The sequence below is a fragment of the Python bivittatus genome, unplaced genomic scaffold (assembly GCF_059951505.1).
Source record: "Python bivittatus isolate LINGU-HERP-01145 unplaced genomic scaffold, Pbiv_v1 ctg000080_np1212, whole genome shotgun sequence".
NCBI classification, from domain to species: domain Eukaryota; kingdom Metazoa; phylum Chordata; class Lepidosauria; order Squamata; family Pythonidae; genus Python; species Python bivittatus.
In genome coordinates, this window is record NW_028277035.1 from 13,632,665 (window position 1) to 14,179,413 (window position 546,749).

A 546,749-nucleotide genomic window follows, 5' to 3' on the forward strand; every position below is an offset into this window, starting at 1 on the left:
ACAGAACAGCATAATGCACAGGTTGAGTCATATTTGGACCTGTCTAGACATGAGTCGAGTCTCCACCTGGAGAGCAGTTTTTTGTCAGTCTGGTGCCAAAATTTAAATGTTAAATGAATATTCTCTGTATTCAAGTTAAATATTAGGTTGATGTTAATAGTGTTATGCTTATCTGCATACTGTTATCATGCCATGAAACTGTAAATCATCCTGCTATGTGTGTGGTAAGTTAATATTTACATTTCAGAAATGAAACCTCACCTCGCTTGTCAAAAAATGATATGAACTTTATTTTGGTTGTAAAGTGGGTAACCAAGATAAGAATTGGACCCCTTGCATTTGCTCTGTGACATTAACACATGTCACATTATGTGACTTCTAAAAGGATGGTTAAAGGGTTCACCCTGTATGCTGTTTGCCATTCCTATGGTTTAGAGGGAGCCAAATTACTATTCATCAGATTGTTATTGTTGTTTCTGCCTAAATTGCACAATAATGATGAATTTAATCAATTTCTTCTTCTAAGAAGATGGGCTCATGTTTTGTAAAGAAGTTTGTTTGGTTATGGAGACTGTTGGCCATGAACACAATTTAAATGAATGGTGCTTAGTTGTTGACTCTTTGAAAGTTAGCTTGAAAGCTGTCCTTTTTCATAATGGAAATAAATTACCGTCTGTACCATTATCCCATGCTGCTAACATGAAAAAATTATATGAGAATACGAAAAGATCCAGTATGAAAAATATAAATGGAAAATCTGTGGAGATCTGAAGGTCACTGCACTTCTGCTCGGCCTATAGCTCGAATACCCAGAGTAGTGTTGTTTTTTATGTGAGTGGGACAGTAGGTACAGGAAAAACCATTATGTTCGGAAAGAATGGCCAAAACGTACCTCACTTGTTCCAGGAAAAACAATTGGGGTAAACAGTCCCCTTGTATTCTCTGAAAAGGTTTTCCTTCTTCCTTTGCACATCAAACCTGGACTTATAAAAACTTAATTAAAGTGATAGATAAAACAGAAACTGGATTCATGTACTTGAGAAATAAATTTCCCAGGATTAATGATGCAAAGATTAAGGAAGGTATTTTTGTAGGTCCTCAGAAAAGAGAAATGATAAAAGATGACAAATTTGATGAAGAGTTACAGTAAATGAAGTTGAAAAAGCATGACAATCATTCAAAAGCATCTGCAAAAACCTTTTGGGAAATCATAAAACAGGAAACTATCACAAAATAGTGAGTGATCTCCTGAAGTTTACCAAGCTATGGGATGTAACATGTCACTGAAAGTAATTTTTTGGACTCTCACTTGGACTTTTTCCCTGACAACCTAGGCACAGTCAGTGTGAGCATGGTGAACCATTTCATCAGAATATTTCAAACATGGAAAAGTGATACCAAGGCAAGTAAAGTCCAGTATACTGACTGGCTACTGCTGGGCCCTTAGGAGAGATGTTCCTGAAGTGGCATTCTGCAGAAAATCAAACACTGCTTTTTTTTAGGTAACACTTTTGTGCTTTTAATTAATTTGTAAATATAGGCTCTTATCAAAGTAGTGTGTCATTCAAAAACCCTGCCTGATAGAGAAATTCTGAAAACATATTCAAATTTAGCATTAAAAATATAACCAGTTTTTGTTTGTATAACAAAAATTATAACATAATTTTTTTGTTCCCCACTGTAATTGAAAAGATAAGAGTAATTTTTGTAGATGTGGCAATACCCAGGGGCTATAGAATTGAGGAAAAAGAATAGGAAAACATTACAAAATATAGCGATCTAACACTTGAAATGATTAGATTATAGAAAATATCTTCATTATTTTAATTTTGAACGAGCATTTGCAGATTCAGGAGGTGCTACTAAGTTATGGTACAGCTGAAGATTCAGATTTTCGTTGGATGAGCAATTTAAAATGCATAAGCTAATACGGCAGACTGTAAATAATTTTGAAAAGCTCTAGATAGTCCTTTGGGGGGTTGGCCCCTTTCCCCAAATTACAGATATCACTTTTTTCTGGCCCCAGATCTTGTGCCAATTATAAATAAAATGCACCCACATGATTCAATTTCTGGATACTTTTCTAAATTGTTATGTTAATGGAAAAACTGAATCTATGTAAGTTAATACAAAATTAAATCCCACCAGGTTATGTGGAAGTAAATTTCACTGAATAGAGTGAGACACTTTCAATAACTTGCATAGGATTGAAATATAAAAGCAGCTTTGGTTGCTGCTCTCATGCTGGGCATATACTTGAGAAGAATGAGAAATCTTGACTAATGGTGAGTTCCCATTCTCTTTAGCATATGATTTGTTTAGCGGCTATTCAGGAACATGATAAGAGAAGAATGTGGGACTCCATTACTAAGGTGAGGGAGACAATGGAGAGGAACCATCTAGCATCAAACAGAAGGAAGACAATGAAAATAGGATGATTCTGATATCTTTGGGGTCTGTCTCTAGACTGACCACAAGGAAGGCTGTTCGCATATTTCTGGGAGCTCTCTCCCCTATTTTCCTATGTTCAGCAAAATCTTCTTTCTTGTGTAGATTTCATCTAGCTTTTCTCCAAATATATTATAGCGAACTAGTTTTGTGTCTCATGTGGTCAGTGTGAGATCTCTATGTTAGGTTTACTTTTATATCATCTGGCTTTTTATATCATTCTTCCAGTTCTCAGGAACATAGCTTTTCCAAAAAAAAAAAAGTGTCCTTGTTCTTGATCAGCTGTTCCTGAGCTCCTTTTTTGGGGAATCTCAGCTATTTAAACAACTTTCTCTCTTAGAATTTTATCTGCTCTTACTCCAAATGGATTGCCACTTTCTCAATAACTACAGAAACTGTATTATGTCCCAAAGCATCTAGAACAATATGTAAGTAATTCGTTCCCATTTTACATATCAATATATGCTGGTTTTATGTTCTTTTTAAGAGGACTGAGTTTTGTCTGAATATTTTGACTACATACTGTACATGCTGCTGCTATCCATCTTGATTTTTCTTGATTGTGCATCACGTTGTGGTAAAATTATCCACCCATCTTTAAAGAACTAAAGCAATTGGAGATTTGCAACCAAGTTTCTTTATTGGCATGCAAAGGATATGGTGATCACTGGGCCTCCAGCTGAGAAAGGTATCAAGAGCCCTGAATATTCCACACGGAGATGGGAAGATGACCCAGAGAAGTCATGAATAATTAAGTCATGGTCATTAGATGAAGGGACATTCTTTGAATAAGATGGATAGATGATCCTCAACCTGTGAGTTGACTTGGAATGATTCTGCCCACCCACATTAATATATCAGTAACACAACAGCATTTGTGAATTTGGCTATGTTTTATAATGGCAATGGGACAATCTTCCAGGAAATACCATGTTTAGAGTTTGTTATCTGACTCCTAGAGCAATAACCCAGGACCATAGATTCATTAGAAAAGCAACACTTTGTATCCACATGGGAAATACAATAAGGTTTACCCATATTAAGGTCACATGATCTCAAAAGACAGGGCACAGACGGTGAAATGGGAAGAGTCCTAATCTTAGTAGTATATAAGAAAAAGCATCCCAAAGTATTAACTGAATCTCTCTGAGCACGTTATTTTACTATCCCCACGACAGGAATAGCTAGCATTAAGCCAAATAGGAGCTTTTCAGTATTCTATTGTTCTAAACTCCTCCTGTGTTTGGTGTTTTCGGGCAGACTACCAATGTGGCTTCAAATAATTGGCCATTGAGAGGAACGGTCCCAAATAGCAGATTAAAACTGGAGGTTCTTATTATGTTTGGAGCATATTTAGTGTTATTAACAGATAATATCACCATAGAATGTATTTTGAAGAAGTCATGTTTAAAATCACAGTAATTATGAAATCTCTGTGTACTCTTCCTCAGAAAGAAGTTTTAATGGGATTAGCAGAAAAGTAACAAGCAATCACTATCTGCAGTGAAATGTTTACTTTTTCTGATGTTGAAAAAACATGTACAAAGAAGTTACAAATGTAATGCTGACTGCAAGACAAACTCTAAACAGCTCCCCTAAAAGAAATGTTTTGTTTTTAAATTACCTATATGCAACCTTGAATGCAAAAAACAGTGTGGTAAAAATGTTTCTAACAAATGAAATGATCTATGGAGGTAATCAACTTATTTCTATTAGTGGGCAACATCAGGTATTTTAAAATATATATTGCAAACACCTATCCCATTTATGAATTATTTCTCTGGTCATATATCTCAAGCACAACTATTAATAGAATAAACTGCTATGAAGAAACACTTGCATGTTAATTTTTGCAACTGGGTCAGAGCATATAAAATTAATTGTAGGCATGGAATCTGTCAGGTTATATTTGGTCAAAAATCTGGAAGAAGACTGATACACTTAATATACTTATTTAGAAGAAAATTCCCATTTAAAGCAGGCCCGCCAATAAATATAATGACAGTATAAATCCTGGGTCCTCTAATATCTGGCATTTAAAGGGTCTTTGGGAAATACTATGGTATTGAGAGTGCCCCCCTTTAAAATTAGAGCAGTTGTGCAAAGCCACCCCTGGCCACAGCTGCCACCTCCTCCTCAAGCATGAGCTGTGAGTCCAGGAGGACACCAAAATTGCACACTGAGTCTGAGTGGATCAATGCAATTCAGTCAGAGTCAAGGATGGAAACTCCAGTTCCAGGACCAGAGGGGCCCATAATCCACAGCCACTCAGTTTTGATAGGCTTGAGCTGAAGCCTGTTCTTCCCCATCCAGGCCACCACAGTCTCCAGGCACCAGGACAGAATTACTGGACAATCTGCCTGGAATGGATCTGTTTAATATGCCACTAGAATCATTTATGCATATTTGACAAAACAACACTGAAACCTACACAAATATTCTGAAAACTGCATGCACTGCGAGTCTTGTTTGAAAGTAAATGGCTGACTATTATAGCTAAAGAGGTTTTCAAGTTGTATGTGTAAATTGCCACATGGCTACAGGAAAATATGTTATGCTGAATCAGATATATTGGTCCACCTAATTGTTAACTATGCTGACTGAAAGTGGCTCTCCAAAATTTCTAGCAGAAACTTTTCCAGCTGTGAGAATTTCTGCATACAAAAATGTACAGTACTCCATGACTATGCAATGCCCCATTCCTAAATTCTAAGTTCCAAGTCTTGATAATAGCACTGTATGTCCTTTCCCAACCAGTTAAGCCACCACAGATTTTTTTCCCTAGGTATGTGTCAACACACTGCATATACCTCCTAGGTGGTAGGTTGTTGACAACAGTATATTGGCTTGTAAGGAAATCTCTAGATTAGAGATCCTAGCTTGCACACACTAGCATGATCATCCTTGTGGTAAAATTAGGGTTTGGCTGTGTTTGTGATATATTGGCCAAAATGTCCCAAAACTGGCTGGTTTTGCATCCTTGTTATTAGCTGTGAATGCTACATGTAACATGGATATATCTAAAACTGTCAACTTAGTCTACTATTATCTTATCCAAAAAGCATTTTATGAAGCCCAATTGACCAAAGCCGTGATGGTAAATATTCATGGGCTGAACTGTTGACAACCATGGCAACTTGGAATGTAAGAGCGGTATATGTTAAAGAGTATGAAATAATGAATAAAAGAGGTAATTTAGTTGAATAAAAGTAGTCTGATTTCATGGAGTAGAGTTAATAAATACATTCAGGGAACTTAAAGTGTAGGTACTGGACAATTTTTATCCAATTTCCAACCTTGAGAAGGTGGTAGGCTTGCAACTCCAAAATGCTCTGGGGGAAATTGATTATTTAGACCCATTTCAGTCAGGCTTCAGGCTGGGATATAGCACAGATATGCCCTTGATCACGTTTGGGTATGACCTTTGGTAGGCTCAGGACAGGATAGTATATTGGTTCTGGCACTCCTTGATCCCTCAGGAGCTTTTGATACCATCAATCATGGTATCTTTCTGGACTGATTGAAGGGGTTGGGAGTGGTGGCATGGTTCTTCAATGGTTACCCTCCTTCCTCTGAGGCTTGTTCCAGTCATTATTGGTAGCAGGGGACAAGTCTAGCCCTAGGCCTCTGCTTTGTGGAGTGCCACAGGCTTCAACCCTCTCCCCATTCCTATTTAACATTTACATGAAACTGCTGGGGTGAGGTCATCCATTGACATGGGGTTAAATATCAGTATGCATATCTGCCCTGGGATGTCCAAGTGATGCTGTCGAAGTTCTTTCCCAGGGTCTGGAGGCTGTGTGGATCTGGATGAGGATGAACAGGTTTCAAGTCAACCCTGACAAGACTGAGTGGCTGTCTGTTTTAAGGCCCCCCAGATCTGGAGGTCTTCCATAATTAACTTTGGATCAGATAACCCAGAGTTGGTGCACAATCTGGCAATCCTCCTGGTCTCACAGCTCCTGCTCAATGAGCAGGTGACTGTGATAGCCAGGAGGGCCTTTGTACAAATTCATCTTGTGTGCCAGTTGTGTCCATTCTTAGATTGGGAGGCATTACTCATGGTCACTTCTGCCTTACTGACTTCCCATCTGAACGATTGCAATGTACTCTATATAGGGCTGTCCTTGAAGAGCATTTGGAAACTTTAGCTGGTGCAATTTTGGATGTATCATGGTAAGCCCACGTAACACCATTTCTACGTCAGCTGCACTGGCTTCCAGTTTTCCAGATGCAATTCAAGGTGCTGCCTGTCACCTACGTGGCCTGGGGCCAGGTTACTTGTCTCCAGTGTTTTCTGCCTAGCCCACCAGTTCTAGCAGGTTGGACATGCTCTGGGTCCCTTCTGTGAAACAATGTCATCTGGCAGGACCCAGGCAGCCTGCCTTCTCTGTTGTAGCATCTGCTTTATGGAACAACCTGTTCCCAAAGATTTGGATACCCACCTTGCTGCTCTTCCAGAAAGCCTCGAAGCCTGGTTTCCCCCAGGCCAGGATGTTAGTGGAGACTGGCATGTGTGTGGTTTGGTTTATACTGTTGGAGACTTCTGGTTTCAGACTGTTGGGAAAAAAAATTAGAGTGTCTCATCTAGAGATTTTAACTGGTGGTGGTTATTGTATTTTCATTTTTCTGTTTGCTGCCCAGAGTTACATTGGTTCAGATGGGTAACCATATAAATGTGTTTAATAAATAAATAAATGTAACTGAACAGGTGTAAAATGTATGTCAGTAAGTCTGAAATGGTATCATCTATAATATGACAGTAGGAACCCTTAGGTTGATGGTAGTTACATGTTAAGATCCAATGAATTGTGAAAATGGAAAAATCAGATGTACGTTTGGGGAGAATTGCACAACGTTCTGAATAAATGCAGTCCAAAGATAAAATTATTCTGCTAGATAAGATGAATGGGTGAGAAGGGACGAGGTGAGAGAATGCAGAAAAAGTACCTGGGCCATTCAGAGATCCAATAATGAATGAAAATGGTGACTGATGAATATCTGCTTAGAAAAAATTCTGATTGCTTTGAGTACTTGGTTTTAGTATAAGTCTAATTACTGTATACATTTATATGTTGAAGAAATGTATATAAATCTAAAAACATGACTGATTCTATTTTGTATGATGAATATTCAGTTAGTTGAGGGCAAAAGGTGATGAGAAATTTTGAATGTGGGACAATCCATTTCTTTTTTGGTAGTGACAAGAATGGCAGAAAAAGAAAGAAGTGAAGAAACACGTGATAGTAGAATGACTGCAGAAATAGAAAGCATAAATCCTGTATGAAAAAGAATTAAAAGACAGATGAATCTCCCAACAGAAAGAATGAAAAGCAGACAGAAGGAAAGGATGTGACAGCTGTGTGGAACAGATTTAAAAAAAAAAAGTTACTGAATGTAATGGGAATACGAGTAGTTATGCTAATGACAATTATGAAAAACAATGATTGGTGGAATAACAATGTAAAAGAAGCTTTAGATGAGGAAAATGTATACAAGAGAATATGTGCTGCAATAAAGGGGGACAAGAGAAAGAAATTTCACATAATGTGCATAGAAAAATATTGCAAAAATGTATAAGAGTACAAGGAACAAAAAAGCAGAGCAGTGTTGATTAAAAAATTGGAAATGGGCTAAACAAGGAATCTTCAGCAGAATGAATAGAATTAAAAAGGAGGTTAAATTGTTTGGGATGAAACTGAAGTGAAATGATGCTGGAAGTAATATATTAGATTTTTGTATGGGAATTATAGTCCTTGGTGAAGACCCTGAACATTGAAAAATCAAAGGCAGTTGAAAGGGAGTCTGACAGAAGACCAAGTGGTCCTATACTCTCACTGACAACACAATCATGTCCTTTCAAGAACTCCGACAGTTACTAACAGACAGTCATGGCAAACTGATGTCCATCAAGTTATGAAGAGTCTGAAGCAACTGAACTTTTGAGCAGCAGGGGAATAATAGTAATATTTTAAAGAGTGCAGTTGAAATGAATGCTGTAAATAATAGTGTCCAAGGAAAACTGATGAAAAGGAACTTGCAGGTCCTGTGAGAATGTTAAAAAATGTAGATGTAGGCGTTGATGGTGTAACTGGAGAAATTGTAAAATATAGATGTGGATTGCTTACAGAGTGGCTTTGCTGCTTGTTTGATTTGTGTGTGAAGATAGCATCTGTGCCTGCTGATTTGAAGAATACCACTGTTGTCACCCTATACAAAGGGAAATGCAGCAAAAGTGAATGCAGAAAGTCTAGGGGGATTAGTTTATTAAATGTGTTTGACAAATCTTTGAGAAATAGATGAATGTGAGAAAGAAACCATGTTGTACTCTGCAGAAAACCTTTTGTAAATGGGCTTGAATTATAGAACATTTGATGCAAATATGGAGTTAAAGGTTGCTTGCTGAATGAGGCACTGTGGAAGTAAAGTATGCTTGAGAATAAATGGAATGTTGACCAAATGTTTCAACATTGAGCATGGAGTAAGGCAAAATTATGTGATGTCCTCTTGGTTGTTCAATGTAGTTATATGGTTAAATGCTAAAGCTGATGATGGAGGGATATTGAGGACATGAATATATGTGTACTTTTGTATGTAGATGATGCTGTATAGTTGGCTGAGAACCGAAATAATTTACAGCATGTTAGATTGTATGATGCAATGAGGAGTATTTATCTTCAAATGACTATCTCAAAGATAGTTGTTAGGGAAAATGGAATGAATGATTGCCAGTTACACATAAATGCTGAAAAATGAGAGGAAGGGAGTTTACTAAGGATAGTAATGGAGACACTTTAAGATATACAAAAGCTGTAGAAGATTAGTGGGTCATATGTATGTTGTGAGGAATAAATGTCAAAAGAAATGAGAATGGCTGAATACAGAATATTCTTCTGTCCAATTGGCTATATAGAAGTGAGAGTTGGATATGTTAGGAGAAACATAAACCATACGTACGGTTGGTAAATTAATGTAGACTAAATACATCAATTAGTGACCAATACAAAAGAAATATATTGAGATGACTTGGTCACATGGAGAGAATAAATGAGGATTAAATTGCAAAACAGTTTCTACATTCTTATGTCAAGACATTTAGATTTAAATTTTCTGTACATCCTGATGGGTATTCACTTTGTCATTTATGAAACAGATAAAATCCTGCCAATCCCAATAAAATAATGGTTCCCCACTTGGTTTTTAAGCATGTGAATTTTATCAGAGACCTTCTGAAGCCGAGCAATATACCAAATATTATTGAACCATTTTCCAAGCAAAAGAATATTTAGATACTTCCATTGGTGGGAAATGATTGACTATAAGAAGGTAGTATGTTTCTTGCTTTGTAACTTTTTATTCCTTCCATCAAATATATGTAATAAGCCAACATTTGGTGAGAATTCAATCTTTTGTTTGGTTCCTGCTATCATTTAGATAAAGACCTCCTTCCAAAATTTTGAGGCCTTCTGGTGTTCTGCCAAAGATGGAAGAAAGTGCCATTTTGATTACAATCCCTCTGGTACCTTGTAAAGTAATGATTATGTGAGATTCTTATAGGAGTTAAATGCCAGTGATGTAAGATCTTAAGGTATTATTCCTGCACTGAAGCAGAGGAGAATTTCCCAGGCCTCCACAAGGGTTGCCATATTGCATCATCCAGTTGCTAAATGTACCAAACTTGTTTCACACCTAATGTAAGGTTTCTATATCTATTTTCTATAAGTATGAGTAATTTTTTAATATTAAGCCTTTGGGTTGTGCAAAATAATCATTAGTTTCTCAAAACTGGACAGTGACTAGTTAACAAATTCCATCACCCTCTTCATTTGTTAAAATATGTTTATTTTATTTTATTGAATTTAGAGGCTGTCCAACTTCTAGATGACTCTGGGTAACATACATTATAAAAGTAGGAAACAATGAAAGGAAAAGAAAAAAAATGTATGTCCAGAGAAAATAAGCCCAACACACCAGGGGAAAAAAAACAATAGGGTTTGACATCCACCATAATCCCAGGCCTGGGAGCAAAGCCAGGTTTTCAAGGATTTTGGAACAACTGTAGGATAAGAACCATATGGATCTCCAGGGGGATGCCATTCCAGAGGGTGAGCACATTTCCTAGGTCCTGATAGATGATATTGTTTAACTGAAGAGACCTAGACCTGTGCCCACTCTGCCTGAACTTACTGGGCTGACTGAAACTATTGGAAATAGGCAGCCACCTTGAATTGTACCCAGAAGCCAACTGGCAACTAGTGTAGCTTGCAAAGTAGCAGTGACACATGGGTATATCATGGCACTCCCATCAGTACCTGAGCTGCTGCATTTTGGACCAACTGTAGATTCCAGGTGGTCTTCAAGAGCAGCTCCATGTAGAGTGCATTGCAGTAGTCCATTCTACATAGGTGACTATGATAGATATGATTGTTGGAAGGCCCTTCCATTCTAGGAATGGGTGTAACTAGATAGACCTGTGCAAAGGCCCTCCTATGCCCAGCTGCTATCTACTCTTCATTGTGCACCAGTCTGAAATGGGGAAGGGCAATTCCATCTAAGATCAAAGATGAAAAATTCCCAGATCCAGGGAGCCCAAATAACAAAAGTCACGTGGTCTTGTCAGAATTGAGCCTGAACCTATTCATCCCCATCCAGACCTGAATAGCCTCCAGATATGGTTTAGTTCCCCTATGGGCACTCTGTAGAATAATTTCATTTTGCAAAAACTGTGGCATGCTATGATTCCTGCAGTGTCGGTGGATATCTTTCAGATGGAAACAAACTTTTGGAGTGTACAACAGTGCTGATATGGAAGGTAATATATTATCTCACTATAATGAGAGTCAGATGTGTTGGCTAACATTGATTTAGGGTGATCAGAAGTAAATCTACCTATCATGCTTGTTTGCTATGTGATAATATTCCCTGGATGCTATAGAAAAAAATTGTCCCATCATTCCTCCCCTATTGGGTGCTGGAGGTGGCACAAAACAGTTTCTCTTCTAAATAAACACCTATATGGTGGATTTATGTTTTGCTTTATCTGATGATATTTAGTAACAGGAACTCCTTTGTAACCTTGTTATCACTCCATGTCCATTGCTAGGAAAGAGCCATGGGCGACTATCTCAAAAATGACTGATAGTGCTGCTTATTTCTTCCATTCCAGAGCCTTTTAGTTGTACTTTAGATGATTTCTTAAGACACTGGTGCCTTAAGGACTATATTTAGACAGCCTCAGATCTGCTAGCATGGGACAAAAGCATTACTCTCAAACAAAGAACCTGCTGACGTCAAGGCTGGTGGGAATGAAAAGAAAGAATGGAAAATAGGTTAGGGACTTAAACAAACCAAACCATTACTCCTTGTGTACAGACTGCTAGCTTTTTCAGCTGCAGCTGGCCAACTTATTTTGGATTTTATGTGGTATTCAAATGATTAAATAGGATTCTCTGTCTTTATAAATACAAGTTTTGGCTTATTTTCTCTTAAGAGTCTTGGATGGTTCTATGTAGTTACTTATCAGATCAAATGGTCTATCCAACCCTGTGCCCAGTACTAAGTGCTTCAAGTTAACAATGGAGGGCAGGATGGTGTCCGTGGAGCACTTTATACCATTTGCTTGGCAGAAAACCTGCTCCAGACATGACTTTTTAAACCTTAAGAATGTTGTTGTACCTCAAATACAGTTTGGGAGGAGTCATTCTCATTGGAAATATGTGGATATTGATATATGCAGGGAAGACATTGTTTCAAACAAGCCTTATTGCACAGATTCCAACTTTCCTTAAAAAAAATGATAAAGCAAGGCATGGGCCAAAATATATTACCACTATTTTGCTCATTTTGAAAGAAAGACCTGTTCCTGCTTTTCACCATTTTAATTAATGAATGAACACTCCACAAGATTGACACACATACCATCTGGAGAAAGAAGTTCCTGGAAGATCCCGCCCTCCCTTCCTTCCTTTTTGCAGTTGGGAAGTATTTGCTGCCCATATAAAAAAGGGTTATTTAGAAATCCATCTCTGTCCTGCAATACATAAGAACAGCAGAGAACTTCAGGAGAAATCGTCTGGGAACCATTCCCATTCTCCCATAACATCTAACTTTGATTGTTTGTTTGTTTATTACATTTCTACTCCACCACAATCTAATTAGACTCTTGTTGACTTACAAATAAGATAAAACAATACATTGAAACAAACAGCAATAAAATATAGCCAAAAAACAAATATATAAATCTGAACAACTTTGTATCATACCCCAGTATCTTCTGGAAGGTAGCTAAGGAAAGAGCTAATCTGATTTCAAGCAGATGGTCATTCCGGAGGGCTGGTGTTGCCACCAAAAATCAACCACTCCTGAACATTGCCCCCCTTAACCTCTGAGACATGGGGAGCAATGCACTCTTGTCCTAGCATAACTAGAACTGTTGGGCCAATTCCAGTGGGTCCTGTAGATAACCTGGAGCCAAAACATAAAGGGCTTTATAGACTAACACCAGCACTTCAAATTGCATCTGGAAGCTAATAGCAAGCAGCCCAGGGCCCGCAATATAGGCTTCACATGCTTCCAACAGCAAACACCAATGAGCATCTGAGGCACTGCATTTTGTACCAGCTAAACGTCTGGATGGTTTTAAAGGTAGCCCATATAGAATATGTTGCAGTAGTCTCAACAGGAGGCGATGAGGGCATGAATTAGTGTAACAGGGTCCTCTGGCCCCAAAGCTGGGCAAAGGCCTCCTAGCTATGTCCTCTACCTGCTGTTCTATCAGGAGCCCCAAGTCCAGGAAGCCACGCCCATCATGAACATGATGCTTTAGGGACAGAGCCTCCCACCTAGTCCCCACTGGAGCCAAAAGAAAACCTGATGTATAACAGCAACTCTGTCTTCTAGGGTTCAATTTCAGCCTGTTGTCTCCCATCCAGACCTTCATAGCCTCCAGGCATCAAGACAAGGCTTTGACAGCATCTCCTGCATGGCCTGGCATTGCAGTGTAAGCTGGGTGTCATCAGTATACTGATGATATTGGATTCTAAATCACTGAATGATTTCCTCTAGCAGCTTCATGTAGATATTAAATAGGGGGAGAGGATTGAGCCTTCTGCCACCCCACATGGAAGCAACCAATGATCTGATCTTTCTTCCCTATTACTGCCAACTGGTACTGTCTCCTAAGCAAGGAGCAAAACCATGGTAAACAGTGCCACCAACCCCAACTCCATAGATGGTCCAAAAGGATACCATGAAGGTTGCTGAAAGGTTGACAAGACTAGGACAGGCACACCACTCCCATCTAGGTCTTGGCAAAGGTCATCTACAAGAAGGCTGCAGATTACAGACTCACAATTCATTTCTGCATGAGCGAATATGATTCTTATCATGTGCAGTGTCAGCTACCCCAAACTCTCCCTCTGCTGGATTATGGAAAAGGTTTAATCTTGTTAAAAGACAGGGTAGAAGTTCTTGGAGAAAGGCTAGATGAAGAATGAGATTTCCATCTACCCCAGCAGGCTCTGATTAGTCTAGAACAGGGTTTCCGAAACTGTGAGATGTATCTCCCTTGGGGAAGTGCAGACAGAGTCCGGGGGAGATGTGAAGAACCTTTTAGTTGTACATTGTTACAATAAATCCACCTTTCTCAAAGTTTCATTGTATTGTTTTCATTGTTCATTTGTGTTCATTTTGGTGTTTGGATTTTTAGGGGAGGTATGTACATTAAGATTACACTAAAGAGGGGTCTGATGGCAAAAAAGTTTAGGAACCACTGATCTAGAATCTCACTGAAGCTGGAGAAGTGCAGGAAATTGAAGCAAAAGGCTAGCTGCATTGGGAAATCTATTTCCGTAAAAATTGATAAATGTGAATATCCAGGAATTTGCACTAGGTCCCCCCCCCACACACACACACTTATTTTCTTTATCTCTCTGTACAGGAAATTGAATTGTTAAATTTCAGTCTTGGTCCACATTTAGGCTATGAAGATTTTTTTTTTCATCAGAATCTTTTTGTGCTTTATAATATTTTGATCGCTTCCCTTGTGATCTATGTTTTGGGCAAAGACCTCTTTATTTGTAGTAGACCAGCAACTTTTATTTGCCTTTTTAACACATTTGCCAGTTCTTGTTTACTTATGATCTAGGCAGTTCTGTAATTTATCTTTATCAGTACTGAATATTTGTATTTTAGTATTTAAACTTTAAAAGAGACTTCCATATTTTATCTTATTTTAAAATAAAGTTTGATTTTGTTTCTCTCCTGTGAGATTGCTTTATCTCTCAAGAGATCAAGGAAGGGCTGCCATTATACTACATAGCCAAGAAGTGATACTACTGAAAATAATAACAACAACAACAACAACAACAACAACAGCCACTATTATTATTGCATTCCACTTTTTAATTGACAGAAAGGCAGCACAGGTTTGAGAGCCTTTTCTCTCTCACATACCAGGATCAGTGATTGGATGCCAGGTATCCCCAGAGGACAAGTGATGGTAGCAGGAACTACAAGCAGTTACCCCAAAGCAGAAGGTGGCACCAGAGTATGAATACTAAGAGGGTCTCCGGGAAAGAAGGTTTGCCCTCAGCCTTGCAACACTATGTAAGAAAGTTCATGTCAAATAAGAAAATCATTATTATGGACAGCAAATATCTCCTAATTGGTGAGATATCAACAGTACCCTCTAGATCATAGATGTTAGCTTGTACAGAATAGCATGAATATATTATGGTCAAAATGTGTCAAAACTGGCTATTATGTCCTTATCATTAGTTGTGAATGTTGCATGTGCCACAGAGAAGACTAAGACTGGTAACCCAGTCTACTAATTCTTTATCTTACAAAAAAGTATTACATAAAAGCCCTGATTGATCAAAGCCATGATGAGCAACGACAGTAAATATTCATGGCCCCATTTGTTGATACCTATGGTGACTTAGAATATAAGAGAAGCATATGGTAAAGAGCATGAATCAATGGATGAATGGGAAGGAAAAAATAGATATATTGTGCATTTTTGAAATAGAATGGGAAAGTATGTAATGCGTCTGAATGAAGTTGGCTTAATTTTATAGAGTGGAGTTGATGAATACATGCAGAGAAGTGCCTTTGAAAGTAGGAGCTCATAGTTTGGTGTAGTTACATGTTATGCTCCAATGAATATGATAAAGAAAGAGCCAGGAATGAGTCTTCGGAAAAAATGTGCAACATTCTGAATTAATGGAAATCTGTGGGAAAAGTTATTCTGCTAGTTTACAGGAGTAGGTGGGTGGGAACAAGATGAGAGAATGCAGAAAAAATGACTGACAATTTAGAAATCCAAATATGAATGAGAATTGTGCTGAACATATGCCTAGGAAAAGATAAGTTTGTTTTGAATGTGTGGTTTAAATGTAAGTATATTCATATGTACATATGGCAAAAGAATTTGTATAAATCTAAAAGCATGATTCATCTGATAAAAAATAAAAAGAATTGGCAAAGGATACAAGGGTTATAAGACTTTTGAATGTGAGACAGCTCATTTTTTTGGGTAGTGACAAGAATAGATCTTGGGGGAGATGGATGTGGAACAAAAAGGGAAAAGGGAAAGAAGCAAGAGCAAACAGAGAATGACCACAGGAAGGGAAAGTAGGTATCCCAGCATGAAAAGATATTGGAAGATAAATTCCCAACAGAATGAACAAAAAATGGATGAAGGAGAACAAATATGGATGCTGTGTGGACAGAGTGAAAAGAATTACGTTATAAAGTACAACAGAATGGAGAAGAATTGCACTAATGGGAAGTATGAAAAATATGCTTGATGGAATGAAGTGAAAGAAGCTATAGATGAGAGAAATGCATTTAAGAGAATGGGTGCTGCAAAAAATGAGGACAAGAGAAAGATATTATATAAGGTGCACAGAGACAAAAAATAACAGCAAGGAATCACTACATTCTTTGTAGAGAGCAAAGAATGTTAAAGGTTAAAGAGCTAAAGAAAATGCAAAACAGTTTTGATGAAATAAAATTGTTTTGGAAGTAGATGAAAAAGATGAAACCAAGAGTCATCAGAAGAATGAATGGAATTAAAAATAAAAATTATGAAATTATTTGGGATGAATCTGAAGTGAGGGAATGATGGAGTATTTTTTATTTTTATTTATTATTAAATCTGTATGCTGCCCAACGGGTGACTCTGGGCGGCTCAAATTTTAGAGAACTGTATGGAAATATTAGTGATATGTCAAAGAGTGGAACTGAAATGAATGCTACAAACATTAGTGTCCAAGAAAAATTGATGAAAAGTTAATCATAAATGTGAAAATGTGAAAGATGATAAAACTGTAGGTATAGATAGTATGAATGGAAAAATGTACATGTATGTAGTTTGATTGAAAGGGTATAAAAGGTAACAACGGGCAAAATTTCTGAAGTGCTATGTGATCTTATGCTGGGAAAGGCATGTGCAGATCAGATTTTTTATCTTTAGCAGATCATTTAAAAATGTATGTACACAAGAAAAATTGTTTTATTTTTATTTATTTAGAGAAAACATGTGAGACAAGTTTATTGATTATGATATGATTGTATAGTGTTTTGGATTAGTGCATTTTATTGTTTTTATCATGTTGTGAATTATTTTGAGTCTTTGGTAGAGGCAACATGCAAATAATTATAAAAAAATAAACACAATTAAGCGAACAGGCTTGAATTATGGAATATTTTGCAGAGATATGGAGCTGAAGATTGGTTGATGAGTGCCATAAGCATGGGAATAAAGCATGCATGACAATTAATGGAACGCTTAGCTAATGATTCAACACTGAGCAAAGAGTAAAATAAGGATGTTTAATGTCCCCATGGTTGTTTAATGTATTTATGAATAAGGAACACTTGTGACTGCATGGGGATACACAAGCATGGATTCGGGATCTGACTGGGATAGGCTAAAACTTTTTTAAACTTATGTTTGTTCCCCAAAGCATTCTAAGTAAGCCATTCTTAGCACAATTTCTCTGTGCCTAAGATATGCATGTTCCTCACATACATGCATTCCCTAGGCCCTAATTACTAGTCCTACTCCTATTTACACCTCTAGATCTAAAGAAAGAGTTTATGTAATTAATTTGCATTGTACCATCCACTCTCACATTGAAGAGATGATAGGTGACCAGATTCTCTGGCAGGCAAAACTGACATTCTCCTCATCTTCCATCCTCTTCCACCATGGCCTTAGGATCCTGTAGATGCATGTCCTCCTACTGCTGTGGCCCATCAGCACTCTTCTCTCCCCATATGGTGTCCTTGAATGCTTGGCCCAGTCTCACCCAGCAGCCACTGCTCAGGCCATTTTAGGTTTACCAACAAACCTTCCTCTGGATGCAAATCAATATGCCACAGCCTATTTTAAATGGCTACTAAAGCTGCCTTGTCCATTTTAGCCATGATAGAACGTCTAGCTGCCACCAAACAAGAATAGAGTGGTTAAGAATGAACTGCTGCTGAACAAATATGAATGGAATACAAGAGTGAGTGACTGGTACAGAGGAAATACGTTGAGGTGGTTTGGTTATAGAAAGAGAATGAATTAGGTTCAAATTGCAAAACAAATTAAGGAAGAATTAATGGATTGAGAGAAATGGGAAAACCAAAAAAGTTGTGATTGGATGCAGTTGATGAAATTTTGAAAAACAGAGATGTGAGAATTTTAAGAAACAAAAGGCAATATATGAAGGAGTACATGGATGTTGTGGAGCAAGGATAGTTTTCTAAGAATTGAAAGGTATGGAAAGATATAATAAACGGTACTAGTACAAACTAGATTTATATTTATATTTATTTTCTCTTATCGCCTGCCTTTATTTCACAGATTTTTTATCTTAATCAAGTAAGTAATAAATTATAATTATTGTCTTATTAAAAGTTTCAGATGAAGCAAAAGTGAAAGGAATAACAGAACAAATTAACAGAACAAAAACAATTTACAGTACATTTGAGTTTTCATCAAGTTGTAATAATGTCCCTTTGCAAGGAGAATGGATTATTGACAGTACACAATAACTGTCTTGTTTTAACCTTTGGGCTGCAGCTGGTGCTGAGATCCACAGGGTAGAAGGCTAGAGATCCTAAATCTTTTCTCCCAGGGGCCTTCTGGGTTTTCATACCCTTTGAGGGAGCAATTTGGTAGTTCCTGCTGGTACCATCTATACTCCAGAGGGTACCTCGCCTAGTGTTTTCCCCTGAGCTAAATGTGCAAGAGAGATGGGACTGTCATATCCTGTACTGCCTTTCTAGTGGTTAGAAAGTCAAAATGCAAGCATCTTGTTCTAGTTGCTGCTGAGCTTCCGGCAAAGTTTCAGGCTCCAGGCAGGACTCCCCCCAGGATATGCTGCTCACCATAACTTGTGGTCTCGGCAGCTGAATGATAGTTCTCTTGCCTGTTTGTAAGAGCTGCCCATCTTCAGGCGGCGCCTCCGCTTCCCCATCTGCATGCCTTTTGCTTATCACCTTTCCTCCTGCGCACACCTCCCCACTCCGCCTTGGCAGTTGCTTTTCTAAGCTAGGAGCCTGGGTGGGGTGGGGCCGCCTCTGGACGTGGAATGCCAGGCGGTGGCTCAGTTATCACAGGCAGCTGGAAAGCCAGCTTGGGTCCTGGTGAGTAACGTTGTGAGGTAATGTATGAATGCACGAGGGATATGGGGTGAGAAGCATTTCTGCCTGGCTGCAGTTACTTTTCCCAACTTCACTTCCTCACAGGGCTTCTACCCTGTATTTTAAAAATATCAAACCTTTTCTGTATCCAACAGAAGAAGGGGCTGGGGTATCTAACTCTGTGCATGTAACCAAAAGCCACCTGTATTGTACGGACACTAACCATTTCTTGGGGACAGAAATGCATAATGTCCTCCTCTACCCACACCCATCCTACCAGGAAGTCAACTGCCACTCGTGTTTTTCTGCTGTATCAAAAGTAATATTTTCTGTCCTGTGCCATCTCAAGCCGTATTGCCTGGATCACCTATTGCAGTTAATCTCACTGCAGACAAACAGTTCCATTTCAATCAGTTATACTGCCCTGCGGCAGGAACAGCCCCTCCCCTCTGGCCACTGGTTGTCCCCCTCCATGGCCATTTTTTTACACATTTACCAATAGAAGGTGAAAAACTTTTTTTTTTTAAAAGTTCAGTGACTAAACAGTGAAAAAATTGACTGTTTTCCTTCTCCTCCCTCAAACAGATAAGAGTTTTGCCACTTTCCCCTTCTAGTCAAGTGACTGGAAAATATACAACTATATTTCCTTCCTTCCTTCCTCTTTCCCTCCCTCCTCCAGGAGGTTAAAAAATGGGAATCCACCAATCAAGGGATGTGATAAACATGATCCAAACAGTACATTAGTGCATCACCATAGCTGAAATGAAGGAAGACATCTGGAAAGCAGTTTCTTAAGTTCATTTCATTTCCAGCTGGTTTATGCCTGGGAGACAAGGAGCTGAACTGTAGTGTGGTAAAGCAGTGGTCTGCGGTGTGGCAATGAAAGCTACATTTCTGAGGTTTAACTCCGTTTTAATTCCAGTAATACAGATCAGTGCAATTAGATTATTGAAACAACTAGGCATATTCTTTTATATAAACTAGCTGTGAAAGCAGAATATGGTATTGCTTTAATTTGACTTAGGGAAAAGCTTTGGTTACAAGTGTGAGATTGTGTGAAGTTCATAGGAAAAGTATGGAATCTGTATGACTGAATATTACAATGGTATGACTGAGGATGAAGCAAAATTTCAGTCTTCTGGAGTACATCCCAAAAGAGACTAGGGCAATTATAAAAGTAAAAAAAAAAAAGGAATATATAACTATTCTACTTTGACAAGGTAATCTACCCTTTTGTAAAGTGTTAAGATTTCATAGTGATATATAAGGAATAACTTTATTGCCCTTTCTTTTATTTCCCCTCTCTTTTGCTGTCTTTATCTTATTTTTCAAGTAAGAGCAAGGAGGCAATGAACTGTGCCCCAGAATCATTATGGCTCTGCTACTGTAAGATACTGTCCACAGTGCAGGTAAGGCAACCCTTTGCGCCAGTGGACACATTTGGAATTTTGAGCACGCATCACATCAGAGACTTTCTGTTCACCAAAGAACTGCCATTGGGGGCATGGCCAATTACAAAACACTCATTGACTGAAAGTAAACTGGTAAAGCTGCTCCCTCCTTTCTGTCCTACCCCTTGGGATGTTATATGCCTTCTAGCCACTCACCATTTTTAAGAATGCATGTTTGGTCTAAATAATACCCAGAGCATTCTTGTAAAGAAGCAGAGTGCTAAAATCTAGCATTTTGCTTTGCCAGCATGAAAGCTTGGAGGGTGACTCTGGCCTCAAGAAATTGATGGTAAAAGCCAGGTCTGGGTATAATAAGGCCTTGCCCATCCAAGATTTGGTAGTGGATGAGATGCAGACCTGGTGAAAATCTGGTTGGCTATCACCGTCTCTGAGATTTGCTGTTTCTGGGTTTGGGTCCTTCAACAGCTTCAAAGCATTGCTGTGGAAGTTAACTGCAATTGATCTTTAAAGACACCTTTATCTGTGATTAGGGATTCTGCTTCAGTATAAATTCTGCTTGTTAAGATGGGCTGTAGATACAGCTCGGAATCCTCCTAATATACTGGCTGCCTGTAAGGCTCCTTTAGCTAGTTTGGCTTCAAAAAACATGTCTGCAGCCAAACTAGTGCCCACAGGCACCTGCCTGCTTACTTCTGATGCATAAGATGCATTGTTTTCTTCTTTCATATTCCTTATTGGTTGTGTCTGTCTGTCTGTCTGTCTACCTATCTGTCTGTCTAGACCACACATGTACACATGTTGATATATAAATGTGTATACGCAAATAAGGATATTTTTGTCATCTTGAAAATCATTGCACTAAATTGTGAATCATGTGGCAATATCTGGAAGGTTTCCCTTTCCTTCTTTCCTTCCTTTCCCCTGTTCACATTACCTGCTTTTTCCTGTTTGTTTAAGAAAACACACCTTGACTTGTATGTTGGTTCCTCAATATGATCCATCCATGGTGCTGATGTTTTCAGGGGAAGAAGGAGGGGGGGAGGGAAAGAGAGAGAGAGAAGAAGGAGAGGTTGAGACTTACAGTTACAGCTGTAATATCTGATACCATTTATTCTGTCACAGTCCACATCACACAACAGACAGCACTTTAACACTATACGTCTAGCTTTGCTCAACATTATGCAATCAGATGGTTGCCTCATCACTATATACAATACAGCAATAAGAAAGCTTAGCATTTATTTTGATTCTACAGAAACCTTCCTTGACCATCTTTTAATTGTCTCATTGTAAATGTTGTTTCTTTTTATTGTGGGACTACTAATGGAAAAATGTCTGGGTGGTGTCTTTGCCATGCTGTGATGAATAGGAATGTGCCATGCAGCTACCAGAAAAATGTGCTATTGAAGACAAAACCATATGATGGAACCTGTTGATGTGACAGAGTAGTAAGAGAGTAGAGAAAGCAGGCATCCAGCAGACTGCTTTACAAAATAGCCACAAGATCAAGGTAACAGGAGAACTGTCTCCTGAACAGAAGCCATTAAATTACTCCCCATAACAACTAAGGCCAACCATCAAGCTATTTGAGTGTTGTGGCTCAATTCCACAGGCCTTTTCCTTATTATCACATATCTGTGAAATAAAAGTTTGTGGTGACATACAGAAGATTCCCTAACTTTCAAAGAAACCTGTTTATGAATTCTGATTTGCTACATTAATTCATTTGCTACATATGTAGTTTAATGTTGTAAGATCATTTGGGGGACATTTCAGTTCCACTAGCAGTAATGTAAAGCCTTGAAATGAGCCTAATTTTATATCAGGATGCTAAACATGGAGCCCATAATAGTGATAATGATGATTTACTCTCACAGAACTGGGCTCAGATTCTAGCAACTGGAATTAATTGGCATTTTTATATTTGTATAAAAGGTGATACTGGAACACCTATTTTAATAACTTCATTGTCACTTCTGTTGTTTGCTTAGGCATCTCAGCTTTTTGCCCACTACAGTTTATGAAATCTATTGCACGCATAATCAGTGTGCATTCCCATGCCTTTACCTTAGCAGGTGCCCATACTTTTATGCATACATTGAGTCTTGTAAGGATATTTAGGCTCCTAACAAATTATATCATCTTGCAGATTGTTACTCCAGTAGCACATCTTCTCCAATATTGTCCTGGAACTCCAGAACTCTTCACATTCTCCTCTCTCCCCTCCTGCTAACTGTAATTGCCTTACAAACGTGCACACACAACAGATACTCTCCAAAAATGTGGTATAAAGCAAGACAATCCCATTTTGACCTTTTTAAATACAAAACCAGCCTATCTTTAGGGAAAGGGGGTACATATTCAAGTTTCTGCATTCTAATAGAAAGACTGAGCTTATAGCAGAGAGCTGACATCAGTCTAATATTCTATGCTATAGACTGCTGAGAGATATCATTTGTGTGCAGGATTTTCCTACCCCATCAAGCGTGTGTGTGTGTGCGTGCATATGTGTGTGTCCTCCTCTCCCTGTATAAACTCAGCTGGGTTTGGTTGGGCTGTAGCCCCTGCTATTGGTTCCAGGCCATCATGTGCCAAGCCCGGCCGAGGCTTTGGGATGCTCTGTGCTTGCATTAAATCGATGCACTGCTGCACATTAGAGCTGAACCTGCCAGTGAATCAGACCTTTTCTCTCTTTTTTTTTTCTATCTCTCTGCCTGCCTGCCTCCCTCCGTAACACCAGTCTTATTTTAGCTTATCGAGGAGGAGGAGGAGGAGGAGGAGGAGGAGAAGGAGGAAGAATACAGGGCAGAAAAAATACTAGACATTGCAGCAACCAGGGAACCCTTATGAGTAGATGGTGGATGGAAACTACTTCTCTTGTCTCTTTCATTTTTGGATTTTACAGGATTTCTTTGCTGCATTCAGCTCCAAGATGAAGCAAAACTGACACAGAGAAAATTATACACGCAGTCACACCGGGTGAAAAAAAGAGAAAGCAGAGACCGCTGGATAGCAAGGGGGGAGGAATATCCTACAGCTTCAGCAGCTTAAAGGGAGCCCAAACCCCTTTCACCTTCAGATCTTGGACAGTGCTGAAGATAGCAGGATGGAGCTAAAGTGAAAACAAGCCTTGGGAGGGGGGGGGGGCATTTATTTTGGTTTTAGGTTTTTTGTTTTGTTTTGATTTTTGTTTTGGTGTGTGTCTTTGTAAGTTATTTTTGCCTTTCTTTTTTTGTACAATTATCATTGTTTTTTTTTTTCACCAGTGCATTGTTTTGTGAGACGGAAAGGCAAGTACAGTACTGATTTTGTAAATCTGATAGAAAGATATATTTTACATTTTTTTTCTTTTTTGTAAGTGCAGATATTTGCCAAGCTGCTCAGCATAAAGGAAGCCTGCATTTTTCTCACTAAATTGAGCTAAAGTACCTAGTCTGTGTGAGGCTAATTTTGATGGTGTCTTTTTATTTTTTATTTTTATTTCAATTTGTTTCCTCTTGGGCTTTGAAAACAGAAGTAGGAGTGAGGAATTGGTGCATTCATTTTCTTTAATTGTATTTTTCTTTCCTTGGTAGGGAGGAGGTACTGCTGTCACTACATTTAATTTGTCATCCCCCCTCTTTTCCTCCTCCCAAAAGCAATGTCTTTTTTTCATTGAAATATTTTTAACTGAGGGTGCATTGAATCTTTTTCATTGCAATTTGTTTTAGGAGCAGTTTGCTGCATTTTTCCCTGTTAACTGCAACCTACTATTTGGAGTTGTTTTTTTTTTTCTTCTTCTTGGGGTGTGTCCCCCCTCCCCAGTTGCAGTCATTTAGGGAGAGGTGGGGAGAATTTGTACATCATTTCCATCCTACGTTGGGAGGTGTGAGTGACCATGTCCAGGACCTCTGCCGCTTTCCTTGGCTGTGCTCCTGCCTGAGTGCCCCCTCCCTCTGCTGCAAGCTCCCCAGCAGCATCAACAGCAGCCGATGGGATGTGATGAGCTTCTTCTCTCCAGCAACATCCTCAGCAGCATAACCCCCGGCCCTTTGCTCTTTGCAGGATGGCTCGGTTTGGAGATGAGGTGCCAGCCCGCTATGGGGCAGGAGGTTCAGGGGGAGCTGGCTCTGGAACAGCAGGCGGCGGAGGTGGCCGGGGTGCTGGGGGCGTTCGGCAAGGTGGTCCCCCAGGGGCCCAGAGGATATATAAACAGTCGATGGCCCAGCGAGCCCGTACCATGGCACTCTACAACCCCATTCCTGTTCGGCAGAACTGTCTGACTGTCAACCGCTCCCTCTTCCTCTTCAGCGAAGACAACGTGGTGAGGAAATACGCCAAAAAGATCACCGAATGGCCATATCCTTTCTATTTGGGGGGGGGGGGAAGCTGTCCAGTACCAATACTTAGGCCGCAGTAATTACTTACACTTGAGAAAGGGCAATAGCATGCACTGTCCTGCATGCTTGATCCTGCCTCTGCATGAAGCCCCACCAGCACATCCTCCACCCTGAGCATTCCTATTCAGCCACTGCATGTCCATATCGTCCATGTATCACATCTGTATCACTTCTGTGTGCCTCCTCTTCCCCCATCTACTTGTTTCTGCCAGGGGTCTTTATTTCTTTCAACCAGGTTTATTAAACTGACACTGTTGGCTCTATTGCTGAATGCACTCCTTTTCTGATCCTGGGAGGTGTAGTGCTTTACTGGGAGATGCTTTTTTCTTTTGTCCACATGTCCTCCTGCTTGCATTATCACTCTTCAGTGTGTACATCATCTTATGTATCTGTTTCTTCCTACATGCTCCCTATGAAGAGATTCTGAGCCTCTCACTAACCTGAGCATCAGTTACTTTCTTTATTTCCTTCTCTCCTTGCTTTACCTTTGAAACCTGTTAAAAACTACTACTTCAAAACAGTTCTTTCTTTACCATGGGAAGGGTGGAGATGGTGCAATGGGGGGAAGACAGGACAGGTAGCATCGGCTTTTATTTATTTCCTGTACCTCAGAGTTTTAGAGGCTGCCCCCATTTCCCCTTCTTGAGGTAAAAGGGGCTTGTAGGCCCAGGACCTTCATGGGCAGTCAGTAGTTAGTATGACTCCCAAAGATATGTTATGGAGAATAAGAATCCCTAGCACTATTTCTAGCTAATTGCACAAGCAGTTGTGGTCTTGTCAAACAGTATGGATCAGGAATCAGCCTAACTTAATCTTTAGAAGAGACACGTGGTGAGAAATGAATAGCCAAATGGGCCCCCCTAATTGTTCTACAGGGCCGTCAACAAGTGTCCATGTTATTAATATGCATATAATCCAGAAGCAGGTGACCTGAGAACTTGAGATCCAAGAAGATAATTAATATTTTTTGTGGGTAGAGAGAGATGAGCATTGCTAATTGTGGGAGGGGGTCTTTTCAGGCTTCTTGTTTCCTCCGATATGGAAGAAAATGCCAGATTCTCTGCCTCTACATCCATCACTCCAAGTCGGTATGTAAATATTTTATTTTCTTTAATCTATATAACTATTTTGTATGTTGATAAGAAACCGTATGCGGCTGTAATATGTAATTATGTTACTTTTGGGGATCTTCAGGTTTGCATATGCTCTAAACCTATTTTATTCTGATTAAAAAAAACCCTTAGTGTCTACTAATAATTAGGTGTAAAATATTGTTTTTATTCTCTGAGAAGCAAAAGTTATTTTCGGTGTTCTTTAGTGCAGGTTGAAATATGGGGCACTAATTTTAGGGAGATACTGTATTCTGAGATAGCAGTGTTTCATGTTTATGGAGAAAATATTCTTGTGTTGGCCACAGCTTATTTTGTGGTTTTAATAAAAGGACTATGTGTAGTTTTGTTGTCAATTTGAGGGAAGACATTTAAATCTTGTTTATAGAAAGGTGACACTAGAACATATCTCTTGAAATCAAATGGCGTAAATGCAGGTATAGTAGCAATTGGGTTTTATTGCTAGTTCCTTATAATAAAAAAGGTTTTGCACGTTTAAAAAAAAATGCACATACTTGAGTTAGCTCATCACCTTAGAAAAAGAGATTACTGAGCATATCTTTGAAGTTAATAAAACAGATGCTGAGGAAACTGACTGAGATAGAAGTATAGGCAGATGGATGGAAAATCTATTATATTTCTTTCATTGTATTTATTAATGGAGCCTAAACATCTTTAGAAGACTCAAGTTATTTGTGTGTATTGTTTCTCATGGACAATTGCAAAATTATTTTTGTGTTTTGGTGAGAGTGATGCAATAAAATTTGAGAGATGGGAAGTAATCACAACCAGGTCGATCCTGTGAATGGAGTGCTGGGATTTACACAAGTTGTAATCTCAGCTCAGTCACAAGTTATATATTTAGAATTTTCTTTCTAAATGTAAAATGAAAATAATAATGAAAAAGTCATAGGAATTTGGATAGGATAATTTTTAGCATGGGATAATTTTTTCTGTTCCACATAAAGATGTCAGGAATTAAATTTCTGCTATGATTCAAGAAGAATAAATGAATCAAGGATTATAGTGCTGTTCAGACAATAAAATGCAATAGTCAGTGGCCATGTTAGATCTTGTGGGCACATGGGTTTCACTGAGTTTAAATGTATAAAATGCTCAGTTCCCAGCATTCTCTTCTTCATCCTTTTTTTCCCCCAATGTTACTTCAGTGTCTCAGTGTTCTTTTCTTACATACCTTCCCAACATTCCATCATATTTAACAGAGAGACTAAACGTGCATGCCAGGTACAGTCCACCAGAAATGTAGGCTTCTTGCCATTTCTAGTCAAAGGGTAAAAAAAAAAAAAGAAGACATAAAAAGTGCGATTGACTAATTTTTGCAACAATATCACTTGGCCTTTGAGACAGAGTAAACTGATCCTTTAGCTTGTCCCCAGATCCCTTCACAGAGTGATTCTCCATTAAAACTAGTTGCAATAGGACTCCAAAAAGGCTAGAAAAGTGACAGAAGATGGCTATGCAAATAAAGGTGTGGAATGTAGAATTGCTGTTTCATATCTGAATGATTTTCATTATATTCTTAGAACAATTTAAATAGAGTCTATCTGACACAAGTTCGAAGAGTCAGACCAACAGAGGTAAATGTAGCCCTCAGCATTAGTAACTGATACTCATTTCTATAGGAAAAATAAGATAGTAATATGGAGATAGTATCTGAGAAATATTGAACTTGCTCAAGCACTGCATGGCTCCTTCTGTAGAAGAGCATTATTCTGTCTCTTTCTGAAAGCAGGTCTGGAGGGGTGAGATGCTGACATCTTTTCTCCTTCCTGCAAAATCTGGAGTTGAGTTCAAGAATGAGAAAGAGGAGGAATGTCGAATATTTTATTATTTCACTGGAATATTGTATATTTCAGTTTTTAAAACAATTGTCAAACTCTAGAACAAAACAAAATAGTAATTAAAAACAAACTTAAATATATAGTATTTCTTATATAAAGGAACTGACATCAGATTAACCCTTGGGAAAAGAAGATTTAAACTTAAAATAAATGATAAAATGTCCTGCTAAATAAAATAATTTCCAATGTTTGTCACAAAATAGTAGGCATTTGCTATTTCTCTTGATCTCCCTTCCATTTCATGAAAGCTGCTTCCAGACTAGAGTGTTTGTATATTGGAGTATTTATGTGTGTAGTACAGTCACACAACATGGTAAACCATAGTTTGTTTAACTGTAATTTAATGAATGAATCACAATGGCTGGGTTTGTATAACACACTGAGCCAAAATAAAACAAATCATATTTAGACTTAGTGTGATGTTTGAAATACGATATGGATGTAAAGTTGGGCAGTATACAATTTAGAAGAAACAGATTGGAACTAGGAAAGGACTTTCTTTAGAAAAGAAGTCCTTGTCTATGCCTTTGGCAGCGGCATCAATAAGGATGGTAGAAGGAGGATAAAAAACTATAGGAGTTTTAATAAATGTGACTGAAGAAAGTATTGAACTCTCCCTTCTATCCCCAACTCCCAACTGATGGTCTTCTAATTACTACTAACAGAGACATGGACTCAGGTATAGCTTTTGAATTTTATATTCCAACAGGGAGCAAAAGTTGGTAATGGAGGAGATGTAGTGATTAGTACTACAAAAATAGTTGTCTGTAGCCTGCCAAGCTTGTTTATTCTGGGTTCCGCCTTGTCAACACCCTATCTGTGATTGTTGCAGTGTGTGAGCCAACATCCTATCCTGGATTTTTGCATGTTTTGTATTAGGTGTATTAGCATTCCCCAGTTTTGTGTCATCCAGATAACTTGATTCATAGCTTTCTTCATCCTCATCCAGCAGGGTCCTTGATTGATTTGGGTGATTTGAGTTGTTGTCCACCGTATTTGTCAGTTTGGGAAAGGCTTATGCACACTGGGATTCCATTTCAGAAACTCCCCAAATTTAGAAAAAAATATTATACAGTATTGCATCTGCAGATACAAATGAGATAAGAGTAGCAAGTAGGACAAAGGGTTTTTTTTCTGCCACATGCTTTGAGATCTTCCACTAATGGAGGAGAAGAAAAGTGATAGGAATTTTAGTTGCTTGTGTCACTACTACCAGGTAGAAAATGGGATTAGTCTATGGCTTCCAGTTGCTCCCATCTTATCACAAATCACATACTGAATTAGTTCGCCCATTATGGTAAATCATGGTTTGTTTAACTGTAGTTTATTGAATAAAGCATTAGTTGCATCCACCCATCAGGCCAAGTCATCAGCAAAAGTTTGCAAACCACAATGGCTAGGTTTTTGTCATAACCAAATGCTAAGTCAAGATTTCTTAACCATGGCTTGTTGAATAAGACATAATTGACTGGGTTTGTACAACATGCTGAGATTTTAGCCATGCTTTATACACTACAGTTACTAGATTTTCACAGTGAGCTAAGACCAAACTAGACAAGCCATTTTTTTGTTTCACACGATGTCTGAATTCAGTTATTGCCTCTTTCCTAAAGTCTAGATGGGTATTACATCTCCAACAACTGCCTGTGTTTTTTATGTTGTGGAAAATGAATTATCCTGCCATTTTCTGGAACCAGTGAACCATGGAATTTTAGACTCCTGAGGAGTTTCTCTAGGATCCTTCATAAACCTGGGAAGTAGTAACAATTTTTGATTTAGCTAACTTTAGAGGTAGAAGTGGGATGCAGTTTGGATATTCTTGAGGAAGAAGCTGTAAGAGGGTAAGTATGAATACATCATGCTTTTCCTTCTCAGTTTCTAAAAAGAAGAGATGCATATAAGTCTCACCCCACCCAAAAACTAATTCCCCTCTAACTTCTTCTTTCAGGAGTTGCGTTTCCTCAAGAGAATCTGTTCAGATCACTTGACAATAGCAGGCAAAACTGAAACAAGTGGTGGGCAGGCCCAGAACGAAAACTGAATCTTTCCACACTCCTTTCTCTTGTTTTTTTTTTCTTTTTTCCCCTTGATTTTTTTCTCTCCAGCACTAAGCTGCTGGGGGAAGTAATTGTTCCATCTGTTTGGAATACCATGTCCAGTTCAGGGCACCACAGTTCAAAATGGAGAGTAACAAATTAGAGCAAGTTCAGAGGTAGGCTAACAAGACGGTGAAGGGTCTGGGAAACATTCCCTTTAAGGAATGTTTAAAGTTATCTGGATATGTTTATCCTACAGAAAAGATGACCAAAGGGAAATATAATACCAGTCTTCAAATATCTGAAGGGTGTCACACAAGAGGGAGTAGACTTCTATATTGCCCCAAACAACAGGACCGGAACCAATGGATTTGAACAACAGGGAGTGAATTCTCCTTCACTAGGTGTGTTCAGACAGAGGTTGGATGCTCCTCTGTCATAGATGCTGCAGTGGATCCTGGACTGAGCAGGGGATTTCCTCTGTGGTCCCTTCCAATTGTATGATTCTAGAAGGGACAGAAGGGTCTAAGCAGAGTTCTGAATCTATTGCTTCCAAAGAGCATTTGAAATTAGATCACCAGATATATGCAATTAGGTCAAGAGCCACATATGCTCTTAGAGTCATAAGTTGCTCACCTCAGTAGAGGATAAATGTATGCCTCCCCCTTTTATAAACTTAAATAGCATTAGGAAAATTAAATGAAATTTATTCACACTTCCTCTAATCTGATCTGTAGAGGCCCAATATTTAATTCCATGGCCTTGTTTACTGCAGTTACTACATTCAGGCTCAAAACGATAAAGATTTTCTCTGCTCAAGCCTTATTGTGTTCATGTGAAGATCCTGTTTTATTCAAAAGAGCTTTTGTGAAGAACTTCCCAATAAATCCAACCCCATATTTGGCAAACGGGAAGCAGTCTTTAATATTACTATCATAAGAATGCAGCTTATACACCATTGTTAGAATTGGCTTATTAGTGTACTAATAGACATTAAATACACTAATGCGATGGATATATGTGCTGTGTGAATATTTTGTAGACAAATGTCTACAAATAAAGAACTGCTACTGTTTAATCAATATGTATATGCACTGTTTGTAGGCCATGCTTATAAAATATATGTTGTGGCATGAGGTTACTAAATGGCATTTGAGAATGTTGGTTTGCTTTCTGCACTAGTGCCCAGGCCAAATCCATAAAACCAATGCTGTTCGATGTTTCAGCTCCTCTGATGATAATCTATGTATGAACTAAAAGGAAATAAAAATTAAGTTTTTGAAATCTGTAGGTGGAAGGCTCTAACTTCTCCTTTGTTACTAGTCAAAGCATAGTGTAGATTCTGGTTAGAAGTTTGACATTCTTACAGCAACGAAGGTGAACATGGCTCTGTCTGCCTGATTATTGTTTAGAAGCTCTCACAGTGAGATTGGTTTTTTCCCCCCTTGGCTTCAGGTAATGATCATTGACCTTGCCATAGTTTGTGTCAATTACAGTAGTTGTTTCTCTATCCACATAGCACATAGAAGGTAATTGTTGCTTAGTTTTTGTTTGTTTGTTTGTTTATATGGCTCTACTTTCTTACCTGATATAGAGTTTGCCCACAGACAGTTATCTTTGTTCTTAAAGCTCTTCCTGATCTCATCTTTTAAATTTTGTAGTTAATTTCATCACACGAGTCTGTTTGCCATCTCAATCATATTTTATTGCATACGGTACATTTTTTAAAATAAAGCAGCAAGCGGGGACTCAAAATAATCTAGCATTTTTAGTGATGTGCCTGATCTCATTTTGGAAAGTTGACCCTTTCTGTGATTCAGTTCACTTCTCTTTGCAAACCAAGCAATAACTGCCTTTCCTATCAGCTTTGACTCAGAGTTCCCAGGCATGATCTGTCCCTGGCAATGAGTGCGAAATAATTCTTGACTAGACCTCTTCATCATGCTGGAGTCTGCATAATTAAAACTTTGCCTGACCACAGATCAGAATCTGAGAATGTGCACATGCAGCAGTTTGGGTCTTTTGACTTAATTGCAGAAAATGATGGAATTGCTCTATGGTGGTGTGAGTTGTTTAACACAACCTATGGACTACTTGAATTTGCCTATAGAATTTGCTTTTCGAGATTTGAATTTAGTATCTCTGGTCTGTAATTATTTTCTAAAGGTTGTTGTTGCCTAGTAGAAAGAATAGTACCTATGGTGGATGGATTGAATCTGGAGCGTCAAACCAGCTAGAAGTTTAATTCCACTGCAAAACAACATGGTTTTATTCTGGAATTGAAGATGTTACTACTGATAGGTGACTTCAAAAGGACAGTGTGAAATAAGATTGAGGTGTATTTTAGATTCACACTAGCATCATAATCAATATAACTTTTCCTTTCCTGAAACATGAGCACATGAACACTAATCTAAAAACAGTGTATTGTATGGAGTCAGCATATATTTGGTGAAAAGTCTACAAAATAACTCAAGCAGGTCAAATGAGAATTTGAGCAAGTAGACACATTTCTTTTTTCCCGCCACTCATGATTCACATTAATGCATGCTCCTGTGTGTGAAATTGCACAAACTTGCTCTTCTTGCAAAGCTGTTTTTATTTATTTATTTATTTTGCTTTTTATTGAAAGACCTACAGATTTCAGGATTGAAATTGAGCCTGTGAATGTGCCATTCAGCAGAACTTATTCTTACTCTCATGATGTCTTTAGTGCTAGATTTCCTCACTGGGAGCTACTTTGGATAGTAACAAAGAAGCATTATAGGCCAAGTGATAGTTAAGTGGTGGATCTTCATATATTAAAAACAAAACTTGAAGCACATATACTTAGAAAAAGTACTGAGAGTTCAATTCAGAAAAATTATTCATTGTCAGCTCTTAGCAATTACATAGATAGACCTTCTCCAAGATTATCTGTTTCCAACCTCACTCTTTAGATCTTCCAATGTGCACCCATTATTGATACAATTCACCTTGCTGCTAGCCATTCTGTTCTTCTATTTCTTTCCACCTTTCCCAATGGAGCTAGCTCTTTGCATTATGTATCCAAAATATGATAATTTGAGCCTGGTCATTTGTGTCTCAAGTGAGAAAAGTGGATTGATTGGTTCTGTGATACCCTCCCTCAAATACCTTAGTAATACCTTGGAGGCTTCTCCTGTTTGAACCAATGAGAGAAATAAACGAGAGTGCATTTGCAGTATTTCTGTCAAAATATCTTTCTGTAAGAGGGTGGGGAACGTAAAAAGCTTTTAATTAGCAAATACATAGTTTCACCATGTTCTAAGTTAACTTTACCTAATTATGTAACTTTTCTTATTTAGTGCTGGAGATAAAAAAATCAAGAGGAAAAAAGAAAAAAAAACCAAGAGAAAGGAGTGTGGACCATATTGTTGATTGCTCCTGTTACATACCTTTTTTTAATACATAATTTTTATTAAAGATGTTTCTAAAAGAAGGAAGATAAAAACTAACTAATATAAAGTAAGAAAAAGACAAGAAAAGGAAAGAAATCAAAGAGAAAGCTAAAAGTGCAAGAAAGGGGAAACAAGTAAAAGAAAAATAGAAAAGAAAGAAAAAGCATACAAAGAAGTAGCTTCCGATCTTCTTTACAGCATATAAGTACAATTATAAATTTACCTCTTACTCTATGATTGCAATATAACTCTCTTCTTTCTATAGTCTATCCTGTCTAGTCATCAAAACCATAAATCATAAGTTCTTTTTTTTTCTATTTCACGCAAAAAGACTATAAGGGGTTTCCAGTGAGCAATAGACGTAGACATTGTCTTTTCTCTGATCAGGGAAGTTAATTTAGCCATCTCCGCAAGTTCCATCATGTTCACCAACCATTCCTCCATTGTGGGTAATGCCAAATCTTTCCATCTTTGTGCATACAATAATCTCGCTGCAGTTCTCATGTACAAAAACAAAGTTCCATAACTTTTTTCCAACTGTTTACCCAGTCCCAAAAGAAAAACCTCTGGTCTCAATTGTATATTAATCTTTAAAATCCTCTGAGTTAGTGATGTATTTGAATTCAGAATTTTCTAGCTTTTTTACATATCCACCAAACATTATAAAATGTCCTTTCTTGTTGTTCACATTTCCAACATAAATTTGAATGCCTTTATACATTCTAGACAATTTCTCTGGTGACATATATCAATGGTACATCATTTAATAAAAATTCTCTAAGATAACATAGTGTAAATTTCAATCCTTTCAACCACATATTTTCCCATTGTTCCATCTGCATATTATAACCAAAAATTTTAGCCCACTTTATCATACATTCTTTCACTTGCTCATCTTCTGTTTCAAATTTCAATAAAAGTTTATACATTTTAGCAATTACATGTTTATCATTTGTACAGAATTCTATTTCAAACTCAGTCTTACAATGTTCAAAACCATAAATTCGTTTGTCTACTTTAAATCTTTCTAATAATTATAAATAAGAGAACCATTGACAACAATATCTCTCTGCTACCAGTTCCTCTCTTGATTTTATATTACATTCCCCTTGACAGACAGAATTCTAATATCTCGTGATAAGTTAGCCATTTGTGCTTGTCTATTATTTCTTGTCTATAAAATGCTTCTTGTGCTGACATCCAGAAAAGTGTTTTTGGACATAACCTGGGTTTGTATCTATTCCATATTCTCAATATGGCATGTCTAATGTAATGATTTTTAAAATCCGGATTAACTTTGACTTTATCGTACCACAATTATCCATGCCACCCAAATCTCAGATCATGTTCTTCTAACTCCAAAAGCCTTCTATTTCTCCACAATGCCCACTCTTTCATCCAAACCAAACAGCAAGCTGCAGAATACAATTTCAAATCAGGTAAACCCAATCCTCTTCTTTCCTTTGCATCTTGTAATACCTTATCTTTAATTCCTGGTTTTTTCCCCACCACACAAATTTAGATATACCTTTCTGCCACTGTTTAAATGGTGCACCAGTTGTCAAAACAGGTATTGCCTGAAACAAAAACATCATTCTAGGCAAGACATTCATTTTTATAACAGAAATTCTCCCCAACAATGACAATTGTAATTTCTCCCATCTTAGCATGTCTTTTTTAACTTCATTCCATGTTTTAACATAGTTATTTTGAAATAACATACAACTCATATTTGTCATAGTGATACCCAGATATTTTACCTTCTTCTCAATCTTAAAACCTGTTTTATTCATCAATTCTGTTTGATCCTCTATTTTCACATTTTTTGTTAACATCTTCATCTTCTGTTTATTGATCTTGAAACCTGCTAATGCACCGAATTCTTTTACTTTGCCCATTAATATTTCAATTCCCTTTAAAGGATCTTCCAGAACCAACACCAAAACATCTGCAAAAGCCCTTAACTTGTACATTTCTTTTTTAATCTTTACTCCCATAATCCTCTCATCTTGCCTTATATCCCTGTTCAGTATTTCAAGAATCAAAATAAACAAGAGAGGAAACAGAGACTGGCATCCCTGTCTTTGTTCCTTTTTGTATCTCACAGGGTTTTGTTAGATCTCCATTAACAATTGTTTGTGCTTTCTGTAAAGTATAAATCAATCTTACCCATTTTATAAAGTTCCCTCCAAAATTCATATCTTCCAAAACCTTGAACAAGGAAGCCCAGTTCAAATTATCAAAGGCCTTCTCTGCATCTAAGAAGATTAATGCGGCTTGTTTTTCATTGTTTCTCGAAATATTCCAAAATATCCAACACATTTCGAACACTGTCCTTTAACCATCTTTTAGGTAAAAACCTACGTTGATCTTCATGAATAAATTCTTGCAAAATTATTTTCAGTCTATCAGTTAGTAGTCATTATTCAATAATGATATTGGCCTATAGTTTCTTGTTAAAGTCAAATCTTGTCCCTCTTTGGGTATTAATGCTATATTGGCCTCTTTCCAACTCTCTGGGATTGATTGCTCCTGTTATATACCTTGATGGTTTTCCCACTTGAATAACTGATTCTTACATAGTCAGTTTAAAGGGAAAAAAAGCTATTTCAGGCTCCTCACATTTCTTTTTTTTTTAATAGTAATTTTATTAAAAATTACAATTACAAAGATAAAAACTAATACAATTTAAAAACTTCCTGGATCAGGAGTCCCTCTGGTCTGTAACTCATGCCCTGGTCATCTCTTGTTTAGACTATTGCAATGCACTCTACATGGGGCTACCCTTGAAGAGTATCTGGAAGTTACAGCTGGTTCAAAATGCAGCTGCGCGGGCAATCTTGGGTGCCCCAGGGATGGCACATGTAACACCTTTGCTGCAGGAGCTGCATTGGGTTCCAGTTTGTTTCCAGGTCCAATTCAAGGTGTTGGTTATCACCTTTAAAGCCCTACATGGCATGGGTCCAGGTTACCTGAGGGACCATCTCACCCCCATTACATCGACCTGTCCCACCCAGTGTGGCAGAGAAGGCATGTTGTGGATCCTGTCGGTGAGAGAATGTTGACTGGCAGGTCCTAGGAGGAGAACCTTCTCTGCCATTGCCCCCGCCCTATGGAATACTGAGGGCCCTGCCCTCCCAATTTTTCGGAGAGAATTGAAGACTTGGCTCTGCCAACTTGCGTGGGGCAAGGAAAGATACAACCGACCCTGGGAATGGCTGGCACCTTGATGACTGTAACAGATACCCACGGGGGTGAAGTATCCTTAGTTCTTTCTCGCCCTCTGGGTTCTTTCGTTTCTGGTTGTGTGCGATCGTGATGACAGAATAACTCAGGAAGCAAGTGGAAAATTTTCAACCAAGGCTTTACTTAATGCTCAAAAGGATTATGGTAAAGCAAGCTGCAAATTAAAAATCACTCCATAGGAGCAGACAGTCAACATATAGAAGTAAAAGCAGGGTTATGAACCCTCTTCGCCTAAGTAGCCTTACATAAATGTGCTTTGGTGGCGAGAGGAGTGGATGAGGAAACTTCCCTTCACACGGCTGAGGAAAGGCTTGAGACCGCAGCTTTCTCAGGTGACCTGTTCAAGGCAAACCAGCAACAACTCAAGGTAGACGTTCACTTCACCAACACTCTCCCTCCCTCCCCCCCCCCCCAATCCTCTCTTTCACTCCTCCAGGGCTAATCTTAAATACCTTCCCCAGATTGGCCTCTACCCCTCTCCACAGGTGTTAACAATTTAGAGCCCCGCTTAGAATTACTTAACACAGTTTGTAAAGATTACAATGCAGGATACAAACTGGGGCTCTTTCCCTCGATCTTATCTAGTTACAAAGGTTTATTACTCTCTAACACCTAAAGTTTATTTTTCCAGCCGGTCGTAAATGCCTTGTCCACATCACATTGAAGTGGGAGTCAGGAAGCTTCTTTCACCTACTACGGAGAACAGGGAAATATGCAAAAGGATGGTTATTTCTCCCAACCCTGGATCTCTGTCACAATGACACTCCCTGAGTTTCTTAACACCTAATTAATATCAGCCTCTTGGAAGTATCATATAGGAAGTTTGTCTTCTAGCATATTTTAATTAATTAATTTTTATCTATTTTAATTAATGTTTATTCTGTTTTTACTGTAAACTGCCCAGAGTCACTCTGTAGTGAGATGGGTGGTGACAAATTTGAAATATAAATAAATAAATAAAAAGAAAAAGAAAAGAGTAAAAAGAAAATATAGTGCAGAAAAGAAAAAAATAGAAAAAAATTAAAAAGAAAGAAAAATAAGAATATGGTAAAGTAAAAGAAAAGAAATATATAAGGAAATGACTTCCCCCTTCATCACAGGTATAAACAATTATAGTAACTTATCACCTTCTCTTAAAATACAACACATGATCTCATCTTCCCTTATCCCATCTCTGATCTATAAACAATTCCTTAAAGCCTTGTCATTTCAGTGTTGATCAGCAAAAGTCCATTAAGGGTTACCAGAGATAACAACATATCTATTTTAACCTTGATCAAATTAACCAATTTTATATTCCTTTCTTTTACTGTTTATTTTATTATATATATATTAAAAAAAATCCTTAAGCTTGCATTTAAAACTTCTTTTGCTAAGGATTGAAGGAATCTCACCTGGTGTTTTCAGATTTGACTTGTCAATCCAAAGGTTCCTAATAGCTAAAAAGCAGTTAACAAGCAATTTCTTAAAGTGATTAGAAAAGGAAGTACGCAAACCCAATGCCCTTAGAGGTGCCAACTTTGGTTTGAGCAAGATGGCTATTCCCTCATCTTCCAGAGCTCTAAACCCGCTGGAAGCCACTGTCCTGTTGTCTCCTCACCAGGAGCAACTGTCTGGAACACTTGTGGGCAATCTCAAGTCCTCTCCTTGTCCAGAGAGGAATTACGAACAGCTGGTCTATTCAGAGGTTCTTCATTCTGCTGCAGTTGTCCTCAATTTGCCATTTCTTCCCAGAAGTCCTAGGCTCCTCACATTTCTTCTAGCATATCTTTTTTTACAATGTTATATTAATGAAATCTCAATCCTACATCCTTAATATTGCCATATTTTTTAAAGCAACATCTTCAGTATGACAAATCCTTGTTCAAAAGTGAAAGCCATTTGCACTTCTGTGGAAGTTATTCATGAATGAGTGCTCTTGTTATATACTCGACTTACAAAGCAGATCTTTTCATGCTTCTCGCACGAAAAAATTGTGTTGTATAAATCTGCATCTTCCCAGTCATTTACTGATCATTTCCCCCCACCCCTGACTCCCCATCCCCAGGTATGATTCCACATACATTTTAATAATGTCATACCAATCATTATTTGGAAATGCCAGAAAGAGCCATACCATTATTTTGACCTCCACTGCAACCATTGCCAATCAGACCATCCTCGTGGCCAGTATGCTTTTAGTATTATTGCTCATGGACAATTTATTAAATGGCTGATATGTGCCATGATGGGTTTCAGTCATCTCATCTTCTTTAAGGTATGAGAGATTAAAAAACAAACAAACAGTAGTTTATGGGAATGCATGGTGAAATACTGAGAGCTAGTGACTAGCTGGTCTAAAAGGAACAATAACAGGCTCTGGGCAATGGCAGCGCTAGAGTCAAGGAAGAAATAAGCCCATAAGAGTTTTAAATGGGTTAAGGTGGCATTCTGCAATTTTCTCTATTTCTAGGCCTGGGGATTCTATTTTTAAAAGAAGATTGTGCCCTCTTATTAACTCTTCCATTAAAATGAAAGTGTAAACTAAAGTATTAAAAATGGTGATGAGGAAGTAAGGACTGATATGAGCACTATTCTTAATTCTTTTTTTATTCTTCCTGACATCTGCAGTGGCATGTAACCCTCTTTTATGCTATTCATTCTCAACCATCTTCCTCTATACCAGCAGGGCTGTATAGTACTTCACAGATGACAGATATGTATGGTGAGGCCAGATAACATGGAAATTGCTCCCATAATGCCATGTGAACTGAATCTAAAAGTGAAGCGAAATTTGTTCATGAGCGTATTGTCAGAATAAGATTTCAGATTGTCAGTGTGACTCACAGCATGGGAAATTATTACTCCCTCAGAAGAAGTGCACATATTTGGACTAAGTGCCATTTTATAGTTTCAAGATTAATAATAAAAAAAGTAAGGATGAACATAGATGCTTCTATGTGAGAACATAAACAAACATTTCTGTATGTAAACACTGAAGGACAATAAAGGAATAAGCTACTTATATTTCAACAGATTTTACAAAGATATGACATCCTTTTCATTTGTGTTGATAGATATTTCAATTCTTCAAAAACATACTTAGCATTCTGTATCAAATGTTACATGGTGATATTTTATTAAAATTAGCAAAAAGAAGGGGTTACCTTCAAAGCAGATATATGGCATAGAAGATGACCTCATCGTAGGTGCACAGTATTACTTCCTAATGTTGCCTATAGAATTGCCACCTTTTTTTTTCTTTTGAACTTAATTTTAAGTATGCATATATCAAATAAGTACCATTCCTTATTTCCTGGGAGACAATACAGTCCTGGGTCTATTTCTGTAATGGTATTATTGAGTTAATCATGATGAGTTTTTGTCATGGGTCCTTTGGACAAAGAATTCTATTCTTGCAGATAGATACAGATACTTAGAGATACTAACTGCCTATAAAATAAGGTGCCTTCAGAGACTTATGAATGGCTACCAGGATCGGGGCCATACTGATCTCCAGATTATGCTATAACTTTAGTTCCTGGAGCTCAGATCCCTGCTAAATGCCAATATCCTACATCTGCACAGGAGTTTAATCAGTGACAATTACCAAAAGGATTTATTTGACCCTCTGCCCCCTGGCATCTGCCACAACATTTTATTTTGTCAAGAAGAAACATGGGTTTCTGAGACAAGCCCATGACTTCAGTCTTTTTAACTCTGTAACCATTAGGGATTTAGAGTTAGTTTATTTCTGATCTGTTGGAATGACTGCAAAAGGCAAGTATTTTCACTAAACTGGACTTGAGAGAGACTTATAATAAAATTCATATGAAGGAAGGTCATGAATACTTAGCTACTTTTGACATGCATTATCGAACTGTCCTTCCGTTTTTGGACATTCTGGATCCTTATGACATGGTGTATTTCATTTTTCTCTGAAACTCCACCAGCCCATCCTGAACCTGTTGGTACTGTTCTGCAAAAACTTTGCCAACTCAAGTTGGATGCTAAGCTGGAAAAATGCCCCTTTCATTTGCCTAGCCTTGAGTATTTGGACTACAGAATTTCTCCAAGAGTCATCTAGATGAATCCAATTTTATTAAACTCAATTCTGTCCTGGCATTTTCCAAGGAATGTCAAAGGCATTCTGCATTTGGAGGTATTTTGTAACTTTTATAGGCATTTTATATCTGATTTTGCACAGCATACGAGAGTTCTGACACAGCTCACAAAGAAAGTGTACCATTTAGGAGGACTCAGAGGCACAGAAAGCCTTCCAGAATCCAAAACTATCTTTTACTGTCCCTGCTGTCATCCACACACAACTTGCTCCTTTATTGTCCAAATGGATGCTTATGATTTTGCACTGGGAATTATTCTCTTTCAAGCTACTGATCACTTTAAAAAGATCTTTTGCCTTGTGTTTTTTATTCTAGATGGCTTTTACCAGCTAAGAGAAACTATTATGATTTTTACAAAGAGCTTTTACCAGTAAAGGACACTTTTCAACATTAAAGAGTCTTTTGAAAGGTGTAACACACTTCATTTAGATCCAGACTGATTATAAGAACTTAGAACATTTACACACTTCACCAAAACTCACCCAACATAAAATCTGGTGAGTGGAATTTTACCTCATTTTAGTTTTTACATTACCAATGTCACTGGCTCACAGAACAGAACAGGTAATGCCTTTTCCTGAAAGTTGACAATTCTAGCCACAATTTTGAAACCAAAAGATTTTATTCCTCTCCCCTTCCAACTTCAAGTGCTGAGACTTTGGGTGCAGGGGGACATATTCCTGACTTGAAGGAATAGGTGTGTTTGCAATGGCAATATGACTAGTTTCCCTGGGCTTGGATAGATGATCTTCCGAGGAATCCTCCTGATGTTTACTGTCCCTTTCCTTGAGAATGGGGAAAAGTGCACCAGAACATCCACCTGTACATTCCTCCTTCCCTTATGGAAGACTTCTTGAAATTCTATCCATCACTGGGGACTTCCTGTAGATTCTCAGGATTTGATAGAAATTCAGTGCAAAACACTGTTTCAGAATTGTTTATTTTTATTAAGCAAATAGCATCTAGTTTCAATTTCTCACCCAAGATTGCAGGTATAATTTACAACCAGAACACTGCATTCTATTACTCCTCTCTGCTGCTACCCTTTTTGAGATAAGAGCAATTGCTTGAGATTCTAAAACATAGAATGAACGTTTTTATCTCTACTTAATATTATGCAGTATTAGTGATTTGTACCCTCATATGTATGCACTCTATAATATTGGTTTAATATATATCTGCATGGTTCTATTTCTACACTCTACCAACTTTTCTTATCTAGAATTAAGGAAGGACTTACAGATAGATACCTACGGCAATTTTGCCTCTGAGTTGGCCTGGTAGCTGGTTTTCCTCTGAGTAATCAAATTTTAATCTTCCATCATCTTCAACTCAGACCAGGGCCATCTGCATTGGGTAGACAGATTCCATAGGTGTTTCTTCATCTTATACTTCAGCATACATCTCCAGATTGTGCCCTGATCTACTTTGTGAACTTTGGGCCACTCTCCTTCAAAACAAGACTTCAGCAAGGTAAATTCTGTCCAGTCCAGCTCAGGTTTGACAACCCATATTGTCCTTTATTAAAAACTTGGATGTTCATCAGCCAGAGTGTTTAGGTTCAACTTAAGTTACCATTCATTAACTCCATTCTCTTAGTTTACCTTCCAGGTCTCCTTTCCAGAGTTGTTATCATAATGATCCCACCTCTAATGCCAACCCAGCATCCTTCTTTCTCCTGTAGGGATGTTTCCTCTGAGAAACTAAATTAGGCTCCAGTTTCCCCTTTTCATCAAAAGTAGTGTAAAGTGTCTGTTTGGGTTTCTGTGTGGTCACATGAACAACCAGCAGGAAGACTGTAAAACAGTAAACCACTGTATGTTTTGATGTTTTAAAAACAGCACTTCTTTGCTCCAGGATATTTAATTGTCTCATGTTAGAACAGAAGTGAAAACCTATGTCTCCTCTTGTCACATTTGCCACTGAGTTTCCATTCCCTGTTACTGAGGCCTCAACATTCCCACAAAAGCTTCATTTCTTGCTGAAGACAAGTAACTTGACAGGATGTGAGGCTTGATAGGCAGTCCCAGGAGGGTGACCCAGTGTTCCAAATACTCCATACTGATGTATTGATACTGGTATCCATTCTAACACTTTCAGCATTACTTAAAGTAGCTGGTGAGTCATGGAAGAAGCCATTCACTGTACTTTTGATCAGTGAATGCCTTGACAGATTTTATCAGATCCATGGAAAAGGCTGCAAATTTGTCACCTGCCAACTGCAACCAAATTCTGTAATTGTGAAAGTAGCCCGGGATAAATTGTCCCCAGAATATGCCTATGGTTCCTGTGCACTGTGAAAGTCATTGATTGGATGTGGTAGGCAGGAAAATATATTCTCTCAGGGCTTTATCCTTTAGAACGGCAACATGCCAGGTGTGCAGGGGACATTATCAGCCATTTCTTTGAGAAAAAATTCTCCCTTAATATAGCATGCCTATCAGAAATGGGCAAACAGGCCACACAGACTTCCCATAATGAGTCTCTCATTAGCACAATAACATTTTGATGCTATGAAGCATCATGTCAAGTCTACTTCCAAGGTATTAGTTAATGATTTTTCCCAAAGAAGGCATTTTCAGGTGAAATCTTCTGGCCTTTCTAGAGCTGCTGCAGATAGAATTGAAGGTTACTCTTCCATTTGAAAATGAAATGGATTGCATAAAGAAATTAAGGAATACTGCCCAAATCAATGAAAGAGGTTCATCTTTTACAATGCAGCTGCAATCGCCTACATCAGTCAAATCAAAAGGATGCTAAGGACTCATGCACTAGAGCCTTTTCACAATTGTTGGAATGTTATTTTTGCAGACTCATCAGCCCCCGTAATTAGTCGAGGTAGCTATGTAATAGAGTTTCTAAATATTTATTTTTTATTATTATTAAATTTATATGCTGCCCATCTCCCCCAAAGGGTGACTCTGGATGGCTCACGATTAAAAAAATATTTTACTCTGATCATTCTATTGTTACGGCTAATCCAGAGCAATTAGATGAAGTGAAATCCCTCCTTGACAAGTAGCCCAGTACCAGCCGATAACAGATTCCGCTCCCCTTACCTTACAGTACAAAAGGAAGAATAAAATATCTATCCCATTTTGGATATTCACAAGCTTAATCTGTTTCTCAGATCAGAGGCTTTTTGCATGGTAATCCTGAATACCTTTCAGGATTCTCCCATTTCTGGACCAAGAGGATTGGTTTGCTACATTGTCCATCCATCTGTTTGTCCATCCATCCGCCCATCCATCCATCCATCCATCCATCCATCCATCCATCCATCCATTCATCCATCTATCTGTAATTCTATTTAATTCTACAAGTGATTGACAATATTCAACAGGACCAGCTCAAATGCTGAACTGGTAATTCCATAGTGGCTGCCACAAAATTGGATTTTAGTGCTTCTCGTGCTGTCACAAACTCACAATTGCTTTCTACTTTCACAAAACAGCTCTGTTCACCACACAAATTGTTTATTGGAGTCTCTCTGTAGTACCCATCACTCTAAGTAAGCAACCATTTGAGCCTCTGGCAATTGTTCCATTGCATGTTTTCTTGATGACGTTAGCTTTTCTTCAGTTAGAAGAACAGCTACATTTGTAGCTTTATAGTTAGATTCATCATGTTAACATTTCTTAAGGACAAAATCCTCCTAAGACCAGACATTTCCTTACTATCTAAAGTTGTGTTTCAGCTTCATGTTAAGCAAGACATTTCTGTACTTTCTTCCCACTGCTTTCCTTAACATTGAAATTTCCTTACAGTCTGTTGATGTCTATAAAGCACTTATTTTTTAGCAGTATAGAGTTTTTTTTCTTATTGTGCCATTCTTAATGTGGTATTCAATATCATCCCATTGTATTAGTTATTATGCAGCTAAAACTATCCTATATAGCATTCAACCAGGGCTGTGGCTGCTTCTGCACAGTTGTTCATGGGATTTCTTTGCCACCTGGTCACAGCCATCAACTTTCATTTGCCATTACAAGGCTATCAGATTAAGAGCAGAGATAGTTTGCAGACAAGCAGGACTATTTTGCATCCTTCACTGATTCCCTGCCTGCTAGTCAACCATTTGTGTGATGCACAATGATTGTTTACCTGTAACTTGGTTCTTAAAGTGAGCATCTGTTCATTCATTAACCCATCCTTCCTCCCCTCTGCGAATAGAATGTATAGAGACTGTGTATAGAGACTTCCTGCATCAGCTCAAGAAATGGAGATAAGTCAAGAGATACTGTGCTGAGCACAAGGAAGGGGCATTGCACATCAAAAATAATTCAGGCAGAATGATCAAGAGGTACATTGTGCAGGTGTGTGAAATGATTTATATGACTTCACAAATAACTACTTGAAGAACCACAGTTACAGGTAAGAAATCTATTCATAGATTTCATTGCATTGATCCAGAGAGGTGAAGAGAAAAATTAATTGGTAGATTAAATTAATAACATTGTATTGGGAATTGCCTCAGAAAACTGTAGATCAGTATTACACAACCTGGTGCTTATAGGCACCTGCCAGGCTCTCTACTCTAGCTGACTGATTATTTAACTAAATAAGTAAAGGGAAGGGAAGGGAAGGGAAGGGAAGGGAAGGGAAGGGAAGGGAAGGGAAGGGAAGGGAAGGGAAGGGAAGGGAAGGGAAGGGAACGAAGGAAGGAAGGAGCCAGCGCCCAGCATAATTTCTATCTCCAGTAATGTCTCTGGCTCTATAGCCATTCTATAAAATAAAACAGTGGGTGGCTATAACCCAATGCTTTGCTTGGATGTGTGCCCAATGCCCAGAAAAAAGTAAAAAATAAGCTGGTTCTATTAAAAGGGAACTGCCCCTCCCCCTGGCATTTATGTGAGATATTCTTAAAATTTCAAATGCATTCAGCAGCACAGAGACTCCTCCACAGTATTTAAATTATGTCAGTGTGATTCAGAATTTCTCTGTACGAATACACTTAAAATATGTCAAGTCTGGTTTTGATCCTGTGCATATCAATATCAGATCATAATAACATGCAGGACAGAGAATGGCTTCTGATAGTACTGTAAGGGTTGTGTCTAGTCAATGTTACTGGAAAAGTTAAATGGCAAAGCTGCTACTGTTTTTTACTAAGCCCAGGGAGGGATAGAATTACCTGCATCTAAAGCTGCAGGCATAGATTCTTCTGAATGATGTTGTCAACAGAAGGTCACCAGGATATACATCACCTAGAATCAAATGTTACATCCTGGATGCAAAGGCTTTGCTTTTGCTACCTCAGCAGATTTAGAGCAAGGCGCCAGAAATATTCTTTTTTCTATCTAATTTGAATTTTGTATGGGTATTACTCCTTCTCTCCTATCAGTCTTTCTGAGAAGAACAGCTTTGGTTAATAATGACAAAGACTGGAAAAATCAATAGGTTCCTTGTTTGTATTCACTGTATGCATTGTTGTTCTATGTCATTATTCAAATCTCCCATATGAGCTGCACCATCTATGTATAATCCATGATCCTCAAAGCAGTTCAAGCACGGATGTGGAAGGGACAGGAGATCAATTTGTGATCTTCTTTACCAATTAGACAGAAATTTCACATGTCTCAAGTAGAAGAGATGGCAACGCACTATTTTAGATGAGGATATTGGGCTTGCATTGTATTCCTTGCAAATATGTCACTTTGAAAGTCAATTCCATTTCCTGTCTTGTGGCCAAACAAGCAGATATTGAATAAACATGCATGACATCCATACTGATCCCAAAGTTGTTATATTTTTAATAATAATGAAACATCCCACCTGTATCCATCTATTCTTTCTTTCCTGTTGAAGGTTGATTATATCATAACAGCTTAATGAGGATTTCAATGCCTCTCTGATACTTTTTTGTTGGACTGAAAGATGGGGAGAAAACCTTTTCAGGTGCAGAATACCTACATGTTTTCTGGAGAACTGCATTTACATTTAAACACTAGTAGCATCCATCTGAATCACTCTAGTCAGACAAGGAGCTGCTTTTCTGACTGCCTCCCAGCTGTGGCCAAGGTTTCTAACATGAAAGAAAAGAAAAGAAAAGTTGTGCCCCTAAACTGAATCAGTGCCACTGTGGATAGAATTGGGGGAGGATTACCCAGTTCCTCTTTCTGTACTTTTTCCACCCTCCACGCCTTGGAGGGGTGAAAATAAACAGGTGAAATTACTAGAGATGTCCCATTTTTGCTGAGGTGCTCTAGAACTTTATCTTTGCTGTGACAAGAGGAAGACAGAATTAACCCTCCTTGTCCAGTGAGGGTCCAGTGAAGCCAGCTAACATTGACTTGCAAGAGCCAGTTGTTAAATTTTCTGGAGTTTTGCAAGCCGGTTGACAGCAGAGGTGAGCCTCAATGCCTAGTGTGCCAATCAGCTGTTCCATGGCTAAAGGCTTGGCGTGACAGTGGCAATGCAGCTGGCAAAGCCAGTTCTTAAATATTTAACAGCATGCCCCTGCTCTTGTCCCTACTTGGAGGACACAGTTCATACAGGAAAGTTAGTTTCCCTTCAAAAAACCCAGAGGTTGTTTGAGGTAAAAATTAATCCCCTTAACCCCCAATACTGGCTGAGTTTTGCTCCTCAATACCCTCTCCCATTAAGTATATTGTATAAATTGGGCCAAAATGTTAAGATCAAATGAATTCTGGCAAGACTTTTGCTGTTGCGTTTTTAGCTGGTCTAGGATGCAAATAAGACAACTGCATATTATGCTGCTGATTTTCTGTCGCTCCCCTGCAGATTTGTATGAACTGTGAATGGTGGAACTTTATAGTAGTAGTTCTTTCTCCTAATCTTTTGCCTTAAGATACTTTATGACTGAAAGAAATCCAATTCCTTCCACATGCCATTGCTTCAGTTTTCCACCTATAAAAGATGTTTTTGAGAATCATCCCGTCATTCATCACTGTTTATCCATTGTCCCCTTACACCTGATGACAAATACGGATGCTGGAAAGACACCATTTTATTAATAATTCATGACTCACTCTTGGGCCTGGGTGCAATGTTTTGGTCCCAAGCCAGCGTTCCTTCACAAAAGCAAGGTCTGTGAAGTATTACTTTATATTAAGAACAGTCTCATTCCAAAAGTGGCTGCTGTGGACAGGAAATAACAAAAACCATGATTTCTTCTAAAATTGTTTCACTTTTCCTCACTATTGTACTTTAACTGTTTTCCTATGGAGAACAGACAACACAGACTCATTTTTTGCGTGTCTCAATAATATGAGTAAGGATTTGTTTCATTGCAAAATGGAACCAGCCCCCTCTGATCTTGCTACTGTGGACTGTTGTTCCATCTGCTTTAACTTCTTGACTCTTCTATTCTTCTTCCCTTATTCTGCTGGTTCAAACTCCAGGACCCATCATCCCCCTCTCTGCTAATTATTGGCCTTATTGCATTGTGTCTCCACCTGGATAATACTTAAGGATATTAATCTGAGTCTTACTTGCATTCCCCTAATCCAAACATCCAGCCATTTTGAATATTGAGGGAAGTGAGGCTCAGTGCATTCCCCCCCACCCCCCCAATCTTTTAGTGGCACTGTGGGTTTCTTGTCACAGCACGGTAGAGGTGCATATCATCTGGTAAATCCCAGCAGTAGAGATTGTGTAGGTCTCCCAGGGTCATGCTGTAAACTAGAGCTTTAATCTCAGCTGGACTCCTCTGAGCTGAATATTTCATCATGGAGGAATCTAGACTGCAGTTCATGTGATAGTGAAATTAATGAGAGGAGGAGAGATTTGTAGGTGGCATGTGTGAACAGCAGGAGCTGCATCCTCAGCTAAGCACCTCTCCTTCTCATGATTTCTTCTTTGCTGTTCTCCGATTTTTCTCCTCCTTGCTTAGTTCTTATCTCATAGAATCATAAAGTTGGAAGGCGTCATATAAGCCATTGAGTTAAACACACCTGCTAAAGGAGAGCCCACTACCTCTGGGTAATACTGCTGAAGTGTTCTCATTCTGTTAAGATGTTTTTATCCAACATTCTACTAGAATATGCCTTCCCTTAATCTGATTCCATGCCTTCTGAAAGTCTAGTACGTGATGTGATTTAAGGTATTTGAAAAGTACCATTATATACCCTCTCCGTCTTCTCTTTTCAAGGCTCTCAAGGCTGAACATCCTCAGTTCCTTCAATCTCCCCTTCCTCCTTCTACGCGATTTCTTTCGTGATCTCATTTTTTTCTTTTCTGTTTTCCCCCACTTGTCCTCCTGTGGAAAAGCGAGCCTTTTCTTCTTCTTTCACACCAGGAGGCAGCTTTCCATCCTCATAAGCTTACCTCCTCATTGCTTCTATAGGTTATGGGTTGTAGTAAAAGTTTCTCAGCATATATCAGGTATAGAAATGTTTTCTTTGCTCCAGCCTTCCATTTTATATTTAAAGGGACTCAGCATACTTTATGGGTCAGTTCAGTTTGATTTGCTAGGGGGCCTCTTTCATTGTTATGGAAGGATAATCAACATTACTCCTAGTTTGTGTATGTTTCTTTGTTATATGCAAACTGCTGGTAAGACCTGCTTGCTATTTAGAAGAGGATAAACAAAGAGATAGTAGGCTTTTAGGGAATATGGATTCCATTGTCTTCTGGATGAAAAGTCAGGCCTTAGATTTCTGGCTTACTTTTCTTCCTTCCATAGCCAAAGGTTGATGAGGTAATGACTTCACCACACATAGGACCCTTTGGCCATTTAAGAAACACAATGCTTAACTCAGACCTTGATTTTTTTTTTCTTTTGCATCTGAGCTTTATATTTCAGGGTGATGCTAGAATGTACATTTGAATGTAAAATATTTTCTTCAATATCTACTCGATATTCACAGTATTCACAGACTAAATATTCTTATTCATCACTTGTGAATATATCTTGCTTTGATTACTGGTTTTAACAGCAATATTGCATAAGAGAGTAGCAACTACCCTTGCTTATCATAAAACAAACACCAAACAATCAGTGGAGAGTCAAGGGAAATATGTTTATTCAATCCAAAGTAACTGATTAGCTTTGGATGGGTGGCTGCGAAGAACTGCCCCTCAACTTCCTTTTTATAGGGTTTTGTAGTTTAGAGATTTAGCCAGTCATTATCAATAGAATGAATGTCTTAGCTTATTACAAACAAAAGTTTCCTTATCTTAGAGTGAAAGCAGATGCCTCTTATTTATAGTTAAACAAATGTCTCTTGATCTAGAGCTAAAACAGATATATTTTTCTTAAATGGGCATTTTATCTTTCCTATACTTATGTTTTTCTATACATAAGATATATGCCTTCCTTTACATGGGTATGCTATGTGATGTCTCTTTTGTTTATAATGGAGAAGTCAGCTTTTATATAAAATGGCATTACTTAATTGAAACTTATTGTAAACATGTAAGGAAAATCTTCCAACACTCTGATATACCATATATCAAAATGCCAGCACCTCACTGGCAAGACCTTTTTACATAATATGAATCATTATAACAACATGAACTCTGAAGCTTAAAACCACTTGGATATAATTTGTAAGCAGGATACAATTGCCTTCTGATAAAGTGGGGGAGGGGAAGAGAAAGCTAGGCTTGACAGTTGAAATCTATAGCCATAGACAGAGCTATGTAGAAAAACTGAGCAAAAGCACCAAAGAGACACAGCACCCAGAAAATGTGTTTACACGTATCACTTTGTTTTATTATAGTTTACTGAATAAATCACAATTGACTGGGTTCATACAATGCACTATTGCCATCAGTCATAGTTGACAAATCACAGTAGCTGGATTTATACAACAGACCTATATTTTGAATGAACCAGGCCTAAGCAAAGTTATTAGGTGGCAAGGCAGAAATCCGTGAAGCAGCACCAGCCAACCTCAACCTGGGGTTAATAGAATTAAAAGTCCAGAGTGACTGGTTTGGCAATGCTAGGCTAAAGACTTCCTAGACCAAAAATGAGGAAATGAAGACAGAATAGATGGGAGTTTGAACCACTGTATTGTTTCTTCCTAAATCTGGGAATGAATATCTTAGAGAAAGTAGAACCCTGGAAGCTTGTTATTATAAATTCAAAGCTGTGAGGGAGACTTAGTAAGCTGCTTTAGAATCTAGAACTTCACTTTTACTTTGCAACCTGAGTTGTTTTAGTTTGGTTTGGTTTTTTAGGATTAAAATAGGAGGGATTGGAGAGATAAAGCAGATCCAGATGGGGAAAGAGGAGCAGCAGCAACTTAAGCAAATATAGGGAGGTGGAAAATGCAAAACCAAGGTATAATGTAAAGATGGTTTCGGATGAAGACCCCATAGGAAAATCCAGTCTGAATTTCAGAAAGGACTCAATATGATTGAAAGGGCTCCTTTCTGATAAGTTCTGTGCTTTTAAAGCTGTGTTGCTGCAATTGTTGCTGAGCCAACCTTCTGCCTCAAGCTGTTCAATCGCTGTAATGCTTTGGCTAGAATAGTGCATCTGCCACGTTCAGTCCTGCTTGGTTATGTGCTATATAATGCACATGCCACTCTCCCTTAGAAGGTAAAGAAAGCTCAGAAAAGAAAAGGTTAGAGTGAACAAAGAAATGGGTTTAGGATTATCCTGTTTTATATGCATATGCATATATTTCTGTTGTTGTCAGGCTTGTGATAAAAGCTCAGAGAAAACATGCAGTGCTACAGCGGTTTCAATCCTAGCTATTCCTCAGTTAAATAAATAAAGCTTCAAAATCATATTTGGAAGGGGTTCTCAAGCCCAATACAATGTGCAATGCAGAAATCAAAATTAAAGCACCCCAGACAAATGACTTTCTAGTGTCTGCTTCATTACATCTAATGAACAGAGCCCACCACCATTCTAACTAAGTAGTTCCACTATTGAATCACTCTCACTGTCAGAAAGTTTTTTTTCCTTGCATTCAGTCAGAATCTGCCTTTCTGTGTTCTGGATTCTGGAACAAAAAGGATCAGGCCTTGGATTTCTTGTATTCGACTTCTTCAGCTATTTGTGCTATCATATACCCCCTTCCACCATAGTCTGTTCTCAAGGCTAAACATATCCAGCTCCTCCAATTTATGCTCATAGGATTTATTTCTGATCTAATCATTGTCCTAAATTTATTTTTATTTAATTAAAAATTAAAATGCTTTTGAATCCTTAACATGTGGTGCTTAAAACTGGATAAAATACTCATTATACAAAAGTATCAGGTAGTGGAAAAAATGATTACTTCCTGTGATTTAAAAATTATACTATTGATCCAATCTGAAATTATATTTGCCCTTTTTACAGTGACATCAGTTTCCTGGCTCACGTTAGTTTCCAATTACTGTTCCAATATACTTTTCAATAGTACCATTACTAAGCCATGAATCCTCATCCTATATCTGTGCATTTGGGTTTTGTTCTGTAAATAAAGAACTTGGCATTTGTTTCTATTAAATTTCACTCTGTTATCTTCATCCCATTTCTCTTAAATTATCAAACATTTTTTGCATCTTATAGAATATTGGCTATCCAACCCAATTTTGTGACATCTACAAATTTGTTAAGCAAATTTGATAAACTCTTCATCCAAGTCATAAATAAAAATACTAAAGATCAGCTCCAGGACTGATCTTTATGTCACACTATTGCATATAATTTGATGAGGAACATTTGATAAACACAGAGTATACATTTTGAGCCAGCTGGGTATGATTTAGTTGTCAAGCCATCCAACCCACTCTTAATTAGCTTGCTAATCAGCATATCCTTATGTACTTTTTAAAACATTTGTTGAAGCCAGAAATATATTGTGTCTATAGTGTTCCCCCAATCTAATAAAGAACTGACCAGATGAAAACATGAGATGATGTTTTGTCTAGAGAAATCTGTTCCTGACAAATCCATGCTGACTTTTGGTAATCTTCACATTGTTTTCAAGTTACACATTTTGTAACCTAACTATAATGAGCTTTAGGATCTTCCCAAGTAACAATGTCTATGCTGGATTCCTCTCCACCTTTTAAAAGATTGGAATGTCTGCTCTTCTACAATCATCTGGCATTTTCCCAGTTCTCCAGGATTTTTCAAAGTTAATAAAGGTTTGCTCTGGGCATCAGTTAGTTTCTTCAGCACCATAAGATATAATTAATCTGGTCCTAGAGATTTAAATTCATTCAAGCTAAAGAAGTATTTCCTGACCGTACTTCTATACTCCCAAACTAATTAGACCCTTTCATCCTGCTCTTCACAATTTCCTGTTGGAACACAACTTTTTTTGTTGGAGAAGATTGAACCCCACTAGAAGTTGAATAGCTCTTTTTCTTTGCTACCTGTTAGTCTTTTGCTGCCTCCACTGAGCAATTAGTACAGTGGTACCTCGAGTTACGAACGCCCCTCCTTATGAATTTTTCAAGATATGACCAGCTCCGGGCCCAAAAATTTACCTCTACTTGCGAACTCCGCCTTGAGTTACGAACCGGATCTGCGGCCATTTTCCCTGCTGCCACGCAGTCGCGGCTTCCTGTGGGCAAGATCGCGGTAGCAAGGAGACGTTTGGTGAGGCTTGTGGTGTGTTTTGTGGCGTTTGGAAGGTTTTTGTGGTGTTTGGAAGGTTTTTGAGGTTTAAAAATAAAATGCATGTGTTTCAGAACTGTTTAGCCGTATTTACATTGAACCTTATGGAGGAAATTTACCTCGGGGTGCGACCAAATTTGGAGGGCGGATTAGCCGTATTTACATTGAACCTTATGGGGAAATTTGCCTCGTGGTGCAACCAAATTCGGAGGGCGGAATGAATTAACCATATTTACATTGAACCTTATGGGAAAATTTACCTCGAGTTGCAACCAACTCGAGTTGCAACCAGAGTCACGGAATGGATTAAGTTCGTAACTAGAGGTACCACTGTATACTGATTCTGTTCTTTTCCTTTTATTTTGACACATATTACTTCAAACATATCTGAAGAAGCCCTTTTGGTTAATTTTAGCATCCTTTGCTAACCTCAGCTTGTTCTGAGCTTTGCTTGTCCTGATGCCAGCTCTACAATTCTAAGCTACCTGTCTGTCCCCTGACATTCTTTCCATTTCTTATGATTTCTTTGGTGTTTTCAGATCCTAATTAAGCATTTTATACAGTCACATTAGCATCCTATAGAGGGATGTTAGCATCTCAAATTCAAGGGACCTTCATCCCATCAAATCTGAACTATTGCTCCAATTGCTAAGTGATGGTGCATTGAGTTGTATGCATTTATTTACATCTAATAAACACCAATTAAACCATTGTCAAATGCTTTACCATCTCTTTCCCTCTACCATTCATACTGGCTCCAATGTAAGTGGGGCTGAATTTCATTGGAAGGTTGAGATGTGTAAAGGGAGTGTCTGGGGAAGCCATAAAGGGTGCTTTCTCTTTACTCAGTATGTGTCAAGAAGCCTCTGGCAAGACCTAGTCACTTTGCGGAACTTGTGTTCTGTTTTGTAAGAACAGTCTAATAAGCCATTAAGCATTCTTCTTCTCTTGCCAGGACCACTGAGGTATTTTTTTCATGCTGAGAAGTGAAGGGAGAGAGTATATACTGAGAAGTGGAAAGCAAGAGCCCTGCATTTTTATTTTTTTTAGTTTTGAAGAAATAAAGGAATGCATTATGATGGGATTCTTAATTCTTTACTATGTTGCTACCTAAGTTTTTTTCTTGATTTTATGATTATGCCTGATAATTTGCTCCAGTGCTGCTTTTAATACATGTAATTCATTCCATTACTTCATTGCTTGAAACATTTTTATTATAAAGTACAAATGATTTAAAAGTAGGACAGGAATGCATAAAATATAAATTAATTAAAAACATGGAGTGGTGATGACTCTTTGAATGCCACTAAAATCAGGGCTGGCTTATCATTAACAGTGCTTAGCATAGTTGGTTGTATACTGACTAGCTTCTTTGTGAATGTTGAAAGGTGTGATATTTTTTCAGGTAGAATGAGATGTAAAATATGTAGGAAGCACTGAAAGAAATGGCATAAGAGGTGTGCACTGCTGTAGCTCCTAGAACGTCTCTGAAAGAAACTCCTGGGCAAGAAATTGAATCCTTGCCATATTGCTGTCATGAGGCTTGAAGTTTGATTTCAGCAGAATCTATACCAAGAGGGGATAGGGAAAGACACGGAGCTAGTAATGGACATTTCAACACTCTGCTTTCCTCACTGAGAGGATGGAAGTGGAAAGGGCACAGCCAGCAATGGAGAACTCAAGGATCTGCCAAGATTTCCTGTGGGAAAGAGGCTCGTGTTGGATGTCATCATTTGGAACTCATGGGTTTAGCCAAATGTTTAGTTTAGCAGTGTTCCAAAGCAAAATAAATATGAATCATTGGTCTCCCAGAAGCAACAATAATACTACGGTACATTATAAAGAGGAAGCCTGTTATAAAACCACAGTGATGGAACGTATCATTGTCTGTGTTTTCCCTTCCAGCAAAATTTGGTTTTAGAGACAGTCTCAATAGAATAGTACTTCCTCTGAAATTCTTGCTCAGTAACCATTAATATTCTTCATAAATGTGTTTAGTTTGCAGTCTTACTCAATCTGGTGCCAGTGAGAAGTGTTGGTCTACAGTAGCCATAATTTCCAGCCAGTTGCAGTCCAATCTATGTGGATTGGAACCATATGCATATGAATTAAGTAGAAACATAGATGCTCCTTCTGTCTTCTCCAGAGGAAGAGAAAGGGCTGATTTAATCCTTTTTAAGGGAATGTATTTTTTTATTTTCTGCCCACTTGCTCCTCTGTGTCCAGATCCCACTGTGTTAAAATATATCTGAAATGTGAACATAGGAATTCACTTGCTGAATCCAAAGGTCCATCTAGTAATTTGTTTCATTTTCACTACTTACTAATTAGATAGGCATCAAACAAGCCTTTCCTGTTACTGGTTTGTTTTCCAGCATCTGGTATATTCCCTCTGAGGGTGGAAGAACCCTCAAATACATCCAAAGAGATGTGTTTTATCAATTGTTATTAATCACCATTTGAGTTATCATGATTAACAGCAACTGATAAAACACATCTCTGTGGATTTGTCATATTTTTGGCATCCTCCTTGTGTCATTTGTTTGTGCCAATTGGGTTTCAGGGGCCGTTTGTTCATGTAACAATATGACTCTGTTATCCAGTCTTTTAAAGACATTTTCTTAGACTGAGAAGCATTTCAGAAGGGAGGGAGAAAGCTGTTTGCTGCAAGATGCTGTAGGATTCTGCTATATTGATTAAGCTCCTGGGACTGCTGCCAGTTGCCTCTAGGATTAAATCAATACAGTTTGCAAAAGTAAAAGCTTCTCTTTGCTAGAGGCATAAAATATTGGAATTTTTTTAAATGATAAAACTTACAGACAAGTGATCCTTCCTACTTACCTTGCCAGAGATGAGGGTTAATTGGGATTTGAGAATGTGGAATAGTCACATCAGCAAAACAGCTATACTGTTAAATGCCCCCCAAATTAAATAGCCAAGTGGTAGAGCAATGGCCAACATAAGAAGAGGGTCAAATTTCAATCAGAAGAGCATGCTAAGGTAGTACACGTGTTGCCTATTATACAGAAAGTATTTAGGAAGATTTCTCAGGTAGCTGTACATTTAAGACTGCTTGGAATGAAATAAACTTCTACTAAGATCTGTACAAAGCAGTTTGCTGTTAACTTCAATCTCTTCATTCCAGTGAACTGAATACTGTTGAATTAGCATTTGTTTCTGCTGTTTCAGCATATTTTTGGAAATTGTTTTGTTCAATTTGATCTTAGGGGGCTTTAACCCTTCCTCTACCAAAATAATGGTAATATATAAACATGAAATGTATTCGAACTCAAGTTCCAGCCCAGTTTACATGATACTTTCCTTACCATATCTAAATTTTTAGGCATCAGGGTGGAGACCAGTGTGAAATGTTAATAAATAGAACACAATTGCATTGTCTAATAAAAATAATGCAATCCTGGATGGAATTTCTCTGTTAATTATTTTTCTTGGTTTTTTGTTGGGTATTAAAAGGAATATTGTGAAAGAAGGAAGGAAGGAAATGTCTTGTGAAGTTGTGGTAATATTTGAATTTGTGCTCTGCATCGGAGTTGAGTCTCATAGAATCTGTGATCTGCTTTTATCTGATGTGACAATGGAGTTTTTTGCTATGTTTTGCCATTCAAGGGCTATTCCATATTTATCACTAACTACTTGAAGAATTCACTGTTACAGAGATTATGTGAATTTATTTTATTCCAATTATATTCTGAATTTAAATAATAAAGGAATGGGTGTGATGATTTCCAAAAGGTTTAGCAGCCAGTTTAAAGAACTCATGAAGTTGCCATATACTAATACATAAATCTAGTTCAATATGGTCTAACTGGGATTGGCAGACATGCTTCTTTCTCATCTCTGTCTGGAATAACTGGAATCACAATTCAGACCTGGAAGCACTACTATACTACTAAGATTCTGCCCTTCCTCATGATGTATGCCCATTTCTATAAACTGAAATATAGGGATAAAACTAGATATAACATGTTTTGAATCTCCTCACTTTAAAAATCTTATTAGCAAGCATGGGGAACAGGGAATTCAGATCAAGGCCTATAGTACTAGGACAGGATATTGATTCTTGCATCCATCTGCTATTTGTTCTAATGAAAAATCACCTTTGGCACTGCTATTTATCCTGTGAGTAAGGCATGTAAGTACCATGTAATTGTTTATATGTTTTATTAGTATTTTGTGTTTTAATTGTTTTTGGGTTGATTTAAGTTGAGAAAATAGGGGAGAAAACGGTTAAACTCTCTTTCCCAATATCATTCTAAAATCCTATCTCCTACCCCTTACTCCATTTCTAGGACTTTAAAAAATGGGATATCATATTCAGCTATCAGTGAAGTCACTTCTGTTGTGGCAATACAGTAATCTAAACATATGTCCATCTAGCTCCTTTAACGTCTACCTGAGATCCTTAACTGCAGATGCCAGAGACTTAATCCATAAGATTAATATGCAATGCATTCATGGTACTATGAGATTTCATATAGAACAGTTGCCATTAACTTGTTTGAAGTTTGCTCCTCATCCCCATGCAAAGGAATTTTTATAGGACCCATGCAAGAATAATTTAAGATGTGTTTCTTTTCTCATTCAAAAGCAGTAGCAGAAAGAAGGGGGAATACAATCAAAGGTAATTAACTTGTCTGAATAATGAGGGATAACTCATGTGTTTACCATACTGGATACATAACCAGGAAAATAGTTGGCAGTCAGTGCTATTATATTATAATTTTTTTTTTAGCAATTTTATAGAACCTAGAGTATTCTAGGTCTTTCACGTTGTCTTAGTACTTCTTTCAACTTTGTAAGATGGGTAATTTTCCGTCTATTTTGAGGGGGAAACCCTGAGATATAGTGACTTCCTTAAAGCCACCTAGTGAATTCATGGCTGAAGGGAGATTTGAACTGGGCAATTTATACTTTGCAAGCTCATGTTTTTGTCCACTCTACTCTGAGAAATAGTGTTGTTGTTGTTGATATTTTTTAATCTTGGATTTGGGAAATCTTGGTTCAGTTTAATATGGCTTGCTTTATATTGATCTCACTGCCCTTGTAAAACAGGAGTAACAACAGCCTGCCTTACAGAGTTAGGGGGAAATGAATATGACAAGGCAAAGCATGGGTTCACTAAATGTGTTATATACACAATAATAGCTTGCCAGAAATGGTAGGTGAAATCAATACATTTACCATTAATTTTGTTGCAACTTGCAGAATGTGAATGTAACAGATATCCTTGCACATTTTAAAATCTTTACTTTTATTAATCTGGCTTGTTGTATGATAGGTCTTCCTTTATCAATCAGCATGTTTGTAATATCAACTGCTAGTCAGTCCAGTTTCTCTCTCTCTCTGGTACTCCTCCCAACAGCTATGAGTGAAGGGTCATCCTTGTGGATTGGCCTACAAATACAACTTTACAAACCCAAGGAAAACCATGCAAAGTCTTTCTCACAAGCTAAGCAGGCTAAGCAAAGGTGAGTGACTTGCTGAGGTGCTGGCCAATGTGTTGAAAATAGGTTGAGCACCAAGCAGCTGCTCTTGCTACACAGGTGTTTCTCAACTTTCCCACCTGTGATGCTGTTGCTTTTGCTTCTTTTGCTTGGTTTTACAGCTCACTTTTATTAGGATGCCTTGCCCTTAGGTGGATAATACAGAAATAGCTTTTATTAAATAAATGCTGGGTCTTTTTGCCTCCTGATTTGAGGAATACGAGATACCTAAACCATAAGCCAAATAGAAAACGCTCTCTCTCCACCCCTGAGAGGTGTTATGCCAAATTTGAAACATGGAAAAACTACTAAACTTCAAATCAGCTGTACCAATAATCTTGCAACAGCATCACTTAAGCAGTCACAGAGATGGCATTTTCTGTGTCAGCCCTGCTGTGGTCAGAGAGCTGATGTGGTCTGAGCCTAGTGGTTTTAGGAACAGATGTGCTAAATGGACATATCCAGTCCTCCCCCGATGCCTCTTTGTGTACACTCATAAATCCCTCCTCCCTGCATTCATTTATAAACCAGGCCTTTCTGTCTGCTACTAACACATCACAAGATGAATGTATGGCCATTTTTCATTCCCTGAGACGTACCTGTATTATATTCGTATCAGCAAACATATATTTGCTGCATTAAAACTTTCCAGTAATTTCTCTGTGTTGTATTTCAATAAAGTTAATGGGCTTTTGTTAAGATGAATCTGTGCATTTAGTATTTGAGTATGTATATTTAAATCATTTCCTTACATGAAGATGATTGGCTACAAAGATGTGAGTGAACAAAGGGGTATTACTTTCTGGAGCTTCAGGTTTTGAAGCTTGAAAACTAAAAAAATTCCTGAGTTTCTTACCAGTCTTGGCAGGAGTGGGAGGGCAGATGATGCAGACCTATTCAATCCCATGCCCACCCCTTTGTGGAATGAACGGTACAGCCCAGTTTCCAAGACTAGACTGCTGTGTGAAAGCCTGTACGGGCAGCAAGGGCATCTCAAGAATGAGGGAATAAGGAGTGGGAATCTCTCTAGGATGTGGGTCCTAAATTATTCCATAAAAACCTAAACAGCTGTCATGCCTGCACATAAAAGGTTTCAAGAATGTATGCTTCCTTCCCTTACTCCTTTCATTTCAGCACCTGAATATATAAAATGCAACGGTGACTCACTGTCTTGTGAGAGCGAGACTCCATACCTGCGCTTATGAATCCCCACCCCCACACCATCCTCCGCCCGCCTCTTTTTATGACTTTGTGAGAGCGCAAGGTAGTTTTCCCCTGACGGCCCCCTGGAAGCCTGGGAGGGCGCGCTCGAGGGGGTGAGAGCGTTTGCCCCGGAGGCCTCCGCGCCCGCTCCTTCCCGTTGAAAGGCCTCGCGCTGGCGGCCGTTTCTGCCTGCCCCCCTCCGTTTCCCTCGCGTCCCCAGCTGCTCTCCGTCTCCCCGCCGCCAGATCCGCTGATTCAGGCTCTTTCCGCGTAAGCCAATCAATGGGCAGCAAGGGCCTGCAGCGAGCTCTGTGGCTCAGCGCTGACGGGGCTGTACTGTAGGGAGTCAGGCGACGCGCATTGCAGTCTCCGCTCCTCCAGCCCACCCCAAGAACTGGGCCGGTCCCAGCGGCACGTTTCAGCGCCTGCCTCCGCTGCTCCACTTTCGAGAGCGAGCTGGCAGGCGGCCCGCTGCTAGCTAAGAGCAATTTTCACCCCTTCCTCGCCATCGCCAAGTGGCGGCGATTGCCTCAGAAACAGGCAAGAACTGAAGAAGCAGGTAGCGCAAGAGCTGCAGGGAAGAAGAATGTGGTTTCTAGAGCCGATGTTGCGATTCAGAGCTCAAACACGGGTTTTTGTTACAAGCTAGGCAGATTATAAATCAGAAGGCAATAACGGGATCCAAACTGGTTGGTATGCCAGCCCTTGACCTATCTGGAAGTTGCCTGACCTACATGTGGCAGCTGGCCCTGGGGTTCCTTGGGAAATACTTTCTAGATTCAGATGCAAAAGTAGCCTTGCAGAGACCTGGAAAGAGAAATTAACTGTAGTTCCGGGGGAAAGGAGTTGAAGAGGCTAATGCAGCTTCCTGGAACAGATAAAATTGATGCACTTGCGGCATTCTTCAATTTCCTTCAATAATTTAAACTTTGATTCCTTTGAAATCTAGGCCATTTTCATCTCTTCATGTGGGCTAACTGCCCAGTAACATGGAAAGCTTTTCATGAATTTAAGGAATACCAGGGTAACAGACAACTGGCTGCCATAGCAAAATCTTGAACATCTATTTTTTTAAAAAAAATTCTAGAAAATTATTATATTCTAAATTATAAATCTAATAATTTAACTTGATATGTTAGGATTAATGCACACTTCTGCCATTTATTTTAATATTTCTAAACCTATCCACTCCTATTCTTTTAAAAAATACCAACCTGGATAGCTCAAATAACTCAGTTCTCCTGTGCCCAGAGCTGACATTTTAATTGTGAGAAGGAAGGGGAGGATTTCTTTCTGTAGGGCAAGATACACAGCAAACTCCCAAAGCTGCTCTTTGATATATTCAATTACAGGAAAGCTATTACTGTATTTTGAAAGCATTTGTGATTCTTATATTTGAAAATAATAGAAAAGTGCATGTTTGCCTGATCAGTGTTTGGTCTGGAACAAAAGAGAGACAATTGCTCCTCTTTTCTCTCTAATTGGTGCTCCCTGGTGCTGGTTGTCCTTAAGGTAGTGCTAATGCAGCAGCTGCCCTTCCTGTTAGTATGCTGGCACAGCATGAGGCCAGTTCTTACTATGTCAAGCTCCAGCTAAGCTGAGAACACAAGGCCTCTTGGGAGGAGGGGGCTCAGAACTTCCCAGCAACCCCTAAAACCCTATCATTTCTGCAGCGTTCAACTACCAGTGTACCAGCTGTGACAAGAAAATGCTAAGGACCAGTTATCTTGGCTCCCAGTCAGCCATAAAATACTATAGTATTCATTAAAAATTGTAATGTGGGGTGACGTGTTGAATGGACAAAGCACAGAACTTTAACCAAGAAGGAAAGCAGGCAGTTGCTTAATGCCTGAGATGTCAGACATCCTGTAGCCTCCTTGTCCTGTGTAGAAACACCTGGCAAGAATCTCAGCTCAGTAGCTGCAAAGATAAGCTAATCCTCACAGGAAAGATCCTATTATTTAAGTTTAAGGTATTATACCATTCAGATAATTTTGCTGTTTCCCAGCCAAGAGGTCCTGGCAACACACTTAGATAGTGAACACCATGGTCAGGAGTCATGTGTTGGGATGCAACAAATGTGCATTCCAAATAATATTTCTCTGCATGCTCTGGAAAAAAACAGGCAAAACAAATAGCCGTAGGATAGACTCCAAGCACTCTGTAAGTCAAATGCAAGGTTAAATGTAACTAGATAATGAAAAGGTCAGCTGAGGTTTTGAAAAAAGTCAGCAGTCAGTGAATATGTCCCCTCTTGATTTGGGTTGCTGTTACTTATGGACAAAGCAAAGTTCCATTGCTTTTAAAAGTTAGGTGATAAGCAAAAACAACAGATGCATGGTTTTTCAAGCATAAGTATGAAACCCATAAAGAAAATTTAAATTATTGAATCTCTATTTGTTGCTCATTTTTCATGGGAGCCCTGTTCTTGGCACATGTTCCTATGAGTGAACCATCCAATATGGGGGAGGCAGGGGACAGGGTAAACTAGTATATTATCAACATTTTTCTAAAAGAGATGGTATACCTTGAATCTCCTTTGATTCAGTCTCAATTTCTGTTTATTTTCTAGACTAGCCCATGCAATTTTTTTGGCAATAATACATTGTTTGCTATTTCCCTTGTCTGGCATGTTTTTCAATCCCCCATTCAGTCTACATCTCTGATATACTCTGGAAGACTCCTATCTAAGATTCCTATAGAAACCATCCCATCTTGGCTTAGCTTCCCAGTCCAGACAAGGTTGACCAGGACTGCCACCTGCTGAGTCCTGTTTAACTGCAAGTAATACAGCTTTTCTGCCCTTTTTGCTTAACGTTCCAGGGTTTATATCAGAAAAAGCCAGTGTACATTCAGATGTGCTTATATTCAGATTACACTCCAATAACTAGCTGATCTAGTTCCAAACCTATAAGCAACACTATTAAAATACATTTCAGGAAGACATCCAGCCAAGACTTCGAGAAGTTAGGTATGCCCTCTATCTAGAACCCTACAGAGATAGCAAAATTTCACCACCACAATGGCATCAGGATGTCATGTAATACCTAACAGGTTGGTGTGGTGCAGTAGCACCATTTTCACTCCTCATAGGTATTTTAAAAAATAACTTAATTGATGCAACTGCCTGTGTCTCCACATCAGTTGTGAGTACAAGAAGTCTCAATACTTCATTACTGTCTACTTAATACTCTCCAAAAGGTAGAAGAATAGTAGTGGGTAGCTATCTCAATTATCCACCAGGAAGAGGATTCAAAATGTCTCCCAATCATACTCTTCTACAAGACTTATGAATAATTTCTCTTGATTTTAAACCTATCATATCTTAATATTTTGGTTCATGTTTTCAAATTTTATTCTATTGTTGTTTTATGTCTTATTATGACCCATATTGGAAGGATTTGTGTCTTAAAAGATGAGATATAAATGGCTATATTAAATATTTAATGCCACATGTGGTAGGGAAATAGTGCTGTCTGCAACTGTCTGTTAAATAAATTAATCAGGAGAAAAAAGCTGCAGAACAGAATTCATCACGGGAAACTGCTTTTAGAGTGGTTGCATAGCTATACAAAGGTTACATTGACCTTCATTTCCAAAATGTACTTAACAGATATAATACCAGTATCTCCCAGTGTGGGCCATAGGGAATGAATGGGAGAAGCATATTTCCAGTACACTTAGTGGACACACATTTTCCAGTGCTATAATTTCACACAGTTGCTTGGTCTATGCTAATAATTACTGAACTTCTCTTATTCTATCTTTTAAATAATTAAATGAGTTTTAAAAAAAACTTTTCAGTCCTCACACATATACATATATGCCCATTTCATTACGTCTAAATCCATGAAGATTCAGGTTCCTGTTTCTGTATCTGTGAAACATGGGACAGGAATGAACTCACAGCAGGGACTTCTGGGAAGAAATGGTGGACTGAAGAGGGCTCCATGAAAAGCGGAACCACAGAAGAAAGAGCCAGCAAGTAGACCAGCTCTTTGATAATTCCTCTCTGGAAAAGGAGAGGACTTGAGATCGTCCACGAGTGCTCCAGACAGTTGCTTCTCATGAGGAGACTGCAAAACAGTGATCTCTGGTGGGTTTAGAGCTCTGGGAAATGACGGAATAGCCATCTTGTTCAAACCACGGTCAGCACCTTTGAAAAGACACTAGGTTTGCGTACTTCCTTTTCTAATCACTTTCAGAAATTGCTTGTTAACTGCTTTTCTGAGACCTTTGGATCAATACATTTGACAGCACCGGGTGAGTTTCCTTCAATCCTTAGTGAAATAAGTTTTAATTACAACTTTAAGAACTTAAAAAAAAAATTTTTTTGGAATAAACAGCAAAAGGTGATTAGAACTTTGATTCTGGAAAGTTACAAGTGGGCTAGGAGTCCAGATGGATTTGAAATAAGATTTTGGAATTAATTAAAAGAATCCTTCCCATGGGAAAATGCTTTTGTTTTGAATTCTCTTTTTAAAAAAAGCATGATAGGATGAGACTTTGAAGGTTTGACAGTAGAGGGAACCAGAAGGAACTAAAGATTACAATTAAAGGAGAAGAACACTTAAATTTGACTTACTAATACAGAATGAAGTAAAATGTTTTAACTGGACATATCGAAGGATATTTTTGAACAACGGACCCAGTGTCTGCTTCTATAGATAGACTGTGTTTAAAAGATGTTATGAAAGAGGAACAAATTTTACCTGGCAAGACTGAGACTGATTTGAAAGTAGATTTAAAAATGACAGGCTACAAGAATGATATGGGAAAAGATGTTACACTGGACATACAAAGAAAACTGGCTGATGTCTTAATAATTAATAAGGATATACAAATAGGATGAGACTATGGATAAAGAGAGTGACATGGATAATTTTCTTACACTGGATTTACAAAAGACACTTGTTAAAGCTTTGAAGAATTTTGTGAGCAGGGACAAAGAAAAAATGAGAAGAAATCAAGTCCTAGGACATTATTTGAAGGGACTAAAGATCAAGATTGTTAAAAGTAAAAGAAATATAGAGTTGGCTTATTTGATCAAAGTTAAAATAGATACAGTATATTGTTATCTCCGGTAACTCTTAAATGAACTTTTGCTGATCAGGTCTGAAACAAGAAGGCTTTTTAAAATTATTTTTTGACTACAAAAAAAAAAATCATAAAAGTGTTTTAACATAAAAGTGAAAAAAAAATACAACAAAAAGAAAAAGTGTTAATATATCATTATAACAATAAACAGGTACAATTCTATATATGCTTATCTAATACAACTATTATTCAAATACAAATATATTTCCAATAGAGTATATGACCATCATTTTTTTAACCCAGTGTTTTTGTATAAATGAGTCCCATATTTCATTATACTTGTCCATACAAAGTATAATACAAAGTAAGTCCATACATCTGTAGGCAATGCACTCATAAGTAGCAAGTTTAATCAGGTCTTCAATCCTTTGAATAAATGGGGCCACACGTTTATCTTTCCAAAGCTGCAATATCAATCTTTTGGCATGGTACAGGCATGGAGAATCCATTTACGTTGTGCAGTTGTCAAGTTTCATGTACTAGGTATATAGTTCAAAAGAATATTATCCTCTGAGAATTTTAGTTTTTGTTGCACAATCATATTTATATAGTCCGCTACTTTCTCCCAAAACGTAGTAAGTATAGGACATTGTAAAAACATATGTATGCTTTAAAGAGGCATTGTCCTTATTACATCTCCAACAAAATGCTGTTTCTGACAATCCTTTTCTGTATAAATGTAGTGGAGTCCAGTAAATTCTAAATATTATTTTTGTTGTATAAATCATAGTTTAAGGTTCATTGACGCTCTTGCTATAGAAATTAAAACACTCTCCCATTGTCTAGGCAATATAGAAACCTCTACTTCTTTATTCTTTATTCCATTCATCCCTTAACATCTGCATATCAAATTGATTTATTGATAACAAATATCTATACAAATTAATAGTAGGTTTTTTAACTTTAAAGGATTTAACAAGTTGTTTTAATATCTCAGGTGTCTCAGAAGCTGAAAATGCTGTGGGTGAGGCTTTTAAGAGAAGGTGATAAGTTACTAAAATTGTTTATACTTGTGATGGAGGAAGTCATTTCCTTATATATTTCTTTTCTTTTTCTTTATTGTATTTTTATTTTTCTTCTCTATTTTTTTCTTTCTATTTTTTCTTTCTATTTTTTTTTGTTTGCATTAGTTTTTATCTTTGTAATTGTAATTTTTAATAAAACTACTATTAAAAAAAAAGGAATGAACTCTCAGCAGGACAGGAGCCTAGGAATCCTCTTTCTAATCTTATTGTGTAGTACTGGATTTCCTGCTCTGATATTTCTTCTCTCTAAAACAATAATAGTGACAGAGATTCTCCTGAACTTTTTCTAAATGATGTCAAAAGAGGTTGAGGACAAATATGAATAATCTAGATCAGCTTCAAAATTCAGTACTGCAGTTATGAAGACAAATAATCTGCCAATCCCTGAAGCCTTCTTTCTTGATTGCTATTAATCAAGAATTTCTGATGTGAGAAATCTTCCTTTTAAAATATGTATTCATAACCAAATCGAGGGGAAGACAAGACAAGACACCACTGTTGTTGTGATTATATCCAGATATACCATTTCTGTATCTTCACATACTCTATAAATTGACTTCAGTACAAATTATAATTTGGAGTACATAATCAGAGTGAGGGCAAATCCAAGCAGGTGATAAAGCAAGCAACTTATTTCTAGTATAGGTTCATATCATATGTAAAACGTGATGGCTGATACACTGTGGCTTAGAGATCTCTCCCCCCCCTCCCTCTCTCTCTCAAAAGGGTAGTTTCACATGTTGCTTTTCAAGCTGTACATCAAAACAATGTAAAATGTGATTGTAAGGAATACATCAGGTATCATACAGTATTAGCTACAGCTCATTAACAAATATACATTGATGGCAATTTTCAGTTTGTTGCTATATAGTAATGTGCAATGACCTTAAGCTGTAATGATTCCCTAGAAATTTCTGCAGGGAAGCTAAGTGCAGCTTCTTCAAAATTTGTGGGTTGGAACAGGTAGTATTATTTCTTCTTAGTTGGATCCAGTGACTTTAGTTCACCAAGCTTAACATCCATTAGGCTGTTCTTATATAATACTTATCTCTGTACCTTGCATTTTCCATGTCAATAAATCAAGAGGAAAATGTGACATGGCCATGCTTCCCAATGGACAGCATACAGTGCTACAGATAAAAAATCAATATGCAATTTTTCCATATTACCCTTTTTAATGGATTTTATGGGTAAGGAAAAAAGATCAAAGAAGCATGGGAAAACACAGGAGGGAGATAACATCATCAGGAGCCCTAAAAGAAGTCTATAAATGAATTATGATGATAGCACAATGAAAGCCTTATCTAGAAACTTTCTAATCCAGAAATTTGATTTTGAAATGGCTCTATTCAATGCAAGACTTCCAAGCTAAATGATATTTTTAGCATCCATTGATGTTCATGGAACTCATAATAGAAAACATTGGCATAGGAAGTAGGTGATACCGAGAATGCTCCTTTTTTGGCCACATCTAAAAATCCTCTTGTCTGTGAGTCTTTCCTTAACCCTGCCTTACTCCTTTTGAATACATGATTTTAGCAACTATCATAGCAAACTGCATTGTCCTTGCTCTGGAGCAACACCTACCTGATGGAGACAAGACACCAATGTCAGAACGATTGGTGAGTAGCATTCTCATTGTCTTAAACTTTAATATAGAAAAAAAATTATAAGCCCTGTGGAGGGCCAGTTTAAGGAATCTGGGGCCCAATGCAACATCTGGTTTGGTCCCTTTTCACAGCCCTAAATTAGCACTACAGATGGATTTCTGCAAAATAAGTGATTACGATTAAAATAGAATACGCAGAGAAATTGAACTTAAGATCCAGAAACATCTAGAGGGTGACATGTATCACCCTCATGGAAATCTGCCTTCCCAGGTTTCAGGAACTTCATTAAGCTTACTGTTAAGATTGGGGATGAGGAGATGTGCTGATCTTTAGATATTTTTCCCTTGACCAGGGTTTCCTGTTCCTGAGGTAGCCAGGTATGCCATAGGGATGAGCTGGGGATCCTGCTGGTGAACTGGCTACCCTGCTGTCTGGCAGTATCCCATTCTGAATTCCTAGATCTAATCTTGGGACTGATACTGGGTGTTTTTGCTTGTTGGTGTTGGATGACTTCCATCTCCATGATTCAGGACTCATGATCTCTATGAGGCAAATTGTCAGGTTCAGCCCAAGAAACTCCATGAGACAGTACTGGAACAGCTCAGTTACTTTATTAGCTTGTACCTGCTAGACAGAATCTCCCAAAGCTTGCAACTAAACACTATGAATTCCTTAGGGTGGTGCCAGTCTCATCCTCTTCGCTTTCCCAGGCTCGGGCTATGGGTTGAGGAAATGCTTCTGTCCTTGAACCTCCTCATCCAAATCCTCCATCACAAATGGCTAATTAGAATAGTCTGCTCCAGACATCTTATGGAACCAGAAGATTCCTGCAGGGGCTTGGGAAATTTCCCAGTGATGTGGTAGGCAACCCAGGTTGTTTCCTGTAGCCACTGGCAACAGGAGGTGACCTGAACTTGACAGAATTGCTTCCAAGCAGCTTCTTTCTGCTGAACAATCCCAACTGGTTCCTTGGTTTACTGAGTAGTCCTGGGAGATAAAGTGGCAGAAATAATGCGTGGAATGCCAATAAAGGAAGATCAGAAATGAATCTGTCAAGCACAGGTAAGAGCTCAAGTTGATGCATACACTTTGGTGATGGGAGTAAAAGTGCTCTTCTCCCTTATTGCATCAGCAGATTGTTGGACACCTGCCTTGTTTGGCAAACTCTCTGTTGGGAAGGAAGATCTCCTGCCTGGCAGCTATATCCATTTTGCACTGGTTTTGCCAACAAAGTTGCTCAGATTTGACAAAGTCTTGACTTTTCATGAACAGAATCTGTGGTGGTGACTAGCATAATGTTTTTTGCCATGTTGTCATAGACTCATTTGGCCTATGGATTCCTGTGAAGTGAATAGACTACTCGCTAGTATGTCCTGTATCATTTATGGTCTAGTTCCCTGAGTCACCTGGCTCCTGCAAAGGTTACCTGGATCTGGGAGGTGACTAAGTCCTCACTAGAAGAGAGTATGTTCCCTGTCACATTGAAGAAGGCCATAACACTTCTCCTACTTAAAAGTAGGAGTAGTACTTAAGAGTAGATTTCCCTGGATCCAGTAGTGTTACACAACTGTCATCCTTTCTCCAACCTTCCCTTTTTGGGGAAAGTTGTTGAGGCCGTGAGGAGGCAGATACAGAGCACCCTAGAGAAAGCAGATTATCTGGTTCTTTTTCAATCAGGGTTCAGGCATGAGATAGAAACCACATTTGTTGTGTTGGTTGATAATCTTTGTCAGGACCTAGATGAGGGGAGTGCACCTTTTCTGTACCTATTGGTTGCCTTTGATCCCAACAAAGATGGTATCCTTCTGGACCACCTGCAGGGGTTGGGAATTGGGGCATTTTATTTTAGTAGTTTTAATCCTTCCTCAGCAAGTGGTTTCCGATGGTGGTTGAGAGATGGCCTCTTGTAGAGAGCCATAGGCTCAGTTCTCCCCTGCTTTTTACTATCTATGTGGTGTTTCCAGCTCTCCTAGTATGCCATATTTAGTTCCGAAGAGAGTAGCACTTCCCCAGATAGAACTTTTGTGCAATTTGGAGTCCTCTTAGATTGTTAGTTCCTGCTGAAAACGCAGGTGACAACTATAATTGAGAGGGCCATTGTCCAGATTCATCTGATGCACCAACTGCACAGTTTTCTGGACCAGAACTCTCTCCTCACAGTTGACCATGCCATCATTTCACAGTTGATCATGCCCTCTGCATAGGGTTGCCTTTGAAGGCCATTTTGAAGTTGCAACTGGTTCAGAATACAGCCACACAGGCAGTTATAGGCGTGTTGTGGTACACTCGTGACATGTCTGCTGAGCAAGCTACATTGGCTACCACTGAACGTCTGGGTGCAATTTAAGGTTTTGATGATACCTATAGAGTCCTTCATGGCATAGGGCCTGGTTACCTGAAGGACCATCTTTGGGCCATGTATTGCTTATCTGTAGGTTTTGGGGTGCAAATTTAAATATTAGTTTTAACCTGTAAAGCCCCACATAGCTTGGTGCTGGTATCACTAGGACCACTTAGTTCAACTAGAATTGACCTGTCTAATATAAGCATCATGGAGAATTATAACTTTTAATTGTATTTCTGATTTTAGTTTGTTGTAAGCCGCCCAGAGTCCCCCGTTGTGGGGAGATGGGCGGGGACAAGTCTATTAAAATAAATAAATAAATAACTTGTAATTCTCCACTACGGTGAAATTGGGGGGATGTGGAAGCCAGAAGGAAGTTTTTTTCTGTCATGAGTCTCATATGGCAGAATAGCTTTCCCCTGGAAATAAGACTTGGTCCATCTCTTTTGATCTTCCAGAAGCAGTTCAAGTTGAACTCTTCCCAATAATGTTATTAAATAGTTAGATAATGCAATAGAAATGCTATATGCTACTTGGCCTTTGGGGTTTTTATTTTTATTGATTTTACTCTTGTATGTTTAGTGCGTAGGTGTTATCTTTTGTATACCACCAAGAGTTGTGCAATTGTGGTGGTATATAAATATAATATAATTAATAAATGTTAGGTACAAAAGTCACCCAGCAGTAACATCCTGTTTACCAGAATGGCCCTGTTGGCCCAATCTATGGAGCTGGTTCAGCCTATGGATGGACCTGCCCAGCTGAAAACCCTATCAACCCAAGGCAGGCATGGATCACTCAGAGGGGTGGTAATGGAGGCAGGCAGCCTCCATTACCACTCTTCACTCTTGTGCTCTTGCTCATCCATAGCCTGCTTCAGTTGGCTCCTTTGCTTAGGAGTGCCTCAGTTTTCTGGGTCTGAACATATCTGCATACACAGCAGCCTCCTTTCATCAGCCCTATCCTAGGTCAAGTTCTTCCTCCTTTTCATAAGGTGCAGTAAAATCGTCCTGTCTTTTGATGAAATTATCTTTGTTCGTGAACATCATCCGTTATGTGGAACCAGAGCTGCCAACTAAACATTTCTGGTATGTGGTTAGGAGTGGAGCCAAAACTGAAATGCAGCAGTTGCTTGTTTGTCTGACATCAGAGTATAGCACTGTCTAATGAAGCCTACATAAGAACAGTCTGTATACTGAAAGTGTACCATTTTTCAAGCAAAATTTTCAAGGAGGTTTTACCCCACTTTCCAATAATGAAATATGATGATTTTTCTCCCAATGAGTCTTTTACTCCCCGGTATTGTTTAAACAATGTCAATCTACTGGAAACATAATTTGCAGTAGAATCCTACATTAATGGAATTGATTGATTTTGAAGGATTTGCAAGACTGACCTACCCATATTTGCAAAGTAGGATAAAAATATCCTAGAATATCTTCATGCCCAGCCAGGTGTAATCAGAAGGTAAGATCCTGGTGACCCATCCTTTCTGTGTAGTTTCCTTGGTAATTCTGAGCTAGTCATATTACCAGCTTGGCCCAAGGATGAATACTCTGATTCCCTTTAGATATTTTGGATTTTAATTCTCATCAGCCCCAACTACAGTAAGCAATGGCAGAGGTGTCCATAGGCTGTGGGCAAAAAAATCAAGATGCTGGCTAAATGGTGCAGTCAGAGCTCTACCTATTTTTATGTGTACCTGTCATTGGCTTAATGAGAACAACATGGGTAGGAAGAGCTCTTCGAAGAAAATATGGGGTAAAAATGTAATCACTAGGTAATAATATTTCTATATAATCTTTTTTAGGATGACACCGAACCATACTTCATTGGGATATTTTGTTTTGAGGCTGGAATTAAAATTATTGCCTTAGGGTTTGCTTTCCACAAGGGATCCTACCTAAGGAATGGCTGGAATGTGATGGACTTTGTGGTGGTTCTCACAGGGTAAGTAGCTGATTTCTTAATTGCTGTCAGTTCTTAATATTTGCATTCTCCCTGGTAGTTCTCTTTAATAGTCACTGACCAGTGACTAGATCAGGAAGAAGATCTGAAAATCTTTGACTCTGTTACAACATAAGAGGAATAACTAGCCTGAAAAGCAGAGGTAGCTTGGCTTGAATCTTCTGATTTGAATTTATGTTATACATAAAACATACAATGAAGACAGTTTTTAGTGTATCAGCGCTGATCACAAGCAGGTCATATAGTTTCAGTAAGTTGAATGTTGGCTCAGCTGCTTTAGCCAAGTTATTTATTACTACCATCCCCACACACAAATTGTATATATGCTTTACTCACATAAAATCATATTTAACTTATCTTTAACTGAGCAATTTGCAGTTTAGTTTTACTGTGCCTTACTGCTTCTGTATATGATATATAGAGTCATGTGAAAAAGAAAGTGCACCTTCTTTGAGTTCTGTGGCTTTATGTATCAAGACATAATAAAAATCATCTGTCCTTAGCAGTTCTCAAAAGTAGGTAAATACAACCTCAGATGAACAACAACGCATGACATATTACATCATGTCATCATTTATTTTACAAAAAGAAAGCCAAAATGGAGAAGCCATGTGTGAAAAACTAAGTACACCTTATGATTCAATAGCTTGTAGAACCACCTTTAGCAGCAATAATTTGAAGTAATTATTTTCTGTATGACTTTATCAGTCTCTCACATCATTGTGGAGGAATTTTAGCCCACTCTTCTTTACAACATTGCTTCAGTTCATTGAGGTTTGTGGGCATTTGTTTATGCACAGCTCTCTTGAGGTCCTGCCACAGCATTTCAGTCGGGTTGAGGTCTGGACTTTGACTGGGCCATTGCAACACCTTGATTCTTTTCTTTTTCAGCCATTCTGGTGTGCTTGGGATCATTGTCCAGTTGCATGACCCAATGTTGGCCAAGCTTTAGCTGTCAGACAGATGGCCTTACGTTTGACTCTAGAATACTTTGGTATACAGAGTTGTTCATGGTCGACTTGACTGCAAGGTGCCCAGGTCCTGTGGCTGCAAAACAAGCCCAAATCATCACCCTCCACCACCGTGCTTGTCAGTTGGTATGAGATGTTTGTGCTAATATCCTGTGTTTGTTTTTTGCCAAATGTGGCACTGTGCATTATGGCCAAACATCTCCACTTTGGTCTCGTCTGTCCAAAGGACAATGTTCCAGAAGTCTTGTGATTTGTTCAGATGCAACTTTGCAAACCTAAGCTGTGCTGCCATGTTCTTTTTAGAGAGAAGAGGCTTTCTCCTGGCAATCGTTCCAAACAAACCATACTTGTTCAGTCTTTTTCTAATCGTACTGTCATGAACTTTAACATTTAACATGCTAACTGAGGCCTGTAGAGTCTGAGATGTAAGTCTTGGATTTTTTGCAATTTCTCTGAGGATTGCACAGTCTGACCTTGCGGTGAATTTGCTGGGACATCCACTCCTGGTTAGATTGGCAACTGTCTTGAATGTTTTCCACTTGTGAATAATCTTCCTCACTGTAGAATGATGGACTTTAAATTGTTTGGAAATGGCCTTATAACCCTTCCCATATTGATGGGTAACAACAATTGCTTCTCTAAGATCATTGCTGATGTTTTTACTCTTTGGCATTGTGTTAACACACACCTCAATGCTCAAGACCAGCAAACTCCTAAAACTTTGGCTTTTAGAGGTAGTCACAGTTGCTGATGATCAGTTGATCAAGAGCATTTGATTAGCAGCACCTGGCTGCTACTTAGCCTCTTCATACCTATGGAAGCAGTAAGGGTATACTTAGTTTTTCACACATGGCTTCTCCATTTTGGCTTTCTTTTTGTAAAATAAATGATGACATGGTGTAATATGTCATGTGTTGTTGTTTGTCTGAGGTTGTATTTACCTACTTTTGAGAACTGCTAAGGACCAGATGATTTTTATTATGTCCTGATACATAAAACCATAGAACTCAAAGAGGGTGTACTTTCTTTTTCACACAACTGTTAGATGTATGTGGAATGGCAAAAACAGTTACAGAATGTGTTCTGGAAATGGGAAGTGCATATAGCTAACCAGTAAGAGCCAGTTAAGCGCCTTCTATATATTCCTTATTTTGGATATTTATATTCTGTTTTTCCATCATTTAATTGAACTTTCCCTCCACTCAAACTCAATCATTTTGAAAATTTGTAGGATAAGTACAGAAAAAGTTATATCCTCATTTTAACTATTATGAGGCTGTTTTCAAATTTCCTCTCTGCTGTTAAAATCCTGCTTTAGTCTTCACTCTTACAAAAACAGGCAGAAAATCGACAGTGGTCTCTGCTACAAGCCTATACTAATGTTGCTTTGCCTTTTTTATGTGCCAACTTTTATATATGGAGTTTTTGCACATTTTTTAACAGTATAGCTTTAAGAATGGTGCATGAACATAACATTCTGGATCTATATGTGTAACAGGTACATTGTGTCTGTAATGCAGTGTCTTCTCACTTTTCCTAGTTTGCAGCAGGGCTTGTTCTGTGCTGCTTCTCAGCCTGCTAGCAATTTCTTGAGAACAAAAAGTCCTTTTCTCTGAGACAAAGACCCAAGTTCACTGAGCATTCTTGGATGTGAGATGAGTACATACTCTGTAGAGATATAACGCACGTGCTGAACTATTTGCAATTTAGTTTCACTGTTCCTTGCTGCTTCTGCCTATTCCTTTCTGCCATGCATTGTTATAATAATCATTGTTTTGCTCCTGGAGTTTCATCTGATGGCAGGGGGGTCTGTAAGGTATGATCAAAAAAGTCAAGAGGGCAGCCATGATGGTGCAACACATATTGAAGGTGACCACCCTCTTGAATTTTTTTTTACCCCACCCTGTGGACATCCTCATCTAATAGCTTGCTATATATATTTAGTAGTTTGACTGCAGGGATATTCTAGCTTTAAAAAAAAATATCCCCAGTTGGATAGGTTGGATCATATTAGAATTAAATCTGAAAATATTTTCTTTCTTCTGAAACAAAGACTTCTCTTTTCAGGTAGTACTAACTTTGGTCAAGGTAAATCAAGCCCAAATGCCATTTCAGTTATGAAACTCATGGAGTTAGCTTTGAGAAAATTGCACATCGTCAACTAAGTCCCTAATTCTTGAGAAAAAAAATAAAAAATTAATAATGCCCTTTACCTGAAAGTTGATATAACAAAGGTACATAATAATTCTTAAATTCTAACCCTTGGAAGGGATACTCAAGCAAAGTTCCTGCTACGTGGAATTGTCTTTCTGCTCTGAGTTTGCTTTCTTTCTCCAGGTGTTCTTTCTTTTCTTCTTCACAGTGTCTGCAGATTCATAATTTATAGTGTACCTGAAAGCTCTTGGAAGCAAGGGTTTCAGAGTGTTTTTTTCCAGATTGAGGAACATGTCATTAAGGAAATTAAAGTCAGTTATTTACCCATTTTTCCAACATATTAATTTTATATCCTTTTTTAAAGGCATGTTCTTGGGCTCTAGAACTACATTTTAAATAACCTTTGGGGTGTTGTAATCTGGACCATGGTGGTTTGGGAAGGTGCAACATATGGTCTTTAATAGTTGAAATTTTCAGGCTCAGATGGTAGACTTCCATAAAAGAAGTTATGACTATGGCACTCCTGTGCAACAGTGATAAAAATAAATGTAATATTTTGAGTCTTATGTATTAAAGATTAGAATCAGACCTTCAAGGGCAAAATGTCTATATTACTGATGTATAATTGGTAGCAGTTTTTTGGCATCTTAGTTTATATGAAAGTATTTATCTTTTGGCTTTTTTGTGATGAATAATATATACTAAAGAATAAAATAGACTGAAGTAAATAAATACATACAGAAACCATCCATCTCCTTCATGCATCTCCTTGGTAACATCTGATCAGCATTTTACCACGACATCTTAAACAGGATATTAGTTGGTATAGGCATTTTAAGATTACAGCTAAACACTGCAGAGGTTGTACCCTAAGTCTTAGTGCTTTGTGTTTTGCTGGAAAATTATTCCAGATGTAAGTATATTTTTAAGGATCAAAAAGACAACAGTCCTCTAAACTTTTCCCCTAAATAGTCTTCATCCTTACTAGGATGTGCTAATGCAAATATATACTGTAAATGCTCTGTCACACATATTCTAGAACTGAGCTTTGTGACTTTTAGACTTTTAGAAATGATCTGTGTGTTCTGGCAATCTTCTTGAATTGAACCTGTTCAAAATGCAGGTTAGGATGATCATATGTTTCAATATTACTTGACCACCACTACTACCACCTACTTAAAATGCCACTGCCTGCTGCATCCCTCACAGGATGCAGCTTATTAGTATGCCAGGCCATATTTGTTTCTTGATTAGGGAGTCTTCCCTGCATTATTACTTAAAGGAGCTTTCTAGTTTCTAGATGTGTCCTGAATGCCAGGGAGCCTTTGTGCACAGCCTGAATGGTGAAAAGAGAAGGAGGTTTCCTATCATTTTTTCTGAGAAGTAGCTAGATAAGTAAACTAGCAGACCTCAAACAAAACAGACAAATTGTAGGAACAGGATCTGGGAAGAAACAGATTATTTTTCACTAGATATCATTAGTATATCAAAATACAACAGTAGGTTTAATGGAAAAGAATTAAGTCTCTTTTCCTCCCTCCCTCCCCTCCTTCCCCTCCCTCCCTCCCTCAAAATTAATAATTTTAGTCCAATCTTTGTAGGCCTAACAGTTATTCCCATATACTGCAATTTGTGTAAATTATATGGTTCTTTCACTCCACTTTGGTTTATCTCTGTTTGCCTAAAGAAACTGTCTCTTCTTGTCCATGGCACAGCTTTATTGTGGCATAAATGCTCATAGATTTGGAAAATGGATATGATTCAGGGTAAGAATCTGAGACTCCACATTTGAAAGAAATTCAGAAAATTCTAGAACCTTTTAGTAACAATTCCAACTGTATTTCCATTCATACTGCATCCATTAAACTAGCCTGCCCTCTGTACTGTTAAACACATACACAAATCTTAGCAGTCATCTGAATCCAGAGAACCTATAGTCCTTATTGAATAATTATAAAGCATCAACCACTTCTGTGGGACCCTGTTGTTCTGTGAAGAACTTTCTTCCAGATTAGGTCAAAGCTGGTCAGACATGCATCAATATTTCATGCCCTCAGTGCAATTTTTAAATTAACCTTTCAAGAGAAATCATGTCCCTGAACTCAGAAAATCTAAAGCTGAAGATACCAATTAAGAATAAACAAATCTTTCACTGTTTTGAAGCCTGCAGTGTTCTGTCATTCTATGTCAGAATTATAAGGGAGAGCAGGACAAGATAGGGTCAGACTGCCCCTGTAATACTGTGTTCAGGTTTAGTTGCCCCAATACAGCAAAGATGTTGAGGAACTGGAAGGCGTGCAGAGAGAAGAGCCACAAAGATGGTGAGAGGCGTAGAGGCTAAATCCTATGAAAAACAGTTTAAGGAATGGGGAATGTTTAGCCTAAAGAAGAGAAGGCTAAAGACAGACTTAGCTATCTTCCAATACCTGAAGAGCTGTCACAGGGTGTGAATTTATTCTCCATAGTGCCTGAGGGTAGGATAAAAACCAGTGGGTGAAAACCTTACAGAAAGAGATCCAAACTCAAAATAAGGAGAAATTTCCTGGCGATGAGAGCTATTAAGCAATAAAGCAGCCTGTCTCCAAAATTCACAGGTGCTCCATCGCTGGAGATTTTCAAGCAAATGTTGGACAGCCATTTGTCTAGGATGGTCTGAGGATTCCTGCTTTAGGCAGAAGGTTAGAATAGATGACCCCCAAGATCCCTTCCAACCTATGATTCTATAATCCTAAAAAAGAGAATGCTTTGAAAACAAGATAATTACACAAATAAGTTTCCAACATATTTTGAGTTGTTGTCTTTATCAGTAGATTTTATTTCCATTTCAAACTGGTTTAGTTTCTCTTCCATTGAATTAAGGAGACTGAACTGTTGCTTTTGCATTTGTCTTTCTAGATTTTTTTCTGCCTCTGTCTTTGATCCTCCCTATTTTATGACACATCTGAGAATAAAATGGGGGATCTTTTTTCTGGGGACAGCATTGCCATGTGGAGAAATCTACCAGCAGCCAGAGTTTGGGCAGGTCCATTATCTTTCTTCCCTCTTTCCCCCACTCCCTTCTTTTTCCTGCTTCTTTTTGTTTTTTTGTTTTTTCCCTCAGTATCAATACTGTGTAGGAAAGGAACAATAATTCTTCCAGGAGGTCTGAAGGTGGAATGTGACTCTACAGCTGTGGGTTGTCCACTATGCCTAATATTGTAGATCTTCAACCAAGATGACCCACAATTGAATCACTTGTCAAATATAAATGTTACAATGCATTTGTATTGTATTCTAGCAACCACTAATTAGAAAAAGTAGAGCAAGAAAAAGAAGAGAAAGGTAGACCCAGAGATTAAAACAGTGAGGAAAAAAGCTAATTGTTAGAGTGAGAAGTGTAGAAGTTATTGCAAACTGGGATTAAAGATGAGTCTTAAGGTCATGCCCTAGATGTTTGCCCATCTGCTGCTCAGGCTATTCATAGGTTATTGAAATAAAATATTATAAATTCTTAAACATTAAACTCAGTGGTTTTAACAACCTTTGTAATATATTTAGATGACATCCCTGCATACTGATCATGTTTCAGAATTTAAGCAAGTATGTCAGGTTTCTACTTGACAAGCTATCTGAAACTATTCTAGTTCAATGAATAAAAGGCATAAACCAATGTCAAAAGGGCTTGATAAAAAATGTTGTCCTAAAGGCCACAGAGGATTTTTCTACATTTATGGCTAGAAGGAATTATTAGGCTACAGTTTGAGTAAATTATTATTTTAGGATTTGTGATAGGGAGTGCTGTAAAGAAGTAAAATGTCAGAGAACAAAAACATTACTGATAGACATAGTGGGAGTAAGGGATCTTACTTTGTAAAACAATAAAACAAATTAATTTCATAGCTGAATTAACTGGATGATGGAGACCTTATATCTGCTTGTAGCTTTATTATAATAACCATCAGTTATTGAGATGTAGAGAATTAATACTACCAACAAATGGGGAATAGAAACAAAATGGAATTAGATTTGAACCTAGGGAATGACCACATGCAAGATGTTGGTGAATAGGTGGAATAAATGTATAGAAAAAACTTACTTTTGAAAGAATGTAAGAAAAATCTGGAAACAAAACAAGAGAAAAATTACAAAGCAATAATATAAAAATGCCAATATAAAATCCTCTTTCAAAATAGTACAACAATAATTAATAATAGAAACAGAATCTCATTAAAACTCAGTGGCCAGAAGCTGATCCAGACAGATTAACGTAAAACTACTGAAATGTAAAAGAGAAGAAAATACCTGAACCAGATCAGATAGCTTATCCCATGTCTCAGGGAAATGTTAGTAAAAGCCACGTTCCTTGTTGCACTTATCCTCACTTTTATTTGGCATATACTCTAAAATAGTGTCCAGCCTACAAAATGCAAGTAACAGTGAGGCTCAGATGAGGATACACAATTCATATGTGCAGCCATTGGTAATCACTAACTTAAGAATGAGGTTTCCATTCCTAAGGTATGTTCAGTATTTTGAATAATCATGGAGGTAAATAGATCAATCCTGAAATATTAATTAAGTCTGAGCCTTTGGGTGTAATACTTGCTTTTTTTATTCTTATTGCTTCAGTATATAGGAAGAAAAAAGAACGAAAAGGAAAAAAAGCAAGAACACACATTTGAAAGCAACTTAGTTTTTAAACACAGATTCCATTGATCACATGGAATAATATTCATCATTTCTTTGCTTATATTAATACAGAGCCAGTTCATAAGTAGAGAGTAAGTGTATATAATCAGTCCAAGACTGAAAAATTCAGGGTACCCTTATCTTTCTTTGTTAAAAGCTCATTTTTTCAGCTATACACCCTGCTCAATGAATCCTTTGTATAAGGAGAAACTTCAAGTTTTCAGTACATAATTTAAGATCACATGCTTATATTTAAGCCATATTACTCTTTCCAAAAATATATTAACAGATTTATGGACAGTAAACCAAAAAAGGACAATAGGTGGATCTGTCCATATCATATCCATTAGTGTCCCTTTCCAACATCCTGAAGTTGACAATCCTTTTAAAGTGTTCTCTGGGTGTCTGGTAAATATGAAAGAACTTTTGTTGAATTAATCTCATGATAAAATACAAATTTGCTATTCTTTAAGACCCCTACTTATTTATTTGTTTGTTAATCCAATTTTGAAGCCACCCAGTTTCCTTGCCAACTCTGGGCAACTTACAGATTAAAAAAAAGGAAAAACAATACATAAAAAAAGATATTGTGGGCACCCAGAAGGATGAAACATTCAGCTATAGACCAAACATAAGTAAAGGAGGCTCCCTCTCCGAAGGTCTGGGAGAACAATTAGCTTTTAAGTAGCTTCCTAACTAGAATATCCCATATTTGTTTATTTCAAAGTTGTTATAGATAGTTGTTATAAATATATAATATCTATACCTTAGCAATACTCTTTAACTGCCTATTTTAAAAAAGACTGTAGATTTACAGACCCCAAACACATTTCAATGCTCATTAAAAAAAAAAAAACTAAATCAGTGCTGATAATAAATTAAGAGTATTAGATACAGCTAATATGTCTGGGTTTTAATTGAATATACTGCCATTCTGCAGGTTTAGGTAATCCAGTATGCTGTTTCTACATCTATGGCATTTTTTTGTCAGATTTTTCAAGCTACCTGACCCTAGTTTCATGTGAATTAGTCACAGAGGTTTTTAATTCTGCCATTTTCTGAACTAAAGCATCACGTCTCAGCTTTGGTGCCAGAATGTTCTGTTTCATAACTATCAGACTTCAGCTGTAGGCAGGACCAGAACCAATTAGGCAAGACCACAAGAATCCAAGATCTTCTGATTAATAAGTTTTATTGAAGGAAAGTTTGAAGCCATAATAAAAGAATTTAAATGACAGTTATTTTGCAAGATCAAATCTTATTTATAGAATCAAATTTGAAACCATTTTGTGCTTCTTTTACCTGCCATGTGCAATGGACTGTCTAATTGGACTTTCTAAACTGAATGAAAGGCCCATTTCTCTCTGTTCTTTGTTTTGACAAGAGTCAGATCAAGCTGCTTATTACTTATTTATTTATACAATTTCTATAGCCACCCATCTCACCAGCAAGTGACTCCGGGTGGCATACAACAAGGCTAAAACAATCAATAAATGCATTAAAAGATATAAAAAACAACTAAAACAAAAAATAACAGATGAAGGGACGTTAAAAACAAAGTCCAACAGAACTAACTCTCACAATAACTTTAGTTTTAATTCATAAATTCAGTCATTCTGAAAGTGTGTAAAATGTAGGAAAAGAAATTTTAAAAACCACCATGAGTCAGCAGTATACAAGTCAAATAAATAGGCAACTCAATAAAACTTGCTTTTTGTTGTTGTTGTTATTTTCTTGCTTGGCTCTGGAGATTTAGTCCACTTGCAAAGGCGCTTTCCCTCCAAGGAAAGGGGAAACCCTGAATTCTCTGTCTTCTCAAATTGGGACCTATAATAAATCAACTGGAATCACAAGGAAGTACTTTGAAAAAAGAGACAAGAGTGGGGTTTTGCTTGCCAATTAAGCAGAAAAATATCATGATATAAAAAGTCCTTAACTTGGGAAAGAACTGGGTCTGACACCTGACACCATACCAACTGGAATTCCACAGTATCCTATTTTCTCCATCCTTCTCATACACTTTTTTTTCTTTAGCTTTGGGTTTGGAATAAATTCATTTATTTAAGAATTGTATAGGTCATTTTTAAAAAAATTTCCCAAAGCAATATTCTGAGTGTAATTGATTGATTGATTATGTGCCATCAAGTTGGCGTTAACACTTAGTGACCAGTTAGATGGATTTTCTCCAGGAGGATCTGTCTCCAATCTGATCCTTCAGATCTTCCAATTATGTACCCATCACCATTGTAATTGAGTGACGTGTGGGGTGCCTCAGTGCTGACACACTTGCCCTGACTGTGTAATATATACAAAAACTTCCAGGTGAGGTCATCTCCCAGTTTGGGGTCAGGTGTCATCAGCATGCTATAAATCTCGACCCTGGGCTGACCAGATTATGCTATCAAGGTCTTGCCCCAGTCCCTGAAGATTATTGGGGCCTGGATGGGAAGGAGCAGGCTCAAGCTCAACCCTGGCAAGATCAAGTGGCTATGGGTATTGAAACCCACCCATTTTCGGGATCTAGATTTTAGCAGCTGAACCAGCTTACTGTTGCATTTTTGATTCTCTAGACATATTTTGCCAAGAGAGGTTGTACATTTTCATCAGATACCTTGATTTGCTGCTATGCTGTGCCAGGAAATGTATGTGGCCTTGGATTTCTTCCTTTGTCTAGATTCCTAGGCTACGCAGTCTTGGCAGTGCATACCCTCCCCCCACTCCCCTGAGGTGGAGAAGTGGACCTGGTGAGAAGGCTGCATGTCCCACTTCCAACAGGACTTCTGGACAGCTGCTTCAGAGAACTAATAGCTGCTGAATAATCTCCTTTCTCTCCTTTGGCAGAGAGATCAGGCCTTTTTTAGCATTCAGAATAATGCCTATGAGTCATTATTAGGCGACTGATAGGTGGTTGAATGAGGTCTTCGTTGATCTGAAAACCAGTCTCAAGGTAGACCAGACTAAGAAACAAATGCCATATGGGTCTAAAACTACTTTTATTAGAACAGCTATAACAACAGAATCCTAGAAGCCTGAATGTGCTTCCCTCCTCCCTCACCTTATGTTTGTGTGAATTAGGGAGGGGCCCGAGGTATTTTCTTAAATTTGTCTCTTGAAATGGGCTTAAGCCATGCTTGTCTGATCATTGCCTTCCCACTATCCTCCAAGGCCATTCTATATGTCCTCTACACCCAGATCCTTGAGGGGCTGCATTCTGCTCTTGATGTGCTTTTTTTCTTGTTCAGTCAATGCAGATCAAATAAGTAGGTTGTCTAGGTAGGTGTACATGTGTATTCCTGTGATCTGAGTCACCATTACCTTGAATACTCTGGAAGTTGACAGACCAAACGGTAGGGCCTTTAACTGATATTGGAGACCCTGGTATTCAACCTCATGAACTTCCTATGAGATGGGTGGATTGAGGTGCATAGATAGGTCTCCTGTAAGCCAAGTGAGGCCAAGGCATCTTTTTTCTGGAACCACTTTATGGTTGATCTCAGAGTTTTCATGCAGAACTTTAGGTATTTGATATGGTAGTTCATTTGTTTCAGGTCCAGAATGGTTTGCCATTCTTTGTTTTTCTTGGTAGTAATTAACAATATGGAATATGATCCAAAGAATCTTTTGCATTATGTGACCTGTTCAACCTCTTTCATGCTCAGAAAGTGATTTATGGCCTTTTTGACTGGGTGGTATTGGATTGCCTTGTGTGACCTGGGAATGGATCAAAGTAATCTTGCCAGAGAGAGCTAGTGAGTTCTATGGAGTATATGTGAGACTGTCTTTCAGACTCATGTGTCTGATATTATCTGGGTTCCTAGATGAGTCAATTCTGTTAGCCTCCTGTCTACATGGAGTCTGTGACAGTAATTGGTGTTTGTACCACACTTCTTGCTACTGGGTGAAGATGTTACCCCTGGGTTGTTGTAAGGTTTCTGCTCATTCCCCAAAAATCTGTGTCCCTGTAGTCTAAGGATCTGCTTTGGGTGCAGTAGTGAAAAAAGGATGGGATAGCCTGGTTCCCTTGCCTTTTTATTTTGGAGTGGTTAGGGGCAGGGCTTTGCTTTTGTCTTTATTTTTAATTAGGACATAATATAGGTTCTCTCCAAATAGCTTGCCAGCCTTGAACAGACTAGATACAAAGTTCCATATTCTAGTTCTTCAGAGTTGCATCTTAATGGTCACATTAGCCACCATGCCCCTGACTCAGAACTAATGTTATCCAGGTTGGGATTTGCCATGAATGGAACAGATGTGGCTAGCTTGTTCTTGCCCTGTCTGAGCTTTCTGTGATCTGGTGGAATGAGTTGGAATAGTTGTCTGGACCATAGGATCAAAATCCTAGCAAATGGATATGGAAGGGGAAGCCTGTTTTCCAGTCCATTAAGATCCCCTGGCCTTTTCTTTGGGTGTCTGGAGTATGAAAGGTTGAGGGGATATTGACTGGCAAAGCCAGCTGAGGAAATTGAAGGCCACTCTTCTCTTGGGAAAGGGTTGATGAATAGGGTGCCCACCACCATCAGCTTCTATTCACTCCAGTGCTCAGGTCATCCAGCTCTCTGGAGGAAGGTTGATGTACCCTCCAGTAGCTGTGGTGGTTCTTCTCTAGATCGAGGGAGCCTTTGATGAAGCCAGTGCTTGTGTCCTCTCCAGACCAAGTCAGGGCCAGAACTGGGAATTACGTTACCCCTTTCACAAGAAGCAACATCAGATGTAATCTAAGCCCTACCTCCAAAGCAAGTGGGAAGGAGATATCCATGTAGGTGCCCTGGTTCTGCTGTAGGAAAATCCATTATCCTCAGTCCTGTCTGGAACTAGAAAAAAAGAGTTGTGCAAACTACTGTTTATTTAATTTGACTGTATGAGCAAACCATAATTTCAATCAGAAAGTGAAGGAAATGTTCAAGTGTGTAGCAGTAAGGAAGGAGTACAAAAGTCAAGCTTGGAGTCAGCATCCAAACAATGGTTTGGCCTTTATGTTCAAACTACGTAGCTTATTATACTAAGTGTCACAGGAAATGTAGTTAGTTGAATACATGGTTATATTAGTCATTAAACATATTTATTTCAACATTCTGAAATAATTCCCATTAATAAAATATATTGTTGCCCTCCTGTGTTGAGATATAAAATATTTGTTCCTTTTCCTCAAAGCATTGCTCACGTGTACCCTCCGATGGGTACACACTTACAATATATACACATAGATGGGAATGGTGGGCACACAGACAGGCAGTTGGCAGATTATATCAAAGAGATGAGTTCTGTTGCTAAAGCAACCAACATGAATGAGCATATGAAAGCAACTGTGGAGACAGTGAATGGGAAATGGCCAGTTGCTATGGAGACCCTGTAAATGGGAAGAGTCCTTCTGGTGTAAGCAAATTCATCAGCAGGCAGCAGTGTTTCTCACACTTCAAGTGATGGGGAAGTGACTTATAGTTGTATCACTTAGGGAGAAAGGACTGGGCTAAACAGAGGTATTTCGAAGATTAAGACCCTTGAGTATTTATAGGGACAAGACAACAACCAGAAGTGTATAGCTGAGGGAAATGACTGCAAGATTTGTCAGATATGCAGGCACACTTAGGGAATCAAGTGCATATTTTTTCTGGTCACCTCCCGGATTGAGTCAAGCTATTTAAGACATGCTGTGTCTGTTATCCATGAGTGCTGAAAGGTCCCTTCCCTTTCATCCCTTTTTGATTACTCACTGTAGATGTATTCTCATGGCCCTAATATTGCTTTTTTCAGTGCCATTTTGGCCTTATTTGCCTTTACCGATCCAGACATCCTTTGCTGTTTAGTCTTACTGGCTGTAGTGATGCCTTGCATCAATATTACCAGCAATATTAGAATGTTATGACAATATCATAAGAACTCAAACAAAAATACTCTGGTTCATTTAAGAAAATAAATATGGTATAGGTATGAAAGCAAGGACAGTGAAGAAAAATAGCACATACAATTAGAAGAGATGGAAATATTTACAAGGTGCGAGGGTTTTTTTAATTACTTGGCTCCATAAAAATTGGAGATGATTCAACTCAGCTCTAGCCCCCACTGTCTGAGTCACTGATTTGTGAGAAAGGAAAGTGGGAGTTATTACTTTATCCTATCCTCAGCAGCTTCAGCCTTTTCTTCCACATTTGTCTGCCACTACCTATGGCTATGTATTTCCCTTCTTTGTATTTATTTGTCACATCACAGAGAGTATTTGCATTACATATGTGCAATTATGGGAATTAAGAACAAGGGTTTTTTAAACTGAATTGCTGTTGCACAATATGCCATAATGTCTGCTCCTTGTAATTGTTCCCTGTAATTATTGTTTGGGCTGAATTTGGGCATTATTTCAGTTCCTATTGCAATAGGAAGGGGGAAAATGCTTCTGTTGTTTGAACTGAGAGAAAAGTTGTTTGATTCATTTAATTATAATGCAAATATCTTTCCTGTAAATAGAAAAAAAAAAGAAGCATGAAAATATTCTCCTCTTCTAAAGGTCTGTCCGTAGCAATGTAATTATGGACTACATCATGCCTACACTAATTGCTGTAGGAATTCAGTGTAGACATCTTTGAATGGATACATGAAACAGTGTAGGCACAGCATAGCACACTCAGCAGTTCATATATGCATTGCAATCCCCTGAGCTGTCAATGATCTGTAGTCAACTTAATAGTGCATATAAGCCTCAAGGTATTTGGTTCTATTTATCTTTCTCAAATCCAGGGCTTATCAGCTTCTCTGGCAAGATTTAACAATATTTTTAATAGCTGCTGCTGCATATTCCTTATTTTTTAGCCAAGGCAATTTATGTTTTATATTGTGTATTTCTGGAAAATAAGATCTAAACTTTTCATAATGCAGCCTAGTTGATGGGTCTGAGAATTCTCAGTAACATTAATTTCTTTTTTGCCTGCTTCAGCAGAGCCTCATTTTTCCAGCTTGTAGCTTCAGTCAATGGATTAGGGTGATGTTTGGGAACTACTTCTGCAATGCTTCTTACTGGATTGCACAGATGGAAACTCAGAGATTATACTAGTTCATGGCAAAAAGAAATGGGAGGTGGTAAACTAATTTCCCTTCCTTCCCCACCTCTGTTTCTCCCTTCCAAGGAGAGCTCCATGGAAGTTTCCTCATCTTATCTCACTGTGGGTTGAAAAATATTTGGCTTTACAGTCAATTTAGTGACAAAGACTAAAGTGAGTGCTGGGCACAATGGAACTAATAACAAGGACATGGCTTATTTATCTGAAAGAAATGATCGTAAATTCAAGAGAACTCCTCCCCATAGGAAGAGTAAACTGAATGAACACAGACACACATTCATAAAAACACAATCCTATGCAATGCCCAGCTTTCTCACCTTTTGGTTAGTAGTTCTAACTGAAACCAGTCCTAAGTAATTTGCCCCTCCAGTAATGTATTTATGTTTCACATGTGTGGGCATTTACAATATGCATGAATATACAATATACCTCCCAGGAACCATGTTCTGAAAACAAGAGAAGTGGCTGGACAAAAATACAAGAATTGAATAGCTACTGATTAAAATCAGTTGCTTCTAGAATAAGGTATTTATTTATAAGATTAATTGATCCCCCATTTTATCACATACACCTAAACCATTCTCACATCTAGAAACAAAACACATAATCTGTTTCCTCCTTCTTGTAAGAAGTATGGAGATGTGGGATGGAGAGAAGGGATAAATATACAAAGAAGGGGAGAACAAAACAGGATGGAGATGAAATGAGGGATAGAAAATAAAAAGAGAAGGCCTGTTTAGACAGTACAAAAAGGATTATCATTCACTAGCAGAATAGCTCCATGCAAGCAACATAATCCTCAATCTAATTTGTTCTATGTCTACACTGATTTGCGCTTCCTTCTCATTTCTTTGTTTTCAACAGATTCTTATGAACTTAATGTAAGAGGACACCCACAATTGACAGATAATTATTTTGGGTAGCCAGTGTTTCTATACAGAATGGTAATCCTGAGCAAAATTCTACCCATCTGTGATTGATCCCCATCCTGTGATTGACTGAGGAAAGACCCCTCAGCTTCTCTCTGAGAATTCTCTGTGGGATTATTGTTTCATCTCTGCTGTTTAGGTGGGTAGGCAACTCATGGCCTGTAGATGCACACAGCCCCTGGAAGCCTCTGGTGTGGTACTGCTATCAGTTTCTTCCCCATTCCCCTTAAGAGATAAAAGTGAATTGTTGGATTAATTTCAGTAGGATTTTTTTCTTCCATCTTGCAAGAATTTCATAGGGAGATGGATGAGTGGGATATAAATAACAAAATTTGTAACTTGGAATTTTTAATGCATTTTTTATATAGCTGGGTCTCTTCATGTCAGGAGTTTCTATAAAGCATTTAGTTACATATGGCTTCATCAACTGCACTGCAGCTGCTGTTTTTTCTGAGGAATACTTGCAACCCAATTATGCCCCTTTGTGGGAAGAATGTGAATAAACTGCACTGTCAGTTTATATTTCTGCTATTTGCTCTGGGGTTCTAATTCTAAAAAGCAGATTTCAACAGTAGACTTAGAGCCACATTGGCCAATACATAAGATGTGTTGAAATACATATTGTGTGACAAACTCCTGTAACGTGGTAGTCTGAGGAACAATTTAAAATGTAACATAGATGAGTAGGAAGGGAAGCAAACACTTTCTCTAACCAATAATTTGTCTATCAAATCACTTATTCAAGGATTTAGCATTCCATTTTCTCTACTTATGCTGGACTTTACATTCCACAATCCTGTCCATCCTTTACTTTCAATAAACTTGGCATGACCTGATTCTAATGCAGAAATTGTACTGCTCTAAAATCTAATGATTCAGTGGTTGAACACATTGCATTGAAAAGATTCTGGGCTCAGTCTCTGAGACATTCAGAGAAGATTGGAAATACTGCCTGAACATAAGAGGGGTCTGGCTGATGAGCATTGACAGTATTGTATTAAATAGTCCAATGATCTCAATCAGTATGACAGGTTCATCTGATGCCTTCAATTGCATACTGTCTGGGAAATTGTTCTGAGATATATCCTATGTGGATAATTATTTTCCCTTTATGGTCACCATACATTTATTCTGAGAAATCTGGTCTATTAAGCATTGTTCACTCAAGTGTTTTATGTCAGAACGCTTTAAGGTCTCTTTCCTATTTGGTTTGGCCTAGTGAAAATACTTTTTCTTAAAATTATAATACTCAACGAGAGCTGAGTAGGGATCCCAGGAAAAAAATGTTACAGGTTTGATGCTGTGTTTGTATCTCCACACATTTGAAGCACCTTTTTGGCTTTAAATCCAAAACATTATGCAGCCTTATATCCAGGAGTCCCTGAAGTAAGGATGTGATGGTAACATATTGGTTCAAATTTAGACCTGCCTTGGAAAACAGCTGTTAGAAATACAGGGTTGAGTAATGCTCAGTTGTAAGAGCAAGATAAGAAAGGGGAAGAATAACTGGGGTTGTTGATTGATTATTCTTTATATTGTATTGCAGTTATGATGTATATTATTTATTGTTACCATGGACATTTTATTGTTTACTGTAATTATGGACTTGTTACTATTCTATGGACATTTTAGTTATGTCATTACAATGGTCATTTTAATGCTTTTTAACTATGGATTGCTCTTTATTGTGGATGTTGTTTTTAATATTATTACCATGGTTATAATTCCGGATCTTGTTGTAAGGTGACGTAAGTCTATATGATTTGGTGGCATGTAAATCTAGTAAATATGTAAATAAAATAAAAAGAGGGAATAGGAAGTAATGAAAAATTCAAAAATGACTTATGGATTAGTAATCCTGAATTTATATAATGATATGTCAGAGGATTATTATTTTAATGTGGTAGAATGGCTCAATATCTCCAGTAAGACTCTGAGATGCCACTGTTGGGTATATGAACTCCTTGTAGGATCAAATGGGATGGGGAAACTAAGAAAAATCCACAATAGTGGTAATGGTAGGAATGGTTCTGTGGTTAATTAGGGAAGCTAATCCACCTACGATAAGAATGTCAAAAGTAAACCAAGAGGAAGCAGTGGAAAAATACTTCTGTATTCTTGTCAAGAAAACTGCATGGCTGTGGATGATATGCTGAGATAGATTTCAGTGCAGATGATGAGACCACTAGGTTAGAAGGTACTCTTCTAGTTGCTGGGGAAAGATATAGAATTTACACACGTGGATCTAGAGGTGATAATGTGGCCAGGCCAAAGCTTCAGTGAGATCTAGTCTTCCAAACACTTTTCAAAGCATTCTCATTTTACAAGGACAATATATACTTGGAACATACTATATAGAAAGCATAAACCAAGGAGAACCTAAAATTGTGAAAGCAGGAATGAAATGTATAAATTTGGATGTCTGAGGAATAAGTCAACTTAGATAGACTGGGAAAATAAAGTATTGCTTTTTGTGTCAGATATTGAGCTCTTTTCAGTTGGTGAATGTTCCCTATATGAGCTCCTGAAATGGCAACCTGTTTCATTTCCCAGATTCTCTGGCTTGAAACAGGGCACTTACTGGCAACATGCCCCTTAATTCCATAAGTACAGCACTTCACAGATGAGTGAGAGTGAGAAAGTTTAGTAAGGCAAGCAAGTGCAAAATAAGCAGAGGCACCACAATAAAGACATAAACTGAAAGCATATCTGCATTGTTGCTTTGTAATTGACATAGGGGGTTCTGATTGCTCCCAGTTGTATAGTTTCAGTCCCAAACATTTTTGAAGAGGCTGGGGAAAAAGTGAATGAGTGTAAATTTTTCTCTCTTTCCTCTCCATTCCTAGTGTATATCAGCTCTTCTAGCTTTTCATCTACAATCATGCAATGTTGAAATAGCTCCTTAAATTCAGCAGACCCTGACGAATTAGTTCACTCTTTCTATTCATCAGATAGCCTTCCCAAAATTAATCTATTAAAACTAAATTGTTCTGGCAATTTACAATTGTTCTGGCATCCATAGCATACAGTTAAAATTCTGCTGTATATTCTCACACTTTGTGTTCACCTTGGTACAGTCTGTGAATCTTCTGATTAACAGTAGCTCTTCTGGCAGAGTTATCAAAGGCAGCTCTAAATCTCTGTTTAACAATTATGGGATCATTGTTATCTATGACAGGAATTGCCCATTTGGCAATTGCCCATTTGGCAGGACAGGAATTGCCCATTTGGCAAGTTCATTTGGCAGGAGTCCAAGAATAAAGGCCTCATGAGTATTATCATAGGGAATTCAGCTGATCTCCCAGTAATGTGCAGCTCATACGGGATGATGAAAGACTTGAACTTGTCTTGAATTCCATTGCATTTGACTGTAATGATCCTGCAAAGTGAAGTAGCATGGGCAGAGGAGCAGGGACAGTAGAAGGTGCAGCCCAGCAGACATAGCTAGTTGTAGCATTTGACCCATTTGCTGTGCCATTTAAGTAACAACATTATTCAAACTGTTAATCTATGTATCCACCTATTGCTGGTGTTGAAATAAAGTTTTGGTGACCTGTTCTGGTTTCAGATGTACTCCCAGGAGTCAGTTACCAAGGTCTAAGACAAGAACATGAAACTAGGTAGCCTCTCTTATAAGGAAGTAGTGAGCTTCCAAGATTGTAAAATCCCTCAGAGCCACCACAACCAAGAATGCAAGACTGTTGAAGATTTAGATTGGGCAGGTTTATTGCAATGGGCAAGGAGTTAGGTTATAGAATCTTGGAAACTGGAAATGCATAGTTTGGCCAATGTTTATCAGTGAATACATTAAGGTGAGGCTTCCCTATTGACTTTGAACTTTTTTTTTTTTTTTTTTACTGAATCTTGATTTAATGGGGGGATGCCCATTAAATATGACAAAATTGTCATCTCTTCCTTTTCTGCAATATTTTGGAAACTTTTTCATTCCTAGTGTCAGAAAATTGCATCACAAGTTATTCAAAACCTCACTCTGGCTGACCATGTTAGACATCCTAGTCTGTCTCTCTGAGGTTTTTTTCTTTTCTTTACTGAGGCATTCTTGCCTTCTACCAAGAACCTTTCCCTGCAGCCCAGCTCTAGGAAGGCCCTGTCCGACTACAGAAGTATTGAACTGTTTGTGTTCCAATCCTGAAACACAAAAAATAAGTCTGCAGGTATCAAAAACTTAATGGGGAGTTCCCTTACCAAACTCAGGAAGCCAAATTTCCAGATAATGAGGAAAGGAAATACAAGAAAAACAAGAAAAAGATGTGGGAAAAAGAATGTGCAGTGAGGAGAGTGTGCAGTCTTTTCCTTCCTCCTTTTAAGTGGCTCTGCCTTTCAATGATGAAGGGTTGAAGGATGGAGAAAGGGGTGACAGTAGTGATAGTGGGACTGGAGGACTTGGAAAATGTCAGTGGCTGAAAATCTGGAAGAGTTGGTAGGAGTACTGGCGGTCCCAGTGGACTCAGAAGGTATGGGGGTGGCAGGGAAAAGAGGCTCCTAATAGGCATGGTGGCTGCAAGGAAGCGAACCCAGAAGGTTTGTTCATGGCAGTGGACAGAAAGACCAAGAAGTAGGATTGTAAGAGTACAGGCTTAGGAACAGGCATAGATAATTTTGTAAACTAGACTATACTTTTATAATGTCTTTGAAAGAAAGATTACAATAAAGCAAACCATATACAGGACTAAATGTTCTTTTTGCCCATACTTTATACCATCTATGAGCAAATCTGTGACAAAGGCATCAATCACACATTTCAATTCCAAATCAGTTCAAGATAGCCAGATTGAACTGGTTATTTACTATCGGCTAGCATAAAAGCTTGGGTTTCAGTGCATGAGTTCTTTGAAAAGAATGCTTTGAAAATTATCATCTGGGCCTCCAGCTTAGGGAGGCTCTCCTTATTTATGCTCTGTTTTTCTTTCTCGCTGTCATTTTATAGAATACAAAGGATAAAGATAAGGAAAAGCCATAGCTTTCAAGTCACTCTTAACCCCTATCTGAACAAATCCCTGTAGTTTTCTTGGCAACATTTTCAGAAGTGATTTGCCATTGCCTCCTTCCCAGGGCTGAGAAAGATTAACTGGCCCAAGGTCACTCGGCTGGCTTTGTGCTTAGGGCAGGACTAGAACTCATGGTATCCTAGTTTCTAGCCTGGTACCTCTAACCCCTGCATCAAACTAGCTGGCTGTCATATATTGCCAAGTACCAAATTTGGAACTGTGAAACTTGGAAACAGATGAGGAATATCTGAGAGTGGAATTCAGGAGTTGGCTCACATTTTGATTGAGTTCTCATGACACACTGAACTAGCTAATTACCAGCATGCAAACTCAGTCCATAAGGTTAGTTTATGGTTCAGTGATCCTGCAAACCCAGAAAATTAGGAGTTCTCAAACTGCGGGCTATGACTGCTAAAGGGCTCATGAGTAATCTGAGGAGAGTCACAAATATGTTGGGGAGAGGAGTGTTGAATGCACAAAACAGTATTGTTGTCAGAATTCACTCTAACCATGCCCAGACAAATCAACAGTTAGCTTTTTTTTTAACAAAGCTCAAGTAAATTTTGACAAGGCTCCAACTTTGTATATAAAACCTGGGTTGTACATCCAAAGCTGAATCACTGTCAGAACCCACCCCTGCTCTGTCTGAACAAGGAGTGAATTCTCACAGGACTCTGGCTTTGTGTGTACACAAAGTTGTAACATTGTTAAAATTGCTTTGTCTGGGCTTGTCCAGGCAAGCAAGCAGCAAAGCCTAAATGGAATTTTGAGAGAAGAGTAAACTCATGGGTCCAGCTACCTTGAAAATGACAGCAGTACCATGATTGCAGAATGGTTTCCTGCTGACAGTGACTTTAACGTGGTGTCTGCAGACATTTGCTTTGGAGTGTCTATGAAAGGGAAGTTGCATATTAGTGAATTTAGAGCAGTGAAAGTGAGTGTTATTGGCTGTTAAAATGAAAAATTGAAGATTATCAATTTACTAGTAGTGCTGATATTAGCCAAAGTCAAGAAGATATAATGAAAGTTATATATCTTTTGGTTTCACAAGTGTTTGTTTGTTTGTTTGTTTGTTTATATTTCTTATGTTGTCAGTGTGTTGTCAGTAAAAATCTTTATCTTCACTGAGAGATAAAAGCCAAGCAAATAATTACAAATAAATAATGCAGACTTGGCTAACAAACAAGATTTTTTTTTAGTTCGGGAAAAGATTAAAAAACAAAACATGCATCTAATGAAACATGTAACTGTCCCTTCAAAATCACTTCCCACTTCTTATCAAGTTGAACACAGAATTGTGCAATACAAAAAGCTCCATGCAACTGGGAAAAAATTCTTTTAGCAGCTACTGATGTGGTTAGCGTTCAATAAGTTGGGCAAATCTAGTGTAAACAGCTTTCAAGTATCCCTTTCTCTAATATCTTTATCTGAGAACACTATTTCCTACCAACTCACAGAAACAGCAGAGAATCTAATTAATCAACTAATGGAAAAGCTATGAAAGAAACTGCTTTCCATTCATATAGATGAGACAATGGATAGTGCTAAGGATTCTTATGTAATAAGATGTATTAAATTCATTGATGAGGGTAAAAATGTATGAGAATTTTTTCTCTCTAAAGAAATTATAGGGACACTAAAATGGAGGAATGTTTCAATATTATTGACAGTTGTATAAATGCAAATCTCTTTGACTAATCAATTTGTGTGGGGATCTACACTGATGAAATATAGAGGATTTCAAAGTTGAAAAATCTGCTGCTGCTGCTGTTTAGACATGCTGTATGATTCATAGACAAGCTCTTGCTTTCACAGATTTGAGCCCAGCACTGAAGACGTTTTTACAATCTTAAATATTGTGAACTATATAGAAACCAGGCCTATAAAGCTAAAGAGGTTTCCAAAAGCTTTTGAAGACATGGATGCTGGAAAAAAACCTTATGTTTTATTGTGCGCTGTCTCAGGAAAATGTTTGACACAAGTTTTCAAACAGAGAAATCAACTATTAAATATTTAACTCAGGAAAGGCATAGTATTGCACACATTTATTGACTGATTTCAAATATAGTTTTAGCATATTTAAGTGCTAAACTAAACTTTCTTAATACTATACTACAGGTGATAATATTCTTCAGATCAGCAACAAATTAACTTTCTTCATTAGAAAAGATGAACTGTGGAATAGTAAAATAGAAAATGCAAATTTAGACATGCTTCTACTGTAAAACAATTTGAGGGGAATAACACTAATGAAGATTTATATTTTATGTCATCTTCTCTGAAATTACACATTCAGAACTATTTCTGGGATACGGAAATAGGCAAATTTGACTGGATAAGGAACCCATTAGATGCTAAAATGATAATTGCCACACTCACAAGGAAGAGTAATTCATTGATATTTTTTCTGACATTTCTTCAAAAATAAAATTCTCAACCAAATTTCCCTCTGAATTTTGGATAAAGGTATCAAATAAGTAGAAAGAATTAAATAAGGCTATGGGCATTCTAATACTATTTTCAATATCCTATTTGTATGGGTGATGATTTTCTATAGTTGCTATTATAAAGAGCAAATATTGATCCAAAATAGACATATTGAAAAATTGGAGTGGCTGTCTCAAAAATAAAACCAGGTTTTAGAAATTATCCAAAACTAGGTAAGTCCATCTTTCCCTTATGAAATATTATTTTAAATTTGAATGTTTTATGATTTTCCACTGATTTTTTTTTATTTTATACAGTTTCAAGATTCTGTCATTGTTTCATTTGATATATAGATTAAAATTTAATTAGTAAATAAGTGGTATATTTATTTCTTCCCTAGTGCCCAATGAAATTATTAGTTTTATTCATGGGGAAAGCTCTCACAAATTCATTTATCATTTTAGTGGGGCATGGCACCACAAAGTTTGAGAATCCTTGCAATAAATCATACTCAAATTAACTATGGATATATGTGTTTTGTAAACACAGCCTTTATCTACCAAGAAGCTTAATCTTATTTTAATGAAAGAATATCTGCTCTAATGTGTGTATAATGATAAAACTTACATTCTTGCCTCAGTATATATAGAACCTACAGTGTGAATCAAAATGATAAATTGCTTTTTGGCAATTAATTGTTTGCAAAGATTTAAGATGGCTTTAATCTTGTAAAAATTACCCATTTAGATCAAGACTGAGATACATGTCCACATATCAATGGAGAATTTGTTATTTTTATTTTTTCCAACCTAACAGAATGTTAGAAGAAATTATGTAAAGAGACTCAGGGTTCTTGTCTGTATGTCAGCAGGATAATTCTCTGAAAAACGTGACCAAATTTGGTGTGACAGGAGAAGCTAGCAAAAAAAAAAAAAAAAAACCCTGAAAAATGAACCAGATTTGGCCAGAACTTGCAGAGAAAAATATCCAGAAAAACATTCCCCCAGTGCATCTCTCTGGGAGTGGTATTGGGAGAGTGGCTCAGAATACTGTACTTCCGTTCTTAACCACCACCCCCTTTCCTGGTCATGTGACCCAGGGTAGAGCTGCAATTAAGGGTTTGGAAATAATTCTAGAAGCTACACTCTTCATGATTTCCTTTCCATGTTGTTGTTTCATTTAACAACCACTGTACGTGAAATCAGTCCCCCTCCCCCCCCTTTAGCTATATAGTATTCTTCCCTAGGATTACCAGTTCTGGGTTTTCTGGAAGCCTTCTATATCTTGAAAAGATGTAGAGCATCATGTAATCTGCATTCTGAGAAAAGCTATCTTGTGTATTTCTGCTTACTATTCACCTTTCCAAGTTAAAGGAATGATGCCAGGAAAAACAAATGACAATCCTGATTTGCTTGAATCATTTTCTACATGAAGTAGTTTGCAGTGGCAGGCAAAACTGAGAACTTGTGAGGAGTGAATCAGATGACCAAGAGAGCTTGAGAGGGACTGTGAGCCTGCATCAGTTTTTTTTTAAGAAAAAAGGAAACAACACACATACACACACAAATTGTTCACCCCAATTTTTAAAAACATTAAAACTTGACCAAAAGAATAACACAGGTCCATTTTTCTGTTGCATTCATAAAGAGCCAGTTCATAAACAGTGAACACATCTGGATGATTCAAGATCAGAGTTGACCTAAATGCTAAATAGTCAAATGCTCAAGGGAGCAAAATCACCTCAGATTTATGTTAACTCTTTTATTTGCAAACACGAGCCATGCAACTCAGAAGTTACTACAATGGTACCTCAAGTTACGAATGCCCCTCCTTACGAATTTTTCGAGATACGACCAGCTCCGGCCCCAAAAATTTACCTCGACTTGCAAACTCCGCCTCGAGTTACGAACCGGATCCGCGGCCATTTTCCCTGCTGCCATGCGGTCGCGGCTTCCTGTGGGTGAGATCGGGGTAGCAAGGAGATGTTCGGTGGGGCTTGTGGTGTGTTTTGTGGCGTTTGGAAGGTGTTTGGTGTGCTTGTCAGCATGGCTCCAAAGAAAATGCAGAGCAGGCTTGGCAAGAATAAGGCTTTGAAGAAAAAAGTGACGATCGAACTTAAGAAGGACATTATAGAAAAGCACGATTGTGGTATTCGTGTGACTGATCTGGCCTTGGAGTACAAGATGGCGAAGTCGACCATCTCGATTATTTTCATATTTTTGTGGTTTAAAAATAAAATGCATATGTTTCAGAACTGTTTAACCATATGTATTTACATTGAACCTCATGGGGGAAATTTGCCTCGTGGTGCGACCAAATTCGGAGGGCGGATTAGCCGTATTTACATTGAACCTTATGGGGAAATTTGCCTCGTGGTGCGACCAAATTCAGAGGGCGGAACGGATTAACCGTATTTACATTGAACCTTATGGGAAAATTTGCCTCGAGTTGCGACCAACTCGAGTTGCAACCAGAGTCACGGAACGGATTAAGTTCGTAACTAGAGGTACCACTGTATATCTAATTCAAATGGACCAAATTTTATATATGTAGCCATAGGAGGATTGTGAGGGCAAGGGATTTTTACCTTTCACCAGGCTTGCAATCAGGAGGGAGACTCTCACAGCCAAATTCTGTTCCTGTTGATTTTAATGATACATTAATTCCAGGTAAGTATATTTAAGACTTGAGGTGATGTACTCTTATTCTGCTCTGATGATCTTTTCTGCCTGTGCTAAGTATGTTTTATTTTGACCCTGATGTATGACCACTGCAGCTCTATCAATAACAGTACTTGCAATAGACAAAAACATTAAATATACTAACATTTTGAGTTTACTTTCTGTGTATATAATTTCTTTGGGATGATAAACTATGAGCGCTATTGAGAAACATAACCATTTCTTGTGAAAAGGATCAGCCTCGCCTTTAAGTAGAATGAGATAAGTGCTTCAAGCAGCAAATAAATTGTTCTTTAGTTTGTTATTGCATTTGTACCACCAAGGCTTTGGAGATGTGCTTCTGGAATTTTCTGTCAATGTACCAGAATAATAGGACTGGCTTGGGGTGCAGTGCATACCGGAGTGTGTGTGTGACTTTGTGTGTGACTTTATTTGCTACTCTACTTCAAGATGCAGCAAGCTAGTGCTGCTTGAAATGTCTATGGATATCTAATGAAGGAACTATGCTTACCACCTTTTTATTTCTTGCTAAAGGGAAGGTGACAATAATTGCACCCAAGTTTTTTCAGGCCAGGCTGTTTAACACCACTCTTACTATAAATATTCTCTTGATGATAATATTTTAAAAGTATCTATACCTTCCATGTTGCTGATAAATGTGTCATTAAAAATAGGAAAAAAATCAGAGCTGCAGAGAATGACACAATGGCTTATAAATCAGATATATATTTCATATGGCTGACCTCAGTTTTGCTACCAATTGTATATTAGTTGGATTTAACACTACAGTATTGACTGGACAAAGTATGTATGCAGAATAATACAGAGATGCACTTCTATATGATCTTTTATATCTGTGTGTGTGTACTATATGTGCCTTCTGGTGGTGCTGGCTCCTGGTGACTGCCTGGACTAGTCCCTGCAGTTTTCTTGGCAAGATTTCCAAGTGGTTTGCCATTGCCTGCTTCCCAGGGCTGAGAGAGAATGATTGGCCCAAGGTTACCCACCTGGGGTCATCCCTAAGCCAGGATTAGAACTCATGGTCTCCTGGTTTCTAGCCTGGTGCCTTCACCACTAAACCAAACTGACTCCCTCTTTTATATATCTTTTATAGCTATTATTTTCTATTTCTTTTTCATAACCCCCTATCATGATGAAATACCCTACAACTGATATTGTGTACACTTTTTTGAAGTTTTTTTCTAGGCTGGCCACGATGTAATAGAAAATTCTCATGTATGGGTTTATAGGAAAATATATTAGAAATGATCAAAGTTGATTTATAAAAGGAAGACAAATGGCAGATATAATGAGAAGGTTATTGAACGTAAATAATATAAAAGAAAAAGAAGTAAAAGCTGGAGTACTAGCACTAGATATCTTCAAAGCTTTTGACTTGGTAGAAAGACCAGCATTAAATAATTTAGTTCAACAAATAGGATTTGGAAAAAAATTTCAACAAATTATTACAAAATTATATGTAGGGAATAAAGCTTCTATATTAGTTAACGATGGAATAACAGAACAATTTATCCTAAGCCAAGGAACAAGCCAGGGTTGCCCTTTATCCCCAATTTTATTTATATTAGTGATAGAATTATTGGCAAATGTGATAAGGAAAGATAAAGATATAGAAGGAATTAGGCAAGGAGAAAAAGTAAAGATTAGTTTGTTTGCGGATGATATCTTGTTAACTATAGTAGAACCATTAAAAGCTCTTGGTAACATTCAGAAACATTTAGAAGATTTTGAAGAAGTAACAGGTTTGAAAATAAATTGGAACAAGTCTGAGATGATGTTAATAATAGTAGAGGGGAAATAGAAGAAATTAAAAAGAAATATAAGATTAAAGTTACAGAGAGTTTTAAATATTTGGGAATAAATGTAACTAAAAATCTACAGGAATTAAAAACATTGAATTTTGATAAGTTGAAAAAAGAAATAAAAGAAGAAATACTTGGACATAAAGAATTTAAATTGTCATGGTTTGGGAGAGTAGCATTATGTAAAATGAAGATTTTACCTAAAATTAATTTTTTATCTTGGATGCTACCAGTAAAATTAACAGAAGAGGAGTTAAGACAATGGCAAAATATCATAAATAATTTTTTCAATGGAGATAAAAAATCAAGAATAAATAAAAACTTATGGTATGCACCCCAGAAAGAGGGAGGATAAGGTATCCCAAATATTAATAAATATTATATAGCTAATCAAATGAGATATGTCACTAATATGATATATGGATTAGAAAAATTGATTTGGAGAGACATGGAGTTAGGGGAGATAAGGGATAAGGATTATTTTCTTTTTACACAAAATAAGAAGTGTTTTATAGAAATAAAAAACCCAATAAGGAATGTTATCTTACAGACTTGGCATAAAAATAAAAAAAAAATTAGTCCAGGAATATCACCACTGACCCGAATTGTAGATTTAGAAAAGTTTCCAGAGAATCTTAAGGTAGTATTAATAAAAGATATGGAGTGAGCGGGCATATTAAGATTGAAAAATTGGCTAAGTAAAATTTCTTGTTGAGATGATATAAAGGAAATATTTGAACAAAGTAAAATATCCTGGTATAATGTATTGCAATTGGAGGCATGGACTAAGAATTGGGTAAAACAATATGGGAAATGCAGACAATTAACAAAATTTGAGGAATTAATAATACAAATGAAATAGAATGATACAAAGTAACAAAAGGCTTAGCAGGTAAAATATATAAAATATTGTTAGAGGGTAATCAAGCACAACAAGGAATGAAATTTAGTTGGAAGAGTGACTTCGGTATTAACATTACAGCAGAGGAATGGTCAAAGATTTGGATGCAGAGAATTATGAAAAATATGTCTGTTAGAATTAAAGAGAATTGTTATAAGACAATTTGGAAATGGTATATGACCCCAGTAACTTTAAGCTATTATAACAGAAGTAATTTAAAAAATTGTTGGAGGTGTAAAAAAAGAAATGGGGACTTATTTGCATTTATGGTGGGAATGTGAAAAGGTAAAAAAAATATGGGAAAAGGTTTTTGTTGAGATTAATGAAATACTATCTATTAATTTATAAATAAGTCCAAAAATGGCATTATTGTTAAATTTTGGAAACTTGAAATTAGAATGGCAAAAGAAAGAGATGATAATAATTTTTGTTACTGCCTTAAGATTAATAATAGTTAAAAAATGGAAAGTGGAGTTTGAGTATGAGCCTGAAGATTGGTTTAAAGAAATATGGAATTGTGATGGAATGGAATTATGAAGGCCAGACTCAGGGAGAAAAACATTTTCTTAGCTCGCCAGAGGAGCGTGGGAGATACAAGAGGGTGAGACTGGCACCTCCCTGAGGAATTCACACTGTTGTGGCTGGCTGACTTGGGAACTGGGGTTTCAGTCTGGGAAGATTCTTGCTAGAGGTTGTAGCTAATAAACATACTGAACTGAATTTGCATTGTCTCTTGGAGTTCCTTGGGCTAGGCCTGACAGGAATATTGCTATTAATGATAAATCGACATGTGAACTAAAATATAAAAAGGGTCTGGCAAAAAGGAATGATTTTGATGTTATATGGGGTGAATTTCTAGAATATGTTTTTGTTAAAGGGAGGGGAGTAAAACCAGATCAATATATATCACCCTTTTGGAGAGGAGGGCTTATTAAAAATTATTAATAATAAAAATCCATGATAGCAAAAATTAAAGAGACAAGGAGGGTTACAAGTTGCATGGGTAATGGATGCACATAGAGATTAAGTTATATGTGTTTTATTTTGGTTGTTTGATTGAATTATTTTACGTTTTTGTTATTACTGGTTTTGTGTTTTGTAGTTTGTATTTTAAAAGAAAAAAGAAAAAGAAAATTCTCATGTGTATCACACTGCAAAAGAATCCATAATGAAGCTTGAGTTTTACATCTCTCAAATATTTCAGGGATTGGACAGCCAACATATACCAATTGTAATAGTATGTTTTATAACTTGGAAGGGGTAAGCTTCATCAAGAAAAATCTGTTTCAGGATGATTCCAACTATACTGCATATTCAGGCACATAACAATAATACCCTTTTTTACCAGGAATCAGTGTTCTGATCCATACTAACAGCATTCATTTTACCTGAGTTTGTGGTCTCTGCATCTAGGTTGTAATCTTGAACCTCATTCTGAACACACCATCAAAGTTATAGAACAGCAGCAAAAATGAGCACATGTTCTATTATGATTTTCATTACTATTGTTGTTGTTGTCATTTAAATTTGTATATCGCCCAACTCCCAACAATTTGGGGTGGTTCAGTTAGTAGTGAACCCATCATGCAATAGATAAGGCATCTCCAAGCTGGTGGATCATTCATTATTGCATAAATACATAGCCACATTCTTAAGTCACTCAGGAGTAGTTCCTACTTTCCTTCTTGAAACTATAATTACTGTTGCAGTATTTACTACTTAGCTTATGCAGTTGTAGTGGAATTCTGTGCAAAGTAGCTGTTAAGCTATGATCCTGAAAGGTTATGAAATTGTGGCATTCCACAATAATGAATGGAATGGAGTACCCGGTATTTACTAATGGAGGCTTTACGGTTGGATAAATCCAGTGTTGGATTGTGGCTCCCAGTTTTCTCCACCCTCTCTTTGAATGTAACGTATGCTTACTGTTTTTCTCTCTTCAGCAGGAGCTATTGATACTAACTTATACTGTTAAGGAAGGAAAAGGTGTTTACAACTACTTTGTCCATTCAAATTTGCTCATATACCACTGAAAATATTTGGGCAGAACAGACTGAAATTTTTGCAACATTCATATTTTGAGGCATAGTATTTCCTTCATGTGCTGCTACAAGTTTGCAGGACAGTATGGGATATGTTGGCCTTCCATCTCCAGCTGAATACAAGTGCAGAAATTCCTATTAAGTGTCACAATACTGGGTATTTGTCGCTGCAGGTGCTCATCTCCATTTTTTTTCTCTCTTTTCTTTCTCTGCCTTTGACAGTGTCTAGTAGATAAACTCCTCAGGTCAGAAATATGCTGTTTTGGTTTAATCTCTGTGTGAAATACCACATTTATCACAATATAGCAATACCAACAAAAAAACTGCACTAAGATAGGATGTAGCTACTGGATTTCTACCCGTTCCTCAATCTGCCCACCTGTTGTTTGGCACCTCCTGTACATTCAGTCATCTTCAATCTGCACCCTTCAGATGTGCTTTGGCAATGGCAGGAGTTTTAGTCAAGCACATGGAAATGCTAGTTAGGGACCATTGTTCCTGGATAAAATCATTGGTCATAGCAGATAAGAGAAAAGGGTGGGAGAACTGTGCAGTAGAGATGTCAACATCCAAGATACCTGTCAGGCCCAGCCCAAGAACAACAGTGAAACAGTCCAGTCGAGTATAATTCCTTTATTTGCTTACACCTTACAGACAGAATCTTGCCAAACTAAACCTATACTACAGCAACTAGTGGATATACCCTGGGAGATTCTAGGGAGTGGCTATCTTGAACCTCTTTTGCTTCCCACACTCTCCTTGAGGACTGCATTGTCTCTTATCTCCTTCCCCCTCCTGGAATGCACCCCCTCCCTCCTGATAGCCGTGATTTCCCACATCACTCTCCTCCTCGTAGATACATTCCATCACATCACCTTAGAAAATATTCCCTACTTGCAAAAACTTCTAGTCCTAGAAGAAGATCAGCACCCTGGTCATTACCAAGTTGGAAGGCTACAGGAACTGATGCAATACCCACTGAAATATGGTAAGCAACAGAAGAAGAATCAGTAAAGGTTCTAACCAAACTATGCCAGCAAATTTGGAGAATGACACGGTGACCAACTGATTGGAAAAGATCAATCTACATTCCAATACCAAAAAAAGGAGACTTAACAGAGTGTACAAACTATCATATAATATCCTTAATTTCATAAACTAGCAAAATAATCCTTAGGATCATCCAACACAGAGCCGCACATGCAAAAAGAAATGCCAGACATTCAAGCTGTCTTTAGAAAAGGCCAAGAAACCGAAGACATTATTGCTAATGCATGCTGGATTATTAAGAAAGCCAAAGAATACCAAGAAGCTACTATGTGCTTCATTGATTATAGAAAGGCCTTTGATTGTGTTGATAACATTAAGCTATGGAATGTGCTCAGAAAAATGGGAATCCCAGAACATCTCATTGTCCTCATAAGAAACCTATATATGGGTCAGGAAGCCACAGTACAGACAGAACATGGTGAAACATACCGCTCCAGGTTGGCAAAGGAGTTACACAAGACTATACTCTCCCCTTATTTATTCAACCTATATACTGAATATATATTAAGGGAAGCTGGATTGGAAGAAGTTTAGTGTGGTTTTAAAATTGGAGGAAGAAACATCAATAACCTGCATCATGCTGATGACATTACCCTGATTGTCAAAAATGCAAAGGATCTGCAAGCTCTAGTAATAAAAGTTAAGGAGCAAAGTAAAAATGGAACTAAAATTAAATATACAGAAGACCAAACTAATGGCAACAGGTAGAACAATCAGCCTTAGAACTGGCAGTGGAGATAGCTTCTGCCTTTTAGGATCAACCATCAACAGTAAAGGAACAAGCAAGCCAGAAATATGTTGCAGACTAGCACTTGGTAGAGCAACTATGAAGTCCTTGGAAAAGATTCAAATGCCATGATGTGTCTATACCTACAAAGATCAGAATTGTGCAAGCTATGGTATTCCCTGTGACCCTCTAGGGAAGTGAAAGTTGGACTTTGAAGAAGCAGGATAAGAAGAATATTGATGCCTTTGAACTTTGGTGTTGGAGAAGACTCCTGAGAATACCATGGACGGCCAGGAAAACAAACTGATGGATCATTGAACAAATCAACCTAGAGTTCTCACTTGAGGCACAAATGACCAGATTCAAATTATCCTACTTCAGACACATTATGCAAAGACTCATCTCTCTTGAAAAGGCTCTAATGCTGGGAAAGGTAGAAGGAAAGAGAAGAGGATGACCAGCAGCAAGGTGGATGGACTCCGTTACAGTGGCAATGGGTGCAGTGTTGGAAGACCTGAAAGACCAGGTTAGGGACAGATCATCACAGAGAAAATCTACCTATGTGGTCACTAGGAGTCAAAAACATAAGATGGCACATAATCAGTCAGACTAGTGGAGGAATAAAGTAGCCTTAGGACAGAGTGGCTATAGCAATTGCATCCTGCCTTATTACTTAAAGCATCTAGAATACTTATTCTTAGGTACACAATAAACATTTTTCTTATGTATTGATCTGCCACTGATTGGAGTGCTATATTGCAATTCTCTTCCCCTATGCAATAATTCCCCTTCATGGATCACTGCCTTGTTGTGGCGGAGGGACTTGCGTAACTCATTGAAGCCGTGAGCTATACTGTGCAGGGCCACCCAAGACGGACAGGTCATGACAGAGTTCTGACAAAATGTAGTCCACTGGAGAAGGAAATGGCAACCCACTCCAGTATCCTTGCCAAGAAAACCCCATGGATAATGTCAAAAGGCTAAAAGATATGACGCCGGAAGATGAGCCCCTCAGGTTGGAAGGTGTCCAATATGCTACTGGGGAAGAGCTGAGGGCAATTCCAAGTAGCTCCAGAAAGAGTGAAGCGGCTGGGCCAAAGCCGAAAGGACGTCCAGCTGTGGATGTATCTGGAAGCGAAACGAAGGTCCAATGCTGTAAAGAACAATATTGTATAGGTACCTGGAATGTAAGATCTATGAACCAAGCCAAGCTGGATGTGGTCAAACATGAGATGACAAGATTGAACATCAACATCTTGGGAATCAGCGAACTGAAATGGACGGGAATGGGTGAATTTAATTCAGGTGACCATTATATCTACTACTGTGGGCAAGAAACCCTTAGAAGAAATGGAGTAGCACTCATAGTCAATAAGAGAGTGGGAAAGGCAGTAATGGGGTACAATCTCAAAAACGACAGAATGATCTCAGTGCGAATCCAAGGCAAACCGTTTAACATCACAGTAATCCAAGTCTATGCCCCAACCACTGATGCCGAAGAAGCTGAAGTTGACCGGTTCTATGAAGACCTACAACACCTTCTAGAACTAGCACCAAAACAAGATGTCCTTTTCATCATAGGGGATTGGAATGCTGAAGTAGGAAGTCAAGGCGTAATCGGAATAACAGGCAGGTTTGGCCTTGGAGTACAAAATGAAGCAGGGCAAAGGCTAATAGAATTCTGTCAAGAGAACAAGCTAGTCATAGCAAACACTCTTTTCCAACAACACAAGAGACGACTCTACACATGGACATCACCAGATGGTCAATATTGAAACCAGATTGGTTATATACTTTGCAGCCAAAGATGGAGAAGCTCTATACAGACAGCAAAAACAAGACCAGGAGCTTACTGTGGCTCAGATCATGAGCTTCTTACTGCAAAATTTAGGCTTAAATTGAAGAACGTAGGGAAAACCACTAGACCACTCAGGTATGACTTAGATCATATTCCTTGTGAGTACACAGTGAAGGTGATGAATAGATTTAGAGGATTAGATTTGGTAGACAGAGTGCCTGAAGAACTATGGACGGAGGTCCGTAACATTGTACAGGAGGCAGCAACTAAAACCATCCCAAAGAAAAAGAAATGCAAGAAAGCAAAATGGCTGTCTGATGAGACTTTACAAATAGCTGTGGAAAGAAGGAATGCAAAAAGCAAGGGTGAAAGGGAAAGATATAAGCAACTGAATGCAGATTTCCAGAGAACAGCAAGGAGAGATGAGAAGGCCTTCTTAAATGAACAATGCAAAGAAATCGAGGAAAACAATAGAATGGGGAAGACTAGAGATCTCTTCAAGAAAATTGGAGATATCAAAGGAATGTTTAGTGCAAAGATGGGCATGATAAAGGACAAAGAAGGCAGGGACCTAGCAGAAGAGATTAAGAAGAGGTGGCAAGAATACACAGAAGAACTCTACAAGAAAGAACTTAATGTTCCTGATGTCCATGCTGGTGTGGTCACTGACCTTGAGCCAGACATCCTAGAGAGTGAAGTCAAGTGGGCCTTAGGAAGCATTACTAACAACAAAGCTAGTGGAGATGACCGTATTCCAGCTGTGTTATTTAAAATACTAAAAGATGATGGTGTTAAAGTGCTGCACTCAATATGCCAGCAAGTTTGGAAAATGCAACAGTGGCCACGGGATTGGAAAAGGTCAGTTTATGTTCCAATTCCAAAGAAGGGCAATGCCAAAGAATGCTCAAACTATCGCACAATTGCACTCATTTCACATGCTAGCAAGGTTATGCTCAAAATCCTACAAGCTAGGCTTCAGCAGTACGTGAACCGACAACTACCAGTTGTACAAGGTGGGTTTCGAAGAGGCAGAGGAACTAGAGATCAAATTGCCAACATTCGCTGGATCATGGAGAAAGCACGAGAGTTCCAGAAAAACATCTACTTCTGCTTCATTGACTATGCAAAAGCCTTTGATTGTGTGGATCACAACAAACTGTGGCAAATTCTGAAAGAGATGGGGGTACCAGACCATCTTACCTGTCTTCTGAGAAATCTCTATGCGGGCCAAGAAGCAACAGTTAGAACCAGTCATGGAACAACCGATTGGTTCAAAATAGGGAAAGGAGTACGACAAGGCTGTATACTGTCACCCTGCTTATTTAACCTATATGCAGAGTACATCATGAGAAATGCCAGGCTGGAAGAATCACAAGCCGGAATTAGGATTGCAGGGAGAAACATCAACAACCTCAGATACGCAGATGATACCACCCTAATGGCTGAAAGTGAAGAAGAACTAAAGAGCCTCTTGATGAGTGTGAAAGAGGAGAGTGCGAAAGCTGGCTTGAAACTCAACATTAAAAAAACTAAGATCATGGCATCTGGACCCATCAATTCCTGGCAAATAGAAGGGGTAGAAATGGAAGCAGTAACAGACTTCATTTATTTGGGCTCCAAGATCACCGCAGACGGAGACTGCAGCCATGAAATTAAAAGACGCTTGCTCCTTGGGAGGAAAGCTATGGCAAATCTAGATAGCATATTAAAAAGCAGAGACGTCACCTTGCCGACAAAGATCCGCATAGTCAAAGCTATGGTTTTTCCAGTAGTAATGTATGGCTGTGAGAGCTGGACCATAAAGAAGGCTGAGTGCCAAAGAATTGATGCCTTTGAACTGTGGTGCTGGAGAAGACTCTTAAGAGTCCCCTGGACTGCTAGGAGGTCAAACCAGTCAATCTTAAAGGAAATCAACCCTGATTGCTCATTGGAAGGATTGACAATGAAGCTCAAGCTCAGATACTTTGGTCACCTAATGCGAAGAGAGGACTCTTTGGAAAAGACCTTGATGCTGGGAAAGATTGAAGGCAAAAGGAGAAGAGGACGGCAGAGGATGAGATGGTTAGATAGCATCACTGAAGCAATGAGCATGAAACTGAGCAAACTCAGGGAGGCAGTGAAGGACAGGAAGGCCTGGCGCGATATGGTTCATGGGGTCACAAAGAGTCGGACATGACTTAACGACTGAACAACAAAATGCAATAATTAAAGCCTATTTTTTAAAAAATTTAAGACTGTGCTGCTCACTGCTTGGAAAGGGATCCAGGAATGGAGGTACAAAATTCAGCCTCCCCTTTCCCCTAAATCCATGCCGAACAGCTGAACACTAAATTTCAAAGTTTTTCAAGGACTCTGCAATATTCTTTCTTTATGCTGGAGTCACAGGCAAGGACCTGGCAACTTAGTCCATACAAAAGTTGTGGAATGATGGCAGCATTAGTTTTCCCAGTGGAGCTCTGGAGTTTTAAATGTTGCCACAGACAAAAAGAAGAAACAGGATGGCAGGAATTTGCAGTTCAGAAAATGTAGAAATTGAAGGAAATATGCAGTTGTGCAGAAATAACGTGCATACCAATAGAAGAGAATATATGTAGCTCAGGATTGAACAGTAGAGTTTTCTTTGGGGTTCTCTGAGCTTGGTTGTTTCCTTGCAAATGTTTTGTTACCTGGCTAGGTAACATCCTCAGTGTTAGAATGGAGTGGGGTTTGCTCTCTGTTTATATATAGTAGCTACTGTATGCTACCTAGCTGGGTAATGAAATGTTTGTGAGGAAACAACCAAGCTTAGAGAACCCCAAGGACTCCACAATAACATGTGTCCCCAAAATGCTGATAACCTGGATACATAAGAGGAAACTCATTTACTTACAACCAAAGTTCATCTAGTCCTTTGTTTCCCATAGTGACAAATAAGATATCTTTGAAAAGGCCACAAGTAGGGCTTCAAGTAGAATCTTCTCCAGTTCTTTCTCCCCTAGTATTCAGAGGAGCATTCTGCACACAGAGTTTCCATCACAGTCAGTTACATCCTCTATTAATTTGTCTAATTCATTTAAAAACATCTAAGCCAGTAACAATGAGTCTCTATAGTTCTTGTGCACTGCATGAAAAGATATATTTTATGAATAAGCAGGGAGAGAGAGAACAATGTAGGTAATTGTTTCAGGCCACTTCCCCCTAGGGACTTACAGTGTATTTAAAGCATCATCCAGTCATCACTGCAGTTATTAAAGCCTATCTTCGTTTGTGTTATTTTGGTACCACGATGATTGGGTGATCTGAGAAAGTGCTGTAAGTCACTAGTGGGGAAATGGCCTCAAACTAGAAGAACTGCACAATTTCAGTCTGGCCCAATGTAGATAATAGCCCTTTTATCAACAACATCTATGATCTGGTATTTACAGACCGGCATATGGAATTATGTGGAAACATTTTGAAAAAAAAACTTATGAAAATAGGCATACATGATTGTTAAGCATGTTAGTAATTAGTACAGTACTGGGGTGGGCGTGGAGATTGCTCTGTACCTATTAATCATAGGAAGATAAGAATATTGTACTGTGTCATGTGAAGCAGCTTTCAGATATGTGGCTTTTAAATCTCTGAGGTATGAGTCCCAAAGGTCCCATGTAACTCATGGATCTTATAATAGGTTAGATTGGAAGTTTTATATTGCCCATTACAGAAGAGTGGGAAAAGACCACAACTGTATAAACTAGGAATTAATTCCAGTTTAGGAACTAGCAACAAATTCCCATTTTATTCCATTCTGTCTAGGATAAAAGAATGCAATGTGCATGTCAGGATAAGTGCTATCTTATACAAATACCCATCTGTTTCACAAATGAAATATATTAGTATAGAGTTAGAGAATGCTTTGCCTTCCTGTTTGTTGGGGACCTGACTTTTAGTTCTGCTGATTCACATGGCTAGAGTGAATAAATGGCTTTTAGTTGGAGTTGCTCAACGAGCCCATCTGAGTCAGGTTTTAATTGCCATAGGAGAAAGATAGGAACAATCAAGAATATCTTCTAATTCCAGAACTAAGGAATCTCATTTTAACATAAACGCTATCCTCTAATATGCAACCATTTTTAAGTTAGGAACAGGCAAAAGAAAGAGGCAGGTTTAACAAAAAAAATCAGTGAAATTATGTTTTTAAAAGGATTGCTATGTCTTCACATAATGAGCAAGTATGCATGTGATGGTTGTAATATGTTTACCCTTCGCCAGTGTTTTAATAGTTACCATCTGTGATGAGACTGTCTCCACCATAGCATCTTGCTGGTTCTTCACCTATCCATTTATCCATGCAGACACCAAACAAAACAGTGTGTACTTGTATTGTTGATAAGAAATGAAGGTAGAGATTAGTTTAGATTCTCACAGGAAAGCTGTCAGAGGAGAAAGGGGCTGCAAGTAGGTTGGTATTGATATTGTATGCCATGCTGACATTAGGGATGGAGTAAAACAGTATCAGAGAAGATTCTGAGGAGGAGGAGTTGTGCATAGCTAAAGGTGCTATAATAGTTGTTATGGACTAGAGAACTCCAGTAGTTTTGAAGATGGATTGTTAATCTGTTGGCTTCTATCCAGAGTAAAGTTGACTGGTATAACTAAAATAGACTGAGCAGTTTACACCAAGATGCAAGGTGTGAAAAACTTAATATGTCATGGGTTCAGATAAAATGAACATTTACAAAAAGGACATTAAATAGTCTTGGCCATATATGGAGAATGGGGGTGAAATAACCAATTAAAGGAAGAAATTGTTGAATGGAGAGGGCATCATACTCTAAGACATTTTGAGGTTTAAAAGACAGAGAAGATGCTGTAAGAAGAAGAAAGACATCACAAAACTATTCTTCTTTTGTTTTAATAAAGACTAGACTTAAATGTCATACTTTAAATGTATTTTATTTTAAGTACCCTTAATAAGAAAAATGAGAAATTTATCATATAAATTAGTAAATGCAGGATACATTTCTAATTACCTTCAACTGAGACTTCTTGTGATAAAATTATTGTTCAAACAGAGGAAGAGAAGTATATTCTTTAAATCATTTTATAACTGATGGAGAATGTATCATGTAATACCAGTTTTCATGTAATACCAATACCCATTTCTGAAATTCTTCTATTACTTTCCAAATTGATGGTATATAATTCAAAAGAACAGGAACATCTACAAAAAAAAGTGTCTTCTGGAATACAATCATTACATGAAATACCTTCTATCAAAAAGAGCCAGCATAACATTTAACTACTTCATATAAACAATGTTGAACTATAAGCACTGTATCTCTGGCGATTAGCTAAACCTGTCAGTTTCTTTCTAAAAGAATGCAGAATTGTCCAATTGACACGAAATAATATTTTGTTGAATTAATTCTACTGATTATTTCATTAATGAATATAGATGTTAAAATATTATGTGACATTCTTGGTAACCAAGTCCAAAAGACAGTATGGTAGATTTGATACATTCTGATCAAGCAGATCTTATTTGTATTATATAAGAGGTGAGAATTTGAGATTATTAGTAAACCTTGTCAGAATAAAAATGTTAAGATGAATTCAATTTCTCTGTGAAGAAATGTTTGAAAAATTTATTGGCAATACTTTTTTTTTATTATTTCAACATTTTCTTTCCTTTAGGAGTTAAGAACATGGATTACAGTTATATATGCTTCCCTAAAAGCCAAAGTGATTACTGATCCCTTTTTATTTAAGAGGCATATAACACAATTTCTTCTCTCTCTGATTGGGTTTAGCATGAATGATTACTGAGTACTGAGATTCAGTTCCTAATATAGACAAAAGTACAAGCTAGATGATATATTAGCAAATTATATGTTAGCATTTACTGATAAATATGAATCTTCTGTGCTAAAATCAGTAAAGTCTATTGGTGGTTATACCTTTCAAATATAATATTGATGTCTTTGAGGGCTACTGTTTGGGAACCTTTCCTCATCTTTCACTCATAAAGCTTCAGTTCTCAGAGAAGGATATTTTAATTTCCCAGAGTAAATTTTACTTTTAGGTGTGCAAACCATTGTACAATATCCTTAATTTCACATGCTAGCAAAATAATGCCTAGGTTCATCCAACACTGATGAGAGCCCCACATGGAAAAAGAAATGCCAGATTTTCAAACTGACTTTTAAAAAGGCCAAGGAACATGAGACTTTATTGCTGATGTATGCTGGATAATTGAGAAACCCAAAGAATACCAAAAAGAAGTCAGTATGTCCTTCATTGATTATAGAAAGGCCTTCAATTGTGTGAATCATGTCAAGCTGTGGGATGTGCTCAGAAAAATAGGAATCCATGAACATCTTATTGTCCTCATGCTAAACCTATATACAGGTCAGGAAGCCACTGTACAGACAGAACATGATGAAACAGACTGGCTCCAGGTCGGGAAAGGAGTGAGACAAAGCTCTATACTCTCCCCTTATTTATTCAACCTATATACTGAATATTTATTAAGGAAAGCTAGATTGGAAGAAGATGAACCTGGTTTTAAAACTGGAAGAAGAAACATCAATAATCAGTGCTATGCTGATGACACTACCCAGATAGCCAAAAATACAAAGGATCTGCAAGCTCTAGTGAAAAAAGTCAAGGAGCACAAAATAAATATAAAGAAGACCAAACTAATGACAACAGGTAGAACAACCAGCCTTAGAACTGACAATGAAAATGTTGAAGTGGTGAACAGCTTCTACCTTTTAGGATCAACCATCAACAGTAAACAATCAAGAAATACGCCACAGACTAGCACTTCGTAGAGCCGCCATGAAGCCCTTGGAAAAGATTCAAATGCCATCATGTTTCCATACCTACAGAGATTAGAATCATTTAAGCCATGGTATTCCCTGTGACACTCTATGGAAGCAAAAGTTGGACTTTGAAAAAGCAGGATAGAAAAAGTATTGATGATTCTGAACTTTGGTATTGGAGAAGACTCCTGAGAATACCATGGACAGCCAAGAAAACAGACAAATGGATTATCAAACAAATCAATACACGTGAGGCATAAATGACCAGGCTCAAGTTATCCTACTTCAGACACATTATGCAATCTTAGAATTGGCATATAGGGCAATTCTTATAAGTTGGAAGATGTGAGACTCCAGTTACCCTGGCAATATGGAATTTCTCCTCCTTCTGTATTAGCTAGTATATATAGCATGCCAGATCCAATTTAAGTCTTCTGCTAGATTAAAAATTTTGAAGGGACTAAAACTTGAAATTAGAAAAACAATCCTTTTTTTTTTTTAGAATTAGAGTGGAATGTGTATCTTAGATCAATTAAGAGAGGATATTTTGTTATTTGTGCAGTTGCAACATAAATACCATGTATCCCAAAATGCAGAATGGCAAAAGTAAAAACAGCTTCTAACATTTAAATATGGCTCAGCAGCTCTAATGTGCTTCAGAACACCATATACTATTAAAACATTTAATGCTATTTACCAGATAATAAACCAATAATAAAGATTTATAAACAGCTGTTAGAATACATAAATGATATATTCAAAAATATAGGGAGGCATATAGGAAAATGCATGAATGTCAATGAAAGATTATTCATGGATGTCAATGGAAAATCAAATTGGTTTCTCTATGTCACATTTCTAGAGTTTTAAAATTACAATTCAGTAAAAATTATTATATTGAGAGAATGTTTCTTAAGTAGAGGCCTTATCACTATCCTCTTTAAAGTGGCAAGGACCTGTGACTGTTGCAATAACCTCAAAAATCATTAACAAGAGACAGTCTTTGAGGAGCCTTATAGACCCAGCTAGGAAGTGGTCTAACAGACAAGACTTTATTCTTCCTTTTCCTTTCATACAGATGAAATGAAGACAAGTGTGCATACAAGCATTGGCCCAAGTTTGCTCTCTTAGAAAATAGTCAACAAATACAATCTACAGATGTGCAGATAGCCCTCATTTAGTGACCACAGTTGGGACCAGCAACTCATTTGCTAACTGGGAAATCACGTGACCATGACTGTGCTTATGATTTTACTTCAGCTTTCCTTTTTCCCAATTCCCCCGCACTTTGGAATGCTCACTCTGGTGCTGAGATAATTAGCAAGAAGGGAATTAATGTTTGTATTTACATTCATTGGAGGGGAGGGGATTACAAGACAGTAAGATGGTACACAATGGGGAATACACACCGAAAGGAATGTGCTAATGCTGGCATGGGAGCTGCAAGCATGCTAGGCAAATAGCCAGTGTATTCCCCATTGTATGCCTGTTTCCTCTCTTGTAATCCCTTCCTCTCCAATCTCTCTGCTTGGTGGGGTGGGGGGAGAGAAAAAAACAGATTAGGCACACATGGACATGTTCAGTAACATGCCATGGGGAAGACCCTGGTATAAAGACAGTAGTCTGGATTTATAATTAAGCAACAAAAAAACTACAGGTGTGAAAGAATATGATTGATTACAGAGAAAACCCAAAGACAAAGATAAGTGGGTCACACTTGTGCTGTGCAACAACAACAATTTCCACTAGCTCTGACAGTCGAGCCTATTTCCTATCACGTCTTGCTCTAACAGTCTTTCTAACCACTTCCTCTTGAATCTAACTCTGACAGGCTAAATACAATAAAGAAACTACTTTTTCTTGAAGCCTACTTGCTAGTTAAATATTTGTTACTACAGTTTTTACTCTTACTGTGCTCAGGAGCTCCATGCTAAAACATTTATTGATATTCAGATTGCTTAAATTCTTCCACAGAGATCTGACTGGGCCACCATTATCCACCTGCTGGTTACCCTCCAAATAGACCATGGTAATACACTCTTATCTAGAGATACCTCTGAAGAAAACTCAGAAATTGCAAGGGGCATAGAATGTGGTGACCTGGCTTCTGCCTTATGTTTTCTGACAGAAGTATGTGATAACTTCTTTGGCAAAGCTGCACTGACTTCCCATATATTTCTAGATCAAATTCAGGATACTAGTGCTGGAATATAAATTCTTCCATGTCTTGGGTCTTGCCTACCAGAAGAAATTACTTCCTCCTGTACATTGTGAACCAAGAGCTTTGATTATCCACTAAGGGTTTATTATAAGTGCCATCCTAGAGGGAACCCATTTGGAAACAATTAAGGCAAGAGCATTTCAGTAGCAGCTCCAGTTTTGTGGGACAGTATACCTAGAAATTCGGAACAAGACTTTGTTGGCTTTAAGTAGAAATTTAAACATTATTGGTATACTCAAGCTTTCTTCCCATAAGAATCTTTTTTCAATTCAGACTGCTATTTAAACATTTTAATATTGGAAGTTAAGTATTTTTATTGTCTGTATATTTCTGCTATTTATGGGTTATATTATATATTATACATTTTTTATTGATGCTGATTTTTGAATTAATTGTGATAAGTTCTTTTGTCCAAGATCAAGCAAAAAAAGAATGAATACATATTAAATGCTTTCCATTGTGATGATGCTCTGTTTTGTCTTTTTACTGAGGCAAAAGTGGTTGTGATTAGCCCCAGTGAAGCCATTGTGTCACCTCTCCCTGTTCTCTTAGCTTCCTCTAGTACCTGTAGAAGCTGTAGGGTGATGTAAAGCAGAACGACACATCACAGTTTTTGCTGTACTCTTTGAAGCAAAAACACCATGTTGCTTTGCAAAGCAGCTCCGAGAGGGTGCTTTGCTCAAACTTTATTGGAAGTGAAAGTTTGAAAATTTATACAGCCCTAATGCTTATTGTTGGGATAAAGAGGTTAATACTATTTTTTACTGTGAGTATAGAATCAAGGAACGAATTGATTTCCATAGCAAAATTAATGATTTCCAGAAGGATGAGAATGTGAAAACCTCAGCATGCTTTGTATAGTCATGGTTTCTTCCCAAGCAAATAATGGATACCATCATAGGAAAATCCAGATTTCTTCCTGTTCTGGTCTGTGGAAATAGCTCGCATTCCCCACACCAACATTTTCTCCTTTTTTTGTCTTATAGCATCTTGTCAACAGTTGGTACCGAATTTGACTTGCGGACTTTGCGGGCAGTTCGTGTACTCCGGCCACTAAAGTTAGTGTCGGGAATCCCAAGTGAGTAGCTTTTAATTAATGTCTTTCAACTAACCAGCACTATCTTGGACTACCATGCTTTGACACAACTAATTTACCATTTCCATGTAGATTAGAACTATCTCAGACAGCTTCTTATCTTTTTGCCTTTTAACAGCTTGATTACGTACTTCTGCCACCATCCACTGGAAATTTCACATTTTACTTTACTGCCTTTGCATGGAATCCATTGCCTAATCAAAGGATCTGTCATCTCTTTATAAGGTTCAGGCTATAATCCTCTATAGACACTATCTTGAGAGCAAGCCCCATTGAACAGAGTGGGATTTAAAGACACAAAATATTATACTGTCACTATAGTCATTTTCTTCTAAATGCAAAAACCAGAATTCAGACAAAAGTGGGTTCATTATATATTTCGTTCGGTATTTCCAAAATTCATATATATTTAGAGAAGTGTCTAAAATGTGTTGATTCTCCAATCTCTTTCCATGATAAAGGTAAAAGCACTCTTGTGTTGAGCTTTTTTGGCAACAGTATGGATATTCCCTTCTTCCAGAATGTTGTTTTTTTTTTTTTTAACATCCCAGTTTAGCCAACAGCCCTGGAATTTGCTGGTGGGCTCCTATCCAAATACTAACTAAGCTTGACCCTACTTATGCTTCTGAGCCCTGACAAGATTGGCGAGATGTGACCACTTAGAAATAAGGGGATTAAATTATTGCATGAATGGAAATTATCCCAGTAGAAAATAATTATCAAAATGCACTTTAATAGATCCACATAAATTCAGGAACACAGGAAAATTTGACTCTTCTGACTGACTTCCAGAATGTGCTTTCTCACATGCTACTTGTTAGGGTCTTTTCTTAAAAGTCTTAAGTTATTGATCTTATCTTAATTGGCCATTCAGTGGTAAAAGAACTGACATAAATAATAACTCCATGTTGTACATGGACAGGGTAACTTATTTTTTTCTGATGTTCTTTTTTCTACTACTTTAAAGATTCATAGGTCTGATGTGAATGCCATGTTAGAAGGATGAGGAATATAAACAAAGTAGGGAACAGTATGTCATTCCCTCTGTATCCTGTTAAAATTGCAATAATATTTGCTCATGTGCATGCTTTAGGTCTACTCTCTGATAGCTTGCTCTGTCTTTTGTTGCAGGTTTACAAGTTGTCCTTAAGTCCATAATGAAGGCCATGATACCTCTGCTACAAATTGGCCTCCTCCTATTTTTTGCAATTCTTATTTTTGCAATCATAGGGTTAGAATTTTATTTGGGGAAATTTCACACCGCCTGCAAGGATATTCATACCGGTAGGTAAAGAGCATTTATATTCCCTTCTCCTACCAGCTGCCCAATTCAAACAAGTTAACAGAGGTGGTTGTTTTGAAATTGGGAAAAAGGTAATTAGCCACAAATATTATTTCTGTTAAAATAAATGAGCTGCTAAGATAAGTTTCAAACATTGTAGTAAGCCGTAATGCAATTTGTTTGGGTTTTGCTTAGTACAGTTGATGATGCCAACTATAAACCATGGTTTACGGCTGTATAAACTAAGCCATGATGAATTGTTTATCACAGCATGGTTGAAACATGTTATATTTTTGCTGAATGATTATTTATATTTGCTTTGAAATGTAAGCTGTGTAAGAGGAACGTAAGTCAAAATGCAGGCCAGCTGGTTAATCGCTTTTTATATTTACATACAGCATTCCCTGAACAGTTAGCTTCAGAAAAGCACAATTCTGTTTCTGCAGAAACTAATCCCAGATAACTGATGGGTTCCTATAATATGCTAAGGGAAAAAAACCCAACCACATTATGAATTAATGTGGTATGTAAACTCAGTATCTCAACGGGGCATCTCAAATTTTCTTCATGTGAACAAATTTCAAGAAAGACTTGATTGTTTCCATTGCTTTGCTGATCAGAGCAACTAAAAGAAGCATGAATGTAGCCTTCTATAGTCCATTTACTCTTGGTGCATTCAGCCTAACTATGGAGGAGCATTCTTATCTACGTACATGTTGCCACAGCAACAAATAAAGAAGAGTGGAGCTCCTCCCTGTGTACAGTGCAAATCTATGAATCTATACTTTCTTCTATGAGATGAACCTAACTATCTCATGATAATTTCTATGTTAGTTTGCTTTACATTTGGTATAAATTTAATCAATTTGTGTTAATAACAGTAATTAACATTAGGGCTGCTTAGTGTCACCACAACTGCTTTAGGTTCTTCATTTACACCTCTGCACACTCTGAAGTAACTTTTTGGAATCCAATCCAAAGTGTGTGTGGTACAGACCTAATGAAGTTTGTATATACTGCTGAGTGAAGATATAGATTGATGTATATTATCAACCATGTTGTAACTAAGGATATACGTACTGATGTATGTAGAAACAGAGAGCCATTTTGCTATTGAACATGCATACGCTGGGCTGTCCTCACATTATATAACCTTTTTATACAGCTTTGTTTAGGAGGAGCATTTTTTAAAAAAGTAATATTAAATACTCAAAAAAGATCTTGTGATACAATTTTTTCCTGACATCCTGTAGACTTGCTGCCCATCAGACTAGATAGTATGGAGTAAGATGTACTGACTTGATATAAGGCAGCTTCCTATATTCTTACTACGTACCAGTGTGTCGAGCAGAATAGATTTGCAGACCACCAGTTGGCTAGCATCACAAAACACTCTTACTTTCCCACCACTACCTAAATACAGAGGATTATTTTTATTTTGCTTCAAGTCAAGCAAGCTTCTTAAATGTATCAGCCTGCAAAACAAAGGTGGGTAGCCCATCAGAAGTCAGGGACATTGTTGGGGAATATCAGTGTTGGTTGTGGAGGCAAGTAGTTTGTATCATTTGAAAAACACATCTGGGAAGTCCCCATGCTTTACTTGGAGGGACAGAAAAATTAAAACCAAAACCATGCTGGCTTCTGCTTTTTGGTATGTTTGTACGTTGTCTGGAAAAGTCACTGCATGGAGAGAAAAATGTATCTGTCTGAGTACTCCGAGCAATAATTTTGGAGGAAGCCAGTGCTTTTACAAGGCAAGTGATACCATTTTTTCTGCCTCCTGCAGTTGCTTATCTGCCTGCCACAGTCTACTAGAGGCCCTCTTTTTCCTCCCTCCCCAGATGAAATCAAGCAAGAAGCTCCATGTGGGAAGGAAGCACCGTCACGCCTCTGCCCTAATGGGACTGAGTGTAAAGAATACTGGCAAGGACCCAACTACGGGATCACACAATTTGATAACATCCTATTCGCTGTGCTGACTGTCTTCCAGTGTATCACCATGGAAGGGTGGACTAATCTCCTTTATTATGTGAGTGTTAATATTATGTTTGGTATATCTAAGAAGATTTTTGCTGTGAATTGGAAAGGTACATATTAAGGGTCAGTAAAAGAAGCTGCATAATTATGCTGTGATTAGCTGTAATTCAGAAAGTGAGCAGTTCTGGGAGAAATAATGTACATATTGACTTAAAGCTGGTGGAAGAATATCTTATATTTTGATATGGAAAGAAGGAGCGATTAATATCTTGCAACCCATGATATGAAAGTTAGGACCTTTGAATTCCATTCTTCCTCTGTGAACTTGATAATAAATTGACATACATGTATCCCTTTTCCTCAAGTTCCTTACTAACTGAATTGAAATGCTCCAAACTGTACCATTACTTGCTGTTATTCGAAACAGGCTTTCCTTATAACACGCTACCTGGATTTGTTCCAATTTGTCATTTAAACTTACAATACTTATTTACCAGTAGTAGATAGCATATACATGCATGCATACAACCAAAGATTTAAGAATATATGAACATCTATACAGTTGATAAAAGGGGTTGTTATTATTAGGAAATGAAATCACTTGAATTCTGAACATAAAATCTTTGTACATGCAAAGCACAGACTGCAGAGTCTATGAGGTCTGGTATAAGTCACAAATACATTTTATTATACAATAGCAACAAGCACCTGTATCTAATAGCAGCCAACTCCAAATAAAGCCTAAATAACCTGAATTATCTGGGTGTTAGAGATCTGGCATTAATGGGGGAATTCTAGAGCACATAAAAGGGGGCTAATCAATATTTTATGGAAGTTTTAAGAAGCAGGGCTTTGCTGGGAATGGGGACGGGAAGGCTAACTAAACCTGGATAGAGTATGAATGACACCATGAATAAAGCCATTTTAGGGTAATTTATTTTAGTAAACTGATTCTTACATGGAGATCCAGAACAGAAAGGATTTATTCCTAGATTATGTGGCCAAAAAGTGGGGAATATCTTTTGTTCTCATCTGCCTGAAGTAGGTGTAAGACAGCTAAGAGTTAATTAATTACAGTAGGAGGCAAGACAGCATCATAGAAAATTCTAAATGAGCAACTTCTTCCCCTGAGGTTAGCAACTTTCTTTTTCATTCTGTGGCACCCTCTGCTGTTGTACTGGTACAAAGTTCTTTGCTCACGTGAATTGGACTTGGTAGGAGTCATTCGTATAAGGCCTGGGGTGGGGGAGTTACAGGCCCCCGTCTCCTGTTCAATACATAGAAATCTAGAAATCCCTGCTAGGTGGCCAGCTTGGATTCTAAATTCACAAGGTCCTGGAATCATTTAAGGCGTAAAACAGGGATTACAAGGCATATAACAGAGTGGAAAAAAGGTTTTCACAGCACTGGGCAGAATGTGCTGTGAGCTGACAATGATGAAGTGCTAAATATTGGAACACAAAGTGGCACTGACTGTCTGAAGAGCCAGGATGAGTTTGTCCACATACCCCAAAATAGATTAAATGTCCCTTGTTTTGAAACCTCTAAATGAGGCTGCACTTTTGCTGAGTTCCAGTTTTGTAGTCTAAACAACAAAGAAGTTTACATTAAAAAAATTACATAAAAATATCACTGCTGATTCCCCAAATGGTGTTTTTCTTTTTGCAGTAGGAAGCTAGTGATAGCAATATCGCCAGCTTCTCCTTTGAACCATTCCATAAAAGCCTTTGTAATGCACAGTGAAATCTCCAATTCTCCCCACCCCCACACTTTTATTTTATGTCTTAGATTTTAGGTCAAAGGGCTGGGCTGTGTTCTGTGTTAGTTACTGAGGAGCCTCTTTGGCTAACACCAGGATAAAAACATTTAAAATTTAAATATAACTTAATACTGTACGTTATTAAAAATAAAAGTCTCATGGTCAAGGGATACTTTACCAGAGTGTGAAGAAGCTAAACCAGTTTATGTTTCTCAGAGAGAGAAAACAAGAAAATAAAAATGGGGTGGGAGTGGTACACACATATGGGCCAGAAAAACTTATGAATAAAATGAGGATGGGATCTGAAATGGTCCTGTTCATGACTTATACCAGGAAGGAGTTCTAGAGTACTAAGGTTTGAATGGCTTCTGGCGGCCTTCCCCAACTCAATGTCCTTCACACATGTTCAGTTCTCATAATCCTTACCTATAGAAGTTGAACAAAACAGTTATATTTTGTTTTGAATCCAAAACAAACAATTGCTTTCTGGAAATTCTGCTGAAACATTTTGGATCCAGAAAGTTTTGGTTGTTCCGTATTTTAGCCAAAACAAAATCCAGAAGGATCCCTGAATGATTTAATGGTGTGAGTAAGGCAGAGCTGGTGTGTGTCACCCTTTCTCTTCCCTCTTCCTTTGTATGTCTGGCTCCCATTTTCCCATCTACTGGCCTGTTCATTTGTTCCTTACCATGATGGTTTCAGCAGTAAGGAACAGGGCTCCCAGTATAGCATATCCCACCAACCTACCCACCCTCCAATCTTCCCAGCATCTTCATTTCTCTCCCTCCTTTCCTGCCTCCCATGAGCCATTAATAATCACGTCCACATGTGTCATCATTAAAGAAATTCCTCTTCCTTGGCTCTTTCTTATTCCTAACCCACTGAATCACTTCTGCCTGGAATAACCATGTTTCATCCTGTATCTGAAACAAAATCCTTTTTTCCTCCCATATACAGATCAAATTATCTAGAATATACATGTTTGGTTCAAGAAAACACCATCCTAAACTAGCTGTTCCATGCACAGAACAGTTTGTACATGGATCATTTTGCACATCTGTACTTACCCAGCATTAGAGAAAAGCATCTCTACACATTTCTCTTCAAGAGATTCTTATGCTATAAAGAAGACATTCTTATTGACTGATGTATCACATTCTGCTTTTTTAGCACTTGGAGGGTTGCTTATTCTAAAAAGTTCAAAATTTATGAATCATCCCCTTCACCTGCCCTCAGAACTGTGATTATATTTTTATAATCACAGAAGAGCATTTGTGTGTGTGTGTGTTATTAAACTCCCTTCACCCCTTTGTCTTTAGGTGACTAAATTACAAATCTTACCTTTTAAAGACCTGTGATTATTTACAACTGGAAGAATAGATTCAGAAAAAAACATAGTCTTTTGCTCCAAATGACCTGAATTCAGTTTGATAGCAAATACGTTGTGGAAATTATGTAGTCTACTTGGCTTCATTGGGGTAAAAGTTGAAATATCAAGGTCTATGATATTGGATCCATTGGTACACATTGCCCTTGGTTCTTTCTTTTTCAGAACATCTCTGAGTCATTCCAACTGACTGCATCAGGGAATTGTTTGAAATAACTGTTTCCTCCATGGCAGTTCTCTTTTTCTTATTAAAGTGACTAGGTAAAAAATATGTAATATTTGGCACATTTGCCATTATCTCAATTTGCTGGGGCTGCCTCATGTTTTAAAAGCATGTCCTGCAAAATCTCCCCTTGCTAAATTTCAGATCCTTCTGAATCTTGGCTGTAGATTCAATAGCAGCTAAAGACACAAATAAGAGAATTGAATCTACTTAGTGCACTGATCAACAGCATTGAATTGTTGATCACAGGTCGACAATAGCTCTGTGTCCTATTAGAAGGAACTAAGTAAAGCTAAGGGAACATTAAATACAATAATCTGTCTAACATTATTCCATTAGATGCTGAGATATGAGAAGAAGATGGGTAGAATTGCTCCTATTTCTGATTCTGAAATGTTTGCAGGATTATGTTTCTTATTTTCTGTTTCTTTCCTGATCCTTTTCTCATTTGTATGATGTATATATTAGATTGGGGATGAGTATATGGATGACCATAGGTACTGATGAATAAGGCTGGAATGTATGCACCCGTTCTTGACACTAATAATTTTGTTAATAGTGAGGAAACAGAACTCTGTTTTCAACCACTTAATTGATGACTGCTCAAGCTGACTCTGGAAAAGTCGACCCAATTCCCTGAGTCTTTGTGGGCCACAGAGTATAATTGAAAACAAGCCTATGAGCAGGACCTATGCTACTTTTATTTTTTGTGCAACACCTATTAATTTTTAATGCTTACTAAATAGTGTACAAACACATACACAAATATAATAAATATATAGATGGTTCCCATGATTAGTGCTTATGACATGGCTAGATTAAAGCCTTTGGGATATTTAGTTGCTGATGTTGCTATACAGGAAAAGAAAATCTAAAGCTGCAAAGATAGAATTACAGTACAAACATGGAACATAAGCCTGAACACAGGGAAGCTCAACACAGTGAAATATGAAATGAAACAACTACAAATTGACATCTTAGGCAACAGTGAATTGAGATGGATTGGGATTGGATACTTTCAGTTAGAAGATCACACCTTTTATTACTCAAGACATGAAAAACAAAGAAGAAACAGTGTTGCTTTTATAGTTAGGAAGGTATAGCAAGAACAGTACTTGGCTACAATGCAATCAGTGACCAAATAATATTGATTAGACTTTGTGGACAACCCTTTAATATGATGATCATTCAAGTTTATGCTCCAACCACCAATGCAGAAGAGGAAGTTGATGAGTTTTATGATCAAGTTCAAATTGAAATTGACAAAACATGCAAGCAAGATGTGCTGCTTGTGATTGGAGACTGGAATGCCAAAGTTGGAAACATGAAAGAGGAAAATGAAGTTGGATTGCATGGCTTAGCAAATCAAAATGATGCAGAGACCAACTTATCAAATTTCTGCCACTCCAATTATTTCTTCATAGCTAACACTGTCTTCAAACAACTAAAACAATGCCTGTATACATGGACATCATGGCGTATATAGAAATCAAGTTGATCATATTATTGCTAAAAGGAGGTGGAGGAGCTCAATTACAGCATCAAGGATGTAGCGAGGAACTGACTGTGGAACAGATCATGAACTGCTCAGATGTAAATTCCAAGTCAAGCTAAAATGGAAAAAGAAAGCCAACCAGTTTCTATAATATGATCTTGAACATATGTTTTTTCCCAGGATTCTATAACCTGTCCTTTTATTTTCTTTTATCCCTTTCAGTGTCTAGACACATTCACCATATCTTTACAATGTCATAACTTCTTGGATAATCTAGCTTCCTACACTGCATCCTGATTATGCTAAAAGGCAGTGAGTCTTTAAAATAGGCTTTTCTAATTATTTGTCAAACCCAAGGGAAATATTGCATTACTGTTTGTAAGTTTTTTCCTCATCTTTGTGGGAACATGAGGCTTGTAGAAGCCTGCCAATAGGAACAAGAATTTAAAGATGCCTGTATCATTATTTGTTCATTGCTATAGAAGATTATGGAGATAGCCTTGAAGAAGGCATTCAACAGTCATAAATACCAATTAGCTCTGGAAGGGAGAACTCAAGATTGCCTGCCTTGATTTTCTTTGTATGAGAGATGGGGGAGAGAATCTCTTTCAAGCTATCAAGATTCTGTTATTTCACCCTTGTTTTGCCAATTGTCAAAGCATTGACCAGGTGCAAGACAAGTGGTTCTTTTAGTTCTTTTAGATCCAGAGACAATGAACACACCAGTAGGTAAGGAGATTTTAACCTTTATAGTTAACTCTAGCAAATAGATGTAAACAGGAATACCAGAGCATAAGACAGAATTAAACAGAAATACATACGCATAGTATAAAAACATAACATACCAAGCAAGATAATCAAACTCTTCCCCTACTGTCAGGAGCTACCATAAGGCAACAGCTGAGAGACCCCAAGATGGTTTAGATAACACAGCACCTAGTCCCAAAGCCTGTGTCCATGCTCCAAATTCCAGGGACAGTGCCAGGGCTTTTTATCAAAATCTGGCACTGCAATCCCATGATTCTGTTTTGGAGTCAGGAGCTTTGAAAGTGACCTTGACCAGATGTTATACCTGCTCATCAAAAGATTCCAGAGCCCGGGGAATCTGTATAGATAAGCTAATGCTTAACCGAAACAATCCTGAGGGTTTTGTTCCCCCATCCCACTTCTAAGTAAAAGTGAAAAACAAGCCAGCTAAACATTATTATGATTCAAAGTGAACCTTCTTAATATATGCAGGAGAAATCAAACTATGTCACCTAAACTCCTTGAAATAACAATGGCTTCCACATTGCCACTACAACCCTGCAACAATAAAGTAGAGTTCCAATAGGCCTTGTAGAATTTGTTTCCTGACATGGCCTACCTTGAAGCCCCAACATCAGTCTTGAAAGCTTCAGTGCTGTCTAATCAGAGATGCTTTGAATCTTTCCTTTGATCATGGTGATGTCATCAAATCTGCAGGGCACTTCATTGCCACAGAATAGCTTGCTCAAGCATTGTTATGACATCAACAGCAAGTGGATATACAAATAACAAACCTGGCCAATACCATTGTACAATTAACACAGCAGTTGAGACAAGGCTTGCCTCAGCCAGGAGCAGCTCAGCAGTCTGCAGCCTAGCCAATATTTCTTCACTATCACTATGATGGGAGTTTGCCAGAGAGGTCTGGATGAGTCCAAGACCAATTTATGATGTTTATGACTCAATTTGAATTGTTTATGGAGGTCACCAGCAGAATTTCCTACAGATCACTCCAAGGTGACATTTGTTCTAAGTCTGCTGAAGCAGCAGCCAGATAGGCTGTGCCCCTCATTGAGGGCAATGATCCATTACTGTACAATTACCAGAACTTCATGCAAAGATTTAGAGCTGCATTTGAGGATTCAGCTAGGAGACCAATAGCAAACTGAGAGATTCACAAGCTGAAACAAGGCAACCAAAGAAGTTCATGAATACATATCAGATTTTTGGTTATTTGGCAGAAACATATCAAGGAATGATTTTGCTCCGACTGACCAATGTCAAGACCAGTTTTGCTGATGAATTGAGATATGGGTTAGTGAGAGTTAGCACACCAGACAATTTGGAAGAACTGCTCCAACATTGCATGCTACTAGATAGATGATGAGTTGACATATAGAAGAAATAGTAAGGGGCAGATGTCTTATAGCCTCTCTTCATCCCAATCCCTCCTCTGTGATCTCCTCATATGCCAGCAATGGAGAACCCGTATAAATAAAAGCAGTAAAAAGATCTCTGCCCTCCTCCTCAGAAGGAGATACCTTGGTTTATGCTTCTATTATGAAGCCCCAGGGCACCCAGCCAAGATTTGCACTGCTAAAGTATAGACCTCTGAGTCAGCAACAAAATGCCATACCTGTGGAACTGCTGACTATATAGCAGGGGTCTCAATCACTCCAAAGACTCATCTTCAGGAACTTTTACTGGCTCTTCTCCCAAGTGCTTGACAAGTTGGTCCTCAAACAATTAAGAAGAACATAGCCAATAACAGGCAAATAGACTTTGTTATCCCTAATGTTCTTTGTTCAACCTTAAGTTCTAAAATACAACCCTCAGCTCTTCTAGGCTCAGGTACCACAGCCAGTTTCTTAAATGAGATTACAGTGCAACACTTTAAATTGCCCAAATAATTATTAGGGAAACTTACGCTTGTGTAAACAATTGTCAGGCAAGCACTTCAAACTGGTCCTGTTTTGCAGTACACAGCACCTTTGCAAATGACAATAAATGATCATACAGAAATCTTGCCACTATATATCATAGCTTCCTTATATGTTTCCATTGTGCTGGGAATTGATTGGCTGCAGACCCATAATCCAGATGTTCACTGGGAGCAAGGAACATTTTCTTTTCCATCTCAAGCTTCCCATTCTCATCCTTCCCCTTCTTCTGCTCAGCTCTATGAATTCCCTTCTTTGCCAGAAAAGTATGCAGTTTGCTGATGTTTTGGAGGAGGAAGGAGCAACTACATTGCCGCCTCCTCAAGTGTGTGATTATACCATCAACTTGAAGCCAAGAACTTGAAGCCGGGAACTTAGCTTCCAGCTAAAAATGTGTCTACTTAAGAGTTAGCCACTTGGAAGGAGTTTCTGGATGACAATCTGAAGAAAGCTTTATTTGCCCTCCAGGGTCTCTACCGACATTTTTTGTCCCTAAGGGGGATAATTCTGTATATGACTATAGGCTCCTGTACAGTGTAACCATTAAGGATCATTACCTACTGCCTCTTTAGACCTACTGGACCGCCTTCAAAAAGCATACATTTTCACAAAATTGGACTTAACTGACTTTAATACCAGGTATGGTAAGTCAGGTATGGTAAGTTTGTAAACACAATGATCCTTTTGGATTGGTTAATTATGACATGGTCTTCTCCAGATTAATGAATGAAATATTTTCTGATATTTTGGATAAATATGTAGCCATGTATTTGGATGACATACTGAAAGACTCATCTTCGCATGAGACTCACCTTAAAAATGTCTTAGGCACTATAAACACAAACTATTTGATAAAATAGAAAAATGTGTGTTTGACTTCCCTCAATTGGATTATTTAGGCTATAGAATCTCTATAAAAGGAATACAATTATATCCTGCATAAATTCAATCTGTATGATCATGATAAGCATCTAGAAATATGAAGGATATCCAGGGCTTTGCAAATTTTTATAGAAAGTTCTTTCCTAATTTTGCAGAGTGCACAAGACCTCTGTCATAACTTCTAAAGAAAAGACATAAGTACAGATGTTCTACTCAACAGCAAGCTGCATTTCAGGAATTGAAAATCAGTTTTACAGCTGCTTCTCAGACATCTAGACCCTCCTTATCCCTTCAAATTGCAAACAGATGCCTCAGATATTGCATGTGGTATTATTCTCCTTCAGTCATGGAAAGGAGAGAAAGTCTTCCTGCTATGTGCGTTCTATTCCAGATTGCTTCTTCCAGCTGAAAGGAACTATGATATTTTCAATAAAAGAGTTGCTTATGATACTAGCAGCATTCTACTAACCGAGGCATTTCTTAGAAGGAGCAATCCATCCAGTACAGGTACACAAGAATTAGAAGACCTTCAAATAGCACAATCTCTCACACCTCATTAGATCAGGTGGGCACAATTTTTCTTTTGTTTCAATTTAAAAATTGAAACACCTCTATTTCTGGCTCACAAAACAAAATACCATATGTACTGCCACATATACCTGAATATAATCTTCAGTGCATATCCCTCCCTATCACAGTCTTAAAGCCAAGCAACATTCTTCTCAGCTGCTGTGTGCATTTTAATTTTTTTACTATGATGGAAATTTGTTTTTAATTTATTTTACGATTGTTCACCACTCAGACTCACTTATTGAGACGGGCAGCCATACAAATTGAATGAATGAATGAATGAATGAATGAATGAATGAATGAATGAATGAACTTTGTCCCTCCTCAGAGAATAGACCCTCCAGGAAGATTGGTGTCAGAGAGTCAGGCTCTTGATCAGCTACATTGGATTAGAGTACAGCACTATCTGGCTGCATATGTCAGGGCTTGGATGGATAATCTTCAGGGAGACCCACAAACTGATTCTTTGCTTTCTGTATGAATGATGGACAATTGTTTCACAACAGTTGTTGATATGTGGAGTCCTTGGTGCTCTCTGAGCTTGACTGCCTGCAGACATTTCATTACCCAAGTAGGTAACATCATCAGTGTGAGTGAGTATGAGTTTTCCTCCCTGTTTATAGTAGCCAGTGTTGGTGGGGTATGGTTTTCTCCTTGGTAGTTCCTTGATTAGGGTATTGTTTTCTGCTTGATTGTTTGCCTGGGATTAATCCCTGCTTAACTGGGTGTAGGCTACTGGTGAGGAGGTGTTCTGGTCTTTTTGTTTCCTTCTTAGCTTTTTTATTGTCTCTTATTTCGATATGTCTATTGATGGCTGATTTGTCTGAATGGCCAAGCTTCCAGGAATTCTCTAGTATTTTTTAATTTAGCTTGGTCTAGGATGCTCACAGTTTCCCAGTTGAAACTGTGGTTGAGTCTCTCCATGTGTTGTGAGATTAAGGAGTTTTCATCTTGTCTTCTGACTGCTAGTTGGTGTTCATGGATGTGCTCTGCTAGTCTTCTGCCTGTCTGTCCTACATAGTGGCTGTTTACACTATGTAACTTAGTGTACACTATGTTAAAGATAACTCCTATTTTTTCTTCTTGGGCTACTGGGTCTTTTAGTTAAATTAAGATGTTTTGGAGGGCTTTAGTTGGTTTGTGTGCTATGCTATGTGGTTGTAATACTGTGTTGGTTGTTTCTGAGATGTTTTCGATCTATGGTAGTGTTATCCTTTTGATAGCTTGTGTTGGTTGTGCTGTAGTGAGTTGAGTGGTCAGGCATTTTTTGATAAAGTTACATGGGTATCCATGTTGTTGGAAGATCTTGTATGGGTGATCTGTTTCCTTTTACTGGTGTTCCAGGTTGCTGCAGTGCATTTGTGTTTGAATAACGTTCTTACACAGCTCCTATTGTGGGAGGTTGGGTTGTTACTTTGGTAACGGAACACTTGATTAGTGTGGGTTGTTTTTCAATAGACTTGTGTTTCTAATTTCCTGTTGTTTCCTCTGCTCATGAGGATATCCATGAAGGATAGTGTGTTGTTTTCTTCTTCTCTTGTGAATGTTATTCCTTTGAAGATGTTGTTGATAATTGCATGTATCTTCTCTAGTTGTTCCTTTTTTATTATGATGAAGGTGTTGTCTACATACCAGATCCATACTTTTGGCTGTACGTGTGGGAGTGCTATCATTTCAAGATGCTGCATTATGGTCTCTCCTATGAGTCCTGAGAGAGGTGATCATATGGACATGGATGTTCCTCTGATTTGTTGGTATATCTGTCCCTCATACTGGAAGTAGGTATTGAGGCAGAGGTTGATGAGGTCCATGATTCTGGGAATTTCAATCTTAGTGTATTTGGCTAGGTCAGGTATGTTGTGTAGTACTGCTGCAATTGATTCTTTCACTAGTTCTGGACTACACAGTAAGATGGCGACCGCCAGCAAACACCGGGTGCAGCCGCTGCACTAAGGGGGATGATTGTGGGATTACTCCCTCCCCCAGGATTTTTTCTACCTCCTAGGGCTGAATTGGGTACGGAGGGAGACCTTGGAGGGGTCTTTCCCCTCGGATGGGAAAGGGTAGCGGAGCAACGGAGCACGGTGGACAGCAAGCGCGGCGGAGAGTGGCAACACCGGGCAAGTGATGAGCAACAGACCTGGCTAACTCCGGTGCGGTTTTGATGCGGGGCGGCAGGCCCCAACGATCCCAAGAGCAGGGTGGGGAGCTCTACCGGGCCCTGGTATGGGCGGTGATCCGCAACGAGCTTGGGGTTGATGCGGTGGGCCCTGGGAAGCGCCGGTGTGTCGTGGCAAGCCTGCTGAGTTCTGGAGTGGCGCGGAGAGTTCTGCTGGGCGACCGGTGAGGAGCTTTTAGACTATCTGACCCCCGTGGGGTGCAGTGAGCCACGAGGAGCCCAGATGATCTGCGGCGAGGCGTGGTAGGCTCCAGTGACCAGCAGGGAACGTGACGAACTTTGGCGAGGCCTGGCACATTTCCAACCCCAGGCCCAGTGGGCCCAACAACCCAATGGACCCAACAGACTCCAGGCCTAGCAGGCTCAGCAGGCCCCAGCCAGCCCCATATGGTGCGGCGAACTCCAGCAGACCCCGATGCAAGGCAGCTGTCCGACTGTGGAGGAAGACCCCTCAGTTTTGGAGGAACAGTTGGGCGGCAGGGGGGGTGCCAGATGGCATCCCAACTGACTCTTGTTTTCAAGAGGGGCGAACTGGGGCTTCAGGATCTAGCCACCCCTATTTAATCCCGCCCAGTGCCAGTGGAGAGCCGTGGGGTCCCTCCAGTGTGTATCTGGGACTCCCTCCGGGTAGTGAGAGTCTGGGGGGAGTCTAGGAGCACATGGAGATGTGAGGGTCCACCTGCTGGGTGAGAGCCAGGAGGTGTGAGTGAGTGTATGGGATGCCCACCCTGCCGACTAGTGAGAGAGGTCATGCAGGGGGTCAGAGTGTGATTGTGGTGTGAGGTTGGTGGGGGGGGTCCCAGCCAGTGCCAAGAGCGTGAGCTGGTGCATGGGCAGGATCTCCCCTCACCTGGGAATGTTTGGTTTTGAACGTGGATGTCTGACTGGATGGAGGGACCTTTGCCCCAGACCGGGGACTCCGAGGGCCTGGGATTGGAGGTACTTGGGCCTGGCACCCCCGGGGACGATGTGGTGGGCTACATTATCGAGGTGGTGATGGGTAGGGGACGATATGGTGGGAGCAGGAGGGCGGGCCATCTTCAGGGAAGACGCCCCCGGTGTGTGCTACCGGTGGCATGTTCCGGCCCTCCTTGCTCACTCCCAGGTCCTGGCCAGCAGGTTCATAGGGGCTCTGGCCTCCGGCTGCTGCTGCTTAATGCCAGGTCAGTTAAAAACAAGGCCCCCATCATATGTGACTTGATCACTGAGGAGGGGGTGGACCTGGCATGTATCACCGAGACCTGGCTGGGGCCTGAGGGGGGGTGCCTCTCTTGGAAATGTGCCCAGCTGGGTTTATGGTGTGGCACCAGCCAAGATGCCAGGCAGGGGAGGAGGTGGCTGTTGTCATTCGAGAGTCTCTAGTGGCCTTCAGGGGCATTGCTCCACAGGTTTCTGGCTGTGAGACACTGTTTCTTAGGTTGGGTGCCCGTGAACAGTTGGGAGTGCTGCTACTGTACCAGCCTCCCTGCTGTGTGGCAGCCTCCCTGCCTGAGCTGCTGGAGGCCATCTCGGGGCTGGTGGTGGAGTTCCCCAGGCTTATGGTTCTGGGGGACTTCAAGGTGCCATCCCTGGGACGGTCCTTGGAGGCGGCTCAGGAGTTCATGTCTACCATGGCAGCCATGGGCCTGTCTCAAATTGTACGGGACCCAACCCGAGACAGTGGCCACAGGCCGGATTTAGTTTTCTTGTCTGAGCAATGGCAAAGTGATCTGAGGGGAGATGTACAGCTTTCCCCACTCTCATGGTCAGATCACGCCCTGGTGACCCTGAGTTTCTCCTATGCCATCCCCCTCCGCAGGGAGGCAGGACCCATGGGATTGGTCCACCCCCGGTGCCTGATGGACCCGTCAGGGTTCCAGAGGGAGCTGGGGAGCATTCCCGTGGACGTGCTGCACAGTCCAGCGGAGGCCCTGGCTGCTGCTTGGAATAGGGAGGCAGCTGGGGCCTTGGACAGGATCGTGCCTATGCGACCTCTCTTGCCACATCGGCCCCGACACTCCCCATGGATTACGGAGGAGTTGAGGGTGCTGAAGAGGGTTAAGAGACGTCTAGAGCGCCTCTGGAGGAAGACACAGACCAAATCCAACCGAACCCATGTTAGAGCCACTATTGGGCCTACATTGTGGCGATAAGAGCGGTGAAGTGCCAATACTTCTCCTCCCTTATCACATCCGCAGAGTGCCACCCGGCAGCCCTGTTTGGGATCACTACATCCCTCCTTGGTAGGAGGGAGCTGGAGATTCATTTGCAGGGCCGCATGGAGGAATTTTCAGAGTACCTGCAGGATTAAATCATGCAGATTCGTTCCAAGTTGGACTCTGAGCGTGGTGCAGGGTCTGGGGAGATACCAGGGGATCATTCTTGCCCAGTTATCTGGGAACGGTTTGATCCTGTTGTTCCTGAGGAAGTGGACAGGATCCTCCAGACTCTGAGGGCCACCACTTGTCATCTGGACTCACGTCCCTCCTGGCTGGTGAAAGCAGCTCAGGAGGTGACATGTGGCTGGATCCAGGAGATAGTTAATACATTCGTGCAGGAGGGAGTGTTTCCAGCACCCTTTAAAGAGGCGTTGGTGCACCCCCTCCTCAAGAAGCCCTCCCTGGATCCTACTGTACTGGACAATTTTCATCCAGTCTCCCACCTCCCCTTCTTGGGGAAGGTGGTTGAGAAAGTGGGGCATCACAGCTCCAAAGGGTCCTGGAGGAAACGGATTATCTGGACCCGTATCAGTCAGGTTTCAGGCCCTGTTATGGAATGGAAATGGCACTGGTCGCACTTATGGATGATCTCTGGCGGGAGCGGGATGGTGGAAGTGCGACCATCCTTGTTCTCCTTGATTTCTCAGCGACTTTCAATACCGTCAACCATGGTATCCTATTGGGATGGCTCAGGGATTTGGGGGTGGGCAGCACAGTTCTGTGCTGGTTCACCTCCTTTCTTCGGGGCCGGTCCCAGTCCGTGGTGATAGGGAGCGAGAGGTCCCATCCTTGGCCCCTCCTCTGTGGGGTGCCGCAGGGTTTGGTTCTCTCTCTGCTCCTTTTCAACATCTACATGAAACCGCTGGGTGAGATCATCCATCATCATGGGATGAGGTATCATCAGTATGCTGATGATACTCAGTTATATATCTCCATCCCTGGTGAGGTAAGTGATGCCGTGAGTGCCCTCTCACGGTGCCTGGAGGCTGTGAGGGTCTGGATGGGGAACAACAGGCTCCAGCTGAACCCTGGCAAGACGAAGTGGCTGTGGGTTAATGGCTCCTCTGTATCCGGGACGTTGTCATCGTTGGTGCTGGATGGGGTAGCACTGCCCCAGACAGACCCAGTGCATAATTTGGGGGTCCTCCTGGACTCACGGCTCCTGCTCAAAGAGCAGGTGCCAGCCGTGGCCAGGAGGGCTTTTGCACAGCTTCGGGTTGTGCACCAGTTATGCCCTTTCCTGGATTGGGATGCCCTTCAAACGGTCACTCATGCCCTTGTTATCTCCCAGATAGACTACTGCAATGCGATCTACATGGGGCTACCCTTGAAGAGTATCCAGAAGCTTCAGCTGGTCCAGAATGCAGCCACACAAGCTATTTTTGGGGTCCGAAGAAGGAGCCATATAACACCTTTGCTCCGTGAGCTGCATTGGGTACCAGTTTGCTTCCGGGTCCAATTCAAGGTGTTGGTTATCACCTTTAAAGCCCTACATGGCATGGGGCCAGGCTACGTGAGGGACCGCCTTGCCCCCACGATTTCAACCCTCCCACCCGATCTCACAGAGAGGGCATGTTCTGGACCCCCTCGGCAAAAGAACTCCAACTAGTGGGGTCCAGAAGGCAGGCCTTCTGTGCTGTAGCCCCCGCCCTTTGGAACATCTTGTCCCCGGAGGTGAGACAGGCCCCCTCACTCCCGGCCTTTTGGAGGGATTTGAAGACCTGGCTCTGTCATCTGGCCTGGGGCGGGGAGGGAGGTTGTCAGAAATGGGGTTGGCTAGCCCCCAGAGGCCTAGTGTGGCTTCCATCAGCCTCTTGGATTTTTTTCTCTTCTTTCCATCTGTGTAGATGTGTTTGTCTTTTTATAAATTTTAACCATGGTCTTTATTGTTTTAACTTGATGTAAACCGCCCAGAGTCTCCCATTGCGGGGAGATGGGCAGGGATAAGTCTATGTATAAATAAATAAATAAAATATACAGACGTGAAGAGTGCTGTGACATTGAATGAAACCATAATTTCATCTTATTCTATTTTTAGGTCTTTGATTTTCTGGAGGCACTGTAGTGAGGGATTGATAGACTATGCACTCTTCTCTATGAGATGTCCAAGCTTTTTTAAAAGTTCTTTGGCTATGTTGTATGTTGGGGTCCATGGTAACAATACAATTGGACAAAGAGGTATGTTGGGCTTATGTATTTTGGGGCATCTATAGAAGTGTGGGAGGACAGGTCCACTGCTTTTCATCTACCACTGTTCTTCTTTTGTGATTTGAGCTTTCTTGGTTAGGTCATTGAGGGTTCTCTTGATCTGATTATCCGGTTTCTGTATTGGGTTGGTTTTTACTTGGATGTAGGTTTCTTTGTCCTCCAGAAATTCTTTGGCTTTCTGTATCATAACCTGTTCATAATAACCATGGTTTGACCTTTGTCTGCTGGGAAGGCAGTGATGGTTTGATCCTTCTTTAGATTTTTGAGGGCTGCTCTGTCCTGCTTTCAGTTGGTTCTCTTCTGTGTCCTTCTGGTCTGTTGGGAGTTGTTGCTTTAAAGGAAGAGATATTGCAATTCTACCATGACAGTTGTACTGTTGAGCGTGGGAGGAGGGGTGTTTAAAACTTTACATTGATTGCTGTGGTAGCTGAGAGTAAGAGCAGATGTTAAAGACTATGTTTCAGCTTGTCATTTTTATCACCAGGACAAGACTGTTCCTGGAAAGCCATCCAGTTTATTTTTTTAATATAATTTTTATTTAAGATAAAAAGATAAACATGAAAACATATATAAAGGAAAGTTAGAAAAAGGATAAAAGAAAAGATTTGGGAGACAATACAGAGGAAGGAAGGAAGGAAGGAAGGAAGGAAGGAAGGAAGGAAGGAAGGAAGGAAGGAAGGAAGGAAGGAAGGAAGGAAGGGAGTGATTTCCAATCTTTACAGCAAACAAACTTATTATCCCCCCTCTGTCTCTAAGATCACATTACATAGTTCCCCTCTATCCCATATTTAACCTTTTTCAGTCAACAAATCCAGAAATCACCATTTCATTTTTTTCCATTTTCAGCAAAAAGTCCATAAAAGGTTTCCAGTCTTTGTAAAAGTACTTATTGTTCAAACAGGTCAATTTTGCCATTTCTGCAAATTCTGCCATCTTCACAATCCATTCCTCCCTTGTAGGTATTTCAGTATTTCTCCAGCATTGTGCATACAATAGTCTTGCTGCAGTTATTTTATACAAAGAAAGCCATCCAGTTTATTTCAACCCCTACCTTCAACTTTCAGAACGTGTCATTTTGCTTCAAAATGGTTCTTGGTTCTAATAAAATGGATTTTATTACCGATCTTCTTCCTGTTTAGGGTTGCACAACTATTTCTGTAGTAGTGTATTTGTTTATCGAGATGGTTCATTTTATTCATTGCAAGGCTCTTCCATCAGGAGATTGCACAACTTTTTCTAGACCAGTTTTTAGGCTCTTAGTAAATCATGTGATCTTGGATTGTGGCTCTCAGTTTACATCCATGTTTTGCAATGCCCTCTTCCAGCTATTACACATTTCATATTCGTTTGTCATTCTCAGATCATCCAGTCTCTAGTGAATAAATAGAGATAGTAAATCAAATATTAAAACAATACTTGAGGTGCTACATCTTTTATTACCTGGACAATTGGACTGGACTGTTGCCTCTTGCCTATAACAATTCAGTGCATTCCTTCATAGGCATATCTTCTTTTCAGGCAGTCTATGGCTACCATTCCCATATTTTACCCTTCCTCTTTCTCTTCCATATTTTACCCTTCCCCTACCATTCCCATATTTTCCCTTCCTCTTCCCCTGAGAAAGAAGAATATGAAGTAGAATGTATTTTGGATTCTTGACTCAAGAGCAGATCTGATTAACTGGAGGAACTACCCTGAATCTGAGAGATCATGGGAAAGTGCAACAGATGTCCACACTTTACAACTTGTGCACAAATTTCATCTGAAAATCCCACACAAACCCTGTCCTCATGATCTGCCACCACTATCAACAGATATTGAACCCCAGAATAAAGAGTACTCTGTGTTTCCTGCCATGATAGACTCTCCAGTTCTACCTGACTCCACTCAGCAAAACTTGTCTAGTGACCTTGGAGAGCTGCCAGCTGAGGGTAGGGGGAGTGAGACTTTACTTGGGTCTTATAGGACCTTGTCAATGTTTTCTTTGCACACCACAAGGGAGCCTGACAGGGGAGTTCATGTAGAGGAATATGGACATAGTCTTGAAGAAGGAATCCAACAGCATTATATAAACACCAATCTAGCCTTGGTATGGAGGAGAGAGTGAGAAAGAAATTCAAAATTACCCCCCATGATTCTCTTCAATATAAAAGGAAGGGCAAAGAATTTCTATCAGGTGTTCATGATTCTGTTATCACACCCTGCAGCAATAAAGAAGAGTTCCAGGAGTCCTTGTGGAGTTTGTTTTTTTGACCTGGCCTACCTTAAAGAGCTGGCAAGTGCCCCTCATAGTGGTTCAGAATTGCATGGTTTCTTCAGCCATTTGAAATATCTTCATTAGTGTGAATTTCTGTAAAAATGAAAAGTTTGTATAGTGTTGTTGCTGAATAGAAAGAGAGGAGGAGAGTAAACATAAAGGTGAAGTGGGGTCCAAAATAGAGCAAAATAAAAATTTAAAAGAGAGAGACTGCCTCCTGATACTGTCAGCCTTTCAAGATAGACCAAGTCAGGGAACAGACACCATAAGAAATACTAAAATTCTAATTTATTGATATAGGCTATTATAGCAGAATCTTGAAAGTCTGACAGTGTTCCTTCTTTCCTCCCTCTTATACCAAGGAGAGTTAAGGCAGGACAATCTTGAGGGTTTTTTCTCATGCCTTCCTGTTTTCCAAAACTAAGTTCACGTTTTCCTAACAGTTGCTGCATATTTTCTTCAAAACCATCTCTGTACTCTTCTACAGATACTTTCTAATCTATCTAGCTAGGATGTTCTTAGCCCTTCAGCTTGGCTCTAGGAAAAAGGTACTTTAATCTTCCTGCCAAACCTAGCAGTAACAAATTTAAGAAACTTTGTGACAATTCTGGAACATAAGAGATAGTTGTGTAATCAGGCAGTCATGTATACAGGTAGTTCTCACCTAATGACCACAATTGGGACTGGAATCTTGATCATTGAGCAAAGTGGTCATTAAGCGAGACTCCCATGTGACTGCTTCGCTCAATGACCACAATCCGGGCACTCCTGGTTGCGGTTATTAAGTGATCTCCTGGTTCATTAAGCAGAGGAGTAAAAAGCTGTCTGCTGAAGGATTTCAGCTCCATGTGGAGCTGAAATCCTCCCAACAGGCAGCCCTTTCACTCTCAAACATTTCTGCAGCCCATTGAAGGGTTGCCCTCCCCATCATGGACAGAAGGGAAATCCTTCGTAGGGCTGGAGGAATGGAGCTCAAATCTTCAGGATTTGAGCTCTGTTCCTGCATACCGCCAAGAGGTTTCCCTCCATCTGGTCTGCTTGCAACCTTCCCTGCATTGACTTTCTGGGGAACCCAGCAGGGAAGATTGCAAATGGCGATCACATGATCGTGGGGTGCTTGGCAACCGGCTGTAAATGCGAGCCAGTTGCCAAGTGCCCAAAATACGGCCACGTGACCATGGGGAGGTGGCGTGACACTTTACAATGGCTGGAAGTGCTTTACGAGCTGTAAAGCACCCTTTCTGAGGCCGTTGTAACTTCAAACCATCATTAAACAAATGGTTGTTAAATGAGGACTACCTGTATAGGAAAGATTTTAATGAGAAATTAACTTTTTTAACCAATGAAGCCAAATTCTAGATCTAAAAGGAATTTTTTTCAGAAAGGGGAAATACAGAAAAACAAACATAGGTAACAGATAAAATCAATACACTATCTTTATTATTACAGAATAAGATCTATTATTGCTTGAATAAGATCTTGGACTTTAAAACATCTTCATGGCTGAGAATTCATTGTAGAAAAATATAATCTTAGTTTTCTGCTTGGATGTTGTTAGATGGGCCATTCTTGTTTCTTCTTCTTCATTTTTTTGAATACTATCCTCAGTGAAGATTGACTATTCAGTCAAATATCTCTGATGTAATGTGTCTAGCCAGCAAATCAGAAAGTTATTTGGCATCTCAATCCATTTTACTAATGACCTTGTAGTTGATTGAAAAACAGATTATTTATTCTGGTCTTTGACCAGCATAATGTATAAAATAAATTGTACAAAATTAAATTCATAATTAGTTCTTACCTGCTATGCTAGGCATTAATAGCATAAAATATATTTATCATTATTTTTAAACTGGGATTATCTTGTAATGTAAACTTTTCATGGGTAAATTGGTCAAAATTGTATCTACTACTCAATATTTTCCATAAATATTTTGTGGCATAAAGTACAGGTTTTGAAATTGATCCCTACATAAATAGGGATCCCATTATTTGTAAGATTTCAATGTCATCAAATAATAACTCTCAAATTGAGCCTAAGGAGGAGCTGATTTCTGAAATTCCTTGTTCAAACTGGTGATTTTGTCTTATTGAGACTAAAAGGCTCCAATTTATTTGAAAAAGCTTTGCCATATACCTTCAATAAAGGAGATGAAAGAGAAGATAAAAAACCAATATATATGTTTTCCCAATCTACTGGAAAACCAACAGGCTAAGGAGTCTCCCCTAATATCACATATTTAATTGTAGTGACAATTTATTAAAGTGAAAGAGATGTAGTAAATGTAGTGACCTGGTCCTGTGATAAGTGTGGTAATCTCACTTTCTGCTTAAAAAAAGATAGGCACAATTTCAGTTGTAATGTAAAGGTAGTTAGATATTCACATATCCAAGAAGACAACCCAATTTTTGTTTCCATCTTTTGGATATTCATGAAATGTAATTGCTCAGTGGTCTAATGGAAATACTGTAGAGTAATGGGCTTAGCAGCCAATACTCTTGATTTTTTTGTGTCTTGAAACATAAGCTACCATATAGTAAATCAAATTATTGATTTATCTGGACTAGGAATAGTTATTCAAGTATAAGTCTTTTCCACTCCTGCAGTATGAGACCCGTCTAATGGAGATGATGGGATCTTTTGTGTGCAATATATATTGATGAACCCACTGAGCTTTTGACATTTCTCTCATCCATCAAGAGTGATAGAATACATGCTTTATGTTTAAAGTGCAGTTTTAATTCCTAGCATCTCTAAACTGGTGACAGGACTGAGAAATACTTAAGAGCTGAGAAACTGACATATCTATATGAGTCTTATGTGTTAAGCTTACAGATAAACTTATAAGAGTGAACAGAGTCTGAAGATATGTGAACTCTGATCAATTTAGGAGTGCTTAGGAGAAGCTTCCAGTTTATTTAACGAATTTTGGGGCTATATCATCCAAACTTCTATAATAGTAAATTAATTAATTCTCTCCAGTTATTAAGATGTAGTGTCATTTCCTGCTATCTTGTATCTCCATGTTCTGAGCTAAGAATGGCACAAGTGGTTGGTCTAGTAATCTCTTCCATCTTCTGACTAGTTATTATGAGATAGCAAATAGTAGCTGCCTTATTTGACCATTTTCCCAATATTCTTTTCAAATTGTTCACTGTGATATCTTTGTTATAGCTTATATTAAGCTATGGCTTCCTGCTGGCTGTTCACATATCCATACAGATACCCAATCAAATCCGTTGTGCTAGGTGGCTGATAAGAGAACCTGAGATTAAAGGTTAATTTATTTTCCTATAACAAAATATTTCCATAGGAGAAGGAGGGGCTGTTAGGTTAGTATCAGGGAGCAGAAAACTCAGGGAAGAACTGTGAAGAGAGCTAGAATGGAGGTGTGTCTCACAGCTGGAAAACTAAAATGAATCTAGACGGTGTTGCACTGTTGTAGATTTGTAGCTAGATATTCCTAGGGAAACTAACTGGTTGGTTGATGGGAGGTTGACAAGTTCTCAGGTTTGCAGTTTGCTCATGCCTGTGGTGATAGGCTGACTTACTATAACACCAGCCGACAGACTGTTTCTATCCTTCAAACCTGAATAGGTTAATGATTTTGATGAAAAAATATATTCTATGACTTTAGTATCCAGTGACTTCATCCTCTCTTTTCCTCCAGAGCAACGATGCCTCAGGGAGTGCTTGGAACTGGCTGTACTTCATCCCTCTCATCATCATTGGGTCCTTTTTTATGCTCAACCTTGTGCTGGGGGTGCTTTCTGGGTAAGTGTGTAGCACATCTGCCATAGAGAAAATTGATAGTCCTTATGGTAGCTTTTTTCAACCCTGTAAAGAAAAAATAGTTTACTGGCAACTGGAAACCCAAAATCCTGGGTTCTTTCTACCTGTGCATTTGTTGGGTGATCCTACCTGCCTTCTTGCGAACTGAGCAGTGTAGCAGAAAAGATTCAGCATGCTGTTCCGTCTCTGGCTACAGGGAGTTTGCCAAAGAAAGGGAGCGGGTGGAGAACCGGCGTGCATTTCTGAAGTTGAGAAGACAGCAACAGATTGAACGGGAACTCAATGGCTATATGGAGTGGATCTCCAAAGCAGGCAAGTCCTATGTATCTTCATCTACTTTTTGTTGGCCTAGTGTGTGTGTGTGTAATTTAGTAAACTGAATTTAAAGATTAGATAAAATGTCATTGTATTGTAACCATACTTTTATACTGCCTTTTTAGCTAAAATCCATCAAAGCAGATGCAAAGCAGATCTAAAATAAAACAAACAAAACACTCACAAAGAAATCCTAAGCACATCCATTAAACACATTGGAGCAATAGACTATGAAACAAAAGACCAATTACCCTCTAAGTTGTGTGTCTCAGCCTGTATATCTTCTGTAGCTTTCTTTTGATTACTGTAAACTCAATACAAAAAGTGTCCCAGGGTTCTGCCCTGGGCTTGGTATAATTCAATACTTTCATACTTTTTTTTCAGAATGAAGAATACTTATCAGATTTGTAGATGATATCAAACTGAGGGTAATCTGCATTAGAAGTCAGGATTCAAAGTTTTAGCCAAATCAAAATAAATTACAGCAGAGTTAAATGTAAAGTTCTCATTTTAATATATAAGGAAAGCTGGATGCACAGATTTGAGATAGGTATACCATAGTACATATAGTACCAGGAGGGCTTGAAAATTTTATTAAGTTAGGTAGGAATGAATAGTGCAATAATCAGCTAAGAAAGTAAGAAGAGACATACTAGACTAGACCAAAGGTTTATCTGGTCCAGAATTTTATTCCCACAGTGAATGATGAGATACCCAGGACAATGGCATTTTTATGTTCCCCAGCAAGTGGGACAAGTTCTCTGAATTTTCAGTCACATGGCTTCCTTGGATGACCCCAAGTTCTAATAACCTGAAAAGGGAGAAAAAAGCCCTTTCTATCCATGGTCTGTGTTCTGTGCATCATTTTTTCTTCCTGTGTTATGTTCCCTTCCTTTTTTCACCTTTTTTTCTAAGCTAAAATTTCAGACATTGTAACCTTTAATTAGAGAAAAGTTCTTCAGTGTCTTGATCATTTGGATTGCTCTTTTCTAGCTTTATTCTTACAAGTACAGCGTTCATGTCACATGACACTCATTTTATAGTTAGATGCAGTCTGCCATTCAGCCTGGAATAAGGTCAGAACTATTCTGAAACCAAGGCTTAATTTAGATTAACCCACTTTAGTGTCTCATAGTGTCTCATGATACTCAGTTGAGATGGCAGGGGGTGGGGTGAGTAACAATGGTAAGCTACACCTTTTAGAAATAAATTCAATTCTGCAGCATAATCTCCACTACTCTGGCTTTTCAACTCCTATCCCTCTCCGCGTGATGTATAGGGGATTTTGTTTAGAAACAAAAGGACTGCCAGCAGTTGGAGATGGGCAGCATATTTTTCTTAATCATAAAAGTTATAAGTCTGTCTTATTCAAAAATCACTACTGTATGAGATATAAATCTAGAGCTGAGATTCAGATTGATGAGAGGTTAGCATTCCAGTTAATTTTGTAGAGGTTTTTAAGTAGAAGCTTGCTTGCCATCCACTGGGATGCTGAGGCAGGGGATTCCTGACTTGATATCAAAATATTTGATATTGGTGACTTTCCTTCTTGTATTTCTTAGTGTGTATATGCTCAGTTGTGTATTTAGCTGGATTCTGAACTGGAATAGAAAGTTTATCAAAAAGTGTTTTACACCAAGTATTGCCACTGCGCACTTGGAAAGAGGTGGTATATTTCTTTATTTCCAGGGGTGAGGCTTTTCTCATAGTAAAGCCCTGGTTTTCTTATTTATTTTAACCTTTTTTTAACGTGCTGCCCTTTATTCACAAAATAGGTTTCCAAGACAATGCACAAAAGCAAGATAATACAACAATAGAGCACACTGATTTATTTATTTAGGCTTATATGCTACTCCAGTCAGAATTATTCTGGGTGGCTTAAATATTTTCCATTACAGTAATGGTGTTAAACACAGAACAATATAAAGAAAAAACTGAATAACATTCCACCTCTGTAGCACTGTAGCACAACTCACAGGAACATTCGATCTACCTCCCTTCCTTAAAGGGCCCCCCAACACCCAGGTCTTAACAGCCTTCTGGAACCTTAAAAAGGATAGGCAGCTTTATCTCTGAGGGTAAGCTGTTCTGGATGGGAGGGTGGTACATATTGCACATTACTTTTAAAATGTGCAGGCTTTAAGTAACATATTAAGGTTTTGCTATTGGGATTTAATTTAATTAAAGTTGTTTAACAACTGAACAGTTGTCTGGGATTGTTTTGTTCTGAAAAATTGCTTAGTTTTTAATTTGTGAAACATGTTTATTTTATAAGGATAAAACAATGATACATTCAGTACAAATATTTTGGCATAGAAATATCTCACTGAGAAGATATTTTAATTTTCCTGTGTTACCTATAGAACTTTGATTATCACAAGGGCAAGTCTAGACCTTTCCTTCATTTTTTAAAAAGTTACTGCTATGTGGCTGCTAATTTAATCACAGATGTTACTATTCTAAATACTTTTGCCAAGCTATTATTAATCCCAAAGGGTTAAAACTAAACACAAACAAAAAAGAATTTTAGCATCTATGTGTTTCTCTCTCCATCCCATATCTCCATATTTTCATGATTGATATAAAGATGTCACAATGATATTGTCTGAACCATAGATATTTTCTGAGAGAATTTTTCTGGAACTTAATCATGAATACATGAAAACATCCGTAAGGCGAGATCAATGAGCTGTATTTCTTTTCATCAGGCTCTCACCTAGCTAAAGCTGTTTTGTCCAGCTGCCCTCCCTTTCAAATGGATATCTTCAGAAAGCTTCTTGCCAGAATATGTCACCTATAGCTAACCTTTTCTTTTTTTGGCAATTTGGCATCTTTCCACATTTGACACATGGCCTGGTTTAATGCATTCTTAGCTTAATTCCAGTCTTTTCCTATAGAAGAAGTGATCCTGGCTGAAGATGACATAGAAGGAGAGCCTCGTCATCCCTTTGATGGTAAGCCATCATATTCCACAAAAAGTTGTGTAAGAAGTTTCTGAAAAGCAAAACACAATCTTATTTGTATGTCCTAATACATTAACAAAATTTGTGTAAAAAATAGAGGTAAATCCTTTATTAATAGTAAATCTTCATTTATTAAGAGTAATCCTCATTTAATAACCATTAGTTCAGTGACCATTTGAAGTTACGATGGCACTGAATGAGAGGACTTATGGCTGGTCCTCATAACTGTGGCTGTTACAACTATGTTCACGTGATTGTGGTTTGGGCGCTTGGGATCCAGCTTGCAATTATGATGGTCGTGGTGTCCTGCAGTCACGTGATCACTATTTGCAACCTTCACTATCAGCTTCCAACAAGCAACCTTCACTACTGGCTTCCATCAAGCAAAGTCAGTGGGGAAGCCAGCAGGAGGTCACTAACGCCCGTGTGGGATTTGCTTAATAATGACAACCGGAATTGCTGCAACTGCCAGTCCCAATTACCGTTGTTAAGCAAGGACTACCTGTATACATTATTTGGATCCAAAGCAGTTGCTTTGGATATGAAGCAGGCATCCTCACTGTGCCTGTTCACAGCACCTTACATGGTAGCTGGACAAGTTCACAAAAATACTCATTTGATCAAGTGGTATTACAGAGGCAGCAACACAATGTAATGACATGAGGCCATACTGTTGCCACCTTCTTAACTCTTCTTTAACTCAAATACATGTTTTCCTGAAACCTTGCAGCTACTGTGTGAACCCAGAAAATGGCACAGCACCTTTAAGAAGCTGCCAATAGGAAATGCAAAGATGCTCACACCAGATATTGCCCACTGCAGATCTGGATATTTCACATCTCTAATAAGACATATTCCATTTAATCAATAGGTACATCTTCATGGTGGTTAACTGTGTAATAATTACAAGTCATACAAAATCAATGCTCCTTCAAGAAGGATAGAAAGGCAACCTGCATCCCAAAGATTAACTGTAGCCCTTGCTATAGTAAGAGTGTTCATAGGAGCTTCAGGGATGTTCTATTAGCAAGTGAATCAGTGCAAGCACTTACTCACTGGAAATTGGTTCCCACTGTCAATAAGACTTTTCCTCACTTGCATCTAACTGTGGCACAAACATACCTTGGCAACTTCTTTTTTTCTGCAGTGTCCTCATGCCATTACTTTCATCCGATCCCCAGCCTTGAGTCATCCTTAAACTACACCAGTGTTAAAGTGGCATTTTCCCTTTATTCTGACATAGGTTTTGCCATAGATACCAAATGACATGGTTCACTGACTATGCCATTGGTGGTGTGGTTAGTTGACCACTAGGGGATGAAATAAGCTCAGCACTTATGGGCCATTCTAAACTGGTATAGGCATGTCCCCTTCCCTTGTGTCTCTGCACACTGTATTCTATAGCTATTTTGCTTTGGCAATGGGACAGTCCCATTCTTTTGAACCAATATCTTTGCACTATTACCAATCCTGAACAGCAGCCTATCAGCAGTGGGGGGATAGGCTCCATGGTGAAGCAGGAGAGAATGAGCTGGCTGCCTTTATGCTGCTTCATGGTACAACTCTTCCCTTGCCTATCAGCTATTGTTTGGGCTCCTTTCAAAAACAGTTTTAGTGTTCTTCTGGAAAAGGGCTAAACCCATGTCCTAAAGGAGCCCAAGTATCTGCAGATATCAGCTGATAATCAAGTTCCTTTGAACACACTCATGCAAAAGGCTTGTGCAAAACCAGAGTGAATTCTGAGAGATGGAGAAACCTACTGGTATAGCCTTTCATAAAAATTTATCTCCTCCCTAGCCCTAGTCCACATTGAGAGTGATTGGTGGATTGTTTTTATCCTGACCACAGTCACTTAGGTGGAAAGAGAGAGGAAAAAAGCCAGGATAATCACCACTCCCTGCCCCTTTACAAAAGTAATAAAGGCAATATAATTTACCTGCATTGTACCTGTGGCATGCCAGGGATTGCTAATGTGACAGGACATTTTTCAGTATAGTTTCCTGCTAATTCAAAGACTGGAGAATAGCACTAATTCAGCAGTGAGGAAGAGACCTAGGACAAATTTCCACTTTTCCTACAAGCCAGCAGAGCAACATCTTTGTTTATGGAAATGCAGTTCCATAAGTTTACTTGCCCATCATTTTTGCATTTCAAAGCACTTACAAATCCTTTTCATCTCACAGACCTCTAGATGCATGTTCGTCCACACAGAGGCCCATCTGGAATGTGAAGGAAGGAAAAACTACCTTTGTTTAGGAAGAGGGCAATTTAGAATTTGAAAAAGGTGTGCAAAGAAAAAGCATTTGCCTTCTCTTTAAATCATTCCCTCTCAAAGCTGTTTTTCCTATCATCAAAGATCTTTAAGGTTTTAAAAGAACAAGTTTATCTGTAATATCCTGCAAATGATCTTAGGCTAGTTCCTGTAAGACCAAACTGGATATTGAAAGAACAAGATGTTTTGCTTCCACTTTCTCCCAGCTCAGGGGAATGTGAATTATTTGATTATTATTATTAAATTTATTTATGAATTAATAAATAAAGGAAGGAAGGAACCACTTCAGTGGCGTATACTTTAGAAGCTGTACAGGACCAATGCAACATGCAATAAATACACTAAAATCAGAACAGAATTTATATAAAAATAGCAACAACAACATATATGCCTGGTACCTAATAACTACAGCAATCAAATTCCAAAGGCCTTCCAGAACAGCCAAGTTTTTACAAGTTTCCAGGAGGCCATGAGAGTAGAAGTGACTCTTGCCTTGGGGAGCAAACTGTTCTAGAGGTGGGGAGCTGTTACAAAGGCTAGGAACCAGGAGAGTGTGAGTTCTAGTCCCGCCTTAGGCATGAAAGCCAGCTGGGTGACTTTGGGCCAGTCACTTTCTCTCAGCCCAACTCATCTCACAGGGTTGTTGTGAGGAAAAGAGGAGGAGGAGGAAGTATTATGTATATTTGCCGCCTTGAGTTATTTATAAAAAATAATAAAGGCGGGATTAAAAAAATCTTTTAAAAATTCCTTGGTAGGTAGTGACTTTCAGCAAGCATTCTCTGTTCACTGAGGCTGCCTGAGACAGGCAGTCTCATAGATATCCAGGTCCTGAACCATGTAGAACTTTATAGCTAATAACCAGCACCTTGAACTGCACTCAGAAAACAAGGAGGTGTCACTTGGCAGTAACAAGATTGCCCAGTAAGCACATGGATTGCTGTATTTTGCACCAACTGGAGTTTTTGGGAGATCACAAGGGCTTGAGTGACCATTTTCAGTGTCTCCTGTGCTAGGTGAGGCTGTAATTGGTACACCAGCCAAAGCTGGAAGAAGTCCCTTCTGGCCACAGCCCTCACCTCCTTCTCTGACAGAAGGAGTGAGTTCAGGAGGACCCCCAAATTGCAAGTCTGCTCTCCATAAGAGAACATTACTCTGGTAAGAGCCAAAATTAATAGAACCTCAGAATTAGCAGACTTCTGAATGAATAACCACTTCTTACTTAGATTGAGTCTGAGCCTATTGTATCTCAGCCAGATCTTATCAGCCTCCAGACATCAGCACTTCTGCTTCAAGGCCTAGGGTAGAGATATAAAACTGGGTATAATCAGCATATTGATGATACTTCATCCCAAACCAATAGATGACCTCTACTAGCAGCTTCATTAGGTGTTAAACAGGATGGGGGAAAAGACCAAGATGTTTATCTTAATCAACAGGTTGTTCAGGAGATATGTTGAGCTATAACTCTTATTTATACCTGATCCAGGATTCCAGTGCCTAGGTTGGTTGGAGCATAATGAGAGTTGTAGTCCATTTGGAAAGTATATTGGGAAAAATAGCACTATCCTAAATGATTAAAAAAAATCTAGTGAATCTGATAAAGGGACCTTGAGGATAATGTCTGTTTTTCTTGCCATGTTCCTATTGTTGGAGCTCTTCGGAGGGCCACCATCAAGAAAAGCAAAACAGATTTGCTGAACCCAGAGGAAGCTGATGACCCACTGGCTGACATCTCTTCAGTAGGTAGGTTAGCCAAAGAGAGGAAGGAAGCACAGTAATCTTCAACCTTTTCAAATCTGGAAAACCTGTTCAGATTTGGAACTCACATTTTATCCTAACATGCATTTGGGAATCCATTTATTTTTAATTATATATTTGTATAGTGTTAATGTATTGCTGTAACTCATTTTTGCTCAGCTGTGGCTAGGGAATATGTCCTGACTTACCATTTGCTAACACACTGGTTTTCACAGTTTGCTAACAGTGCTGTTTTTGTGAGCATATATATGCAAGTACTGCAGTTCTAGTACTACTCTTTATAAAGGGGACCAGTTAATGTGCTCACTGATATTCTTGCTCAGAAGAGAAATAGACAGAGGCTGACTAAGTAATGCCAAAATGCAATATCAGCCCTGCAGGTCCATCCACCAGCAAGCATGCTAGAATTTGCTGTTCCAGAATGGTAAATGCTAGGACACTTAGAACTGAACGATCGCCGATCCTTCTATCACCTTCCTTCTTGTACATGATGTATTACAGAGCAGTTGTGTTTAGAAAGACTTGGTAGTATTTGTTTAAAAACCACAGAAGATAAAGCAGGTTCACAATTACCCATCTCAACCATACCAAATAAAACAAGTTCATTAATTTCCACCCCCTACATGTGGGTTATCTCAAATAAGTGGTTCCCCTTCTGCTCCTAACTTCTATTTCTTCCTGACAGGTTCACCTTTTGCTCGAGCCAGCATCAAAAGTGTCACGCTGGAAAATGCTACTTTCTTTCACAAAAAAGAGCGGAGGTTGCGTTTCTATATCCGTCGTATTGTCAAAACTCAGGCCTTTTACTGGACAGTCCTCAGTCTGGTAGCTCTCAACACTTTGTGTGTTGCTATAGTACATTACAACCAGCCAGATTGGCTATCTGACTTCCTCTGTAAGTAGCAGAGCCGTGTACCTCTTTATGGAATGGATTCATTAGAGGGAGGGAGGCTTGCAGTAATTTAGGCTTTGTCATTTTTGCTTAATAGAAATCAGGATAGTTCATTATCATTTGAGAAGACAGTAATAATGAACTCTTCCCTACATTACATTCATATGATTGAGATTTACCTTTAAAAATAACCACAATTAAACTTCTTGGGAATAAGTGGGTTTAAACAGAACATATAGGATAGATTACAGGAGCTGAGATTAGGATTTTTAATTCATATACTATGCTGTCTAGAAAGGGAGAAAAGATAATCTACAGGCTGGAGTTGTTTGATTTGTCATTGCCTCTTCTAGGAGAGGCTAGGAAATACTGGTAGTAGTTGCATCAAATTACAATTCTGAAAATTCTTTGCAGGAAACTATGGCATTAAACCAATCCATAAACTATAACAGTGATATAGACTTATAATAGAGATAGATCAGTATGAAGCTACTGAATGGAATTTACTCTGGTTCCCGTTGTGGTTGGGAACTCTGCTTAGGGAATCCTGTAGTGGAAAACATTCTCACACAAAAAAAAAAGAACTGGAATTGCATGTTTTCTAAATTAATTTTCAGACCTGATTTCTGACATTCCATTATAATATGATTGCAATACCAGGTAAAAAAGGTGGATTAGCTGGTGTTCCAGTTCAAAGTTTCTTCTGTGTAACTGTTACTAGTTGATGCCTTTAATTAAAAGCTTCTTCCATGGAACTTTTACTCCTTTTATTTCTGTGTATTTAGAGAGGTTGAAGTCCCTATTTCCTAAAGAGAAAAGCACTTTAATATTGACTTTCTTGAAGTATGACATCTTTTCTTGAAAAAAGAGAAAGGAACCAATTATTAAATAAAAATGAATAAGAGGCAGTTCATCAATAATAGTTTGGCTACTTTTATTAGGGAGAAATAAAGTAGACTGGAACTGCAAGAAGGAAGTTTTGAATTAAAGTTCTGAGAACTTACTTGTTAGTAAGTATTGCAGATGGATCTTGGCCTGACTAAATTAGAGAGAACTTCAGTTTTAATTCTGCTTCCAGCTGATAGTGAAAAGTAACGCACAACAGTATTAAAAGGTGGTAGTATAGGACTATTGCTAATTTTTTCTTTGAAGAATTTTTTTGTGCAGATATATAGTTACGTGAGTCTCCATCTGCAAAATGGAAATTAATGAGAAGTAGCCCATAGAAATATGTAACTCTTGGTTTAAATATTACAGGTTGCTGTAAGGTCACTTTCTTAAAAGCTGTTTTGTGCCTTCAACTCTGTTGTCTGTTTTCATTTTTGTTCCAGGATGGAATCATGCCATTGTTCTTTTTGCATATCAGCACATATTTCTAAAATAAAACATATGGAAAAGAAATCCAGAATTACTATGATGTAACAAAATTATAATCTGGGAGATTTTTCATAGTGTAGAATAGCTGAGTATCTGTTCTCTGGGAGACTGTTGTTTGTCTTATAGTTTACTTTCTTGAATCTACAAAGGTAATATGATATATTGACTTGTTTCAGTTATGGAAGACTAGCAGAAGCCATTCCAATGTAATAAGGTTGAAATTCCTGTACGGTCAGACATAAGGATTTTTTGAGAGCTAGAAAGAAGAGATAGTTTTGTGGATGGAAAAGTATATCTCTGACCTTTTTTCTCTTCCTCCTTTGTTTCAGACTATGCAGAATTCATTTTCTTAGGGCTCTTTATGTCCGAAATGTTTATAAAAATGTATGGGCTTGGAACGCGGCCTTACTTTCATTCATCTTTCAACTGCTTTGATTGTGCTGTAAGTTTTTTCAGAATGTTAGTATTTCTGCTGTTGCCTGTATTACTGTCAAATTGCAACTGATAGTAGATTCTGGTAGATGATTTGGTATATATTCCAAGCCTGTGCTTACAGTGAAGATACATTAGCATTATAATCAGCTAGCACCTTAATGAGAATAACTTTAGAGCAGAAACTTCATTTCCATGGGGAGTCTAAACCTAACTAAACCTACATGATAAATGATCAGGAAATAAGTTCCCATCAGTCCTCACAAAAAAAAGACTTGCTCTGTAATTTTTTTTTCAGTCAACCTGCTAGCATTGGATGTTCTCTCACACCGTAGCTGGGTTTGTCCTTTCTTGAAAATGCAACATGAATAGCTTAATCTTAAACTCTGCAAGCAAACTGAGTGAAAAATGAGTTTCAAAAGTTTGTAGTGATTTCCAGTGTTATAATTACAATCCTCTAACTTAAGTTGTGAACTTTTCTAAATCTAATTCTGAAGAGAGCAGATCCAGTGCTATTTGCTAATACCTCCATAAATGTTTGCATTTGCAGCATATTTATGTGTTAGAGTTTTAGGATTAGCAGAAACTGGGTTTGCTTGGATTTCTTCTTAGTGCTCAAAAAGAATGGCTAAAATAGGTCAACAGGAACACTGCTGTGATACATTTCAGGATGGAAAGTCTACATTCTGTTATCTAAACCCTGTCAAAAACAGGAATTCATCACTTCCATCAATCTGTCAGAAATTGTTGAAGATATTTAAGGTTTTGTTACATTAACAAACATTCCCAGTATCAAGTCCTTTATCGAAGTGTTAGTACTGCTTATGACACTTTTCAGGGGATGCAGAATTGTTATCTCCATGACATTTTGATCCATTCCCTCCAAGAACAATGACTTCAGAACATTCAGATCACATTGACTTGTCTGCAGAGTGATAGGCTCATCATGAATCAAGGCCTGTCTGGCTCCCACTCACATGCTATTTTATCTGGAAGTTAAGGCTTCCACAACTGGAGAGGGACAAGATAGCAGAGGCAATTGCACAGTCAAATCCCTTTGCCTTCTACATGTATCAATGCCACATACAGGAGTGGGGCTTGGACCTGAAGTTTTGCCCACCATCTTGATCCCTCCGTGCTGCGGTGGCTCCTACCTGGAAGTTATCTTGGACACCTAGATAACACAGCCATTATCTCCATCAAAGCACTACCCAAGCCCTCAGAGCCTTACTTGCAATGGCTGAGTCGGAATGGCCAGAGCTAATGTGTGCTCTCTTTAGCTATCAATAAGGGAATGCAGAAATTGACCTCCAGCCCCATCTTTGACTCGCCACACTATGTTAATGGCTAGGAAAAAAAGAGGAAGAAGAAGCAAATTAGCTACAAGAAGTCCCAGAACCCAGTATGAAGGCACTCCAGAGACATTCCAGCTGAAGACGGAGTGCTATGGAATGAAGAAGCAACCATTGGTGGTAGCTGCTGCCAGTGAGAAAGCTTCCTGTTCTCATGGTGAAGCCACAAGAAAATCATTCAGTTGTTTAAGAATAAAATGATGAAAATAAAGGGGTACAGTATTGCTTCAAAAGCAGCAGAAAAGCCCTCTCCTAAGCCATTTTAGAGGTAAACTAAAATTGGAAATAGGAAAACTGGAATTAAACAGTCCTTAATCTGATAAATTCCATCTCATTTTGGCAACAGTGATTTGATTACACATTCCCAACTTTGGGGAATGCTGTTCTAATGCCAAAACACCACCCTGTGATCTTGTCTGCATACTTACACTCTTTAGTGCCTCCTGCTGCCATGACAGAATCTAATAACTCAACAGAAACTCATCTGAATTTGGATACTCATCTGAGTCAAAAGAAACCTGTGCTAATGTGGACCCAGGAAATTTCTCAGAAAATCTCAAACTCTTTAGTAAGGGCCCTCTCTTTGTCTGGAGGATGGAGCTACATATGAAAGCTATGATAACTTAAGAAACCTGGTCAGTAGCAGACAATATCAACTGACTCTGGCAATTCAAGCCTTTTTCCTTTAATTGTCACAATTTGCAACTCATGGTTTTTCATCAAATTATGATATTTCTAATGGACAACCACATGATTATGGGACATTAAAAAAAACGAACATATGAGGTCTCTTAGAGACGGCCAGTGGCCCATTTGCTCCAGAATACTGCATCAAGCAATCACCATCCAGAAGCATTTAGGAAGCTCATAAATGGATAGATGGCCAATAGTCCCCCCTGTTGTTGCTCCTTAGCAGCCAGTATTTAAGGCATGTGGCTTGTGATTCCAGAGATAGTAAAAAGCCATGAAGAATATAACCAATGATAGTTTCATCCTTCATAAAAATTTGCCCAGCCCCCTTTTAAACCATCTAAATTGGTGGCAGTTAATCACAACAGCTGATAACAATGAATTCCACTGTTAACTATGCATTGTGTAAAGAGGCAGTTCCTTTTATGGGTCTTGAATCTCCATGCAGTTAGCTTTAATAGATGACTTCGATATTAGATGTTTTAACATTGTGTGAGAGGCAGTAACTTCAGCCCACATGTGGTTTTGCTGCCTGATCCTATGTTTATGTCTCAAATTAACTCCTTACTGTTGGTATAATTAATTTCCGTTCTTTCTGTCCCAGTTGTGTACATTCAAAGGACTGAAGTTGACATAATGTAGATACAACCATTTTAGAGAAAGCAACTTCTTCCTAGCATTTTCTCTTGCTTCATTACAGGGCTCACTTGTTTGCACTGCACTTGTCTAGTTCACATAGCAAAACCATCAATGCATTATGCAACAAGAGGGTTGTTTTTCAGCTGGCTCGTTGCAGACTCTGATGCTGTTTGGGGCTGAGAAAAAGTGACTGGCCCAAGGTCCCTCAGCTGGTTTCCATGGATTAGAATCCTGAGTTCCTCTGCTCCTAATCCAGCACCTTAACCATTATATCATACTAGTTCTCATTTACATAGGGCAACTGATTACAAGAAATCAGTGTTGATATCTGTGTCCTTCTATTGTTATTTTTAAATTTGTATAAAGACTTCTATCCTGCCCTTCTAATGCATATATTGGATAACAGGGCATCACAATTTCCAGGTAGCCCAAGGAATGTATTGTCTGGGCATAAAAAGCTATTGGGAAACACTGTGCAGAAAGATCACTTTCATTCTTCTTAGAGAAAGCTATTTCTGCATCCTGTGAAGATAATTTTCTGTTTGGATATCTGAAAAGCAGCTATATGGCTTCAGTTCACACCTTCTCTAAATATAACAGAATCAATATTGCTGTTGCTTCAGCACAGCTTTTTATAAGAAGGTACTTCAAAAACATTCTAGGGCATTAAATCTCTGATTGCTTGCAGCCTGCCCAGATAGTTATAATTATGCCCAGAGGTCAAGGAGTGCTCTGTATGAATCTCTAGCAAAAACAGACATTTCCTTGCCATGCATTTCTGTTCCCAATCCTGCCTGGGGATCCCAAAGGGTCTCCTTGGCAGGTAGTTCTCTTAGGGGTTGTGTCTGCATTGCACATGAAGAGATGGCCTATTGTCTCTCTTTTTCCTTATGGATGCTAAGTTGCTGTGCAACAGAGTGTCCCTTGGCAAAGTTTGTTCACCAGTTGGCATAGTTAAGTTTTCTTTGTCAATCTTATGGGTTTTAGGAGTTGTTTGCAATCCAATTGTAGTCAGGAGGGGCTTTTATTTTATTAAATGAAATGAAGAAAAAATAGAAAAAAGAAAACAAAGGGAAAAAGGAAAAAAGAGGAAAACAGTATCATTTTATAATGATGTATCATCATTTTATAGATGATACCATTTTCCTTTTTGGGCGAATAGATAAATAGACAGACACAAGATAGATATGGGCCTCTTATCTATGTATCTAAGTATATGCAACAGTTTCAATAAAGGGTTACCAAATTTCAGTTTAATCATCCATATATAATCTAAGTCTGTAAGCAACTCATTCATACCTTGCAAATAATACCAACTCTTCAATCCACTGAAAACTGAGGCCTTAGATAATTTATCTTAACAATAAAAAAGCATAAGGCTAGTCTCTTAACAATTAGAAGGCACAGAAAATCCATTTCCATTGTTCAGCCATCAGTTTCCATGTAATAAGCATATAGTTCAAAAGAATATGGATTAAAAACCCTCTCTCAAAGTCAAATTAAGGTCAGGGAATGCTTTTGGTGAAAACAAGAACAGAAATTCAATGTAAAGAAATTATTATTTTCTAGGGTATATATATACATTTTAGAAAAGCACAGCAGCATGCTGCCTTTATCTTTCAAATGTTTTTCTGGAACATAGGGAGCTGTCTTATTCTACATCAGGCTGCTTGGCCATCTAACCCAGTACTAGCAACTGTGACTGGCAGTACCAGACAATTTAATTAGAATTCCCAGGGACTGGTCTCAGCTGGTGGTCTCACTGAATTATGATCTCTTCCTATACTTGTTTTCATAATCATGCCCAATTATACCTCTGCATATCTTGTATAGCTACATAATGCATACCTCAAAACTTGTTGACTTGCCTTGGTTTTTGGCAGGTTATCATTGGGAGCATCTTTGAGGTCATTTGGGCTGCAATAAAGCCTGGCACCTCCTTTGGAATAAGCGTCTTACGAGCTCTCAGGTTACTGCGCATTTTCAAAGTCACAAAGTAAGTCGGCTTTAAGTCAATATATCAGAAATGCATGGAAATGAGTTAGTCTGTGAGTGTGTTTTCTAAATATAGAGTTGAAGCAAGGATGTCAGCATAGGCTAGAGTTAGTAGCAGTTTATAGAATGGAAATAATTTGAGAATTAATATTAAATTAGCATGTTTTGCAAGAGAAAAGGCTTTCTTTAGTGGATCAGTTGTTAGACTAGACTAAAAGAGGGAAACCTAGGATCAAATCTGCATAACCGCTCTTGAATCAGTACCTATCTTCAGTCAAGGTACTGCTGAGACAGACCTTAAGACAGTGTTTCTCTCTCAGCCTTCCACAGGATGTTATGAAGATGTTATAATAACAGGAGAAGAGCTTATACTACAAGTATCTTTGAGCTGGTAGAAAGAATAAAGCTATAGTAAATACATAGTTTGCCAATACTTAAAACAAGATGAGCTGATGATTTACTAGAAGAGAAATGTAGTTTTCTTTTTTTAAAAAAACTAGGAAATGAATTGTTAAAAAATTATTTAAAATATAATGCTAATTATCAGTTATATACATGATACCAAGGTCATGTAAGAAAACATTTTATGATAACTCAGTGGAATATCAATGTTGTTTGCATTAGCTTAAATTGCAGGCCTGAATGGGTTTTGTGTTTTTCTCATGCGTTTCTGATGTTGGTATTAACAGATAAACTTTCCATACATTGCTTATCTATGGATTCTTTTGGCAGGTACTGGGCTTCTCTACGAAACCTAGTTGTATCTCTGCTGAACTCCATGAAGTCCATCATCAGTCTCCTTTTCCTCCTTTTCCTCTTCATAGTCGTTTTTGCCCTTTTGGGAATGCAACTCTTTGGGGGCCAGTGAGTAATGGGAAATTGTGGTGAGGTGGGGACCTTCCCTGATGTATCCTTTGTGTGAATATCTGAGCCAAGTTCAAATGTCACAGTATCATATTTATTTATTTATTTATTTATTTATTCGGCTTGTATGCCGCCCATCTCCCCCACGGATGACTCTGGGCGGCTCACAATAAAAAAGAAGAAATGCAATTCTCTCCAAGATGGCTAAAAACTATAAATAATTTAAAAACATATTAAAAATACCCTAAAAAGCCTCCTCTAATTTTGGCCCTATAAAAATCTGTAAGATGCTGGGGGCGGCAACCCATCATCACCACCAGCCATCTCCACAGGTGCGGGCCCCCCTCTGGCCCCCAGGCCTTCTGGCAAAGCCAGGATTTAATACCTTTCCTGAAGGCCATGAGGGAGGGGGCACACCGGACCTCAGGAGGCAGGATGTTCCATAGGGCGGGCACTACAGCAGAAAAGGCTCTCTGCCTAGACCCCACCAATCGAAGTTCCCTGACCGGTGGGGTCTGCAACCTGCCCCTTCTGCTGGACCGAAGTTGGCTGACCTTATAAGTTTATCAGATGGGAAACAATAACTATGCTAGTATACATCCTCTTAGCTTTTTCTCTTCCATCATGCCTTTGTGTGTCCTAGTTTGTGTTGATATCATGAATTGTTGACTATTTCCCATGATGTCTAAACCAACAAAACTTGATTACATATTCTGCTTTGTAAGTACTGTTCCAATCACAGTTTTCTGTATCATATTTCTTAGGAATTGATTTAATAAGTATTGGAGCTGAGCCCATAAAGGGAGTGACCACAAAGACATAAGGCTTTTTATATCCTGATAATCTATGATTACTCCAATTAAGTATCCTTACACCCTGGAAGTATCCAAGTGTGGAGCAAAATATTTTCTAATTTAGAGGAAAGTAGTATTTTTACACACATGCAGATAGCTAGGATCTTTGCCTGCTTCCTAAAATCCCTGTGCTCAAGAACTTTTATGCTGCAGGTGTTGCACAGAGAAACAATGAATGTTTGTTTATCTCCATTTTTCTGCCCCCCTCCCCAATGCTTAAACCTATACTTTCTGTCCATGCCTATAATGATGTTTCAACTAGGCTTGGATATAATCTCTCTTCTTTTTCACCCCACCCCCCACAAACATGCAGTAAGAGAGATGAAAACATACAGTGTGGAATACATTTGATTGTAGTGGCATCCTCTGAAACAAACAGCATGGTATCCAAAGCAGAAAATCCCATAAGCACTTTTCCCCCTCCCTAGTAGTAAAAACACAATAAATTCAATGTCTATTTGTACTCTGTTATGATATCCCAAATCAATTGTTTGAAAAAGTTGCCTGATTCTATCTAATGATAGAGTGGGCTTTGCAATGCCCCATCTTTTTTTTTAAAGAAACTTTATTAATTTTCAATAAAGAATAAAATATAAGGAAACAGAAAAAAACAAAGAGAAGGAAAAGTTCAGGAAAAAAAAGAAAAAAGAAAATAAAGTGCAAAAAAGAAAAAGAAAAGAAAGGGAAAGAATAGGTGACTTCTGACTTTTTTTGTTGCAGATACAAATATAGAATACATACATCTTTAACTCTAAAAATATAATTAATACAAAATACTTCTCTAAGCCTGAAATCTGGTAATTATCAAAAACCCAAGTCAACATGGCATTTTACAATCCCAAGCAAAAAGAAAAAAAGAAAAACAGTAGCAATTTCCAAACAGAAACAAGGCTAACCCACCCGTTTTTTAAATTTCAATATTTTATGTCACTGTCTCCACCACTACCATTAATGTCCAATCCTAAATACCTGTGTGTTTTTGTCATCTATGTGCATGTAGAAATCTCACTAGTATTATAATATACCATCATCCCTTCCTAAAGATAATAGAAAGCACTTTCATGTCATTCGTATTTCCCAACATTCCCTTATATAGTCCTAGTAACTTCCCCATTCAGTCCTAATCAACAAGAAACCCCTCTAATAACTATCAGGAGTCACTACCTATATTCATTTTTACATTAAAATTAAGCAACAATAACCGTAATAATTATAACAATAATTATAATAATCAATTGTTAATTAATTAATAATTATTAATATAATAATAATTAATTAATATAATCATCATCATTAAGCAACAATAATCTTAATAACATCGTCATACAGTTCTGGTCCCCAAAAATTACCATCAATCTATCAGAAACCACAGCCTATGTTTTAACCATAATCAAACAGATTTACTTTATACACTTCACTTTTAAGAGGTTCATTCTTTAATCCTAACAGATAATACTACACATATTGAGTCTTTATTATTTCTCCTTGTTTTCTTCTTTTAGGAGCAACTTCAATACATTATCTTTTAGTAGTTTAAGACCTTCTTTTTGTAGATCCAAGATAGTGTTACCATTGGACTGATCCAAGTTCTGTTTACTTTTAGAGAGTTCATTCTTTAAACCTAACAAACAGTGCCCCACAAATTGAATCTTTATTATTTTCTCTTTGTCTTTTTCTTTCAGGAACCATTTCAATAAGTTCTCTTTGTCTCAGTGATTAAAACAATATCATTAGGCTGATCCAAAGTAGCTGTAAGTTCAACATAAGATTCTTTTTCTTTAAGATCCAGGAAGCTATCCATCTCTCTTTCTTCTTCCATATCTTTATTATCCATAATATTCTCCAAAATATCCAACTTGTGTTCAACTTGCCTCACATCAATAGCAGGCTCATTTAATTTAGCATCGGGTTTCTTGTTCAAATTATCAAATTTATCCTTCAGTGACTGAATTATTTTTTCTGCAAAGTTTTGAAACATAATCTTAAAATGCTCATCCCTGCAGTTTGCTTCCTTAATAGCCATGATCAATAGTGCCCTCTAGTGTCAAAGATACAAATTACATTCTATCCAAAGTGAATAGTGAAAGGGAGAAAGTCTCGTTATCTTGTTTAAAGTTCCTCTCCATTCAGGGCCAATTAAGTAAGAACACAAAGCAGAATTCACACAGTTCCCATATCCACATTCTAATATCAAAAACCCAAGCACAGATTCGCCAGAAAAAAATGAATAAATAAAAAGAATTCCTTTTCTCTTGTTTCTTAAAAATTAATAAGAAATCCAAGCCTTTGCCTTTTTTGTTGAATATATATAAAACTATTTATCCTAATAAAAAAAGAAAGTAAATCTTTCCATGAATCACCTATAACAGCCAAAAGGAAAAAATATACTGTAACTAAAGAAAGCCTCTCTTTAACCCTATAGAAGTAAAAAACAACAAAAGTGATTTTCGAAATGAGAAGGTCAGCGCAAGTGCCCAGTTTTGTTTTGTTTTTCCTGGCTTCTTCACAGTTTGGAACTTGCTGGTAACCCCACCTCCCAGCTGATCACTCACCAGTCTTTCCCAAACGTTTCGAGGTCTTCTGGCTGTGAAAGGCTGTCTGGAGGTCGTGTGGGACAATTTCTAGGATTCTCCTTGGATCTGGAGAATTCTTCAGGCTCCAAGAAGCCTGCCTAAACCTAAATGAGTCTACGAAGATGACTCTCCGCTTGAAAAGGAGAGCCTAGTGCGCGGCCATTACTCACCGGACGTCCATTGCAATGGCCCATCTTCATACATTTATTTGCACTGGAGGTTGGATACTACTCATGTAGGAAGATAGGCCTGAGTGGTCTAAGAGTAGAAGAATAAAAATAATGTTGCAGTAGCTGCAGTTACAATTTGTTTTTTTCAAATTAATTCCCCTGCACAGGTTCAATTTTGATGATGGAACCCCGCCAACCAACTTTGACACTTTCCCAGCAGCAATAATGACGGTATTTCAGGTAAGAAGGGGAATGGGAAGGTTGTTTTCTCTGACTTGTTGGTCTTTTTTGTCTTTGGCGAAAATCTTATCCATGAGCCAAATGAGTTAGAATACTCTGTTGATATGCCACAGAAGTCCAGATAGCACTTTTTCGTTTTGTTTTTTTGTAGTTTCCACAAATTCTCACCCGGTTTAAATAAGATAGAGATATAGTTGCAAAAGGACATGGAAACATTGTTCACAAAAACTGGCAGCTACGTTTTGGAGTGACTGCTGGATTGAGGAGGTAGTCAAGAGCAGCTGATGCAGGGTTTTGTTATTATACCTTGCTTTATATGTTTTGCATTGTGGTTGCATACTGTAACTAAAACAACCTCATAGAACTGGGCTAATCTTTCTGAAAGAAATAGTATGTATTGTCATTCCAGTCTGTTCTGATTATCTCTCGTGCTTTTATAGATAGCTATGGAAAGCAGTACACAACATATGATAATATATCACAGGGAGTTTCACACAAATTTATATCAGAAAAACTGTTTTAAAGTTTAGATTTATGTCATGCGCATTGTTCTTTAGCCATTGCCTTTACCATCTTCACTTCAAGGGAGAAGCAACTGGTCCAGAATGCAGCAGCACGGGCAATGATGGGCATGCCTCGGTATGCCCATGTAACACCTCTGCTTCGCGAGCTGCACTGGTTGCCAGTTTGCTTCCAGGTATGATTCAAGGTGCTGGTTGCTACCTATAAAGCCCTACGTGGCATAGGTTCTAGTTACATAAGGGACCACCTGTCTTCCATAACATCTGCCCTGCCAATTCAATCCTGCATGGTTGGCGTGCTCCAGGTTCCTCCAATTAAACAATGCCATCTCTCAGGACCCCAGAAACATGCTTTCTCTGTAGCAGCACCCACCATCTGGAATGAGGTTGCCTCTAAGATTCAAATGGCTCCCACCCTACTGGTTTTTCAAAAGGCCCTGAAGACCTGGCTCTTTGCCCAGGACATTGGCGAGTGTGATTGAGGCCTCATTTTCTTTGTTCCTATCTGGGTTTGTCATGTCTGCCACCCTGCTCTTTTTTGCTTTGTGTTGTTTTCTTGTTTAAACGTTTTTAACAATTTGTAAACCCACCCAGAGTTGCTGGGAATTGGGCATCATATACATTTAATAAATTATTATTATTATAAAATGTTCTTTATTATATTCATTTTAGTTTGCATCTCTTGAGTTGTATACTTTATGTCTGGATTGGTTTAATTTCCTTGAGGTTGTAGAAAAAGCATTCTATATGGTAGGGGGGAAAAAAAGAGACAAACTATGACATCAAGTCCTAACCCCTGCTCAGAGTCTGTTTAGGACTGGGACACATTCTAAATATTGTAACATAAGTAATTAATTAGCATCATAACAAAGGAGTTTGAAAGGCATTCTGGCAGTCACATTCAAAAGAATAATGGCTGGACTAAAATAAATGTAATATGATTTATAGGATTTCTATGCTATCTCAATTATAGGACTCTGGGTATATTACATAAAGCATAAAATTACAAATCATAGTTAGAAGAATAAAAAGTTAATAAATACATCTAGCTGCTAATGTATCACAACAACCACCTCCCAACTTTTACACTGGAGTCAAACTATTCCATAAGTTTAAGGTAGCCACAGAGAAGGCAGATTTTGTGGTTGTGGTCCCCTTAATTCCCTAGGATTTCAGGATAAGGAGCATGTCTTCACAACTCAAACATGCAGGACAGATATTATCATTTATTAATATTAGTTATTCAGTTTTGATGCTGCCTGGCTCTAACTAACTCCGGGCAGCTCACAAAAAAACAACAACAACATAAAAACAACAAATTACAATAAAATAGACTGGAACAAATTACAAAAAATAACTACAAAATAATTACAAGAGGAAAATCCAGACTACATATCAAAACAAAAAACATCACAAACGGGAGTCCCATCCACCCAGCCCCAAGGCCTGGGATTATAGCCAGACTCTATATGGAGCAGGTGGGCCCAAAGATAATCAGGACCCACACTGTGAAGGGCTGTATTGGTGATAAGCAACACTTTGAGTTGTACTCGGAAGCAGTGTAGCAACTAAAGGAGTGGTTATTTTCCCTCTCATCAGGTAGTCTATCTATACTGATTGAAGTGTTCTTCAAAGGCAACCACAAGTAGAGTGCATTGCAGTAGTACAGGTGTGTGGTGATGAGGGCACAGTGGCTGTAGCCAAGCACCAAGCTCCAAAATCTGGTGTACCAATCAAATCTGGGCAAAGGGTCTCCTGGCCATGGCCTCTACCTGTTATTCTAAGAGGAGCCATGAGTCCATGGGAACCCATGGATCATGGGCCTGCTCCTTGTACCCCATCCAGAGCCAGAGTTGGAGCTTCTAAGAAGCCACATTATTTGTGAAGGAACAGCTACTTTGTTTTGCAGAGATTCAACTTGAAACTGTTTCAACCTAACCAGTCCCTTGACAGCTTCCAGACTCTAAGTCAGGATAGCCACAGCATCTTCTATTCTTTTAGTTCAGGTGTATCAGAATACTGATGAAACATTATCCCATACCAGCAGATGACCTTTCCCAGTAGTTTCACATAGCTGTTAAATAAGATGGGTGAGAAAGGTGAGAAGACTAAATGGCCAGGGTTTTGAAGTCTTTTCCTCCATCACCCTTGACTGGAACTGCCTACTTAGATTTCTGCTTGATGCTTCAGTCATATCAAAGGTTCAGAAAATCCAGTATCTACAACTAGACCTCTACCACTTTCTCCAAAACCTTCCCCTTAAAGGGAAGAGTAGAGATGGGGTAGAAGTTGTCTAGTATTACCAAATACAATACTACATTTAAATTCTGACCCTGTTAGCATATAAAACCATGAGGTATTTTGAATTCCTAATTGATGAATACTAAATTCATTCTGCAATTTTATAAATGCTGACAAATTTACTATTTCATGTCTGGGGTTGGAGTAACTAACTGAGTTTTTCAGATCCTGACTGGTGAAGACTGGAATGAAGTGATGTATCATGGTATCCAATCTCAGGGCGGTGTTGATAAAGGAATGATGTTTTCAATCTATTTCATAGTCCTGACTTTGTTTGGTAACTGTATCCTTTTACAAAGAAACATGTTGTTATCTTATTTTAGAGACTATATTGTGAATCATGTATGGAAGGCAATAATCAATTATTGCTACAGCACAAAGTAGATGGTTCTTCCATCCTGGTGATGTGTTGCACAGCTGGAGAAATACGCTTCCTTCAAACTTATGACAGAATGCTACTCCTTTTTAAGGAGTGCAACTAAGGGAATGCAACTTATTTTTAAACACACATCAGGGCTCAAGATCCAAAGATAGCAGTTCAGCTAGTCATTCATTTCACTTAATTTGTGAAAAAGGAAAGACCACCACAAGGCAATCAAATACTCTTACTAAAGCTTGACTTCAGTCATTCAGAACACTCCTGGAGAGCTCTGTGGAAAAAAACCTAGTTTTTATAGTTAAATAAATTCATTTTGAGTAATTGAATTCAATGAATTCTGGCCAATCCTTGGAGGAAAGGACTGCAAGCAAACTGAAAGGGTTAAATTTATTTTCTTTTCTGAAGTAAACTGAAATTAGATCATGAACTGTTTTAGTATTACCTTAACACTCAACATTCAGACACTTTGCTCAATGTGTTCTTGGCTATTGCTGTGGATAATCTGGCCAATGCTCAAGAGCTCACTAAGGTGAGGTTGCTTCTCTAGCAGTGGAACCAGAGATTGTGGGATACTTGTTTACTGAATGTGATTATTCAGGGGGAGGAAAGAATCATTACTGTACTCTGCCCACTGAACCTGACTGGAAATCAGTGATTTTCCAATCAAAACTAGTATTGTCACACTGGATAATGTCACCATCTAGTACATACATTTCTATGCTCAGTCAAGTTTAATCTCTGCCTGATTGTTCTCCATGAACCGAAAGTGTATTTCTAGATGCATGGAATTGTAGGCCTGCTGAATTGGCATCTATGCACATGGATTTTGCATTCCCATACTAATTGCTGCCTGTCCAAAGGTTGGTAATTTTTTTCAGAACTTGGGCACAATCATTTGATATCAAACGATGGCACCTCGCCCACCCTTGATATCACTCAAGACCCATAAGATCTTACAAGGTCTCATGTAAGAATGCTGGAAACTTGTGAGATCTCATGTAAAATTTCAGCATACTCATGAGAGATTATTCAAACCTTCCAAGATTTAATGATCTCATAGGTTTCTGCTATTTTTTAAAAAATAATTTTAATTTAAAGATTACAAAGTGAAAGATGACCTAGCACATGGGATCCTTTATTGCTAAGTTCTGGCATAAATTACATGATACAGGTGAGCAAATGCAGTTTTAAATCTTTGTGTTAGGTGATTCTGTTTTATGAAGTTCTATGTTCTCACTTTCAGTTTAGCTTCACAGTGGTGAGGGTTCAGCTCTTGTCTGAGTATGCTGCTCTGAAAAAATATTTAAACCTGTACATGAGTTCCTCCCATCCTTTTAGCTAAGAAGTAGGTCAACATAGTTTAAACTTTACTGTGCCTCAGCAATGAGGCTAAGAAGCAGTGCTGTTCTTACAGATTTAATTTGGGACAGTTTCAAGGCAGCAATTACTGGAGAAGAAGGGGAAAAAACCCCTTTAACAGCAAACAATCTCTGGCTGCCTCCACAGCAGGCTAACAGTGAAATGCAGGTGATGTCATGAGGAGACATTCCTGAAAAATAATCAGCAAGACATTTTTGTGCTGCAGTAAGCAGGACATGAGGATACGTTCAAACTTTACATTTAAACTTCACATTTTTTAATGCCGGAAAGGTTTTGTGCTTCTGTGCCTCTCTCTTTTATGAATACTGCAATTTATTCTCATTCTGCTTCAGTCCTGCTATTTCTAAAGCATATTCTGGTGATCAGAGGAGAAATCCAATCACTTCCCTGAATTGTAAAAGTACATATTATGAGGGCTGTTGGCCTTATCTTATGAACAGCATGTGGCCACTTACATTCAAAGCAATAGGTACATCATGAAACAGAAGAATGGCTCCAGGCTTCACTAGGAAGGGTGAGGGCACTAGCAGTTCCTCTCTAATATATGGCCTTCACAGGATGAACAAGAAGAAGAAGAAGCAGCTAACCAGAAACTTGCCCTCCAGAAGGCGAAGGAAGTAGCAGAAGTGAGCCCTCTTTCTGCAGCCAACATGTCAATTGCAGTGTAAGTGCTATATTGATGGATCTTTGTCCTATGTTACCCTGGGTTTTCTGCAAAGCAAGGCAGATTTATGCTCACTTCTGGATCTCAGTGAATGGTCCCCAAGTGAGAGGATGTGCTTGAGGTTCTGTTAAATGATGAGGAAGGTTTACGGAGAAAAGTAACTCCATTCCTAATCCTGGTCTTCCACATTAGGGAAGTATGGGACACATAGGGAGAACTGGGACAGGAAAGTAAGTTGCAGCCCAAATTATTTTTGTTTATCTTCCCATAACAGCAGGTATTACAAAGTAAGAATGAAGATCATGTGACTAATTATTAGCTGCTTGAACCCAAACAGAAAGAGTCTCTTGCTTCCTAGAGAGAAATTAATATAATGTTGAACATGGTTGTACATATCTGGGTTCATGTGCAGCTTTTCTGGCAGAGTCAGGAGCAATTCATAAACCAAATACTGTATTCTCTCTGGCCTTGCATGCTGCTTCCAGCACTACCAATAAAACATCCAGCCGAAAAGTTGTGTTCAAGTGTCTTCTGAAACATCAGACTTTGATAATCAGAATAATAGTAATAGTAATAATAATAGTAATAATAATTACAATTACAATTACAACCACCATCATTGCTATTTATAGATGAACAACCTTTTTGGGATTAAAGATTCCATTTATGTCATATAGAATGTGTCAGAGGTTAAATGTGGCAGGAAAAGGCAAAACAAATTGTGTCTCAAAGTAAAAATAATTTATTTTAAAAATTCTAACCATTTTCATGTAAATTGTTTCCATTTGCCCATTCTTTCCCATTAATTTACCAAATTTACCAAAAATCAGCAGCAGATCAAAAAAGGTTGTGATTGCACAAAAATATTTGGACATAAAAAGCCCCAATCACAGATGGTTATATATGCCATTTTCTTTTAGCTTACATTGCTTCTAAGAAGGCATAAACTGGGTATCCTGGAAAAAAAATTGAGTGGGTACAGAAGACATAGTAGTAAAGTACCACAGCAAGAATATTAGACCCCTTGAGAATATGATACCGAATAGAGTTGTTCAAGATATCTTTCCTTAACCTGAAAGCCCTTCAGATGTATTGATTTCAACTCTCACAGTCTTTAACTATAGCCAAGCCAACTGTAGAATTCTGGGAACTGAAGTTCACATATCCGGAGGGCCCTAAGGTAGGAAAAAGTGGGATAGACAGAGCTGCTACTGCACAGAGAACATTTTAAGAATCTATCGTTTTTTCCCATAGGAAAGAACAGCAAAAGAATCAAAAAGGCTCCAGATCAGTTTGGGAACAGCGGACAAGTGAAATGCGGAAACAGAATTTGATGGCAAGTAGAGAGGCACTATACAATGAGTTGGACCCTGAGGATCATTGGAAGGTTACATATGCCCGGCAAATGCGTCCAGACATGAAAACTCACTTAGATAGACCACTGGTGGTAGATCCTCAAGAGAATCGAAACAACAACACCAACAAGACACGTCCCAGTGAGCCACCCTTGGATCCCCACTTTGGGCAGCAACGGCCTGTAGAATTCCTACGAAAACCACCCCGTTACCATGCGCATTCGCGGGAACCCCACTTGTATGAGCGTCCTCACTCAGGAAGCTTGGAGCCTCGACACCCAAGGAGCAATAGCAAGGAAATCAACTTTAACCAAGAAAGCGGGTGTCATGAGATTGATTATCCCAGCAAGGAACCTAGTGCCATGCCAGAGCATGGTTATCATGGTGACTGTGACTCAGAGCGCATCAAAAACTTGGATCCCCACCGCTGGCACCAAGGCAGCAAAGAAAGTCAGAGTGGATCACCTCGTACGGCAGATGGTGAACGGGAGCACCGGCGACATCGAGTACACCGCCGAACACCAGATGAAGGAAGTGGTGAACAGAGTAGCAGAAGTGAGCGTCGCTCTCGGCATCGTGAGGGGAGCAGGCCTGTACGGACTGACATGGATGGGGAACAGCCTGATGGAGAAAGGCGCCGACGGCACCGGCATGCTGGACAGTCCACTTATGAAGTTGATGGCAAGGAACGCCGACATCGGCGCAGGAAGTGAGTAAGAACAGAATTGAGATACAATCATTTGATGTCTTCTGAAATCTTGCCAAATAATTTTCTTACAGTTGCTTTAGAACACCAAATTACTTAAGCTCTTGTTCAAGGTTAAACAATTATTTTGAGATTTAGGGAGAAATTTTTATCTGAATGAAATTAGTTGGCCAAATTTCCTACATGACAACTGATCAGAATCTCAAAGAAGTAAAGTTTCTTCAATGCAAAATGCATTGCTAGTTAGGACATCTGATTTTGCAAAAGAGAATGTATAATTTGCAGACGTTTATGCTCAATGTATGCATGATAATATTTCATAAATTGTCCTTTGGCTTATATACAGTTGGATTAAAGCCAGTATTCCAGTATGGTATAGACATGTGGGGTTCCTGTGAATCTTTAAAAGGGGGAGACAGTTTTGCTAATATGAATACATTTTGTGGACATAGAGATAAAACAGCTATGCAGAAAGTGAAGGAAGGGCTGGGAAATGTACCATGGATAAAGAAAATGTAGGTTTAGCAATAGAAAGTGTTCATGTAGTGCTTCTTCCAGGTACTGGTTTGGAGTGTAGTGAGACTAACAGCAAACTGATGGTTTTAAATATTATATGCTGCTGTACTAATTGTATTTCTGTGACCTTTAAGCAATAATATGTTGCTAACTTTTTAATTTTTTTTTAATATGCTACAGAGAGAACCAAGGCTCTGGTCTTCCATCTGGACCAAACCTATCCACCACAAGGCCAATTCAGCAAGATATGGGGCGTTTAGAACCTCCAGTATCTGAGGATATTGACAACATGAAGAATAATAAATTAGCGACCAATGAAACCTCAAATCCACATCTCATCAGTCATTCTCAGAATGATCCTACCAAAGGAGGAAACCACTCAAACTCCACACCGCGCTGCACATCCCAAAATCCACCTATTCCTTTGGACCAACCATTTCTCAACTCTCAGAATTCTACCAGTCGCCAAACCCCCAGTAACCCTGCCAATCCAGCCAGTCCTGGAGCTCCTAAAAATCCAGAGAACAGCCTTATTGTCACTAACCCCACAACCCAAAACAATCCACCCAAAACTGCCAAGAAACCAGAATACACAGCAGTGGAAATCCCATCTGCCTTCCCACCTCCAATCAACAATGCTATAATGCAAGGTGAGCACTAAGTGTATTTGGTCAGTAGACTTAGAACCAGGTGACATGAATATCAGGCAGAAAAGTTAGAGTTGTATTTAGAGGACATATGGGAACCATTCAATGTGAATATAAGAGAGGAAATGTATTAAAAGCACAGTGAACATCTATTAATAATACAATCAGTTCAGGCACTAATAAATATACAAATGTATATTTGTATGAGTGACAGGAGGCAATATCCAGTTATGTTTCTCCAGGACATGTTTGAATGGACATTTTGAGCATATAAGTTGATCTCTACAGTATTTATTTGCATTTCCACAAATGTGTTGTGTTTTATATGTCCCTTTTGGTTTTGTTACCAGTCAATAAGAATGCCAATCCAGAGCCTCTGCCAAAGAAAGAGGAAGAGAAAAAAGAGGAAGATTATGATGATGGAGGGGAAGATGGACCCAAGCCTATGCCACCATACAGTTCTATGTTCATCCTCTCAACCACTAATCCGTAAGTTGCCACACTGAAGTCAAAGCAAGTGGACTTTGTAAATCAGGAACAGGTACCTATGAATCTGATACCATTGTTGAAGTGGGGAGCAGCTGGCCCTTTAAATCACAGTCCAGCCTTATGTGTCCAGAGATAGTCACCTGACCCCTGTGTAATGGAAGGCATGTGCAAGGAGGATACTGGAATGGAGGATCAAAGTTATCAGGAGGGAGGGGGAGCATTCCTGGAGAGGTTACAGAGCAAGCGCTTTCTCAGCCCGCAGCAGGACCGTGAGAAGGCGAAGAAGCTGAGACTGGCCCCTCCCTAGAGTCTCACGGGGTATATCCACTAGTTGCTTTAGCAAAGGTTTAGTCTGGCGAGATTCTGTCTATTAGGTGCAAGCTAATAAAGGAACTGGACTGGACCACCTCATTGTTGATATACCCCGTGAGACTCTAGGGAGGGGTCAGTCTCAGCTTCTTCCTATTCTCACGGTCTTGCTGTGGGCTGAGGAAGCACTTGCTCTGCCATCTCTCCAGGAATGCTTCCCCTCCCTCCTGATAACCTTGATCCTCCATTCCAGTATCCTCCTCACATATGCCTTCCATTACACCCTGAGGACCAATGAAAGAAAAGAAAGGGGTTCTGTCAGGGTTTGGCGAGAAGAGTTTTGAGTGTCTTTTGTGTGAGGGAATTGATGGGAGTCCTGGATGAGAGGTCACCTCAGGCAAGGTTGAAATATATTTTGTTATAGTTAGAATTGCAATAGGGATTTTTGTATTTAAATGGTGTGTTGTGTGTGTGTAAACTTATTTTCTTTGGGTACCATTAATCAAGTTTATTTTTTGTTTCAATCCTGAAATTGACCAGTTGACTTCTATCACCCACCTCAGCTTGGCTGAGCTACTGACTCCCAAAGTTTTTGTTTTGGTTTCCCTTTTTGTATTTAGCCAGACCCAGGGTGGGGCAAGGCTTTCCCCTTTAATCTTTTCCTGGCTCCCCAGAGGGCTGGTGGGAAAGGGAGAAACCGGTTTATAATGACCTAATTTTCCAGTTATGGTTACAGTGACTATATTTTCTTGGAAAAACTAAAGGACAAACCTGAAAAGGGGGCAAATCTGAAATAGGTTTATAAGGATAAAAAAAAATGTTTATGTTTACAACTTTGCTTTACAAAGGAAAATCCAAGAGCAAAACCAAGGAAATAAATAATTAAATTAAATAAATCTAAAGTACAGCTTTCTGAAATAAAGGATTGTCCTTTATAATGAAAGACGTATAGTCACTGTATTTATGGTTCACCCACAGGCACGGTTATCTCAGAATTGAAGGACCTCAGAAGAGGGGTGGTTCGACCTTGCGGGCGCCTTTTTCCCTAATTAAAATTGTCCATATGGAATACTTGCTTCAGCAGGCTATGGTGTGATTTGATTTTTTAAAATGTAATTCTGATATAGATTAGATTGTCAAGATGTGAGTTGTGTCCAAGCTTGTTAGCTTGGATTGAGAATGAGGCTGGATTTATGTAACTAATCTGAAATCAGTTTCAGAAACTCCAGGTGGTTTGGCTTATGTGATAATAACTAACAAATATCTATATGCTACCTTGATTGTTTTCCAAATTTAAGCGTGCATTGTTGATGGTCCCACTCCTTTTATCTGACACAATAAGAGAAACCTATCCATCTGCTTCACACATGATGCCCCCTAATGCATCTTTGCCTATTTGTGCTAGTTTTCGGCGCCTCTGTCATTACATTGTCAATCTGCGCTACTTTGAGATCTGCATTCTGATGGTGATTGCCATGAGCAGCATTGCATTGGCTGCTGAAGACCCTGTACAGCCAAGTGCTCCCCGTAACAATGTAAGTCCTCCTTTGTCTCTATTGGTGCAACATACATAAATTGCAGCTCCTGTTCTTCCATTTTCTAGCCATGAAAATGAACCATGAGATATTGAAATTAATACAGTATCAGTAGCCCTAAAATGTGTGGCAGGTGAGAGGGGGCAAACTATATTTTTAAATATGTTCAGCAAGGTGCAGTCTCCACCTGAACTAAATCTCCTTGGGCAATTAAAGATGCTTGTTAGGACTTTCCTCAATATTGATTGACCATCAGCAGTTTATTCCAAATTTGTGATTGCTGGTACTGACCCAGAATGAAGCTGGACAGTATCCCAGTAAGATACTTTCCTGTATAGAAGTCTTATCAAAGTAGCAAACAAGATATTGTGGTGAGAGAAAAAGGACTTTTACTTTCTTAGTTCCTTGTTTCCTTTTGGGGGGGAGGGGTTCAGCTTCATTTCTCTATTTGATATAGCAATACTTTGCATGTGAAGTAATGGTTATCTCATGTTATGCAGCTTATTTCATGTTGCTGTTTGTAGCTAGGATTCATAACCATGTAGGAACTTATAGAGATCCAATGCCTATGACCAACTGACTTGGATTCTGTAGTTCTGTACAGATCACAGATCTGAGATTATTACTTGGCTTTGTAATTACTTCACTGTGCACTGTAAACTTTGGATTATATAGAGGTAGGGTTCAAAATGAATTAATTACAGCTGCAGCTGAAAATCATACCATATGCTCTTTTCTGTCTATCTATATCTGTGCAAATTTCTAGTGAAATAAAAAAAAAAAAGATAGACCTAGTAGAGTAACTTGCCAGTATAATTTATATCAGTGTTAAAATACCATTTTCACAAGCCCCTCTGAATTAAATCCTGTTTTATTTTTACAGTGGGTTCTTTTGACTCTTTGCTCTATATTTTCTAAGAGTTACTTCGTACATTAATATACATGCCCATTGTATATCCCAGATTTTTGAGAATATTTTTAAAAAGCAAATTGGGGTGAAATTGTTTAAAACTATAATTCTTAGAACACATTGTGTAAAGGCTTGAATACTCTTCCTATTTCTCTTGCTCAAAAGTCTTGCTTGGATTTAAATAGACTAAAGAGGAGGCAGTGGGAGGAAAGGGAGAGAAAGCAATAAATCAGAGTCTGGCCTGTGAGCATCTTACACTGCGCTTTCTTTTTCAAAAACTTCTGAGCAGGTCTTGTGAGATATCCCTAAGGAAACAGTAATGAAATAATTAGCACAGCATCTCAATAGGAGGATGGGCAGGAAGCAGACTTTCTGCATTAGGCAGCAATAAGAAATCTTTATGCTGCCATGTAGAAAAAGCAACTCAGAGATCCAAGAACTGTACACCAACTGAAAACAAGGGTAACCAGATGGAATCTAGGCAGCCAGTAACATTATTACACAGTGGAGATTATTCATCTCCCTCTCTAGATTAGAAGGTTCTGGGTGACAGAGGAGGGAAGTGGTATAGTGTAATTGCACATTAGAAGCAGAAAAGTGGCTGTGATTTTGGCAGTGTAAAAGAGAGGACAAGTAAACAAAGCAACTAACCCAGCCCTTTTTGCCACTGCTTCCAAATGGATATCTGTATGCCCAAGATTTCTTGCTTAATAGTTCTTAAATTTGAAGTTTAAATAATAATCTAGAAAATTCTCTACGCTACTCAGGATAATATGGCACTTAGCCATTGGTTAAATAAAAAACATTTTCCAAAGCGAATTTGCATCGTTGATGTTTTAGTAACATAAAACAATTGAATTTTGAAAACATGTTTTTTAAAAAATACTGGAGAATGAGGATTATAACCCTTACATTCAGTGCCAATTTTGGATGTTCATGTTTATTTTGTTTGGCTGAGCTGTTTGCTTGTCTGCAGCTCAGCCTGATGTGTCTCCTTTGGGACTGGTTCCAGTGAGATTTTTAAGCCCATGCAGACTTCTTCCTGCCTATGTCAATACAATTCCTGTTGCCTTCTCATCTTTAAAATGTCCTGATAGCTGCTGATAGTTGCTGCTCCCTTCCATAGGTGGAAAGCAGTTTTCCTGCCTCTAATTGTCTCTCTTTTGCTTTTGCTTTCACTTCCCTTTTGAAGTCTCTCCTTTCACTTTTTGTGCGTGTGTGTGTAATAAATTATCAGTGTGACATAAACCTGCTTGTAGCCTTAAGAAACAGTCTCAGGGAATCAGTTCAAGGCTCAGGGTGAATTTAAAAATGACTGCAAGAGATTTTAGTTATATCTTTTTTATTCACTTGATCTTATACTGAACAGCATACTTAAATTTTAATTTGGCAAAAGTGCAGATGCTCTCTGCTGTGGGAGCAGCCAATTTGTGTTAAACTCAGCCTAAAGATTATCATTCCATTGCTTTATTTGATATCCTTGACCCTGTTGTTTTGCAGACCTTCTCAATAAATGTTGATTTGTCAATTTCATGTGTACTGATGTGTACTGATCATCTTGCTGTTTCCCCCTCAGATTCATCTTTTTCCTAGCAACTTCAAAAATCAAGGGACAGCAGTAGATATAGTGTCCTGTTTAGAAGTGATAATTCTCTGTTTGAAGAAATGCTATATTTGAAGTGCTGTTGAATCAAAGTACAGTGTAAAATTCAATACTATCATAAGGAAAAATGCAGGCTTTGAAGATGCACACCACTAATTTGCTGCTCCCATCCTTTTGCTACTATATATGATAGGATGAACACTTTTCTTTATAACATAACTTTTTAATTCACTGCCATCATTTCAAATCATTTACTAAAATATGACAACTGTTGTCGTTCAGAGGAAATACATAAATGCTTTTTCTTTCTCTTGTTGTGATAACATGGGATTTTAGATGGAGAGGAAAGAATTTAAATCAAGTTACATGCTACTCTTCAGTAGAACAAGGGACTTTTATTTTTAATGTAATATATTACCCCATGTGCCTAATAATAAGTCAGTCCATTTGCTTACTTTTTTACAGAAAAAAAAGTTATTTCTCACTATGTGGGTATCACCAAATTTATAAGTAAAGCTTTCTCATTCTTTCCTTAGTTTTTATTACTATTTACTATTTTGTTTCTTTATTTTTACTAATAGACAACTATTCTTTTCTCTTTAAATATGGTTCTTCTCGACACTCTCAGTCCAGGCTCTGTTTAAATCTGAGGCCTTTTCCACATGTGGAGATGGCAGCTATTTCAGGTCACTCCTCCTCCCTATGTCTCCACAATGTTGTGAGCTCACATGGGACTAACAACTATCAGCTTGGCTCCTACTCCAGAGAAAATGCTGTGAAAACAATTTTGCAGTGTTTCTTCTGGAGCTGCAGAGAAGACCAGTTCTCACCTCATGCAGTTTCTCCCCTTCTGCCAGGTAGCCTGGCACTGTTACCCTTTGCCACACACACTGCATCCCTCTGCATTCACATTGAGGCGAGGCTTTGCTGCTCCCCAAACATAATAGTCTTTATAAAAAATATTTTTAGTGCTCCCTCACCAACCAACTGGAGAGTAACTAGCCAACTCAAGAAGGGAAAGATGAGGACAGCTTCCAACTGCCACTCAGTGGTGTGAACATGCTGTTTACATGTATTTGAAGCTGGAAGCCACGTGGAAAAGCTCTATTTTAAAACCCTTTTTTCCCATTCACCATCATCATGTTTTTCACCTTGGCTGCAGGGATTATTAGTTCATGTTCTACAAGGAAGCTGATTCTTCCTGACCAAACAAAGTACAGTTAAACTGATTTCGTTGCTTCAGCGATTCTGGTTACCGGTAGAGTCTTTCCTTTGCTACCTGAAACTCTGAACCCTTCCTCAAGATTTGCTCACTTCACATTGGCTTAAAAAGAGGCAATGAGGTTTGGCTTGATTGCAAGATCAGTTGGGATCATTTATTTCAAAGGAGTTAGCAAGTCTTGAACTGTATATTTTTATTACTCTCTCTTCTCCCTATAGGTTCTTCGTTACTTTGATTATGTCTTCACAGGTGTCTTCACCTTTGAAATGGTTGTTAAGGTTAGTAACTGGAAAATCTGTTGGTCGGGGGGACTAATATTATTAGCATAGTTTCACTGCAGGCATGATGTCTTGGGAACAAAAACATATTTTTCTCATCCAGTAAACAATCCTTTCAACTCTCTTCCTGAATAATCACTGAAAGATGAAACTGTTCTGATGTGTTTACAAAAGCATTCACAAACCACCATCACTATTTCATCTCAGATCTAAAAAGAAGTGTAAGCAAAGATAACTTCAGTAAATGAGTACAATGTAGTGAACCAGATTTGAATGCTCAACTATTTGAATTCACTGTTTCTCATACACAGGTAATCAGACTTTGTTTCTCATTACTAAATGTAGTTTTGAGGATAATTTGATTCCAGAGTAATTAACCACAGCTAGCTCTTTGGGAATAGGAACTAAAAAGCAAGCTCTGGTGTGTTTTCTTCTGGACTCACTTCATCTCTCCACTTTCAGACTATTCCAACAGGTATTGTGGATCTTTTCTTACTTAGCCAGGAATATTGCCATACAAGTAAAGTTATGGTTATGATAGTCTTATCTGGCAATATAATACATTTTTAAGACATAACAAGGCCCTTGCTCTTATTCACAAAATAAATAGAGATGGAAATTTATGAATATTTAAGCTGTATGTACTGCAGGAGAAGAGACATGTGTCAAATTAGGGCTTTCAGCAGTCATGCTCTGTTCACTTTACTTTCAACATCACCAGTGCTCTGATTCTTCAGTGAACCTAGCAGGTATTTGCCATGGTTCAAGGGTTGCCGACTAAGTTGTATCACCAGACTATGAACTGTCCCTTCTAGTTGCTAGGTCTGATAAAAATCTAGCCTCAAATGTTGCTAAACTTTGCTTTATCTTGGATTGTGGCCTATGTCTTATTTTGGTCTTATGAATGTTGCTAGTAGCATTTTTACCTGGCTTGTTGCCTTGGAGCTCAACTCCAACCTGCCTTTGAGTATGCTTTTGTCTCCTACCCTCAGATCTTGATCAACTTTCAGCCTTGTCTATAGGGAAATGTACAAATGTAAATATTGGTGACCTGGACAGACATCTAATTCAGGTCATTCACAATAGCAATAGTAGTGTGGTAACCAACCAAAAATTAGACTCAAAGGCTGAATGTTAGACTGAGTTTATGACTGATCTATATCCTTCTCATAACTCCCAACATTCTTTTATTAAAACATGTTTCTTATTTGATTGATAGCCCTAAGTATGCTTTTCTTCTTGGTTTTCTCATTACATATATGCAATATCTCAAGATATTTTCTTTGTGGTTTTCTTATAGTTGTGACTGATGACCACAAGATAATACTATCATACCTTATAAGTTAGCAGTGTAATTCTAAATGCATTTAACTGGACTGCAGTCTCACTTTCTAACTCAGTGGCTTCTCCAGGCATTTGTTTGTTGAATCTTATTCTTTATGGGCTGCTTTGTGGATCATAGGTTTCACTTTCTTGATTCTTTCAAGTGCGTGCTGTCTAAAATTATCATGTGACAATACATTCCCAAGATAATAAGAAGGGGAGAGTCAATATATCATGAAAACACTTGTACCAGTATTTTTTTTTTTTTTACAATAGCATTTGAAATGGCTCTGAATTTAAAGGCTATTTTCCAGATTATTATAGTGATGCATTTAGCAGCACAAAAATGAGCACAGCTCTTGAAGAATATTTTCATAGCACTATATCGATTCTAGTTGTAGAGTGTGATGATAGCTCCTATGTGACAGAGCTTAAGAGAAGTAATCATAAATCCTAGACAGATTCATTTCTCTTCAAATGCCATTTTGAAGCACCAACACCATAAAATATATGGGAGGGAATATTATGACTGTGAACGTTATATATGTATCCAGGAAAAAAACCCAGTATTTTAGACTCTTACATACTAGCATACCAATTCTCAGGTATACCAGTTCATGTATCCTAAAATCCTTTAAGTCAGGCTTTGATCTCTGAACTAGATGTATTATTATTATTATTATTATTATTATTATTATTATTATTATTATTATTTTGGACTGGACATAAATAATAGAATTGTACTTATAAATCTATTTTTAGTATTTTTATTTTCTTGAAAGAAAGTTCCTTTTTATGCCCTTCATCTCCTTCTTTGTAAAGTGGGTCCAGTTAGATTAATGTTTAGACTGAAAATTTCAGGGCTGCAGTTAATCAGAATCATGCATATTGATTTGCAAATCCTGCATTTCTTTGCTTTATCTGATTTTACAGATGATTGACTTAGGACTGATCCTTCATCGGGGCTCTTATTTTCGGGACCTGTGGAACATCTTGGATTTCATTGTGGTCAGTGGAGCATTGGTGGCATTTGCCTTCACGTAAGTTTCTAGAGTTAATTCCCTACAGTTATAGTGCTTGCTTTCTTTTTCTGCTTTTTTTAACAAGCATAGCTGCTTTTCCTTCAACTGGAAGAATTTCTTGTTGAAGTTTGATGCATGATGGATTGTTTATAATTTTTAACATTTATATAACTTGCCCACTGTTTTCCCTCATCATGCTGCCTCTTCCAATGCCAGCTTAAGTCATCATAGAGCATGGATACTCAGTTGTGTGTGCCCCCCATTTGGTTTGGGATGCCCCTTGCATGAGGAGCTTTTCACTGATAGACTGTTAGTAGAACAGTCGACTCTCCCTCCTACTTAACAAAGTTTGAGGCAACTTAGCTGTCAGAATAAGTTCCTATATTGCATTCAGTAAATATGCTGTGATGCTGCTTTGTGTGACTACAGGGCTAAACATTGACGAGATAGATATTCTGAGTGAAAACTTAGAGTAAATCTATTTATAGTTCTACTATTTTCTTTTCAGGTCAGTAGAAATAGTTTATCAAATATAGAACCAACCTGTATTTATGAATATTACATTTAGGGTATGTCTGTTTCAGTTCATTTCTCACAATCCATCATCAAAGTAGTAACAACAGTAGTTGTAATCATCATCATCATCATCATCATCATCATCATCAAGAATAGTGTGAGAAGTTGATGTAGTCTGCTCTTGGTAATCCACATATTGTATATCAGTGACTTTGAAAACAAAAAAATCACAATTAGCACCATCAAAGCTTGCTGACCTTAACTACTAGATAGTAAATATAATACTCAATGTTTATTACAAAATTCAGGTTATTCTAGGTCACATTGAAGCAGCTAGAACTTTCCAACTGATTTTCAGCTTCTCCTTCAAACTTATTAGATTACAAGGTGTGTGTTAAAACAGAGTGTTATACATTAGATGTAAAAGATTTGATCTTCAGTTTTTCAATGAATAGAGATGTCATGGATTACAACGAGGAATCTTCTGGTTATAAGAAAATATAGTATGTGAGGATACTACGACAGAAACCAAGAAATTAAATAGTTGGTTTCTTTCTCAGCTAGCAGTTTCAGCAAGCCTATTATTTTCTCTGCATTACCATGAGTTCATTAGAGGCCATATAAACTGGTCCTAATTCCTTATTTATTTTGCCAAACAATGAAGCCAAAGAGAAAAATATGCAAGGGCACTATAGTGAATATGAATAGTGCAGATGGAAACTGCTATGTATAATTTATACTGCTGACTCTGAAGGTACACTATAACTTTGACATGAATTGAATCTGTACTTGTTCCTATAGTGACAAGTTCTAAAGGACAAATTAGCACACATTTATTTTCTCTATAGAAATAATTTTGGACCAATTTAGAATAGAAATTGAAAGAATTATCTCACATAATAATCTCTAGTCTCATGCCCTCCAGATGTGTTGCCCTGTAAGGCCCACCAACTAGTAGCAACTAGTCTAGTGTATCTGAAAATACCAAGTTGGGGGAGGCTAATCTAACAGCTTTTTATTAGATAAAGTAATTACCAATTTATATAACATTTAAAAAAATATTGCTTTAGAATATAAAAAGAAAAAGACCCAAAGAATTTTTAAAAGATACTAAGAAAAAAAATATAAAAACAAGCCAAAGAAAACAAAAAACACAGATATACAGTACTGTGGAAAAGTTTTAGGCAGGTGTGAAAAAATGCCATAAAGTAAGAATGCTTTCAAAAATATATATTGTAATTGTTTATGTTTATCAATTTACAAAATGCAAAGTGAGCAAACAGAAGAGAAATCTAAATCAAATCAATATTTGGTGTGACTACCCTTTGGCTTCAAACCAGCATCAATTCTTACACTTGCACACTTTGTACACTTGCACAAAGTCAGGGATCTTGTAGGATTAGAGTCAGGTGTATGATTAACCAATTATACCAAGTAGGTGCTAATGATCATCAATTTCATATGTAGGTTGAAACACAGGCATTAACTGAAACAGAAACAGCTGTGTAGGAGGCTTAAAACTGGGTGAGGAACAGCCAAACTCTGCTAGTAAGGTGAGGCTGTGGAAGACAGTTTCATGTCACAGGTCATACACCATGGCAAGACTGAGCATAGCAACAAGACACAAGGTAGTTATACTGCATCAGCAAAGTCTCTCTCAGGCAAAAATTTCAAAGCAGACTGGGGTTTCAAGATGTGCTGTTTAAGCTCTTTTGAAGAAGCACAAAGAAATGGGCAACGTTGAGGACCATAGATGCAGTGGTTGGCCAAGGAAACTTAATGCAGCAGATGAAAGATACATCATGCTTACTTCCCTTTGACACTGGAAGATGTCCAGCAGTGCCATCAGCACAGAACTGGTGGAAACCAGTGGAACCCAGGTACACCCATCTACTGTCCAAAGAGGTCTGGCCAGAAGTGGTCTTTATGGAAGAATTGTGGCCAAAAAGCCATACCTCCAATGTGGAAACAAGGCTATGCAACTCAACTCTGCATGAAAACATAGGAACTGGGATGCAGAAAGATGGCAGCAGGTGCTCTGGACTGATGAGTGAAAATTTGAAATATTTGGCTGTAGCAGGAGTCAGTTTGTTCGCCGAAGGACTGGAGAGCGGTACAATAATGAGTGTGTGCGGGCAACAGTGAAGCATGGTGGAGGTTCCTTGCAAGTTAGGGGCTGCATTTCTGCAAATGGAGTTGGAGATTTGGTCAGGATCAATGGTGTCCTCAATGCTGAATAAAACAGGCAGATACTTATCCGTTATGCCATACCATCAGGGAGGCGTGTGATTGGCCCCAAATTTATTCTGCAGCAGGACAACAACCCCAAACATACAGCCAATGTCATGAAGAACTGTCTTTAGTGTAAAGAAGAACAAGGAGTCCTGGAAGTGATGGTTTGGCCCCCACAGAGCCCTGATCTCAACATCATCAAGTCTTTCTGGGATTACATGAAGAGACAGAAGGATTTGAGACAGCCTACATCCACAGGAGATCTGTGGTTAGTTCTCCAAGATGTTTGGAACAACCTACCTGCCGAGTTTCTTCAAAAACTGTGTGCAAGTATACCTAGAAGAATTTATGCTGTTTTGAAGGGTAGTCACACTAAATTTGGGTTTGGATTTCTCTTCTGTTCGCTCACTTTGCATTTTGTAAATTGATAAACACAATTACAATATATATTTTTGAAAGCATTCTTTCTTTACAGCATTTTTTCACACCTGCCTAAAACTTTTGCACAGTACTGTATATAAAAGCCATCTCAATTTTTAAATAAAATATTACATGACCACATGAAAGCAAAAAAGATTGTTCTTTTACAATAGAAAAGTCCATTGTAGATCAAATCTTCTGCATCTAATGTATAACACACTGTTTTAACACACACCTTGTAATCTAATATTGATCAGTCTTTTCATTGCATCATTAAAGAACCAATTCATGAGCCGAGGGAGAACACATGTCATCAATCTACGTCTATAAATCCAGGATGGATTTTTCCATTGTAAAAGAGTAATCTTTTTTGCTATGCTCCATGACCAATAAATCCATTGGTTTTCATAAACAGTATTGATCAATTCCAAAATGCTGGTCTATAATTCAAAATAACATATATTTAAATCATAATACTCTTCCCAGCATTATTTTTATTCATTTTATTTATCAAATTTATATAACATTATATTAGCAAACTTATAGATATTAAACCAAAACAGAAAAGTAGTGGGAAAACCTATGTCATATGTTTAAGTGTCTCCTCTACCATTTTTTGCTTTGAGCATAACAAAGCTGATAGTCAGCCTTTTTTAAACATTCTGTGAGGTCTCCAATAAACATGGGGGGGAAACTGTAGAATTAGTCTTAAGATACTAAGAAACAATGTTCTTTAAGACCCTTAGCTATTGATTAGCTAATATGGAATACTGTAACTTTTTATTCTGAAATTCTTTCAAGCAACTGTCATGAACCTTAGTACTCTTCAATTGTCTATAAAATACTGTAGATTTATAATAATCAAAAACATTTCACTGTTGATAGTAATTCAGGAGTTTTAGTTGCTAATGCATCCGAGCCAAATTGTGAAATCAAAAGATAGGTCTTTAGAGATAAATGTCATTTTAAACATATAGTTGCTGAGTAGTTTACTGTTTGCATTTTAATAACTATGGAAGATAGAAAGAGCACGGAAAGAGGAGGGAAGTTCAGTAAGGTTGGAATAATATTATCTTAGCAGGTGAAGACCTATATGTATTGGTTTCTTTATTGCAGTATTTAGAAAAAACAGAGATCTTGCCCAGAGTTTGCTTTTATTTTTTTAGTACTGATTATTTAATTGTATTGTCGAAGGCTTTCACAGCCGGAATACGATGGCTGGTGTGGGTCTTCCGGGCTGTGTGGCCGTGTTCTGGAAGTTTTGTTTCCTAACGTTTCGCCAGCATCTGTGACTGGCATCTTCAGAGAGCAGGAGCACAGGCAGGAGCAGTTCTCTCTGTGCCCAGGATGAAGTGACCCTTTTGTGGGTATTTATAGAGATCGGGGGGGGGTGTGGTGAGGGGGGTTAGGGGGTGTGTGGGGTTTGGGTTAACGAGTGGCTGCTTGTTTTGGTGTCAAAATACGTGTGTATCTTCCTGGGGATTAGGCAGGGTTTTTTCTTCTATTGAGTTGTTAACGAGTGGCTGCTGGGGGTGATTAGTATATTCATTGTGTGAGCTGCTCACACGTCCTGGTGGTTGAGCTGAGTTCGTTGACCTTTTGGAGGCTGTATTTTTCAGGATTGGTAGCCAGGTTTTGTTGATTTTTAGACTCTCCTCTTTTTTATTGAAGCTGTGCTGGTGTTTGTGAATCTCAATGGCTTCCCGGTATAGCCTGGTATAGTGGCTGTTGGTGTTGTCCAGTATCTCTGTGTTTTCAAATAGGATTTTGTGTCCAGTGTGCTTGAGAGCATGTTCAGCTACTGCAGATTTTTCTGGGTGCTGTAGTCTGCAGTGTCTTTCATGTTCTTTTATCCTGGTCTGGATGCTGCGTTTTGTGGTCCCGATGTATACTTGCCCGCAGCTGCATGGTATGCGGTATACTCCTACGGCGGTGAGGGGATCCCTTTTGTCTTTTGCTGATTTTAGCACTTGTATTTTTCTGGAGGGTCTGAAGATTGTTTGGAAGATTCAGAAAAATACAACAAGTGCTCCTGCTCTCTGAAGATGCCGGTCACAGATGCTGGCGAAACGTTAGGAAACAAAACTTCCAGAACATGGCCACACAGCCCGGAAGACCCACACCAGCCATAGATTATTTAATTGTTCACCATCAAGTTTTTACAGTACTTGAGAAAACAAAACATGTACATATCTGTTAATTCCTATTTATTCCCTTTTTTAACAACATATCATAAAATTAAAATATGACCCAGAAATCCAGAAATTAACTGGATTGGTGCAGTCAGCACTTCCCCTGAAATATTCATCTTACTTTTCACCCTACCTGATTGTTCTACATTTCATTTCCAAGCTCTTTCAAATTATAGCAAATGTCATCTGCATTTTTTGTGTGGAAGAGTGTCTGCCTAGATCAGGAAAAGTGATACTACTGTATCTCTGTAGAACTGTTTATTTTCTTACAGAAATGTGTTGTGCAGATCAGAATATTATTTTAATTTATTGTATTCGGTTTGTTAAGGCCACCCAACTCCAAGAAAACTCTGAAGGTTATTTTTCTATAGTTGATGGAAGGCAATACTAAAACATTTGCAATCATCCTTAGAGTGGGAGAAATGATTCTTCCAATTACTGAACTAAAAAGTGAGATCCAAAGAAAGTTCAAGAGAAAAAAATATTAATGATTAGCAGTAGAAGGATTGACTCCCCATTAGGCTCTGTGCTGTCTATTGCCGAGACCACTCAGCTCCCTGAAGTAGTAGTAGTAGAGGAGGCTTCCTTTACTTCCCGGGCAGGAATTGATAGTTCCTGGATTGAGGGAGAGGAGGAAGACCCACTCATACATGTGGTAGCACCACTTAGTCTTCTAAAGTCTGGAGCTAAACTCCAACAGTGACTCCCATATCTGGAAGAAAGTCTTCAGAGCATCTGATGATAGTGCTGGGTTCACCGTATGTTTCCCAGGAGGCCCTCCACACAGTCACTCATGCCTTGGTCACCTCTGGGTTGGACTACTGTAACGCGCTTTACATGGGGCTACCCTTGAAGAGTATCCAGAAGCTACAGCTGGTGCAGAATGCGGCGGCGCAGACCGTCCTCAATGCCTGTAGGAGGGCACATATAACACCACTGTGGCGGGAGCTGCGTTCGTTACCAGTTTGTTTCCGGGTCCAATTCAAGGTGTTGGTCATCACCTTTAGAGCCCTTCATGGCACAGGACCAGGTTATCTGAGGAACCGCCTCGCCCCGGCTATTTCAGCCCGCCCCACTCGGTCCAGCAGAAAGGGCAGGTTGCAGACCCCACCAGTCAAGGAATTTTGATTGGTGGGGTCTAGGCAGAGAGCCTTTTCTGCTGTGGCTCCCGCTCTATGGAACATCTTGCCTCCTGAGGTCTGGTGTGCCCCCTCCCTCATGCCCTTCAGAAAAGGGGTTAAATCCTGGCTCTGCCAGAAGGCCTGGGGCCCGGATGGGGGCTTGCATCTGTGGAGATGGCTGGTGGGGTGATGGGTTGCCCCGCCCCCAGCATCTTGAAGGTTTTAGGGCTAGAATTTATAGGGGGTTTTAGGATATTTTTAATGCATGTTTCTATTTTTAATTATTTATGGATTTTAGCCATTGTTGGAAGGATTGGTGCTTTTTCCTTTTTTGTTATTGTGAGCCACCCAGAGTCACCCGTTGGAGATGGGCGGCATACAAGTTTAATAATAAATAAATAAATAAAGGAAAGCAATTGAAGAGAGGTAAAGGTTGAAAAAGCAGTGGAGATCTCAGCAAATGCTATCAACTAGAGTTAGGCAGGAAGGGGTTACCCTCCTAAGGAATGTTTCAAATTGTTAATCTTAGTATTGAGGCAAGTGGGAGGAACAACTCTGTTTTCAGGAAACACTCCTCCACTGTAAACAAATAAGAGTTATTAGGGCCAGTCATGCCCAAATAAAATATAATCAAGAGATTTTGAGCTTATTTTTCCACATTGTGTGCAACTATAGTAGAGTGATACTTCACATTTTTATCAGTATTTGGGTGCTGACTGAATACAGAGTGAGCAGTTAAAATCTGACTTGGATTCACAGTGGTATCCTAAAGAGTGAGAGAAAAATTGTACAGTACTTAGATTAATACGAAATGTAATATAATATGAATCATATAAGTTCTCTTGGTTTTATGAGAGTTGAGAGAAAATGTGTCCAGATTTAGATACTGTGACTTTCATAAATTAGGCTGATTTTTTCATAGCAATAATTTCCAAAGAATCTAATCTATGAAGGATCAGGTTAGGGACACATCATCATGAAAAAAAATTATCTATGTGTTTGCTAAGAGTCGACACCGATTTGATGGCACATAACCAATAAAAAAAAAAACCTCATACCATTCCAGAGGTCCTTATAGTCCAAAATAATTTTTCATTGTTTCATAGCAGTAGCTAAAGGGATGGTTGACTTAAAATCCAGTAGAAATGCAAATTGAGATATTTTCAGTTCAAAGCAAATGCTGGTTGTAGAGAATGATAAAGCATTAAGAAATTGTAAGATAAAAAGACTTGTGATTTTTCACTGTTCTAACAGTCTGCTGATGCTTAGCAATCACATCTTGGAGGATTTCCCAAACATCGACAAAGTCATTTCAACAAGATGGGTGGTGACAAATTTGATATATAAATAAAATAAAATCTGGTCCCTGCAGAGAATTCTGGAAGCTTGTTGGTCAGACCATACACAAGCTTGGCTAAGATCCAGAAAATTTTAGGATTTAAATGGTTATAGCCATTAACATGAACAGGGCAGCTAATGCTAAACATGGGAGGATAGATTAAAAGAGCTGAAGTGATATCCTAAATACACAAGACATTTGGGGCACAATACTCTTGTCTGGAATGTAGAGTAAGTTCCATCACTCATATACTTCTACACCAACATGCTATGGTGGTTACAATCTGACACGAGGAGCATATACTACTAAAATTAAAGGTAAATATATTTCATATTAATGTAAGGCACTTCATCAAGGTTAGGCTTTTTCAATGGTTACAAGAAGCACCATCTCCATTATTGGTCTGGTTTTTGTGCCATCTTATAATTCTGACTTCAACTTTGTAAACTTTTCTATCAACACTGGGAAGTTCTTGTGCTGTTGCAAGAAATGTTCTCTCCTTTCTTGGCATACTTGATCTCCTTTGGGTACACTTTTTACGCTTTGCAAGATCACCTATTTTGCCTGGACTCTTTCTTCTGGCGTAGTGGGTTTGGTGCATAAGTGCTACAAGTGACATTCTTTAGTATTGTCCAGAAGATGGTGGGAAGATTTTGCTCAGTAGACAAGTTGGGCCACTATTTACAAGAGCTGACTTTTGGATTCTGTCTGATTGGCTCTGTGGTGCTTAAGGGATGGTTTTCTTTGATATTAAGGCAAGTCTGGTTACAGAGAGTTCTTTCATAGCACTTTGGTTGATGCTTGGAAGTAGGAAATCCAGCCATTCTCTAGCACCCTTGTTTTGTAGACATGCATGTTGTCTGGCCTGCAGATTCTGTCTACATAGACATCTACAATGATGCAGCCAGTCATGTATTCTTATACACTCACATGACATCTCTTCCTAGTAAGAGCATTTGGATCAAGTGATATGTCTCACTATTAATAGTAATTGGGACTAGTGTAATGCAACTTCTGGTGTGGGAATTTCTTCACTGTTGTCCAATATGCTGTGACAATCTATCAGAATTGGTAGAGGGAAACTGATGCTGCCACTGATGAATTTGATCTGGAGGTCACTTGCTTTTCCTCCATGAAGTTTTTATAGTATCCTGCATGATTTGTTGATCCCTGCACTAGAAGACATCTAGGGTTGCTGTTCAGTCTGGGCACTAGAGGGCATCTTGTTTACCTCACAACAGCAACAAGGACTTTGGAAAAGCAGTCGTACTTTGGGTGCATTACTTCAACATGATTTAAGCTAGCATTATTGCTAAATCACAGTGGATGGGTTCAAACATTACACCAAACTGAAATCTAATAAAGCGTAGCTAGCATTCTTAAAATTCTTATCCTTGTAAGTCAGTGGCATTGCCTGGGCAAGGAAGACAACTTTTTACCCACACTTGCCAGAGGTATTCAGTTAGGCAAGGAAGCTAGCTCTGCTACTTGCAGGCTTGATCAGCATATAAATAGAAGCACCAAGATCAACTGGGAGAAGCGAGCTGAGGCTTTTGCATGTAACTCCTTTTACTGTTCTATTTTCTTGAGAAATAATACACTTGAAACCCATTTAACAGCAGCTTGACTCATACGATTTCAGAGTTTCCTATAGTCCAAAATAAATTTATAGTTTCTAAAGAAGGATAAGCTAAATGGGTGGTTAACTCAAAATAAAGTAGAAATAGAAATGGAGATACTTTCAGTTCAAAACAGGTGCTGGGTGCAGAGAATGGTGTAAATGATGGAATGGCAAGAAATGGTAAGATGAAAAGAGTTGTGGTTTTCTGCTGCTCTGAAATGCTGCTGATGCCTGACAATCACATCTTTTAAGCGAGGATTCCCTAGTGTGTTGTATCTATGGCAAACTTTAGGTTCTATTTGGATCAGGATAAATTAAAAGACATGCAGAATAACATAAGGCAATTGGAACAGAACATTCTACAAGTAGCATATTTCTTGCTTGCTCTGCTGTAGAAGAGCCATAGGAGGAAGAATTGTGGGTAAATGCCAAAGTTTGTATAATAAGCAAGCTCCAGTAAGTTTGTAAGGGAATGAATGCCCTTGCAGCTACCTAACATAGCATGGTGAGAGTTCAGTTGGTTCTAACAAACTCTTACAGATATTTCTTCTTTTGAACTTAAGGTGCTTCCAAATGAGTTGTTATTCTATATTCACAGTGTCATTCATGGAGTGAGTAAAACTGACAACATCTTATATTTTTATTCCTCCATGTTCCCACTGCTTCTTCTAATTTTTTCTTACCATGAAAAATTTGTTAAAAGGATGGATAACTTCATGATATGTTTTGAATGGTAGCAGTAGCAGCTGCTTAGTTTGAAACACCTTCCCTTTAGCACAATAAAACTTGACCCTAATACTTCCTGGATAGAAGAAGGTGAGCTATGAATCCAGTCTGCAAGAAATTTGCATTTCTTTTGGTGATCTGTAATATTTCTGTTTCAAAAGCAGCAGGGGTGAATCAGGTATACGGTCTGTACAATTGTAGATGACAGAAATTGTATTGATTGATCAGAAATGTGGGGCTCTGGGAGAGAAGTAACATGCAAATGGAAATAGATCTTGTTTTCATATTATCTTCTGAGATCTGCAAACTTGGAAGCGTGATAGAATATGGTTAAATTTCAAACAATAGATTATCTTTCCTTAACTTTCCTTTTTTTACCTCTTCTCCTTCATGCTCCCTTGATCACTGATGATATGGTTATTTTTCTGTCTTGTCTCTCATCAACTTCATCAGAATTTATCAGCTGTGAGAAATTGCTTTTTTGGTCAATCAGGCTAGCTTCAGTTAACTGAATGAGGGTCTATACTACTTTTCTGCTGTGTTGTTATCACCTGACTATATATACTATTGTGTATTGTGCTGTGTCATACTTCATACTATTGCCCATCCCTCAATGGTTAGTTTCTGGAATATAAGACACCTCTCATGGCTATTTTCCAGGTTTGATCTGAGAATCTCAATAATCTCTTTTTAGCCCTGAGAAGAGATTAGTGCTGTACTGCTGATTTTCTTCCTGTATATAATCGCTGAATCAGTTGTGCTAATAAAAGCTTAACCTCACCCTATAAGTATGATGCTATCACAATCTGTGTTGGGATAAAAACATATTATTTTGATAGAGAAAATTAGCAGAACTGTATGAAAAAGTTGGATTTCCACCACTATTGGTGAATGTATCAAGCACATTTTATACAGAGTTCTAAACTATACAAGTTTGTCAGCTTCCTTCATCAGGGCAAAACATGCAGCCTGATCTTTCCATATTTATTGGGATCAAGACTCACTGTGTTTTGCCAATCTCAAGTATATCTTTCCCCAGCCTGTTGCCTTCCCAATGTATGTATAATTCTCACAATCTCTAACCAGCATAACAAATGGACATGCGGCCTTGAGAATATAGGGCTTACCCCTTTCCTGAATTGATGTGCTTTGTGCCCATCCTTCAATCAGCAGAAAGCTATGCCAGCATGAAATTTAATGTCTCCATCACTAATCCCTACCTTGCTTCCATTGTCTCTATTTCAAGTCACTACAGTCACCTGAATTCCCTACAAGGTAATGAGTAAGAAAGGTTTACAGATTTTATATACCTTGATTCTCCCCTTAAACAATATTGGAATGGGGGGAAAACACTACTTTAACGCTGGTACAGCTAAGGATACCTTAAGGCTATCTCATGCATGGGGACACGGCAGAGAAGAATGTGGTCAGGATGTGTTTGTAACACAATTAAGTCCAAATAGGAAAAGCCACTATGGGACTTGTAATCCAACACATCTGGAAGATGCCAAGTTGGTAACGGTTGTTCTATTAAGTATGCTTAGGAATTTAGAGTCTTTCAACTGAACTTCCTTCCACAGTCAAGATTTATTTTTTGGTTAGTGATGAAGGAATTATGAAATTGCCCTACATTTTAGTGAAAATCTTCCAAGAAAAAGATTTAAGGTAATATTTCAAATAAAAATTAATCTGTGAATATCAGTTAAGGGATGAACAAGAAAGATACCTGGATGCTGCCCTTTGCCATCATTTTATTTTTAATCAGAAATTTTAGACAGAGAGAGAATAGACAGGTTTGTCTTTGATATAGGATATGAAAGACTTCAGTGATGTTGGATACATCAAGTGGAGGATTGTCTCAACAGTAGAAGACTCATCTTGCTAACCTGTACATGTGTAGATAAACCACTGACGTAAACTCCTTACCTCTATTTCGAGGCAGTAGCTGAAGAACAAATAAATGTCCTGTCTGTTGCAGGCAAAGAATAAGAATTGGTACAATGATTTCCACAGAAAAGGGCATTACATAGTATGGAGTCATTAGATTTTGTGTTGTATGTTCTCTTTCTGATTGTTACTCACTTTCTTTGTCTCTTCCCTTTCACTGCCACTTCACAACAGGAGCAGCTCACGGTAAAGTCTTTCTGTCTGTCTGCCTCTCTTTCTCAAACACTCTCTGGTTTACATTCTATTTATTTATGTGATCCTGGTTATGCATCACTGTGTGTGACTAATAGGAATGGAAAACAAACTGGAGCTCTTTCTATCTCTCTCCAAACATCAGACATTTCATTGATTCTGTTCCATCTCACAGTAAGTTAGGATTAGTGTGCCTTCCTGTCAGTTTACACTTTCTAGGAATCAGTTTCTTTGTATATCCTTGAACTAGGTATGGTACTGTGTGTGTTTGCCATGTTGGGCCACTGAAAGCAGCATTCCAGTTAACCTGAGGACAAACATGATGGCTGGAACATTGTTGATTCTGGTCAAAAAGTCCTGGCTGGTAGGAATTGTGGCAGAGATAGCCCTTTGTTCTGCTATCAAACATTTTATTCTCTGTTCTGAAGACTGTTTTTTCTACAAGCACTAAATATGTATGCTGGAAAAGAACAATGTAGAAAGAAGGCATGCTGTGAGGCTGCTAAAAGAAACAGCCTGGAATATGTCATGATATCTGCATCTTTATTCTTACAGTATGGTTCATTAGTTAGAACTGGTATAAAATTCATTACAATGTCACTATCTAGAACCAGTTGTTTGTCTCTCTCCTATAGAAGGATTACAAACACAAGTTCTTTAAAAGGCTGCCATGGCAGCACTGATGCTGAGAGTGAATATGTGTTTAATCAAACATTTGAAAACCATCTGTCCATCAGTGATTTCCTGAAAATAGATTTTCCGAGAACCAGCTACTTTGTATTATCAGGCTGCTCTTTGGTGTTGGCAGAAATGTAAAATCTTCATTATTGTCATCTTCATCACTGTTCAGCAATGTAAGTTAGATAATCGAGTCAGGGAAACAGTTATATACATAACTGCTCTCTGTATGGTTATGTTGCTTGGACATTTTCTTAATCTACATCTATAATGTAGTTATTTTCATTTCTCAAGTCAGTCCAGTACTAGCAAAAATGGCTTGCAGGCTTTAAATGTATCTTTATTCTGTTGAGGTTTTAAGCGCTGCTTCATTACATATAGCAAATACTCCTTTCTTTAGTGATAGCTCTTCATTTCCAATCTCTTGAACACTTGCCAACCTGTTGGATAATGAAAGGAATGACAGTGACCTTCAAATAAAAGTCCTACATCTTTAAGCATCAGTGTTTAGATGGCTTTGAAATATTGTGATATCTAGCAAAGCAATTATGCTTGCAGGGGAATTAGAGCTCGGGGAGCCTGTTAAAATTTAGAAACATTTGAAGAAGTTCCAGTTCTTCTGTGAACACATTCTGTGTCAGCCCTGTTTACAGGGAAGTACAAAAAGTAACTTGGCCATCCAAAGCAGCTGAAGTATAATTTGTTGAAAGATGAAGTCTAAAGTGGCATGTGAGGGAGGAAGCAACTCATTAGCCTAAGCCTCCTCAGGGCTTGTGTTTAAAATGAATGGAAATGAGCGCAATATCCCCATTAAACTATTCTTGGTTTACACCTTTTTTATGTGTTTTTAGATGGTAATGAGTAATTGGTAAATTTATTTTGTCACTCTTTGGCCAATTTCTGCCAGCTTTTCAGAAGCTTTGGAAGATGTATTTAGTTTGTTGGGCTGACAGGCCATTAAAGAAAGGGAGAGTAGTTTCTCCAACCTTGGAGTAAAATTGACTGTTGGATGGAATCAAGGCAATTTGATTGGATCCATATAATTTATGCTTTTTGTCTTTCATCCCCTGGGTCCATATATTTTATGTGTGAAACTCTTATCTCAACGTGTGCTCAGATGGGCTTGCTGAAATTTCCTCATATAGTTCAGCGCTGGAGAGAAGGCTCTGCAAGGGCCCACTTGCACAACATAACCAACCCCGTGATGCCCTCCCCCAGTCAAATTCGCTCATCATGTGCCAACAGAACATCACCTGGGATGACTAGTTTGGTTCACCAATGGCCATGGTTTCAATTGTCCCAGGTGCTGCAAAGGAAATTGGGAGACTGTCATTTCCCTCCACATTTCTTGTCTCCTCCAGCTCAAGAGAGGAAATTCAAAATTTATGGTGGCATGATTGGGGTTAGCGCAAGGTAAGGGGGGTGGTACCCACAGTCCACCCTTTTTGGCCTGCGTTTAGCTCTCCTATGTGACTGTGAGAAGATGCAAATTGAAGCAGCCCAGAGTCAGAATGCCTAGAGAGGGCCTGTTTTCATAAGCTGTAGTACTTCAGTCGCAAACATCAGGAGGGACAGTTAACCCTTAGGAAAGCAGTTCATATAACATGAGTGTATTATTGACTGGGAAGTTTATTTAGGTTTGTTTGGGACTAAAACTAGCAACCACAAGGATAATTGGAGAGTCAGTAAGTTTTCACCATGTGCTTATCACCAGCACACCCCCTCCAGTGACCTAAATATGTTTCCTAAATGGGCCTTAAAGTATCACTGTATACAGAGCAAATAGATGTTTAAAAAAAACCCTCTCAATTCTCCCTAGTGCAAAATCTTTTCTGGGCATGCAGCAAACTAGGTTAGATATATATTAGTTTTCACATGCAAGCAAATTTTGACCCAGAAAACAATAACATCTGCCATATTTCTCCTCTCTGCGCATTTTGAAGTGATACAGGGCAAAAAAATCAAGCCATGTGAGTTGTAACTTTAAGCAGATAGCCAAAATATGCAGTGCCTTATAGATGAATTAGTTTTGTAATGCATAAAGAATACAATTGTTCCAGAGAGATACTTTATACTACAAATGGTTTTTCTCTTTATAACAGATCTGGAAATAAGATTCATGTTGTTGTTTTGGCAGTAACTGTATGTAAGTTATCTGCAAAACTGGGCTCCCAAATCCCTAGAATATGTCCCTATAAAGGACAGAATATTCCTTTACAGTTAGGTGTAGGTTTCTCTGCAGAAATATTACCAAATATTTTCAAGCATTGCTTGAAGAGTGCAACTTCTTCCTTTTCTTTATGCTTGTTCTGTCACAAAATCCAGAGTAAAATGAAAAAGGAATCTTTTTTGTTTTGATGTGACAATACACTTAGATGCACAGCCGACTGAAAATAAGAGTTTCTTAAATGTGGCATAAAAAAACTTAAGTGAGGCTGTGATCTAAGTTGTGTGTATTTATGTGTATATTTCAAAGCTTGGTGGGACTGCAAAGTGAACCTATCAACACAGGAGGTAATGCAGTGCAGCATAGAAAGACAGACTGCATATTGTCACAGTTGCAGAATTAGTGAATCTTGGCAAGACTTGGGAGTTTGGTAGAAATGGAATTCTTTGTCTGCTTATCAGCTAGTATTAATGAATATCCAAGGTAGAAACACATTACTCTTTACATCCCAGTGCAATTACATCCAGTAGGACATCGGATCTAATGCAGCAAGCACCTGATTGACTTACTCTGGGTTCAGCTCTGGTTTGTATTTGAATGGGAGACTATCAAGGAATTCTATGCTAGGCTGAGAAATCAGGAAGAAACATATTGGAAGAATGGAAGAAGGCAGTGGCAAACCTCTTCCCAGCTGTTGTCAAGGAAACTGCACAGATGTGTCTATGAAGTCATGAGGAGCTGGAGACTTTTTATAGCAAACATTTTCTGTGAGAACTCAGTTACACAAAACTTTTTTTTTTCTAATATGAAGGATATATTCCATGGAAGTTTATGTGCTATCGCTCTAACTCCAACAAGGATACTAAATCCTTAGACATCTGCAGGTTAAAGCCGTTCTTAAAGGGGTTTAAGAAAACAGGTTAATGGAGAGATATTGAAAGAGCACCCTAATGGATAAAGAGATAGATGAAATCAAAAACATACTGGAATAATGGAGGGAATGAATTGATGTCTGAAACAGACATGTGGTATAACTGGTAAATCAAAACAGTTTATAGGGCAATATTTTATTTAAGAAAGGATCAACAAAAGGTGTTTGGATGGCCAAAAAGGATAGTATTCATAGAATATCACTGGCATCCTGGTTACAAAATAGATTGTATCTGTGTGTTTGGAAATTCTCTGTCTGGATCACTATAAAGACACAGCTTCATTGTTTTTTTCCTGCTTTTCTGCCCCCATCCAACATCTCTCTACAGAGGCAGTAAAGGGAAAGACATCAATACCATTAAATCCTTGCGTGTCCTTCGTGTCCTCAGACCCCTCAAAACTATCAAGCGGTTGCCAAAGCTCAAGGTATGTTTGGGATGGAAGTATAAAAAGGAAACAAACAAAAAACTCACCCTGGAAACTTTGGTTCTATATTGGGAATGTATATAATCCACAGTAATTTGAAAAAAAGATAGAGCAAGAAGGCTGAAGTCAGTCTTCATGCTATTTCATGAAAAGGCATGAACTAGGGTTTTTTTATTGGCTCTCTTGCACATATTTCATGCACAATGTCATCTAAAGAAAAGATATTATAATTACACTTATTTTTCCTTGAAGGACTTTTGTGTTTTGGATAATTGGAAACTAGACAATTCCCCCAATCTCCACAACAGGATAAACTTATTCATTTTTGTTTATCATGCAGCTAAAGAGTCATCAAAGAGTATTGCAGCATTTTAAGGACTAGAGCGTTTATTATAGTATACGTTTTTGTCCATTAAATTTTCTACCCTGTGCACATAAATGTCTGCAGGAAGGACAAAGGGGGCAAATGACAAAATATACAGGTAGTCCTCAACTTACAACCATTCATTTTATGACCGTTCAAAGTTACAATGGTACTGAAAAAAGTTACTTACAACCGGTCCTTGCACTTACGGCCATCGCAGCATCCCCGCAGTCACATGATCAAAATTTGGGTGCTTGGCAACCAGCATGTATTTATGATGGTTGCAGCATCCCGGGGTCATGTGATCACTATTTGTGACCTTCCCAGCTAGCTTCCAACAAGCAAAATCAATGAGAGAAGCTAGATTCGCTTAACACCTGCGGGAAAAAAGGTCATAAAATTGGGTGCAGTCACATGATGCCTCACTTAATGACTGCACCACTTAACGATGAATTTTCCAGTCCTTATTGTGGTCGTAAGTCAAGGACTACCTGTAGTTCACAACACAAATCATGTAAATTATGTACTTTCATCTGACATTGCAATGCAAGTAGAAAAGGCTGGGATTTGCGTCATGATATGACACAAGTATTATATTTCGTCATCATAGTTTGTACTGGATGCCTGTGCATGAAGAATGGATGAAAATCTGCTGACTTTAATGCTTCATGCACCTAATGGTCTCTAGTTTATGAAATGCTGATTTATGAATGGCCATTGTATTAATTTTAAATTTTTGTAACTGTAATTTAATTGCTATGGTTAGTATATTCTTGTTTTCATTTCTCCCTGATTCCACATTTTTTAAAAAAATAAATATTTCCTCCACACCCATAGATGTATTTACCTGCCCACTGAAGTTAACTTTTTTTAAAGGTTATTATCATGCCACAAGACTGTTGTTTTTGCTACAACAGATTCAGTGACTAGTATACTGGAAATAGCTGAGAAGTAGATTTCCTGTTTGGAAGGACAAATTATTACTCTATTCTAAGAACTCTAAATCTCATGCAGGACTGGAAGATATTTGGGGTGGCAGTGATGATTTTTTAGAAAACAAGTTGTCCTCCTTAGGACAAATTTACTTGAGGAACAGTCTATTTCAACATTAATTTTCTAGGTTCTTGCAAGAGGTATCAGAAACTGTGCACTGTCCTTTTTGTTAAGTGAGCTTAAATGGGCAAATTCAAGAGACAGAAACTTTGGTGGCGACAGCAGGATTGCAAAATACATTCTGGAAATCAGTTGGACTCTTTCACTGTGTTTGTATGGCTTTTGAATACATTTTAAATTTTTAATAAGGTTTTAATTTCTATATTAATGAACTTTACAGTTGCCTATTTTAAAGCTGTTTTTCATTTACTTTTAAGGGCTGGTATTTTAGAGTTTCTTGTTGCTTTAGTTTTATTTTATTGTACCTATGATGGTATTTCTCTCTCACATACACATACTTCTTAAGGGGGAGGGACAGTTTTACAGAAAATTAGAATACAGATAAACATAACCTAGTCAAATCTTACCAGAGTATCTGTTTTTCCCAGGCTGTCTTTGACTGTGTGGTGAACTCACTCAAAAATGTCCTCAATATTCTCATTGTATACATGCTCTTCATGTTCATCTTTGCTGTGGTCGCTGTCCAGCTGTTTAAGGGCAGGTTCTTCTACTGCACTGATGAATCCAAGGAATTTGAAAAGGACTGCAGGTATGTGGCCTCCTCCCATTCAGTTTTTAATTTAATTCTTTTCTCTTATATGGCCAACCTTGAAGCTTATAAGAAACTATATGACTCTTCCATAAAGTTATAGGCTCAAAGCTTATATTCCTTGTGTCACATTGCCATTACATTCAGGGCAGGCCAATGACTTCCAATGCATTATTTTCTGATATTTATTTATTCATTCAATTTATATAGCTGCTCATCTTGCAGATGTAACTCTGGCTGGCTAACAACTCATTAAAACAAAACAAAGAACAATATCAACAATATCAAACAAAAAACCTATGATGGTTGCTGAGAACAAAGCCAATAAACAACAGAGCAATAATGTCTCAAAGGCCATCTAACTTCCCAACCACCATGCTCTGGAGCGCATCCAGGTTTTCAGTGCTCTGTGAAAGGCCAACAGGGACAGGGCCAATCTAATCTCAGGAGGTATGGTGTTCCAGAAGGTAGACACTGCAACAGAAAAGGAAGGCCCACTTCAAGGGTTTCATTGGATGGTATTAGTTAATTGAGGGGATCTGGAGTGTGCCCCTCCTATCAGACCTGGTGCAACAGGTAGAAGCAACCAGAGAAAGACAGTCCTACAAATAACCCAGCCTCATTCCATAAACGGCTTTATAAGTGGCTACCAACATCTTGAAATATTAGACTAAAATATGACCTGATTAGTTTTTTTTCTCCATTAATAGTACAGATTTTATAGCTTGCCTGCATCAAAATACATTGCATCAGTTTTCTATGTCCACAAAACAACAAGACACTTTAAAAAATCTTTTATTCTTACATTTCTCTCTATTATGCTATCCATTTTAAATTGGTGCATCCAGTTTAAAGCAATATGAGCAGTTGCTGCTCTGATGAACCTGGCCCTTTTTTCTTTTGTGATTATTTCTAATCAAGTGGTTATCATGGTGTCATTTTAAATGTATGATTATCATGGTTTTAAAGGTTCACAGAAAAACATCACTACAAGAAGTTGGTAGCAGTGAGCTATATTGTAAATTGAAATATCCAGGATTCTTGTGGTAAAACTACAGAACCTTAAAGGAACAGTAGAAAAAGGAAATATTTGCAGTTTTTGAATTTCTACTCACTTGAAGTCATGATGATTGACTACAAGTATGCAGAGATAAAACTGCATTTCTGTACAGAATTGCAAATGCTAGTAAGGGGAGGTGGTTAAAGCTTCTGGATTTAAAAGAGATCAAGAGAGGCTATGGAAAGCACAGCTGCAGTACTGGAATTCTTTAATTTTGTCATATATTCAGTATGTTATATATTGGGTTAACTGTATTAAAAAGGAAGGAAAACAACACAAGTATATTTTTAAATCAGAGGTTTTAGTACCCAGCTCCTCTTACCTCACTCCCAAGGTTAATATCTCTCTAGTGGCTATCTTATATAAAGGATAATCTGCCTTGGCATTCTGCCATTTTCCAGCATGACTTGATTCACTCTCTGTGTAGTATTAACAGACATGCAGAATTTAAATCATTTAGTGCAATTTAGATAGCTTGGTTTCCTTAGTTTCCCAATCAATATTCCTGGACCATTGCTACTAAACTATCAATAATGATGCTCTGAATAGGTTCACTTATTGAATTGAATTGATTTGTCTTAAAACATCTTAGCAAATAGGTAACAATAGGCTACAAGGATCCCATAATATCAGTCTATGGTGTAACTAGAGAATGACTCAAAGGAAGTTGAAACATTTCTCTAGATTCTAGAGCTTCAAAGACATAATTGAGATAGGGATTATGTCTTTGTCATCAATGCTATCAGAGAATATACTCTGATGAACTCTCACTTGTGTTGATTAATTTTGACCTGAGTTTTTTCCCATTTGTATTCAGGCTACCATCCCATCTGTTTCTGTGCTCAATGCCCCAGTATATCAAGGAGCCAAACAAGCTCTGTTCAGGGGAGAGCTATTTGGGAGTGTTCAAGGCAATGGCACAAATCAGTCCTTTGCTGTTCAAAACATCTTGGCTATGACCAAACACCAGGCATGCCCAAATCCCTTAGGAATCCATCACCACTAGTCATTTTAATTGCTCCATCACCTTTATAGAGGGGTGACAACCCTATTGTCATGGCAACCATAGAGTCCTGAGCCATACACTTATCTGAGATGTGCCTTGGAATCATTTTTTTTCTGTACTGAAAACCATGAAAGGAAGCATTAAACTCCTACTACTCAAAAACCTAACATTAAGTGAAGACATTAAAGACGTATTTAGCTTGTTTTTCAGAATTTTGTATGGGAAAAACATTTTAAAACAAATCAATCTATATTCTGAACATTGCAAAAAACTTTTCAAACCAGTAGCTTTAGATTCTTTAAATTGCTAAATAATTAGTCTCTTAACAGTTTTGTTTGCAAGTTTGCAACTTTATTGGGGGAAATTTGGAAAATATATGGAGTAATTCAAAATAATGCAAATGTACTGAAAATTACCCTAATGAATTTATTGGGGCTCATCCCCAGTTAAGCATTATAGGATCAAAGTCTTAATGAAGTAACTATGTTATACTAATTGATTCTCTCATAATTAGCTGTTTGCTAGGGAAGACTAACCTCAGATTAATAGTTATACAATAGTGGAGTTTGCTTGATTAACCTTTCAGTCAATCTTAAAGCATGAGTAAATAATAAAGGCTCTTCTCACATTTTCATTTGAATGTTAGTGTTGTCAAAGAGACCACTTGCATCTAAGAAGATTCTTATTAAATTGCCTAAATTCCATTGTGTAAACATGTCTCTGAACACTTTTGTTGATCTCCTTCCTTAGAGGGGAGTATTTAGTCTATGAGAAGAACAATGAAGTGAAGGCTGAGAGACGAGAGTGGAAGAAATATGATTTCCATTATGACAATGTGCTATGGGCACTGCTTACTCTTTTCACTGTGTCTACGGGAGAAGGCTGGCCAGAGTAAGTTATTGAAGAAAATAAGGATGTTCTGGTATGATAGGTACCTTGGGCATCTAGCTGGTTATTATTAGATAAGAATGTTGGACTAAGCTAATCCTTGATCTGAATTACATAAATTATGTGGATGTAGTCCCTTCATCATTATGCTGCTTTTGTCTAGGCTTATCCAACAAGTTTACTCTTATCATATGAAAACACGACCTCAGGTAGATAAATTCTTTATAATGGCACAGAACATTAAAAATTCCCTATTCTTACAGTCATTGACCAACCAACATAAAACAACAAAGTACATGGGGCAGACAACAGAATAGTAAAATGACACATACTCTGACATTGGTTTAACTTTTTCAAAATTTTATAGACTATAAAAGAAAATTTTACAGTGTAGAGGGAAATGGATGTATTTTTGTTATATAATACATCATTCTGGTCTAACAAATCTGAGAATGTTGTTATTAAATGGGTTATGAGGAAAAAGTGGCTTTCCTTGTAAAATTAACAATATAAAGCAACATGGGCTGTGGTTTCAGTGGTTCCAGCACCTCAAAGTCAAAGGCTGGCCTCATAAGGAATTTTCTTAAGCTTCTTCTTTATGACTACCAAGGGGAGAGTGTTGATTTAGACTGCAGTTCTCATTATCTTCATCCTAACTATTATGCTGGGCCTTGAATATTGAATTCTAACACTTTGGGATAGTGAAGGGAAAAATCACAAATACAACTGAACTAGAAATACTATTTCCTTTTTGTAACCAATAGCTACCGTATTTTTCCTTCTGTAAGACAATACTTTTTTCTAAAATCATTACACTAAAAATTGAAGGGCGTCTTATGCAAGGAAGTAAGCCGAGGAGAGAACCGCACGGTTGCGAAACTGCCCATACTTCATCTCTGCAAACAGGCTTCCTCCTATCACTAGCCTCCAATCATGAGTGAAATAGTTTGTCTCTGCAAACAGACTTCCTCCAATCACAAGCCTTATGTAACTGACATCAGCTGATGCTGAACAAACCAATTGGAGGAAGTCTGTTTGCAGAAACAAGCTATCGGCAGTTTCACTCATGATTGAATGTAATCAGTTATGCGAAAGAGCATGGAAATAGAGCTGCAGAGAGACAGTTTGGACCTCCTCCCACTGAGTGTATCATGTAAATGTTACCTAATTACTAAATAAAAATGTGTTCTGCTTTATCTTTAAAATATTGATTTCTTAATTTTGGGTTGGGAAAGTGGGGGTTGTCTTATACATGGGGGCATCTTATAGATGGAAAAATACGATATTCAGTTCTGACATTTTTTACTATAAAATTGGGGTTTTAAGGCTACCTCTTTTACTCTGGAACTCTCCAGATGTCTAATTTTACCATGTTTGCTGAGGATTGTGGGAAATGAAGTTCAAGACATCCAGAGAGTACTGTATTGGAAAGGTTCCATGTTAATAAGTTGTTTCCCCTCCCCAAGAAGCATTTTTAAAAAGATCAAATTGTTTATTTATTAGTTTTAAGAAAGGGATGCCTGCAGACTCAGTTGAACCTTATATTAATATGCATTATATTATACAATCTTATATGAGCTTGCATAAAAGGCTTAGTATAATATTAATAATGTTTTATTTTCTTTATTTGTTTATATAGTGCCTCAATCCAACTGCACTCTAGGCAGTTTACAACATATATAATAAAATACCAAAATAATAATACACTAATATAAAATATAATGTGTGTGTGTGTGTATATATAAAAAACAAAAACTAATACTTTTTTTGCAGTGTTCTTAAACATTCAGTGGATGCTACATATGAGAATCGGGGGCCCAGCCCTGGTTATCGCATGGAAATGTCCATCTTCTATGTGGTTTACTTTGTGGTCTTCCCATTTTTTTTTGTCAACATTTTTGTGGCCTTAATCATCATCACCTTCCAAGAGCAAGGGGACAAGATGATGGAGGAATACAGCTTGGAGAAGAATGAGGTACAGCATGCATTAGAAAATCCAGTGAAAATGTTGCTTTGACAGAATATTACAAAGACTTTTAGAAATTCCTCTCTCTCTCTCTCTCTCACCTTTGGCAGTTTGAAAGCTTCAATGTGGTACAAAAATATTTTGCAGGGTGAAAGGAGGAATTGGAAATCTTCTAGTTTTACTGAGTCTGTGACTGGTACCAAAGGAAGTTTGATACCAGAAAGACTGCAAGGGCAGGTTTCTTATAGAAAAGAAGAAGAAGAAGCTGCATCCATGTTCTCATCATGATAAAGTCTGAAAAATTAAAATACTTATAATATATAAAGACAATCTCATATGCAGTATAACTCTAAAATATATAAAACAACAATAAAATCAGGGAACCAGGTTTATTTACAGAGAAGATTATAACATAGGACAGCAGTAAGTACATGGTACCTTCTAGCTACATAGAAGTACAATTCCCATAGACATAAACATGGCTAACTCTGGGGGGAAACTGCCCTAAATAATACTACTTTGATCAATATATATTGTCTATCAACATCATGTAGGTATATTAGTGTCCTCTACTGCTGGCATTTTAGCTAGCGTAGAGTTGAGATTATTGCTGCTTCACTTCTTGCATTAGGCTGTTCTTCCTTACAAAAGAGAAAAGACTCTGCTCCTTATTCTGTGGCACACTGATAATCCTCTTTGTTTCTTTTCTCTACAAATAATCGTAACCTCCATTAACTAGCTGCCCATGGGAAAATGGCTTAAAATCCAAAGTACAGAACCTTTTTTCCATTAAAAGCCACATTCTCTCAAGGGTGCTTTATTAGCAGATGGGACTGTTCCCCTTCTCTCTCTTTCTCCCAGTTAAGAGAGTTATCTGCCTGTGGGGGGAAAATGCTTTAAAATAAAAAATATGGATTTTTTTTTCTATTAAGGGTCACATTCTCTTACATTAATCTATTATTAGATGGGCCTGCTCCCCCTTTTTTTCTCTCATCTTCCTTTCTCTTTCTTCTACCATCTTCCCCTTTTCCTCCTTCCCACAGGCTAGCAGAGGAAAAATAAATCAGTCATGCAAAGTTTGAAGTTACAAAGGGCTTTTAAAACTAATCTGAGGGCCACAGCCTTTCTCCACTGCTGAATTAATGTACCCATCCATCTCTGAATCAGCAGAAAACTATACCAGTGTAAAATTTGCTGCCTCCATAGTCTCTGTTCTGACTCACTGCTAAATGATGCTGTCCTAATTATGCATATGCAACACTTGATAACCAAAGAGATAGATTCCTATACCTTTGCTCCTTCTCTCTTCTGTACATCACCAGTCAACAGGAAAAATATTACCAGTCACTGTGGTGTAATACAAATGGGGTGTTCCTGATTGTCCATCAAATCTAGGCTTCTTCTTGTGCCTTTCTTTCTATACCCCATTCTGTTGTAAGCTGAGCTGAATAAAATTTTAAAAACTAGATTGGAGTCATGAAGGAGCTGAATCATTCAAAATAGTTTTACTGGGGATTTCTCTCCCCCATCTTTTCTTAATAGGCAACATATGCCAACTTCTAGATTCCTCAGTATTGGTTCAGGAGGTGGAATGAGGGATTCCTGTCATTCCACAATTATGGTATTTCAGACTTTACTAAAAAAGCAAGTTAAAACACTTACAGTATTGCAGGCTAAGCAGTCTAGTGTTGTTGTATGATTCTGACAGAAAATGGCATAGCATTGCTATGTCAGTCTTTAGGGAGACAGCGGCAGATTAGACTGGCTGGGGATGAGAGGGAAGAGGGCATGTACAATAGCCTGAATCAACCAATGCTCTGATCTCACCTACCACTGTTATATCACTTTGCACCAGCATTTCGGGTGATGAAGTGTAATAACAGTTTTTGCCTATCTTATGACTGTCTGTGAGAGCTAGTTTTGGCAAGGTCAAAAGAAGCCTAAAACCAGGTTAGTCTGTTACCATAACATTTGGTACAAGTGAAAATCATTTCTGCCCAAAAGAGAGAAGCCTCAAGCTCATTTTATCTCACAGGCATAAGAACTCTTAGATTTGATTTCAACTATAAATAGGGCTTGCATTTGATACATAACAGTCATTGGATTTATTTTATAAAGTCTTTGTTAATTCTTGTAATACATTTATCAGAAGTCTGCATCCTTGAATGTCTGCCTACGCTGCTTCCAGTTCTAGTGTTTGATGATAGAAGCCTGACAGCAATTGCAGCACTCCCTTAAATCCCTTTTCTTATGGAAGAAAAGAATCCCTTTGAGTTTGTAGAACCAGATCAAAATGGCCAAAACTCTTGCAATATCATTAACCATTGACTAGGTTGCTAACACCCTTCTCCTGTTTCAGAACCAAATGGCATAGCATTAGAATTAGAGGATGGCCCAGAGGGACCATTCAAACCAGACAATGAACTAACTAGAGTAATAGATGGGTCTGATCAAGGACTACTGGTGGCAACATGCTGCTACAGTCCCCCAGTTCTTTGCTTGACAGTGGAATCTCAAGATGTTTATGATCTTTACCATTCAACTAAAATTATACCTCTCCTTGAGAATAGGAGAATTTTCCACAGATCATCCCAAGTAGTATTTATAATTGATCTTTAAATGGGAGAAACTGAAAAATGGACAACCCCCACTTCCTGAAACATTCATGATATAGACAATTATATTCATTTAATGACCAGACTGAGAGCTGCCTTTGATGATTCCATCAGACAGGCTACAGACAATGATGAGATCTGATGCTTACAAAGTGAACATCATGTACGCACATATGTGGCTGACTTTCAACTTTTTGTTCAGGATGTGGGCTGGAATGAGCTACCTTTGATCAACCAGTTTAAAGAGTGCTTGTCTGATGAATTATGCAACAAACTAATTTGAAAAAGCACTCCAAGTACCTTGGAAGTGTTAATCAAATGTTGTGTTGTTACAGATGGAAGACTCATGGAATAGCAGCAGAATATGGGCAAGAAGGAGTGATGACATTACTCTCCCTTTCCATCCTTCCTTCCCCCACACCCATCTGCTTATCAGAATCTTCAGAAGTTAAATGCATGCATTTGGGAGCCAGCAGGGCTCCATTGTTGGCTGCAGAAAAGTAATGTTAATGTACACAGGGTCTTTGTTTATGTTGTAGGACTTTGGGGCATTTTGACTAGATTGCCCTCCTAAAATTCTCCACTCTGAGACAACAGCTAAGTATTATATATGTAAAAAAGGGAAACATTTTGCAAGCAAATGCCCTAAATGTTCTAAGCTTGGCTTATGAGGAACCAACCCACCAAACTCCAGGAGCTTGAGAGAAAGAAATTGCAACAATTAAATGGGATGTACAATACTCATAGGATCTCCTTTCTCTTACTTCTCACATACAATGTGGCTCTCTCAGACCCTGATAAATTCTAGAGCTATGGGCAATTTTGCAGACTGCGATTGCATACAAATATGCCTTGCTGTTTAGCCAGTAGACCCACTATTGAGGATGGAAACTATTGATGGTAGACTCCTGCACTCAGGACCATCATTTCTGACCAACAAGAAACTTTGCAATTCATTTTAGCTTCTACTATACATGCCCCTATAGCTTTGGGGATGCATTAGCTTCAGATCCATAACCTACATATTCCTGAGACCAAGAAAATACTGCATTTGACTCTCCAAAATGCCAAACCACATGCAGGTCCTCTTCCAAAGGAGGAGAGCTGCTGTAGAGATTACCTGCTTGCCCATGCATCAGAGAAATGGAAATCTTGATGACAATTTTCAGAATGGGGTTTATTTCCCCCTTAGCATCCCCAGCCATCACTCCATTTTTTTTTCAAAAAGGAGAATAATTCTTTGAGTATCTTTCATGATTACTGCTTCTAAATTCTATAATCGTTAAGGATCATTAGCTCCTTCCTCTCATTTCTGAACTTCTAGAAACAGTATAGAAGGCATGCATTTTTGCCAGTTTAGATCCCAGAAGGGACTACAGTTTAATTTGCAAGAAGGTGGGGTGCATATATTTAACTCCCTTTGACATGCATTGTGGAAAGTTTGAACAGACACATCCTATGGTTTAGTTTATCAATGAGTTTATAAATATCTCATATTTTTCATGAGATAGTGGACTGTTATCTGAAAGTTTATTTGGTTGACCTGTTAATTTATTCTGAAGATCAACTACTCACACTAAAAAGGTCCATACTGTGCTTGACCAGCTCTACCTACACAATGTATATGCTAAGATAGAGAAATGTACCTTTGACCTGTGTCTCTTGGATTATCAACAGTACCACCTCTTTCCTGAGGGCATCACAATGGATCTCACAAAATGGATTCAGTTCTCTCCTGGTGCACATCCACACATCCACAGTGTCAAGGAGGTGCAGCAATTTGGAGGATTTCTTAACTTTTGTTACCAGTTTATCCCTGATTTTGCAGCATATATAAAAGCTTTGACCCATCTTACTAAGAATGGGATTTTCAAGCATCATACATAATTTGAAGTGGGATTCTGATGCTCAACAAGCCTTTTCCTCATTCAAACAGACTTTTGCCTCCCAGCCTATCCTCTGCCATCATGTTCCTTTGTTGTTCAAACAGATGCTTCTGATTTTGATTTAAGGGCAATCATTCTCCAGACAGCTGAGGATTTTGAACAAAGACTTTTGCCTTGCACCTTTTATTCTAGACAGCTACTGAAGCCAGAAGGGAACTGTGATGTTTTGAACAAGGAACTCTTAGTGATCAGAGATGCTTTTCAACACTGGCGCCACCTCTTATAAGAAGCTTCACACCCCACTGAAGTCCAAACAGACCACAAGATCCTGGAGTATCTACAGTCTTTTCATACGCTCAGGTGGGCACAATTCTCCCAATTTAATTTTCATACCACCTATGTTCCTAGCTTGCACAACAAGCAGGCTGATGCTTTTTCACACAAGTCTGAATAGTTTGTTCCATATGACACCCCCCTCCCAATTCTGTTCTGCAGTCTGAAAATTTTGCCTTCCCATTTCCAACAGTGGCCTCAGTCTGAGTCTCTGGGAGCCAGTGGCACACTCCTCACTTCACCGAACAAATTCACACACCACGGTGGCATGTCCCACATATAGGGGCTTGGATAGATGATCTTCAGGGAGACCTCCAATTCACCCTTCCTTTTCTTGGGAATGGGGAGAATTGTGCCACAATGGTTGATTATATATTCATCCGTTCTTGAGAAGATTTTACGGCTTTGTCATGACAGCTGTCCATCTGGGCATTTTGGACTATTTAACGCCACACACTTTCTGCTCCAAGATTTTTGATTTTCTCTTGTCCAAGCAGATGTTAAGGCCTATGGATCTTCTTGCCTCCGCTGCTACTATGCCAGGACTTTAACTACAAACTAGCTGGCCTGTTACATCCCCTCCCCTTTCCAAAGGAGCCTTGGGTCACAGTTTCCTTGGATGACTGATCAGCCACCTACAGGGCATGAACACTATAATGGTTTTCATCAGTGTTTTCCAAGATGGTTCATTCCATCCCCTGCAAGTCTTCCCACCTCTTCAAAAGCTGATTCTCTACCACATGTTCTGGCATTGAGGCTTGCTCAATCATCTCATTTTTAACAGAAGTATTCTATTCACAGTCTATTTTTGGAAGCTCTTTTTCAATATTAGATATTAAACTCAATTTTTCCTCAGTGCATCACCCACAATTCACTTCTGAGACAGAGAGGACAAATGCCACCTTAGAGCAATACCATCATTGCTATGTAAGCTACCAGCAAAACAATTGGTCTGTACTATTGCCTGTGGCTGAGTTCACATGTAACAACTTGGTTTGTTCTTCTGTTCACATTTCACTGTTTCAAGCCTTCTGTGCAAGCCTGTTGCCTGACATAGCTCGCTCTCTCCCATCCTGAGGTCTTGTACTTTCTACAAGAACTTCAGGCAGTACACCAGCTCCTTAAAGAACAGCTGGATTTTGCCAGGGCTTCCTACTACAAACTGCTGACCACCATCACCATCACCCCATTACTGCTGGAGACTGCATGTCTGTACAAGCCCAATCTTCTCTGCCCTTGTAATCTGGCTACAGCATCTATCAACTTGGACTCTTGAGGGGGAGGGGGGAGTTCTGAAGAACAGGGAAGGGATTTTTGCCAAGAAAGAACCTGAACCGCACCTACATCTACCAGCAGATTTCTGGATGGGGGTAATGGGCAGATCTGTAAAAAAGATAACCGTTCCTGTCCTACCTGGCTCTGATCCTCAGAATGGGATGGACACGCTTCCACTTCTTATCCCACCTCCATCTGAACCTGGGAGAACAAGTTCTGGATTGGGAAGTTCTACTGGAGTCAAGAGGCATGACACAGGAATTACTTCCCCATCAGCTGTTGGTTGTCAGGACATTTTGGATACTTCCTCATCTCTTTCTTGGGGGGATGATTTCTGGACCCAGGAAAGTGCCTAAACAGGAGGTTACAGTATTGGATTCTTCCCTCTGCCTGTTGTCTCCTTCAGGTTTCCTGAGGGAGGAAGGAGACAAATCCTTATCCTTCAGCTTTCTGGATGGGGGAGAATTCTTCAGCTCAGCAGACAAAGAGGACCAATGGAAGAGTCCTGGATCATTCCTGGGCCACTCATTCTGGGGGAAAGGAGGGGAGAAGCACCAAGCTCTTCCAGGAACAGGGAGTGGGGAAAGGAGAACTTGAAGGGTGAGGCAGTGAGAAAACTAGTTCTGGCATGGTGAGAGGCAAATAGCCTAAAACTAGACAGTTCCATTTCCATAACATGAGAAATGAGAGGAAACCATCCTTTCTGATCAAAAGGGAGAATCCTCAAGCCTGTTGCACTGTATGTGCAAGAGAGAGGGGCACAAGAGTTTGAACCTTGATTTTACTATAAATAGGACTTTCATTTGATACATAGCAGTTACATATTTCATAATATCTACATTAGTTTATGCAATAGCCTTACTTATCAGATATGTGCATCCTTAAATTCCTGCCTGTGCCATCCCAGTTATAGTATTTGCAAAGAGAACCCTGACACTGTCTTTGGATGCTGCCAGCTTAATAACAGTATAGCTAAGGACAACTTCAACCTGACTCACTCATGGCTGGGAAACAAAATGAAGGGACAGAAAAAGGATGCTACCAGGGCATGCTTGTGCTTTAGTTAGGTGCAAGTAGGGACAAGGACTTTGGGCTAGGATGAGACTTTATTGATGCTAAATAGTTCTACCTTCTTGATGACAAAGAGGCTTCATCTTAAGGGCCATTTTTTCACATTATGTTTTGAAGACTTGGATACTACAATGGAGAGAAGGCAAGAATAAATGACAATTAGTTCTTAGAATGTCATTATCTTAGCTGTAAATCACTACAATGCTATAGCATAGACAGGGATAATATAGGTTATAGGTTGTAAAGGAGGCAGTAATGTGCAAACATTAGAAAGCCTAAATGCTGTAACAATGAGTGTCTGTAAACCAGTTTGTGATAACAGCTGAGAAAATCTGCTATTTTAGTCATTGGTCCAAAAGTCCAGAGCCTGGACTTCATGGGAACCTGTCCAGGGATCTAAAACTGGTTTTCAGTCCACAGAATAGAGGTATAGGAAACTTTGTGTCATGGGATACAGGTCAAAAAGTGGAAGAGCAACGAAAGAGGCCTGGGGCATGTTCATCTGTAGCAAGAATTACTGGCCTTAACTACTTAGAGAAGTTGACAACCTGTCCTTTTGAGGAGTTGCACAAACCTTCATTGCTTGGTTCTTTTCAACTGCCACCTTATTTTAGGGCTTGGCACTTAGTCAAGGTCTGAATCTGACTTTCACTCATAGTTATCACCATATACTGAGTCTACCTCTTTAGTCTCCTTAGGCTGGCAGTCCATCAGGTTTTTCTCAGAGTCCAAAGAGTTTGTGACAAATTCAGATATTTTAGAACCAGCTGTATGTAGAAAACATACATGCCCTTATTTTCTGTGAAAGATTCTTGGTTAGAAAACACTGGAAATTGATCCAGACACTTCTGTTGTTTTTAAGATATCCTTGTTTATGCTTTCTCGCATTACTTTTGTAGGCACTTTAACTCGTTGATGTGCATAATCTTGTTCTCAAAATATCAAATATAACATTTGATGTAAAAGCCCAAGGGGTGTGGTGGTTGTGATGATGGACTAGGATTAAGAAACCAAAGATTTTAGTCCACCCTCAACCAAAGAAGCTCACTGGGTGATTTTGAGTTGTTCCCTCTCAGTAAAATCTACATCACAGTTGTTTTGCTGGAAAAAATAGGAAGGAGGAGTGCAGTGAATCTGCCTTGAATTCTTGGAGCAAAGTCAGCCTGTAAATCTAACAAATCAATCAGTGTTAAGTGAATTTTGTGGCTCCATGATGGTGTATTGTCCCCAGGTGTAATACAGAGCTGCTCAAGGTTCACTGCCTGTGGCACAACCATTGTTAAATAACATATCCTCACTATGTTTATGTGTCATTTCTAGCCCACCACAGAGGCAACTGAAAGTAGGATTTAGATGTTCAGGAGGTGAGAGCTTTTTTCCCTCTTCAGACACAAATCTTTCTAAATGACAAATGATTCCTCCATGATGCTGGTGATGCCGGAATCTGTCCAGTTCCTGTTGGCCACTTTAGGCTGCTGTTGGCATGTCCCTTCCCTCTGGTCATTCTGCATTGCTCTCCATGAGCATTTTTGGCTCAGACTGCAGGAGTGAATGGCTTTTACAGAGCTAGCTTCCAAATAGCTACACACCCATTTTCAGGGCAGGAGGAGAAGAGGGGAGCACTATTTTTAAACCCACATGATGTACTCAAGACAACAAGATCTGTGTTTAACATCTGCTCTGAAAAATGGGTAACAGATGAAAAGGGAACAATTTAAATCCTCTTCCCACCTTGCCTGTCAGCTCCCCACACCTCCTCCCTATGATTCTACCCATCCTTGGACTGGCACTTTTTTCTTAGGCTAGCAGGAGAAGTGGAGAGAGCTACTTTTAAACACAGATCTTGTGTCAAAAAGGCTACAAGAGAATTGGGGGAGGAAGCAGTTATGTAGCTGCCAGTTCTCTGGTCCTACAAATGATCCATGGAATTGATGTCTTAAGAGCCACCCACCCCTCCACACATATGTTGCTAGCCCTCCCAGGACTTGGAGGGATGGCAGGAGAAGCAGGTGAAGAACAGTGAGTTTTTCTGTAAAGTTGCCAATACCTCTGCCTGTGGGTAAAGTACTTTACTGGGCAGCACCACACCACATGGATCAGATCTTAAACCTAATCTGCAAGGGAAGAGTATTACTCAGTAATGCAGGACAGCATCATTGGTTTACCAGGGAGAACTATCATCCCCCAAAAGATCAGGAGGAGATTCTGGCTGATTAAAACAGACCCTGATATATGTGGAATGGGAGTGGGGGTGGAGGGGGGGTGTTTCTCTCCAGTAAAGCAAGTATGCTCCCTTGACTGTAGACCAGCTAGCTAGGACCAGGTTTTGGCAAAAGGTCTAGCCATCTTTTGAAACTTGCCTCCTCCTTTAATGAGAAAATGTTGTTGTTGTTTCTCCTACTGGCAAGGTATCCACCAATCTCTTCTTAATTTGTTCTGCATTACATCTGTGGGGAAAGCACCAGTTGCTGACTTCACTGCTGAGGCAGAACTAACAGTGAGGGCAGCAAAAAGTATGGTCGTATATATGTGCTATATCAGAAACTGGAGGAAAGCACATTTATAAAGTCATGAGGAAGAGTCCATAGTATTTGCACATATTACTATCTATTCTGATGAAAGGCGTTATTATATCTCCTTAACCAGTAAAAGCAAAGATTGGGGAGCAAGAAGGTGGGTTGTTTTTTTGCCGAACAGACTATAATACAATTTGTTTAGAGTTAGATTCTTCTAGGATAGGAATTATTTAAGCTTTTTTTTTCTTTAATACAGGGATGTGCACTTCCTTTTTTGCCCAGGGTGGACATTACATTTGAATGAGTGCCAAAGGCCATACTCAAAAACAGTGACTGAGTTAAGACAACAGCATGAGGGGAGGGGGTGGGGGGATACAAACTAAATCATTAATACAATTTGGCAAAAAAATTAGGATATGTTCTTGGAGCTGCACCCACAGCTTTCAATATTACGTACATCCTTGGACCTCTAGCTATATACACTTTCCTTAGCATCTTTTTGCTTGAAAGAGACTAACAGGTTCCTGACTGTTGTTCCTTCCTCTTTTCACAGCGAGCCTGCATTGATTTTGCTATCAGCGCCAAGCCACTAACCCGACACATGCCTCAGAACAAGCAGAGCTTTCAGTACCGTATGTGGCAGTTTGTGGTTTCACCTCCCTTTGAATACACCATTATGGCCATGATTGCCCTAAACACCATTGTCTTAATGATGAAAGTAAGTAGAAGAGAAATTGCTATGAATTGGTAATATCTACATCAAATATATATCATATGGGTTTTGACTTGTCTATATATCATGGAACAATACAAATACTGTATTGTATACCTGTGTGAATTATATAGGCCTGAACTACACAATGCCTTGTTTATATCTATATATATTTTATATCTATATCTATCTAAAAGCATATTACAGAATAATTATTTGAGCTCCTGTTAATCTTACCCTGTTGATCTCTTCTTAATTCTGCAGACTAATCCTTAAACTATGGACTAACCTGAGTCTTAACAGCAGAAATCTTACTTTGGTCATGGCCTTCTGGACCATTGTTCTGATCACACCAATATTTTACACTTATCCTAACTGTAGTTTAATTCATGATTGTATTTTCTCTCTTCTGTCTCCCTCATACCCCTCCTCAATAGTTCTACAATGCAACAAATCTTTACGATAATTTACTAAGGATGTTCAACATTGTCTTCACTGCCCTGTTCTCCTTGGAATGTATTCTGAAAATCATTGCCTTTGGATTGTTGGTAAGTATCATTCTTGCTAGAATTCACAAGGAATAATAATAAGGCCCCCACTGTAAAATATAAGAAACATTCTTTACCATATGAAACAGGGAAAAATACATTATGTGTATTATTTAAAAAAATATTTGTAACTGTTTAAAACATGTATCCCACCGTACAATTCTCAGGATTCTCATGCATTGTTTCTATATAATGTTATAGATTGTCAGGAATTGGCCACTGAAGGTCATTGGAATAATCTGTAATTTACTAGGAGTATAGAAAGCAGACTAGAGATTGGCTTCTCTTGCTGCAGAACTAATTATGTTCACTTCATGTATCAAAGTTAATATTCTGGCTTTTAAACTTTTAATTAAAATTAACATTTTAAGATATGCTAATATTATTTAAAATAATCAGTTTTAATATAAAATTTGTTTGACAGAAGCAGCTCCATGACTCAGAGATAATTATTGCTAAGTGATTTCCAGATAACTTCTCAGAAAGAATAGTCATCTGAAAACTGAAAACATTCTGGGCAAATGTCAGTAGCTTGTTAGCCTGTTCTTGATGAAAGAGTTGGCCCTCCCACTTAAGCACACAAACTAAGAAAAATAGTATGTATTTCCATTGTTGAGTCCATGGTAAAGATCTTGGCTCTCGGTTGAAAAACTTTATAGTCAGACAGATCTTGGACCAAAAATTTCATTAGTGTCTCTGGATATTTAAAGGGAAAACAAAACCACAAGTTTTATAGAAACAATAATTTGTTACAGTCAATATTGTGAGAATAACTGCATAATGGAAATGTCACTCCACAAGACAACTTACCTTTAAACAAACAAAAATACATGCTTTAGACTGTCAGTGCACAAAGTATTCCTTGCTGCATTAGGATCAATATTTGATAACTCTGGATCTTAAATCTTTCCCATTCCTTACCTTCATGGTTGCCAACCCTTCAGGCAACAGATGCTTATAAATAAATAGTATCTGGAGCAATGATAGTTAACAGTATTATATTTTTGATTGTTAGAAAATGGCCTTCCTATTCCTCACAGCCATTTAAAGCTGTTGTCCCCAATAAAAGTACTTGGTTTAAGATTTTACTCATCCTAGCATCTTTTTTTGCTATTTGCTGTTTTCATGGGTTAAATTACACTTATCAGCAGCTTTGCCATTACTTAGTCAAGCTTTAGAAACCTTTAGTTTTCTTTCTTTAGAGAAGCCTAATTCGTTAGTAGAATGTCCCCTCAGGTGCAATCATACTATTAAGCTCATGTGTGTTGTATTTATTTTATAGATGTTCATGTGACCGTCCTACAGATAAATGTAGTGGAGTTAAGGAAAGGTGTACATAGTTGCTGGTTGCTTGCAAGACAGGCATATGTACCTTGGCCTCACTGGGTAATAGCATTGCCTCAGGTGCTCACCCAGCACATCTTGTAAGCAAACATTTCCCTACTCTCGTGTGTGGGAGCCAAATTTATGACCATGGGAGGATACCATGGGTCTCTGAGAATGGGAACACAGGTGCTTTCATTGACCTGAGTGTGTGAGACAGGCCCTACTACCCCTATTTCAGAAAAAAAAAGAGAGGATGATATAAACAAGGAATCCTTAGTAATTAAAGTTCCTTTGTAATTTGAATCATAAGAATTGGAGTGCACTGAAAAGATAACCCAGAGCTGATTAGGGGAGAGGGTTTAGTGGAAATTTCTCTGTTCTTGTTATTGTTGCTTACGTCGTGACTGAATGTTGTCACCTGTTTGCTGCTGTGTGGCTGTTCCTTTTCGTCCTTTGTTTTGTTCTTTCTTTATAGAATTATTTCCGTGATGCCTGGAATATCTTTGATTTTGTCACAGTTCTGGGTAGCATCACAGACATCTTAGTGACAGAGTTTGGGGTAAGTTCAAAACTGGTGGGCATTACATTCTGGGCGGGGGAGGCATTCTGCAAGGAGTGGGGAATAAGAATTGAAACACAAGAAGTTCACCATATTAAACTGAGATCATAACAGGATAGACATTAGAAAATCCAGAGAGGAGTAGTACAAGGATAATCCTATTAGACTTATTTTTTCACCAGTGAATAGTTTTCCCTTTCTCCACAAATAAATTTAAAATATCATCAATTCCACATTTCAGTTCTTCATTAAAAGGTTTATGTGTGTGCAGGTCCTACTCTTTGTAACATTTATGAGTACTCATTTTATTGAAGCCCTTTATTTTGGCAGAAGATCAGAAGAACTCAAGTGAGGCAGTTTACATTGGAATAAAGATGCCAATGTCCATCTAGGGAGGTGCTTATACCAATATTAATCTGACTCTTCAATGTGATTACTATTAATTGTTAAGTCCTTTTAGTATGCAGTTTACCATCAATTGAAATCAAAGAGCAGATTAAGGGCCAGTTTGCACTTTCCAAAAGATGTGTATATATATCAAGAATTAATGCTTAGCAATTAGCATCTAGGACATCCTAACAGACGAGACAAGAACTACTAATATAGTGCTAGAAATTAAATTTCCTGAGAATGCAAAATATTTACTTATAGATGAAGCTGATTAATGTAACCCTCATTAATAGGATTGTTCTGGTGTTGCTTTTTTCCAATCAACTGCTGGGCATATTTTATTAGATATCTACATCAGATGTGGTTGGGTCATTCAGTTACTCCTGAGTGTAGAGGTACAGGTAGTCCTTGTTTAGCAACAACAATTGGGACTGGCAACTCAGTCATTAAGTGAAATTGTGACAGCGCTTATGATCTTACTTCAGCTTTCCTTTGCTTTACAGACTTGTGAAGGTCATAAATGCAATGATTGGTTGCAAAGTTACTTTTTCATCACTGTCGTAACTGTGAACGGTCACTGTATGAGGCAGTTGCTAAATGAGGACTACCTGTACAACAGAATTATCAACCATCAATACAGATAACAAGCTATATATCTGACAAGCCATTATTCTAGGTTTCCACCCTCCCAATAAGGTAGCATGATCAGAACAGTGATCTGTATGGAACATAGCCCTGTGGATAATTTTGAGTTTATTTATTTGCTGTATTTGTAAACTGTCACAATAATGAAACTCTTAGTGGTGTACAACAAAGAAAGAAAAATAAAACAAGATAAAACAGAACAAGACATGCTATCTAAGTAAGAACACCCACAATCACTCTGGGCCAAAAGCACAGTGGAATACATTTTCACTGTTTTGCAGAATGCAAGGAGAGAGAATTCTACACAAATTCTAGCAGAAGCATGTTCCAGAGCAGGAAGGCCCCTACTGAGGGCTGCTGCCTGACTCAAGTCCCATATGCTTCCTGAAGAAGAGGGATTCTCAGCAGGCCCTCTTAAGATGTTTTGACCAAATAGGCAAAATCAGTTTTGGCAAGGCAGTGGCTGATGTAATTCATTGCTGCACAGTATATGGCTTTATAGTTAACAATCAGCACTTTGAATTGGACACAGAAACGTATTGTTAACCAGTGCAGCAACTGGTTTGCAGCAATTTTAAAATCAGACTACATTGGTGAGGAGACTTGTACCCAGATCTTCCTGTAACTGTTTCTTTCAAATCAGCAGGAGTGAGAAGCTTTCTCATTTCCCTGTTTAATCTCCAGCCCTATTCTAAAGATAATGAATGTGCCTGATTAGCAGGAGTGAGGAAACAGCTACACTATATAGGAACAATATTTTAAAAAAAAATAATCTAGATTTCTCAGTTTGATATAATGATTCATTTCTTTAGCATTGAAAGGGTTATTTCAACACACTTTGCAAAAGAAGGAAGAAATTACAGAGGAAAGTACTGCCTTAGTTAACCTAGAATTCAGAATGCTATAAGAAATTGCAGAAGCTGGCATTGGTCTTGAAAGTGTTATCAAAGCCAAGTCAAACCACCAAGGAATAATAAGTTTATGAAAAACTGTATTTCTCTAAAGGACTTTTAATAACCTTCTGTAAAAGCCATTTTCTTTTATAGTTAATACTGGAATTATCTGAATCTTTACAACAGAATGTGATTTGTATAGAATAATACTTATTAGAATTAATTAAAACATAATTATCTTTCATCTGATACAAAGATGCAATTGAAAGCTAGTGAAAAACCCAATATCTGTTTCCTTCAGATTTTGAGGACACAGACCTTTCTAGAAATTTAGCTGATTCTTACAAAGTAAAATTCAGACAGCTTTACTTCACTATTCAGCAATAATAGTGAATATAACTATTCCTGAAAATGTACTTATTGCTCATTTCTAGCCAAAAAGGCTTTCAAAGCAGCATATTTTAAAATATCAAAATTAAATAATAAAGAATACTTTGATATAACTATCAAATATAGCTAGCTATCATCCGCATACTGGTGACAAATCAGCTCAAGTATCTGAGCCATGCCTAAGCCATTACATAAATACCGTTGAGTAAAACATTGTAATATAGGCTACTAGCCATAGGCTAAAGAGAGAGTAGTTTCTACGTACCATCATCTAAAGTCTGTGTACTGTATGTCTGGAAGTAAAAAGCACTGCCAAATCTTGTCCTGCTCAGCTAGCTCAGAGGGGTACTACATTCCTTCTTTCTGGTCTTCTGAAAGATCTCCCAGAGATGCTTCCCCCTCTAGTTTGTAGCATAGGTAATCCACAAGGACAGTTATATTACTTTTTGTCCCTAAACCAGTAGAAAGCTAGATTGAAAAGAATCACAAACTAGTGGAGTTGTTGTTTCATGCTGCACTACAAAATGTGAAACTCTCTGTGGACTTGTTTCAAAATGTTCTAATATAGATTATTTACTAGATTTTCTTTCAGGGAAGTATTCACAGTTCTACCCACAAATCATACCTGCTTTGATCAGCTAGGATAAATAGAAAGATAGAATTGCTATCGATATGGAAGAGTTTTCAGAATAGATTTATCCTCACTTATTAATGCTTTTCACCTTGGGTATCCTGAAGACAGGGACAGGATCTCTGCAAGTTCATGATTAACTACTTTCTCTCCTGATTTTTATTAATCTTACCTGATTAAAGCAGGTAAGACTTGTTGGTAGAACTGTGATGATTGGGTAGTTGAGCCACTTAACTATTAGCTGAGCTGAGCTGAGCTGCAAAAATAATTTTGCAACATTTCCTTTGGAGCTGTAATAAATTCTTGCCTGATTCCAGCTCCTGAGAAGTGCCCAGCCTTACCACCATCCTTTTATCCTCCAGACGTTCTCAGAGGGGAGACCTTGCCAGTATCAGCACAATGACCAATTGGAGGATATTTTGTTGCCTTTGTTTCCCTTTTAAATTTGTGCTATTATCTTATAGGTCATCTTTCCTTTTCCAGACATCAAATATTTCTTTCTCTTGGTGACAGGAAAATCCCTAATCTGTATGTTCCTTCTGGGTACATGTGTCTGCCTTTTAGAATTGCACTTCACACTTACAATGAAGTGGATGGTAGCCAATTAAAAGCTTATATCATGATAAAAATATTAAAAGTTCCACAAGATGCCTATCCCTCTAAATACACGTTTGGATACATCAGATTTGGAGAACAGACTGTCCTTCCCTGCATAAGATAGGAAAGTTAATAAGTCTGCTCTGTGTCAAGTGGTCATCTGTCCCAAACAAAGTCTTAGTACAAAATGTATGGCAAAACATAGCCTCATCTCTCCCTCATTCATCACTTTGTGTCCTGCCTAGAGCCTCTGAAGTGAGGCAGTTTATAAATCTAATAAATATATACACACATATATACATACCTTGCAAGGGGTAGTTATTGCAGTTTGAGGTATTTCTTGCTCTACTTAATGTGTGGAAGTCTAAGAAGTGCCCACTCCATGTTTCCAGAGGAATATTCTGAGGAATTCAAGCAAGTTTGCTAAAGTGCCCAACTAAACATTTTTTTAAAAAAACTGCATTCTATTGATTGAATTAATTTTCTAGTGAACACTGTTGTAATTTAATGCAAGTGTCACTAAAATTATTAAAATGATTCCTATAGTGAAAAAATAATTTGAGATACTAATGTTCAGATGTGGTTTATGATTTGGTTTGTCGCTGTCTTCATGTCAGTTGTTTTCTAAAAGTAATTTTTTAAATTATAGAACAGGTTTTAAAAGTCATGAAGGAAGCACTATTGATTTCAGCTAACCTATTTGATTTTTAGCTATGTGGCAGATAACATCTAAAAAAATCCACCATAGACAATATCAAAGTTCCAATATGAATAAATGTGGGCTCTTTGATGTGGACCACAGTTTGACCCTGTACCCATTTGTGCTTAAGAGTAGCACAATAATACTCTGACAACACTTATTTTCTCCCATGGCCCTCATCTTGTGCTTCCACCCAATAAATGAGACAGTTTTAAGTCTTCATCTCTATTGTTTTAAATGTAGTATCTCCCGCTTAAGCTGACATTATCCCATAACAGCTTCAAGGTGTATAAAATCAGATTTTGAAGGCATTATCTTGGAGGCCTGGTCAGGAAATCTGTTATGTGTGAGTGAGTGAGACTAGCAGTGTATTTTGGGAGTGTTACGAGGAATGAGTATGCACCATCCATTCTAGCCTTCTTATTGAATAGTGACTGTAGCTGTCATGGCAGCACTGTAACCTGGAAACTCAATGTAGGTCAGAAAGAAAGGGCAGGGCACAAAATGTGTTTAAAATATAGGGCTGGGAGTGAGTCTCAGAACACAGCAAAGAGTAACCAGCTGGAGGAGAAGGATGCGTTATATTATTTCTCATCAGCAGAGTGAGCCTCGCTTTTCCTTGATAAGCATACTTGGCACTTTCTCTGCCTATCTCTCATTCCCTCTGCATGAAGGCCAACTGATGCTAGTCTGATAGTTTAAAATATTTCACTGTCACCCCCTTTATATCCTGTCATACAGCCACCATTCTTACATCTTGCATAATTGCAAAAATCCCATTACTCAGTGGGTTAGAGATGGAAGACCTTATCGCTTCTTGAAAATCACACAGAGACACAATATATTGCAAGTAGATTCTTGAGAAGAAGTAGTAAAGCTTACCTACATAGAGATTTTTAGCTGAAATATTAGGTGTCTTATAATGTCTACTGTGTAATTTGCATGGCAACTCTTTAATCTTTGTTCAAAGTCAAAGTCAGGTATATATTGAGCATTCACATCAGTTCTTGGCATATGTAGTGTCTGAGTCTTTTTCTTTTGTGTACAGTTTTATTGGAAGTTTGTTTGTGTAATAATGGGTCCTGAAGCACCTGTTAGTGAAGCTACATTTAGTCCTGTGATGTACATTTCATAGAAACCCAGAGGTACATACAATAATATCCCATGATGAAGTGACATCATAGAAGATTTTTGAACAATTAGAACCAGCCAGGTTGTCAACCATGATCATAATCACTGAAGCCACATTATATATTTCTTTGTATCTAATGCAGCAAGACTAGTACCCATGTAATTAGTTTGTGAGCCAGCAAGTGTCTATGGTGAATCAAGCAAAGATGTGAATCAAATATTTAACCATCTCTAGTAAATCTAAAACAAAGGTTCTTGAACTTAACCCTCATATCCCTTGGATATTTACAGCTCTCAATGGCTCTGGGTCTCTGTCTGAAGAGCATTTCTCAATATAAAGAATATATATTACTATGTTGTGTTCTACATCAAAAGCTTATTTTCCATTTCTGAAGAAGGAAACAAGTAAAAATGCATCCTGGTAAACGCAACTGCTGTATTTTGTTTTCTACTTTGCCAGAAGGAAAAAAAAACGTTTAGCTGCAGATTACTTGCTAGTACCTACTCCTTCATTGGCTAACAGATGCATTTTACATCCAGAGCCTTATATATTTAATTGCAATTCTCTTTCTCAGGGATACTTGTCTTCCTTTTCCTTTTCTCCAGGTTTATATATACTAAACACATGTAATTTGAAGCCAGATAGTAAAACTCTACCTACTTGTATAAAAAAAAAAAAATGTCAGAGCATTTGGTTATGGATAATTTAACAAAAATACATACTTGTATTGATGAGTTATCACTGATTTTCCAGTTAGATTATTTGGGGGTTGGGTTGACCCTCTTATCTATTCCTTTCCTTTCTATTCCATTTCAGTCCAAGGACTTTTAATTGCTAAAAGATTCTGGTAAAATAAGATTTAAAACAATAGAAATGAGAACCAATCAGAACCAATCGTAATGTTAACAACTAACCTTTGGATGACTCTCTTCCTTTCTTTGCTATTTAGTCACCCTTACTAATTTTACTAACTGGTGCAGTGTTGGTTTGAATCTATTTTCTTAACTAGTCCCTGGATCTTCAGTTTCTGCATCCCATTCTGATCTTGCTTGTGCCATTTTCCCTTCATTTCCCCAGAACAACTTCATCAACCTGAGTTTCCTTAGGCTGTTCCGAGCTGCTCGTCTCATTAAGCTGCTCCGACAGGGCTATACCATCCGCATCCTGCTCTGGACCTTTGTCCAATCTTTTAAGGTAATGATCAGAGATACTGAATTACTAATTTAAAGTGTTTGGGACAGAGAGTAAAAATACAAAGTTGTAAAGGCTAAGGACTTAGAGCTGGCATCCTTACCGCTCTGCCTCTTTCATTTCTGTTCATTCTCTAGTTATTAACTGTAACTTTGAAACATGATCTTCTTTGTCATGGTGCCAGTGGAATTAGTCGCATGAGTATTTTTCTAAGAGTTCATCTTTTTACGTACAAGCAGTCATAGCAAGATTGTTGTAGTCATGGTAGTATGTAATAGGTATTAGTAAGAATAAGTTTATTATTAGTCCATAGAACAAAAACCAGCTGTGAGCCTTTGGGAACAACTAAAGTATATGAGAAGCAAAGTGCCATATTCCCAGTAAAACTGGTGTGGTTATGTTTAAAAAAATGAATTTAGAAAATATATGCTTCTATTTCATTCTATTAGGCCCTTCCATATGTGTGTTTGCTGATTGCAATGCTGTTTTTTATCTACGCCATTATTGGAATGCAGGTAAGTACATGTAAGCCTCTATCTCATGCTGGGTATTATTATGCTTGCTATAGGAGCACTGTGATGGCTTAGGGTTGGTAGCACTATTGGTTTTATTTTAGGGCTTTTGAATTTGTGAGACCTCACCTAGTAGGGGGCTGTGCTGTCCTGGGCAAGTGTGGAAAACCCTGAAGAATCAGTGACATTATTGCTACCACCACAACCACCTCCTTCTTTGCAACATGTTAATACTTGCTGTGTATATTCCAGTACAGCCTGGAGATGTTTAGTTTCATATCTTTTGTTTCTGTTTTAAAGCAATGTTTAAGTAGTGATGTGTAGCTGTTATGAAATAGCCTGATTGCTTAAAAGTTTCACATAATCATCTGACTTCAGTGTTCCACTGGACTGTCCTTTTACCACAGCTCTGGACTTAGACCTTATCTCTCCAATCCTTTTCTATTAGAGAGGAAGGATGGGAAGGACTGAAAGAGAACCTCTGTCGTAATTATCTGCCAGTTTCCTACATAGGGAAGGTCCAGAGAGCAGTGATACCCTCATTCTGTGTGCCTGAGAAGTAGTTCTGTTTTTATCCTTTGATTCAGTGAACATGTCCCAAGAAACACCTGGAGTTCAGGCAGGTAGTTACTGCTCCACTACTGCTTCTAATCAATGGCAAGAGAAGGCATTCTAGCCCCGCTGCAGCTGGCTCCTCTTTAAAGGCACAGGCCCTTAGTGTTTCCCTTGGAACAATTACTTGGTTGCTGAATTGCCATAGGTCATTTCAAACTCTTGCTGAAGAAGCACTCCAAGCTTCTATCACTGAAGTGCTTGTATTCAAGCACTGATTTTCCCATAAGACGATGATGCCTACTTTTTCCAAAATGTTCAATTTTTTTCTCAGTTACATTTTATGGCTTTTTTATGTGTATGTATCTTTGTTTGTTTCTTCAGGTCTTTGGTAATATTAGCATTAAACATGACGAGGATATGTCTGAGGATGACATGCCTGCCATCACTGAGCACAATAATTTTCGCACATTCTTTCAAGCTTTGATGCTTCTTTTTAGGTGAGGCTCAGCCATTATACTTCACTAGGGAAACCATTTTAATGTGCTGTGATATCAAGAGCACTGACCCTCTTAGGCTTGCCAAGCCTACATCTAATGCAAAAATTAGTTTCTTCTGCTAAATAAAACTAGACATTTTCTCAGCTAAATTAGTTGTATATTGGTAGCTCAACAAGCAATGTAACGGACATTATTTCTTACTTCCACCAAAAAGTGGCTGAGTCAGTTCTGTGTAAGAAAAAATAATTCTTTTATTTCCAAGATTGTCCACCATGGACAACAAGTGATTTTGTAATTATCATAGTTTATATTCTGTTCTAGCAATGATTCCATACTGTCTGAGCCCACAAGTTTCTGGCTTCTGATTACTAGTATCACAATTCTCATCAGATGGAGATATGACTGTTCCCTCTGTGCTAAGTTTCCAGTGCTCACTCTCTGTTCTTATTTCATCTCCCTTTCCCAGAAGTGCCACAGGTGAGGCTTGGCATGAGATCATGCTCTCTTGTCTAAGTGGAAAACTCTGTGATGAAAAAGCAGATCTCAAAGGATATCAGTGTGGCAATGAGTTTGCATACTTCTATTTTGTTTCCTTCATTTTCCTATGTTCTTTCCTGGTGAGTAAAGGATACACAAAGTATTAAATGGGTGGATACAGCATGCATTTGGGCTATAGGAGAGTATGAATATTACTGGTTAAAATGTCAGTAGACTATCTTTCTAAGATAATATTTCAGTATGATTTAACAGGCAGTTGTAGGACTGTCAGTCTTTATCCAAGAGATGTTATGTTTCAGAATAGTTTTTAAAAATCAAATGTTTCAAATTATTATCAAACATACAATAAAAGAAATAAGAGAGGGAAGGATAAAACTTCTATATATTGGTTATTGCAAGGCAAACAGATGTTTGCAAACACATTTTAACTATCATAGGTAGCAGGGAAGACATTCCAAATAGTACTGTAAACACACAGTTTATCGAGGAAGATATTTTCCCCCTCCCCCCAGTATTCAAATTATATTATATTAAAGTCACTTCCTCATGAGATTATATTATATTAGAGTCACTTCCTCATGAGATGGGTGGTGTCCAAATTTGAAATATAAATAAATATATTATCTCAAAGAAAAAGTTGCATTTTCTCTGTGATAAAATATGGAAAACCAGTATGGAAAACTAGATGGCATATTTTAATTGAGTAGTGACTTTTCATTCCTGATGTTAAGCAGATTGAAAGTGTTGTCAATTCAACAACAGCACTCAACTTTAAAAAAAATAGTGAGGAGAAATAAACACCAGGAGATTAAAATATTTTAAATGTGACCAATATACTTTTTCATTTTTCATTTCTAATGTCTGTCATTTAATCACTTCCTAATTTTTGTAACTGCAAAGGGCAACTAATGGGGATAAGTAGGTTACAGTATGTGCCTGAAAAGGAGGTATTACTTTTAGTCAAACTTCCCCAGCCTCTGTTACCTCCATTGGTTAAGGGTTCATGATAATCCAATAATCTGGAAGGCATCAAACTGTACAATACTGGCCATATCAATAACCTACTGAACTGCCTACTTGCATCTCAAGCAATGACTCTCTTTCTAAAACATTTACATTTACAGAAAATTTATGCACCTCTGGAATTGCCTAATTTCTCTTTATGGTTGTTAAGCCCAGTTTAAAAGATGCCTCTAGTATTAGTTGCTTCTGTTTCCTTGTTTTATTGCAGGAACTAATAGGAGAGGCTTTGTGAGTATCTGGATCAACATAATCTAACCCAGTATCTTTGTACAAATTAAGAACTGATTTTTGGTGATATGCTTCAGTGTGCAGTGATTCTGTACAGGATTCCATATTGTGCTCCCTTCCAAGAAAGCTTATTCTATTTGCTCTATCCTGTGATTACCCTAAAATCCACCAGTAGTCCATATCCACTGAACAAGCTCAGTCCTCACTGAGTTGTTTTGTTGCTTTTATGTATGCATTTATGTAAGTCTGTATATCCGTCTATCTAAAAATGTATATCCTTGTGTGTAAGAAAGAGTGTAAAATATATTGCTTAGTATTATGTTGGCCCTTCTCATTAGCTGCTTGAGCAGACATGGATTTAGGTTCTTGCCAGGCCTCAATGTGAAACAAGAAAGAAATCCATCTTTTTTCTGGAATTTCTAGTTATTTTATATTTCTATCTTTCACTACAATTTTGATATTGCAGATGTTGAACCTTTTCGTGGCTGTCATCATGGACAATTTTGAATATCTGACCCGTGATTCCTCCATTTTGGGGCCCCACCACCTGGATGAGTATGTTCGTGTGTGGGCTGAGTATGACCCTGCTGCCTGGTAAGGACACATCTATCTTGCCTCTTCCAATATGAAACCCAGACCCATTGTCCATCTGAAGCAAGTGTTTAAGGAAGTGGATTTGATTGATTCATGCCTGGGGATAGGCTCCTTAATAAGTAGGACCATGGCAGGGGGAGGGAGTAGTTCAATATGAACAGAGAGGCAGGAACCCAATATTTGTGTATTCTGATTTCAACTTTGGTAGAAAAGTGAGAGCTAAAAATTAGAAGTAGTGAAGAAGTGAGCGCCAGTCCACTTAAGTTTATTTTATTACCTTTACACAGGAGGGGTATTTGGCTGGTAGAAGCTTTTGGACTCATTCCAAAATGGAAGGCAGACCAGCTAGAGCAAGAAGATGAATAGAAGAATAGAATTCTCTTCACAAGGAAGGCTAGGAGTTTATCTTGTTTATTTTAACAGAGTTGGGCTATAGTAGGTCTTGATAGGTACAGCATCAACTGCTGTGTTGTGAGAGAAAGACAGATATTAAGCTGAGACAGAAGTGGAGCTACTGCCTCTGTTTGCATGTGCTCCATTGTGAGTCACGCACTCTAGCAGAGCTCCAGTCACTGTGGAGCTGTGGCCACTGACCTTCTGCTATTCCCATTTCCATTCCTGTTGGCTAATTTCTCTGGGTCTTACTATAAAAAACTGACTGAAAGAAATAGATGTGGGAGTTAATCACTGTTTAACATTTCCTTTTTTAATTTTAGGTTTTTGCGGCTGGATTCTGTCAAGTCCACACACACACACCTTCACTTTAACCCATAATGTTCAAAAGAACATGATATACGTCCCTTTGTGGCCAGGGATATACCCATGCCATTCCTTTAATCTGAGTTGCGGGCTTTATAGCCCTTTCCATAGGACAAACGGGTAACAATGCTAAGAACATTTGAGCCAAAAAATTAGTCTAAATTGAGATCCTGGTGGTGATAATGCTTAATATTTTGTGCCCACTTCACAACATGTGAGCCAAAGAAAAACTATTGAGCTACTAGTTTTGCATCCTGCATAAAACTCACAGATATTATGTACTGTTGATCAATCAGGGAAGGATGCTTAGTAGCTCTGGTAGCAATAGATGACATACTCTTATTATTTCAGTCTAAAAGTGACTTTATGTGTGTGCGTGTATGTATGTCTATCTGCCAGGGTCTGGCCTTCCATTCTATTGTACAATTGTTCTTGTAAATTTGTCTATGGTTTGCTGGAGAGAAGCCAGCCACAATGCTACTATAAGCAGGCACAATTATCAAAGTTGTAATTGGTACCTAGCAGAAGATCCACCCAGCACTATCTGGATATTATTTATTATCTGAAAATCTAGTTCTGCCCCCACTTAAGTACAAGTCGCTGTATATTTATTAATAAAACCAGTGAAAAGAAATAAAATATTGATATAAAAGCGCATAGCGACAGTGATTGATTTTAACAAGTTCATTTTGAGTTCTGAAAAAACAACTAAACCACATGAAAGATAAACAAATTAGTACCCAAGAATCAGGAAGCTCTGATAAGTTCTGATTTGATGTAAATCTCAGCTACATTATCTCTTATTGTATAAGGCTTCTGTTACATCACACCTACCTAGTATATGAATGTAAACCAAGGATGGTCAACATGTCACCCTCCAGCTGTTCTTGAACTCCAAATTCCATAAGCCCTAGCATACATGGCCATAGTAAAGGATTAAGTCACTGACCAACATCTGGAGGGCCACAGATTGCCCACTCCTATTGTAATTTATACTGGCTCACTTCCCTTCTCACAATGTTGATGGGAAGCATCAGTAAAAACTGATGTGCATGGCTCTAAGAAGCCCCTTTCTTCCTACTGCAGCCAATGGGAAAGTTCAGCTCCTTCGTATAAGCAGAGGGAAATGGTATTGCTGGACTCAAGGTCTCTAGCCATTAGTTCTGCTATGTTCTGTGTGTACATAACAGTGTATGTGTTTCTTTTGCCCTGTAGCGTCTGCACTAACCCCCGTGTATTCTTCTTGCAGTGGCCGAATTCATTATAAGGATATGTACAGTTTATTACGTGTAATATCTCCCCCCCTGGGCTTAGGCAAGAAATGCCCTCATAGGGTTGCTTGCAAGGTTTGACTTACACTAAAACCTGCTAGCATCAACGGAATGAATGTTGCTTATGGTTTTTTTAATATATATCTTTCATATATATATATATATATGTGTGTATATATATATATCTGTACACATACCTATCTATATATTGCACTTTCAAAAGTAATTTAGTAATGTAATTAGCCAACAGAATGCGTGAAATGATGCTGCCACCCAGACCAGTAACGCATGGAGCATATCAATTACCTTGAACCATCTCTGCTTGCTGTTAGCTGGAGCTAGGCCTGGAAGGTTTTATGAGTCTCTCTATACCCACCACTGCCACTTTCTGCACATTAATACTTCATCTGGGGAGGACAGAGACTCCATCAACACTCTACCATTTCTCCTTCCCTCCCCCTCTCCCCAATTCTTTCCAGCCTTTTTTTCCCACCACCTTTTCTCCCTGTAGTCCTCCCTTCTCCGATATTGGCAAAGAGGGGCTTTCTTATCTCACTCTCTCTTTCTCTCTTTCTTTCTAAGAAGACCTGACTCTGTATTTTTTGATCAATTAAGAATATAAGGATTGTGATCTGCATTTTAACCTCACAGTGAGCAAGGCAGATGATGACACATGCTTAAGTGAAATCTGACCTCTTGTGACAGGGACACAAACTTTGAATGTATAGACCAGTATTTTGCTGGACCACAATTAGATTAGGAACAATCTTCCTACTCATAATCATCCATGAAGATCAAGTATATTCATACTCCTTGCTGACAAGCAGCACAGTAATCTTTTCATTTTTATCTTCTTTCTTTTCTAATTGATTTTCAATATTTTTCTTCTTTGTAATTCTTTTTCTCTATTCTATTTTTCCGTGTATTTTCCTTTTTAAAAAATTATTACTATTGGTTATTATTGGTTATTTTTTATTTTTTATTTTTTGCTCCCAGGGGCCGGATGACTTTCATGGACATGTATGAGATGCTGAGACATATGTCTCCACCCCTGGGGTTAGGGAAGAAATGCCCAGCCCGTGTTGCTTATAAGGTAGAATATATATATATGTGTGTGTATTATTTTTTTAAAAGAAAGAAACAATATTTCAAGTTAGCTTCATTTTTAATTATTTTTAATTGAACAAAAACAGACCTATAATTTTTGTACATTTCTTCCCCTTCCCCATTCCAATTTTTTGAGCAATTACAGTGTGTCCGTTCAGTTCTGTTAGCGTTTCATGTTTCAGAGACTCCATTATGGCCAATAGATAGGGGGTGGGTAAGAAACAAATCTGAGGTGCATGCTCCTACTCGAATATCTCATCAAAGTACCACCAGCCTGTCCTGCATCTAGCAAAGAAACATTGTTTAGTTTATCATTCCCTTAGAACTCTCCAAATAAACTAAAAAGTCGAGATTGCTTTAAGACTACCTAAATTGATATAGATTCCCTAACCCTAACCCCAGTCCCCAATACATTAAGAATAACAAAGAAGAGAGAGCAAAGATCCAAACCTATTGTATAAAGTTATATGACTTTAAAATGTGAAAGTAACAAATAAAAACATCATTTTGATATTAAAATCTAGTTAACTACATTGCAATGACAAGCTATACAACACAATGAATACTATATATGAGCATGCCTTTGATGTCTAAATAAGAAAGTTCGAAGATAAAGTATTATCTCCACTCAGTGACAGTATATTTTCATAGAGCATATCCACATATAAGCCAACCATTTGTGCAATTAAACAATATAACCTGTAACTAAAACTTACACTAATCTTTGTCAGTTTCTCCAAATGAAATCATGCTTCTGTAGTTCCCATCTTCTCTGAATGCAGAACATATATGCAACAGTATTCAGGGCCAAAATAATTTTATGTCTGTCACAATAAATGGAGCACATTTATATGATTTTTCATGCTTTGTAATTTTCACTATGTTTGAAAGCAGGAAAATACAAATAAAGCAGCAAGAAGTTCATTCTCCTGATTGTTTCCAGCCAGGTGACAAAACTAAATATCTTATTGTTTATTTCTTCATGGCTGGGGTAATGTGCGATCCCACAGCCCCTGAACCAGCAGAGAAGCATGCTGATGTGAAATTCCTACCTTAACTGCCAAGCTTTATTCTGCCTCAGTAAAAATGCTAGCAAGTGAGTCTTTCCTTATTGTAGGAATGATGTGGGACAAATTTAAGGAAAGGGACCTGCCAGTTGAAAATACAACCACCAAGTGTTCTCCCTAATGAACTGGGGTGGAAGGGTGGGGAGAGGAGAGAAGGAGAATGTTGATAGTTGGCTAGACCCATGATTTTAGCCTTTTGCCAAAATGTGGCTTTCCTACTTTAGTGCACATCCTGCCCACCCTTCTCTTAGAGATCCACTGAAGATGGATGAAGAGCAGTCTGTCCCAAATTCTCCCACCCCTCTCTTAGCCCAGACTGAAAAGCTGGAAGGAGCAGGAGCAGGGAGTCAGCCTGTCAGAAAACAGCTAACAGGTCAGGTGTGGGGGAGGCTATTTTTAAACACAAGTTTAGTGCTAGACATGGATCCAGTGAAAGATCACTAGACCATGTTTGTCTGCTTTTAAATATGGGTTTAGTGCTCTTTCGGTTAAAAATAGCTTGGATAACAGCTGACATTGGTGTAGTGTAGTGGCAGAGCTTCCCACTTCCCTTTGCAACTGCCACCCTTGCCTGTCAGCTGTTTTTCAAGCTATTTTTAACTCTTCTTTCTGAAAGAGTGCTAAACTCTTATTTCTGTGTAAAACAAAAAAAAGTAGACACATCTTGGGTGGACATTGCAGCTCCTTTCAGCTGTTTTTCAGGCTGATTGATAGAGATGGATAGTCAGTTCTTTACCTTCCACGGCTGCAATTGCAGGAGAAGTAGACAGAGAGAGGAGCCAGCTCTTTACCCTACTGGTCTCTGACCCCACAGAGCTGATCCATCCAACTGGTGACCTGGCAAGTGATAAGCTACCTCTTCCAGATTCTCTTGTAATCAAATACATGTTGGGTAAATATTAATACATTTCATATTAATAGCTGTCAGGTGTGGTAGGATGGTTGCACTCTGAAGTGACAGGGAGATATCTGTATTTCTTTTATTTCTCAGTGCAACACCCCTCACTCCCCCACTAGTCAGCTTCTGTTTTGGCTGATGCAGATCTCCAAGCCAGGAATCGATCAAGAGACTTAGTGGATAGCCTAGTTTGAATGAACCAGATTTTCCTGCTGCCAATAGTAGAGTGGACATAGAAAACAGTTCCCAGGGACCAGAAGGGAGAGTTATCCTCAGCAGCCTAAAGTGATCCTGGGCAGACTGCATCATCAACCACATTATCAATGAAGTATGCTAGTTCATGGCCACAACAAAAATGATGGTGTCAGGAGAAAAGGGAAAATTCTATTTTAAAACTGGAATAGCTAAAAATAGATGCAATCTGTCTCTGCTGTGGGATAGTGATTAGATGAAAGTAATGCCATCAGGCCATGCCACATCAAAATCAGGGTATATGTATGACATAGTTCCAGTCAGGATCAACTCCCAGACTTGCTGTTTGCATTAGAAGAAAAGCTCCTATTGGGCCTCTCCTCAGCAATACATGCATAAATATACACCCCAGTTAAAAATATGAATAACACTGTCCAATTTGACCCTGGCATTATTTAATAAATGCTTATTCTGAACAGTGTATTTAATCAGTATGCAGTTAAAATCCAAGCTGGCTTTGTGTTTTTTTTTATCATCAGGCTCCATATTCTAAAAAGGCTTAAGTGAATAATTTTTCTCTACTTTAAATCCACATAACACTTTAGAACAATAGGACAGGCAAAAATCACTTCAAGCATCCAGATGACACCTCCTGGCTATGCAGTTGAGCAGATAAACAGTGCTGCAAGAAAGAACACTACAGAAAAAAGGGGAATAAAATTGTGTAGAATCATGTACAACAATCTTCCTTCAACCCCTCACTTAGACCAACCTTCCCCAACTTAGCAGTCTTCAGAAGTTTGGACAATCTGCAAAATTCCCCAGCCAGCACCACCATCACTGAGAACCATGGAAGTTGAAGTCCACACATCTGGAGAACACCCCCCCCCCATGTATTCTCCATGTTAGTTCATCCAACTATGATTGAGGATTAACAAGGAAATTGGCACCATGTCACATGAATTTCAGGTATTAATTTGCTTGACCTGAGAAATTTTCCATTTGGACATGAACTAAAAATTAAATGGAATTATATTGGATTGCTTGGTACTCATTCTCATAGTACCTTGGCAAAATATAAATTAGTTTGAAGTCTATGTTGCTTTAAATAAAATTATACCAGTCAACCTACAAATAGGTTTGTTTAATATAAAAAGGCATACATTTCTACAGACTAGCAAAACGAGCAACTTCACTGTGACTGCCGTTAACCAGCACCTAGAAATGTAGAGCTATTTTTATTCTCTTACACACATGCAGTACAAGCCATGGGACATGTACACTGGTAGAATTCCTTCTGTTTAAGAGCGGGTTGTTTGGCTTAAGCACTGAGCTCCATCCTGCTATTAACAAGCCAGCTGAAAGGTTGAATCTATGAAGCAGAGTTAATTTTCTCACAATTTTTCTAATTCTTAAAACAGAAGCAGATGCCCATGTCTCTTCATTGCTTCTGTCTCCATGACATTGTATCTTCCTATGAAGGAACATAATCTTAGAAAAAGGAGTTACTATTAACAAGAAGCAAATTAATTACCCCTTTTTTCTGCCCCCTTTCCTCTCTTATTTCATGCCTCCTCCTCTGTCAATACAGTTCTGTCAGAATTTTTTCCCCTTTTGTCCCTCAGTATTTCCATAATCTAACCCAAATCCTCTGTACAATTCAGTAGCTGATCCAGAGTGTGTCTTCTTTCTCTTCCAATTCCCAATTCAGCAACCACAGTTCTTGTGACATTTTCAATGTGTGTGAGTGAGACAAAGATCTTTCCTTCACCTCATCCTTTAGATTTCTGTTACTGGTTCATGGCACAGCTATTGAAATGTTCACTCTCACTTGAATGGAAAGGTCTTTTCTCTACCTGTTAGGCTGAGGCACAATGAGTTGATTGGGCTGCAGTACAGTCTGATGCCATGTAAATTATGTAACAAATATACCACTATATGATGGAATGCTCTAGGAGAGGGCAGTCACATCAGTTCAAGCAAGAACAGCAAGGAAATGATTTAATGCTTCAAAATGATACTCAAGTAGGAGTCAAAATTTGTGAATGAGATTCTTCAGATGAAGTATTGTATTACACTTTTTTATGTTGGCCTATTTGTCCAAGTATTCTGATTCAAACAGTAATAAAAAGTGCATTATGTCAATCCCTAGACTTAAAGTTTCTGAGATAACCTGAGAGTTGAGGGAGGTAAAACAGTTGTCTTGTCCAGTTGTTTTATTAATGGAGGAGTCATGTAGGAGAAGTTATTGTGTCCGAATATGCTGGAGTCACTTGGTTGCTAATAGTCCTTGACATGCAATTCCATATCTCCCATATGGTTCCTACATTTCTGAATTACTGAGTAGAAGTCATCATAGAAATGTGAAACCATCCTTAACTGCCTCTTGCCATTGAATCAAACATGCCTAGTCTTTCTGCCTCTTGGTAGATTCATTTTCCTATGATTTGTCTGAGTTAAGAAATAAAAGGGGTTGTACTTCCCTTGTGTCCTATGGAGGGCATTATCCACCTCAGGATGGCACGACTTCCTGGAGCTAATAGGGTTCACAAGTACATTTGCCTCTGCCTCTTAAACTGGTCCTGCCTAGAGAGTAGAGTGATTGGTCTAACTGGAATTCTTTAATAGCCCGTTCAGTATACATCATATATAGAAGAATGTTGTTTTTATTTTTATTACTTACCTAGCATTCCATTCCCCTTTCCAGCCCTTGTAACTACTTGCCTACCTAAAAAATTGGCAAGTGGGGAGGCACTGGGATTGGGTGGGATATTCTCTGCCTTCTTGCTGATCTGCCTCCTACCTAAAGAAATGGGGAACCAGGAACCGGAGGGTATATCTGGCTGTTCCTGACATTTCTTTGTAACCATGGGAATGCAGTACTGTAGGATCTATGGCACTCATTATCACTGGAGACCACAACTCTTGTACCGCCATTAGGTTCCATCATCCACCAAAGACCCACAAGATGCAACCTCTTCCATTCCTAAGTGCTGAGTTCCATCCCATTGCCCTCCACTTTCCTACAGGGCAGGGCGGGGACACAGTCACCGAGCCCACTTCTTCGAACTCAACGAATGGAGGCTTCTGAGGGCAACAGCTTGGAAGAGGGCCAACATTCCATCCCTCAGGGCAGCTTTCCATTTTGGCTCCAAGACCTTCTGGGTGGATGTCAGAGGTGGGGGTGAGTAATAAATCTCCCATTTGCTCCAACTCAGAGTTATCCAGAGAAGAAACCCAAGAAATTTTAGGGACATTAGGGCTAAGGGGCAGATCTAGATCCTTTCTAATTCAAGGGTGGAAATCTGTGGGCCAGTTATGGCCTCCAACAATTCATTTTGATTGATCATGACTCCTCCCATAATATAGAACCTAAAGTTTTAGACCTATTTTGAAGGGCAGTTTGAGGATTTAAGAGGTGGAAATCACCCCTTAACATTACCAAACTGCTCCTAAAAATAGGGTCAATGTTATCTGGTTGGGTGGTTAAAGGGCAAACAAAATGAGGGCTTTTGGCCTATCAAAAGAATCTGTCCCCATAAGGGGAAGTCCCATTTACCTCACTGGGATTCAGTGTTATCTGAACATACTTTCACCTTTCTTCATCTGTTTCCCATTCAAGGCTGATAGCTTACTCTCAAACTTCAAAAGAAGACCCTTTAAAAGTGGGGAAATTCCAAAGGACATGCAAAAAATATCCATTAGTATTTCCTCCTTGCTGTCTTTCAGCTTCTTGGAAAGCTCTGGATGCTATTTTGAAAGTGGAAGTTGCCCTTTCAGAAAAACTTGAACCTACCTCTACATGGACTTGTTTATTCCAGGTTGAACTTTTCACAACTTCATTGGCCAAAACATGTAGCATGCTATAAGTCTCTTCTATTCAGTGAACTTGAGTACTTGCTTCTCCTAAGCCATTTTCTTTCTTACCAGGTCTGTAGTTATTGTCTTCAAACCACAATAATAACCTTTGAAAAGCAGGCTGTCCCATGCCACCAGAAATAGATGTTGAAATTAGCGAAAAAGCTCTGTGCATTTCCCACTCAGGTTTCAGAGCTGCTCAAATTTCCTACCACTGATACCTCTGTTGCAGCATTAGTTTCCTATTGTGAGGTAGAGTCCTAATCCCGCATGTGGGAAAAGGTGAGATGTGCACAAAAACTTTGAAGCCTCTACAATGTTAATTAGAGCTTCTGCCAATATAAAAACAACATAAAAGATGGCATCTTTGGATTTCAACCCTAAGCCTGTCAAGAATGGCTTACAGAAACTTGCATACACAGGAGCTCTTTTTCATTACTCAACTCTGGGTACTATCTATTTCAGAGGTTCAGACATTGGAACTAATTTTGCTGCAAGAAGACACATGCAGTAGTTAAGAACCTGGGAGAAGGATCAATGTCCTTAGATTGGTTTAATCGGTTCCTTTTTTTCAGGAGCCTTAGGATACCATAATAGGAAAAACCAATGATAAAAAGAAAGCTCTTTCACTAGCCAGGAGGAAATGGACATAGGTCGAGAACAAACCAACCCTTTCATTCTACCTGATGAACTATCATGTCTAAACCTTCTGAAGAATTAAGATACAAATCAAAGATGAATACTGTATTAATCCACATGTATCCACAGCTCCATTTTTACAATCTCTGAAATACTCCTAAGATTGTGCTGCAGAAATTAAGCAATACGATCTCCCCCCTCCTTTTTTTTTTTGTTAAAATAGCAAAAATTCGTAAGTCTTGTTAATCACATAGTTTAGGTTGAGTCCACATAGAACTTCCCTCCCAAATTAAAAAAAAAATTGTAGCTGAAAATTTCATCTCCACCTACTCTAGCAATGTCACCATTTTAGTCATGCTCCTTATAGTCCTTTTTCTTTTTAAAAAGTAAGTGCAGTTCCCTGCTGCAAAAATGTTGTCTACCACTTATATTAATGGAAGCAAATATCTAAGAATTCTTCCCAGGTCTCAGTCTCAAACTATGTATCTTCCAAATTCTACAAGAACCATCAGTACGTGTGATAGCAAGCCTGTCTGGACTGTGATTGCCTTCTGGACTTTGCCAATGCATTGGTCACAAATTGTCACTGATCTGTTGGTTCATGCATCTTCAAGGAAATAGGTTTATTTTTCCTTACAATTAAAGGGTCCCATGAACATGAAAATTGTGTTACGGCCACCTCTTACTCATTTAAGAGCAGAGCTGTAGCACATCTCTGATCAGATTTGAAGTTTATTTTAATTTTTTAATGCCAAAAAGAATGAAATAATAAAGTCATTTTGTACCTCAAATAAATAACCAAGTATCTCAGCAAAAAGCATATCATGATTGGAAGCTCTCAAATCCATCCAAGCATCTAGCAACCAACAGGATTTTATAGTTCCTGTCAAGTTGTCAAGATATATCGTCATGTGCTCATCAAAAAAGAGCATTGAAGATATCTGTAGTTATACTTTGTGGTATTTGTGGACCACATGTATGAGGTGGTACCTGTACAAAAGAATGTTCTGGAAAATTCCCTAGCTGAGGATCACCCCCACATGCAGGCACACTCATTTCTCTAAGTGTCTGGTTACCTTGCCTGGTCACACCAATTTCCCATAATTCCTTTCCGACCACCAGTGAAGCAATATCTTGAACACCCTTCGCCTTTGTGTCATTAACTTAAATTTCTTTTTTATTTTCTCTGGCTACTATTTCTTTCTACCATGAGTAGCAGAACAAATTCTTCAGGCAACTGTGCCTTCAGAAAAGGAGTAGTAAGAAATTGGGCTTAACCTTTGCAAAATCTTGTTCCATTGATGGCACTATTACCATCAGTTTTACAGAACTCTACAACAATGGCACTAGTGTCAACTTTGATTTTTTTTCAATCCCAAGACTGATCTCACTGGTACCAACTTTGACATTGGACCTTATGTTACCTCTGATAGCAGGCTGCTTGCTCTTAGAAGGCAAAATCCAAGACCTTACAGACTGAAGAAAAGACAGATGTCTATAATCCTTCCAAAAAAAGAAATGTGTCATCCCTTCATGGTAACAAAAAGATCCCCTTCACCTTTTTTCCTACTTCTGCTTCAGTCTCTGATGGCATGACCATAGCAGCTGAAAAATGAACCACATTTATTGAGTTCTACTTTGGAATGCAAAATCCTTGAGTCTTGTCTTGGCATTCTAGAATATGGATACATTCTTAAAATGACCTTCTCACCGGTTATCACAGAAGTCTCCAGTGTTTCTTTCTACACATTGCTTGATATAAGGATCTGATGCCCTGTCAAAGATTTTGTTCCCCAACACAGAACTGGTTTTCCCATTAATGTCAAAGTTTTCCCCTTCTTATAATATAAATTACATAACTTTTGTCATCATGATTAAAGTCCTGAGGACAGTTTAGTAGACCACCCTTATCTCTTCATTTTGTTTATGCATGTTGCTGCATAGATTGTTTCTGACCTAGCTACTTTCATCATGACAGAAATACTGGTGCTCACGACTGTAGTTCCAGTTTTTATCCAGCTAAACTTTTAGCTCAATGCTTTCAATGTTGCCAATCATTCCTTTCTCAGGTTCCATCCTGCAGGCTGTATTCTGACCAATTTGGTAGTACAATCAATAAATATTTCTTCTCACCATTCAACAGTTCCCATCTGATATTAGGGCTGAACCTGGTGAATCAGAATCCAGTGCTGCTCAGATTGGATAAAAAAGTTATATAAACATGGTGCAGGGGATTTCCAGTCCCAGAACTGGGAAAAGAATAGCCAAAAATCCAAGATATGTCATGATATTTGTGATCTGCACTGTTTCATCATTCTCTGCAATAAAACAACGTACCTACTGTATCAAATCTCTGCTGGTATTTAATTCCTGAATGCAGGATTGAGGTTCTTGGAATAGAGATTTATTGCCATTATATCTAACATCTGCCATGATATCTCCATAGAAGTTACTAGCTTGGCAGCCACTTAAACCTCAGTACTATATCCTGAAATGTTCCATTGGCACCTCCTACTCCTTTAGTATTCTTGGATCCAGACAATAGAATTCACATTGTCAGTATACCTTTCTACTACCTCATCGGATCTAATGATGATGGATGCCACCACCACCACTCCCATTTTACCTACAGAAGACATTTGCCTTTGTGCAGAGCAACTACTTTAGATGATTCAAGCTTTAGAGCTAGACATAAGTGTGCTAATAGAGAATCCAGTGTTTTGTTGATTCAAAATTACTCTTCCAATACCTTCAGTTATATCAATATTACAAACCCTGTTATATGATACTAAGGAACTCTGGGAATGGCTGTCATCCATTCCTCCAACTTTTAAGAGACTGGAGAAATTTTACAGGGTTCAGGGGAAGAACTGCATTTTTCATATACCCATCACCATATTTCATCATAATAGAGGCACCTCCCACCAGTAAGAAGAGCCATAAACGTGATGGTTTTGGTCACAGTTTTTACTTCACAGCAACTTTGGACCTCAGGATTACCAACTACCATGCTTCTGTGGGCAATTATTTTTTTTATTTTTTATTTTGGGAGTTTTTCAGCATGTATTGAGATAAAGAGACTATCAAAGCAACAGAGCAACATTTTGTGGCATAATGTGAACTATGCAGCAAAATCTATGGCAAGTGCTATTTCACTGGGCAGGCTTGTGAGATCCTCAGAACTTTCACTAAAGGCTGAATTCCATATAGAGAACTTTCTCTTCAAAATCAATGGTACTTGGGCAAATTTCGATATATGAAAAATACTCCATAGTGATTGTTCCACTTGGGTTCTTCAGCGTCTGTCCTACTTGTAGTACCAAGGATGGGATCAGAGCTCCTACTCAAAATACAATTACCAGTCTTACTCTGAATTCCAAACTGCAGCAAAGTATTTTCAAAGGTGTTTCTTTGAGATACAGAGGTATTAGCCTTTTCAACATATGGTCTGCAGACAAATGCAAGCACTGGTTTTGCCTATCTGGTTTGCCTCCATCAGTTCCAAACTGTGCTATGCAGCTTGTAGACAGACCGTTTTTTCCACCAAGTTTGGCAGATCATGTTGGACTAGTGGACTGTATCTTTTCATCACAAAAGTCTATGTCATAGAGCTTGACATTATCCCCTCTCAAATGCCTAGTGTGCTATCTGTTACTCTCATCAAAAAGTAGCTAACTTTTGATTATAGAACCAATACCACAACCTCTCTGTAAAAAGTGTTTTTGTTCTCATTCTGTCTTGGTCTGAGATTGATTCTCTTCTATATGATCTCAACTTTTTTTTATCAGCTTTAAATTCTGCATGGTAATAAACATGGTTCCCCTCCTTCATTTGGGAAATTGATTCATGACACTGGATCTCAATGATGCTTACTTTCATATACCATCAGAGACAACAGTTGCTGCTTCCTTCCATTCCTAATTAGCTTCAGCTTTACCAATATCTGGTTCCATGCTTTGGACTACCAACAGCACCATGGATATTTACAGAATGTATAGCAATGGTACATCCATATTTCATGAAAGAAGGTATCAACATCTTTCTGTACATGGACCATTAGCTTCTGCTGGGGATTTCTTGCTCATGACTGATCTCCAGTTCTGAGTGAATTGGGATTGCAAGCTCTCTGCTTCACAACATGAATCTTTGTCTCCCAGTACTAAGACTAACTCCAAGTGAAGTCTTTCTGTAATAGTGACTCAAACTGTCTCCAAGCCTTTGAAATTTTAGCTACCATTTCTCATTGTTTGTAACCCCTAAAATGACTTTGCTAGTATTTGTTGCATTTATGCTCCAAATTGAACCAAGGCATGGTACAATATAAAGAGGTAACTTTATGTTCTAATTCTACTTTGTCCCCAAAGTCATGCCTAATAAAAAATAAAATGAATAAATAAAAATAATTTCCACTTGAGACAGAACACTATCCTATCAATTTTTCCTCACATCCTGATGGCACTGTAGTATAGCATCTTCCTTATATTGTTTAAATGTCCAAAGCTATCTTGTCTTTTAACTTGATTGACATTTTTTTTTTGGTCTGGCTGTTAGTTAACTATGAATGGAAGCATCATATTTTATCAGTTACTTCTCAACATTTTTTGCACTGGGTTATTGATATATTCTGGTGGTTTACCAGTTAGTTCACCTAACTAGTACCATCAGTCATTCATAGATATTCCAGCAGGGCAATGGCAACATGAGCATTCATACAGCCATTCACTTTCTTGATACCTGGAGATCTTCCACTTCAGCCATGTTATCCATATTTGTGAAGTATCATCAACTTGATGTCTGGATTAGGGTGGATGCCAATTTTGACCATGTAGTACTGTTATTTATTTTATCACGATGATATCTGTCCTGTCTTCTGAGGGTAAGCTAGTTATACTATGTGTGATGCACAGAGTCAATGAAGAATAAAACAGTTGCTTATCTGTAGCTGAAGTTCTTCAAGTGATTGTCTATGCATTCACATGACCCACCCTCTTTTCCCATTGCAGGTGTACCTTCTTCTTTGGGTATAATGTTGGTCTAGGAATTGGGAGGTCCAGGATGGCCAGGTACTTTAGGCAATTGCAGAGGGCAGTGTTTTTTCAAAAAAATCAGCTAGAATATGCTTTGAGCTTTGTTTTGTACAGGTGCCAATCCTTATATCTGAATGTAGAAATGATCACTCAGAGAACTAAATCACAGGAAGTTAATGAGCTATGTTGCTACAATCATCACTATTTTCAATACTAGACCCTTAATTCCAACATAAGCTCAACAACTCAAGCAGTCATTCATGGCTTCACTACTTGCATGTCTCTGGACCCAGGGAATCTTCCTATACCTTGTCTAGATATAATCCTGATTTAATTGGAATTCAGGAAGCAATGTCTCTAACATATATGCAAGCCACTGTAGAGAATCATCCACAACATAGCATTATCCTAATTTGGGAAAATAATGCCTTGTTTTACAGTCTGAAATTAGGAACAGTGACAGATATGCGCACACACACTCATCCACACTTACCCAAGTCCTTCTCAACTAGACTACCAGGCACTAGCTAGAGGGACAGAAGCCACCAAGTCTGGATCCAAAGGTGACTCAAGGAGTGGGGGGGCTTCAGGACCCCTTTTATCCCCCAAAGTCCTTGCATTGTTGATTCACAAGACTGGCAGCTAGTCTTGCCTTGTTAATTTACAAGTCTGGTAGCTGTTGATGGGATTGGGGGTAGGGTTTCCATGTGCTCAGGCCCAACTTCCTTTGTTAGGTTCAGGTGACTTTTTTTTGTTTGTTTCCTTAATTACTTGTTTCCTTCTTATCTACCTCCTCAAAAGGATCTTTTAGATACGATTCCTGGCCTTTTGTCTTCCCTGCTTACGTGCCTGCTTCATCTTTTAGTTATGGCAGCTTCAGCCTAGTCTCACACTATCTGGCCCAAGTTTTTCATATTCCAGAAAGAAAATGAAAAATCATGAAACTCAGTAAAATTTAATTGATCAAAACAGACCTCTACAGTAATCTCATTAGCCAATTCTCTGCATGATAATACTTGTGGGGAGGACCTTGTCCTCTGATTTTTGATACCATTATCAACTTCAAAGACCTTACTATATTTCCAAAACTTAATAGCTTTCCTTTATAAATAATTATGAACATCTATTATATTTCACCAGAAATTGGAGTAGCGGCTACATACATACATACAGATTAATAATGGATATTTCCTTGAAAATACCAGACAGCCTGTTGGTTGGTAACCCACCTGGGAGAAAAATTGATCATTGGAACCTGGAAATTGATGAACTTGCATGAATAAAGTGTAAAACTAGTTCCATCAGAATTAAGCTCACGTAGCATATGCCAATATCTGCTGGTCAAAATAGAGAGCATCCCCACTAAAGATTACCTGAACAATTAGGATGGATCAGGATCGGATTGTTTCAGCAAAAGCTACAATGTCTCTCCTGAACTAAGAAATATTTGCACTCCATAAAAAAAAAACTTTTCATGGGACATGCAACAATGCAAGTCATTGGTTCCTCAGGAAGATAATCCAGGCATCAGAACAGATTTTGAATGCCCAGATTTTCAATAAATAGTACTCTGATTTGGTCCAGTCCTGGATGTCTTTGACTTTAAAAAATGCTAACGTGTCTTGTTTTATATCCAGGATTTTCTGTCCAAGCTCAGTTCAGAGGCTCTTTCAATAATATTCAATAACAGCTGCACAGCACTGTCTATAAATTAAGTTATTCAAATAAGATGTTGAAAATCTTTGCTTTCTTTAAGTCTTCAACTCCGAGAGTATATAGAAAGAACTTTTTATCCTGATAAACTAGAGAGGAAAAATCCCCTGTCTTTGGAAACTGTTGATATTCTTGACTTCCTTCACATTGATTTAGATAATTGCTTGAGCACCAACATTATTATACATCATATTGCTACCATAAAATAGCACCCTGAGTTGAAGTAAAAATCATATTTCATCATACTAAAAGCCATTTTTTAAAGGATGGTACAGTTAATTAATGTTCCATGGATTTCTCTCATGGAAGTTTGATTGGATGCTTACAGAGTGAAAGTACGTATGAGGCACCCTTTAAGCCCATGGTTATATGATCTTTTAAGCTGTTGTCTCTCAAAACCAATTTCTTGATAGTTATCAGCTCATAAGATTCAAAATTAGAGATTTCTTTTCAACAACCCCCCAGCAATTTATTTTCTACACAAATTCTACATTTGGTCCAATATTAATTTCTTGGTTGGAAGAAAATTTCCTTCAGTTGTTCTTTCTTTTTTAATAATATTTTTATTAAAGTTTTACACAAATAAAAGCTAATTATAATTAGCTTTATAAATTAGTTATAATTTATAACTAAAAAAGACATACAAACAAAAAAGAAAAAAGAGGAAGAAAGAGAAAAGAGAGAGACATAAAAAGTGACTCCCCCTTTACTCCAAACAAGTATAAACGTTTGCAGTAACTTAGCACCTTCTCATCCCTTAGCAATAGCCAAATTATTTTTTTAAAAAATCATCAATCTTACTCAGCAAAAGCATTAAGAGTACTAGTAATAATGTTTATGTTTTAACCTTAAATAAGTCCATTTTACATTTTGACTTATAACATTCTCTAATAAGCAAAACATAAAAGATTTATCCCCACAGGCGTAAAGAATACCAATAATAATAACATATATGTTTTAAATTAAATCAAATAGGTCCCTTTTACATTCTAACCTATAACTTTCTGTAACAATAAGATATAAAAAACTTATCCCCGTATGAAAATATCTTTAAATCCTCATCTTACAATCCTGGTTAAAAAAAAAAAGATTCCAATAGTAACAACCCCAAATCACAATTTATACAATTTAACCCTGATTAAATAAGTCCATTTTAAACTCCTGTTTCTTATTTTTAAGAGGCTTGAACTTCAATCCCTTCTTCAAATAAAGTCCCACATGTTGATCTGTTATCATTTTCCCCCTTACTGTTTTCAGGAACAACTTCAGAGATTTAGTACTTCCCTTTTGTGAATCCAAAATAAGATAACTCTCAAAGTCACTGTTCTAATTTATAATTTTAATGCCCCCTTTAATTGTTAAAACATCAACCAATATACTTTGTAGGTCTGATGTAACTTCTTTTTCCATATCACTCATAGTCAAACACGTTTAAGTCCATTTTCAAATCTACCACATCTTTTTCCATATCTTCCATATCACTTTTATAATCTGGCAGTTTTTTAAAGTCCATTTTAAGATTTCTATTCAAATCATCCTCAGCCTCTGTTTTATCCAATAGAATCTTTTCTTCTTCTATAACCTCTATTAGATTCACTTTGAAAGTATCAGAAAATTTTAAAAGTGAGTCCTGAGTATGTTGTTCCTAAACAGACTTTATTTCTTCTATAGTAAAATAATATTCCTCCATTATGGTAGTAGGTATCTTCTCCTTTAATTGCTCTCCTTTCCCTCTAGTTAACCTTCAAAGCCCAGTCTTATCTTTTATTTTCAGTCAAAACTTTCCTACAGTAAGGTTTCTTACAATTAATTCCAAAATCATCAGCTGTATTTTTATAAAATTTGAAACAGTCCATAAGAACTGCTCTTTCAAATCCATCTGGTCCCTTAACTGTCCACAATCAACATTCTAAACTCCCTTTTGCTGTTTTCCCAATGTTAAAATTTTTCTTTTTAATCTTTAAACTTATTTAAGTCTTCTTTCTTCAAGGATAAAAGGAAATACTCCCGGTGTGCAGCAACTTGCCCTTCAGAAGGTTTTTAATTTCTGAATAAATTGATAATAAGTCATTTCCGTTATCAATTAAAAGAGGAAGTGTATGCAAATCTAGTATTCTTTTGAAGGCTCCAAACTGTGGCTTGGGCTCGATGTTTCCTGTGACTCCCAGAGTGCTCAAACCGCTGGAGATCACCATTTTGCAATATCATCACAGGGAGCCTCTGTAAGGAATACTTGTGGGTGATCCAGTCATCTCTTTTATCCAGAGATGGTTCCAAAGAGCCAGACCCTGTGCCGGCTCCTCTTATCTGCTGTGGCCATCAGCTCTGCAAAAAAAATGGAGCCATCTTCAATCCATCATTACTCTCCCAGAAGTCCCTTCAGTTGTTCTTTCTGATGTGGTTATATCCTAAGGAGTATGCATGGCCTAAATTAAATGTATGTACAGCTCTTAGTTTTACAGAATTTTAGAGTTTTGAAAATCAGAAATTATTTTTATCCTTCCATAGTAGATAAACAAGGAACAATTTAATAAATTCATTATTTCATATTGGTTTCAGAATGTATAGTAGAAAAAATTGCAAGGGAATGTAACAGCTTGCTTGCTCAGTAGGATGAGTATGTAGCCAGGACTGTAACTTTCCAAGGCAATTATCGTATGAGAGAGATGCAGGGTTGTACATGGCCCTCTGTGCAGAAATTTTCTAAAAAGTACAAAATAGATATATGTGCCTCAGAGCTTTGAAAAGTCATGTTCTTCGAAAGTATTGAGTTGATGATTTGCTGATTTCAGAATTCCTTCCATGAATTTGTGTTGCTCTGACATATCCCAAGGTGGAGAATGCCCTCCGTGGGCTTAGGAGAAAATCAGAATTCTTACCATGATTGTCTATTCTTTGAAGCCAATGGGGGGCATTCAACCTGTCTCTAGTTCAGGAAACTGACATGCATAATTCCATTAATGCTTTTGCTTCATCATATGTGGGGAGTGGTAGGCAGTACTCTGTGGATTTCCTTCTGTTTGACCTTTCGGATCATTGAATCATAGAATGTAAGGATTGGAAGAGACCTTGGAGAACATCTAATCCAGCCCTCTGCCCAGTGCAGGAATCCACTACTATAGCAACAGTGGATTGTAATAGTAGTAGGTTGTCTTTTTTTATGAAACTGAAGTAAATGCACTTAAAGTATAGTGGTTTTTTTTTTTTCCTGTTTAGTTAGCTACAGTATGAAAGACTGGTCTTGCTTTTCCAGGACAATCTGGGAGACAATATGGCTCCTCATCCTCTCTGGAAAGGCAAGTTTAATTGTGGACCCTGCCTACTAGCTCCAGGAGATATAACATCCTGAGGTAGAAAATGCCCTCTGGCGGACTCAGAGAATAAACATTTAAATTAAAAATTCCCACTTCTCTTGAATGAACAAGACAAGGAGATAGAACAACACAAGCAACAAGTATTTTGGAGAACTTAACACCGGATGGTAATTATTCAGGCACATTTGGAAACTTAAGCAATATCCTCGACCACTTGAAGTAACTAATAATCCTTTCTTGGAGTTTAACCACATTTTATAACACATACAGTCTACCTTTTCCATTTGTAATGCTTAGTCTTTTCCCACCATTTCTTATGTAATTTTTTTTCAGAGAAGTTTCTTAAGGAGGAAAAGATGGAATACGTCTATAATACCTTTTGACTGGTAGCACTAGGAACCTTCTATTTCAAAGGACTCTTACTGTCTAAATATAGTACAAGGGAAAGGGATAATATAAATATTAATTAAAAGTTTTCATAATTGTATACAATCACAAACACATAAAGATAGCTTTTGTAAATAAAGTTAAGATAAAAAAAGAGAAGGAAAAGCTTCTCTTGAGCAAAAGCTTTGGCTTGAGCAAAAGAAGAGGCTCAAGCTACATTGCCCTTATTTGCTTGTGGAAGAGTTGCCCCACTCCACTGAAATTAATAGTAGCAATCATGACAACTGCCAAATGAATATACAAAATTGCTTTAAACCAAGCAGTGTTACTTTATCCACTCACATTTCAGTTGTTTTCCAACTGTGAACCTTCTCAGGTTCTAAGGGGACGCTACTGATTGAACTCAAAATCTTCCACTGGCAAATGGTTATTTTAATATTATCCTATAGTGTTTCTGTCTAGAAATAACTTTTGTTTATGTATTTTATTTTTCTTTCTTATTTACTCATCTCTGTGTGGTTCAAAGTTCTGTGGGTGACGCATAGTAAAAACACAAATTCATACAAAACGTAAAGTATACAAATGAATTAAAATTCTGTTAAAAACAGAAATTCTAAAAAATACCATATGAGTAATAAAATTATTGAAACACTATAGAGTCTAACATAGGAAGATTAAATAACTGAGAGGATAAAAAGATTGCTGGTGCTGAAAAAGTAGCAGTGTAAGGACTGGGGAAACATCTATGCTGTAAACTACTACTGTATTGAAAACAAACCCACTTCCATGTACCTACTTGCTACATTTCAGTGTATGAAGACACTCAAACAAAGCAATGCAAGTTAGGAGCAGAAGGAGACACAGAAGAAGATATTCTTTTCTGTCCCAGTAACAGCTACTCATCTTAAGAAGATACCCATTAAAAGTGGAAAATTCAAATGCTTTTAAAAGCTGCATTTAACAGAAAACCTGCTCTTCTAACTGAACAGTGCTTCAAAGAGGAGGCACACATATCCATGTTTTGAAACATCCATGTTTTGAAAATGCTACGATTATGTTCTCTTATCAAATAATGAGCTCTAAACCCAAATTGTAAGGGTTCAGAAGAGGATATGAACTCAATCACACTGCAGCTTGCACCTCCCATCAATAAAAGGATCATGTTCTAGAAGACCAGTCTGAATACAACATGCAGATAGTTTCTGCAAATGTAGCTTTTGATAGAGCTTGAAGCATTAAAGTAGTTTTCAAATAAAGTTGGCTCACAAGGCCAGAATTGCATAAATAGATCAGTAAACAAGCCTGGCTTCTTGTCTTTATATAAGGAGACTAAAAGTCACAGAACAGTCTATATATTCAAGAGAAGTAGAGCAATTGGTTTCAACCCATAGATTTATTATTTAGTGTAAACTGATTTATTTTGGGCATACTAGGTTAACCTGTTATATGAAACTTATGATAAATAAGCTTTGGGTTAGAGGCTTCAGTATCAAGATGCACAGGTTCATTTCCTAGCTGTACTATTTCCATATCTGTGCTTCTATTTCTCAGCTATACATCCTTTGAGTAAACAAGGTGTCCTAGATATAATACCCTACAGTAATTTCCCTCCCTCCTCTACAGTTGATTAATCCCTCTGTTTATGATTTCATCCCCTTATGATTAGTTGTCATTATGCATCCCTAGATTCACTTATATATGCCATTGGCTGTCCAGAAAACTACTGAGAGAGAGAATGATTCTGCAAATCCTTGACTGTGGGGGAAGGAATGACAGTTTCTGAGTGCCTTATCTGACCTGATGGAGAATTGCTGCCTGTATCCATCCATCATTCCCCATTTTTATTTCTGCTGTGATTATTTCGTAGCATATAAACTTTCTTCTGTATCAGATAGCAATCTTAGAGAATCAGCCCCCTACAGAATTGGAGTCTACACATAACTTGGCATTCTCATATTCAATAGCCTGCACACTCTGGCTGACCCAATTTGATGCTTTCATCTCCCTTAACTTGCTAAACCATCTTGCTCCAATGCATGAGAATTTAAGCTGCTGTTCCTGTGCATTCTGTACCACAAAAATTTTTTAAAAAAAAAAGCACAAGAAAATTTAAATTCAGTAAGCAGGAGCTGAAGATTGTATGAATGAAATTATTTATGCAAAGTACAAGCATGTATGAATATCTATACATAATCTGAGGGGGGGTTATGCTTTAGTGGGCACTGAGATTATTTGGGCCAGTATAAAAACATCTTTGGGATGTTTATTGAGTAGAACAAAAAGGGCACAAATGAAGTTGGAAAAAACGTTTGTTAAGTTGGAACAGAAGCAAGAAAAACAATTCACAACCTACTGCTACACCAAAGCCTTATCCATACATTTTTGATGGCAGAATGGGAATGCTTTAATGTGGTAACCTTTGAGCGAAAGCTAATCATGTGAGTGGCAGCAGCAAGTTAGTGATTTTTCTATTCCAGGACTGTACTGCTGGCTCTCAGATTAAAGCATTACTATTATAGGGAAATAATCATAGAGCAGTTGCAGGAGTAACTCTTGTTAACGTATGAAGTCCTGGAGACTGCAAACGTTCTGGAACTAACTAGTGAGTAATAATTACTGAATCCTCCTATGTTGTGTAGTTATTTGATCTTGGCTGCACAATAAAATTATAATTTCTACAACTATTCTAGATGAACTGCCAAAATATCTGAAGTACCATCCCACAATCCTCAGTGAATTAATTTTCAAAATACAGTACAAAGGAATGATCTAAATGATGGGGTTGGGAACATTATTACCTCATCCTATCTAGAAAATGACTCGCCATTCGCCTCCACACAAGACTTTGCATGTGGCCAGAAGCAAAGGATTATCTCTGACAGATTGGATTGAATTATATGACAGAACTGGAGTTGACACACCAGCTTGTAGCCTGTTGATGAACAGTTCAAAAATACAAAGGAATGTAAGGGAACAGGCAGCATTCTTAACAAATTGCCAAAGAGGGAATACTGAATGCAGAAGCACAAAACCCTGGGTAAGCTTTTTTTTGGTAGGCCTCCAATGCAGGCTGGTCTTCAAGATCTACAGGTTTTCTGGACATGAGGTTCCTGAGGGATCTTCTGCTGAATGTGTCATCATCACTTGTATGTGTGCCTCCCACTTTCTCTCTTGCTTTCTTCCTTCCCTGTTTTGATCTTACCTATCATCATCCTGTGCACCTCTGTTCAGTGACATTTACTTAACAAACCCCCAAACCCGTTATTGTCTAACCCCCATTTCCATTAGTCCGCAGCCTATCTCAGCTAATGCACTAGCTAATCAAGCCCCACCCTGAGCATCTTGTGTGATCTCCAGCCCACAGCCTTGGCTCAGAGGAATGGCACATGGCCTATGATCTGTCAGTTTCATTTCTTTCTTTTCTGCGTTAAGGACACACCCATTTTTTGCACCAAGAGCCCACAGTCCGGATCTCTCCCTATAGATCAATCTATATCAGAGCTATGAATGAGTCTCAACATGTATTCTGTGAATGCCTTTACACTGTGCAGTGCTGTGATGCATGCTGCATGCTCCTTTTGCATGCTTCTAATCTTGCACATTTGACAAAACTTGCTCTTGTTCAATGGTTGAGTGCATTCTCCTTGAACCCATCCCTTTACTGCTGCTGTCTGCTGCTATCTTGAAAAGATGGAACTTTGTGTTACTTTACAATTTTTACTTTAAAATACAGACAAAACATGAGCTCTCTGGGGAGAACTCTGTGGGAGTTGAAAGATGGGATTCATTTGAGAATGGAAGTAAAACATCATGTGAAACCTAGTAGGGATTCTGAATAGGATTCCTGAGTTTTGTCAACAACTGTGGGAATAGTATAGAGGCCAGAGCTGTGACTGTATAATCTATATCAGCAGAATCTAAAGGTTAGAACAGGACTCTAAAAACAATTTCAACTCTGCTAAAAACAACGTAATAGATTTTTGGAGAACAATAATTAGCAATAATCATTGGTTCTCCCCAAAGGTTTTACAGTCTAATAGACAATCCTAGTCACATTAATGTGAGAATAGGTTCCAATTATTTTTGTGGGATGAACTTCCAAGCAGCAGCAGCATTCAATTGAACTTTTATGTAATTATTATGTTGAATTATTTTTAACCAAATTTCCTAATGGCTGATGCAAAATCCATAGCATCTATGCATAGAAAATGTTGGGTGAAAGAAAAATGAGATAGAACAATTGCAAGTATTTCATCAGTATGGATAAAACATTTGAATAATAGAGACAACACAGGGAAAAATCTCTGAGCTCAGAGTTCTCCCCAAGGCTCTTATATTCTTCCATGCATGACAAGCTGGAAAGTGAAGGAGGTCAAAGATTCACACATTTCTGCTTGAATTTCTCCAGAGATTACTTCGTATGGACTTACCTGTGGCAGACGACAACACGGTCCATTTCAATTCTACCCTTATGGCATTGATCAGGACTGCCCTTGACATCAAGATTGCCAAAGGCAAGTGCCACTTCCATAGACCCAGTTATTTTCCTGAAAAATAAAAGTATTTTGCGAAATGAGACCGAATACAATATAAAGCACATTTTCAGATACTAATACTAATAATATAAATGAGATAATGTTGGACACAAACACTGCTTATGACAGTAAGAAAATGCCTTATACATATAGGGGGAAGTGACGTAGAATAAGTACTCTGCTTCTCAGATTGCCCAATTATTGCAATGTTAACAACAGCTACAGGAAGGCAGGAGAGCATTGAGTTTTTTAAAAAAACTGTCTTCACAATGTGTATTATTAATTCCTTGATTAATTAATGATTAATTACGTGACCTCTAAATCCCCCCTCTTTTTTTCTTTGATTCCTACGTTAGAGTTCTGTTGGGACTTCTAGTAATTTGCTTCAGTTTTTCTTCTTTTATCACAGTGCATTCCTACATCTCAATAAGATTTCTCCCTGCATTTAGAAAATTAGAAATATGAGGCAAAAAATGATGCTAGAATCCATTTCTCTGACTTGCCAGATAATTATAGAAATATTTCAGATCAGGAACAATCAGATATGCTACCTTTCACCCATAATTTGAAGTGTTATCATTAAACGACTGAACATTTTTTTGAAGGATAGTCATCAAATTTGAACATTTTAAAAGCAAAATTAGGATTAATGTTGATAAACAGTAAATGTTTAACATTTCCATGGGAAGGGGTAGAGTTCAGATTCTAGTCATTTGTTATTTACTTCTCATTCCTGGTTTGCATCTTCCAGGGGGGGCTGACAAACAGCAGATGGATGCTGAGTTGAGAAAAGAGATGATGGCAATCTGGCCCAACCTATCCCAGAAAACTCTAGATCTTCTGGTCACCCCTCATAAATGTAAGAGCAACTTTTTAATCATTACTATCAATGTCAACCTTAAGCCATGTCAACCCTATCTATCTCTACCTTTCTATCATTTTCTCAGTATACAAATACTACTTTATAATCCTACCATAATAACTAAGAACACATGAGAAAATTATTTTAAGCAAAAATCCCTCAAAACCTTTTCAGAAAACTAATGAAAAAAGTTATTTTAAAAACACATTTCTAATTCAGTATCACTATTGCTGTTCTTCCTCTTCCTCCTCCCCCTCCCCCTCCTCCTTCACCTTCACCTTCAAATCAGTGTTGACTCCTGGCAACTCCCTGCAGTTTACTGTTTCAGAAAAATAATTCCCACTTGATTCACCATACAAGGGCATACTGACTATACCTCATTGTGTGATGGTTTATATTAGAAGTGTGAATCGCTGAACTTCCCTTCCCCTTCCAAATGGCCATGGGGGTGGCAGATGTAGTATCCTTGTATAGACCTAGTTGAGAGAATGCCTCTCTGGTCAAACATTTTGGGGCTAAAGACCATAGAGCCACCTATAGGTAATACTAAGGAAGCACCCAGTTGGAGAATGATGTTTGATTTCTGTTCTGTTTTATTTACCCTGCAGCTACTGACTTGACAGTGGGGAAAATCTATGCAGCCATGATGATCATGGAATATTACCGCCAGAGTAAGGCTAAGAAGCTGCAGGCCATGCGGGAGGAGCAGGTACATGAGGATTGTAAATGTCAAAAAATATCCCATTGTTCCCCAATCTGAAAATGTTGTGTGAATGATTTTTTTCTATGCTTTTCATTTACAGCAAATCGTGTGTACTTTAAAATAATGTTAAGATTTTAAAAGGCTTTTTTTTCTTTTTGGTGATTACTCCTAATTAATTCTTGTTATACATGTGTTAGGGACTACAACTCAACCCATTGAATGAAGTTAATTCAGCATTTCTAGAGTACAAAAAGTCCTGGACACATTGACAGCAGACCATATTATGCTTCACAAAGTGCTATGGCCTGGCTAGAAAATTCCATAATTTTGTGTGTATGTGTGCATGTGTGTGCAAATCCATATAATTTTACATTCTCCTTTATTTATATGTTGCTAGAAAGCCAAGAGACCCCAACAATAAGGAATAGATGCACAATATAAAAATAATTTAAAAGTACTTATTTTTGAAATTCTTTGGCCAATCTTATCAGCAGACACATTATTTTCACTACATTGTAAGTGTGATTAATCAGAGCCATTCACAGAATAAAACAGACTGTATATACTTGGAAGCAGAGTCTTTGAAAATGACCCCAGCCAGTAATCTACTCCATTTACTTCGTACTTTTTTACAAATAATTTTTTACCTGAAAAAGTCTGAAGCAAAAGCAGAAATAAAAAGGATGTTCATTCCTGCAGATGTCATTGTTTTGAGGACTGAATTATGGGTAGTAGACTGAATGACAGTCAGACACTCAAGATAATAAAGGAGCAGTTGCCAAGTTTTTCCAACATTTATTTGTTCTTAGAAACGCTATAATAATAATTGTGGTTTCCTTTTTGCAATCTGTGAGCAAGATTTCATTAGAACTGTGATTTTTATACCCTGAAGTTTATGAAGTTGGCAGGTTAATGTGGGGGGGCAAATAGTGTGTTCAAACAGTTTTTCAAATGGTCTGAACTTTACTGAAAGAAAAGAGGTGATGTGATGATGTCTAGAAAATAGCTCCAGCTGTTTTAACATTAATATTTGTATTATCCTATTCCCTTTAGAATCGGACACCACTTATGTTCCAGCGCATGGAACCACCTTCTCCATCCCAAGAAGGTGGCCAAGGACAGAATGCCCTTCCTTCCTCTCAACTGGATCAAGGAGGTGGAATGTGAGTCCCAGTTTATATAGGACAATTCCATCTACACAGAAACTTAGAGTACTTCAGATGAGGCACTTCACTGAACCATTGCCACTACAATTCATTAGAAACTCACTATCACTGGGAACAGGGCCACAGTCAGTACATTATGCCCTACTTTGAGGGCAAAAGATTCCATTCATGACATCTACAAAAAGGACTTGACAGATGACATCATGAAATTCTGTAGAGACATTACCAATCACTCTAGGCCAGAGAATGGGAACCTTTTGTGGCTGGGAGCTACATTTCATTTTGTAATATTATTTAGCCTTCAAAAGCCACAAGGAGCATGGCAACTGACACCATATTATCACCACAATCGCATTACTATTAACATCAAGAAGCTCAGAGATGCACTTTTGTAGCCAATATGGGTGTTCTGTTTTCCATTGGAAGGAAGTCTTGCTATGCTGCTCCCCAGTCTTCCAGCCCTTTTTGTGAAGAAAATGTGATGGTACAATGCACTGGAGAACACCTGCAGTAGATTGTTGGCCAGCTTGGCAGCAGCTAAAGTGAACAATGATCACTCTTCTTCTAGACTAGCAAAAATATAGATAAACCCATAATTATATTGCTGGAATATCAGCACAGATCTGGAAAAGTAAGGATAACTTAAAAGTGTTTTTGTTTTATTTAAACATGGGTTATAGATGCTTGGGGAAGGGACAGATTAATGGATTATGATTGTGCGCATTGATTCATAACAGTTCGGAAGAGACATGGTTGGAATATGACTTTTCTGTCTGTTTCCAGGTGTATACAGGAAGGAGGAATGAAGGAAAGTGAGTCATGGGTCACACAAAGAGCACAGGAGATGTTCCAAAAGACAGGAACCTGGAGCCCAGAGCGGGGGCGCTTAGAGGAAATGCCAAATAGTCGGACCAATTCTCAGGTGGTTTGTATGCCAGCAAGGTGTTTGAACTGGCAGTTACCTGTCTCTTTACTTTTTCTTTCTCTTATCCCTGCTCAACTATGCTCCTATAAAGCCAGCTATATAGCAGAATTTTTCAGAAAAATAAACACTATGAAATGAGAAATTCTATTTTCCATCAGATCATAGGACCAAAAGATAGAAATTGATTAAGCTAATATGGACTGGATATTTGTTTGTGACACATAACCACAGTTTATTGCATCACCATTCTAACTACTTTATGAGGCTTTGATAGTACAATAAGTGTAAGTTGAGTTGCAAATTGTGTTTGTGGTGAAGGATTGGCAGACTGTGTTAATCTTTCCTTTTGACTCGACTAATGTTGTTTAAATTCATCTCCCTGTTTTCGTGTTTTTAAAGAAAAAACAGGACTCCAGAAATAAAGCAAGCCTTCACAATCACAACACTCAAATTATGTGCACTTCATAAGTTTTATTCTGAGAAATTACATGTATATTTCACTAACGTTCAGTTTCAAACTGAAGGAAGAAACATCGATTACCTACACTATGTTGATGACACTACTCTGATAGCAGAAAATGCAAATGATCTGCAGGTTCTAGTAATGAAAGTCAAGGGGCACAGTTAAAAAAACGGAACTTAGATTAAAAATAAAGACCAAACTAATGACAACAGGTACAGCAACCAGCCTTTGTTGTTGTTGTTCAGTCGTTAAGTCGGGTCTGACTCTTCGTGACCCCATGAACCATATTGCGCCAGGCCTTCCTGTCCTTCACTGCCTCCCTGAGTTTGCTCAGTTTCATGCTCATTGCTTCAGTGATGCTATTTAACTATCTCATCCTCTGCCGTCCTTTTCTCTTTTTGCCTTCAATCTTTCCCAGCATCAGGGTCTTTTCCAAAGAGTCCTCTCTTCGCATTAGATGACCAAAGTATCTGAGCTTGAGCTTCATTATCAATCCTTCCAATGAGCAATCAGGGTTGATTTCCTTTAAGATTGACTGGTTTGACCTCCTAGCAGTCCAGGGGACTCTTAAGAGTCTTCTCCAGCACCACAGTTCAAAGGCATCAATTCTTCGGCGCTCAGTCTTCTTTATGGTCCAGCTCTCACAGCCATACATTACTACTGGAAAAACCATAGCTTTGACTATGTGGATCTTTGTCGGCAAGGTGACGTCTCTGCTTTTTAATATGCTATCTAGGTTTGCCATAGCTTTCCTCCCAAGGAGCAAGTGTCTTTTAATTTCATGGCTGCAGTCTCTGTCTGCGGTGATCTTGGAGCCCAAATAAATGAAGTCTGTTACTGCTTCCATTTCTACCCCTTCTATTTGCCAGGAACTGATGGGTCCAGATGCCATGGACTTAGTTTTTTTAATGTTGAGTTTCAAGCCAGCTTTCGCACTCTCCTCTTTCACCCTCATCAAGAGGCTCTTTAGTTCTTCTTCACTTTCAGCCATTAGGGTGGTATCAGCCTTAGAACTGACAATGAAGATACTGAAGTGGTAGATAGCTTTTGCCTTTTAGGATTGACTATCAACAGTAAAGGAACTAGCAGTCAAGAAATACACCGCAGACTAGCACTTGGTAGAGTCACAATGAAGGTCCTGGAAAAGATATGCAGATGCCAGGATGTATCTATACTTACAAAGACCAGAATCACGCAGGCAATGGGTTTCCCTGCGACACTCTGTGGAAGTGACTGTTGAACCTTGAAGAAGCAGTATAGAAACTTTGGTGTTGGAAAAGAGTCCTGAGGATAGCACGGATAGCTAAGAAAACAAACAAATGGATCAGAGAACAAATCAATCCAGAGCTCTCACTGGAGACACAAATGATCAGGATCAAATTATCATATTTTGGACATGTTATGCAAAGACCTAGCTCTCTTTAGAAGTCTCTAATGCTGGGAAAGGTAGAAGAAACAAGAAAAAGGGGATGACTAGCAGCAAGGACTCAATTATAGCAGCAATGGGTGCACTTTGGGGACAGATATATTTAAGCACCTTCAGTGCTGGAAAGGTAATCAAATATAATTAAAACCAAGAACTTTCAAGGACTGCAAGAGTAGTAAGTAATAACTCTCAAGCTGAACCCACAATGTTAACTAATCAATATCAATTCCATCCTGATTGAAATTAACCGATAAATCCAACTGTATTGTTTAAAATTAGGCAAATTAAAACTACCATCATCATAAGAAAGATAGACTATTAACAAGGAGATCCTGGGTATTTGTAACTTCCATGAAAAAATTAATCATTAATTTATCAATTTATTTTAAATATTTTAATGGAACCAACATAGGCATTGCTCTTAAAGTATGTATCAGTCTTGATGCAAAATTTAGTCACAACATTAATTCTTCCTCACAAACTTAACAGTATTTTCATCCACCTCTTAATTTTGTTTTTTACCTGCATGATAAATTTTGAACTGCTCTTATCCATTAAATTGGATATTTTACTGGGGAAAGTAATAGCTGTTGGACAATTATATACAAATCCAATTCTCTCTATAACCTGAACTTTCTTGCTGACTGGCATAATATTTGACTTACTCCAATTTTTTGCATACTCAGAATATTTCCCATATAAATGTACCACTTCTACAAATTTACATAAAGATAGTTGGTAATCATTGCAAAAAAATTAAATATAATTTGCATAAAATAACATATTTAGTCATATTCATCTAAGCTAATTCCTTTAACTTCATTAGCTTGTCTTATTAGGCATACCAGAGTTTCAACATAACATTAAAAATTAGAGCTGAGGAACATTCCTGATGAGTTCCATGTTGCATTTTAATTATTAATGAAATAACCACATTAGTAGTTATGTGAGTGGATAGATTAAGGTAATAAATTGTAATAAAAGAAATAAATTCTATAGGAAATTTAAACTTCTGCAACACTTGGATAAAAGTTTGATTTGAACTATATGAAAAAAAATTTCCACATCCAAAGAAGCTAGCAGCATAGATTAATGTGTATCAACATACAACACTATTATATCAAATGGAAGCCATATATTATCTGAAGCTTGATGCCCTTTCATGTAACCATATTATGCAGGATGAGTTATTGCAGGTAATAACAACTGAAATTTCACCAATGTAGCTGCAGAATCTTAGCATCAACGTTTAACATAGCTTTCAGATGAAATACATGGGTAGGATCCATAACTGACTTCAAAATTAGTGATGTAAGGTTCATATATAAAACTGACAGGGCTTTATTTTCATAAGATACCTGAAATATCTCCAGATGTATAGAAGATACTTCTCCTTATTTTTTTTATACCAGTCTATGATTATCCCATCTTGCCTAAGGGCCTTTCCAGATTTTATCATATCAATAGAATATAGTGCCTCTATTGCTTATATATGTTCCAGTGCTGAAGCATTTTGGGGATAATTTTTCTTGTACCAATAAGCTCCTGCTGTATTCTGGGAGCTCCAAGGATATCTCAATGTTTTGGTTTTGTCTTTAAAGTTCCTTGGGAGATAGAGATGCATGTATTGGAACCAAATGTTCATTCCCTCTGATCTTGGGTGGAAAGCTTTGTAAGAGCTAGTGAACAATGAAATTCACTCTGCTAGAAAAAGCACTTAAATTATTTAGCAATGACTAAGTAATTTTTGAAAGTTGTAGTATTTCTTCATCTTTGCAGTTTATTATTTCTGTTTCTCCCAATTGCCCTAGCTGTTGAAAAGAATAACATTTCTTCTATCTGGCTTCTTATGCTTCTAATCCTAATATCTTCCTTGTCTAATTAAGTCTGTAGAGATGCGGGAGATGGCAAAAGATGGCTACTCAGATAGTGACCAGTATTTACCCATGGAGGGTCATGGACGGGCTGCCTCCATGCCACGATTGCCTGCTGAAAACCAGGTGAGGGTTTTTTTTTAATTTGGCCTTCTTTGAACTTGAAACCTATGGTAACTTCCTCATCTCAGCATCCTCTTGCTTCTAAGATAACAGCTTCCCTCATTCTCTTTGACATGTATTCACTCACATAAGGAGACAGTGATGTTAGGGCCTGTACTGATGCAAAATGAAATAATGTTTCAATCTATTCTTCATATAAGGACTGCACAATCTTTCCAAGAATTATCATGCTGTGAAGGCTTTGCTTTCACATCACAAATAAAATGAAAACATCTTTCTAGCTCTGAGCCAAACAAATGTTTCACAAAAGACAATCAACATCGTATGTTACTCATATCCAAAAAAGGGCAGGGTTACTTTTCAATATGATATTTCATTTCAATTACACTTGAAAAGGAAATGGTATCATAACATAAATATCACACTGAAAAAATTTTCTTCTGGTTTTTTATAATTAATAATTCAGTTACCCATTTAGAAAAGGGTACATGAAATACACTGGCCATTACACATCACAGCATCTGTTATCTTTTAGGATTCTCCCATCCCACTTAGTCATAGGCAGCACACTGGAAAAGTGAGAGGGTTGAGGGGCAGGGTATAGGTTGTTTTCTCCATTCTGTGACTGAAGATGTCCAGATATCAATACTTCTTCTTCATGACTTCAGCCTTGGACTCCACCCCTCATCTTAATCTCATTAAATTCATGGAAGATACTTATTTCTCCTAAGCTAGGGGCTTTGTGGTATTGCAGCATAGATGTAAGCTTTTCTAAAAATATAACTGAAAGAGTGCCTTACATGCATCAGAAGTTAACTCTATCCCAATGTATTTATCCACAGATGATGGAAAAACCAACATGCACTCCTATTAATATCACAGAATCAGCATTCCCTTATATTCTTAGTGCTACCACTGCCTGCACCTCTACTCCACTCCCAATATACCAAGATGTCATCAGGTATTTTAGGTAGGGAAGTTCTTGGATACTTTTACAGCCTTCTGGTCTTAAGCTGGCAATCGATGTAAAAAGATCAAGCAATCCAGAAGGTCCAGCAGAGATAGAGATGAATGTTTATTCTCAGTCTTGGCAAACAGAAGGGCATGATGAGAGGAAGTATAGAACTGCAGGCACTTTGCCCTGCCTGCACTCCAAGCTACTGTTGCCTGTCTGACTAAGTATCACTATGATGCATTAACAGTCTGTAGGCACTGAGAAGTTGGTACACATTGCTTTCAATTTGCATCAGTAACTAGTGCTCAGAAGTAGGTAACATTTATTCGAAACCATATATGTGAGCTCTCTAGTAGCAGGCTAAGCTCGTTTTGTAGCCAAGATTTAAAACATTAAAGGATGGGGACAAGCTGTGTCTCTTAAAAAATGTAAAAAAAAAAAAATTACTAACTGAACAAAATAAAGAAACAAATCCTACTTCAAGAGATATTAGTGCAATCCAAGGGAAAAAAATAACAAACCTCTGTCAGGAGAAGAATAAGGGAGTTTATATATTTATTTATTAAACTTATCTCCTGCCTTCTACCCAGAAGCTCAAGGCAGCATTCACAATACTCCTTTCTCCTATTATCTTACAAGAGCTCTTGTGGGCTGTCTTTTTCTTTTTTCTTTTTACCTAATGTCCAATGGAGCTCCCTACAACACCCAGGAACTGCAAATTAGCTTTCCCTTGGCTCATATACCTGCTCCACTACTACCCCATGATGGTTAGACACATGTTCAATGCCTCAGGAATACTTTTTGTTCCCTTTGGTATCCTTGGTTGGATACACAAATTCTACTATAATGGTGCTATGGGCAAAATAGAAATTTATTTTATTCTGTTGGTTTGTAGAGGGTTGTTTTGTTATGCTAGTCATGTCCCCTCTCTGCATCTCTAATGGTGAGTGGAGGAAAAAGCTAAAGCTGTCAAAAAGCTGTCAAGTTTGAGCAGCTACCTCGGTATGGCCTGTCACAGCACAGCTCCTATCAAAGTAAAGGCTCTGACCTTAAGCAGCTACTGTCCAGCTAACAATGTTCAGTTCCTGATCCAGCATGCAGCATGTGTTACAATAGCAAATTTTCTAGGACTATGGGATGCAATCTCAGCAATCAGTGTTGTGCTAGATTGGGGAATGGGGGGATGAAACAATGTGCTTGAGTGTGGGGGCTCTTTTGCTAAGCATGTGCCAAGCAGCAGTCGCTCTTAGCATGCTCTGCTATGTAGAAGCATTTACTGTTGTACCAACAGGCTAAGCATATTCATGTTTCTGTGTTTATGTGTGCAAGTGAGAGCTTGGGCATACTGTGATTTGAAGAAATTGCACAAAGTAAGTGTACCATCTGCAACATTTCTTGCACAACTACACTTCTCTCTTCTGGTAGCAGGGCCTATATCTTAATTTACAAGAACCTCTAGAGTCAGAATCTGGTGAAAATTTCAGCTACAGCAACCTAATTGCAAAACACTGACCTTGCCTTTATAGCACAAGCATAATGAACGTACAACAGCATTCCCCAACCTGATACTCTCCAGATGTTTTGGAATCTGGACTGTAGTTCACACAATCCCTAGTCATCATAGTCACTGGTCATACTGGCTGAATATAATAGGAATTATTACCCAGTACACCTGATTTGCACAGAGGTATTCACAGAATTCAACAGCTTCATCAAAATGACAAAATGAGTGTCACAGTATTGCCATGCAAGCTCCTCCCCTTATATATGTGCTTGTGACATCACAACACAGATATTAAAGGAAAGGAGCTTGTGTTCCAATGACATGGCACCTGTTGCATCATTTGCCCACTCCTGCAGTTGCCTTTGATATATATTAGACATGAAGGTTTCTCTCCATGATGAAGAAAGTTATCTTGGGCAAGCTGCATTTTAACTTAGAGTATACATTGGTTTTCAGTATTCTCAGCAGAGGGTACCTCACTAATAATAACACTGCATTTTCAAGAAAATACCGGACAAAAAGTTAATGTTTTGATTCAGTACTGGTGCTGGATTAATAATGCCTGCAATGTAGTCTTATCCAACAGCTCCTAGAGGAAAGTGTTGCTTTCTACACAGCCTAATCATGGAAACTATGGTGCAAAACAAGGGGTCCTGTTTGTAAGGAAGGCAGCAAATGGTGTTGATTCTCCTTTACCCTTTTGCATGAGCTTTGTTTCTGTTTACCAAATCTCAAAGAAACAGAGAGCATTAAGGGGATAGAGGGATGAATCTGCTAAATGTTACACAGTGACAGCTCAAAGTAAGGCCCAGCCAAGACACCTCAGACAACCCTTCTTCTCTGTCACCATGTCCAGCTCCTCCACGTGAAAAGGAGGATCTGACCAATAGGAAAAAGTGGAATGGAAGACAGTCTATCAGTTTCCTTTGCTATACTCTCTCAGTTCTTTCTCTTGTCACTATAGCTTATCTGTCTAAGCAAGAAACAAAATTCTGCTACTTATACTTGTATTCTGTAGATATATTTGAAGATACGTAGTCCTTTATGTCTGCACACATTTGAGGCAGGTCATAGCATTTCTAAGTAAATGTAATACTCTGTGATAACCACCACACTGCCTGTATTTTATCTTTCCAAGTTTGGTAATTCTATTTCATTAATAACAAATGTGTGTACATATTTGCCTTGCCCACTGCTGGCAAATAGAGTTCTCGACCATTTGGTAGTACTGCCTTTCCTCTTACTCTGTGGCTTCAAGAAACAATAAGAACTCCATGACAGCCCTACCCCTTGTCTGGCTGAGATGAGTCCTGGACATTGCTATAGAATTGTTGCTTCTGCTATTGTTCTTTGGGTCTTTTTTGTAAGAATTAAAGGAAAATAAATAGTTACTGGAGGTAAATACCTATCCAGCATCTAATATATAATTTAGGGTTGACTCGTAATTTAGTTCTGTTGAACTGACACTTTGCAAACAATTCCATGATAGTGTCCATACAAAAACTATGTCTTGAAGGAGCTGATAGTAATCAGATGCATACAACTTTAGACTCTTGTCAAGTTTCTGTTACTATCTTATTTAACTCATTTATCCCAACTTTTGCCTCAGGAAGTACTTTTGGGGGCTGCGTTTATAAATTCTCCTCACAGATATACATCATTAGTTATATCATTACTTTTCTGTTCCAAATTGGGTAGCTTTTGAAGCGTTCCACCGAAGGCACAAGTCACATTGGGTGTACTGTTTGCAGCTGGGCTTTAGTGCCCTCTGGAACACCATCTGGCAGACAAGAAGATGAGAAGATACTTGCTCAAATACTTCTGCCACTATTTCAACTTCAGAAAAATAGTAGAGGCTGGAGGGCTCAAGAAGCCCTTGCATATGTTCTTCCTACCTTGGTCTTTGTAGGTCTTTGAAATAATTCAAACTATTCAAGTTTTACAAGCTGATAGGGATATTTCTTTAAGAAGTGGCTACAGATAAGCCCTGAAGAGGCTACACTGTTTTAGTGGTCTTAAGTTGCTCTAGAACATCATTTTGTCTTTGGTATGTTGGGATGATGCCATTTTAGTAGTTTCTATGAGGGGGAGGGTTTCTTTAATTTTGTCACAGTGGTCACCACAAAGTTCAAAATGAGCTTCAAGTCTTCCTACATACAGTATAACAATTCCCAGCTCGGGGAAGTTTAATTCATCTCTGAAAGCTTGTGGATGTCTCCTGTTTTATAGCTCTAAATATGCAAAATAAAGCACTCTGAAAAATCCACTTAGTGGAGGTAGTTATGAGGGCACTTCCACTGGTCAAGCTGATTGATAACAGTAGCAGAAAAAGCAGGGATGATTAATTAAAATGCAATTACCAGTGAAGAAGATAAAGCATATATTTCCTGTTTTCTCAGCTTTGTGACCACCTGGAAGAAGTCTGTTTCTTAACTTTCTTCCTATTTTATACCACCATCACCTCATGCTTGTACTGTGAAAATGTCTTGGCCAAAACAGCAAACTCAACAATCACTAGATCACTTGGTCACAGTCTTTTCTATCATGGCAAGTCTTTTTTTTTTCAAAGTATGCTGCAATGATGGTATTCAAATCTGCATCTTTATAGTAAAATTAGCATAAACACATCTTTATGCAAATTTGTATATATCTTTATTTCTCCTTTTTGGAGGAAGGGGTTATGCAAGTGCTACTTTATATAGGTTTAGTAACCTTTCAAAGGAAAGTGGGGACTGATACAGTTCTAATAGACAAGACATCCTTTTTGTTGGTTAGAGACAACTCAAGAATTAGGTCACCAAAAAAATATTCATGGCAGCAGACCCTACCAACCTTGCCTACTAGATAAACAAAGTAGCATAATCATTCATACTTTACTTATTAGTCTACTTCCACCAAACAGTGGCTCTTTCATCAGTCTATCAGTATTTTTAGTATTCTCATTAGATCTGAGAGACAGGTTACAAATAACATTTCAAATCCAAATAAATAGTATACATGCAATGGATTTCCATATCTTGAATTTTTCAACATCTTTCCTCTTTCCAATTTTATAAATGTTCTTCATTTTTCCATTGACCAAGCCCTACTTACAAATTCTTCTGTAGTTCCTGAAGCAAGTATCTGCTTCTCTTGGGTTGGACTGGAAAGACTAGAATAGAGGAAATGGGAAAATTCACAAATGTATGGCCTGGGGTATTTGTCTGTGTTTGGTTTGTGCATAATGTTGCAGCTTTTAACAGTGGCTGAAGGTTCCAATGGCTTGGGCTTGTTGCGGCATGTTTGGGGGAAGATATGGGGCCTTGCTGTTATCTCTGCTGCTCTGCTCTGCTCAGCTCTGCTCAGCTCTGCTCTGCTCAGCTCAGCTCAGCTCTGCTCTGCTCAGCTCAGCTCAGCTCAGCTCAGCTCAGCTCAGCTCAGCTCAGCTCAGCTCAACTCATCCCTTCTGAGAACTGCCTGTCCCTTTGTGGTATTGTCCAACTTTGTCAGTTTTGGTTGAAACAACCAAAGGAGGAGATGAGCTTCCAGCAGTGGGCTGGACTGGTCTTATGCATAAATAACTGACATTAACTTGACTATTCTCTCCTTACACTCCCCCCCCCCATCCCTTTTCTATATTCTGGTTCCTCCTCCCTTCCCCTTGGTCCTATACCTCCCTTTGCTTTTATATTTATTTCCTTCTCTCTCTTTCTTTCCCGTTTCTGTGTGCACCGTCTTGTATGGCTGCGACAGAGGAGGAAGGCACGACCGCGAGGGAATAATCTCAGTGTATGTACTGCAGCCTGGGCTCCTGGCTCTGTGCGCTCACTGCCTCCAGTTCCCTTCCCCTGAGCTCCTTAAAGTAGCAAGCTGTCAATTGTATGTGTCCATCTAGTCTTACACACAGCTTTCTTTTCTAATCTTTCAACCTGAAGCCCACATGGTGACTTTCCCCATTGTTTTTGCTACATTAAGTGCTGTATGGGCACATCTTTCTCTCCTGTTCATGATTCTGTTGTCCTTTTGTCTACATTAGGCTTTCTCATCAGTTACTATCTTATTCTCTGTTCCTTCCCTCTTCCATTCTCTCTGCTTTTAAACCATGCTCATTATTCAATTCCTGCCTCTGTTGTCTGCCATGCTAGTTTCAGTGGTCACTAAATATTCTGTAAACCCTCTAGCTCAATGGCAAATGAGTTTTCTACCACTACTGTACTTTAATGGAACTTGCTATTGGGCAAGGGAGCTTCTAAGCCAGTTCTAGTTTTTGTTTGCTTATTGTACCATCTCATCCCTTAATACTTCAGGTATTCTAACTAAGGTTCTGTTCCTTCCTCAATTTGCTACCTCCTTAGAGGGCATGAAGAAACCAACAATTCTACCAGCCAGATTTTCCTCCCCTTATGAATAATCTTACTAGTGACCAGCTTGTGGCATCTTAAAGATTTTATAGTTCAGAACCCACTTCATTACACACATCTTCAGTTGGCAGTAGTAACACAATCACATACATGTCTGCACAGCAGTAAGATACACTAAATCCACTTTTCCAAAAATTACCCCAATAAATCCCTTGGAACTTCTTTTTTCAGTGGATAGCCATATGATGTTGCTGTATATCTATTTAACTTTAAGATGCCATAAGATGTCCTTTTGTTTATTTTTGTTCTATCAGCTCTTACCATTTTCTCTGTTTTGATTTGGAGAAGAAAGAGTTATACCTCAAACAAAACCTATTCTCTCTTCTCACATTTTTCCAATAAACCCTGGATTCTAGATCCAATAGTCTCCTTTCTTTCTTCTGCAAGATGATTAGCTGTGCATTTGTAGTTGAGGAATCAGAAGTGCATTTAGCCATGCCTTCCAGAACAGTCTACTGTACTCAGTCACCAAGCAGACTTTGTTTCTTTCTTCACAGCATTAGCTCTAAATGCAAAAGTGAGAGAGCATTTAAGTATAATGAAAGTTTCCCTTGGTTTCTATTACAATGATGGAACATGGAAGATAGAACTGCCAAAGGAAATCAAGATGCAGCACTGAGTTTTTGATCTCTCTTTCTCATGTATAAACTATGCAGTTAATGCTTGGCTTACGTTGCCTTGACTTGGTGAATTGACAGGTATAGTAGATATGACATGACCACTAAACATCAGACTTCAAAATAATTCTGTGCAGTGGGTTCATAGATTAGAGTTCTTCCAACTAATTTTATTCCTTATTACTATGACTTTAATACAAAAGAAATGCTGCAGTATTTCTGACATACAGGTACCAAATATCATACTAACAGGGGCAAAACTTACAAGTTTACTTAAACATTTTCTTCAGGTGAATTTAGGATGGATAGCATGCCTATTCTAATTCAAGAACCACAAGCTATTCTATAAGTAACCATAACCTACTGCAGAAAAGAACAATCGGGTATAAAATAACAGTTTTAGAGTGACTTCAGGATGAGATTATATATTATACCATGCATATTAAAAAGATAGTGTAAGATTAAAAAGGAATGTGAGATAATCTACACTAGTTACAGTTTTTTTTTTCTGAGATAATGTTGAATATCTCAGGGAAAAATGATTTAGACTTACTGGTATTGATGTTGCTAGGTTAATTTGATGAATCCTGCACAGAAAATTATAGTTAATATTTTAGCTGTCCTAATATAAAAACAGAATGAAATTAAAAGCTAGATTTGTTGGGTTGAAAAATTTAACTATGAAAAAGGGGCAGTTAGTTTTAATTCTGCTATACATGCTTACTAACATTTGTGGAAGAATGACCATTTTGTAAATTAATTACCCAAGAACAACCCACCAAACAAGCAAGCAATCCATCAGAAACCTCTGGACATGACAATCCTTTCTCACTTATATCTTAGTCCTTAATTCCTGGAAAGAAGTCAACATTTAGATCTTAGGATGTGCCACTGAAAGACTCTTTTAAGCAAATGCAATATAAAACAGATTAGATATTGATAATATTGCAATAATCTCTATTTGCTGTCTTTACCTTATTAGTTTATTTTGCCATTCTGCATTACCTCTTTAATACAGTTGTAAAGTTCTGTCACATACTGTCTTTTTCATTAAGTTTACCCATGAAATTGCCATTTTGGAAGAGATACTGCTGTTCTCATTTCCTATGCCCCATTAGGAATGGGCAACACATTTTGAAGAAGAAAAGCTTGTTCACTTGTAGCTGATGTTCTTTAAGATTATCTCTGTCCATTCTCAGCCCCAGATCTCCATAATCATGTCTTCCCATCTGTCTCAGAAAACTATCCAAAATAAATTGATCCTAATGGGATTATGAAGACAAAAGGGTCTTTAGCAACTCTGCAATCTTTGTTTGGTTACAATTGTGGTTCACCATGCACATGCAGTCCCATGTTCAGGAGGCAACTCCAACAGTTTTCTACTGGGAAGAGGCTTCTGGTTGCATATGCATCTGTCCTCTAGGTGGGAAAAGGGGAAAGACATCAGAAAGCACACCAGTTACAAGTGAGTAATTTCTCTCTCTTTCTCTCTTCCTCTGTGGATCAGAAACAGTCGAATAGTAAGGAGGGATTATGAACAAGGCTGATAATTTGGGGTTTCAGAAAGAGCTGAAACTAGAACATCAAGTTTCTATTTCCAAGCCTGTATTACTTGTTCAAAACAGTATAGGGAATCAGGAAACTGGTTTCTTTTCTCTGGTATTTCAAGCGCAATCATGTCTGAGCAAACCCTTCGTTTCCCTGTATAATATAGTGAAGCAGTGTTAGCTTTTCCAAGGTGACGGTTGATTGTCCAGTTGCTCTGGACAAACATAATGAATGGAACACACTGTTTACAATTGATTAAGAAACATGGTTGATTATGTATGAAAAATAGTATATTTTCTTTCCCTAAAGTTTAGCTAGACTATGCTGAAAACTTAAAACAACAACAGAAATATAGCAACAGGCATAGTAAGTCCAGTCTTCTCTGATATTTCTGGACTGTTTTGATTGAGATATATGCTAATGGGAAGAAAATGCCATTTTCTCCTATTATCAAATTAAAGGAATGCTTTGCCCGGAGAATAGCATTTAAGCAACTGTTAACTGACCAATTCATGTTTGAGGGATTTATAAATACAGCTCAAGATAATGATAGCTGCTTTGTATTGCCCCGCCACTTGGGGGCATATTTCATATGAGCACCCTTTACTTTTTAGCTTATAAAGCCTTTGGTTCCCATTTTTTTTTTTTTGAGATGAATTATCTCAAAGAAATATTATTACTTATATACCCAGTCAGGTCTGCCATTCCTTTCTAGAAGAAATGTGGTGAACTATATTGGACGTTGTTTAAGATAGTGTAGAAAATCATATTATGTCAGTTCTGGAACAGCCATACTCATAATATGGCAGATAATACAAAAGTTATGCAGGCAAGGTGATGCAAATGAGGATGATGATAATACAATTTGTATGAATCTTTCTGTTCATAGGACAGTCAAGATGGCTAATGATAAAAAAATAAAATAAAAAACAGTCAAAATCACAATTAATAATTCAAGCCGAACAATCCTGGGTAAGGAGAAAGATTTCAACTCCTTTCCTAGAAGCAAAAAGAGTGGGAGCAACTTGAACATATCACTGAATGGTATTCTAGACTCTACAGATTTACTGTCTATGGATGCTTGAATTCATGAGTGATAATAATAATAATTTATTAAACTTGTATGCTGCCCAACTTTCAACAATTCCGGGTGTCTCACAACAATCAAACAAAGAAATTACAATAAAGCATTAAAAATAAAGAAAAAAATATTCAAGATTTGTTAAAAATTCCAGGGTTCCACTTTTACTTTTCTATTTTGTCCTTTTTCTGCATTTTGCAATCTCAAACATATTTTGATCAAAACAGATTTTTTTTTTAGGAAAATATTCCACTATTAGGTTGAGACTTGCAAGTCTTAATTTTAACTAGGCAGTAAAGCCTAAATGCACTTCTTGCTTGGAACACAATGGACACATTCACAAAAAGAAAAACATTAAAAATATATAAATCCATAACACAGAGAAGGCAGTTTGGCTAAGGTATTTTCTTTGGCAGCCACCAGTTTTTCATCCCACCCACCTGACTTCATCTTTTACAGGATTATTTTAATATTTTCCAATGCTGTAAAGCATCAGCTGCCATCATCAACCTTATGTACCAGAATGACTTCATAGGCATTCTTAGATGGTTTGGGTTTTTTATGTGAACGGGTGCAAGACAGTGTTTGACTTGGAAGTATGCCTCTTGCGCAGAAAGAAAAAAGATAAATTGAAATGAGAAGATAGTAGGGATGGGTGGGAAGTGGGATGACTAGAAGGATGATAAGAGACAATCTTGGCATTCTGTCTTCTGGTAAATAGGTGTTTAGGGCTGACCACATCTATCTTGGCAGTCTTCTCATGAATAAGTAAGCTTCCACACTGCAGCTATTTTGTGAGAATGTGACAACATAATTTCAGATGATTCCACCCACCCCTCAAATCACCTAGCCTTATCTGTATATTATAAAACTTTAGATAAACAGTGTTACAGATTACTATATGCAAATATTATTTGGTCAATTTTAGATTTACAAATCTCAACTCAGTGTACAACAGAAATACAGTACATTCTTATATGCTGTTGCTTTTGTCTTTATTAACCTACCAATGACTAATGCATGTTGCATTTTATCTATATAGATTTGTAATTTCTAAATGTACTTTAAATCTAAACCTAATTCACATTAGTAGAATGCAATACTTTTCACATTATGATATTTTAAAATAACACTCTGTTTTGTACTCAAGATTTTGTACATCCTTTATTTAGAAAAGAGTCTTTGATCATCTTGTGAAGGTTTCTGTGACTGGAAGCAAGGATGACATTTTCCTTGTACCTTCCTCCTAAATCTTCTCCAGGAGGTTGGGAAATGGGGAATTAGAAAAAAAAAAAGGAATTTGCAAGATCATTTCCCTCCCATTCCCAAAGCTTCAGCATTGTCAAAAGCCTTCCATGAATAAAAGAGAGCATAAATCCTACAATGATTACAAGGTTTTGCTCTTTCCTTTTCCTTGCTAAGGCTTACTTTTGTATAAACTTTTTGAGTGTTTCTGGTGAGCAGTTCTGAAGCATAGTGAACTGCTCCTCTGAGAGTAAATGCATCAAAGTGTCAGGCTGAGCCCAACCTGACAATTTTTGAGATTGATATATGTGACATGAAGAGCAGTAAACATAAATAAAAGACAATATGTGGCTATGTGTATGTGGGTGGAAACTTCCCCTGTACAGAATTTTCCATGTTTCTTTTTCTGTTAAATTATTGTCTTGCATTTATTGTTTTTGGGTTACAAGATCGCCTTCTGACATCTTTGGTCTGAGACCATGGGAGGCAAAGTGGTTCTCATGTGTTTCTGGAGACACTCTCTCCATTTGAAACATGCCAAACTTCCAGCTCCACCTATTTTTTATATACTTTGAATGGAAAAACATTACTTAAGAAATTGGCAAGCTGTGAAGCACCAGTCTCCAGCATAATCTTTATTTACAAAAATTCCTCTGAATTCTACATAGGCCCTATAGATGCTCTTAGAAAGTTAAAATGGGGAGTAGTCAAACATAGTGTGTTGTTCAAAAATGTGCCCATCATTCAAGAAAAAATGTGGAGATAAGCTGAACTGATAGAAAGCATCAGAGAATGGAAAAGCTACAAGAGCACAACTGAGGATGATTTAAGCCAATCTCATTCATGGACAGAGGAGGAGGTGAAGGTAACATCCTGGGGAATAGGCAGAAAAAGGATGTTGCCAGAATATGTTTCTATAATGGTTAGGTGAAACAGGGGAAAGACCCTTCAAACCAGATTTTCTGTGTCATATTCCTGAAATGAATTAAAAGTCAGTAGTTAGACAAGAGTGAGGAGGGAAGGAAAAAATCTATGTGATTGTTGCTGGTTCCAGTCTTAAAGTACTACGAAATTTGGACTAAATTGTTATCCTGTGGTGAGTTTACAGGTCCTGGAACAAAATAATGATAGCTAGAATTCAACAAACCATGCAGCAGAATTAATAGCTATTAGTATTTCTTCTTATGGAGCAATTACACTCAGTAGCATAATGAATGAACATATTGGCATCCAGAATATAAGCATATATTCATACTCATTTAAAAAGAGACTTCAGACAGATTGGTCAAGATTTTTAAACCTAATTTTCCTCATTGTGATTAAGATTCTACCCAGATTCATGAAAGAGATGATGTGATTTATGACGCAAAGGAATTATAGAGGCAAAGAAAAACATGGAAAGAGCAACACAATGGCAGTCTGTGGTCAGAGGCATCACAGAATCTGATGGTTTCATCAGAGTGATGAAACAAACATTGCAACACGACAATGCAAGCAACACATGTACAAAAGGGGCAGAGCCTGGGTTGCATTGGTACAAAGCTCATTTCATTGCTGCCTCTTCCCTCCAATATTTCTATCTCTGGGAGTTTGAACTGCATTACAGGGTTTATGGAATACTATTTAATTTGTTTAATCTGAGGTTGTAAATAAGTTTTCTTTCTCTTGGGGTAGGTAATCTCTTCATAGGTATTTCCTTTGGCCAAAGCTCTTTCATGACATTGACCAGAGAAAGTAATGTATGCTTTTATCTCCATTTAATAGCATCCATAGCCAAAAAAGCTTCTGCTGAATTGATGCTCCTTTTCTAGCTCATTCAAGAGGGGAATGCAACATGGCAACCACGTTCTTCTTAGCTACATTCATAATGTATTCCTGACCTTATTGGAAAAGGAGGGAGTGTCAGCTGTTAGGAACAAGATATTTCTAATCCATAATTTAGGCACAGAGTAAATGCAAGAAGAGAGTGGTATATGTATCAACAGTTTTGTATATCCCATAGTTTTTTAGGTGTTGTAGAAAGATGTACAGGATAATCACTCTGATGGGGTATATTTCTATTTCTCTGGCTGAAGTACATTTAGGCTGAATAATAGCCTATTTCTGTAACTTTATCCCACACTTCACAAAATCCATTGGCTTTTGTTTTCTTGTAAGGCTCCACTGATATTATTATACTGGGTTTCTATCCCTCTCCAGACCATTGCCGATACAAGTCCCATGAAACGCTCTGCCTCCATGTTGGGCCACTCACGCTCCAAAGGCACACGCTTGGATGATTATTCTCTGGAAAGAGTAATCCCAGAGGACAGCCAGCGACATCACCGCCGACGGGAGCGGACCCACCGTACATCAGAACGTTCACTGAGTCGATACACAGATGTGGACACAGGTAACAAAAAATTCAAGACAAATGGAAATCAATCCTAGGGAAGGGAATGGGAAGCCTGTGGTTTTCCAGAAAGTTGTTTCTCATCATCTTCTCAGGTGGACATAATTTCAAAGAAAACACTGGGTGTTAGCCTCCCACAATTTTTTTTTTCTAAGAAAGCCTATGAGGCTCATGCATAATTTTGGAAAGAAAAAATTATGCTTGAGAATAATCCTGTTTTGAATATACTAGCTACCCTTCTCTTGTATAATTAACTCCACCTAAGATGTCTGAATGTGCAGAGACAGAAACTATCCCTCAAGAATCTTTATTCTTTTTGGGGTGGGAGGAAGCCAGTCTTCCCCAAATGCTGACCTAGAGACTGGGTCACATAACACCATGAACCCACTAAAATGGCTAAAAAGGAGGGAAGGAGAATTAAAGTTCAGCATTTTGTTAGAACCCAACCATTATTTGACGATGTTGTGTGAATCAGGCCATCATGTTAAACTATAATATGGCCTCATTTGTTTGGACACTGCATAAGATGTACGGGTTTTTTCTTTCTTTCTTTCATTTTTCTGTTTCCTACTGTTAGAGATGTAAGCTACCCAGAGTTCCTGGGAGTCATGTAGTCCAATAAAATAAATATTATGCAAACACAGTTAATATGTTTTGTTAATCCCAATTTAGGATTAGTGTGTTGTATGAACCTAGCCAATGGATATGCATACAGCCTACAAGCATCTTTCAAATATCTCATCAGCCGAGCATCTGAGTTGAAGATTCACTGGAAACCAATCTTAATTGGGCTGCATAGAGATCCAAGTTCAGACATTACATCAATTTATTGAATTGTTCTTCTTAGTCACTTTTGTTTGATCTAAATGCTCACTTGGGAGAAGATAGGCCAGAAAAGCAATTTACTTTGTAAAAAGTAATATATACTTTGGAGTCTGAGTCCTGGCATCAAAGTACCATATTTTTCCATCTATAAGACGATACTTTTTTCTAAAACCGTTACACTAAAAATTGAAGGGCGTCTTATGCAAGGAAGTAAGCCAAGGAGAGAACTGCGTGGTTGCGAAACTGCCCATACTTTGTTTCTGCAGATAGGCTTCCTCCTATCACTAGCCTCCAATCACGGGTGAAATAGCTTGTCTCTGCAAACAGACTTCCTCCAATCACGAGCCTTATGTAACTGATGTCAGCTGATGCTGAACAAACCAATTGGAGGAAGTCTGTTTGCAGAGACAAGCTATCAGCAGTTTCACTCGTGACTGAATGTAATCAGTTATGCGAAAGAGCATGGAAATAGAGCTGCAGAGAGACAGTTTGGACCTCCTCCCACTGAGTGTATCATGTAAATGTTACCTAATTACTAAATAAAAATGTGTTCTGCTTTATCTTTAAAATATTGATTTCTTAATTTTGGGTTGGAAAAGTGGGAGTCATCTTATACATGGGGGTGTCTTATAGATGGAAAAATACGGTATATATTGGTCACCTGTTTGACTATCCAAGTCAAGTAAAATATGCCTTCAATATTTTTAGTATTTTGTCATAGATACTTTCCTTGTTTTTGCTCTTTTAGTATCTTCCATATCATTCATTTAGAATGAATGCATTGGACTTCAAATTGTTTTTCTTTTTCTCACTGGCAGGTCTGGGTACAGACTTCAGTCTGACTACACAGTCAGCTGACCTACCTCCCAAAGAAAGAGACCAAGAGCGAGGCAGGCCTAAGGATCGGAAGCACCACCACCATCACCACCACCATCATCACCATCACACATCTTCTGACAAGGAGCGGTATTCACAAGAGAGGCATGAATATAGCCGGCCTCGATCCAGAGATCGACGCTGGTCCCGTTCACCCAGTGAAGGCCGAGAACATGTGCCTCATAGGCAGGTTGGTGTGGCTTTCCATTCCATGTTGTGCTTCTAGGGACTAATATAAGTGCCTTTAGTACTAAAAGAATGTCTGTATGCTTCAAGAGTATCAAACTCCAGTTATCCATCTACTCATGTAAACATGCTTACACTGATTAGTCTGCATTGTCGTAAGCATAATTTTGATTCAGTCTGAAAATGTAATAATTGCCTTGTAGGATTAAGTATCTAGTTCTTTAGCCAATCAGTTGCTTCTGAAAGACCACAGCCACTTTTTACAATGGTAACTCTCCCTGCCACTTCTCCTCTTCAGCATCAGGCACTCAGAGAAGTACATTTTCAGGACATGGAGATAAGGCCAGCCTTACCATAAGGTAAATTAATGCTCCTTTCTCAATGGTAGAAGTCAGAGAGAGAAATGGACAAGGTGTTGGCATAAAGATCTCTCTGAGATATACTGCCTGACCACCTGCACCCTTTAGGTTCCTGCAGATCACAATTCTATTGCCAGTTTTGAAATATGACAGTCTGTCAGTGTGCTGAGCTTCTGTACATAAAATGGGAGCAAGGGGATTATTTTGTCTTTCTCCCTAAACAGCACAGGATTTCCATTTAGCTACCATAGCTAATAATTCTTGATAGATATGAACCTGGTTAATCTTTGTGTTTCTTCAGGCCACATATTCCTCTCCTTCAAATATAGTATTCATTTTTGTTTTTTGCTTTTCTTAAACGAAATATATTCAATTAATTTAAGTTATCTTCCTAGGTAGTATGCTTCAGTACACTAAGAGTTTTAGTTGCTATTTGTGTACTTTTCCCATGTTATTTTATTTTTTTTTACAGCAGGATATCCTATAAGTTTACAGTATTCTAAATGCTGTTTTAAAATGGATTCATAAAATGACATTTGGAGTATTGCAAGACAGGGCTTGTGATATCCCAACTGCCAAATGTCTGTCCAAATGGCCTGTATCTCAAATTGTGGGTCTATGTATTTATTTTTTGTTCAGAATTTGTTTTATTCTGTGAGCAAACAGGAAACATAGTGATTGACCCTGAACAGGAACAGATGGAGCCAGTGAGATTCTCTTGCCTAATCTTGCCAAATAAACAAATAAACTATGACTGACTAAGAAAATCAGTTTAAATAATCTCTTAGGCTAGCTTTAAAATGACAATCTTCCTAGCATTCACACTGACTACTTGAGCTGATATAATTATCTTGAGCCAATATTGCAGTTTTCAAATTTAGGGGGCCAGGCTGTGAGCAATTTTCATTGCTTTTTCAGACAAAATCAACTGGATTCACCTCAATTTGGACTCCAATTTTGCAGCAGTTCATAGGGAGGTAATCTTGGTAATATTTATCAGGTTCATGGATTCTTTTCAATTTGTAGATTTCAAGGATGTGGAAAGAGTGTGTGAAGAAATAAGGACTACCATTTGTCTGCTCAACTCATACTCTTCCTGGCTGATTAAATCAGCCAGGTTGAGATTGGCTTCATGGTAGGGGACATATGTCTCTGCTTGCTTAAATGAGGCTTTTATAAAATCTTTGCTGAAAAGATCCTTCCTTGACCTGGAATATTCCTGGAATTATAGGCTGTCTTAAATATTCCATAGTTGGACAAAGTGATGGAGAAAGTGGGGACCTTCAACTCCAGCTGCATCTGGGCCCATTTCAGTAGGGATTTCCTCCAGGTTATGGTAGTAAGATTGCTTTGGTTGTCTCTGTTGATGACCTGTGTTAGATGAGGAAGAACATCCCTACAACTTCTCCAGTATATCTCAGTGGCTTTTGATGCCTTTAGCTGGGGTGGGCCTTAGGGGCACTATTTTGCAGTGATTCCAGTCCTTTCAGTCATGACGTATCCAAAGCATGGTACTGGAGGACTACTCCTCAACACAGATCTCTGAGCTGTGGATTCCATCTTGTCTCTTATATTATTCAACATTTACAGTTTTGAAGTGGGGTGATATCAGTATACTGATGACAATGAGCTCTATAATTCTTTATCTTCTGATTCCAATGACTCAGTCAAACTTTTGAATGTGGCTTAATTTTGATAAAGGGCTAGATAAGGAAAAACAAGCTGAAACTAAATCCAGACAAGGTGCAGATGCTTTTGTTAAAGAAAAATTTGACTCTGGAATTGAAGTGAGGCTTGCTGTGGATGGGATTGTACTGCCCCAAAGGAAGCCTGTTCAGAGTTTGAAATGTTCCTTAATTTTAATTCTGATTTTAATTGCATTAATGTTTATATTTTGTATTTTTCTCATTGAAAGCTACCTTGATAGTTGAAGAAACAGGCAGGGTAGAAATCTAGTAAATAAATAAATAAATAAAGTGGAGCAAAAACAGCAGATTTTTTCATTTTCACAAGAAGCTGATATTTGTAGTGGCATGTGGAAGAGGGGCTATCCTGGTTCCTTCTGCTGAGGCTTATGTTTCATAGGTCGCTAGGCGCCACAAGCTTTGACACTGAGATAATCCACAGAAGTTGGCGGGGGGAGTGACTTAAGCTAACAACTATCTCTCAGCTCTACCTGGCTGTAGTTTTAGTTGTTGTGAGGATAATATTGGAGAAGGAAATCGTGTATATGCTGCCTGGAACTTCTGAGGGAAAGACAGAATATGGCTGAGTAATAATAATATCAGCCATTTCCCTTTCTAGGATTTAGAGTTGAATTATGAAAGATCCCATGCTTCTTCCTACAGGAACATTAATTTGACAGAAGTAGACACTGGGCAGAGGATAAAGGAGAAAGTGTTGAGAGAGAGAGACATAGAGAGAATAACAAGTTGGACTGAACCAGTTGAGTAAGTGAGCTCAAATAATTAGTTTCCCCTGTATTGGTCTTTCTTTGTTCCCTCAATTTGGGCTTCTTAGTATTATGTAAGCAAGAGATCATATTAAAATGGAATAAATCATGTTTCAAAAAAAAAAAAAACTTTCTGAAGGCCCATTGGAAGTAAGGGAATGGTTGTAGCTGATGAACCTGTTGAAACTAGAAAAAGGCATTCCTTGTTACATAAATTATTGATGCCTCTAGGAGCACTTGCATATTATGTGTATTCTTCTTTAGAAAGAAGTATAACCTTGCTCAGAACTTAGAACCTTTCTATTCCTGGATAAGGGAACAGTCTACTCACTGTGGCTTCAGCTTGTTGGGTTTCAGTTTGTTGGCTCTTATCTAACCATCCGTGTATCCAGTACTATTTAAGGATGCACCCAGTCTTCCTTGACTAAGATAATACCAAGATATAGAGGTTGATTGCATTAGAATATTGATGACAAACCTCCTAATGGCATCCTCCTATAGATATAAGTATCAGAGAGAATAGAATGTTTACACAAACTTTGACTCATTCAATTCTTTCCAGCTAGATTGAGAGGATTTATGGCTGGATGAAACATTTAAACATTTAAAATATCTTATCTACAACTTTTGTCTTCAAAACACGAAACTGATCCCATGATGTTGGGCCAGGCAGTTCACTGAATACCTTATTAGGACTTAGTGGTGATGGGCTATGGGGAAAGATCCATGCGCAATTCAAGAGCAGCTGCAGGTTCCTGGCCAAACAGAATCGGTGCCAATGCTGGAAATTGAGGTCCTAACCTCATTGTCATCAGTGCTAGAGAACTGGCATAGAGAGGAGCAATTTTGTCCCTTGAGCAATTTGCAGATATGCTGTAGTGGGCATCTGTGACCTCTAGCATCCCATTTTAGGGATAAATTTTAGGAACCTTCCTTGCTATACTCTGTACACCCTAATATTCCACAATTTGTGGTGGTTCAGGAAATCCTGCTTCCCCTTGCTCAGGCTCCTTCTATCAAACATTAGTGGAGTCATTCCATTTTTTGACACATGCAGAGTGTCTGGGGATGCAGAACTGAACCACTGAAGCTTCTTGTCACATTCTGTCACTTGACCTCTGCAATCCTAGTCTAACACCTTAACTATACCACCACACTGGCTTATACTACACAGACGGTGTTGAAATATGCTAGAGCTGAGCTGCCTTTTGCCAAGCCTCCAAGGCATATAGGACTTAAAGTTATTTGCCTCAGGTTTCTTTTATGCTGTTGAGTCAAGGAATGTTCACTTTTCTTTTCTTTTCTTTTCTTTTCTTTTTTTTCTTCTATATGTTGGAATCTGTGATCTGAGCTGTTAATCTGTTAAACTTTTATTAGATGAACATTGATTATTGACAAAGTTTGTCTAATGAGAATGTGTCTTCTAAACTGTCCTCATATATCTATATATATATAGTACATGTACACACTAACTTTTGTATGCCCATATAATCCCCCTCCCCAAACCCTTCTGTGCTGCTTCATTGTGGAAGTGTTCCTGGGAGGGATAAGTAAAAAAAGCTGGGAGTTTATGCCAAGAGCATATAATCCCAACAGGGTCACCCAAGATTTGAAGATCATCCCAGATGCCCAACTAAAGCAAGTGGGCATCTATATTGGGCAGCAGTGATATAGAAGATGGTGGAGGTAGAAAATTACTTTAGTGACAACAGCAAAGGCATCATTTCATATTGCATAGGAGAAGACAATGATAAACCATTCCTGTATTTTACCAAGAAAACCACATAGACAGGAAATATAAAATGATTGACAATATACTGTATGCCAGACTATTGGCTCCTTAGGTCAGATGGCACTCAGCATGTTACTGAGGAAGAACTGAGGATCTTTCATAGTACTAACAGTATTTATGACATGGCTAAATAAAAGCCTTCAGGATGTTTAGTTGCTGATGTTGCCATGTGAGAAAAGAATATCTGAAGCTGCAAGGAAAGAATTACAATGAGAACAGGAAATGTAAGAAGCATGAATATGAGAAATGGAATGAAAGATGAAATAAATCAACATTTGACATCTTAGCCATCAGCAAATTGAGATGGGATGGAATGGAACTGGAAACTTTCACTTAGAAGATCTCACTGTTTATAACTCAGGCTATGAAAGACAAAGAAGGAATGGCATTGCTTTCATAGTTAGGAAGGGTATAGCAAGAACAGTACTTGGCCATACCAAGTATTGACCAAATAATATCAATTAATCTTCATGGAGAACCCTTTAATATGACGATTATTCAAGTTTATGCTCCAGCCACTGACACAGAAGAAGAAGAAGTTGATAAGTTTTATGATCAAGTTTAATTTTAAATCAACAGAACATGCAAACATGATGTGCTGCTTGTAGTTGGAGACTGGAATGCCAAAGGTGGAAATACTGAGGAAAATGTAGTTTGACTGTGTGGTCTAGGAAACCAAAATGAATTAGGAGAATGATTATCAATTTCCACCACTCCAGTGATGTATGTGTTGCTAACACAGTCTTCAAACACCAAAACAATACTTATATACATGGACATCACCAGATAAACCATACAGAAATCAAATTGCCTATATTATTGGTGGAAGGAGGTGGAAGAGCTCAAGTATAACAGCAAAGTAGCCAGGGGCTGACTATGGAAAAGATTATGAATTGCTCATGTGCAAGTTTGTATGCCGCCCAGAGTCACATTCTGTGAGATGGGCAGCTATATAAATCTGCCAAATAAATAAATAAGTTCAAAGTGGAAGAAGAAAGCCAGCCAGCTTCCACACTATGATCTTCAGCACCTACCCACAATTTTTTAGGATAATAGCAGGAATCGCTCTCTGAAGTCCTGAATCTCATTAATTGGGAATGAACTTAAAGACATTGTTAAGGATGAATCTGAAAAGAGACTGCCAAAGATCAAGAAACAGAAAAAAGCAAACTGGATGTCAGAGCAAATGACGGAAATTGCTATAAAGGGAACAGAAGCCAAAGACAATAAAGACAATATTCTCAGGAAGAAACTTAACAAAAAAATTCAAGAGCTGCTAGAAGAGACAACAAGCATCTATTACAACAGCATCTGTAAAGACACTGAAGATGGAAACAGAGATGGAAAAAGGAAGGTCTTCCAAAAGATCTCTAAACTCAGAAGGAGTTCCAACCTCGAATTGGTATGCTAAAGAATGCCAATGGACAAATAGAAACTGATTCAAAGAAGATAAAGATGGAAGGAGTATACTGAAATATTGTACAATAGAGATGTCAACATCCAAGAAACCTTAGAAAATATTCCTTACTTACCTCTAGTATTAGATGGTGAAGTTAGATCAGCACTCTGATAATTACCAAGCCAGAAAGCTACAGGAATTGATGAAATGTCTACAGAAATATGATAAGCAACAGAAGAATCAGTAAAGGTTATAACCAAGTATGCCAACAAATACAGAGAACAATCAACTGATTGGAAGAGGTCAATCTACATACCAATACAAAGAAAGGAGACTTAACAGTGTGCAAACTATCACACAATACCCTTAATTTCACATGCTAGCAAATAAATACTGTACCTAGGATCATCCAATGCAGATTAGAGCTCTGCATGGAAAGGGAGATGCCAGACGTTCAAGGTGGCTTTAGAAAAGGCCAAGGAACATGAGACATTATTGCTGATGCATGCTGGATAATTGAGAAAACCAAAGAATACCAAAAAGAAGCTTCATTTATGGGAATTCATCAAAATGGGAATCCCAGAACATCTCATTGTCTTTATGTGAAACCTATACACAGGTCAGGAGCCCATAGTAAGGACAGAACAGAGCAAAATAGGCTGGCTCCTATTTAGCAAAGGAGAGAGACAAGGTTGTATACTTTCCACTTACTTACTCAACCAGTAAGTGGAATATATACTAAGGGAAGCTGGATTGGAAGACAAGTGTGGTTTTAAAATTGGATGAAGAAACATCAATAACCTCTGCTATGTTTATGACACTACCCTACTAGCTGAAAATGCGAATTATCTGCAAGCTCTAGTAATGAAAGTCAAGGAACACAGTGAAAGAAATGGGACTGAGATTAAATCTAAAGTAGACCATACTAATGACAACAGATATAACAACCAGCCTTAGAATTAATAATGAAGATACTGAAGTGGTGAATAGCTTCTGTCTTTTAGGGTCAATTATCAACAGTAAAAGGAATATGCTGCAGACTAGCACTTGGTAGAAGTGAAGGCCTTGGAAAAAATATGCAGATGCTGGGATGTGTCTGTATCTACAAAAATCAGAATCACGTAGGAAATAGTTTTCCCTGTGATGCTCTTTGGAAGTGAAAGTTGGACTTTAAAGAAGCAGAATAGAAAGAGTATTGATAGTTTTCAACTTCGGGGTTGGAGAAAATCCTGAGAATATCATGGATAACCAAGCAAACAAACAAAGGTACTATTGTACAAATCTACCTGAAGTTCTCACTTGAGGCACAAATGACCAGGTTCAAATTATCATAGTATGCACACATGTGAAAACCTAGCTCTCTGGAGAAGTCTATAATGGTGGGAAAGGTGGAAGGAAAGAACAGCAGCAAGATGGATGGACTCAATAGCAGTTGCAATGGGTGCACTGTTGGAAGCCATAAAGGAACAAGTTGGGGACAGATCCTCCTGGAGAAATTCTATCTGTGTGATTGCTAAGAGGTGATGCCAACATGATGGCACATAATCATCAATGCCCACATACACTATATGCACATATATGAAGCGAGATTAGAAAACATTGACACGTAGAATCACCGTAGTGATTTGCCATTTTTATACCTTTGAAGATCTCTTCTGAAATTCTATTTCTTTATTAGATTTATACCCCATAAATGTATAAAATGTGGTAGTAAGTGAAAGCCAGTGTGATGTAGTAATTAAACGGTTGGAATGGGGTGATCCAGATTCTAGTCATGAAAAGCTCACTCAGTAATTTAGGGACAATCACTTTCTCTCAGCCCAACTTACCTCACCAGGAGAAAAATAGGTCTTATCTGTGCTTAATATGCACATACCAAATAGAAATACTAAGTACTAAACTCCTATCTTTTGACAGGCATTCTTATATCTTTGATGAGGGTGGCTAACTCATGCCATTGCTGCCAGAGTTCTATGAAGGATCAGTACCAGCAGCACTGTTTTTTATCTGAGAGATAGTATTTCCTGTATGTGAACCCATGTCACTTCTTCATCCATAGAAATATATACATGTGTCATCAGAGTTTTTACTTTGGGCCCAATGTCTGAGGAAACATACTCTTCTACAGACAGCATGATTCAGTCTAGACCAAAGCCCGTACTTCCTACAGAATCTAGCCAAGTACAACAGACCTTTTGGCTGATCTTATCATCATTAATGATATTTGCCCTCTGTTTAGGCATCAGACAAAGGCTGAGTCTTACCCAGTCTCAGATGTATGGGTATCTCCATCTCTGTCCTCCTTGGATCAGGCCATTGTGAATTCCAAGGGTAGCATATCTCCTTCAGAAGGCATCTAGCATTATACTAAATAAGTATTGAGAGTAAGACTTATTTGGCATGATAGGCCCAGGGCTTCCCTGCTGATGATGGCCCAATTTTCCAGGCCATACAATAAGATGCTTTAACATGGCTTGGCATTCCAATGTCTTCTAATGTATTGTCACAGGCCACTAAAGATTCTTGCAGAAATAATTGATCCGTACCATCAACCCTATGGATATTTAAATTTATAGAGCTGCCCATCTCACACTTGTGACTCTGGGCAGTATACACAATGAAAATACCAGAAACCAAACAATCAAAACAATGAAAAACAAAACCATTAAATACAATTAATTTACATTAAACAGTCTTTGTATGGTTCATCTTGATTACCTCTTGTTTTGAGCAGATTACTTGCAGCCTGTTATTGTGGAGCTGCAATTCATCCCTGTAGATCAAGAGGGCAGGAAATTAAATGGAATAAAGTGTACACTGTACTCAGCTAGTACTTTGTCTCTCGAAATAGCAAACTACCAAGCATTGATTGGTCACTATCAATTATTTTGAAGAGTCCATGCTTCATCATTAACCAGATGACAGTGAATAAGATACTGAGCAGCTTTTCCACACAGTGGCAGTGCATCTATCATGCCAACAGATTACTGTGGTCAAGCATCCTCTTGTCTCTGCTTCTAAAACCATGGCAGGTACTGTGGGTGCCTGTTTGTCAGGCCTACTGTTTTCCTTATTCAGTTCAAAGACTTGGAATTCGTTGATGAAAGACTGTTTCAGATGAAGGATGTCAAGAGAACTAGTTAGTTGTGGATTATTCTGTTTATAATTGTAAAATATATCTTGCTTGGAGTGCATATTTGATTTTTGGGTTAATTTATATTAACAGCATCCACATAGTAAGAAATAAGCTCAAATGTTTTGAATGACCTCTGTGAACTCAATAGTTGATTAAGAGTAAAGAAAAAAGGATTAGAACATTTGCAGGTGTAAGTCACAGATCATGAAGAGCCTACACGAGCCCTTACCTTGAAAACTCCAGTCAACCAATTGTTACATATATATTAATAATGTTGATATCCATGAATCTAACAGTCTGAGCCTTGAACGTTTCTCAGAATTGATGTCTCTCACAACATACCTTATTTTCAGATATGCTGTGATGAGCTGGATAGAAATTTATCTTATTTGGAGGAAACAGTATAGATCAAAATGTAGCTAACTGGGAATTGCTACTGAAGATGGACTGTTAGTTGGCTCTGGGCTCTGTTATGTCAAAGGAGGCACACATTGCTTTCAACCTATTCAGACATGCCTGAGAACATGCCTTACCCAAAGGCCTTACCATGGATAGGCTGCTGCCTTACTTCACACACACTTTTGATGGGAGTCATAAAAAGTGAAAGTTAAACTGATGGCTCTTGATGGTCCCCTAAATGCATCACAGGTACTTGACTCTACCAGCTGTAGTCCAGATTACCCAGAGCTTTTGCTCCCCATTATAACTGAAAGAACAGCAATACTATTGCTATTACTCCCTAACATTTTTTTAGCAAAGGCAAGCTGTATAACAGAGGCAAAGAACTTTTTTTTCATGGACTTCATTGCCTTTTAGGAAATCTGAGGTGGGGCTGTATGTTGGATTAAAGTAGTGTGTATGCAATGAGAACAATGCATGATCTTACCATTAGCATGTAAGCAACATGAACAGAAGACTGACGATCAGACATATCTCAGGTGCAGGATATCAACACTCTGCAATCTCCTTGAAGAGTTTGGCTGTTACAAAATTATTCCAGATTTCCCTCATCTTTCCTGTTAAATCCTCTCTCCCACTTCCTGTTATTTCCTAAATTCTGTCCCTATTTATCCCAACTTACCACTTCCTTTTTCAACTTCAAATCTTTTCTCTTTTTTCCCCGCTATTCATTTTTTGATAACATGCTTTGCAAATACATCCTACCCCACCTCTCTCCTTCCAAAAATTTTGTTTCTTTTCTATTTAATAAATTGCTATCCCCCACCCCTTGTTTCTTTCTTTCTTTCTTTCTTTCTTTTGGAAGAACACAAATACATTTAAAAGCTTTTTACTACTTTTTAATCCTTGGAACTTACAAAAATTCCATTTCTCTTTTTTGCTTTTGGTTTCCTTTGGATTTTTTTTAAATTATGAATAATTATTGTCCTTTGTGTTTCCCTTGCCTTCCTATCCTCAATTTCTAATCCACCCTGATGTGGCTGTTGCTTTAATTACTTTCCCATTCATTTATTTTTATTCCTTGCCTTCCTCCCCCCCTCCTTTGTCCTTGTCTCTGTGTCACCCAAACCGCATCCCCGCCCACCTCCAATCCGGCCCCCTTTTCCTTCTGTCTCTTCTTGGTTGATTTTCCTTGTATATTTTTTCTTTTTGATTTCCTTTGTTTCAATTTTCGTGTAGGGCAGTAGTTCCGTAAGTGGGAGTCCAGTCCTCTCAACGTCTGGCACCAGCACCCCGAGGCGAGGACGCCGCCAGCTCCCACAGACCCCTTCTACACCCCGGCCACATATCTCCTACTCCCCCGTGGTCCGTAAGACCATCAACACGGGGGCCCAGCAGCAACCGCCGTCTGTGCACCCCAGCCGAATAGCCAGCCCGGCCCCTCGGCGCTACCCCTCGCTGCCTGCTGAGCACCACGTCTCCGAGCGGCGCAGCAGGTCTCCGGCTATGGAGCGACACACTGTCCCGCCGCGAAATGATTCGCCTCGCGGCTACCGCCACGCCAGTAGCCGGTGGTCAGCCCCACAGGTCTCTGAGCCCTCGCCGGGGCCTCGCCACGGCAGCGGCTACTACCGGAGTCGGGACTACGGCAGCCCCGCCGGCGAGGAAGCCTTCCCCTACGAGGCCGCGCAGCAGCAGCAGCAGCAGCAGCAGGGGAGCGGCTCAGGACGCTCGCCCAGAACTTCCCGGGTGGGCGGCGGCTCGTCCTCTCTCTCCCCCTACAGGCACGGGCGGCGGCTCCCCAACGGATACTACCACTCACACGGACCAGCCAAGTCGCGCGGGACAGGGCCACGCAAAGGACTGCACGAACCTTATAGCGAAACTGACGAGGACGACTGCTGCTAACCTACCAGTGGCTTCACCTTACACGTGCGCGCACGCGCCACACACGCACTCCACACACGTACCCAGAAGGGAGGAGATCCCCAGCTTGGGGGGAAGGCGAGGGGAAGAATGAAAAGCAAACGAACTGCCAGCTGATTGCGGAAGGTGTCGCGGAGGAGAACCCTGCAGTTGTGGGAAGAAACTTTTTATCTTTTGTTCGGGGAATCTGGGGTCGGGAGGGAGCAAGGGGTTGGGGGGAGGCTAGGGACGCGAGGGTCTGGGAGATCAGAGCATGCTTATCTTTTACAGATCAAGTTGTGTGTGGTGAGTGATTTGAGGGTGGGAGGGAGGGAGGGGCGTCACTCAGAATTTACAACAGAAAACGCACTCAGGTGTGGGGAAATTGGGCCGCCCAAGAGCCCCGGGCTTCACCTAACTTACTGTACGCCTCTGCGAACCAAGACCAGAAGCCACTTTCCTCTGGGCAGATGGGAGAGGCAGGAAGGAGTCTGTCGAAGACATTCTGGAAATGTTTAAGAAACAAAAACCTTTTAAAAAGATGCAAAAGTAAACAAAAGGACAACCCTGGGCTTCTATTGATGAGTTTTATCATCTCAATTACCTGATTAACTTAATGTTTTAAAAAAAGTTTGTGACCTGATATTTTAAGAGGGAGATATGCACACAAATACACATCCCCAACACACACACACATATAACACACACACACACACACACACACAGAGGAGTGCTTGCTGGTTATACCAATCCCTAATATTACTGCCTGCAGAGATAAAAAGAAATAATAATAAAACAAAAAAACAAAAAAGGACAAAAATAATTGATAAAAATTAAGCATTTTCTTCTGATATTTTGGTCCTGCTTGACAAAGAAATGACATCAGAATAATAATTCCTCAGCTTCTTTATTTCTTTTTTCCTACTTGTTTGGAAAAAAAAGTTGAAAAAAAAACCTGTGGGATTGGGACTGTGAAATATTGCATGAAACAAAGTAAAAAGACAAATGAAAAAAAAATCTCTAAAATCCTTTAAAAAAACAAAAATATTAAAAAATGAATTTTTGATTGAAATGTGCTTTATTGTTAATTTCCCCATACTTTATTCTCATTCCTCCTCTCACCCCTTTCTTTTATGATGATATAATGCTGTATGAAAGGATATGTATTGGAATGCATGACTGATAATCATTGTTCTTTTACTGCTTTCTATGAAGAGTATGAACAAGTTGTTAAGCAGAAGCTGGTCAATGAGAGCCTTGGATTAGATATTCTTTTTAAATATATATATATATCTATATATCTATATATAACAATTTCCTCATTTGCCTATATATTACCATTTAGCCACAACAAGATTGGGTATCAACTGGTTTATCCTGCCAAAGCCTAGCAGATTCCTAAATACAGTGAAACCTCGTTTTAGCTGAGGGGGTGTCCCTTATTTATGAATGCCCATTAAATATGAAATTATGTAATTTGTGTCATTTTACATCATTTGCATGATGTTCTTTTTCTTTTTATTGCAATGTTCTTTAAAAGTACACATAATGAACAAAAATATTTTTTTAAAAATGGTACTATATTATGACTGGTCCAACAGATAATCTAATTAAGTTATATTACAAATATAATGCCACATGCATGATGATGTCATTAAGCAAATTACATAAATCGCTAAGGAAATTTGGTCTGTTGCACATGAAGCCCGGCTGCATCAAGTCCAGTAAATCGAGATTTCACTGTATATTTTTATTCCATACCCAAAGCCTCTAAAATCAGAATCAGCATCCAGATTACTGTTTAAAGGGCCAAAGAACAACTAGGTACATAGCAAGGATAGATGAATGAAATTCACTAGTGAACATATAATCAGAAAGTACTCATATAGCCACCATTTGTTGTGTCAACCTAATTTTTTATATTAGGAGTAATCAACACTAGACTACAAAAAATCAAAAGCTAATACAACCCCATTTATCCTTTTACATGGTATGCAGTGGCCAATGGATATTTGCTATAATGTGAATATGTGTATACATGTATATATGCAAATCAAGGCCTATCATGATTTTGTGGTATGTTCACCTGTGTGCAACCTAGGACTGTGCAATGATCTGAAAGGAAGGGAAAATGATTAAGTGGGCTTGTGTAGGAACCCAGGAAAAGATAATGCTTCTTTAGGGTGTTGCCAAAAGATGTAACATATGTGCTCACATGCGTTCCTACTCAATTTTTTCCTCTTTGAATCCAGATTGCTGCACAGCCCTACTGCAAACCCATACTGTTCACATATAAACATTGCACTTGTTTATATATACATATACATATACTGCAATCCTTGGGGGCCATTTGGAACACTGATAAAACATCTTATCTTATGAGGCCATTCCCACAGTATGGCCCAGTGTATTACTAATCTTAAAGACTTATACAAGAACAGTATCCCAATAACAAGAAAGGTTAATGGCCTTGAAACATCAGTTGATGTAAACTAGGTAAACTCTAGTGGAATCTACAACATTACCACAAGAGTGAGAACTGCAACTAAGGGATATTATCACCAGGGTCAGAATTAAAATTAAGGGTCAAGTCCCAACAAGACTAAAAGCCAATTTATCTGGCCTCCAGCATGTCTGTATTTTAAATCAAGGAACAACCTTTTTATGCAATAATTTTGTAAGCTAACAGGAGGGATGTATCTCAGGAATCCCAACTACATGATGAGTTGAAAATAAATGCAGAGTGTATGCATCTCTCCTTATATCACTGTCAAATCAGTAACATGAATGGTTTTACATGGTACATGGAAGAAAAATAGAACCAATAACTTGGCATAATGGCTATAGAGCTCTGAACTGTCTTTTAAGTCTTTAAGCTCACATAAGGTTGGGATGCCGTCAGTTATAGCAACCACATGACAATCCTTCTTCAGCACATTCCCACCTTGTAAATCACTGTAATGCTTATCTACTTTGGGAGATCTGTCTAAACATGAGTCGCAATCTGGACACATGTTGAAACATTCATATGAGCAAGTCCATTCCCAAAATTATCAATTCATGCAGATCATATGGCTTTGTCGATACTCTGAAACTGTTCGTGTCAATTGCCAACTAGTGTCGTCATTGACAACTGCCTTGCTATCAAAACAGATCTCAAAACTGAAAGCTAAGTCAGGAGTAAAGAAGGCTCCATTACATCATAACCCAGAATAAAGAGGATCAATGCTAGCAGCACAAATAAGCAAGCAAACCCAGCTAGAAAGTACACATCTGTTGTCTCCAGAAGGTAAAGCATGGGAGTGGACATCATCAGACTCTTCTACAAAAACAAAGCAACTTCCAAATGGATCTCTCTTAAATGCTATACAATTATTTTTAAAATAAATCATATATTGAAAGTATGACAAATGATGTCTTGGAATTAGTGCAGATGCAAATCACCATAATCTTACATCCACTTACTTAACCTCAATGAACCTAGCAGAACTTCTTGATGACCATGAATTTGAGTACTGTAAGATATAATATAATCCTAATTAAATGTAGAGCTTTTTTCCCTAGACATGGAATGCCCAGGTCACTCAAGACCATGTTTTTAAGTTATGGATTAATATTTTGATCCTATCAATTTATAGAGGTGTACTGCAATACTGTTGATAAGGAAGAGTTTTCCCCAGATCATTTACTTTGAATTGCCTTAGATTAACTGAGAATAGAAAAAAAGAATCACACAAGGTTTTTTTTTTTCTGGGGATTGGGGGAGAGGAATTGTATTGAATTTTAGGACTCTGCATTTGGGTAAATTTAGTAGTGTTAAGAAACCTGTATTTTTCTGTAGGTTTTCATTTGATTGCATTAAAGTTTAGAAAACACTTTTTATTTGTTCCCCAACTATGATTCTATCTTGATTTTCATACAGCAAGCTATAGAACTACAGCTTATCTCCATGGATTATACTTAGTGAGAAATGAGGAAGAACAAACACTAGCTGGTTGATTAAAAAAACTAAAAGTGTATTCAACATCACTTGTAGTTTACATTTGGAATCATGAACACATGTATTTAGATATTAAGTGATAGCATGAAAAACACATCTCACTATTCTTTAACTCATCTAGGTTACTGATACTTAAAGTATATCACTAATGTAAACTACTCTGAATTAATTATACAAATAATTAGTTACTATGACAGTGATGGAAGTATAGCCATCAATATGGAAGTGTCAAGAGTATTTGTTTCAGTTACAACAATACAAACCACATACTCAGAAAGAGGGAATGTGCTAGACAGGGACTTGTGAAAAGGATTTCTCATGAGCAGAAATTACAAAATTCTCCCCCTTGACAGTCTCATCTTGTTCAGGCCACGAGGCCTGAATTTCTAATATTTCCCAGCAGATTGAATTTACCATTGGAAGTGATTTAAGCTTTTTTTTTTTTTTTAACTCCGACTATAGGCAATCAGAAAAAAAAAGTGGGCAATTCTAAAAGATATTTTTGCATTTCAGAAAGTCAAGCCCTGCAAGAGTTGTATTTTGTTAGATGTTATGAAACTGGCTAAAAACAATGGAAAAAGAAAATGGAACACCCCAGGCTGATTAAACGTCTATATTTTTCTTCCCTCGCAAAGAATGCTCCCTGCAGACTTGATAATTGATGTATTATGTGCCATCAAGTCAATGTCAGCTCTTAGCAACCACATAGATTTTCTCCAGGACCCTATGCTCCCAACTTGGTCCTTCAGATCTCCCAATGGTGCACCCATTGCCACTGTAACTGAGTCAATCTATCTTGCTGCTAGCAGTCCTCTTCTTCCTTTTCCTTCCAAGACTTTCCAGTTATTCATTAGTATTTTATCTGTATTGCAGAAATGAATACATTCTAGAACATATGATACTTCACAAATCACCTTATGGTAGCAAACATACAAAATGACACTATTAATAGGAACCTTATTAAAATATTTCTAAACCAAAAGGTAAGCTCTATGTCAAGTAAAGCTCAGCTCCTGACTCCATGGACTTTTCATGTAGGTTTCTTGGCAATAATACTTTGCCACTATCATCTTCTTAGGTCTCTTTAAACTTCCCAGTCCTGACATTTCCTACAGATCCAAGTACTAACCAGGCTTACTCTGCTTAACTGCCAAGATGAACCAGATGTTGCCACCTGCCAAGACATCTTTAAACTGCTTATCATTAAAAACAATCCCAAAGCACTGCCCCCCCCAAAATTGTGAAAAACGTAGGAAGCATTTGTGTTTAAAGTTATTAATATAGCCATCAGTCCAGTACTCAGAGAAAAATGCTTTATTGAAGGTTTTTCCCCTTAAGATTCTGCCAATGCCAAAGAACATTTGTATTATTCTTATGAAAAATGTATTGTACTTCAAGAAGATGCTTTTAATCTTGATTGACATGAAAAGCCATATACTTCCAGATCTCAAAGAAGCAATTACAAAAGTACAGAGTTCTCAACTTTCCCAAAAAAGCATTCCCCAACTCCTAACTGATGACAAGTCAAAGGGCAGCCATATCCTTGACCATTCCATGCCCACAATGATTTATCTTTTAGAAGTCCAATACTATCATGACTTTACAAAATAACTTTTCATTCAACAGAAAACCTATAATTTTCTGTGTCATCCAGCAGATCTAACATCAATACCCTCCCATTGCAAGGTGTTATTAGGGGCTGGCCATCTTTCTGTGAATTGTGAATGCAATTTTCCTCCAGGCTTAGAGGAGTTTCTCTCAATCTGTGAGAAGTCTATGCCCGCCCAGCAGGCCAAACCCATGTTCAGTCGAACCACAACTTCCTGAATTATTCCGATGGGGGGGATCATAAAAGAACAGTGAATAAACCAACCCCAGTGGCTGTGACCTCGCAACAGACGAGCTGGCCGTCTGCAGGAACAAGCAGGACTCTCAAAGGCAAGACCCGGAGTGTGAAGATGCCCTTCCCACTCGTCGCGAGGAGGTCGGTAAGCGAAAAAGGAGAGCTGGGGGGGGGGGCGGCAAAGTAGCACCCAAGCTTCTTCAGCTCGTTGGGAAAAGACCGCGAACAGCCATCTCGCCGCCAGGCCTCCTGGCTGCTTGCCAAGCGACTGTGGCTGCCCGGGGGCAGGGGGCAGGGAAGGACGCATGGCAGGGGAGGAGTCGCAGCAAGGTGGGGGCAGCCAAGGCCGGCGACAGCAGGGTCGAGCCCCGGAAGGCTGGCCCTAGGTCCGGGGATGGAGCTAAGGAGAGCCATCCTGCTCAGGGCTTGAGAGGGAGAGCTCTCCAGAGTCTGAAAGCGGGGCTCCCCGGGCCGAGCCAGCAGTTCCGCTGGAGAGCATTCAGCGCTGAGGTTCGGCCCTTCCAGCTCCTCGGGCGCCAAATAAATACAGTCACCTTCCGAAAGGCAACCACACCACGACTCAGCCGGCAGCTACAAGCCCTTTTGAATCTCACCGCCTGCGTAAAGAGAATAACTTCCACGCGTTTTCTCCGCTCCTCCCGTTTTCTTGATGCCTATAGGCTAGGCGCCCCGTCTGTTACAACAGCGGACGCCCCTAGCGCCCACCAGCCAATTAAAACTGGCAGGCGAGCCCAGTACAGTACACAAACCTCTACCGGGCAAAGCAGTCCCGCCCCAGCGGCCCCGCCCCCTATTCCTTTTGGTTTCGGTCTCAGCCACGCCCCCAGGAGGCGCAGCTTTTCCGGAACACTGAGCTAGTTGTCACGTGAGCGCCTGGTCATCTGACCGCCGCAGGGCAACTGCTGGACCGGAGCTGGAGCTATGGGGTTCCCGGTGGCTTTGGTGTTTTTCCTTGGGGGAGCGGTGCTGCGGGGAGCTGCAGTCAGATGCGGCTACCAGGTAAGGATTCGGGGCGTGGAGGGTAAGGGGGAAACTGGGGGACCTGTTAGAGTCTGTTGAGCAAAAAGTCTGAGCCGATTAGTAAAGAAGTAGGTTAGTGGGTATCTGCATAAAGAGGGATCAGTATAATTTAAAATGAAGAGTTGGGCGTCTGATATGTAGAGCAAGATGCGGGAAACAGCCGGTAATGTTCTGCGGAGCACAGCAGAAGAATTAATTCAAAGTTAAGGATCGGCTTATTACGTAGAGATGTATAGGTCTACCAGTTTAAAATAGGGGACTTGGACTGAGGAGAGAGAAAGTCCCTGTCCATCGTGGAGTTCACTGGGGGACTTGGGTCCAATCATAATTTGTCAGTCAGATCTACCTCGCAGGATTTTTCAGAGGAGACTCTGCTACCTTGAGCTCCTGCAGAAAAGGTGGGTTGTAAATACAATAAATAAAATTTCCTATACAGTATTGCCAAGAAATTCTTCAAAGGAAGGGTGGGAAAGCCACTCACTGAAATGAAGTATGGCAATACCTTTTGCATAGGTATTCGCACTGAGAAATAAAGTTCATGAGCTGGCTTTACTTTGTTTCATATAGGTGTGGGTGCTTGATCATGCTGTCACAACCGTGACTATAAATTATTAGAACTCCTACCTTTCCCATGACAATTCATTAAGAATGCCAAAGTTTGCTTTCTTTCTCAGTTAGGCAGAAGTGCATGATTCAGATTTGGCTTTCAAATAGTCCCTTTGGAGCAAATTGTCCCTAGCAAATCCTACCTAAATACTGCTTGAAAGTCCCAGGAAGAACTTTTTCTTGAATGTAGGGCTTTTCCTCATAGCTGAGATGAAGCGCTCTCCATCCAGCCTTGACTCCACAGAAAACTATACTGGTGTGAAACTGGCCGTCCCCATTGCCAATCTCTATCCTGCTTTTTTTTTCTTTTTTCTTTTTGCCTCTCTTTCAAATGACCACAGTCACCTGACTTCCCTCCAGGATGATGATTTTACACATCATGTGACTGCCCTAGGATGGTGTCAGACTATGGAGGAAGACTCCACTTTAGTACCAGTTCAGCTCAGGGTGACTTAAGCTTCCTAAAGGAGATGAGCAGAAAGCAAGATTATGGGGACATGGCATAAAAAATATATCCCTGGCACATGTCTGTAGATAGGTGCAAGCAGGGAAAGCCCATCGTTTTTCCACACTGTTCTGTTTTAAAGCCATATATATTGGAAGCCATTGCCATATTTTGTGGCAGTGAATAATGGGGGGAGGGGGGTGCATGCATGCAAGCATGACTAAAAAGAAGTGGCAGTATGATAAAGTCTTCCACTTCTGTTTCCAGGTTTCTTGGAATGGAATCTGCTTATCTTCTCCTTGCTCTTTCCTCATGTAAATTGTCTAGATGATTAAGGAGCCTTATGGAATACAGGGGAAGGAGCTGCAAATATCAGTGGACCGAAGAGCAGTATCCCTTAGAAAGGGGAGGCAGTGGCTCTATCACAGGACATTTCTCAATAAACTGCTCTATATTTTGCTGTTTTGTTTTCCTGTTACCTTCTGTTTCTCCATGGAGATCTCTAAGTCTGAAAATCTGGCTAATTTCATTTTGGGCAACAGATCCTTCTCGTCTCTGTGTTCTGAAAAACTGCTTTATTGAAGGTCACCTGGCTTACTTTACTGCATTCTGGCTTAGAGTTCACCTGCATCTGCTTGTCTATTTTTCCTGCTCCTCCCTTGGCACATACAGAGCCCCTCTGCATCCATCCCCACCAGATGGCATAAGCTAGTCTTTCCCACCTGGTAGCCTCTAGTTTGTTAGTACAACTCCCAAAATTCACAACCAGGCCTGAGGGTGGCACCTATTTGGGAAAGTCTCATGTGCAGTAGGTATGAGATGAAAAGGCAGTTTAAAGGCAAATTGTTCACATGGTGTGGGGATGTGAATGCTGTTGCAGATAGCTTGACCTTCCCCAACCTGATGCTCTCAGGTTGTGTTGGAGTAACTGTCATAATCCCTGGGCAGCATGGCTAATGCTGGCTGGGAATGATTGAAGTTATAGTCAATCCCATCTGGAGAGCACCTGACTGGGGAAAGCTGGAGTTAAATCCAGCCAAACTGAGTTGTTGTCAAGACCAGGAAGCATTTCAGCAGCAGCACAGGCCAGTGTGGAAGCCATCCAGTTTGAGTTCTCTTGTTGCCTCTGGAAATCTAATAGCATCTTGTGGTCTCCAGCTAAAGCAGGAAGCCTTGAGCAGCCATAACAGATACTGAGAGGCATGATGAAGTACCAAGAAACGGGTGCCTGAGTTTTCTTTTTGGCTCTGTGTTGTTTCTGTTTGGAACTATCCAGGTTTCATTATTAGGTAAGCTGCCCCAGGAACATTTGGAGTTGTGAATAATGAATAGATTTGTAGGAACAAGCTCAAACTTTTCTTGTGGATCAGAAAAGTGGTACTCAGAAACATAGGTGAGGTGGCAGGGCTAAGCTCTTGGGGCCAGACAAGGGGCAGGAGTAGGCTTTTCTGGTCAGTAAGAGGTCCTCTCTGCAGGAAAGGCCAGAGAGGCCTGGAAGCAAAAATGTCTCTGCACTTCCGTTGCTGAGATTTGAAAAGTTTAGGTTTTAGTTGCTTTGTTTTGCATTGGCCCCTGGGAAAGTCCCTTTTGCTGCTGCATAAAGCAGAACCACTGCAAAAGAGCGAAGGACACATTTCTTGTCAGGAGACTGTGTGGCCTTCCCATTCAGTGGTATATTATTTTTTTCTGTCCTTGGCCTTTGAATAACAAGCCAGAAACTGTACTACAAACAGGAGCAAATAAAGAGAAAACAAAGTATTTCATTCATCTTAAAGGTAATTTCAGCTACTATTAAATGTAGTTAATGTGATTGTTCTCCAGTTATGTATTTAATATTTTGTCTCTTCTTTCTCCTTAAAGATTACCCTTTGGTCACAATTTGGGAAGTCTGTGTGGGCTGGCCACAAAGCTCTCACGGGGCGCAGTCTGCCTTGGGGCTTCAGGATGAGCCCTTCTGCTCTAGATTAACTCTGAGGAATTCTTAGAAAATAAAGAAATCAGAAACTGTATCTTCACTTTTGTCCTTTGCTTGCTGCAAGGCTTGTTCTTTCCAACTTAGCATTATTCCATTATGTAGCCTGATCCTCCGCCATGTGCTAATTGCCATTAGTAAGGAAGGGAAATATTTTTAATTGCATTAAAAAAACATCATTTTGTTTTACTGCAAAGAACTTGAAACAGTGTCTAAAACAATAATAGGGTCAGTGAATACAGTCGGCACCAATCTCACTCCAACTCTTCGGTCCCTGGAGGCCTTCCAGAAGAGCCAGGTCTTAACTCATCTCTCATGAAAATGGAGGCCACTGTTGCCTAATGGAATCAAGAGTGGAGCTGCCACCAAGAATGCCTGCCTTCAGGACCCCTCTACTGTACTTTATGATATGAGGCGACCTTCAACAGGCATTCTCTGTTTGCCCGGATTGGGCAGGCAGTATTTACCTGAAATCGGCAGTCTTCGAGATAGTCAGGCCCCAAACTTTATAGGTGAGAACCAATACCTTGAATTTCACACAGGAACAAATTGGTAGTCAGTGTAGCTCTAATAGCAGTGGTGTTAGATATCAATATTTTGATTGCCTAGTAAGCACACAGGCAGCTTTAGTCTAGTCAAAATTTCCTGGTAGTCTTCAAGGGCAGCCTCATGTAGAGTGAATAGATATTATCTAGACAAGAGGTGGCCCAGGTGTGAATGACCACCCTCAGTACATTCTGTTCTAGGTAAGGTGGCAACTGGTGCACCAGATGAAGTGGAACAAAAGCGCTCCTGGCCATGGTGTGTACCTGCTCTTCCAGCAGAAACCTTGAGTCCAAAAGGATCCCAGATTTCAGGCTTGCTCTTTTAAGAGGAGCACAACTCCATTAAGATCTAAAGTTTGTATTGCTTCAGAACCAGTCAATTTCTGAATCAATAACCACTCTGTCTTGCTTGGGTTGAGACTGAAACTGTTTCTCTCTACCCAGGCCCTGACAGTCTTCAGACACTTGGTTAGGACTTCTGCTCCACTTGGGATGATATTTAATTGGGTATCATGAGCATCTTCACGTTACCTCATTCCAATCAACTGATGGCCTCCCCAGACCAAAAGAATTGCTGGAACACCATTTGGAAAACCTCCATTAGGTGCCTAGGACAGTCATCCTAATCGGCCCAGCCCCCTGCAGATGGTGGTGGCTCTAGTTAACCTCATTGTCGTGATCTGCCCATGACAAGAAACTGATGGAAATATCCCCCAGAACCAGATCATGTCTGTTCTGAGATGAAGGACGGGTCTGGGGTGTGACCAGCAGGGTAGGTCATGTTATACATGCTAGGTCAAACCATAGAAAATATTAGATTTGTTGCAGACAACCTGATGTTCAGAAGCATCAGCTTGAGCCTGAGGCTACCAGCAATTCAATTCTCTACTCACACATGAGTTGAGATTGGGGGGCCTGAAGTAGAAATTGGTAACACATGTCTAATCTCCTTTCCCCTGGAATGCCTGGTCCCCTTTCTCCCACCACACTTTCTCCTGCCCATTACTATGATTATCCTTTTCTCCATCACTCCTTCACTCAGGGAGCAGGACACTTCTTCCTTTTTTCCCACCTTTCTCCCACAGTCTTCCGTCCCTCTAAAGTTTTACAGATACATCCAGGACAAAGCAGGGATGAGACCAGTCTTCCTCTGCCAGACTCACCTGGTATCTTCTGTGGTTGGTACAGTTTGTAAATTTCCAGTTCTTCCACCCTGCTTCATCCTACTAACTTTCCTTCTTTCTCTTTTTCATTCCTTTTTACTCCCAATGTCTGCTTATTTCTCAATCTTTTCTTCCAATTGCCTGTCTCATCTTTTAACTTTTAACCAGAGTGTCATTAGCAGCTGCTCTGTCGCCATGCTGTTGCCATCTCCACTGCTCCTCAGTAGATCTTCCTCCACAGCAAACAGCTGGATGTAAAATGATTGCTTACACTGGAACTCTTGTTCTCCTGCATAAGGGCCCATAATCCTCAACCTCCAGTCTCTCCAGGGAACAATGTTGGCCTGCACTCCCCTGATGAGGTACAGCCTCTTGCAGGTTTCACCTGCTTTCTCACCAGTCTTCTCCCTGTCCACTTGAACCTCTCCTATCTCTCTCTACTCTTTCTCTCTAAATCTCAACTTCTATCTCCACCAACTCTCCTTTATTTCATCTTCCAATCTCACTATACATTGCCATAATACAATACACAAAATAATAATGATTGATTCAGTTAGGACAATGAGCACATAGCTTTATGTCAGAAACAAGCTGCACAATTGAGGGAGATTTGGCTGGGTTGCCACAACACCATGAACCACAAACTGTCCAACTGTCCTTGTTTTAGCTTAATCTAGCCTGTTGAGCAAGCCCAGCCAGAGAAGTTTGAAATTATGATAGCAGAATAAGTGTGAGAACTTGGGCCTTAATTATTCTTGCAACAACTTGGGGAAAGTAGCTTTTGCTTTTATTATCCTACAGTTTCCTAGAACTGGGGAAGGGGGAGGAGTTAATGGCTATGAAGCATTAGTCTTACTCTCTGTAATATTCTTAACCCTTGTTCCCATATGTACCCATCCCTAGGCAAGCCTTTCCCTGTATCCCTCATTGTTGTCTGGGACTGGTGGAAGTTGGAATGTGGATCTGCAGAGTCCAGGCTCTCCTAAAATCTGTCCTGTTCTCAGAGCTTTGCATTCAAGTAGATGAGAGTACTGTACAGTACTTTAAATACAGTACTGTATTTAATGGACAATGTTTCAGTTTTGCTCTATTTTTTAATTACTTTAAAGATTTTATCAGTTGCTTCCCTCTGCCTCCTCTATCCACTTTGGAACTATTGTATTGTTAACCATCACGGAAGTCTCATACCAAAACGTTTGATGGAGACAGGAAGGTATTAGTTCTTGTTTTCTGGTGTCTAGAAATATTTTGAATTAGCCCAGCAGTTGTGAGCCAAACTTTTATATTTTATTTGAATATTTAGCCTCCAATTGGTAGGATATTGAACATACTTAGCAAACAGGAATATTTTCCTTGGCCCAAAAGTTGGTAGTGGCTCTTCCAATAAGTGATGATAGCATTCCACCTCTATATCAAGATCTAGCCTGAGCAGGGATAGCACCCAGCTGACATTGACTGATCTCCAAAGCAGGATTGCACCTAGTTAGTTCTTGGTTGCCCCCCACCCACCCCCAGGAATACCAGGACTGCTGCCTGGATCAGGAAGTCCAAAGGACATCGTAGAAGATGACAGTGGCAAATCACTTCTGTCCTTTTGCCAAAGGAATCCTGTGGATGCAGTGATCAGGAATTGAGCTCAACTCAAATCCATCTTTACCTTTCGATTTTTACTGACTGTTGCGGGGGGGGGGGGGGAGGGAGGCACGGTCTTGAGGGGCTTCATTGCCTGGTGCATCAAGTCTCTCTGCTCAGGTGTTTCTTGTTTTTCCCTTCCCCCTCTCCTCTTGTTAGTCCTGCCCAGTGACGGAACCTGACATGCTCAACATTCACCTTATCCCTCACACACATGATGATGTGGGCTGGCTAAAGACAGTGGATCAATATTTCTTTGGAGGTGAGTTGAAGCTGCCAGATGGGCTAGCAAGAGGCCCCACAGCAAGATCTAGCAAAGTCCTGGAAAGGAAAAGAAAGTTTTGTGCTTCATGCTTTAAAATTAGCATCAGCCTTTCTTTCTGGCCCTTGGAGTTTGGTGCTGAAGCTGAAGTTGTAACTGCTGGCCAACCTTGACCCCAGGAAAGCGCATCTTCAGATTGCCTTCCCTGTTTGAAGTAAGCGACCAGTCCTGAAGGAGGGAGCTTGAGATCTTCCAGGTATTTTGGTCTTTGGCTCCCACTAGCAAGCTGCTATAAAAGCTAGCAGAGATTATGAGTATTATAATGAAAAAGATGTCTTGATTCTCTTTTTGAAGAGAATGGTGTGAAAGAAGCAAAACTGGACACCAAGTTTTGTCCGCTGCCTTAGGGGAACTTGGTTTTGAAAGGCAGCACACAAATCTTAAAAATAAAATAATAGTAATTCCTAGCAGATAATAACAATCCTCAGTGTTTTGTATAATATTTTCTCTCTAATCTTTTAGAGCAGTTTGCTATTGCACTCCAGCAGTGTTCTCTCAATAGATACCGGGGGCCAAGGTTCAGACATCAGGAGCAGTGCCAAGACTATGTGGAGAACTCATGAGGGGCATTTTTAACCAGGAGGGGCTTGTGCTTTTAGCCATAATGTTAGCCAGGCCACTGGCTCTATGCCGCAATCTGCTGTCCAGCCCTTGCGTTTTCCAGCTTCCCTTTCCCCGACACCCATTCTCTTTCAGCAAAATCTGTCAGGCCTTGGCTGCTAAGATTTCTGTTGCTCCTCCAGATTGCAGCATCCTGTTTGGAGGCCCTGCTTGCGTGGGTGGGCTCTGCGCTCTGCCTCCCAAGGCCGGAATAGAGTCACTGGAAACAGAAATGTTCCAAAGCATTTTATCCTCTAGTTACAGATAAGGGTGAAGTAGAGAGTCCCAGGTGGAAATATTCATTAGCTTTTCTGAAGCTCATGTCCTTCCAGAGATGGTTTCATGAAATTCTCATTGCCGGCCAGCAAGGCCATTGCTGTGTTGATTGGGAATGCTGAGGCCAGGAGGGTGGCTTTATGGCTGATGGAGGGCAGGTGAAAAGAAGCCAGGCTCTCTTCAGTCTAGGAAATACTGTTGGCCTGCAAGTGCAACAAAAGAAGACCCAGCCACCTTTTGCTTCTTGCCTTGCAGTCCGCAATGACATCCAACATGCCGGGGTCCAGTACATCCTCGACTCTGTCATTCCTCAGCTGCTGGCTGACCCCAGCAAGCGTTTCATCTACGTGGAAGTAGCATTCTTTGCCCGCTGGTGGGGGCTGCAGACGGAAGCCATGCGCCAGGCTGTGCGGCAACTGGTTGCTGAAGGTGAGCAAGAGGGACTGAGCGCTTGTTTTTTGGCCAGCTGTTGGCCTCTCAGCCACGTGTGACATGGATCCATTTCTTTGGAGGAAGGCCTAGAGATACCTTGTCTTGGGCAGGAGGGAGGAGCTGAAGAGAACAGAGCACAGCATTTTCCCCCAGGGATTATACCTAATATCTAATGGAAAATGATGGCAGGCTGGGGAAGGTTTCTGTTGCTCTGCAGTGAAGGAGGCCCAAGTGCTGCCCTAATTTTGATGTTCTCTGTTTTTCTCTCTCTCCACTCCTCAATAGGGCGCCTGGAGTTTGTGAATGGCGGTTGGTGCATGAATGATGAGGCGTCGGTACATTACAATGCTGTCATTGATCAGATGAGTCTCGGGCTCCATTTCCTGAAAGAGACATTTGGAGAATGTGGTCGGCCCCGTGTAGCCTGGCACATTGATCCTTTTGGGCACAGTCGGGAGCAGGCTTCTCTGTTTGCTCAGGTCTTGCAAACTTCTACAGTTGCCAGAATTTTTAACTATCGCCCTCTCCCCTACCACCCCAAGCAGTATGGATATTATTATCTGAAGCCTGCCTGTGGGAGGCCTCCTCCAAGTTCAGGTTACTTATATTCCCTCACTTGCCATTCTCCCCAGATGGGCTATGATGGTTTCTTCTTGGGCCGCATTGATTACCAGGATAAATCCCACCGTGAGTCGCTGCGTGAAATGGAGCAGTTGTGGCGTGCAAGCAGAAACCTGGATCCACCTGTGGCTGATCTCTTTACTGGTGAGCAAGGCTGACTTGGAAGATATCTGGAAATGTAAAAGAATTGAGTTGTAGTGTTGCCAGTGTAATTAACTGCCCATCAAGTTGAGAAACAGCAGATTAGGTCTAGTACTGTAGATATCCTGGTACTCTGCAGATATTTTTGCCCACAATTCTTGTCAAATCTTGCCTTGACAATAGTGGTTGTGTATTTGGGAATTGGTCCTAAGCTTTGGCAGAGGATCTGGTTGCCTACCTGGGCGAATACATTGATTCATTTCAGTGGCCAAGCTAACAGAATTGGGTGTGAATTGGCCTTGTCAATTTTATAGATATCCTGATGGACATGAGCACAACCATGTTGGCATGAGTTGTGTGTGTATAATTGCTGGGGTTGCATCATTTTTACGAAATGGAGGGCAGATCAGCTTTATGAAAGAAATGCATGTAGGCATGCAAAAAAGTAAGTATACTCCATGTAATTTTTTTTTCTTTTTTAACATACTGTATTTATCAGTGTATAACACGCACTTTTTCCCCTAAAATTTGGGGCTGAAATCCTAAGTTGCGTGTTATATACTCAAGCGGCAGGGCTGGGAGAGTAGAGCCTTCATTTGAGTCAGGGCTGGAACCGGGGCTGGAACCACGCACTTCCCACCTCCTCCTCTGATTGATGGCACTATGCCTCCTCTGTTTGCAGTCTTTAGTAACATCACCCACGCGGTCCGGCACTCAGTGACTCATTACTACACGCTGGACCGTGTGGGTGATGTCACTAAAGTACCACGAGCTTCCCTCCTCTCTTTGCATCGTTCCAGCATCTAATAGTCAGAGCAAAGCACCGGCACTTTGCTCTGACGCTGAGTGCCGGACCGCGCGGGTGATGTGAAACGCTACTTGTTTCAGTTTCTTAAAACTACCGGTATCCCTAATGGAATCAGGACGAAAGCGTTTAGTACAGGGGTCCCCAACCCCCGGGCTGTGGACCGGTACTGGTCTGTGGCCTGTTAGGAACCGGGCCGCAGAACAGGAGGTGAGCAGTGGGTGCACAAGCGAAAACCTCCGCTCCCCATCGCTCGCGCTGCCGCCTGAGCTCCACAGAGCAGGAGGTGAGCGGCGGGTGCCTGAGCAAAAACCGCCGCCGCCCATCACTCACGCTGCCACATTTGTTCAAAGAGGTGCTTTTTCTTTCATATTACATATTTACCTTATAAGTGGTATAAATATTAATAAACAAAAAGTTCAGAGCTCCCTTTATTTTGCTTTCATTTATTTTAAATTTAAGTTTTTTTACTCAAACTTCCTTCTTAAAATTAAAGTGCGTGTCATACGCTTGTGTGTGTTATACGCCGATAAATATGGTATATAGATATATCAATATTGCATCTTCATTCAAATGTTATATAAAGATAAAGGTGTTGTAATTGAACAAAGAAACCATGAAAAATTAACTTGGCAATAATTTATTCAACAAATATTAACAGATATGCCATTTTCTTCTATGGAAAAAATAAGTATACCCTTTGCTCTAATACCTGGCATTGCCCCCTTTGGCAGAAACAACCTCAAGTAGACATTTTTCTTTTTTTCTTTTAAAATAATAACAGAAAAAGAAAAGGAACAAAGCACAAAGATAATTATGATGGAAATACATACATTGTCAAAAAGAAGGGAAAAAAACACATAAAAATTGCTTTAACAAAAAAGTGAAAGAAATACGACAAAGAAAAAAGCCATAATATGATATGTCATTATAACAGTAAACAGTTAAAATTCTAGGTATACTTATCTAATGTGAATATTATTCGAGTACATATATATTTCTAATATACTTATATGGCTATCATGTTTTTTTTTAACCTACTGTATTTTGTATAAAAGTCTACGTCTATAGGCAATCCGGTCATAAGTGGCAAGTGCAATCAGGTCTTCAATCCATTGAGTAAATAGGGCCATACATTTGTCTTTCCAATGCTGCAATATCAGTCTTTTGGCCATAACAATGGCATGGGGAATCCATTTACGTTGTCCAGTTGTCAGTTCCATGTACAGGTAGTCCTTGCTTAATAACCATTCATTTAACGATTTGAAATTACAGCGGCCTCGGAAAGGGTGCTTTACGGCTGGTAAAGCACTTCCAGCCGTCGTAAAACGTCATGCTGCCCCCCCCCCACGGTCACATGGCTGCATTTCAGGCACTAACCCTAACTGGCTCACATTTGCAACCAGTTGCCAAGCACCCCGTGATCATGTGATCACCATTTGCAATCTTCTCTGCTGGCTTCCCCATTGGAAGCTGGCAGGGAAGGTTGCAAGCAGAGGAGATATGGCAGTGGGCGGTTACGAAGCTCAAATCTTTGGGATTTGAGGTCCCTGCCTTCACACCACTGCGAGGTTTCCCCTCTCCTTTCAGTGCTGGGCAATTATGGACCTCAGATCTTCAGGTGTTCCGTTCACTGCTGAGAGAGGGGAGGGGAAAGAGGACAAAGTGAAAAAGTGAAAAGTTAATGACCCAGCAAATCGCTTAATGCAGTGTTGTCCAAACTTGGCCACTTTAAGATGAGTGGACTTCAACTCCCAGAATTCCCCAGCCAGCATGGCTGGCTGGGGCATTCTGGGAGTTGAAGTCCACTTATCTTAAAGTGGCCAAGTTTGGACTACACTGGCTTAATGCAACCAGGTATAAAGTTCAAGAGAATATTATTCTCTGAAAATTTTAGCTTTTGTCACACAGTCATATTTATATAATCAACTACTTTCTCCCAAAATTTAGTAAGTATAGGACATTGTAGAAATGTTTGTTTCAAAGAAGCATTATCCTTATTACATCTCCAAAAAAAATTGCTGTTTTTGACAGTCCTTTTCTATACAAACATAATGGAGTCCAGTAAATTCTAAATACTAGTTTTAGTTGTGTAAGATGTAATTTCAGGTCCATTGACACTCTTGCTATAGAAGTTAAGGCACTCTCTCATTGTCTAGACAATATAGGAACCCCTAATTCTTTATTCCACACATTTCTTAACATCTGCATATCAAATTGATTTATTGCTATCAAATATCTATAAAAACTAATAGTAGGGTTTTTTTTTTTAATTTTTAATTTGTTTTAGTGTCTCAGGTATCTCAGAAGCTCAAAATGGTGCTGGTCCAAACAATGTTGTTAACAAATGTTGTAACTGTAAATATTGCCATTGGGTTACATCTGATAGATGATATTTATCTCTTAACACAGAGTATGTTAAAAATTCAACTTCATCATCTATCAATTGGTCCAAAGTCAATATTCCCACTTCCATCCAGTTTTTCCATATCACCATCTTTTTTCCAATTTTTAAAGTTGGATTTCCCCATGAAGTCAGTTTGGCATGGGAAAAAGGGTCAAATCTTTTTTTATTAGACATTCCATTCCATAACTTTCTAACTGATGTAACTGTTTCCAGGCATACTAGAGTTTTAGTATATTTAGATCCTAATACTGTCCATCCAGCCAAAGGTGTTATATGTGTATATTCCAAAGCTACCCAAATCAGAAAGTTAACACTAATTGTTGGCTTCCAGTAAGTAATAGTTGACAATAGGTAAGCTTGATGATATAGCTCCAGATGTGGAAAACCGAATCTTCCCTCATTAATTGGTAATTGGTAATATTCTCAGAATCGAAGAACCCCATAGGAATTTTCTAAACAAATTTATTTTCTGAAAATATTTTCCAGATATATAAACTGGAGTTCCTCTCAGAATATAAATAAATCTGGGAATAATATTCTTTTTGAGAGCGTTCACCTTTCCCCAAAGGGTGAGGTTTAATGACTCCCAACTATTGATATCTCAAGAAACCTCTCTATATATTTTAGTTATATTAATGTTACTAACTGAATTATATCCTTTGGAATACACATACCTGGATGTTGAATGGATTTGGTACAAATACGGAATTGATATTCCTTAAATGGATGGGTAATTAAATTTTCATCTATTGGCATCAATTCCTATTTGGACCAGTTAATGGAGTATCCTGCTATTTTACTAAAGGCATCTATCTTTGGCATCAACACTGGGATAGTAGTATGAGGTTTAGAAATAAACAAAAAAATGTCGGCAAATAAAACCAATTTGTGTTCAGCTGAGTTATGTACTAATCCATAGATCTCCCTATGTTGTCGAATAGCACAAGCCAAGGGTTCCACGCAAGTATTAAAAAGCAAGGGTGAAAGTGGACATCCTTGTGTAGTTCCTCTAAATAGTGGGAAAGGAGGAGGAAACATGCCATTAACCTTTACTTTAGATATGGGCAACTTATATATCTTGATCCTTTTTATGAATTCCAAAGGAAATTTGAATCTGTTTAGTACGGCAAACGTATTGTTTACTGTATATATTTTGTCAAAGACTTTTTCAGCATCTTATGATAAAATTACAAATTTATCTTTATTTTTATTCAAGTCTATTTGATCAACAACTAACCTAATATTGTTTGATGCTTACCTAGTTTTTTTAAACCCTGCTTTATTCTTAATAATGAACAATATCACTTGCTGTAATCTACTTGCTAACACTGCTGTTAAAATCTTTGTATCAACATAAATCAATGAGATTGGACGATAATTAGCACACTGAGTGTGATCTTTACCTGCTTTTGGTATGACTGTAATATAAGCCTGATTAAATGCCGGTGATAAAATTCCCTGATCAAATATCTCTTCATACACTTGACAAAGTTTTGGCACCAAAAAATCTATAAATGTTTTATACCCCTAGATAGGGCTAACCCTGGTGTTTTACCACTTGTCATTTTTAAAATTATTTCTTTAACCTCTGCCTCAAATAGTGGAGAAAATAAAAGTTGTTTTTATGTATCATCTAAATGCGATTTTGTTGTTTAGTCGTTAAGTCGTGTCCGACTCTTCGTGACCCCATGAACCATATTGCGCCAGGCCTTCCTGTCCTTCACTGCCTCCCTGAGTTTGCTCAGTTTCATGCTCATTGCTTCAGTGATGCTATCTAACCATCTCATCCTCTGCCGTCCTCTTCTCCTTTTGCCTTCAATCTTTCCCAGCATCAGGGTCTTCTCCAAAGAGATCTCTCTTTGCATTAGGTGACCAAAATATCTGAGCTTGAGCTTCATTATCGATCCTTCCAATGAGCAATCAGGGTTGATTTCCTTTAGGATTGACTGGTTTGACCTCCTAGCAGTCCAGGGGACTCTCAAGAGTCTTCTCCAGCACCACAGTTCAAAGGCATAAATTCTTCGGCGCTCGGCCTTTTTTATGGTCCAGCTCTCACAGCCATACATTACTACTAGAAAAACCATAGCTTTGACTATGCGGATCTTTGTCGGCAAGGTGACGTCTCTGCTTTTTAATATGCTATCTAGGCTTGCCATAGCTTTCCTCCCAAGGAGCAACCGTCTTTTAATTTCATGGCTGCAGTCTCCGTCTGCAGTGATCTTGGAGCCCAAATAAATGAAGTCTGTTACTGCTTCCATTTCTACCCCTTCTATTTGCCAGGAATTGATGGGTCCAGATGCCATGATCTTAGTTTTTTTAATGTTGAGTTTCAAGCCAGCTTTTGCACTCTCCTCTTTCACCCTCATCAAGAGGCTCTTTAGTTCTTCTTCACTTTCTGCCATTAGGGTGGTATCGTCCGCATATCTGAGGTTGTTGATTCTCCCTGCAATCTTGATTCCGGCTTGTGATTCTTCCAGCCTGGCATTTCTCATGATGTACTCTGCATATAGGTTAAATAAGCAGGGTGACAGTATACAGCCTTGTCGTACACCTTTCCCTATTTTGAACCAATCGGTTGTTCCATGACCGGTTCTGACTGTTGCTTCTTGGCCCGCATACAGATTTCTCAGGAGACAGGTAAGGTGGTCTGGTACTCCCATCTCTTTAAGAATTTTCTAAATGCGATACTTATTTTTATTTTAAAAGGCCTCTATATCTTCATTCAATACATTCTCTGGTTTGCTGAATAACATTTAAAAAATTGACAGTTTATATCCATTAAAGTTTTATATATTTCTTTCACCTCTAATAATTGGAATCATTGCCCTATCTTAATTTTATTTTGGCCCACATCAATATTCTCCCAATAGCAATTCATTTTATCCCTGTACCATTTAACAAATATCTAATAATAAACTTTTCTATGTTTAAATATTTAAAATATTTTCTAGTATTGCTCACAGACATGGAACCTCCATAAAGACTCAATTTAGCATTCAAATACCATTCTGTTACATATATATAGAATTTATATTTAAAAGAAGAAAAGTGATTATTTGCAAAAAAAAGAAAAAGAAGAAGCAGCAAGTAATATTATTAAAGAGATTAAAAAGAATCCTAAAAAAGAAAAAGAAAATCACAGAATTTGACAACTTCCCAAAGGGAATGGCATGGTAGTTTCATCTCTCTTCTACAATGAATATTTATTTATTTATATATATATATTTCATACGTTTATTTGCAACCATAGGTTTTAGCAAAATTCATTTAAAATTACAGCAATCCATATCAATTCAGTCCATCCCCTCTAGTATTTGCCACACTATTTGTCAACATTTGCCTCTGTATCTTTCTTGCAGCCATTGCGAACAATGCAACTTGATTAGTTACATATTCATTTTCATCAGACCACAAAAAATAAATTTTTTATAGATTAGTCTGATTCAACTGACTTAGCAAAGGCATAATAAATCTAACTCTTGGTTCTTGATATAATCTGCAATGTAATAAATAATGAGTCAGATCTTCTACCTGTGAGGTATTACAAATACATAAATGGTGTGTAGTTGTTAACCCTCTATATCTTCCATCAAAATAGGCTGTTGACATTGTTTGAAAATGAAGTTCTGTAAAAGCTTGTCTCAGGGACTGGGGTATGGAATACTGTAAGTAATATGACATTCCTTGCCAATTTTTAAAAATACAATACCACTTGGCCAGCTTAAGCCTGCATACCTGATCTCTATCCTGTCTAATTTATATTTATATTTCAAGTTTGGTCACTGCCCATCTCACTAGAAAGCAACTCTGGGCAGTTTACAGTAAATTACAAAAGTTTCAGACATTACTAGTTGAAGGAAATATACTGTGTGCTAAAAATAGATGGCAGAGTGGGCAGTATGGCCAGACTTTCTATCTTGAAATTAACCAAAACATAAACAAAAAGAGAACAGGAAAAAAATGCAGGCATAGAGGCTTTTAAAACAAGGCTTTTACAGCAGAGTTGTAGGCAACTCAGACTTCTACTGCAGCAGATTCTATGGAGTGAAACACAATGAGGCTTGTCCATCAGCAGATTTTAAAATTAAAATTAAGACTTTAAAGATAGAATAAAGGCCTTTGCATTCAAAGGATTATGGAATCTGTGAATCTGATCTTGATGATTAGCACAGGCTGTAGTTGAAAATGTGTGGAATATTGAAGTTGCATTGACCTGGCAAGACTTCGAGCTTTTGTAAATGTCCTTCTCTTTTCTGAAACTTCTGTAGTAAAATCAGGATAAATTGATATCTTGCTTTGAGCTTTTGTAAATGTCCTTCTCTTTTCTGAAACTTCTTTAGTAAAATCAGGATAAATTGATATCTTGCTTTGACTAGAATCCCACTTCAGAGAAGACTTAACTGATTCCTGGTGAAATATACATAAAAATCAACTCTTGTGGTAACATGGAGGAATTGTGCAATAATAATATTGGAACTAGTTTCAGTCTTCCTTCTTATTAAAGGAATTTTAATCATGTGATCAATCTTGAGTGGAAAATCCATTCCCAAAGGAAGGAGCTTTCTGAAAAAATCCTCCATGATTTCAGCCAGGTTTGAGTGACTTGGAGGGTTTTCAATACTAATCGCACATAGATTTTTCTTACACAATTGTGACTCTAAATAAGTAATTTGTTTACCTAAAATATTATGACTGGCTTGAGTAATAGTATCATGGGCATTTAAGCGATCCGCATAACAAGCCATTTTTTCTTGCATCAGTTTTGAATCATATTTAAGCTCTGCCAGATCTTGTTGGATTGGCTTCAAGACTTGTACTTAAGCCAGGATCTAGCATTTAACAAATTTAACAAATTAGTAGAAGAATCTTCCTCTGCCATCTTGAGCCTGCTATTGAACATTGAGAACTAGTTGCCATCCCAATCGCTCATTAAGAACAAGATAATATGTACTAAAAAGTTTTATTTACCAGTGATCAAAGTATTTGTCCACACAGTCCAATAATTCAGAAGTTTGAAAGCACTTTAATCAGGAGAGAGGTGAGAGACCTGCACTCATAGCAGCATCCCAAACAGGAAGTAGGCATTCTGTCTACCAGTCTCTGACATCAACTGGGAAGAATTTTTTCAGCTGTGCAATGTTGGAGTGGTTCTTGCATGTACAGCCCATTTCAAATCACTCCACAGCGTCTTGGTGGGATTTAGATCCGGGCTTTGACTTGGCCATTGCAGAACCCTCCAGTTCTTTTTTTTTTTTCCAGCCATTCCTTGGTGAATTGACTAGACTGTTGAGGGTCATTATCATGTTGCAACGTCCACTTTTGGTTGAGCTTCAATCTTCTGATAGATGGTCTCATGTTATCCTCTGGTACAATGAAGAATTCATAGTGGATTCTATGATGGTGAACTGCCCAGACCCTGAATACAGCAAAGCAGCCCTAAACCATAACATTTCCACCACCATGCTTTACAGTTGGTATCAGGTTCTTCTGGTGAAATGTTGTATTTGATTTTTGCCAAACATGTCTTCTGGTACTGTGGCCAAATAACTCTTAATCTTTGCCTCATTTGACCAGAGCACATTGTTTCAGAAGTCCTGATCTTTGTCTACATGTTCATGAGCAATTAGTCTTGCCCTGATGTTTTTTCTGGACAGCAAAGGTTTCCTCCTGGCACACCTCCCATGTAGATCTAATTTGTGCAACTTCCTTCCAATGGTAGATTCAATGTATGAGAGCTATTTGTTGGTCACATGATGAAATTCTGGAGTTCTTAGCAACTTCTTTCAGTGTCTTGCATTCTGCTCTTGCACTGAAACTGCTGGGAGAGCCAAGCCTGAGCAAGTTGGCAGTTGTATGTAATCTTCACTTGTAGATGATCTTCCAGACAGTGGAATGATTGATGTCCAATTGTTTGGTGATCTTTTTAAATCCCTCCCAGACTCAGAGGCATTTCTAACCTTCTTTCTAAAGGCCTCACAGCGCTCTTTTGATTTAGGCCTGATGAGACCACACACTTCAACAACAAAGAGCAAATCAAACTAAATGTCTGAAGATTTAAATAAGACAGGTTCCTCCCAGATCCTCTCTAACAATGTTCTAATCATTTGTACCTGATCTGATGCTCCTGATTCTAATTTTAGGTATTTTCGGTAGTGATAAACGTAGGGGAGTACTTACTTTTTCCACATGCAAAATTATATTTATTTAAATTACACAATGGACTACAAAATGTAAATACTGTAGCACATGGTATTTGCTATATTATATCCTCTTTATCTATCAATGTTATTGAAATGAAGATCAAATATCTTTATATTGAATAAGTTCAAAAAGATCAAAAATTTCAATGGGATATACTTACCTTTTCACATGACTGCATATGATAGCAGAGTTCACCAACTTGGAACACTCCAGGTGTGATGTGTTGAAATTTTGCTGTAGGAAGTTATTTTTTATCCAACTGTTGATAGATGGAGCAGGAGAAGGCAGTCCAGGACGTTCAAAAGCATGGGACTGCATCTGCTCTAACCACCGATTATTTGTTATGCTGGCCTAGGCTTATAGGAGTTGTATTCTAACACATCTGAAGGACATCAATTTGGTGTGGAATGTTGGTCCTTTGCTGCTTCATCATTCTGCATTTAACAACTAGAATCTGATTCCTAGAATGTATTTGTCCCTCTCATTTTTCCTGTTTCTTGATAGGTATCCTGCCAAATGTTTATAACCCCCCTGTGTCTCTCTGCTGGGATCAGATCTGCTCTGACAATCCTATTGTGGATGATGACAGTGATGAGAACAACGTGGAAAATATAGTGGCTTATTTTCTGGGAACTGCAACTGCCCAGGTGAAAACAAGGGATGGTTTCAGGGAAGACATCCATCTTTGGCTGGGAGTAAAACTAAACTATGTACGATCTGTGGATCATTTCTAAAGATGTTGTCATTAACTGAGTATTGGCCATGTATTATAGCAAAGAACTAAATGCTGAATCAAGGTATTCGCACTATATCAGATTATTACTGTAAACTTAAGCTGTCTGCTCTTTCTTGTTTCCCCCTGCTCACCACATCTGTAATAGACTTTCTAGATTCTTAAGCACTTGAGCCTTTTGAACATTTTTTTACATGTCGTATTTGTTACTAACAGTACTCTTGGGGATGGGAGGGAAGTGGCTATGTGACAAGTAGACCTGTTTACTAGCTTTCAATGTTCCCTTCAGGCCAAACACTATCGCACAAACCACATTGTCATGACCATGGGATCTGATTTCCAGTACGAAAATGCCTTGCTGTGGTACAAGAACATGGACAAGTTGATCCATCATGTTAATGCACAGGTACCCTGGGGTGGGCCATCAGCCTGTCTCCTCGGAAAGAAGCCATTTTTCCCAGCACTAGGTCTCAGAGTTTGAGGCCTCAGTTAATTTAGCTGGGAAGGAGCACAACAGAGTCAGGCCTTCTGAGGGATGCTGGTGCAAGACATGAACTGTTTCCCACAAAAGCAGTTCTGCTAAAATGCCAGATGAATCTTCCAAAAATGAAGAGGAACCTGTGGATCTCTGATATAGTAAGGAAAATAGTCAGCTCATTTGGAATGGGATAATTGCTTTGTCTTAACAAGGGGCAGCATCTAACCAACTCTGGCTGGTTTTGGAAACTAAGCTGGGTCAGGCCTAGTTGGTACCTGAAGGGGAGGAATAGAGCTGTAGGTTTAGCTGGGAAGTCAAAAAACTTCCAGGAAGAAGGCAGTGGCAAATTGCATGGACATATCCATGTAATCACCAGGAGTCAAGCTCAACTCAAGGGAGTCATTGCTTTATTTTTATTGTTCTTTAGTTGACTCAGGGGCTTGATCCAGGAAAGAAAAATGCATGCTTATGCATCCTCTTTTCTCACATGGGAAAACTGAAAGCCCTTTCGGCCCTCTCACATACCTTGCCAGTACAAGCTGTAAAAAAAGCCAGGACAGGTAAAGCTTCTGCCTGCCTCCCTCTTTGCCCACTTCTCCAGCAGACAACCAGGGAATTGAGGAGCACTTTTCTCTGTCCAGCAGCAACATTTCCATGCTGAGAGTTAAGGTAGAGATTAAGTTCCAGCTGGTGGAATCTTTTGTGTCCCAAGGTAGCTGCTCCTGGTCTTCAAGTTTGCCTTGTCAGAGTATTACTGTTCTCCATCTGCCAACTGCAGTCATGCGCATTTACTTTACAACGGCAGCTTGGACCATCTGCTGATTCCTCCTTTTGTGTCAGCGAGCTCCACTCGATTTAGATAAGAGTGGTCCTTCAAGGGCTGAGAGGCAAAAGAAACTTCCCTCTGCTTTTCTCACAGAAGCAAAGTTGGAATCACACCAATTTCTGTCTCTGATTGCTGCACTTCACAGAGAGGAGATCTGAGGCATATCAAAAGATGCCCAGAGTCAAATTGGTAAAGGGAGATGGTAAATTTGCCAACAGCAAATGCAAATGAACATTTCCCTTTCCTTGAAATATGGTTGTCTGGTAATCTTGTTTCTTTCTTCCAGCAACTGAGGGGCAGCCGCATCAATGTATTCTACTCAACTCCAAGCTGCTATCTTTGGGAGCTGAATAAAGCCAACATGTCATGGTGAGAGGGCTAGGACAGGAAGGCTGGTGGGCTGGCTGGGCTTCAGAGCCGCTCATTGCAGTAGGAGTTTGTTCTATGGGACTGTCTTCACTCCTCTCTTTTCTGAGCAGGTGCTTAATTTGGATCCACCTTGTAAGATATCCTGTCAATGTTAGCAAAAGGATTGATAAGTGGCAAGAATTGACATTTGATGGGCCTGGCAAGTAGCCATAGCAGCAGAGGGGCATCTCTTCTTAGTTTGGTTCAAACTCCTTTGTTTCTTTGCTTCTTGTGAACTGTCATTCTTGATCCACCTATCCCCCACTTCAGGGTTCCTCAATCTTGGCAACTTTAAGACGGGTGGGCTTCAACTCCCAGAATTCCCCAGCCAGCCTTCTGGGTTGAAGCCCACCCATCTTAAAGTTGCCAAGGTTGAGGAACCCTGCTCTAATCTATTATGCTTTCCCTTTCCCCTATGCCATGTTGGGACCATGAAGCATCATAGCACTTCTGACAAAAGAGCAGAACAGCTTAGTGGTCCCCTTGGGGCAAGCTCTTGGTCTGCCCCTTCTTCAGGCATCTTCAATTGGGAATTGAAGGAAGTCATTTTTCTGCAGCTGTCATTAAACAGTTGAGAAGCGGAAATCCTTTCTCACAGATTGAAACTTTACTACACATCTAGCAGTTAGCTTAAGGATGGGCAACATAAAGTCCTCACTGACTTAGTTCCCCAAAGTATTTGCTGCTTAGCAATGCTTTTGGATTATGGGAATTGTAATTGAAATCTAAAATATTTAAAGTAAAAGTTGCCTACCTCAACCTAGATCTAGGTCAACCTGCATATCTGGCTTGGTAAATTCACTCCATACCAATCAATCTATGCTCTAGTTACTCAGGGTATGTTTGAAAGAGTGAAATCAGTTTACGTATCCATATGATTTTATTTATCCATCCAATGCCATTGCAATAATTATTAATTTCCATAATATTAAGGAAGAAAAAAAGAGATTAAGAAGCACATTAGGTCTCTTAACCTTTTTTTTTTCCTCTTAAGTATTATGATACAGAAATCACTGAAGATGAATTTCACCCAAGGTGATGTTGCTGCTTGTTTCTACTACTCATCAGCTCAGATTATTCTGAGGCTAGGAGAAGGTGGCATTCCAGATTCAGATGTGGATTTTGGCTGACTGATCTTCTTTTGGACAGGTCTGTGAAATATGATGACTTCTTCCCATATGCCGATGGCCCCCATCAGTTCTGGACAGGCTATTTCACCAGCCGACCAGCTTTGAAACGCTATGAACGGCTCAGCAACAATTTCCTGCAGGTTAGTAGCCTTCATGTTTTCTAGGTAGAATGTATCCTTGTGCTTTGTGGCACTCTGATACTTGGTTTCTTCTTTTGCAGATCTGCAACCAGCTGGAAGTGTTAGTTGGCCCAAAAGCAAACCTCGGGCCTTATGGCAGTGCTAACAGTTCTGTGCTGCGTATGTATGTGAACTCCTGAGAGTTGACAGGGGCTTTCATCCTGAGCTTTTAATAAGAGAGTGATCGTGGTGGCAGTTGCCACAATGACCATCGCACAGCTTCCTTGGGATCAGACCTAATTTATGCATGAAATTAGGAAGAGGCGCTCTGGGCAATGGTGCCTGTACGGGGGGTACAGCAAGCCAAGAATAAAAACGATGGCCATTCCCACAGGGCCCTAGTCTCTAGGGACCCCATGCTTTTACTGTATGATACCTGTGGTCTTTTTCTTGTAGGCCAGGCTATGGGAGTTGCTCAGCATCATGATGCAGTGAGTGGCACAGCAAAGCAGCATGTGACCAATGACTATGCCAAACAGTTGTCTGTTGGTTGGGATGCCTGCCAGGTTTGTGCATGAACCACCATTCCCTGTATTGTGGTAGCCGCTGCGTGTTGTTTAAAGGAGTCCTCCTCTTTTCTTCCATGTTCTTAAGAATGCAGCATCCTGTAATCTTGCCACGGGATCCTCCTATATACATTGACTCCAAAGAGAGCATATTTCTGAGATATCACAGCTGTTTTTTGCAGTGGACACTGGTTTGGCTTTTGTAGCCTGACTGCCCATGACAAAGAGGGAAATGCAAGTAACTTGTAGTTTTCCTCTTGTCCATGTCTGTGTAACTCTCAAAGCGGCTTTGACTCCAGGACTTTGCATGGGATCTTCACCAGTTCTCCACCAGCTGTGCCTCTGTCCTCTCATAACTTTCTTGCAGGAGTAGGGAACTTACTGTTGTTTTTTTCTGACTTGGCAGATTGTGATGAGTAATGCCCTTGCCAGTCTTGTTGGCAGCAAGGAAAACTTCATCTATTGCACCTACCTCAACATCAGCGTCTGCCCACTAACTGAAGCTGCCCCCACTGTAAGGGACCATACAATTTCCTCATCTTTCACCTCATACAAGGCTTAAAATCTGGAGCCTCCCAGTTCATTCCTCAGCCTTAAGAAATGTGCTTGGGCTGTGGAGAAGGCTGCCTCTAACTGAGCTTGGAGTCATTAAACTGAGATGGTATATAAGTTCTGGTAATAATAACCAGACTCCTTAGCATCCCCAGTTAGGTCTTCCTTTTCCCAACATGCTTCTTTATTACCTTTGCAGTTCACAGTGATCATCTATAACCCTCTGGCCCGTTCTGTGGATTGGAATGTCCGACTGCCTGTGAATGGAAGTCATTATTCAGTTGTAGCTCCTGACGGTCAGAATGTTTTGAATGAGGTAGGAGGTGCTGGTTGGAAATCTTTTGGCATCACTGTGAACCTAAGTGGGCCACTCTCCCAACCCTCAGGTGTTGCATGGAAGCCAGTAACAAAATATTTCAATTCCTAAGGATCCACAAGAAAGTATTTATGAATCAATGGCTTGTTTGTTATCACAGTGCCTTTGTATTGTATTCATTTATTTATTTATTAAAATTTTTAGACCATATTTATTAAAATGTTTAGACCACCCTGTAGCCAAAGCTTTTTGTAATAATTGGTCAATAGAAAATAAATTCTTATAGGTCAGGTGGATAAGGTCTTGCCTGCACACTGTCCTGTGCTAGTTAAAGTGTTAATCTACCTTAGTATATAATGAAAACCTTGGAAAAAGTGCCTGTAATATCATTGAGGATCCAGGCTCCTGTTGGCCTCCCTGAACCATTGTATCCTGGGAGTGAAAGGAAATGCATGCAGCATTACTCTGCTGTGAACAAGACTTGGGCGGGGGGGGGCATTCTCTTGGGTGGATCCTGGACTGTGCCAATAATCAATTAGGCATCTTACTTTTTCCTTGCCAGATCATCCCTGTATCAAGTTTTACCCGTGCCGTGCGGCATAATCAGGGCAGTGCCATCAATGAACTGGTATTTCAGGCATCTCTCCCACCATTGGGCTACAGTACCTATTCCATTTCCCGGCTGTCTGCCAGGGATCCTGTACGCTCCAGGCTACTGAAAAGGCTGCGCCCTCAACCTGCTGCAGAGTATCTGATGTTGGCAATTGAGAATGAGGTACAGGCTGATCTTTCCTTCTGTCATTTGGTTGACTGGTGTATTTTTCCTGCCCATTTCCTGCCCTCGTGCTGTGAGACTGAAACAGTTCTTAAAGTAAAAGAAGGGGAAATGCCAAATAGCAAAACTTATCTTGTCAAAGATTAGATACTGAATAAAATGAGATGCTCAAAATGTTCTTATTCTAAAGATAGGGAAGTGGCAAACAAGTTTCCTGAAAACAAACTTCCCTGGATTAAATAATCTTCACTTGCTACCATTCAGACTAAAGATCCAAATAGCTGTTCCTCATATCCCTGATGGTGTCTCCCATGTTTTTTGTGTGCTTCTGCCCCAGCATCTGCAAGTTCTATTTGACCCCAGAACAGGACTGATGAAGGAGATTCGAAATTTGGACAAGAACATCTCCTTACCACTTCTTCAGAGCTTCTTATGGTGGGTCACAGTTAAGGTTATTTTATGCTTGGAGAACTGAATGTCTGCTCTACTTGCTCCTGTGGCCGGTGGCATGTGGATTTTTAGGATGGCTTGGCAGTCCTTATACTCTGCTGGGATTGGCGTTACACGGATTATTGTTCTGATCCTATAGACATGACGGTCTTCATGTCCTTTCTTGGCTTACTTCTCCAGGTACAATGCCAGTGTTGGAAATGAAGAACATTCACAGCCGTCTGGAGCCTACATCTTCCGTCCTGACACCTCTAAGCCCTTTCCCATTGCCCAGGAAGCTCGTATATATCAAATGAAGGTAGGGAACGCTCAAGACCATCTGCTCCAAAATGACCTGCCTGCCCAGTGATCCAGGAGAGAAGTCCTGCTGGAGGTCCCATCCCCAAAAGCTTTTGACGTGCAGGTGCCCTGTAGTTGGGCCTTATCAAGGGAGCTGCCAACCCCCCCCCCGCCCCTTCTGGGGAACAGCTTGCCTTGTATGTATTGACTGCCACCTCCCTGCTGAGTTTCTACCAAACTGTAAAAATGTGGCTCTGATAAAATATTTGAGAAGTGTTAAATTCAGGCTTGCCCTTGATGGATTATGCCACTATTGCAATATTGTACTTTGTCCTTGTTGGTTTTATTGCATGCCACTCAGAGCCAGTTGGAATGGAACAGTATGGAAACAAACAAATAAAGCTAGCTAGTTAGTTGCATAGAGCACAATTACTGGAGTAACTTGTCCAGAGCCCCTGAAGAGAGGGAGTTTCAGTCATTAAAAGGTTGATAGCTCTTATCTTGTAGCCTCCCCGGATTATTTGTACTTTCAAATCACATCCCATAAATTACATTCTGTGAGATGGGCAGCTATATAAGTTTGGTAAATAAATAAAATAAAATAAACTGGTAGGTATCATATTCTGTAAACAGAACTTGCTGGGCTCTACATCCTAGAGCTGTGCTAGGATTGATGTACAGTTGCTCCCACAAAAGCTGCCTTGCCTTGTTTGGGAATCTAAAGTAATATTTGTTGTGGGCTCAGGGGGTGGCAGAAACATTTTATAGGGCAGGGCAATACTAGAATTGCAGGAATTTTGAGCACAAATATGTGCTTGTTTACAGTAGAGAGCTTGAGGCCCTCAGTTGATTTTTATGCCCTCCTCGATCTAATTTGCAATGCTGATCAGCGCTCAGTGCTGTCCTACCTCAAGATGTATGAAGAAGAGAGAAAAGAGGACGCCAGAAAGAAAATGGCCGATCTTCTCTCACTCAGCCCTCTTGGCATAGAGTGTAGCTCTCAACAGGTTTCTCTTTGAGAGAATGTACTTTTTGGCAGACAAAGGGATGCCAGCCCTGATTTCCTGGGTTTTAAGAACTGGTAAGAAAGAGATGTTAAGCTTTTACTGTACCCGGTCCCATTTCATGAGTGGAGCCTTGTGGGAATTGCTTTCGGGCTCTGATACTTTGCCATTTGCAACAAATACTACCTGTGCTGGCAGGGTTGAGCTCACCAAAGTTTAGTATAAAATCAGGTTTTGTTCTTCAGTGATGAGCGGGGAAGGAGAATTTCCACTTTCCAGGAGCTGAGGTGTCTAATAGGTGTGATCTCATTTCTTACGATGTTTTCTTAAGGTTCCTCTCATTGATAGAAGGCTTCATCTGTTGTATGATTTGAAGCATCCTATAGCGCTCTGCCTTTGGATTTAAGGGAGCCATAAGCAGTCTCCTTAATGTGCCTCGTATTTCTTTGTGTGTGTAGCTGCTCTCGAAACTCGTTTGTGCCATTCTATTGCTAAAGGGGCAGCTGCACTTTTGAAGCCAAGTAAGGATCATAGCGGCCTTCTGTCTCTCTTTGGCAGACCCAGGTGGTGCAAGAGCTGTACCAGAACTTCTCCGACTGGTGCTCCCAAGTGGTGCGCCTCTATGCTGGGCAGCCATATGTTGAACTGGAATGGACAGTGGGACCCATTCCTATATGGTGAGCATCAGAGCCTTGTTGGGGGGTGGGGGAGGCCTTCATCGACCTTTGGTTCTGGCTTCTATGCTTTGCCACAGGGATCATCGCGGCAAGGAGATCATCAGCCGATTTGAGACAAACCTGCAGACTGAAGGCCTTTTTTACACAGACTCCAATGGACGCGAGATCCTGGAGAGAAGGTATTGGGTTAGGAGCAGGAAGACCCAACCCTCTTGGCCTGCAGCCAGAACTATGCAGTGGCTTAGAGCACAAACCATTCGCTAGAAATGTCTGGTTTTAAAATGCTTGGTCACAATAAACTCGATAACCTTAAGCAAGCTATTAGATTTCAGTGTTTCTACATTTAGTGCTCATTCCCAGTAGATCTGTATAAAACTGGTTTACTCTACACCAGCATTCCCCAAAGCAATGGCCTCCAGACTCATTGAAACTACTGCTAGCATTTTTAGCCAGCCTCTGAAAGCTACAAACCCTGGCTTACAAACTACAATGCAGCCTTTCTATTCTGGGCTCCCTGCAGGCCACTGGACTTCAACTCTCCCAATTCTCAGCAATGACCCTGTTGGGAGTTGAAATCCATACATGGGGAGAGTGCCCAGGCTGGGCAAGGCTTATACAAGGGCTGAATTTATCCAACATGCCAAGCTGAAATTTTCAAAAATAATTTATGAGAACTTAAATATCAGTCACAGCTGTAGATGTTGCCTTTTTGTTCACTCTTCTCTGACCCTCACTGACCCTCCCTTCCATTTACAACAGCTGGGGGGGGTAGCCCTCAATTTCACAAGGTTTAGCTGACTGAAGGAAGTCAGGAAGCTCATTTGCTCTTTCATTTCCTGGGAAGGCGGGATTACAGAGTCACATGGAATCTGAGCCAGACTGAGCCTGTGGCAGGCAACTACTACCCCGTGAACAGTCGCATCTACATCAAGGTAATAATATCCCCTGGTTCCTGGCAGGCTTGGCTGTTCCGAGGATACTCTCCTGTAGGACTAGCTGCCCACACAAGCAGAGTTATGGGATAATATGGGTAGGTTTCTGTCTGGTGTAGGTTGAGGTGGCAACGTGGTTATCTGGATGCTCCAGTGTGGTGGGATCACCTGTAACTCTGCAGCAGCTCCCTAGTGTGAGGTTTGTTTATGCATGCAGCCAGGTGTAGCCTTTTTACTTCTTTCATTCCAGGACCGAAAGACCCAGCTAACAGTGCTGACAGATCGCTCGCAGGGTGGCAGTAGCCTCACTGATGGCTCTCTTGAACTTATGGTATGCATAGCAGGTTGGTGGAGCAACAAGGAAGAGAAGTGCTTTCTGTAATTGCTTCCAGCTGAAACTGTGGGAACCAGCTTCTCTCCTTTATATTCGTGGGACCTGAGCTCCTTGTCTAAAATGTTCACCCCGAAAACAGAAGAATCAGTTTCAGTAGATGGAAGGACATAAGGCTAGAAAATTGAGGCAAGGGAGAACTATCAGCAGCCAAAGTGGTGAGAATTCTACAATCAGAAGGAAAAGTCTGTGTCAAATTGTAGCAAGACCAATGCTTAGATGAACTGGTATAAAGTCAGTGACTTGTGTTTTAGGAATCACTTGTTCTTCAGCATCCTGAAAAGACATATCCATCCCACAGCACTAGGCATTTTAAGACATTAACAGACTGAATTACAGTACTTGTCCTGCCATTCTTCTTCTGACTTCCACTTTTTTTCCTTTTCTTTTATTTTTGGCATGTCACTTCAGGTACATCGAAGGCTGCTACATGATGACAACCGGGGCGTAGGGGAGCCATTACTAGAACCTGGCGATTATCACAATGGATTAGTGGTGCGAGGTCGTCACCTTGTCTTCCTAGATACAGTGGAATCATCAGCTGAGCAGCACCGCCTGCGGGCCCAGCAAGAGTACATGGCACCACAGCTGGTGCTGGCACCAGGGGGAGGACCCCCATACCAGCCTGGTCAGGGCATTGTCAAAGAGGTGAGGGAAAGGTAGAAAATAGACAAGCAGTCATCAGATGTCTCAAGCCTTATTTATTAATAGTCACAGATTCGTTTCAGCAAATGATGGATGGCATGTCTAAGAAGAAACTATTACTGTTGTAAGATTATTTTATTTTTGAGGGCCTTAGAATCCAGAGCATTCCAAGAAGTACATCTGAGCACAGCACTTTCTGCAACTGTTTAAAAGTAGCTGCACCTTTTCTAGGGACTGTGTGGCAGCTGCAGAGTATAGTTACACAATCTCAGGAAAATACATGGCTTTTTTAAAGAATTACGGACAGGTGCTGCCTGCATGCTTCCAAAGTATTTTTCAAAGTTCTGCCCACCTCTGGTGATTTGTAAATGCAGTTTAACTTCTTAAGCCAATGAACCACTTCTGCTTTTCATAACTTGTATATTGTTTAGTATCTAATGACTTTCCTTTTTTATTTTTATATTTTATATGCCAGTGACATTCTCCAACATTGTGGCTCTTCAGTGATAGTAATCTGACCATATCTTTGTTTGCCCGATACTTTCTCTCCCAATCCTCAGTTCTCCGCTCTCCACCATGCCCTTCCATCGAACATCCACTTGCTCACACTGGCCCAGTGGGAGCCTGATGCCGTTCTCATCCGTCTAGAGCACCAGTTTGAACATGGGGAGGCGGTCAATGGCTCCTTGCCTGTCGTCATTAATTTGCTGGTAGGTTTCTTGCTAGAGACAATGTTATCAATAAAGGCATGAACTGTTCTCTGTAATTTAGCTGGGCTAGGGTATCAATAAAATGGGTAATTTTTTAAATGTTCAGTATTCTGTCCTTAGTGTTTTACCTGAATTCCACCAGACCTATCAGGTAGGGAAGCATTAGTATCTCCATCCTGCAGATAATAGCCAAAATCGCTTGTGGATTTCACAGCCCAGTTTGGATCCGAATGAATGATTTCCTGGCTAGCCTCTCACATTTTTATTAGATTGATGGGACACATAGTATTCAGTATATGGGACAGAAGATATAAAGATTTGAGTTGATGCTGGTTGAAGACCAAAACTGAAGGACAGGATTGGGTGGGTCAGATCTTAACAAAGTGGGGAGAACCTGATCAAAGTGATTCTAGCACTGAGGTTCAACTTGAGATTCATAGATTCTTCTGTCTTTCCACTTTGTCAGAATTTGTTCTCTTCCTTCAACATCGTCACCGTGCAAGAAATGAACTTGTCAGCAAACCAGAAGCGGGAGGATGTGAGCAGGCTCCTCTGGCAGCCAGCTGAAGGTGAGGGTTGAAGTGGAATTGCAGATCTGTCTGCACAGCAGCAGTGTCTGTTGCATGATGCTTTCAGTCCCTTTTATCCCAACGGATTTAGCATAATTGAGTCACATTGAAAGCCACTCCAGTGGGCTGCTCTAAAACACCTCTCTGTAACCTGCAATTTGTCCTCCATAGGCTGACAACTATCTTTCTTCAAACTTTGTGCCTGGCAACCTTTCCAGGGACCAAGTGGCCTCTGTATCCTAACCCCAAAGCCTGCATTTCGTATGACTGGGCAAAATTTGGCCATTAATATAAGTTCATTCCCACAATTACAGATCCTGGCATAAGCTCTGTTGGGCTGGAATCCCATTGTGAATCCCATTGTGTCACAATAACGGGTGCCTTTCTTGTTCCTTGCAAATCTCACTCTGGTATTCTACCATCACTGTTTCTCAAAATCCTTCTGTCCACAGGGGTAGCAGCAGAACAGCGATCAGGCACTGGCCTAGACCCAGCACACATTGAATTATTTCCCATGGAGATCCGAACCTTCTTGCTACAGATTAGGTACCAAGACAAGCCTAGGCAAGAAATGTAAGGAAGAGTTCAACCTGCCATTTGGTCCAAGCAGAGTGACGCATTGTCTCAAGGTACAGCAGGACGCTGGAGCCTTCCCTCAGGAACCTGCACAAGATAGAGGAAGTGGTTCCTCTCTGGGCCAGGCATTATCTTGCTCTGTGGAAAGAGGATGCCCTTAAGCTGCTTGATTCCTGATGGTATAGGTAGTAGGACTACCTTTAGAAATTTTCTTGGATTTTTTTTCTTTTGCAAATGAAAAAGGGATCACTGTTAAAAGGCCATTCTGGTCCTGCCTCCATGTCCTCAAAGCACATCCATAACAAACAAAAAAATGACCATCCTTACAAAGGGTTTTGGAAGTGCTGGAATATTTGGACTATCTTAAGTACAATCATCTTTTTAATAAACCTCTTAAATACATATAACTATTTTGCATATTGCTTCACTTTTTCTTAATCTGTTAAAAGTTGGAAAGGCAATTAAACTCAGGCTCTCACACATCTTATCAGTTTCCACCAGCATGGATAATAAAATTCAGACAGTGCAGACTCAAGGGCTAATGTGGAATAAGTTGTATAGGCTGGAAAATAAGCCTATGCCTTGTAAACCACTAACTTAGATTTGTTTTACAATGTCTTATTCAACTTTTGTTCACATCCATAACACCTCAGTATTAAGCTGAGCCTTGCATTAAAGTACTTGCACCAATTTTCAGAAAAAATGCAGAAGTGGACAACTGAAAACCAACCAGTGATGAATCGATTTGGCGAATAGAGACAGTTGAAGGTGGCTAAGTACTTAGAACATTAAAATGGTATTTTGGAAGTGCTTTTTCTAGGTAACTTGCTACTTCATTCTAATGTTATTGGGAGGAGGAGTACTGTCAGCTTGAAAAGAGCAATGAATGTGCTCAGATAAGCAACTCGCATTCTAGATGGGGCTTTTTTTGGGCGGGGGGGGAATAATTGTGGGACTTTTACCCTGAGCTTTTGACCAGAATTACATGTATGATGGAAGAATACCATACAGTCTGAAACTTAATACTTCTGCCAGCCATAGGAAGCTGCGTTACGCCAAGTCATATCATTGCTCTGTCTAACCCAGTGTTACCCATCTTGCCTGCCAGTAGCAATAAATGTTTCACAGAAAGTGTCTTAGCCGTTTAGTCCCACCCTGGGACTTTCTGCAAGCAGATTGGTGCTTTGTTTTAGATGGCCAGGAAGATTAAAAAAAAAAAAACAATCAGAAAGTGGAAAGGGGGCCACAGGTAAATTTCCTTCCTGCTGTTCTATTAGAAACTGAACTGGTTCGTAGATATTGCTATCCCATGCATACAGAAATGCTAACGAAACAAAAAGATGCCATCATCACTATTAAACAGTCACAAACCCAAGCATCATCAAAAGATAATATTATTTAATTGGCATGCACATCTTGACAGTCATTGAAATATAAAGATTGCCTGTAAATGCAAAAATAAAAATCACACCAGGCAGTCAGGACTCTTTCACTGCACTGCTGTTGTGGTGCTTCACTCTTTCTGTGTCTCATGGGAGTAGCAGCACTTGTCCCCTAGTGAACAGTCGCCCTGGGAAAGAAAATGGCATTCGTTGGAACAACTTAAACAAGACATTCATATCCTTGCCCCCAGTCCAGCCTATGTCATTCATACAAGTGGCCGATTGCTAACAAAAAGAAACTACCTGACTAAGCAGCTCTGGAGAATGGACTTTTTACATAGGCTGCTTCACCATCCCTTATCATTAGCATTTTTAAATGTAAGTCAAACATAGCAGGTCTTCAAGGAGACTTTCACAGTGTGCCTATAGTCTGAATGGTGCCTCCACCATAAGGATTTAAATCTTTGCTGCTACCCTAGGTCTGCCAAAGCAGAGCAGTTTGGTAAAATATCAAGCAAGCAGCACTCTGGCTTGGTGGACCATGTTAAAATCAAGAGCTGCCGAATCTACTTTTCAGAGAATGTCCTGACATTTAATTGGAGTTATCACCCGTAACATTGGTTAAAATGGAGTGTGGCTAGGCATGAAGGATTATTGTTTCTGGCTGCCACTCTTAAGCTAGAGCAGATACTTCTTACTCATTAGAACCTTTACTTATCTGCAGCTAAAGAAACCAAAACTAAATACGTTTGTGAATGTTTTCTCTGTTTCTAGGAGGCAAACTGCATGCTCCTGCATCGTAACAGACCCCCTGCATGGAGAAGGGAGCCCTTAATCCATTTTTTTCTATTTCCCAGGAAGCTTAGACCCTGCACTGGATCTAAATTAGTGCAGTCACCTGAAAAGCTGCTCTAGTAAGACGTCATCACCTCCCCATTTCCTTTAGATCCAGATGTCTCCATCTGTGCCATGACCCAACTATATCGACCCAATGATCCAATCCATAGAAGAGAGATCAAATGTTATAGAAACCAAGTGGAGTAGTGTGCCATGATCCTTCTCTATCACACGCCAAGCACATTTCTTCCTGGACCTGTGCTGTCACAATAAACTCAATCCAGAAATATGCTGCCCACCTCCTTTCACAGGCTTTTAATAATTTCTTACCATGCACAGTAACTGTGGCTACTTACCTGCCGGAACCTTTTGCATGGGAAGTTTTTTAGGTGAGCACCATCACTCCCCACCACACACACTTTCCTCTTGTTCTGGTGTAACTTTCGCTTTTCCTGCAGACAAGAAGAAATCCCACCCCTGACCCAGAAAAATAATTAGGCATGAATCAGGGCAGCTCCCTTTTGTTTTGATGTGGGGCTCATACAAAGGCTCATAATGGAAAGCTGTAGCCAACCCTGTAAAAACATTGAGGTATGAGTGGGAAGATGCCCACCTGTTTCTGCACCCGAGAGGGCTCATCTACTTTCCTTCTATGGCTAGGCTGCACCCAGCAAAGAGAAGTAGCGGCCACATTGACCAAGGGCCTGAGCTGTAGCTGTGATATGTGCATTTTTATTTTCTGGGAAGAAAAGGAACTCAGGGTGCAGAGGAAGATGCTAATCATGCTCTTCCCTTCACCACACAATCTTCTAAAGACAAACATCCTATTAAAAACTTTCTAATTCACAGCCGTAACAATACATCTGGCAGCAGTTTTACAATGAAGGAACAGAGTTCTTGTTTCCTCCAAATATCACAGATTTATTTGTAATCCCAGAAGAGTTTTATATCTGGGTATTCTGGTTTCCTCCCAGCACCCCACGATTCCCTTTAAATCAATCTTACCCTGCTTTTGCTCTTGCTTTGGGCCCCCAGAAGGGTTCAGGATTCATCTGGAACCGTTTGAGTCTCTGCTTTCGCGATTTAGGATTAGCATCTGCTCGGACAGTGAAGGATGCCTGCAGCCTGTACAATTTATAGGAAGTCCAGATAAGGGGCAGATTAAAACTTGTGACAGAAATGTAACCTCTAAGAACCTTTTAATAGGCTCTGCCAGTGGTAAGAGAGGACAGTATCTTATGATCTTCTCTTGCAAAGAAACAGCTTCAAAATAAAACCACACACTTGGGAGATGCATATTCTCCTCCAAGCCTCTACTGCCAACCTCCCCCTTCTGTTTTTTGTTTGTTTCCCTTTTGCCTTCAGAAACTTTAGATTTCTGCCGTCAGGACATCTAAGTCTTTAATATCCTGCACCTAAACCAATTTGTTTCTCAGCTCAAAATCCACATTTGTTCATCTCAAGCCCGGTCCTACCATGTGACCATCACCTACTTGGGTTCCACGGAAAGGATGTGAGCAGCCGGGCTGCTCTCTGAAAGGCGCTCTCGTTTCACAGGATTGAGCTGCTCCTATAGGCGGGGATGGGCAGAAGGAAGAGAAGGAACAGCAATTTAATCTAAAAAAGGCCTAAGAGAAAGAGAGCAGGCAAGAGCAAAAGCAACCAACTACAGGAGAAGGGATGGCTCGGAATTGTTTCTTTATAAATCTTTTAGGGCTGCATTGCACTGAATATTCATTAAAGCTTAAACAAAAAAGCACAGGACATACATGCAGAAAGAAAGCAGTTTAAAGGTGACTGGTTTTCCCTAAAAACTAAAGTAGAGGAGAAACCAGAAATCTCTTCAGTGAGAATCTTGATGCCCAGATCAGCCTCAAAACTGGGAGATCTCCACAGATGTTATTTAGTGCCAACAGTTTTTAAGAAAGCCAGAAAAGAAAGCTCCCTTATATGAAAGGAAGAGCATGCTCACCCAGCAACGCATGATGTCCCAAAGTACAGATGATGGTGCATCTGTCTTGATAGCATTCTTGCAGGCATGAGAAAGTGACACTTGATAGCCAGCGTGAAGAAGAGCTGATCTGGAAAAGAATCCAGAGAAGACTTATATTAAAACATTCCCTGGCTTCCTTAAGGAAAAAGATTAGCAGAAGCCCCAGCAACACTTGAGACAAGTCAGCATTGGTTGGGAAAGCAGAAAAATGGGTACAATAATCTGAACATGAGACTCCAATTTGGTCAAATTAGATTTTTTTTCTATACTACAAATTTAAAAACTGTCTGTTTCTGCCATAACACTGGAACTTGCAACTTCTTCCCAACTACCCTATAACATGTACTCTTTGCATATCCTTAAAATCACATGACATATCATGCTGACACCCCAGCAGCTGTGTTTCCAAATCAGGCAAAATTTAGCCTTGAGTCAACCACAGCCCTGGAGGAGGAATCTTTCAAACAGCATGTTTTGTCAGGCAATGGGGCCTGAGCCATCTCCACATGATGACTATCCCACTTGTGTTTGAACAAAGATTCAGAGATTCACAAGACCAGTTAACTTGCTAAGAAACACCAAGTCTCTTAGCAGAACTCCTGATTAATACATCACTATTGGTAGGACTGCCAGAGAAAAAAAATACATTATCTCCTCAATATGGATTCATAACGGTGTTCAAATCCTGGCTTTGCCAGCAACTGCGAGGAAATCCTGTCTATCACCACATACACAGGAAATCTCAGGACATTCCTCTTTTAGGTTAAATACAAGTTCTGGGTGCAAATTAGTAAGTTCATCTTACCTGAACTGCAGTAGAGAAGGACTGTTAGAATGGATGGTTTTACTGAGTTTATCAAGGGTATAATAGAGAGGGACGTCACTGAGTTCCTACATGCAGAGGAAAGCAGATTCTAATTACATAGGAAAGTTATTCTAGTGAGGTTACAGAAGAGGCGTATCTGCTATTGTAACCGTGTTTTAGTCACATTCTGCTTTCAGCAAATGCTCCGTTCACAAGGCACTTTCCAGGCTTGCTAAAACAGGTTCCCTTTTAGGTAAGCTTATTCACTATTACAATTATCTCGTTAGAAAGATGCCAATAACTGTGCAGGGAATGCAGAACATGGCTAGATCATTGGTGCCTTGCAATAATGCATTCCCCCCACCTTTGCCATTCTCAAGTTGAATAAACAATTCCAATAGGACACTGCATACATTATTTAGCTTATACCTCTTAGGTCAGCCTTCCTCCGCATGGTCAGCAATCCCACTACACTGGGATTCCACCTCCTAGTTTTACTCACGTGGGATGGAGTTTAGAGCTGCAATCTGGAGGGCACCAAGTTGGGGAAGGCTGTCTTAAGTTGAGCAGAGCAATGCCACCTGCAAAACTTGGCGGTCTTCTGGCTAGCTCTCTGCTACTTTACTACTTGATGACATGTCTTTGCTTCTGGAAGTTATCTGAAAGGAGAACCATCCTATCTACTCTGCCAATAGCCATCATCCTCACCTCCATCACCATGCTCAGGATGCCCTGAATCCGTTGATTTGTCTGAAAGCGCCCTGGGTTACACTCAACTGCTGACAAGACTCGCTGGACAAAACCCAAATCGTGAAGCGGTGCTGCCCACATTGGGCCAGCCAGCTGCAAGGCAAGGAGAAGGAGGAAGAATCAGCTTGGGCAAATCACTTCTCTAACAGCATGCAAACCATGAGGCTTCATATTCTCCCAGCTCACCTGGTGGTGCTGGTGGCAATGTTCACAGGATGGTCCCACGGGGGGGCCACAAGCAGGCTTATAGTTGAAGCTGTGGGGTTACACAGAAGAGAAACAGATGCCATTAAACTACTGTAAATCAAAACAATGTATGGATTTTGTTTCCTCCCTGTTTATCAAATGTTTCCTGGGAACAGCCATTAGTTATGTTACAACTATACACCGTCTAAAAGTCCAAGAGACTGAAAACCAACGGCCCACGTGTCTCTCTTCACCAACACAGTATATATTAAGCATCAGAAACACACGTACAGCACCTGCTCAGGGTTAAGCCTTTGAATCCTCAGCAGCAATGTTTCTACTGGGGAAAGAGTAGGCAATTTCTAATGCTAAGAGGCAGTAAACGACAGGTCATATTTTCCAATAGGAATGTTTTATGTATGTAATTTTCTGTTTGAAATCATCTTTCTCTTGGATAAATAAAGTACTTAATAGTGTTGGGGCTTACAACTCCCAATAAACAGGTACCTCCTTTCTATGTAGAAACACTTTCCCATTTTCCTTTCCCAGCTCATGAGCTTCAGATGTCTGCAAATACTTTTTTATTTTAAAATCCAAAAGGAAAAAAAAAACTCAGAGAAGATAGGAAGTAACCAGCAACTCCAATTAAGAAAGCAAGACCCATTAAAACAGGAAATTAGTTTTACGCTATGATCAATGCAGTAGAGAACACCTAGCAGGAAAAAATTTTACCCACCAAAATGATTTAGGCAGCAGGATAAAGGGAATCGCCGCTACGCTGCCAAAACTACAAAGAACTCTTACTTTTTTCCGTCGCTAACCATCTTGCCAAGCCTCTGGATGTGAAATGATCCACAGCCCACACAGTTATAAACCAAGGCCTGTTTGCTGCCAAGAGAAAGAAAGGAAGAGCTGCTAGGCGGCAAAGAAGGGACAAAGAAGGAAATGCCCAGGTAGCAGCCTTGAGCCATATCGGCTGCAGTGGACATCCTGCTTCTTAACGCAACCAGTTGGGAGCAATTGGAAAGCAAACAGGAGATCTGGACTCCTTTCCTCCATGGGGGAAGCCCAGCAGAAAAAGTGAAACATCATCTGGAACAGGTGCTTACCTAGCAGAAGCTTTGACCTTGGATGGTCCACTGAAGACTCGAACAAACACACGAATGTAAAAGTCAACACTGACAGATAACAGTGGAACGATATAGCGCTGGTAGCAGTTGGCACGGAGATCCAGGCTGTGCAGGATAATCCGCAGGGCCTGGGAGAGAAAGGGCAGTGCAGTGAGGGTTCTTTTTCCCTCTGGGCATTGGCATGAATCAGCTATGTTTTCAGAGGGTATATAGGACCTTTGCGAATTATTCACAGCATGTGATGTTTCCATTACATTCTTTGTTCTCTGTAACTATTTAACAGGGCAGCTGAGTACAATAGAGAACAGATAAGCTGGGAGTACCAGTACTATAGTACTTGTAAGGCTCTACCAGTTACTACTATCTGTCCTTGCAGAACAACCAATTCAGGAAATATCTATTTCCTTTGGAGCAGAATAACAGGAAGAAAAACATGGCAATGGAATATAAGCTCGGGCATCTCATTGCCTGGCACTCCCTCCTACTCACCATCTCATGACAGCAGGTGGTGCTTATAGACGTGCCTCCATATTTGCTGTAACAGGTTTCCCCCAATTTCCCAGCCAATACAGCCATGTCAGTGCATGTGACACACAGCAGACCTGTAAGAGCACCCTTCAAATGAAGGCAAATTGTAGAAAAATGCAAACCAACACTTCTCCCAAACATACCTAAGGAACTAAGGGGTAACAGACCAAAAGAGTCAGTGAGTGTGTGCCAAAGGCTTCATTCCAGACCTGCCTGCAGCTAAGCCAGTGCGTTTCTACTTCCTTCTCTACAAAAAAGGACTGCTCTTCCTGCACTACGAGGCACAGAAGTGTCAAGAGGGGGCACAAATGAGATTAGCCAATTTACCTTACAGTCTGTTGTATTCAGAAACTTTTAGGAACATACATGGCCAGTCAGCCATGTTATTTGCCAGTATGAAAAGCCTGGGGCCTGATTCCAAACTCTAGAGTCCTGGCTCCCTGTATTTTCTTCCCTTCACTGTGTAATACCTCAATCATTCTTGAACACTTTGCAATCTTTGGAACATCACTGCAATTTCCTACCCACTAGGAGTCATGATATGGCTACAGATACATCTGTTGTAGAAAACAAGGGTTCCAGTTTGAAATCCATGGGAACCTGTTATTTCAGCTTGCCATTAAAAAAAGGCAGGAAACTTTACCAACAAAACTCCCTGAAAAGGCCAGTATTCTAAGCAGCCCTTTTCCACTATCAGTAGCAATACCTAGACTGAAAGAGGCTACCAGCTCACCTCCATCACGCACACTCTGCACCACAGCATCCAAGAAACCAGAAGGGCTGCCGTATGGGTCGAGATCAATAACATCAAATAACTCTCTAGCTGCCATTCTGCGATACAGCAGCATCCTGCACAAGAGAGAGAGACAGACATGATCAGGAGTGCTACATTTCATGGCTAGAAAGGAGGAAGCAGGAACTTCTATGAAATAGTAAATGTGGGCTTCAGTTGAAAATGAAGCTCAAGTAATCCTTCTCTATGCTAAAGCATTTGATGTACATGGAAAACTGTGCCAGAATGGAGGATCTACTATCTTTCCTAGCAGGCTGGTTGTTCATGTAGAGATTGTTTTCACTATGGGGCACACTCATAATCTGAATACACACCAGCAAAAGGTTAGGCCAATGAAATACAGTGGGGCAAAAAAGTATTTAGTCAGCCACCAATTGTGCAAGTTCTCCCACTTAAAAAGATGAGAGAGGCCTGTAATTTTCATCATAGGTATACCTCAACTATGAGAGACAAAATGGGGAAAAAAATCCAGAAAATCACATTGTCTGATTTTTAAAGAATTTATTTGCAAATGATGATGGAAAATAAGTATTTGGTCACCTACAAACAAGCAAGATGTCTGGCTCTCACAGACCTGTAACTACTTCTTTGAGAGGCTCCTCTGTCCTCCACTCGTTACCTGTAGTAATGGCACCTGTTTGACCTTGTTATCAGTATAAAAGACACCTGTCCACAACCTCAAACAGTCACACTCCAAACTCCACTATGGCCAAGACCAAAGAGCTGTTGAAGGACACCAGAAACAAAATTGTAGACCTGCACCAGGCTGGGAAGACTGAATCTGCAATAGGCAAGCAGCTTGGGGTGAAGAAATCAACTGTGGGAGCAATAATTAGAAAATGGAAGACATACAAGACCACTGATAATCTCCCTTGATCTGGGGCTCCACGCAAGATCTCACCCCGTGGGGTCAAAATGATCACAAGAACGGTGAGCAAAAATCCCAGAACCACACGGGGGGACCTAGTGAATGACCTGCAGAGAGCTAGGACCAAAGTAACAAAGGCTACCATCAGTAACACACTACGCTGCAGGGACTCAAATCCTGCAGTGCCAGATGTGTCCCCCTGCTTAAGCCAGTACATGTCTGGGCCCGTCTGAAGTTTGCTAGAGAGCATTTGGATGATCCAGAAGAGGATTGGGAGAATGTCATATGGTCAGATGAAACCAAAGTAGAATGTTTTGGTCTAAACCCGTCATGTTTGGAGGAGAGAGAATGCTGAGTTGCATCCAAAGAACACCATACCTACTGTGAAGCATGGGGGTGGAAACATCATGCTTTGGGGCTGTTTTTCTGCAAAGGGACCAGGATGACTGATCCGTGTAAAGGAAAGAATGAATGGGGCCATGCATCGTGAGATTTTGAGTGAACACCTCCTTCCATCAGCAAGGGCATTGAAGATGAAACGTGGCTGGGTCTTTCAGCATGACAATGGTCCCAAACACACCGCCCGGGCAACGAAGGAGTGGCTTTGTAAGAAGCATTTCAAGGTCCTGGAGTGGCCTAGCCAGTCTCCAGATCTCAACCCCATGGAAAACCTTTGGAGGGAGTTGAAAGTCCGTGTTGCCCAGTGACAGCCCCAAAATATCACTGCTCTAGAGGAGATCTGCATGGAGGAATGGGCCAAAATACCAGCAACAGTGTGTGAAAACCTTGTGAAGACTTACAGAAAACGTTTGACCTCTGTCATTGCCAGCAAAGGATATATAACAAAGTATTGAGATGAACTTTTGATATTGACCAAATACTTATTTTCCACCATGATTTGCAAATAAATTCTTTAAAAATCAGACAATTTTCTGATTTTTTTCCCCATTTTGTCTCTCATAGTTGAGGTATACCTATGATGAAAATTACAGGCCTCTCTCATCTTTTTAAGTGGGAGAACTTGCACAATTGGTGGCTGACTAAATACTTTTTTGCCCCACTGTACGTATCAGATGCAAGTCAAAGAGTTTCTGCAACCTAATTCCACAGAAGAAGGGGGAGGAGATGGATAACTTGCCTAATATAGGGAGGCTGTTTTTAGCCTGTAGAGCCATTAGTTACTGGCACAAGAACAGAAAGAGATGGAAATTCTGCAAATTAACTCCTTCATGTATTGTTACTTTTTCAGCAGTACAGACAGTATGTGCTGGTAACAGAACTGAAGAATGGGACAATTAGAAACACAGCTGAACTACAGGGCCCACATGTCATCTCTATGCACCACTGATTCAGCTGTATTTCCCATACCTACACAAGTGGCAGTTCTGCACCAAGTCATGATAACCTTCTTGATTTTAAGAGTAGCACATACCTCACTGGCCCTTTTTGGAGCCAGGGTTCACAGAGTGTGCACGTAACATTGGCTTCCTCATTTATTATCATGAGGTTTGTTATCATCTGTGTTAGCTGTCAGAAAACTAACTTAACAGCACCACATATTCTTCAACTATGGCTGTACAGAAAAGCATCAAGGGCTAAACAGTATTCAAACTTACAAATTCTCTCCACCTCATTTTGTACAACAGGTACCTGATCATACCAAAACAACAGAACAGTACAAACTATTCTGAATACAACAAACAGATTTTTCTAAATGTTTTTTTCATAATCAGAATTAGCTCAAGATATCAAAGAACAACAATTAATATTATCATGCCCCGAGGTTTACTGAAATAAATTTGCTTGCTATTCCCTAACAAAGAAGAACACAAATCAGGCAACTATTACAAAATGCCCAACAGAGTTTGCATGAAATCTAATCTGCTTTTCCTTCTTTTAAGATACTTCCGCTATTATTATTAGAAACAACAGTTCTATTTCTTTTGCAAAGCAAGAGTTTATCTGCTAGGTTTCAAGATATTAAATGGCCAAGGGAATCAAAAGAAGTAATTGGCAACCCCATCTTGCATAGAAGTCTACTGACCGAGCATCTGACAAGCTTGGCGTCACCAGGTGTTCCACGCCATTGAGCTTAATGTTTTGGGTGATGAACTCAACAGCCTTAGAAGAATTATCATTAGCCACTACACTGCAAATGCCAGGCACTTCCTTGGCAAACCGGATAGAACGCAGTCCTGAAGCAGCCAGGGCCTCCAGCACTTGGAGTCCCTCCTGTAAAAGGCAGAAAAAAAGTTAAACCAAAAAAAACCTGAAAGAGATCTTGGAACTAAGCTAATCCACATCATTTCAAGTCAGTATTTGACTCAAAACTATGTGGATCACCGCTGACTCAACCTCCAGCCCAGCCCTGGAGTTTCAAGAATATCAAGCAGCAATTATCAGAATGTGTCTTTCCTATGTGCTTTATGGTGCCGGATGACTGTCCATGCTCAAATCAATACAAAAGTTTGCATCATATCTTGAAGCAGACCCTTTTGAATGCTTCAACTTATGCTCAAATGAGCAACTATTCCGAAGTCCTAGATTCTTTACTGGAAAATAACTGTTATAGCCCAACAGAGGGTGATCAGTTGGGCTATAACAGAAGTTGTAGGGAGTGGGTTATTTCATATTTATATATTTCATATTTATATAACACATGATACAATGATATGCCATGATAGAGAAGAAGGCCTCTGAAACAGACAGGACTTGTGTTATATTACTCAGTAGACAGAGATATGTCACTGCCTCAAATAGCTGCTCTGAAGATCCCAGCACAGCACAGCCAGGCCATCTATTTGGCATGAGGGAAAGGCCTTCTCTTGTGTGGTTCTCAGGTTATCCAAGGCACCTCCCAAGGAGATGTGGTAAGCCACCATCCTCCCAGGATTCAGGAAAATGGCACCCCATCTTTTCCATCATGTTTTTGTTAAGCTCATCTGATATGAATTATACTGATATTAACTGTATTCTTTTTATTTTTATATTTTAAAATGTATATCTTAATTGTGGTAGTATTGAAATATGGGATACAATATAATAAACATAGAGCTTAGAATGTAAAGCATGATAGTCAGCATTGTGTAGAGAGAGGTTCAACAAGGTGACATTTGCAAAATCCTCTAATGATCTCCTGAAACGAAATTAAATGTTTTTTAAAAAAAGTGAAAATTGTCATATAATCATGAGCTCACTAAATCATGAGAGTTCAATGTTTTCATGTGAAATCTCACCAAAAGTGTGGGGGAACGTATGCAATTTGGGAGGATGAGATATTTTTATAAATACCTTTATTTTATTTTGTTATACCCATATTGTGTTCTATGTAAGAGAAAGCTGTATGCCATCCTAAGCTCCCTACAGGGAAAAGACAGAACATATTTTGACTATATAATACAGGTAGTCCTCGCTTACTGACCACTCATTCAACAACCATTCAAAGTTATGATGGTGCTGAAAAAATAACTTTATGGCCAATTTATGACCATTTATGACCTTTGCAGTGTCCCTCAGTCACATGATTGCCATTACAGTCAGTACGTGTTCTCCTGTGCCCGATCTGTGTTTTTTTCTTTTTTTTTCCCCTTGCAGAGCAGAGAGATTGGAGAGGAAGGGATTGCAAGAGCATAACTGTTTGTTCTTCTACACATCGAAAGCAATGTGATCACGCTGGCAGCCTGCGGCTGGGAGCCGTGGGCACGCTACACAAACAGCTTACAGTGCTCCCTTTTTGCACTACACAAACCACTTCCAAAAAATCTTACCAGGAAAATGCAGGGACTAGTCCAGGCATTTGCCAGGAGTCAAAAACTGACTTGAAGGCACAAAAAAAGTTTTTGTTTGGGTTGGGTTGTTTTATTATTGCATTGATGTTTTATTTGGTTTTATACTTTATGTAAGCTGCTGAGAATCTCTGGATTGTGGGAGGGTGGAAGTGTAAACAATGAATGAATGACTGAATGAGCAAGCAAGCAAGCAAAGCAAGCTTCCACCAAGAACAGCCAAAGATCATGATGGCTGCGAATGATAGAAACTTTAAGCCAAATATATTTGGGCAACAACAGGTTGGTAATGGTCAATCCGTTGATTCATCCAGTCCACCCTCAAAACCCCAATGTGGATATAGAGATACAGTACCTGGCATACTTCACCCACTTCTGCAACTGTGGCAGCCTCCTTATCTGAAATATCTCTATCACTCAGTTGTTCCAACTCGTCATCTTTTCCCTTTTCAGAGAGATCAACAATCACTTTAGAGGCATTTTCTTCCCCAGGGACTGCAACTGGATAAAAAAGACAGAAGAAATGAACCCACGCTTGGTATCCTGCCTGAACAAATGCTCAGTCCCTACATCTTTTATACAATTACATCATATAGATCATTATTCAATATTCAGCTCCGTTAAATGATATTTCTCCTGATCAGAGAGTAACCAACTATAAGGATAACTACAAAGCTGCCTCTTCTGTTTAATTTTACCCCTAGTGAAAGCTTGCAAATATCCTTCAACATTTTGATAGGGGTATGGAGAGCTACGCTGTCAAAAAAAGTTACTCATAATATGCAAGTAAACTGCAGCTGCTCTTTCTTTTTTACACTATAAAACAGGATCTTAGCTAAAAAGCAACAAGAACAAATTACAGAAGATTAAAACATTCTATGTTGTTATTCTAGGGACAATTCCTAAGAATTAAAAGTGGGTCTGCTTACTTCTCTTCACAGCTGCTAAAAATCACTTTTCCAATACCCTGACAGAAGAAATTAAATACTGCCTTAAGTTCTAATTAAGCTTTTTATTAAAAATGCACACACATTCTTTCTCTGCAGGCAGGCAGGAAAAAATGCCACCACCTGAATTACTAAGAAACAATAATCAGAGAGAAGATATCCATATTTTGCTTCTTATATATCACTGTTTTTCACCTGATGGACCTTAGATGGAATAGTGATGAAAGCATTGCCACTCACTACTAATTCCTTTTGATGAGAGCTGCAGACGAGCAAATTCTGTAATGACTGCACACCTAAATGTGAGGAAAAAAGTACATATTACAAACTTTAATAAGTGCCCAAATATATATTAAAGATTAAATATCTACATGCATACAGTACTTGCAAGAATGTCTGATTTTACAAAGGATGATTACACAGTTCAGCATCCAAAACTATCAATCATTTCAGAAAATCTTTCAAGTAAAGTGACAAATCAATAACACTTCTTAGATTCAAAGTAAATTAACTTCAACTGTATATACATCTTCCCTCCTACAACTACTGTTTTCATATTGCTGGGAGTTGGGTGGCATATAATTTTAATAAATTATTATTATTAACATTGTATCTATGCTACACCAACAGCTTTTAACAGTAAGAGTGCAGAGAGGCAGATCTTTTTGTAGCTGAATACATATTTATTCTGTATTAAATACCTCAAAATATGTAATTTGCATCATAATTGCTAAATCAGACCAAATCCCAGGAATTTTTGTAGAATGCACATAAGCATCAGATGCTATGTAGTCCACCAGAAATTGATTTCTGATCTATTATTTGCTTATCTCTACTAATATAACACAAACTTTTTCCTTGTTATACAGCATGAAAGATCCATTTGCCTGATATGTAACAACTAAATACTTATGAAATTGCTTCTACAATGAACCAAAATTTCCATAAGTAATACAATAATTTAAAAAAAGATTGGTTGTTCTACCTTCCAATTTTACACTTATATGTTGAAATCATCATTTGCTCAGCACATCAGTCCAGGGCTCTTGGGATCTAATCTAAAAGAACTGACTTTGAATCTCCTCAGTGCATTGCTCACGTTAAAGTTCTACATATGCAGCAAATTATTTATTTGAAAAAATATTTACTAAATGAACATTTTCCCTCACTGTTCCTCTTACATTAATTATGGTTTTCTATGATTATAGACTGTCATATTAACAAAAATTAATGTATCAGATTGAAAACTGAAAAAAAATTAACGTAAGACAACATCGTATTTGGGACTTGCTAAACCTATGCACTATGACAATATCTAAGCAAACACTTATCTACTATTTGATAGCAATTGGGGCCTGCCCTTCAAAAAAGGAATACAAAGAAAAATAAAAATAAAAATAAATACCAACGACCCCCGCAGCCTGATCATTCCATGAAATGGGGCACCAAATCACCTTTACAAAACAGATCTTGAAGTGGGGAAAAGCTAGAGTAGATATGCTCTGGCATATGTTCTTCAAATACATAGCCTGTCCTTATGAGGATTCCATATTCCTTCAAATACATTCCTCATTCAATTCCTCATTCCTTCAAATACATAGCCAGTCCTTACAAGGAATAAGTGGCAGTTCTTCCCCAAGGGCCTTTAGAAAGTGAAAAGGTATAGACAGAATCTTTTTGCTAATGAAAATTATCTCAAGACAAGGAAGATAGAACCCAAAGAAATATACCCTCTGAACCTTATCATAGGAGAATATCTCTTCCTTCTCAGGTATAGATAATATTTTCAGTTATAAAACTAACTCCAAAGCTTACTTTAATTCAGGAATTCCAACTTGCTATTCCAACTATATCCTATTTCTCCCCTAAACCAAAGGGATATCCTCTTCCATCATCACTCATTCCAACTTCTGAAAAATCCAACAGAAAACAGTTTGTGAAGTCATCCCACTCCCTACTTACGTAAGGTCTCTGTTGAACTCCTGGACAGGGTTGTAAAACACTTCATTGGCATTTGGGAAAATCACTTTTGCTTTTCCTTCTGTGATTATTTTCCCACCATTTTCTGTTGGCTCACTGCCACCACTTGTGCTCACTGTAGGTGACTGAGCCATGTTTTGCTCCAGATTACAGCTTTCTGTTACCATGTCTTGACTCTGATTACCCTCCATGCCTTTGTTAAAAGAATTATTTCTGACTGAAATTGCAGTTAGAGTTGCTTCATTTCTATACGGAGCCAAGGTAAGTCTCAGCCAAATCCTCAGAGACATTTATTTGTCATCAATTTCTTCCAACTATTTTCTGAAAAGTAAAGAAATACTATTTATACTATATGAGCCCTGAATTTCCAAACATTTATAAATCAGCACGCCTATTCTGTATTTAGATTCAGCTTTCAAGGACAGAGTATCTCAGACTATATTCACATAACACTTATCCCAATGAACCTAACCATGGTTTGTTTAACCACAGCTTAATCCAATTTTCTGGGTTTGCATGATACACTGAACAATAAACTAATTTTACCGTCTAGATCCTGCAACACATAGGCTAAAATGGCTAATCCCTGGTTCTATGTATCATGTACACAGAGCCTTACACAGCCATGTCAGGTAAAACAAGGTTTTGCAAACTATTCCATGGAACCCTAGGGTTCTGTGAGAGACTAAGGGCAAAAAAAAGTACACTCAGCAGGGGCATACATAGCAATTTTTCTAAGGTAAAACAGAAATGTGGGGCTTATGGGCTGATATATAGAAGCTCTCTTCAAGGGGTTTTGTACTCGTGACAACTCATTACTTTGCCTCTTGATCAAGAGTTCCAGTGGGTTTTTTTTTTTTAACTAACAGGTTCTATGATCTGAACAAGCTTGAAAATCCCTGCAGTAGAGAATTTGGTGCAGGGGTGGAGAAAGGGAATGTACAGTGGCAAACCTTCTCACTGATTTTGTGATTTTCATACAAAATAAGGACACATATTTTGTTTGTGCCTCTTCTTGTACAGATATATGGCCTTAAACTTATTCCTGCAAAACTATTTCTGAATTACAGTCTGGAGAAATATTATCAGTACTTGATATGAGAAACAGTAATGACCAACAGAAAATTACTGGAGGCACACAACCCCACCCCCCCATCTCAGAGATGAGGCCTGCACATTTAAGAGCCATCTTTTAAGAAACAGTAGATTTTATCTAAACATCAGGAACCTTCTTAACTGTAACAGGAACAGCATACCAAATAAGAGAAGCAAAATAATTTTAACTCTATCATTTTACACTTACTGCACAGCCAATCTGTAATTTTCAGTTAACTGTAGACTACCATTACGCTCCTACAAGTCTTTGCATGCAACTGCAGACACGCGGGGGTGACGCGGTTTGAAGACTGAAATCTGGGTTCTCTGAGGGAGGTAACATCGACCTCGAGCAACGTTTCTGTTTTTGCTGTTGTCTGGATCAGGCCATGCCTCAGACAAAGGACACGGAGCTGAATTGTAAAATCTCTCCCAAGGAATCAGGGAGGGGGGAAAAAAATTAAAGGAAGTCCCACGATGTAAGCTCCCCTATGTATAGCACAACCAACCAGAATTAATGTCCACGTTTCTCAGCCTAGATTACACCGTCAGCGCCATATTGAAAGTGACTGGGAAAGAATCAGCTGATATCCTGCTAGCCAATAGAACCGTGGCAGCAGACGGGTCGCCTAGACAGTCAAAAAAGGGAAGAAAAGTTCTTCCTAATGTAGCAGGTAGGAAAATCGAGCGTTCTCCAAAGTCGCTCGCCTGTTCGAAAAGGGCTCCTCGAATCGGATCTGAACGCCCACCGCGGTCTGTTGTTTTATGCCTACAAACAACTGCATTAAACGGCGATAAACAGCGGTAGGATTAAGATTCAAGTACATTGGAGAAGTTGTGCACGATTCTTCATTGGAGAGAATAAAATTGACTCTTAATTCATTTTCAGAAAGTTTATGTACTGTATTGGGTTTCTTATGCCTGTCGATTCAAAAACAAGCTCCTCTGTTTTTAGGATCACTTCTTCCCAAGTAAATGTGTATAGGATTGAACCTTATTTACGCTTAACTTCTGAGTAAACCTATGTGGGCTTACGTAGTTTGAAAGAATTCAGTGTAGCATCGCTGCGAACTCTTGCAGCAAAAGATATGAAAGCAGTAAGAACTGGTTTCCTGACCTATATGTTTTTCAAGAATTCTGATTATTTGGAAAATATCTCTATGATTGTCAAAAGGTTGTTCTTCTCATTTCAGTCTGGGGTATGGATCAGTCATTAAGTCAATGAGCCCAAGGAAGATACCTATAGTTCGAAATTGAAATACTGTTTATTCGGTCAATGACCAACAAAACTTGAAAACATACACCAAAGTAAAATCAGATAGATGAGATAAAATACTAGCATAACAAAGATAAAATAACAAATAAAAATGTAATATACATTACTATAATGGTGTTTTAATTACCTGTGCAAGTGTAGATTTAAAATATTACAATCTATGAAGTAAAAATATATATCACCTAAAATGAGATAGCATGTATTAAACCTAAAGTGATAAATAAAACAGAAGTGGTTATTTCTGTGACCAATTATTTTCATTGTGGCAACACAGAATTTGGGTACTGCACAAATGATAAAGGATTTCAAATCTTTTAGAAGATGGTTCACAGAGAAATTGTCTGACCTTCTGGAAATTTACATATTAGGGGCAGAATATAAGCAGACCTGATATCCCTGTGGAATTTACAATGTAATAATTATGTATAGTTCATATTTGAAGATGTTTATGGAAATGTTTGATTCCTATGTATATTTACATTAAATATGTTCTACTCTTCAATATAAGCATTGAATGCATCTTTCAAAGTAAATATATAAAGATTTTCAGGGTTGCTTATTACGTATGACTAACATGAGATTTGCTGGAGCTAATCAATACCAGATTAGCAACTGAACACGCTTTGCATTAAAAAAATTTAGTTTCATCCTCAAAACTCAGCCAGTCACTGATTCTGTATGTGTAATGCATCGTACCATAGACAACTACATTTCAGCCTAGTATGTTTTATGAAGCTATGGCTTGTCTGTGGTTCAACATATTATATAAATCCATAAAGTTGAATAAAACATGAGTATAGATAAGTATGTCATGTGAGCACAAATAACACTGAGCTAGATGGACCATTTGTGTGATTCCGTGGTTTGATTCACTCATCACACTAAGCCAAAATGTGGTTGCTTGCCACCTGTTTAGCATATTGTATGAGTCTAAATATTGTTTTTTGTATGCCCTGATTTATGGCTTAATGTGTTGTGCAAACTCAGCTGATTTGTATATTTCTAGAAAATACAGGCAATGCTCAAGATAGGTTCTTCTCTTGAACACAGAGAAAGAAACATTTTAGTGTGAATAGGCTATATTTTCACAACACTCTGAACCATGAACTACTCAACAATATTATAGTCTAGCATGTTGTGCAACCTAGTATGATTAATTTATAGCTAAGTATATGGTATAAACCCAGAACACTGGTTATATAAACTATGTTCACTAAACCATAAGTAAGCATATCTTGCAAACATAGTCAACATAAATGAGCTTTCATAACCCTCTGACTTAACTACTGTAAAATTGCAGGTTTCCGAAATGCATATAGAACATACAAACATCTTTCTCAGCAATTACAAATTCAGAATTTCTTACACCCTGTAGCCATATCCTGTACATAGGCAAGGCTGGGAGTAAAAAAAAAAACCACAAAATTCAGGGAATGTCCCTCAGGCAATAAAAGCCAATGCTTTGATAGAAATCAGTGGTTCAAAATTATAGGTGAATGATTTAGATTTCTGATCCCCTGAAATGTGCATAAAAAAGATTCCAAGAATAGGAACTCTGCCTAGAAGGTATTTGACAATATACTCCTATGTAATTAGTGTAAGACTTCTTTATGCATTATACTTGCACAGGCTATTCACATGTAATGCAAAGAGCAGAGATACATTACTTAGCCTCATTCCATTATTCCACCCCACCCCCAAATATACATGCATTAGTCTCAATGTCTAAAGAACTAGCTGTATGCATGAATATGGACATGGTCCTATTTCTTACCTATGTGTGCCCCACTGCATATATTACAGAAATATGCTACATTATCAGAAGAGAGGATACAGAGAAATTAACCCAAATGCTTTTGCAATCTTAGAAAGTTTAAAACTCCCTTCACCGTTAAGATTGTTACTTAAATAAAGCTTAAAAGACACCAATCCTTAATTTTCCAAAATAAAGAAGACATTCTTATCAGTGTTTTAAAAGAATCAAGACACATTAATATTTTGGAATGGAGCTAGTGAAATTATGTTTTGGTTTTGTACAATCTCCATCAAACCAAGTGAAAAAAGTTATCTATATTTTAATGCTGACAAAAATAGATTTGTCCCAGCTGACTTAAAAACATGACTCCATAGCCTAACAAAATTTAAAATCTTAATTTCAAGCTTGGCAGCTTTTTGTCAAATAGCATCGTGTATTTCTTAAAGATATCACAAAATCTCTATCAGCCAGAATACCAAGATGAAAAAAAGAAACTGATTCCATTACAGAATTATTCTTCATACACCCATATAGGAGCAACCTCCTGCCCTATCAATAGAGCCTATTTGGCCATGTAAGCTCATAAAGGATATCTGCCTTAATAGGTGCAAAAGATGACTTAGAGTGTATGTGTCTTACCATGAATTCAAAAAATATGTTGCTCTTATAAAGCAACATTACCCTGTATTTTTTGATAACTAAAACCACCATCTTTCTTTTGACTTTAATCCTTTAGTCTCACATTGAAAAGTTAAGTGGAAGAGTCTTTTCTTATATGAGTACAGTGATGCAGAAATCACCAGGTAATAGGCTTTAATATTTAATGCAGGAATTGACAATTTCTGCCCCTCAGCTCTCACCAACCTTAGTAAAGGATGATAACAGCAATTCAACAAGGTCACATTTTGTCTATATTTACATCTTCTCAGCGCAATGTCCAGATCACTGCAGACAGTTCCTGGTTCACACATCATATTAAGCCAAAACCAGACAGACCACATTATGGTTTAACATGGTGAATAAATTCAGTAACTGCCTTTAGGAGAAGATCTGATATTCTTGCCTTAGGATGAGCTGTGTTTCAAACAAGCATGTGTTCACTTACTGGACTACAAAGAGTTCTGGTCTTACAGCAAAATAAATGACATTTAGATTTGATAGCTGTGGTTAATCAAGTTATTATTAATTTTAAATGGTTTCAAAGTGTGCAGAAATACTATTAAATGTATTAAATTAGGACGAACAGCAGCAGAAATCCCTGCATCTCTGTAGGACAGGGAATATGGTAACATACAGTTTTTCAAAGAGGTGAAAAAACTGCACCTACTAGAATCCCCTCTTTTATAAACATACAGGAGCCTGAACAACTATTTTGTTTATTGTATGTTTATTGCCTCCATCTTCTAAAAAACTCCAGGCACTAAAAATGTACTGATCACATTGGGGATTTGAATCTAAGGTCGTGATATTGTTTTAGTTACTACTTGGTTGCCCTTCCCCCCTCTGTCTCTTCCTCTGCCTAACTGCAGTTTGTCCAGCAAGAATTAACAGAAGAAAATGTTCAGTTGCATGTTATGAAAGGTCTGAAGTTTAAGCTCCCTTTTAAAGCACAGAATCACTCCAGGCAACATTCTGTTTTGGCAACTTTAGTGACATCATGCTGGCTGGGTTTTTATACACCAGGCTAAGCCATAATATGCTTTTTTAGTTTGGGGTTAGTGCAATATGTGAATCCAACTATTAACAAACAGCCCCTGAAGATATCCTTGCCCTTCTCCATTTTTTGTCAACAAGCCTAGGATAGACTAAATCAAAAAATCAAAATCAAAAACTAAAGCAGTACACATATTTTAAATATATAGGTTAGGAAAACCCCAATATTTCTGAAAGTTTGCTTCCTTTTGAACTTATATATGATACTGTTACTCCTAATATAGCATAATCAACATTCACGATGCTCTAACATTAGCAAAGAGAAGTTTCAGACCCAAGAATACACATTTAGTTAAGGCAAAGGTGTAGCAATAGATGGGTATAATCTCATGAAATCTCATTTTCAAATGGTTTGAAAATGAGATTTAATTTTCAAATGAGATTTTCATTTTCATTTCAAATGGAGTTGAGACTAGAGTAATGATAAAATGCAATACAGACAATGAAGGTGATACTAATCACCAATCTTTAATTGTCAGAGAGTTCAGAATAAACTGCAGTCACAATTTGCAAAAGACCCTTTTTAAATTTATCTACAAAGGATGAGACTTACATTTTATTAGCTTTTCTGTTATTCTCATTTAAATCCTTATATACATAGGTTTTTATAACAGAAGCAAAATATATAGCCCAATTAGAGCATCAGAACTCAAAAGAATTAGCAATTTAGATACAGGCTGTGCTTAGCTTTTCACTGAAATTAGTGGGAAGGCTGAATTGCAACTTCAGCTAAAGAAATACTGATTATTTCTTGCCTCATTCTAGGAACATTGTCTAGAAAATATTCTAATGCTTTATCTTCTTGCTTAGTAATATACTCCCTTGAAATCAGAAAATTGTATTTCCAATCAAATAGATTCAGCATACTAACCTACCATTATCTCTAACTAAATTTGGCACTTGTAGATATGTGGGCCAGGAGTTCAAGGCAGTACATCCAAGTTTGGAGGTTGCTAAGCACTCTGAATATTTGTTCCCCAATTCTAGTAAAAAGCCCAAACTTATCACTTTCCAGCTCTGACTGTTTAATTGCAACCTTAACTGAGTTGTGAGGTTTGTAAAGGACAGTTCTTTAGTTACACTCAAGAGAAACGGAGTGATTTAGCCTTGGATTTACAGGAAACCTCGGTATCGTCAGGGTAGGGAGGGGAAAACCTTGTGTTTACTTTGTTGGGGAGGAAGGATTCAACGTTGTAAATCTAATAGATATAGGAACATATTAGGGAGAATCTGGACCGTCATTTACACAGTCTTTCCTTAAATATTCTGATATTCCATAATTGCAGATCCTTCAGATTAGACTCTTTTCCTCCTAGGCGCTCTCATATCCCCCCCTCCCTCCGGCATGGAAACTTGTTTCCAAGTCTGATAAAAAATCGGGCTGGCCTGGCTGGCTGGCGAGTTCAAAGCAAATACTCCTCCGTTTCCAGGGAAAAGAAGGTGCCGATCGCTGGAGTGGAGAGCGCGAGCGAGTCAGCAGCTGCTTCGGAGCTCCACTAGCCAGGTCTTCGGGAGCAGAGAGCTGGAGGCTCGGCTCGGCTCGGCTCGGCGGCGCGCGGCGCTCCCCCGGCTCGATCGAGTGCGCTGCTCTCCGCTGAGCTTGCCTAGGGTGACAATGAATGGCTGCTGCTAGTGCTGCTCGGAGGGCGAGGGGAGCAGAGCCCCTCCATTGAGCGAGATCTTCCCTCCCCCCTTCTCTTTGCACAGGTGAGAGGTCCGGTGCCCCCTTTCCGAAAGATCCCGTCGCTCCGCGTCCCGGCGGCTGCAGCGCGGAGCCCGCCCGGTCTTGTCCCCCTCCTCCAAACGTAGGGACCCTCCCCCATTATTCTGGGTCTTTAAACTTTTTCCCTCCCCCCGAAACAGTCCCCCAAACTGCCCGGTCCTCTGCCGAAGGAGGCGAGAACCGTATCCCGGCGATAACAGCTGCTCCCGGCACCCATTTTCCTGCGCGGGAGAGGCCACCTTTCGCTGCTCCTTCGCCCTCCTTTCTCTCCCCTCCCCCGAGATGGCCAGCACCCCTTCCTTCTACCTCCGCTGCGCCCGCCGGAGTGCCGCCCGGAGGGATGCGATGCGGCGCGAGGAGCAGGCCGGCTGGCCGGAGCTCTGCGCCGCTGCTGCCTGGGCTAGGCCGCCCGGCAGTCTCAACCTCCCCTCTCTAAAAGAGGGGGGAAATTTCGCTCGCCCCAGCCCCCGTCCTCCGCCCTCACGCGGAGCCAATAACATGGAGGAGCCTATTCCCTCTCCCCGTGGCTGTATCCGCCGGCCTGGACGGTGCGGGCTTCACCTCCAAGTAGGCCTGTCCGAAATTCCCCGAGTTTCTCTACGGGGGCTTTGTCCTCCTTCCTGCTCGTTCCCTTCGCACCTGGCGGCTGAGGGGGTGCGAGCGAGCGAGCGCAAGGAAAACTTTCGGTGGAGCCCCTTGGCCTTTCTAGAGGAAGGCCCGGCCGGGAGGTTGGCTTGGAAACCGGGGATTCGAGGGCGCGCGGGGGGGATGCTTTGGCCCTGGCTGGGGAGGGGCGCGGAAATAAACCGGGTGGGGTGGTTCGCCTCCCTTCCCTCGCTTCCAACGGGAAGGGCTCGCTTCGCTTCAGCGGGAGCTTTCGGCGTTAAAATCCGGATCAGGAGAAAAAAAGTGGGGGGGCTCGACGCGCAAGAGAAGCAGGACTTCGGAAGTTTCACTAGAGGCAGGAAGTTGGGGTAAAGCTAAGATTGATGCGGACCTGAAAAGACTGGAGCGGTGGCACTCCGCGGTTGGCGTGGTTTTTCGAAAAGAAAACCCGCCGGGATTCATGAGATTTACTCTTAAACAAGTGGGCTTGAAGTTGAAGGCTTGATTTGCAGCTTCCTACAGTATTTGCAATGGCGATTAGGGGAGACTAAAAACTGCAGTTTAGGGTTATTTTGGCAGGAGATGGGATGAGAGCTGTTTGGTTTATAATTCCACTTATGGTGGTAAGAATAGATAATTAATAATATCAATTTAAGTTGAGGATGCTTTTTTTTCTGGAAATGGGGCAGTAAGTGTCTGATGAACGAGTAACATTAAACAATTTCCTGCTGAGTTGATCATCATGTTTATGTACTTTATCCTTTTCTTGCTGAATTCCAGTTTGCTCTATCTGCCAAGTTTATTGTCATATGATACAGTTACTGCCTTGTAATTTAGGATTACATAGCAAAGAATCCTAGGATTATTTTTTGTATGAAAGAGAGGTCTATGAAAATAACATGTGGCAATTTGGATTTTGCAGTGAGAAAATCAGACTGTCAAAATTCTTCCTTCAGTTTTCTCAATGTGTCTCTAGAAATTAGTCTGTACTTAGATTACATTAAATGTGCTACATAAATTGGGGTGATACTGAAAACAAAGTCAGTGCTCTGCTGATCAAGCTCTGCTCTGAAGAGTTTCTTATCAGATGCTTGTAGTTACATATTAGAGCCAGCAATGCTTTTTATATTGTGATGTCAGAGCCGAAACCTAGTTCTGTTGAAAATGAATTTGAGCTAAACTGATAATGGAATGCATGAATAATAATTCCTATTAAGATGTGGGATTTGGAAGCAAGCATGTGCAGGATTGCAGTGCTGATCCCATGTACTACTAGTATTTCTATAGTTTCTGTCGGTTGCTTTGTAGAGTGTGACAGTCCAGATCATTTTCTGCTGTGTTAGAAGAATATTCTTTGTATATTTGAACCCTTTGCATTGTTTACTCAGAGAAATAAATATTTTGAATTATAGGCCTAAAAACTTCAAGTAGTTCACCATGCTAAAAAAGAAAATTGAAGTGTGGGTGCCTAATCATTATTCCCTCTCACCTTTGGCCTGGGGTCATGTTTACCTGTGATGGTGGTTCTGGTTTAGGTAGGTAAAGATCTGTTAAGTGGTTTGGTAGAAATGAATCACATGAAAACTTACTCAATTTAGTATATGGTCATAGGAGAAGATAGGAAGAGTTTGAAGAATATGAAATTAGTGCGGAAGAATTATTTATTTAACTTAAAAGATGTAATGTGACAGAAAAGTGAGAAATATTTTTTAAGAATATTCAGTTCTCATGCTAATTTTTACCCCACTAAGTCCCATGTCTCTAGAACCTCTAGAAGTGGAGGCATCCACTTCAGAAATAAAATATTGAGAGACTGCTGGATTCTTCACTGAGTTATTATAAACCAAAGGCCCCTAGAAACAGTTTTGGCGCCTTTAGAAATACAGGGGTTGTTCAGCCATGGGGGAAGCATTTTGCATCCTGCAGTTCAGAAACCTGCCCTCTTCTTTTTGCTTTCCTCCATCATGTGGTTATTTTCACATTTTGTTCCATTCTGGATTGCAGGTTTAAAATAATAGTGTCTATGCTGCCTCCTGTTTTTATTTTAAAAACATGTATAATTTCCTCCAAGATATTTATTTCATTTATTAATGATTAATCCAGGTTAGTAAACTCCAGAACCACTCCATCTGTCCTTATTCCTTAACTATTTACTTGGACTGTGGGAGTTTATGCATTCTGTTTAGGCTGTTAAGAAGCAGTCAGTAAAGGGTTGGTTAGTATCTAATTTCATTCACAGGTCAGTAAAGCTTCAGTTTTCAACTTTAACCAGCATCCATAGTGATATTTGGGTAGTCTGATATTTAAATCTTGGCTTACTGTCTTTGTCATTAACTGACATAGAGAATGTGGGTGTGGAAATATGCTTGATGATAAAATTTACTGAAGGACATTGTAGCTGAATATAACATTCAATACTGTAAACTCATCTTAATATCACAGAACTGAAACAGATGTGGGGTTGGGTTTTTCATATGAGGAGAAAGCAAAACTATTGATAACCATTGTAACTAAATCTAATTAAATATATGAGTAATGTATACACATCATGGATAAATGGGGGGAACTCTTTATTCTTTTATATTACAAATAATGGTTTACTGATTTAAATTGACACCTTTTTCACACAGTACACTTTGCATTTGATATTACTTGCCACTGGGAAAGGGATGACCAACACTGTATAAATAAGTTAAAAGAAGACTCAGGCAGTTTTATAAATGACAGAAATATCAACATATTGGGTAAGATGATTAGGATATTTTGCTAAAAGTGCTTCTAGTCCTAAAATTGCTAGAAGCTGCAAGAGGGGAACAGGAAATAGTTTCCTATTGATAAGTTAAGCAGGATGATTTTCTATAGTAGATTTGTACTCTGATAGAAAGTCAGCCATACATATCCTGAGACAAAATGAGAGAGGAGGAATGTCAAAATCTAATGTGAAAAAAGAGCAGTGTTTTGACTTCTCTGGTCATAATAGGCAAAGAATTTCAAGGAAATCAATGCAATAGAATTCTTTGTGGGTGAGTGAGCGAGCTACAGGAGGAAGACTTCCTTCATGGGCAGCAAGAAAACATAGTAAGCTGCTGGCGAAGGAGTATATTTGATAGACTTTTTAGCATTAGCTAGTACTCTGTATTTTTATATTTCCAGAGACAAGAGCCTCTCCATATCAGTTCTCAGTTCAGTCCGTTCTTATTGTCTCAGTAAGAGCTCAAGGTGAATCATGGGACAGGATTGTCTCTGCTGTATGAATAAGGTGAGAGAAAGGTTGGTAGTAATTAAAATTTCTGAGGGCTAGGAGAGGCTTATTAATACCTTTGCTCCCTCTCTTCCTTTTCCATGTACTATTGGGCTCAAAACTAAAAAAGAGAAGAGAAAACAACATTTTAGAAATAATGCCTTCTGAAAGATTAATATCTGGTAGATTGTGAAAGATTAATATCTGGTGAATATAATAGGCATTTCCTTTATTATGATCCAGAAATTCAGAAGGAAATTGGAAACAAGAATATCTAATGTGTGGAGAAAGACATCCATACAGTTTTGTTTTTCTCAATTTTAAGTTATCTCAAGGAACTGCTAGTAGTTGCAATGTTAATGCTCCAAATTAATAAATAGTACTATCAAGGTCTCTTTGATTATCTTTTCTGATTCTGTGCTTGTGCAACTGATTTGTTTGATTCTTCTCTTCATCCAAATATAAAAGGAAGTGACAAAGGCCCACTAATCAATTCAGTTCCTACTAACTGCCAGGAAGAAATAGAAGTAGAAAATGTTTTAGTCTGTAAAACAGTGGGTCATTGTATTATCTTCATATAAAGGGGAGATATCATTTTGCTGCTGGGATAGACTTGAGTTGTACATACAAAACTTGGAACAGGAAGCTAGGTGTTATTAATGACTAAATTAGTTTCCCAGTCTTGGGTGGAGACAATGTTATGAGGATGAAGGCTGGAGCTCTCATATTACAAAATTAAGCACCAACCCACCTTGTTCTTCTGGACAGCATCTATTCTCTGGTTAATGTTGGTAACAAGGAAATGAAGGATTTTAAATAATAGCTTCTGAATCTTGGAAGAAGCAGAGATTCTCTCTTCCTTCTGAGCTTTGCTTAGATTGCTGTCACCATAGTATCAGAGCACAACAAGTTTTCAGCTTTACACTATCGAGGCTGATTGCATAAGAGAGGAAACCCAGATTTAAGGAAATGTATAATCCTCAGTTAAACATGCTGAAAGGATCTCAAGAACCTTTGACAATTTAGGACTGAAGATAATATTTTTTAAAACAAAAATCTAATCAACATGTAAAGGTCTCTTCTTGTAATTAAAATTAATCAGTTTTGTTTAGTTCTTTGAATGTTTACTCAGAAGTAGGCTCCACTGAATTACATTATATTCCCATTGTTAGATTAGACAGCAAATGGTTGCCAACTTTTTATAGCAACAGAGAGCCATGTTTTTCTGTGCAAAATTCAGGCAAGAGCATAATAGAGAAGGCCAGCCCCTAATATTTTCCCACAGCAGTAGTAACTGGAGATATAGACTTCACATGTTCAGGGGTAAGCATGAGTGGGAGATGGGGATTACATTCAGCTTTGGTTGGTACAATACTCTGTGGGATTGGGATCTTTGATTTTATATTCCCAGCTCAGGCTTATAATAACTGAAAGGACTACTATGTCTGAAAATGGCACAGTTCACAGTCCATTTAGGGCAAGTCCTTTCTGAGACGCAACTGGGCAGACTTGCTACTCAAGCCATCCAGATGCATATGGATATAAGCAGGCTGATCAGGCTTTTTATTCGTTGTAAAGTAAATGGTATTTCTCTGAAAGCCTAGTTGTAACTATAATCCTTGTGATAGGCCTAGCCTATGGATGCAAAGAAGTTGGGAATTTGTGTCACCTGAAATTATTCCACTCTGAGTTTCAGAGTCTATGCAATCAAATGGCCACAGTGAGTTTTGTAATGTTACAAAGTGACTAAGAGATGCTAAGACTTAGACAACTACCTTGGTCTTTGAAACATTAATTTTAAGATCTGTACTCCACATTGCATAATACAATCTATCTAACATTTGCTACAAATCATTTAGATTCTCAGCTAACAATGCTGTATCATCTCCAGACAAAAATAGATATATATTTTTATTCATGTCCCCATCTAGTATACCTCATATGCCATTCCTTATATATTTATCCATAAATACATTAATTAGCCAAACATATCTGTCTTACTCCTTGCTTAATGTTGAACCATTCCCAAAGCATTATCTTTATTTTCATGCATCTTTGCTTTCACCATGTACCACTCTTACTACATTCAGTAAGTAGTCTTATATTTGTGCAAAATATTCCATATTGATTTTATCATATGCTTTCTATAAATCAGTAATCATACAATACATCTAACATTCATATATTTCTCAGTGACCTGAAGAGCTGACATTCTGCTCAGCATAATGCCATACCACACTTTCTAAATGTTGCTCATTTCCTTTCAGTCAGAATTCTGCCAAACGCCTCCCCAGGCACACTTAAAAACTAATCCCCCTGTAGTTTTTGCGCTCACTCTTGCTACCTTTCCTCATGTATAGGGGAACAATAATGACATTCTTTAATGCCATCTTCAAATAAATGTTAAACAGGTTGCATAGCCACACCCTAGGCAAATCACATTTATTTTTTTTAACATTTCCCCAGTGACACCATTTGTACTCTAGCGTTATTATTCAGTGTCTTCTCAGTACTTAATACTTCCTTTTCATCATTTTTTTCTAAAACACTAACATTTATAGCATTCATTTCAATTCCTTGTATTATCACTATAATTTCTATATGAACCTCTGAAATAGTCCTTCCAGCATTCTCATACTTCTATTTAATCCAAAATTATTTCGTTGCTTTTATCTTTAATTTAACTCACTCTGTTGGAGGCTCCTTGTTTAGCCCTTGTCACCTACTTCCAGAACAATTATTTTCATCAACATAATTTTTATTTCCTTGCCTCTTTTAATCTCAACTGTTCCTTCATCTCTTTGATTACTTTTTTTTTGGTCAGTCTTCAAGTCAGTGTTGACGCCTAATGACTGCCTGGATAAGTCCCTGCAATTTTCTTGGCAATATTTCAGAAGTGGTTGCCATTGCCTGCTTCCTAGGACTGAGAAAGAGTGACTGGCCCAAAGTTACTCAGATTGCTTTGTGCCTAAGGCGGGATTAGAACTCATGGTCTCCTTGTTTCTAATCTAGTGCTTTAACCACTGCACCAAACTGGCTGTCAATTACACCAATTACAGATTTTCACTATGTATTCATTATACAATACCTTTCCTCATTTTTAGCAGCAATTGTTCTTTTATATGCATTGTTCTCATCCACATCCTATTTAATTGTATCATTCTACCAAGCATCCTTTTTCATATTTCCCATTAGTGTAATTCCATGTACAGTGGGGCAAAAAAGTATTTAGTCAGCCACCAATTGTGCAAGTTCTCCCACTTAAAAAGATGAGAGAGGCCTGTAATTTTCATCATAGGTATACCTCAAGTATGAGAGACAAAATGGGGGGGAAAATCCAGAAAATCACATTGTCTGATTTTTAAAGAATTTATTTGCAAATCATGGTGGAAAATAAGTATTTGGTCAATATCAAAAGTTCATCTCAATACTTTGTTATATATCCTTTGCTGGCAATGACAGAGGTCAAACGTTTTCTGTAAGTCTTCACAAGGTTTTCACACACTGTTGCTGGTATTTTGGCCCATTCCTCCATGCAGATCTCCTCTAGAGCAGTGATGTTTTGGGGCTGTCGCTGGGCAACACGGACTTTCAACTCCCTCCAAAGGTTTTCCATGGGGTTGAGATCTGGAGACTGGCTAGGCCACTCCAGGACCTTGAAATGCTTCTTACGAAGCCACTCCTTCGTTGCCCGGGCGGTGTGTTTGGGACCATTGTCATGCTGAAAGACCCAGCCACGTTTCATCTTCAATGCCCTTGCTGATGGAAGGAGGTGTTCACTCAAAATCTCACGATGCATGGCCCCATTCATTCTTTCCTTTACACGGATCAGTCGTCCTGGTCCCTTTGCAGAAAAACAGCCCCAAAGCATGATGTTTCCACCCCCATGCTTCACAGTAGGTATGGTGTTCTTTGGATGCAACTCAGCATTCTCTCTCCTCCAAACACGACGAGTTTAGACCAAAACGTTCTACTTTGGTTTCATCTGACCATATGACATTCTCCCAATCCTCTTCTGGATCATCCAAATGCTCTCTAGCAAACTTCAGACGGGGCCAGACATGTACTGGCTTCAGCAGGGGGACACATCTGGCACTGCAGGATTTGAGTCCCTGCAGCGTAGTGTGTTACTGATGGTAGCCTTTGTTACTTTGGTCCCAGCTCTCTGCAGGTCATTCACTAGGTCCCCCCGTGTGGTTCTGGGATTTTTGCTCACCGTTCTTGTGATCATTTTGACCCCACGGGGTGAGATCTTGCGTGGAGCCCCAGATCAAGGGAGATTATCAGTGGTCTTGTATGTCTTCCATTTTCTAATTATTGCTCCCACAGTTGATTTCTTCACCCCAAGCTGCTTGCCTATTGCAGATTCAGTCTTCCCAGCCTGGTGCAGGTCTACAATTTTGTTTCTGGTGTCCTTCAACAGCTCTTTGGTCTTGGCCATAGTGGAGTTTGGAGTGTGACTGTTTGAGGTTGTGGACAGGTGTCTTTTATACTGATAACAAGGTCAAACAGGTGCCATTACTACAGGTAACGAGTGGAGGACAGAGGAGCCTCTTAAAGAAGTAGTTACAGGTCTGTGAGAGCCAGACATCTTGCTTGTTTGTAGGTGACCAAATACTTATTTTCCATCATCATTTGCAAATAAATTCTTTAAAAATCAGACAATGTGATTTTCTGGATTTTTTTTCTCATTTTGTCTCTCATAGTTGAGGTATACCTATGATGAAAATTACAGGCCTCTCTCATCTTTTTAAGTGGGAGAACTTGCACAATTGGTGGCTGACTAAATACTTTTTTGCCCCACTGTATACTCTATAACATACAGACATTCTTTTTACCCTGTTCTAATCAGCTTCCATGTCTTTTCTTACATTCATTTTCATTCATTCTGTTTGGAGATTAAGCTATATTCTAATATTTTTTCATCCAAGACAGTGTCTTCCTACTTTATTCTCCATTTACTATTATTTCTTCTATGTCCATTGTTTTCAAATTACATTACCAAAATTGGTGTCTCTTACATTCAGAACCTCTCTTCATCCTTTTACCATTCAGTAATTATCTCAATCCTTCATCATAAGCAGACAAATCAATCATATGTTAGGTATATTTTTCCTTTCCCTTTCTCTTAATTTCATACACAACATATTTTTCGACTCCATTCCATTCCACTTGTTAATTCTTGTTCTTAATCATATGCTCCTCTTAAATTACAAGTTGCAGTCTTCCATATGCTGTGGTCATTAGCAGATGGTTCTATCGATATTGACCTCCAGCATCTACTTGATCAGTTGAGACTTCCACATAACTTTCTTTAGTAATGTAGAAAATGTATAAATGAGATTACTAGCCTTGATCACCCCCATGCCACATGCAGCATTTTATTTATTTATTTATTTATTTTATTTTATTTATTTATTTATTTATTAAACTTGTCCCCCCATCTCCCCCAATGGGTTATTGTTACATTGTAACCAATGTAATTGGTTACATTTTACAGTTACATTTTCTAACAATGAAGTTAGCAGCAGCCAGTTTTGGTCCAGTATGCTAGAAGCACAACCAAAATCCAGTTTTATCCTGGCATACTCATATGATTTAGTGCAAGGTAGGATCTCTGATCTAAAGACTACCTTGCAAGCCGACATGCTTTTGCCACTGTTAGTTAGCATATGCAGCATATTGATATAAACACAGGATGCATCAATGAACTGATAAGGAAATCCCTTCAGTCCTCTCTGAGATCAGTTCAAGTCTGCCACTTTTTTTACCCCAATTTCCTGTAATGAGATATATTACAGATATTCTTCCTTCATTTTTCAGTTTGTGTCACTAGCTGAAGTTTGACATGATGTGTACCCCTATTCTGAACAGCAGGATTGATATTGTGTGTATTATGAACCAATGAACAGCCAGCCAAGGCTGATTCACACTGGGCATGTTGTACTACAAAGCTCACTTGATGATCTTGATCATTGCTAAATGTCAGTTAACCTCTCAGCAGGTTGCTCAGGTAAAAGAGCAGAAGAAAGTGTGCTCCCGTAGACAAAAATGGGAGGGAGGGAGGGAGGGAGGGAGGGAGGAAGGAAGGAAGGAAGGAAGGAAGGAAGGAAGGAAGGAAGGAAGGAAGGAAGGAAGGAAGGAAGGAAGGAAACATAGAAACATAATACTGTATACACACAGAGGACAGCTGCTCTGCGCAAATGCAGAAAAGGCCAATCTAATATTTAAAATTTATGGAGGTCTTTGGCAGATAGATTATAGGAAGGACACAATCTAGGTAATTCTTCCTTTGTGCGGTCTTAAATTTTGTTAGCTGTTTTGAATATTCTCCAGAGTAGAAGGCTGGTGCATGAATCACATAAATAAATACAATTTCCAGGCTGCTCCCTATTCTTAGCTATTCCTGTTGTATTATCTTGTGCCTCAGCGACCCTTATGAGGCAGGTTTTTCCTCTCATTAGGAGTTATTTCAGTAGTTTTTTGGCTAATGAAACGTAGAGCAATAGCCTCCAAAGTTTGAGGGTGGCATTCTTGCAGACGAGCTTGATACCTGAGCCTGCTAGACATGGAAGACTTGATCATATTGGAATAAGATCAAACATAGGGAATGATCTACAGGGATTTTTTCTGGCAGTCTCTATTCTGCTGTATTTTGGTTTGGTTTTGCTCAAATGCATAAATCATCCTTCATTCACTGGTTTCATTATACCTTCCTTTCTGAGAAATGGGTGGTATCAAATGTCTGAGCCAGGTGGTTGGCATGAAGGGTATAAAAGAGCAGAGGTTTCCAGAATGACAGTAGAACAAAGGAAGGGAGGGAAGAGTTTTCTTATATTGATAGGCTATTCTGGGATTACTTGTAATTGGGACTACTTGACAGCTGTTGGTCAAGCACTGGTAGAAGAATTCTGACCCTTCAGTTGAAGTGGAAGCAATGAAATGTACAATTTTCCTACTATTATTTATGGCAATATTTGTCATGCTGACTGGGCTTAATATTGTAAAGCCATGGATTGTTTTAATCATAGCTTGTTGAATAGGTCATAGTGCCTGAGTTTATGTCTCACAGTAAATCATGCACCTTGGTTTACAAACCACAATGGCAGGTTCCCATATCACTAAAATGAAATTGCATGATGTTCATATAACATGTAAAACTGTAAATCATAGCTAAGACCATACTGGTTTGTTCACACAACATTCCAAGCCAAAGCAGATCACATTATGGTTTACTATGATGGCATGATTCAGACAAGAACATGGTTTCCTTGGTTTTGATTTAACTATTGTAGTTTGTAATCCTTGTTTAGAACAATAAAGGCCATCATTCAGCCAGTGTGCATAAGGAGACCAAAACCTGAGATAACCTGCTATTCCACAGTATTGAGGCTAAGTCAGTCTAGAGCTAATCTAGATGGCATAACTGAAGTTCACTGAAAGCTCACTTATAGCAGCTTGGGAAAGAAAACCGTTCATAGTCTAACTAGGAATAATAGATTAAAAGAAGGACGGGACAGCCAGAAGCATTAGGACCAGATCTGCAAGCCCTAGTAATAAAAATCAAGGAGCACAGTAAAAAAAAATGGGACTAAAAATAAATATAGACTAGCAATAACAGATAGAACAACCAGCCTTAGAATTGACAATAAAAATATTGGTGGATAGCTTCTGCCGTTTCGCATCAACCATCAACAGTAAAGGAACAACCAGTCAAGAAATATGCCACAGACTACCACTTGGTAGAGCAGCCATGAAGGCCTTGGAAAATATATTCAAAGGCCATGATGTGTCTATACCTACAAAGGTCAGAATCATGTAAGCTATGGTGTTCCCTGTGACACTGTATGGAAGTGAAAATTGGACTTTGAAGAAGCAAGACAGGAAGAGTATTGACACTTTTGAATTTTGGTGTTGGAGAAGACTTCTGGGAGAATACTGTGGATAGCCAAGAAAACAAACAAATGGATCATCAAACAATTCAAGGTGCAAATGACTGGACTCAAATTATCCTACTTCGAACACATTATGGGGAGACCTAGCTCTCTGGGGAAGGCTCTAATGCTGAGAAAGGTGGAAGGAAAGATAAGAAGAGGACAACCAGCAGCAAGGTGGATGCACTCAGTTACAGTGGTGATGGGGGCAGCTGGAAGAGCTGAAGGACCAGGTTTGGTTTTGATCACCAAAAAGTATTTCAGAGGTTCTGGGAAAAGATGCAGCTGTTCTAAGGTGTTGCAGAGAGTTCTACATTTCTGTTCCTGGGTATATCAAAGCGCTTTTTAGAGATTAAATATAAGTGCTATAGAGACCTAATACAAAAGTTTTAAAACCCTATATCTCTTACTGACTGGCTTCACACAGTGCACTGAGTTATAATTTGTCTGAATCATGTTTCGTTGAATAAGACACAGTGGCTGCATAAACATGTAATGTTAAATCATAAGCTACAAGCCATGTGTCTAGGTTTGCTCAACTATTTAAGCCACAGTCAAATAAATGACATTATTGCTAAATAATGTGAGCATTAGTAATATTTTAAGGTAAAGGCAAGGGATGACCTGTGCAAACTAGTTGCAGCTTACATTTGAAATAATCAATATACCATAATTCTGTCTATTCCTAGATAAATGTTATTTGGTGCCATTTAACTCGTCAGCTCAGAGTTAGCGAAGAGTAGTGCTGTCCTTCTTAATATCTTTCATTCTTCTAAAATAGGTTCTACCTCCACTTTTTCTGAAATGGATGAAAATGATGGAAGAAGAAACTATTGCTCCCATAGAAAATTCCGTAAGTTGGGGCAGCTCTCCAAAGAGAGTACTCCAGATTTTAAAAAAAAGTATCTTTAATAAAGACAGCAAAAGTTCCTGCTACAAGGTACTTGAAGAACCTGTCGCTTCCTATATATCATTTGGAAAGTAGTGGCACCCAAAGCATTTTGAATTGTGAACTGTTTTGAATTCAAAGCGCTCCATTTTGAGCCTAGAGCCATTGTATTGAATGCAAAATAACAGTTTCTTTCATTATGAAACTGTTTGAACTCAAAATGGGCCATTTTGTTTTGCATTTGAGGTGTTTTGCATACTCATAAATTTAAATAACATCCTAATTCTTCTAATGTTATATAATTCATGGGTGCGTTTATTCTGTGTATCCTCACATGTGTAATTGTTTACATGACCGGGCATATGATTCATGAAGAAACTGAGTTGTCTTCAGGCTTCAAGCAGTCTATGGCAGAAACTGAGGCATTGTTTCTAAGTCAAAGGCTTTATCTTTGTATCTTCATAGACAACAAAATATTTACTGATTCAGTTGAACTCTGAGACAGCAGTGGTTTTTACAAGAACAGGGTTGGGGAACCAGGATCAAGCAAATAATTGTAACATGTAATCTGTTTTACCACCTCCCATGTGCATATTGTGACTTGGCACTAATTGTCCTCCACACTGTGTATCCTGCCTCCAATAAGACAATTTCAGAAAGTAGCAGCTGAATAGTACAGCTGAAATGCTTAGATTTCCGTCACAGTGAAAAATGCTGTTTAAACTTAATAATAACAGAGGTGCAGGAAAGGTGGAATACTTGACTACTTGGCTCCATTTTTACAATTCTGAGAAAACAGTGGCTTAGGTTGGAGGGAATTCCTCCACCCCAAAATAAGAATTTCTGGATTTTTTAATGGTTTGGTTCCATCCCCTACCCCCTTCCATTATTATTTATATTCTTCTCAGCAGAACAACAACAATCATCTGTAGCCAGAAAATTTTGACAGGCAGCACTCTAAAGACTATACTGTCTTCTTGAAAGTTTAGATATAAGTCTGTAGGCCATTAAATAAATTAACATAGAAAGTGTGAGGCAGTTGTTTAAACAGATAAAATTGACGTATATATTTGTTGTTGTGGTCTAAGAGGCTTTATTCTAGTGCACTTTTTCTGAAACCCAAAATAGTATATCATACTCAGGTAACAAAACTGCTGTGTCCCTATATTTTTTCTTCATTGGGCTTATTTAGACATTCATCCTTAAAACTTGTGAAGTAGAAAGTGGTGTGAAAATGTCACAGTGTCAGATCTCTGACCAAGATGTGAATGTTGGTCATCCAATTCATTGTGTTTACTTAAGAATAGACAGTGAACTTTGTCAGCTTTAATGGGAGTAGTATTTTAATGTTTGAGCTGTGTGAAGAGATCTCTTAACTAAAGAAGTCCATGATAGTTTCTATGTTCTCTTATTGATAGCCCCTTTAATGATACTATTAGAATAGCATGTTCATGTTGTCTTGAAAATCATTGAAAGTCAAACATCCAGGATAAAATCATTTAAAAAACACTATATACAGATATGCAGGGTAACAATGCATTTTAATACTCATGCATAATACTCATGCATCAGCAAATACTGTCATGATTAGCATAGGTTGTAAATAATGATCATTTGTAATGTAATAATAGCCATTTGGATCCATGATTGCCTTTCCTCAGTGGAAAGCTTCTAAGCCAATGACACACTTCCAGTTAGGGAGCCCAAGAAAAGATTATCAATTCCTCCCTCCATCCCCTTTCCCATGTCAAATTCTAAGAGTTTAAATGCTTTTGGAAAGGTAAGGAAAAGTGATGCTGGTGGCTAGAAGAAAGGATGGGGCAGAATGAGGTAAATAAAAATTGCTAGTAAAGAAAACTATGCAAATAAGAGGACTGTTGAAATTATTCATTCCACCCAAATCAGATGTCAATAATAGTTTTGACTGTATAAAATAACTTATTTCTCAATGTATAAATAATCATTTCTCAATATTTTCTTCTACTGAAAATTTCCTCATTTTAAACATAGTAGTTCTGAAGTCATTGTGCTTCAAACACAGTCTTAAATATTTCAAATTTTTCTTGTAATAGTGTCTTAACAAATGTATTTGTTCCTTCTGGGAAATACATACGTAAGTGCACACCATGTTTAACTACTTGTTAACATAGAATGCTTAACTAAATATAAAGAATATACTTAAATTCTGACTACTTTCAGAGCTGTGAAGGAAACTGAATTGTGGCTTATGCATCTGTAGTAGAAATAGTGTTCTGTGGCATGTTAAAGTTTGATAGATTTACTATTGAGTATGTTTTTATGGATCGTAAAGTTATTGTGCAAACTTCTTAATTTTTAAGGTGAAAGATACATGGGTGCTTTTGCTGTAATAGACAAACACTGCTACTGTGATGGAATGGACTTAGGAAGGCCATGCTCAGGGAGATAAGTGTGTTCTTAGTCCCCAACAGGAGCGTGGGAAGTTCAAGAAGATGAGGCTGGCACCTCCCTAAGGAATTCACGGTGTTGTGGCTGGCTGGCTGGCTTGGGAACTAGAGTTCAGTCTGGTGAGATTTCTGTCTTGAGGTTGAAGCTAATAAATGCAACAGAACTGTATTTGCATTGTCTCTCAGAGTTCTTTGAGCTGAACCTGACATCAATCTCACCCCTCATCTTCTTGAATTTCCCACGCTCCTGTTGGGGGCTAAGAACACACTTATCTCTCTGAGCCTGGCCTTCATAAGTCCATTCCATCACAGCTACCCTCTTGGAAAATACTTAGGCCTGCTTTCCCCAGTTTGGTCCCCTCTAGAAGCGTGGACTTCAACCCAGAGCCAGCATGGTCATTCCTGAGAATCCTAGCAGCTGAAGTCCATGTTTCCAAGGGCATCTATTTGGGGTTTAGAATCATCATCATTATCATCACTTGAGAACATTATTAGGTGATTGAAGTAATGCTGCAGATGATCCTCAATTTTCCTTCTTCCCACCAAGATTTTTCTCCTGTCATACAAATAGCACAAAGGTACCTTTGGGAAGGGAAGAGTTAGGCCTGCCTTTCATCCCACGTGTAGCCCTCAGTCTTTATGCCTTGTATTTATTATTAGACATTTTTATCAGATGAAAAAAGGGTAAAGATCAGAAGTTTACTGAATAGTTATCAGGATCTTCTATTTGCAGACCATGCTTACGCTTCTGGTGGGTGTCCTGTATTTTCTAGAAGAGATGTTGAGATTCCTCAACAAATTTTCATCTCAGTAACTTCTACTGTAGTAAATTAAAACTGTGAACTTTTAAGAAATTGAATGATCAGAGTTCAAAATTTGTGAATGTTGGTCCATTCTGATAAAAGTTCCATTGAAAACAACTGAAAGTCTATTCCATTACAAATACATATTGAGGATGTTTCAGTACTGCTATGTGAAAAGCTGCATAAAAGATTTTTGCTTTTTCCCTCCCTATCTTCCCACTCCCCCCCAAAAAAAATTGTTAGCAGTTTTTAAAATTTTGGGGGAAGGAGGGGGAAATTTACCTGATGGTATCTGAAACATGGAGCAGAAATCTTAGATACTCCCAATGTCACAGTTCTGAATAAACTCAGCGTAACTATATGGGAAGATTATCTTGTTGTATTGTTCTGTTCCAACCATCTCCAAATAACTGTAAAGCACTGTCTCACACCCAAGCCTTTTGTAGAATTGGGAATTTTTAAAAGCAACAGCCCATTGTGTTCCTATTCTGTGTCCTCAGCCTTGCATTGTCATTCCTTGCAGAATAATCTCTCCTCTGTGTGATTTGTAGCAGGAACATTTTAAAGCTAACTTTTGAGCAAGCAATATCCCTAGTGGGTCATAGTGTCTCTCTGGTAAAAGAATAACAGACAACAACAACCACCATTAATTTTTTAGTATTTAATATTCCACCCAGCATTAATCTGCCCCCCCCCCCAGTTGCAAGTGGTGTAAGGGAATAAAAAACACACTTTTGTCTTTTTTAGCCTGAGCTTTCATTTACATTCATGGTGTATCTTATCTCTGACACACATATTGTTTGTCCTTAAAAGACAGTGCCATGATTCAGAGTACTCTGAGCTATTATCAGGGAAGATCGATATGCTCATAAGAGCCTGTCCCTTTTTAGACCTAGCAGGTAGGAAGCTTCAGTGGGTTTACAGATCACCATTGCTGCTGGATTACAACTTGTTTATCATACATAGTATTTTATAGTGGCAAAGCTGCCATACTTATTGTCTCCCTTGAATTGCTTTCAGTGCGATCCTAATGCTGTCACATAGGATTATTTTTAACCAAGATTAATAAAAAGCTACATTAAATCTTTACTTTTCCATAACTCCAGCAGTGTTCATTAGTATCAAAGAAACTTCAGCTCTGAAGTTTCACATACTGTTATCTGTTTGAGTAACACCAGAATAGTATAAAAAGGTGAAAATCACATAATAAGAACGGACTACAGATACTGTCATTTTGGTTGCTTAATTGCCACAGACATCCAGAAGTCTAAAAAGTGCCCAAGTGTAGCAGAACCATCTTAACTTTCATGCTTGCAGACAAATCCAATGTAGCTCTTATATTATTTATTTATATATTGATTCATTTATAATATTTATTAAACAATTACCTCAGGTCCAGATGTCTTATAAAAAGAAAAATAAATTAAGTTAGCAATAAAAGCTACTAATAAAACAGTATTTAAAGTGTGTGTGTGTGTGTGTGTGTCAATCGTAAAGTGGACTGATTTTTTACAAGCATTTCAGTTTAGCTGAAAGCAATGGCTTTTGGGTTCTTTCAAGATCCAAGAGAAGAAAGTAAGACAATGAAATGCAACAAAAGGGTTGAGAAACACTTCAAGAAAGAGGATACATTTTATATTGGATAAGAAAGATGCAACTCTCTGCAAGGATATTGGTTGACCTTTCATACCTCTCTTGATCTAAATTGCATCTTCCTCCTCCTCCTCCTTGTGTGAATTGGATGTGAAATGATTTTGGCCATGTTTGCACAACGTACCTCACTCAATCTGGTGCTTATTAAGCTAAATGATTTACCTAGTGCTTTGGCCCCAAATGACTAAGAAAACCAATGATTGCCCTAGTTATATAGGGTGCAGCCATCTTTTGATAGCATCTCAGCCCACTTTGCAGTAGCTGGCATGCTATCAGTTTCTAGTTTGTTTGCTTCTTTACAGTAAGAAGGGAAAATATGTGGTGGTCTTCCCCCATTCCTTTTCTCTCCCCACTTCAACACCATTCACCCTTGCACATTCCGAGGGACAGGAGGAATGGCTATGGTACAGAAGAAGAAGTTTCATTTTACAGCTGCTCTAGTCTCCCCATCTCTTTGCTGGAGGCTAGAAATGCAGGCTAATCTCAAATTAACTCTCTCCTCTGGATAAGGACAAGGTAAGTAAACTGATGACTAACCTTGGGTACAAGTCTGGTTAAAGCAAAGGACCTTAACTACATTTTGTCAAAGGTTTGGGTTTATGATACACCAAGTCTTTAAATGAATGGATTAGTGCTACTGTAAACTGGAGGAAGAACTAAAATATAATGCTGATGCTTCCATTTCTCGAGAGAGTATGTAAAATGGTTGATTGTGTGGACTACTTCATTTCTACTGCCTCCCTAATAGAAGGTGTGGTCCACAGGGTTCATATGGCCTATGAACCCCTTTTTTTGTGGTCTACAGAGGCCCTGGAGATCACACTATCAAAATTTGGCAACTAAGTACCAAATTGTGGAGATGGAAAGAAAGAAGAACAGAAAACCAAAGAAAGAGGTATAAGCTGTCAGATTGATTTAAACATTTAAAAGCACCTTTTAAAAATGCCCTATCAAACCCTACCTCTCCTGTTTGCATGACATCACCACTTCAAGGCCTTGCCCACTGTAGCCCTCAGCTGTTGAGTTAAAAAAAAAGTGTGGGACCAGGCTGCCAAAAGATTGCCCACTTCTAGCTGATCTCTCTCTTTGGCCTAGTCTCCTCCCTTTGTTCTTTTTCCGTGTTCATTCCACATTTAACTTCTCTGGCTCCTTATTCCTTTTCCAGTGCACTCATCTGGGTGAGGAGGAGAAGAAGAGGATGGCTCAAATTCTCCAGATGGAGATCCCCAACTTTGGTAATAGCATCTTGGAATGCCTGAATGAGCAGCGGTTACAGGGGCTGTATTGTGATGTCTCAGTGGTAGTGAAAGGCCATGCTTTCAAGGCACACCGGGCCGTGCTGGCTGCAAGTAGCTGCTACTTCCGGGACCTTTTCAACAACAGCAAGAGTACGGTGGTGGAGCTTCCTGCTGCTGTGCAACCTCAGTCCTTTCAGCAGATCCTTAGTTTCTGCTACACTGGCCGCCTAAGCATGAATGTGGGTGACCAGTTTCTGCTCATGTACACAGCAGGATTCCTGCAGATCCAGGAGATTATGGAAAAGGGGACTGAGTTCTTCCTGAAGGTCAGCTCACCCAGCTGTGACTCACAAGGCTTGCACACTGAGGAGGCACCTTCCTCTGAGCCACAGAGCCCTGTGGCACAGACATCTACCTGGCCTTCTGGCAATACGCCCTTACCCCTGGTCTCTCGTGTAAAGACAGAGCAACAGGACTCGGACTCCGTCCAATGCACGTTTGTGGTTAAGCGGCTCTGGGAGAGCAGCCAGAAGGAAGGGGGTGGTGGTGGCAGTAATGGCAGCCGCAAAATGGCCAAGATCTCCTCCCAGCAGGAGTTGAGCGGGGGGAGCCGGCAGGCTCAGCAACAAGTGCAACAACAGCAACAGGCCCAGCAGCAGCAACCACAACAGGGCCAGCAACAGCAACAGGCAGCACTAACGGGGGGAGGTGGAGGGGCAGGCGTGGTCAGTGGCCCCAGTACTTCAGACCAGACAAGTCCTGGCACCTCCAGTGCCTACACCAGTGACAGCCCCAGTTCTTATCATAATGAAGAAGATGAAGAGGAAGATGCACCTGAGGAAGGCTCCGATGAACAGTACCGACAAATCTGCAACATGTACACAATGTACAGCATGATGAATGTAGGGCAGACGGGTGAGTGTCCCATGTGGACTGTTAACAAGTATTGTGGCTGTGTTCTGTTTGCTTTAAACAAAGGAAAGGGAGTGTATCTCACTCTACCTCTGTTTTGATGAAAACATTCAGTCAAGTGCAGAGATGAGATACAAGGGAGATCTTGGAGGTTGGGCAGTAAGCATGACAACACAATCCTTGAATCTCACCTTTGCATATTGGCTGCTTAGCTTTACATTTATTGCAGAAACAGATACACGTTGAATATGTTCATTTCTGTTTAAAAAGTGAGATGGCTATGCCTCTCTTTGATTCACAGAAATATGCAGTAGGTATCCACAGTTGACTTTGATTCCTGATATGAGCTTCCATTTGTTTGTGCAGAATGTATACAACATTGCAGTTGACCAATATGAAATAGAAATGGATGCATTCTGATATATTTCATGGGTGTGTGTGTGTATGTGAGAGAGAGAGAGAGAGTGAGAGAGAGAAAGAGAGATGCTTCTGTTATAATGTGTGAAGCAATGCTGAGAAGGACTTTAAACTAGGAATGATTGGAAATAAATGTCTAAATATTAATAATAATGGCACCCTAGAGGAGTAGTATGAATAATATTTATAGAGTGGTATTATACTTGTAAGTAGCTGGCTGACCAAGGCTTTGAGTCCATACTCTGAGGCCAAGCAACAATGGGAGAGCCTGCATTGGCTAGATGTTTTTTCTGCAGGTGACTTTTGTTCTCTTGCTCATAGAAGTAAAATAGGAGGGGACAATTTAAATCATCAAGTTGAACTCCCTGCTCAATGCAGGAAACCAATATCCATGACAGATGGCTGTCAGCCTCTACCTGAACACATAAAGTAAGGGGCGGGGGTAACTGCGACTTTGAATGTCAACCTGGGATGCTACAGTAGAGATGATGGGAACTTGTGTCTTCTGGACCTTTTCATGTCTTTTCTGCTCAAGGATTGGGAGATCTTCTGAAATACAACCAATAAAAATGTACATTGGAAAGTACAATCATAGCAAGATGTTTAAGCTTAGCAAAATCAAGAGTTGTCATTTCTGCCTTGGTGACTTCTAAACAGGGCTACTGGTGCTGTCCTCAAAGAAAGTTCAGAAATACTGGAAATGGTATAGTGCAGAATGTTCCTGTCACCTACTGACAGGCCTGAGCTAGCATTCTTCTGTAATATGTACATTTAGGCCATTCACAAATTGCTTGTTCATATACTACCCAAATCCAAGCAGTTGTTTCTTTTTTACCTAAAAGGCTCAACAGCCCAACAGCCTAGTCTCAGGGATTGACTGAGGAGACCTTACTGAAGGTTTCACCTGAGGTTGGGCCAGCTTGACCTCCACAACCAGTGAGTCTTTCTCTATTTTAACTTTAATATTTTGGGATTGCATCCCATCAGAGGTGCTTTAAGCACTCCATGCCATCCTTGTAAGAGGCAACTGAGGACTTTTCTTTTTTTCAGCCTTTGACAAATTCTTTTTGCTTCACGTCTGCTGCACCATATGTCCTTTGTTTTTCGTTAGTTTGTTTGTTGTAGATAGTTTTAAAGCATTGCATTCTATCGCTGAATCTGCTGAAAAAAATAGTGTATGGCTTGTTTTTAAAAAATAAAGAAAAAATAAGTATTGAGGATTCGATCACTTTAGAAAAGCTGCAATTTTCAGCCTCTCAGATTGCTTCCCAGACTATATTTCCCTGGTGGCTGAAGTTTTTGTGAAACATTTTGGGAATGTGCCCTATAAATATGGACGAGGAGGAGGAATAGCAATCTTCTGCATGAGATGACATAAACAAATCCAGCGCTAGTGGATTTTCTCCACCTGTCAGCATTGCACATCTTTGCTTCCTTTGTTTGTTATAGTGAGGAAATACAGCCAGACTACAACATTTTTATGGAAAAGGACTGAAACATAAGCTCATAAATGACATTCTGTGCCTGGGAGATAGTTGTTGTGATTCCATTTAAAAAAAAAGGCAGTAATTTCTGAGTTCAAGAGGATCTGTGAATTTGAATGACTTGCTTAAGAATACTCTTCAAGAGTGCATTGAAAATGTAGTTGCAGAGTTTAAACATTTCAAAGAGAAGAATAGTCTTGGTACCTTCATTTCATACCTACTCACCACATTCTTTCTCCAATTTTCCTCCTGTCCTTCCTTTTCTTCTTTTCCCAGCAGAAAAAGTAGAAGCACTGCCAGATCAGGTGCAGTCAGAGTCTCGCAACCGGATACGAGTGCGGCAGGACTTAGCTTCACTGCCTGCAGAGCTCATCAACCAGATAGGAAACCGATGCCATCCGAAGCTGTATGACGAGGGTGACCCAGCTGAGAAACTGGAACTTGTGATAGGTAGGCCTGCTTAGTGTTGAAACTGAGTTCAGTAAATAAGAAAAATCTTGCTTACCTCTTACCTGAGATTAATTCTGTTCTTTTTGGGGTTAATGTTGTGTCTAAGGGAAGAGCAATCCTGATTGTTACGTTATAGGAGATTTTGGGAAGTCTACTTATTCTGGGCAACATAACTTAAAGATGCCCCAAAATTAGCTCCCAAAATTATAAAGGAAAGAGTATTAGCATTGCCTGTTATGACACTTTGTAGCTCTCAGAATACTGAGCCATGGAAAAGAGATCTGAGGAAAATGAATAACAAAGTAACGTTATGCATGCCTTTTTCCACTGAAGTGGGTGTGGCATTACACGTGGGTATAGATTTGGAGTCCAATTTGTTGTGGGGATTGCTTGCCCAAAGCAGATCCACGTTTCATCCTTGTAGTTTTGCTCAATGGCAGCAGTTAAAATGATCTGAAAAGGACTCCATCATGTCCTATGACTTTTTGGTGAGTATAGTTTCTGAATATGGCATATAGGTAATTGGTCTTTATGGGCTTCCCCTGTCCTGCAAGGGACTAACACACCACCTACTGATTGGTGGCCAGCACTGAGTAGAAAAAGAAGAAACTGTTCAGTGCCTCAGTTCAGTCAGTCATATTTAGCAGCTCCTGCCTCTGTGCACATGCCAAAATCTTTTTTACTCTGTCTGATCTGAGTCGCTAAAGATACAAGCCTCTTCCAATCCAGCAAAATAATCTTTTTTGCAAGCAATTCCACATGTATAGAATTTCACAGCTCTTGTCTTGCTTAGGTTTGACTTTGTCCTCTGACATCTGCAAGCCACCAAAATTGCTAGCCACAAATATGGCTCCCAAACAGCTCATGTTCAGTATTACAAAGGCCATTTGTGTAGCTGACTTGGCAGCTGGATCAAAGCCACCAAATGAAGCCTATTTGCCAGCCCATTGTACTGCATCACAATATTGGAAGCAGCAAGAAATGGGATGAATCTCATCCTAACCTCATTATCTCTTGTCCATTACATAAAGCATTTGATATTGTGGTGATGCTTATAAGATGGTTCATTGGTCTATACCCAGTTTAAATGTACACAGCAGGCTTTGTTTCTACTCAGGTACTAATGTGTACATCACTCGGGCACAGCTGATGAATTGCCATGTTAGTGCTGGGACGCGGCACAAAGTGCTTCTCAGGCGGCTACTAGCATCCTTCTTTGACCGGTGAGTAAATGATCTGCTGTGTTATAGAGAAAGGAGTGTATGTATGTATGTGTGTGTGTCTCTTCCTCCTGTTTTCTCCTCCTCATCCTAGTGTGCCTTTCTGCTTTGGAGGTGTAGTCCTGGGCTCAAGGAGCAAGACAAGAACTCAGCTAAAGACAGATAGAATACAAATGGACAGAATTGGCCATTTAGAGGAAGAGCACATTGAGACACAGCATGTAATAAAGTTTTAATTGCTTTCTTTTGAACCATTGCTAGGAACACCCTTGCCAACAGTTGTGGCACTGGAATCCGCTCCTCCACCAATGACCCCAGCCGGAAACCCCTTGACAGCCGAGTGCTGCATGCTGTGAAGTGTGAGTGTCTCTTCAAAATATTTTTGGTGGGAGAGTGAAGAAAATACAGGAGTAAACTAGTACTTCCCTCTGGAAAGATGGGGGAGCCCGGGAAATCTAGCTAGTCCATTGTACTTAATCCCTTTGAGTTACTGAAATCTATAATGCTTACACCACAGATAAATGTAGTGCTGTATTTAAAAGCTTGGAAGTTAGTCCTTTCTCCCAGTTGCTGCTGCAGTTGTAAACTTGGCTCTGACTCTTCAAGCTTGAGTAGGTCTTGAGGCTAGAAACAGAGAGAGGCAAAGAGCCATGGGAATGTTCCCAATTGTCCCTATAGCAACTGTGATCAAGGTGGACCTTCATTTTCTTTCTTCAGTTTATTGCCAGAACTTTGCCCCGAACTTCAAGGAGAGTGAGATGAATGCAATTGCTGCTGATATGTGCACAAATGCACGACGTGTTGTCCGTAAGAGCTGGATCCCTAAACTGAAACTACTGATGGCTGAAGGCGACACCTACACAACCTTCATCAATGACACTGGCAAGATGGAGCCAGACATCATGGGTGTGGAGCACAACTTTGAGACCAGCAGCCATGATGGGGATGCAGGCACCTCAGCCGAGGGCCTCCAGTGAAGTGTGCCCACCTCTTTTTCCAGGCGATGGTTTTTATTTCCTAATTTGATTTTTTTGTAGAATCGTTTTCCACCTTTTCTCATTTTCTTTTCGTTGTTGTTGGTTTGTTTTTTGTTTTGGCAGAGGGGAAAGAAAGCATTGTGCCGTCTCCTTTTTTAAAACAAAGATTCTAAAATATTGACCTTACTTCCTCAGGCACCACAGGTAGTTTGAGTTCAGAGGAGAGATCCTGCTGCTGTTGCTACTGCACTGGCAGTTCCAACTGGCATTTCTCCTCTCTCACCCCCTCCTTTTGTTACTGCTTTGATAAAGATATTTTAGTGGGAGGAAGAACAACTAAATCCACTTGCAAATACAGGCCATGATCCAAGGAAGTAATGTCCAGAGCACTGCCTGTTCCCCCATCAGATGTGTGTTGTCTCCAGATTAGGGCTGTACAGTAACTTGGACTAACCATTAGTAAGTCTTTCCATTCTAGAGAATGGGGAAATGTTGGTGTTACAACAAACACAAGCAGGAAAAGGACTGATCCCAGCATTCTTGGGCTGTCGCCTTTGCTCTTCTCAGTTCCAGTCCTGCCCCTTCCATTTTTGCTTAGGTACATTTAGGTCTTAGGCAGGGAGACAGTTCCTTTCCTCTCCTGCCATTCTTGATGTCCTCACAACATAAGTATACTTGCACGCATGCACACTCTCATCTGCTTTCATGCCTCTGAACCTATGCACTTTCTCTAGCTGTGGCACACACTGATTTGTCCTGTAGTTTAGACCATTCTAATCTCCTGAATTAATATATCATGCAGGGCACTATCCTTGTTGCCTTTTTATTAGCACAGAGCCAGTACAGAAAACAAGAACCTTCCCTAAACTCGGATGCTGAGATTGGTATTATCCTCTAACACAGTCTCCATTTCTTCTAAGCCAGCTTTTTCTATGAAGTGGTTATTTTTAACACAGAATGTGTCTGCATGTTACTCAGTTTTCAGCCAGTTTGCAGTATTGGACATATCCATGCAGTCTATACAGTGACCAGAAGGGCTATCTCTCTAGGAGTTAATCGTAAAAGGCAAATTTATCTGTCTAGTTCTGCTGTCATAGCTAGAAATGTTCTTAGAATTTGCTTTTAAAATAGTTTTCATTAAAGGGTCATTCCCCTCCAGTATGTGCTTGTGGATTAGGGAACAGAATAGTAATGCTATGGATTTAAATACCAACCCTTTCTTCCGCTTCAGATAGTTTGCCAGAGGCAAACATCATGAGGTTTACAAAGCAGATTTTGATGGAAGACAGAGCCAAGGAAGAAAGCATCACTTCCTTAATCCAACCAGTGCTACATGTTCACCAACATGTGTGGATGTTTCAGACCAATCCCCAGCTCCAGACAGCTAGGAAGAATCTTTACCAAATGGTTGAAAGTCTCCAAAAAGTAACTAACCACAATATGAAACCTTACCTTTTGTTTTTCCCCACTAAAGGCCAATTTCATATTAATGCGGCTCCTGAGTTATGTTTAACCTAGAGTAAAGGACTTCTGGTTGGATTCCATCTTGAGATAGAAAGTAAGTAAGTGGGCAAAGCAGGAAATTTTGACTTTTCATAGTTTTGTTGGCATGATTAAGGCAATACAGGTAGTCCTCACTTAATGACTGTTCGTTTAATGATGGTTCAAAGTTACAGCAGCCCTGGAAAAAGTGCTTTACAACCTGTACTCACACTTATGACCATCGCACCACCCTCCACAGTCACATGATTGTGATTTGCAACCATTTTACGACAGTCATTAAGCGAATCACTGCAGTCGTTAAGCGAATCATGTACCCATGAAGTGAATTCCAGCAAAAAAGTCCATTGGAGAAGCTGGATTCATTTAATGACCTTGTGATTCACTTAACAACTGTTATAAAATGGTCATAAAATCAGGTCCGGTCACGTGGCGACTTGCTTAACAACCAATTTTCCAGTCCCTATTGTGGTCATTAAGTGAGGACTACCTGTAAGTCATAATCATATTGAACGAATCTCTCTCTTCCTTGGAAACCTTGGGATACTGAACTAGTTATTCTTGTTGGCAATTAGACCCTTTATTCCTCCCATTAACAGTCCTTAAATTATCCTTTGTGCATTCATGTTAGTTGTTGCCAGACACTTCCTAAGCCTTCCTTTGAGCCAATTAAAACCAATCTCCCCAATTGGGAAAGGCAAGCGGGGGGTGGGGGTTGTCAATCTTTTTAATAAAGGAACTTAAAGCTGGAAATCCTTGTTCTTGAACTTCCATGAAGACAAATTCCAAGGCATGGGTAATGTTACATCTCTCTCTGAAAAAGATTACAAATGCTGGGGCACCTTAACCCCACAATCTAGGATTCTTCCAAATAAGATGAGATGACAGCACCCAGGATTCCAGTCTGCCCAGCATTCTGAGAGTTGCAGTTCTAACATGTTGGACAGACGCAGTTTGGGGCAGACACCAGTTTCACTGGTATCTGATTTCACATGAAGGTATTAACCAGTGTCAGTAATGTCTCAAATGAATTTGTCTGTAAACTGAACCAAAACTGGCCTGGAAAAAGTTTTCCTTTTCCAAAGAAAACTCAACAGTTATAACTGAGTCTCAATAATTGTCTGTTTGCAAAGAGAAACAAGTTAAGGTGTAAATCTTTTATAAACAATTAAACCACCTAACTGTACTGGTTGTATTTCAGCAGGGGTTGCAAACTTTAGATTCAACCAGTTTTAGGCTAGGGGGATGTACATTTACTTTGCATACATATATATGTGTGTATCTTCTCTATATGAGGGGGGCTCAAAATCAACCCAGTTCTCTGTCTGAGAGATATACACATTCTGACAATTAGGTCCTGGTTGACAAGGGGAGATAGTTTTCATACCATCATCTAGCTCCAGAGTACCCCTTGGTACATTTATTTTTGTAACTGGGGAGGAACACATTTCTAAATGGTTTCACAAATTGATACAAATCTAGATTAATTTCACCAGTGTTGAACACTAAGAATGCCATATTGAGCCCACTTAGCTGGGAATAAGTGTGAATAGTGCTGCTGATTGAGCGTAATGAAACCTTTTTTGCATACCTTGATGGAACACTCGCCCACTACCTGTGTGAATGTGAATGTACCAGTCTTGCCTGAGAAGTAATGTGGGTGGATTCCCCCCCCCCCACTTTAATATGCTTCATGTGCATGTCCTACTTTGCTCAGAAAATAGTTGCTTTGTACTTCAAGGCATGTTGCTGATTTTCTTTGGTCAGAATAGGCATTCTTGTTCGTTGCTGACTTTAGTAAGTTCAGGACGTTTTCTAACACTGTGGGGAGGGGCAAAGAGAAAGATGACTACTGTACCTAAAGAGGTATAAAGTAATACTAATTTTGCAGGGAGATAGTTGAGAGATTTTTGAGCTCAAGCAGCCAGGTTGGATGGATTACTGGAGTGCTGGTCCAGGAGATTGCAGTTGATCTGACATGTTTTCAGAAAAGTGATTGTCCCAGTTTAAATGTACAGTGGGGCAAAAAAGTATTTAGTCAGCCACCAATTGTGCAAGTTCTCCCACTTAAAAAGATGAGAGAGGCCTGTAATTTTCATCATAGGTATACCTCAACTATGAGAGACAAAATGGGAAAAAAAATCCAGAAAATCACATTGTCTGATTTTTAAAGAATTTATTTGCAAATCATGGTAGAAAATAAGTATTTGGTCAATATCAAAAGTTCATCTCAGTACTTTGTTATATATCCTTTGCTGGCAATGACAGAGGTCAAACGTTTTCTGTAAGTCTTCACAAGGTTTTCACACACTGTTGCTGGTATTTTGGCCCATTCCTCCATGCAGATCTCCTCCAGAGCAGTGATGTTTTGGGGCTGTCGCTGGGCAACACGGACTTTCAACTCCCTCCAAAGGTTTTCCATGGGGTTGAGATGTGGAGACTGGCTAGGCCACTCCAGGACCTTGAAATGCTTCTTACGAAGCCACTCCTTCATTGCCCGGGCGGTGTGTTTGGGACCATTGTCATGCTGAAAGACCCAGCCACGTTTCATCTTCAATGCCCTTGCTAATGGAAGGAGGTGTTCACTCAAAATCTCACGATGCATGGCCCCATTCATTCTTTCCTTTACACGGATCAGTCGTCCTGGTCCCTTTGCAGAAAAACAGCCCCAAAGCATGATGTTTCCACCCCCATGCTTCACAGTAGGTATGGTGTTCTTTGGATGCAACTCAGCATTCTCTCTCCTCCAAACACAACAAGTTGAGTTTAGACCAAAACGTTCTACTTTGGTTTCATCTGACCATATGACATTCTCCCAATCCTCTTCTGGATCATCCAAATGCTCTCTAGCAAACTTCAGATGGGCCCAGACATGTACTGGCTTCAGCAGGGGGACACATCTGGCACTGCAGGATTTGAGTCCCTGGCAGCGTAGTGTGTTACTGATGGTAGCCTTTGTTACTTTGGTCCCAGCTCTCTGCAAGTCATTCACTAGGTCCCCCCGTGTGGTTCTGGGATTTTTGCTCACCATTCTTGTGATCATTTTGACCCCACGGGGTGAGGTCTTGCGTGGAGCCCCAGATCGAGGGAGATTATCAGTGGTCTTGTATGTCTTCCATTTTCTAATTATTGCTCCCACAGTTGATTTCTTCACACCAAGCTGCTTGCCTATTGCAGATTCAGTCTTCCCAGCCTGGTGCAGGTCTACAATTTTGTTTCTGGTGTCCTTCAACAGCTCTTTGGTCTTGGCCATAGTGGAGTTTGGAGTGTGACTGTTTGAGGTTGTGGACAGGTGTCTTTTATACTGATAACAAGGTCAAACAGGTGCCATTACTACAGGTAACGAGTGGAGGACAGAGGAGCCTCTTAAAGAAGTAGTTACAGGTCTGTGAGAGCCAGACATCTTGCTTGTTTGTAGGTGACCAAATACTTATTTTCCACCATCATTTGCAAATACTTTAAAAATCAGACAATGTGATTTTCTGGATTTCCCCCCCCCCCATTTTGTCTCTCATAGTTGAGGTATACCTATGATGAAAATTACAGGCCTCTCTCATCTTTTTAAGTGGGAGAACTTGCACAATTGGTGGCTGACTAAATACTTTTTTGCCCACTGTAGATAATCTGCCTTATAAATCTAAGGTGGTATTATACTGATTTCCTTCTTACAATTCCATTAAGGAACCCTGAGATAAGTGTTGTGAATTTTCAGATAGTTCTGTTTTGTCTGCCTTTCTCAGAATTCTAATTGAGGTGCCGCTATTTATAGAAATCCATGATGAAGTGGGCAAACTTTGTAGTGTCCCAATGCATGCCCTGCCTAGTAATTCTGTCAGCATTTGCTTTACAGTGAAGAAATGGCTCCTCCAAGATCTCGAAACTTAACTATTAACATTAACGCCGCTTCATACTTCACTGTTTTCACTTTCTTCCAGGTCCTCTTTTCTCCTTTCCTACTATTTTATTTTATGCAGGAGAGATTCATTTGTTACCCAGGCAGCAATCTACCCAGTGTTTCTATGGTGTTATGCTCAGTGATATAACTAAACCCATTCACCTCAAGTCGGATCAGTATTTTTCCTGAAGAAATGGAAGAGACAGAAGTTAACTTTTTAAAAATCATATACATTTTCTAGAAACCAAATAGGGGTATGTGTATAGCTTATTATTTTCTTACACTGAATAATCTTTAATTGTGTTCTAGTTGAGAAAAGAGTAGGTAATGGATAGTGTTTAAAAGGAAGATAAATCATATAAAATTTTGTTGGTATGGTATGTGTGTGAGAGAGAGAGTTGTAGTAATTGTTTTCACCTGGATTCTCAAACGGTTTTCGGAGAAAAAATTAATCAGCTGTCACTTTTGAAAATTGGCCTTGTTTAAATCATGGAAAGAATATGAGCATTGAACAAAAATTGTATATAGCTGGATTGCAAGTACAAGAATCTAGGTGTCTAATCAAGGATGCATGCGCATTGTCGAGAAGGATGCCCACCTACATCACAATGCTTCTCTAAGTCATACATGGAATTATTGGGATGAATATTCCAGTATGAATAGATATACATATCCAGGTCACCAGTTTTTATAGGAACAACTGATATAGAACAATTGCATGCACACAAGTTCCTTTTATCATCTAATGCTTGTCTCCATCTCTCACTCATGTTGGCACCCACATTCTTGCATGTAATACCAATTATAGTTACCAGCTACCCTTTCATGAACATGAATATGATTCTCACAAACTCTGTGATGAAGCAGCTGTGTTAGTATGCTCTTAAAGCACTCTTCCCCAGACAAAAATCATGCCAGCTTTTTCCTCAATCTGCCTTAATCCTAGTCTTGCCATTTTCTACCAGTGCCACTCCAGTTCCTGAACTCTGGTTGACATGCTTCCAGTTGTGCTGCACAGCAGGCTCTTAAAATTCTATTCCTTTGTGCTTTTTTCCCTACTGTTCTCCTTGGCACAGTATTTCCAATAGGTACTCTTCCCTTTCCTAACCACATAATGGAAATTTTTTGATTTGGAAATGCAGAGGAACCAAGAGATTGTAATGGCATAGACCTTTCTTTGCATAAAAATGCATGAATGTGCATACCTCTTTCTACCATCTTGATTCCAAACTAAAACTGGAAGACTTATTCTTTAAATTCCACTCTGAGTTGGGGACATCTCTAGTTGAACCAGCAGATATAACTTTACCACAACATATTGTCTTAAGGGGATAAAGTGATCACATAAAACAGTGGAATAAAACCCAAATTCCTTCCCCCCATGTTAGTTTTTAAAGCAAAAATTATTGAAATGACAAGTGTATTTCACTGATGTGTGACTCTGATCAGAATTTATTCTTCCTAATCATCCTCCCTTAAGAGTTTTTCCCTATAAAAGTATGTTAGATCAGTCTTCTCTAATCTCCACTGAACTCCTCTATCTCCTAGCCATTGCTCAGGTTGTATTAAAAGCTAAGTCTAAGGTTACCATTACCTTTTCAGGTGAGTGTGAACCAAGCAGTCACACAACATAAATGCGCATCATGCATTCATCCCCTTCTCAATAACTTTGAGCAGAGTTACTTAGAGGCAAACAGTAAGATTATTAGTTTTCAGTTTTGACAAACTGTTATGGTGTTGGGAGTGAGTGGGAAGATTAGTCTCCCTTTCAACAATTTGGCTTTTCTCAATAATCCTGTATGTAGATGACTGACTTCTTACTACTAATAGCATCAAGAAACAGCTATTTGTTTCCTGTGAGCCACATGATCAGATTGAACAACTAGCAAGCAGGAAATATAGGGAGGGCTTCTTCTACCATAGTTGTTTGTCCTACATTAAAGAAATGAAATTTGTGAAGAATACAATTTTATCCATAAGATTCATTAGATACCTTCTGAGAGAGGTTTCTAGTGTCTGTAGCTTCCTCCCACTTTCCCCAGCCTCCAAAGCAGCTATGTCTGATGTTGGGAAAGCCCAAAAAGGAAGAGTTATAAGGTTTGGACAAGAAAGGCCTTTGACTGGCTAGATCAGTCTCCTGACCTTCTATCGTGGCTCCAAACAGGAAGGAAAATTTAGATTAAAAAAAGCAGAGCAACTTGCACTGGGATGAAACCAGTTTTGGGGGCAAACTAAGGAGAGGATGAAGAGATCTATGTTTCCCCCTTGGTTACATTGGCCTCTTGTCAACAAAACATTAAAGCTTATGGAGCCTCCAAGGTCAGAGGAATCCACAATGGAAATAAAATTGCATTCATGTATCTGTCAGTGCAGTGCAAGTATAACTGTAATACATATTCAGGGGCATCCAGAACCAATTGTTTCTCAGTCTTTAGATAGAGCTGTTTAGGCATGTTTTGTAGTGCCACGTGCATCACGGTATCACACACTGGTAGAACAAGTACTCTGCAGTCCTTGGTACTTCCACTTTGAACTGGGAAAGAGTTTGATGGTTTGGGGTGAGGCGCACTCAGTGTGACTCAGGAGGCACCAGTAATTTGATCTGGGCCCAGCCTTTGAGAATCAGTGACAAGGTGGCAGAATCTGCTTTAGGAGCTTGACCTTTTTGGCAAGTCTCTTGATAAAATGAAGTACAGGTCAGCCTTTTCTATCCTACTCCTTTTGTCCAACAAATTTTGCACTGACTTCAAAATTATACTTTGGGAGAACTCTGAAAAATGTTTTGAGTTCAGAGAGAGAGAGAGAGAGAGAGAGACGGCAAGAGAAGTGTATATTGCATGTTAGCTTTGGCATTTTTTTAATCTTAGAGTGAAGACCAATTTTTCTGATGTGGGGGGGTGGAATTGTGCAATACTAGCGGCACCTGCTGAGGAGGGGCAGCCATTTCTTGCTGTGATTCTTGGGTTGCCTGACTTATTCTAAGAAAAGAAAAGGAAGGCACTGATTTTAAGTGACAAAGGAAGAGCATACACTACTCCTTCCCTGTTTACATACTTCAGAGGCCATTAGGGCCCTTGGAAAGGTGCCAAGGGGGTCCATAGAAACTGGTAGAATGATTCTGGTGGAACATAAGCTAGTAATTCTGTTTACACTGGAAGACAATTTGAACAGCATCTTGCCATGCATGCTTCACATGTGATGGACTTTTATAAGCAGCAGGTGTGATCGACTTGGGAACCTTCTAGGACAAAAGGAACCGAGTCATACATTGCTCGATTTTCTCACCAGGAGGCTTGGCTGCCTTCGAAGAGTTGCCATTGCAACTGTTGCGAGCTGATCTTTCTTCCAAGACAAGGGCTGCCAGAGCTCGATTTCTAAAACAGTGAAATATGGGGGGAGGAGTTCTGAAGTCTGGGCAGACCAGTGGCCTCTGGTACTGTAGTCTGTAACAAGCCTAATAGGTCCAACTCAGTGCAATTCATATCCACTGTCTGGTCTCATGGATGATAGCTGAGGTTGTAGCCAAAAGAGGACGTTCAGCATCCACATTCTGGAACAGAAAATATCTTCACCCACTTGGCATACTTAGGAAAAATCTGATGCCCAAATTTAAACCCCAGAGGATCTCAGAAGGTTCAACTGGACTCCTCTTTGTTGAGTCTCTTTCCCACCGACTTAGGAATTTCCTCTAATGGCATATTTGCATCTTGGATATGCTTTCTATTACAAATGGAAAGAACAGATTGTGGAGGGGGTGGGAGGCCTTCTGTCTTTTGTTGTATCCATTTTTGTCATCTTTTATTTTCCTTCTGACATTTATATGCTGGTCTGGGACTGTAATAAATATTTGATTTGACATTTTTTTTCCTAAACTAAAGCAAACAATCTTTTTTAAAAGGACAAAAATGTATACAGAAAGCACTAACAAAGCCTGATTATGTAACCTCTGTGCAGATGCAGCATGGACTTTTACCCCTTCCAGGCGCTTTGGGTTAATGCAAGCAGCTACTCCAATATCAGTCCCTCTCCCCTCCCCTGCCCCTTGTAAAATCCTTTCAGAGAGGAAAACCGATCCTTTAAAATACAAAATAACAAAGGCAAGCCTCCCTTTTCCCACCCATTCAGCCCATCCCAAGTCCCTCAGCACCCCATGCTTTTACCTCTAAACTTCCTCCTTTGCCCCCAGATAATGCCAGTATTTGTTCTGTGTTATAAGTGCCAAGAAAAATTTTGTGACTCCTCATCCCTGTGACCTGAGAGTATCAAGAATTGCACATTAACTACTGTAAAGATTAAAAAAAAAAAAAGGAATTCAGAAATGTTAATAAAAAAAGTTTGTAACAATTGTGTGCCTGGCTATTTCATTAAATTCATTATTGCTCTGAGATGTCATGGAACATCTTTGCTGGAAGTTACAGACCGGATTCAGTTAAAGATGGATCTATACCTTGGAACATCTTATTTCTGAGCATCATAACTCTACAGAATAAAATTAGTACAATCAAAGATGCAGCATTAATAACAATTTTATATCATATTCTTCAAATTGTCAGGACAAACCTGTGACACTTGTTAAAATGGACATGGATCCTTTGATCCAATGGAGGCCTCCCTCTATAAAATGGAGAGGGAAGAAGCCATTTTTAGCATCTGCTTTACCCTAATCCCTGCTTGGAAGGTTCTTTGAAACAGTATGGGAAAGTGCCCTGAAGTCATCTCCCCTGCCATACTGGCAAAAACCTCTAGAAGTATTTCTTCAGGAACGTTCCTTGCCTACAATCTTTTATTTTGTAAAAGTTTTGCAAAATGTGATGTATGGTGGGGGTGGGGGTGGATGTGGATGTGCCTTCAAGTCAGTTTTTGACTCCTGGCAACTTCCTGGACTAGTCCCTGCAGTTTTCTTGGCAAGGTTTTTCAGAAGTGGTTTGCCATTGCCTGCTTCCTAGGGCTGAGAGTGACTGACTGGCCCAAAGTCACCCAGCTGGCGGGACTGGAACTCATGGTCCCTTGGTTTCTAGCCTGATGCCTTAACCACTACACCAAACTGGCCGTCCTTGGTTATTCTGGTTACTCTGGTATGGTTACTGTGCTAAAAATAGGAGCTAAGACTATAGTCTTGTACATACTTGGTGGAAAGCCCCACTGAAAAACTGGCATATACAGGTAGTCCTTGCTTACTGACAACAATAGGGACTGGAAAATTGGTCATTAAGCGGAGAGGTCATTGAGTCACCATGTGACCAGACCCGCTTTTACAACCATTTTCGCAAAGGTCATTAAGCAAATCACATGGTCGTTAAGTGAATCCAGCTTCCCCAATGGTTTTTTTTGCAAGAATTTTGTTAACGACCACATGATTTGCTTAGCGACCACATGACCATGGTGATTTGCTTAATGACATAAAAGTTGCAAATCACAATCACATGCCCACAGGGGGTGGTGTGACAGTTTGCAACAGTCATAAGTGTGTGTACAGTTTGTAAAGCACTTTTTCCAAGGCCATCGTAACTTCGAGCCATCATTAAACAAGCAGTCGTTAAGTGAGGACTACCTATACAGTATTTACAAATAAATACATGTTTTGGCTGAATGTTGTGTAAGAAAAACATCCTACGTTTGGCTATGAGGAGCAAATATATGAAAAGTTTCTATTGTTATGAATTGTGGGAGTCAACATGTGACCCATCAGTGAATGCCCAACTGCATCTCCCAGTTGCATGGCCAGCACTAAGGGACATTGCAAGTTTCAGGTTAACTAGCATCTGAAGAGTTGCAGGTTACCCACTCTTTCTGCAAGTGATAGGGATTAAATAGAAATATTCTTTAATTTGCTATCTTCTGTTCACTGCTTGGGGTCTAGCAGAATAGCTATTAAACAAAGTATTTATTTATTTAAAAAATTGAATCACCCAATAGCTGAAGCGCTCTGGCTGGTTTACAATAAAACAGTGGTGGACTCAAGACATATGACATTAAATTATGGAATTATCAGAGGACCTATGGATATTGGCTAAGATGGCTAAATCAGGTCTCCATATTCAATTCTTCAACATTTTCTTACCACCTTTGTATCCAGCATTTGTAGACAAGTTGAAGACAAAATGAAACCAATTATATCAGACCAAGCCATACAATTTTCATATTCTTTGAAGTATAAGGATCTCACCCATTCCTTCCCACATTAATAGTCTAAAACAGGTGCCTTAAATACAAGTATAAAATATTTATTGTTTTAAAAAAGTTGCTTTAACAATGTTTTATAAAAGGGATTAGCAGAGGATAGATCCAGATTTACTTGGCAGATCCCTAGGTAGTTTCGGCAGCTTAGCAAGGATCCCTAATTCACAAGGATTTAGAATAGCAGCAGCCAAAACTTTCTCCTCACCCATATAATTCTAAAGCTTGAACTAACCAGAAGCGTATTTTTCATCCTACAAAAGCCCCGTAAGCATCTTTCTATTCTTTCTAATCAAATTCCAAGGCTAAGTATTCTTTAATTCTGACTATGTCTTTTGCACCAAGCTTTGGTGATCATTTCACAAGTCTGACGTCTGTCAATCTCTGCTGTATAACGCCACATAATATAAATGGAATGGAATGGCTGAGTGCCTGTGACAACTGAACTGTCCCATAGAGATATTTCTCATAGTAAACTATGAGTCACTTGGACTTCCCTGAAAATAGCCACTATCTTATTTTCATGGCAGAATCCACTTAGCCAATACTGAGATGATCTATCCACTGTGTTCTACCAAAGGCGTGAGATGAGAAGAGACTCAGCAGGTACATTGGCAAGTCGTGTTTTTTGGCCTAGCCCAGAAGCATCACCATCAGTTGCATCCTAGTGCACAGTGCTGTAGTCTATATTTACATGATGACAATGTTCTTTGCTCCCAATTTCTAGAAAGGAGCTAACCGGAGGGGTGGGGGATTGGTGGCTGGTGTTTGGTTTCATTTAAATAGAAAGGCAGCTTCAGATCATCCTCAACCTTAGTAATTTCACCAAGCACTCCACCAACTCAAGAAGCAAGACATAGTGTCCTATCTAAAGCTGCCACCATTCTTAGTTGGTCCTACTCAACTGAAAATAGATAACCATTTAAGTCAATTGTGCTTCATCAGCAGATGCATTTAATACAGAGGTAATTTACACCCATTCAGAGAGCTGGTAGGAAGGAACTGAATCTTTTAACAGGCATAAGATTAGGAAAATAAACATTAGTGCTTGTCATTGCAAAGTTGGTGATACGAAGAATGGGTGGGGCATGGTCTTCACATTTAAGAAGCACAGGTATTCAAATCTGAAGTTTCCCAAGTATGGTGAAAAAGAAAATCCACGGATTCGCACTGTAAAGTGCCATAATGGACTGTGAGAAGAGCCTTGAGGAACAGGAGGAAGAACCTAGAGAACAGTCCGATAAATGAAATCTGAGCCCAAATTAGAAATGTAATTTGAGAAAGCATCTCAGGATTGCCCCTCCCTAGCTCTCTGGAAAGTAAAGGCAGGGGAGGGGGGAAGTGCTTTCAGACTTACAAGATTCTGTTGCTGTAACCTTACAGTAACAGTAGTAGTAGCATTTATTATTTTGGTTTCCTGGTCTGGACTACCTCAAAGGCTTGACAAGTACCAACCTGCAGAATCCTCCCTTGTCACAAACCTCTAGCCTCTAATAGTTAGGGCCAACAGTATGAATACAAGGGAAAAGAGCCCAGTTAGAAATCCAACATTCTTGTCCTATTTCTTCACCATCCCTCACTCCATATAGAACACAAAGCCATGGTGGCTTCAGGTTTTACGCACAAAAAGAATGGGATTGGTGGTATCTTTTCCATTTTCCCTATGTCCATCTGTCAGTTGATCAGAGCAAAAAGAAGGATCAGCACCACCGCACCAGTGATGACCAACAGGCAGATGATGCACCACTGACGTCTTTCTGATGGAGAAAGAACAAAGAGAGGTGGTCTAAGTGCAGGAAGGCCAACCCAGCTGGAAAATAACCAATCACCATGGGGAACACGGGAGTGATGTATGGAAATAAGCACAAAAATGGGGAATGGGAGTAGTCTTAAAACTCATTTAAAACACATGGAAAGCTGCATTCATGTTGAACCTTAAAAACATATGCCAATGGGTTACATATACAAATGTCTATGCACCATTCTTTGACCCTAATTCAGTGCTAAACACAGTCCCAGTTAAAGAGTGGATCTTTAGGCATTTAGCAGTATTTCAGTGAAGTGGTCTACATATTAGGCAAGTAGTAAGGAAACTACTATCTTGGCATTAAACTCCTCCAGAAACAATCCTGTTCAAAGGAATTTGGTTACTTGAGTATTAACATATTGCGGGGGGGGGGCAGGTGAGTTAACCTGCAATTCAGGTGTCATAGGTAGCAAGATTATGGCATAGAGGATGAGAAGGGGCATTGCTGGTCAGACTTTTTTTGTAGATGTAGAGGGATAAAAGCTCAAGGATTGTGTGTATATATTACAGCATGCACTAATTGCCACTATTAATTTATGCCTGACTTGTACAAAATAAAAATAAATAAATAAAAGCTAGCTATCACTGATCCAGGATTTGAACTGAGAATAAAAGAATGATCAGCCCAAATGAAAATGCAGTACTGGCCTAAGTGGAACAGTCATCAGTTTATGTAATGTTATAAGCCTGTTGCTTTTCTATTCCCTTATCTCTTCCTTTTGCTGAGTCCAAATAGTGATCCAGTTTTCTTATAGCTGTCCTTTGACAGGAGGCCTAAGGTGATAAAAACATTATCCCAAAATGAATGCTGATCCCAGGTTAGAATGACTGGCCCATTTGCTGGAGGCAGGGAGAGAAACAATCTTGTGGAGATGATTGTGCTGGTAATCTTGGGGAAGCTGCCAGAAAAAGGACAGCTAACAAAATACTGAACATGATTCTTTGGTAGCAGGCCTAAAAATAATCACTCCCCTAATTCATAAAATGAGACCCAGGTTCTAATGTACCATCAGCCATGGAAGCTCACCATCAGGCTGACCTTGGAACAGTCACATACTCTCTCAGTCCAACCTACTTCACAGAGTTGTTGGAAGAACACTCTCTACACCTTGAGCTCCTGAACAAAAGCCAGGATATAAAGCAAATCAATCAATCAATGTTTGCCAGAGTATATAAAGAGCAAGAGTTGCTATGAATTTATGAAGGCCAGTATCTCTGTAAACCTTTGATACCTAAATCTGCTCAAATTTGATGGATATAAAGTAGGTCTAGGCAATCTACACTCCAGATATTTTGGACTGTAACTCTCACATTCCTTGGCCCTTGTTCACACTGACTGGAATTAATGGGAGTTTATCCAAAACAACTGGAATGCAGCAGGTTGCCTATTTCTAGTAGGAAAGAAAAACAATAGGAAAACTGGGAATTAAGTAATACCAGACAGGATGAGGATTCAGTAGAAGAGAATATCTGTAGCTCAGGGTTGACCTGTAGAATCCTTGGTGTTTTCTTGCAGAAATTTCATTACCCAATTAGGTAATATCTTCAGTGCTAGAAGTGAATGGGGTTTGCTCACTGTTTATATAGAGTAGCTTGCCTGGGATTACCTAGTCAGGCAATGAAACATCTGCAAGAAAACAACCAAGCTCAGAGAACCCCAAGGACTCCACAGGCTGAGGATTCAACAGCTCATTGTCCAAACAGTTCTAGAATGGAAATGAAAACCCAGTGAGTTGGAATGAGGTGGAAACTGTCTTTTACTCTATGCAAATAGACAGCTCATGATGAACCATAAAGCCCTGCCTCTTACCTCTGGCCATGTGGGAGATTCTGCCCATCTTTTTGAGCACCCCATCTAGGCGACTCTGAGTGCTGTCCATCTCGTGAGCAAAGTCTTCTAGCATTCTAGAAAGTCAGCAAATGTATCATCATGTGGCATATTTAAAGCTTGTAAACCTTGTTCCCCTCCCACTCCATCACAAAGCATGAAGATAACAGCTAACAATAATTCCCTCTGTTGCTGGGAATTTTCTCTTGAGAGTATTTTTCCTACTAACAAAGTTTGGGATCCAATTGATGAAATCGTACATCAAAGTAACATATTCCACATTAGGGAGCTAGGGGCCCAAACTGACCAATTTGGTCTCCAATATCATCCCAGATAACAGTAAGAGCTTTTTTATAAAACCAATAAATTATTCTTGACTCCCTTATTGCCAATACGAATATCAACCAAGGTTGATCTGCTTATTCTTGGGTATAAGCGGAGATGTAGCAATTAAGCTGAAGAACACTGTAGCAGAATTTCTGCTGTTCATGCTGGTGGTAGCAGATAGTAAGAGAGAGGATAGCATTTTTTTGCCTTGGTCTTTACTATGGGAGTTGCCAGGTTTGCATACTGTCGGTCCTTCAGCCATTGTTGAACTCAAAAGAATCATTAATTTAAATAAGGTTCTAGATTGGCAACCATTCTGGAATCTAATCTTTGATCCACTTAAGATAAATGTTCCCAGCATTATTCTGTTGCCATCTATACTCACCAAGGCAAGGGCTTTGTGCCCAATCTCTGAATGAACTGTTTCAACTGTTTCAGCACTGCTAGGAGGTGTCATCTGAAAAAGGATCAAAGCAAATCCAATCGACTCTACCACCCCACCTTTGCTACCTGGACTCACATAGTTTGTTCATCAAGTTCCTCTCCAACCCGCCCTGACATGTGCTTCAGCACAGAAATGCTGCCAGAGACCAGCTCCAACTGCTCGTCCTGCTCCTCAATGATCAACTATCAGGGAGAAAAGAAGGCATCAGAGCAATTTTTGCAGAAAAAAAAGACAGCAGCAACATCCACAGGAAACATGTGGGACCTACAGAAGTTTCAGATAACAGAGAGATCTCCTGTCAAAAATGCAACAGTGTGATGTGCCCAATGTCTTATTCATTTTTGCACCCTTTTAGGCAAAAGTCTTCATAAAGACAATTCAGAAAAAATGGAAAGGAATTATTATTTATAATAGTACTTCACCCAACAGTTTGAATCTTGCCCATCACATTTCTTTTTCAAAGGGCTGTTGAAAAATGGCTGTGTATACTGGCCTTTCTTAGTTCAATCAAAATACTAGGGCTCTTGCTACTTGTTCACTATGCTAAAACAAGAGTTTGGAAGAAAAATAAAGAAAGCAGGCAAGCAGCCAATTCTGGTACTGAAACATGATTTTTTTTTTTTAGATTGATAGGGCAAATTTCAAAACTACAAATGTGCTTCTGTATCTCACTTGTCTTTTATTGAGCTGACCATTACTATTCCTGTTCTACTGATGGGGAACTGATATTCTGAACAGGCTCATAAACTAGGGTTTGAACCCAGAACTCCAATTTAAAAAAGAGCCCAGAAAGATTTGTCATTACCTCCATTCAAGGAACTTTACTATTGGTTGTTTGACAAGAAAGGAAGAGAAAAACAATGTCAAGATATACAGTCAAGCAGGGTTGCATGGATGGAGAAGGCCAACAAGCATTGTTTATGTTAGGGCTCATACCTCTACAAGTCTATGCTATATTCTTTACCTCTACAAGTATAAAGGTGGAGAGCACCTTTAGTCTCTGTAGAAATGGGGCTGATTTGTGAAAACTATGAGCTTGATTGGGATGGTGTTCATCTTCTCACCTTCTGGTGCAGCTGCTGCTCTTCCAAAATGTGTGAATCAGCTGCTGACACCTTCTCTGCACTCAACAGCCCACAGCATTCCCTGCCATTCACCAGCTTCCACAGAGAAAGAGGAAGAAAAAAAAAGAAATCTCTGAGCAAGTCAATTCCAACTGCTCCCAGGAAAAAATGCAATGAGACACCTAAGTGGCAATGGTGAACTGGAATGGAGTGGCAGAATTAAGAACTAAGCTCATGGTCTCTCTGTAGGAAAGGCTGTTTCAAGATAAGAACATTTCCTGAATGAAATGAGTTATAGGTAATAAAATCCTTGGCTCTTAACAGTTATTTAACTTACTAATTTATTAGTTGCCTTTCAAGACTACAGTTTTGATGATCTCACAATATAAAACCTTCAATTTACATTCTATATAATATATTAACCATACATAGATTAGCGCTTCCTTTTCAATTGTTATATGTTGTGGGGGATAGTTTGCTTCTGATATTTTAACCTATTTTAGAAACAATTTTTTTCTTAGTGGCTTTGAAATATGGGAAGCTAATGCAACAAATCAGACCTATGATTATACAGAGTCATGCTTCTAGAGAAAAAAATGCACAAGCTATATTGCAGGGAAAGAGATGATAAGAAACTAGGGAATTTGGCCAAGCAAAAAAAGTGCCTGGAGATCTGTGGGCAAGAATTTCCTTTGTGGCAAAGAAGGTGGGCAAGCAAAGAGGCTACCATAGCCGCTGTCAAATTATGACTCTTCCTTCCCTAAAGGAATTCCAAGCAAAGTGCTAAAATAAGGAGCAGAAGATGCTTACTTCTCTGTTGTTCCTCTCCACAAAGGACTGTGCTGCTGGGTCAGACATGTGATCCTGCATTACCTACAGGCAAGGAAAGGAAGCAATAAAGACTGTGCCCTCTGAGGACATATCAGTAGAAATAACGGTGTGTTTTCTTCCATAGGCCCCCAGGTAAATAGTTTCTCCTGGTAACCACTTTAACTATAAGGGCACAGTGAGTATAAACAGAAATAAATGGAGTAAGAGAGATCCCATTATTGCGGTCACCTGAACGTGCAGAAATAAAAACCAAAGTGATATACTATAAACAAAATTCGTTCATGGACATCTGTAGAGGAGAAAAGGGGGGGTTAAGAGGTGGCAAACAATGACATATGTCATGTAATCATTGCACAAGTGACACACACCTGCATACTTACATCAGACATCGTGACACAACTGATGCAAATCACATACCTGCATCATGTATGCAATGACATGATGCACACCATAATTTTGATATTATCATGGTTTGTTACGGAAGTCATAGCATTTACATTCAGTCCTTACCAAACCTACAAATAAAGAAGCATAAGGTCCCCAAGAGGTGAGATAACAGCCAGAATTCGTAGTCTTTTCAATTTGTATAATTCAACCTCTTTGATAGAAAAGGAATTTCACAACATCTAACTTTTTTGCTCAAAACAAAGCAAAATCTGGAAATATTCTTGAATCTTCACCTGAATATTGATGTCTCAAGTGGCTTCTCAATAGCAACAGTTAAGGATTTTTACTCATTGCATCCCCCTATCCCCTGTTGCACGGTAGGGTGTATGTTGAGGAAAACTCACCTTAACTGACGCCCGCATCTCTGTGACAAAAGAACGTCGTGCTGCAACCTCAGATGGCGTAATTGTAAACTTGTGTGGGTTTGATTCTACAATGCGTGATTATGGGTTAAGTGCAAAGGATTTGGAGGTACAGTACTGAGTTTAAAAACTAGACGGGACTGGATTCCAACACCTGGGTCCTACTTGGTGTTCAGTCACCAGAAATTCAGCCTGTGGCAGACCTCTCTTGTTTTTTCCCCTTCCAAGGTGACAAAAGGGATTTATAGCAGCAGTGCAGGAGCAAAATGCTGCTAGGGCTGTCTTAGCAGCAGGCAGTGTTTGTAAAAAAGAATATAATAGCATTACTGAGAGAAGTATCCCAACCTAATTTCAACCTCAGCCTCAAAAGGATATAAATGGTTTCTTCCAAATCCTCCAAGTCCCATTCAATGCTGCGCAAGGTGTTGCGTAATTCATTTGTAGTCCAGTTAAGCTCCTCCTTGTTCACAACTTGGGTCTCCTGGAGAAGCTGGCGCCAGCGCTGATAGAGGCCCCAGGCTGTATTCACCGCTTTCTGAACTTCTCTGCAGAGCCAAAGAGAAAGTGGCTGAAAGGGAGGGAGGAACCACGAGGCAGCTGCACCAGGAGAAGGTGCTGTTTCCTCACTTCAAGTTTGCAATCCCCTAGCCTCCTAATGTGGCCTGCCAGGTATATGACAATGCCTTGGTTTTTGCACTGCTGGTGACAAGTCTAGAAAATGAACTCCTGGTAGGACATGATTGACAGGTCATATGCGGGCAAAATGCATCACTAATTCAGTTCTTATCTACCTGATTGCAAGTCACCCAAGACAGATTTCCTTCCTTCGAGATAACTGCTACAGCTCTGAAGCAAGACAGGCATTTCAGCATAACCAAACTTCCTGCAGAAGAGCAAGTAGAGGAGCTCTTCTGAGAAGCGGCAGTGCGTGCCATAGCATCCAATTTATTTGGATCAACTGATACTTGTAAGGGATCAAGGCAGTTGCACCAGAAGAAGGTGCTGTTACTTTTGCCTCAAGGTCTGCGAAGCCACTTCTCCCCTATAAAAACATAATCATAAATGAAAAGATCCAGATAAATGACATAAATGGAGATATATGCTGATTTGTAATCTAAGTCTGAAGAGAGTGCAAAAAGCGACCATGTGAGTCTTCCTGTTTATGTATGGGAGAAAGCAGAACAAAATGGCATTCCTGCATCAGGGCACTCCACAGCCAGTTTTAGCCTTTATCAGATCCGTAAGACAAAATGAATAGGGTATCAGTAGGTGTATTTCGACCAAGTGCATTCAGGGATTTCTGTTAATAATGAATTAAAATACAGATCTGTAAAGCATAACTAAATCCAAAGAGTTGCTACAGATCTGAAATAGCAAGGAGGAACAACACAACGAAACCTCTGATTAATACTCCTTGTTGCCTATGTTGTGCTGTACAAAAAATCATACTCGACCGACGTGGTACCGCATTAGAGAAACTGCGCTCAGACCTTGTCCACCGACACGTTAGTTTACTGCCACTTCCCAAATAGGAGCATTTCGGAAGAGCGCGCGAGGGCCGCTCCTTGAGGAAGGCGGGCTCTTCTCCAAGCCCACAGCAATGCAGCAGCTCCTCCGGGGAGGGTTCTTTCTAAGAAGTCCCGGTGGTGGTTTTAATACTTGAACGGGACTTCCCATCAGAGCTGGGGAAATCTGTCCGCTGTCTCTCTGCCTCTAGATTCTCGGATCCCCCGATCTTTTCACACTCCTCACCCCGCGTGGCTTCAACCGGCCTTTCCTGGCTCTTTCCAAAGGGAAGAGTTCTCCTTTGTTTGAAAGGATCCCCACCGGGGACTGTCACTCACCCCTTCACCACGAAGAACGGGTCCTCCAGAGACATCCTTGGCTGTTCAAGTGGCCTTCAGGAGAAGTCTAGCCAGCCAATAGCAACGTGCATGGGCGAAGCCATAGGTATACGCACGTCCCCGCCTTCTTCCTTCCACGGAACTGAAGCTGTCAAGGCAGCCATGTTTGTTACGGGCCCCTCTTTCACAACGCTATACTGCAGCTCCCGTGGGCTTGGCTTGGCTTGGCTTTGCTTTTCAATACGGAAAGGGAACAAGTCTTTTCTAGGGGAGGAGCCAAAATCGGGAAGAGGTTCTGAGGTTAGTGGGCGGGCTGAAGAAATGAGAAATCTCCCTTGGAATTTCCTACCTTCCGCGATTTTTGTTGTGGTTGTTTCCCTTCTTCCATTCCCAAATTTCCTAAAGAAGGAAGACGTGGCCTGAATCTTCGCGGCTTTGTTTGCACACACGCGCTCTTCTTTGCTGGGTTCCGAGCCGTTCTTTTTCCGCCTCACGTTTGAGATCTTCACTTCTCAGGTTTTCCACCCCAACCGCAACGGTTCTCGGCTTCCCTTTAATCGCCCGGCGAAACGACTGAATAGCTTCAGAGTGGACTGTGTGTTTCTAGTAATCTTTTATTACAGTTTGAGAGTGACTCTGTCATTCCTGATGGCAATTACGTATAAGAAGAAAACAAGACCGTATCTTAACACAGGACAAAGGGGCATAGAAGACAGGCTTCTTCGTATTTTTAAATTTTATTAGTAATAGCTGGCATGGCGAACGCTCGTGTCTTGGGAGGGACCCGCCAGGGAGAGGAAACGGGTCTCGTGGTCTGAGTGTGGAGATGACGCAATAATGAGGGATCGGCTGATCCTTGCGAGACGAGAAACCGATCTGGCTAAAACCAGAAATTACTAGCTTCTTACATTGGTGCTGACGGCCCATTAAGCCCAACTCTGTTCAGTTGCCTAGTTGAGTTATTTGTTGCAGGAACCATGAACCTGTGTATTTCAGATAAAATGGAAACAGGCTCGATGAACATTTATATTTCCCAAAATTGAAAATGTATCAAGTTTTTCTTGCTCCTTTTCTCCCAGCAATTTGGGGAGAGCCCTGTTCCCAAGATAACATTGCTGTGCACCTGTTAAAACCCAGTTATACGTCTGAAAACTCTGTAGTAGCCCATCTGACCATCATAATTTCGTAATGCGCGTAAGTCCACGATCTCATTTTATTTCCTCATCAATTTTCCGCAATTTCAAAGCTTGCAACGGTGTTACGCCAGCCAAATAAAAGATTTTATTTTACCTCTGATTCTGGATCAAGACAGAAATTTAGTGTGTGTGCAAACTACAGCATATGCATTTCAGTGTAGTATTTCTTGGCGTACCTGAGCCTCAGTGAAACAGTGAAGGAATACGTTTAGGTCGCGTGGGAGTTTTGTGATAAGGGTTTACACAGCCACACCCAAGGCGAGTATAGTCAGATCAAAATACAGTACTGGAAAGGCTGCAGGAATTAGGAAGACTAGGAGAGAAAACATAGTTTGTATTTGGTTTAGAGAGCATGATGCTCGTACTTGGCATTTACGAAGAGAAATTGCTTACAAATAAAAAGTGTGCGATGTGAGCTGTAAATTTAGATCCCTTAGTGGCAGGATTCAGGAGGAGATACGCCACCAAAGTGTATAAAGTATTGTGTTACCCCACACTCCGTTATACGTAGACACATGGCTGACAAGGCAGACGGATCCCTTGGTGAAGGCCCGGAAACTCAATTGAGCCTTTCGTCGCGTTACCCATTTATGGACACAGGAAGCAGAGCTACTACAAACGTAAGCGCTTTCGGAACATTGGTGAACGTAACCTCGACTCCCTCCTCCCACCCCTTGTCGTCAGTCTCCAATAATACATGCGGTAACCCCGGAGGCGGGGGGAGGGGTGACCTAAATAGAGGGAGGAGCCCAGCTCTGGGAGAAAAACGGATAGGGAGGTAGGCGTGAGCGTGCCTTCCATCCTGCTAATCAGGGCGTTTGGTTTTTCCCAACCAGTAAGATTTGGTAAGCAAATGTGTGTGAACGTGGGTGGCTCAAGCATAAACAGTGATGCTTCTCCCCCCCCAAAAAACCCACTGTGTAGTATAACAGGGTTATTAAGAAGCAGGGAGCCACAAATGCAGTTGGATGTGAGGGAATGTAAGGATGCAAGCTGGGAGCAAGCTCCATTGAAGGCTTTGCCTGAACTGGCGCTCCCTTTGGCTGCACTGGAAGTTCTGGAATTCTGGACCACCTTGGCTAAAACTGCCAGATTGGGAAATGCTGCAAGAGAATTTAGCCCCACGTCCGGTCTGCATAGGTTCTGTTTATGACAACAGGATTTCAAACCCTTGTTTGGGTGACAGGGGCAGCTATAGGGAGAAACAACTGAAATCAACACAACAGAGAAGGAAGAAGGAATCTCTTTCCTTTAAGTGCTACTATTGGGAAAAGCATACGAGCCTGAAATCCTGTGGGAGTTTTTTCTTCTGGCTGAGCATTTAGAGCAAGAAGGCCACATCCTTCTGCTTGTAACTTTGTTTGAAACCATCTTGCCTGCAAACTGTTAGATTGTACACAATAACCCTCAATTTTTATATATTAGTGCACAGGAGAGCAAAACTATCTTGTAGAAAGACCGGGATTCTTAGAAATATATATATCTAGCTACATTTTTAGGGGGCATAGAAATCAATTCTACATTCTTAGCTTGATAGAGAAAATAGAGCAGAGCTGATCATACATTTTGCAAAACAACTGTTGTGGTTCAGTTAGAACAAGATCTGGAGTTCAAAATACACTATCTCTAGGGTGTCTGGAGGTTGAGTCATGGCAATTGGACTTCTTTTCTTTTTGGTTAGAGACATTTCACTACTTGTCCAAGCAGCTTCTTCAGTCTAAAAAAGTTGGTTGGGGGACCCCATAAAAGTCTTCCAGGGTGGCTGTGTTTCTTACTAAGAGGGACAATAGGAGATGTGATTAGTAGAGTCTTTGAGATGTAGATGTCTTACTCCTAGTCCCTCACTCATCCCCAGGGGGATGTTAAGTGTTGCCTTCCTGCTGAACTTTTGAACTGTACTTAATCTTCCTGGGGACTGTTGAAAGACTGTACTAATCACATCTCCTATTGTCCCTTCAATGAGCCTATCATGCTAGTAAAAAACACAGCCACCCTGGAAGACTTTTATGGGGTCCCCCAACCAAGTTTTTTAGACTGAAGAAGCTGCTTGGACAAGTAGCGAAACATCTCTAACCAAAAAGAAAAGTCCAGTTGCCATGATTCAGCCTCCAGACAATTCCACCTGGATGACTGAGAATCTTCATAAACATATCTCTAGGGCGAGCTTAACATTTCTTGCAATCAGTCTTCTGCATTCATATAATTTTACATGGGAGTACAAACAAGATTGCTCACAATGTATTTTTTTTAAAGCATTTGCATTGCTTTGGTCCTGAAATTGCACAAATCTTTTATCCTAATTTCCTTTAATGTTGCTGATAGTACAACAGATTGAATATCCTTCCTATTCAAACATCTTTGTCATTAAGCCTGGAGGCTTAACCAGCATTATGTGAAATATGAAGATTGCAAGTACCAACTTGCAACCACAGTGATTTAAAGAAGTTTTAAATACCTCTGTAAATTAAATTAAAACTCAGTAAATCAATATTTTGTCTTTTGCTCTATCCTAGAGATTCTGTTGTAAGTAACAACATATATTACTTAAAGGATATATCTGGAATATTACTGTACTCCTAACAAACCACACTAGCTGTACTCATGCAACCTGTTTGGCTATAATTAGGGCTAGAAAACACACACACACCAGATGGGAGCAATGAGTTAAAACTATTCTGTATCATCCCTGATGTCTACTGGTCATTTGGATTTTTGCAGGCCAGATCTGATAGCCTTACTAAATAAAATGTTCGTTTAAATTTATCGCTTAATGTGTTGCCCTGCTAGTGATGACTTGTTTGCATAAATAGCTTGTGAATAGCAACAAGTTTTATGTCACCCTTATTTCAAGTGGGTTGGAACCAGGCCTGACTTAATCGGTATGAACATCTGTTCACAAATCTTCCTAATCCATGCTTCATTTAAAATGCCATCATTGCATTTTCACAACACACTAAGTCAAAATCAAATAAGACATAACACGGATTGCCTTTTATGCCAAAATAACTTGGCCGTGTTTGGGCTCTATTTAGATGAACAGTATTATTTGCTGTTCTGCCTCAGCCACCAAAGCTGCTCCTTGTCAGTTGCCAGTCACTGAATCTAACACAAGGATTGCAAGCGCAGAAGCCTTTCTCAGCCTTAAACATGCATGGAAGCAAATCCTGTTGATTTCAGTTAAACAATTTTCCCAGAGATAGGGAGCCTGTGGCCTTCAGGTAGTGAACTACATACAACTCCCCAAATTCTTCACTTTGCATATGATGTCTAAGGTTGGTAAGAGTTTAACAACCTCTGTAGTTTCTTGCATTCAATCAGATCTCCTTTAGGTTTACCTCATAAAATGTATTCCCATCCTAAGGAAACGAACAGCTTTACCCTGAAATCAACTGCTTCCCAAACTTTCCTTCATTACCCAAAACTGCTTATCAGAAAGTCCTTTTTACTTAAGTCAATTTAAATGTCCCTGTTGTGATGGGTAACGGGTTCGTGTGTCGTTACCCAAAGAAAAACCACTTTTAAGCCGATTTTGGGTAGTTTACCCAGGTCTGGGAAGCACTGAACTAAGGAATCTGCAGCTAGCCACTGCTTGTGCACTCCGCTTACACAGCCTAGTGCTCCATAGCATTTCCCAGGTGCTCAGTTTCTCAACCGCGGTACGCCACTTCGGCATAAGGGCCAACGTCCAGTTCTTTTGTTAGCAGGAGAAGCCGCCGTCCGCGAGCCCCGTCTCCTTCGGCGACGCCATTCTTGGCTCTTTTCTCCTCCCTCTCTGACATTTCCGCCTGCCCTTCCCCCTTTCGGGAAGGGCGGCCAGTGGCGCGCAGCACAAGGCCGGATGCGGCTCGCGGAGTGGGCGGAGGCGGCCCGGGCGCTGAGATCACCGGGAGTATAAAAACCAGCGCTCTGGGCGCGGCCCCGCTTAGTCGGAGCGGACGTCTCCAAAGCGGGCTGTCTGGGGGTGGGGTCGCTTTTGGAACGGAAAGGCCAGGGCGCGCCACTTTCGCCTTTGGGGGGGAGTGCAGGCGTTTCTCTTCCGACTCAGCAGCACAGCGTCAAAGGGTCCGAACCGAGACTCGGAGCGCCCGCCAGCATGGAGGTGCAGAAGGAAGCGCAGCGCATTATGACGATGTCGGTATGGAAGATGTACCACTCGCGCATGCAGCGCGGCGGCCTCCGACTACACCGCAGCCTGCAGCTGTCCCTTGTGATGAGGAACGCCCGCGACCTCTACCTCTCCGCCAAGCTGGAAGAAGAGGACGAGATGGGCGGAGGAACCGAGGAGAATTTTACTGGACGGCAGCCGCAACTAGACCTACAAGGAGCGGCGCCCAGTCCGCAGCATCTGGAGGGTCCTCCGGCAATCCTCTTCCCCCAAGCCCAGCAGGAGGTGCCTCCACCCACGCCGCAGCCCTGCGGCAGCCCGGATCCGGAACCCATGGAAACCCAGGAGGAGCCCGGCAGCACCTTCCCCGCGCATTCCGTGCCCCAGACGGCGTGGAGCCGAGGCGCCTCGGGGCCTCTGCCGGTCGGTGGGAAACCGAGCCGCAAGCGCCGCAGCAGCAGCCTGGGCAAGATTGGGGCCGCCGAAGCCGGCCTGGTGCCTAGCAAAAAGGCGAAGCTGGCGGAGGAGGAAGGCGAGCGGCAGCCCCAGCGGCAAGAAGGGCCTTTCCCGAGCTTGGCCCGAATCCTGCAGGACCGGTTCTCTGGCTTGATCCTCCAGCCTCCGCCAGCCAAAGGCGCCGAGGAGCCCAAAGCGAGCTGCAGGCAAGGCGACGGCGTGCTGAGCATAATGGTGAGGGCCGTGGTAGCCTTTTAAAGCGCCCCCGCCAGGGACTCGTAGCTGGAAACTTCTCCCTGCGGAGAAGCGGAGCCTGCGGAAGCCCCTCTCTGTGCAGAGGAGCTCGGTACCGCGCCTCTCCTCGGTGGCGGGACCTTGGCGGTTAGGACGGCGGGAGGCTGGTGGCGGCGGCGGCGGCGCGGGAGCCCGAGTGAGGCCTTCCGCCTGTCCTTCCCCCTGCGGGTTTGGGCGAGAGACGCTCTGGTGACTCGGGAAGAAGGCAAGACAAAGGCCGAGCGACGGCTGGCCAAGGAGGCGCTCCCTCGGACTGGGGCGCGGTGGCTGCGCGCCGAAAGCGGAACTGGTCACGCCAGCGCGAACGTCGCTGTTCCTGGAAGAGAGTCTGATAACTGGGGGGAGGGATGAAGTCGCCTCCATGAAAAGGGGAGAGACTTGGAAACCAGTCGGGCCTTTCAGATCCTGAGCTGGGTGGAAAGCAACCACTATCTGCTGCGTGCACTTTTACTTTTGGTGCTAGTCAAGAATAACGAAGCGTTTGTCCTGCTTTTCGTTAACTAAAGTTATTGCCAGTTCTAGGTAGAGGATTCCCCCTTCTTTCTGAAAGAGGCTTTCTTAGGCAGCCGGGGCTGTTGCCCTCAAGGGTTAAACAGTCCTGCTGAGAGCTTTTGAAGAAAAGAGCTTTTGTCAGCTTCACTCCTTAGATATGGGGGGGGGGGGGAGAGACTACCCAGCATTCTTTTCCTCAGGGCCATCCCTTTTTTTCTTACCTAGTAATTAAGAATGATCGAGTGGCCTGTTTCTTTGTGCCAGAAATGCTCTCTCAACCTGCTCAGTCTTGCCAGTTCATACATGGAGGGAGCAGGAAGAAGAGGGAAAAAAACGGACCAGTCATACTAGTATGACACATCTCTCATATGATGAGCATTTGCATTACACTGGGTCCAGGAGTGCAGGGGATTTCCTGTTCATGTTGCCTTAGCAGTGTGTGTGTATTTTTATGGCTGTGTTTTTTTACGGTGTGGGTGGAGCTCATGATCAGAGGGGAGGAAGATGAGTGGCATTTTTTGTAAGATGTCATCTCAAAAACTTGCTAGTGGTTTTCCTAGGTGACTGACACTGTTGATTTGTTGGACAGTGATGAGGAATAATGTGATATTCATAAAACATGTTTTTCCTCATCATCCAGCTTGATTATTTTATACCTAAATAGAAGCAGTGAAACCTGAACTGTACTTTGATGCTTTATATTGAAGTGTTTTGTAAGGTCTTTTTTTTCCTAAAAATTAAAAAAAAACAAGTGATTCTGTGGAACTCCATACCACTTTTTGTTGTTGTTCAAGAACTGCTGCTTTGTTTGCACAAATGTTTGAAGCAGTTCCTATTGTACTGGACTTAGTGTGTTATGAGGAATGTGTGTGCAATCTAGCTATACAGTTAGGAACAGAAATGTTAGAATGTGTTCCTGAAATGCTAGTTTTTTAAAACTAGCAGTAGATTGTTCACTGTTATGGTACTTTGTAATGTTACATGTATGTATCTTACATTTTTTCTTTTGCCTTGAAGAGGGCAAAAACACGGGCTTCTGTTTCTTACCCTCATGGTATTAATATTTTGATTGGTGAAATAAAAATTATGATTTTTTAAAAATTCCTGTAGTGTTTGATTTTGCTAAAAATAAAGTAGACCATCATACAGGGTTATAACAGGATGTGGGAGGGGAAAATGATCAGTTTGTGAGATCTGTGACCAAATATACGAGATCTCTTATGCTATTAAAAAACATAGAAGGTAATAAAAATGTGATTCAAATTGGAACTGCAAATTAGTGCAGTTCTACACTAATGGAACTGCAAATCCAAAGCAAAACATTCTAATCTCTCAAAAGCACATATAAAGGAACATTGCAGGCTCTTATACATGAGTTAATTAGCTTAATGCCTGAATTAGAGCATGTGGAATCAATTTTTTTTAAAGTTCAGTTTAGAAATCTGTCTGAATCAATTATTACACCTGTAATACAACTATTACACCTGTCTCCAAGAAGGAATTCCTGCATGGGGCCCTTAAGACATATGGGATTATGTTTTTCCACCTCAGGTAGCTCAACTTGTATAACAATACCTGATTCCAGGATGAATGTGAGTGCATGGGAGGTTTATATTTGGAACTCCAGGAACTGAAGCTTGTAAACTTGTTTATGATGAACAAAAATAACCTTTCCATAAATATGGGCCAGTAGCCAGCTGGTCGGGGTTGGCAGGCAAGACCTTGGATGAGCTTTTCAAAATATTTGCTGTTGCAGTATCTTGAAGTAATCTCCAAAACAGCATCTGCAGTACCTGGATTGTGTATCTGAACCCTTTCTGAAAGGATTCACTGGTGCAATATAGATTGCCAGGTTGGGCATGAGCACACTGCAAACAACCAAGAAAAGCTGTTTTCCTTCAATGGGAACCTTTAACCAGCATGGCCTGCATGCTCTAGCCAGGTGAGCGTTGGCTTCTATCAGCAAGGTGCTGATAATTCCATAGTTCAATGAGACAAGACTCGGAACAAGAAAGAATTAATGACCATTTAGACATACACACAGTTAATTTAGCCAGTTTTAATACTAAATAGCCTAATACAAGTTAGTTTCATGCTATACATGCAAAATGTATGCTTTGGGACAAAATCAGGTATTTAGCTTTGGTATTTAATAAATGCTATGCAAATTCCCCTTGACATTTTAAAGCATCTTCCTCAACACTCCCTGATTTGAGTGGATATGCCATGAAATAGCTGAGCAAGCAGGTAAGATGAGATCAATGATGATGGGGCCCCAGGGGCTGAAGGAACTCTGCTGTGATTCAGTGCTCAGGAATTTACTCCCTGTATTCTGAGCTGCTTCCAGCTGAGAGACCGTAACCTGGTAATTTTCCTCCATAACAATCTTGTGATTGTCCCCATCCTATAGAATTAATTCCTCAGGTGGCCTCAAGTGCTTGAGGTTTCTGAAATGCAAATGAGTGATACAAGGTAGTCTAGCTCTTGTTTTTTTCTGTGAATTAAGAGATTTCCAGAGGCTGGACACAAGAATTTCAAGTCAAATTCTTATGGATGCTTAAATGCGATTACTTCTGCTTCAAAAATCATGCGTGACCAAATGCTTCCCACTGTACACAATTCCCAGTACACAGAAAACTCTGATTGGGATCAAACATTCTACTAAACCAGATTAAATAAACCATAATTGGCTGGGGTCACAGAAGGGGCTAACAAAATATGGTTTAGTACAATGTGTCATTTCTTCTATAGGCTAGTAAGAGCTAGATTTCAAGTTAAGACTAAGCCTAGTTCTTCTCACAAAAGCTGCCCCGCCTGTTGGTGAGTCAGTCCAAAAGTCACTCTCTGTCATAGCTTGGCTGCTTTAACTGTGGGCGCAAAAACAAGTGGTTTGGCACTAGTAATGGACTATGACCTACTTTTGTAAGACTGCTAAGCATTGCATGCATACATAAAAGCAAGCTACAAACCTGTGGGCTTCCAGATGTTGTTGAAACTGCAGCTCTTGGCATCCCTTACCACTGGTCATGTTACCTGAGACTCCTGGATGTTGCAATGACAACAAAATTTGCACACCTTTGTTTATTTAGTTTGAAGCATACTGTGATCCTGGGTCTACACAGTCTTTGCTATCTCTCTCTTTATAGTACATTTGGGGTGAATACAACCTAAGAAATCTGGCTAGAATTAGAAACCATTACTACATGTACATAGATCTCCACTATTTGTATTGCTTTTAGTCAGAGGTGCTTGTAGAAGGCCTCACATTTTCCTGTACAGTACAGTATTCATTGTTCTGAACTATCGGGGGAACACACTTAAGTAGGGGACAAGTTAAGACAGGAAAACTTCTAAGTAGCTTTCCTCATACCTTCTGCTTGTGCTGGACTACAGTACAGTTCCTATTAAACTTTAATTGCTTAGAAATCTAACACAGCTGGAAGGCACCTTGAAGAATATTGTCCTATAATTAAGGAGGGATTTGAACTCAAGCAGATAGGTAGTGCAGAAAGAACTGAGAAGCAAAGCACAGCATCTGGTTTTAAGATTACAATTTACTGCTATTTTGTAGACATTCAGGTGTAGCAAAATGCTAAAGATGATCCATTTTTATGATTCTGTGACAGATCTTTCATAGTTCTGTATTTTTTAAAATGGAATTGCTAAGCATTTCAATATATGATGCTGATCTGCTGAAATACGATCCTACTGAGTATCACTCAGTAACCTGCTTAGCTGCATAAATGTGCAGAAGTACTTGACCATAAGTCACAAACCTAAAGTCTAATTTCAAGGGACCTCCAAGGTCCCTTCCAGCCCTATGATGCTATGATTCATTCAGACATATGTCCAGTGAAAGAATGTTGCCTATTTTGTGCATCTGATTCCTCGGCCTTTCTATGCCAAGGGCAGAATTCCCATGACACTACCTATTACACTAGTCTTTTCAGCACTGTTGTGACAGAATAATGTCAGGTCCAGGATCCATTGTTAACAGCTTCAAGGAGTAAGGGAGAAAAGGTGTACAAGCATCTTTCTCAAGGTCAAGATCAGGCATGCTTTCTGATCCGTGCGGTCTTTGTTGTGACAGACTTAAGAAAGCTGCAAGCTTTCCCATTTTGGCTATAGATAATAAAGAGTTTTCTATGCTTGTCTTCTAATACTGCCTTGGATTTTCTTTTCTGGTAGAGAGAGGATTTTCTAAGTAATTGAAATATGTTTCATCCTTTTCATCCTTATATGTTATATTTTAGAATGTGGCTGAAGCATTTCTTTTAATGTGTGATTTTAATGATGTTCTTCTGAAAATTATAGGGAGCCTCTATGGGAGTCCCCAGGATCCCTAAATACACGTGCATCTTAACATTATCTTATATTTATAGGTCCTAGGAATATGAGGAAAGTCCTCTCCCTGCCTTCTATCTTGAAGAGTAACTCCCAGTCAAAGTAGATACTTCTGGATCATGATCTTTCTCAGCAGAAAGTTGCTCCTTCCAAGCTCAGTAACCAAAATATCTTGTGCCCCAGCAGTGGGCCCCTTTGCCCATGTCACTGTCATTGTCTGTCATGTAATCTGAGTAGAACATCTGCCCAGTCTTGCTTTTGTTGAATGCAAAGTAACTGGAGATTTAAGAATTACACATTTCCTTCTTTTTCCCAGAATGCAGTATAATTTTAGTTTGTATTTATTTAAGATTAGTATGAACATGACCATTTTTGCTCTCGTAGCTCCTTTATGTTTGTAGGAAATCCTGACAGCCTAGCTAATTCTGCATTGCACCTAGGGGCCCTGTCATGCCATTGCCTGTGCAAGACACTCCCTCTGTGAATAGACAGAGGGGTCTTTGATAATGCCCCAAGCACATCTCCAGCAGAACAAAGGCAGCATAACTAATGGCTCTCACTCACACAGTATGACTGCCAGGAATCTGAATTCCCTCCACCCCCTAAAGGCACAGGCTGAAGGACAGGAACCCCCCTCAATCACACACACACACTGTCTCTCTGACTGTCTCTGTCTCTGTCTCCCTCCCTCCCTCCCTCCCTCTCTCACACACACACAAACACACACACACTTAAGCGAGGCTATGGGGTTGCACAGTGAGGAAGGCTTAGCATGCTAAATGCAGTCAGGGTGGTTTCCTGTGCACCAGCTACTACTGGAGACAGGATACTGGAGCGGATGGCTTGTTCTGCCTTGCCATAAGACAGGCTGCATCCGGCACCTGCTGAAGTTCCTGTTCCCACGGGAGTGTGGGAAGGGGGCAGCACCATAAACACTGTTACACCTTCTATTGGATTAGATTTGGAGTCTGATAACCACACTCCTCTTGGACCAGGTAATTCTGATAGAAAATTTTATTTAAACTGGTGTGGAATTTTACTTTTCCCTTTTCTGGTTTCACAGAATTTCCCCTGGTCTTTTTTAAATAGTGGTAAGAGAAAGAATGCCCAGTATCTCTAGTTTCAGAATATACATGTAACTTGCAGAGAAAAATATTATTGCATCAAAATAGAAGAAAAGAAATGGTTTGCAGCAACTCTTAGTCAGGCATAAGGGAAAGACTTTCATGTGCATTAGCTGGATGTACAAATTGTGCCACATGCATCTCTGCATACACTCACATTGTAGATTTATATTAGTACCAGCTGTTTAAAAATTCTTGAGTTACTTTAGTGGATATAAAGAGGTGTGTTCTGGTTACAAAGCTGGCAAATATACCCAATTTCCAGACTCCTAGCATTTACTAGTACACCCACACTTTGGCTGGAGGCTAAAATCCTTCATTAATTTCCTTCTTTCCATCCATCTTAACCAACAGTTCTCAGCCTAAATAAATTGTGCCTGTAGTTTTTTCCCCTTATCTTTAGAATTCTTTTTTCTGAGCATAGACCAGGCATCCCCTCTTCATCCCTCAATCCTTGCTTCTCATGACACATGCGTCAGTCTAGTTGGAAAGTTGCAGAAAAGGCATGTTGCTTATTGGAATTTCTTAAGCCTTCCTCAGAATGGTTTTGTTCAAGCCAGCTTCTCTTAAGCAGAACAGGTATGCCTTTACCAGTCCACTTGTGCACTGCCCCATTGTTGGAGAAGACAGGGATCCTACAATTACAGAACACTCCTTAGCATGTGGAATGTCTATTGAATATGATCATGGGCAGGGAGTAGCCAGACAGCCTCATTAAATTGCTCCAACCAGGGCAATTATGGGCCCCACCTCAGAATAATTAGTATCCATGGGAAACTGCTTGGTAGACAGGCTGCATAAGCTAACAGCTAGAGCAGGTTATGCTAGTAGCTAGGATTCCTGATGTCGTCATGTTCCCACCCTCCTCCCAAAAAGAAAGCAACAAAAACTAGTTGGTGAGAATAGGGAAGGAACCTGGAATCCAGACTGTTTTAAGGATATAAATGATACCTGTCTTCTATGAGCTTTAGTGCAGCCTTTAATAACTGGTAGACATGCAGAGTTGAACTTACCAAATGTTGTAAAGCTGAAGGACTGCAGCAGCAAAACAAAAGCAAAAGCAATACCTCTTCAATATTGCCTGCCACATGCTACTCTGTATGACTTATGAATGTCTGTCTATTTATTTATTTATTTATTTATTTATTTATTTATCGAAATTGTCACCGCCCATCTCGAACGACTCTGGGTGGTTTTCAAAATAGCCAAAATCAATTAAAATTACAAAATTACAATAATTTATTAATAAATTGTATTAATAATACAATAACATTTATGTATCCAACAAAATTATCAAGTTACAAAACAGCTAGCAAGAGCGTTAATGGACCTTAAACTATGACTTGTACAACAAAAAATAATATTTAGAATTTATTAGATTCCATTACATTTGCATCAAAAAGGATTGTCAAGACAGCATTTTGCTGGAGATGTAATAAGGACAATGCTTCTTTAAAACACATATTTTTACAATGTCCTATACCTACTAAGTAAGTTTTGGGAGAAAGTAGTAGAACATATAAATGTGACTGTGCAACAGAAGCTAACATTTTCAGAGGATATTATTCTCTTGAATTACATACCTAGTACATGGAACTTGACAAGTGGACAACGTAAATGGATTCTCCGTCCTCTTACTGTGGCCAAAAGACTGATATTGCAGCATTGGAAAGATAAATGTATGGCCCCATTTACTCAATGGATTGAAGACCTGATTGCACTTGCCACTTATCAGCAGATTGCCTATAGACATAGACTTTGTATGGACTAGTATAATGAAATATGGGACTCATTTATACAAAATATAGTAGGTTAAAAAAAAACATGATAGTCATATAAATATATTAGAAATATATACATACTTGACTAATATTTGCATTAGATATATATAGAATTGCAATTTTACTGTTATGACATATCATACTATTTTTTTCTTTGTCGTACTTCTTTCACTTTTTTATAAAGCACTTTTTATGTTATTGTTTTTTTCTCTTTGACAATGTATCTCCATCATTATTATCAATGTGTTTTGCTCTTTTTATGTTATTAATTAAAAAGCAATAAAAATAAATTTAAAAAGTTACAAAGCAGCTAGCAGAATGAGGCAAAGGTCATGTACTCTTTTTTTTTTAACTTTATTAAATTTCAACAAAGAATAAAATGTCAGAAAATTAAGAAAAAAAGAGAATAGAAAAAGAGGAAAGACCAGAAAAGAATACAAAAAAGAAAAAGTAGGAAGAGAAAAAAAGAGATAACTTTCGACTTTCTTTGGTACAGACATAGACATACATACATTCACCTCTTACTCTAATGTTTAAAATAATACAAAATAAATTATATCAATAGAAGATATAAGAAAAACTAATACAAAGTATTTCTATAATTATGAAATATATCAGTTATCAAACCCCAAAATTAAAGTTTAATTTCTTTCCGTCTCAAACAAAAAGTCCAGAAGTGGTTTCCAAATAGAAACAAAGCCAAAGTCTTTTCTTTAATCAAAGTAGTCAATTTCACCATTTCCGCCAATTCCATGGATTTCACTATCCATTCTTCAGCTGTAAATCTTTCCATTTCTGTGCATATAAAAGTCTTGCTGCTGTTATCATATAGAGAAATAAATTCCCATGTTTTCTTTCTGTCTGTTTGTCCATCATACCTAAAAGGAAAACCTCTGGTTTCAATTGTACATCCATTTTTAACATTTTCTGAATTAAAGTACGTATCATATCCCAATATTTCGTAGCTTTCTTACAAGTCCACCAGAGATGATTAAAAAATACCTTCACATTGATTGCATTTCCAACATACATTTGACATCTCTTTATACATCTTAGATAATTTATTTGGTGTTAAATATCAATGGTACATCATTTTATAAAAAAAATTCTTTCAAGTTGTAGTTAAGTGTAAACTTGCAACGTTCATATATTCCTGCATGTTTCTTACTTCCTTATAGAATAATTCCAAAGGCTGTAATTTATGCAGTTTGGGTATTTATACTCACTGCAACCAACTGGAGTGTTAGTGACAACTTAAGCCAACTTTAAGCAAAGTAGAAAATTGTTCTCCTTTTTTTTTTTAATCACAGGGTAGAAATGGTTGATATTCTGCACCCAAAGCTTGTTTACAAGTTTTCAATATTTGATTTGGAACCAGACTCTTTTGGAACTGATTCCAAATCAATGAGAGAATCAGTGCTTGTGAGGGAGCTAACCTTTTGGGAACAGACAGGATTTGTCATTATTTAGCCTTATTTCAGTTAAAGAAAAGAAAAGAAATTCCAGATTTTCTTCCTGGAGCTTCTTTTCAGAAAACAGATGAGATCAATATGATATTTCTTTGTCTTGTCATATTTTTAACAGATACTGGCATGGCATTCTAGCCTTGGACCTCTTATCATTCTGTGCTGGGATAAAGCATTATAAGCATGCTGAGATGTTGGGGTGGGGAGGGTTGAAAAAATATTGAGAACCAAAGAAAAGAAAGGCGGATGAGTAAGCTTTCCTCCTCTTTTTAAGATAGTCCAATCTTGGACTAATAGTATCTCTGGAGCCTTTTTGTCAGAATGTGATGCCTCCTTTCACCATCAGACTTAGAGTTAAATGGGAAAAAGTTATGCACTAAAACTGTATGAAGTGAAAGGGTTCTTAATTCTCTCTTGCCCAGATATTCCTGATTCCATGGGAACCCACTGATTTCTCTAGAGGCATGGAGTGTAAGAATGGTATAAAGTTCTTTGATTAGACTGGGCCTTCTTTTCCACCTTAGGTGATACTCCTGCTGCCTCAAGACTACTGAGACCATTTATCCTCCTACAACTTAATATTTTGTTCCGCCCACTGTCTGACTGCACATGCTGGATCTCATGGGTGCAGGCTTAGGGAGGAACCTTGGGAACACTCTGGCTATTCCTTATCCCTCACTTCAGCAGGATGGCCTTTGCAAATTTGCCCGTGGCATGCTGCCAGTCAGGTTGAAATAACAACAGGATGGCTGGCAAGACCAAATCTTTGGTAACTAGTGGGGAAAGTTTTTCCTATCCAAAGACCACACAAAAATAGTTTATCCTCTTTCCCAAATACATGGAATGTAAAGCCCATGTCATTCTTGTCTCTCAAAATAATATAAATTAAGCTTACTTTTATAGAAGCTAATTACCTTTATGTATATATGCTACTAATTGTGTAGCACATTTCTGGGTTTATTTGGAAGACCAACACTTTGTTTTTTTAATGAAGAGAAACTTATGGACAACATAGTACAAGGGGTTATTGAAAGTCCCTAAGCAAGAGATAAAAAGCTGGGATAGCAAAATGTATCACTAGGATCAGGGAATGGGACTGTGGTCTCAACCCCATTCCTTCTCAAAGTGGATCTTTAGCATAACTAGTTGCTCACTAAACATACTGTTCCAGTGTTCCTGAAGCAAAAGCATACATAATTCAAACATATGGAATTTACACGAAGGAGAGAAGCTGACATATGTATATGGAGAAGTCTGTTGTGCTGAATGTGAGATTATGCCTGTATAAAAGTGTGGGTGTGCAGTGTTTCAGAATTGATTTCAAAAAGGTGCTTCAGAACATGTGGGATATAAATGTAGTACTGCCTGCCACTATTTAAAGCAGCTGCCTCTTTTCCAATCCTGGGATGCTTTCAAGAATTCCAGGCAGGTCCTATATTTACACTCCTGCTTGCTCCAAACTCTCTTTGTGGAATTGACCTCAAAAGTGCTGAGACAACCCTAATCATCAGTGTATCTGTGCATGCAAATCAGTAAAGCTGATAATTTCCATTCTGTCAGCTACAGGTAACATGAAAGATAATGGTGACCTTTACAGGGCAGGAGATGCCATCCTTCCTGTACAAAACAACAGCTGTTTGCACCTGGATCTCAAAAGGAACCTCTCTTTTCTTTCCCTGTGCAGGCAGTACTGGTGACCTATGGCTACTTTCTGCTGTTAGGAAACTGGGAAGTGAGAGGAGAATGGCAGCTCTTAACAATAGTTGCTCCCTCCTAAAATACATTTTCCATGTCCTTTGAACTATAATACAGAGGCTATTATTGTAGTGTGTGTGTGTGCGCGCATGCGCACACCTTTGAGTCAGTTTTTGACTCTTGGGAACTGCCTGGACAATTCCCTGAAGTTTTCTTGGCAAGATTCCAGAAGTGGTTTGCCATTGCTTACTTCCTGGGGCTGAGAGAAAGTGACTGGCCCAAAGTCACCCAGCTGGTTTTGCGCCTAAGGTGGGACTAGAACTGACAGTCTCCTGGTTTCTAGCCTGGTGTCTTAACCACTACACCAAGCTGGCTCTCATTATTGTAATAGCACTCTGTTTATCTGGTGTACTTTACCACACTCAATAGCACCATATTACATTAACTGGTATATTAGTAGTATCAGTTAAGATACTAAGTGGAGGCAGTAGTGGCAGGGTCAAAATATTATCAGCCACAGAAGATTACAGGGTGACTTGGGGGCAGTTGCTTTCTCACAGCCCAACCTATCTTTCAGGGTTATTGTTGTTGTTGTGGAAAAAAAGCAAGAGGAGAATATGCATGCTGTTTTAAGCTCCTGGATGAAAGGCAAGATATAACTAATTAATTAATTAGCTAGTCCTACTAGGCCTTCCTGGTTGTTAGGTTAGTAATCCACCCCCAAACTGTGGTGCTTTAGGTGAGAACACAACTTTGTTCAGCAAGTCCTGCTGGGCAAAAGATCTACCATCTGTACTAGAGTTCAGACTGCAGTTATCAAACAGGATGCACTCCTCTGCTATCTGAGGGAGAGGAAGGAAGGGGAAGAGGAAGGGGAAGGAAAGGGATTCATCTATTGTGGTGGCCAGAAATTTCTCTGCTTCCCTGCATCACATATTTTAAACCCAGTTCTCTCTCTAAAATCAAACAATAAAAAAGTATTCCTTAGTAATACTAACTAACCACCCCCCCTTTATTTCAGGGCCATTCTTGGGGCTTTCTTTCAACAAGGACTGGATAGAGAAATCTCCTGGCTCTTTCAGCCCCTCTAAGAAAGACCATCATCTGTAGTTTTTATATTAAGATTTCAGCCCAAGAAGGCTCAAAATGACATCAACCAGTGTCACTACAAATGTGTATTCTTCCTTTACCAATCAAGCATGTGAGGTTAAAGGATAAAAGCTTACAAGTCAGGCAAAAGTTATCAGGCAGAATTAAAACTCCCAGCACTTCAGCTTGATTTAAGTACTTGAATGTGGCAACAATTTGCCGTGTCATTTAAACTTAGCCCTCAGCTGCTATGGTGCAATGTTTGTGTGCCATAGCAGTGCCTTTGTTGCTGAGCTACAGATTAGCCTCCCAGTATGGTGTATGAACAGGAGACTTGATTTAAGCAAACAGTGATACATATGTGCAAAGGCTGAAGAGCTTTTTCCTTGCTCCTTCGGCAGCATCACAATTAAATGAGGCCTAAATCGAGCTGTTCAGCCACCTGCTCCACAAACTAGCTAAGAAGCAGAGGAAATATACGTCAGGGTGGATGAATGCACTCCAACTCGGTTTCATTAAGCTGTCTGGGTGGTGAGTGATTAAAAGGAGATGCTGATACTCCCTCCGGCTGCATTCCACACTGACTACGCGGCCTCCAATCCACCCCCATCTCCTGGCCAGCAAGTGCGGAAGTGGGGAATTTCCTGGCACCAGATGCGGAACAGGAAAGCGGAAATGAAAACAGCGGCAAGCCAAAATAGATTGGGGATGGGAAGAAAAGGAGGGGGAGTGCTTGTCTCTTAAAGGCACAGGATTATCCATAGGCCCAAAAGGAAGTAAATTTATTCAAAGCAGATGGATGAGCATTCAGGGAGGGGCACGGTTTCTCTTTGCTCTCCCATCAACACACCCATTGCAAATGGGCTTGCCCCACAACACAGTTTTTTTCCCCTCCTCATTAGCCCATTCAAAGTGTTGCATTGCATGGGAGCAATTTAGGACAAGACTGTAGGTGGCCCATGGCTGTACAGAAAGAAAAAAAATGCATCAAACAGCTTTACTTTCGAATAAGGTGCCAATTCCTAGCTCTGTCAACACAATGCATAGTGTAAGAATAATCACTCCCTCACCCATAAACAAGCCTCACAATGCTGAAGAAATATGTTCAGTTCTCCTTGAGAACTGTGAGCATAATAGAATGCTAAAGATTTTGCCTCCTTTTCTTCTTGCTGAGACTGTTTTAGTAGTCTGAATCAAGGAAATACGGTATTTCCCAAGCCACAGAGGTAATTTGCATTTTTGACAATGCTGTGGCTGGCTGTGGAGTCAGTCAGCATTCCAGAATGAATCCATATTGAATGGATTTGAATAGAAATCCCCAAGAAGGAAGAAAGCATACAGTATCTACCTGGCCTTAAACACTCTGTCTTTTTTGCAGATGTGCCCAATGTAATTAATTTTGTTCCCTATGTTCTGTTATTGGCAAAGACACCAATAACAGACAGTCCACCCAACTCCCCAAAAATTCAGGGCATGCTTCCTTCCTACCGGGTGCCACACCATCTCCTCTCCATCCTGATCTGTTCCCCTTTCCTCAATATTCCAGCTGTGCCATTTCCTCAGGCCATTCAGCATTGTCTGGAAGCTAGGAAGGCTGCAGGCATGGAGTGAAAGGGAAGACGGGGGGGGGGGGGGAGAGCGAGAGTGCGAGCAGTGATGAATCAACAGCTGCATTCCAGTCTTTGGAAGTTAGCCAAAGAGCCCTGCTTTGAAGCAACCAAAAGGTCTACAGCCTCCATTCTTTCACTTATTATTTGTTCATTCTTGTTTGAGTAAAAAAGATAAAAATACCCTTGAGTCCCTGAGTAAAGGTGCTTCTAATTAATTTTTCAAAAATTAAAGGAGTATTATGTCCTCTCCATTCTATGCTTGTCCTCTAATACAAATTTGAACCCTTTCACACCCAGCATACAAATGAGAAGAATGTTATTAAACTACACAGATAGATGTCCCTATAAAAAATTAGTAGTTGTACTGCATAGAGAATGGATACAATTCTCCTGTTTGGATTCATCTAATTTTTGATATAATTGAGGGATACCTTTTCAGAATTTTGGAATTCTTAAAAACTCTACTTGGAAAGATCCCTGTCTCATATACCTCATATATCAGATAATAGTGCTAGAAATTAAAAGCTAGTAACATGCCTCTACAACAGCCCTATTTTGATTATAAGCTATATGAGAAGCTGCCTACTTCTATAGATATACAAAGCGTTATGTTTCCCAAGACATTATTTCTGTTGCATGCTAATTGGCTACAAGTACCGATGTGGAAGACAGATGTTTCTTTTAATTGATTGATGATAAACTTGTTTCTGGACCACATTGATTCCTTTTTCTATGGGATAGACCCTCCTAATAGTCCAGGAAATACGTTGAGAATTCATTGTGCATATTGGCTTGGCTAAGAGTCATACTGGTGATCAAATAAAATACATTCTTAACATGTTAACAAAATTTGGCAGCATAGCCAATGCATCTTTAATAATAATTACTTTATTGATAGCAAAGTAAATATTCCCAATATGTTGCAATGGTATACTTGTGCAATTAAGTTTATGTTATCTAAGAAAATGTTCCACATCCAACAGGATCGCACCTCTACTTGGCAAGGAGTTTTAAAGAAAGGTATTATCTTTTCACCAAGGAGGAGACATGGGCTGGGGATTTTGAAGATAGGACATCACTACAGCAGAGATGGACAACCTGGAGAAAGGATAGTAGTGACAGAATTAATGTAGAATCCTTAACATTTTATCCACAGTAATATCAAAATTAATTACAATTATCCCAACATTCCAAAATAGGTAGTCAAATTTAAAATATCTACATTCACTCAGGAATATTCAGTCTGAATTTATTTACTGCAAGCGCTTTCTTCAGGAACAATTAACAACTGAGAAACTAAAACACTTCTTGCCATTGAAGCCTCAACTATATGTCTACTACTGGTGGCTCACAAAATAAATACCTTCTACCAAATTAACAAGAGGTGATTTAATTTAGAATCATTAGCTTTACTGAAATTAACTGAATGATTTTTTTTAGGCAGAAAAGAACTGAAACTTTAGAATTTAATCAAGAAAATAGAGTTTTATAGGAGAAAAGCAGAATAATATAAATTTACAAATACTTTCTTGTTAGATTCAAGCATTATAATCCCAAAAGGAACAGAACAGTCTGAAAAAGAAAAGGTCAATGAACAAGAGGAGAAACTAGAAAGGGAAAAGAGCTAGTTTATGACCTAAGCTGCCGACACAAGTAGAGAAAGGGGAAACAATTACTTATAGGCTAAATCCTCAAAAATGTAAAAACCAAGCATTTCCACATCCACTGGACAGTGCACACACAGGGTTCCAAAACTGTAATGGGCCCCTAAAACTGTCAGCAGAGTTGCTTTCACAGTATAAAAATCTAAGGCAATAACCATATTTATCAGAAAGGAAGATGATTCCATAGGCATCTGCTGATAGCTTCAATAATGAAAATATGATAAGTGCAGTGACATCATGGGGCAAAACCTGTCCCTTTGTACTTGCATTCCGACATCAGACAGATGTATTTAAGCCATAGGGTTTGCATTATGACATCATGATGTATGTTTCGTCACTCACTTTCCTCCAGGAACTCTTATGGGTGATCATGAATTCAAGACAATCCCCCTCTCTCCTCAAAAAAGAAAGAGTAAAGAGGGGGAAAGCCCCCATAAATAAAAAATCCCACCCCATAAATAAAAAAATCCCATGTACTGCCCAACTTCATTGTCTTATAAACCCAAGGTTGCCAACCAATCCTGGAGATTTGCTCCCCTCAATAAATTTGTGCATGTGTTAACTTGTTTACTGTATAGATAAATGTATAAAAGACATATCCATAAAAGAACAAAGCAGCAACAAAAATAAATTGAATAACTATGGATTAAAATGAATTGTCCCTAAAATTACACATCCCATAATTGGTTCCTATCTGAACGTACATATACATACCACTCTCGTATATAGAAAACATTATCATACAAATATAGAAGTACAAACATACACAATCCATTTCTTTTCAATAAAAGAGCAAAAATGAAGAAAAATGAAGAAAAATGGAAATACAGGTAGGAGGTAGTTGTACTGTAAGGGGAAGGGAAGAGAAAAGATTGAAGGAAACTGAATAAGGATGAGATAAGATAAGAATTTATTGAGCAGGAAAAAAAAAGAAAAAGCAGCTCTGTTAAGGCTTTACGAAGAGTTTAAATTCACCAAGCAAACAGAGGTGAGCCCCACCCCACTCAAGTCTCCCAAGTGATCTAATTTTCAAAGGCATTGATATTTTCAGGCATTTCCTCACTGTGGATGTAAACATGAAACCCTCTGAATATCAGATCACTGAGGTGACTTGGAGCTTGTGGTGACTTTTAATCCTAGGCTGTTTGCTCTCCACATGTAGAGTGTGAATGTCTGTAATGAGGCAAAGGAATACACTATCATTGCTTTTGCCTCTCCACTGATGGACTCTAGATCCATTTTCTAGAGTCCTTATTTACAGTGAGGCAGAACTTATTGCTCCCTTTCAATAGTGTCTGCTTCTTAAAGTAACATCCCTTCTATTCTGTAAATATAGCATCTATCTCAATTCCAATGGAAAGACCCTTTGAGAGGGTGGACAATGAGGCAGGTGTGCCTGGATCCTTTACATACTTTACATGTTAAAGGTAAAAAGGCAAAATGCTCAGGCAACAGAAGCTAATAAAGATTTACCACAAAGCTAGTTTTCTAGATTCCATTATTTGGCAACTTTTCTTGTCAGTGATGACGTACCACACTGCTTTTCCAGGAGTATAAACTCAGCAGAAAAGCCAACACAAGGAAGAGAAGGCAACTTCAATTATCAATCTATCATAGAAGCATGAAGGCTTCATTTTGATGAGAGGAGAAACAGCTCTTATTTTGAACAGCACTATTATAGAAGGGGTCCCTATCAGCTGGAAAGCTACTCAAATCAAATCAAAGACAAGAATCAGTAAGCTTTTGGGGCTGGTGAGCATATTTGGAATTTTGAGAACTTTGTTATTAGCATTCCTGAAAAATAATTTCCAGGGCAAGACCTACGTATTCAGAAATGACTGCCATGGAAAACTAGGGCACAATACAAGTCTGAAAGAAGTAAAAGAACATGGCTCACATGAAACTGCTCATCATCTGTTTGGTGTCTTCTGAGCTCCTAGAGTTGGCAAAGCTGATAAACGAGCAGTAGACAGCAATCCAAGCACACCACTTTAGCTGCAAACACCACAGAAAAATATGGTGAGAGCCTCATGGGGTCACAAAGATCCATCGGAGTTATTCAAGTTTAACAATATTATAAACATTCCACTTGGTTCTTCCCGCAAGCTCAGGAACAGTCTTCAGTTTTAAAAACTAATAAATATTGCTGAAGCATATTCATGGCCGTTATTTATAAAACACATATAATTAAAAAAAAATTAAGCCATATTAATGAATTCAGACTTTTTCAGTTGGTTCCGCTAAATTGAATGCCATTGTTCAATGAGAAATATGATCTGAAAATTCTAACTTCAAAAGAGATATATATGACATACAAAGTTGTGTGCTTTAATAATCTTAACAAGAAAAATGTATATGTTGACAATTAGTTCTGCAGAACCTATAAGGAGGATCAGAAAAAAAACACATCAATGTTCCTTCAACATTTTGTTAACATATTCAGGTAGAGATTTTATTATTTGTGAAATACCACCATGCAGATCTCAACATACAATAACATACTGTTATTACAGAGTAGGTCTTTCTGGATTTTTCCTAAACTTCGTATGCTGTCACTCCCAAACAGAAACTCACGCAAAGCTATCTATTTTTTTAGATTATTTCAGCTAAAGAGTTTAAAAAATTGACATTGTAGGTGTGCACTATTATTTGAATAAAGCCTTGGCCATCTGTAAAAAGAAAGATGCTGATGACTGAGGATCAAATAAATGGCACTGAGTAACGCTTATATATATCTCATAATTAAGCTGCACTTTTACATATACTAACCTGATGATGGCTTCTACGTTATATAACTGTAATTGCTATTTCATACAGACCATCCATTCAGAACATACAGTTGAATTACTGTTAGTGTATTTGTCTCTTAATATTATCAGAGATCTGATATTAAACTCTTAGATGTTTTAACCTAGAATTGAAATCTGAATAATATGAGTTGTTGTAAAGTGACTGACATATATTTTCAAAGATGTTTATATATGATGCTACTATTACCAGTTGATGGGTGTTACCACTTTTACTTAGAGGAGAAGTGATGTTATCTTCTAGGTACAATTCAGATCAGGCAGAATCAAATTGAAATTAATGAAAGGTACCCTTGTACAGCATATACCTTTATGTACTCCCTGAAGCATGGATATAGAGTGAACCATTCATCCAATGAAAGGAACTTCATTTTAACTATAATGCTCCATAATGTTTACACAGATCTTAGAGTCAGTCTTGATTTCTTCTGCAATCATTTACACTAATACATCTTCAACAGTCTATTTTTAGTAGTTCAAGTGAAGTTTAAATAAACTCCATTAATATGAATTTGAAACATTAAGCTATTAATTCACTGCTGAGAGTTAAATAGTAACTGGTCAGCCTTTGGAGGTTGGCAGGAAAATGTCTAAACTGAGTATTTTTATGAAGATTCTCAGTCATCCAGGTGGAATTGTCTGGAGGTTGAGTCATGGCAACTGGACTTCTTTTCTTTTTGGTAGAGAGGTTTCCCTACTTGTCCAAGCAGCTTCTTCAGTCTAAAAAAGTTGGTTAGGGGAACCCCACAAAAGTCTTCCAGGGTGGCTGTGTTTCTTACTAAGAGGGACAACAGGAGATGTGATTAGTAGAGTCTTTGAGATGTAGATGTCTTACTCCTAATCCCTCACTCATCCCCAGGGGGATGTTGATTGTTGCCTTCCTGGTGAACTTTTGAGCTGTTCTTAATTTTCTTGGGGACTGTAGAAAGGACAGCCTGGAAAATGAGGGACAAGTTGTGTCTGAGGTCTCCACCTCTATTTCCACTTTGGCATAAATGGATTCCTTCACTCCTCTCTCAAACCATCTATCTTCTCTGTCCAAAATGTGAACATTATTGTCCTCAAATTAGTGTCCTTTTTCTTTTAGATGAAGGTAAATTGCTGATTCTGGTCCTGTGTTGTTGCTCCTTCTGTGCTGGGCTATCCTCTTGTGTAACGGCTGTTTGGTTCCCCCAATGTAGATCTCTGAGCATTGATACCTACATTGCTACATTGCTCTTCTTATGTTTTGGTGTTCGATCTTTAGAGTGTACAAGCCTCTGTCTCAGTGTGTTAGTGGGTTTGAAAAACACAGGTATGTGGTGTTTTCCAAAAATCCGTTTTATCTTCTCAGACACCCCAGCCATGTAAGGAATGACAAGATTTTTCCTTTTTCTCTGGTTCTCAGCTCTGTCTGCTGTTTTTTTTGTTGTATCTAGAAGTAAATTTAATAAAGGCCCAATATGAATACCCACAGGCCTTAAGGGCTGTCCTCATGTGTCTGTTTTCTTTCTTTTTTGCATCTATGGTGGTGGGGATGTTTTCAGCCCTGTGGTATAATGTCCTGATGACTCCTAGTTTGTGTTGCAGTGGATGTTGGGAGTCAAACTGCAGGTATTGGTCTGTGTGTGTGGGTTTCATGTATATCCCTATTTCTAACTTACCACAGATCCCAACTGAAACCTCACAGACTAGAAATGCCAGCCTGTTGTCCTTGGTATCCTCCCTGGTGAACTTAATGTTTGGGTCTATGGTGTTTATATGGTCTGTGAAAGCCTGTACCTCCTGGACTCTGATTTTAACCCAGGTGTCATCCACAAACCCGAACCAATGGGTTGGTGTTATTCCCTGGAAAGAGCTGAGAGCTTTCTTCTCCATTTTTAGAAGAGTGGGACTTCTACAGTCCTCAAGAAAATTAAGAACAGCTCAAAAGTTCACCAGGAAGGCAACAATCAACATCCCCCTGGGGATGAGTGAGGGATTAGGAGTAAAATATCTACATCTCAAAGACTCTACTAATCACATCTCCTATTGTCCCTCAATGAGCCCATCATGCTAGTAAGAAACACAGCCACCCTGGAAGACTTTTATGGGGTTCCCCTAACCAACTTTTTTAGACTGAAGCTGCTTGGACAAGTAGGGAAACCTCTCTACCAAAAAGAAAAGAAGTCCAGTTACCATGGCTCAACCTCCAGACAAAAAACTGAGATATTGTGTAGTTAATCCAATTCAACCCAGGGAAGAAGGAAAATTGGAGCTTATAAAAAATAATCCAATTCTTATTGCAAAATGGTGGGATTATACCATCCAACAGCAATGCAGTAGTTATAATATGAAAATAGATAACATTTTACTTGATCTGTTCAGATAGTGCTCTTGATGTCTTTAGGTCAAAAGCTGGTTATTCTAATACTCACTTTCAGCATTAAGCCACACATGCTGAAAATCATTCCTAGCAGATTCATATAATCTGGTGTGGGATCTTCCAAGGTAGGATTGTTTTCTGTAGTTGGAGGTTTGTATCTGCAAATGAAAACTCATTAGAGGGAAAAGCAAAAGTATTACATTATATTCTATCTACAATTTCAAACTGAGGAGCAAAACATAAACTGTACTTTCCCTGCAAAAAATAAAATTTCATGCAAGTTCAAAGTCAACAGCTTGAAAAAAGCAATGGCATCAATGTTCAGTATCTTTCTCCACCAAGTTATACCTCATCACGCTGCAAAAAGATCTCTCCAAATTATAATGAAGGCTGTTCTGTTTCAACCAAATAAAAAAAGCCAAACAATAGGAGAGGAGTCTTTTTTTAATATGGTCAAAAAAGAAAGCCAAGATTTTGAGCTAAGCTTTGTAGGTTAAGTTCTATAAAATTTGTGTGCAGGTAGTCCTTGTTTAGCGACTGCCTTGTTTAGTGAGAATTTGTAGTTACAACAGTGATGAAAAAGTAACTTTATGAACAATCCTCACATTTATGACCTTCGCAGGTCTGTAAAGCAACTGAGGACCCACCCCAATCCAAGCCATTCCAGGCTTGATCCCTCCCAGTCCCAAGCCTCAGTTCTTCCAAGGTAAGGGACTGCCTCCCCCAACTGCCTATTCCCCTCCATCTCTGCCCTTTTGGCCACCCTGCACTCTATCTTGCAGGGTGGCAAACAGCCCCAGAACTGCGCGGCTCTGGGACTGCATACCACGCTGCAACTCAGGAGCTTCTTGGTGTGCTGCAGCTCTGGAGCTGCAAGAAGCCCCTGAGCCACAGCACAGTGTGAAGCTGCAGCTTCCCCTGGAAGCCTCAGCCCTCCCAGCCCAGCATTGTGGCGTGATGTGAAGCCCCAGCTGCCATGGGAAGCCCCAGCCACTCCAACCTAGTCCCAGCCGCAGTCGCCCTCACCACCCTGCACTCCAAGGCCCCTGCTGCCCTGTGCTCCACCGCCTCAGCTGACCATTGCTGTCTTCTTGCTGCCGCTGCTGACAAAGCATGCCTGCCCTGGCCCTTCACAAAGCAGATGCTGGCCACATGAGGCCATCTTCCCCAAATCTCGTGAGGTAACTGCCATGTGTGACCTGGGGAAGAAAGCCTCATGCAGCCAGCAGCTGCCTCACAAAGGGCCAGGCAGGGCATGCTTGGTCAACAGTGGGAGTAAGAAGTTGGAGAAGGTCAGATAGGGTGGCAGGGGCCATGGAATGCAAGGGACCAAAAGGGCATAGATAGGGGGGAGATAAGGGGTTGGGGTGAGTTGAAGCACCCCTGCAGTCATAAGTGCAGGTGGGATGCCAAGCATCCAAATTCTGATCATGTGACCGTTGGGACACTAAAATGGCAATAACTTTGGGGACCCTTTGTTCAGTACCACCATAACAGTTGTTGAATGAATGGTCATTAAGCAAGGACTACCTATAACTCTTCAAAATATAAGCCTCATAGAGGTAGCCCTTTTGGTTACAACAGCAATTGGGACTGGGATTGCCTTCAATAAGCAATGTGATCGTAAAGCATGATATCACATGACCACATCATTTAACTATGGCAATCCTTGCGGTCCCAATTGCTGTTGTAACCCCAGGTCACGCGGATCATTAAGTGGGAAGAGGCGGAAGTCCCAGATAAGGAGTGCAAGGGGTTTGTGTGGCTGCCACGGGGGGTGGGAGGGTGCTGCGGGCACTAGGGAGTGCGGGTAGGTTGGCAGGGGCTGTGGGATGGCCGGCAGAGGCCTTGGGCGGGTCAGTGGAAGCTGCGGGAGGACCAGCGAAGGCCTCAGATGGGTTGGCGGAGGCTGCAGGAGGGCAGAGAGGTGCTGCGGGCAGGTGAGTGCTATGGAGTACAGGTGGGGGTTGCTAAGGAATATGAGAGATTTGTATTCTGAAGCAAGCTCCTCAGGAGAAAAAGTGGCAGGAGCAACTTACTGGGGTGACTTGTGACCTTCCCTGCCGGCTTCCCCATTGACTTTGCTTGTGGGAAGCTGGCAGGGAAGGTTGCAAATGGCAATTACGTGACATGGCTTGCTGCAATGTTGTAATCATGAGCCAGGCACCTGAGTGCCCCGATTGCAATCATGTGACCGTGGGGATGCTGCGACGGCTGCAACTTCAAGGGCCGGTTGTAAGTCCATTTTTTCAACACCGCCATAACACTGAACAGTCGCTGAACAAATGGGTGTAAGCCAAGGACTACCTGTGTAGGCAAAGCTGACATTTAAGACCGAAATCAAGATGAATTAACTTTTTTTATTGGATTCCCTTGACAAAAGGGGCTTCCATAAGTAAAAAACATACAAAAATTATAGGGCTCTTTTCTCCCTCCTTCCACATATTTTTGGAATTGTTCTTTATAGATATAAGCAAAGTAGATACAGATACAGGCAGGAAACTAAAGTAAAGAGAAAAATTTAGTTTGTTTTGTACTCTGGACATCTAATCCCAGATAGTTGTAAACTTTAAACTATGACTTATACAACAAAAAATAATATTTAGAATTTACTGGACTCCACTACGTTTGTATAGAAAAAGATTGTCAAAAACAGCATTTTCTTGGAGATGTAATAAGGACAATGCCTCTTTAAAGCATACGTTTTTTCAGTGTCCTATACTTACTACTTTTTGGGAGAACATAGTGGACTATATAAATATGATTGTGCAACAAAAGCTAAAATTTTCAGAGGATAATATTCTTTTGAACTATATATCTAGTACATGGAATTTGACATCTGGACAACATAAATGGAATTGCTGTTCCCTTAATATGGCCAAAAGACTGATACTGCAGCATTGGAAAGATAAATGCATGGCCCCATTCATTCATTCACTCAACGGACTGAAGACCTGATTGCACTTGCTACTTACAAGCAGATTGCCTGTAGACATAGACTTTGTATGGAGAAATATAATGAAATACGGAACTCATTTATACAAAATACAGGTTAAAAAAAATGATACATAAATGTATTGGAAAAATATATGCATCTGAATAATATTTGCGTTAGATAAGCATATATAGATTTGTAACTATTTACTGTTATAATGGTATAATGGTTTTTATTTCTTTTATTGTATTTTTGTCACTTTTTTGTAATAGCACTTTTTAATGTTTTTCTTCTTGACAGTGTATTATTATTTCTGTGTTTTGTTTTTCTTTTTTGTTAATAATTAAAAAGCAATAACAAAATTTATAAAAAATAATGGCATTTTAAAAAATCTAGCCATGAAAAATGTATTTGACAGTTCAGTAGTTCTACTTTAGAGATTCATACTCAAGCAACCACTCCACTTTATTTCTTCATTCTGTTTTCCAACTTATTTCCTGAAACTCAAGCCATAATTACTACTACTGTTTGTTTTTACTAAATTTCATTGCATGTATTCTATAATTCAGGAAACTAACACTTCCAAAATGGTATGTAAGGAAAATATATTGTCTCTTCCCTCATGTACATTCAGGTAATATAATAAGGCCTCAACCAAATGGAAAGCCACTCATATTTTAATAATGCACTATTAAAATAAATGGACTACAGCCATGCCTGTCTTATTTCAATACATCAATATAGTTTTCTCTGAACTGAAGCTTTAGTCTGAAATAGCCATATCAAACAATGTGATGGTTTTCTCAGGCTTTATTCAGGTATCAATTTATCCTCACTTTGAAGTTGCACTATTAAGTATCCTTGGGCCTTTCTAGATAATCACCATTTAGTACAACTACTATAAGCAGTTAGGCTAGAGTTAAAGGCACTGGGCTACAAAGAAAGAGAAAACCCTAACTCTTTTGTTGTCATTTAATAGTTGCTGGATTTTTGTATCTGGAACTGGGAGTTAAGTTAGCTACTAATTTACTACAGGGCATACAGACTTAGTTCTTGAAAGTAAATCATACTTTCACACTTCAAAGCATTCCGTTTTTCAGGAAAAGTTCCAGTCTTCCACTGGCATGAGTTGTAAATATGATGTGTGAAATGTGATTATGCAAATTACAGCATCACTGCACCTTTTGAACAGGACTCACGACTCTACCGAGGCAGACTGCTCATGCCATTTTGTATGCTTTTTTACCCTTACCCAGTACTTTATTATTCTTTATTTAAAAAATAATAATAATATCAGCCCTGTGCAAACCCACCTATAACTAGCAAGGCCAAAGTCTTCCTGACCTTTCAAAATCGAACCAATATGTAAATAACCTCTCGCTCTCACCAGGTTACACATGGGTATTACGGTATTGGCGTACAATCAGGGCCTACTTTAATCGTTTGAAACTATCTGCCCTTTCGCAATATTTGCCCCTAGTCCCCCTTTTCTACCATGGCAGGTATTTTATCCATCGCTATCCCTAAAATGACAGTAGCCAGGCCCCTCTCACGACTTCGCTATGATGTTGCCATAGTGACCCCAGGCAAGTCACTCGCCATCATTCGTGACTTGTCCGTTCCATATCCTTCCGTGCTACAGCTACTCCGGGGCCAATTCGTGACGTTACCATGCCAACTCCCAATCCCACACTACAGCTGACCTGAGAATGCGGTTCGGACGCCGCGGATCTGCCATATTGTTGCTAGACATCCCACTTTGCCGCGGGCTACTGAGACCGACTTTCTTCGGGCTGCAGCAACTTCCGCTTCCTTCAGTGCCGCGGGGGGGTGATTAAGAGTGTAACACCCTCGAGTTTAGGCATTTTAGTTCCGGCCTATAAGTCCACGCTGGTGTTGACTCGAAAGGCCTTGAAACTAAAATTTCTGAACGAGGAAGAGGTGGGAGGAGGAGGAATGTCGAAGCTTTCCTTTCTCGCCTGGAGAAACTATGCTGAAAGGGTGGAACTAATGAAACTAGACTGGAGGAGTAAATTGACGAGTTGACGCCTGTATTTTCCTATAATCTTTCTTTTTGCTATTTCGTAAGTAAAAGCTGCAAGAGGTTACTAAGAAATGTGAACTATTTTCCCACATGAATAGTTCCGTGGTTCAAGGAGGCGGCAGCTGTGTAGGAAACAGATTTGATTTCAATAGCTGGCTTTGCTTATATTTCCAAAAATCGAGCTTTGAAAGGATCCCTGGTACAGCCTACCCCCCACCCCCAAATTTTCTACCTGATAAAACTCCGGAATTTAATGTCCGGAGACTTTCTATCTAACAGCATCGTCTGCTACAGACCAAACGAGGGCTGCAGATCTGGGCTGCGAAAGTCCGGACCATCATTCGATGGCAGCCAAAAAAGATTTGGCTCGCTCATTGCTGCCACCTAGTGGTTGTCCGGATGTTTGTAACCCTAGTCAAATATCAACCGCAATGTTTCTTCCCCTCCCTGCTTTATCCTGAATTTTTAGTCATCTTGCCTGATATTTTTTGGACATTTAAAAGCTTGTATCTATTCTGTGAATCTTCAGTTGGTCTAATAAAAAATTGTTTCAATCCTTGGTTCCCCCACCCCCACCCCTGATACAGCTACTATATTAGAAGGCACCAAAAATAACAATGAAATGTTGGTATAATGTCTAGAGAAGTAAACCTGCAAAGAATTTGAAAGAAGAGCATTCTCAGCAGACTTTTCTGAAAGTTTAAGGTGCCCTAGATACACTTCAGCAAGATAGACTTGTAAAGATAACAAGGAGTGTGAAATGAGACAATGCCAACAGGCTTCTCAAGAGGACTGGCATGTTGTTATTCAGCAACTTCCCAAATCTGTTTTACAACATGGGGATATTCATATTGCTTCTGTGTAGCAAATGTATACTAGATGTTTGACTTTGTTTACTAGATAGCCACTGATTAAAATAATCTATTTTGATATGTTATCTGTTGAAACAAATCTGGTTGCTCAAATCATGATTGCAACTGATAAATGTTTTCTTTGTGTCTCTTATTTTCTAATGCAGCAGTGTAATCCCAGAGGCAACAAATTCCAGAAGCAACATAGTTCTAACACATCAGTCTGCCTTAGGATATTCCATATTCTAGAGGTTTTGGTGTGGGTGTTCAGTATTTTGCACATAGAAAGATCTTTTTAGCAATCAAGCTACGTTTGTGTTATGGCCTTTCCAGAACCCAAACCCAAGAAGCCTGAGCTTCCCCAAAAATTGCTTGGTACACTAGAATGTAAGCAAGGAGCTATAAGAGCAGTGAGATTCAACGGTGAGTGTATTTTTGATTCCATAAAATAGGAATAGTAGTTTTGAGTTATTAGAACTAGGGAAAACTGAGACGCAAATTTATGTAAAAATAATAGTGTACAACTGTAAAATGTTAGTAACTCGTGAACAGACCAAGAAAACAGACATAATGATTGTGAAAAGAAAGCTCGGTGAGAGATGCATCTTGCTTGTTGGGTAAGAAAGTTTGAAACTGCAAAATGAACAGTAGAATCTGCATCATTCAAGAAGAAATTAAACAGACTGTCTTCCAGGGATTCCCTGGAATTTGCTCAACTAATGTTTAATGAGACTTGACTTTTCTTTTTACCAGTGGATGGAAATTACTGTCTCACCTGTGGCAGTGACAAGTCACTCAAGCTTTGGAACCCGCACAAAGGAACTCTCCTCAAGACATACAGTGGCCATGGCTACGAAGTCCTAGATGCTGCAGGGTAAGAGCTAGGGGAGACGGATCTGCTTGATTAAAAAAAGGAGGCATGTTGCTGTGAAATGCCTTAAGAGAGTTTAAGATAAATGGATTAGGTGATGGGGATGGGGGTCTACAAAAGTTATTATTTTGCAAAATACAATGTAAAATTCCATAGTGAAATAAAAATAAACTAAAAATAAACATGACAATAACTACTCCATAATGTAATTAACAAAGCTAGTTTATCTCAAACATTCAGTATGAAATTAAACAATTTAAGTTACTACTCTTATATAAAACTCTTTCTGTGAAGTTTGGGCAATGAAAAAAATGATACAGTAATTGTCAAGGAAATTATATTCATTAGCCATATTTTTAAAATCTTGCCCACTCATTCAAACCTTTTTTTACTGTCAAAGTGATAGGAAACTTGCATTTAAAAAACTTGAGAACCTCAGTATATGTTCTGCACTCACACATTACAGTGAAAGACTTGCATATACAGCTCTTAAAAAGAAAACTACTCTATTGATTTAGATGGTTAAGGAAAGTTATTTCTCTTGGTTTTCCCATTCCCTTCTTTATCTACCTCTGTTTTCCATAGGTCATTTGATAACAGCCAACTTTGTTCATGTGGAGCAGATAAAACAGTTGTGCTGTGGGATGTTGCCACAGGCCAAGTGATTCGCAAGTTCCGTGGCCATGCAGGGGTAAGACGTGTTTTGTCTTTTGGGATGTCTGGAAAATGGGAAGATTCATGTCTTTTTGAAACTTGAATTCCTCCGAGTTTCCATTTTAGAGGATAGCAGTAATGTGTTCTGCTTCTGAGAGCCTCAGAATGTCTGATGTTTTTTCTGGTTGGCAGAAAACCCTATGAAAGACAAGAAGTTTATAATGGGAGACACAGGCTGGATGGAATTTAAAATTAACATAACTCTTTCTGGGATAAGTCAGAAATTTTAGTAGAGACATGAATAAAGAAAACAAGTTTATAGGAACAGGGAATTGGAGGTCTCAAATGAGGAAAGTACAAGACCCCAGTTGGCTTGCTGAACAAGGAATTATTGGTCTTATACATAAGAAATGGATGAAAAAGAGTCTAAGTCTAATAGTGAATTTGCTTAGAATATTTGCTGCAATAGCTTCAGCATTTCAACATATTTTTCCATAAGCACCTCCATGATTTAAATCTGATGATATTGATTTATAACCGGTTGTGATCTTTAATTGGCTTTTTAGAAATGTGGATCATTGTAATCAGTATTTTCTAGCACATAATGTTTCACTTTTTGCTTTAATCATTGGGCCTTTATGTATTTCTTCAGCCATTGCATCATTTTATTTTCTTAAGCTTTGTACTGTACTTATAGAAAAAGAAACCTTACAAAAAGAGGAACCTTTATAAAATGCAGTCTTTTGCTTGCTCAGCAGTTATGCACACCATAAACTGCACCTGTATCTACTTATATGTGCTGTCATACAATGATAAGCCAATGCTATAAAGTGTAAGCCTCAGCATGGTCTGTAGGATTCAGTATGAGCATGACCTAAGGTTTTTTTCACAAATAGATTCAGTTGTCTTGCACTATTTGAGGGGAGACTGGGTTTAAGTTCAGGTTCTAAATAAGAAATGGGGAGTTCAGTAGCACATCTGCTCTGAGACACATAGGCAGATGCCCAGTAATGGAGTTCCTAATCCTTGGATTATGCGGGTATATTCACTTAAGGAATATACAAGTCTTTTCAAGACTTACAAAGGGTTCATCTGTTCACCCAGTGTACTCTAGTTGGATGATTAGGTCCTCTGTGCACAAAAGTCTTTGTCATGTGCATGCAGCAGTCTTTGGTCTGCTGTGGTATTTTAACTTGGGAATATGATTTTGACAGACTATTGTTCTTTTCATGAGCTAGTTAAATGGAATAATACTTTTAATATATTTCTGTTCAGTATACTTGTGTTTGTGTCTTACTGGAAAAATGTAAACCATATACATGTATATGCCTGATACTGGGGTCACTGGCCAAGGATTATAGTGGGTGGGTAATAAGTAGGAGTGGTAAAAAACCTACAGTATCTGATGAAGGGAGTAGTTAAAGAAAAGCATAATACCTAATAGTTATGAAACTATGTAGGAGGTTTGACTAGCTGGGGTGAGGGATGGAATTACAGCTGTGAAAACATTTGAAAGATGCTTTGCAAAGGTACATAGGTGTGAACCAGGCATCTCTCCTTGAAGTTGTCTGTGAGCATATACAGACAAAAGTTCTACTGGGTCAGTTGGCAAAGCAGAGTAGCTCTGAATCCATATGCATGCAGTGACAACCAGGGAAAGATATTGAAGTGGTCATGCTGAGCTTCCTGGTGGATATGGTTGCCTCAGCAGTTTGAAAAAGGATGCTTCACACTAATGCATTTTGCCCTCAAATGCTTTGTAAAGCTGTAGATGAAATAATAATGGAGAGCAATGTTTGGAATTCCAGCTACTGCAAAAGTTTGCAATGCAGTGGTACCTCGGTTCACGAACTTAATTCGTTCCGCGACTCTGGTCGCGACCTGAATCAAATTTTCCCATAAGGTTCAATGTAAATACCGTTAATCCGTTCTGACCCCTACGAATTTGGTCCCCAACCGATTTTGGTTGTGACCCGAATCAAATTTTCCCATAAGGTTCAATGTAATTACAGTTAATCCGTTCTGAACCATTTTTTTTTTTTTTAAACCACAAAAATATGACACAAAGTACAGTACGAAGAGAGAGAACGCTAACCTTGCTCGACGCGACTTCTGGCGTGGAGGACAGGAAGGCGGGTGGGGAGGCGGTTATTGCTTGGAGGGAGAGTCGTCCTCCCTACAGGAAGCCACGACCATGTGTCATGGCAGGGAAAATGGCCGCGGATCCTGTTCGTCACCCGATCTGGCATTCGCGAACAGAAGCAAAATTTTGCGAACGGTGGTGTTCGTGACCTGAATTGGTCGTGAACAGAAGTGTTCGTGACCTGAGGTACCACTGTACTTGAAGTGTTGAAGGACACTGGGGAATGGGAAAAGAGAATGCAGACTTGTACGCACTGTTCCACTCCCAAGAATGGAAAGTTAGATATAACTTGGGAACAATAGCAATCCCTAATCTTTTTATACTTTCTTTTTAATGGACAGAAGGTAAATTGTGTCCAGTTCAATGAGGAGGCCACTGTAATTCTTTCAGGTAAGAAATCTTGCCTTGCCTTCCATGTTGCTTCTAAATTATTCATCCTAGCTTTATTTAGTATGCATCTTGCTTTCCTGCAGGTTCCATAGACTCCAGTGTCCGTTGCTGGGATTGCCGCTCACGCAGACCAGATCCCATCCAAATTTTGGATGAAGCCAAAGATGGCATCTCCAGCCTGAAAGTCTCAGACTATGAAATTCTTACAGGGTAAAGAAGAATAGGATGAAGTTTGAATTGGAAAGGGCAAATTTGGTGCTCTGCTAAGCCCAGAGTAGATCCTTTTAGAGAACATGTTAAATATTCTCAACCTTTCCATGTGTGCTTTTATTTTTTAAAAATAACTTTCTTCCTTTTGGAACAGAAACTAAAATAAAGTTTCTGCTAAAGGATGAGAAGATGAAACTGTAGACTATTGTATTGGGAACTTTAACAGTTCCATAATCCAAGCTTCCTCATAGCAAGTCTTATGGTACAAGGACATACATGTTTTGGTTTGCGAACAAATATTTTTGAAGTGCATCATTTGAGATTTCAGGGTCAGAGTATTCTTTTAACAATGTTGCTCTGTTCTTTCCCAGTTCTGTGGATGGACGTGTCCGACGCTATGACCTCCGTGCTGGAGAGCTCTACTCAGACTACATTGGAAGTGAGTTTCATATATGGAATATCAGCTAATCTGGTGAAGTAAGAACATTTTCCAAGTTGTCACTCTATGGTGGGATATGGTGCCTTTACCTGTCTTGTGCTTGACATGTAGCTCATGTTTTTTCATCTTCTCTTCAGTAGATTTCCATTAGGTTCAAACTGAAAAGCGTCTGCAAGGATATGAATTGTATCTTCAGGCTTGCATCCACATTTGATGATTATGTGCCATCAAGTCCCATAATCATTGTCACTGTCAACTCATAGATTTTCTCTGTGATGCATCCACATACTCTCAAGACAATAGTTAGCGCATACTTGGCATAATCCCTGCAAGTCACTATTCCTCCCTTTTTCTTTTTGAGTAGGTTCTGAAGGATTTTACCAAGTTTCTCTCCTCTTTATGCACATAGACCCTTATGTCCACTGCTTGAAGCAATAACATCCAGCATTGCCATGTTTTCATTATAGGCCCCATTACCTGTATATGTTTCAGTAAGGATGGGCAATGTACATTGGCTGCTAGCTTGGATTCTACACTGCGATTGCTGGACAAGGATACAGGCGAACTACTAGGAGAGTAAGCAAACACTTTTCATTCTTAACTGTGGTGCTTCCTTTAGCAGTTGGATTAAGGTTGAATCCAGCTATTCCCAGTACAGAAGTATGAATGTGTGCTGAAGAGCAGGATGTTGTTGCTTTAAATACACGTATTTTAAAAATGCATAGACATTTCCCCTTAATTATTAAGTTAGAGAAAAAGATGTATTTATACAATAGATTTTTATGTATATAGTAAAGATCTTCTGTGGCTATGAATCAGTTTGTTTCAAATTTGGTAACTCTGTCCTTTTTTTAATTAATGTCCTACTCACTGAAGGATTGGTAGCAGCTTCAGGTAGCTTGATGGGGAAAAGGGTTCTAAGATGGGCAGGAATAATCTCCTTGTTCTCCCAATTGTATCTCCAGCTTTACCGGCCACAAGAATGTAACTTACAAGATGGACTGCTGCCTGAGTGAAAGAGACACACATATTGGGAGCTGCTCAGAGGATGGGAAAGTCTATTTCTGGGATCTGGTTGAGGTGAATGGGATTGGTTGGGAAAATCAAGGACTTTCTTCTGAGGTAGCCATGTGACTTTTCAATGAGCCAGTCATTGAGGCAGAACCAGAATTCTACTTGGTTGGAGAGGACTGTTTTTTTTCTGGAAACAAAGCAGGCAGCCACCTTCTTTCCCCAGCACCCAGTAATGATCAATAGGAAACATCAAACATCTAAATTGAGAGCAGGAATATCTGTTGTTGTTGTTTTGGGTGTTTGTTTCATTTGGTCTTAGTTGTTTAAATGGAACTACTTATAAGCAGGAGAGTAGCAGAATCAATACAGGTTTTTCTCTCCTGCCTGGTGAAATTCTTGAGCCATGTAGCATTTCTTTCCATTTAGTTGATTATCAAACATGGACAATTTCTTCTTAATATTATTCATTTAAAATAACTGGCCTTGCTCTGTTCACCAGAATGTGCTGGAGAAAAGGCTAGTGATTTATCTGTCCTAGTCCCTAGTCCAACCCTCTTCTCTAAACTCATGCCAGTTAATGAGAAGACATTGTCACAAGCAGTTGAAGCAAACCTCCTACAGCCCTGAAAGTCAGATTTTCCCCATACTTGCCTATGCGGTGATAATAGTTGTGCAGATAATATATCTGTATGTAATTTCTGTCCTCTGTGAGTTTTGTGACCCATGTAGCTACAGTTTGTCCTTTTTTTCCCCACAGGGCTCCCTTGTTCTGGCCTTGCCAGTGTGCAATACTGCTGTCCAGTCACTGTCCTTCCACCCAGCTGAAACCTGCCTGCTCACAGCCGCAGAGGGTCTTGTCCAGTGTTGGAGGGAAGAATCTTACATAGCTGAGGAAGGGGCGCCTGCCTGACTAGCATTGCTTTCATTTGAGCAGGATTGCAGATGCGGGATGATGGGCCTCTCTGATGCACGGAACACTACAGTTCTATGTACTTTGCCTTCAGGAGGAAGGATGGGACATAATTTAGACTCAGCATTCAGTCAGGCTGGTTATACAGAAGAAGCAATCTGTAAGACAGGATCTCATCCTATGGAAAATCCTTGAGCTTTCAGGACTTAAAAGTTTCCTTGCTTTGGGTGACAGTATTTTTTAATTCAGTCTGTATATTATAGCCATGTGTCCAAGTAAAATGTTCCTTTTTAAAAATTGGGTGTTTCTGGATTACAAGAAATGAAAATACAGTTTAAATGATGTATGGGTATTGTTTATTGTAAGCTTCTGTGGTTCATGTATTTGAACTATATAAGCAAGCACTAGTCCTGATTCTTCACTTGGACAAATGCATTAATTGAAAGTGTCACTGTAAGAAAATAAAGTAATCTCAAAAAGAGAGGATCAGTTTTCTTCCTGACCTTTAGATGTTTACCTGTTTAAAGATGAACAGGAAAAAATATTTTGATTGCTAATGTTCAGAAGTGCTCGGTGCTGTTAGTTATATCTGCTTGGTTAGTCAACTATCACATAATGTCTTTTTAACTTTGCATCTGAACTGGAAAAAGTGTCTTGATGTCACAGATTGTTAATGACAGTTATTGAAGAAAATGTTTTTAAAAGGCTGTTGTCCAGGAAAGGGGTGGATCAGGTGGAACATAGCTTGAACTTTTCTAGGAAGCCCATCCTCCTTCAATAGCAGTATAGCGATTTTTAAATTGGGCGTTTCTGGATTAGAAGAAATGAAAAAGGTTACATACTGGGGGGCAGTGTGGAATTCAGGCTGAATTCCAGAAATGAAAGAGAATGGTGTGAATAGTTCAAGCTACTGTTTTCCCAGGAGTGTATTTGCTGCCTTTGGATTCAAACAACTGAAGCCAAATTGTATAAATGCTAAATAAATTTAAACTCTCCTCTCAGAATTACTACATTTCAAGACTTCACCCGTTATGTAAATTAAGTAGAAACATCTTTTTTTATTGTAGGAACGTATGACATAGCATCAAGAGGTATCTCCTCCTGTGACTTCAAGATGCCCTGTGGCTACCTGCATTTAAAAATACATTTTAACACCCCACTCAGATGTTTAATTCAGATCTTAAACTACTGTTATATATTTGACGTGCTTTTGAGAAGATGGATCTCTTTACCTAGGCTGCCTCTGCATTAAAGTTGGTTGGGTTTTTTTTTCTGCTTTTGTTTTCCTTTTTGTATATACTTTTTTTTACTTTTGTTGTGTATTTTATATCTTCCAAACTGCTCCAAGATGCTTTTCTATAGGAAGAATAATAAAATTATAAGAAACAGATGTATTTTTATTGTTCAAATCTCATATTCATGCTATTCTCTGCTGCTCAAAAAGTAATTAGAAAGAGAACTGATCTCAAAGAAACCAGTCCAGAAACAAGCTACTTAAGGTCAATATGGTATTTCGGTTTCAGCTATTGTGGTTGCTGTAGTAAAAAAAGAGTTGAAGTACCTAACATTCAAGGAATAAGCCTTCCTTAATCTCATGCCTTTAAAATCCATTGAATTTACAGCTGTTACTATCCCCAGAAAGCATGACTAATCTGAAAGGCACCAGTTGAGGAAGGCTGATAGAGAAAAAATGCAAAATGCAAAAGTATGCATCACTATTGTATCTAGGTATTTTAATGCTAAATAAGATTTATAGATGACTCTACTCCTGATAAGTTGAACAATCTGCAGCAATCAACTGTGGCTCTGGGTGAGAAAGAAAATTCTATCATGTGGTTCTCTTATTTCATAACATTACTGTGTAGAAAATACTAAATGCCCTCCAAAGCTGTTCTCTTGAAATTGTTTTATATGGAATATCTTTTGCACCTCTACATTTTTTTAAATGGTTACTTGCTTAAAGCAAATAAGCTTCACATTTCTGTAGGGATCCATCTCTGGGTTGCTCATTATTACTTAATTTCTGAAGTTAATGCCACAAGTTGGTTCTTATAAATACTAATAGCTACTTGGACACAGAGAGGGGGATGGAATGCAATTAGTTACCCAACCGGGCAGTTTAGTTATTGCATCATGTCCTGTAGGATCATGTGTTCTCCCATATTGTTTAAACCAGCCTTACAGGTTGGAAACCAAAACTCTCTGTTGCTGAGTCAGTATGTAATACACAAAGGATTAATTGGAACACAGGATAGTAGAAGGCGTGGCAGGGACAACTGGCATTCTATTAGTTTTAAAGACTACTGCATAGGTATGGTGGCAGAACTATACTGTTTTGATATCTCAGACTAACCAGTTTCTAAGCATAGAAATGGGATGAAGTCAACAGTTTCTCATGTCAAGAAAATGACAGAGAACAGTGACATAATTAGCCCTTAGTATCCTCTGGCAGGACTGAATTCAGGTAGTATCTCCATGCTTTGGGCCCCTACTGCTGCACTATGGCTCAAATAATATAAGCAATAGTTAATGGCAACTGTCCTCAGGAGCAGTGGACCTTCTAAAGTCACCTTGGCCAAGATTCCCATAAAATGAAAACTGGTATCAGTAAAGATTTTGTCTCTAGTCTCTGGAAAGTAGGGAACCATATCTAATTCAGGTCCTTCTACTTTGACTCTTCATTTAATACCAGGTGAATAAAGTGATTAGGAGCAGGGTATCAATTCATTATTATGAGATAGGTCTTCTGTTCACACGCTCAGTAAATGCTATTTTCATGCAGACATTTTGATATGTACATGCTAACAGCACTCAAAGGAATCCAAGATCATTGCAGAGATGAAACAAAGTAGAAGCAAAGATGAAAATGGAGCAGTGGTGGTGGTTTTAGTTTAGAAAGAAGTATCGTTCTAAGATGTAGAAAGTTAGGAAAGATGAATCGTTTCAAAAGACCGGGGGTTGCCATTCATACTCAAAAGGTGAATGAACCAATCTTTTCCTCTAGTTAATTACGGAAGTAACTAGACCTAAACTTGTCCTGTTCTCCAAAATCAGAAAATACAGAGAATATAAGGCCATTTACCTAAAAGTAGTCTTTTATCCCAGCCTGCAGCTCTCAACATCCTACTAAGATACAAGATATCTATAGAAAAATGAGGTGTCTATATAATTGACCTTCCAATAGTGAAGTCTGGAGGAATCAAACTTTACTTCATTAAACTGAGTGACAGTAATAGGAATGCCTGCATTGCAACTATTGCTCCACCTATACTAGTAGCAAACAAATGGGTTTTCAAAAGGTTACAACAGAGGTATGTACTATAAGTTTTTTTGATTTACTGATCAAAAATAGGGAATGCACTACAGTTAGGTTGTAGCAGGTTTGGGCTGTCAGGTTAGGGCAGAAAATTGTTATTAGAAATTTATTTCAACTCTGAAGGAGAAATTCTTGTAGTATTTTCTGCCTCCTATGAAAATTACTCATCTAACCTTGAATAACAGTACCTTGATTTAGGGAGAAATGCCATCTGACATTCTACCACAGGCAGCAATGTATTTTAGATTGTCAGTAGACTAGAGTCTAGAACATTAGGATTCCAGGACCAATTCTGTCACACTGTGCTAAGTCTTGCTATAGAGGTAAGCTTTAAGCTGAGTTAAATGCTTGATCTGCAGATAAGATTATTGAGAGAAAGAAAAGCAATACATTTGTTTTTCAGAAGACACCAGTTCAGAACTGCCCATTCCTAGTCAAGATATGGCTTCTTTCATCTGACAACCAAGATGGTGTCTAAAATGCCTTAATGCCATTAACTTCTGCTGCTGTGCCAGGATTTCTGTTCCACTGAGGAGTGCTTTGATATCAGCAGGGAGCTTAACCAATTGCAGTTGGAAGTGCCAAGTATCAGAACAGCTGCTGGCTGAGGATGGACTGCAGAACATGCAGGTAATTACACATTATCATAAGCCTTCTAGGAATGAAGGTTTGAGAGAAACAATAGATTTCTCATCAAGACCCACATGAAAGAAACACTGGCCATTATAAAATGTGGACTAGGAAGCAGGCAAAGACTTCATGGATAGAAATGCTGAGTTTATTTTCTTATGTTTGCTTGGTTTGGTTGGTTGAAAAATACTTTTTCCTTTTTGGAAGAAGTAAAAATACTGTCAAGGTAGAATGATGCCCAGGGGGGAAAAAAAAGATTGTGGCATTGAAGAAACAAGTGTAACTATACCAAACATTTTTTTCTTCCAGACAGACCTATTAATCAGAAAGAGGGAGAAAAGAGGGGCATGCTTAAGACACATCACTAATAATGATTAGTTTATTTTCTCTAAAATTCTGGTTAATATGTTCTGCTGCTTAATATGTCTCTCTTCTCTCAGATCTATCCTATTTGTAATAAGGATAATATTCATATTCATTTTAACAATTCTATAAAGCAGGCATTATCTTCACACTGCACTAGACCTAATAACCCATGGAAGATCTGACCCAAAGATTCTTGAATTGTAGTATAAACTTCTAGTTCTAATCTGCTCTAGACTATGGTACTTTGAATTATTTGATGAAAGCTCAGAATGAAAGATGACTATGAGGCTTTTAAGATCCCTCACTCTAAAGTAATGGAGGATTTCAACATGCACCCATTTCTCCAACCAAGAATGGGTTTTCTTACTCCAACCTAAGGGTAGCATAACTCACTTTTCTTGCTCTCCTTACAATTCTCCAAATTAGCTGGTTACTTGCTACAATATTGTCTGGGTTATGCCAAGTATGATCCACCCTTTAGTGTCATTGAGCCTCTAGTTTCTCTTCAAGAAAAAAAAAATGTGCTTCCTCATGGGAAAATTCAGTTCCAGGTTCACGCTAATTCAAACATACCTTTCTGATCTTTATATGCTGCTTTCTGAATTTAATAGAACACAGTTTTTTTCCATGAATGTAAAACAATATGAAGATCACATAAATGTGCCAGGTCAGAGATAGTTTATTACCATAATTGATTCTCCACTATATTTAGGAGAACAATAAGCGTGAACTGTACATACCCATTTTTTTCCTCCCCGAGTATTCTATTATATCATACTGTTCATTAAATAAAATGAATTTAGTGCATGAATGTAGCCCCATGTCATTTCTAAAACACAGCATGCTTAAAGACTGGATGAAATTTGACTCAAACATGGAAGTGTAAACAATGACAAAACCTTAGATCTAGGAAGTGGTGGTGGGGGGAACAGGAATTTTACATTCTCTTCTATTGGGACAGGAATTCTAGTTGGCAAATGAATTTGGCAAAGGGATATTTCTTGTTAATTAATCTTCTATTAAACATTAAACATTCAATATACTTTCAGCCAAGTCCCACTGTAAAAAACCAGAATCTGCCAATTTGGGGAATGTTTGTTGCTTACTGTCTGGAATCTATCCTACCAGTCAGATCCCCATTTTGCAGTTTTTCAATCATTTCGGCAAATTCTGTATACTTATGAACACAGCCAAAGTTCTGTGCAAAAATTATTCTTAATGACTATATTTTAAGAAGCAATACGGTGGCCACAAATAAATGAATTAACATTCTCTTTGGACCTAACATACTGTATGTTTCTTCCCTCCCCCCCCCAAAATCTGTTGATAGGAGAATTGGTTTAATCTTTTTTTAAAAAATAATTGTTATTGAAATTTTAAAAAATAATAAAAAATAATATAAACCAAATACAAAATAATACAAATACAAAGAGAAATATCCTTTTGCCAAATTCAGAAGAGAGAAAATGAAAGAAAAAGAATAGAAAGTGCAAGGAAGGAAAGAAAAGAAAGAGATTAAAGAAAAAATAAAATAGTTAAAGAAATGACTCTGATCTTCGTCACAAGTACAGGCAAACTTAATATTTCTTTCCCCCTTATAAGGCTGCATGCATATATCCCTTATCCCTTATCCATTTGCAAATCCATAAATCATTAATGTTTCAGTCCAGTTGTCAGCAAAAAGTCTGTAAAGAGATTCCAGAACTTTATCAAATTATACCTTGTTTTAACTCTGGGCAAATGAACTGGCTTTACATTCCTTGCTTTTGCTTCTAACAATCTTAGTCTTTGACCCATTTAAATGCTGTCGTACGTTTTGATCTTCCTTCCTTTCTTTTTCCCATCACTGATGTTGCTGCAGGGCTTTAACAACCCTCTTTTGTAAATCCATCAAGAAGTTATTATCCAGGTTATTATCTTGACTGGTCATTTGTATTTCCACTTTAACTGCTGTCTCTATCTTGTAATCCACAATTTCTTTATTTTCTAGTAAATCTGCATAAGCTTGTTTTACCTCTTCATCCTGTAGGTCTTTCAAAGCATTTTCTTTGATGACTTTCCTTTCTTCTTTTGTAAATAATACATTCATATAAGTAAACATTGTATCTGACATTATACCTACAAGTCTCTGTCCCCATTCTTCAAAAGTGTCTTGAAATGACTCAAATTTCACAGCATTATCTGTCATTTTGTACAATCCAATGCTTATTCTCCAGTTCAAAAATGAGAGGTAGACTTTTTGTTTTCCTGCCTGGAGTCTTTAGTCCCCTCTAGTGTCTAATTTCTGAAATCATAAAGGCTCGAATCTCTGTTGTTAGTTTGATAGACAAAACAAAAAGGTATTCCCACAAAGGTATTATTAATTAATTTACTTTTCCCCCAAATCTTTTAGCAAAAGTCCTAAGGTTCCAATTTTTTCTGGCCCATTAGTCCATTTATCCTGTATCTTTCTGAAATTAAATTCTTATTTAGCTATTTGCCATTTCTTTCTATTTCTTAGTTCTTAAGCTTATAGTTAATTTTTCTTTTGTTCAAGAATGAAGGTAAACTCACCAAAAGCTTTTGGCTTTTAAAACTTCTTGTTCTGAAGATGTCCAATATCCTTAATATAGTTCAATAGGTAATTTTCAAAAGATTAAAAAGTGAGGTTAGCAAACTCAGTGTCCTTTAAAAAGCTCCACCGCATCTGAGAGCTTAATGATTCCCTTTGTCTTCCAGTGCTCAAATCCATGGGAAACCGCTGTCCTGAGGTTTTCTCGCACGGAGCTGCCATTCAGAGCACAAGTGGGCAACTTCCCATCCTCTCCTTATCCAGAGCAGTTCTGTGGGACTGGTCCACTTGCTGGTCCTTCAATCTTTGCTGAAGATGACCCTAACCAGTCATCTCCGCTCAATTGGAGACACACTAGTTCACCATTCCTCACCCAGAAGTCAAGAAATGGTTACATCTTGTAGACAAAATATTTAAAAAGTCTTGGGGTACTTTCTGGAGGAAAGTCTGGTCTTTATCTTGTCTTTATTATTTATTTCAATTTAGGTGCTACCCAACTCCAAACCAGTGTGTGTATGGGGGGCGGGGGCTACCTTTTATCCCCACACCAATTCTGGGTGGTTCTTGTGAAAGGTGGGATTCAAACAGCGTGCTTTTCAATCTGCTTACTCAACAATAATTCCAGCTGGGCCTTATAAGTACTGCAGATCATATTATGTCCTGTACATATTTCTGAAGGAATAAGCCTTTTGGATTGTTTTCTGACTATACATTCTAATATTCACTCCTGCTTCCAAAAACCAACAAACTGGAAATTAAGTGCTGAAGTTGCTGGGTTTTTGATGCAAAAGTAGAGTCTGAGACACTCACATGAAACCAAAGGTGTTTTATTATAGAATTATATATTTTTATTTTTATTTTTATTTTATATTTATTACTGCAATTATTCCTGCTATCTATCCTGCAGATTATAATGTCCCTATTATATAGGAGAAAAAGAATGACACTGTCCAGCTCAGAGTTAGTGACATTTCTAATTCTGGCTGTAGTACAGAGACAACAAAAATACGAGGGAAGGATTTTAGCTTATCGATTTGCTTTTGTTAGATAATTCAAAAGCACGTTTACATGCATATATTCAGATTCATTAAGATTTAACCAATCCTTAGATTTTTGCTTATAAAATGCCAAAGAGCTGGCAAATAAATGAATGAATGACAAATACAACAATTGACATTTTGTGTGGCATCCCAGTCTATATTTTGGATTCCCACATTATGCTAACCCTTGGTTTACTTTAATCATGTTAAACTGAACAAACCTTAGGGGCTAATGCAATAATGCCAGACTATAAACCAAGCTTTATAAAAAACTGTGATATGGTTCATACACAACACTAAAACAAAACCAAGGAAGCCATGTGGCTTAGTACAATATGTGAACCTAGCCATATGTCATTGAAGAGATAGTTCACCTTGCTCAAAGCATGTCTTTGTTATAATTTAATAGTGACAAAGCTGAGAGAATGGTTGTACAGTCAAAATTAGCCATATGATCTTGCTTAGTGGGTTCCATTTCTTAATTCTAAATCAAATCCCATAAAGAACTATACTTCAAGACAAGATTAGCTTGCTAAGAGAGGGGAAAAAAAGGCAACATAACTCTTGATCAGCCATTATGGCAGAATATTTTTAATTAAATGTAGACATTCATCAGACCAGGGTAGCTGGATAGTCTTTTTAACCTTCACCCTCCCCTCAGCCCATAATTCACCCCTTCATACTTAGAGCTGTGCTTATACAGACACATCTATTCACCTGATAAGCCAGTGAGTTCTCAGACATCAAGCCATAGAGAAGATGCTGCTCCTATAAGTTGAGTGGGGCAGACCTGTCTAAGGGACTAGAGGGTGCAAAGGGTACACACACATGTGTGTTTCAGCCCCACAAGATGAAATGAGAGAGGTGGCCAAAAAGGAAAGGTTAGGTTAAGGTTAGGGTTCAAGTGCGAATCATATGGTGATACACTAGCCTCTGTGCAAACCTCTCTGTTACATCTACTGGGGCAAGCAAGGCTGAAGCTTCAACATTTGACTACTCAGCCCCAAAGAACATATTAAAAACCCCAACAACTCAACAGACATCAGGACACCAGAACCCGTGAGGAAATCATCCAACGCACTGTACTTGATGATCCTGTACTGGTGAGCATGGATCAGTATGCAGCTTGTCATCAAACACTGAGTTTCCAAACCTCCAAGGACAAACCACCTGAGGCAGCTACTGCCATATTTCCTTCAACACTGACCTGCAAATAAAAGAAATAATAAATTGATGATAAACAGAGCCAGTCTCAATAAGACCAGAATAAAATTCCACTTGACCCCAAATAACAATGACAACAGTGAATGGATCCTTCCCCTTTACAGCTGCAGCATCCCTTTCCTAGAACACCATCTACCAGCATCTCCATCCTGTTGTCCTTACCCCATTTAGCACACAGCTGTGTGTCTGTGAGCAGATGACCTTTGGTGGATCTGTAGGAACATGAATCTGAAAGAAAAATCCAAGAGTTTTAAGCCTAAAAGACATATTTAACAAATTGAAAAAAAAAACTTATTTTACTTTGCTCTGTGTAAAATTTAAAGTCCCCAAACATTTATGCCAATGCAATTATCTGCAACTCCTCAAAACAATGGTCTATGAGACTGATAAAGCCAGGAAGTGTGCAGTGAAGGAGCTCATCTGTACACAGTGATTTGGAAGCAAAGTGTGAAAAGACCATGAAATAGCCTTTACTGAATTTCATCATCCTTATCTGAAACCATTAATACTACCCTAGTGCTGGTGAAATAGTCCAAAAGTTTTGGAGTATAGCTGAAACTTCATGGCCACAAGGGTCTTGTTCCTACTTTACTTTTCAGTCAAATATTTTAAAAAGATAGTGGAGAGATTTAATTTTGCTCCCACTGATTATGTCTACAGTGGTATGGCTTTTTGTTCTGTTTTGTTTTGCTCCTCAGTCACAACTCTACGTGAACAATTCTTCCAGGCAAAAAATAATTCAGTTATTCTTTAGATTTTATTTTATTTCTCAGTCCAAAGAGACCACCCACCAGCATTTTTAGGAACTAAATATGTTTGAAAAATGCATATTTTGTGAGAAAATACATATTTTCAAATATATTTCATATGACTTCTTGTGCAGATTTTTAAAAAATCAGTGCAGAAACAGAAGAGAATTGACTTTTTGATGAAGTCATGTGAAATAGATGTAGACTGGAAATTTACTGAGCTGTTCATTCCTAGTGGACAACTTAGATACCACCACAACTCTTACACGGAATGTCTTGTCAGTGGAAGTTGTATACAGTGCACCCAATGAGTGTTGGACTCCAGTGATCTGAGAGCGATGACCCACATCAAAATACTGAGGAAAGAAAAAGCAGTGAGACTTTGAATAAACAGGATAATTGTTTTATGTATGGAAATTAGAGAAGAACCAATATTCTCTATCTCTCCATGATCTAGCATCACTATCATACCCGAATGTGCTGGAAATGCCCTCCATTGTTCTCAAAGACATATAGCATTCCATGATTGTCTCCAGCCCATAGTTGAGAACCCTGGTACGACATGGCAAGTAGATATGTGTCCAACTGGGAAAAGAGATAAATATTGCCATGGGTTCAGTTCTGCATGACACCAGACACAGGCATGAAGCATCACAATTCCCATGCTCAGGAGGTTAATTATAAAACCTTTATACAAAAGTAAGCTTTCATATTAATTTTGTCTCAGGTAAATATTAAATTCTACAATTTTCTTCTTCCTTATTGTTATTAGAAAAATATATGTGAAATCTAATTCTATCCTATTTCCTATTGTTAAACCCTTATGTTCCATCTCCTATCTTATCCTAGTACTATTTGTTAGCTTTGCATTATCTATTATCTTACTAATATACTCTAGTTCTATAGCTTTACACTAGCTTGCTTACTTCTTATCTAACTTCCTATATTCTTACTGTATTCCTGCACTCTGATGTCTATCTCCTTCTATCAGACTTGTTCTGTTTTTCAGGCTGGTGTCCAGAGTGTCCTGCATCTCCTCAAACATTCTGGGCCTCCCTGTAGCAATTGCTACTGCCTCCAATGTTCTCTGCCACCACTGCACTTTCTAACTGATAGGTGTTCTTTCTGGACTGCTCAGTTGCTTGCTCCTCAGCTCTATCAATACAACCTCTTTCTTACGGTTACACCACCTATATGTATATTTGGCAGTCGATCACTGCCAAACATCTCTGACATCTCTGTTCTGTGCCTCTAACATCCTCCATAGCCTTCAGCTGTTTCATTCCTCAGTGTTCTCTGGCTTCCTTTCCAGCTCTCTGTCTGCCAACAATGACCCCCACCTCTGTGTCACAGCCAGCCATTTTTTAAAGGCGTGCTCACCACAGTTTGCAGGGGGTCCTTCAAAAGGATAAAGAAAGGAGAAGAGCAGACACGGGCATTTTCCCAGCTGTGCACTCTTCCTTCCACAATTACCACAATCAGAAACAAAGAAGAAGCTGTCAGGAAAGGATTTCTTTAGTAACTCAAGTAAGTAGTTTAAATCAACTATCCTACTTTGGAAAGTTATCTTGAGCCAACTGCGAATACAATTAGAGGGCGGGGCAAAATATTTTCCAACCTAAATATGAAATCCACAAGATTTGGGATTAGTTTGATATGTAATCTGAATTGCAATCAATATTCCCTCTAAACTGCGTGCACATGTGACTGTCGCATGTCTGCACGCAAGACTACATCTCCTGCTCGCTGTCAAAAGCAACATGCTAACAAAACGTGTTTTTGCAAAGGAGTAAGCAAAGGAAGGAGAGAAAGGGGGAGAGAGAGAGAGAAACATTTTAAAAAGTGGGGGGAGAGAGAGAGGGAGAGGGAGAGGCTTCTGGTCCAGGAGTTAGGCCGAAGCTCATAGACCTGCTGCTGAGCTCCAGGCCAAAGGAGGGACTGAACGGCAGCAGGGAAGCAAAGGGGAAAGCAAAAAAGAGAAAGCCCACTTGGAGGCTTCTCACCCAGAAGCTAAGCCAAAGCCTGGGCATCTTCTGCTGGACTCCAGCCAAAGAAGGAACAGAGCAGTGGGAAAGAAAAAGTGAACTAAAGGGGAAAGCTAAGGAGAGAGAGAAAGAAGTAACTTCTATTTTAAAAATAATGATTTTGGGTGCTTATAAATATAAGTTACACACTTTTTTTGGAAATTGCTGCCCCCCCCACCCCCCTGGAGAGTTGCCCAGGCCAACCCAAGTGCCACTCAGAAGACATCATGACTTGTCTGTCTGCTTAGATGGCTTAGATGGAACATAGTTTAGAATCCGCACCACAATTTGTATTTCTAGACCTACAACAGGGTCAGAAATAAGAACAGAAATAAGTTTCAAGTGAACTATCTGTTTATCTGCTAGGTGTTTATCATTGAGCTTTGTAAATTCAGTGACTTGATAGCAGTTTTGGCACCTTGAATCAACTCTTGAGCAGCCCCTTGAGGTACAGCAATTCCCATTTCCTTTACGTATCAACCTTCTGGGGATGAGCAAAACTATAGTGGACAATTATTTATGAACTGAGATATAATTGCCAAGCTATATGTAGCATAAGCTGCAATTTGGAAACCAACTTTAGTCTACAGTATCAGATCACAGATGGTTGACTTAAAGCAAATGACAGGTTTTTAACAGGATCATTCAATTACAATGCAAAAGGATGGTTTGGACAGGAAATCCATGTCATGTCTAAATATAAATGATATTATGATAAATGATACATTCAGGACAAAAAAAACCCCTAAAGAAATCTGACACTAGTAGGAAACAGTTAAATACAGGCCCTAGTAAGCCTCTTTGCTAAAAAAAATTGGCTTATTGAATAAAATAGTTTTCAACACTATTGGGCATCTGCGTACACACATCTGTGTACACACATCATGAGCCAGGATTACAATTACAGGCATTCTGCCAATCTAGGGGGAAAAAAACACAAACAATTGTATGGAAAGGTTAAGGATTCCATTTTTCTTGTTTTTTCCATATAACTGTTGGGTAGTTTTACCAGGAAAAAGAGATCGAAGCTAAGTAGCTCACCTGTAGCCTTTGAAGCACACTATTGGTCCGCCTGTCAAAACATACCAGCGTTCGATCCTCACTGCCAGAGATAATGAAGTGTTCATCAGCTACAAGGGATAGGACTGCACTGGAGTGAAGCTTGCGGCTCTTCACTAGGGCATGAGCAGCTGTGAGAGAGGGCCAAGAGATGCATCACAAGAGCCCAGTCACCTGCACAAGATAAATCCTATAAAATTGGTGGCTTGCTCAACTATAATCACGCACACATGCTTTCTCCACATTGAGATTTGCCCTTTCATTGTCAGGATAACTGAAAGCAAGAGAAAAGGTAAAGCTTCCTCTAGGAACTCTTTGGCCAGCCCCTCCTGACAAATCTGGGGACCTCTATTACAGTGGGGCAAAAAAGTATTTAGTCAGCCACCAATTGTGCAAGTTCTCCCACTTAAAAAGATGAGAGAGGCCTGTAATTTTCATCATAGGTATACCTCAACTATGAGAGACAAAATGGGGGGAAAAATCCAGAAAATCACATTGTCTGATTTTTAAAGAATTTATTTGCAAATCATGGTGGAAAATAAGTATTTGGTCAATATCAAAAGTTCATCTCAATACTGTTATATATCCTTTGTTGGCAATGACAGAGGTCAAATGTTTTCTGTAAGTCTTCACAAGGTTTTCACACACTGTTGCTGGTATTTTGGCCCATTCCCCCATGCAGATCTCCTCTAGAGCAGTGATGTTTTGAGGCTGTCGCTGGGCAACACGGACTTTCAACTCCCTCCAAAGGTTTTCCATGGGGTTGAGATCTGGAGACTGGCGAGGCCACTCCAGGACCTTGAAATGCTTCTTACGAAGCCACTCCTTTGTTGCCCGGGCAGTGTGTTTGGGACCATTGTCATGCTGAAAGACCCAGCCATGTTTCATCTTCAATGCCCTTGCTGATGGAAGGAGGTGTTCACTCAAAATCTCACGATGCATGGCCCCATTCATTCTTTCCTTTACACAGATCAGTCGTCCTGGTCCCTTTGCAGAAAAACAGCCCCAAAGCATGATGTTTCTACCCCCATGCTTCACAGTAGGTATGGTGTTCTTTGGATGCAACTCAGCATTCTCTCTCCTCCAAACACAACAAGTTGAGTTTAGACCAAAACATTCTACTTTGGTTTCATCTGACCATATGACATTCTCCCAATCCTCTTCTGGATCATCCAAATGCTCTCTAGCAAACTTCAGACGGGCCTGGACATGTACTGGCTTAAGCAGGGGGACATATTTGGCACTGCAGGATTTGAGTCCTGGCAGCATAGTGTGTTACTGATGGTAGCCTTTGTTACTTTGGTCCCAGCTCTCTGCAGGTCATTCACTAGGTCCCCCCGTGTGGTTCTGGGATTTTTGCTCACCGTTCTTGTGATCATTTTGATCCCACGGGGTGAGATCTTGCATGGAGCCCCAGATCAAGGGAGATTATCAGTGGTCTTATATGTCTTCCATTTTCTAATTATTGCTCCCATAATTGATTTCTTCACACCAAGCTGCTTGCCTATTGCAGATTCAGTCTTCCCAGCCTGGTGCAGGTCTACAATTTTGTTTCTGGTGTCCTTCAACAGCTCTTTGGTCTTGGCCATATTGGAGTTTGGAGTGTGACTGTTTGAGGTTGTGGACAGGTGTCTTTTATACTGATAACAAGGTCAAACAGGTGCCATTACTACAGGTAACAAGTGGAGGACAGAGGAGCCTCTTAAAGAAGTAGTTACAGGTCTGTGAGAGCCAGACATCTTGCTTGTTTGTAGGTGACCAAATACTTATTTTCCACCATGATTTGCAAATAAATTCTTTAAAAGTCAGACAATGTGATTTTCTGGATTTTTTTTCTCATTTTGTCTCTCATAGTTGAGGTATACCTATGATGAAAATTACAGGCCTCTCTCATCTTTTTAAGTGGGAGAACTTGCACAATTGGTGGCTGACTAAATACTTTTTTGCCCCACTGTATATACAGAAAAGTAGCAGGTGTTACCCACTAGAACAATTCACCTTATCATTATAACCCAAGCAACCAGAGTTGGGAACCACGATTTTTTTGCATAAAGCTTTCTGACTGAGACGGCAGTCTTCAGAAATTGAACTGTAGCTGTAGAGAGGGAACGTGGTGCTCAGGGATACCAATATGCCTCTTGATGCTGGTTAATTTACTGCCCCCACCTAATTTAATTTTAACAAGATTTTACTAATTCAAACAATAAATAAATGGGAAACTGGTATGCTACAAAGCAAGGTAGTTATTTACAAGAATACTGCACCTCCAGGCTTTACATTGGCCCCAGGAAAAATAAAAATGGTGGATGACTGCAACCATGTCCAGAAATGGACCTTTCTTTCTAGAAAAAGATAACTGTATGCTAAATGAGTGGAAAACATCCTGGGTGGCTAGTGAGAATGATGGGAACAACCTCAATAGTTTGCTTTCTGGTAAATGAGTGTTTTGTGACTGGTCTGTATGTTAGACATTTTACGAATGGGCAAGCCTTCTATGTGGCAGTAATTATTTGCGAGAACCCACAACATGGCTGCCAAGCTCTGCAACAGAAAACATCAAATGTTTAGATGGATGGAATAATCTTTTTTTTCTGACTGCTTGCTCTTGCTCCACAGAGATAAGAAGATGCTGACTTATATGTCTTAACTCCAGTGACAATGGTTGTTTGAAAGCAGGCAGTGGCAAGTTAAGTCTCCAGAATTCAAACGAACAACTAATACTAACCTCGTGGATCATAGACTGTCACCTTCTTGTCATAAGTTCCTGTGACCAGAATGTCAGGCAGATAAGAAAGGCACAACACAGCTGCCTTCCCCCTAGAATCCAAAAGAAAATAATCAAGTGATGTGTCAGAAAGCATTTTTCACATTCACACATTCAGGTCAGTATATCTTTGCTCAGCCTTAGGCTTTCCATCATTTCTAGATGGGCACAATTTAGAACAGGAATTAGCCATTGAAAGCAGCAAAATGGGAACCAGCTATCTATTTAACATCATCTACTAGAACAGACAAGTGGGAAAGCAACAGAAAAAGCTTCACTCTGAAACCTGCTGCAGCATTCTGCGTGCCTAACCTCACTCCCTGTGTCTGAAAATCAGAGGATTGTATAGAGGACTTATTTATATGCTAAATTATATAAAATCTTCACTTTAATGAACTAACTGAGGAAAAAGGTTATGTTATTCATAAGTACTCATTAAATACAAATATATATATGAATGTCCATTAAATATGAAACTTTTTTAATAGACAAGAATGTCATCTTGGTGATTTGTGGCATTTGCATAATGACCCCACTCAAATGCCATAAATAGATGCAGATGATGCAATCTGCACCATCTGCATAGTGATCTAAGTCACCATAGAAATTAGTTTGTTGTATGAAACATCCAATGCACTAAGATCTGGCAAATCAAGTATGTTCCAATGGTCCACTACGTCAGTTTGAATTAAATAGGCAACCTCCAACTCTCTGAATTCCAAACCACGTGGGTCATGCAACGTGGGAATTCTAGAAATGTAAGATCAGAGAAGGTTGCACTGTTTTTACACAATGTGGTATTTATAGATACAATATATGTATGTACAATAACCTCTCTCCCTGTGGCAAAGTGAGCTGCTATGTATGGAATTGGAATTTTCTTTGTAGAATTGTACCTATCCAGGTTAAAGATTTTTTTTCCTGAAACATCTCACAGCCAAGAACAAGGGGATGGGCACACAGGGAGAAACAAATTCTAAACTTTCTGGAAGCACCTGCAAACTGGTACATATGCACATCAGAGATAAGGTATATAAGGTGAAGAGGAAAGAAGCTGAGAAGGCTTAGTGTACATTATTGTACAACATTTACATTATTGTAAACGTGAACTGCAATAAATAACACCTTAGTTGATCTTTTGGCTCTGTGTAGGTCTGCATCAGTTCCTATCCTTACTCACCCTCCAATACTCCTTCAAAACCCTTTGTCTAGTCTTTTTTTTCTTTTTATTACATTGCTATAGATCTTGATACATTATACATTAGATTGTTTCAATATGGTGATTACTATGCAATGTTAATTGGAGATTATTTGTCTAGATTTATTTTTAATAAATCCTTGTGAAATAATAGAAGAAAAAGATAGATGAAGTTCTCTGACATCCAGTATAACTCAAGACTGTAGTATTTTATGTCTTTTACCATGATTTGATGCTATTTTTCCGAAGCAGGATGTTACATTTATCTATATTCCTAGGCCCCTGATTAAGGACGGAAGCCAGTGTTTTTCCTCCCTGGTCATCATCACTGATGTAATTCTGTTTCTTTGAATCTAATTTTGCCTTTTGCCATTTAGTTTTCTAAATGAACATAACATAAGAGGATAAGGAGCAACAGTACCTGATTTCGCCAAACTGTTTCCCATCAGCAGCTATGTCCCATAACTTCACTGTGCTGTCCCAGGAGCCTGAGCATACACAGTTATCTCTTGCAGCCAGGGACCATACCCACCCCTAGGCAGTAAAAAAAAAGGCAGGACAAGATACATCACCATCCTTCAGTTTTTAACAACACTGTGGTGGCATATATACATATGATAACTCCAGCTAATCTTTTTCAATGACTACACACTGCAATAACAACAACAAAACTACAACAACCCTCTTATGCTTACTGTTAGGTCAAATTAACCTTTCCAGATTAACTGTAGAAATATCTCTTTCTGCTGTTTCCTCATATTGCTTTATATAGCAAAACCTATAACTGGGAAAGACTCTGGGCTTTCATTCTCTGGAGACAACCAACCTTCCGCTATACTGTATATGAGATAAGATATAGCAGTTTAATAAACAGACATAATTTTAGAACAGAAACAAAGGTTCAATCCTGTATCATAATCCTTTGGCCTAGAAGACACTGCACTGAATCATCACAATAGTAGAGGTGATGAAGCATTCCCCTCCATTTCACTGGGAACAGTCACTCCCTGTTCTGAAGTTAGAGAGGACTACAAGGTCTTCCAAATACCATCTCTTTCCTTGAAGGGACAGGCCATATTTCTGCCAGGATAGCATACACCTCACGTCTTCATAGGAACAATTTCCTTTGTAGCCAGCCATAAAAAAGCATTGTTGTTTAGTCGTTAAGTTGTGTCCGACTCTTCGTGACCCCATGAACCATATTGCGCCAGGCCTTCCGATCCTTCACTGCCTCCCTGAGTTTGCTCAGTTTCATGCTCATTGCTTCAGTGATGCTATCTAACCATCTCATCCTCTGCCGTCCTCTTCTCCTTTTGCCTTCAATCTTTCCCAGCATCAGGGTCTTCTCCAACAAGATCTCTCTTCGCATTAGGTGACCAAAGTATCTGAGCTTGAGCTTCATTATCGATCCTTCCAATGAGCAATCAGGGTTGATTTCCTTTAAGATTGACTGGTTTGACCTCCTAGCAGTCCAGGGGACTCTCAAGAGTCTTCTCCAGCACCACAGTTCAAAGGCATCAATTCTTCGGCGCTCGGCCTTCTTTATGGTCCAGCTCTCACAGCCATACATTACTACTGGTTAAAAAAGCATGGGCCACTTTAATTTTGTTCACAGTAAAAGACAAAGAAGGTATCAGGGAACAATGAAGATTGTAAAGGGGGAAGCGTTAATGTTCAAAAGAGAGAGAATGTAGAAAATTCTTAAATCATGATGAGAGATGTCATACACATATACACGTCACACACAGAGAAAGCCATTGCAAAATATTCTGGTTTAAACAATGGAATGGGGGTTGGATCTTAGACAGGTAGAAATTTGGGGGTTGATAATACAGGATTTCTGCTAATAATTTTTAACCTTATTTTCCATGCTTAATACATTGATCTGCTTCAGAATCTCCAGATACCTTGTGTGTTCCATTGCGTTCTGTCCCCAGCGCCTTCACTAGAACTTTTTCTGGTGCCTTGCCCAGCTGCCTTAGGTCCCACAAGTTGACATTTCGGTCTCGAGAGCCAGAAATACAGAGCTCCCCACCCTGGATAAGATAACAAAAATAAATGCTAATCAAAAGCCGCAAGTCAGTGCCCTTCCTTTTGCAGAGTAGTTTCACAAAGTCAGCAAGCAAACATCCAACTTTTTTTCAGTAAAAAGAAAAAATAACTTCTTATGCATACTCTCTCACTCACTCCTTAATGGATTACTGTAATGTGCTCTGCATGAGGCTGCCCTTGAAGACATCCAGAAGCTACAACTAGTGCAAAATGTGGTGGTATGGGCAGTTATGTGCACTCCAAGATTGGCGCACGTTACACCTTTGCTCTCTGAGCTGCACTCATTGCCAATTTGCTTCCGGGTTCAATTCAGGGTGCTGGTTATGACCTATAAAGCCCTATAAAGCATGGTGCTGGGTTATTTGAGGGATTGTCTTCCCTCCATTTATATCTGCCCATTCCATCAGACCTGGCAGAAGGGGCATGTTGCAGGTCCCATCTACGAAGGAGTTCTATCTGACAGGACCTAGGAGGAGGAGAGTCCTTTCTGCCATGGCGCCCACCCTCTGAAACACCATGTTCCCTGAGGTCAGATTGGCCCCAATCTTCTTGGCCTTTAGGAAATCCCTTAAGACATGGCTGTGCCATCAGGTATAGGGATCTGGATGTGGAAAGCCTGCAAGATGGCTGCATTGGTTGTGAGCTTTGGTTGGCACTCTCCCGCACTTTTATGTTTGTGAATTATTGTTTTAACTGTTTCTAATTTTATTTATTCAAGTTTGCTTTTTGCTGTTGTTATTTGTATGACACCCAGAGTCATGCAAGTGAGATAGGTGGCTATATAAATGGAAACAAACAACTAAATAAACAAACAAACTAAAAAGCCATTGTGAAGACAGTACCCAGAATGGTTTGACAAATACTTTAGCAGTAAACAATCAAGAATGAGAATGATGGAAGGGAAACAGTAGCAAACAATGAATACTTTTTAAAATGGATACGCTAATGAGGGTTAATTTTTTAAAATATTTTTTTTAAAAGGGGCCACAGTTAACCCTCTACTCAGCATTTAGGTCTAAGAATCATTTCATGTAAAATGGTAACAAATCCACAACCAGCCCCTATTATGAGATCTGGAATTCTAATGGAACACAACATCGAGAGCTCTCTCCTATTTGGCCAGATGAATTTTGCAAGTTACTTCTCAAAGTTTTGACAGAAAAACAAAACAAATGCAGAACATTTTACAACATTCTAATTAAACTTCAGATGTTGAAGGATATACTTTGTCAAAACAATATCATTATCAATAAAAGCAGCAAAGAGAGAAAAGCTTTTACCTGAAGGAGCAGTACAGAATCAACAGAGGCAAAGTGCCCTTCAGTAAGGGAAAAATACTCTGTGTTCCTGCCATCCTCTGCCCATTGTTGGAGGTGTTCCTCTAGTTCAATACAAGCAGTTGGCCAGTTAAAATCATCACCTGCCAATATATATAAGTGTATAAAAAGCAATGTAGAGAAGTTTATGTTTTATTTATGTTTTATGGTGCTTTTTTATATAAGCATTAAATGGTTTACACCAAAAAAAGACAGATACTAAGACACAGAAGTTCTACATACACGAAGCAGGAGTTGTAACACTGCAAAAGTGGCTTATGACCATTTCTAATAATTCAATCTGGGAACTGACAAGTTGTTATTTTTAAACCATAAAGGACTCAGTACTATCAGTTCAGAAACAATATTATTGAGCTTACCTGCAACAGTCCAAAAATGAGAAAAGCAAAATCCCAGTAAAGGCTAGAAAGATATTTACCAATATTCCATCCAGAATATTTACAGCAATATTTACAGCCATATTTACAAATTACAGCATTTGAAAAGTAGCTCATGAGTGTAATCTTCTATTCATTTTAGCTAGTGATATTCCCTCTTACTTTTCAGACAAAGAAAAGGAAAACTCTTTTTAGCTTCTTTCTTCCTCCCAACACCATCCATATTCAAAACACCAGTTCCACCCCTCCCTAAAAGTTAATCATGCGAGAAGCTGCTTTGGAAAAGCTAAAATATAGGTCACCACAGCCAGAAAGAAAACCCACCCACCTTCTACAACTGGATAGCAGTTGCCAATTCTTTTTAACAGGCGAATTCTCCAAGTGACTTCATCTTGCACAATGTCCCTCAGTGTCCTGCAGACTAAAGGAAGGACACGCAAAACAAACCTGGCTTGTAGGTAGGAACAGATTTCTAAGATCAACTCTAGAGGAAGAGATAATAGCCCTGAAGCAGTTTCATCAATAACAGAAGATTTTTTTAGTTCTAGAGGTGATCTGAGGTCTGATGTTCGGGCTCTACCACCGATTGAGAGAGACTCTGGAGGGAGACACTGGGTTGCCTGCCTGGACTGTCTTGAAGTTCCAAGAACACGTTCAATGTACTCCAGGGCCTGGGTATCTGGATCTGCTTTGCTCTCTGCATCTGAGTCATTGTCAGAGCCTTGCTGTTCAGTAGAAGAACTTGGGACAGTTTCCATTGCTGTAAGAAGACAAGAAGCAAAGAGCTGAGATAAGGAACAATAAAAACCTAAGTCATACATTATTTTATTATAAATATGTATTTCAATTAATAATACAAAAGTTTTATGCACAACAGAGAAATTTCGAGTATATGAATTATAGGTACTTTTAACTTAAGCCTCAACATTACGGGTGAATATTTTTAAATGATGCTCAAGGTGCAAGATGTAAAAACAAATTATCTATTGGACATTCAAAAAAGATAATCAACAAGAAGATGAACTCCTGAAAGACAAATGTAAAAAAATCTTATTTGGTTTTATCTCTTTTCAAATGATGGTGTTCATCAGTAGACAAAAGAATAGGATTACGTAAGTTGTTTCAATTCTAACTTCCAACTTTTCATCTGAAAATGAGAACAAAGTCCATGCAAATAAAACTGTTGCACGATCAGATCACAATGCTATGGTTCCCAACTACATCAGAAATATTCTATTCATACAGGTCCTATGTGCAAAGCACAGTTCAGGGAGGAAAATGTATTCTGAAATGGCTATTATTTTTCCTAATGAATAAAACCAGAAGTATCCTAACAGCTTCCTGGAACAGATTCCGGAAAGAAGGAAAGCTTATCCTTTGACACCACAGAGGCAGAGTGCAAATCTCACAAAAGCAACTGCTTTTCTCTCACTTTTTGTCACTACTGCAAACAAAAACTTAAAGCCGAATTTTCTCTTCCCACGCATACACCCAAAAGGCGATTCTAAAAAGGGCTGCGCTTTTGCTACCCTCCTTTCGTTTCCTTCCCCCATACACGCTTCTCGTGTAGCTGTCCGGGAAATGCAGCGAGTGAACAATCCAACTCTGCTGTCGAATGTGACTCCTCCGTTCAGGCAGGAACAGCATAGGAGCAGCGGTCACGCCCGCCTTACCGATGTTGGAAGCGAGGGAAAGGTTTCCGTTCTGAAAATGCGGAGTGCGGCACGGTAAAAGCTTAATCCCAGCTCCGCCTCCTGTTTCCCGGCCCCTTGATTACAGCAGTGAACTAGCGCACCTAATCCTCGCGCCAACCTGCCTCAGCCGCTTTCTCTGAAGGGAAGAACCAGCACCATCGATTTAGGACTGCTTCTTCCTGATAGGTCGCTCCGGCCCCCATCGCAACGCCTTCGCGCGTCCCGTCTCCAAGGAGCCACCACTTCCGGCGCCAACTGATGATGCAAAGCTCAGTCTTTTCAGGTCGCTCTTCTGCGGCAGGCCCCCGGTTTCTGGACGCCAAGTAGGGGGCGTCTAGACTGTGGTCCTCCGGGGTTTGCGAAAGCATGGCTCGCTGAATTGAGTAGCAGTTCCGCTCTGGCAGCCTCAACCATACTCCACTAGCGAAACCTAGTTGTAGTATTTATTATCTGGCTCATGGTAGTTTAAAAACATTCTTTTAAAGTTTCTGTTGGCAAAAAGGACTGCAGTTTAACATCTTGATGAGGATTAAGTCAGACAGTCGAGGAAGCAGGAACTCAGGAGGACGGGGCTATTTTGTAAGGTTTTAGAATACATGAATGAATAAACGGGCAAGACAATATGCATATTCAAGTATGTAGTATAAATCTACATTCTGCAAATGTATGCATAAAGAATACAATCATTTTACTTTTGTTTAAACGAACTATACAATTGAAATAATGTTTTGGTAACCAAACATTACACATGCATGAGTACCATCTAGTTTCAAAGGCCCTCCAATATGAAAAACTAATTTACTGGACATAAACACTTGCTCAGAAAGGTACAATTAGTAAGATCCTGTGTTGAATTGTGCACATATGTAATAGCAAGTCTTCATAATGTGGTTAGGTGATGATTAAACAGTCTTCTCAGCAAATTGACTAGAGGCTACTTTCAGTTCTGGTGTGTACTGTATTAGCCAAGCTAGGCACATTTAATACCTCATGTATGTCCAAGTAACAAGAGAGTTGCTACAACCATCTCATTTTAAGGGCACAGCATGCCATGAGGGTGGCAGTTATTGCCACCTCTAACTTTCCTCTCTTCTGAAAGCTTAAGGATTGCATTAACCCAGTTATCTTCTGAGCTCAGTGCAAGGTGCTGTTTTTCAATGCTAGAGGGGCTCCAGCAGCTCCAATACCACTTAAATCTGTATTAGAAAGTACATAATCTTGGGTTTATATGTTGTTTAGAATTCCAATTCCACATTACCCTGGTGCACCTTTACAAAAAGAGTGCTTCATTCTACCAAAAAACTGCATTATGATAATTTGAAAAGGCAAATCTTTTTACCAACAAACCAAAGTTACTTGAAGAAACAGCTTCCCCTTCCACAATGGTAGTACTATCCTTAACAAGGCAGGGCAAAGGAAAAATTCATAAAGATTGAGCATTAGGAAATACAGAACTCAGGAATCTTCAGTCCAGCTGAATTTTTTGAACACTCGGAATCACTACACTGAAAAGTACAATGAAAAACATTTAAGTTAAGACAAAGAAAGTGGTCAGAAACAGGAAAACTGGAGTCACAGGAATTTTTTTAGTTGACAAAAAATTATACATAAAAATGAGAAAAATCTCATTTGAGCAAGGTGCAAGCAGCTGCTTCAACACTAGGTACACTGCAGTTCCACCATTGGAAACATTACGGCACATTTACAAATATACAAATCCAGGATTAACAAACAGGAGGCAATACTAGAAGCACTTGTACAAAAGACGAATTCCATTTCAAGAGGCAGTCAGGCCAAGTAGCTTAAACTTCACTGGATGAAGAGTTCACAGCCTTCTTTTCATATTCCTGGGCACTTGGTTCCAAAGCACAAGCCAGGACTCCACCTGCCATGTATGCATATTTCTTGCCCATGCATTTAAAAACCAATTGCTACCCAAATAGAATTTCTGCTTCCCTCCTCCCCCAGGACAAGGAGAATACAGCACGAGGAGGAATGCTTGTAATAAAACAATTAAAATGCAAAGAACTAGCCGATTGCTTTCAGAGACCTGCTCACGTTTGACACTATTAAAAAGATGAGTTCAGGAAGTTTACTATCTGTAAGTTTACTATTGTTTCTTTGACCTGCTATTTGAGGAGATGCGGAGATGCAAGGCTGTGTCCTTCCCCCACCCCCAGCAATCAGATCCAAAACTGAGAACAGCACCTTTCACTTGGGTATGTGCCATCTCCAAACTGAAATGGTTTCCTGGCACAATGGCCTGTATGGTAATGCCCCAGCAAGTTCTGTCAAAATTCTAAGAACTGCAAGCACTATTAACATATGAAACAGAGGCCAGAGATATAAAGAAAAATATAGATAGGTATATCAGTGAAGCTTAAGTTACTGGGCAATCTCACAAATACACTTTTAAAAAGGCATACAACAGTACCCAGAATGTCACCTTCAGTTACTGTCAAAAAGTATATCTTTAACCCAGAAAAGGATGTCCTTTTTGTCACATAAATCATCTTCAACATCTAAGTAGTCTCACCACTTTTGTTTACCACCACCAGAGGCAACGCAGGACACAAGGCACAGTTCAACCTAGTTGTCTGGCTATTAATCCTGATGTTGCCAAAGTTCCACTGGAATCTGCTAAGAAAGTTGGAGATGTGGCCCAGCTCACTGTTCCTTGTCGCCATGCTGTCTGTAGGCAAACACTGCTTTGCACAAATCCTGTTTTTGTTTACTCTGCAGAATGTTCCTTTTGAGTATTTCCTCTCCTCAAGCATTCCTCATTTTTCCAAAAGTGTATTTCATTAAGTGAAGCAGTATTCCCTTTTCCCCATATCCTAGCTGCCTTTGGGAAAATAGGCTTCTACTCCACAACCTTTTCATTTCCTATTAAAAAGCTATGGCTTTAACTAAGTTAAAAGCATTCAGCAATCCCCCATTTCCAGAGAATAATCTAATTGGATCTAATGAGAATTTTTTAAGACAGCAACTCCATTAAGTATGCAGCAAAAGCTACAAGCTTCCACTGATCATGCATGGAGGGTCGTTGTTTAATCATTCTTCTATACTTTGTTGTGTTTACTATTTCTTTTGTAAGCCAGAGTGGTGAATGTGGTATAGAAGTCCCTTAAGACAGAAAATGTAAATTGCCTTTATGTAAAATACCACTCTGATCAGAAGAGTGCAGAACATGGTATGCCATGAGCCATTCAAAAAACAAATACACATTGTTTTCTGCTCTTTGGCCCATGTAGTCATTCCCAGGTGAAATTCAGTTTCCCTCTGCTCCTTCCTGCCTCCCGCAGCTGAAGTAATGTAATAACAGTGTCACAAAGTAACAGCTGAACAACAGGGTAACAGACTCACTGCACTGTGGCATCTTAAAAAATAAAGACATGCTTCTCCAACAGTATTTCTTATGAAAAAGACTGCTCCCTAGATAGCCAGCAGGTCCCTGCAAGGTCAGAGGCTGCCTTTGCACTGAGCATCACTTCTAGCACACAGTGCCATGGCAATTATGGCAAAAAGATTTTGTGGGTTTCCTTAAGATTCCTAGATGAAAATGCTTACACTTAGTCATTATGGGCTACTCACAGATTTGCTAATCTACTTCTTGGTCACCATGCAGTCTTGAAAAGGTGAAGAATAGCTGATCTCTTGAATCCCAGTGACTGGAAATATACAGTAGTATAACCCCCTTGGATTACATTTTAACCCTTCCCTCTTCATCAGCTGGTTTTAAACCACTGTAGCTTTTAATTCCTTTTTAACATCTTAAACCTATCCTTTATTATTTTTAGCTAGTTCTTTATGATGGCCCCTAGTTAGATCCCCTTCTCAAGAGTGTTGCAGTTTAAGTTTGCTCCCTTTTCTCAGCACAGGGCCGAGTCCCACCCCACCCCATTCCACCTGTGATGGCCTCTGAATAAAGAGGTCTTTCCTTCTGCCAGTGAGATACCCTGATTTTTGTTTCAATTGGTCATGGAGGCCCACCCTCCCCCCCCAAACTTTGTAAATTTCAGGAGATGGGGAGCGGTCATTTTATGTCCCACAATGCTCTTCCCGTCCTCCCTAACCCCCCATTAACAGGGATCTGCAACACTGGGTTGTGGACGAGTTCCCAGTATCCCTCCCAGCGCACACAGGAACCTGAGGAAAGAAACAGAATGTCAGAATTAAAAAAAGTAGCCAATAACAGACTTTGAATTTACAAGACTGAACCACTTTCCACAACTCATTTTATCAAAGGCATCTAACGCTCATCATGCAGTCCACAATTAAATTAATACATTTAATTGAATTGAATAAATTAAGTTAAATTAATACAACCACAATTAGAGGTGCAAATTGGCCACAACTCAGGTACAATCAAAATCCATTCCACTGGTTATGGTGGACTTTAAATTCTTATTGACATATTTCTTTCTCCTAATGCAAATAGTAAAATGAAAAGGCTGGACCTTCAACATCAGGATGGATTAGAGATTAGAGTTGGAAGAACTATCCCTTTCTTTTCAATCTCTCACTTGAGAGACTGAAGATTTTTTTAAAAATGCTTTTCTCCTTTCTTAGTTCCTCTTTCTCCCTTTAACTGTGGGGATGTAATTTACTCAACATTCTTGGGACTCACCAAGTATGGTTTTGCTGCTTCGCCTAAACCCCATAGAACGCAGCAAGCCTCTCCTTCAGAAGTGGAGGAAACTGCTCTGAGAACTGCTGCCAGTTATCTTCCCCAACTTGATCTTTGAAACCATGGAGAATCTGAAAAAAATACATGATCACAAATGGAGGGGGAAGGGGGGAAAAGAAAAAGGCACTCATTACAACCACACGAGGTACAACCCTACCTCCCACATAAAGCTGCTTATAAACTACATCCTCCAAAGACTTGGAGAGTCTAGGCCAGAGATATTATACACTAAAAATATTATGAAGCTGGATGGGTTTTGTTTTTTTTTGGTGCCTTCAAGTCAGTTTTTGACTCTTGGCAACCGCCTGGACAAGTCCCTGCAGTTTTCTCAGCAAGATTTCAGAAGTGGTTTGCCATTGCCTTCTCCCTAGGGCTGACAGAGTGACTGGCCCAAGGTCATCCAGCTGGCTTTGTGCCTAAGGCAGGACTGGAATTCACAGTCTCCCATTTTCTAGCCTGATGCCTTAACCATTACACCAAACTGGCTCTCTTATAAAGCTGGTACCACACAAGTATTTTCGATTCAGGTAATCTGTAAACAAGGCACTGCTCCTCTTCAATAAAAAGGTCACTTCATAATCAGAACTTCCTTCCCTTGGTGGTCAGACCTCTCCCCTGGTTTTACATTGTTTGATGGGGCACCTGGAGAAAGGGTAGTGCCTAGAACCAAATAGGGTCTGACCAATGCAGAACAAAAACTTCTCATGATTTAGAAATCATACTTCTGTTGATGCAGTCTAAAATGGAATTTGTCATTTTTGCAATCACATCACATTACGCAGTCATATTCAGTAAGTAGTCAACCACTATTTTAAGATTTTTTTCATGAGTTCTGTTATCAAGCCACATATGCTGCATTCCTACAATTCCCACCTTTTGAAATTATGCAAGTTACTGGAGCTTCCTATAGGTCTTACTGATACTTAAAAACAGTCTGACAGAACAAATAACACAGTCTAGTCCTTGTTTCATGTTTTAATATGCAAATGTATCCAACATGGCATACCAATGCACAGGAATCACCCCACTGGAAATCAGTAATGGATTGAACCACCTCTATTGGAATAACTGCAATCAACTACTTCCTGTAATTGATGATCAACCTTTCAGATCACCATGTAGAATTTTTGGTCCATTCCTCCATGGCAAACTGCTTTAACTCATAACATTTCAGAGTGTTCTAACAGGAACTACTTGATTCAGGTTGTACAACATTTCTATGAGGCTTAAGCCTGGAGTTTGATTTAACTATTCTAAAATATTAAATGCATTATCATCTGTTCTCTTGTAGACTAGCATGTTAGTTTGGGATCACTGCTCACTTGTGTGACCCACTTGCATACCAACTGATGAAAGAGATGGCCAAAGATTCTCTCACTGAATTCTTTGATATAAAGAATTTATGCTTCCTTTGCAAGTCATTCAAATCCTAGGGCAGCAAACACAAACCATGACATTATCATCTCCATACAGTATGAAGTTCTTATTACAGGTAGTCCTCAGGTTATGATGGCAATTGGGACCAGGATTGTCACTGCTAAGCAATGTGGTCATAAAGCATGACGACAATCCCAGTTGCCATCGTAACCCCAAGACATGCGGGTCGTTAAGCGGGAAGTGGCGGGAGTCCTGGGTAACGACCGTAGGGGTGCTGTGGAGGGTGTGTGTAGGAGGGCTGGTGCAGGCTGGATGAGAATCAAGGAAGGCCAGGGGAAACCCTGGGAGGCCCGGCACAGGCCACACATGGGTGCTACGGGCAAGAGTGACTTACCAGGGTGATATGTGACCTTCCCTGCTAGCTTCCCCATTGACTTTGCTTGTGGGAAGCTGGCAGGGAAAGCCGCAAATCGATCATGTGACTGCAGCTCCCTGCAATGTCATAAATGTGAGTCAGGCACCCGAGTGCCCAGATTGTGATCATGTGACCACAGGGGTGCTGCAAGAGCCAGAACTTCAGGGACTGGTCATATGTCCAATTTTCAGCACCGCCATAACTTTGAACGGTCACTGAATGAATGGATGGAAGCTGAGGACTATCTGTATAGAATGCAATATTTTGTCTCCACCAGGTTAAAACGACACCCATATATCCCCAAAGGTTTCATTTCTTATTCATTTGTCTATAGAACATTACTTCAGAAGCCTAGAGGGTCATCCAAGTGCTTTCCAGCAAACCTGACATGAGCATCAATGTTCATCGTGAGCAATGGTTTCCCTCTTGCTGCACTTCCATGAATTCTATTTTTCTCAGTGTTTTTCTGATGGTGGAACCATGAACATTGGCTTTACACAAGGCAAAGAAAGCCTGCAGATCCCAGGCTATAGCTGTGGTTCTTTACGATTTTCTGGATATCATGCTGTGCTCTTGGGAAGATCTGCTATTGTTCCAAATCTTCTCCATTTCAATGATACATCTCTGACTATGAACTGATGGTGCCCAAAGTTTTAGAAATGGTTTTATAACCATTTCTAAACTGATGTCAATTGCTTTTTCCCCCCACCCCAGTTCTTCAGAAATTCTTTTGAGCAGGGCATGATGTGTCTCTATCAGTGTAGTGAGAGCTTCAATGTGAGGAAGTGAGACTAAATTTCTGAAAGTTATATAGGTTAGTACTGATTCAAATCAGCCCTCATTGTTTAATGAAGTACTCCCACAATTGGCCACACTTATTCCTTTATTTGAATAGACTGAACTGGAGCAGCACAATTTTTCACAATGGACATCGTATGTTGGATGACTCTACTTATGAAATAAAATGAAACAAGCATCAAACTTTGTGCTACTTATACTGCCTTTATATGCCAGGAGGGCTCCCAGGAAACTCCCAGGATAAATTTCAGTAGGAAAGATAAACATAAATTCAGAAACTGAAAGTGGTTAAGTACTTTTTCACAGAACTTTTATGTATATACATTTACTTTCTGTTTCCTAAGTGGAAAACACTGCATTTGTCTATCATTCTGTTATTTTTTTTACCCATTTATGTAACCTATCAAGATTGTTCTGAATTTTATCTCTATTTTCTAGGGCATTAGCTACCACATCCAATTTTGTGTCATCTGAAAAACTGATAAGCATTCCCTATATCTCTTCATCCAAATACTAAAGAGTATAGGTTCCAGGACTAAACCTTGACATAACTCACAAAAATGGTTTGAGTCAGTTATATATCCACTTAATTATCTTGCTATTAATTATCTTGCTATCTAGCCCACCTTTAATTTATTTGCTAATCAGAACATATTAATTTTATGAAATGGTTTTCTAAAATCCAGATATATTACATCTACAGCATTCTCGTAATTTATTAAATTACCTGATCAAAAAATTAGGCAAGGTTAATCTGCCATTTTTGATAAAGCCTTACTTCTGGTAATTACTGCATTAAGGTCCATACAAATCCATCACTTCATGATTTGCATTAGACCAGTGTTGTCCAAACTTGGCCACTTTAAGATGAGTGGACTTCAACTCCCAGAACTCCCTAGCCAGCATGGCTGGCTGGGGAATTCTGGGAGTTGAAGTCCACTCATCTTAAAGTGGCCAAGTTTGGACAACACTGCATTAGACTCTTCCTCAGTGTCAGACTGACTAGTCAATTGTTCCCTGAATTTTTTTTTTCTTCACCTTTTTGAAAATAGTGACATTTTCCCTCCCCAATTCTCCAGGATCTCCCACGGAAAATAAAGGCTTGGTCAAACCATGAGCATGTTCCATTAATACCCTAGGAAGTGATTCATCTAACCCTGTAGCTTTAAACTCATAGGAAATAGGTTTTCCATGATAATGTAGAATCAAAATAGGTAGGGATCAAATAATTTGGCTATTTCTTTCTTAATATCTTTCTGCCTTCACTGAGCAGCTGATTCTTTTCTATTTATTTTCTTTTTAGTAACATTTCTGAAGAAGATCGTTTTGTCATCAGATCTTCAGTAAGCTATTCATGCAGCCACATTGGCTTTTCCTGCTGCTCTCCATGTTTTTCCTCACTATAATTGCTTACAGTTTTATTTTTAGGAACTGCCCAAATGTAGCACTACTTCAAAGAAGATCAATCCCATCCAACAGATATAGTTCCCTTACTGGCTGACAATTGGAACTTCATGCTCTGTTACCTACTAATTTATGTTAGGAACCAACATATGTATACAAACAAACACTATCAACTTACTAAACTAAAGCAAATTCTAAAATAATGAACACCGCTTTTAAAAATATTGCCAAACAAACCTCTTCCTATGGTGATGACATACCTTATAAAACATATCTCTCAGGTCATCCTTTGGGCTCACCCACGAAGCAACAGCATCACAGAAGAAAATAAAATCCTACAAAAGTATGAGAATTCTTCAGAGAACACTACAAATTATAGTTCAAGCCAACAAAATCAAATTTCTTATCATTCTATGAAGGTATAGGGCATGAAATCACCAGTATGAAGCTAAGAAAGCTGGCAAGCCTGCCTCAAGCTAAGGAAGATCTTGTGCAACTACTATATGTAATATACTGGATATTTTTGACTAGTTTTCTACATATTAATGAGCATCTGAAAATACTGCAGAAAATGGAACAGCCAACTCTAACATCATATAATGAGCGATGCAGAATGATAAGAGATGGAAACTAAACACAGGACTGAGCAATTGTCTATCTAGCTCAACATTCTGACTGGGGTTAGAGACAGATGTTGCAAGAAATGTTCAAATATGAAAATCATCACCCAACATCTGGTAATTGTTCCTGTTGTAAGGGCTAACCTTTAATGACATTCCATATATATGTATTTAATCATTTATCAAATCTTGTCACAGTTCCAAAGATTTTGAGCACTTCATTATTTTACACTTGTTAACAGTCAATTTCAATATAAAAACTCATGGTTCACTGGTGTGTATCAGCAATATTCCTGTTCCATTCATTAACACTTCCCTATCCTTTATATTTTACCTTGTTTTGCTATAATCCTTCTGACATAGTCCAACTGGACAATAGACAATATTATTATTGGTGCATTAACTTTACTGTACATAAAAATCAATCATAGTGATTCATGGAAAGAGGATTTTATATAATGCAAAGATAACTTGTTGCAGGTTTAATTCTCTCCAAACATTATGTAATACTAAAATAAATCAGCTTAATTAACTTAGATTACTGGAGACAGAGCTGGAAGAAGAAATAATTTCCTGTATCCCTGAAGACTAGGTGTAATTTGATACCCACCACCTAAAGATGCTGCTGCACTTAATCCAAAAACTTTATTTTGAGACTGATTCTGAATTGTTGTAAACCTCAGTTTAAAGTAAAGCTGCCTTCAAGTTAAGTCTGACCCCACCCATGTAGTCTGACTTCATCCGTGCAGTTTTCTTAACAGGATAGAGAAGTGGTTTGCCACTGTCTTCTTCCAAAGGGCAGCTCAACGTCCCATACCTCTGGGATAGCATACATAACAATGCACAAGAATTTAAACTTTAAAGCTTCTTTACTTGTACAACTCCACCAGGATTTACTCCAATCATCATACAGATGCCACGGAAAGCAGAGTCCTTCTCTTCATTATCACGAATGTTCCTCAGAGACGTACACCTATGAACCAGAATACATCTTTCATATCTTAAGAAGGCAGAGAAGACCAGAAACAATGTATTCCATCATAAAGCTTTTCCCCAAACCATGCAGTAAGACTGAGCCCATATAGAAGATCACCCTTGATGCTTTTAGCAGAAATAAATTATCAGATTTATTACAGAGCCAAATAAGAGATTTTTTACACAATTTCTGCCAAGTCTGTATTCCTTCACTAATTATATATTTGCATATAAGTCTTCACTTAGCACCCTTCTTTATGTAGGGCTTATGGTTCAATTTAAACTCTGATCTTTATTTGGAGCTAGACCACAAATCCTTCCCCAACACTGTTTCTAAAAACTTTTAAGAGTTAATACCAAGAAACAGAAAGACAGAATATGTTATAAATCATCCCATAAGAAAAACTGTGACCTTAAATGTATTTCAACAATAGACTTTAAAAACACTGCTGAATATTCCTCATTGTGCAAGCGGAGAATGTAGCTGAATGCCAGGTACCAGTGGTGGGAGTGCAGGAAAAGAGGAAGGACAGCAAGATAGATGGCAAAAGTTCTGCTGCTTCAGACAGAGATTCCATGGATGCCTATCCACCTTGTGCCACTACAATGGCAATCAATGAGTTATTTTCAATATATAAAGAATTGCATGCAATGCTCAGAAATGTTTTTCTTTTGCAGGAATACCACAACATTGAGGACAATGAACTGAGAAATATTCACCAACTGGTAAAAAAACAAGTGAACAGAAATGCTCTAAGATGTACATATATTCATTCTAGAGGACCAAATGCTTGGCAAGTTAAGATTTCCCCAGTCTGTACTAACCCCTGAAAAGCAAGCCCAAAAGACTGTTCTACCTTTCTCATCATAAACACTAACCAAGGTCTGATAAACTGCTGCAGCATTGGCGCTACTTCCTGAGGACAGACATAGCCCAAGCGTCCAATTGTGATGGCTAGAAAAGAGAGAGAAACAAGTCTGTCACAAAAGCAAAGCAGCATCTTATCAGTCTGAAGTAACAAGATAGGGATAGACAGGATCAGTGTAAGGTATATGGCAGTGCACCACCTTAGCCATATCGTACTGCAGCACATAGTATAGTAGTAAAGATGGTTTCACCCCAATAAATGATATCAATACTCAACAGCCAGGTTAATTAGCTATTTCACATAAAAAAAAACCAGAAGAAACTTCCTGATAAATGCGTATCGGTTTTTAATTCTATTAAACTTTTAGCAAGTCAATGGAACCTCATAGATCGTTTGAAATTGGTGAAATGTTAGTGAAGGAACAGCCACAGAACCCCAAGATTTAAATGAATTTTCACCTGATGATTACATGGTCCCATTATATAGTATACTCAAAGCACATGAAAATGTGCACATAAAGCCTGTATTTGATGATGATGTACCATTAAGTTGTTTTCGACTCTGAACAACCACATAGATAGATTTCCTCCATGACTATCTATCCCTAACCTGATCTTTCAACTCTTCCAATGGTGCACTCATTGCCACTGTAACTGAGTCCATCTACCTCGCTGCTGGTCGTCCTCTTTTTCTTTCCTTCCATCTTTCCCAGCATTAGAGCCTTTTCCAGAGAGCTGGGTCTTCGCACAATGTGTCCTTTAGCATGCCAATTTATGTTTGGAACCTCCTTCTGAGTTCAGAGATCTTTTGAAAGACATTCCTTGCTTTTCCATGTCTGTTTCCATCTTCAGTATCTTTATAGATGTTATTGTAATACTGCTTCTTGTCTCTTCTAACAGCTCTCTGAAACTCTTATAAGTTCCCTTCTGAGATTTTTGTCTGTCTTGGCTTTGGCTTCTCTTCTTGCCAATTTCCATGGTTTGTTCTAACATCCAGTTTGCTTTTTCATAATTTTTGGCAGTCTGTTTTCACATTCACCCGTAACAATTTCTTTATGTTCATTCTATAATTCCTCTGGTTCTCTGTCAATGAAGTTCAGGACTTCAAAGTAATTCCTGATGTCCTCCTTGAAAATGGTGGGTATATGTTCAAGGTCTTACTGTGGAAACTGACTGGCTTTCTTCTTCTTTAGCATGGAGTTTGCACATGAGCAGTTTGTGATCTGTTCCACAGTCAGCACCTGGCGATATCTCTGATGCTATAATTGAACTCTTCCACCTCCTTTTAGCACTAATATTGTCAATTGTATTTCTATATACTCTCTAGAGGCGTCATTTTAGTTGTTTGAAAACAGTGTTAGCTATGAAGAAATCATTGGACTGGCAGAAATTGATAAGTCAGTCCTGCTTCATTTCAGTTTCCTAAGGCATACAATCCAACTACATTTTCTTCTTTCATGTTTCCAACTTTGGCATTCCAGTCTCCAATCACAAGCAGCACATCTTGCTTGCATGTTCTGTCAATTTCAAATTGGACTTGATCATAAAACTCATTAACCTCCTTTTCTTCTGCATTGGTGGTTGGAGCATACACTTGAATGATCATCATATTAAAGGGTTGTCCATGAAGTCTAATTGACATTAAGAAGCCTGTATTTATAAGTTAGTAAACAATCATAGCTATCATAAGGATAGCAAATACATGTAGGACAAGAATCAGAATTCCATCTCACCTGTGTTTTCCAGAAGAGTTTTGGGGGTATTTGGCCTGTTGATGATCTCCACAAGGTTATTCAGCACCATCTGAACATATGGCTGCATTTCAGCCCCTGGTAAAAAGAAATTAGTTAACTAAGTCATGACTAGTTCCAGAAATCTAGATTCTATACTTGAATGTCTTCCAATTTAATATTTTGCTACTTCTTCAGGCATGAAACAAAACTAACTTTTGATCCATTGGCCAGAAAAACTTGTGTCAGTCTTAAAAACATCATTCAAGGCTAAAAATCAAATATAAGAAGAGAAAAGGCTCTTGTTACAATTATGGGTAGGCCACAACTACAGGTAAAATAGAAACTGATACTATTATTTATGTATTTATTTGATTTTGGCACTACTCAACTCCGACTCACAAGGTAAACAAAACAAGATAAAATAATACAAATAAAAACAAATGAACAGGATAGGGAATCTGGATACACACCATCAAAAAACATGTAAATACATCCAGCAAGGGGCTCCACCACCCTAACCCAAGCCTGGGAAAACAGCCTGATCTTTAAGGACTTCCAGAATGCTATCAGGGTGGCAGCCACCCAGATTTCAGGGGGGACCTCATTCCAGATGGCAGGCACCAAGACAGAGAAGGCATGCTTCCTGACAGATGGCACTGTTTATCAAGGGGACCTGGAGAATGCCCACTGTCAGCTCTTACCAACTGGGCAGAAACCATGAGGTGGTTCCTCAAATAACCAAGCCCTATGCCATTTAGGGCTTTATAGGCAATCATCAGCACCTTGAATTGTACCCATAGGCATACCGGCAATCACCATAGCTCGTGACATAGAGGTATCACATAGGCATACTGAAGCATGCCCACCACTGCCTGTGCCACTGCATTCTGGACCAGTTGAAGTTTCCAAGTGGTCTTCAAGGGCAGACCCTTGTAGAACACATTGCTATGGTTGAGCCTTGAGATGACAACGGCACCAGTGACTGTCTGAAGGGCCTCCCAAACCAGATGGAGCTGGGCAAGAAGACCCCCAGATTGTGCACCACTCTTGAATGGAGAAGTGCAACTCCATCCAAGAGTAAAGATGTAAGATCCCCAGATCTAGGTGGCCCCAACATCTACAGCCACTTAGTCTTGGCAGCATTAAGTGGGAGTTGGTTTCTTCCCATCAAGGCCCACGCAGCCTCCAGGCACTGGGACAGCACCTCAACAAATTATATTTTCAAAATATATCACAGCCATCATTAACAACAGTTGCATCAATAGCTCAAGATTGTGAGACTGAATATCTCATTGGGGGACTAACAGAATTAAACATCAAGAACTACAACTTAAATAAAGCTTTCATGAAGTAATACATCACCTAAGCAACAAGAAGTCTATCACCCTAAAATGCCAGAGACATTCTTCTCATATAAAAACCAGAAAGGAATACAACTCCAAAGTGCCATGGTAGTCTACCCACTTGTGTTTGTGTAGGCACTTTTTTATACTCACCCATTTGCATGCATATTTCTCCAATAGCCCAAGTAGCATTATTGCACACAGAAATGAATTCTGGATTCAGGTTGGTCCCTAAGATAGGCATGAATTCAGCTAAAGAGAAAATATGTTTAGTCAGCACTGATCAGCACTATACTGAAGAACATTGAGAATGGAACTAGCTATTATTAAAGGAACTGTACAGACAGAATCAACAATCTCATCAGAGTGTTAAGTCTTTCGATCTTAATTTAGTAAGGCAGCTCTGGGTTTGGACTCCAGAAAAATTCGGATGTCACATTATTTTGCCTTTTATTTTAAGAAATCTTAGCCTTAGTTCTAAAAGATCAGTATAGAACATTAATTTTGAACCTGTATTCAAATGCAAATATTAGAATTAATATAACACATTTATAATATTTGGAATCCAATCATTGATTTCCTAGCACTCATCTGGAAGCAGTACATTTTTAAAATCATTTTTGCCAAATTCCAATAACTGGACTTCTATAAAGGGCTCCATTTTAGCCTTTAAAAACAACTGTCTTTAACATCTCCCTTTAAAGTCTCTAACATATAACTTCAACATCTTTACCAAAGTCTTACTCTTTGATTTAGCAGACCTCCTTCTTCCCTCTATATTACTTGTTAAAAGCTAATATGACTTAGCTGATCAAATCATCCCTTTCTAACAACATGTTATTTAGGTTAGAGAAACTAAATTACTTCTGTGCACTAGCAGCACACAAGCCAGAACAGAAATCAGTCATATGTCTGCCATGTTTTAGTCCTTAGCCCACACAAAAGTGGCTGGGAGGGCTATTATTTTCTTTCTAATCTTTTTTTCCCACTGAAGCAGGAAACTCCCTAGCTAGCTGTTAACATACTGCATTCAGTGGAACTTTCTTTTATCTAATGGAGGCTTCTTTTCAGTGGAACGGTAAGGGAAATTTTTGGAATCTGTACTTTCCAAAATGTCCCAACAACTATGAATTAGGAGGAGGGGAGAGAAAAATGTCAAACATCACCTTTTATCAGAAGATTCTGATGGATCAAAAACCATTTAACAGTGTAAGAACACAAACCAGATACAAGTCAATGTTAGTAATTAGCATAATATCCTTCTGACCTCTCCCACCAATGTTCATTTGATGCTCTTCTTACCTGGATTTTAAAAAGCATCAATACTAAGACTGATCATAACAAACATCTGCAGGCCTCAGGGCAAAAGGATACCTACCTATGCATGGCTTGACATGCATAAAACAGGCTTTGGTAAGATCTCCTAGGAGTGCAAAGGAGCTCTGCCGAACCTCCGGCATAGTATCCTATAAGGAGATGGAGAAGCATGAGAAAAACAAGTTCTGTTTTCTTATCTTAACCACAGTATTATCTATAAAGTGATCAAAAGAATAAAAGTACGAGATCCAATATGATGGATAAACTATATGTGTGAAATTATCAGCTATAAGATTATTTCATTATTTATTTATTTTTGTTACAGCAGCCTACTCCAGCAGACTTTTCTTGGATACACAAAGCCAACAAGTTTCTCATACAAAGTAGGAAGAAACCATCCTTTTCAAAAAGTATTATTTTATTTATACAATCCACTTTCAAGGACATTTATAAACATGCAAAAAGAGAGTAAAAAAGAATAAAAAATAAAATAAAACCATAAATCAACAATAGATATTATTCAGTATGGCTGTCAACTAAATTTTATTTCGAACACAGAAATAGGACCTGCCTGTGCCAGCTTTGCTTAAGCCCTGCCACAAGCTCTTTGCTTTATTGGTATTACCATATAAGTGCTGATTTTTTCTTACATAAAAAACTGCCATGTTCATATTAAAAGCTGAACTAAGATTAGGAGAAATACCTGTAGCTATTCATTCTAAATCCCCCTTTTTATGACCCGATTTTGTTAAGGTTCTTTTGGATTCACCTAATTATAAACATTTATGTGTATTTCTAAATTAGTTTTTTAACCTACTCAAAATGCCATCAGATGAAGTAATTTTCTCAGCTTTTAAAAATTATTAATTTTAACTCGCCTCTGCTATTCAACTTGGCTTTTACGATTCAATGTACACTGCTTTCCCCACCTTCAAAGCATTGCCTGGTAATTCTAATCCATTCTTTGTTTCTTCAATGTAATAATGACATTTTTCTACAGACATACATGCACATCTCTAATAACTTTAATATGCTTTCAAAATTGTCATGACGTGGTAGATATTCCAAAGTATTTAGAGATTCCATTTTTTAGAATGCTTTTATAAAGCAAATAATTACAAAACATGTTATGCTAAATATTTTCACCCAAACCCTCAAAATGCTTCCTTCCCGTTACTGGATAATATTTTATAAGTCTTCACTTATTATACTGTAACGTGTTTCAATATTCCTCTGAACTACCTACATGTCAGTCTTGCAATCATGTTAAAGGACTTCATAACTACCAGTTCACTATTTCTATTGCAAGATTTAGACTGATATTGAAGCCTTGTGATTTTCTTCAGCCCTGAGAAACTATGTTCTGGCCTAAACAGCCAAACAGGTAAGACTTTCACCCACTTGCATACACTGGAACAGAAGAGTCATGATATTGCTGCGGGCCACAAGCTGCTCAACATGACATCCAAGACCTTCAGCTAAACCACTCAGCAGATCAAGAGCAACTATCATGAAGTCTTTATCAGGCGCTTCATACTGATCAGGGTGTTGACTGTACATCTAAGTTGGAGGGGGGAAAAAATCATTTACTGCAAAGAAAATGTGACACCTTAACTAGACTTCAGGTTTTCTTGAACAGACTGGAAAGAATAGCTCTGCTACTAAAAGGGGTGTACCATTTGCAGCTCCCAGAGGCCCTCCAGAAATTTCCCCTGAATTGTAATTTTTGACATGACAGACGTAGAAAATTAGTAAAAATACAGTAATATTCAGTGTATTTAGCTTAATTTCAATTAAATCTAAATGAACTCATACTTGAATTTTCTCCTAGTTCCACTACAGAATGCAGCCCACACCATCACTCTCAAAACCAAACAGTCCTTGGCCTGAAAAAGTCTGCGCACCCACACATTAAAGCAACAGACTGGGAAGTTAAGATTCAGGCAACTAATTGATCAAAGATTTTTTATGATGAATTAGTCTGCTATCATTACTTTGCGTCCACTAGCAAGCCCCAGTGCCAAAGCATAAACAAGTTTTAGGAACTTAGAGCAGTGTCTGAGAAGTTTGTTCTATGTATAGTAAAGTACTACCATACCATTGCTTGAGCCAGGGTCTTCTGCACAAGTGTTACACAGCGCTGGTAGACAGGTTCACAGTATGGAAGGAAGCCACTTTGCAGAGCAGTTGCTACAGATGACAAACACTGTAGAAGTGAACAGATAGTGACTGAAAAGACATGCATGAAAGATCATGTTGCATGTACATTTCTGTACTTAAATCATGAGTTCAGGAATTTGAGTTCAAACATGAAAGTAAATAAATATAGCATCAGTTTGCTCTCAAGATGTAGTTCCACAGAGAATAGGACCTACAGGCAAGGGTAAGACACCTTTAAAGTTAAACAGAAAATCAGATAAGCCAGTTTTTTACACACATGGACATTAATCATGACATCTGAGGCACTAAAGCCCACCCAGATATAATTAGTAGTTGACTGGCTACTTACTTCTAGGAGAGGAAAAAGATCCTTATCCTCATCCTTCAGCTCATTCCATTTCTGGATCAATGGAGGCATCAATTTTTGGATATATTCCTGGGGAAGATAAGATAACTTACAACCACATTTCAGTTGGAACCAGCCCAGAATCTTTAGAACTGAAAATCATTCAATATATTATGGATTCAAATGGCCTATATTTTAATTTGTCATAAATGTTTCTGGTGTTAGGATTTCTGCTAGAATTCCAGTTTAAATGAATGTTTACCAGACTTGCAAATGGTACTAATCGCATTGATAGGGGAATCTTTTCACAAAAATATGAGTAGCAGACAGAAAACAGTAAGGTCTAGAGAAATTTCAGTTCTTACTCTTAGCATCTCACTTTTGAGATTTTGATTATAATAAATAAATTAAAAGAGAAGTGATTAAGCAACTGTCCAGGAAGGATCCAAGCAACTGAAAGTTGCTGTTACCTTTCATCATATATACCTGAAGTGGGAATCTATAGCCCCTCAGTTGTTTCTAATGACAGTGACCCCTCCACAATCACCATAGAAAGATGTTTTGAACTGCAGTTCAGTAACATCTGGAAGGCCACAGGTTCCTGATGCACTTTATACAGAGTCAGACCACCAGCCTATTCAATATAGTCTACAGGTAGTCCTCGATCTACAACCATTCGTTTAGCGACCATTTGAAGTTACAATGGCGCTGAATGAATGGTGGTTACGACCGGTCCTCAGAGTTCTGGCCATCCCAGCACCCCCATAGTCACATGATTGCAATCTGGGCACTTGGCAACTGGTTTGCACTTGCAACCAGTTGCAGCCCCCTGCAATCACGTGATCACCATTTGCAACCCTTCCTGCTGGCTTCCCCAAAAAGTCAACCCCCGAAGCCGGCAGGGAAGGTTGCAAGTTGCTGGGGAAAGTCTCCCCCACCTACATGCCCTCCCCCAGTCCCTCTGTGCTCATGCCACACCATCACTTGCGCACCCCCATGCACTCTCTCTGACCTACACCATGCCTCTCGCACCCCCTTCCCAACCCATGCTATGTCTCTTGTGCACTCTCAACCCAAGCCACTTGCGCACCCCCACGCACCTTCCCCAACCTGCAACTCTTGCATACCCCCCTTGCACCCTTGCGCACCTTCCCCAACCTATTCCATGCCTCTCACACACACCTTTGCATCCCTGCATACCTTCCCCAACCCATGCCACATCTCTTGCACCCCCTCCCCGACCTCCACCTCTTGCGCAGGCCCCTGCACCCCCTCCCCAACCCTCCCCCACGTTCCTGCATACCCCCTCACTCCCTCCCCCACCCGGCAGCAGCCACTTACCTGCCTGCCGGCCTGGGACTTGCAACTTCCTGCCAGCTTCTCTGCTGACTTTGGTTGTGGGAAGCTGGCAGGAAGTTGCCTCGCCTAATGACCGTGGAATTTGGTTAACGATGGCAACCGGGACTGCACGGATTGCTGTCGCTAAGTGATGCAGTCATGCTTTATGACTGCATCACTTTGCAATGGAAATTCTGGTCCCAATTGCTGTCGTAAGTCGAGGACTACCTGTATTTCAGCATGGGCACAAGGTAAACTTTGACCTATTAACAGATCTCTGAATGATTTGCAATAGAACAGCAAGGATTTCCAACTTCCACTTATTTAACATTGGCAATAACATTGCTCCTCTCTTGCTCTAAACTCAGCGTAACTATAAAAAAAGCTCATCATAAGTGATTTTTTTGTATGGAAGAACTATGAAGTTCATTCTATCCTGGTTCCAAAAAGATTCCTGGATTCAAGAGGGGATTTTTTTTTCTAAATATGTATCTTTTACCTCAGACTCTGCGTAATCCTGGTCTACTCTACCTTAGAACCTGGACTACCTTGAGATCCTTTAACTGAAGATGCCAAAGACAGAGTGTGGGATTTTCTGCACACAGGGTAAGATCTCTTCCATTGAGCTATTTCCCCTTTCCATCAAGTTCTTCCAGTCACTAGGAAATCTCCTTGTTTTATCTGCAGCGTCAACAGTCGTGAACTGAATATTTTTCTGCTTTTCTTTTCCAGAAATCCCACCTGTGGGACATTAGCATTAAGGAAACAGGTTTGGTGGAAACCCATGAACTGTAAAAGAGGCACCCCACTATGGTTTACCCTCTTTTGGTTGAGTCAGATGCCTACCTATACTACCACCAAAAGTTTATCATGGAAGATTACATTTAACTTAAGGATTTCTGTTTTAAAGAAAACAGACTTAAGTAGCAGGTCTGTTTTCCCCTAATGTTATGCTTTTGAGCAGAAAACAAAAAATTACAGCCTGGATTTGCCTATATTCAAGAATCCTGGCACTAATGGTATTTTTATTCAAGTGAGAAGAAACAGGGAGACAGGACAACTAATCACAGTCATTAAATGCTAGCAGTTTCTCCTGACACTGCTGCCAATAGGAAAAAAAGCACTAACCGGCTGGTTGAGGTGGTGTCCAACAGAATCAGCCAGAGTGCCAATTGCATCGTACAGGATCAGCAAGTTCTTGTGCTGGTATTTTCCAAAAGCAAAAACCAAAGTATCCAGAATGAAACTGAGGTATGGAACCAGTTCTGTGCAAGCTTCTTCCTCAAGGGTGGCAAAAGCACTAAAATGAAAAATATAAGACAGTAAGTGGGGAGTACAAACCAAAAGGAGAACAGCACCAGGAAGTGAACAGGTAGAAATGAAAAATCAACGCAATACCTGTTCCTGTTTGGAGAAACGATTAGTTGTATTGTACCAGCCTAATTACTATCTTTGATCTGAAATATAACGGCATTTCTCTGGATCACATAGTACGAATACAGGACTCATCACATGATAGAGCTCAACCATCAAATTCTTCATCATATCCAAAGAAAGCCCTAAGATGATAGGAAAAAGCCTAACAAAGATAGTTCTATAGCTTAGACATGCTTTAGAATATGGGTGACCAACCTACACAGCCCTTAAGTTCTGGATGCATCCTGGCAATGGAACAATTATCATTTCCCCAGGGCTTCCTTCTCAGGATTGGTAAGAGGCAGGCAAAATGAGGCTATTCTCTTCCAAGAACCCACCATAAGATTGCTACTTTCCTGCAGACAATGGCAAGTGGGAGTCATGATCTGTTCCAAAAATGCCAGAAATAATGGGCATTAGAATATATAGCACCATATGCAGTATTCAGGGTCCCAAAAAAATCAATTCATGCTACAGACCCTAGTTTTGTTCAAGGCTACAAATGGTGCCTTAAGGTATGAACATACCCTTCTTAAGCATTTCTAATCTCCCCTTCGAGCCTAGCAGATAACAATAATCAGCTGGGACTCTACAAAGGCATTTCTACATTTAAGCAGAGAGAACTGTAAGTGGCAAAGAATAATCAATGTTCCATTCTGAATTTTAATTATTAGCCAGTTTGATTACAATTTAATAGAAAGGTAAGAGACAAATAAATAAATGAGAAATATATTTGTGCCAATGGGGAAAAAAAAACATCTTAAGTCTCCAGTGCTGTCCTTCACAGATAACTGAAGCATTCCAGGAGCAGATTACCTGCAAGCAGCCTCCTGAACTCTTTTGTTACTGTCAAGAATCCTTTTGAGCAACTCTGTCATCAGAGGCTTGAGATACATGTCTGGGGGTTGGCTGACAACCCAATGTGCATAGCGGCTCAGGGTCCAGCAGGCAATGGAACGCACAAGGGCCTTCTTGTCAGACAGACATTGGATCAAGTGGGGAATCAGCTCAGGAAGATAAGGAACCATGCCCTGCATGCATCCTAGAAATGCAAAAGATGTCTTTAGCATATGATCTAGACTTACTCAGGCAAACTTATTAAAACTGTCAAGTCCATTTTTTTTTAAAGTGGTCACCAATGTGCTTGACCCTTAGCAGAAGCAAATGCTGGTTTAAGTTAATAATTTCAGGATTCACCTTCAGCAATGGCCCCTAGGACAAGGATTCCAGACTCCTTGATGACCCACTCAGGATGGAAAAGCAGCCCCTTGAGTAGCGGGAGCAGATGTGGGAGGAGCTCATCTCGAAAGACATTTGCCAACACATCAAGGGCAGCAGCAGAACACTTCCCTGTAAAAGAAATGGGGCCATGTCACAGAAATGGCACAAATTCTGAAAGGAGAGAAACTTTTTACATCAACTTCTCCACTAAAACCTGTTACTTCAGCAATTCATTTATTATTTCAACAATATGCATAATGGAAAATTGAATAAAGTTATACGTTCTTGTCTCAAGCCCCCACCAAGATGATGTAAAATTAGTGATAAAAAAATAGCAACATAGAAGAGTAACAACTAGTTCCCAGTAAAACTTGTTTTCAATATCTAATTATCATCTAATTCTATACAACAGCTGAGTAGAAAAAGCATAAACCATTTCACATACACAGGACTATAATTTCAAATTCAAAAATGGTCAAGCTATAGCACTCTCTCCATTTGACCCAGGTGCACTACTTGCCATAATCCATAACCCTGGCATTTTACTCCTCTCAATCCCTAGAGCATGGCTTGATACTAATCCCCTACGCACTCAGATTCCAGTCAGACAGTGTGTCATCGTCATCATCCTCATCCTCGCCATCTTCCTCATCCTGCAACCGCTCCTCTTCGTGCTGCAGAGTAACTGTGCGTGATTTATGAAAGCGAGGTTTGATATCTTGCTCACTATCTGGGATGGCTTCATCCTCTTCCACATCACCCTGCAAGTGAGGGGAAAGAGCCTATGGAATCCCATTTGATAGGGAATCTCCCTGCTAGGAAAGCATTACCTTGCAAATACTGTATAGTATTTCAGTGGTTCCTCAGTGTAGGACCTGAATTATTCTCTGAAACCTACATGGTCACTCTCTGTATAGAATAGATCCATGTAAGAAACCAGCAAGACCATGAATATCATGTTTAGTTTCAGCCATTTGTTTTTGACTGATGGGAAGTGAAATTATGAAAATACTTCAATGACAACTTAAACTTTGATAGAGTGAGGTAAACTACAAGCTTCTCAAGAGGCTTCAGACAATGCTTCCATGGATCAGACAGTACGAATATAACAACCCATCACTGTTGTCAGGTTGAAGGTCATGCATCATTTCCATGAATGCATTTGCTCAGTCTTTTCCTTGTGTATACAAATATGTAATAATTTGTTTTTAACAGGTGAAAAGCCACAATTTCTGACTTATAGCAGATAGCACTTTTGTTATCTGGTATATAAATTAAAAGAGCCAGTTTGGTGTCATGGTTAAGGCATTAGGCTAGAAATTAGGAGCTGTGAGTTTTAGTCCTGCCTTAGGCACAAAGCCAGCTGGGGGACCTTGGGCCAGTCACTTTCTCTCAGCCCTAGGAAGGAGACAATGGCAAATCACTTCCAAAAAACCTTGCCAAGAAAACTGCAGGGACTTGTCCAGGCGGTCGCCAAGAGCCAACACTGACTTGAAGAAACCAGTGTGTATGTGTCTAGCATGTATATAGCATTATATCAGCAAGGATCCTCAGCAGTAACAATGGCATAAAAAGGAATGATGTAGCTTCTGAACCTATTACAATTCAGAATAATATCATTTTAATTAACTTGGCTTACTAAATAACTATGAGTGGTGATAAAATGTCAGAAAAGAGAGAATATAAAGAAACTAAGCAACACAGTATTCCTAAATTGTTTGGATGGTCAAAGAAATACCTTTAACAATATGATGTCAATTTCTGAATATTTCATGCCATTCACCAAAATAGGAATCAATCTGTCAAGAGAAAATGAGAATGAGTAGCTTATCAAGTAAAGTCTTGACTCAGAGTGATACATATAACAGCATCTTTGTCAAATAGGAATGAAAATCTATGAGAGTTCAAAAACACCCTAACTACTTTTTAAAGCAAGGAAGTATTCATACAAGATATCATGGCCTTGTTACTGGGCAAGTAACTATGTAATAGTAAATTATAAAGCACATTCAGACTTAGGCTGTGGTTAAAAAAAAAGCTACAAACATTCTAGGGCAAGACCAGATCTAGTGGGTTAAAAGTACAAAGAAAGTGGTTCAAGCCAGATATCAGAAGTTTCTTACAGTTACTTTGTGACTGTAAGAACTGTTAACCAGTGAACAGGCTGCCACATTATGCGGTGATTTCTCCTTCACTGAAGAGAGACTGGATGGTCATCTATCAGAAATGCTGTAGTGGATTCTGCACTGAGCAGGGGATTGGTTTATGGTAGTTCTAATTCTATGATTCTATAAATCTTCAATCAATTTATATTAATAAATGAGGCGACTGCAGGAATATAACAAGTATACATAGCAATTCTTGGGCAACAGTCTACCAATTTTAAAATATTTTTTTCTTTCCAGTTCCAGAAACAGTGCTCAAGTCTTAGGCTCAGTCCTATATGAAGTATATAGCAATCCAATTAACTTGCCCAGATGTGCAAATTCAATTTCAGCTGATGGAATATGAAGCTAGATTTTCTTAGAAAAGCATGGCCAACCACTCTGCCCCATCTTTGTTATTAATAACTAGTTGAGAGAGAGTTGGTTTGATGAAGTGTAAAGTTTAGTTTATGAGGAGAGATACTATTCATCTGGAATATGGTAGTTGTGGACTATTTCTCCTGAAAATACTCCTTTAAACCAAAGGGACATATATTAACTATTTTCATTTCTATATTCTGTTAAAGTATTTTATTATATTAGTTTCTCTAAGGAAAGACCATAAACATATACATTAAACTATGAAGGCTTAGTTGAACCTCAGATGAGTAAATTTAGCTTAGCAACAGTCAAGTCTTTATTACTCCTCCTTTTTGCACAAAGCTTCTGTTAAGAAAGGATACAATAGCAGAACCATCTATGAGCTTTCACAATGTAAATATCAATAACTTTCTATATGAAAACAAAGTTCATGCATCAAAAGGTAGACAGTGCATTACTGCTGCTGAAGTTAAATTACTCACTGTACTAGATGTGAAGACAGCACTTCTTTGCAGATGGGTTGCTCAGCCAATGTCAGCCAGAATTCACATGCTTCCAATGCCACATTTTCATCACTGTCCCGAGTCCTCTGCAGCATATACTGTAACAGACAAAACCAAGAACATAAAAGTTTTGATTCAAGTAACCACTGCCTTTGCTTTGCATTTGCTGTATCTGTCTTACAGAATACAGAAATTACTGCCAAAATGCAATGTTTGGTTGTGACTTGTCACTTAAGTAGCATAAGCCAGTAAGAATGAAACTTTCTATAGACTAGCAAAAGCAGCTAGCACACATTATCCCTTTCTTGTCTCTGTTCCCACAAAACTGGTGAACAAATATCAACTTCCAGAAGAATGTTCCATAATGCAGGTCAAGGCAAAGAGTATAGAGGTACAAACTTTGTAAAGCAAGAGTACTTACTTGGATGATACTATGCATGTGAGGGATCAGTCGGTCAATTCGCACCTCTAACAGCATTACTAATGCTCTGCAAACATTCTTTCGAACCTCAGGATCTTCATCTACTGCCAAGGCAAACAAATGCTGCCAAGAAGGAAAAAAATAAATTACTTCAAGTCAAGAATCCAACACTATCCTCAACAACTGGCCAAATACTTGGATCTTCTAGAACTGTTGCAGCCTAGGGAGAAAACCTCTCCTCCTATGCAGAAAAACATTACATTCTGTGTTTTTTGTCAATGATACAGAAATGCATTTATTTCGCATGCAACTCAAGTTCTTGCCAAAGCTTAGTATTTCTGACAAGTGGATGCATGGTGATGATGAAGTTAGTAAAGCAAAAACAAGTGTGCATAGGAAGAAAACAGGAAAGCATCAAGGAGGGGCACCTTATACAAGGCCTACCATTTATACCCTATGAACATTCAGGTTTTTCACAGACACTGTCTGCACATTTTCAAGTACAGCGGTAGCACAAGACAACAGAAACACTGATCTCAGGAAGCATAACTAGGGCCATATTATATTTATCTAAGTTTAGGGAAAGGAATACATTGGTATTAAGAACCAAATACCTTTCTCTCTGTACTGGACCCTGTATTTTCTAAGACTGCCTCTGGCCATGGATATGTGACTGCAGTAAAAAGAAATTACTAAGACATAGAAAGCTAAGGATGCAAGTGTTAAAATCCTTATCTTCCTTTAAGAAATCACATTAAGCACTAGACAAAAAAACCAAGTCCCGCTACTGCCTACAATTACAGTAGTAGACAAGTATAACAACAAGTATAGAAGAAAATCTGTTGCTGGGTTAAAGAACTGTTAACTTAATTCAATGACATTCAAACTGTGCTCTGAGGAATCCTGGCATTCCTTAGGATTTTTCCGAGGCCTCCTCAACTTCACATACAGTACTGTGCAGAAGTTTTAGGCAGGTGTGAAAAAATGCTGTAAAGTCAGAATGCTTTCAAAAATATATATTGTAAATGTTTATGTTTATCAATTTACAAAATGCAAAGCGAACAAACAGAAGAAAAACCCAAATCAAATCAATATTTGGTGTGACCATTCCTTGCCTTCAAAACAGCATCAATTCTTCTAGGTATGCTTGCACACAGTTTTTGAAGGAACTCAGCAGGTAGGTTGTTCCAAACATCTTGGAGAACTAACCACAGATCTCCTGTGGATGTAGGCTGCCTCAAATCCTTCTGTCTCTTCATGCATTCCCAGACAGACTCAATGATGTTGAGATCAGGGCTCTGTGGGGGCCAAACCATCACTTCCAGGACTCCTTGTTCTTCTTTATGCTGAAGATAGTTCTTCATGACATTGGCTGTATGTTTGGGGTTGTCGTCCTGCTGCAGAATAAATTTGAGGCCAATCACACACCTCCCTGATGGTATGGCATGACGGATAAGTATCTACCTGTATTTCTCAGCACTGAGGACACCATTGATCCTGACCAAATCTCCAACTCCATTTGCAGCCCCTAACTTGCAAGGAACCTCCACCATGCTTCACTGTTGCCTGCAGACACTCATTCTTGTACCGCTCTCCAGCCCTTCGGCAAACAAACTGACTCCTGCTACAGCCAAATATTTCAGATTTGGACTCACCGGTCAAGAGCACCCGCTGCCATTTTTCTGCATCCCAATTCCTATGTTTTCATGCATAGTTGAGTTGCTTAGCCTTGTTTCCACATCAGGGGTATGGCTTTTTGGCCACAATTCTTCCACGAAGACCACTTCTGGCCAGACTTCTCCAAACAGTAGATGGGTGTACCTGGGTCCCACAGGTTTCTGCCAGTTCTGTGCTGATGGCACTGCTGGACATCTTCTGATGTTGAAGGAAAGTAAGCATGATGTGTCTTTCATCTGCTGCATTAAGTTTCCTTGGCCGACCACTGCGTCTACAGTCCTCAACGTTGCCCGTTTCTTTGTGCTTCTTCAAAAGAGTGTAAACAGCACATCTTGAAACCCCAGTCTGCTTTGAAATTTTTGTCTAGGAGAGACCTTGCTGATGCAGTCTAACTTGTGTCTTGTTGCTGTGCTCAGTCTTGCCATGGTGTACGACCTATGACATGAAACTGTCTTCCACAACCTCACCTTAGTAGCAGAGTTTGGCTGTTCCTCACCCAGTTTTAAGCTTCCTACACAGCTGTTTCTGTTTCAGTTAATGACTGTGTTTCAACCTACATATGAAATTGATGATCATTAGCACCTGCTTCGTATAATTGGTTAATCATACACCTGACTCTAATCCTACAAGATCCCTGACTTTGTGCAAGTGTACAAAGTGTGCAAGTGTAAGAAATGATGCTGGTTTGAAGCCAAAGGGTAGTCACACCAAATATTTATTTGGGTTTTTCTTCTGTTTGCTCACTTTGCATTTTGTAAATTGATAACCATAAACAATTAGAATATGTATTTTTGAAAGTATTCTTCCTTTACAGCATTTTTTCACACCTGCCTAAAAGTTTTGCACAGTACTGTAAGTCAGTAAATACATTTCCAAAAAAATATTCCATTATCTACTACACCTTTTTCCCACTGTTGTACAGATACAGGGAACTCTTGGTGTTTTCCCAGTTTCAGGGAATCTGATCCAGAAACTGCAATAATCAGAAAGAAAACCTCTAGAAGATATTCACAAACTTCTTTTTACTTAAGCTGAAGTAAAAGGAGGGGAACTTACTTGGAAGTGGGAAAGTTCATGGAAGTTAGGAGCTGCAAGTTTTCCCTACCATTCATAAAGAGTTGCAGTGAGTGGGACAGTGTTATAATGATATTACCAGAGGGCTTTTGCCTTGATTTTGAGGATGCATTTTTAATTTTTAGAAGTCTATAAAGTCTATCAGAAGCTTATCAGTTTGCTGTAATTGCTCACCAAACGTACACAGGAAGTGGTGCAAGTTGGAAGGGATCTGGGAGTTGTAAAAAAGGGATTTGGAGACTACCCATCTGTACTCTAAAATTATAATACTGGTGAGTGAGCAAAACACCTAATACATAAATAACCATGGACCATAACACCTTGACTTTCAAAACAATCATTGGCCTAGGTTAATCCCCCTCACCTCAATAAAGGTATCTATGTTATCCATCAAAGCCTGGGCCCTCTCCATGATGAACTGATTGACACAAGCAATAGCATGGGACCTAAAGAATAGAAAAAAACAGCTTTAAAAACATTTGGTTTAGCCATTACTATTCACTTCAGTAATTTACTACCAACATGATATAATCTCAAGTACAGTTCTGGACAATGAATTAATATTTTGCTCTAAAAACAGATCAGACTTAACAAAACAATTTTCTTTACTGACTTCTATTCTGTATTCAAAAATGAATTTATTTGCTTCCAATCTTTGTCTTCTTTCCCCCCAAAAGCCTTCAAATTTAAGGCCCACAAACTAATATTCCTCCAAGCACAACTCTAATTCTACAACAGGAAAAATCACCCTAATTAATAAGTCCTTGCAATAATACCAGTGTAATCATAATGTATGTTGGGGGGTTAGAAATATTACATCTAGAATAAAGCAGTTTCCAAGATTTACAGATACTCATACAATGCAAAATGAGAAGCAAATCTAACTTTAAGAAACTTAGCAAAATTCTATTAAGATCTGAACATTTGTTAAGTATCAAATTTCTTCTTCCAGATAAAGCTGGACAAAACTGAGTTTGCTTATTGCACAAAGCCTTCATGCAATTTACTTAGTGGTGGCTTCACACACAAAGTTGATTTTGATCTATTCAGTAAAGTGTTCTTAAACAATTTCTAAGCATGATGTGCAACCTGGCCAACATGGTAATTTTAGAATAAACAATGGATGATTGTTTCCTAGCAGTCACCTTCAGAGGAAGGAACCATGTTTGTCAATGTCCACTGCATTCCAGTGGAAGAAAGCAAGGTGAGTGGAAGGAAGCAATAGAATACAAAGAGGCAGTGCTCGTTTGTAATTTAATCAATCACGGTATTCTATAATATAAAGTCTGAACTAGGGCACAATTTCAAGAATTAAATATCAGTTTGTGATTTGTTTTTCTCATCTATTTTAATTGCCACTATACTATTAAAAGAATTAGAGTAAAACCAGTAATCAAAACAATAAATTGATTGATTGATACTGTTAAAGCCTACCAAAATAGAAAATATATTTTTACATTGTTAAAATGGTAACCATGTTACAAGGATAGTTTCAAAGATTAAAATATGTCACTATATAATAATAAATTTTCTTTTTCACACTTAGCACTCTGCATGGAATACTCCGAAAAGAATCCTGCTTAGACAAGCCTGGGTATGATAACTAGCACCTTCTATCAACTTTGCTTCTCCATTTATGTAATCAAGGGACCTAGCCAGAAAACGGCAATTAGGCACATTTTCTTAAACTGAAAACTATATATCATTTTTCCAAGCAACCCAGGATGCATAACCCAACTGTCATGTATCTATTATTGCTTACTAGCAATTACTCTATCTCCTATTATGTGCAAACTAGAGACCTATAGTTAATGGTGGTTCCTTGTTAGTTCCATTTCTTGTATGGAGAAAGTAAAAAAAAAAAACACCAGGAATGAGGGAACTGCTTGCACCTACATTGCTTTCCTAATTTATTTCAGCCAGGACTTTTGGCTTATAAGCTTATGCAACTTCTATCTAGATTCACACATTACACTAAACTATCCAATGTTTGGTCTTTTCTTTTTAATATGACTTAGTGACTGTAGTCTGTAAATCATTATTTATGGGTTAACATCATGTGAACCTAGGCAACTGTGGCTGAATTACCCACAAGTACTGTGGTTAATTACTGTGATGAGCAGACCCAGACTGTCAGTGCTCCCCAGATGGGTAAATGTAACTCACAGAATCCCCTATCATGCACTCCTATTGCTGAGAAACTTGAGAATTGGAAGTCAACACATTTGGAGGTCCCCAAGGATCAGAGAGACTGATTTAGATTTCTGTGCTACTTGCCAAACCTACTACTAATTTTGTGATTGACAAAATACTTGAAATTAGAAAGCAGTATGATTTTGACACCAACGAAAAAGCAGTAAGCATATTACATCCACCTTTAATTACTATCTTTAATTTTAACCCAAAGTGGTACATTCCACTAAATGTTTCATTAATATTAAAACAGATACATGCCTAATTTTGGGGCTGCAATGCTTGAAGAACTGAAGGAACTTTGGGATCATGACATTAAGAGGCCGGTTGAGAGCATCGCTGTCCAGGAGTTCAGCAGAATCTTCACAGATTTTCTGTAAGGCACCAAATGCCCCCTATAGAGTATAGTAATATTTAGTACCAAATATATGGACTTGAAAAATAGGCAAAGAGCATCTAAAATTCATTTGAATGCCTGCAGTTGCAGCTTGGCTCTGCTACTCAAATCACTTTTCTACCATGAGCTGTATTCACTCTGTGCCAGAGAAAAGTGACAAGCTGCCAATTTGAAAGAACGTGTTGTCCTACTACCCAGAGCCAGACTTCCTACGCAACAGCCTGGTTATGTGCCATTCCAGTGGCTAAATAGCTAAAGAGATTGCAGGAGAACTATGAATTGGATTGTTCTTAAAAAGAAAAAAAAACCCCACTCACAGTATTTTTTTAATCAGTAAAAACTGGAAAAACTGATACATTCTTAGAATACCCATCTTTCCAAGGTGCAAATGTTTAAGTTGAATTTTTTTTTTACAGACTACCTGTTGCATCTGATGCTGCCCAATGACCTCCTTTGACCTCCTTTTACATACATCCCATCTTAACTAGTTTAATAAGGATTACCAGTAAAGCAGCAGTACTACCTACATCACATTGCCTATAGCAAGAACACATTTATGAAACATAACTATATCTCCCAAAAACTCTGAACACCATCTACTAGTTAGGTTTTTTAAAATGTTTATTTAACTTCATAAGACTGAAATCCTCCAAACACTATTAGAACGAGTGAACTCAGAATAGCTGATTATTGAGTAGAAGGACATAGGATTCCACTGAACAGAAAGTAACTAATATATTAAAAGTTCAATATGTTAATATACCTAGCAATAATTGAAAAATCCTGAACACACTAAATAAAACATCAGACATTCATAGTTTCTGGCAACTCTAACACCAGCCTCCCTAGGAGTATTTCAATGCGAAATCTATACACTATAGCAACAGTTAGACTATCTTGCTGGCTCAAGCCATCAGTTAACTCTGTGCAGTTTCCCCACTCACTTCACATGTGTTGTAATCTTCAGAATTAAGTAAATTGCAGAGTTGGGGCAGAAGCTCTGGCCACATCTGCAGCTCTCCTTTGGAAGCAATTGTTGTTATCAGAATACCTGCCAAAAGAAAGAAACTACAAGTTCAGCTCACAAGCCCATTTTAGATCCAAGAACTTTGATTTTACAATGTTCGCTACCAAAAATGATAGATGAACTTTAGGAAATTTAGGAATTAGGAATACTTAAGACCCTAATTCTGACACAGTCCTGAACTCTACCAGATGTTTCTGTCATCTATTGTTTAATGGAACTGAGAGCTGTAGTGATTCCTCAACTAATGTAACAAGAAAACATTGATAATGTTCTTAAAACCACTAACACATACTAGGAGGACCCATAGGTAACTAAAGTAAAGCGTATAAATCCTTTATGCTACGTACTGATTTTGGGAGCGCCAACAGTTGGAGAAAATGAAACTTTTACAGCTTACATGAAATTAAACATTTTTGCCATTAGAGAGCTACTCTATCCATGCTATGACTTAGGTCTATGCTGACAATTCCAGCTTTACACAGTCTACTTGCTTCATGTCTCATGAGCCCTATCATCTACTCTTTACAAATGCACCTATACACAGAATAGAGGGAAATAAACATGTTCCAATTTGCAGTTAGCTGACAATTGCAAGTTAAAGCACCATCTGTTATTATGGAATTCTGCTTCTAATTAAAACACTTTCCGCACCAATTTTGAAAAGTTATAACCCTTCCTTCCTGAAAACAAACTAACAGCAGTTCTTCAGAAATAATGTTTAAAAGATGGCTGGGAGCATATAGGAGAGAGAAAATAGCATCTATCTGAAACTCTTCGAAGTACCTATGTCTCTACCCAGGATTGGTATGCATAGCTGTCCTCTGTAGTTTCAATCCTGGAAAAAAAAACTACAGCTGCTGTACAGAGTTGCAGACAGATACTATTTTCATACTCCAATATGCTCCAAAGCACTGCACAGACTAATCCTAGTTAGTAATTCATCCTCAGCTTCTCACCACCACTCACCAATTGTAGCTCTGATAAGAGAAGAAGCATCCCCTATGTTATTTAGACACTCTTGCTTAATAAATTCAGCAACCGGCTGGGGAAAACTCTGGTAGTGAGCTTTCACATTGTTCTTCAGGATCAAACCACTCAGAGAACGAGTAGGTTCATCTGTTTTAAAGAGACGATGGATTAGAACTAAATTTTACGAGACATGTTACATTAAAAAATATGGGAACATTTTAGGTATTAAAATGCAAAAAAACAGAGAAATAAAAGGCATCTGAACAAAAACACAGAAAAAACTGGATTCAACAACTGCCTGATTGCCATACACCAAAAGTGTGTATACCATAAAAGTAGTGCAATGAATGTCTTATACACCTACAAGATTATACACCTATAATACTGATATAATTTTGACTGCAAAAATATGTATAGACTCTAACATTTGATCCTGCTATAACTGGATAAAGTTCATTAACCATGCTGTGTTGAAAAGGGTCACAGTTTGATCTTCCATTCAGCCAACAAATATAGCAGTGTGTCCAGATTTTGGCTCTATAATGCAGCTCAATGCTCATGTTCTTTCTTTACGTCTTATATACATTTACAGATTTTAAGAAATTTGATACCATTTTTTGATATACTGAGCTGGGTTACATGAATTTCTATTCATGAGTTACAATGTTTTTTCATGATACATGTTGTCAGAAACTAGCATTTTAAAGTTCTATATGAATACAAAATAATGTTTCAGTTCTTTGCAATCAATGCTTTTTTGATGATCCTCACTGGTTCAGCTATACCTGAGTGGCTTCAGATATATGACTTATGTTAAAGTATGCTCACAGTTTAGCATACGTTCTAGCATTTTCCTTCCCCTCCCTCCATAATGGGAGATTTTTATAAGACTTAGCCTATAATTCATAGCAATACTGGAGATCATAGTACAGTACTTTAATTAGAGTTTAAAAAATCAAGATCCAGGGATTATTCAATACAGCTTTTTTTATTTTCAGTGTACTAAAGTATTATGGCTGATGGGATAAACACTACTGCCTGGATACCAAAGATCAAAACTTAAGAGTCAATAATATTAGCCTCTTAGTAGATTAAATTTTGTTTAAAAAGAATGCAACATGAGAGACCTTAAGGATAGCTAGAGCTATATGAGCTCCAGCTGTCACAAAACAAATGGGAGCATTTTAATGTACCAATAAAATCTACTGTGTAGAATTAAAAGATGTTTTGTCCTTAAGTCATCCAACAAAACTGCCAAAATTTAAGAAAAAAATGCAGTTATTTCATTCAGGAGTACAGTTATTTCATTCAATTCCAGTACAAGCTATGGCTTCTTACAAATTACTGTAAAGATACAAACAATTTCAATTCTTTTGGTATACTTAAAAATCAGGAAACTACTACAGACCTTTAGTCATCAGTCGCAGAACAATTTTATCTATAGGATCTCTTGCACATTAATTTGTTTACAATGGGCTTGCCTTCCTCTTACCCTATTCTGGATTCTTTCATTGGAGCTCTTCCAAAAGCTCAGCCCATTAACCCTTGCTCTACCATTTTAAAGAAGGGTATATTTCTAATGTAATGAAGGATGACAGCATAAACAGTGGTAGGCAAAACCAAAGAAGCTAGAGTTTTTGATTCCTGAAATCCTCCTTTGCTTGCTAAGCCACAGAGAGGACCAAATTACCAGTCTTGCATCAAAGGAATGGGAAATCTCCTTTAAGCTGATAAATCAGGCAGTTTTCCAACATTACTCAGAAGCTGAACATGCCATTTCACTTAAGCCAAAATCTAATTTTGCCAAAATATTCTAATGGCCACTTGATTAAAGCAGACATTATAAATTAGATATTGTATCCCAATACTATACAGACATACAGCTTTTTAAAACTTATGTTGTAATAGATTTAATGGACTTACCCTCAGATTTCAGTCGCGTTAAGACAAATATCAAATAGTTATTGAAATCAGGGAACTGGTTGAGCTGTTTCAGTTTCTGTGGCATTAGTTAAGAATTTATTCTTAATATGTCCTATAACCAAATGTCACTAAAAACCCATTTTCTTCAGCCACAGATGTAATAGTATAAGACCATACTGCCCTATGAGAACACCTTTCCACAGCCTGGTGTTCGCCAGATGTGCTGGAATGCAAGTTCCATAATCATCCAGCCATCCTGTTAGGGAAGGCTACAACAAGAATAAGACACTGCCAAAAGTACTGCTTTCAAGTTTGTTTCTTGCTAGCACTATTTTAGAGCAGCAGTCTGTAATCCCCTCCAGTGACCTAGATTATAAATCCAATCAGCATTACTGCTGGTCCAGAAAGATGGGAGTTGTAGTCTCAAATACCTGGAAGCTACTAGGTTGGGAAAGTTGTTTTAAAGCGTTTGTTTATTGCACTAGCACATTATTCCCCAATGTGACATATTGGTTTTCCCCCCTCTATTCTTTAAGTTCATTGCAAATGAGAGCTGCATTTTGCCCTCTGTCTTATATCTCAAGCACTCTCTGCAGCAATGCTAATTATTTCAAGGATACATCTTGCACAATACGCTGGGTTGCTGTGTTTGGAGATTGGGAATCTTTGAGTAACTGAAGAACTTGTTGAAGGCCCTGTTCATCTGGCTGCCAGTCCATGATGGAAAACTGCCTATCTGCAGTTAGAAAAAGAATTATTAACATTAAAACAAACTAAAAGTAGTTACAAACATTAAAAGCAAAGCTAACAGTAGACTTCCTTAAGAATGCAACCTGGATATTAATCTACATGCAAAATTACATGGCTACACACATTTGATCATCACTGCTTTTATAAACCAAACATAGGAAATCCAGACAAATAAACGTTTACTTCAGCCCAGTCCAGCTTATATTCAGGAAAGAAAGGATGTAATACAAATCTGAGATTTTGCTATCAGGACTTAAACATACATTAGTAAAGAAAGGTAACAATTTAATTCCATATTTCTGTGGTGTAGGACATGCTGAAGACCAGCTACAGAGTTCATGAATGGGCAGATTTCATATTTCATCAGCAAAATACTTTTATACAACACAATACTCTGCATGAACTTTGTAAGTAACATTGCTATAGTTCCCTATGAAAACAGAAGAATATGCAAGACAGAATAAATAAAGCCTAGCAGGAACTTTTATCTACAATATTGCATCTGAGGCAACATTTCTTCAAATAAAAGCAATTAGAAGCTGCTAGAAAAACAATATGAGGCAGCATAGTCAAGATCGACTTATGACTCAGCACAGCATCTAGTCATGGTGGGGCAGAGGGGGCAGGGAACTATTACTTCCACCACGTTCTCCCGTATCGAGAGATAGAGACTGAGGACTTGCACTGAAATAAATGGAAAATATTTTATGTGAAGACAGCAAAGAAAGTTAATGCAGAGAATGATACGGGATGAAGAGAAGAAGCTGGATGCCTTAATTTACCATCTTTTAAAATGGTAAATTAAACATTAAAAAGAACTGTAAATTCCCCAAACCCATTAACTTATTTGACTCCCCCACTCCTCCAACTTCATTTTCAGGCCTTTAGCTAAAATTCTTGGTAGAACTGCTTCTTCACTCCAATATACTTCAATGACCAGCTTTGCCATGAAATACAACAGATTTCTTTTTCAAATCTTTCAGATTACTACTTGAGCACATGCACTCATACATGTCAAATGCTTATTTGCTGCAGGCAATTCAGTTATTTCTCAAGTAGTGGTTCAATCATTTCCAAGCTCTGATACTCTGTATCTCAGGAAAAAAAACCCATTATGTTTATTTATACATAGGTGTAGGATTTCTACATACACCCAATATTCTATGATATACTAAACAACAAAATTATAACTTCTTAACTGTGTTTATTTAGTTTTTCTTTACATTTCAGTCAAGAATGAATGCTTTTCTTACTATAAAAATTAAACTGTGGGACCTGCTCTTCCTCCTTAAAAAGTCCCCCTTTCTTCTGCTGTTTTGTCAGCATTTAATGTCATATGCTCCAAAACACTTACCCAATTCTTTTTTTAAAAGATCAACATTGCTATGACCTAATGCAAGGCAACCTTTTATTACGTTTGAACTGAATAGCATGATACTGTTCCAAAACAGGGACTAAAAGAATTACAGTAAAACCCAGGATATTATTGGAAACAGGTGCTTAAGGATAAGGTATTTATAAAGCCCTCAGAAGAGAAAATACAAAGCAAGCATTGCTATGAAAATCAGTATATAGAACCTTCAATTCTAAAGGATTATATAGAAGATTCAAGACTTGCTAATGGCAGACATCTGTACTTGGAAACTGGCAAAAGTTTCCAACTCCCAATAATTTTAAATAGTGACAGAGAAAAAAAAGGTTCTATTCCTCCTATCGTAAGCTCCTGAAACCAAGCATAAATGCTTGAAAGGAGACCATACTCAGAAAAAAAAAAGTTATTCTACCATTCTATAGTAGATATTTTGACGGGGCTTCTGGGGGAAAAACAGACTGCATCAATTTAAAAATCTGTACGCACTAGACAGCAGAACCCAGGAAACCCATTTTCTTCTATTCCATCATCCCGCAAGGCAACAATCACTAACGATTAAACGGAGCCTCCATGTTAAAAAAGATTATCTCCAAGCACCGGGAGGAGGAGGGAGAGGAGGGCCAATCGTATAATAAGAGAAAGCAATACTTTCTTGCCCTTTCTGAGCTTTTCGAAAGCATCTGGGCGGTTGTTTTCGGAAATAAGATGTTGGACTAATCGAACCTGTGCTCTCGATCAGCCAGGCTTTTGTCTTGCGTTTTTGAAGCACATTTCCGTGCAGTTCCCAACGCGTTTGCTTCTGTCTCCGCCCGCCCGGCTTCTGCAGCATCACCTCCTACACAGAGGCACCATGGAAAGTAGCAAGCACTGCGGGGCCCCTGAGGCCCCCCCAGAAAAGCCACAGTCGGTCCCGAGACCGGAGGGCCCCACCAGCCGCAACTGAAGCTTCTGGGTTCCTCCCCACCAGCCACGCCGGGCCAGACACGCCAAGAAGCTCGGCTAGCAACGTCGCGCCCACCGACCCACCCCGTTCAAGCATGGCTGGCGTCTCCTCAGACAATCGGAGGGTCCGCTCCGCTACCGGCCCTCCTCACCATCCAACCGCGGCACCCTCAGGCCAGCCTTGGCCGGACTCCTGAAGGCTCTCCTTCACCCAACTCCTGTCTAGGCCGAGGCTCGCGCCATCGCCTCACACTGGCGCTCCTGACCCTCCACCGACCACCCCGACAAGGTACCTGCCCGGTCTCCGCGTGCCCAGGCTGAGGCCGCGGCGTCAGCTCCGAAGGAGGGAGAGAAAGAAGGAAGGAAGGGGGCGGCAAGCCAGAAGCGAACGCTACACGCGGACGGTGAGCCGGGCCGGCCGCCGTCTCTGCCTGTCACGTGTCCCAGCGCAAACGCGAAAGGAAGCGGAGCCGCTTACGCACGTCGGAGGAAGAAAGCACATCGTGTAGTCCAAGAAAGGGCGGTAGCCACACCTCTTCTTCTGGAGTCTGGGTACTAGAGGTCACGTGGCACAACCTTCCCATGCAGGGAATGGTCCCAAACAGGAACAAATGCTATTTTCGAATGGATTTCTAAAACGTTTAATTTATAACAAGCAGGCAGTTTTTCTTTGTACAGGTGATCATAGGCTCTGTCTTCATGAAATGCTAACCCATGCTTAACGGAACCATGGCTTACTGAATTAATCCAATGTCCTTCATCTGCACAGAATACTAAACCACAAAGTAGCCAATACAAATAGTCTAAAGTACTGTACCATGCATACTTAGGCACTTGTTACTTTACTGTTAAGGGAAACCCAGGCAATTGGTTTGAATAAATATGAAAAATCTGCTTGCAGGTACAACTATTGAGTTGCACATTAGCCAACCACATTTTAGGTAAATAGGATTTTCAGATCCAGAGTTGATTAGGTTCAGTGTGCTATGTGAAATGAAACAATTTGATTAAGGTATGAAATGGTGGATTAGTTAACAATGGATTCTTCACCATGGAAACAGTTCAACTTGGAAACAATTCAACAGTTCTGTGGCATATTGAAGTCAATGCAACTAGAAAATCTTGGTTATGTTCACAAAGCATGTTAACACATGCTTAACTGTTGTTCATTCAGTCCCTCTTAAACAACCAGCAGCAACATCATGCTTGTCAAGTCTCCTCACATGAGGAAGAGAAGGAATTCTGCTTGACAAACATGGCAGGCTGAGTTCTCACAAAACATTAACCTAGAATATTGTGAGAACTCAACCTGCCATGTTTGTTAGTACCTGGTTTTTGGTTCAGCGTGCCATATAACCACAAAATACCTCATGCTTGCTGTAGTAGGCTTATACCAAGACTTTCAAAATCTCTCATCACAAGAAAAGGTTAAAAAGCTGTGGAAGATGGGTAATGTTGCCCATTAATACTACCATATATTGCACAATATTTAGTTCTGCAGTCCTATACAGTGATGTGACAATCTTGTATAAAGTAAAGAAGCATGTTTCCACATTTTTGATTCTGTATTGATTTAACAACATGTGTATTTCTTTGGGAAAGAAGCATTCAATATATATTATGGAACATTACCTGCAATTAATATTGATAATCAAAAGATTAAAGAATTGGAGCAAAAAAAACACACCTCACAATGAGAGTACTCTGTGCAGACAATGGCTGCTTCTAGTTAATGGCAGACCTATTATCTCTCTGAGGTTGACCTCTCACTTTATATTTGTGAGTATGTTATCCTTACATCTCTTCTTTCAGCTGTCACCTGTATGGATACTCACAGCAATAACCTCCTCACATCTGAAATAGTTTGGTGTGGGTGGGATGATTACTTTGTAAGAGTTCCACCAGCTGCTCAGCAGATAATAGTCAGATACACCTTTGCTCCTTGCTAGTGTACAGTGTCTAATATGGCTGAGTTTCATGAAATCCATAAAAATGTTTAACAGAATTTGTTAAGCATTTTAATTACTACAAAATTCCTTGTTTTTACTGAATATTGTGATGTACTGCAGCTACAAGTTTAAACTATGTGAACAGACAGTGCTTCATGTTTAGATATTTTTATACTGTTAATGACTCTGAATTCCAGGGATAGAATGTTTTAAAAATAATGGTTGTAATCATACCATAGTGAATTAATTTAGTCACTTGGGTTCACACAACACATTGAAAGTAACCTAATTTTAATCTGGCCTGTTGTGCAAATCCAGGAAATACACAAATGCTGATAAAAGTATGGTCTTCCTAAAGTACTAAAAACCAAATACCTGAAATTACAAAATGCGGAGGATATGCATATGTAACAGATCATATCCTATTTAAATTAGAAGTGTACTGCCTGTGCAGTAATTAACATATGGAGTTTTAAAATTATAAAGCAAAAATGAATAGGCTTTCTTAATAATTAAAATGTACTGAGTGTGCTTAGTGATCTTGATTATTTGGCCTTGCTTCCTTAGGAAACAAACTTGTACATAAAAGTTAAAATCATATTTTACTTCCAAAGAACAAACTTCTCAAAAATGAGAAGAATAAGACAAGAAAAAAAAGTTGGACTAGAAGGTCAGTGCAAATATCTCCAGAATACTTGGAGGTTAATCAAAGCCACATTAAATAAAACAGAATGCATACTGTATATATAGGTGAAATAACATCAAATCCCATAAGGCTTCTTTCAGGAAGCAGAAGCCTTGCCCAATCTAAGAGAAAAAAAGAGCACAAAATTGACAGAAGAGAGAGAAATACACAGTGAGGGATATACCCTCCCCCTTTCAAAGAACATTAAGACCTACAATACTGTAATCATTTAACTGCCCCACATAAAACACCAACAAAATCCTCTCCCTTGTGTCAAAGCACTGACGGTGTTACTTAGATTGGCAATGAAACGTTCATAACATGAAAACCAAGCTCAGCGAATACCAAAGTCCCAAGGTAGTTGATTGTTGGATGACGGAAGAGCTATAGAAAATAGGAAAACAATTCATGGTACACGATGCAAGAGACATTTGCTGGAGTTGATGGTTTCATGAAGAGTTCTACATTTTCTTGACAAACCATTAGATCAGATGTTACCCATCAAAAACATTTAAACGTCAGGTGTGAAATGCTTCTAGCAAAAATTTGTAATGCATGCAATCGCCAAGACAGCACTGTTAATTCCGTACTGTAATAGATTTATCTCAAAAATCAGTGGGAGAGGGACTATTTAGTAGCTTTATCACTACTGCGCATATAACTTCATATAATTTTAAAACTATACAGTAAGAGCACATAATTGACTGCATGGCGGTGCCTGCCTTATTCAGTATCAGCTTGAAAGGAAAGGAGGCTGAAAGTGATGTGATGTACCGTACCGTACCTATTTTCCTTCTCCACCCCACCCTCAAGGGAACGAGTTCTTTCGTATTGCGCAAGCGCAGATCCTCAGAACTGAGAACTACAATTCCCGACATGCTAGGCGAGGCGGCCCCTCTTTCCCAGCCGCCACTCCCCCCTCCCTCCGGAGCTGGTGGACGGAGGTTGCCCGGGCCGGTCCCGGCAGCGGCCCGGAGCGGGCGGGCATGGGGGGCTGCCTGTCCTCGCAGGCAGCTGATGACCTGTCGCTACTCAACGATTCTACCGGCGATGGGGCGAGTCTTGGACCTGGAGACCCACCCCCACCGCCCCTCCCTGCCCCGCCGCCTCCCTACCAGGTATCGCGCCGGGTGGGGAAAGGAGCCACGCACAGCATGAAGCTCTGGGGCTGATGATGCTCTCATGCTCTCGCCAGTTGGGGTCAGCTTTGAGTAGTCCGCGAGGGGTAGCGTGCAGACGAGAGGGGGGGACTCGGGTGGCATTCGGGAATGTCGCGACTCGGGGGCAAGTAACGCGAGATGGGCTGGGGATGGCCGGAGCCATGATGGAGAACTTGACTTCGTCCACACGTGAACTAGACCGTAGGAGATAAGGACAGGTCTTGCTGCAGTGTTGACCACCGCTTGTCCCGCAGATGCTACCAGGATGAATTCATTTAGCGGCGACTGGCTTTGTTGCACAGTTTTGACCAAGGGGTGGAAACATATTTTTAAACTTGGGGTGGATTTAGAGGAGGTTTTTATTGTGCAGTTGTTGTCCTGCCTCATTTGTGAAAATTTAGAGTCCAGAAAATGACGTCTTCTATTTGTAACCTTCCTGTGTTTTCTCATTGCTTCCTGTTTTTCCCCCTTATTACGGAATATCTTTTGAGGAAAACATGAAATATCAGCTGCACAATATGTTTTTGTGCTAGGAACCATCAGTCTGGAAGCCCCCCTGATTGAAGAGAAGGCTTTTGCCTTGTTAACACTTGGGCTGCTGTGGGTGTGGGCTAGTCTACATTTGACCTACTGTAATTACTCTTCACTACCACAGAAAAAGCTATGAAACATAAATTAATAGAATCAGGCTAAGATCATGGCCAATATTCTAAGTAAAGAGCTAGGAACTATCATTAAGTTATGGAAAAATGCCAGCTTATTACAAGACATGGGATGAAAAGTTGCTGGGGTAATTTATTAGACACTGTTGTAGTGGGGGGCTTTCAGACAAGGACTCCTAGTGCTATCAAGCAAAGGAATTGTGCAACCATTCTGTCTTTTATTTCTTAATGTATTTTATGTACAGGTAGTCCCTCGGTTAAGAACACCTGGTTTATGGATGACCCATAGTTAAGAACAGAGCATATTGTAGCAAAATTAAAGTTAAATGTACATTGATTTGAGTTAAATACACAAAGGTTCAAGTTCATTACATGATACTACTTATACAGTATTATACAATAATACTGTTCTGGCTTGCATACAAATTTGACTTAAGGACAGATCTTGGGAACAGAGCTCATTCGTAAACTGGGGAGTACCTGTAGCAGGAAAAAAAGATAGAAAAAACAGGAGGAGTTACAAAAGGAAGCTGGCATTGGATGTCCTATAACATTTCATGAATGAGACAGGGAGAAAGACAATAAATGAGCCTTTGGCTGCATTCTGTGGGAGAAAACCAAGAATCAAATGTCTCTTAATCCATGAACAGCTTGGTTCACTTTAGTCCAGTATTTTATTTCTTGCAGTGGCTAGTCAGATACTTTTGGGATGTTTGTAAGCGGGAAATGGAAATACACCCTTCTGTCACCATTATTCCCTCGTACCTGGTATTTGGAGGCATGATGCCTCTGACCCAGATGTAATATTGAGCTTTCATTACTGATAGACACTATGAATTTAGCCAATCCCCTTTGAAAGGTACCCAAGTTAGTGGCTGTGTCACCATGTCTTAATGAATGCTACAAGTTAATTATGCACTGTACAAAGTATTTGTTTTGTCTGTCTAAATCTCAAGTCAGGTGGTGCCTTGAGAGATGGAGAAAAACTTCTCCCTATCAATTTTCTGTTTACTATTCATGATTTTATATGCTTCAGTCATGTCCTCAGTCACCCCTTTTTCTAAGCTAAAGTCCCTAAAGTTCTAACTTTTTTTTTTTTTTTGGCAAGGAAGTTGTCAGATCCCCTCATCATTTTTTAAATTTATTTCATTGCTATCTTGCCTTTCATATAGCAGCTCAAGGCAGCACATGTAGGGCTCCAACCTCTGGTTATTCCCTACAACCAGAACCCTGTGAGGTAAGTTGAGTTGACAATGACTGTCCCAACGTCATCCGGTGAACTTAATTTCCATCTACTGTGCTTTTTTCCATTTCTATTATATACATTTTAAAATGTGAGACCAGAACTGTTCAAGGTGTTCCAGAAGTGGATTCATATAAAGATATTACAGTGTTGACGGTTTTATTTTCAATCCATTTCCTAATGTTCTCTAGCATTAAATTTGCCTTCATAGCTGCCACACACTGAATCAACAACATTAATCAACAACTATGTATATATGAAGTTAGATTTTTTTGCCCCAGTGTTCATCAGTTTACACATACATAAATTGTGAACTACATTAGTCATTTGGTTGGCCATTCACCCAGTTTAGAGAGATCCTTCTTGATTCCTTCATAATCACTTTTAGTTTTTACTTCCCTGAATAGTTCTGCATCATTTCTTATCTCTAAGTCATGATCATTTATGAACAAATTTAAAAGTACCAGGTTCTTGAGGGACTCCACTTCTTACTTCAGTCCTTTGAAAGTCCTCTTATCTCATTATTGCTAAATTAACTCAAGAGCTTTTGATGAGGATCTCTGTCAAATTTGAATTGCAAGTGAAATTGGATAGAGGGAAACTGGAATATGAATCATGCTATGAAAGTGCTAGCAATCAGGGACTGTTTCCTAAAGCGAATGAAGGTCTGAACCATGTGTTAAGCTTCCAGTGAATGTTTAGAAAACAAATCCCATTGATTTAATGTGCTGCTATCTCTTTCCAGAGATAAATTACCTAGCACATGTAGCTTGGTGTCACTCTTTCAATAGTTGTCCCAGCTGCCTCTGATTTCTGTTCCTTGTATCTGAGGTTTGGGAGCAATTACATTTTTCTTTTACATTTTCACAAGCTGTCACACATGCAGGCCAGTTTTTTCCAAAGTGGGGTAGCTCTTCTATAGAGAAGACTGAGAAGTAAAGAGTAGTTTTATGTTGTATGTTACTACAGACCTGACTGAAATTGTTATATGCTAATTCATGGTTAACTAAGTCACAGCTTACCCAATTGCCTGGATTCATACAACACACTGAACCATAAATTTAACTATGGGCTGTGTTCATATAGCATCCTGAGCTAAAAACTAGCCATCCACTTTAAGCTAGGCATGAACAATTTGTGCAGTAAGTAGCAGGGAAATGGAATAAAGCAGTAATTTTCCATTGTTTGTAGTGGATGTTTAAAAAGAGACTGTATGTGTGAGTAAGGATTTACAAGCAACAATCTGCTGAAATAAGGCAGAGATTCATAAGCTTGATGTTTAAAAAGACCAAGACCAAGCTAGCCCTATAGAATTCATTACTATATAATTGCAGAGCATAGATTGCTTAAAAAAATAGTTACAGTGGGACAAAAAAGTATTTAGTCAGCCACCAATTGTGCAAGTTCTCCCACTTAAAAAGATGAGAGAGGCCTGTAATTTTCATCATAGGTATACCTCAACTATGAGAGACAAAATGAGAAAAAAAATCCAGAAAATCACATTGTCTGACTTTTAAAGAAGTTATTTGCAAATCATGGTGGAAAATAAGTATTTGGTCACCTACAAACAAGCAAGATGTCTGGCTCTCATAGACCTGTAACTACTTCTTTAAGAGGCTCCTCTGTCCACTCGTTACCTGTAGTAATGGCACCTGTTTGACCTTGTTATCAGTATAAAAGACACCTGTCCACAACCTCAAACAGTCACACTCCAAACTCCACTATGGCCAAGACCAAAGAGCTGTTGAAGGACACCAGAAACAAAACTGTAGACCTGCACCAGGCTGGGAAGACTGAATCTGTAATAGGCAAGCAGCTTGGTGTGAAGAAATCAACTGTGGGAGCAATAATTAGAAAATGGAAGACATACAAGACCACTGATAATCTCCCTCGATCTGGGGCTCCATGCAAGATCTCACCCCGTGGGGTCAAAATGATCACAAGAATGGTGAGCAAAAATCCCAGAACCACACGGGGGGACCTAGTGAATGACCTGCAGAGAGCTGGGACCAAAGTAACAAAGGCTACCATCAGTAACACACTATGCTGCCAGGGACTCAAATCCTGCAGTGCCAGACGTGTCCCCCTGCTTAAGCCAGTACATGTCTGGGCCTGTCTGAAGTTTGCTAGAGAGCATTTGGATGATCCAGAAGAGGATTGGGAGAATGTCATATGGTCAGATGAAACCAAAGTAGAACGTTTTGGTCTAAACTCAACTCGTCGTGTTTGGAGGAGAGAGAATGCTGAGTTGCATCCAAAGAACACCATATTTACTGTGAAGCATGGGGGTGGAAACATCATGGTTTGGGGCTGTTTTTCTGCAAAGGGACCAGGACGACTGATCCGTGTAAAGGAAAGAATGAATGGGGCCATGTATCATGAGATTTTGAGTGAACACCTCCTTCCATCAGCAAGGGCATTGAAGATGAAACGTGGCTGGGTCTTTCAGCATGACAATGATCCCAAACACACTGCCCGGGCAACGAAGGAGTGGCTTCGTAAGAAGCATTTCAAGGTCCTGGAGTGGCCTAGCCAGTCTCCAGATCTCAACCCCATGGAAAACCTTTGGAGGGAGTTGAAAGTCCGTGTTGCCCAGCGACAGCCTCAAAACATCACTGCTCTAGAGGAGATCTGCATGGAGGAATGGGCCAAAATACCAGCAACAGTGTGTGAAAACCTTGTGAAGACTTACAGAAAACGCTTGACCTCTGTCATTGCCAACAAAGGATATATAACAAAGTATTGAGATGAACTTTTGATATTGACCAAATACTTATTTTCCACCATGATTTGCAAATAAATTCTTTAAAAATCAGACAATGTGATTTTCTGGATTTTCCCCCCCATTTTGTCTCTCATACTTGAGGTATACCTATGATGAAAATTACAGGCCTCTCTCATCTTTTTAAGTGGAGAACTTGCACAATTGGTGGCTGACTAAATACTTTTTTGCCCCACTGTACAGTGGTACCTCGGTTCACGAACTTAATTCGTTCCGCGACTCTGGTGGCGACCCGAATTGGTCGCGACCCGAATTAAATTTCCCCATAAGGTTCAATGTAAATACGGTTAATCTGTTCTGACCCCTCCGAATTTGGTAGCCAACCAATTTTCGTCGCGTCCCGAATCAAATTTCCCCATAAGGTTCAGTGTAATTAAGGTTAATCCATTCTGAACCATATGTTTGTTTTTTAAACCATAAAAATATGACACAAAGTACAGTACGAAGGGAGAGAATGCTAACCTTGCTCGACGCGACTTCTGGTGTGGAGGACAAGAAGGCGAGTGGGGAGGCAGTTGTTGCTTGGAGGGAGAGTCCCCCTCCCTACAGGAAGCCACGACCACATGTCACAGGAGGAAAAATGGCCGCGGATCCTGTTCGTCACCCGATCTGGCGTTCACGAACGGAGGCAAAATTTTGCAAACAGAGCTGTTCATGACCCGAATTGGTCGTGAACAGAAGCATTTGTGACCCGAGGTACCACTGTACATAAATACATCTTAAAGTCCCAAGCGCCCTGTTCAAATGCAGTGGTTGTGTATGTCAGCCTTTTCCAGCTTGTTACCTTCCATAATTATTAGGTTATGACTCCCATTATTCCCAAAGCCATGCTGACTAGTAATTGTGGAAGCAGTACTCCAACATGTTGGGAAGGCATCAAGTTGGAAAAGAGTGATAAATGCACTTGAAGTTGACTGCTAATGTAAATGTTGTTTCTGATATTCCTGCTCTGCAAGTTTTAGTTAGGGACAGTTGGACAAACTATGAAGTGGACTGTTGACTTCAGCCAGCATTGTAATTCTTGTGTCCTCCTGAAATTCTGAATGGAGCAGTATTGTTTAGGATTTCTGTGTGCAATACAGAAAGTATTTGTGCATTTTTGTTGCCTAATGTGCCTCATTAGTTCAAAATATAATGGATCAGGAGAAATGGACATATTGGCACCTGAAAGAAATTGGGAAATTATCTTTGTATGCTAACATACCGCTAGTCCAAATGTTTGTCTGTTCAAAATACAAGACTAGTTAGAAATACAAGTAGGGGATCCAATCATTTAATGGTGAATTAATGGCTTGCATGGATCATAACATGTGTGTATAGAAAAAAAAGGCTTCTGTGACATTTAAAAACAACAGCTGATTCAGTCCTCTAGAAAAGCTTCAGACGCTCATTAGACAACTTATTTTAGCCCATCCGGCATACTACAATATTATCTTACAGTTCGGTCCCGTGTATGTCAAAATGTTAAATAGCTCTGTGTGTCAGTGTAGGATGTTTCTGAACTATTTGTTACAGTGGGAACATGTTAAATGAGTGGGTATTTTCAACTTTCTAGCAATCTGGGAGAAAAGGGAATTGTTCCTTGGATTACTATGTGTAAATATGAGTACATTTAACAGGCTACTTATGAGAATAGCAAATGCTCAGCTACACTGTTGTCTGACTTTCTAGGATCACACTCCAATTCCAGTGTATCATCCAACGCCTAGCCAGGCACGTCTTGCCACACAACTAACAGAAGAAGAGCAAATCCGGATAGCTCAAAGGATTGGACTAATTCAGCACCTTCCTAAAGGAATATTTGATCCGGGCTCAGAGCCATCAGAAAAGAAAATCAAAGAGTATGTTTCCATGCACAATGCTTTAAATGTATTTTGCTAAGTCAGAACAAATCCTGAAAGTATTACAGTAATTAATTGCTAATGAATGCAAAAATAACCTTTATAATTCATTGACTTGGTATGCAGAAATGGCCTTCCAAAATGCAACAGGAATATACTATATTTTACATTCTTTGATTTAAAAAAAACAAATTATTACTACCCTAAAGAAAAGCTGCACTTAGTTTAGGCATTCTGCAAGATATAATGCAGAATAATATGGACATCAGTATGTATTTTTTTAGTGTACTTTCCAGAGGTTGTACTTAAGTCTCTTGAATCCACTTCCAAAACTTGAATAACTCACTACACAAAATGATAGAAATGAATTATTGTAGAGAGCTTGAAGAAAAGACAGAGCACTATTTTCAATGCTGAAATGGCTAACAGATCTGTCTTTAAGGGAAAGTTGAAAGAAGTGGACAAAATCTATGCATAAAAGAATTCTAATATGTTTACCAAATTTAAGAATTATAATTAGATATTGCTGTCCCTCTCATCAGTGTAGCAAAAACAGGGATGGAATAAATGAATACAGATTAATTAATGAATCATACTCAAGACAGTCTGAATGTTGAGGCTGATTACCAGGTGAAATGAGAATTTTGTACTATACCAATGATCTGTTTCCACCCCTTTGTCCGGTAGTAATTTTGTACACATCTGTAATAATGCCTGTCTCTCATTTTCTAAACAAACAAAATCACAAGAAAATAGATATATCTAGTTCCTGAATCAACTGAGGGAGAAAGAAAAAGTAATTCTTCTGTTGCAAACTTTTCTTTGAATATAAATCCTACCTAGTTAGTACCGCACTACTGACGTTCAAACATCTTGGATGATATGAAGGATACAGGATTCTGATGAAAGGTGTGGGATAAATTGAGATACAGAATGGACATGTTCTAGGAAAAAGCATGGCTGCTTGGAATTCTGAATAAGAGCATTCTATAAACACTGCAGAGCTTTGTTATGGTTTTATGCTTAACTATTAAAATAATTACAGGTAGTCCTCGCTTAATGACCACAATTGGGACTGGCAGTTCTGTCACTAAGCACACAGTTGCTAAGTGTAAAGCCATGTGACCATGACAGGCTTACAACGTCACTTCCCATTTTGGTTGTTAACCAAATAACCCCAGTCATTAAGCAAGACATCATATGACTGTGACTTTGATTTTACTTCCATGTTCTCCATTAACTTTGTCAGAAGCTGGTTGTGAAGCATGCAAATGATGATTACATGACTGCAGGACATTGTGATGGTCATAAATGTGCACTGGTTGCAAAGTTCCCAAATGGCGACCACATGCCTGAGGGTTATTGTGATGGTCATACATGTGAGGACTAGTTGCAAAGCTGTTTTATTTTTTTACAGCATTGTAACTTTGAATGGTCTCTTATCAAGGCAGTTCAGCAAGTGAGGACTACTTGTAATGAGCTGCATATTTCTGAACTTTTTCTCTGGAAAGGACAAAGAGAGAGCAGCCTTTCCCTGTTAAATGTGTTGCAGTACAATTCCCATGGATAGTCAAAATGATCCAGAAATTTGGACTGTGCTTCTTTGCACTGAACCAACAGAACAGTATTTATTTCAAAATCTCAGAATTACAGAGAATATGAAAAAAGATATATTTAAACTGAAAAAAAAAAATTTTCATCACTACTTCTATATATACCTTAGTTTGATGTTCTTAGATATGAGGATAATGTTTGTTTCTTAAGGATAGAATATATTAATAGGCCATACTTTATCCAGTTTTAGTTCAGCTAATGCTCTAGTTTAAGGATTATGTAGATAAAAAGATGTTTTGAACTCACTCAGTTGAAAAACTGAAGAAGAGCGGTTCTGCCTATAAGTATCTGGCATGCTTTCTAATACAGGGAGTCCTTGTTTAACTACGGTAATAGGGACCAACAATCCATTGCTAAGTGACGCAGTCATAAACTGCAATGTCACACAACTTACGATGGCAGTTGCGGTAGTCCCAGTTGCTGCCGTCAGGCAAAATCCACAGTTGCAGCATCCCGCAGTCATGTGGTCACCATTTGCAACCTCCTGCCAGCTTCCCATTGACTTTGCTTGTCAGAAGCTGGCACTGAAGGTTGCAAATGGTGACCACATGACTGCAGGACGCTGTGACCATCGTAACTGCCAGTTGCCAAGCGCCCGAATTGTGATCACATGACTGTGGGGATGCTGCAACTGCCACATCTACGAGGATCTGTTGTAAGCCCCCCTTGTTCAGCACTGTCATAGCTTCAGTCACTGAACGAGTGGTGGTTCAATGAGAACTACCTGTATAGCCACAAATTCTATTCTTGGTCTCTGAAGATGAAGCCCATAGCACAGGCAATACAGGTAGTCATCATTTAGTGACTACCTCATTTAGTAACTGTTCACAAGTACAATGGTGATGAAAATCAAAATTTTACAACCAGTCCTTGCATTTACGACCTTCGCAAGTCTGTAAAGTAAAGGAAAGCTGAAGTAAGATCATAAGCACAGTCGTGATTTCACTTAGTGACCACTTTGTTTAATAACTGAGTTGCCAGTTGTTTGTTATCATATGTTAGATGATTTCCTAACATATGTCGTGTTGGAGGCTTACTTACATATCCTAGTCAGGCTATCCCACTGGAAGTTCCTCAGACTGCATACAGGAAGGACTAGTTCTGGTTCAAACTACTATTCTTCGGACTGGCCTTAGCATCCAGAGTATTTACCAAAGAGATGGCATCCATTATGGGACAGCTCGGTCCTCATGGTCCTCATTTCACCTTAGAATAAATTGTTTATCAGAACACCCTCTATGGAAAAAGCAATTAACAGCCTGATCTTGATGCTTTGATGCCTCACAGAGCATGATTCCATGGTGAATTTCACCAAGACCGCATTCATATTATTAAAGCAGATCTGTGCCTGGGAATCACCATCAGCAGGGAGGAGAGGAAACACTTCTTGTCTCAGGAGAAGACCCTTAAGGTTTGAAGAGTGTGAGGAAGACCCTAACATCTTAAGAGGGCAACCCTCATGATTACAAGGATAATGATTACAACTCTTGATTCAGTACCATAGGCCCAATTCCATTCCAGATCACTCCAGTGGCTCCTTTTTCCACTCTAGACCCAGTCCCATCTGCACATGACAGTGCCAAGCAAGGGAACCCAATCATTGCATTGATTGCTAATTATAGCCAAACTGGCACAGGGAAAGCCACTCAGAGAGCTTTCTGATCAAGTAACCACAGAAGCCATCCTAATGAGGTGGGGAGCCTAATTCTAAAACAGATTGATGCAGAGATGATGGTCCCATCACAGATTGGCACTGCCTATTAACAAACTGGAATTAAGGGTAGTATGAATGGCTCTGAAGGCATCTTCACACTAGGTAAATTGGTATCAGATGGACAATATAATGACCAAAGCCTATGTAAAAACAAGTTGGATGGATGAAAATCATGGGGCCTTCAGAAGGAAGCAATACAACTACTGTAATAATGTGAATAAAGAAACATCTATGTTCCATATCAGCAAAGATCACTAAACACTATAGCCAACTGGCTGAGTTATCAGCACTTGAGGAGAGGGCATCCTACACTGAGATTTTTTTTGCTAGATTTCAGAAAGATGGGGATCCCCTCAGGTGACCTGTTCATAACAGTGGACAACAGATAAGTGTTTCTCCCAATTTTGAGATTACAGAGGGGATCAGTGCCCTAGTGGGTTCATGAACAGAAAGACTACTCTCTGCTTGCCTGGCATTGACCCAAAACTATCCAAAGTGATATTCAAGGTGAATATGTGCAAAGCATTGGGTAATTTTTATTCCCTCCTGGCCCAGGAGCCATGGTTCTCCATTCGAAAGGGGATGAGTGATGATTGAATATGGTATCTTCTTAAAACACCGAAGTATTCTTAAGTTCATTACCTAGTCACAGACTGGCTACAATTTTGCATCTAGAAATTTAATGGGAATCCAGCTACCACTAAGATCTGTCAACTGACTTACTGTGCTTTTGAATTGTGGTATAAAAGAGGCTTGTACTAACAACAGGAATCCCAGAACTTGGGATTTGTCCAAAGGGGGCCAAGAGGGGTTCTGTGTGTATTCTGTCAAAACAAAGTGTGCTAAGAGTGGATCCCTGCTTCATGCCTAAAGTCAATTCCAAATTTCACCAGTAAGAAACTTTACCCCAGTTTCTGCCCAGACCTTTCCAGTCCCAGAGAACCAACCAACACAAAGTAGCTATATGCAGAGAAGGGCACTAAGACTGTATCTCAAACATACTCTAAAGGGATGGAAGATCAATAACAAATTTGCCTCCTATAAAATAGGTATCCTGGAGAGGATACAATCCACCATCAGCCAGTGGGTCAGAGAATGCATTGCTCTGGCATATATAGCCAGCAAGAAGGTAGTCTACTCTGGCATCACAGCACAGTCAGTTGGGAGATACCTGCATCAACAGTATTAACAGCTGTTTTGGATAAGGCATGTTTCTTAGGCAGTGGTTATTGTATCTTATTGATACTGAGGACGGGGATGGGAATGGATTTAATCAGTGATATTCTGATCTCCTGGTTAACAGGGTAAACTGGAGATCAGAAACCCTAGTATCAAGTTAACAAAAATGTTCATTCTTTGTGGGCAGTTTTTGTGAGGCGAGAACATGTTGCTTATACATGGAAGAAAAGCAGCATAGCTCTTGCAAGTTTCCACTTGAAAAAATAATACAAGGGTACTTTCAAATATCATGAACTAAGTTCAGTGCAGAAGGCTGGTGGTATATTTTAAAAAGCTGAGCGTATGGCAAAAAAGTACAGTAACTAGTCTTTTACAACTGTATCTAAACTTACCAAGCAGCAAATTGGGCAGGAAATAGAAGATGGCCTGGAAACCATCTTATAGCACCTTTGTATTAGCATTCAGTTTCTCTTTCTACTTCTCCAGGTGTGTAATCTGTATGCTGGATTTTGTATATGGAGACCCCATCCGATTCCTGCCTTGTCTACACATCTACCATGTAAACTGCATTGACGACTGGCTGATGCGATCATTCACATGTCCTTCTTGCATGGAGCCAGTTGATGCTGCTCTCCTGTCCTCCTATGAGACTAACTGAGGTGGCTCTGGGCCCTGCTCTTGTTCATGCTTCCAGGCTGTGGATATATGGGGGGCCTGGGATGTGGGACATTATTTGCACAATTCTGGGGTACACCAAAGAAACCGGTCCCAGCCCCTATGGACACACACAGCCATGTTGGCTGTACTAAAGGATGATTTGTGCCATATTTTGAGTGCTGCATCCGGGGGGGATGGTGGTGGAAGGAAAGAGAGGGAATGGCAGAACTGAAATTTTCCTTCCACTCTACTCACAATTTAATTTTGTAGAAAATCAAGATTCTTCTTTGACCCAATTATCTACCCTCATACCATTGTAAGTCCCTGTTAAGTACCGAGTACAGTTGTAGGGAACTCTGCTGGAATTCTAACTTGTTAATGAAAGAGACAGTTGTTTAAAGCTGATGCTGGAGATAATCCCATAAGATTTTAAAAGTAAAGAGAAATTCTAAGGCTATTATGCCAGCTCTGGTCAGTTTATGGGAAAAACAATATTTAAAGCATTCCCCATCTATCCCACAGAATTCATTTAAACAAAGTAGGGAAAAATAGGCATTTTACGTTTGGGCTATTGTTGAAAACTCACCTAGCAGCACAAGTACCGTAATACAAAAAACAAGCCTTAGAAGCTAGTTGGCTACCTACCTAGGGAAGCTTGAAGCCGTAACATATGCTGGGAAAGGAGATTGAGCCTGTTCTTGTTGCTTTTGGAAGTGCTTCTTTTTAAAGGTTGATGTTTCAGTTAAGAGAAAAGGATACTAGTCCCTCGCTCTCTTCTTTTATCCATCAAATAAGAGTTTTGTCTATTTTGAAGAAGTGTATGGTCCCTCTTCTCAAATCCTTGTAGGGCAAGCAGATTCTCCACCTGCTTATATAGATTCACCAGACTAGGAGAAAGTCATGTGGATGTAACAGATTTTGAAGGGAACTTTCTCTGTTTTCATTTGGGTGCAGTTCAGTGGAAGGAGCAGGGATGGGGTAAGCACATCTTATCTGTCACAGTGTGAAATTTCTGCCTTTCCGCTATATGGAAACAGTATTGACACTTAGATGTGTTTAGCTTGCTTAAAGTGAGAGATATTTTTATGGAAAGTTTATGATTCAGAATGGTAAGATCCTCCTAGATACTGGTTTTGGGGTAAAGCATCCATGTATTCTGAAGAGTGAAGAAATGTTTATTTGTAGGCAATCTACTATTTGTCTTACATAAATTCAAGAAGACTGTTGTCCCATACAAAACTGTTAGGGCAGGCTGTTCTTATGATGCAGCAAGCCCAGCATTTGGAAAGGCTTTCCTAAGTCATATTGTTTATTGCCTTGCAAGTAGAGAAGTGTGAAAGTGCTTTTCTGATTATGTATTGTCCATAACAAAGATCTAGCACTTGAAAGATTTAAAAAAAACCTGATGTACATTGCATTGAAATGGAAAATAAATAGATTGTCAGCAGTGCCTTCTAAAATGCATACATTGGCCAAGGTGACTGAAGAAATCTTTTCTGTTAGTGGAAGTGAGTAGAACCTGAAGATGAGGTACTCTGAATTATCAAGGATTCTGTTTTGCTCTAACTTTTACCTTACATAGAATTAGAAACTAGCTGCCATTGTTACAATCAAACATGATTCTATACAATAGTAGGATCCTATATTGGTATTGTGTGGCCCTTCTGAAGTTTCTGAATGGAACTCCCAGCAGACCTATTGTAAGGAATCTTGGAAACTGCAAGTTGGCAACAAGAAAATCACACTGGGTTTGGGAATGAAGTCATATCTACTTTCTAAGCCACACTACAAATAATCTTTTATTTGTAATTCCAAAATTGGCAGGGGAAGAAACAGCCCAATGCCCAGACCAGTGATTTGGCCTTGAGAAGACAGTATAGAAAGTTGAAGGAACAAATAGGGCAGTCTAGAAATCAGTTTAAGGCAAAAATAGTTAGCTTGGAGGTTCTTTTGGAGTAGTAAGGGGATATGTGTCAACATTATCTTTTGATCCTTCCCTTTTCTTCTATATTTTCTCATTCGCACAGCCATGGCCCCCCATGAAGCACATAGTGAAAGACCACAATAGCTACTTGCTTGTCTTGAAGCAATGTAGGCTTTCTTCTCCTCTTTTCAAATCAAACTGCTGTTGCTGATGAGACTTATGTGGTTTATGCTTTCAAAGAAATAACAGTACTTTGAAAGGGCAAATCCCATTAGATGTTAGCACTTAGTAGACGCCTCTTCATCTGCTTAGAGAGAGAAGAGGTAAGGTTTCCCTTGCCCATGATACCATTTCTATGACTGAAGTGAATAGAATCCATATTTTCAAGTGCATTTCTTTGTCTGAAAACACTTGCCCTGTTATCTCATCCCTTGGTATCACCTATATCTTCATTCTTGAGTTCACCACCAAAAAAAAAAAAAAAAAGTGGCAGAAGATGGAGCACACTATTTAAGTTATTAGTATACTCTAGCCAGCATGTTCTGTTGCATCTTAATGTCTCATGGCTGTTTAGAGGTATGGGAAATACTAGGATTGCTTCATGCAGTCCACCCAAATCTGTATTTAGGAAATTGTAATGTTGAAGAAATTAGAAAATAACAAATAGTGTAGCATATCTTTCAGGCCTAGCAGAGTTTGCTATACAATGTTGTACCAAACATTTCACTTGATCTGTGGCAATTCTCTGATCCAGAATAGAACTGTATTTTGGTAAGCCACCTAGAATCATTGGAGTGAGCAATATATAAATTACTTAAAAAGTGGCATAGCCATTCAAAACATGGGACCACTATCTCCAGTGGTGCACATAAGGATATTTTAGGCCCTTCTCCTTACTGGTTTGGAAAATCAAGAGGAGGAGGAAAAATAGAGTAACAGGAAGATGGGAGTCTGCTATAAGGGACTGTCACTTAAAGAGAAATGGTATCAATGAAGGCTTGTTTTAAACTCCAAAGAATCACTTGGCAAGATAATTGTTCTACTTAACTCACATAAAGATAAAATCCACTTAGAACAGTGTCAGCACCTTCAATTCCATGTGGCTAATACGATTAAACCTAGCAGCATAACCTAAAATTTTAACATTGGTATGAAAACACTTTGGGCAAATGGAAATGAAGTTATTTCTAAATAGCAGCAACCATCATTTAGTAAATGATCATAATATTTCAAATTCAAAGTATATGCAATAGTCAAAGAACTTCTGGAAAATATGAGCAGTTTACAAGCAACAGCTTATGTACTGTGAAAGGAACTTTGTTTTCATGCTCCACTTACTGTGGGTCTTTACCTGTTCTTTTAACTGCTATCTTTTTCAAAAGCATGGTAAATATAACTCAGAAAAGGGTAAATGTATCTTGTTTTTTCATTGTAACTGAAAGCAAAATACAACAGTTCACTGGATTATAGACAGAAGTGCCATTCTTTCCATTACATAATTCTAGCTAAGTTCATGCACTGTGGTAAACTGTAATATGGATTACCTCATTTGAGCTTAGCACAGTGCATGAACCCAGTAGTGTTTATGCATGTGTAAACCATGTTTTATATTCAAGTGGTTAATCTAACCCCCACCTCCAAATTATCCCCAAGGAATGTGGCCATCAGTATAATCGCCCACCTCTGATTTATGGTTTATTGTATGAATCAGGTACTATGGCTTATTCAATACACCATGATTTAGTGCAGTAAACCCAGCCCACATGTGATCACATGGATATTTTTTACACAACTGCAACCATCTTCTATAAAGACAACTGCTGATTTCAAAAACTAAAATTATAAAAATGACTACAAGTTTGTCATCAATTCACATTCATTTTCAGTCAACCTGTAATCTGCTTCAACTATATTACTTTCAATTAGAATGCTAATTGCTTAATTACCTGAAGCTGAAGTTGGTCTTCAAAGTGTTTCACTTTGCTGAGGGAAAACGAAGTTATAGTATAAGCTGTTCCTCCCTGTCTATTTGTCCATTTAAAGCTTATAATCCAAGATGGACAGTTTAGAACTAAACTTCTTTATGGAAATTCTTGGCACACAATTGCAATAAGAAAATTAATCCATTCTTCCTATCTTTACAATGCATATTTATGGAACAGTAATTCTAATCACTTTAAGTGCAGAACAACTCTTCTCTTGAATTCTTTATCTTTCAACCTTCTGTCTGATAGCTATTAATTGTTATCACTTGTATTTAAAGTTCAATCATTCTTCTTACCCCATAAGCAAAGGAGAATCTGTTTGGATGCTATGCTTATATCTGCAGTAAACAGTTTTAATGACTTTGTATGTATAAATAATGTCATCTAGAAAAAAAATATACAGGAAACATGTATCAACAAATCAATATCCACAACAAAATTTTATTATTTAAAAAGCTATTATTAAGAATGATTATTAGTGCTCTAATCTGGGCTGTGGAGGTCAAAAGCAATAAAGAAGGAAGCCTGATCAAGTGTAGCACAAAGAAGCAAATTGCCATCACTTTACAGCAGGCTGGAAATCAGATACCAGTGAAAAAGTTAAACCTCCATTTTTTTCCCCAGGCTTTTAACAGCATTCTCTCATATGACATTATGTCAGACTAAATGCACTGGAGAGCCAAAAATGGAATTATGTTTTTGTTTTGTCTAACCACTCCCTTGCCATATTCAGAAGTAGTTCCTACATGCTTGTGTGTATGCATGAAAAAACTATTATGTAACCAGAGTTCTTAGTTACACTAAAGAACACTCAGATGTTCAGAGAGACATTTTTTACTGAAGAGTCAGTAGTGAGGGAAGCAACTGTTCAGAAGAAAAGTGGAACAGACTCTGTTTTGTGTGAAGTTCCAGCAAAAGTACTTAAAGATCCCTGATTAAGGAAAGCATTGTTCTTCAGATGCATTACACAACAGCCCAAGATGTACTGATTGTGGAAACTAATGGCTTCCAGTTAATAGAGCTACTCTAGTGGTGAACCTTTATTGAAGAAAAATTTAGGCCACTCCCAAATAGTAAGACCAAACCTCAGCTGGTTTTTCTTCAGAGTACAAATCCATCTCTGTGAATATCACAAATAGTGCAGCTCAAAAATCAGCCTGTCCTATTGAAAGGAAATGGCACAAACTGGATACAATTTAGAAGTGAAACCCAATTGCAGCACAACAAAAATGGCTTCTGTACCCCAGCCAGAAAACAGAAGATCTCATTAGTGTTTCTTGACTTGAAATCAATTGCTGGAAATGTACCAGAAGCCCTTATATGAAGTTGTCACGCCCAGTCATATTCAGTGCCCAAATTCACGTCACGTGCTTATGTTTCCATTTTAACACTATTTTATGGAAAGTGTAAGAAACCAAACAACGTAAGTAAAAAGAAAAGTGATGAAGGAATATGGGTCCCATGCATGCAACAAACCATTATCAATACAATGGCTTCAGACTCCAGTTCTTACTCTCAGAGCCAAGGAACTCTGCTTGTAACACCTAGGAGTGAGGCAGAGGAGCAGTCAAAGGCTAGAATTATAGTATCTGGAATTTAATTCATTCCAGGGAACATCTATAGTAATTTTAGTGATTTTTTTCTCGAATATGTAATACTTGGTACAAAAACAGACCAAGTGTTTTGCTTCTTAGATGGTAGACAGACACAGAATATCCCCCAATGATAGACTGGAGCATGCATAGGAAAAGGCTAGGAAAAAGCTTAAGCAGCAGCAGCTGGAATTAAGGATAAAACCCCATTAATTCATTGCAATATGCAGTGAAATTGGAGTAGGAAGAGAATAACAAGGGCAGAAATGCAGCTACCGAACTGTCAAGACATTAAGCATACCAAGAGACCCAGAATCACTTGTCTTTCATAGTGGACAGAGAGGGATTACTTCATGCTCTGGGATTACTACAGCCTGCAGTACTGATTGGCTATTTGCAACCACGTTTTAAATTTATTTTCAACAGTAAGAGGTACTGAATTTGATAAAGAGAGCTTCTTAGCACGTCCCATAGTAGAAAGTTCAGCTGTACAGAAAATCTTAAGCAAAGGCTCAATGCTGAAAGATTATCAGCAAAGGTATGTTGCCTGATGATTCTGGGAAAGAAATGTCAGACCAATTCCACTATTTGGAGAGAGGGGTGTTACAAATTAAAAAAAATCTGGCAACTAAGTCAAAGTTCTTAGCTCTCAGAAGAAGGGGAAAACAATAAATGAACCAGTGAAGGAGGCTCTAAATTCTCAAATATAAAAGTATGGCAAGTCACCTGCTGCCATGGCAGCATTCAGTCTTGAGGGGCAGCACTACTCCTTCGATGTTTTAAATAATTATGTACATCACAGACAGTCCAGGCTGGAGATAAAAGTTATTTCACCAAAGGCCGGGTTTTATCATCATCACTGCACTGGTGGGCTTTGTACTTTTTCACTTCAGCCATATATTTCGCCCATGCATCTCCTTTATTTGTCAAAACCTACAAAAGAAAAAAGGAGCCAATTAAGGAATAATACACATTTAAACTGAACTTAAAAACATATTATTCTTAGGGCACCAGTTCCCATGATCATCAGCCTACATATCAATCTAGGGAAGCCACTGAATTGAAACACAGAGATTGTAATTTTACTGGGGAGGTCAGCCACAATACTTACTGCATGGACTTTTGGTTATCATGTCTCATTCTAACCTGTCACACAAGGTATAGTTAGGACAACAGGATATACATTGCTGCTCTGATCTCTTTGGAGCTAAATTCATTTCATAGACCAAAAATAGACATAAGAACTTTGCTTAAAACAGATTTAGGAAATGAATCCTAATTGTTCTTATTACAAGTGAACTAGGAACAAGTCCCTATTCTTCTAAGCCCACAAGGGCAGACCCAGCTATGATATCAGTGTTAAACTTAGGCAACCTGAAGGTGGAAGAGCTCAGCTCTAGAGTCCTGAAATGGAAACCACAACATTACTTTCTTTAGTGAAACTTTTAGCAAGCCCCATGCTGCCCATGATCGGTCAATTTATTATTCCTGATGTGTCCCAACTTACCTCCTCCTCTGTCTTTTGTTTCTTGGCTACCACTCCTGTCTTCAGGGCTAGCTTGCTGCCCCCTCTCCGCTTGCCCACCTGGGTGAAGGGATAGAAGACTGCAACCGTTATACGAGCCTGGGAGCTGCAAGGGGAATGTTGCCCACTATATAACGGTATAGGGAGTCCTTCAATTAGATCATCTTAGCTCGCCATCACACCTGTCAGTCAGTACAGAGCTGCCGAGTGTTACCTACACCGCTGTGCTAGGAGGGTAAAAGGGCACCTTAGCAGCGTTCACCAATACATCTGTACAGTTAAGCCCAAACATTAAAAGACATTAACAAGTAACAAGAAATGGAAGTATTCCAAATTCTTTTCAGGCTTGCTGCCTGGTGGGAAATAGGAACACCATTCTATTTTTACTTTTATTTCCCTACAATATAACAACCTGGAATACATTATATGAAGTACTTTGATTTCCTCAAAATCATGAAAGCAATCAAATTAGTAGAGTCAATACAACATTAATTCAAAAGAAATAATTATCTTTTTCATGGTCTTGGGAAGTGTGGTATATGCTACTGTAATCCTGGATACACCTGCAAGGTCCTGCTGCATACATTTTAAAAAAATGCTATTTCCAGTATCACATAACCATTTATGTGATTCAGCTTCAGTTTTTATGCTGAAAAACAGAATTTTTGCTCCTTAGTTGAAGAGGAGAGTTTAAAAATAGAAAATGTCCATTTCAGTTAGCAATAAAGAAACAAAACAGCGATTCCAATGATCACTTTTAGATGGTACAGCACTCCCTCCCCAATCCATTTCTGGAGCAATGCCACATGCATTGCAAGTACAAATTGCTTTATAAATGGTGATGGAAACATACACGTTGGAAAACAATTTATATTTAGAAACTTCCACCCAACATTTTAAAGATTGGAAATAAAACATTTTTATTTGTAATGTTTAGGCTACAATGCCTATCTAGGAGTAAATTCCACTGAACTCAGTAAGAATTACAGTTCAATAAATATGGCCAGGATTATCATATTATTTCATTATAATGCAGAATAGGCTTTCTTCCTCATGTCCAGATTTATAATTAATGCTTGATGTAGAATGAAGTCATACTTGCAATATTCCCTAGCCACTGCAAATAAAAATGGCTCAGTATATTTTAAGTTTATTGTATTACATTAACAAGGAGAACAAAAAGATTTCATTTTGGTCCCAAGAGATACACTGATGACTTTAAAACTGTCAATACAGAAAAACAATAAACCTTTGTTACTACTCACTAGCAACAACTTTTTATGGGGAGGGGGAAGCAATTTCATTTTAAAAACATTTTCATAGAGTTAATGCATTCCAGTTTATTTACTTGTGCCTTGATAATAAAGGCCAAATCAGCCTAAAATGATGTTTTCCAAAAGACAATTAAAAGCAAAGCATATTGTGTTATGTACTTGCAGATCAAAGTGTTTCCATCTGTATTGCTCCCATTTTTAAAAACATCTACATTATATGCATGTCAAGAGTGGCAGCTTCACATTCCCAGAAGGAAGACTCAGTTGGGACATTTGTCACCATAGATTAATTATTCAGCCAATATTACCAAGCCCAGCAAACCATAAATCTGCACAGGAATCGTGTTGAGCATAGCATCACAGTCCTGTGAACAACTGTGAATAAGTTAATTTTCTACCCATATTTCGGGGGGGGGGGGGGACTAACACAGTGATGGAGAGGGAAAAAATGTACTAAATAGCTACCTGTACACCAGACAACCTTAGAAAGATGGGTCCAAATTGGTGCCTTTCAAAACAAACTGGGGGGTGGAGGCGGAGCGAGCAAGAGAGTTCAGAAGGAAGAAGAAAATGTAACATTGCTCCTGCTAACATCATATTGCTATAATAAAAAGTAATCTCTTTTACAGGGCAGCAGGGACACAAATACTAGGGGAAAGAAAACGAATACTCTACAGAGGCAGCTAAGACGCGGCACCTGGAGAATTTCTGCCTGTGAAGTATTTATTAAAGACATCCTATTATCGAGAGAGAGAAAATTGACAAAGGGTTCTGCGCCTCGGTCCTTTGGAGAAGGCCAAGGAAAAAGGAGAAAGAAACAAGAAAAAAGGGGAAGAAGAGAAAAGGTCAGTGCCCAGATCCCTTACGAAGCTGAGGGCGCTCCCGCTCCGCTTCTTTCCCGGCGGCTCTTGGTCCCCGGGCGGCTCTGGCCGCGGTTCGGTCTCTTTCTGCTTTTCGGCCCCAGCTGCCGCCGCTTCTGGTCCACTCTTTCCTCCCGACGCAGCGGCTTCCTCCATACGCCGCTTGAACAGCTCAAGGAACGAACCATCGTTGGCGAACACATTCACGCCGCCCGGTCCGGCCGCCTCGGAAGCCGGGCCTTCTCCGCCTTGCACCCCGGCCATCTCTTGCCCCCTCTCTGCCCCAGTCTGCGCGGCCCGGAGAATGACGGGAAACGATTACGAAGTCATCTGCCGCGAAGCATCGCGGGAAAGCCTGTGTTGCTAGGTTGGCCACGCACATCAAAGTGAAAACTTTGCTGGCTTAGGCGCGCGACGCTCCGATGGCAAGGAATTGACAGCTCTTATGACCAATCACAAAAGATTCTCTCTCTCTCTCTCTCTCTCTCTCTCTCTCTCTCTCAGATAATAGATATATTATGTATTATCTATTATTTAGATGTATAATCTTAGCTATATATATCTAAGATGTATAATCTTAGCTATATATATATAACGATAGATAGATAGATAGATAGATAGATAGATAGATAGATAGATAGATAGATAGATAGATAGATAGATAGATAGATAGATAAATCACTGATTAAGACGAATTGACTTTTGCCAATCAGAGAAAAGAAGAGGTGGGTATTTGAGCCTTCTTCCGCTCTGCTGAGGCCAATCAGGAAAGGAATCTATCGACCAATCTGGTAAAACAGGACAGGTCTTAGGTAGGACTGTACCAGCTGTTCAGGTAGGGGTATATTTTGTTCTGGTGTCAGATCTGTCTATGACGCAGTGATTTGAGGTGGTGTTATTAAGGATTAAGGTCAGGGCTCAACAAAGGAGGCAGAAGGGAGTGAGTGCTGTTTCTCTCCGTGAAGACGTTAATACGCCAGTTGTTAAAATTAGAGTTTCACTTTAAAATGGTGTAGCCTGGAATCTTGTCACGTGATTTCGTTCCAAGATGGCAGCGGTGGCGTCTGGGCTGGTGGCTGAGGCGGACGAATTCGAGGACGCGCCTGATGTAGAGCCGCTGGAACCGACGCTGAGCAACATTATTGAGCAACGAAGCCTGAAGTGGATTTTCGTTGGCGGGAAGGGCGGAGTGGGCAAAACTACTTGTAGGTGAGCAAGACGAAGAGAAAGAGCATGATGGCGGTTGCTGCTTTTCCCTCTACGGACAGGTTTTTTTTCTCCCTGCTTTCATGAGTTGTTGGGAGGGTCAAGATGAAAGAAGTGGTGCTGCGCTCCTCCGTGAGAAGCCCACCTGTTGAATTGTTGTCTGGTGTTTAGCTGGCAGAGGAAGCCGGGTGGCGGGGAATGATGGGATCTTGCAATAAACCGAAACGTAAATTCTGGGCGAGAGAGCGCCTGAAGAAACTGGAGTGGCAAGGAAGCAAGTAGGTAATGGGCTAATATATGCCAGGTCACAGGGCGTTATTTCCTCTCAAAGGACCATTGGCTACGTTTGAAATCTGAAAGAAAATTAGGGATTGAGTGCCCTTTTTAAATTCAAGGTTTAAGTATTCTTACTTATGGCTCTGTAGTCTCTGGGTTTCCTTGAATGTATAGCAGCCCTTGAGTGGAAATGTCTGTTAGAGCAGGTTGAATATACTATCTGACATGTATATAAAAGTTTTCAAATTGTAGGTTTAAAAATGCCCTATTTTAGAAAGTCCCAGATGAATTGAAGTGATTAAGATCTGGCATTCTCCTTGGTTCCCCATCCCAACTGTTGAACTCTACCAACAGTGTTTTTATATTTTAGGGACAAGCAGTGTGGTTTGTGGTAGGTTTGCTACTGTGGTGTATTTCTGTTCCAAGTTTTCCTGGAATCATGAAATGGAATTTTTGATAGAAACATTGAAAGGCCTTGGCATGTGGTGTTAGGTTTAAATGTGGGTTTTTAATTAGAATAACTTTACTGTGGTAATTTATAATTGATTATGCACCATACATAAAATTATGGCACATAATCAATGATCACATAATGGGGCTGCTTTTCATGACTAGTTTATCCTGAGAGAGGGATGTGATACAATAAAGCTATAGTACTATGTGTGTGTGTTTAGAAATGAGTTTAAGAGGGCTGTTCTTATCTAAATGACTAAAGTTGCACTCTTTTAACACTAAAAGTTTTCCATTGAATTTGGTGAAGCCCTGTTTTGACTTAATATGAGTAAGATTATTTTACAGTATAAAATAAGTGTCCATAGGAAAGTAATTTATTATTATACATAGGATATGTAATTATAAAATTACAACATTGCTGTCATGTTTTTTAGGCTGTTAATGTCTGCCATAATGACTAACAATGCTTTTGTTGAGTTAGTCTTGGGTATTAATAATCCTTTAAAGTTTTTTTACAAAAATACATGTAAGCTGTGCAAGGGACACTTTTTAAAATTTTTATTGAAATCTTATTTTGTACATTTCTTATATCTATATCTTTCTGATTGGTAAAATTCAAACTATCTTGTTAAGATTATGACCTTTACAAACTATATGTAAATATATTCAAAACATATATAGCAAAGAACTTAAGAGAAAATTAATCTCAAATATAAATAAAACAGAACAAAATATTGCAGTATTTATGTTCTTAACTACAGTACTGTATTATATAGAAACATATTCACAACTACAGCTTGTAGCAGAGAAAAAGTTGAACACAAAAGTATATCAAGCATAGGAAAATGTTTCAAATTATTTCTAGAATATAATCCTATTTTTAGGATTATATTCTATATAATCTCAACTGTTTTAGTCCATCAGAAGGTAGTTCACAAGCAAAATGCTATTACAGTATTATCTTTTTCCCTCAAATTAGTTTCTCCATTAAAAAATACATCAAGTAAAGATTTGCTATGTTAGTTTACACTTGTATTTACTAAATAACTTTGGATAAATCTTAAAAATCCTGCATATAGTCCTTCAGTATGGGCAAATCTGAACTAGGACACTGTTCTATTTGTTGCTTATGTGCTCGTATTAATAACTGCTTGTTGCTTTTTTTTCTGGGCCCAGTTGTAGCTTAGCTGTACAGCTCTCCAAGGTACGCGAGAGTGTCCTCATCATCTCTACTGATCCTGCTCATAACATCTCTGATGCCTTTGACCAGAAATTTTCCAAGGTTCCCACCAAAGTAAAGGGCTATGATAACCTTTTTGCCATGGTGAGTTTGCTTCTGAGATGATAAATAACCAAAATGCTTTTCATATGTAAAAATTGTGCATCTGTCTTGTGTATAGAGAAGGATCTGTGACTAAGTATATATTTCCTTAGGTTAGTTCTTTTGTCTTGAATAGTACACTAACACTCAGAAATTATGCAAAGAAAATGCTATTCCAGTTACTTTATCTCCCTACTAGAAAAGGCTTTTCCTCCTAAAAGTTTTGTAAATATTTGGGCATTCTCTTAAAAGATGGACTCCATTATTACACTTTTATTGAGACAAAATGGAATGGAATAGGAGATGGGATAAGAAATATTTAAATAGAATGGTATTCAGGCATTGCTTAAATAGAGTAAATAGGGAGAATATTAAAAATGAAGGAGGAGCAAAGTGCTAATTCTCTGTGAGAACCAAATTAAGGATGCTTAATTTGAGATCCTCATATTAGATCACAGTCAATAAGATTAGTTAGAAAGCCAGTTTGGTGTGGTGGTTAAGGTTCTGGCCTACAAAATCAGGAGACCATGAGTTCTATGCCCGCCTTAGGCATGAAAGCTGGCTGGGGGACTTTGGGCCAGTTGCTCTCTCTCAGCCCACCTCACAGGGTGGTTGTTGTGGGGAAAACAGGAGGCAGAAGTATTAGGAATGTTTATCGCCTTGAGTTACATTTAGGCAGTTCCTGGGTTAAGAACAAGTTCTGTTCCTAAGCCTGTCTAACTCCAATTTGAATGTAAGTCAGAACTTGTACTTACAAATGGGCTGCCTATTATTAAAAATGGCAGACAGTGTTTTCCTTTCTCAAGTCAACGAGCTGCTGAAGCTATGCTGTTTTCATGAACCGCTGAAAACCAGCTATATACTAAAAATGCACAGCTTCAGCAGTTCATGAAAACATTGAGCGGCTTCAGTGGTTCATTGGCTCAAGGAAGAACACTGTCCACCATTTTAAGTAATAAGCAGCCTGTTCGTAAGTACGAGTTGTCCATAAGTCACATGTTCTTAACCCAGGGACTGCCCACTATATATAAAAAGTGGGTTGATGATAATAATAGTTCAAATATCCCCTTGCACACAGTACAAGGTTATAAAAATTATCATAGTATATTTTTAATTAAAACTTCATATTTAATGCACATTCTGGCTTGCACATTTAGGTCTAGTTATAACAAAAATATGTAAAGAATAAAATCTGTCACTTATTAACCTTGGAGAGGAACTCAAGACAGTTGCTATCATTCTAACAGAGAACATACGCTGTTCTTTGAGTAGTGAAAGTTCTCAAAGGGACCAAAAAGCCAGCAGTGGAAAAGATATTGAAGATTGTCAAGTAGATATTGTAACTTTTTTGTGAGAAAGGGCTGGAAGTCTTAGCTCAGTAATTTGTAAACCCAAGGGCATAATTTGGGCATATCCTGGGGGTAATGGAGCAATTTGTAATTGCTGGTTTGTGAGTTGAGGATCCAGTTTGGAATTGCTGCTGCCAAAACACTTGTGTAAAACAACAGTCTGGGTTTTTTTGTGGGGGGGAGGTAAGGACATTTTGAGACTGGAAAAGGGAGTAATTGGATCAAACGGTTTAAGAACCACTGTCTTTGCTGAAAGAAAAATGAAATAAGGCAAGGAAGACAGAATATACTTATGCATCATGCGAACAACATGGATAAGAAAAAGTTATTCTTTATCTCTCTCATATTCAGTCATGTGAAAAAATAAGTACACCCCATTGAAATTTTTTATTTTTTCAACATATTTCAACATAAGGATATTTGATCTTCATTTCAACAATATTGATAAAGGGAATATAATGTAACACATATCATGCACCATTTACATTTTGTAGTCCATTGTGTAATTTAAATGAACATAAATGCAAATTTCACATGTGGAAAAAGTAAGTACACTCCTACATTTATTACTACCTCAAATACCTAAAATTAGAATCAGATACACCAGATCAGGTGCAAATGATTAGTTTGGGAGGAACCTGTCTTTAAATCTCAGACATTTAGTTTCATTTGCTCTTTGTTGTTGAAGTGTATGGTATTACCATGCCTAGATTGAAAGAGATCTCTCAGGCCTTCAGAAAGATTATAGATACCTATGAATCTGGTAAGGGATTTAAAAAGATTGTCCAACAATTAGATGTCAGTCATCAGTCGCAGAAAGACTTCTGGGGAAACAGCGGTGGACTGAAGACAGCTCAGTTCCGACCGTGGCAGAACGAGGAGCTGGCAAACAGATCGGCTTCTCAGAATTCCCCTCCAGAACAAGGAGAGGACCAGGATTGCCCACAAGCACTCCATACAGTGGTTCCCTGCAAGGAGACCATAAGACAGCCGTCTCCAGCGGGTTTTAATGCTCTGGGAGCCAAGGGAAAGTAATCTCTGCCTAAGCCATGATTCAGAGTCTTCAGAAGGACACTGATTCACATACTTCCTTTTTAATCACTTTTGGAAATTGCATGTTAACAGCTTTTTGGATATTAAGAACCTTCAGAAAGGCAAGTTTCATTACACCAGGTGAGTTTCCTTCTATCCTTGATGAAAGAAGTTTAAGTTTAAGGACTTAAAAGAATCTTATTTTGGAATAAACAAAAAGGTGATTAGAACGTTGATTTTGGAAAGTTATAAATGGACTAAGGGGCCAGAGGGACTTGAAATAAGATTTTAACAAGAATCCTTTCTGAGGGTTGTTTAAAATTTTATTTTAAAAAAACATGAAGATTCTGAAATTAAATGTAAGAAACCTTTCCACCGGAAAATGTTGTTGATTAGGACAAAAACAAGAGAAGACTTTGAAGGCTGGACACCAGAGGGAACCAGAAAGAACTAAAGATTATAATTAAAGGAGAAGAGACCCATTAATACAGAATGGAGTAAATTAATCTGAGTTTGGAAGAATACAAGGATATTTGGGAACAGTGCACTCAGAAATTACTCTTAAGATTGTCTGCTATAAAAATGGATTTAAAAGAGATTACAGAAGAACAGATTTTACTGGACAAAATAGAGACTGAGGTGATTCGAATGTGGATTTGAAAGTGAATTTAAAAATGTCAGGCTACAAGAATGATAAGGAAAAAGATGTTACATTGGATTTACAAATGAAACTGTAATAACTAAAAGGGACATAAAAATAATATATCAGAAGAGTGACTTGGATAATTTTATTATCTTGGATTTACAAAAGAGACATGTTAAACTTATGAAAGACTTTCAGAGAAGAGACAGAGAAAATGGAAAGACATCAACTTTTGGGACACTATTTTAAGAATCAAGATTCTTAAACAGAAGGAATACAAAGTTGGTTTATTTTACCAATGTTAAAATATGCATGTTGTTTCTAGTAGCTCTTAATGGAATTTTCTCGACTATGACCGAATGACAGGCTTTAAATATTTGTTTATAGACATGAGATATGGGAAGAAGAGATCCTTTGTTGTATTTTTAGAAAAAGTGATTAGTTACTGTGTTAAAAATAAAGGAATATAAAACTGGGTTATTTGATTAAGGTTAAAATATATATGTTATTTCTGGTAACTCTTAATGGACTTTTGCTGACTAGGACTGAATGATGAGGCTTTAAAATTTGATTATTGATAAGAGATGAGATATGGGAAGAAGAGATATTTTGTTGCAGTATCAAAGAAGGTGATAAGTTACTGAAATTGTTTGTACTTGTCTTGATGAAGGGGGAAGTCCTTTATCTCTTTTCTTTTTCTTTTTTTTCTCTTCACTTTTAATTTTTATATTTTTCTGAGTTTGTATTAGCTTTTTATCTTTGTATCTATACATTTCAATACAAGTTATTATAAAAAATCAGTCCCAGAAGATAATCTCCAAGTGGAGAAGATTTCAAATAATTGCCAGCTTGCCCAAGCCAGGCTGTCCCAGCAAGTCCAGCCTGAGAGCAGAATGCAAGATGCTAAAAGAAATCTCTAAGAACCCCAGAACTTCAACACGTGACCAACAGATAGCTCTTGCCACTATTGGTGTGAAAGAACATTGAGTCTACCTTTGGAAAGAAGTTGCACAAATTAGATCTACACGGGAGGTGTGCCAGGAGGAAACCTTTGTTGTCCAGAAAAAACATCAGGGCATGACTAAAGTTTGCTCATGAACATGTAGACAAAGACCAGGACTTCTGGAACATTGTGCTCTGGACAGACAAGGCAAAGAGAGCTATTTGACCACAGTACCAGAAGACATGTTTGGTGAAAACCAAAGACAGCATTTCACCAGCTGTCTTTTTCACTAGAAGAACCTGATATCCTGTAAAGCATGGTGGTAGAAATGTTATGATTTTGGGGCTGCTTTGCTGTATCAACCTGGGCAGCTCACCATCATAGAATCCTCTATGAATTCATCATTGTACCAGAGGGTACTTGAGGATAATGTGAGAACATCTGTCAGAAGATTGAAGCTCAACTGAAAAGGGATCTTCAAACATGACAATGGCCCTAAATGTTCCAGTAAATCCAGCAAGGAATGGCTGGAAAAAAATGAAAGAAATGGAGAGTTCTAGAATGGCCAGGTCAGAGCCTGGATCTAAATCCCATCAAGATGCTGTGAGATTATTTGAAATGGGCTGTGCATGCAAGAAACCCTTCAAACATTGCATAGCTGAAAAAATTCTGCATGGAGGAGTGGGAAAAAATTCCAGCCGATGTTAGAGACTGGTAGATAGTTATAAGAAACACCTACTTAAGGTTGTTTCTGCCAAAGGGGGCAATACCAGGTATTAGAGCAAAGGGTGTACTTACTTTTTCCATAGAAGAAAATGGCATATCTGTTAATTTTATGTTGAATAGATGATTGCAAAGTCAATTTTTCAGTTTTTTTTCAGTTACATCACCATCTTTATATACTGTTTGAAGATAAAACATTGATGTGACCACATATATTAAAAAAGAAAAAAAAGCTTTACATGGGGTGTACTTACTTTTTCACATGACTATAACTAGAATCGGGGATAATTCTATGAAACAAGTGAAAAGAAAAAACTACTCTTTCACAGAGTGTATAATTAAATTTTGGAATTGGTTCCACTCTTGATATGGTGATGGATACTGCCTAGGATTGGTTTTAAAAAAGAGCTGACTTTGTGGAGGTTGGGGGAATTGTCAGTGAGTAATAGTTCTGATTTCAATTACTTCCAGTAGCAATGATCTATAATTTCAAGTGGCTGAAGAATGACGCTCCAGCTCTCTTTTTTTGATGTCCATTAACGTCCCTTAAGTTGTGTTCTGTAAGAAAAGAATGCTGAACTATATTGCCTTTTTCTGTAGGGTAATCTAGCATGGCCCTCCTTATGTTCTTAAGATTTGTTTTAGCAATTGGCATTGTATGTGTGTTTACAAAGTATAAGCTGTTTATTCTTGGCATTTTATTTTCATATGAAAAACAGTTAGGGTAGGCTGAGGTCCTAGATGGCTGCTTGTGGTTCCTGAATCTCTTTTTTGCAGGCCCTGTAGGATGCACAAATGCTGCAAATTGGCAGAGTAGTTTCCCATTTTAAGAAATGCAAAACTACCATATTAAAAATTAATGTAGGTTTTACAGCGTTTTCAAAAACTCCCCCAGTGCAGAAAAAAAAAGAAAATCCTTGCTGTGCCTAATATGAGACACTATGCATGTTGTTGTTTCTTCCATCCCCACTGCAGTCCTTGCATCAACTCCACTCCAAAAAACATTGAATGCATTCCCTATCACCAGATGATTGTTCATTCTTGATAAAAAAAGTGGCAAGGCAATTAAAGTGCTGATAATATAAATGGATGATCTAATCATGTACATAACTTTCTTTAAAACGGTTGTGCCTTTTTTCAGATTCTGCACACACTTGAAAGCAGGTGCCCAGTTTTAATGAGTCACTTTCAAAGTATGCACAGATGTAATTGCTGTAAAGGTGCATATGGTGAATTTCTCAAACAATGCTAAAGGTTAATAGTATTAAATGTTAGAATGGTAATGTGTATGTATGTGCATCTTGATTTAAAAAATGTCAGGCTGGAATTCCAAGTAGTTTAATAATTTGGTGACAGTTTCGAATCCGGCATAATCATTACATCTTTGAAAACTGCTGTTTGTGATAAGAATAATAGGCTATTTCAATATTGTATATATATTTTTTTTTACTCAAAGCATTCATATTGAGTAGACTAATGAGGCAGCTTCTACATGGTGGTGTTGACCTGTCCTGTCCATAATTTATTATTAGGAGATTGATCCCAGTTTGGGTGTGGCTGAGCTTCCAGATGAATTTTTTGAGGAGGATAACATGCTAAGTATGGGCAAGAAGATGATGCAAGAGGCAATGAGTGCCTTTCCTGGTATTGATGAGGCAATGAGCTATGCTGAAGTGATGAGGTGAGAATTGTGGACCAAAGTGTCAGACTCATCATTCCCCTGCTGCATATTTGAGGCCTCACTTGGAAGGAAAGGCTGAACTGTGCTTGGCAGTGTAACATGTAATATAACTGTCTTTAGGAATAGTCCGACATAGTAAATGATTGTGGATGTGTTGAGTTCTCATATATTTGTGATGTTCATTTCATTTATATTAGTCTCATGGATAGTTCTCTCACAGGGCAAAAAAAAAAAATGTCACTACTGTAGTCTTGCTTACTGATGGTAATTGGGACTGGGAATTCCATTGCTAAGCAATGGGGTTGTAAGAGGCTATGACACATGACCGCGCTGACTTATGATGGCAGTTCCAGCAGTCCCAGTTGCTATCCTGCACGGTCACAGCATCCTGCAGTCACGTGATCACCATTTGTGACCTCTTGCGAGCTTCCCCATTGACTTTGCTTTTTGGAAGCCAGCAGTGAAGGTTGCAAATGATAATCATGTGACTGTGAGATGCTGTGACGTCAAAATTGCAAGGCAGTTGCCAAGCACCTGAATTGCAATCACGGGACTGCAGGGATGCTGCGATGGCCACAACTATGAGGACCCATCATAAGTACCCCTCGTTCAGCACCATCGTAACTTTGAACGGTCATTGACTGAGTGGATGTTAAGCAAGGACTACCTGTATGCTGAAATATGGACATAAACCAATGCTGTGTTTTGCAAAATATTTAAGAGCTTTGCAAAATACAGTATTGATTCTTGTATGTAACTTGTGTTGGTCTAGTGATGAGCACTCAAACTGCCAAGATTCTGCTGGACCCCTAAAAGAACACAAGGTCTGTTTTCATTGTTTGGATGAAAACCTGTAGAACAAAGTCATATTTGTGGACTTCATTCAATTTGTGGGAGAAAGATGTGTAGCTCTATTTTAGTTGGTGGCTACTTACTGTTTTTGGAGCATGCTGATAGTTCTCTCTCTGGCCTGAACAGGTTGGTGAAAGGAATGAATTTTTCCGTGGTGGTGTTCGACACAGCACCCACAGGACACACACTACGGCTGCTCAATTTCCCCACAATAGTGGAGCGGGGGCTAGGTCGGCTGATGCAAATAAAGAACCAAATTAGTCCCTTCATATCCCAGGTAAGAGAAGAGAGGAATCAGCAACATAAAAGCATAAGATTTTATTGTTAAAAATATCATGCTACGCATCTGCCTTGAGTTCTACTTGTGGTCTGTTCCTGCCTGAACTCCAGTATTATTCTTCCAATATTAGGGAACAGGGTACAGTTATCAGCCCTGGTATTCTAAAATGCAGTAAAAATTGAAATACTGTTTTTTTTTGGTCAATGACCAGCAAGATGCAATAGCACTAATATATAGTGCTGGGCTTGATTATTCTGCCCTGGGTCAGTTAGCCTATTCAGTTCCTCTTTACTTGCCTTGTACTGTAATTCTGATTTCCCCTCTGTTGGTTGAAGCCCATCATTGCAGACTTTTTTCTTCACTAGATGTGTAACATGCTTGGCCTAGGAGACATGAATGCTGACCAGCTGGCCTCCAAACTGGAAGAAACACTCCCTGTCATCCGCTCTGTCAGTGAGCAATTCAAGGATCCAGTAAGTATATGGCAAAAGTAGAGGGAAGAGGGAAAATGTCATCTCTAAGCATAAGCAGATCTTAATGAGATTCACTTTTTCCTGGAAATTGGAGAGTTATTCATTGTAGTGGTGGTGAGGAAGGGTGGTCGGAAACCCTTCATCCTTGATGCAGGTACATTCTTAAAGAATGACACTGTTATTTAAACTAGAAACATTTTTTTATTCATGAATGTTTCACTAGGTTAAATGAGGATTAAATTTAAGATGGAAATGATTTATCTTTTTCACTTGCTGACTTACCACAGATAAGAGTAAGATTTAATAATTTGGGGCAGGGAATTCCACACATGGGCAGTGCCACTGCCATCACATGTTGTCATCATGTTGTTGAAGGCACCAGTTCACGCAAGAGGAACATAACCGTTGATTTTAAGGACAGGCTAGCTGACCTGGAAGGAAGCATTCCAGATAGCCAAGTCCTAATCCACTCAGGGCTTTAAGAGTGATAACCAACATCTTAAAATTTATTTGGAAACAAACCTGCAACCAGTGCAAGGGATAAAAAGAGTCACATGAGTTGTATGTTTTTCTCAGGTACAATTCCATATTAAAGTTTTTGAGTAGCTTTTGGAGATGGTTCCATGTAAATAATTTGTAGATCAAATTACAGTGCATCAATTATAAGAAGTGTCATTAATGTATATAGGACTGGAGTCAAGTTTATTCATACATGGAGCGCAAAGATTGGAAACCTTTTGTGGACTTTTTGATGAAAATGGAAAAAAGTGAAATGGTGATGCCTGGATTTGATGATTGACAAAAGGATTGAATAAGGGGCTGAAGGGATTATTGTAATGTTGAAGAGGGATAATGAGTTTGTTTGTAACTGCTGTAAAGAAGGGCGGAAGTTGCTTCTTTAATTATCTTTTTTTTCCCCTTTAACTGTATTGTTTTCTGCACTTTTTCTTTTTTTCTCTCTTCTCTTTACAGTTGCAAGAAAAAGTATGTGAACCTTTTGGAATTTCATGGTGTTCTGCATTAATTTGTCATAAAATGTGATCTGACCATCATCTAAGTAAGAATATTGACAAATATAATGTGCCTAAAATAATAACACAAAAACAATTCTGATCCTTCATTTCTTTATTGAGAACAACTATAAAAACTTCATAGTGCTAGTGGAAAAAGTATGTGAACCCTTGAGTTGACCTCAGAAAAGCTAATTGGAGTTAGCATACCTGGAGTCTTGTTAAGAAAATGAGTTTGGAGGTGTGGACTAGAGCTATGTTGACTGATAAAAACCACTCAAACTTTTTGAGTTTGCTACACACAAGAAGAATACGCTTATGTGAGCCATGCCTCACCAAAAAGAGCTTTCAGAGGATCTACGATCAAGAATTGTTGATTGACATAAAGCTGGAAAGGGTTACAAAGTGATTTCAAAGACCTTAGAAATTCACCAGTCTACAGTTAGGCAAACAATCTACAAATGGAGACACTTTGGGACTGTGGCTACTCTACCAAGAAGTGGGTGCCCAGTCAAAATGACCCCAAGAGCACAACGAAGACTCATCAGTGAGGTAAAGAAACAACCCTGAGTGACAGCCAAAGATTTGAAGGCATCATTGGAACTCGCTAACATCTATGTTCATGAGTCTACAGTACATAAAACATTGAACAAGCAGGGTGTCTATGGCAGGACACCACGAAGGAAGCCAGTGCTTACTACAAAGAACATTGATGCATGCCTGAAGTTTGCGAAAGAGCACATTGACACTCCACAGTGGTATTGGCAAAATGTTTTGTGGACTGATGAAACAAAGATTGAACTATTTGGAAAGAACACGCAGCACTATATCTGGCGTAAAAAGGGCATTGCATATCTTCATGAAAACATCATCCCAACTGTAAAGTATGGTGGAGGAAACATCATGATTTGGGCCTGCTTTGCTGCATCAGGGCCTGGCCAGCTTGCAGTCATTGAGGGGAAGATGAATTCCCAAGTGTATCAAAAAATTCTTCAGGATAATGTGAGAATGTCTGTATGTCAGCTGAAACTCTGTAGAAGTTGGGTGATGCAACAGGACAATGACCCAAAACACCGGAGCAAGTCCACAACAGAATGGCTTCAGAAAAACAAAATCCGCCTTTTGGAGTGGCTAAGTCAGAGCCCAGACCTCAACCCAATAGAGATGCTATGGAATGACTTGAAGAGAGCCATACACATGAGACGTTCAAAGAATATGACAGAGCTACAGCAGTTCTGCCAGGAAGAATGGGCTAAAATCCCTCCTGAACGATGTGCGGGTCTGATCCACAGCTACAGGAAGCGCCTGGTTGAGGTTATTGCTGCCGGGGGATGGGGGGTGGTGGTGGTCAACCAGTTATTGATTCCAAGGGTTCACTTACTTTTTCCACTAGCATTTTGAATGTTGAATGAGTGTTCAATAAAGACATGAAGGATCAGAATTGTTTTTGTGTTATTATTTTAGGCACATTATATTTGTCAATACTCTTAACTTAGATGACAGTCAGATCACATTTTATAACAAATTAATGCAGAACACCATGAAATTCCAAAAGGTTCACATACTTTTTCTTGCAACTGTATATATTTCTGTATTTGTCTTTTATCTATGTAAAAACTCTTAATAAAAATTATAGAAAATAATCATACATGGTATGCATTTGGGTGGTACAGTAGCCAAACTGAGCACTAGTACTGGTACCTGGCCATCAAAGCTAGCTTATACGGTTACAAACTAACTACTTTGAGATATAGCAATGCTGCCCAAAACAGGCTAATACTTTAAGCATTTTAAAAGGAAATCTACTTTCAAGCAAAATTTCATTGAAAACTCCCCATTAGCAGAAATGTGGGGATTTTTCCCCCCCAAGCAACCTCCTCCACTCCCCAGTTACCAAAACCTTCAGAGCAGATTCATGGAGAAAATCTATCTATCTATGTGGTTGCTAGGAGTCAAAAACAACTTGATGGCACATAAACAATCCAATCAATCAGAGTAGATTCTTGGGAGGGTCTAAGAAATGTAAGGAAATTGACAAAAGATTGCTTCTTTCACATTTATGTTGCAACATAGCTCCCTTAGATCAAAAGGCTCTAGTTGACAAAATTAGCTATTCTGTCAACATCAGGCTTTTGCAGGATCCAACCAATTGATAATACTGCACATTGATATGGGAATATGCAATTAAAGATTTTAGAGGTGCAGTTTAAAAAAGTTTTCTGGAAAAATCTAGTTCTATATCCATTATTGGTATAGTAGAGTGAAGAGGAATTTCTATGCTGTGTAACATGATACCAGATACATCTAGTTTTTTTTTTTTTAATATAGGATATTCCACGGTGATCTCCACTAGATAACAGCTCTTCTTTTCAAAAAAGTAGTAGATGCTCCCTACATACTCCTCTAGATAAAGAGAAGCATTAGCCAATTACAAATAAATGGAATTAAGCTGTTTTTCATAGGTATTACTTATTTGAATAATTTACTTGATCTTTCCAATTGTAGTAGAACAAACTTGAAAACAGAATATTCCAATTAAAATATAGATGTGATGTATTGCAAAGAAGAGTTCTCAAGCAGGACTTTTAAAAAATGGGTTATTAGAGGCTGCGTCAAAAATGTCTAACAGAAGAGCTATCTCTCATGCTCTCTCTTCCAGACTTTTTCTGAGATTCTGCATTGTACAAATTTTGTGGCTTTGCTTCATTCTAACTACTGATGGTGTCTATTTATGTGGAAGGGAAGTTGCATATTTTGACTAAAATCCTTTTCAACCTTAGTGGTAGAGGTAAATGTGCTTCAGCACCATAGTTCAGACATCCTTAAATATGAACTCAGTTTCACCTCTTCAGGTTCTACTGATTGTCATTTGTGTGTATGTGTGTACACACACGCGCCTGCACATACACACAGAGTCATGTGTTAGCTGTTTTATTGTATGTCACCCTGAAAGTTGTTGCTGTAAGGCAATGAATATATTTTTAGAAAGAATAAATAAAATCGCTTCACCAAAATTGCTTAAGCAGGGTGAGTTCCACTTATTTGTTCTGGCTTTTAATTGCAGAGTATGAGCTTCAGTTTGAAGTACAGCCATCACTATTTCTTGTGCATGCTTCTCCAACCAAAGTGCTCCAAGGCTAAATATATTATTTCATTTGCAATGAAATGTTGGGATAGTATGACTTGGGCCTCTTTGGAACCCAGCTGGCAAATGTGTGGCTATTGCAAAGCCAATCTTCCTCAAAGGCTTAAAAATAGTACAATTCACTTGTGATATATTGAAGACCTCACTATGAAATAAACCGTTTTAGAGAAGTTCTTAGGAATATTTATCCTCCTTAAGAATAGCAGTCTCTAATAATTTTATGATTTGGTTATTGGATGAGGATGCTAGCAGGTATTTTCCTCTTCATAAAAGAGTTCCTAAACCTTTGGGAAATAAAAAATAAATCACAGCCTGCCCTGTTAATTATTTGGAATTTTCCCTTGTAAAGAAGAAAAAAGGATTTCAGAGTAAAGAAGATATATGCCCTTATGTACACCCAGCGCATCATGCTTTATTCCATGAACTTTATATATGGCAATGAATTATGTTGTAAGATACAAACAGTGAATATAGGAAATATTATATATATTTTTTTTTATTATAATGTTTTTTTAATTTTTACAACAAACACAAAACAAACATGAACAAACAAAAACATAAAAAGGCATAAAAAAGCATCTTCCATTTTATACCGTGTGTCAACCAGTTAAACTCGTTGGTGCCCCTTTCATAATCTTAAATTCTCATATCTTCTATTCAAAAATATACTTGTATACTTATCAATTAACAATTATTAATCATTCATAGCTAATCTATAAAATCATATATTACAAAAAATTTTAACTTTCAATAGGATTAGTAATACATCTCCATCTATCTATTATATGTGTATATATATAATAATTAATATCAAATTTCTATTATAAAATTTCCTAATCTATTACATTACTATATTTTCTCATCTAATCATTAATAAAAACAAATCCCATGTCATATAAAATTGCTTATCTTCTTACTCTAATTTCAAATCTCAATTTAACTCATCTCTGCACATTCCATAATTTTGAATAACTTCCTCCTGCATAAGTACTTTTTAATTTTTCCAATTCTTAAGAGTTACAATTCTAACCAATATCAGTTACAGTATCAATTACAATTCTAACCAAGTTACAGTTCTAACCAGATTTCACTACATGTTATACAATTTTTAACTATATATCTCAGATTTATACTTTATTCCAGCGCTTGCATAATTTTGAGTTCACCCTTTTCATTCAATGTCCCAAAATATCTGGCTGTTCATTCCTTTTTTCTATATTATTGGATAAGAGAAAGCAATAATAAGTGTCCTTTTGAACATTCTGCTTTTGGAAGCTTCTGTCAGTTCCATCATTGTTGTATTCCCCTGATTTTCTCTTTAAACATCTGCAATAGTTTCTTTCAATATTGTTTTACTTCTTCTTTTTGTACATTCTCTTAGTACGATTTTCCATTATAATCTTGTATAATCTTTTTCTCACCCTCAGTGCCAAGAACAAATCTGTCTCTCTTCATTTATCAGTTGATTAACCCTTTTAATTCTCAGTTTATAGGCCTCACAATAATTCCGTTTAATGTTTCTGATTTCTTGTACTATTTCTTCCTTTTCCAATGATCCCGTTTTATGTTTAATTAAGTCCATTTTAGCTTTAATATCTTTTTTTTTTTTTTTTTTTTGAGAATTTCTGCAGCTCTTCTTCCAATTTTTTATAGTCATCCTCAATAGTTTAAAGATCTTTTTCTGCATTGTGTTTCTCGTATAGTCTATTATCTTGATAAACCTTCATTGAGTCAAAGGATTCTTTATCTTTGTTCTTGCCAAAAATAAGAGAAAAAAGAAGCAAAAGGAGAGAAAAAAAAGAAGAAAAATAAAAAGAAAAGGAAAAGAAGGAAAAGGCTAAGCCTCTTTAAAAAAAATCCATCTGGGGGAATAGAAAGCAAAGCAGAGCTTCTAGCAGAAAAAGAGCTACTGCCACTAATCAAGGCTCTTGTGACTGGCTCAAACTTTCCATCTTAATGTTTTCAAAGTCGCTTTCAACTCCACTTTCTTGTTTATAGTTACGGATGGCACCTGTATAAACATGCACATCCCACTATCTTTTTAGAAAGCACAGGGTCTTTGAGCGTGCGTCACAATGAAAAAAAAGCACTAATTCGCGCCTCTAAATGGCAGTGCAACTTTCTTTCATTTACTTTCTCTTAACTCCACTTTCCCCATTTCAAAGTCAAAAAGATATAAATTTCTTATAACAATAAAAAAATCTTAGTAAAAAAAAGGCTTAAAATAAAAAGTTATTGAGTATTAAAAATATAAATCCAATCCAGTTAAAAATATTTTTTTTTAAAAGAAAAACATCTTGTCAATTCCACTAAAAAGGGAAAGTTGAAAAGAAAAATTTTCTCCCCCTTCTTTTTTTTAATAGGGTTCAATCTCGCCGCTTAATCCACTTTTCTTCACTTTTAAAAATCTCTTTAAGTTACTTAAGGTGTTCTCTAAGAATAGTTGAATAGTAAAAGTCCATCTCACCCAGTTGACACCCTTCTCTTCCATCTTCCTTTGGAGCTGTCCCGGCTTTCGCAGCCATTTTTGGCTGCCTCTCCTCCACCGGCTTCAAGAGCTTCTCCCCGGATCGATCTGGGACTTGCGGCGTCCCTGAGATCCGCGGGACGCGCCCTTTGCGTTCGCCATCTCTACGGGACGGCTTAGGTCCATCGGGACCGTCCGGGCGAGGAGATATCGGCTGCCATCCTGGGAGCCCAGGATCGCCCGCCGTATCGCCGCGACGCCAGCTCCGCCCGGAAATATTATATTTTGATAGCCAGTTTTATTACTAACTATGCAAATGTGTGTGACATAAATTACATGTTGTATTTAAGTGTAATTGGAATCAATACTCAGTTTGTAATGAGCTGAGCAGATAGTTTGCATATAATACATGTTGATCCTGGTGAATATTTGCCTTGGAGGACCAAATTCCCATTTTTCATTTTGTGGCATATGCATTAAAGACAAAGTATCTAAGCTTGGAAGGAATACAACTTGTGGCTATCTCTTCTCCTTTTGGAGAAGAACCACTAATGCTAATCACATTCGGAAATGTTCAGTTTAACCACTTTATGGATATTAGAGACCTTCAAAACAGCAAGCTTAATTTGACACCTGGTGAGTTTTACCTTCTTTGGATTTAAGAAATTTTAAACAGAAACTTAAGAATTTAAAATAATATATAATTGGCAAAAAAAAAAGGGGGGGGGATTTTGATTTAAGAAAGTTTTAAATGGATTGGGAGACTAGAGAGATTTGCCATATTGGTTATTTTTGCTGTAAGATTTGAAAAATAAGTATGTAATTAAATAATATACTCATGGGAAACAACTGAAATGGAACTAAATCCATATTAGGAACTGAAGCTTGATGAGGGTTGCAAATGGACACTAGAGGGAACTAAAGGACCAGGCAGAAAAGAGCTAAAAAGGCTAACCTGGCTATAACTTTTTCTTATCTTAAATAATTTTTTGATAAGGATACAGATTTCAGTGGATACATTTTTGGAAGATGATGAGAATTTTTTTTTTTAAATTTACCTGACATAGACATTGTAGTTTGAAGGCATGGAAGACAACAAAATTGAAATCACCAAAATGGGAATACAAAAGACAAATCAAGAAAAGGATCTGGACATGGAACAGCTGTGACAAGAAATCCTGGACAATGCCTCTTTACGGGACTTACAAAGTAGGCTGGTGAAAGCTTTGAAGACTCCTCTTGAATGTCAAAGATAGATGAAAGATCAAATCCGGCAATGCCATTGGAATAATTTAAAGGTTAAGATTGTGAAGAGCAAAAAGAAGGAATATAAAGTTGGAGTATTTGATCAGGGATAAATTATTTGTTTGATATTTTTGGCAACTACTAATGGACTTTTTGCTGAACCAATACTGAAAAGATGACAATTTCTGGATTACATGTAGATAAAAGTTAGGCTATGGAGAGAAGAGCTTTTTTTATTTAAACTTTAAAAGAGGGTGAAAAGTTATATTATCTTATGCTCAGAGTGATGAAGGTTGGAAGCCACTTCTTTATTATTGTCTTTGTTGCCTTTTCCTTTCCTTTTCTCTTCTACTTTTTTCTTTCCCTTTTGTTTTTCTTTTTTCTGCACCTTCTGAACTTTTTCTTTTTTCCTTCTGGTTTAGTTTGTATTAGTTTTTACTATGTTTATCACAAACTTCAGTAAAATTATAAAAGAGAGAGGGAAGAACTAGTGATGCGGATACTAAGGCCAGAAGTTGCCTGAATGCATGGTTTGAGCCAAGATGCCAAAGCAGGTCTGGCTGTCGGGGCTCCTCCGTAGCCTATCGCAGAAGGACCAGGAGGGGAAAGATGTGAAATTTAATAGCTGACTGAGTGTCCCTCTCCATACTCTGCAGCCATTCTTTTACACTGAGACTGAAAAGTAGGCAGTGCAGTATACCCCCATTACAATATAATCATCAACCTTCTGAGCAATCTTGGAGTTTAGAAAACAGTGGGAAGCCTTGCTGTATTTGCAGCTATCCTAAGCATCTCTTTGTTGCCTTCACAGCTACCACCTTTCTCCTTGAGAAGAGGAAGAATATTTAGGTCCCTTCTGTCTGCACAAGAATATTTAGGAGGTGATGACGGGTGTTTAGAAAGGGGAAATTGTTTCTGTTCTGTTCTGTTCTCTTCAGGTTTGATTTCTAGTGTTGACACTCTTGTTTTCTGAAACATAATGTAAGGTATGAGAGGGAATGGAAGAACAGGAAAGCTGCAGTGACAATGGGTTCTGGGAAAAGCAAGTGAAATGAAACTACAGGTAGTCCCCAGGCTAAGAACGCGTTCCGTTCCTAGAGTCTGTGCTTAAGTCAAATGTATATGTAAGCCGGAACAGTATTATTGTATAAGTAGTATTGTGTAATTAGCTCAAATCATTGTATATTTAACTCAAAATTTGCTAAAATAGGCTCCATTCTTAACTATGGGTCATTCCTAAACCAGGCATTTTTAATCTGGGGACTACCTGTATAACTATGCACTTCTGTTCATATCACTAAACTAATTCTATCTTGTTTCTGTTACAGGAACAAACCACTTTCATCTGTGTTTGCATTGCGGAGTTCCTATCCCTGTATGAAACAGAACGGCTTATCCAGGAGTTGGCCAAATGCAAAATCGACACCCACAACATCATAGTCAATCAATTGGTCTTTCCTGACCCCGACAAGCCCTGTAAGATGTGTGAGGCCCGGCATAAAATCCAGTCTAAATACCTTGACCAGGTATGATTAGAAGCACTGCAAATTCCCTGATATGCAGGGAACATATTAATCTATATCAGGCCTGCACAACAGAGCCCACATGCAACCCTCCAAGCAGTCTCATGTGACCTGCTGGCCACATGTAACCCATGAGCCACATGCAACCCTCCAAGCAGTTTTATGTGGCCTGCTGGCATTTTTTAAAAACTCAGTAAATTTGCTGCCCCTGCTCCGAAAGACAAACTGCCAAGCACCTCAGAGTCTTCAGGACACCACCAGCTCCAGTGCTGCTGCTGCTCCGCACACCAGGTATTTCCTTGCAGCCTGCAGTGATTTTTAATTTGTCATTGTGGCCCTTTCCCCTCTACAAATTGTGCAGGCCTGATCTGTTTAGTAGAAATGGCTTTATATTAGGAAAGACTGAGTGGCTGGAGGTTAGCGATTCTATTTTTGCCTTCAAGGCTTAGTTATCGTTCCTTAGAACATTCTCAACATTTGTTTCACAGTGAATATTTAGTCTTTCTGAAGTTATATAAAATTCACTTGTCCATTACTCATTAGCAGTTAAAATTTGTCTGATTATGAGGCAACTGAAGAAGGCAGAAAATGTTTCAGCTGTTTTTCTATATATGCTATTCTTTAGGATGTCAAGCCCTTTCTTGTTTTATATGCCTGTTGTTATGCAGATTTTTATTTTCTGTAACCCCGCTATGATTACATATATTTTTAGATAATGTAAAGGATTGTATGTAATAACAGATTTGGTTGGTAGTTTGTGTCATATTAAAATAACAAGTTACGGCCTAGTTGCCTATATTTGTCAAGCTGTTCAAAATTTGCCTATTTCTATTCTTTCTTCTGCTGCTTTCTTTTTTTAATCCTTTCCTTGTTTCTTCTTTTGTTTGTCTTTTTCTTCTTTTAAAGTTCTCCTCTCAACTTTTCTATCCCCTTTCTAAACTTAACATCATCCTCAGTCTATAATTTTTCCTTTTTATTCCTTAATTTCTCCACAGCTTTCAAGGAATTTTTGCACCTTGTTTTTAGTCCCAGACCACTTTCCCCTCAAGTGTTTCTCTAATTTAATATTTTCTCTCCTGATTTCCCTTTTTTTTCCTTTATGTGACTGTTCTTCTTATTTCACTAAACCTTGCTCTGAGGATGACTGATCTCAGCTAGAACTTCCCTGCACCCAACATTTAAAACCCAGTTTTACTCTGGAAGGAATAATAATAATACAAAGGATCATCTGGTCAAGAGTAAAAGTTGTGTAAGTGGCATTGCACTCAGGGTAGAATCCACAGAAGAAGTTGAGGTGCACAAAAAAATTAATCTGCCATAGAATTTGTAGCAAACCTCAAATTTAGCATGCTAAAATATTAAAATGCAAATTATATTTAGAATTTAAACCTACAATTGAATTAAGATTTTGATAAAGATGGTGCAAAAAGATTATAAATAATGAATATAGTGAGACTTCCTAACCTAACAGAGGTAAACTGAGACAGATTTAATGCTGTAATTAAATGCTGTAATTCTTTAATCCTGATTCCTAGGTTCTTAGGATTGTTTGACTGTTCCATTTTTTTTCCTTTATCCAGATGGAAGACCTTTATGAAGACTTTCATATTGTAAAGTTGCCACTTTTACCCCATGAAGTGCGAGGAGCTGATAAAGTCAATACCTTTTCAAGTCTTCTACTGGAGCCCTATAAACCACCCAGTGCAAAATGAACCCCTATGGGCCAACTCCCCCTAATTGCCCCTGTACCATTCCATGCCTGCTGTTCCCTATTCTTTTCCTGATGGAATTCAATCTTTTCCACTGGCTTCTCATCTGTTGAAATTATATGACTGGCAGTCTTGTGGTGGAGCTAGAAGAAGCAGAACTGGCATTCTCACTTATTTCTACTCTGATACACTGATTATTTAACTTCCTGGGACACCTCAAAACCAGCTACAACATTGAATCCATTCCCTTCACTGACCAACTACCTAACTTAAATGTGTATCACTTTTTTGTTTATTTCTCTGTCACTTGGTTTCTCTTTGGTTCATATCTCCTGGGATTAATGTCATTCTGGTTGAGATGCCAGTCAGGTGCTGTGATGATGATACAGAAGCTGTCAGTTCATTTACAACATCAGGGTCATCATGCTAATGAGAAGTATGTAAATAAATTGTAAGGGAAATAATTTCACTGCTTCTTGTTACTCAAACTGTCACATTGATTTATACTGGAAATTGTCAGAGGAACTTGAGGCAAAACATGGAAATTATTTGAGGAGGGGATGCTTGCTTTTAGGGGAATATAAAGCCACTGAGAAAGTCATCTGCTTAAATTATTTGCTTGTTTAAGGTTACAAAAGCATTAACAATGAGGACATTTTATCTTTCATAATAGCTTTCTGACCCTGAAATGCATAAGTGTGGAAAACTGAGACTGAAAAATGGGGAAGGGAATAGAGGCTTTTAGAGACAAATTATAGGTCTCTAAAATCTTTGGGTATATGTACAGGTCATTTTCTAGTCCTGTGGGGTGCCAGTTCCTTCACTCAGAAGAAAATTCTGGTATTAAAATGTCTATGTATGCACTGTCTATGAAATTCATATGTGTTTGTGTGCTGGAAAGCAAGAGGAAAGATAGTGTAAATTGGAATGAAGCAGCCATGGTAGAGCTGGACTTATTGCTTATTAGTTACAACTGAACTCTTCCAGAGTTCAGAAGTGTCCTAATATTGTATCTACTGTAATTTAATTCTAAGAAAATTAGAAGGAAAATGACTACACGGCTTTGGAATCTTTCACTGGGTACAATGTAAAACAGAGGGAGGGAGAGGCTGGGTGTTAGTAGTTCATGGCTCTAATCTGCTATTTTTGTGCTTTGAGAGCACATCCCATCACTTTTTAGAGGTTTGGGACCTGGTCTTGATGACTGAAATAAGCATGAGCTGATTGCTAGCTTTAAGTACTTTGCAACTTTGAATCTTAAACTTCAGAATACAGAAATTTCCTTTTGTAAAATAGACTGAGTTCTTTGAAGACTTTCATTTGTTTGTAGACAAAGGAGTGTGTGTGCTCCTACAGTACACTGATTTTCAAAAGACATGGAATTTAAGAACTTGGATCAGATATTTGATTATATGATATTTTCTGTGATATAGGCTTCAGCTTCTCAAAGCAAGGGACTATGGAATTCTTTTCTGGCTTCTTTCTTATGTAGTATGGGTGACTGGAATGAAAATGCATGTGGCAAAAGTCTGAATTTTGTCACTGAAAAAGACTGAATCCCACTGCTTCTCCTGTGGCAAAAAGAAGTGTGAGGGTACCTTTATTTTTAAATTGCAGATTTTTAATTTGTATAAAGTGTGGTCCAACAATTGGATGGATAAGCAGTACTTGAGGAGAAGATACATGTAGAATAACAAGGTTACTAACCTCATAGCCTCTCTAGGTTACTCCTCAGTAGATAGAGACAGGTCAAACTGCTGTAATTCTGAAAGCCTTCCTAATAAATCTTTCTCTTCTCTCTCTCTTTTTTAACAGTTTTATAATGTAAGCTATGAAAAACAATGAATTTTGAGCAATGTTTGTTCAAGATATGTTTTTTAGAGTTACTACAACTGTGAAGAACATTGCCAGAACCGTGTCAACTGCAATATATTGTATATAAACCTTTTTCTGATGGGAGGAAATAACTGCTTGTTCAGGGACCAAAATTCAGAGGTTTTCTTTGGGAGTGGACCAAAGCTTTGAAGTTCCCAAATTCTCTCCCTGGGCATTCCTACTTAGAATTAAGCAGATGGTGAAGTGAAAGACCTCTTGAGACCCTATCAGATGGAAGTCGATAGTTTTCGTCTCAATGAGTTAAAAGTCTGGCTTGGTCTAAGGCAATACTTTTTATTCATCTACATACAGATATTTTGGAATTACTGAATATTAGTACAGCTGTGTCTACAATACTGGTTTCCAAAACACAGTTTACATATTCTTGCCAACATAGATACTAAACATTGTACAGGTATATAGAAAAGTATAACTTGTGAGGCTGTGCCTCTTAAAATGGTATCTAGAGTTCAAGTAAGTCTAATGTTAAATGCCATGCACACTGCTGGATGTGGAGTAACTCCAGTGCCCAATTGTATAGTCTGAAATACCTACATGAACCTTATAGATGGAAGCCGTGGATGGCAGCTTGCCAGGAGTTCCATTGAAGAGATTTAGTTTGTCGTAGTTATGCTTGTTCTTGATATTTCAGGGTTCTATTTTCCCCAAGTTAATGGCAGAGTACAGTGGTGAAAGTTTGTGAACCCTTTAGAACTATCCATAGCACTGCAGTATTGTGGCCTACAATGTGATGTGAGCTTCATCTAAGTCCCATTAGTAAATAAGGTTCTCTGTCCTGTGTCATGTTTTTATGGACCGTTCACTTTTTGTTGGAGACAGTATGTGAAGCTTTAGATTTAGTAACTGGTGGCATCTCCTTTAGCAACAATGACTTCAACTAAATGTTTCCTGTACCTCTTGATCAGTCCTGCACATCAATGTGGCAGTATTTCAGCCCATTCGTTTTTACACCCACCTCAGGTGTAAGGCCAGCTTTAGTGGTCTGATATGTAATGCTCCTATAAGTTAGACTGAGGGGCTCCAGTGATGTTAGGGGTCACCAATATTGCTGACTCAGTGGGTTCAGGAAGTCCAGAGGAGATTCCAGCTGCAGGGCTAATTGTCGTCAAGCACCTTGGAGATGAGGCAAAGTGATTGGGAGGGGCATTTTTAGTGAGAAAGTTGGGAGTGATGACTAGTTTTGGGGCACCAGAGGGAGGGTGCCTATTTGCCATGAAAGTCTTATGGGTTGCATAGGGGGTTGTTGATTGTAATAGAAGATGCAGTTGGTTAGGTTGAGTTACTCTACTAGCTGACCATTTGGTTGGTTGGTGTGGAGGTTGGGAAGAAGCAGTCATGTTGGGTTAATGGTGGAAAGGGTCTTGGGCTACAGGAATACAAGGGAAATGGTCAGATCTTGTTTGTATTAGGTTCAGAGAGAGTTGAGAGGGGCTCCCCATTGTCCATTTCAGAATAAAGAAGATCATTTTGTTGGTAACCTCATTTCCAACCTGGTGACCTTGGCTTCAAATTGCTGATCATAGATTCATTTGCTATAGGTTTTTGTTCATATCTGAGTGTGTGGTGGACAGACAGACAGACAGACTTAATACTTATTGCCAAAACCTGGATGGGCAAAGATGGCAACATTATTGTCTCAGAGATTTGCTCTCCTAAGTTTCACAGCCTCAATGTCAAGGTCAAATGGGGTTGGGGTAGGAATGATGTTGATCTTCAAAGATATCTCAGCTTGACTAGGAACTCTGCTTCTGAGATGGTGGAGTATGAACGCTTGTGAGTTGGGCTATAAGGACAAGGTAGGAAACCTACTCGTGTAACTATCCTACCCAACAAAGTTCCTACCTGGGTTTCTGGACTTGGTCTCTGGGTTGGTGTTGGATTCTGGCACCAGTTGGTGCTGGGAAGCTTCAGCCTACTTGCACTGAGGGCCAGGAGAGCTCAGGAATCCATGACTTACATAATGACCATGGATCAATCTTAGGTCTGTCATGCTCAGGAAGACACAAGTTAGACTTCATATTTCCTTTGGGGCAGTTTCATGATAGGGGTATGGAGGGTATCATTGGTCCTTTCCATGGTCAGATCACTTCCTGGTCTAGTTGACTGCCACCCAAGTCCTCTTTTGGATGAAAGGGCCCATTCAGATAGTTTCTGGTGTCTAATGGACCTAAATGTTTTTTATCAGATGCTTGCAGAGCCTCCCAGTGATCTGCTGGGCAATTCTATCTTGTCTGTCTGTCCATGAGCAATAGGAAGCTTCCCTGGCATTTAATGTGATTGCTCCCAAGCAGCTCTCTCTAATGGCTGATCCTGGAAGGCACCTTGGTTTACTTAGGGTCTCCAGGAGATGGTGGCAGAAAAAATGCCTGGAGCACTGGTGGAAGAAGACAAGTAAATCTGACAAGGCACAAGTACAAACCAAATTCAGGCCTATACTGTGGTGACAAGGGGGAAATAAAGCACCTTTATTTCTCTTCATTGAATTAGCAGGATACTTTCCAGCAGTCTTGTTTGGGAATGGGAAATTCCATTTTGGCAAGGGACCAACATGTAGATCTGCCTGGCTATGGTAACCACTTTGCCCAGGATTTTGCTGATCAAGTCACTCAGATTTTCCAGAGATGACTTCATGGGCGGAGTCTGATGTGATTGTGGTAATGTCTGGATGTATTATCCAGGGATGTCTTTTGATCAGTGAACTCCAGAGAAATAGGGCGTTCTTTATAATGAGCTCTGGTCTTTGCAGGCTTCATTCATGCCTTTCCTAGCTCCTTCAGAGAAGCTGATGGGGGCATGGTCAGCAGATCTGAGAGCTCATCAGTGCCTCACTTTGGGAGAGTATGAAGCCATCAGCCTTGAAAGAGGCTCTGGTAGCCTTCCCCTCCCTAAAGAAGCCCTCTGTGAATCCAGCTGTTTTGGACAACTACTGTATTGCCCTTTCTCAACCTCCCCTTTTGGAGCAAGGTTATTGTGACATCAATATCAGAGGATAACAACAGTGTTCCTAGGAAGAAGCAGATTATCTGGACCCATTTCCATCAGAGTTCAGACCTGTGCATGAGATAGAGATGACAACTAGTTGCTGTAGTGGTCCTCAGTTAGTGGTGTGTGTCCCTGCTGGTCCTCTTAGACTTCTCAGTGGCCTTCAATACCATCAACCACAGTATTCTTCTGGACTGTCTGCAAGGATTGGAGATCGGAAGCAGTGTTCAGTAGTTCCATTCCTTTAGAGGGCATGCCGGTCAGTTGTGTAGGGGAGAAAGAGGTCAGCCTAGTGGCTGTTTCCTTGTGGGATGCTTCTGGATTCAGTCTTCTTGCCTCTAATGTTTTACATGTAGCTGCTGGGAGAGCTCATCTATTGGTTTGGGATATGGTATCATCAATATGCTGATGATACTTACTTTTATAGCACCACCCAGGTTGTGCTAGAGATGCAAGTGAGGTTTTGCCATGGTTAATGGAGGCTGTAAAAGTCTGGATGGGACAAAATAGGTTTAAGTTGAACCCAAGGAAGATGGAGTTGCTATTTGTGCATTGGGGCTCTCTGTTAGCCCCGGTGTCTCTTGATGGGGAAGCACTATCCAGGAAAGAGCATAACTTGGAGGTCCAAATGTCAAGAGCATTTTAAACCTGTGATACAGGCTCTGCATTAGCTAACTACAGTATAGGCTTCCAGGCACAATTCAAAGTGCTGTTCTGACCTATAAAGTCCTATATGGCTTGGCACCTAGATACCTTCAGAGCCCCATTCTCCAACAAGAATTGACTTCTCCAACTTGTTTATCCCTGGAGAAGCTGCTGGTAGTATCCTACTTCTCTGAAATAAGTGGGGCTGAGATTCAGATAGGCTGCTTCTCATAGCAACACTTATCCACTGGAGCCACCACCCTAATGAAATCAGATTTCTCCCCTCTTTGATTTCATTTCAGTTGATGCTAAAGACAAGCTCTTCCAAAGAGCATTTGTTCACTGAGGATGGCATCTAGCTTTGAATGTTGTGAGTGGATTTTAAGGTTGTGTTTGTTAGTAGTTGGTTGTTATTTAATGTCATTATTACTTTTTCCTACTTTATGCTTACTGTGGATGTTTTGATACTGAGTACAGTATGTTATGTTGTTAACTGGTAGCTGTCTTAGCAGATTACTGCAGTACAGTATATAAGTTCAGTGAATAAAAGACATGATACAATACTTGGTTTTGGGTGGTGATTATTTAAGGCGAATCTCTTTAGACGAAGCTCTGATCACACTGTAGGTCATGGTATGTAGAATCATGATTAGTTCTAAAGAATTCACAGGTTTGCTGTCACTATAGATACCTGGATAACCTACCATGGTATTTTTCCTTATTAAACAAAAGTAACAGCTTAATAGCAAAGCATGCCATTTCAGTTGAGAGTTCTTGTGGCAGGATGTTTAGGCAGATCTACAAATTCACTTATTTCAGAAAATAAGCTTTTTTCAAATGTTTTAGCAACAAAAAATATTAAGATGTGAAGCTAATTTGGTTGAACTGTCCTGATTGAATTACCTTGATGTGCTCATCCCTAAGTAATTATACAGACACACACAGTGTGTGTGTGTGTGTGTGTCTCTGTGTATTTGAGAATGTGTGTGCGTGTATGTAATTGAGAAGAAAAAAAACACGCATAGAAAGTGCTTTAACAAAAAGTGACAGAAATACAGCAAAGAAAAAAATCCCTAAGTAATCATTAAGAATGTTATCAAATAGCTATTGATTGGTTTCTATTCCATGCATTGGAGCCAAGAAAGAAGAATAAAGGAGGATCATGATTTATAGTGAGGACACCTGAAACATGTATGAAAGGCTAGCCAGCTTGTTCTGTTGCAGCTAAGATTCTGCTAGAACTCACAGCCCTTCAAGTCCTTAGTTTGAGTTTCAAAATATTAAGCAAAAATCAGAATGTCCTGCCCCTAACTTGCTTGCCTGTTAGAATTTTTGTTGCTGCAACAAGATACTCCTGACTGGGCTTGATTCAGGTTTCCATTCTGTTTGGTGCTTTAAATAGAATTCACAAAAGCTATGTTATATCAGGATATAGGGCCCTGAATAATTTTTCTTTAATTTTTAATGTGACAGATGTGGGAAATCATTAAATATATTGTTGAAGACTCAATTTAGTTATTTAATTTTAATATTTCTTGGAATTAGGGTCCAACACCCCACTTAAAGCTCAAATGTAATTCATGGCTCAGAAAAAGCTACATGACACTGATCTAAAGCAATACTACTTCTTTTTTATTATGTCTGTATGTTGTTGTTTTCTGCTTTGAATCTATTGGAAAATTAGAGTAGAACCTCGGTTTACGAACTTAATTCGTTCCGTGACTCTGGTCGCACCCCGAATTGGTCGCAACCCGAAGGAAATTTCCCCATAAAGTTCAATGTAATTACCGTTAATCCGTTCTGGCGTGGAGGACAGGGAGGCGGCTATTGCTTGGAGGGAGAGTCCCCCTCCCTACGACCACGTGTCAGGGGCGGAAAATGGCCGCGGACCACGTGTCAGGGGCGGAAAAATGGCCGTGGACCACGTGTCGGGCGGAAAAATGGCCGTGGACCACATGTCAGGTGGGAAATGGCCATGGACCACGTGTCAGGGGCAGAAAAATGGCCGCGGACCACGTGTCGGGCGGAAAAATGGCCGTGGACCACGTGTCGGGCGGAAAATGGCCGCGGACCACGTGTCAGGGGTGGAAAAATGGCCACGGACTGTGTCACGGGAGGGAAAATGGCCGCGTATCCTGTTCGTACCCCGAGGCGGAGTTAGCAACCCGAGGTAAATTTTTGCCAGAGCTGGTCGTAACCTGAAAAGTTCGTTAACAGAGGCGTTCGTAACCCGAGGTACCACTGTACCTGTAAAGATAATTTCTCCACACAATATTAAATAGTCAAGTCTCTTTTCCTTTTGAAATAGTTGCTGGAGGAAGAGTTAGAAGCTAATACCAGGATCTCTGATATTGGGTCTTTCAGTACTTGTGTATCTATAGGCAACCCTCTTGATATTTGCCAGCAGGGTTATCTGCAGAGGGGACAACGAATCATGGTGGCAGTCACAACCATGCAGTTGTGGAATGTGCTTTGTCTACTGTCACTTCTTTGTTTATTGCTTTGAGCACCATTACCCATTTACGTTCCATAAACATAATGTCGTGGTTCAAGAGGCAAATGTGATCTGGTATAGGATTGGAGGCTCAGATCCACACCCTGCATTATACTGAGGTTTGTAGGTAATCTTTTTCTTAGCCTTGCCATTTGCTTTCTGGGAAGACCACACCTGCACTGCGGCCTTTTTGTAAATAGACAAGCCCTATTTTCATCACAGTGTCGTGAGTGAGAATCAACAATCCTCATTAATCACTCTTGGTTCCAACTATATCCACTAATCCAAAAAGCTTGGCAAACCATATTATAGCTTTTTAGGAGAGATTAAAATGTTGAATGGGAATGAAGAATATTGGCTAGAGAACTCCAGATTGTGGGTCACCTGTAAAGCAGGCTTAGCTCATCTTTTTGAAGTTTACAGATGAAGTTTTGCTTGAAGGTGTGGTGCTGCTCTTCCTTTACTTCAGTGCTGCACTTAGGACCTGATTAGAGAAACAACTGAAAAGCCCCGACTCATTTTGTAAACTTCAAAACGCATTCCAAAAGAAAGACCAAAAAAAAAAAAAGACTAAAATGCTAGAGGACAATGTTGGTGTTTGATAGTAACAGAAATGCTACATGTTTGCATTCAAGATCCATAGAAAGTTAAAATTTCACTTTATAAATTTTTCATATGGACACTGTTGGGCTGATAAAATGCACCTTGTTGCTCTCACTCATGCACATAATTACATAATGTAAAATCACTAAATATATCTCCTCTATGAGAGCTTAAGGGAAGTAGGACTATATACTGCATACCATTCTGATGGATCCTCCTCAAATTTGCTAAATGGCATCTAGCAAGTTTTTAAACTATATGGAGGTTATTTTTTGTTCTCTTAGTGTTGAAAAATGTAGCTACTTAACAGCAGGGAATCTTAAAGCAGAGAATAGACTTTGGAATGTGAAGAGAAGGGTGTTCGATGGGAATTTGATACCTTTGCAAATGCTTTTATCTTGCTACTCCCTCATGTCTGTTAAAACAACTCTACTTATTTTTACTCTTCCTTGGTGAACAAGAACAGGTTTCAAGGGTTGTTTTTCAGACTTCCTATCAAGAGGGAAACTTCCCTCCCCTCTTGGGTAATTTAGGTGTCGGGCTCCTGCTTCATTTCTTGTTCCCCCTCCGTGCTGAATGCCAACTTAGGCCTTTTTCTCCCCAAACTGGCTGCCACTAGCGTACAAGCCACATGGTTATGAAACACAGCCTCCTGTGGGTGTTTGCGGCTGCCTTGGGTGTTGTTCAGCTCGGATAGAGGCCTGGGGGGTGGCGGTGGCGGCAGCTGTGCCATTACGTAAGCGGTGCTCTGGCGCTGTCTGGAACTGTCTGCCTCAACCAGAGGCTGCCAAACTCATTAGCAGCCTCTCAGCCAAACATCTGAAACCAGTCCAGCGTGATTGCAGCTGCGCTCTCCCGCAGCTCCAGAGGTTTCATAAGAACAAAGTTGGGGTGTGTGTGTGAAAGCCTTTGGCTTCTGTGGTCCAAACAAGTCCTCCTCAACCTGCAGCTGCCTCTTTCAGAATGTTCTCATAGATTGAAATGATTATATGGAGGCTTTCATTGGACTGTAAATATGTGTAACTCTAAATAATGTTTAAATATGCATGCTGAGAGGAACATTTCTTTTTACATAGTACAGGTGAAAAACCTTTGCAGAACAATATGCCTAGGTTTCTTGACCTCCAAAATTGCTGTTCAGAACTCGATTATGTTAGACTCAGATTGTGGAAATGTTAGCAGAGATACCGACCTGTGAAGTCTACTGTATTGCCCTGCTGCGGGAAAACTAATTCAGCTCGAGCTTCGACGCAAGATCACTGTAGGATAAAATGGAAGTCATCCTAAACTGACTGGAAAAAGTCTAGAATACATGTGTGATAAATATGTAATATGTAAATATGTAACAGTTATTGCACCTCATCCCCCTCGTATCGTACTGGGTTTTCTTCATCATTCAAGCATAACTCCTCTGTTAACTTATATATGTCAAATTATGTAATCGCTTAGATTCATATTCTGTAAATATAGCTTTGCTATTAACATAAAATCTTAATAGTTTCACATTTATCTAAGATTCTGAAACAAAGTAAGTTTCATTGTCTAGGTAAGGTGACCTTGCTGTTGTGGACACATTACTAAGCATGAGAACTTGACCTCATCAAAAGTTCTTTATGTTCAGTCATCTATCCCTGCTTTCTACTGTTCTGGATATTTTGTATTCAACATTAGCACTCCTTCTTACAAACATATACACCCATGGACGTTTCCACATATGCTCAGTCATATATGTACAAATACACATTGTTGATATTTTGTGATGTTGCCTAGTTTCAAGCCAAAGGACAAATCACAAAAGGATTCAAATTGAGTTATTAATGACAGATTATAGCATCATATTGTGAAACAGAAAGTCTCGGCACTGAATCCAAGTAGTGTTTGTTGCAGAACAGTGGGAAGAAAAGCTTACGCAAGCAGAGGCCAAGCTGTTGGGCTCAATGGCAGACATTGGTTGAGAACAGTTAAGAATGGATTAGAGTTGCTAATCAACATTCCCCAGTCCTTGTGCACTCCAAATGGACTACACCAGGGGTCGGGAACCTATGGCTCGCGAGCCAGATGTGGCTCTTTTGATGGCTGCATCTGGCTCGCTGCCAAATCTTTAATAAAAAAAATAACAGGGTAAGGCTTAGAACACGTCTTCTATCCGCCGAGCACAGGCCACGCCCTCCTCCGCATCGCATCCGGCATCCTTGGGACTCACCCTACCTTGCCCCGCAGCATCCGCGGCTGAACGGGCCTGGAGCCGCATCGTCCTCCACAGGCAGCCGCAAATCAAGGCCCCGGCTTCGGCCTAGCTCCCGTCGGCGGCCCACGCAAATGCAATCCGGGTGCACCGCTTTGCATCCTGCTTCCGCTGCCCCTGCTCTGTTGGGTGTGTCCTCATCTTGGGCTGGCCCCCTGTTTGTGGCCCCAACGAGGTACGAGACATATTTCAGGCATGGTGCCACTTTCCACCAGTGGCCGAAAATCGATTAAACATATTGTATGGCTCTCACGGAATTACATTTTAAAATATGTGGAGTTGATGGCTCTCTCAGACAAAAAGGTTCCTGACCCCTGGACTACACCCTCCAGAATTCTTACTCAGGAAAATTGTCCAAAGTGTCTAGAAAGCACCAAGCTGAGGAAG

The 546,749-nt window shown here is 39.1% G+C and overlaps 13 protein-coding genes and 1 non-coding gene across 30 annotated transcripts; 7 read left to right on the forward strand and 7 right to left on the reverse strand.

Annotated features, from left to right (window-relative positions):
- The first annotated feature begins 67,545 nt into the window (after window positions 1-67,545).
- Window positions 67,546-283,908, forward strand: CACNA1A (calcium voltage-gated channel subunit alpha1 A). Its single transcript, XM_088134001.1, has 45 exons — window positions 67,546-67,638; window positions 71,781-71,920; window positions 116,163-116,254; window positions 117,404-117,556; window positions 119,396-119,583; window positions 141,048-141,151; window positions 141,366-141,481; window positions 144,382-144,438; window positions 148,373-148,462; window positions 149,163-149,372; window positions 151,076-151,188; window positions 155,743-155,855; window positions 156,587-156,718; window positions 160,483-160,555; window positions 163,543-163,660; window positions 164,218-164,285; window positions 165,694-165,800; window positions 167,055-167,864; window positions 168,558-169,027; window positions 169,375-169,513; window positions 171,228-171,357; window positions 175,311-175,370; window positions 177,627-177,733; window positions 194,126-194,222; window positions 196,128-196,288; window positions 199,105-199,245; window positions 201,016-201,217; window positions 211,458-211,622; window positions 212,054-212,164; window positions 213,966-214,049; window positions 220,505-220,621; window positions 221,068-221,133; window positions 222,067-222,182; window positions 222,649-222,799; window positions 224,398-224,525; window positions 226,534-226,630; window positions 249,166-249,271; window positions 250,044-250,151; window positions 250,763-250,863; window positions 251,911-252,020; window positions 252,807-252,945; window positions 256,724-256,837; window positions 270,384-270,576; window positions 272,220-272,467; window positions 283,240-283,908. Exons 1-45 carry the CDS (start codon window positions 67,546-67,548, stop codon window positions 283,906-283,908), a joined length of 7,107 nt encoding a protein of 2,368 aa, XP_087990127.1.
- Window positions 283,909-290,619: 6,711 nt separating this feature from the next.
- On the forward strand, window positions 290,620-321,503 carry MAN2B1 (mannosidase alpha class 2B member 1). Of its 3 annotated transcripts, XM_088133584.1 has the most exons (25): window positions 290,652-290,768; window positions 295,689-295,882; window positions 297,312-297,414; window positions 298,606-298,779; window positions 299,068-299,261; window positions 299,415-299,547; window positions 309,462-309,604; window positions 309,980-310,096; window positions 311,281-311,363; window positions 312,552-312,672; window positions 312,753-312,831; window positions 313,108-313,217; window positions 313,624-313,731; window positions 313,969-314,085; window positions 314,648-314,860; window positions 315,198-315,295; window positions 315,491-315,608; window positions 317,152-317,270; window positions 317,348-317,449; window positions 318,115-318,202; window positions 318,453-318,533; window positions 319,005-319,241; window positions 319,799-319,948; window positions 320,415-320,517; window positions 320,970-321,503. In XM_088133584.1, the coding sequence occupies exons 3-25, from the start codon at window positions 297,336-297,338 to the stop codon at window positions 321,092-321,094; spliced, it is 2,892 nt and encodes a 963-aa protein (XP_087989710.1). In that variant the 5' UTR covers window positions 290,652-290,768; window positions 295,689-295,882; window positions 297,312-297,335; the 3' UTR covers window positions 321,095-321,503. The 3 variants fall into 3 exon arrangements, with proteins under 3 accessions (XP_007421015.1, XP_087989711.1, XP_087989710.1); XM_007420953.4 differs by lacking the exon at window positions 295,689-295,882 and having other exon boundaries at window positions 290,620-290,768; XM_088133585.1 differs by lacking the exons at window positions 295,689-295,882; window positions 319,799-319,948; window positions 320,415-320,517; window positions 320,970-321,503 and having other exon boundaries at window positions 290,620-290,768; window positions 318,453-318,546; window positions 319,005-319,161.
- A 971-nt stretch (window positions 321,504-322,474) lies between these two features.
- TRMT1 (tRNA methyltransferase 1) lies at window positions 322,475-344,330 on the reverse strand. Of its 3 annotated transcripts, none has more exons than XM_088133586.1 (17): window positions 343,793-344,330; window positions 337,060-337,398; window positions 335,338-335,393; window positions 334,506-334,651; window positions 332,410-332,597; window positions 329,438-329,553; window positions 328,666-328,778; window positions 328,156-328,304; window positions 327,851-327,934; window positions 327,047-327,116; window positions 326,819-326,953; window positions 326,111-326,196; window positions 325,285-325,393; window positions 324,806-324,882; window positions 324,318-324,437; window positions 323,669-323,789; window positions 322,475-322,663 (listed from the first exon to the last, which is right to left on the reverse strand). In XM_088133586.1, exons 2-17 carry the CDS (start codon window positions 337,365-337,367, stop codon window positions 322,607-322,609), a joined length of 1,935 nt encoding a protein of 644 aa, XP_087989712.1. In that variant the 5' UTR covers window positions 337,368-337,398; window positions 343,793-344,330; the 3' UTR covers window positions 322,475-322,606. The 3 variants fall into 3 exon arrangements, with proteins under 3 accessions (XP_087989712.1, XP_007421018.1, XP_007421017.1); XM_007420956.3 differs by lacking the exon at window positions 343,793-344,330 and adding an exon at window positions 338,682-343,771; XM_007420955.4 differs by lacking the exon at window positions 343,793-344,330 and adding an exon at window positions 338,381-343,771.
- Window positions 344,331-344,474: 144 nt separating this feature from the next.
- NACC1 (nucleus accumbens associated 1) lies at window positions 344,475-373,910 on the forward strand. 5 transcript variants are annotated; one of them, XM_025168562.2, is made up of 7 exons: window positions 344,487-344,624; window positions 357,203-357,274; window positions 363,358-364,345; window positions 366,520-366,693; window positions 367,811-367,916; window positions 368,175-368,272; window positions 368,631-373,910. In XM_025168562.2, the coding sequence occupies exons 2-7, from the start codon at window positions 357,230-357,232 to the stop codon at window positions 368,888-368,890; spliced, it is 1,671 nt and encodes a 556-aa protein (XP_025024330.1). In that variant the 5' UTR covers window positions 344,487-344,624; window positions 357,203-357,229; the 3' UTR covers window positions 368,891-373,910. The 5 variants fall into 5 exon arrangements, with proteins under 5 accessions (XP_007421021.1, XP_025024330.1, XP_087989713.1 ...); XM_088133587.1 differs by having other exon boundaries at window positions 366,523-366,693; XM_088133588.1 differs by lacking the exon at window positions 357,203-357,274 and adding an exon at window positions 362,998-363,087 and having other exon boundaries at window positions 344,517-344,624.
- A 4,706-nt stretch (window positions 373,911-378,616) lies between these two features.
- Window positions 378,617-389,741, reverse strand: STX10 (syntaxin 10). 2 transcript variants are annotated; one of them, XM_025168569.2, is made up of 8 exons: window positions 389,418-389,741; window positions 387,949-388,118; window positions 387,556-387,650; window positions 386,744-386,806; window positions 385,934-386,029; window positions 384,810-384,881; window positions 384,080-384,174; window positions 378,617-382,219 (listed from the first exon to the last, which is right to left on the reverse strand). In XM_025168569.2, exons 1-8 carry the CDS (start codon window positions 389,450-389,452, stop codon window positions 382,072-382,074), a joined length of 774 nt encoding a protein of 257 aa, XP_025024337.1. In that variant the 5' UTR covers window positions 389,453-389,741; the 3' UTR covers window positions 378,617-382,071. The 2 variants fall into 2 exon arrangements, with proteins under 2 accessions (XP_025024337.1, XP_007421022.1); XM_007420960.4 differs by lacking the exon at window positions 384,810-384,881 and adding an exon at window positions 384,945-385,051 and having other exon boundaries at window positions 378,618-382,219; window positions 389,418-389,739.
- Window positions 389,742-394,543: 4,802 nt separating this feature from the next.
- Window positions 394,544-396,711, forward strand: IER2 (immediate early response 2). Its single transcript, XM_088133590.1, has one exon. The coding sequence runs from the start codon at window positions 394,707-394,709 to the stop codon at window positions 395,430-395,432; it is 726 nt and encodes a 241-aa protein (XP_087989716.1). The 5' UTR covers window positions 394,544-394,706; the 3' UTR covers window positions 395,433-396,711.
- Window positions 396,712-409,937: 13,226 nt separating this feature from the next.
- Window positions 409,938-420,677, reverse strand: WDR83OS (WD repeat domain 83 opposite strand). Its single transcript, XM_007420962.4, has 4 exons — window positions 420,523-420,677; window positions 415,937-416,042; window positions 412,631-412,728; window positions 409,938-410,167 (listed from the first exon to the last, which is right to left on the reverse strand). Exons 1-4 carry the CDS (start codon window positions 420,570-420,572, stop codon window positions 410,101-410,103), a joined length of 321 nt encoding a protein of 106 aa, XP_007421024.1. The 5' UTR covers window positions 420,573-420,677; the 3' UTR covers window positions 409,938-410,100.
- Window positions 420,678-420,716: 39 nt separating this feature from the next.
- On the forward strand, window positions 420,717-429,729 carry WDR83 (WD repeat domain 83). Of its 2 annotated transcripts, none has more exons than XM_007420961.4 (10): window positions 420,717-420,903; window positions 421,882-422,137; window positions 422,468-422,588; window positions 423,171-423,276; window positions 425,724-425,772; window positions 425,856-425,982; window positions 426,354-426,421; window positions 426,889-426,997; window positions 427,387-427,501; window positions 428,193-429,729. In XM_007420961.4, the coding sequence occupies exons 2-10, from the start codon at window positions 422,035-422,037 to the stop codon at window positions 428,343-428,345; spliced, it is 951 nt and encodes a 316-aa protein (XP_007421023.2). In that variant the 5' UTR covers window positions 420,717-420,903; window positions 421,882-422,034; the 3' UTR covers window positions 428,346-429,729. The 2 variants fall into 2 exon arrangements, with proteins under 2 accessions (XP_007421023.2, XP_025024357.2); XM_025168589.2 differs by having other exon boundaries at window positions 421,885-422,137.
- Window positions 429,730-433,325: 3,596 nt separating this feature from the next.
- Window positions 433,326-452,160, reverse strand: FBXW9 (F-box and WD repeat domain containing 9). Of its 5 annotated transcripts, none has more exons than XM_088133592.1 (11): window positions 450,845-452,160; window positions 449,361-449,792; window positions 448,599-448,738; window positions 447,174-447,302; window positions 445,688-445,800; window positions 444,030-444,121; window positions 441,287-441,435; window positions 438,693-438,806; window positions 438,488-438,577; window positions 437,635-437,700; window positions 433,326-437,455 (listed from the first exon to the last, which is right to left on the reverse strand). In XM_088133592.1, exons 1-11 carry the CDS (start codon window positions 451,092-451,094, stop codon window positions 437,381-437,383), a joined length of 1,650 nt encoding a protein of 549 aa, XP_087989718.1. In that variant the 5' UTR covers window positions 451,095-452,160; the 3' UTR covers window positions 433,326-437,380. The 5 variants fall into 5 exon arrangements, with proteins under 5 accessions (XP_087989718.1, XP_087989719.1, XP_025024386.1 ...); XM_088133593.1 differs by having other exon boundaries at window positions 450,849-450,984; XM_025168618.2 differs by having other exon boundaries at window positions 450,828-450,967.
- A 133-nt stretch (window positions 452,161-452,293) lies between these two features.
- TNPO2 (transportin 2) lies at window positions 452,294-488,984 on the reverse strand. 3 transcript variants are annotated; one of them, XM_007420964.4, is made up of 25 exons: window positions 488,818-488,984; window positions 486,077-486,192; window positions 485,457-485,532; window positions 483,531-483,680; window positions 482,482-482,588; window positions 481,402-481,535; window positions 479,312-479,393; window positions 476,197-476,319; window positions 475,755-475,873; window positions 474,486-474,546; window positions 473,340-473,508; window positions 472,724-472,876; window positions 472,343-472,568; window positions 471,239-471,410; window positions 468,776-468,862; window positions 468,365-468,472; window positions 467,668-467,826; window positions 466,328-466,415; window positions 465,103-465,201; window positions 463,607-463,702; window positions 461,885-461,960; window positions 460,904-461,003; window positions 459,671-459,745; window positions 455,357-455,487; window positions 452,294-454,875 (listed from the first exon to the last, which is right to left on the reverse strand). In XM_007420964.4, the coding sequence occupies exons 2-24, from the start codon at window positions 486,173-486,175 to the stop codon at window positions 455,380-455,382; spliced, it is 2,667 nt and encodes an 888-aa protein (XP_007421026.1). In that variant the 5' UTR covers window positions 486,176-486,192; window positions 488,818-488,984; the 3' UTR covers window positions 452,294-454,875; window positions 455,357-455,379. The 3 variants fall into 3 exon arrangements, with proteins under 3 accessions (XP_007421026.1, XP_025024372.1, XP_007421027.2); XM_025168604.2 differs by having other exon boundaries at window positions 488,814-488,983; XM_007420965.4 differs by lacking the exon at window positions 488,818-488,984 and adding an exon at window positions 488,302-488,745.
- Window positions 471,589-471,661, reverse strand: LOC112541041 (small nucleolar RNA SNORD41). Its single transcript, XR_003085074.1, has one exon. It is a non-coding gene; the product is annotated as a small nucleolar RNA SNORD41 (small nucleolar RNA).
- Window positions 488,985-492,052: 3,068 nt separating the features above from the next.
- On the forward strand, window positions 492,053-505,456 carry LOC103067357 (RING finger protein 11-like). The gene is made up of 3 exons (XM_007420966.4): window positions 492,053-492,272; window positions 498,673-498,842; window positions 503,836-505,456. The coding sequence occupies exons 1-3, from the start codon at window positions 492,141-492,143 to the stop codon at window positions 504,005-504,007; spliced, it is 474 nt and encodes a 157-aa protein (XP_007421028.2). The 5' UTR covers window positions 492,053-492,140; the 3' UTR covers window positions 504,008-505,456.
- A 2,872-nt stretch (window positions 505,457-508,328) lies between these two features.
- Window positions 508,329-513,506, reverse strand: TRIR (telomerase RNA component interacting RNase). The gene is made up of 3 exons (XM_007420967.4): window positions 513,173-513,506; window positions 511,015-511,092; window positions 508,329-510,440 (listed from the first exon to the last, which is right to left on the reverse strand). Exons 1-3 carry the CDS (start codon window positions 513,428-513,430, stop codon window positions 510,333-510,335), a joined length of 444 nt encoding a protein of 147 aa, XP_007421029.1. The 5' UTR covers window positions 513,431-513,506; the 3' UTR covers window positions 508,329-510,332.
- A 365-nt stretch (window positions 513,507-513,871) lies between these two features.
- GET3 (guided entry of tail-anchored proteins factor 3, ATPase) lies at window positions 513,872-537,299 on the forward strand. The gene is made up of 7 exons (XM_007420968.4): window positions 513,872-514,375; window positions 516,278-516,425; window positions 522,645-522,793; window positions 523,772-523,922; window positions 524,291-524,398; window positions 533,594-533,791; window positions 535,369-537,299. Exons 1-7 carry the CDS (start codon window positions 514,215-514,217, stop codon window positions 535,498-535,500), a joined length of 1,047 nt encoding a protein of 348 aa, XP_007421030.1. The 5' UTR covers window positions 513,872-514,214; the 3' UTR covers window positions 535,501-537,299.
- Window positions 537,300-546,749: the final 9,450 nt, after the last annotated feature.

What these genes read in the sequence shown, in the direction of transcription:
- TRMT1 (XM_088133586.1), bottom strand. Translation starts at nt 337,367, where the DNA reads ATGTCTCTGAGGATTTGGCTGAGACTTACCTTGGCTCCGTATAGAAAT. An exon ending in CTCATCAAAAGGAATTAGTA is followed by an intron (nt 334,652 to 335,337) that starts GTGAGTGGCAAT and finishes TTTTTTATCCAG; the next exon opens with TTGCAGTCCCTGGGGAAGAA. An exon ending in AAAGCAAGAGCAAAAGCAGG is followed by an intron (nt 323,790 to 324,317) that starts GTAAGATTGATT and finishes TTTCTGGGTCAG; the next exon opens with GGGTGGGATTTCTTCTTGTC.
- WDR83OS (XM_007420962.4), bottom strand. Translation starts at nt 420,572, where the DNA reads ATGTCTAGCAACAATATGGCAGATCCGCGGCGTCCGAACCGCATTCTC. An exon ending in CGTCCGAACCGCATTCTCAG is followed by an intron (nt 416,043 to 420,522) that starts GTCAGCTGTAGT and finishes TTTCATTTGCAG; the next exon opens with ATACAAACCTCCAACTACAG. An exon ending in CAGATGATGAGCAGTTTCAT is followed by an intron (nt 410,168 to 412,630) that starts GTGAGCCATGTT and finishes TCCTTTCTCCAG; the next exon opens with GTTGTCCATCTCTGCTGTAG.
- GET3 (XM_007420968.4), top strand. Translation starts at nt 514,215, where the DNA reads ATGGCAGCGGTGGCGTCTGGGCTGGTGGCTGAGGCGGACGAATTCGAG. An exon ending in GTGGGCAAAACTACTTGTAG is followed by an intron (nt 514,376 to 516,277) that starts GTGAGCAAGACG and finishes TTCTGGGCCCAG; the next exon opens with TTGTAGCTTAGCTGTACAGC. An exon ending in AGCTATGCTGAAGTGATGAG is followed by an intron (nt 522,794 to 523,771) that starts GTGAGAATTGTG and finishes TGGCCTGAACAG; the next exon opens with GTTGGTGAAAGGAATGAATT.
- LOC103067357 (XM_007420966.4), top strand. Translation starts at nt 492,141, where the DNA reads ATGGGGGGCTGCCTGTCCTCGCAGGCAGCTGATGACCTGTCGCTACTC. An exon ending in CCCCGCCGCCTCCCTACCAG is followed by an intron (nt 492,273 to 498,672) that starts GTATCGCGCCGG and finishes CTGACTTTCTAG; the next exon opens with GATCACACTCCAATTCCAGT. An exon ending in TCAGAAAAGAAAATCAAAGA is followed by an intron (nt 498,843 to 503,835) that starts GTATGTTTCCAT and finishes CTACTTCTCCAG; the next exon opens with GTGTGTAATCTGTATGCTGG.
- WDR83 (XM_007420961.4), top strand. Translation starts at nt 422,035, where the DNA reads ATGGCCTTTCCAGAACCCAAACCCAAGAAGCCTGAGCTTCCCCAAAAA. An exon ending in AGTTCCGTGGCCATGCAGGG is followed by an intron (nt 423,277 to 425,723) that starts GTAAGACGTGTT and finishes TTTAATGGACAG; the next exon opens with AAGGTAAATTGTGTCCAGTT. An exon ending in ACAGGCGAACTACTAGGAGA is followed by an intron (nt 426,998 to 427,386) that starts GTAAGCAAACAC and finishes TTGTATCTCCAG; the next exon opens with CTTTACCGGCCACAAGAATG.
- IER2 (XM_088133590.1), top strand. Translation starts at nt 394,707, where the DNA reads ATGGAGGTGCAGAAGGAAGCGCAGCGCATTATGACGATGTCGGTATGG.
- STX10 (XM_025168569.2), bottom strand. Translation starts at nt 389,452, where the DNA reads ATGTCTCTGGAGGACCCGTTCTTCGTGGTGAAGGG. An exon ending in CCGTTCTTCGTGGTGAAGGG is followed by an intron (nt 388,119 to 389,417) that starts GTGAGTGACAGT and finishes TTGGCTCTGCAG; the next exon opens with AGAAGTTCAGAAAGCGGTGA. An exon ending in GGATTTGGAAGAAACCATTT is followed by an intron (nt 387,651 to 387,948) that starts ATATCCTTTTGA and finishes ACCCATAATCAC; the next exon opens with GCATTGTAGAATCAAACCCA.
- CACNA1A (XM_088134001.1), top strand. Translation starts at nt 67,546, where the DNA reads ATGATTTTAGCAACTATCATAGCAAACTGCATTGTCCTTGCTCTGGAG. An exon ending in ACAGCTTGGAGAAGAATGAG is followed by an intron (nt 201,218 to 211,457) that starts GTACAGCATGCA and finishes CTCTTTTCACAG; the next exon opens with CGAGCCTGCATTGATTTTGC. An exon ending in TCTTAGTGACAGAGTTTGGG is followed by an intron (nt 214,050 to 220,504) that starts GTAAGTTCAAAA and finishes TCATTTCCCCAG; the next exon opens with AACAACTTCATCAACCTGAG.
- FBXW9 (XM_088133592.1), bottom strand. Translation starts at nt 451,094, where the DNA reads ATGCTTTCGCAAACCCCGGAGGACCACAGTCTAGACGCCCCCTACTTG. An exon ending in AGAGAAAGCGGCTGAGGCAG is followed by an intron (nt 449,793 to 450,844) that starts GTTGGCGCGAGG and finishes GTCTTCTTACAG; the next exon opens with CAATGGAAACTGTCCCAAGT. An exon ending in CCACTGACAAGACATTCCGT is followed by an intron (nt 437,701 to 438,487) that starts GTAAGAGTTGTG and finishes TTTTTCTTTCAG; the next exon opens with ATTCATGTTCCTACAGATCC.
- TRIR (XM_007420967.4), bottom strand. Translation starts at nt 513,430, where the DNA reads ATGGCCGGGGTGCAAGGCGGAGAAGGCCCGGCTTCCGAGGCGGCCGGA. An exon ending in GCGGGAGCGCCCTCAGCTTC is followed by an intron (nt 511,093 to 513,172) that starts GTAAGGGATCTG and finishes CCCTTCACCCAG; the next exon opens with GTGGGCAAGCGGAGAGGGGG. An exon ending in AACAAAAGACAGAGGAGGAG is followed by an intron (nt 510,441 to 511,014) that starts GTAAGTTGGGAC and finishes TTTCTTTTGTAG; the next exon opens with GTTTTGACAAATAAAGGAGA.
- TNPO2 (XM_007420965.4), bottom strand. Translation starts at nt 488,407, where the DNA reads ATGCTGCAGAAGCCGGGCGGGCGGAGACAGAAGCAAACGCGTTGGGAA. An exon ending in CTGTCTTCACATCTAGTACA is followed by an intron (nt 474,547 to 475,754) that starts GTGAGTAATTTA and finishes TTCTCTTGACAG; the next exon opens with ATTGATTCCTATTTTGGTGA. An exon ending in AACTCTTCTGGAAAACACAG is followed by an intron (nt 461,961 to 463,606) that starts GTGAGATGGAAT and finishes TCTCTTTTCTAG; the next exon opens with CCATCACAATTGGACGCTTG.
- NACC1 (XM_025168562.2), top strand. Translation starts at nt 357,230, where the DNA reads ATGAAAATGATGGAAGAAGAAACTATTGCTCCCATAGAAAATTCC. An exon ending in TTGCTCCCATAGAAAATTCC is followed by an intron (nt 357,275 to 363,357) that starts GTAAGTTGGGGC and finishes TTCCTTTTCCAG; the next exon opens with TGCACTCATCTGGGTGAGGA. An exon ending in CTAGCATCCTTCTTTGACCG is followed by an intron (nt 367,917 to 368,174) that starts GTGAGTAAATGA and finishes AACCATTGCTAG; the next exon opens with GAACACCCTTGCCAACAGTT.
- MAN2B1 (XM_007420953.4), top strand. Translation starts at nt 290,691, where the DNA reads ATGGGGTTCCCGGTGGCTTTGGTGTTTTTCCTTGGGGGAGCGGTGCTG. An exon ending in GCGGCAACTGGTTGCTGAAG is followed by an intron (nt 298,780 to 299,067) that starts GTGAGCAAGAGG and finishes ACTCCTCAATAG; the next exon opens with GGCGCCTGGAGTTTGTGAAT. An exon ending in TTGGTTGGGATGCCTGCCAG is followed by an intron (nt 313,218 to 313,623) that starts GTTTGTGCATGA and finishes CTGACTTGGCAG; the next exon opens with ATTGTGATGAGTAATGCCCT.